The sequence below is a fragment of the Triturus cristatus genome, chromosome 4_1, assembly GCF_964204655.1.
Source record: "Triturus cristatus chromosome 4_1, aTriCri1.1, whole genome shotgun sequence".
NCBI classification, from domain to species: domain Eukaryota; kingdom Metazoa; phylum Chordata; class Amphibia; order Caudata; family Salamandridae; genus Triturus; species Triturus cristatus.
Window position 1 is genome coordinate 312,957,468 of NC_140585.1, and position 576,716 is coordinate 313,534,183.

The following is a 576,716-nucleotide window of genomic DNA, read 5'->3' on the forward strand; positions in this document are numbered from 1 at the left end:
CACTACTGTTTTCATGTCCCAGATGGTCATTTTAATACTCTATTTTTCGTGGCCACCTTACTAACTTCTATACATTTCAAGTCGATTCGCGATCATAGGCAGCACCCGCGAATCTAAGCAATCAAGAAGCCGCCAAATGCCCTTACATACACAGAAAATGTTCCCCTACCCACCCACACAACCAGGCGGTCTTTAAAAACTAAACACCCCTTGCTTGGCAAGAAAAGCCGGCGACCACAGACCCTAAAGTGTGAAGTTGGATAAATATTAGAGGATGCAGTGTAAAATGGATCAACATATTGAACTTCTGAAAAAGACATGTGCATCCATGCAAACTGCAGTTTGCAAAATAGGCACTGGCTGAGCAAATACAAAGTAATTCAATTAGAGGCCTCGGCGGATGATTGGATTAAAAGAGCATTCAACAGCTTCATAATTTTCACCGGAAATTCCTCGAGGGCTCCAGGGAGAGAAAGGTGGGAGGGCGGGGTAGTGTTCTCTAGTGACAAAATGGCACATGTACCGTACCCAGGCTCTGGTTTGGGGTACGTTTAATCAGAACGTTATTGCAAAAGTTACAGTGGTGGTGTGCACTGTGCAAGTTTAGGAGAATATCATGTTCTCTGCAGCCAAGTGTTTTTTAAAGGATAAAACTATTTGGGCACAGTTTGATGGAAATAAAAAATAGACCTTTCCCTAAAGTGGAAATGACTCTGAACCTTTTATTGCCGAATCCAGTTTAGGTTGCTTTTAAAACAAGCATTGAAAACGCAATAGGCCTCGCCTTTTATTAAGTTAAAGCCATTTACTTTGCTATATAATACCATTAGCAAAGCAAATGGCTTTAACTTAATGAAAGGCGAGGCCTATTGCATTTTCAATGCTTGTTGTTACTGTTCTGGGAGATTTTGTAAAATGTCTTCCATTTCGTCCCAGTGTGACCTGTAACTTCGAGAACAGATCTATAGAGTTAGCAATACTGCAGTGTTTAGAGGATTGTGCTGCCACCCTTTTCCCTACTGCATCCATAAGTTTACTCTCTTTGTCTGGTGGTAGAGCATCACCAGTTGCTTGAGAGTTTATTCTTTTATGTGCTGTTGCAAGTACTAAGGAATCTGGGGTAAGCGGAGTCCTAATGTAAGTAGGGTCTGGTGGGGAAGGTTTATATTTTTTGTCCACTCGGAGTGATAATTCTAGATTTTATGGGGTATTTAAAATGGATGTAGTATGTCCAAGGATATATTTTAGCATTAGTAAATATTGGGTTGATTTTTGTGTGGAGGAAAGAGTTGCAAATAAAAAGTCATCCTCTATTTACACAGTATGTAAAGGCACATTATGAAAGTTTGCCCTATTTATAAGGTCATATGTGGTGGTATCATGTGGTGGGGAGGGTTTAGAGGGATAAAGGTCTGGATCCATATCATCAGGAGGATCTGTGTCAAATGTATCCCAGTCATCTTGTGGGGGTAGTGTTTGTTGACCATCATCAACCCCATCCCCTGTAAAAGAGCATACTGACCCCTCTGAATGTATGACCTCGTGGTCTTGAGACTGTTGAGGTGAAGGAGTATATGGTATTAGAGGAGTAATCCTAAGTGGACTGGTGGCTTTATGCTCCTGTTTTCCTCTCTTTGCAGGAATTACATGTTCTTGAGGAGGTCTAGTAAGTATTCTTCCTATACCTGGATAAACTACTAGATGCTTTTGTTTATTGTCCAACTGCTGTTGCAATTTTTCAAATACTGTCTCGATGCCTATTTCTCATTCTCGGACCACGAGCTCTTGTTGCGTAGGTCTTCACACCTCGGTGTTCTTCTGTGGTTTTTGATGTTTTCTTGTGCTGTCTTCTATCTACCAGTCATCGTCAATCCTATTCCTTCTATGGTGATTTTTCAGTGGAACAAAAAGTTTTCTAACTGTGATTCCTTCTTCCTCAACTCTGGAGCTTTCCCTTAGGCTTCCAGACTCAATCTGAAGATCGGTCTGCGTCAAGAGAATTCCGGGGCATACATTTGACGTCACACGAGGAGGGGTTTAAACCCAAATGGTCAACGATGCCCATGAAAGAAAAAAAGAAAAGGAGACTTCAAGGAGACTTTCCGGACCCAACCACTAGATGGCGTGTGAATCAAGAAAAGATTCACGCTGCAAAACTACCCAGTCCTGCATGTTTACTTTCAGTTTAAATATTTTTAGAGGACAACACATAGATCCTGTAGAAGACTGATTTTGAAGTTTACATTGTATGGAACGAATAGTTTCTTACCTATCGGTGTAGTTTTGCAGCTTGAAGATCTTTCTGGATTCACTATGCTGTGCATTATTCCGCGATCTGGTGGTTGGGTCCGGATTCGTAGTCTTTCTTTTTTTTTTTTTTTTTGTTTTTGTTTTTTCGTAGCCCAGGTGGGCGTCGACGTCCCACCATTTGGTGCACCTCTCGTGACGTCGTCGTGCTTCCTGCGGAAGTCCCACCTTTGGGGCGCCATCTTCAGGTTCTTTTTTCCCCTTCTCTTTTTTTTTTTTTTTTTTTAACCCTAGGCGAATGATTAACTTATATGTCCATTTTTCTGTAGTATTCCATTCCTTCTGTACTTCTCTGTTTTTCCCCCTCTTCCTCCAGCCTCATCTTCCTGGCGGATGTGGGTGGGTTCGCTAGTGAATCCAGAAAGATCTTCAAGCTGCAAAACTACACCGACAGGTAAGAAACTATTCGTTTTGCAGCGTGAATCTTTCTGGATTCACTATGCGGTGCATAGACTTTGTAGCGGTTTGTTATCTTTGTGGCGGCTGGGTGGTAGATGAGCGTTGGTCGTTGAATATGTGTTGAAGCACCTTTTGTCCTACTTGTGCTTCCTTGTTCATCTGTATGTCCACGCAGTAGTGCTTGGTGAACGTGTGCACCGAAGCCCATGTTGCCGCCAGGCATATGTCCTGAATGGGCGTGTTTGCCAGAAAGGAAATGGTTGCCCCTTTCTTCCTTGTGGAGTGATCTTGAGGCCCCTCCGTTAGCTCCTGTCCTGCCTGATTGTGGCAAAACTGTGTAGTTAGTGCAATCCATCTCGCAATGGTGCCCTTTGTCACTGGTCTCCCCTTGAAGCTTGATGCAAAGGACACAAAGAGCTGCTGAGTTTTTCTGTGCTCCTTGGTCCTCTCAATGTAGTGCATCACCGCTCTCCTAGCGTCTAGAGTATGTAGAGCCTTTTCTGCGTTCGAAGTTGGGTTTTGAAAGAAACTCGGTATCTGAATACTCTGGTTCAAATGGAATGCCGACACGACCTTAGGCATGAAGTGGGGGTCCGTTCTCAGGACAACCCTGTCCTTGTGTATCTGTATGTAGGGCTCTTGTAGCATTAGTGCTTGCAGTTCGCTCACCCTGCGTAGCGAGGTTATGGCTACCAGAAATGCCGTTTTCATAGTCAACATTTGCATTGATGCCTTGTGTATGGGTTCAAATGGCGCTTTCATCAGCTCCGTCAGGACCGCGTTAAGGTTCCATGCCGGCGGCGGCAACCTTTCAGGTGGCGCGATTCGTTTCGCTCCTTCCATGAATCTCTTTACTACCTGCGACGTAAAGAAACTTCCACCCTTCTCCCCTCTTGTGTAGGCTACTATCGCCGCTAGGTGTACCCTTAGGGAGGTGGAGCATAGGTTACTTTTCAGAAGGTGCTTGAAGTATCTCAGCACTGTTGAGTCCTTTGTCATTTTATTCTGCAGGCCTTTTCTGCCACACCATATTGTAAATCTTTTCCATTTTGCACTATAGCATTTGCGTGTAGTTGGTCTCCTTGCCTCTCGCAGCACTCGCATAGTGCTTGGAGGCAATCTAAGGTCCGCAAACTCTAACTCTTCAGAGCCATGCCGCCAGGCTGAGGCGTTCTGGCTCTGGATGTAGAACCTCTCCGTTCTGCATGGAGAGCAGGTCCTTTCTTCTTGTGAATCTGTGGGGATTCCCTTGAGCCATTTCCAGAATTTGGGAGAACCAAGTCTGCCTTGCCCACTGTGGTGCCACCAGGATCAGTGTCATGTTGCTGGTTCTGCATTTCTCGAGCACCCTGTGTAACAGTGGTATCGGCGGAAAAGCGTAGGCAAATGTCCTTGACCAGCTTATCCATAGGGCATTCCCTTGGGATTGCTGATCTGGTTGCCTGGACGCGAAGCTTTGGCATTTTGCATTCTGGCGTGTTGCAAACAGGTCTATTGTGGGAGTTCCCCATTTCTGGAAAAGCTTCTGCGTTTCGTGCCCATTGAGCTCCCACTCGTGTGAAGCCGAGGTCTGCCTGCTTAGCCAGTCTGCCTCCACATTGTCCTTCCCTGGTAGGTGAATCGCTAGCAGGTCTATCTTGAGAGGTATGGCCCATCTCCAAATCTTCTGTGCCAGAGTGGAAAGGGGGAACGACTGTGTCCCACCCTGTTTGTTGATATAAAACATGGTTGTGGTGTTGTCCGTTTGAATCAACACTCTCTGGTTGTACAGGTGCTTCTGGAATGCCTTCAGGGCTAGCAGGACAGTCTTCAATTCCAGGTAATTGATATGTCTGACCGCATCTGCCGGAGCCCACAGACCCCTCACTCTGAGTTGGTCCATGTGTGCTCCCCATCCCCTTTGAGATGCGTCCGTGGTGATGGTCACAGTTGGGCTTGGTGGTGCCAGGCTTTTCCCTGTAGTTATGTTGTCCCTGTTCCACCAAGTTATCTCTTCCTGCACTGCGTGCGTAACAACCACTAGATCTTCCCAACTTCCGCTTGCCTGTGACCATTGCTGTTGTAGCCATTCTTGGAATGGTCTCATGTGAAGTCGTACATTCGGGACCAGGTGGATACATGACGCCATCATCCCCATGATCTTGCTCACTGTTCTCACTGTCAGAACTCGCCCCTTCTGGTAGAGGCTCGTCTCTCTCAGTAGGGCTTCTGCTCTCCTGTCGCTGGGCACGACCGTCTTGTCTATGGTGTTGATTTTTGCTCCCAGGAAAATCTTCACCTGTTCTGGCTTCATTGATGACTTCCCTCAGTGTATGGAGAACCCCAGGTTCGTCAGTGTCTTTGTCACCTGCGCTGCGTGTTTCTCGCACTTTTCGTGGGTGTTTGCTTTGATCAGCCAGTCGTCTAGGTAAGGGTACACATGAATCCCCTTCCTTCGTAGGTATGCTGCGACTGCCGACAGGCATTTCGTGAATACCCTTGGTGCTGATTTTAGCCCGAAGGCCAGGGTCGTGAATTGATAATGGTCCTGGTTGATGCTGAATCTTAAAAGTCTTTTGTGCCTTCTGTTTATTGGGATGTGCAGGTAGGCATCCTTGAGGTCCACGGTGGACATGAAGTCTCCGTCCCTTATTTGGGGCAGCACCTCCTGTAGTGATGTCATTTTGAACTTTTGTGTTCTGATGTATTTGTTTAGGTATCGCAGATCCAGGATGGGTCTGAGATTTCCGTCTACTTTTGGTACCACGAAGTAGTTCGAGTAGACCCCTTTGTTCTTTTCCTTGTAAGGCACTGGCTCGATGGCTCTCTTTTCGAGCAGCTTCAGTGTTTCCTCTCTGAGTTGAGCAAGCTCCTGACCTGAGCGTTGCCTTCGTCTTGGTTTTCTGTTTGGAGGCGTCCCCTCCAAGTCCACGGAGTAACCGTGTTGCATGACGTTCAGTATCCACTTGTCCGTGGTTATACGTTGCCATTCCTGTAGGTAGAGTCCCAGCCTTCCGCCTACGGGTGTTGGATGTTCGTAGGCGATTGGGTCTCTTCTCCCCCTTGTTGTTTGTGCATTGCGCCTCACCCCTGGGGGCATGTTGGGGGTGAGCGTCCCCATGCGTGCCGAGTCACTTCAATGAGGGTTGGTCACTCCCTCGTCTTCTTTGGCCACGTCCGTTTCCTCTCCCCCGAAAGGACTGGCCCCTTGGCTGGTACTGCCAGTTTTGCTTTTGCTGACCTTGCTGGCCGTGACTTTCACCCTGCTGTCCCTGCTAGAACGTCTGGTGCGATGTTCCCTGCTGGTTACCCCCTCTACCGTAGGGTCTTCTAGTTGTAGTGCCTCTTCTCATCCCCCTGAACTGTAGGGCTCCCATGGACCTTGCCGTCTCGTTCTCTTTCTTCAGCTGGGTGAGTTTTTCGTCCACTGTCGCCCCGAACAGTGTTTCACCGTTGAAAGGGGGTGCTTAATATGTTGCTCTGCACCTCCTGTTTGAATCCAGAGATTCTCAGCCAGGCCTGTCCCCGTTCGGTGATCCCGATGGCCATTAGTCTGCTGGAAGTTTCCGCCCCGTCCAATGCAGTTTTAATGCATGAGTTGGCTATGTTTTTACCTTCTTCTACAAGGTGGGATGCTCTTTAGCGGTACTCTTCAGGGAGGTGTTTGACTAACTCCCCCATCTCGTCCCAGTGCTGGTACTGGTGTCGATTGAGAAGCGCATTGGAGTTCGCCATGCGCCAGTGCATCGCCGCGTTCCCTTCGACCTTCCTTCCAGTGAGGTCCATTCTCCTGCTTTCCTTATCGGGGGGTGGCCCCGAGGTCGCTGGCACGTTGGCCCTTCTCCTGGCCGTGGAAGCGATGATGGAGTCGGCAGTGACCGCTCCCTTGATGTAAGGCGGGTCCAGGGAGGAGTGCTTGTACTTCTTCTCCGTCCTGGGCGTGATGGACCGGCATGTTGCTGGCTCCTTAAAGGCTTCCTTCCCCTGGTTCATTACGCTTTGGAGCATGGGAAGGAACTGGCTCCTCGTCTGAATGGGGAGCAGGGTCTCTAGAAGGAAATCAGCTTTCGGCTTCTCCTCGTCCAGTTTTACCCCAAAGGCTGCTGCAGCACTCCTGACGACCATATTATACACCCTGATGTCGTCTGGCGGCGAAGGCCTCGAAGGATACGTGTCCACGGGCTCTTCGGGATTTTCGGCGTCGATATCTTGCCAATCCAGTTCGTGAGTGGTTGATGGCGCCGAGCCGAAGAACGACTGCTGGTCGGCCTCCTCGTCTTCGCCTTCATAGTAGGTGCCTTCTTCTTCCTCCCCCTCAGGATCTCTCGGCAGCCCTTCGGCGTAGAATTCTTCCTGCTCCTCGATCTCGACGACGTCCGTCGACGGAGTCGTTGGAATTCTGAATTCTTTCAATTTGGCGTCGAACTCCTTCTTCCTCTGAAGGATGCTCTCCATCTCCGCTTCGAGCCTTCTCTTCTTCTTCTCCATTTCGGAGATGCTTTCGACGTCGACCGCGGTTCTTTTCGACGGAGCTTGCGTCGACGCTGGCCTGTCTTTATGCGTCGAACGCCCCGCTTCGTGGGCTGCTTTCGACGAACTCAGTATTTCGGCGTCCTTCGGCACCAGGGAGTCCTTCTCGCAGGATCCGCTCGGCCTTTTGTCCATGGATCCACCCTTGGTCGTCGAAATTTTCGGCGCCGGTGCTCCTTTTGAGGACTTTGACTCAGATTTTCGAGAGTCTGTCTCGGGTTTGAGGCCCTTTCGGGCGTTTTGAACTCGACGATTCTCTTACCTCATCAGGCGTTTTCGTATCGGTCTCTGCGACCGTGAAGACGTCGGGTCCTTCGGCGATGTTGTCCTCATCGTCGGTGGAGAGGCCCAGATCGTAAAGCGACGGGGCCTTACCTTTGCCTTCCATGCTGAAGTTAGCTCTTCTCTGGCGTTCTCTCACTCGGAGCGTCTTCGGTGCGAAAGCTGAACAGGCGTTGCAGTCCTTGCTCGGGTAGTCGATCGGTAGGCAAAGGTTGCAGACCGGATGCTGGTCCTTCTGCGCGAACTTGTGGTGGCAGTTAGGGCAGAATTTGAATGGTGTCTTGTCCATTGCACTCAGAGCCTCTGAGTGCGCATCCTCGAAGGGCGTCGAAGAAAATTCCTGGGAATTCTTCCTTCTTCGCGTCCCGGATGTAATTTATTCCCCTCTGTTATCTCAGCTGTTTCTTCTCGACAAAACTCGTGTTTTCTCCTTCTTCCTTCGATTGAAATCCTGGTGCTTCTCGATGACGATCCAGACCCAACGGCAGAAAAAAGAATCTGAAGATGGCGCCCCAAAGGTGGGACTTCCGCAAGAAGCACGACGACGTCACGAGAGGTGCACCAAATGGTGGGACGTCGACGCCCACCTGGGCTACGAAAAAACAAAAAAACAAAAAAAACAAAAGAAAGACTACGAAACCGGACCCAACCACCAGATCGCGGAATAATACACAGCATAGTGAATCCAGAAAGATTCACGCTGCAAAACACCATTTATGCTTTACCCGCATTTCTGTTCAGAATATATATATCTATATAGACAAACATACATTTTATATCCAGATTACCCAAATTAATTTGACATACTCGTTCAAAAGCATAATGATAACTGTTATACATATAAAACGTAAAGATGACAACCTTACCTAAACCCCCAACATCATTTCACAATAGGACTCACACCGTGTCGAAGTTTTCAATGTGTTTTACTTGACAAGTTCCATTACAAAGATAATACATATTTACAAACTTGCTCATAATGCTTTCGTTCGGTCAACCTCTCCTATTACCCCTCACCCAAACACGTTGTTGGCTGTCTTTACTTCAGTGGGGTGGAATGATTGTTGTAGGGGAAAGTACTCAGGAAAACACAGCGAGTTTCTAGCAACGTTGCACCATGGGTGTGTTAACGAGTCTCAAATAAATAGTCTGCAAATCCAAAGTTTAAAAAAAATAGCATTTAAAAAAAATAGCCTAACAGTGAGAGTCCTTTTATACTGTACATCCAAAGAAAGAGGAGAAAAAATGGACATTAACATTGTTACGCAGTAACGTCCAGTCCATGGCAATCCACACTATAGGTCAAAAAGAAACAAAATGGTTGCTCCGTGGCCTAGCAGGGACACCAACATGATCGACGGCGGAAAGTGGTGAGCAGACAATGGAATCAGCTTTGTCGTCAAGATCTGTCTCCTGATATTCGCCGGACAGGTCTCCTGATTTGCACACCTGCTTACCATAGCCATAGTCCTTGCAGATACACTCAGAAGAGTCCTCACACTACTCTGAAGATGCCCACGCCCTGACTCAACTCTTCAGTGGAAGATGTAAGGAAGGCACAATACTACGAGCGCGAGGTACCTCACAGTAGGAGAAATATTAAAAATGAATGAGTTTGTACCACTGAACACAAATATGGAGTTAAGTTGTCGACAGGAATGTTCAACTGAAGTGCTTTTTCCACCTTTGGAAAAAAGTGGAATGCAGGATTAGTCGAAAAATTAGAAGCAGTCACTGGGATGTTGATCAATAATTTGAAAGGAAGTAATGAATTTTCTGCTATGATATATTTAATAAAGAACAACTAACTTCTTGGGGAACTCGATCACTGAGCTGCCTTGGCGTTGACAAAGGTGGTCTTGAAATTCAAAAAATGTATTTTCCTAAAAACTGCATGCAAAAGAATATAGCACACTGCTGTACCCCAGAGTCCAGAATGTGGAGTCACCTTTTCTGAATTTATAGCCTTTCCTGTATATGATCATTCAATTCTGTGCACTTGTGTCAACCTACTGCCCACAGCATGGGGGTCAACACCAGCAAAAAGTTAGTTGGAGATGGCGAGTAGAAAAATCTGCTTGGATATCCAAAAGTTGTCCCTCTGGCACGTTGTTTGAGGAAAACAGAAAGGCCTGATGGAGATTTTTCACTCTTAACATGATTTCACTGTGGGTACTCGATCTGGGCACCTATCTGCCTTATGGGTCACATGGTCTGGCATCAACATCCGGAGCCACTGCCTACTCCTCCTCAGCCTCAAATGAAGCATCCATTCCATTGGTTTCGTTATGAAAAAGGTCTCTTAAATAAGCTTTTAATTATTATCTATCTATTTATTTATACAAATATAAAATATATATTTATATATTTATATAATATATATTTTGGCTGTTTTCTTTTTTTCTTCTTCCCTGCTGGTTCTTTCATTTACACACGAACTGATCGACAATCTCGGTACATTTTTTGCACTTGACATAGCAGCACCAGTGGAACTTGCAGTGACAGCGTTCCACTTGGACGGTCTTGAACTGGTCATAGCCCCGGCCGCAGCACATGAGCTCACAGCCATCCATGCCCTCGGAGGTCTTGTTGCAGAGCCGGCCCAGGGTGCCCACGGAGCCGGTGGACTCGTTGCGCAGACAGTAGTCGGGGCTCTGGTCGATGTAGACAAGGTCCTCCACAGTGGGCGTGTTGAAACGACTGTTCATCAGCTCCAACTTCCCCTTCCGGTTGATGCGCATGGCGGCCGCGCTGTCGTACTTTTCCTTTAAGTGGTCGCCCACCTTCCGGAAGTCCGCCAGCTGCAGCCAACAGGTCTTCAGGCTGCAGGATCCCGACACTCCGTGGCATTTGCAGGCCACGTCCGCCAGCTTGTAAACCGCCTGGGAAGGAAGAACAAAAGCAAATAGGGAAATTAGTGTTTCAGAACTATTGGAAAGACAAAGGAGTGAATAGTGTTCAACATTCTACTCAGTTACAAAACGTTGCATCAGAATTCAGTATAAAAAGAAAAAAAAAACATTCTATAAAAAGACAACTCTTGAGAGCCCCGGAAGGAGTGCAAACCTATGAATATGTTCACACATTCCTCTGTCTAGAAGCACCCAGTGACGTGTATGTAATGGAGGTCGACTTTTTTCCATATGTGTCAGCTGGATTGAGCCTTTGGTTCTTTTGGATTTTTTTGCTTTTGCCAATGACTTTATTAGGAGCTCTTCATCTTGGAAGTGTGAGTGAATGTGCCGGTGGTAGCGCTGTAGCTGCACTCACCAGGAGGGAGGGAGGGAGAGGGAGAGAGAGAGGGAGAGGGGGGAGAGAGAGAGAGAGAGAGAGAGAGAGAGAGAGAGAGAGGGAGAGGGAGAGGGAGAGGGAGAGGGTGAGGGAGAGGGAGAGGGAGAGGGAGAGGGAGAGGGAGAGGGAGAGGGAGAGGGAGAGAGAGAGGGAGAGGGAGAGAGAGAGAGAGACAGGGAGAGAGAGAGAGACAGGGAGAGGGAGAGAGAGAGAGAGAGAGAGAACACACGTGCAGTCAGTCAAGAAGTACAGGGGTGCTCAGGCGGAGGTCGTGTTAGGTTCTGAAGAAGGTGTCTTCTTCCATACATCCCTGGGTAGCTAGTGTTTAAGGTGCTACAAAAAGCTTTTCTAATTCTTAGGCCGGACCCCTGGACCCATGGCCTGAGAGAGCCATTCATCAGGCAGTGGAGCTTCCTGGCCGTATCTGTGACGTCATTGAGGAGGGATATAAAGCCAAATGGTCGACAACAACCACTCAAACAAGCATTAGCATAGGTCTCGCTTTTGGGGCCTTATGAGTGTTTAGCCAGAGCTATTGACTTTGCCAATGTCTTTAAGCTGTGCTGTAGAGAAGTGTGGCTGCTGTGCAGCATGCTGAAAAGTTTTAATTAAAAAGTGTCAGAAGCATTTTTGTTACCTTATATATGACCAAGAAGGCATTATGTACAAATGAACGACCATATTAAACAAGCATTTGCAATGCATTAGGACTCGCATTTACACAAATTTGAGCTATTGGCATTGAAAATAACAATGCCTTTTTTTATGTTTTGGTTTTAAAACATAAATAAAATGCATTGCCATTTACAATGCCAATAGCTTGAACTCGCGTAAATGTTTTAATGTATTTATTAAGCTGCTCTTCTCAAACATAATAGCCAGGGACTGCAGCCTTACTCATATGCAAATGACACAGATTTATGAGAGAAAAAAGGGCCCGGAGAGAACTTCTAAACTATTTTTTTTAAAAGGGGGAAAATAAAAATAAACTGAATCTTAGATGAAAGCAGTGGGCTGCGTCAATTGCACTAAGTCAGACTTTCTCCTAAAAGGTTCAAGCCAGAAACCAGAGGCTCTCCAATGTGCTCGGCAGGCCTAACCTCTTCGCAATAACAACACAATATATTGGTGCTATATATGATGTGAATATCAACTTTGAGTCTCAAAGTATATATTATACAACAAGGTAACGTTTAAAAGTAATAAACTGTAAAAATAAATATATATATATTTATAAATAAAACTGTCTGAAAGATGTGTGCATAGTTTTAAGAAAATAAATATATACCTAAACAATCCATTGGAAAAAAGGCATCAACAAAAGCAAATAGATCTGGCTTTAATGTGCCAACACATGCAAACCGAGGTACACTATCCACAAAAGCTGTGTAAATGCACAAATGCTGTTTATCACATTAAAGCCTGCTCTACTGGATTTGCCAATGTAACTACAACTAATGGGCATACCTACGAAAGCAGCGCATACTCACCTCTGCAGAAGATTTAGTGAAAGTAGCGAACAGGATAAGACCCTTCAACTGATTTAGGGGAGGGCGGGAGCACAGGGTAAACATAGATTACCCTACAAACTGGTTTTGAAAGACATGCAAGACTACATTTTCATACACGTTCTCCTTAATGGGCCAAACAGTACTTAAAACCTTTTGATTAAATTACACATCGATGAGTCCTTATTCCTCTTGGAGAACGAAGTATTCGAGCATCTACTGATTTTAATATATACTCCAGATAGACTTGATATTGTATAAAAATTGATGCGATATAAATGCAACCGGGTCAACAGAAGACCGCCGCCTCTCCCTCCATCTAGAGCGCGTCATCACACTGTGAACTATCAGTAATCTAATGCAACTTCAAAAGATAAAATAAGCATGGAATCGAACCCAGCAGTGTGCGCGCATCACAGAAGAGCGGGAATCGAAACCAGTGGCGCGCGCGCACCACAGAGGAGTGGGGGAGAGGGAGCCTGTTGTCTGTGCCGCTCCTGCTGCGCGTAATAGACAACGATGGGAATGGGTGGAGCAAAGGCGGGACATGCGCCCGCCTTTGCCCAATTGTGTGCTGTATTTTTTGTTTTTGTTTTAAAGCACGCTAAAGCCAATTGCAGCCTGCCAAAGCAAAACCACACGCACGAGCGTGTGGTCAGCTTTCTGAAGACCGTACAAGAGGCTTCGCGCTGCGCGAGCAGTGCTACGCACTGCAATGCTAGGCGCGAGATCTAAAAGAGTATTTACAATAAAAAAAATCCTCAGTTTTCTTTTGTTCTTACAATGCTGGCAACTTGTTTCTGCCTATTCCAATGGTTGTTTGTTAAAGCTTTTTTTGCGGGGGCATAAACAATCGGAGTATGAAGAGAAAGGCTTGAACATGAAGCACTAACAAAAAATGACATTACGAGCTTATTCTGTAACCGAGGCGACTGCAGTATACAATTTTAAGTTTTTCAGTGTTTTTAAAAAAATATTTATATCCCTGAACTTCTTAACTGGGCATAAATATCTGCAATGGATCAGTGCAGCAAGGACGAAAGGTGAACTTCTACGCCAACACCATCACATTCCATCTAGACAGCAACTGAAAGGCTGTTTAATTTTTTCATTTTATGGTGCATTGTATTTTTCTGCATGAGCACATAGATTTCAATCGAAATGTCCTCATCGCTATCAATGTGATCTATTATGGTGTACGTTGTTAATGAATATGGAGTTGCTGCTATAAAAAAAAAACCTGAATCGATTGCTTTGCCAGGACTAAATCAAATTATGAAAATAAATAAACAAGCATTTACAATGCAATGGTCTCGGCATTGTTAAAGTTAGAGCTATTGGCATTGCTCATGACATTATTTTTGTTTATGTTTTTAAAACATTTAAAGAAACTGCATTGTTATTTACAATGATGTCAATAGCTTAATCACTCTCAAATGCGAGACCTATTGCATTTGCACCCACACACAGAGCCACACCCACAGAGCCACCCACCCACACAGAGCCACCCACACACACACACAGAGCCACTCACCCACACAGAGCCACCCACACAGAGCAACCCACACACAAATAGAGGCACCCACAGAGCCACCTATACACACAGTTACCCACACACAGCCAGAGCCACCACGCATAGAACCACCTACAAAAAAAGCCACCCCCACACAGAGCCACCCACACACACACACACACACACACACACACACAGCCACCCACACACACAGAGCCACCCACCCACACACAAACACACACACACACACACACACACACACACAGACCTAAAAAGGAGGGGTGACTTCAAGGGCCAAGACAGATGTGAGGAGCGGAGCAAAGTCAGGGTGGAGCGGGGCATGTAGGGCCAAAGAATAGCGAAGGGCTGGAAGCCAAGGCGAGAACTTGGGACAAGAGACGAGGGTGGGGGGTTGAAGGACAGAAAGGTAGGGAGATATTAGGGGAAAGGGAGAAGAGCGGAACTCAGCCTATGATTGGCGCATGGCCAAAAGGCAGCAGTCCAGGGCTCAAAGAGAGGACAGCGTGCGGCTGTAATACGAAGAGAAGAGGCGCGGGCGAAAAAGGGGAGAGGGCAGAAGCAATAATGTGTATTGTATTGTAATTGCAATTAAATAGCGCTGACGACTTGACGAGGTGTTGAAGCGCTTTTACGGTGAGTAGCACGCTACTCCAGCACCCATTTGGATTAGTGTAGGAAATTACAAGAAAAAAAGAGCGAGGGTAAGAAATCCAGATATTTAGGGCAAGAGTGGCCGATAAGAGTAAAAGATGGTGTCTTTCAGGGAAAATTAGTGGAACATATCGAGTGAAAGAAGAGAAACTAGAGAAGGTACAAAGGAGGACCCACAAGGACTGGGGGGGTGGGGGGTAAAGGAGTTGGATGGGTCATGGAGCTGTAATTCGGAAGGTGTGGGGCAGTTAGAAATGGTGTTTAAAAGCTAGGCGCTTTGAATGCTGTTTGCGTTCATTGTTTCCACTGCCTCTGTACAGCACACACACACTCATTCGCTTTCTGCCTTCAGAAGAAGGGCCTCCGAGCTCAGAACATCCTATTCTAACCAGTTGTTTATCTGTCTGAGAACAGAGCGACTCCCTGCAGCATGTGCCAGGCGCAGACAAAAGAGCCGACTCAACACAGACAACACACGTGCACTACCCCCACGGGGCCCTGCGCTTTACACGTGTGTGGGGGGGACTGAGCTACCAGTGCCACTTTCCACACAGCGACTGACTTAACCAAGGAAGAAATCGCCCTTTCACCGCAGAGACTATTGGCACTGAACTACCCTATGAAGAACGTATTTAGGTTTCACGAATACATTAAACCTAGTGCATTGCCTGCCAGGCTGACTTACCATACCCATGACAGATGAACGCACCAACAGTCATTTTAGATATCCAATTACCCCAGCATCATACTTCCCGTGACACTCTCCTCGGGGAAATGCATCCGTGTGCTCTTGGACTGGTTGCTTCTGCTCGGTACGGCTCGGCCTGACACCCACGCAGAGTAGCTTTCTTTTTTAACCCTAACTGCAGCAAGAATGACATATGGACCCCGAGTGCCAGGGGGAGGAGAGCGAACAGCGCCAGCCGGAGGCAGGAGCACCGAGGGAGCCGAGAGCAGGGGATGGGTCACTGCTTTAAAGACCGCGATCCCTTTGTTACTTGCAGTTCATAAATTGTGCTCCTTCTAATATGGCCTAGTGAGGCATGAAAGCCAGCCACCCTTCAGTACAAGCTGGAGAGTGATGCCGGAATACTGCACAGGGGTGCACAGCCCACACCCCACCGCACTCTACCAAGCCTTTCTCTGCTGCCCATCCCGTCAGCGCTCTGTAGCGACTGCAAGTTGGCGCTTTATAGAAATCACCGAAATAAATATGTAGACTTGACAGGAGTCCGGTGAGCACACTACGACTCCGGTGGGTGCGCAACGCCCGTTGGGTATGAGAGGGGTGCCCTTAATGTCAACCACACCATTATGTAAATGATAACAATTAATGGGTACAAGCAGTGTTTTAGAGCTATCACACATACGCGGGGCGTGCGTGCGTGGGTGGGGGTGGGGGGGGGGGGGGAGTATTCGGTCTGGGTAAGGGATCTGAATCGGCAACGGAGCACATAACTACGGGAGGGCTACGGGTGTACGGGGGCACGGGTTGCAAGGGAGATCCGCCGAGTCTGGAAGGGGGGTTTCAATAGACCACAGGGGCTGCAAAAGGGTGAGGAGGAGGACGGAGCCTGGGTGGGTCTGTGGAGCGCTGGGACAGTACAAGAGCAACGAGGCCGCATGGGGTGCAATTGGAGGAGCCCAGAGTCTGTAGGGTGCGGGGCAGCGAGGTCAGCATGCCCGGCTCCAGGAATTGTTTTTTGGGAGGGCAAAGGATCAGGGCACAAGTCCTAAACAAGGGGGAAAGGCGTCCAAGGCACGGTGCGGATCCCTGCTCATCGAAGGGCAGCGCCGCCAACTATACTCACAACAGCACGAAGATCCTCACGGCCAGAGGACAGCAAAACAATGGCGGATGGAAGCTCCGAAACTTTTTCGGATTCGGGGGCGTGTTCCTGCTGTTCTAAAAGGGCGTGGCTAAAAAGTGGAAAGAACAGCAAGGAACACGCCCCCGAATCTGAAAAAGACGGAGCCTATTTGGAGGGACAGCTCTCTCCTCCAATGGCGGGCCTCCGTTTAGGAAGCCAGCCAATGGAGGAGAGGCAAAAAGAGAGGCGGGCTAAGGAGCCACTCTAGGAAACATTAAATCTCGACTTCCGGTTCTGCCTTCGGCAGACCGGTAGTCCTCGACCTAAAAACTAAGGTGTGGGATAGGTCAGGCTATTACATTGATGACTCACCCGTGACTGAGCATAGATGCTAGGAATTTGAACGTTTGATCTATAAAATAGAATTGCTCTTGTGCCTAAAAACTTTCTGTGTGGACTGTGACAGCTCTCAGTCTGTTATGTGAGGAAAAGAACTCAAAGACAACTCTGAATACCAGCTATTAAGAGGATATAACGAGGTGAGAGCGCAGTGTACAATGTGCGGGGGGCGGTGAAGGGAGGTGCTGCTACTTACAAGGACCATCTGTGAATTCAGCCTCATGTCGGTCGTCCGTAGCCGCTGTTTTAACGGGTGTCAATTGACCATCATTTTAGCACTTCTGGGTCGCATAACAACCAATACCACAACTGAACATACTCTGAAGGTAGGGGAGGGGGTCATGTCGGAGTAGGCGGTACTGCTACTGTGCAAGATGACCTATGATTGGAACACTGTAGAACACCTCAGCCAATCCTGGTGCCGTCCATCTAGGAGCGACCTCTTAGGTGAGTTAGTCACGGTGTGTGTAGAGAAGCCACAACAAGGTACGAAAGCTAGAGGAGGAACGTTGTATTTATGCATCCTCTAATCCATGCTTCCACACAGAGATAATACATTCAAGTGTGAAAACCCAAACGTTTCAGTATAAACTATCCAAGCGTGAGGGAAGGCGCAGCCAACATGGAAGGGGAAGGCAAAGGAAAATAATAAACAAGCACTGGCCGCGCAGCCGTGAAAGTGACGCGGCCGCAAAAGTGAAAGTGATCTCATGCTTAATTGAGGAAGAGAGGGGGGCGGGTTGAGTGTGTAGAGTTAATGAGCCATGACGAGCAGATGGCGGCTGCGCGCGTGCACGCGTGCGTAACCGCAAGCTTGAGGCCAGCAAAAGCTTATGGTAGCACTTTGAAAACCCACTTACTAAATGTCTCGCAGGGCAGCGCATGTGCTGGCTCAGGCGAGACGTAAAAAACAAAAAAAAAGGAGGGACGGGAAATTAAGTGAAGGCAATTTTGGACCCAATCACTGAATGGCAGAATAATGCACACCATGTAGCTACAGAACGATTCCTGCTGCAAAACCTGATTATTAAACCATGGAAAAGCCATTAGGATCCACATCGGGAGCACTAGAAGGATGACAACCGTTTTGTTGACTGAAAAACGACAACAGGTAGTGCAGGTATGACAGGGGAAAATGACGGATGAGTACCACTCAGGGAGGTAAAGACTCAAACCAGTCTTGCATAAATCCTTTACCAGGGACAATGTACACAGAGAGGAAGTAGGTTCACTATTTGCAATTCCGAGCTGAAAAATAAAAGACTTTATTTAGTTTATCTACTGTGGAGGTACTGCTTGAAGCAAAATTAGAACATTGTAATGTTGAGCGCTCCATTGAAGAAAATGGAGTGCTCTGGGCTTCTAATGGCTTAGGGAAGCCCGGAGCATCAACATTCCAATGTTTGTTTACAGCTGCTGCTATGAACAAAGGCCTTACTGAGCCCAAGGGGATTTCAAACCCCTTGGGCTCCGTGAGGCAGTGGTGGCTGGTGACATTTCAAAGTGGTGAGGCGTAAAATAATAGTCATACTGCACTGTAGCGTGCGGGCGTAGCGAGCGAGACCGAACAACCAAAGAGGGGTTCGGGAGGGGGGGGGGGGGGGGGATTTTGAAAAAAGAGTGGACAAATGGTGCATTTTCAAGCAAATCCGCATCAGGTACATGTTCTTTGCAGCAGGCACATTAAGCTTTTGCGCTACCTTTCCATGAGTCAAAACTTCCACTAGACAAAACTCTGATCTCTCTCCAGGAAAAACATTAACCATCAGCGTTATCATGACATTTGTGTATTGTTTCTGGAAATGGCTAGAGGACAGGAAAGTGGTAGCAAGTGCTTTTAGAACCATAATATACTTGCAACGCCCTTCAAATTACACACTAGACAAGAGAGCAATATGCAGCCTAAATAAAAAGTACCAGCATCCTGGAAAGAGCAAAGTAAAGCATGTGAAATGTAAGCAGTAAGAACATGGTTTACGGGTTACCAATCCACCCATCAATCAGTCATTGCAGTACCCCACGATTGGTGCACTTCCCCACCAAGGAAAACAATGTTGTTCAAAAAAAGACAAGAAAGCAAACGTACTGCTTCACTGGCAAACTCTGTAAAGTAGCGCTAATATGTTTGGGTGTGAATAAAATCAACGTAGCCACTTTGCGAACACTCTGACTTGCTTTATTTCGTTTTTTATTTATTTTTCATAGTTTGAACCTTACTTGACCAGTGAGTGGCGACTGGTGAAGTTCATATGGGCAAGAACACTGAAGCAGAGTTTTTGCGCACTATGCACATAATTCACCTTTTGCCGAATTGTATATATATCAAAACATCTGTTACTGAAGAAAACAACTACCAGAAAAGTGCCACACGTGGCGTGGCGCATCGCAGTGCCAGATATTTTGTAAAGGTTTCATTAGTCACTTTTTCCTTGCTGATTGCTGTATTCCGGAGTGTGGGTGAAACCTTTGGTGCCTAGACTGTGTCTCACTCTGTGCATCAAAAAAAGAAAGCACGTAGTGACATCCTCGTGCTAATGAGCGCTCAACATTTGCACAGCAACTTCTGGGTGTCACCAGCGCTTGCCTGAGAAGGGACCTGAGCCCAGCACAGTTGCCCAGGATGACACTGCTTATAAAAGAGGCGCCGGGCAGAAAATCGGGTCTCCCATGCTTGACTCTTACGCGTCTCTTCACTCTTATTCCATCAGTCACTGATTTTCTAGGCTCCAAAAGGGTGGGGTTTACATTCAGCAAACTGTACAATAAGACTCACCCCTCACCCCCCCTCCACCACCCACTCTCACTTTCCACCGCCAACACCTTCCACCCACCACGAATCTGACAGAAATGCGTTCACTCTAGAAGCAGCAGTTTTCCTCTTTACTCACTTCTAGAAGTTGATAGGAAAAGAAGATTATACCTAAATTGGCGATTTTCCCCCGGTCTAGAATACAACAATTTTCTGACTGTCAGGGATAGAGAGTTATAGAGTAATTTGATTTTAATACTACTACAGCACTTGGAAACATACTAAAAAGTGTAATCTGTTTTCTATGTTTATTATAGTAAGTATACTAGATATCGAGGCCACACAGGCGAACGAAAGCCGCCGGCGCCGCCTAAAACCATATACGTGCGGTGTTATATCATATAACACCGCACGTATGATATGTAAATTACACCAAACGGAAACGGACGGTCCATATTACTATAGTATTAGAAATAGTATACTACTAGATATCGAGGCCGCGCAGGCAAACGTGAGCCGCCGGTGCCGCCTATAACCATATAACACCGCACATATGATATGTAAATTACACCAAACGGACGGTCCAAACCGCAAAGCGGTTTGTCCCGTTGCATGCATTATTATATACAGGAAAGGAACTGCTGTGCACACATCGTGCATGGGAAAATTTCTACGTTTACGATGGGTTTACCAGTCGCGGCTCGCAATGGTCGCTGGGGGGTGTTGCGCGGGGGTGGGGGCAGCAGGGGGGTTTAAAAATAAAGTTTAAAAAAAAACAAAGTTAAACTTACCTGAACGGGCAGGTCTGCGCCGCCTCGGCTGTCTGCTCCTGCACGCCACTCGTCTTGCACGAGTGGCTGGCAACCCCTGGCTCTCAGCCAATCCAGACGCTGCTCCACTGCTCCAGCAGCGTCAGGATTGGCTGAGGGCAGGGATACTCCCTGCCCGTTAGAAGACCGGGATCTGCGCATGAAGAAACCCTCGGTCTCTTAAGGGAAAGGCTGGTGTGCATGTTCGGGCTGATCGTAAAAATGATCAGCCCAAAAACGAACATGCGCACTATTGCGCTGTCCGCTGTCACTCAAGTCAACCCGGAGAGTGCTGCCACAGCCCCACCCCCTTCAGTGTCCGTGTTGAACACGGACGCTGATCTACTTCTGACACTAATTCCAATCAGGAGTCCTGATTGCTGCAATTAGCGTCAGAAGTAGAACGATGGGGCCGTGGCATTAGTGGGGCAACGCCCCCCAATGGACGCATTGCCACTGCCGTGAGGCCTATGTTTACAAATTAGAACAGTCTGTCCTATAAGCGCGCAATGTTCTAATAGCCTTAGAGACCGACGTAGCGGTTTCTACAGGCCATTAAAGGCCCACTCCCTTGTTAACGCCGGAGGGGACCTTTTATGGCCGTTAGACGGCTATAATGGCTGGTTAGGTAATGAGTTTCAACCCCCTTCTGGAGCTCAATGACCCAATGAATATAAAGCATATTCATAGTGAGAATTCTTGAAGACCAAATGAAATGAAATGTATATTCAAACGGGACTTAAGTAACTGCCTGATAAACAACACTTGGAATAAACATGATTTATTCAATGTCATGAGTGTGTAACTACATTGTTTGCATAGGTATTCAGATGAAAAATTACCATTATATCAACATGCCCAGGTATCGGCTACATCTATCCAGATTTGCTTTTTCAAATAATATTCTGGGGCAATTTTGGCACTTTGAATTTAGGCCTTTCAATCCGAAGGTTGTTCCATGAGAGGATATCCCAGGGCTTTTACTCCTAAGAGTTGTTCTGCAGGTGAGCGGGTGAAGTTTTTCTCAGAGTACGAGTGGCCAGCCCACACTGAAGCTTATATATCATTTGAGTAAATTATACAGGTGAGGAGTCTTGCGATACTCTTCCCCTAATTTGAGAGGAGTTGCCCTAACGGGGTTAGGGCGCTAGACCTCGGACCTGGGGAAACTGGGTTCGAGTCTCGGTAACGGCGCTAAAACATCCAGTGATTCTTGGCAAATTTGGGAATTAAGATCGACAATGGTCTGACGCTGAGATCTCAGATCCTCGGTCTTACGGGTACTTGTTTTGGCCTCCTGAAGATGCTCCGGAAGTTTCTTCCTTTGCTTTCAGAAGAGCACAGGAGGATCACTGTGCAGGCCTTAATTGGCTCCAGATTGGATTATTCTAATGTCCTATATCTGGGTCTTCCGGAGTATCTGTTACTTCGCCTTCAGGTGGTCCAGAACTCGGCTGCTCGGGCTATCTTCGGCCTTCATAGGCGAGCCAGAGTGTCTGGCCTTCTGCAGTCGCTGCACTGGCTGCCTACCTGGAAGCGGATAGTCTTCAAGGCGTTGACGCTGGCTCATAAGGCTCTCTATGCCTCGGGTGCGAAATATCTGCAAAGGAGGCTTACTTTTTATCGCCCGGCTCGATCTTTGCGATCCGAATCTCTCTTCCTTGCGGTGGTCCCTCGAGTAAAGAGGGCCCGCTTAGGGGGTCGTTCCTTCAAGCTGAAGGCATCGCAGCTTTGGAATGCTTTGCCATTGTCTGTACGTAGCACGTCTAATTTGCGGACCTTTAGGAAGGGCCTTAAAACTTGGCTCTTTGCCTCTTAGCATGCTTTCTTCCTCAGTTTTGCTGTCTTTTTTTTGTCTCTCTGTGTTATGATTTTATGTTTTCAAGCTGCCAATAAAAAGCGCCGGGACACTCCAATGGAGTAGCCGTGCGCTATAGAAATCCTAAATAACATAACATAACTTAATCTCCCCGTGTCTAACAAAAAACAAAAAAAATGAATGTGTGTCCTCATGTAACGTTACTGGTGCTATGTAAAGCGCTCTGATACCTGATTGGATTCGGATCAAGTTTGCGCTATATAAAACTCTGAAAAAAAAAAACGTATCTTTGTTACTATCCAGGTGGAAGAAGCCCACCCTGGTTTTAGGATTCGGTGGGATATCCTAATTGGACCTCTGAGTCAGAAACCCTGTGTCTCTGCAGCACCTGCACCAGCTAAACCAGTTTTCTGCCTGGCCTACCAGGTCAACACTTCCACCTCAGGGTCTAAGGGGTTTGGGGAACACAGCTTGCTAGCACCCTTGCGCGTGTGCAGTAAGTATCCCTAAATACACAGCGATTAAAAACTTTGTATTTGTCTCCCAAAAGGAACATCAGTTAAAAGTAAAATACTTGAACAGCGTCTTTTTAACGGCACACCAACCCTTCAGGCTCGGTAAACCCACAAACGACGAAAGAAGAAGCATTGGCATGTGTTGTGTTGTATTGCAATATTTATATAGCGACTGCTACCCCGTGCAGGGTGTTGGGCTGGAAGTGTGATGTCTTTGTTTCGATCCTCTGTGGGAAGGGATTCCGCGTTACGTGCGAGGACCATGGAGGTGCGGTTATCGTGTTATGAGATGCAGCGCTTTGCAGAGTGATGGATGAAGAAGTATGAGAGACATGTGCGAGGATTATGGTAGTCAGTGAACTGGCAGCTTTCAGCAGCTCTCAGTACCAGGGCAATGGCTTGCAACGCTCAGCACTGAAGCTGCTATGCCTTAAGGCTGAAAGCAGGTTATAAACGTACCTTCTAAGGCAAAACTGATATGTACAAATACATATATAAAGCCACTGAGAAAAACAAAGGTTATAGTGACGCTATAGTTAGATATGGTAACATCTTACTTTACTTCACTGAAAAAACAACAGAGGTTAAATTTAATTTATATGTACCTGGGAATGTCAGATTAAATTTAACATTTTAAACAAAAAAAAACCAAAATAAATACTGAAATTCACCAGTTATAGTAACATAAGTAACTATAGTAACCTTCTCCACTCGGTCTCCCGGTCGATGCCCTCTGAGAACAAAAGCCAATAAATGGCGAAAATACGCACAACCTGTGAATCTTTATTAGATTTGTGCTGTAAAGTAATTATTTCTCCAAACTGAGGAGACAAATACTCAGTGATTTATCGCAATATTTTATCAGATCTAATTCCGCCACGTGGTCACTGGGTTTATCGCTGCAGTGGACATGACTGCTTGCCAGGGCTCAGGCTGTACATTAGTTTCTGCACACCACTTCAGCAGCTGTCTGCACAGTACATGGGGGCGAGCAGTAGAATTTTTTGCGCGGGTGCCCAAAGCAAAGAACGTGATCAGAACACGGTCTCCGCGCGGATCCTGATCAAGTGTACGTGACCGCGCCGAAAACTGAACGACTCGCTTTAATTAAAGACGATAAACACAGGAAGCATGCAAGCCAACTTCCCACACAGGTTGTCTCTCAACTACATGGTGAAGGAGATACCTCGCGAAGGACTCATGGATTTTACACACCGAAGACAATGTGGTTTTCGCCCTGAAATTCCGAATGTTTTATCATGTCGATAGGCCGCGCGCTGGACGACTTGTCTGCTAGACAGTGACGCACTGCTGCCATCTTGCGGCAGGCTGCTGCATATACCAGGACAGTCTACTAGGTCAGGAGAACAAACAAACGTCCGACAGAAAACAGCCGAGCAGGGTCAGCCAGAAGTTGAAAGCAGAGCTTTGAAGTGGAAAATACTGCACAACAGCTGGAGGCACGGACAGTGACTAGCTGCAGCAAGGCAAGAATTGCTCAACCATCATGTTGACTTTTGGTGCATGAAAATGGTATCTATTTAAAGCGGTGTGGCGGTGTAACAACTGTAATTAGCTGTGAACGTCAGTTGTGTAGTTACTAGCTAACATGAGAGTTGCTCTTTCAGGCTCATTGATAGCAATGCAAAAATGTTTACATCATATGAAGTTCTCAGATATGTCATTATTCTTTGTCTTGTGTCTGCCAAAGCATACAATGGTTCAGACGTTTGCGTATATCTAACTGTAGCGTAACAGGTTCAAAACAAGGGCGGAATGAAAAACGGCAAGTAGATGCAAAGACGCATTTGGCGCTAAAATCCGATGCAAAAAAAGAGCATCGCGAACAATAGCTGCACGTGTTCTATCATCCGTGTTGTCCTTGCACATTTGTGGTAAGGTTTTACTGTGTGGCGAATTCACGGTCAATTCTTACAGCAAGGAACACGTAACTATGGGACGTAACAGCATCATTTGCGGAATTTTATGTAACAAGAGCAAAACAAAATTATCAAAATTATGCGAGATTACACCGGATTAACCCAAATTTCGCTGTAGCCTACTCAAAACATGGCTCCACGCTATTCAGTTAGCTAAGTGTTTGCACCTCAGAGGTATATCTATTCACACTTACACTGACACACCTACTACACTTCATCGGCGGTATACATTCCATCAGGGATATACATTCCATAAGCGGTATGCAAATCAACTTTCCTGAAGAAGTTAAACATTCCACACCCACATCACAGAGAAATGATGTTAAAGTTAACAGCAAACTACCTGAAGGCGAGCACAGGTCAACTAGCGACACAAACAGGAATGTCTTCAAGGCAACCGCTCACATATAAGTCCAAGTAGACCCCAATCACACTGACCATCTCCACCACTGAACAAGACCATCTATTAAACATGTCTGGCAATAACCAATATACCTCCGCCTAAACAGTACAAAACACAAGCAGACGCAAGACGAACAGATCACTTTGACTGTGGCTACTGAGAATATAAGAACCCTAAAAAGCACAATGACATGAGACAAAGGACTGTCGCATAAATGCAAGGTGCACTTTTCACACGCCCATTAGTGGCATTTCTTTTTTTTCAAATTTGACAAAACGTTATTAATATCAAGCGTGGTTTACACAAATCAAATCTTTTTGACAAACTTTCATAAACATTTCTCTGACAATTTCTCACAGAAAATCAAATGCACCAAAATTCTCAAAATAAAAGATACAAAATCTTTTTTAATTATTCTCCAATGAATGCATATATACATGCAATCTTCAAATCCAAACTCCAAATGGTGTTACATGTTCCGTGTAGTTTTACAGCTCCCAATGCATTTCGGGAAAACCCTTAATCAGGGAAACACTGGAGATAACAAAAATGAATTTTCTTAAACAACTTTGCTTTTTAGCAACATTCATTTCAGTATACCATAATGTAACAAAAAAGGCTTATCAAGCGTGACCCGCCTCTTGCAGGTTATGAGGATGGCAATGAGAAAGAAAAATGCATGAGGGAATTCAAGCTTGTCACCGGTGTGATTAGTAATTAAAAAAAAGAAATAAAAGAGTGCAAAATGCACCTCAGATTATGTCTATAAAGAGTACCAGCTGGATGTGTCAAAATCAGATCAGCCGCTATGATCGCTATTATAACGCATAGAAAGCACCTTATAACCCGAAGCATACTGGGTGCCACACCCAATGCTAAGATGACTCACCCACCTACACATGAAATGCTCATATGGTTATCCTTGCTGAAAAAATAAACACAAAGAAAAGAAAAACACCTAAATAAGTCTATCTCACTAATGTCGTCACACTGTTGTTCACGACTCCTGTTTACGTTTATATCTGCTGCGATATAACTCACATGAAAAAGAGACGATCCCATTACTGCGGGCAATCCGTTTTCTTAATGGCAGCTACCACCTTGTGGGATTCATTACAGAAGTCCAATTACTTGTCGAATTGTTCAACAGCTACAATCAATTGTAAAAACACCGGTCAATGGGGTGTACTGGATTGTCTCTGCCCTGCATCTTATAACTACATAAGTCAAACGGTTACCTTAACTCCCGTGTGCTGGTGTACCCGGACCTTCCGTGTTAACTCCCCACTACGAGTAAATCAAAAAAGGAAACAGGACTTCACATTACGATCAACGTCATCTAGAACTTTGAAAATGATTTGAAAAACCTAACATGCTCCTACTAACTGCAATGTCCACCTCGGTGCCTCTATTCACCTTCCGCCTCCTTTATGTTAACCATCAGCGTTCTATTCTTTGTCAACACCATGTATTTAAACACGGATAGTAATCAAGAAGGTCTAATAAGAAATATTTAAAAAATATCCTCGTGTCTCAGTACCCAGAAAACAATTTAGGAGACGCAACCTCGCATAGATAAATAAAAAGTTACTAATAGATCACTCGAACCCCAACACCATGTATATACTATTGATTGACCAACCATGTGAGCTAGCTAGATGTTCTCCCTAACGATGCATATCCTATCAGCCTATACGTTATCCTGCAATGTTGGACAACTTTCCCTCAGAGAAACGTGATAATGTAAACTGTAAATGCTACTGACAACAGAATATAAAATGGTAACTAGGAAATAAAAGATCTGTTTGATATGTAGAATACTTAAAAATACCGTACAATGCTTGAAACTTCCGTGATACATTGATATTTTACATTGATAATACACATCACTAACGAAAAAAGGCTCAAGAATAAAAGCACTCATCAAAAATAGTCAACATAATTTATATGAAACACGGCATTTCTATTTTGTCATTCAGACCAAATGGTGTGAGTGTGTTAAGTGTGCATATTCAATATGTTTCCCTTTGTGCCAAATACTTGTGTGCGTCCATATGAGGTGCTACTGCTATTTTCTCAAGTATGGTGTAACGCAACTGTGGTATGGTATGTTTTTGTTCATTCCAATGAGCTGCGATTTGATTTCACATTAGCAGTCCTGATAGTGCTTTTATGCTCAGTTAGCCTAATCTTTATTTTGCGTGAGGTGTGCCCTACATAAACCAACCCACAGGGGCATTTTATGGCATATACAACCATTTCTGAGTTACAATCAGAAGTGTGTCTCAACCTTACGGATTTACCCGTATGTGGGTGAGCAAAAGAATTCCCTGTGATCACATTCCCGCGTGACCACAGTTATAGCACTTGCGCATCCCTAAATGTTTTATTTGCGGTTTAGCAATCCTACGTTTCTTCAATAATTCCCGTAAATTTTTTGATCTAGAGTACGCAAACATTGGTTGAGCAACGAATACTTCCTTAAAATCATGTTCTTGTTCAATGATTTCCCATCTTCTCAGAATGCTTTTTTTAATGGCTGATGCTGCCGTAGAGTATTTGATAACACACACTTCTCTCGTTGTCTTTGTTCTCATGGGTGTCTTTAACAAGTCATCTCGTTTTAACTGCAATACTTTCTGTTTTGCTGTTGATAAGATTTCAACTGTGTACCCCCTTTGTTCAAATTGTTGTGACATGTCCTCGATGTCTTGATTACATAATGCCTCGTCAGAAGTTATACATTTAATTCGGATGAAATGTGAAACTGGTAAATGATTTTTTTAAGAATGGTGAGTGAAAGCTTTTAAAATACAATGCATTATTACGATCAGTAAACTTCCTGTACACCCATGTCTTAAAGCCATCTTGTTATAGTACAATGTCAATGTCCAAATAGTTGATGCACGATTTACGGATAGTGTGAGTAAATTTAATGCGGGAGTGAGGAGTATTCAAAATCCTAATATTTTCTTCGAGATGTTCTTTTTGGCCCTTCCACAATAGTAAGATATCATCGATGTATCAAAGATATAACATTAGGTGGCCTGTCCAGGACTGGTCATTTAAAATATATGTGTCCTCATTTTTAGCTATGAAGATATTTGCATAAGTGGGTGCCCCCGTAAAACCCAACGATGTACCTGTACATTGCAAAAAGAATTTGTCCTTCCATGAAAAGTAGCTGTGGTAAAGGTTGAACTGTAACAATTCAAGCAAAACGATGTTCTGGGATTCCTCATACTCACTCTTCAATAACATCCACTTTACCGCTTCCACACCTTCAGAGTGCGGTATCGATGTATACAGTCAGGGCTACAATGTCAACGTACATAGCCATAAGTCTTCTGCATACTGAACTTCCACATCTCTCAACTTGTTGAGACAATCAGTAGCATCTTGCACGCAAGATACCCAACTCTGTACAAGAGGTTGCAAAAAGTGATCGATTTATCTCCCTATTGGTTCGTATATCGAACCGCTTCCCGCCCCAATATGATGGAAAGGTGGGTCATTCGGGTTCTTGTGAATTTTAGGCAGCATGTAAATATACAGACGTGCTGAAAATTCAGATATTAAATATTGCCGAGTGCTATCATTATCCTTCCTAGCTCCAAAGCTCTTTGAAGAATCTCTGCCAGTATTTTCTGGAATTCAGGCGTGGGATCAGAATCCAGTGTAATATAGGTGTCATTATCCATCATATGCGCCTGCACTTTGTCTTCATAGTAAGCAGTATTCATTACAACGAGGGCTCCCCCCTTATCTGCACACTGAAATGTAAGCTTCTCATTCTTTGCCAATTTTTGTAAAGCTGTTAAGTTAACTCTGCTCTGGATAAATTCTGCCGTGTGTTAGCTGTCATTTGTATTTTTTCCAGATCTTTCTTGACTAAAAGTTCAAAGAGATCAAAAGATTTGTGTGAGATAGGGGCTAAAAAAGTGCTCTTAGGTTTAAAGACCTTCTCCTCTGTTGTAGTTGGTGCAGCATTTTCCTTAGAGGTGGTGAAAAAAGCATCTTAATCGTAGTTTGCGCATACATTTAAATAACGCCACCACTGTTTCAAAGTACGTAGTTGTGTAGGTTGGAATGAATGACATGCCTTTATTCAAAACAGACCCTTCCATTGGTGACAAAGAAACATCAGATATATTCATTACCAAGGTTTTCCTGATTTTTTCTTCTGTCCCCTCCTTGATCGCTTGCTTTCCCTCCAACTTGTTCTTCCGGCGGGTGATTGGAGGATTGACCTACCTCCAAAAAAGACTTTTTGTTGTTCCGCTCGGTCCCCGTGTTTCAGAAGAAGATTCCGCTGCATAGACGACACTCGTCACTGGTGGACGAGTTACTGTAGTATCCTGTTCCGTAGCTATGCTCTTCTCCGATGTAGACGCGTCAGGTTTCTTGTAGGTGCAACGTTGGACGTACATGTCAGCCCATGTATATACCTCATCGAGTTTATAGTCTATGGTATCACGATTAAATTTCAGCAGTTTGCATTCATGTACCTCTTTTGCGTGCTCGTCAATTCTTTCACTGATTTCGTTCAATGTTTTCGTGAGTGTATCTGCCGTCATCATTTGTTCTAGACTGGTTTTTATATCATGGATCTCTGTTGCCAATTCCTTTAAAATGCTTGATAGTTCTTCAATGATCAAAAGAATAAGATCTAACAAACACTTGTTCAATATGGCGAACCACCTCAGCATAAAAGGTTTATTGAATTAAAAAAGCATAGGGCGCAAAGATATCCTCAGCCCTCTAGGTATCCGTTTGACCATATGATATTGAATCAGTTTCGTGGCATGAAGCCTCCGATTCACCTCTTTTCGCAATGTGTACTCAAGCTGTTTTAAAACCTGGTTTACTGACCCGGGTTTTGCCTGAAAGGCCCTTGTGTCTGGTATCAATGAGTATATAGACTCAGCCTCTTCAGTTGTATATCCTTTAGTGTCAGCTTGGTTAGTTGTTAAGTGTGCAATGTCCTCAAAAGACATGATCAGTGGGTGCTGGTTATGCAATGGAACTGAAAAAGTATACAAAATTACAGAAATATAACCTGCACACCTTGACTAAATAAATCTTTCTACTTATACTTTTTTATATACTCAACATTAAATCTTATGGTGCGCCCTTGCTATCCTGACCAGCTCCAAACAGGTACGAATAATCACAATGACATGAGACAAAGGACTGTCGCATGAATGCAAGGTGCACTTTTCACACGTCCATTGGTGGCATTTCTTTTTTTCAAATTTAACAAACCGTTATTACTATATCTGGTAGTACAAGCCAAAATACATAAATAGTGCAGTATATACATGTGTGTCCACCTGCACAAAGTAAATAATACAAAGTGTGCAGTGTTCACATCTCAAAATGTTCGGTTCTGGGTATTTGTCTAACACATAGTACAGTGCTGCACTGTCAGGACAGGGCTGTTATGTTTTGTTGCAGATTTGTACAGGGAATGTCTGCTTTACACTGAATATGAATTAGTTACAGACAAGTAATCAGACATTCTGGTAAAGGTTAGCTAACTTGTAATGCTGCACCCTAAAGGTTTATTGAGCGGGATTGCTTGGGGATAGTATCTTCATTGCTTAGCACCTTGAGCCATGGACAGCATGTGGAAAAATCTTTTTAAAAAAAAGAAAAAAGGCAACAGGAAGTGAGCTGTGGGAACCCGGCGAGCTGGAGGTTCATTTTCTTTTCCTTTTTTTAGGTCTCGGCTGACCCAGCGCATGCGCTGGTCTGGCGAGACTTATTGAGAGGGCTCCAAAAAGTGCTACCAGGCCAGCCTACAGCTACAGTGCATGTGCGCGGGTGCATGCGCGCGCGCGCTTTACCGCAATTACTTTCACTTTCGCGGCCGCACGGCCGCTTTGATGTTTGATCGTGATCCCGATCCCGATCGTGACCACTTTAACTTTCGCGGTCGCTTTTGGGACCTTATAAGTATTTAGTTATGCAACTGTTGCATGGCTAAACACTTATAAGGTCCCAAAGGCGAGACCTATTGGCTATGCCAATGCTTGTTTTTTTGGGTTAAATTTGGTCTAAGTCAGCAGTCAGAATTAGACATGGTATTTATGCCCCTGCAAGGTGCTGCCTATTTCTCCAAATTAACATTTACAAGACAAATATTACTGTCTTTTTGGGTTCTCCTTTTTGTGTAATGAAATTATTATTCTGTGATTTATTGTGAATTTAAGTTTTCATGAAAAATATTTTTGAATTGTAGATTATAATGTCTGTACAGTGAATTTATTTTTAATACTTATTAAATTTGTGCATAAGTGCTTTAATATCCTGAGTGGAGTATTAATTGTGTGAAGTGTTATAGTGTGTGTATAAGCGGAGTAAGGACATATTAAGTAAGGTTTCCCCAAAGGGAAGATTTATTTTGAACTCTTAAGTGACTGTCCCTTTGGATCTTTGAGCCCCCTCTCCTTGTTTCAAGGTTCAGTTTGGAAGACATGATGGTCAGAGTTCAAGAGTTAAATAACATAACGTGTATTTGTAACACGCATGTTCACCCATAGGCCCTTGGCCCCGAAATAACAGATGTTTATCGTTAACCAACTAAATGATACTTATTTTATCGACCTCAGAAGAATGAAAGGCTGAGTGGACCAGCCGGCATTTGAACCTGTGACTATGAGGTCAAACACAGGCCCCTACAGTGGATGCATTAGTACACTAAGCTACCAGACCTGGAAAATAAATAGGGTTTAGGTAGAAAGCCATGGGAGTGCTCTAAAACAGAAGCTTTCCCACAATGATGTTTTTGCCACCCACTAAGTCTTGCTGGAATCTGCACAGCACAATCATATCAAAATCACTGCAAAAAACATTACTTCTGGCAAGCGCCTCGCTACAGTGAATGCACATTTTGTACAGACTCCCCAAAAATATTTTTCTCTCTTTGTATCTCTTCTTTGAAAAAATAATTTCAAAGCTTGAATCGCCATGAAAAGCAGGTCCACTATCCAAAACACCGGCTGAGACCCTCCTCGTAACTGAACCTTCTACTACTCTTCTTTTAAAAGGGACCCTTCAAGGACAAGTTGATGCTTTGCTATCAGAAATTCAAAATTAACAGGTATCTGTCCACAAGGAAAAATGGATTTGAGAAAAACCAGAAAAGAAATATCACCAGGGATATTTAATCCAGGACTATTGACTTTTTGTTCCAGGTGTTGTTTCCCACAAAACATTATAAGATGGGGCCACAGTAATCCCGTGTCAGTCAACCTTGAATTTCATAAGACTCCAGAACTGGGCCATAGACAGTTTTGGTGGCTCCATATGAATCAACACATTAAGACCTATGTAAGACTTTGTGGAACCCTTGTTCAGGCCAAGAGTCTGCACAGAAAAACAGCAGATACAGCCATTACTCAACCCACAACAACCCTGGACACAAGTACCATCAATGTCATCGTGGAAATCTCAGAAGGAAGAGCAATCATTCTGATGGCAGGTGACTACTTCCTAAACAAGATCTTTCGTTTACATGTTCCCCACTCAAATTAATTTCATATTTCCCTATACTAATTCACCACTAACCCTTTTTGGGTTCGGAGTAGCGTGCTACTCGCCGAAAAGCTTTTCGCCGCCTTGTCAGTGCTATATAGATGCAATTACAATCACCTGTGGTAATCATCACAGATTTTCGGAGGGTCCCAGTTATTTTTGGAAGGAATAAATAATGAGGTTGGAGATTTGTTCATTTATGTCAACTAGTTATCATGCACAGACGGTCAGACGAGAGACTGAATGAAAGCTTGAAACAATATTTAAGATGTCATCTCATGCAACACCAAACAGAATGGGTGCATTAGTTACCCTGAGCTGAGTGTGTGCACAACAAATCCTTACTCTTGGCATTAGGGTACTCCTCATTTTATTGTTCTTATGATTTTCATCCTCGCATTTTGTCCGAGCGTCTTAGCCCCTCAAAAAACCCACAGTACAGTCCCTGTTGCACAACCTTCACACAACCCAGAAGACAGCACTACACAAGCTTTGGAAAGGAAAGGTTGCCTCCAAAAAACTACAGATTGCCACCGATAACGTCACTCTCAGTTCACTGTGGGGGCCTAGTTTGGTTGGCCTCTAGGAATAGGACCATCACAGGGCTCCATCTTAAGTTTAGTCCTAGTTGTTGGTCACCTCAAGTTAATAAGGTTATTTGGTTCCAGAGCCATCAGAATAGCACGTCCTTCCCACTGTGGTGCATGCCTCTCGGATACCCAAACCTCATGCACCAGCCAATACATCACCACCCTCACTCATGACGGGTGGGTCCCCTGAATACGCAGTGAAGGAGTTGCTGGATTTCTGATGAGTTTGGGGCCAGTCGCAATATTTGAAGACATAGCAGGGCCGTGACGCTTCTGAACAGTCCTGGGAGATTACTTTATTTGTAAGAGCTACAAAGCTAATCACAAAGTGTTTCAGTGGAAACCACGCGCACATCAAATATTGGGGGACGCCTTTGGAGGCAGGCACTATCAGGAATCATACTCTGCATTCTCCAAGGGCCAGGTCTACAGAAAGACATACCCTGCCAATTAAGACATCATGTTCCAAGGGTCCCAGCAAGTTACAGCAGTGGCACAAACATACAGAGGCCTGGAAGCTCTGGAAGGTAGAAACTGGGGTGGCCCTTTACGGCTGGGACTGGACACCTCAGGCCAGCAGGGTCAGCTATTTGTGTCACTTCACTTACAAGGACACCAGTCAAGGAGAACTGTGCTTCTCAACAGCGGTTGTTGAGTTTTCTCAGGTTCCAACTCAGTTCGCACCCATTTGGCGCTCTCACATATTTTTTATGTTTTTCCTTTCCTCTGTTCCCTCAGCAGATAGTTTCCCCTAAGAAATGGCTCGACAAGTTTTCCCTTCTCCCTTTTGTTTCCCAACAGTCCTATGCTACTCACCATTCCTCCAATCCCTTTGGCTCATTGACTGGGGACTCCAAGTCCCACTTGACCAATGATCCCAATCCTTTCGGTTCTCTGCCTGTATCCTTGGAGTTAGGGGAGCTAATTACAGTTCCCACTTCAATAGGCATCATATTTAGTTTGCACCTTGAAGTAATTCATGCTTACTGTAGATCGGTTTCATTAGAGTTGTGTGCAGGGCTTGATATGTAAAAAAAAAAAATAAGTGCCAGGGCTCGCATCAGGTGGCCACTGCAGCTTGCACCAGACCATGCCCCTGCCATGCTGCCAATGATAGTAACAACACAACTATTAACTATCACACTCCTACAAGTGTGACCATTGGGACTGTTTCAGGCCCCCAAAGCTATAAGAATGGCTTCGGTGTCAGGCAATCCTCATTTGTAATGTATATTTAATGAATAATTAACTGTTGTTGTGGTGATCCCTAAATTAGCCAGACAGCACCACCTTGTGGCAGACTGTCACAAGCGCCGGTGTGCACAGCTAAGTGCTGGTGCTGAGCACCGGAAACCAGCTGCTCTAATTAAGCACTGGTTGTGTGCTTTCTATAGAGAAGCCTGAAGGTCTAGCGAGTGCTTGTGAATTCCTGAGATGTGCTGAACCACAATACAAGCAGGACCCTTACTCGTCACGCCGATGGTGCGAAATCTTAGGGTGAGAGGCAGACTTTATCTGCTCCTGAGAAACCATGATCATCTTCGGGTTCTGACAGAGGCGTCCAGTAGTTGAAGGTAGAACAATTTCTACACTGCTCATAGGCGCTGGAAGTAGAAGTGCGGGGGGGGGGGGGGGGAGGAAGGGGGGGGGTGCACCCTCAAAATAACCATAACCATGGAGTTCAGAAGGTGAATGAGCAATAAAGGTGACTTTACTTTTTTTAAACATTTGCTGTGCTTTAGAGAGAGGTCAAATGTCAGGCATTAACTTCTGGCAAATGGATGTTTATTCTTTTAACATGGAGATGTGTGTTTACTTCCTCTAACTGCAAAGCCAGATGATTTTGTAAAGTGTATTATGTGGCAGTCTTGGGGGGGGGGGGGGGGGGGGGGGGTACATGGAGATTTGTGTTTACTTCCTCAAACTGCAAAGCCAGATGATTTTGTAAAGTGAATTATGTGGCAGTCTTGCAGTGGTACAATAAATGCCATTTTTCCCTCACACAATACAATTTAAATACCATAAATGAACTGTACACATGTTTCAGAATGTATCAGCACTTCGAAACACACAAACTAAGCACATTTGTCTAATTCTTAAGTGTGATGGGAACAAAGATTTGAATAGGATCAAAATAAATTAAGACATACTTATGTCCTTGAACCCGATATCCACACATTTTCGCTTGTGCGCTTTTCATCATGGGAAAACAATCTGAGCAAATTTAGTGACCATTTCAATGGAAAATGTGCTGTCCGTAAATGATGATGCGCTACCATGCATTAATAATATATGTTGTCAAAAAAGGGGGAAGGCAAAATCTCGAGAATATACCAGTCCCTCGTGACTTACTGCTCCCCGTCACTGCAGCGTCTCCGAGGGGCGTGGGAAGAAGATGTAGGCCCCCTGGAGGAGGAGGACTGGACGGAGGCCCTGGCCTCTCCGCGTGGGGCGGCTATCGCTGCGAGTCTCCGACTCATTCAGTTCAAATACCTCCACAGAGTGTATTTCACTAGGGTTCGTTTGCATAGGGCCGGCTTGGTGGCATCCCCGATTTGTCTTCGCTGCATGTGTGATGAAGGGACGTTGCTCCACACTGTATGGGACTGCACTGCACTGGCTAGGTTCTGGCGGGGCGTACTGACATGTCTTTCAGAGGTTCTGGGGTGGGATCTTCCTCGGTCCCCTAAACTGGTACTCCTACATGTGATGGACGATATAGGGGGCAATATTTATAAGCGCCATCTGATGCTTCTGGGTTTTACCCTTGCCAAACGGGATATAGCAAGGGCCTGGAAGGCGGCGGCTGCCCCCCCAATATCGGCTTGGAAGGCTAGGCTGGATTTCTGTATGGGACTAGAGGCACCCATTTATGTAGCGCGGGGCTGCCCGCGAAAACACTTTAAAATTTGGAAGCGGTGGGCGGATTACAGGGGATTGGAATTGGAACCCATTTCGGAGGGATGATTGCCTGGGTGTCCGGCGCTCTTTTACATGCGTTTTGGGGACGTGCAACACGTATCTATTGGGTGCTACCGGGCTATATGGCCATGATTTGTAGTAAGGACAGACTCATAGTCGCACACAGACTTGCTGTATGGATTGGTTTGGCCGTGCGATGGGTGGGGGGGGGGGGGGGGGGAGTGTTCACTGTTTTTTAATCGAGGGGGCGGTTCTTGTTTTGCACGTCTCTTCTGTAATTGTTATTAGGTACTTTATGAGAAACTTGTCAGAGCTGATATGTTGTTTCTTGATACGATGGAAGTCTCTGGGCTACAGAGCTTCGCGACATGTATATTTGACAAATAAAATTTGTTTACAAAAAAAAAAAAAGGGGGGAAGGAAGAGGGATAACTGGGTACACCCTTCTCAATAGTACAACATGAACAAAAAAAAGTAACCCAGTAGGATGAAAGGCTAAAGATGGACAAACCCTCCTCCATAATGAACAAACACTATTGGTACCACTCCTCAAAGTCCCCAGGTGAACTGATTTAGGTGCAGTGGCCGAGGGCAGCCTTGACATGTGTGACTGCAGGCCCCCTCCTCCCCGGCGTGATCATGACGCACTAGTACGGCGTCTACAATACAGGCAGTGACTTAAAACCAGAGATTAATTTCATATGTATGTTGTGTGATTCTGCATGGCATACAAGATAATGGGTTCTTAAGCAGCACTTTGAGGAGTGGTACCAATAGGAACTAGTTTCCTTGGTCCTGACGAAGAGCCATTAGGGGCAAGGCTCGCAACGTGTTGATCAGAAAGGAATAGCTTCATTGACACCTATTTCTTTCCTTTTTTTCACTTTGTTTTTATTTATACCGACTAGAGGCAGGAAAAAGCAGGGCGACCTACTAGTTAGGTATTTTTAAACTTGTATAGCACCTTCACTCTACTGCCCTCTCACACAACCGTCTTTATTATAGACAATACCAAAAAAGTGAACCAGCGTATTTCGTCTGGTCGCAGCACGCCTCTATCTGCAGTGGATCGGGAAGAACCCCAATGATGAAGCATGCCACCAAGAGGCAACCCTGGTGGGTGATGGATTTTTGAGAAAAACTGTGTTTTTCTATCATTGTGGAGGGTTTGTCTATATCTAGCCTTTCATCCTGCTGGGTTCCTTTTTTTTGTTCATGTTAATAATACATGTGCCAGAATGTTCTCCAAAAAGCACCACCAGCCACTGATCCCAATGAATACATTTGCCACACTCGTCCTTTGTGTAATACTTGGAATTGTCACGACCCTTAAGGCTTCAGTGATCTGTCACATCAGCCATCAGCAGCACTGTCATTAAGCTAAGCAATACTTCCCTCCATCTGATTTGTGGTATATGTTAATCACACCCTGATAAAGCCACATTATCTGCACCTTAGATCTCGAAAAAATAGATTTTTGCATCTTCAACTCAACACTTTTTAATGAAAGACCCTGCCAGGATATATGGACAATTCACAGGCACCTGAGATCGGAAATTCTATGGGGGCAGCCGGGATCTGAAACTCCTCACATCCATGTCTGACTGTTCACAAGATCTGCAATTTAGCCGGAACATCCTGACAGTATCCAGCATCCATATGCGATGCCTCACAACTTGCAGCTCTCTTCGGGGACATAGAGCCCTCGCAAGTGCATGTACAATGTGCGGCTCTCCTCGAGGCCATGCAGCTCTCATTGGGCATGTACAAAATGCAGCTCTCCTCACGCTCATACAGCCCTCAAAGGTACATGTACAACATGAAGCTCTCTTTAGGGACATACAGTCCTCATTGGTGAAGGTACCACATGTGGCTCTCATCGGTGCATGTACAACATGCAGCTCTCCTCAGGGACATGCAGCTGTCATCGGTGCATGTGCAATATGCAGCTCTTCTCAGAGACATGTGGCTCTCATCGGTGCATGTACAACATGCAGCTCTCCTCAGTGACATGCAGCTCCCATCGGTGCATGTACAACATGCAGCTCTCCTCAGGGAAATGCAGCTCCCATCGGTGCATGTACAACCTGCAGCTCTCCTCGGGGAACTGCAGCTCTCATCGGTGCATGTACAACATGCAGCTCTCCTCAGGGACATGCAGCTGTCATCGGTGCATGTACAGCATGCAGCTCTCCTCAGAGACATTGTGGCTATTATCGGTGCATGTACAACATGCAGCTCTCCTCAGAGACATGCAGCTCCCATCGGTGCATGTACAACATACAGCTCTCCTCAGGGAGGCCATGCAGCTCTCATCGGTGCATGTACAACATGCAGCTCTCCTCGGGGAACTGCAGCTCTCATCGGTGCATGTACAACATGCAGCTCTCCTCAGGGACATGCAGCTGTCATCGGTGCATGTACAGCATGCAGCTCTCCTCAGAGACATGTGGCTCTCATCGGTGCATGTACAACATGCAGCTCTCCTCAGAGACATGCAGCTCCCATCGGTGCATGTACAACATGCAGCTCTCCTCATGGAAATGCAGCTCCCATCGGTGCATGTACAACATGCAGCTCTCCTCAGGGAAATGCAGCTCCCATCGGTGCATGTACAACATGCAGCTCTCCTCAGAGACATGTGGCTCCCATTGGTGCATGTACAACATGCAGCTCTCCTCAGAGACATGCAGCTCCCATCTGTGCATGTACAACATGCAGCTCTCCTCAGAGACATGCAGCTCCCATCTGTGCATGTACAACATGCAGCTCTCCTCAGAGACATGTGGCTCTCATCGGTGCATGTACATCATGCAGCTCTCCTCAGGGAAATGCAGCTCCCATCGGTGCATGTACAACATGCAGCTCTCCTCAAAGACATGCAGCTCCCATCGGTGCATGTACAACATGCAGCTCTCCTCAGGGACCTGCAGCGGTCATCTGTGCATGTACAACATGCAGCTCTCCTCAGAGACATGCAGCTCCCATCGGTGCATGTACAACCTGCAGCTCTCCTCGGGGAACTGCAGCTCACATCGGTGCATGTACAACATGCAGCTCTCCTCAGGGAGGCCATCAAGCGCTCATCGGTGCATGTACAACATGCAGCTCTCCTCAGAGACATGCGGCTCCCATCGGTGCATGTACAACATGCAGCTCTCCTCAGAGACATGCAGCTCCCATCGGTGCATGTACAACATGCAGCTCTCCTCAGGGACATGCAGCTGTCATCGGTGCATGTACAGCATGCAGCTCTCCTCAGAGACATGTGGCTATTATCGGTGCATGTAAAACATGCAGCTCTCCTCAGAGACATGTGGCACTCATCGGTGCATGTACAACATGCAGCCCTCCTCAGAGACATGCAGCTCCCATCGGTGCATGTACAACATGCAGCTCTCCTCAGGGAAATGCAGCTCCCATCGGTGCATGTACAACATGCAGCTCTCCTCAGGGACCTGAAGCGCTCAGCGGTGCATGTACAACATGCAGCTCTCCTCAGAGACATGCAGCTCCCATCGGTGCATGTACAACATGCAGCTCTCCTCAGGGAAATGCAGCTCCCATCGGTGCATGTACAACATGCAGCTCTCCTCAGGGACCTGTAGCGCTCATCGGTGCATGTACAACATGCAGCTCTCCTCAGAGACATGCAGCTCCCATCGGTGCATGTACAACATGCAGCTCTCCTCAGGGAAATGCAGCTCCCATCGGTGCATGTACAACATGCAGCTCTCCTCAGGGAAATGCAGCTCCCATCGGTGCATGTACAACATGCAGCTCTCCTCAGGGACCTGTAGCGCTCAGCGGTGCATGTACAACATGCAGCTCTCCTCAGAGACATGTGGCTCCCATCGGTGCATGTACAACATGCAGCTCTCCTCAGAGACATGCAGCTCCCATCTGTGCATGTACAACATGCAGCTCTCCTCAGAGACATGCAGCTCCCATCTGTGCATGTACAACATGCAGCTCTCCTCAGAGACATGTGGCTCTCATCGGTGCATGTACATCATGCAGCTCTCCTCAGGGAAATGCAGCTCCCATCGGTGCATGTACAACATGCAGCTCTCCTCAGAGACATGCAGCTCCCATCGGTGCATGTACAACATGCAGCTCTCCTCAGAGACATGCAGCTCCCATCGGTGCATGTACAACATGCAGCTCTCCTCAGAGACATGCAGCTCCCATCGGTGCATGTACAACATGCAGCTCTCCTCAGAGACATGCAGCTCCCATCGGTGCATGTACAACATGCAGCTCTCCTCAGGGACCTGCAGCTCTCATGGGTGCATGTACAACATGCAGCTCTCCTCAGGGAGGCCCTGAAGCGCTCATTGGTGCATGTACAACATGCAGCTCTCATCAGGAAGGTCATGCAGCTCCCATTGGTGCACGTACAACATGTAGCTCTCCTCAGAGACATGCAGCTCCCATTGGTGCATGTACAACATGCAGATCTCATCGGTGCATGTGCAACATGCAGCTCTCCTCAGGGACATGCAGCTTTCATCGGTGCATGTACAACATGCAGCTCTCCTCAGGGAGGCCATGAAGCGCCCATCGGTGCATGTACCACATGCAGCCCTCCTCAGGAAACATGCAGTTCTCCTCACTCACAGAGGCCATGCAGCTCTCACTGGTGCATGTACAACATGCAGATCTTATCAGGGAAGCCATGCAACTCTCACTGGTGAATGTTCAACATGCAGCTCTCCTCAGGGACTGGTAGCTCTCATCGGACATGTACATCTGTCAAGGCGGGCTCTCCGGTGCATGGTCAGGCTAGGCTCCCTGCAAGAAGTCAGGGTTAGGCGGTCTCCCTGGAGGGTAGCCCCCCCCCCCCCCATGCCATGAGCGAACTGACCTCCTGGTCCACGGCCAGGCCCAGGTGACCCTTCTGGACCACCCAGGTGAAACAAGCAGAATACAAGGCTCATGCGACCACCCTAGGGGGTTCCCACTGATGCCAGCCATGATGGTGGCCTGCCTTAAGTGAGGTCGATTCCCAGACCAGGGAAAAGCAGTTCTGTGCGTTGCTATGGAAATGCTCCCGCTAGCCAATCGCATTCAGCCTTGCTGGAACGCCGTCCCAGGCGCCTGCTCCCGTTCATGGCATTCTTGGAGGGCTCTCCTTGCCTCGTGCTAAGCTCACCTGACCTCTTGTGGCCCGTTCCGGTGAACCTGGGCAGGGATCTCCCCTCTCTAAGCAGGCTCGGGCGCCTTTCTGAAGGGCTCTCTCGGGTGCCCTGAGCAAGCTTCCCCGGCCAGGCCAGGCCGCACTGATTGATGGCCGGGGCCTGTTACAGCCTCCTGGGTAAACAATACCGACCGCATAGAAAGACGAGCTGGGAAAAGATAAGGTCGGCCACTTGGGAGGGGGAGGGAGGGACATATGGAAAGAGAGGGAGAGAGGAAGTGTTACGATCTGGGCTGAACACAAACAAATAAAGCAGGGCCATAAAAGAAGCAGGGCCCCGCAGCCCGAGCCCGGCAGAGGGAGAGCGAAGGAATGCCCGAGGCAGTAGTGAGAAGTCGCACCCAGCCCCCTTTCCACCTCATCCCAATCAAACCGGTCCTGGGAACCATAACATCTGCGCGCCCTCCCCCACCCAGCGCCATCGAGGTGTGATAAACTGGGACCTTTTATTGCAGTTTTATTGCAGGTGGCTGCGGAATGGGCCGGGAGGGGCCATCTGCCGGGCGGGACCGCCCCAGGTACATTGTCGAGTCCTTCTCTGTCGCGCATAGGACCTTTATGACAGGGAGCGGGGGCAAGGCAGGAATCTGCCAAACGGGAGGGGCGGTATCAGACACGGTCAGAACTGCAGGCAAAGGCGGGGGGGGGGGAGGAGGTAATACCAGGGCTGGGGCAGATGGGTAGATAGATGCGCCTGGGAACTCACAGGACCTAGGCCCCAAGTCAAGAGAATGCGGGTCAAATCTCAAATTCAAGAGTCCCTGGGTGTCGGCAGAGTGAATGAAAATGAAACACAGGAGCCTCGTGCACTAAGACGGGGCGAGAGCAGCCGGCGGCGTCAGAAGTGCGGCGACGTGGACAGAAATGTAGGAGTGGGTCTGAGGCATACCGAGAAGGAAGGGAGGAGCCCGGCAAAAGAGGGGGCTACAAGAAACAGAGCTGACGGGGAGAGGATGGAAAGGGGGAGGGGAGAGAGAGTGGAGGGCTTAAGGGAAATAAGGGGAGACGGAGTGATGGAGAGGAACTGGTGCAAGAGAGAACACAGGCAGAACAGAAATCTGGAGGGAGACACAAAGAAAAAGAGTAAAACAACACCAAGAAATACTATCTTAACCCCGACGTAATGAGGCGTGGAGGGCTGCTGCCTCAGACAAACTTTACTTAACATACAGACAAACCTGGCAGTCAACCCGGAAGAATCAACACGCCTTGGTTGCTAAAGGCAGATAAAACAGCAGCTGCCTATTCTATGCAAATGGCAGTTCTCCTCCTATACCTAGCAGAGCAAGGCCCAGAACAGGCCCTCGCCCCCAAGACCAACCACAGACCCACCCCCAAGACCAACCACAGACCCACCCCCAAGACCAACCAGAGACCCCTAGCCTGCTGCGCCACTAAATGTGAAGCCTGTTAATGAACCAAACCAAGCCCCAACATCGTGATGTAACTAACACATATCAGTTTAATTGCCTACTATATATATATATAGCATAACGAAAATACAGCTCAGGTCAGAGGGAAACTGGAAACAATTTAGTCTGTTGGGCACACATGGCATACTTAGAGGTAGGAGACGGGAATGGCATGTGTTTGTTTTGTCAGGAAGTGATGATCATGGCCTGGAGAAAACAAACAATTGCGCCCGTTGTGTGCTAAGCTCCTAGAAGCAGCACGGCACTGTATGGAGAGTATCTGGATTGTAGCAGGGCGTTAGGATACCGTACACAGTGTAATGTGGCGTGTGGGATCAAGATCAGGTACATGTACCAAGAAGTGATGGCAGAGGTGGGTGGGGACATGAACCCTGAAGAGCACTAGACCGCACACTTCAGGTGTGATATTGGAACACTCCACACGCTCATAACCAGGCCACTGGAATTATGCAGCGGGGAGGGGGGGGGGGGGGGGTATGATGATGCGGCAGGGCTTAGCAAAATATGTGGCAAGAAAAGGCAAATTATGCAGCATTATGCCGCACATTTTGGGATAGTATTGCTCCATTAATTTGTCCATTTTAAACCCGTTAATAACGCTGTCTGTGCATTAGTCGCACCTCTTTAGTACCAGTTTATCCCCTAAATGTAGCATTAAGTCACAGAAAACAGACCAGTCCATGTTTGCAAAGGGCCTTCCACTGCGTGGCAACACGTATCACTACGTTTTTAGCAACGTTTGAAGCGTTGGAGCTGGAAACTATTTTTTGGGGGGATAAAATCTGCAGATTATGCAGCAGATGATAGATTATGGGACAAATACGGCAATTTTTTTATTCTGCAAAACAAATTGCTGCTGCCGCACAATCTCATAATTGCAGTGGCCCTGCTCATAATATAGACAGAAACACATGACTTTCAGGTGAAGGGTCAGTGTCTGGATAGTTCCCAGGCCTCCAGGTGCACAAATCAACAACTGAGACATTAGCCCACACTGGGCACCATACACGTGCCTATGGGGGGGGGCGGATGGTGGATCTTTGTCCTATGTAGTGGGGAAGGTAATGTGTGATGGGTATGGCATTGGAGGCGAGACACCACTTTATTAAAGGGAGTTTTTTCAGCTGTTGACCAGACTGGTGGTAATTCTGCAAGCAGGTTTTCCTATATTGAGAAACATTCTTCAGCACAGTTCCTGACAGTAGGCCTCACAGATGCTATTCAGTTGGCAGAGTCCAGCAGTATTAGCATGTTCTTAAATATCGCACTCAGTACTCCCAAGACTACATTGATCATAACACCAGACTGTGATGTTACCACAGAACTTTTATATGGATCCCATATAGGCCTATATGGAATGGACCATAATATGCACAAATCAAGGCACAACACTGATATTTGCAAGCGAACGCGCCATTCTGGACCTTTCACCGCAGACAAAGTCCGCAAAGGTTGATTTTGAGAATCTGTCTCCAAAAACTCACGTGGCATTCAGTGGAAACCCATGTCCCTGCTGAAAATGGCAGTAAATATTAACTTAAGATGAATTTAGACGCTGAGTTTTCACTGAAAGCAGAAGAAACAAGCATTGGCATAGCCAGTAGGTCTCGCCTTTGGGACCTTATAAGTGTTTAGCCATGCAACAGTTGCATAACTAAATACTTATAAGGTCCCAAAAGCAGGACCTATTGGCTATGCTAAGCGGCCGCGAAAGTGAAAGTAATCGCGGTCAACGGCGCGCGCCCGCACACATGCACTGTAGCTCTAGGCTGGCCTGGTAGCACTTTTTGGAGCCCTCTCAATAAGTCTCGCCAGACCAGCGCATGCGCTGGGTCAGGCGAGACCTAAAAAACAGAACTGTTAGGGTGCATATAAATCCTGTTAATCTGTAAGAAAGAGAAAGAATCAGGGGAAGGAGAAAGAGAGAACAGCAAAAGAATGAGAAAAACAGAGAGTAACAAAAATAGAGGAAGAAAGCAACAATAATAAGGGTAATAGTGCACAAAATATGATGTAACGTGACATACGACGTAACATGACATGGCCTGACATGACATACCATGACGTGATATGACCTAACATGACATAATTACATGATGTGACATAACATGACGTGACATGATGGGACATAACATGGCGTGACATGACAGAACAATGCAAAACATGATGTGACAAGACAAAGGGGAAGAAAAAAAAATGAAAGGAAGAGTGTGTGAAAGAAAGTGGATGCTAGATGATGAGAGATAAGACTGTCATCTTTATGGGAGAAGTACAAGATTAATACACAGAGCAAGTTAGGCACATGAACAGGTGGACAGGTCACTGTTCTAGGCCTTTGCCAAGATGAAGAATTTGGTAAAGCTCAGAGGGTTTCTGCTTGATAACATAACGTGTATTTGTAAAGAGCATATTCGCACAAGGGTATCGTGGCGCTGAGTAACAGATGTTTATTGTTACTCAACTAAATGGTACTCATTTCCTTGACCTCATAAGGATGAAAAGCTGAGTGGACCCACCAGGATTCGAACCTGTGACCATGAGGTCGAACACAGGCTCCTATAGTGGATGAATTAGTTCACAAAGCCACCAGACCCGGCCTGCTGCAGCTGCTGTAGTAAATGCTTCTGGGCATCTGCTTTAATCTGATGGTGAAAATTCCAGCTGGTACCGGTTGCACCCTGCAACTGGCTGTGGCAGCAGTTCGTCTAATTTGACATTTCATTTTAATTTATTTTATTCAGCTGAACTCATGTAATCTGACTTCCAAGTATCCATATGTAACTGGTTAACTGCAGTTTGCCACAGGGATGGAGGGAAGATTATGTGAGCCGGTGATTGCAGGAGGGGTCCACCGCCTCTCGGTTTTGAGCGCCAGCGCTTATTTTCTGCTTCAGAGTTTTAGGAGAAGGACAGAGGGGAAAACACTCAAAGGCGAAAGATGGGAAAATAGCCACAAAGGAAGAAAGAAGGCACCTGGAATGACAACAAGGATTGGCATAGCCAATAGGTCTCGCTTTTGGGACCTTGTAAGTATTTAGCCATGCAGCACGTTATCCTGGGTGCTTCTACATCTACTGTTGCTTCATGTGCCACTGGCAAACGACCACACACACCCAAGGATGGGCTTGGTGCTGTTTAATGAAAATATATGATAAAGTGTCATTCAAAATTCAAAAAAGTGCATTTCTTTAACAAAGAAGCTTTGACACTAATAGGCACATTATAGCACCGCATTGAGAAGTACTTATTTAAAGTGCTTTTTTTGTACAACTTGTAGTCTAAACTTATATATCTGTCCTTTTATCTTTTTAATGAATTTTCATACTGGCTTCTTGTAGCAATGTTTTTTTTTGTATACTGTAATGATTGTATTTTATTATGCTTACAAGATATCTTGCATATCGAATAAAAGCTTATGACTATGACTATGACTATATCTGATTTTGTCACACAATCCATCATTTGCTGCATAATCTGTAGATTAAAAAAAAAATTCTAGCTCAAACGGATCAAAAGTTATGAAAAATATGTCGACTCTGGTTCCTGCGCACCTGAGCGCCATTCACAAAGGTTGACTGGCCATCGATAAGCTGCTCATCGCTGAATTTGGGTGTTAAATTGTGGAGGGGAGAGGAAGCCCTGATGGGATGCAGTTGGCACAATCAAGTCACACAGGAAGAGTACATGTGTTTAACTTTCTCCTTGGTCGAGAAGTGCCTTAAGTGCAGGGGTACAATGTCTAGCACAAAATCAAAGACAGGGCTGGTGCTCACCTGAGCAGTGTTGTTGCATCAGGCAGACATAGGAGCAGAGAGACTAGGCTGGCATACCTACACATATGTGAGCATGTAAGGCCTCAAAGCCCAGCTCATTAGAGAAACGCAGCGCCAGCACGCCAGGCTTCAAGGCGCTTCTCGGCGGACATTCAACATCTTGAACACAACAGAATAGAGTGCACAAAACTGCATCTTTTAGTGAAAGAGAGCTCCCTATAAAAAGAAGTCAGAGACTGGAGTGGGAGTGTGGGGTGATGGTAAATATTTATTCACCCAAAAGAGAATGAATGCGTGGGCCACTCTCCCAGCAGACATGGTGGAGGCACGCCATGTCAATGAGTTTACACAAGAGCACAAGGGCAGCAGGGGTGAAGCTGGTGACATTGTGCCTTGGAGTGCAACCAGAGATGGCAGAAGGGGCCAGGGGCGCCCGTCTGCTGCCAAAGCCCATGACGTCAGTGCAGATGATCTGCAGCTTCCGAGTCACATACAGACACACAAACACACATACATACACACAAAGACAGAGGTGTGCACAATACACAAAACAAGCACACATGCAGAAACAAACACACACCAGAAAGACATAGATATACACACGACAAACACACACCTACATATATACATACACTTATACACACAGACAAGTGCACAAACACACACACCAGAATCTTAAAAATATACAGACAGACACAAACATATACAGACACACATACACACACAAATACAAGTGCATGCACAAAGACGCACACAGAAACATGCACACATACATACAAAGACACAGAGGTGTGCACAAACCCGCCAAACATGCACACACCAGAAAGACAAAGATATACAGACAAACACACACACCTACATATATACACTTATACACACAGACAAGTGCACAAACACACATACACACACCAGAATCTTAAAAATATACAGACACGCACACAAAGATATACACAGACACACGTACACACACAAATACAATATCATGCACAAAGACGCACACAGAAACATGCACACACATATGCACAATTGTGACAACACACAATCATATGCACAAACACACAGGCATAGGGTTAAACTGCCTATATGGTGAAACTACTGCAATGCAAGGAACGCATTCTACAAAAGTGCATGTTCACAGTCTCTGCATGTCCACTCCCAGAGTACATAAGTGGTTTCTGGTGCTCACCAGTTGTAGGAAGGTGCATTACATTATAAATCACCAGAAGAATGCTCCATTCACTGGTCAGTGCCAGCCCCTGAGCAGGGCATGTGCAGCCTGTTTCGGTGGGCAGTGAAGGGGCAGCAACAGTCACTCTTATTTACAGAGGGAAAAAAGCATTGTGAATAGAGCACGTTAAGGAGAAATCCACACCAGGCAACCAGCAGTCATGAAAAGAGACAATGGGAGAGCGACAGACAGGGAGGGAGACAAATGGACATGAAAGAGAGACGATTGACAGGAAGAGCCAAAGACCGCAGAGAAAGAGGCAGACACATGAAAGGGGAGAAGAGGAGAGAGAAGGATAGTGGCAGGGGACTGTAAGAGTATAGAGACAAGGTAGGGAGACGGGCAATGAGATGGGAAAACAAAAAGTTAATCTGAATTATCGAAAGGCCTACAGAGTAGTAGAACAAAGATGTATATAACGGGGGGACTTCACAGACACATGGAGATTGCTTGCCCTTCTCCCTTTCGCTCCACTTGCCAGAGATGAATTGAGGGACTGAGAATGCCACAAAGAGGGACAGAAAAGCAAAGGGACAGAAGAAAAGCATGGAAAGCTGCAGGCGGGCAGGTGAAAGGGTAGACAAGAAGACCGGCTCGGGTGTTGATTGAGACACATGGAGAGGGGCAGATGAAGTGGAACGACGAATAGTTTCTTACTGGTCGGTGTAGTTTTGCAGCTTGAAGACTTTCTGGATTCACTATGCTGTGCATTATTCGACGGTCTAGGGGTTGGGTCCGGAATCGTATTGTTTTTTTCTCTTTTTTTTTCTCATGGCCCAGGTGGGCGTCGACGTCCCACCATTTGGTGTCCTCCCGTGACGTCGGCGTGCTTCCTCCGGAAGCTCCCACCTTTGGGCACCATCCTCTGATTCTTTTTTTCTGGTCTTGTGCTATTTTGTTCATCCTTTTCTTTATCAAAGTCTTTTTTTTTTTTTGATGATTTTTTTTGGGGGGGGAATCCCCTTCCTCCTGTCTCATCTTTCTGGCGGAGGTGGGTGGGTTCGCTATTGAATCCAGAAAGTCTTCAAGCTGCAAAACTACACAGACAGGTAAGAAACTATTTATTTTGCAGCGTGAATCTTTCTGGATTCACTATGCTGTGCATAGACTTTGTAGCGGTTTGCTAAGTTTGTGGCGGCTGGGTGGAAGATGAGCGTTGGTTTTTGAATATATGTTGAAGCACTTTTTGTCCTACTTGTGCTTCCTTGTTCATCTGTATATCTACGCAGTAGTGCTTAGTGAACGTGTGCACTGAGGCCCATGTTGCAGCCAGGCAAATGTCTTGGATGGGTGTGTTTGCCAGGAAGGCTATTGGTGCTCCCTTTTTAGGTCTCGCCTGACCCAGCGCATGCGCTGGTCTGGCGAGACTTATTGAGAGGGCTCCAAAAAGTGATACCAGGCCAGCCTAGAGCTACAGTGCATGTGCGCGGGCGCGCGCGCCGCTTTTACCGCGATTACTTTCGCGGCTGCACGGCCGCTTTGATGTTTGTTCGTGATCGCGATCGCGTTCACTTTAACTTGCACGGCCGCTTGGCATAGCCAATAGATCTCTCTTTTGGGACCTTATAAGTATTTAGTTATGCAACTGTTGCATGGCAAAACACTTATAAGGTCCCAAAGGCGAGACCTATTGGCTATGCCAATGCTGGTTTCTGGTAGAGTGGGCTTGTGCCGCTCCTTGTAGTTCTTGGCCTGCCTGCTTGTGGCAGAATTGTATTGTCTCTGAGATCCATCGTGCGATGGTGCCTTTTGTTACCGGTCTTCCCAAGAAACTGCTTGTGAAAGACACAACAAATTGCTTTGTTTTCCTACAATCTTTAGTTCTCTCAATGTAATGCATCACTGCCCTTCTAGCGTCCAGAGTGTGCAGTGCCCTTTCTGCGCTTGTGGATGGTTTCTGGAAGACACTTGGTATCTGTATTGTCTGGCTTAAGTGGAACCTTGACACCACCTTTGGCATAAAGCGTGGATCTGTTCTCATTACCACCGTCATTATGAATTTGAATGTAGGGTTCTTGTAGTGTTAGCGCTTGCAGTTCGCTTACCCTGCGTAGCGAGGTGATTGCTACCAGAAAAGCTGTCTTTATGGTGAGCATATGTAGAGAGGCCTTGCGAATGGGTTCAAGGGGCGCCTTCATAAGTTGCGTGAGAACTACATTGAGGTTCCAAGCCAGTGGTGGTACCCTTTTTTGGGGTGGGGGGGGGAGGGGGCGGATACGTTTGGCCCCTTCCAGGAATCTTTTTACCACCTGGGATGTAAAGAAACCTTTCCCCGTTTCTCCTCTTGTGTAGGCTACTATTGCTGCTAGGTGAGCCCTTAGCGAGGTGTAGCTTAGGTTGCTCTTTATGAAGTGTGTTAAATATCTTAGCATTGTTGATTCCCTGGTGATTCTCTTTTGTAGCTTTTCCTTCAAGCACCATTGGGTGAACCTTTTCCATTTTGCTACATAACACTTCCGTGTGGTAGGTCTTCTTGCTTCCCGCAGCACCGCCAGCATGCTCTCTGGGAGTTTTAGGTGTGCGAACTCTTAAGTCTTTCGGAGCTAAGCTGCTAGGCTGAGGCTCTTTGGTCCTGAGTGGAGCACTTCCCCGTTTTACATTGAGAGCCGGTCTCTTCTTTTTGGGAACTTGTGTGGTGGCCCCTGCGCCATCTCTATTATCTGTGAGAACCAGGACTGCCTGGCGCACTGTGGTGCTACCAGTATCAGTGTCATGTTGCTTGTTCTGCATTTGCTGAACACCCTGTGTATCAGCGGTATCAGGGGAAAAGCGTAGGCAAATGTCTTCGACCAGCTTATCCATAGGGCATTTCTTTGGGATTGCTGCCCTGGCTGTCTGGATGCGAAGTCTTGGCATTTTGCATTATGGTGTGTTGCACAAACAGGTCTATTTGTGGGTTCCCCCACTTCTTGAATAGCTTTTGCGTTTCCCGTGTATTGAGTTCCCACTTGTGGGATGCTGATGTCTGTCTGCTGAGTCTGTCTGCTTCCACATTTTCCTTCCCAGGTAGATGTATCGCCAGGAGGTCTATTTGTAGTGGGATGGTCCACATCCAAATCTCCTGCGCTAGGCTTGATAGCGCCACAGATTGTGTGCCTCCCTGCTTGTTGATGTAGAACATTAATGTGGTGTTGTCGGTTTGCATCAACAATCTCTGGCCATACAGTTGTCTCTGGAAGGCTTTTAGGGCAAGGAACACGGTCTTTAGTTCCAGGTAGCTGATGTGTCTTATCGCAGCCGTTTGTGTCCACAAACCCCTCACTTTGAGCTGGTTCATGTGCGCTTCCCATCCCATTTGGGATGAGTCTGTTGTGATGGTCACTGTTGGAGTTGTTGGTGTAAATGGTTTCCCCTTTGTTATGTTGTCTTTGTTCCACCATGTGATCTCCTCTTGCATTGTGTGTGTTACAACCACTAGATCCTCCCAACTCCCTGTTGCCTGTGACCCTTGCTGCTGTAGCCATTCCTGGAATGGTCTCATGTGGAGTAGGATATTGGGGACTAGGGGAATGCAGGACGCCATCATCCCCATTAGTTTGCTCACTGTCCTCACAGTCAGAGGTTGATCCTCCCGGTATTGACGTGTCTCCTTCAGCAGTGCGAAGGTTCTCTTCTCGCTGGGGAACACCCTGCCCTGAATGGTGTTGATCTGTGCGCCCAGGAAGATCTTCACCTGTTTTGGTTCTATCGAGGACTTCCCCCAGTGTATCGAAAAACCTAGTTCTGTCAGCGTGTGCGTGACCCGCTGAGCATGTAGTTTGCATTGGTTGTAGGAATTCGCCTTTACCAAACAATCATCTAGGGAGGGATATACATGAATTCCCTGCCTTTGTAAGTGCGCCGCTACCGCAGCTAGGCATTTTGTGAAGACCCTTGGTGCGGATTTTAGTCCAACGGCTAGGGCCGTGAACTGGTAGTGCGCTTTGTTAATGGCAAATCTTAGTAGATGTTTGTGTTTTCGGTTCATGGGAATGTTTAGGTAGGCATCCTTGATGTCTATAGTGGACATAAAATCCCCGTCCCTTATTTGTGGTACAACTTCTTGTAGGGATGTCATTTTGAATTTGAGTTTTTATGTATTGGTTTAGGAACCGTAGGTCCAGGATGGGTGTTAACGTTTCGTCCACTTTTGGCATGAGGAAGTAGTTGGAGTACACTCCCTTGTTTCTTTCTTTGAACGGCACTGTTTCTATTGTCTCCTTGTGGAGGAGTTCTTGTGCTTCCTGCAGGAGGAGCGCAAGCTCTTTTGCTGTGCGAGTTTTGTTGGTTGGCCTCCTGTTTGGTAGCTTTTTCTCCAGTTCTATACAGTATCCGAACTGTATGATGTTTAGTATCCATTTGTCTGTTGTTATTTTCTTCCACTCCCGGAAGAAGTGTCTTAGTCTGCCTCCTACCGGTGTTACATGTTCGCTGTTTTCTCCTTTGTGTGTTTGTAACTGTATTCTGAGTCTTTTGTTGTGCCGCTCCCATAGAGATGTTGTGTGGGTGGGCACGTTCGGTACAGCGGAGTCACTTTGAGGTGGATTGCTGCTGCCCTCCTCTTCTCGTTTGTCCACGTCCGTTCGGTTGCCCCCGAAAGGACTGGCCCCTAGGTTGGTACTGCCAGTTTTGCTGTTGCTGACCTTGCTGTGCCTGGTTGTTACCCTGATAACTTTGCTGGAAAGTCTGGTAAGACGTTCCCGGCTGGTTTCCTCCTCTGCCGTTCGGTCTCCTTGAGGGGGTGCCCCTTCTCATCCCTCTGAACTGCAGTGCTCCCATGGCCCTCGCAGTTTCATTCTCCTTTTTGAGCTGTGTCAGCTTCTCGTCCACTGGTGTGCCGAACAGTTGTTCCCCATTGAAGGCTGTGTTCAGAATATTGTTCTGGACCTCCGGTTTGAAACCTGAAATCCTTAGCCAGGCATGCCTCCTTTCTGTCACTCCAATCATCATGCTGGATGTGCCGCATCCAGGGCCGATTTTAGGCAGGTGTTGGCCATGTTCTTGCCTTCCTCCACCAGGTGTGTTGCCCTCTGCTGGTATTGTTCTGGGAGATGTTTGAGTAGCTGTCCGACCTCTTCCCAGTGTTGGTACGCATGTCTGTTTATTAGGGCATTGGAGTTCGCAATGCACCAGTGAATTGCTGCATTCCTCTCTATTTTCCTCCCTGTGAGGTCTATCCTCTTACTCTCCTTGTCTGGAGGTGGCCCTGAGTTTGTGGGAATGTTGGCCCTCTTTCTGGCTGTTGCCGTTATAATGGAGTCAGCCGGTACGGATCCCTGGATATATGCTGGATCCTTCGAGGAATGTTTATATTTTTTCTCTATTTTAGGGGAGACAGACCTGCAGGTTGCTGGCTCCTTGAAAACTTCCCTGCTCTGGTCCAGTACACTTGGGAGCATGGGAAGGAATTGGCTCCTAGTTTGAGTGGGGAGCAGGGTTTCTAAGAGGAAGCAGGCTTTTGTTTTGTCTTCCTCTAATTTGACCCCATACGTTGCTGCAGCATTCTTGATGACCATGTTGTAGATGCCAATGTCGTCTGGCGGCGAAGGCCTCGACGGATATGACTCTACGGCTTCTTCTGGGCTTTCGGCGTCGAGGTCCTGCCAATCCAGGTCCTGCGCCGTCGAGGGAGTCGATTCAAAGTTTGTTTGTTTATCTTCCTCGCCTTCTCCCTCGTAATAATACAGGCCCTCTTTGTCCTGCTGCTCTGATGGTTCTGGAGTTTTCGGCAGGTGGGCGGCGTCGAACTCCTCTTCGACTTCTACTTTGACAACCATCGAGGGCTTCGAAGGGATGGTGTATCTGCTCATCCGTTCTTCGAAAACCCTCTTCCTCTGGAGGATACTCTCCATTTCGGCCTCGAGCCTTCTTTTCTTCCTCTCCATTTCGGCCGTCTATTCGGCATCGAGAGTTTCGGCGCTTCTCTTCGATATCCTCGATGTTGACGTCGAAGTCGCCTTCGGCTCTTTTTCCTTCGGCGTAGAGCGCGCCTTTTCGGGGGCGTGCTTCGACGACCTAGGCTTCTCCTGAGCTTTCGCCGGCTGGGAGTCCTTTCCGAAGGATCCGCTGGGCTGTTTGTCCGTGGACGCAGCAGTGGCTGCCAATTGCTTCGACACCAGTGCTCCTTTCGAGGACCATGGCTCTGTTTTTCGAGAGTCTGTCGGGGTTTTAGGGGTCGACGTGTCTCTTACCTCCTTTGTCGACTTCTTATCGGTCTCTACGACCGTGTAGTCCTCTGGTCCCTCGGCAATGTTGTCCTCTTCCCTGCTGGAGAGGCCCAAGTCCCGGAGCAACGGAGGTTCTCCTTGGCCTTGCATGGCGTAGTTCGCTCTCCTCTGTCTTTCCCTCACTCTGAAGTTCTTGGGGGTGAATGCTGAATAGGCGTTGCAATCCTTGCTCTCGTGGTTGATTGGCAGGCAGAGGATGCAGACCGGGTACTGGTCCTTTTGCGCGTATTTGTGGTGGCAGTTACGGCAAAATTTGAATGGGGTTTTGTCCATTCCTGCGCTCAGGGAGTCCCTGTGTGCACACTCTCCGTTGAACATCGAAGTTCTTTATCTTCCTCTCCTTCTTCGTCGTCCCGGCTCTGTGTTTCTGGTTGTGAGGTGAAAACTCCAACTTTTCTGTGGTTTTCTGCTTGATTTCTTCCCCTTTTTTCCAAAAACTCTGGAACTCCTCGGTGATGATCCAGACCCAACGGCGGAAAAAAGAATCTGAAGATAGAACCCTAAGGTGGGAGCTTCCTGAGGAAGCATGCCAGCGTCACGAGAGGACACCAAATGGTGAGACTTCGACACCCACCTGGGCCACGAAAACAAAAAAAGAGAATAAAAACACTACGCTTCCGGACCCAACCACTAGACTGCGGAGCAATGCACAGCATAGTGAATCCAGATAGATTCACGCTGCAAAACTGTGGACCGTGGGACAAGAAGTACAATTGACAAAAGCCAGCAGCACAGATGTGTAACAGGTAAGGACATGAATCTTAGTATGGCAGACAGAAAGAAGGATCACGGGAGATAGGAAAAGAAGTAGACAGATAGGAAGGGAGGCTGAAAAACAAACAGTAATAATGGTGAGAACTCTGGAGTGTAACGCATTTGTTGGAGAGATCTGTGTTTTGTGAAGTCCCAGATTTTAATCAAAGTAGTATAAGGTTAAGTATCTCCTGCAAAGCACATTACGTACCATGCAGATGCCAGATTTTTATTTTATGTAGATAGTAAAGTGGGTTACTGCTTTTAACAGAGAGATCCTTTGTTTTTCTGCAGTTCATAAATTGTAAGCCTTGTAATATAGCACAGTGAGATATGAAGGACATGTGACTCTTGCACCTTTTAACACTGTCTCATGTAACTCATCTTGTACATTGATTTAAATAGCTACATGATTTATTGTCAATTTACAATGTGTATATTACGTGAAGAGCTCTAACACCCTGCATTGGGTTGCGTTGCACTATAAAAGAAATAAAATAGTCCTACTGAAATTGTTATTTGTGTAAATACTGGGAGAGACCAGCACAGCTGACATTCTTACAGTGCTTGCATCTCTTATATACAGGGACCAAACAAACGCACAAGCCTGCCTCTCTTACGAACCTGAGAAGAGATAACAAGCTGTGTGCCTTTGTTTCCCCTCCTGGCATTTACATTTAAGTGTGAGGTTCCAGGCCGCCTCCAGTTAGGATATTCAAACTGCCTGATGGCCCCTTAACTTCGGCCCAGATGGAGGTGAGAAAAAAGCTCTCCCACTGCCTACCCGTTGCTACTGGGAATTGAAAGCAGACAATGCGCAGGCACGGCTGAACATGCCCTGGCGTCTTACACCTTGGCAAGTTCCAGCATATTTCTGTGGGCCTCAACTTCTTAAAAGGGAGACGGCGTCCACCATGTGAAAATAGTGGGTAGACGCAGTGAACCTGCGTGTACCCCCGACTTGTGCCCTGCACCAGTCTTAGAACAAATACACGGATGCTGGGCGAGAGGCAGAACCAGGCGCTGTGAGGCCGAGCAGCCAATATGTACTTAGGAAACAGAAGCAGGCCTGCCTCCCCATCACATAAGACAAGAAGCAGAGTGGAGGAATGGCCTCACTACTCACAAAAGACAAGAAGCAGAGTGGAGGAATGGCCTCACTACTCACAAAAGACAAGAAGCAGAGTGGAGGAATGGCCTCACCAGTCACAAAAGACGAGAAGCAGAGTCGAGGAATGGCCGCACTACTCACAAAAGACGAGAAGCAGAGTGGAGGAATGGCCTCACTACTCACAAAAGACGAGAAGCAGAGTGGAGGAATGGCCATACTACTCACAAAAGACAAGAAGCAGAGTGGAGGAAGGGCCTCCCCTAAATAAGCACCCTTATGTATCTTTGAATACAAGGTAATGGAAATTGCGAAACTACAAGTCTTCAATCTCAAGGTGCGCTCAGATTGAAAAAAAACAGTGAATGAGAAAGGCAGGAGACAGAAGTAGGGAAGAGAGCGAAAGACAGACAGGCAAAGAGATAAAGAATAGAGACTGAGAATGCCGAGGGAGAGAGGAAAGAGGCAGAGAAAGAAAGAAAACAGAAGGAAGGAGAAACGAGAGAGAGAGAGAGAGAGAGAGAGAAGAAAATCAGACAAAGTAAGGTAGAGAGGTAGAAAAAAACTAAAGGGCAGGGAGCATAGAGTCGGGGGAGAGAAATAGAGGGAGAAAGGTATACGAAGGGCTAGAGTTGGAGAGAAATGAGCGAGGGAGAGGGAGGGAGAAGTAGAGAGAGGGGGGGGGAGAGAGAGAGGGGGGGGAGAGAGAGAGAGAGACGGATACGAAGAGAGAACGGAAAGAAAACCAGGAAAGTTAAGAGGAGGGGAAGGAATAGAGAGGTATGAAGAGTTATTTCTGAAGCCTCCCGCACAGGCGATCAAAGTCACCGGGAACAAAGACCAATATCTGTTCCAATCTCTACAGCCGCGAAGGCCCTGGGCTCAGAAAAGAGGTTCGCGCAGTAAAACCACATGCACCAGGCTGGGTGCCATCAAGCCGGCAACTAAAGATGCCAACAGATAGCACAGCGACTCTCGGGTACTGCATGAAACAGAATAAAAGAACACAGGGCAAGGGAATCTAAACACCAAAGAACTCTGAGCAGAAGAGACATCACAGGCACATAGAGATCTACCCCAACAGAAAAGAGCAGGGGGAGATACAATCTGAATACAAGATAAGTAAGAAAGCAAAGAACACAGGGTCATGAAGTCTGAACAGAAAATACCAGAGAGGTGTGGCAAGAAAAGAGCCTGGAGTCAGAGAATATCTAAATCTGAACCACGAAAAGGTGAGGCATGGAGATCAGGCTAAATATGTCCGGGGCAGAGACATCTGAACTGAAAAGAAAATAGGGGGTGGGAATCTGAAAGGAGAAGAGCAGAGCCACTGGAGGCTGATCGGAAAGGAGTATGGGGTATGTAAATGTGAACGGAAAGAGCACAGTTGAGGGAATCCTAAAAGAAAAGAGCATAGAGTATAGAAATCTGAAAAGACAAGGGCATGGGATATCGAAATCTGAAAAGAAAAGAGCATGGAAATCTGAAAAGACAATGGCATGGGATATCGAAATCTGAAAGGAGACTGGAGTATGGAAATCTGAAAAGACAAAGGCATGGGAGTTTGAAATCTGAAAGGAGCATAGAGTATGGAAATCTGAAAAAAAAGAGGGCGCTTACGTCTGGAAAAGGCAAAGGGGTGAGATAAGGAAAATCAGAGGAAAGAGAGTGGGGCCTGGGAAATCTCAATCTAAAAGACCACAGTGCATGGGAACTGACAAAAACGGCGCATGTCAAATGGAATTCTGATTAAAAAGGGACATTTAATATATGAAAACGAAAAAAAAGAATGAGACATGAAAATCAGTTTAAACCAGAGATCTAGGTTGAGCAGGAGCAGAGGGCTTCCTGCCTTCCTCGTCCAAAAAAAAATAAAGCTGCGATGCTAACCGGCTCCATGTCATCAGCACTCTTATCCACTCCTGGCTTTCAAATAAGCAACTTTCCGCACTCTGCGTCCTGCAGGCCTTCAATTTTATTAGAAAAACATGGCCAAAGCCAATAGGTCTCGCCTTTTTGACCTCTTGACTTTGCCAATGCTTTTTGATGATGGTGTCCAACATCGCCAAAAAGAAATCCTTTAGGAAAGGCTGCACAGCATCGGTCCAAAAATAAAAGCTTGCTGGCAGTCGCTTCATTCCAGATGTGTGTGCATGTTTTATGGCATATGCACATGTGTGATGATGTACGCACATGCATGTATGATGTTGTATGCAAACACTCGTCAGTCACCATGCATGTATGTGAATAAGGAATGACGTGCATGCCGTTTTATTTGTTGTTTTCAATTTGTTTTTTTTTGTACTCTGTTTTAAGATGGTGGACGCCACCTGACTCAGTAAACAAATAATATATATTTTACTTACCAAAATGTGCTTTTACTGAAACCTGAGTTGCCAAGCGGCAAATGCCACCTGTGGGCTTCCCCAAAATTTGAAAAAAATATTAGTAATATTGTGTCTGGATGGAAGAGGGGGGAAAAAGCTTCGGTGGGAGAAACAATAGATGGGGATGAGGGTGCAAAGGGGAGGGAGCAACACCCAGCAATGGGGTGGGGGTGAGTATTTGGGAAATGAAGCAGCGCACGAAGGAGAGAGCAAGAAAACACATTTACTCTCATGGAGTGATTAAAGAAAAAGAAAAAAAAATAGTTTCCTAAATGTGAGCGGTGAAGGGATACAAGTTATCCAGTCAAAATGGATGCTAATGAGAGTATGCTCCAGAGGAGAGACAAACACAAGACAAGTAAAGAAAGGAAAGCCATCGAATAAAGAGCACGCAAAAGTGACATGGAAACCAACCACCCCACCTTTTGGGATCAGGACTAAATTGTGGATTTCTCAGCATTTTCACTTACGTTTTGAATTCTGCAAAGCCATTAAAACTCCTACATCAATCTAAGGTAATCGAGTTATCAGTCTAGCTCCATGATGCCTTATGATGAATTTGTGCTCCACATACACGTAAAAAAAAACCGAATAAATAAAAACTTGCATCTCCCAGTGTTGCGACGGCTGCGCTATTACACGGTCTACACTGCTGGCACCTCCAATCTCCTCGCCATCAACCACACAACTATCGCGAGCTGGGATGCAACACATCAAAGAGAAGGATATCTCCCCGCCCATCTAAAACCTGTGTCACAGCTCCCAGACTGCCCTGCAGATCCCGACTCCGTGCCCCTGGAGCACGCCCTGGAGTTCGTAGCCCCCACCCATCCCTAAACAGTGCTGCGGCGGTCCAGCAGACTCAGAGTCTGATTGGCTGAGCAGGATAACAGTGCATTCCAAGTAGGACAGGTTCATCTCTATGCAGACGGCTACCCAGGAAGGTAGGAAGGGACCAAGCACAAGAACCGATCTGTAATGGACATAGATGGTCATATTGTGAACCCACCAGTGGGCGGGGAGGGGGGTATTTTTAGGGAGGGAGTAGTGATGGAAGGCAGACGTCCAAAAAGAGAATACGGTAAAGCCTGGCCTTTTGAAAAATATATATTGCAGATCTAACCACAAAGACCAGTTTAGCAATTCTTATAGCCTATCTCAACCAATCAGAATAGGTCTCTAAGGTTTGACCATTCTAGACAGCCATTTAGGTTGGTAGTTTTGCGCCTCTGTCTCAGCCTGTCCACCTGAAACTGTCCGTGATGGACAGAGTAGGCCGGCAACCTTGCAGTGGTTTACAGCTCACTAAGAATAACCATTTTTTTTATGAGTCCTCTGATGCAGAAATGAATCCCCAACATGGCGGATATGCTAGCCAATTTGTTTACGCTTTCCTCAGACAGAAAGAAAAGAAATCACAGATACTATCATGTGACCAGGACGGGAATGGCTAAAAACAAAGCCTATGGGGTTAATGTGCCTGCTGTAGTCATCTGATTACTACTTAAAGGGGCAACAGCATGGGTGGGGAGGTGGGGGTCTTAGTAGAAAGAGTGCAATAACGTGGGGAGCCTATGAACGTTTTATATAACCTAAACGTTATAGAAAAGGGGGAGATTTCAGAAAAATAATCGTGAAAATGTATTTTCGCCATTGACTTCTACTGAGGCTTGGATCGGGATAGTGCCATGTATGGGACTTGCAAGTGCGCTGCTGCTAGATCGGATATTAGAAATGCAAATGTACTTTTTTTATCTTACCTGTCAGGAGCATGGAGGCAGGAGCAGGTTACTGGCACTCTTGGCTGCAAGTCACACAAGAATAGTCCCCGTCAGCTGAAGCCCGAAAAGGAACGGGGTTTCTGTGTGCAGGAATCGGGGGCAGGAGAGTAGCCTTGAAATCCGCAGCCTCCTGCCTGACTCGGGAGGGATGGCATGCATGCAGCCGTTCTTCCATGGCACCGCAGAACAAGCCAGATAGGCAACTCCAAGTTCTCAGAGCAGAGAAGGATGCTGAACTCAGTGCCTCAGAATGAAGCCTTTATAAGTGCTAAAAATAAATCAAATAGCTCCGACCTGCCACTGCTCTGTGGGGAGTGTAAATACGGGCATTTGGCAGTGCTACGAATTTAGTCATGCTTACAAAATATAACTGGTTAGAACCGAAGTGAAGGAAAGAGAGGGAAGGAAATTTAAAGAGGCGATAGGGGATATGAAGAAGAGAAAAGTAAGAAAGGGTAAGAAGAGGCAGAGTCAAAGCGGGGGGAGAAACTGAACAAGAGAGAGGAAGGCGCTAGAGAGAAAGCAGCAGAAAGAAATTAACACTCGACTCAGAGTCAGAGCTAGGACTGGCTCGCCCACAGGGTTTTAACATTGTGACCCTTAATAGAGAGTCTAGAGGTGGGGGCAGTGCCCTGATTTTTAGGTCTCGCCTGACCCAGCGCATGCGCTGGTCTGGCAAGACTTATTGAGAGGGCTCCAAAAAGTGCTACCAGGCCAGCCTAGAGCTACAGTGCATGTGTGCGGGCGCGCGCGCCGCGCTTTTCCGCCATTACTTTCACTTTTGCGGCCGCACGGCCGCTTTGCATAGCCAATAGGTCTCGCTTTTGGGACCTTATAAGTATTTAGTTATGCAACTGTTGCATGGCTAAACACTTATAAGGTCCCAAAGGCGAGACCTATTGGCTATGTCAATGCTTGTTAAATCTTGTTACACCTGCTCTTTCACTAAAGAGACTCGAGTTGTCTGTGAGTGCGCTCGCTTCGGGCTCTCTCTGAACGCCTGCTATACAATATCTGGGTTACTTATATATCGCCCACCCAGACCCTCCAAAGAGTTTATGTCATCGCTTGTGGAAACTGTCAATATCTTGGCCACAAGGACAGCTAATTTTAGTATCATCGGGGATTTGAACCTGCACTTAGAAAATTCCCAGGAAATGGAGTCGGGCAACTTCCTGGCTGATTTGGGTGCCTGTCAGCTGACGCAATTGGTTCAGGGTCCTACTCCCTCTGCAGGACATCTGCTGGACCCGGAGTTCTCAAATCTCCTTTATTAGTCCACACTCCTATTCCGGTCTGCTGGTCAGATCACTATTTGATATCTATGTCTCTCTCAGGGGTCTTCCCTCCGCGGTAGCAACGTCAGAAGGTCGTTTTTAAATGCCTCTGGCATAAACTTGATCTCGTCCAATTTCACGACCTTCTCTCTAGAAATGCCTTCAGCATGCCAGACGACCCTGATGCTGCTGACAAAGCACTCTCAGACTGGATTCGCAGTCCCCTTGATGCACTCATTCCGGCGAAATGGTCAGTTAGCCGTAATTCCAAATCCAACCCATGGTATAACGATGATATCGCCTTTTTGCGTAAAACCTGCAAAAGGCTGGAACGGTCATGGAGACGGGAGTAGGACCCTTCGCAGAAGAAATGTTATCAAGCAGCAATTAGAAAAAACTACCACAGGGCCATTCACACTGCGCGTGTAGCCTATTTCGCTGGGGAAACTAGGAGCAGCGGTAACACTTCCAAAACTATCTTCTCCATACTGAAAAGTTAAAAATAGCCTGGGGTCCCGGTAGTGCCTCCTATATCCTCCAACGTGCAGTGTGAGGCTCTTGCCACCTATTTTGTTGAAAAAGTGGAGAACATTTACATGTCCTTTACTCACTCAGATATGAGTTCCGACCCTGCGCCGGGTCCGTCCCCAACTCATACACTGGATGCATTTCCGCTGGTCTCCTTGGATCTAGTTTGCACCAAGATCAAATCCAGCTCCCCTTCTGACCCCCTCAAACCCGACCAGTTCATGAGATCGCTACCTTCGCTCTTGTCACCTCTGAGCCAGGTGATCAATAAGTCTTTGTCTAGTGCGACTGTTCCTAACACTTGGAAGCAAGTAAGGGTAGTTCCTCTGCTCAAGAAACCTACCCTGGATGCTGCCAAATTGGAAAACTATCGCCCGATCTTCCTTCTCCCGTGGATCGCTAAGATTACTGAGACTTACGTCAATTCCACTCTCACCAGATTTTTGGACGAAAACAACTGCTTGGACATCTCTCAGAACGGCTTCCGCTCAGGTCACAGTACAGAGTCTGCTCTCCTGGCTGTCATCGAGCATCTTAGGCTTGCTCTAGATGAGGGACGTACGTCAGCTCTGATTCTTTTAGACCCCAGCGCCGCATTTGATTCGGTCTCTCATCGGATCCCGTTACGTAGACTGAAGGAAGCAGGTGTTGTGGGCCCGGCTTTGGCCTGGTTTGCTTCCTTTCTCTCCAACAGGACCTTCCAGGTCGCTGCCACTCCTTTCGCCTCCACGTTCCATGCCAACAAACAAGGGGTCCCGCAGGGCTGTGCGTTGAGCCCCATGCTTTTTAATCTTTATTTCCAACCTCTGGCGGTCCTGGCGAGGAGCAGAGAGCTTACCATTGTATCATATGCCGATGATACACAGCTGTTGGTGACTCTCTGACCACACTGGGGGTGCAGCATCGAAGTTTCAGGAAGATCTCATGACGGTCGCCAAGTGGATGACTGACAACTGTCTCTAAACTAAACTAAACTCTAGCAAGTCAGAGGTTAGGTCCTGCTGGTGGGAAATCATCAAGAGCTGTGGGGGGACTGGTGGTGGCCGGCCATATTGGGCTGTGCACCTACTCCTAAGCAGGTGGTGAAAGATCTTGGAGTCTGGGTTGATTCGGACCTCAGCTTTCAGTTTCAAACCAAGAAAGTTGCAGGGACCTGCTTTGGCATACTTCGGGGGCTTAAACCGTTGCTTGTTTTTTTTGACCCATCAGTCAGGCAAATGATCATCTAGGCCTCCATTTTATCAAGACTGGATTATGCCAATGCACTGTACTTAGGGGTCAACAAGACCGAAACCCTGAGATTACAGCGAGTTCAAAATGTGGTGGCTTGAACCTTGTTGGGTCTCCCAAGAACCTGCCCCACCTCTAGGGTAATCCGTCGGCTGCACTGGCTTCCTGTTGTCAACCGAGTGGAATTTAAGGTCCTCTGCACTGCTTTCAAAATCCTGACATTTTCCTCTCCGGCCATCTTGTCCAATCTGCTGTCACCTTACTCCCCTACGCGCCAACTTCGCTCAACGGGACATTTGGCGACTGTGCCTCGTATGAGGAGGGCACGGTCGGGCGGGCGCTCTTTCCGTTTCTTGGCTGCCAAGCTTTGGAATGCTCTGCCATTCTCCAATCGTGCTACGGAGAACTACATGGTCTTTCGCAGAGCTATTAAAACCCATCTCTTCCCCACAGCCTAGTGCCTTCTTCTTATCTCCAGCCTCTATGTTCTGCTTCAGCGCTGAGACGCCTCTTTGCTGAGGCAGCTGGGCGCTATACAAAACATGCTAACATAACGTAACAGAATATTGGTGGTTATCAGAAGAAACAGGAAGGCAGGTAAAAAAGAAAGGAAGGCCACTGGGACTAATGCAAAGATAAAGTGCTGGGGTATCCCTTTCTTAGGACAATTCCCCTCACCCACCCGAAGGTGGCATACTTAATCATAGAGCGCCAATATCCACGCATGCTGGGCAAGAAACAATAACCGTGAAGCTCTTTTAGAAGCATGTCCCCACAATGAATCGATTGGTCATTTGATATGTGTGAGCACATTTAGTAACAGATCATGTCTCATTCAAAAATCCATCAATAAAAACTGGATGATCCTAAACAAAGGTGTACGTACACTCCCGAGACCGATGTCTGCCTTCAAACGTAGCGTGAATCTGAGAGATAAATTGGTGCACACAAGACCACACACCAAGTTGGCTACTTATCAGAATACCATCCAGGACTCACAGCCATTTCCTATGTGGGTCATGTAGTGTTTGTGGTCAAACACAACACACAACATTTATCAATATAGGTACAGAACGGCCGTGGTTATTACAACATCACACAAATTGTAATTCTGGGAATTTGATCTACCGTATTACTTTCCCTTGTGGCCTGGGATACGTAGGAATTACTACCAGGAAGATCAAGATCTGTATCTCAGAGCACAAGAGTACAATTCGATGTAAGACAATCATTAGCAAACTTACCACACATTTTCATGGCATGGGACATGGACCCAAACTTTCATAGACAGTCTTGGACAAACCAGACACATCAAAGCCAACTGCCAACATGACACAATTCTTGTTTAGAAAAGAACAGCGCTGGGTTTTCAGACTTAAGAGTGACAGCCAAGGCCTCAATGATGAGATTCCCTGGTTCTCTCTGTCTTGCCCATAGGACTATCACCTGTAGTTGCTATAGAATCACCACCCATTGGACATTTGCCATATTCACACAAAGTCATCTCCTTACTTTTCTGGTGGGAGATCGCCTTTATTGAACATTTACGACGTTCTGGTTAGGGTCAGAATTCTGCACATCAACTGTGGTGCAGATTGGCTGATTTTTTGTTGACTCACTTTGGTGTATTTTGGTTCTCCACTACTTTGATATGACCCCTGTGGCCCTCTGACCTTTCCCTTTCTTCCTCTCTCCAGTTTTTTAATGATTAAAACTCATGGGATATGTGTTGTGACAGCCATAACAGTTTATGTCGTATGCACGATCCGACTGTGTTGGTCTCCTGCACCCGCTAATTAGACTGCATTCTCCACTGCTGCTACAGCCTTATTACCAAATAGCGAATACACGATCCGTTTCTATGCACTTGGTAGCTAAGACTACATTTCCCAACTTTCTATCAATTACACAGTGGAGGATCCGCCCTCTTTGATGTGGTATGTCTTACGCCACCAGTTGGAGGTGCGGTCCCCACACGCATACGGAAGTTTATTTGCGGCTTCCCAAGTTTTACAGTGATCATCAATGGGGCTACGTTGGGACTGCGTCTTTCCCTGCGCAAGGTATGACCACACTCTCATTCCTAATGTTCCACTCCGGCATTTAGATGCCATTATGGTCTAGTTGGGTGCTGCTGCCGTGATTTGTATGCTGTCTTGGCAGTTTCCGCAACTTGCTTCTAACATGGCGGATACTGGTCAACTTGTTAAAGCTGTATCCATTTAAATCGCACGGTCTTCTGCTAACAAGAGGTACATGTTTTGGCTATGTTTAATGATCGAGCATAGTAGGTGTAACATACTCCATAGTCGTAGTGACTTTGGTATTTGTAGCTCGAGCCACAGCGTTTCACATATGGCAAGGCTTCTAAATTCCGGTTTGTGTGCACCACAACATGTGACGCACCTTATTTAATGTTGGTTTCGGATTTCAATACGATAGCAGTACTTTTATTTTCACCTTTTCCGTGTGTCTCACACATGCTAAGTCTACTGTATACGCTGTTTCTCTCCACTATATTCCATAGTCATTTTACATCACTACCTTTATGTTTCCCTAGGGATCAAATGCCGCCGTGAGTTTATATTACCGAGGTCACAGGTAATCATGAACTACTAATGGGTTGTGTGTTGAATTGTTGTTGAAATGCCCTTATCTTTGTTTCTCTTTCTAGGGAGTTTGCAGATCAGTACATTCAAAGCATATTCTATGTCTGAGTGACTCCATCTACTGGTTGTGTATATAGACTTTACCACTGTTTCAAAGTTACACAAGTGGTTTTCGTCACCTTACTTTTTTCACGTTCTTGTGGTCCTGATGAAAGTCGCTGCATCCCTTCGGGGAGCACTAGACTGAAACATGTAGACCTCTCCACCTTTTTTGACAGATTGAATACCCCTCCGTCAAAGATTTTTTTCCTTTTAATCCTAGCCTATGTATGCAGTATTAAAATTGTTTCGCATAATGTACAGCTAGTTTTAATCACACTTCACTTGCTTAGTCAAACCCTCCCCATACCCTGCTCATCTAGAGGATTAGTGTACCTCATTATCTCTTTCAAAACATCTCTGAGCTCCTCCCTCTTAAGAGAAGGGGTTGTAGCCCGCACTACAACTAGGTTCGTAGTGCAAGGAGATCCCCCATGATGAAGCATGCCACCTTCGGGTGGGTGATGGTAATTGTTCTAAGGAAGGGATACCCAAACACTTTATCTTTACATTAGACCCAGTGGGCTTCTATTGTGTTTTTTAGTTCTATATGGCCCCTGTAAGTCTCTAAATTTCCTCTGGTCCTCCTTTTGTGCGAAATAAAAAATAGGCAAAGAAAGGAGACAGGAGTAGAAAAAGTAACAAGCATTGGCATTGACTTTATAAGTCTTTAGCCATGCAGCACAATATCCTAGGTGCTGTGTCACCTGTTAAAAACAATAAATTTAACCTGACCTTGTGTAATTTAACTGGCGTTTTTGTAATGTTAGAAATAGGGCTTCTTGTTGGCCAGGGTATGCATCTAAGCCAGGCAGAACTCACTACTCTAGTCAGGGCAAGTAAGTTACTCACCCTCTAGTAGCTTAGAGCAGAGCAGGCAGGCTTATTATCAGAGGCAACGTGTAAAATATTTGTGCAACACGCTCACAGCATTACAGTGAAACACCACTCAGAGACTCCACACAGAGTTAAGAAAATAGTCCTTTTATATGTAAAGAAAAATGTAAGATCAAAACGATAAAAATCCAATAATTAGATCATCCTTGTGCAAATTTATAAATAACTTAGGTCAAAGCAATAGTAAGTCAGATGGATCCGTAAGGCCCCTTTCAATAAGGAGGCAGTATAGAGGCAAAGTTGCTCACAGTCATAGGAAAATGTCTCTTTGACCATTTGAAGCACGCAAGCCTTTGCCTCAGAAGCTGGTGCACTTCTATTTGATGAGATATGGTGTTTGCAACTTTACAGGGAAAACAATGACTGAGGATGCAATGTACGCCTATTTGACATCTTGCTGTGAGCTGGGGATTGTGCTGCCGGAATCCGTAGCCCTCAACCATGAGTATTTCGGTTCGGGGAGATCGAGCCCTCTCCAACTCAGTCCAGCTGGTTAACCACAGATCGGAATCCTTTGAGCACCGGAGCCGCTCCTGGCCTGATTATTGAAGCTACACGTGAGGGACTGAGAAATGCTTCTGTGAGGACACAGTGAACTGATGTCGGTACCACCCAGGGCACGGTTGTCTCAGACAGTTAGAATCAAGAAAGTGCGCACAATTTGCTATGAAAATGGATTGCGGTAGCCCCCAGCTGCGAGTCGGTGCGCTCCTTTTAGGAGAATTAAGTTCAAAACCAGAAAGACACAGTGGGAGCAGGGCAGATGTAATGCTGTGGGAACGATACAGGGACACCTCTGTCTGAATGGACAAATTGAAGGTACACAAACACACATTACTGGTCTGGTTGGAAATTTCATGCCATCCGAAACATGAAGCATGACGTTCATGAAGCGAGCGCCGTGCTGATACACGAACCGAGGTAATCCCCCCAAAAAAATAGTGCGCCCAAAGGAACATAAATAAACAAGCATTGGTAAGTGCATTAGGTTTCGCCTATGTGATTAATAATAAGATGCTTTTTGTTGTAAGTTGTAGCTTGCTGAGTAGTTGTATAGTATAAGTTACCAAAAGTCTGTTAAAGTGTTAGGACTTGTTTATGTACAAAAAGGCAATATATTGTGGTGTTACTCGTTGTATGGTGCGGGTAAGCAGTAGTACAATTTTGAAAAATAAAACGAAGGAGAGAAATAATAGAATTAATTGACGTAATATCAATATTATGTGTTTAGAGTAGTTCTGGCAACTTTTGGCCCTGGTGCCACTGCACCTGATGCACCATTCAGATCATGACCCTATGGCCTCTAAGGTAACTGCACTTGTGACTGCTTGTTTAGTAGTAAAATATTGCAATATTCGGTGTTAAGAGGGGCTCCTAGAGTTTTGGGTCCCGATGTCACTGCAACTTCTGCATCATTGAAATCATGACCCTAGTGCCTGCAAAGTAACTGCACTTGTGGCTGCTTATTTAGTAGTTAAATATAACAATATTTGGTGTTTAGAGGAGTTCTGACAACTTTTGGCCCTGGTGCCACTGCACCCTCATTGAAATCATGGCCCTAGTGCCAGTTAGATAACTGCACTTTAAACTGCCTGTTTAGTAGTAAAATGTAGCAATATTCTTTTAGTGAGGTTCCTAGAGCTTTTGGCCCTGCTGCCACTGCACCTGCTGCACCATTCAAATCAAGCCCCTTTTAACTGCAGGATAACTGCAATTGTGACTGCCTGTTTAGTGGTCAAATATAGCAATATTATGTGTTCAGATAAGTTATGGCAACTTTTGGGCCCAGTGCTACTACCTCTATAGTAATAAAATATAGCAATATAGGTTTCTAGGAGTTCTGACAGCTTTTGGGCCCGGTGCCACAGTACCTGCTTTACCATTCAAATCATGACCCTGTTGTCTGCAAGGTAACTGTGTTCGTGGTTGGGTGCCTGTTTAGGAATAAAATATAGCAATATTAGGGGTTTAGTGGGGTGCCTTCAGCTTTTGGTACCGGTGTCACTGCACCTGCTGCACCATTGAAATTATGACCCTAGTGTCTGAAAGATAACTGCACTTGTGACTGCCTGTTTAGTTGTAAAATATAGCAATAATCAGTGTTTAGTGGCGTGCCTGGACCCTTTGGTCCTGGTGCCACTGCACCTGCTCCACTATTGAAATCATGAACCTAGTACTTGCTAGGTAACTGCACTTCTGACTCTGCCTGTTTAGTAGTAAAATATAGCATTATTTGGTGTTTGGTGGAGTTATGACAACTTCTGCTGCACCACTCAAATCAAGCCCCTTTTAACTGTAGGGTAACTGTAATTGTGACTGCTTGTTTAGTAGTCAAATATAGCAATATTATGTGTTTAGATTAGTTATGACATCTTTTGGGCCCAGTGCTAATGCACCATTCAAATAATGATCCTGATGTCTACACGGTAACTGCACTTGTGGCTGCCTATTTAGTAGTAAAATATAGCAAAGCTCTTGTATATTAACTTTATTTTTAAGGTGCCATGTTTATTACAACATTTAGAATTTGATTATAATGACTAAATAGATAAAGTTGACAAAAATCGATCAGATAATGCCTGCCAAGTGCACAGAAAGTAACTGAGGTATGAATAGGAAATGCCAGAAATGTTCGAAGGCTAAAGGACCTGCTTTACACAACTAAGTAATACAAAGTAAGCATTCCAGCATACTGTTTAAAGCTGTCTGCCTTTTCTGTGGGGCTTAAACAGTGTGAACAGCTTTAGTAGAAGTACTGTAAATGTGTGCATCCAGGGGAAGTTAACAAATAAACTGTTCCACACAAAAGCGAATGGACACAGTAATTCAGAGATGGGAACTGATAAGAGACCCCTTTTAAGATATATTAAATACAAGAGACTTCCCAAGCACAGCACAAGCGCTGTGCCAGCGAAACCTATAAAAGGAGTAAGACCACATGTAACAAGCATTGGCATAGCCAATAGGTCTCGCCTTTGGGACCATATGAATGTTTAGCCATGCAGCACATTATCACCCACCGGGCAGATTTCTGTAATGGAACTAGTACTTATGTAAAGCGCTTTGATACATAATGCAAAAAATACAAAGGAATGAAAGGAGAAGTGGAGAAGTGGTTGCAGATTTCTGAGGTGGGGGAGCGAAAAGATGCACTCTGTAGAGTTACGCTGTGCCTACCTGCTGTAGAGGTTTGTTTTTTCTCCACAACAGTTAGGGTAAAATGCTGATTGCGAACGTTTTTCGGTTTTGTTTAACCAGAAGCATGATCATCCGGTCAACAAATGGTTAAGCATCACAATGTAGCTATTTATTGAAACCCCACAAGGATCGTTCCCTTCCTTCCCAAGACATGAGTGGTCTTTAAGGAGCTTTAACTACTGTAGCAGCTGCTTGTTGCCTTCCAGGGTAGGCTTGTTGGTCAAGGCCCGCTCATTAGACGGTGCCGACGATTCCGCTGAAAAGTAAGATGTCACCGTAATTTATTTTGTTTCTGTTCCTTTGTGTTTTAGAGAAAATGAAAGTGCACTCTTGTGGAGGTGGGGTGGAGGGGAGGCGCCTTCTGATGAAAGTGGCAAGGTCTGGAAATGAAACCCGACCCAAAACAGATGGCAGCCTGCGCCCCGCCCCTGCTGGCTCCTATTGTAGAATGCCAGTACCAAATCAGTACCAAATCAGAAAGCGAGCACAGTATAGAAAATCAGGAGCCGAATTGAAAGAAGGCGAAAGTGAGTTATCCTAGTGCGCAAGTGAAGGCGGGGCTGGATTATGCTGCATCTTGGTGCAGAGTAACAGATGTTTATTGCCAACCAAATGAATATTAATTAGTCCGTCGGCCTATAGTAGGATGAAAGGCTGAGCAGACGCGCTGGGGTTCGAACCTGCGGTTGCGAGGTCAAACATAAGATTAAGAGGGTGCTTGCCTTAAAGTTAAGATTGCATTATATAATGCCAGTACCAAATCAGAAAGCAAGCACAGTAGAGAAAATCAGGAGCCGTGTGTGTAAGCAGAGGCCTCGCTACCTCTGCCTTGGCCGCCACTGTCAAAACACGATCCATTTCCTGGGAAAGGTGGGACATGCACCCGCCTTTGCCCAATTGTGTGCTATCTTTTTAGAAAGACGCACGCAAAGCCCAATAGAAAAAATTCTATAAAAAAAAAAAAACCACACACACGAGTATGTGAAATGTCCAGAGTGATTCCAAGAGGTCATTTTCCTAGAGCAGCGCATGCGCGCTGCACTAGGCTCCACCTAAAAAGGACAGTCTCTTGGGAGGGTCCAAAAAACCTAAAAGGCAGGACTAATTTAGCATATTCACCAAACAAAAGCAGGCATTTACAGAGGGCAGTAACATAAACGAATAGAAAAGATGGAAGGTGCTTGAAGCCTACATTGTAGATACAGCATGTCTCAAAAGAGACAGCGCATTCGCTGCAAAGGTGAACCCTAAAAAGGTAGTGAAGACGCTGACTGGAAACAAACAAGACTGTGGAAAATGGAGAGGCAGAAGATAGGTAATAAAGAACATGAGAAGAAGGAGGGGGAGTAACAAAGGAAGTGTGGAGAAGACAAGATGGGAAATGTTTAAGGGCGGGAAAAAGAATGAGCAGGTACTCAATAGAGGGCGTGGGGACAGAGAACATATAGTTTCTTACCCGTCGGTGTAGTTTTGCAGCTCGAAGACTTTCTGGATTCACTATGCTGTGCATTATTCCGCCATCTTGGGGTTGGTCCGGAATCGTAGTATTTTCTCTCTTTTTTTGTTTGTGGCCCAGGTGGGTGGCGACGTCCCACCGTTTGGTGTCCTTCGTGACGTCCGCGCTTCCTGCGGAAGCTCCCACCTTTGGTCGCCATCTTTGGATTCTTTGTTCTCTCGTCTTGTGTTAATCTTGTTTTCCTTGTTATTTTGTAAAGTCTTGTTTATCTTTACACCGTTACCTCCCGTCTCATCTTTCTGGCGGAGGAGGGTGGGTTCGCTAGTGAATCCAGAAAGTCTTCAAGCTGCTAAACTACACCGACAGGTAAGAAACTATACGTTTTGCAGCATGAATCTTTCTGGATTCATTATGCTGTGCATAGACTTTGTAGCGGTTTGTCCTTATTGTGGTGGCTGGGTGGAAGATGAGCAATGGTTACTGAATATGTGTTGTAAGACCTTCTGTCTCACTTGCGCCTCTTTGTTCATCTGGATATCCACACAGTAGTGCTTAGTGAACGTATGCACTGAAGACCATGTTGCCGCTTGACTAATGTCTTGGATAGGTGTGTTCACTAGAAACGCAATTGTTGCTCCTTTCTTCCTTGTTGAGTGAGCCTGAGCTGCTCCTTGTAACTGTTTGTCCTGCCTGCTTGTGGCAGAGTTGAATTGTCTGCGCAATCCATCGTGCAATGGTATTCTTGGTGACTGGTCATCCCAGAAAACTGCTGGCAAAGGAGACAAAGAACTGTTTTGTTTTCCTGCACTCCTTTGTCCTTTCTATATAGTGCATGACAGCCCTTCTGGCGTCCAGTGTGTGTAGAGCCCTTTCTGTTTTTGTGGTCGGTTTTTGGAAAAAACTTGGTATTTGGATTGTTTGGTTAAGATGGAACCGAGACACCACCTTTGGCATGAAGTGTGGGTCCGTCCTCATTACAATCCTGTCCTTGTGTATTTGTAAGTAGGGCTCTTGGAGTGTGAGTGTACTCTTCGTAGTGACGTGATCGCCACTAAAAAGGCCGTCTTTAGTGTGAGCATGTGCAGTGTAGCCTTGTGAATAGGTTCAAAGGGTGCCTTCACCAATTGAGTTACCATTACGTTGAGGTTCCATGCTGGTGCTGGCATCCTCTTTGGGGGTGCGATTCTCTTGGCCCCTTCCAAGAATCTCTTCACCACTTAAGAGGCGAAGAAACTTTTTCCTGTTTCTCCTCTTGTGTAGGCCACCACCGCAGCCAAGTGCACCCTCAGGGATGTGTTGCTTAATCCGCTGTGTAGCAGGTGTGTTAAGTACTTTAGAACTGTTGATTCCCTTGTGACCTTCCATTGTAGTTTCTCCTTGATGCACCATTGGGAGTACCTCTTCCATTTTGCTATGTAGCACTTTCTTGTGGCAGGCCTCCTTGCTTCCCTGAGTACTGCCATAGTACTTGCTGGTAGTTTTAGGTGCACAAATTCTAGGTCTTCAGGAGCCATGCTGCTAGGCTGAGACCCTCTGGTTCTGGGTGAAGCACCCTTCCGTTCTGCATTGTTAACAGGTCCCTTCTTCTTGGGAATCTGTGTGCTGGTTCTTGTGCCATTTCCACTATCTGTGAGAACCAGGACTGCCTGGCCCACTGAGGTGCTATCAGTATTAGTGTCATGTTGCTGATTCTGCATTTGCTGACTACCTTGTGTATCAGTGGTATCGGGGGAAAAGCGTATGCAAAGCTCTTTGACCAACTTATCCATAGCACATTCCCGTGGGACCGATGGTCTGGTTGTCTGGATGCGAAGTGTTGGCATTTTGCATTCTGGTGTGTTGTAAATAGGTCTATTTGTGGGAGTACCCCATTTCTGGAAAAGCTTGTTTATTTCCTGCTGGTTGAGCTCCCATTCGTGGGATGCCGACGTCTGTCTGCTGAGTGAGTCGGTCTGCTTCCATGTTGTCCCTCCCTGGGAGATGTAATGCTAATAGGTCTATTTTCAGTGGGATGGCCCATCTCCAAATTTCCTGTGCCCGCCCCGATAGCGGCACTGATTGCGTTCCTCCTTGTTTGTTGATGTAGAACATGGTAGTTGTGTTTCTGTTTGGACCAACACCCTGTTCCCGTACAGCTCTTTCTGAAAGGCTTTTAAGGCTAGGAATACAGTTTTTAGTTCTAGGTAGTTGATGTGTCTGACCGCATCTTTCTGCGACCATAGACCCCCTCACCTTGAGCTTGTTCATGTGCGCGCCCCACCCCAGCTGGGAGGCGTCCGTTGTGATGGTCACTGTTGGAGTTGGTTGTGTGAATGGCTTCCCCTGTGATATGTTTTCCTTTTTCCACCACGCTATTTCCAGCTGCACTGCGTGCGTGACAACCACAAGATCTTCCTAACTCCCTGTGGCCTGTGACCATTGCTGCTGGATCCATTTCTGGAACGGTCTCATGTGTAGTCGGATATTTGGGACTAGGTGGATGCATGATGCCATCATTCCCATCAGTTTGCTCGCCGTCCCCACTGTCAGAACTTGCCCCTTGCAGTAATGACGTGTTTCCTTCAGTATTGTCAATGTTCTCGTCCTGCTGGGGAACACTTTGGCCTGTATGGTGTCTATTTCTGCCCCTAAGAATATCTTGATTTTTTCTGGCTCTGTTCACGATTTCTCCCAATGGATTGAGAAACCCAGTCTTGTCAGTGTTAGTATGACCTGCTGGATGTGCAGTCTGCATTGGCTGTATGAACTTGCCTTTACGAGCCAGTCATCGAGACGTGTATTGCTTGCCTTCGTAGGTGTTCTGCGACAGTTGCTAGGTATTTTGTAAACACGCTTGGTGCGGATGTTATGCCATATGCCAGTACTGTGAACTGGTAGTGGCTTTGGTCGATCACAAACCTTAACAGGTGCTTGTGTTTGTAGTTGATGGGGATGTGTTAGTATGCGTCGTTTAAATCTATAGTAGCCATGAAGTCCCCTTGTTGTATTTGTGGTATTACCTCTTGTAGGGAAGTCACCTTGAACTTTTGTGTTCTTATGAATTTGTTCAAGAACCTTAGATCTAGGATAGGTCTTAGTGTCTCGTCCACCTTTGGTACCAGGAAGTAAGTTGAGTAATCCCCTTTGTTCCTTTGGTACCACCTCTATTGCCTTCTTGCTGAGCAGTTCTTGCGCTTCCAGCTGCAAGAGCAAGAGCTCCTTTGCTGAGTGTGCCCTGTTTTTTGGTTTTCTGTTTGGAGGCTGTTTTTCTAACTCTATACAGTATCCGTATTGTATGATGTTTAGTATCCATTTGTCCGTCGCGACCTTCCTCCATTCCTGGATGAAGTCTCTTATTGTTGAGTGTTTGAGGTACTGTTTGTCGTTGAATGTTTGGCTGTAGTTTTCCTTTATGTCCTTCCGCCCACCCCGAGGTGTTGCTAGGGTGGGGGCATCTTCTTTGGTGAAGTCACTTGGTTGAGGGCTGTTGGCCTCCTCTCCGTGTTTGTCCTCATCCATTTCCGCACCCTCGAAAGGACTGTCCCCGGGGCTGGTACTGCCAGTTCTGCTGCTGCTGTCCCTGCTGCTGCTAGCCTTGGTTGTTCCCTTGGTAGCCTTGCTGGAATGTTTGTTGCGATGTGGTGGGTAGGTTGCCTCCTCTACCGCCGGCCTTCTCGTTGGTGTGCCCCTTCTCATTCCCCTGAACTGCAACGCCCCCATGGACCTTGCTGTTTCGTTGTCCTTCTTGAGCTGTGTCAACTTGTCGTCAACTGGCGTGCCGAACAGTTGCTCTCCATTAAAAGGTGTGTTTAAGATGTTGCTTTGCACCTCTGGCTTGAATCCCGAAATTCTGAGCCACGCGTGTCTTCTCTCAGTCACTCCTATCATCATTAGCCTGCTTGATGTTTCTGCCGCATCCAATGCCGATTTTAGGCATGTGCTCGCCATATTTTTTCCCCCTTCTACCAGGTGAGTTGCTCTTTGTTGGTACTGGTCCGGCAGATGTTTTAGGAGCTGTCCCATTTCATCCCAGTGTTGGTAAGCGTGCCTGTTGATCAGGGCGTTGGAGTTAGCGATGCACCATTGGATTGTCGCATTTCTCTCCACTTTTCTCCCTGTGAGATCCATCCTCCTACTCTCCTTGTCTGTAGGTGGTCCGGCATTAGTGGGTACACTGGCCCTCTTCCTAGCCGTTGCTGCAATTATGGAGTCGGCTGGCACTGATCCTTGGATGTATGCAGGGTCCTGTGAAGAATGTTTTTATTTCTTCTCAGTCCTAGGGCTCACAGCTTTGCATGTTGCAGGCTCATTAAAGGCCTCTCTTCCTTGATCCAGCACACTATTGAGCATGGGCAGGAATTGGCTCCTAGTTTGTTGAGGCAGTAGAGTTTCCAGGAGGAAGCATGCCTTGGGCTTCTCTTCCTCCATTTTCACCCTATAAGTCTGTGCAGCCTTCTGCATGACCATGTTGTAGACCCCTATGTCATCTGGCGGAGAGGGCCATGAATGGTACGTGTCTACCCCTTCTTCCGGCGATTCTGTGTCGAGATCTTGCCATTCCATGTCTTGTGCCTCCAAGGGCATTGAGTACCGGTAGGATTGAAGGTCTTCGTCGCCTTCACCCTCGAAATAGTAGTCTTCGTCTCCGAGTTCCTCGACTGGTTCGGGAGTTTTCGGTGGTTCTGCGTCTTCGTCTTCTCTTTCGACTTAGACCGCGGTTTTCGGCAGGATGGTGTATTGGCTCATCTTCTCGTCGAAGTCCTTTTTCCGCTGAAGGTTGCTCGCCATTTCGGCCTCGAGCCTCCTCTTCTTTCTCTCCATCTCTGCGGCATGTTCGGCGTTGAGGTTTGGAGCGCTTCTCTTTGTGGCTGTCGACGACAAAGTCTGCCCTTCTTTTCTCTGCGCCGAGGTGTCCTTTGCGAGGGGAACCTTCGAGGAACTTTGTTTCTCGAGGGCTTTTTGCCAATTGAGAGTCCTTTTGGAAGGATCCGCTTGGTTGACTGTCCCTGGTAGCTGTTGCTTTCGTCGAGTGTTTCGACGGCAGAGCACCTTTCGAGGACTTAGCTTCATTTCTATGACTGGCGCTCGGGGCTTTTGCTTCACCCTTTCGAGTGTCGCCTGAGTGTTTAGGGGTCGACGGCTCCCTTACCTCCTTCGAGGTCTTCTTATGGACCTTGACGACCGTGCAGTCCTCTGGTCCTTTGGCGATGTTGTCCTCCTCTCCACTGGAGAGAGCCAAGTCTCGGAGCGATGGAGGTGGCCCCTGGCCCTGCATGCTGTGGTTCGCCCTTCTCTGCCGCTCCCTTACTCTGAGGGTCTTCGGTGTAAACGCCGAGCAGGCATTGCAATCTTCGCTGCTGTGGTCGAGCGGCAGGCAGAGGTTACAGACTGGATGCTGATCCTTCTGGGCGTACTTGTGGTGACAATTGGTGCAAAACTTGAACGGTGTTTTGTCCATTCCGCACTCAGGGTGCCCCCTGCGAGCGCATCCTCTATCGAACGTTGAGGTTTTGGTCGCAAAACGTCTCCCTAGTCGGTCCAGTTACCTGACCTGTAGTCCGGTGTCGCTGAAAACTTGATTTTCATAAATTTTCTTCGATTTTTCTTGATTCCTCTTCCAAAAGCTCTGGAACTCTTCGGTAATGATCCAGACCCAACGGCGGAAAAAAGAATCTGAAGATGGCGACCAAAGGTGGGAGCTTCCGCAGGAAACGCGCCGACGTCACGAAGGACACCAAATGGTGGGACTTCGCCGCTCACCTGGGCCACAAAAAAAAAAAGAGAGAAAATACTACGATTCCGGACCCAACCACAAGATGGTGGAATAATGCACAGCATAGTGAATCCAGAAAGATTCACGCTGCAAAAGTTCCCTAACTTTGGTGACAAGACATCTGCTGCATACATCATCTCAACACAAATTTCTTAATTTATGAATACTCTTTCCAGGCTTCGACTGGCCTGGAAAACATTCTTACCCAGCAATGACCCTCCAGCACCTTCATGTGGTGCCACGTGGCTCCAACCATGAATACGCCTCAGGACAGGACAGGACATCACGGTAGTATAACAGGCACCAAAGAGCATGCTGGCATCAAGTTCTGATGTTTATTCTATCCCCCATCGGTCAGTGTTGAGAGGAACAGAGCAGGCTATAACAGCAAAAAGTACATCAAATAGGGCCTAATTACGAGTTTTGTGGTTGGACCCCGTGGGACCGTCACAACCGCCAGTTGGCGCAGCTAGCTAGTTTTCCCAGTATGCAAATACATTGACATTGGACCACTGAAGTGAAGCTGCAACGACTACTAGCACCTTTGGAAATACATGTGGGGCTGTCCTTAGTCTGAATTGTGGAACTGACAACTGATAGTACTGAGACCTCACTGTGAACCTCAAGTAGCATCTTTGTTTAGGGAAAACTGGAATATGAAGTAGGTGACCTGGAGATTCAGGGACACCAAACAATCTCCCAAGTTCAAGGCACACAGGATCTAGAACATTTGCTGTCCGTTCAGAAGGTGCTGATCCAGCATATGCATAGGGCCTTCGTCCTTTTTGTATAAGGAGGACAATGTGTGCCCTTCTCTTCTGTAGGAATCACTTCCTGGGTCCCTTTTTCCAACAGGAGAAGGACTTGCAGGAGCTTAGCATTATCTGGTGAGTGTGCTTTGAATGAAGGAGGGTGGTCTGGTGGGGAGGATGGAAATGGAAGGGTGTAGCCCCGGCAGATCAGCTGGATCACACAGTGGTCGGTTTTGATTTTCAAGTGGCAGAGTCACGGAGTAAGCTAGGAACAGGAGCTGCTGCCAGTGACAGCTCTGCCTAGCCCTGCCTCTAAAGAATGGGTACATTTCCGATGGTGTTTGAAAGGGATGAGACCGCTCTCATTGTCGAGGATTCCCAGCCTAAGTTAACCACAGAACTTCCGATGCTGAGAGGAATTGTCATGTTGGGGAGGTCAGGTCTAGGCAGCTAACCACAGCTCTGTTCTTGAAATGGTCCACGGTGGAATTGCCCTTTTCTCACAAAATGCTGCTCTCCGTCAAAGGGAAAGTCTGTGTACGTAGCCTGAACAGCTCCTGAAAATCTGTGTGATGCATCAAAGCATGTGGATGAAGCATGACTCCTGTACACATAGACTGGGCAATTGTGTCTGGTGAGTCAAAGCCACGCTTCAAGATCGTCTTTGATACATTTAGGCCATCATTCACCAGGTCAGAGAATGGCTTCTTCGTATAATCCAGCAACTGACAATCTTAAATTAACAGATACCACACATATCGTTCCAAAGGGGAAATGGCTTTAGCCTGTGGTGAGCCAAGCTGCAGCAGACAAAAATCTTGCAACAATGAAACACGCTTTTCGGATTCCCTATCTGGGGGAGCTACAGGAAAGGCATTTGAATTCTGCTTAGAAGATGACATTTGAAGAACCAGACTCTCTGGAGACTCGTGGGAGGACAAAACTGCAGGTCACACTGTGCAAGCCCTTGGCATTTGACGATCTGCCTGTGGACTGTTGGGCCCAAAAAGTGTTGCTCTCATGCAACCATTATTGGATCTAGGAGAACCCCATCATATAGAAACAAGGGTACTGCAGGACCCAAAGAAGACTGAGAAATTACTCATGAATGTTTGACTTCAATCAATCAAGTAGTACTTGTACAGCACGGCTTATCACCCTAGAGGGTATCCAGGCACTGTGCTGCAGGTATCAATCGAAGAGCCAGGTCATCCACAGATGTCAAAGTCAGCTCCAAGGACTCCTTCACTTTCTGAATACTGTTGTCAAAGATAAGACCTCTTCAGAAGCAGGGTTTGAGGTGTAGGAAATGTGTGAGATGTATTGGTAAATACAATATATATATATATATATAACAAGCATTTGCAATGCAATAGGTCTCGCATTAATAAAAGTTTTAGCTATTGGCGTTGCACATTATAATGCAACGCCAATACCTCAAGCTTTCAGTAATGCGAGACCTAGTGCAACTACAGCCAACTAGCTGTTGATCCGAGTATTAGTGTCTGATGCTATCTCTGACTAGTGCCAGCTAGAAGTTGATTCCAGTATTGGTGTCCGGAGCTCTCTCTGACTAGAGCCAGCTAAGGATTAATCAGAGTATTATTGCCCAGTGCGCTCTTTGACTAGAGACAGCTAGATGTTGATCCAAGTATTAGTGTCTGGTGCTCGTCTGGCAAGAGCCGGCTAGGGATAGATCCGAGTATTAATGCCCGGTGCTCTCTGTGACCAGAGCCGGCTAGGGGTTGATCCAAGTATTAATGCCCGGTGCTCGTCTGACAAGAGTCAGCTAGATGTTGCTCCGAGTATTAGTGTTTGGTGCTCCCTCTAACCAGAGCCGGCTAGGGGTTGATCCGAGTATTAATGCCCAGTTCTTTCTCTGACCAGAGCTGGCTAGGGGTTGATCTGAATATTAATGCCCGGTGTGGTTAGCTTTTTACAAGCTGCCTTCACCTCCAGGCGATCGAGACCCGACTGACTGCTTTCATGGGAATTTATATATTATTGGGTCTATTGGGGTGCCTATTAATTCAACTATATTTCAATTGTTAATCTTAGAGGCTATTGAATAACCTTGTGATTAGATATCAGGTGACCGCTTCTTTAAGAAGACTGAATACTTTTTCAAATTTGGCATCTTTCAGAATTAACATATGTGGTGAAGATTTTTTTTAACATTGGTCTTCACATGTGCAATGATTGTATTAATTGGTTGAGTAGTCGAATGTATTTGTGTTTTTGATATCAAGTTATGCAGCAGATTTTTGATGTTTGTTTTAAACATAATTTTGCAATGATCACTAATCGCACAAATAAAAGTTTAATTACTAGTAATGCCTTTTTTTTTTTACAGCACGAACCATGAAAAAAAATACAATTTGTTGTCTACCACTGGCTGAACATTGCAGATACCTACTTCAATGCAGCCTAAACTCCTAACCCTAAATAATAAAAACGAAACAAATGGTATCTACAAGATCAACTTCCAAATTAAGTAATATTTGGTAGATATACCCTGAAAAATATTTGATTACATACAACCAGGAAGTATACTACAGTTTTCAATATAGAAGTGGCAAAAAACAAGTGTAAAAAAATAAAACCATTGAATGAAAAAAATCAAGACAAGGAGACTCGGTACTGACTTGAGCAACTGCCCCTGCTACTAAACTCAACAATCCCCACAATTTCCTACGATAAAATAAAAGCATTTAATCCATGTTTCGAAGCAGAGTTCCATATTTTACATAAACAATGGGTGCAGGTTAAGCATCAGCCTAAATAATTAATTTCGAACCTTCACACAAAAACTATGCATAGGAGTTATTTAGCGAGACTAAAGCAAAAAGATTAGCACCGTTCAGACATTTTTAAAGGGGCGAGGCACTTCACAAAAGTTTAATAAATGCACGCCATTCAACACATCAGGTTAGTCACTGACGAATACTGAATTAGGGCACTTTATTTTGCGAAAAAGTATACTGATCCAACCTAAAGTCGATATGCAGCGTTCTGAAAATAGAAACTTGAAACAAAATGTGTAAGGTGCATCATGTATAAAATATTTGGTTCGTCCCTGTCCTGACCTTTTCCCCCCCTTGATACTCCTATGGATTGGTAGGGGCCCCCTTCTAGGGGAGCACATGTTGCTGTTTCAGATTGTGGGTTGCCTTGTGGATTTGTTTCCTGTTGTTATTTATATCAAAAAGAAACCGTTATATGGGGTCCGGATGGTGTGGCTATCAACGCTGCTAACTCCTGTGCATTTCCCTTTGCCGCAGCATGCGCGCTATTGTTTGTACCATATGCTCCTTCTGTTTGCTAGCGGCCGGCCTGAAGGTTGTAGGCCCATCTTTGTATATTTTTTTAATTTTGTAATAAACGGTTCAAAAAAAATAAAATAAATAAATAAATAAATATTCGGTTCGAATTTAACATCATGCAAAAATATTGTAAACCCACTGGCTTTAATGTCAAACCACTCGACCTTTGCAAGCTGACATTCCCATTGGTTAAGATTTTAAATTAGTGGGGCACATTTATTTTTCAAATAAGGATTAAGGTTCTTACTCTTCGGACTAAATAATACACTGTAGGCAGAGAACACGGAATGCAAGTTTTGTTACTAGATGTGCGTGCTGTAGTTAAGTGTCGCCTCACAGCCATCTCTAAGCATTTGCAAAGGAGTGTATGCATGTTGGTGTATCTACCCCCTCATGACCAGACATGGTGTCAAGGGGCAGGGTCAGTATGCGTCCGGTACGAGCTTCGGTATAGTAAATTCAGCTTCCATCTCGGTTGAGGATGGCATCGCTTTTCTGTGGACAGGAGTTAGCCTGTAGTGATAGGTGATCGAGCCTGGACCCGGGTAAAGAGTGGTGGCAACTCAACCCCCATCAGTGTGGTGTTAAAAATCTCCCAAGCACTAAACACGGCCTCGAGCTGCCAGCAGTGAAGGCCACGGAGTCCTACCCAAAATATCTGAGATCCGAGAGGGGCTGTCATGGCAGTGAACTTTCGTAAACTGCATTCCACGCACACTGCAGGAATAGTTTTCTCATTAGCGAGAAAGAAGTGGTAAAATGACAAACTATACAGTTACCGATTTCAGCTCAACAAGCGCAAAAAACTTCTTATTTCATAATGGAGAGTGTGTGTGTGTGCGTGGTGGGGGTAATATCGCAATATTCTTCACAGGAAGTGCAGGGAATGTCTAAGATCCTCACCGTGCCGGAGCCGGTGTGACAAAACGGCACATGATTTGAAAACCGCCCCGGGCTAGGCGGTGGATATGGGCACGGCAGAGTTAGAAAGTGCCCAGCATGTCTCGAGCCTGCAGGAAATGAGCAAAGTGGGCGGGCCTGGCGAGTTTCTCTTGCATGCCCACGAATTCTTGTTACTATGCATAGAAGAGTTGTCAAAAGTGTAATAATGTGCCGCCCACCTCATGCCCTCTATTTTCGGCCCACAACTCCTCGCCTGTCAAAACTTCTTGAAATCTGCCCCGTTTAGTGGTTTTCTTCATTTTCTGATGCGGCGCCAGCCCTCGCTCGGCAGCGCACTGACTCGAACTAGAACAATCTCTGCTAGTTCCTTGATAACAAAATATTTATGCTTTGCCTGGACTCTGATTTAGCGCCCAGATACCGCTGCGTGTCGCGCTTAAATAAATCACTCTGTGGCTGTGTCGCCGGCAGCAGGCACGCCCTCCATGTGCAGCATGCACGCTGCGTCTGCAGTATATTTTTAGCTGGATCACAGAATAAATGTCTCGTAAGGGGTTTGAGTGTATCCGTAAGGATTAATCCGACTGCGCAGTCAACAGGCCAGACCGCCAAGCAGTGGTGCCGTGGAAGATGTTGGTGCACAAAGACCCTGCTCGGAGCCGCGATAAAAAGTGCTGTTAGCCATTGGGTGTAATTGTATCTGCGGGTGGCTCACGAGCTGGTGCCCATGTGGTCTGGGTTTATGTGGGGAGTCCACGGTCTGAAAAAAGTGCATAGGGAGTAATGGAGGGGAGAGTGTCACGCCGCCGGTAAAAGATCAAATCCCGGTGGGCGTGGCCAAAAGGAGACAAGACGGCAACAAAGAAGCCTCCTTTACAATCAAAAGCCAGCGTTTTGCATGGAAGCAGAGTGACAATAAAGCCAACCAATGGGTAGCAAGGTTTAGGCTTTAAGCCCACTGCAAAGTCTTGGAAAGCTGATAATAAGTCTCCGCTGTAAAGTAGGATCAACCTAAACAAGCATTTGCAATGCAATAGGTCTTACATTACTGAAAGTTTGACATATTGGCGTAGCTTTATTATTTGCAACGCCAATAGGTCAAACTTTCAGTAATGCAAGACTCATTGCATTGCAAATGCTTCCTTCAGCTTGATGTTAGCTCCATGATCCCATGAGTTCTTCAGCAGGCCAGTGGCCTGTAGATAATGGCCTAAATGATCCGCCTCGAAATAACAACATGGATGGACGCTGCATCGGATTGTGACGGTAGGGAGGAGGGTGTGCGAGCAGGAGTAAAATGATGGCCAGAGCTGGCCAACCAAAAGAATAAATTGGTGATGTCCGCTGGGAGGGAACCAAGCACTGAAAAGCGGGACAGATGCACAATATTAACCAACCAGAGAAAATGAATTTTAAAAAGCAGCCCAACCAAAAGCAATGGGTGTGTCCAAAGTCCCAGTTAGCCTGTATACCGAATACAGAACACCTCGTAATGCAGCGCATGCACTGCCCATGCACGACCTAAAAACACTAGTATTTATTTGTACATGTATGTGGTATTTGTATGGCACAAACCTAGTGGAAATGCAGCAAAGAGCTGAACAGGATCAAAGGCAAAGATGCAATCAACAAATTATGTCAGTAGCATGGCCCCAGTTTATAAGCGGCGATACCTCTCAATAGGACTCAAAAAACAGTACTGGCACTTTTCATAGCACTTTACATTTGAATAGATAGCAGCACTTCTGGGAAGACGTCTAATGCTGAAAATGCCCCGATCACAACTTTGAGAAGTAATCTCGTTTTAGGAGCAAACACAAATTGTGCCTGCAGCAGGAGTCAATAGCCATGATTTATGTCAGGTACAACCCGACACAATCTGTGAGTGCAAATCGGATGCACTTCTGGTATGCAAACCCCTAAATAGATGAATTCTACTCCTAAATATTCACACATTACTTCTTCTCCCCCCGTAAATCATGGTACAAGAATATCGATGGCCAAACTATCACAAGATAAGTGGATCTAGGGAAGTATAGATTTATTATTCCTAACTCCACATCTGCATTCCTTGAAGATGAACATATCACACAGATACATATATGCGGAGGTAGGTATAGAAAATCTATACTTACCTGTTGATATTCAGGATTTGATATTCTGTCCTCGCTATCCTGTGACATCTGTATTCTGCTTTGGATTTTTACGGTGCACACCAATCATTCACATTTTGTAGGTAATTTCTCATTCCAATATATCACACTCAGAATTGGGTACAAACTGTGCACCCACTAATTATAGCATACTATAATTAATATGAACTCACTGTTAATAGGCACGCAGCATTACACTGTTATGTTTACTTCAAGTGAACCTACTCTCAGGAGGAAGTGCTTAGTGTGGCACAACAACATCTGCATGATGGGTTTTACTCAGTGCTTAATTTGAGCTGGTGGTTTCTGGTGCTTGGCAATTAAGTGTCAAAACCGGCACTTGCAGCAGTGTTCCTAATTTAAAGATGCCCATAAAAACTCTTAATTAATAATTGAATATACAATTCAAATGACTATTACCTTCCTCCCAAGCCAGTCCTACAGCTGTCGGGGCCTGAAATAGTCTGAATTGTCACACTTGTAGGAGTGTGGTGGTTAGAAGTTGTGTTGTTAGTATCATTGGCAGCATGGCAGGGCAGTGTGTGGTGCAAGCTGCAGTGGCCTCCTGATGATAGCCCTGCACTTCCTGTTTTACAAATGAAGCATTGGTTTTACTTGCAGTGATGGACAAGGGCGAGGGCCCAGGACTGTTTATCAGACGTGAGCCTCTTACCCTGCGTCCAGCTTCGTTGTTCTGCAGGTTCATCAGCGTTCGTGCCTGCTCCTCCGAGCCTTTGGGGTAGTTCTTCTCTCGCTCCCGGGCATCCACAAACTCCTTGGCGAAGCGGTAGCCATAGTCCGCATTGTCCCCACAGCCTCCCCAGAGCCAGTCCCGTGGCAGGTCCTTAGGCCTTGTCGTCCGGCTGCAGCCACAGGTGGAGAGTTCACCCTCCCGACAGGCACGGCTGATGGCATTCACGACCCCCGCCGCACTGATCGCATAGGTGAATGCCGTCTCTCGACTGCCTGCCATTGGGGGAAACAGACAGGGAATATGTATCTGTAAGAAAGCAAACTGGGAAGCACGTGCACCAAGATTTCCAATCCCGGCATCCCTGTTTCTCAAAGTATTTTATATGCAGCATCAAAAACTAAGAAATCTGAATTGCTGGTATGTGTCATTTATTGCACTCCCTTGCATGTGCCCTGAGACCCAATCTTCTTAAGTCCACCACTACCTGTTTCACCTGAAATAATAGGTGAGCCACCCAAAAAGTAGGTCTTAAGCTGACAAGCCAAAATGGTTTATCCCCTTTCCTTGCTAGATCAATGGTCTTCAAACTTTGTATTGGTCCTTACAAAAAAACTGCCACCCCCCTCTCAAAATGACATTTTTTCAGAGTTCTCTATAAAATTTGCAGCTGTAAACCTATTTAACAAATCATATATTGATGTGCCTTGGAACGTCAGCTACAGGATTGGAATGGAACGTTAGTGGCCACAATAAAGCTTTCGCTGGCCATACAGTAATTGTCACAGTGAATCAGATCTCTCCATTCCTTCATGACATGGCCCTTCTAAAAGAAAACTGTATTGTGTGATGTCCGCCTTGGGTGTACTGCAAACACTGTGGTGCCACAAGAGAACTACTATACGTTTGCATTACACTTAGAATCTATGTGTGATGTTTGACAAACCAAAAGCGTCCTGCCTCACACTCGTCAAAAGAGACTGGTTATAGCTAGGAAAGAGTGTAACTCGCATAATTCAGTGTAACGTAATCAAGAAGATTTATCTGAGAATTTCAGGCTTAATTATGCAATAAGAGTAAAAAATACTGTGTTTAGCACTACTTATTAATGCAAAAATGCCTCAATCTGCCCAAAATGGGCTTGAGAAAGAACTCTAAATGCAACAGAACACAAATAGCAGGTGTGAGCAGTTGTTCACGCTCGCTAAATGCGTGCTTGGAGTAGGATTTTCTACAATTCACTGCCAGCATGTAGCGCTATTTGCTTAGGGCAAAACGAACCTTTTTATTTAAAATGGAGGTGAGGATGCATTTTGCACTAAGAAATAGCGAAATGTGCAATTGCATATGACCCCCCTGTAGAGAGCCACCCGGGCTCTCCTAAACAATGTAACCCCAGCACACGCATCCACGCACCCCTCGTTGCGGACTCGACCCGAGGGGATAAATAAACAGCAAGAAGACCGCTCGAGGTCTTCCCGCCCTCAACCAGTCAACTGTGTGGTGTCCCTTATTTCCAGCGCAGCAGCAGCCCAATACCCGTGACTCTGCCGTGCTACATTGGAGACAAGGCCGGTTGCACTGCATGCGTGCACCGCCTCCTACCCTCCGGACAGCTGGGAGCGTTTGGTTCCCACCCGTGACGCTCCGTCCCAGTGTGGGAGACAAGGATCCTGCCCGGCGTCTCTGCTCTTGGCCGCCGTTGCGGCCCACGTGGACCAGCTCACTCACCCTGCGCCCGCCAACGCGTCTCCCCATGCATCGGGAGCGTGTTCAGCTGGCGGTGCAGGCCACTTACGCGGTGAGTGACTCGCATCGTCTGCCCCCCCCAGCGCTGTGGCCAGTTGAGGTACTGCAGCCTCCCACTCACGTCACCATCGGAGGGAGAAACGGCTCCCTGCTGGCATCTACTCCGGCCTTGCTCCTCGTCTGGCGCCAGGCCCTCAGTCACCATAGCTGCCCCGCGTGCTGCCTGAATTCTGCTAAAGTGACACTTGCTGAAGACTAACAGTGGTCCAGCAAGGCAAAAAAAAAGAAGAAAGAAAAGAAAAAGGGGAAAGGAAAAGTGAACACACACTTTAAGGTGCATCAGAGGAGACGGCCTTACAGGGAGGTCAGCGCCACTTACCTGCCCCACCAGGGTTCTTCGTCGTCAAGGCCAACAACCCAGTCAGCCGCACGTGGCCCCGCACCGGCGCGCAAGCACAGTTGTGATCCCCTAGCGCTAGGACTGCGCCACTGCGCCTGCGCTAAAGCACGCAGCCATCATGGGAGACCCAGCTCCAAACGGTGCTGCTGTCCAGCAGGCCGGGGGAGGAAACCAGGACCGGGGTATGAACGCACCACCCCCAGGGTACAGTCATACGACCGTTGCACCACTGTCGCCGTTCAGCGAAGCCTCAGACCCCGCAACGGCAGCGCCACGACGGAAAGCGTGGGTCAGACGGCTCAACCACTACTTCAAAGGCACCAGGGAGACCGATGGCACTGTAAAAAGTTCGCTACTCATCTACTATGGAGGCTCAGAAATCTATGACCTCTTTGAAACGCTCCCCAACACAGGCAACAACGACGACTACGATGCAGCGGTCGCCGTGCTCAACAGGCACTTTGACCCCTAACTTAACCCCGACTTCGAGAAGTTCAAGTTCAGAAGGGCGTCGCAGTCAGACACGGAGTCTGTCGACATGTTCTACGCGCAGCTGCACCGGCTGGCCAGCACGTGCGCCTTCACGGATCATAGGGAGGAGATACGAGACCAAATCATCCTGGGATGCCGTTCCAAACTCCTGCGGAAGCAGATCCTTCGTCAACCTGGGATCTCACTGGACGAGATCCTTGTCCTGGACAAGACGTTCGCACTGATGGGTCTGCCCGAGGAAATCAGGTCAGACAATGGACCCCCGTTCCAGGGTTGGGAATTTCAAGAGTACCTTGAAAGCAAAGCGATTCATCATCGCAAGATCACCCCATTGTGGCCGCAAGCCAACGGGGAGGTGGAACGTCTGATGCGAACGCTCAACCGAGTGCTGCGTATTGCCGTAGATCAAGGAGAGGACGCAGAAGTGGCACTGGACCAGTTCCTTGGCACCTATCGACAGACACCTCACAGTACCACCAAATGCGCCCCATCTCATTTACTTTTCAAGCGGCCCCCACGAGACAGCATCTCATCAGGCCCAACATGGGAGCTTCCGGAACGAGACAACGAAGCGGTCTAGGCAAGAAGGGCCATGACCAACCTCAAGGCTAGTGAGGCCCGCCTGGCACAAGAGCCACAGCTGAGAGTGGGGGATCGTGTGGTAATCAAGGACAGGTACCCAGGCTGGAAGTTCAGGACACCCTACGAGCCGGAAGAGTGGACAGTGGTGAGCATCCAAGGGCCCATGGTCACTGCCCGGCGCGGGCAGTTGGCCGTCACGAGGAATGTGTCTAGCTTCAAGAAGATCTGCGAGAACACCTCTGATCGAGAGGCGTCTGAATGTCCAGAGGACAACCTGAGTCTCTCCCCACCTGTCTCGCCAAGAACGCGGAGTCCGTCGCCCAGGGGTTTGCGAGTGGAAAGTGGAAAGGGTGTCCCCGTGGCTGGTCACGCATCATTTTATACAACCAATAGTTCCGCGTTTCTGCCTTCCTGGACAGAGACAACTTAAGGAATATTGGGGCCCTGGGCCAAAGGTATTTTGGGGGCTCTGTTTGGAACAGCTTTGAATTTATGATCCAGTTTCAGCTCTTTCATGCCCACTTTGGCCAGGTCACTGACACGGCCCAAGCACACTGGTCCAAATTCTAAATCTGTTTACATCTGTTATTCAGAGATAGTGATGTGTGTTTTCTTTAGTGCAACACAGCAGCAGCTCACTAATATTACAGAAAATAATCTCTATGAACCCCTGCCATTTCTCATATGTGAGGTACTGTTTTTATGTAATAGAAACTTTTCGTATGCATGTTGCATGAAACATAAACACAACATTCTCTGCAAAATGTCTAAAATAGTCTCTCACGAATCACCCACATTAAAGTAAATTGAAGGAAAACAGCATTTGAAACTATCTGTTTTAGATTTATTCGAGGTCATCAGGGCAAGACTCTGCCGAGCAGAACTGGCTCTATCGGGGTGCTCCTTAAAGGCTGGGGCCCTGGGCCAGAGCCCCCTTGGCCCATGCCTTAAAACGTCTCTGTTCCTGGATTCAATACTACTGGCTCGTAGGGAGTAAAATAAGGCGCACTACTTTCGGACTTCACTCCGGTTACAGTACCTTTCACACAAGCTTACTGATTTATTAAGCACTTTAAGAACTAAGCGCTGTACTGTTGTGCGCCACGCACGACCCTGGAGAAGCCCGTAAGTGTGCATTGTATTGTTTATGCGTGGCTGCTGGGTGGGGGGGGGGGGGAGAGAGCCTGGGTGCTGCAGCTGGCAGGAAGCTTGTGTATCATTGGAGGACTGGCAGCTAGAAGTTAGCGCGTCGCTCTGCTGCCCTCCAGTGGTCGCGGAACGGTAACCCAACGCGTGTAAAATAAACACACAAAATGGTAATATGCAGAAAGAATGTTTAATCAAAGCTCTGGACAGGACGTGGGCTGAGAAAGTATGTCTGAATTATACTACTCCGTGCATGCGTATTATTAGAGACTATCGAAAGAGCGGGGCGGATTTGCCTGCTACCTCCGCCTGGCCAAGCCAATGCAAGAGTGGAGAGACCTTAAACCTTTAGTGCTGCATTTGAACATGGCGCCGAACGTTCACTTCCTGAAGCTTGGAAACAGGGACATCTGGTGGCCCTGGGCCAAAGGTATTCTGGGGGGCCCTGTTCATAACAGCTTTGAATTTATTATTCAATTCCAGCCCTTTCATGCCTCTTCGGCAGGGTCACTGGCAGTGCATAGGTACAATGATCCAAATTCTATGTGTTTACATTTAATATTCAGGGATAGTGATGTGTTTTTTCAATATAGTAATACAGCAGCAACTCACTAATATTATTGCAAATAATCTCTGTGACACCCTCCCATTTCTGGTATGTCAGTACCGGTTTTGATCTAAAATAAACTGTTGTAATGGATGTCGCATGAAACATAAGCACACTCTATGTGCAAAAATGTCTGTAGTAGATTATCGCACATCGACCACATTAAACATAGATTGAAGGAAAACAGTATTTAAAACAATCTATTTGAAAATTAATAATGGTCATCAGGGCAAAACTCTGCAGAGCAGTGGGGCCTGAAAGCCCACTTTGCCCATACCTTAAACACCTCTGCTTTGAAAGACCCTTTCCACGTAGGAGGCAGAATGCGCAGTACTCCACTGCCCAGGGCAGCCCGTTTAAACATGGCCACAGTGTCCCGAGCTTGGGACAGGCTCTGCATTCTGAACTGCGGGCCTATGTGGGGGGGGGGGGGGGAGGGGGAAAGTTACTACACTTAAAGGCGGGTTCACTCGCTAAAACCACTCACTCAGAAACGCCATGCTGAATTGGCATGTGCAGTTACTGGGGGGAGGACGCCCCATTTGACTTGACCTCTGAAAGTAAACGACTCACTAAATGGTATTAGAACAGGTGTCGAACCCACACCTAAATTATCGAAAAGGGCGACACTGATTGCCTTATGCAAAGGCCGTTAAAATTAATTTCTGTGGAGCTCAAATGGAAAAAAAATGAACCCACTCCATGACACAACCGCTAATATTTCTGCATAATGGATACATGAGATATAGAATACTAGACTTTTGCCAGCACTTCGCTCTCCTTGAACACCATTGCATGATCTCCGAGGTGGGGGGGGGGGGGGGGTCATTCTCAGTACCACAGCAGTAATGAGTTACGAGAATATAATTTATTTCCCCTTTCGCTGGCTCGCCTTCATAGCAAGCCTCTGGCCATCATCTTAGGGGCCATCATTGCCACGGCCTCTCTCCTCGGGGGGTCTGCAGTCTGCATGAGAATGGCCACGGGAGATGTGGATTTGAGTACCACAGAATATGTCGCTGTGCAGCCTGGGAGTCTGGTCAGAGCTCTCCTTCAAAGCAGTGCATGTTCAGCCATCCGAGGCCACGCCTGCCTGGATGGCCGCTCCGCATTCATCCCTGGTGGAGGTGGGAGCAGCGCTGGGTTATAAAAGGCAGGACAGGGCCCCCTCCCACGGCTTTAACACCTTCCCTTTATTGTCCCCCTGGCCCAGGAGACATCTCTGCAGGCAGAAGACTGCATTTGAAAAGGCCGTGGGAACAATGTGGCCGTCTCACACCTCCGTAACAAAGGCCGCGATGGCCTGTGAACTCGCTCCCGGTAGGGCTGGGATCTGAGCGGCAGAAAGCAGGCAGCAGGAACGGTGGAAAACCGCCCCTCACCTTTGCATACAAAACGGATTTCACACCAGCCTGTTCTGAAACTTTAATTCGGAATCCTGGCACCTCTCAAACAATGGGGCTGCAAAGTGTCTGTGAAGAAAAGGTCTCCAATGTTGGCTATGCAAGACCATTCCTTTGTAAGGCCCAGGATATGGCGCTGCCCACAGCCTCCGCCTGGAGGTGCCAGGAGCAAAGGTGCCAGAAAAACTGCCCGCCAGGGTTTCACCCAAGAACCCAGCCTGACCTCTCTAGAATTAGTACAGGGCATGTTTGATTCGATACAATATTTTGGTGGCTTGAAATTGTGTTTTGCAAGTTGGCAGCGTGGCATCCCCATGACCTCTCCCAGCCCCAGCAGCAGTGCCCCCTCACCTATCTGCATGACACGGCCGAAGACCGAGGTGTTGTCCACCGTGCTGCAGTTCCAGCGCCGCTGCTTGAACTGGTACTGGCACTCCTTGATGCCCGTCTTGGCCCCCTCCCCGATGTACATCATGTGGTCCTGGTACAGCTGGCACAGTTTCTTCTGGCCGGGCGACAGGCCGGTGAGCTGGCTGCAGAGCGGCTGGGCGCCGATGATGAACATCTCCGGCCTCTGCACGGGGTTCAGCGCCAACGACCTGAAACACAAGAGTGTCCTTCAGTTGGCACCAAAAACACTCCTTTCATTATTTCAGCGTTTATTAAAGCGCTTGGATATGCTCTGCGCTCGGCAATGACCTGGCACGCACCATATCCTGGATATGGCGCGTGCCAGGTCATTGCCGAGCGCAGAGTGTTTTGCACAATCATGAAATAATTAACAACGACAATTTACAGGCAAAAAAAACATAGAAATTGATAAAGTGAGACAGTTCTACGAAGCTGTTCCTTGCAGACTGGAGTGGGCTGTTTGGAAGGAAATCACACAAGTAACACGTTTAACACGAGACCCACCATCACCCGAGGCCTAATACCACCGTCCGCCACGATCTCAACAAGACACACACACAAGAACAGCCAGCTAAACAGTCTAATAACCAGTGCTTGTCGTGTTCTAAAAAAACATGCTTAGCAAACAAGACAGCAACCATTAACTAATGCCCAGATGTGACATCTTACATAATCTAAATAAATACACATAGAAACCACAATCAACTAACTGAATTGCTGTGTCAATATCTGTCATGGCAGGGCACATAAACACGAAATGGCGAAGGCTCCATGGGAAACGTATGCCACAATCTCACGAGAAAAAAACACAAAAACAGGAAACAATCATCACCTGAGGCCCAGTGTCAAACTATGAAACAAATGACACACTAAACAGAAGAGCAGCCATTAGCTGAGGCCCAGGGCCTGCAAAGCGATTAACTGACAAACAGGTCCAACAAGCATTGGCATAGCCAATAGGTCTCACTTTTGGGACTTTATAAGTGTTTTAGCCATGCAACAGTTGCATAACTAAATACTTATAAGGTCCTAAAAGCGAGACCTATTGGCTATGCCAATGCTTGTTTCTGTTTATTACTGCTCTGTAGTAATCGCGGCGCACGGGTGTCACCATTACTACATAGAAGTAATAAACAGGCTCACGGAGAACATCAAAGCGGCCGTGAAAGTGAGGCGCGCGCGCCCGCGCACATGCACTGTAGCTCTAGGCTACAGTGGTAGCACTTTTTTGAGCCCTCACAAAATGTCTCGCCAGACCAGCGAATGCGCTGGGTCAGGCGAGACCTAAAAATGGCAGTAGTTATGAAACAAGTTATTTTACTATGAAAGAACAAAAATACGAAAGAGAAGAAGCCATCCATTGAGACCAAAGGGCAACGTTTGCGGCATTACAATTACACAAACCAAACAGAGGCACCGCCCTCAGCAGAGGCCCACTGCCGACATACCAAACAGAGGCACCGCCCTCAGCAGAGGCCCACTGCCGACATACCAAACAGAGGCACCGCCCTCAGCAGAGGTCCACTGCCGACATACCAAACAGAGGCACCGCCCTCAGCAGAGGCCCACTGCCGACATACCACACAGAGGCACCGCCCTCAGCAGAGGCCCACTGCCGACATACCACACAGAGGCACCGCCCTCAGCAGAGGCCCACTGCCGACATACCACACAGAGGCACCACCCTCAGCAGAGGTCCACTGGCGACATACAAAACAGAGGCACCGCCCTCAGCAGAGGTCCACTGCCGACATACCAAACAGAGGCACCGCCCTCAGCAGAGGCCCAGTGCCGACATACCACACAGAGGCACCGCCCTCAGCAGAGGTCCACTGGCGACATACCAAACAGAGGCACTGCCCTCAGCAGAGGTCCGTTGCCGACATACCAAACAGAGGAACCACCATCAGCAGAGGCCCACTGCCGACATAAATAGAATCACTCCCCTTTACTTTGGAATATATTAAGTGTAGGCACTAGCCTACGAGGCATTCCCCTTAGAAATAACCTCCTAGAGGCTATTGCCCGTCTTTAAGTGGAACCTCCTTCCACTTGACGTGGGTCATTTTGCATTCTTTTTCACCAAGCTTTCTTCAACAAATTTGCCCCCCTCCTGCCCCCCCTCGGTCTTTGTTTAAAACAAACCCCACCACAAAACTTGCCAATCCATACCTAAAATCTACACCCCAGAAAGCATCCTAATGTCAGGGCCTAAAACGCTGAGTTATCGAGAAGATGAGATCGAGGAATTACTTAACAGACCCTCAAAATTAAATATTGGGAATACATCGAACCCACGACACCAGTCTGAAATTGAGAAAATAACGAGATTGAAGAAAAAACAAATTCGTACAGCACTGCATGGGGAAGTATTACTTGAGCATTTAAGAGCAGGTACCATCCCAGTGGGTCTCCAAGTTAAAAATGTACCGGTAATTTTTGTAGACCAATCTTTATATCTAGGAGATTTTAGCCATATAGGAACGAAGTGCTCCAGAGATTGAATGTTCCTATCAATAAAAACTGTGGAACGACTTAGTCAAGAAAACTAGAGCTTATTAGGGAGTTAGAAGAAGCATTATTGAGCAAGACGGCAATTGAAAACGCTACGGATCTACTTACAAAGCTAGAGAAAGAAAACGCTACTTTCAAAAAGAACACCGAAGACCTTAAAAGAGCAAAAATACAAAAGGATATCCTGAATTTTAGTGAAACAAGAGCTTATCCATATCTGGATAAAAAGTACTACAAACAACGAAGTAACACCAGGATTCTAAGGACATACGGAGGAAGACGCAAGAAACACTTCATCACTTTTTTGGACGATTCGTCATATTCTGACAACTCATGTGACGCTGAACCCTCCACAAGTGCTAGAGGTAACCAACAAGTATGTTTTTACCAAGGACCTGAACCTTTTTAAGGAAGAAGCAGTGGCCGCCGCAGAGCGAGAAACAGAACCGCACAGCGGTTTCAACCCCAACCCCAACTCCAATCAGTATCAGGGAGAAATAACCACACGGAGGAACACTTACAGATGGTGAGGAGTGAGAAAAGTCCCACATATAACTTAACCAATTTCGAATTAAGTACTGAAGAGATCCAAGTACTAACGAAAGGACTTTCATTTATACCATCAGAAACCTGATATTAGTCAAACCAAACTGGAAATACTCCAACTTTTCCGTAAGATGAGACTCAGAGCATTCTTCGCAGACAAACCTTATAACCCTGTTAGTAGTTAGGCAGGACTGAAAGACCAATTGACTTTCTTTCCACCACCTGGTGGTGTTCCTTTGGAATTACTCGCCTTTGAAAAAAATGTCTTGAGAGATCTTGATACCCTAGACAACAAACGCAAGTATACAAAATAGAACATGACAAAAAAAGAGAACGAGGCATTGGAAAATCGGAAAAATAACCAGCAAATCATAATAAAGCCAGCAGACAAAGGCGCAGAGCTATGGTGCTTATGGAGATAGAAAAGTATGAAGCTGAAATCTATAGTCAACTTGCGAACAAAGACCACTACCGTAAAACCGACCAAGATCTTTCTAAAACAGTACAAAACAAATTGATCATACTGATTCAAACTGGAGAACATAATGGTTGGTTATCAAACCAGGAAGCTAAATTCCTTCTCAATCAGGATCCAAGGACGCCGTTGATGTATGTGCTCCCAAAGATCCACAAAGATGCGGTTACCCCTCCTGGTAGACGGATAATCTTGGGAGTCTAGCTCCACCACAAGCTGTATAAAAGACACGACGCAGGCAATTAAGTTGTTGGAAGGCCAAACCTTTGACCCTGAAAAAGAACTCCTGGTTACCCTAGACATCGTGAGCCTTTACACGAATTTACCACAAGAAGAGAGTTTAGAAGCTATGTATTACTCCCTGGAAAAAAGAACAAGACCACACAATATCCCGACATCTTATCTGGTGGAGATGGGTGAAATATGCTTCAAGTACAACTTCTTCCAGTTTAATGATGAACAGTATCTGCAGACCAAAGGTACTGCGATGGGTTGTCCCTTCGCCCCAGAAATGGCCGTAATGTTTATGGCACTCTATGAAGAACGTTGGATTTATAACAACAGTCCCTTTGATGGGCATATAAAAACATTGCAGAGAGTTATAGATGCTATCATCCTGATCTGGAGGGGCCCATTCCAAAAACTAGAAGAATTCCACATCTGGTTAAATCAGAGGAACCCCAATATCCAATTTACCCTGAATTCAAGCAATGAAGAAATACATTTTCTTGATTTGTTGGTAAAACATGAGAAAGGGATCATTTTCACCCCCTTATTCACTAAACAAATGGACAGGAACATACTATTACACTTCTCTAGTTTTCATCAAAGAAATCTGAATGACAACCTCCCATTCAGTCAGTTTTTGAGAATAAGGCGTAACTGCTCAAAGAAAGAAGATTATTTTGAAAATGCAAAAGTACTCCTGGAAAAGGTGGTAGACACCAAGGGAGTCCCTCTCAACACCTAAGGACAAAACAAAAGAAATGCCCTAGTTTGTGTGAGTACGTTTTCAGGTGCAACCAAGGAAATAAAAAAGACTGTGAAAAGAAACTGGCATGGAGTCAAAGGTTTGGAGATCTTCAAAGAAATGCCTATATTTGCCTATATTTGCCCTTAAAAAGAACAGAAGCATCAAGGATCATTTGGTGCGGGCCAACACAAAAATGAAAAGAAATCAGCCGACATTACAAACAATGCTAGCACTGCCCCCAGTAAAAAGCCACCACAGGTGTGGTAACTGCAATTCATGTAGCAGCACCGTAGATGGCAGCAAATTCAACTATGGAAACAAGAGGATTAGCCATGAAGAATTCACTAATTGCAACACCTCGAATGTGGTTTATTGCGTAATGTGCCCTTGCAATCTGGCACATGTTGGAAAAACCACGCAACAAATCAAACAAGCATTGGCATAGTCAATAGGTCTCGCCTTCGGGACCTTATAAGTGTTTAGCCATGCAGCAGATTATCCTGATAATAATCCGGCCACACAATTTTACCCCCTATGATGTTTAAGGACGTGATCCCTGTGTGTCATGGACAGAAACATGCTTTGTAATGTACCGTGGTAACACTGGGCTGCAGAAGTCAGTGCAAACTATCAGTCTATGCAGTTCGACCAGTGGAGATCTTCTACACAAGTGGTAAAATGCAGGCGTCTGCAAATGGTGGCAACACATCATACTGTAAGTACACCAGCCGGAACATGTGAAGTATTCTAGAAGAATCCCCCACCAGGGACCTGTCAAGAGCTTCCATCCCCCAATTGCTTAATGAGCTGACAAGTCACTAGTGGAACACACTCGGCTCAGCTCCTGATTTAGGTGTGTGCCAAACCACCCTATTCAGGGCCCCTGGAACTGTGCGGCGGGGTATGGCCAAATTATGCGGCAGGTTTGACTAAATTAAGTGGCAAGAATGGCAAATTATGTGGCATCATCTGGCACATTTTTTGATAGGATTAGTTCATTTTTCTGTCTTTTTTTTCAAACTTGTTAACGCTGTCTGGACATAGGTTGCACCTACTTAGTACCAGTTTAACACCCAGACCCTGATCATACATTTAACAAAACCAATACACACTGTCTTGGGAGTAAAAGGCCGCAGTTTAATAAACAATTCAATTCTCATGGCCCCCTCGCACGCGGCATGGCAAAGATGTATTCACGCGAGGTGCTGGCGATTAAGTAAGTAATGTTTTTTTAGTCCAAGTGCCCGAACCCTGTAATGGGCTGACGTAGCTACTGCCCCTTTAAACACCAATTGCCCCTTCCCTTTTTACCCTCAACAGCCCCCCACAAACCATTTAGAGCAAGGCGATTAAACATGCCACGTCGCCACCCACACAACACCGCATGCAGCCATGTAATTGGTAATAATGCGGCTCAACGAGGCAGCCTTATCAGGCCGGGCAACAGAGCACAATGCAATAAACAGCAAGTGATTTTGCGCGACATTAATACAGATAATGCGCTAAACTAATATATTCCACCCAGCAGCTGTGCAGCGCCAACTATGACTGTGCAGCGCACTGCAGACATTTTTTAAGCAGTTTTATATAGCGCTTACTCGACACGAAGGTATAAGAGTGCTTTACATGAGCACCAGTTGCATTACAGACGGATGCATTCATTTTTAGGCGCGGGGAGATCAAGTTATTTGTCCAGAATCACAGGATGTTTTGAGTCTCCAGCCAGCCTAGAACCTGGTCCCCCAGCTTATAAGTCGGCTGCTCTAGCCGTTAAGCCACACGTTGCCAATGAGTGGGCAACCTGACTCCTCTGTGGCAATGAATGAATGAATTTTTTTCAATTCTGTTGTGTGGCTAAACACTTATAAGATCCTAAAGGTGAGACCTATTGGCTATGTCAATGCTTGGTGTGGTTGTGTGTGTGTGGTTGTGTGTGTGGTTGGGTGTGTGTGGTTGTGAGTGTGTGTGGTTGTGGGCGCGTTGTGGATGTGTGGTTGTGTGTGTGTGTGGTTGTGTGTGTGGAAACAAGAATGGCAGCAATAAAGAAATTAATAATAGTGAAACTGAGTCAGCGGGAGGGACCATGTGATACAGTGCAAAACAACATCCCCTAGGGATGGGATTTTTCTATGGGCTGAGGAATTTTCTGTACGCCAGCCCCAATGCCCTAGACGCCTTGTTGACAACAGCGGGGACGTTGATCAGGTGTGCCAACGGTAACCCGGGCCATTTGCCCATGTGACGCTTGTCTAGTAATTAGTGCAGCCTGCCCGGTGAGACAATATTGCCGCATGCATTGCACAACCCTCCTAATCCACCCGCGCATGCACCTCTTACCCCGTAAACGGAATAGGAAGTACTGACCCACAACCGGCGCCTGCAGCCAGGTTGGATTCGGAGTCAATGGGTGGAATCATTGTTTACTTTTAGAAAACAGTAGCGAGAAAGACCACAGGAACAAAGCACTCAACCTTCTGCACACGTCTATATTTAATGAGCCCCAGTTAAAAAGTGCGTCAGCACACTTTGTTGCAGTCAAAGGGTTACTTTGCATTTTCATGTAAAGCGCTGAAATATACGGATTTCTGGCAACAAAAAAAAGGACAGTGTGGCCACAAAGATGACTCAGTACAAGGAGATAGGTGGAATACTTCAACTAACCTGGCCACAGGTCATTCCTGTGTCGCATTCCAGCCCATCCATTACAGGAAGACACCAGACATAAGCAAATGAATGAGTCTAGTACCAAAAGGGACTGTCCAGAACGAATTGCTAACCTGCGAACCCTCTCCTCTAAAAGGCAACAAAAGCAACCCCAGACCGGCTTCAATGAAGGGTCAGGCTTGAAGTGCAAAGAGGACTGGGTTCTCCCCAAAGGGCTGGAGAGCAAGCATGTTTACTAACCCCAATGTCAACAAGCATCGCGGCACGGCCGCTTTACTTTGAACATTAAAAGCAAAGCGCGGGTTCCGCGATTATAGCAAAAGTAAAGAAATAAGATGTTTTTTTCTATTTCTTTACTTTTGCGAAAGTGAAAGTCACCACGGTTCTAATGACCCGTGAAAGACTGCTGGCGGCCGGCTGCGCGCATGCACGCTCGCGTGAACGCAAGCGTTAGGCCAGCCAGCAGCACTTTGAAAACTCATCTACAAAATGTCTCTCTGAGCAGCGCATGCGAGCTGACTCAGCGAGACCTAAAAACGCATTACACAACACAGATCGCGCATTAAATGCAAAGTGTTGACTGCACCGATGGTGAAGCATTGTATTGATAAAAACCACGAGCAACATGAAATAAGTTGGACAGTGCTTAAACATGTGAGAGGCCAAATTACAGACACACTACTGGCAAACTTTGAGGCCAAATTCATTCTGAAATTAGGCACAACAGTCAACGGATTAAATGAACTTTCTGAAATCATACATTGCCTATAACATTCTTCGTGAACTCATATTATCGTCAACGGACTTTATACTCTGTTGCTAAAATTGGCATTTTAACATAAACGGCCGGATAAAAAACATCGGCTTCAAGCTGAGAAAGGAGGTGAAGCCGTAACTATGACAACCGGTACAGGAAGTCAGGCACCTTCACCAGTCATTCATGTGGACCGGCGTTAATACGTCGATGTGCAAGGCAGTATTAAGAGGACGGCAAGGTCTTAGACTCCGGTCATGTGCTAATGCGGAAGTCAGGAAGACGCGATCCGAACAACGACAAAGCCGGACTCGTAAAGAGCAGCTTGGTATCCTGAAGTGGCAGAATTGTTTCATACAGCGCATAAGGTAACAACTGATTCAGAGTTATGCCAACAGCATGCCACAATAAGGGAGGTCAGTATGCAGCACAATTACAACTGTGAAACTGAATTGAAACACCACGGTGACAGTCACTATTTACGAGACACCATTACCCAAGATTAGAAGCTCTCTTCTTTCACCATTCAGGGGCCAACGCTTTCTCATCCACTACGCTAGTCTCGAATCAAACCGAAGTCCTCACCTGCCCTTGCAACCATGTAGTACACGCTCCTATTACACCCTTAACGGACCCCTCAAGTCTTGTTTAACTCACACTTCCCTGATCATTGAGAGTAGTGCCTGATGAGATAGTCCATCTCTTTACCCACAGACTTTACCAGCACAATAAAGAGTGAACAATGTGTTCTTTTGCGGAGAGACGTCATCCCAGCCAACATAAGAGACTTTCTGACTTACACTAGGTATGGTATTCACATGAGTTAGGAGCTATCGAGTTTTCACACAACCCATGTCATACCTTAGAACAGGAGATTAATACACTCTCTCATTTTTTAATCCGTGTCCTACACTGAAGTTCCCAGCCCTGAGGAAGACCTTCTTTAAATCCCCACGGACCCCCACACAAAGGTCGAAACACGTCGGCACACCCCCCTCCCCCCCCCCTTTTAATTCAATGAGGCCAAGAGTATCTACGCATTAAATTGAAAAGACAGTAAGGACGTTGAAGTTTAGCCAAATATTGAAGGCTCAACTTACAAAATATATTCAAGCGTTCTCTGACCTCAACACTATTCGAACCGACTGATGTATAAGTACCGAGGATAAATAGGTCACAATGTCCCGTTACACGATAACAGAGCAGTAGGACTGTTTAGACTCATAATAAGTTTATGTAATGTCTGCACAAATTGTTTCTGCACTTTTCCAATTATGCACTGTATAGAGTTTTTAATGTATTACAATTAGGTACTAATCTGTAAAAAAGGGTACCACTGTATAACTATGTTTGTGTGAACAAAAAAAGAATATGATATACAAAAAACAAAAAGTATGAAGTAAATATGTACCAGTGAAATATAAAATATTTTGTTCAAATTATTTCTGAACATGTTGAAAAATGTCTGCATATTGACTGATTGTTCAAAATAGAATTGAGACAAAAACAGTTCATTTGTTGAACAGATACGGAGGTAAAAAGCTTAGACCAACGTAATGAATAAGACAAGCCAATTTATGGTCCGAGAGGTACCTTCCTATTGCAATGACATACCAAACAGAGGCACCACCCACAGCACAGCAGAGATCCACTGCCGACATACCAAACAGAGGCACCACCCGAAGCAGAGGTCCACTGCCAACATACCATACAGAGGCAACACCATCAGCAGAGGTCTACCGCCGACATACCAAACCGAGGCACCACCCTCACAGAGGTCCACTGCTGACATACCAAGCAGAGGCACCATCCTCAGCAAAGGTCCACTGCCGACATACGAAACAGAGGCACCGCCATCAGCAGAGGTCCACTGCCGACATACCAAACAGAGTCACCGCCCTCAGCAGAGGTCCACTGCCGACATACCAAACAGAGTCACCGCCCTCAGCAGAGGTCCACTGCCGACATACCAAACAGAGTCACCGCCCTCAGCAGAGGCCCACTGCCGACATACCAAACAGAGGCACCACCCTCAGCAGAGGTGCACTGCCAACATCTGCTATCATCTACATCATACACCAAACATAAAAGAAAAAAAAAATCAACCGAACCTATCAATTTCTTCCAGGATTCATGAGCGAGACACAAAACTAAATCAGTTACAGCACCGCCCCGATCGAAGAAACTAAAACAAGCAAGGATAACGTAAACCACAACAGCTGAGGCCCAATGCTACCAGTACCACAATCATATATATCACACAAACCAGGCTGGTGAGCAGTGATTGAGTAGACCCCGACACAAAACACTAAATAGACCTACTGGGACTGGGAAACGGCACTCGCTTCTTGCACTGTGACACAAACAACAAATGCCAACCAGAGAAGCAACCTTCGGTTGAGGCGCAGAGAAAGTCACGCCAGTCACATAAAGAAGATGAACTATAAAGCTGTAAAACACCTCCAGCGACTGCCACGATCATATAAACAGATGCCCAACAGAAAAAAAATAACAATACCTTTAAGTCCTAGGCTGTAATTCTGAACCTCACATATAACTGATGCCAAACTAAACCGTGATCAGCTTAGGATCTGGTCTAGATATACCAAAACACACCAAATGAAAGGTTCTTTAGCCGAGGCCTGGTGCCAGCATCCACAGTAACAGAGACCTGCCCAACAGAAGGGCAGCGTTGTGCATAAAACACACACACTGTGGTATTTACACTCCACAGCTTGGTGCGCTCATAACCAAGGTAGGGTGAAAGTACACAGCCAAGAGCACACACACAGCGTAGTAGGACACAACAGAAACGTGAGCTTTACTGCTCATGGGTTGTTTCCACCATACTCAAGTCACTTAAAACACCAAAGCGGGAAAGTGGGAATAGGATAAACAAGCATTTGCAATGCATTAGGTCTCGCATCTACGCGAGTTTGAGCTATTGACATTGCAAATAACAATGCCTATTGGCATTGTCATTTACAATGCCAATAGCTTTAACTCGTGTAACTGCGAGACCTATTGCATTGCAAATGCTTGTTAGTGTAAGTAGCATGCATAGCTGGAGACCAGAGCTGGACTGAATAAATGAATGAAAAGCCTAAACCAACGCTGTAATGTGTTGGAAAAATACCACTTTTGTACCATCAAAGGGACCTATGGCAGATGGAGGCCAGTGCTAGCACGAGTTACGCAAGAAGTTACTTTATCAACACGTTGCATCACTCCCTTCAAGGGTACTCGAAAAAGCAAGTGAAGATGCCTGTCAAACAAGACAAGGAGGAAGTGGGATAAGGGAGGGGGTGGCAAATGGCGTGTATATTTCGCGGGCGCTTTGATGTTCGCAGTGGCCGCGCGGCTCACTGAGAACATCAAAGCGCCCTCGAAATGTACACGCAGGCTGCCAAATGGTGCGTGCGCCCAGAGCACATGCACTGTGTGAAAGTGATCGCGATCAAACATCAAAGCGGCCGTGCGGCCCCCGAAAGTGAAAGCAAACGAGTGCATTCAGGCCTCCAAATGGTGCGCGCGCCCGGCCGGCGCACATGCACTGTATTTGGAGGCCTGAAAGCACTCGTTTGCACTTCCAGATCCCCCATTTACAAAAGCTCTCGCGAGAGCAGCGCAAAAGCGCTGTCTCAGGCGAGACCTAAAAACGGTCTCCAACTAGACCAAAAGAAAGGCATAATTAACAGGTATGTCTTAGACGCCGCCATGTTTCAGGTGTAAAAGCAGCTGTTGTGATTTAGGTGAGAGATTTTCTTTGCCATTCAAACATGGACCCATCAGAGAAAATGGCCGATATTTAATGCAGAAAAATGCTGCTTTAAGTCCGGTTTCTTAATTACTACGGTCAGCCGGGGTGGGCGTGTCTTTATCTCCACAATGAACTGCCCACTCGCACGGAGCCACCCACTGCACCCCGCTAGCCATTTTAAGCTCCTTTTCCCCCTCGCCGCACCCTGAGGGAGGAGCTCCGACAGAGGGCACAGAAGAGTGACGGAGAGGGGGGGGGGGAGGGGGGGGGGCTCTCCATTAGTGAGTGGCAGGCAGGTCAGCCTGGGCCAGGTTAAAATGATGCCCTCTGTCTGCAAATGACACATGCTGTAGGTGCACACGTGAAAAGCGCTACAATAAACCCAGGGTCTGGCACAGCAGAGTGTTTGGGGGTTATGTGGAGGGGGTCTCTCTCCATTGGTGACTGGGACGCAGGCCAGCCTGGGCCAGGTTGAAATGATGCTCTCTGTCTGTAAGTGACACCTGCTGTAGGTGCACCCGTGTAAAGCGCTACAATAGTGAACCCAGGGACTGGCACAGCAGAGTGTTTGGGGGGTTATGTGGAGGGGGTCTCTCTCCATTGGTGACTGGGACGCAGGCCAGCCTGGGCCAGGTTGAAGTGACGCCCTCTGTCTGCAAGTGACACCTGCTCGCTACAATAGTGAACCTCGGGGCGTGACATATTAGGCACTGCACCATGAAGTGAACAGAAGGACCGCCGAAGCTGTGGCAGCGAAGAAGCGCTTTTCGTGTACTCAGGGAGGGCAGATGCGTTGCCACTGACAAGGCAGGCAGGGTCGAAACAAAAGACAGGACAGAACTATACAGAAGGATTTGCTGTTCACGCGGACAGGTTAGACACGTGCAGAGTGGAAGGACATTACAAAGGGGCAGGGGAGGGAACAGAACGCACAGTCACAACACGTTAAGTGCACACAGGCTGGCTGAGGTACATTTCACATGACGCATGGTGCATTTTCACCAGCCAGGGAAGGGGCATTCAACAGACAGGGCAGAGGTGCACTTCATACAGGCAGGACTGGGGTACACTTCACACAGACAGAACTTAGATTCACTTCACACAGGCAGGGCTGAGGTGCACTTCACACAGACATAACTTAGATTCACTTCACACAGATAAGACAGAGATGCACTTCACACAGGCAGGCTGAAGTACACTTCACACAGATAGGGCAGAGATGCACTTCACACAGGCAGAACTTTGATTTACTTCACACAGGCAGGGCTGGTGTACACTTCACACAGGCAGGCTGAGGTACACTTCACACAGTCAGGGAAGAGGTGCACTTCACACAGGTACATTTAATAGGGTAGAGGGACACTTCACACATGCAGGGTTGAGGTACACTTCACACATGCAGGGCAAAGGTGCACTTCCCACAGACAGAACTTCGATTCACTTCACACAGATAAGGCAGAGATGCACTTCACACAGGCAGAACTTTGATTTAATTCACACAGGCAGGGCTGGTGTACACTTCACACAGGCAGGCTGAGGTACACTTCACACAGTCAGGGAAGAGGTGCACTACACACAGGTACATTTAATAGGGTAGAGGGACACTTCACACATGCAGGGCAGAGGTGCACTTCCCACAGACAGAACTTCGATTCACTTCACACAGGCAGAACTTTGATGTAATTCACACAGGCAGGGCTGGTGTACACTTCACACAGGCAGGCTGAGGTACACTTCACACAGTCAGGGAAGAGGTGCACTTCACACCGGTACATTTAATAGGGTAGAGGGACACTTCACACATGCAGGGTTGAGGTACACTTCACACATGCAGGGCAGAGGTGCACTTCCCAGACAGAACTTCGATTCACTTCACACAGATAAGGCAGAGATGCACTTCACACAGGCAGAACTTTGATTTAATTCACACAGGCAGGGCTGGTGTACACTTCACACAGGCAGGCTGAGGTACACTTCACACAGTCAGGGAAGAGGTGCACTACACACAGGTACATTTAATAGGGTAGTGGGACACTTCACACATGCAGGGCAGAGGTGCACTTCCCACAGACAGAACTTAGATTCACTTCACACAGGCAGAACTTTGATGTAATTCACACAGGCAGAACTTTGATGTAATTCACACAGGCAGGGCTGGTGTACACTTCACACAGGCAGGCTGAGGTACACTTCACACAGTCAGGGAAGAGGTGCACTTCACACCGGTACATTTAATAGGGTAGAGGGACACTTCACACATGCAGGGCAGAGGTGCACTTCCCACAGACAGAACTTCGATTCACTTCACACAGGCAGAACTTTGATGTAATTCACACAGGCAGGGCTGGTGTACACTTCACACAGGCAGGCTGAGGTACACTTCACACAGTCAGGGAAGAGGTGCACTTCACACCGGTACATTTAATAGGGTAGAGGGACAGTTCACACATGCAGGGCAGAGGTGCACTTCCCACAGACAGATAAGGCAGAGATGCACTTCACACAGGCAGGCTGAGGTACACTTCACACAACAGCCAGGGCAGATATGCACTGAACACAGGCAGGCTGAGGTACATTGTACACAAACAGGGCTGGGATTCGCTTCACACAGAGAGAGAGGGCAGAGGTTCACTACACACAGGCAGGGCTGAGGTATATTTCACACACACATGATTGACATACATTCTACCCAGGCAGGGCTGAGGTACATTTAAAAGACAGGGCAAAAGTGCACTAGACACAGACAGGGCAGAGATGCATCACACACACAAGGCAAAGGTGTAATTCACAAAGACAGGGCTGAGGTGCACTTTCAACAGCAGGGCTGAGGTATTTTCACACAGGCAAGCCAGCGGTGCATTTCACACGGGCAGGGCAGAGGTAAATTTAACACACCCGACTGAGATACATTTCACAGGAACATTTATCAGACAGGGCATGGATGCTCTTAACACAGGCATTGCAGAGGTGTACTTCACACACAAATGATTAAGATATATTTCACACATGCAGTGCTAAGGCACATTCTAACAGACAGGGCAGAGGCGCACGTCACACAGGGCCGAGGGGCGTTTCACACAGGCTGGAGAGAGGTGCACGTCACAGGCAGGGCAGAGGTGCACTTCACAGACAGGCAGAGGCGCACTTAACACAGACAGGGCAGAGGCGCACTTCACAGACATGGCAGAGGTGTACTTCACACAGACATGGCAGAGGGTCACTTCACAGACAGGGCAGAGGTGCACTTCACATAGGCAGGACAGAGCCCCCATGTCACACAGGCAGGACGGAGGCGCACGTCACACAGGCAGGACGGAGGCGCACGTCACACAGGCAGGACGGAGGCCCACGTCACACAGGCAGGACGGAGGCGCACGTCACACAGGCAGGACGGAGGCGCAGGTCACATAGGGCAGAGGTGCCCTTCACACAGGCAGGGCAGAGACGCACTTAACACAGATAGGGCAGAGGCGCACGTAACACAGACAGGGCAGAGGCGCACTTCACAGACAGGGCAGGGACGCACTTCACAGACAGGGCAGGGACGCACTTCACAGACAGGGCAGGGACGCACTTCACAGACAGGGCAGGGACGCACTTCACAAAGACAGGGCAGAGGCGCACTTAACACAGACAGGGCAGAGGGTCACTTCACAGACAGGACAGAGGGTCACTTCACAGAGGCAGTACAAGGCGCACTTCATACTGATAGGACAGAAGAGGAGAGGAGTTGGCCTAACGGCTAGAACGCTCGACCTCGGACCTGGGGAACTGGGTTCCAGTCTCGGTAATGACGCTGAACATCCTGTGATTCTGGACAAATCACTTAATCTCCCAGTGCCTAACAAAAAAATGAATGTGTGTCCTCATGTAACGTAACTGGTGCTATGTAAGGCGCTCTGATACCTGACTGGATTCGGGTCAAGTTCGCGCTATATAAAACTGCAACAACAAAAAGAAGTGCACGGTGCACTTCACACAGACCGGCCTTTCACAGCGCTGACCTTGTGATCCAACCTCAACTGTGACAAAGCGTCACATCAATAAGACAACCGAAACAGCGACTAAAAAACTCAAAAATGAATGTGGAGTAATGAGGCTATCGCCTCGGTATCCAAAAACTCACCGCTGTCAGATGGAATCTGACAGGCGAAAACAAGACACACTGACTTCACACAGACAGTGCAGAGGGTCACTTCACACAGGCAGGGCAGAGGGTCACAGGGCAGAGGTGCACTTCACAGACAGGGCAGAGGGTCACTTCACACAGACAGGACGGAGGCGCACATCACAGGCAGGGCAGAGGTGCACTTCACACAGACAGGGCAGAGGTGCACTTCACACAGGCAGGACAGAGGGTCACTTCAAAGACAGGGCAGAAGTGCACTACACACAGGCAGTACGGAGGCGCACTTCACAGACAGGGCAGAGGCACATTTCAAAGACAGGGCAGAGGTGCACTTCACACAGACAGGGCAGAGGTGCACTTCACAGACAGGGCAGAGGTGCACTTCACAGACAGGGCAGAGGCGCACTTCACACAGACAGGGCAGAGGCGCACTTCACACAGACAGGGCAGAGGCGCACTTCACACAGACAGGGCAGAGGCGCACTTCACACAGACAGGGCAGAGGCGCACTTCACACAGACAGGGCAGAGGTGCACTTCACACAGGCAAGGCAGAGGGTCACTTCACACAGACAGGGCAGAGGGTCACTTCACACAGACAGGGCAGAGGCGCACTTCACACAGACAGGGCAGAGGCGCACTTCACACAGCCAAGGCAGAGGTGCACTTCACACAGGCAGGGCAGAGGTGCACTTCACATAGGCAGGGCAGAGGTGCACTTCACACAGGCAGGGCAGAGGTGAACTTCACACAGGCAGAGCAGATGTGCACTTCACACAGGTACATTTAATAGGGCAGAGGGACACTTCACACAAACAGGGCAAAGGGGCATTTCATAGAGGCAGAGCAAAGGCACATTTCATACTAACAAGGCAGAAGGGCACGTCACACATACAGGATTGAGGTACATTTCACACAAGTACGGCCGTTGTGTGCGTGCCAAACAAGCAGAACATGTGCGTGATTCACGAGGGCGGGTTAGAAATGCATTTTACTTGGACGGCAAGTGCACAGGCTTTACCCTAGTGGGGTAGGAGCCCGTGGTACACATGCGCCGCAGTCACATTTCAAGCAGGCGTCATATGGACACATTTTATACAGGCAGGCACACACACCCTCGAGGCGCAGATATACATATGGGTGTGTGTGTGTGTGTTGGGGGGGGGGGGGGGAGGGTGGCAGCGGCCCCTAAGATGTGCCGTGGCAGGAAGCGCTCCAGCAGAACAAGGGGCTGCGTAGGGGAAACTGGAGTGAGAGAACAGGGGCAAAGTGCGCGGACTGTTGTCGAGTGTAGGGACGGTGGTCGAGTGTAGGGACGGTGGTCGAGTGTAGGGACGGTGGTGGTGGTAGAGTGTAGGGATCGTGGTAGAGTGTAGGAACGGTGGTCGAGTGTAGGGACGGTGGTCGAGTGTATGAACGGTGGTTGAGTGTAGGGGTGGTCGAGTGTAGGGACGGTGGTAGAGTGTAGGGACGGACGGAGGTAGAGTGTAGGGACGGTGGTAGAGTGTAGGGAGGTGGTAGAGTGTAGGGAGGTGGTAGAGTGTAGGGAGGTGGTAGAGTGTAGGGAGGGTGGTGGTGGTAGAGTGTAGGGACGGTGGTAGAGTGTAGGGATGGTGGTGGTGGTAGAGTGTAGGGACGGTGGTGGTGGTAGAGTGTAGGGACGGTGGTAGAGTGTAGGGACGGTGGTAGAGTGTAGGGACGGTGGTGGTGGTAGAGTGTAGGGACGGTGGTAGAGTGTAGGGACGGTGGTAGAGTGTAGGGACGGAGGTCGAGTGTAGGGACGGTGGTAGAGTGTAGGGACGGTGGTGGTGGTGGTGGTAGAGTGTAGGGACGGTGGTAGAGTGTAGGGACATTGGTATGTATGCGAACAGTAGTACATCTCTTTATCCGTGGTAGTTAGTAGGGGCCGGGTATGGTATTTACAGACCAAAGTGAAGTGTAGAGCGCTGATAGAGTGCGGGTGTGTGAGGAGGGGTAGAGGATAGTTAAAGTGGGGCAGTGCAAGGAGAGCACAGTGTGTGTGAGTGTTTCTGTGTGTGGGTGTGTAACGGGCACCGAGTACAGGCTGAACTGTGTCAAGAGACCAGGCAGGGTGGTAGGATCAAAGCACACTGCCTAGCTCGCCTGTACCTAGAAGCGTGCCTATGCCCGTGCAGGTATGCCCCAGAGCAGTCAGTGAGCTCGCTGTGGAGCTGGGAACTTCTAGCAGAGCCACACCGGCCACCGCTTCAGAGCCACATGTTATATTTACAGCACAGCAACTTGATAAAAAGAAAGATCTGGAGCGGTACTCACCACCAGGAGGCGCCCCCCGCCGGGGGCGGGCAGCAGAGCAGGGCGGCGGCCAACAGCAGGCGGATCCCGGGCATAGTGTCCCGCAGCACTCGGTAGAGTCCCTGCGCCAGCGGCCCCCACGGCACGGCTCCCTGCGGAGGAAGGAAGGCAGCGGAGGTCACTACTGGTGCGGGCGGGCGCAGCTCGTGCCCGTGCTCCTCGCAGACTGCCCCCGGTCACAGACACTACCTGCCCCTCCTACACTCACTCCTCAGCCCCTGGGGTAATGGCACAGCACTGCCGCCAGATACAGCCCCTGCCTCCCCCAAGGGCCACCTGCCTGCGGCTCTGACCCTCTCGCTTCTCTCCGCCTCTCTCCCTTCTCTCTCTCGCTGCCTTCCAGGCGCTGCAACACTGCCCACAGCATCCAGGTGGCACCCTCCGCTGTCCCGTCAGCCTCCACCCTAGCCCTGTAGGTCTACCTCTTAACTCTGCTAACACAACATCACCCCTACTTTATAACTCGTCCACCCTGCTCCTGTCGCCTCTCTGCCCCTCCTGCTCACTACCTGCTCTGCACCTCTACACTTCTGTCTCTTCCTGTTTCTGCCCCTCTCTAACGCCTGTCTGCTACCTTTAATCACTTTCCAGCCCGTTTTTCCTCCCCGACCTCGCCGCCTGTCCCCTACCTCTGCCCTGTTTCTGCCCTCGCTCCTCGTGCCCTGCCCAGCGTCTCCCTGCCCTTCGCCCCTCCGTGTCGTTTGCCTCGGCTGCCCCCGAGTACCCAGACCTGCACCTCAGCGGCAGCGCTCTCTCCACAGCCCAGTGAAGCCCATCCTCTGCCCAGGGCTGTCCCAGACACCAAGGCCCGGGGGGGGTGTGTGTGAATGGACGCGCACTTGGGGGCCTTTCACAAACAAAAGTGACACTCGGGAGGGAGACCGCGGCGGAGGGGGCGGGGGTTAGGAAAGGCCAAAGTGAGAGCAGATTCACCAGCAGCCCAGGCGCCCTCCCTATCTCCGCAGAGATCACGCTGCCCCCACCCCACCCTCCCGAGGAAAACACACACATACAACATGCACCGCGGCTGACCCGCAAGGGGCTGCTTTCCAACCCCCCAGAGCAGGGACCACCAGGGGGGCTGCCTGGGAAAACAAGCACGCCAAATGGGAGGACGTCTGAGAAAACAGGTTGTAGTGGGGGGAGACGGGCCCCTACAAATCATTGAGCGGACAGGGAGTCCCCACGAGCCAGAGCGAGTAGTGTACTGGGTATTGAAGGCAGAAGTGGGGGCCTCGCCAGGTGAGGGGTACTGGAAGAAAGTTCCTCAGTGTTACTGCCCTCCCCAGGATTTCAGAAATGACTTGAAGCCCAGCGGGAGGGGCGGGAGACGCTCCCTCATTTACTAGCCTGAGCGGGCCGACCAAGGTGAGATTACCACGGCACAAAGGAAGCCACCGCCCGGCAAGAGGCGCTACAATCCTTAAATAGAACAGGCTGTTTAGCAAATCGGGGGAAAAGTGCCTGGAGTACACACCAAAGTAGGATCCGGTACAAATCTCGAGGATGGTGCACCCCGGGGAGAGGGAGGTATGAGGAAATCAAAGGGTTTGAGTACAAATATAGGGAGTAAAGCAGTTCTTTTGCGGTTTTATGTAGCGACAGTTACATTACACAAAGTCACATTGATTTTTTGCTGCACGGGGAGATTAAGTGATTTGCCCAGAATCACAGGATGTTGAGCTGACGCCGAGACTCGAATCAGAGGGGTAAAACACATTATGAGGTTAAAGCACAGTAAGAGGGTTAAAGCACTGGATAGGTAAAGAAGAAACTGTGGAGGTAAAGGACAAGGCAGGGTGGTAAAGCAGAAATTAAAGAGTGAAGGAGAAACTAGAATAATAAAACACAAGTCAAACGGGTAAAGCAAACGTCAGGGCTGAAAATTACAAGCCACAGAGGCAAATCACAAATCAGAGGAGCTGGATAGTATCAGAAGGGCAAGCTCCACCCAGAGGAGCAAAGCACACATCAGGAGGTTAGGGCACACGCCGAGGGGTAAAGCCCAAGGCAGACAGGATACAGCAGACAGAGTGGTAAAGCACAAATCAGTACTAAAAGCACAAACTGAAGGGGTAAAGTACACGTTGGGGACGATAAAACACCAATCAGACGAGTAAACCAAAATGTTTGCTAAATTACAAACCAGGCATTAAAGTTCAAACTAGGGCAAAAGGAACGAAATAAGGTGGTAAAAATGAAATCAAGGGCAACGAAGAAATCAGAGGGGTAAAGCAGAAATCTGAGGAACAGCACACACATCGAAGCGGAAAAACACCGAGGGCGAGAACTTTCAAAGCAATACGGAGGGAGGTAAAGCCCAACTCAGGGCAGTAGAACTCAACTCAGGGCGTAATTCACACATTACAAGGAGGTGTAAAGCACAAACCAGGCGGTGAAACAAATGGATGGGTGAAGGAATATATAGGGGTTAGTTGGATTCAGTAGACATACCAGTGAGTGCACAAATCAAGGTAAGATAAGCACAAAAAAAGAGTAGGAACATATGGATGTGTGTAAGAAATCACAAAAGCTGAAAGAGAAGTATGGAAGCACAATAGGAAAGAAGAATAAGCACAAATCAAGGTAGATTGAGAACATACTTCAATTCTTTTGGGTTTGAGGAAAGGAGTATTGTTGACATGGGCTTTGTAATAGTCCCAACCATCTTCAATGCACCAAGACAATTTATTCACAGCCCAGAGTAACAGAATTCTACAATCCACAACTGAGAATCAAGGACCCCACGAGCCAAGATCACACATAGCTGCACCCACTTGTTTCAGGATGCTACCAGTCACTCGGTGGGACTCCAGGACATCAGCATCTACCACGCTTCACTTCGAGGGGCGTAGCACGAGGCTGTATCCAAGGTGGCCTCAATTTCTCACTCTACATCCTCTCCCTTGAGAATATTATCTCCTCGGTTGGGTTCTCATATCAATTTGATGCCAACACCACCCAAATCTTTTTCTAGGTTACAGCTCTCCCCCAGTCACGTGTCTCCGACTGTTTCACTGCCATTTCGCCCTAGATGGCTTCAAGGTCACTAATGTTAAAGTCCTCTAGAAGTGAGGTCTGGTATTTTCCTGCCTCAGCAAAACTCCTCTTACCCGACACGGAAATTTGCTACCTCCACTAGAAACCTCAGGGTTCTTTTGAACTCATCATTGAAAATGGAATTCCACATAAACACAGCAACCACAGGCCAATACCAATTATTATACATACACAATATCCACACTCTCATCCAGTTTAAGCACCCATTAACTGACTAGTACTCAGTAGAAACATTTATTGCAATAGTTTACTAGCCTCCCTCCCTGAATACTCTTTTGCACCATTCGGCAAAGCCCCCAGAGCATTGTACAATCCACCTAGGCATACCCCCGCCTCATCGTACCATCAGCAAGCAATCCAAGCTGCACCTTGCTAAGGAGGCCCAACTACGCTCAAGCAGGTCTGGGTTTACTTGTGCTTGTTTTCAGAGAGGAGGTGGGTTGGACTTCTACTGGAGCAGGATCAAGCCTGATTTCCATATGGTGGCTCCATGCCAGGAACTGCAGGCGGCAAACAAAGATGGACTGGAATAAGGCCCAGCAGAGGAGCAGACGTTTGCAACATTCCACTCGTCAGCTTTTGTTGGAGACAAGTGTGAGAAGGAGTAGAGCAGAAGACAGAACTTCTCCATCTACATGCTACGGGTCTGCAGCGACATCCCTGTGGACATCAGAAGTGCCCCAACCACTCTACACTTCTGAAAATCTGAGGGTACTCCTCTTGACGGAGAGAGCAGTGGGTAGTGGATAGGGATGTACTGGAGCAGCTGAGGCCATTTTACAAACGACTGGGACTAGAATGTCCATCCAGGCAGGCACCCAACTACCTATTCAGATGGTGAAAACCATAACAAATGGTTTCCACATAAGATAAGACAAAAACACTGAGAGTGGGCGTCTGGTAGGAGGAGCGCAGTGAGTACTAACACAGGCCCTATAAATTGTTTCATGAACGTTACAAGGCTGCGCTATACGAGATCAAAGGCCTTTTCATCACTGTCCAGATTGATGGAGACTTCGGTATCCCAAGACAGGTATTTTTCCATCACAGGATCTTTCCGGTTTCTTCCAAGCTATGTCACAAACGTCAACCCTTAACAGGATTGCCGTGACCGATTGGGCACTTTCTTTGTTAAAAAATTCAAGCAGTTTACATGGAAATCCAGAAGACTGACTCACCAGAGCCAGGTTTTCAACATCCTGGCCCAGTGGCCCCACGGGCTTCGGAGACGTTTACTCTATCACTCTGCTGATGGAGTCTGTGGTGCACTAAGGGTGCTAGAGGTGGGCTCCACAGATGGTCGTTGCCTGGCGTCCATCTTCCAAGCTTTAACCCAGCCATCAGAGAGCACATTTGTAACCTTATAAACACTTCCAGGTATCTAATACAGTGGGACTAAGGGATGTTGATCCCTTGACTAAGCAGCCTAGCCCTGACTAAGCCATCCTGAAGAACCATGGCCACATCACTCTTCTGACGGCTAACATGAAAGCGATGGAGACATCCGGATAACCATCTTGAGGATCAGGGGGATCTCGATTCGGCTCAGACAGGCTTCTGCTCAAGGTACAGCCCTGAATGAGCAGTTATACTCTTGGATGGAGGTCAGGATGTAGCCTCCCGATGCTAGGCTTCTGTGATGCTTTTGACATGGTCAACCATGTAAACTTGACCGCATAGCAGGGCTGACAGGCTCAGCACTCAGCTGGTTTTATTATTTCCTATTCTACACTCCATTCTCTCAAATGGCAGATGTGTACATCAATAAACAAGGTATTGAACCTGTGGCCTGCAGATTATCATACGTTTCAGAGGAGAGTGTTCAACTCACTGAGCCATCCTGCCAACTATAGGTCATCTGCTCCCAAATGCATAGGTATAACTCAATGGATTAACATCTCACAGTTCTAATTCCTGATGGGCGGATATAGGACACTTGCTTTCCAATAGAAGAGTACAGGTCACTTGATGTCCAGCACGTGATTTCTAATGGGCGGGTAGGAGTCACCTGAATAAGAGGAAAGATTTGGGTAATTTATTCGTAATGGACAGGCCTGGGTTACTTCTATTCCAAGGAAGGGGCATGTAATTGCCAACTGAGGAATACTAGGGTGTAGATTTTCAAACATTTTGTGCTGGGTTAGAGTCACAACAGTGACGCAAGCCAGCACAAAATGTTTTTTTACCAATTTACTTTCCAGCGCAAAACTTGTTTTGAGTTGGAAAGTACTAAACAAGTAACGCAAAGCAGCACAAAGCACTGCTTTGCATTAGCTAGCCCCAAGGGGGCATCACATGGGCGTTCCCATGCAACCACCCACAGATTTTGACGCAAAACCATTCCTCCAAACAATTGTAGATAGGGCTTAGCGCCAAAAGTTAACGCCATCAGAAAGGAGGCGTTAAGAGGAGAAATGCTTTCATTTCTCCTTTCTTTTCCTACTTTGCATAAGTGCTGCACCGCAGCACACATACAAAGTGGAAACAAGTGATTGAACTTGTCTAGGCATAGTATTTTGTACAGGTTTTGTACCTTTTCTGTAAAAAACCTATGCTAGATTGAGGCACGCACCACAGCACTATGACGCGCGGCAGCTGAAATCAGCGACAGCGCTAGGGAGAGGGGAGGAGAGAGCCATATCTCCGTAGATATGGCACTCTCCTGTTCCCTACCCATCAGCGCAGCATTTCTGGCTGCAGCGCTGCGATGCGAGACTTCTTTGAAAAATCTGCCCATGGTCTCTTTCCATTCGGAGACCACTGGACACTCGTTTTTCCAGTGGACAACAGGGGTCATCTTTTCCAATAGGTTTGTATTATATGGTGTTGGTATTTGAAAGGCACTTTCCTCATTGTGAGAGCTGAAACACTTTCCAAATGGTCAAGGAAGTAGGTAGTACGTGTTATATTGGTGTTTGCACACTTTCAAGGCATGGGTACGGGTTACTTGTTTTCCAAATGATCAGTGGGACTCTTGATTTCTAAGAGAGGTTACACGTCATTTATTTATTAATGTGTTGCTGTGAATCACGCGAGCAGCGAGGGTGCCAGTTTCTCACTCCCTTTTTTTATTAAACAACTTTAGCTTTACACGGTTTCACCGCTTTATTTATCATTTATTGATTAACCAAGTTTGCAACGACATGTATTCTATATTTATTTCATGGGTAGGACATATTGCTCAACCATCTATAACATGCATTTTCAGTGGCAGTCATCGAGGCTATAGAACAAGGGAACGAAACAGGATAGATTTCCAACCATCATCTCCGAAGAGAGCTCCCCGCCTACTGCTCCCCTGTCGCTTATGAGGGTCGTGATGTCATGACCTCGACTGCCCGGATTGAGTTATACCAGGGCACGCGGCAAACCGCCGAGGTGTGTTGACCACATTTTTCCTGTACGTTCTTGTTACTTGTCCCGGTACTGGGTCACTCACACCGGCGACAAATCGAATCCGTTCAAACCACTCGTGTTATCAAGTGCGATGGCTGCCAGCCTGCCCATAGCTCACCGCGGCCGCACCTTTTATCCACCATGAGCTCAATGCTGGGGGTCTGGGATCATCCAAAATCGGGCTATAGCTCGGCTTGCAGCCCAAAAACATGGACTGGTCCATTTCCCCACACAAGTCGTCCACTGATATTGTTCTAAGACGCACCTACCAGCTCCCCAATACCGAGTAAGAATCCCCTCTGCACTGCGAGCACATGGGCGACCCATCAGTTGCAGACCACACGCCATTCATACTCCCTCGAGATTTCTACTCCCGAGTCCTCATCTTTTCTCTGTACATGGGTTTAGTTTTGTGCCCGGGAACCGCTTGTCTGATCAAAGCAATTACTTCGTTTTCAGTTTGGAGAAGTGACTCTTTAGTGCCACTAAGTGGACAATGTTGATAATACAAGAACAGTAGGGCCTGGGTAAGTAAATTGTTTCAATTTCTTAGTCCGTAAAGTGTGTGCCCATCCTGGTTTATACAAATCAAGGTTTAACAAAAAAAAGTCTGTGTTCGGGTTTTTACACAGTATAAATGATATCTTAGGAAAAATACTGGGTGTATTCTCACCAAAGATACATAACTACAAATGCACATTGCATTTGCTATTGCAAAATAACAACGGAAAAACGTAAAGTACATATTAAAGTGACGCCAAAGGCGAGATCTATCTTCTCCGTTCTGTAGCTTAGTTCGAGTGTGTTGGTCTGTTGTCACCCATCTCCCCTGGGCTTTCTGTCTTGTATACCGCATAAGTCTCTTGAACATTAGCGGTGAATTTGTTGCCTGTAAAAAGTGGTTGATTCAGAAGGCAGCGCCTTGAGGCTTCCATGCCAGTGTGAACTCCATACACTGCAGACCCTTGGTAGCTCCTATTTGTCCTCTAATTCCAGATCCTCCCACCGGTGCCAGCTTCTTACATTTCCTAGAACCACCTACACTGGTTACCTTTGCAAGCTGGACACACCTCCCACCAGTGCCAACTTAAAAAAGCATTCACCAGTGAAGAAACTGCCCACCAGTCCACTGTTCACTGCAGAAGCACTTCACACTGCGCACCAGTGCAAGCGCTTGACACTACCCACCAAGACCGGCACTCACTCTGCCCTCCTGTTCTTTACTCTGCCCACCCATTCCTGCTACTCACACCATACACAAGTGCCAGCTCCATTCACTTCCCACCAGTGTCCAATCCTACATTGCCCATCAATGCCAGCTTCTCCCACTGCCAACCACTCATTGCAGAGCCAACTAATGCTGTCTCTTCCTACCACAAGCCAATGCATGCTCTTCACACTACTCGCACCATCGACCGGTACCAGGTCCTCACACTGCTCACCAGTGCAGAATCGCTATTCTTCCCACTGGTGCAAGCTCAACAGATTGCCTAGCAAAGCAGCTCCTTGCATGAAAACTGACTTTGACTTAAAACTTCCGATTGTCGATTCTCCTTTGTCTTTCAGTATGACTCTCTCCTCCCTTTCCATCTCATGCATGCCTCTTCTCTCTGAGCACAGCCTACTGCAAGTCACATGCATGTTTGCCTTAATCCTTCTATAGTATCTCTCCAAATATCCCACACATTTCAAAGATCATAACCTCTCCTTTAAAATTCAATTCTCCTGCAACCTAACAATACCTTACCTGTTGTAGCTTCTCTGTTAATACCGCCAACCGATGCATGAATTCACATATCCCCCTCATCCACTATAGATCACAACTAACTCCTATTCATTTAATCTACCACTTAGAAACTGGAGTAAATGCATGACATGGTTTCCTTAGGAGTGCAATACTAATCCAAAAAGCCAACAATTAGCCCCCAAAAAACAACCCAGAAAACTAATAACCAGGGATTGTGGTGCAGCGTGCTGTCTGACAAAGTGCTACAATATCTCTTCATGGGCAGTAAAGAATATAGAAATGTATAACTATATAACTCACACTAATACCATAACACAGTTAACAATATTTACAAAGGGTAGTAGTGGTCTGATTGGGAGCACATCACTCAATGTGTGCATTAGATATCAGTATATAGTGTTGGTGCCCCTCAAGGTTAGAGATTACACCCCACTACCCAAGGTGTTGTTCACTATGGTTTTAAAAACCAAGTGAGAATGTCAGAAACTGAAGGTAAACCTCGGCACTCAATTTAGTTTAATTTTAAGTTGTGCAAACCAATTTTTTTATTATGTTCGACAAATATACATCACACATTACTTTTCGTTCAGTGTACTAAACATATCATTCAAGTACATTGAGATGCTATATTTGAGCCGTCAATACTTATTTTCCGGGACGGCTCGTTAATACGCTACTACTTGAGAACAACAGGGGCATATCAAAAGCCCAAGTGCTGCTGTCAGAATCTATAAATTTTTAACGTCTACTTGCGAATATGGGGAATTACTCTTAATATGGAGATACTAATCCTCTTTTAAAGGGATCACACACTGTTGCCAGAAGACTGAAATAGTAAAAAGAACAATACATCTTAAGAGCTCGCTGATTACTTTGCTAAGCCTTGAAAAAGTTTCATGGAAACGAAACCCGTGTCGGCTGCCGGTTTATCGCTGAAGTGAAAAGATTACTATACCAGCTTATCATTGTTCAAACATATATTGCTTGTTTTCAAATATAGCATCTCAATGTACTTGAATGATATGTTTAGTAACCTGAACGAAAAGTAATGTGTGATGTATATTTGTCGAACATAATAAAAAAAATTAGTTTGCACAACTTAAAATTAAACTAAATTGAGTGCCAAGGTTTACCTTCAGTTTCTACTATAACACAGTTAGTTGAGGCAGTTGCTTGTAGTTTATACAAACTGCATAATAATTTCCTTAAACTGCTTGACACTCTAACATAAGACAAAACTGCTTCGGGTCATGTCCAGCACCCAGTACTGTACCAGTCCAGAGACATAAACTACCCATCACAAACTGAACAGGTATGGAATAACTGAAGAGACGAGGCATACAACGCTGGCCAACAGAGGACCTTAATTTAGCTCATGGCTGCTGGTCCCAACCAGGTACATGCTCTAAGTGCCTTTTAACACATCACAATGGCATCACCAATCGCCAGCTTCTTCACTGATAAAGTCACATAAATTGAGCAATCCTTCATCCAAATCTCAAATCCTTCCTCCCTTGCAACCTGCCCCCCTTTAACCCCCCCTGACCATACAGATCGAAATCTTACCACGGTCAACCAGACCCGCTTCCAACTGAAAAATTACGCTAATTGGTCGCACTTCGAACCCATGTCGGAAATCCAAGTTTTCAATATAATTGCAAGCTTAACGCCTTCTTCCAACACTATGGATCCCTTCCCATCCACAATAGTAAAACAACTCAACCACATCATTGCCCCGTTCTGGACAAAAAGCATCAACTCCTCTCTCACTTTAGGTTCTGTCCCAGACACCCTTCAGCTAGGACAAATCACACCCATACTCAAGAAACCAGGGGCCGACCTCAACGAGCTCAACAACCTCAGACCTATCTCCAACCTTCCGTTAATAGCTAAAACACTGGAGAAGTGCATTCTCCTACAACTCAACAAACATATTGACATCTTCAACCTCCTCGACAACTTTCAGTAGGGTTTCAGGAAAGGTTGTAGCACCGAAGCAGTGATGCTCAATATTGCAGATGATATCCACAGAGCCTTAGATGAATGTGAAGCCTGCCTCCTCATCCTTATTGACTTATCAGCGGCATTCGACACAGTAAACCATCGAGCTTTACTTGAAACTCTGAAGAGCTGATGTGGCATTAATGGCACAGTACTAGAATGGTTCATGTCCTTCCTTCAGCACCGTTCAAAACAGATTAAAATCAACTCCTGCCTCTCTGTACCAACACGAGTCAAACCCGCAAGGATCGATCCTCTCACCATCCCTCTTCAGTCTCTTCATGGAACCCCTTGCAATTATTTGGAAACAAGCTGGGGTTCATTACCACCTATATGCTGATGACACACAAATATACTACACAATCAAATCACCCAGTGACGTCCGACACCTCAATGTCATGCTAACCAAGATCCAAACCTGGTTTAACGCAAACCACTTAAAACTGAACCTGGACAAAACGGAATTAATACTGTTCTCTCCGAAAAGTAACCACTAACCAATTCAAGTCTGGCTCAAGTAGCTTGATGCTCTAAACTGCTCCCTCGTCCTATCCGACTCAGTCAAGTCACTAGATGTAAGGAAGTGGGTTTCTGTTGCAGTAACCCCCCCACTTTTTGCCTGATACCCGATGCACGTTTCCTTGGTGTGCCCTGGGTCCCTGCCAATCAGGTACCCAGGGCCTGTGTTCCTTCCCTAAAAACCTTACTAAAGCCTAAACCCAATTGGCATCTCTGGCCACATGTCAGCCCTGGTAAATGGTACCCTAGGTACTCAGGGCATTGTGACCAGAGAAGACCCCTAAGGGCTGCAGCACTTATTGTGCCACCCTTAGGGGCCCTGTACCCTGACACACACACACACTGCCTTTGCAGGCTGAGTGTCCTGGTGCAGAAATAAACACAGTGTCGACATGGCACACATGCCCACAAACCCACTGCCCTGGCATACATCAGTCACGCCTCTACTTGGGTGCCCTATGCCAGTGGTGAGAACACAGGTGCATGAGCCCTGTGCCCCTACAGTACCCAGGGCCATTCCTGGGCACTGTAAGTGCGGAGATGCCATTAAGAGTATATGGTGCTGGGAGGTTGTCATTACGAACTCCACAGCACCATAATGGCTACACTGAAGACTGACAAGCTTGATATCAAACTTCTCAGCACATTAAGCCCACACTGATGCCAGTGTGGGATTTAATGTAAAATGCACTACAGAGGGTATGTTAGTGATGTCACCTGAAACCTAACCTACAATCCACGTCTTGTCTGAGAGGCTGCCTAGGCTGCCACACAGCAGACATATTGCTGGACCCCTGGGTGGAGAGCCCCCGCTCTCCTGGGCCTGCAACAATGCACATCCTGGGCGTGGTGCTAGGTCTCCTCCCCCAGGATGGGCAGGGGGAAGCTTCAAAGGCATGCAGCCTTTGTGAGCTTCTCCAGGCCACTTGCTGTACTTAGCAACTGGCCCCCACCGGTTCTGACCCCCACTCTGGCGGGAAGACTGGCGGGAAACCCTACGTGAGGAAAGGGGGTATGCCATCCTGTGCCAACTCCACCCCTCAGGTGGGAGAGGCGAGGTGAAGCACAACTCCGGGCTCCGGCCATCTTGAGGATGGGGAGCCCTGCCCAATCACAGCTAGGCTTCTGCCCCCCTCCCACCGGAGAGGAGTAGGATAGGGGGTGTACTCACACCAGGACAGGGACCCATTGGTCCCTGTCCTCACCCTACCTGTAACGCCCCTAAAATTTGTATTTAGGGGCATCCTGAACCTTCCTTCCTCTGATCCTGATTCGAAAACAAGAAAGAAGATCAAGAAACCAGAAGACCCGCCGCGCAGCTGCTAACAAGAGGACAACACCAACTGACTTGGCCCCAGCCCTACCGGCCTGTTGATCCTTGAACCTGCTCCTGTGGAACCCCGGCACCTTCAGTGGTCAGCAGCCTGAAAAACCCCAGAGGACCTGACCACCTTGAGACTCTACCAAGACTGGGGCTCCCACGAGCAGTGGTTCTGCTCAAACAGCAATACCCCTGGTGCCAGCCAGGACCCGCGAATCCAGCACACTCTGCATCCGCTGAGCCCGGCCTGTGCCCAAGTGGACAAAGACCCCGAGGACGTCCCCTTGGCGATTCTGACCTGGAATCCAGTGCCCAAGGACCCTCCTCCACGACCCAGACGACGCCTGCAGCTTCAGAACCAGGGACCCCTCCAACCGCAACCAGCAGGGGGTACGATTTTCCGATGTCAAAAGACACTCCTGCACCCCATGGCCCCCTGTGCCAAACTCCTGGGTGCCTACCTATCCTCCTAGATCCCAACTTACCCCTCGAAGTGTTGGTCGCTCCTGAAGATCCTCTGTCCCCGAGCCTGCAACCTTTGTTCACTTTCCAAGTTCTCCATTGAATAACATTGAGAGCCCGACGGCTCAAAAACACCCTGCACCCAGCCGCCCGAGTGCCCGTGGCAGTGCAACCAACCTATGTCCTAATCTACTTCCCCATTTGCCCTGAGCAAGTGACCAGGAGCCCAGCTCCCACAGCCGCGTGGCCTGCTCGCCAGCAGCCACCAACCGAAGGCCCCCTGCCTCTCATTGGATAACATTGGGTCTAACTACCTCTGCACCCAGCTGCCCGTGTGCCGCTGAGGGTGTACCAACTGTACCTACCTGACCCTGGGAGACCCCTGAGTCTATGCCCAGAACCTTAACTCTGCCAGTCGAGTACTTACCTAAAAGCCGATAACTCACTTTTCTTCCATAGGCTAACATTGACAGGTTCCAATTGAAAATTCTTCTAAGTGTGGACTTTTGGAACTTTAAAATATTCATCTAAAATCAGCCGAACAACGAATTCCGATTTACTCACCTGCTATCAGGAGAGACCTCAGTGCTGCATCTTGTAGCTCAGTACTGACCCTGAAAAGTAATTTTAACTGTACTTACCAGTAACTTGAATTTCCTTTCGTAGGAATTCATTGCCTGCTTTTTGCTGAAAAAGTTTCGATTTTTGAAACTTACAAATATTCTTTAAAAATCGTGCCAACAATAAAAACGTAATTACTTGCCTGTTTTAGATAGATGTCCCAGTGCTGAACCTAGGAGCCCAGCACTGGATTACAAAAGTGACGAGAACATACTTTACCCGTAACTCGAATTTTCTTCCATAGGAAACCATTGACTGTTTTTCTGTGAAATTTCTTCCTAGTGTCGATTTTGCAAACTTATAAATATTCCTTTAAAATCGCCTGTATAACTTAAACGCAGTTTCTCAATTGCTTACAGGTGGTACACTAGTGCTGGATCCAGGATCCAACACTGACCTAGAAAAAGTAAACATAACCCCACTTACCTGCTAAGTGAATTTCCTTCCATAGGATAACATTGGTAATTTGATCAGGAAAAAGTTTCTAAGTGTCAACTTTTAAAATAGCAAAATATTGCTTAAAAATCACAACAATAACTAAAACGTATTTACTCACTTGTTTCCAAGAACTGTCCCAGGACTGAATCTAGGATCCACTCCTGGAGTTAGAAAAGTAATCCTGAAAGTAATCAATTGCATATAACTTAAAATTCCCATTGAGCTCAATGTATTATTGTGTTTGAAATTGTGTTGCCTATTGCAACAAACTGTAACTATTGCATTTCAAGTCAATTGCCTCTTGCAAAGTATTTAACTAAAGCATCTCATTCTGAGAAAGTATAGTTTGATACCCCTTGTTGGTTCTAAAATAAAACAACCATATATTTTTATATACAAACCATTGGCCTAGAGCTCAGTTCTTGAGTGTGTGAGACCATTTGTTGACTGAGTGTGTACAACAAATGCTTTACACTGTCCTCTGATGCTGCCTTACTGCTCGACCAAGCTACCACTTTAGAGAGTAAGGTTATATCTAACTTTAGCCTCTGCCAAACCTCTGGGGACTGTGGACTCTGTGCTCACTTTACCTATTTGGGAACAGTATATACAGAGCCACTTTCTCACACAAGGTATTGCCCTGGACAAGAACTTGTCAATGAAGGATCACATCAAGAACTCTGCAAAAAGTGCTCTTTACTCTCTAAAACACCTCAAGAAAATTAAACCTTTCATTCCACAAGATGATCTCAAGACAATTGTACAATCCTAGTCCTTTCTAAACTGGACTATGGAAACGCCATCCTAACAGGGTCACCAAAAGCTCACCTAGCCCACTAAGGTCAGTCCTCAACATGGCAGCCCGACTCATAACTGGTGTAAAACTATTTGAACACATCTCACCAACCCTCAACGCACTCAACTGGCTTCCCATGGAAGGTAGATGTATTTTCAAACTGGCCTGCATCACACACAAGGCCCTTCACACCCAATCCCAAGCTACCTAAACAGCAAACTAGTAAAAGCAGGAAAATCCAGAACACTGAGAAGCACCAACTCACTTCTTCTCATCCCCCCGAAACTGAAAAGGAAAACGACCCAGTCCCGGTCCTTCTCTGACAACGTACCCATGATGTGGAACGCACTCCATATTGACCTCAGATGCAACCCCTCCTTCTCTTGCTTCAAAAAGGACCTGAAACTCTTTCTCCTCAACCAATACTTTACTGACAAAGGCAACCGTCCTAGGCATCAATAACCTAGGGGAATCCCCACTCACTTTGACCTTCAAGGATGGTGGTTTTCGGACTTTGTCAGCCACCTGCATCCTTCTTCCCGCACTGGATACATAAGAATTATGTATTTGCTTTTATCTTCATGCATCCTCATGTCCTGCGATGTTATGCAACCTTTTCTTTTCCTTTGTGTATGTAAAGCGCTCTGATACCCACGGGTCTAGCTAGCGCTATATAAAACTTTATAAATAAAAAAATAAAAACAGGTATATGATGATAGTAATAAAGTCCATCTCAGCAGATCTCTGATTCATATTTTCCTCCAACCTATACATGCCCAGGATCATCAATGTTAAACAAAATATCTCAGAATGTACAACCCAGTGCAGTAACCAGCTAGGTGGACTATGGAAATAAAAAATACCGTAAATGGACCTGCAGAGCTGCTCAAAGCGGCCAGCTTACTGAAAACCAAAAACTGTGCGCCTATCTCTCACACTTCCTCATCCATCACTAAACGCTGCATCCCAGAAGACGATAACCACACCTTGGTGGTCCTTCCCCAAGACATGAAAACACTTCTCACAGGATCAAAACAAAGATAACACCCTTGCAACCCCACACTGTGTAGCTGTAGCAAGCTACCCATGTAGGCAAGCACTACGGCCACACGTACACACTTCTCACACTGTTCTCGGTGCCAGATCCTCGGACGGTCCACTCATAAGAGTCAGCTCCTCTCACTGCCCACTAGTTCCAGCTCTAGCAGTAAAAGCCTACCAGTCTCCATCATTCTAGCGATTCCCCTGCTGCTATTATCCTACGCTCTTTCTCTCTCCTACTTTCCCTTCCTCTCCTGCTCCCCATCTCTTTCTGTAATCTCATTTTCTCTTCCTTCACATCCTTTTAACTGTCATTCTGTACCACTCTCTTTTGCGATCTCCCACTATTTTCTTTTATTATCTCTTTCATCCATCTTGCTCCCACTCTCTTCTCCCTTGCCCTCTCATTGCTTCCTTCCCTTTTCTATGCTCTTTTATCTTCACTGCAATCTCCACCCTCTTCCTCCTTTGACAGCAGCTCTCCGGCCTGAGTCTTGGTTTGTTTGGCTCCAGGCTACCACAAGCCAGGGGCTGTTATGTTCAGGCGGTGAGAGCAGCTGCCAGGGGAAGGCACAAGGTGAGTCGGCAGCCCAAGTCCCTGGCACAGTCACCTGCGCTTCTAGTTCTTGTACCTGTTCGGACAAGACTTTCTTAAAATGGAACCAGGTAATACTGATGTGTGCCTTAAGATTCACTCATCTTCTTTTAGGCCAGTGGTCTTCAAAGGGTGGGCAAAGCTTAACTCACACAGTAATTGAGATACATGTATCAACATTATTATGTGGGTTAAAGTTGTTTTGGGCATCTTTTCACAGATAGTTGTGTTTGTTCTGCGAAAACGTGTGCTATTTGTTGAGAGATGAAAAGGAACTGGATCCAAGAAAGAGGATACACTGCAGGAAGCCTCCAGGAACTCTGCAATGTGTGGGGAATGACTGTGAATTATTCTTTTACTCTTCACCTGTGAATGAGGTGTTTGGGGATTGCGATCCCATTGAAATTTGGGGGATAAAAAAATAGTAAACTGAGGAAGGTTTTCATGGTGATTGATCCCTTTTGGGTCAATAGGGAGGCATTTTGCATGTTGGGAGACAAATATTACTCCTGGGAGAGTGACATTCTCCACAGGTGGGTGAATTGAGCAGTATGTCATGGGGCCGTGGGGGTGAGGGTGGAATTCTGTGGACCTGTGGAAAGCAATGCAGGAATCAGCAGGGACAGGGGGCTGAAGGAGCTTGGAGAGAGGATGCAAGAGGAATGTACAGTCTCTTACACCCCAAAAGAGGTCCTGCCAGCCAAAACTTCTATTTACATAGGACAAAATCCCACAAGAACAGAGCTAATTCACACTCGGAAAAAAATTAAAGCAAATTTCTTCTTTTTAACAATTTACTGCCAACATCTTATTACAATTCTTACACATGTTTATCTGTATTTCCACATGATCACAATTCATTTAGCAGGACTTTTCATCTGTTCTTGAACTATATACATATATTTTCCTCCTTTAAAAACACATTTTATTTCAAAATACAGCCAACCCCATTATTCCTCCTTATACACACTCTCCTCTAACATCCCATTCATACCATCCACTCATCATAAAACAATTCAGAGTAAATTGTTGAAAAGAAATTACAAAATAAGAAATTTGCTATTAAAATTTTTAGAGTGTGATCTGGATCTGTTGTAGTGGGATTTAGTCCTATGTGAATAGAAGTTTAGGCTGGTAGGACCTCTTTTGCGGACTGTTCCTCCCGCCCCTGCCGATCTGAAGCCTGTTTTGAAAATCCAATAAGTGTGGGGGGGAGGGGGGGGGTCCCAATTGTGTATTTTGCCATCTCATACCTCTTATGCCCCACTAGAATTCCTACTGTGCAATACGATTGAATAAGCTTCTATCACTATACATGTTGCACACATCTAAAAATGTAATAACCCCTTGCATGTCAGCTTGAGGGGGGCTCACTGCAAAAACATTTTGCTCATGGGGGCTTAGCGTTATGTTTGAAGATCACTGATTTAGGGTCCAATCTCATTTATCCACATTTTTATTTAACAAAATGTCCAAAACCTTTCAAAACATTCATCCAGTCAGCTGAATGCATATTAAATGGGAAGTTCATGATGACCCAGACTCACACGACTTTGACAGGTAATTCCAATAATTCTTTCTTTCCAATCTTTATTTCGGCCATTTGGCCATAAAAGAAAAACAATACACATATACAATCACAATAAATCCAAACATTAAAACATTGGAAGTACATATGTTAAAAATACAATAAAAACTGTGCATCTAAAATTTTAAGGGGGACCCAACACCTTTAAAATGCGGTTGCGCGTATGCCAAACATTAGTAAGAAATTTAGATAATGCGAGGACAGTTGGACCAGAGAGATCAGATTTTAAAATCCTATACATTGGAGCATATTCCCTGCCGCCCATATTCCTAATCAAGGGAAGAAGCCAGTATTTCCACGCTGCCCTGTAGGCTGGGCAGAAGAAGGCCACGTGTAAATCGGTTTCCTCCAAGGCATCACAAGCCGGGCACTGCGTCGTAGTGGGGGGCGATGACCAAGTACTTGTAAAGGACCGAAAGGGCAATGAGCCGTATCTCCATTGGAGAAACAGCTTCCTAGCAAGTACCGGAAAGATAGGATCCAATACCCTCTCAAACCTATAAAGGTCCTTGCTTTGCAAAAACACAGAGGATAGAGACCCTTCTGCCTGGGTAACTCGGGCCCTAGCTAATTTGCGTTCGTGATATACGTTAGTCAGGGACCTTTTAGAGATATTCAGTGCGGCATTCGCAGGGTCAGTCCATAAGTCGGGGAGCCCTAGTTCCATGCAGGTGGATTGGATGTTTTTGACCCAAGGGATACGGAGCGCTTTTGGGTGGTTCAATAATTCTGCCAGTTCCGCCCTGTATGCTGCAAGATCATTACTGCTCCACAACCTACGCCAGAAGGCTATTGGTCTCAGGCTTATTTCATCAGATAATGGTCGTAGACCGAGGTCAAGCCTCAAGGGGAGGAGCGGGGTACTGGGGGGAAGCGCGGTTATCTGTCTTATAAACTTGTTTTCTATTAATGACAGGCTATGGCATGGTGTGTGTCCCCACAGTTCCGCCCCATACATGATCGCTCCCCTGGCCTGGGCCTTGTATATCTGAATTAGGGCCCCCAGCGGGCGGTATGAGGAGCCGGTCATCATCCGGGCGATACCCCCAGTAATTTGTGTAAGTTTGAGGTTCGCCCTAATCTGGTGGGATCCCCAAGTCATGGTTTCATTGAGAGTCACACCTAGATATTCAAAGGTGACAACCCTCTCGAGCCGTGCTACTCCCAATTGCGGATTCGGCCGCAATTTTTGGCTCGGATTTAAAACCATGAATTTAGTTTTGGCCGCATTGATTTCTAGCCCTCTGTCCGTACAGAAGGCTACAAATGAATCAAGGATCCTCTGTATCCCCATGGGGGTTTTAGATAGCAGCAGGGTGTCGTCCGCAAACATGATTGCGGGCACCCTGCTGCCATTAAGTTTGGGGGCGTCAGTATAATCGGTGGCATTTAGGTGGGCGATTACCCCGTTGACGAAGAGGCAAAACAGGGTCGGTGCCAACACACAACCCTGCCTTACCCCTCGGTCAACGGGGAATCTATCGGTCGATTCCCCCGACCTCCCACACCTCACTCGGGCATAATTATTATGGTGAAGCCTCTGTAAGATTACTAGGATGTCCGGGGGGACTCCCATCTCTGCCAAGACGCTCCAGAGTTTTCCCCTGGGCACCAGATCGAAGGCGGCCCGTAAGTCCACAAAAATTGTGTACAGACTGCCGCCCTCGAATATTGCTGCCCTCCAATAGATGAGATTCAACCTAAAAGCCTGGTCCACTGTGGATACCCCCTTCCTAAATCCCGCCTGATAGGGACTAAGGGCACCCACCTCTTCCATCCAATCCTGGAGGCGATTCAGCAAAACCCTGCCAAACAGCTTCTGTGCTACGTCGATTAAGCTGATGGGTCTGTAGTTGGCCGGGAGGAGAGGCGAGCCCTTTTTAAAGATAGGGACCACCTCTGCCCCCAGCCAAGTACCAGGGATTTCCATGCCGCTTAGAACTCCATTGAAAAGGGCAGTAAGGTAGGGGGCCCATACAATGGGCTCCTGTTTGAACATATCCCCAGGTAAGCCATCCAGTCCTGGCGCCTTTCCAGAAGCAAGACCTGAGATGGCAGCGGTGACCTCACCCAGCGTTATCAGCTCTCCTTCATAGCCTGGCCAACCAACCTCGGTGACAGTAGGAGATTCTCCCGGCTCAGAACTGTAAAGAGACTGAAAGTGAGCCTGCCACACCCCTGGGGCAATATTGGGCTCTATTGCCGATTGAAGATGCCCCGACCCCCCCATTCACTATCCTCCAGAACAGACGTTGGTTTTGGGTCGCTAGGGCCTTGCTAAGTTCTTCCCACTGATTTTCCTCCCACTCGGCCTTTGCGTGGGTAACTAGTTTCTTGTAAGCCCGCCTGCTTTGTCTTAGGCTATCCCCCCCTAGTCCCTCCTTAATAAGTCTGAGGAGTTCTGCTTTTGCCCTTCTGCATGCCGGACTATACCATGTTGTTTTGCCTTGTCGCCCCTGTCTAGGTTTTCGTGAGCTACTAGAGAGATGAGGGGCCGCAGCCTTTATAAGGTCCTCATGAGCCTTGTACAATTTAGCCCGGGAATCATTATTGCTTGCCTCGTTGTCCAAACTCCCCAGAGTTTCCAAGATGGGAGTTATCCCGTCATAGAGCATGGGGAGTTTGTTCTTACTTGTAGCCAAGTGCTCCCACCTGATTCTTCTCCTACTATTTTCCAGGAGAAGCGCAGGTTTGTTCCCTTCTACATTGGTCACAGGAGCTTGAGGGCCAGGGGTGACCAGGTCGAGCTCGAGCGCATTATGGTCGCTATCTGACCGTTCCATAACCCTAAAATCCTGAATGGTCGGCCACTTCACTATTTGGGCTAGGACATAATCCAGGCGGGACTCTCTTCCCAGTCTGTTGTAGGTGGTTTTACTGGGTATATCTGATTTCATTCGCCCGTTACAGGCTCTGATTCCGAACTTTAGGGTTAGAGCTGTGATTTGTAATGCAAGTGGGGTCCAAGCCTTCGGGGGGGGGAGCTTCCACTGGGGGGACTGCCCATCTAGCCTCTTCTTCCGATGAGAACCCCTCCAAAAGACCAGGAAGTGGCTCAAAATGAGAATTAAAATCCCCTCCCACCACATAAAATGAATCACTCGGTAGTTCAGATATAAAGTTCGTGAGTTCATCTATGGTCGGTGATTCCTTTGCAATTCCCACTGGCCTAGAATAGATGTTAATTAACACAAGTTTGGCTTGGTTAGGCCAGGATAATGAAACCACAAGAATGTCTTCTGAGTTAGCCGGCAGCCGTGTTGCCGTGCAGCCTAGATGAGATGCAACCCAGATCGTCAGCCCCCCTGACGGACGGCCCTTGCCTTCCCACCTAGCTGGGATGGAAAAGGACATGTAGCCTTGATGACCATAATTCTCTCTAGCCCAGGTTTCCTGGAACATACATACATCTCCAGTCTCGATGTAATTTACCCAGTCCGGGTCACCCAGTTTGTTGGCCAGTCCAGCAACATTCCAGCAGATTAGCCTTAGGTGTTCGGAGGTGTCAGTTGCCGTGTCAGAAGGGTTGGAGGAGATGGTTACAGGTGCCGCTTCGATCAATAGTTCTGGGACATTACCGACGGTGGGGGCAGATGGCTCAGGGAGACTGCAGGGGCCATTATCCAGGAGCTCTGGACCATTTAATAGTTCAGTAACATTGCCAGCACTACGGGCGAGTGGATCAGAGGGTCTGCAAGAGCCATTGTCCGGGATCACCGTGACATTCAATAGACCAGGAATTTTACCAGCGATCGGGGGAGATGGATCAGGAAATCCGTCGGTGCCATTATCCAGAGTCAGTGGGCTGTGAGCAGAGAGTCAGTCAACCCCATCCAAGCTGTTCAAGCAGTTAAAACGATTGAAGTGGAAATAGGGTGTATCAGGCACTTGGAAGTTAGGGTGCTGTGCATAAGCTTTGTGTCCGCGTCTACGTTCCACCCTTATCCATTCGTCATGCAGAGGAGCATAGTGCATGCGAATAGGAGGGAAGAAAAAGGATACTGGGCGGGTCTGGATGGTGGAATCCAATGAACGATTTACTCCTTCACAAATATGCAAAACGGTGCCCGGATCTTTAAAAGTTACCAGAATGCAGTCCCCTATTATTGTTTTTCTGGTCTTCCCTAGCCAAGGGACCCTTCTAACCATAATAATCTCGTTGTTAAAATGAGATGGTAAGGGTCGGTTCCAATTTAGCCACTTGATCACCTTTTTCTTTAGGGATTGGTAATCTTCATTTTCGCCAGTTCTTAGTTGAGGAGCACCTGCTAACAACACCGTTAGATTATTAGCTTCTGGCGGCAGATCTGGTCTCCGTGGTCTTGGGACTGGTCGCCCCGGGGGAAGAAGGAGGGTGCTTCCAGCCTCGGGGAGGCCATCATTGGTCCCTGTCTGAGAGCTTTGGGGGGCAGAGTCTGTTGGTTGTAAAGGCCTATAAGTTGGATTATTACGCGGTGGCTGGACTGGAATAGCCATTAGTTGCTGCAGGGGGGGAGCAGTAGGAGCACCCCGGGAGGGGACTATGTTGGTACCCTGTAAAGCTCCTGTTTTAGGGGCGTTTCCTACAGGGAGATGAGGTCCCACATTCTTGGATTGCTTACTAACTAAGGTATTTAGGGATGTCTCTAGTATAGTCAGCCTTATCTCAACCTTTTTCAGGCTGTCACTAATAGGCTGCAAGAGGGAACGAAATAAGAATTCTATACTCCCTATAGATGTGAGAGGGGGGTTTGTGTTGGATGTGTTGGCCACTGGATCGCTGTTAATAGCAGCTGTGTTGGGGCTTGGATCTTTGGGGGGGACAGCGATAGGCGCAGTCTCATTGTCCTTCCCAGATTGGAGTGCATTTTTATGTTTTTTGCCAAAATCTAGGTGAGATAGTTTGGTTTTCCCCCGCCCCCCCATGGACTTCCTACTGCGTTTGCTAGGTGGAGGCATGTGCATCTCCACCACAACACTTTGCTTTGGCTTGCTCTTCTTATTTATATTCGAGGGGGGAGATTGGATAACCAGGTTAACTGGAGTGTCAGATGACAAGAGTGGAGTTGTGTCTGCGACTTTTTCAGGCAGCATGCCAGGGGTGCTTGGGATTTCCCGAAGTAAGAGGGGGAAGTCCTCAAGGGTCGTCGGATTCAAGCTATTGGGGGGAGTACCCTCCTCTTGAGAGATAGGATACGGGATAATTTCAGTCAGGGGTCTACTCTTCATTGATTCAATGGATCGCCGACGGTCCGCCCTACGTCTCTCTAGGGAGTTTTCTTTGCCCCCATCTCCTTTGGCGGGTTTGAAGTAATTGTCCAGCGTCCCAGTATTGCTACCCCCCTCCCTTGCTGGAGTTTCACGTGCTGCAGGTGAGGGCATCACCTTATGCACAAGCAGAGTTCAACCAGAGTTTGGGTAGAAAGGATAAGGGGTATGGCCCAGCCCGGCCTCCTTTGGCCCCTGACGGCCACAGACGGTCCCGCCCTTGTCCCGGGCTTCTCCCGGCGAGCTCCCGCGCGCTCCCACGCAGCGGTACTCACGCGTTTGTTTATAGCTGTGGTGGAGGTGGGCTGGTCGTTGGGGGCGGGGCGGGGAGGGAGAGCAGCCCAGGTGGAGCGGGCGCGGGTTGCTGGGGCTCCTGGGAAATGGAGTCCCAGCCCTCTTGCTCGCAGCCCTCGGCCCCTGGTGTACCCCCGCAGCAGCTTCAGCCCAGGAAAGCGCCCCTCTGCGAAGCGGGACCCGCGCAGCGGGTTCCGCGAGGCGTGGACAAAGTTTCACAGAGTGTCCTCAGGAATCCAAAACGGCAGAGGCAAGTTTGTTAGAAGGTCCCACGAACTGCAGGGCAAGCCGGTATTTAATTCACCTGGTCGTTGGGAGCGGGGCGGGGCGGGGAGGGAGAGCAGCCCAGGTGGAGCGGGCGCGGGTTGCTGGGGCTCCTGGGAAATGGAGTCCCAGCCCTCTTGCTCGCAGCCCTCGGCCCCTGGTGTACCCCCGCAGCAGCTTCAGCCCAGGAAAGCGCCCCTCTGCGAAGCGGGACCCGCGCAGCGGGTTCCGCGAGGCGTGGACAAAGTTTCACAGAGTGTCCTCAGGAATCCAAAACGGCACCAGATTTGCACCAGGCGTTTCCTGGCCAAAATGTGGCTTCAAACATCCTCCCAGTGCACAATCAGTGAGTGAGATGTAATCGTGTTTCATGCACATGCGAGATAGGCTCTCGATTGGCTCAGGTCGTGGAATGTGAGCGAGCCTAAGTGGTGAACGACAACTGAAGTCCTCGGTCTATTTTCAGTGTTCTCTGAAAGGGAGACTGAAGTCACTTCCTCTTTGTGAAAAATCACGACAGTAGCAAAAGGACAGCCCAACACACTTTTTAAACAAGACACAGGGGCAGTTTAACTCTGTAGTCATCAAGGAAGGGGCCATGGAGGAAAGCACAGTGCTTCAATGCAGCTGAGACAACTGAAGACACTGGACAACTTTAGGGCTGGCCTGGAACTGGCTCAGGGAAATTAATTCTTAGCTAGCAGGAAATATTTAGAACGTGACCTTTGATCTGCGAGTAAATAAATGTTTCCCAAAAGTGGAAGTTTTCAACCAGAAATAAATTATTTAGATATGAAGACTTGGAAGTAAACACAACATTTTCCGACAATCAGCTTGAGTAAAATCTGGTTGATTGCGAACTGGCCATCTCTAAACTAGGTGAAAGTTATTACAAATTTGCGGCCTGCAATAGTCCTTCTTACAAGGCTGTTCTGTCTTCTTCCAGCCTAAGTTACTTTGAATAAACAAGTTGGTGTGTCTAATTTGGTTGTACTACACGGGGGTTCATGCCTGTGTTGTCAACACTGTTGTTTTTAGTCACTCATTAGATCTGGCTGTAACCAGGATCTTTTGATTGTATTAATACTATATAGATAATAAACTTCTAGGAGCTTTCAGAAAGCCCTCTTCTTCCATTGGTCCACTGCTGTGTCATTCACATTTTTCTTCTGCCTACTGCTACCTGGGCAATTTGGTCAGCCCACTTCAGCCACTGGCTAATTTCACGGTGAGCGGCTCCATTCTGCTCTATCCCAAGGACCATATCAGCAGAAAGTAGCAGAAAGCATGTTCCTGTATGCCAGAGGCTCTAATGGGGATGTGCGGTTAATGGGACAAAAAAAACTATAATTGCTCTTGGGAATTTGGTTTGTATTGGTGTGGACCAAGTAGTTCCGCCAACAATAATGTTTTACAAAAGCAATGACTACACATTGGCAGAGCTGAAATGCTGGCAACTAATGCCAGACTAATTAGCCATGCCAAGGTTTGTTTTTCCTTTCAAGTCCTTTACGTAGATTTTAGATGAAGCGCTCTACAAATATCCTTGTAAAATTGGCCCAATTCATTCGCTTTAGTCCATGAATATATTATTGACAGCTGTCTATTTCCACAAACTTTCGGCGGAACATTCTGTATATGTTGGATCCATTTGCAAAGGGCAGCACGGGTGAAGTGGTGCCATGGAAAATTCACGAAATGATATGTTTTCCACAGAAAATCTGACTTCACAGAGACTTTGCATTGAGTCTTAAGAACACTAAAGTTTAAGTCCAAATCTACATGTGCATGTTAAGAGGGAGTCACAGATAATGTTTGGAATATTAAGGAAGTATACCGCGGAAATGGTGCATGGAGCGTTATATAAAAAGAACAAGGTGCAGTAACTGTGCAGGAAAACATTACAATTATATTTTCTAGTGGAGCGAGGGCCCCTGTGACTTCACAACAAGGGTCTCGCGCTCATTTTGTTTTCATGTGCGCGGTTAACGTGGCCCGACTTAGTTTTCTCTGAGAGGAGGCAGGCGAGGTTTGTCGCACATGGAAGCGATACTGGTCTCTTTTGTTTCATATATTGATCATACATTGATGGCATGGTGATTTTATTGAGGCAAACGCGAGGACATGCAAATACAGCGGAATCCTTTACCTCCCGCACAGGCCCGCCCCGAGGCCCCCAGCTCTCTCTTCTGAGAACAGGTAGGCAGGTGCAACGCTGACCCCCCCCCCTACCCCCCCCCCCCAATCCCCCAGGAATAGGACAGGCGGAAGGAAGGCAGCAGATCAAAGCCCCCCTCAAGCAGTCGCCTCCTCTTTTGTCATGCACAGGACCCTCTCGGAAATGGCCTAGTGCCCCTGAGAGCCAACTGCTGGAGTCCTCCCCACCCCCACCCCGCACACCTCTTCTCTCCTTCAAAAGGATCCCGTGCCCCCCCTCCCGCTTCCGGGAGCATGCACGGACTGGGGCTGCAAGAGATGCAGGCAGACAGGACAGGCACCAATATGTAATGGTTTTATGGTGGGCGGAGGAGTGTGGTCCAGGGTCGGAGAACAACAGGAAGCGGTTCAAAGGGACTTCCTTCCTGCTCGGTCACGCAGTACAATTAGGGGGGGAAGGTTGCACCAAACGACTAGGCCTCCCGAAACCTCTCCCAGCAATCTGCCTTTAATGCACTTTACAGCACCTGGAATCCTTCCACCTCTCGAACGCGCCACTTATTTACCTCACTAATGTACTCACTCCTCACCATACACGGTACTTAATCTCTTGCCCATTGTTTTCTTAAACCCCTCCATATCCGTAGCATGGCCTCCAGACCGCAGACCACCCTCAATGCGCATGCGCAAGCATCCTCCCTCCTCACAACATTTAAACTCCTGCAGAGCCTTTATCACAATACTGTGCCCGAAAAAAAAACCCCTCCCAGGCCCCTCATCGTCCTACAAATCAGTTGTATTTCTGACTAACATTATCACCTGTAAAATGCAATACATGATCAAATTATAGCAACAGCAAAAAAAAGACAGAAATAAAAAATCACTCCCCGACCCCTCATCGTCCCACGTATTAGTTGTATTTCTGAGCAACATTATCACCTGCAAGATGCAGTACAGGATCAAATTATGGCAAAAAAATGGTATTGCCAAGCTGAATAAATTAATTGTGTTTGTGTGTGTGCGTGTTTTAAAGACAAAGGGGTGAAGGTGAGCCACTGAGGGTGTGTAGGGGTAATCGCATCACAAAAAGGCAACTGATGGGGTCTGTGTATCCGTTCTGGATATTCAGCCTGAAAGGAAAAGGACATACGAAAAAGGCGGGAAGAAGAGGGTGCAAAATAGGGGGGGGGGTCCCACTGAGGTCCAAGTTTAGGCCTCCAGCTGTCTCCGGATGATGGGATAGCCATGATATTGGAGAAGACTCCTCACTCACTTATCGTGACATGCTTCATCATAGGCGTCTTTCCACACCCAGGTAAGATGGTACTACCTGGGCGGACTCAACCAAAAGATGTTATGGGAGTTCTTATATAACGTTTTTTCTGGCCATGAAGGGACCCAGGTAAGTGATATTTAAAAATACCTGCAGGTATACCCAAACAATATGTTTATTCATAGGGTACCTGAGGTACTGGATAAAAACGTGATACAAAAAGTTATTTTTTTCTGAACACTATTCATTCAGTTTTACCCACATCTGAATGCCAACATGTTTCGGCCCACAACTCGAGCCCTTACGGGTCTGGGCCCTTCTTCAGTGCTGGAATCTCGACAGATGTCCCTGCTCTAAAATACACACGTATTACATGCACACAATGAGGCCTAATGTGCTCACCTGTATTTTTCTGTTTCCCAGTAGTTTTTAGGTCTCACCTGACCCAGCGCATGCGCTGGTCTGGCGAGACATTTAGTAGGTGGGTTTCAAAAGTGCTACCCACATTTTTGTGCTGGCTACAAGCTTCAGTGCACGATGGCGTGCACGCGCACAGCTGCTCCCCGCATTCCCCCCTCCCTTCTCACCCAGCCATCTGCCTTTCCTGCGCCAGCCTTCAGCACCATCTCCGCCCCTCCCCCCACTGCTGCGCGCGCATCCCTAGCGTGCTTTAGCGCGTCATCGCGATTACTTTCGCTTTCAGAGTGATCGCGATGACTTTCGCTTTCGCCGCACGGCCAATGCTTTTTTAAATTACTACTGCCTCTCAAATTTGGATTTGCAAGTGCTGCTAGTTTAAAAGCTGGCTCACCGGGGATGTCTTGTGTGACATGGTGCTGATTCAGCCAGCCGTGCAAACCTTTTCAGAGGCATGGACGTGATGGGCGACTCATCATGTAATGAAATGCGAATAGCTCTGCTCATTAAAGACACACACTCTCTGATCACCTTCTAAGGCGATCTGTAAACTACAAATTGTGCATTGTATTTCCGGAGTGTTTTGTGTCACAGTTCAATTGCAAATGCTTGTTGAGCCCCTGCCACTGTGACCGTCACGTGACATACTGGAGGAGCAATTCCCAGCTCAAACTCTTCACACGCTTCCAAAAACTCTTAAAGAACATTGTGAGCTCCAGTCAGTTCATGGTTTAACCTTTCACTGGGCTCGCGCTTGGCACATCCAGGGTGACATATAATATGTTTAGCCGCATACTTAAGTGCCGGAAAAAACAACTGATTAAACTAGCCTGATGTCACACAGATCTTCCTACGTAATGTGCACACCCACACCTGTGATGTATCCTGAGGGGCCCCGCAGTGCCTTGTGCGAAGGTGGTGGGTTCCCTCATCTCAAACTTTCTTCCAAAATCATATTTTTATTGTATCTAGGCATCTGTGGTATCAAACAATCTGTCTCCTCTGCTTTCTGGCTAGGACCGTTCGAGCTATAAACAAATCACATATATACATGCCGCAAAGTGAAGTACAGTGCAACAATGCAGGCTACATCAAGGTATTTAAAGATTGAAGGGCACAGAGGTTTCGTCCATAAAACAGTCGAAAATGCTCATGCATTTTTTGTATTGGAGATGCTTTAATGAATGCTGCTCTTTCGTTTCATACAGTTTCTTAGACAGGGATTTAAGTGGGATGAAAAAATGGTGGATCTCGAAAAGGGGTCGTGTCCTTTGTAATTGAGGGCGTGGCTTATAAACACATATAGTGTGCCGCCCGACTGGTATTTTGCTGTTTCTGTCAGTACACCCAGTTATATATGTAAATCCAGGGCTTTAAGTGGGCCGGAGCACCGGCAGTTTTTTAAAGGGGGCCTCGAAACTGGTCTCTATCAGGCTCTGTTTTGTGCCCTGGCACAGGCGGTCCATTTTTTCTCGGACTGCAGTGACAGCAGGCACATCGATGTGCGCTGCTCACTTTTCACTAGTGGAGAATTTACGGCGTGACGTCATGCCAGCTGAGCGTTGTAGGGGAAGAGAGATTTTCTCTCTTGATTTCCCTTCTCTTTTGAAACTCAGGAGCAGCAACATTGTTGTGGTGTCACCAGGGTTCTAAGTGGACGATATTTCAATATTATATACAAGCCATAGTTGCTGCTTATTTATCTAATGCATTTAACAACCATTGAGAAAGCCAATAGTCCTGCATTGTAGGTATGATGTTACTTGTTGTATCATATATCTGAATGCAATGACAGAAACAGAAAATACAAGTATTTATCTTACGTGTTTTTAAGCCATGCCCTTAATTACATTGGCCACGCCCCTTTGAGAGACCCCTCAGTTTTTTCATCCCACTTAAAGCTCTGTATAAATCTCTTATGTAACGTACTCGATTCTATTGTACAGAGCTCTGACACCTTTGGGTAAAGTCTGCACTATATAAAACTGCAACAAATAAATATGTAAAATATAATACAAGTAACATTACACCTAAAACAAGCCAGGACTAGTGGCTTTGTCAACGTTTGTTAGCTGCTTAAGCTAAAGAAGCAACGTTGTACAGAATATTGAAAATGCTTTAGTTCGTCAACACAGTGAAACAAGCATTGGCATAGCCAATAGGTCTCGCCTTTGGGACCTTATAAGTGTTTAGCCATGCAACAGTTGCATAACTAAATACTTATAAGGTCCCAAAAGCGAGACCTATTGGCTATGCCAATGCTTGTTCTACTAGATAGCGCTACTGCGGTGGGCAGGCCGAGAGATCTAGGTACTCCCACGGTGTCTGAACTTTAACGAATGTGTGACTTTAAGCCAGCACCTAACTCCTGACCGGCATGGTGCTAAGTAGCGACATCTAGTAGAACAAGCGTTGGCATAGCCAATAGATCTCGCCTTTGGGACCTTATAAGTGTTTAGTTATCCAGCACAATATCCTTGGTGCAACAACATCAAGTGTTGCATGGCTAAACACTTATAAGGTCCCAAAGGCGAGACCTATTGGCTATGCCAATGCTTGTTTTGAGTGAGTGGCTCGTGCAGGTATGCCACTGTGAGATAGAGATGCTGCGAGTGCTTTTACAGGAGCCCCTGTGACATAGCGCCTCTTCAAAATGTATATTGGGTCTGGTGTAATACTTCTAGCCCCTATTCCCGTCTTCTCGCACCCATGCATCCTTAAATGTACAGCCAGGGTTGACACTCCTATTACCCCTGCTCTCCAGTGACACTTTACCTGCACGGGTGGTGGTGGACGTGGTGGTGGTGGACATGGTGGTGGTGGTGGACGTGGTGGTGGTGGTGGACGTGGTGGATGTGGTGGTGGACGTGGTGGTGGTGGTGGTGGACGTGGTGGATGTGGTGGTGGACGTGGTGGTGGTGGATGTGGTGGTGGACGTGGTGGTGGGGGACGTGGTGGTGGTGGTGGGGGACGTGGTGGTGGTGGTGGGGGACGTGGTGGTGGTGGGGGATGTGGTGGTGGTGGGGGACGTGGTGGTGGTGGGGGACGTGGTGGTGGTGGTGGACGTGGTGGTGGTGGACGTGGTGGTGGTGGACGTGGTGGTGGTGGACGTGGTGGTGGTGGACGTGGTGGTGGTGGACGTGGTGGTGGTGGACGTGGTGGTTGACGTGGCGGTGGTGGACATGGTGGTGGTGGTGATGGACGTGGTGGTGGACGTGGACATAGTGGTGGACGTGGTGGTGGTGGACATAGTGGTGGTGGTGGACATGGTGGTGGACATGGTGGTAGATGTGGTGTGGTGGACATGGTGGACGAGGTGGTGGATGTGTTGGTGGTGGTGGTGGACGTGGTGGTGGACGTGGTGGACATGCTGGTGGTGGACATGCTGGTGGTCAACATGGTGGTGGTGGTGGACGTGGTGGTGGACGTGGTGGATGTGGTGGATGTGGTGGTGGTGGACGACTATTGGGTAGGAGGGTGCTGGCAGAATGCGGAAGGAGAGGAGGATCTCGAAGGGGGCACATAGGAGAGCAGAAAGAGGCCGAATATTAGAAATGAAAAACGGCGAGTAGATAGAACACAAAACGGATTTAACGGGGTGGTCCCTTCTTATAGCGCATGTGAATGTTCCTTAGCACCCCGTTTTGGGGGACCATGGGGAGATTCATTGATTAATCACGCATGATGATCGCATGCGATTAATTGATTAATCACGCATGATGATCGCGTGTGAAAGCTGGTGTTACAACATTTAGTAATCTAAATGTCAACAAATTAGGTACAAGGCTACATCTCACGAGAGGTGAGGGAAGACCACTGCTTTCACTTTTTAAGCACTCGCACTCGTGCTTGTGGTGGCAGCCACCTTGCGGGAGCGAGCAGCGGCGCGGCCACGTTAATGACAAACAGCGCGCCGCTGCTTGCTCCCGCAAGATGGATGCTGGCAAATGCAAAAGTGAAGACCGATTGCTAAAGGCCCTTTCGTAGAGCAGCGCATGCGCGCTGCCTAGGCGAGACCTAAAAACGACTGGAAAGCAGAAAAATACAGGTGAGTGCATTAGGCCTCATAGTGAGCATTTAATATGTGCGTATTTTAGAGCAGGGACACCCATGAGTAGAGATTCCAGTCCTGAAGAAGGCCACAGACCCGTAAAGGCTAGAGTTGTGGGCTGAAACATGTTGGCATTCAGATTCGGGTAAAACTGAATTAATAGTGTTCAGAAAAAAAACTTTTTGTATCACATTTTTATCCAGTACCCCAGGTACCCTATGAATAAACATCACTTACCTGGTTCCCTGCATGGCCAGAAAAAACATTATATAAGAACTCCCATAACATCTTTTGGTTGAGTCCGCCCAGGTAGTACATTCTTACCTGGGTGTGGAAAGACACCAATGACGAAGCATGTCATGATAAGTGAGTGAGGCGTCTTCTCCAATACCTTTGGATATCCCATCATCCGAAGACAGCTGGAGGCCGAACATTGGACCTCAGTGGGATCTTTTTGCACCCTCTTCTTCCCGCCTTCTTTCGATGTCCTTTTCCTTTCAGCCTGAATATCCAGAATGGATACGCAGACACCATCAGTTGCCTTTTTGTGATGCGATTGTACCTGAAAGATTGCAACTGACCTGCTTCTCTCGCTCTCTTTTGTGAATAAGTGTGTTGGGGTAATACCCTGTTGTGGGTGGGGCCCGTACCAAGGGAGGCGAGGGGGCAATTGCCTCCTTAGTAGGTACTAGAAAGGGCCTGAAAGAGCAAGCGGGCAGGTCAAGGACAGCCCCCATGGCAGAACCTCATAGGATTTGTCAGTTTAAAGGTGGCGGGGATCTGATCACCAATCCTTGGTCAACACATCCACTGCATCCCTTCCCATTAAAGCTGCCATTGTGTGGCACTCGTCGTATTAAGATCTGTACACTACAAAGACACTACCCACCCACGCCACAATAGTTAGGCCTAAAAAAGGGCATAGTTTAATAGTAAGGGCAAAAATGCTTGGGGTACTTGGGGAGGGGACTATGCTGTGCTCTCTCACATGCCTGTAGACTGTAAAGGAAAGGTCATCATATTGTCACAGGCAGACACCAGACATCAGTATAATAGAAGGGGACATCTGGAACTAGAGTTAGCACTTTTCTTCATACAAATCTGGAGCCCATAAAGCGCTATCTGATGAATGGAAGTTCACAACTACACGCCGCCTGGTCTCCCGCGTTGGTGTGCGCGGAGGGTTGGTTCCTGAGCCCGAAATCCTGACGCTGGGCTTATGGCGTGATCACAGAGATCCCGGCGAGTCCTTCGATCACAGACCACACGCCGCCTGGTCTCCCACATTGGTGTGCAAGGAGGGCTGGCTCCGGAGCCCGAAGTCCTGACGCTGGGCTGAGTGTCCCTGGCTTGCTTTTGCTGCATCGCTGCTGCAACCCTCGAGGGGATTGGAACGTCATGTTAGTTGGTCGATGGTCAGAGCTAATGCCCACCACCACGACACCGGTGGGGAAGGGATCGTCGGAGGCCCCGGATGTTGCTCAACGTATGGGTGACCTGTAGCCCCTAATTGATTGTCGGCTCAGCCTTCATAAGATGTCCCGATCTGGCAGTACCCTACTGGAGAAACTGTTTCTGTCGGGCCTCGACACCAACACCGGATGGGAAGAGATCAGCCACAGTGGGACCGAGGAGAGTTACGGCCCACCAGCTCGACACCGGAGGTGTAGTGATCGTCGGAGGCCCTGGATGCTGCTCAGCGTTTGGTTGTTCTGCTGGCCTTTTAATAGATTGACTGCACAGCCTCCACAACCCGGCCCTCGCTGGCAGTATCTATTTGACTAATTGTTTCCAGCTGCCTCCACGGAAAAAACGTCACCCTGCGGTGTCACTGTGAATTAATTGAGTTTTGGTAAGTCACGATACTACGTTTGACCCACTCAATAACTCGCTACCTGTTACAGCCAGACAACCCTTGTTGTAATTAATTTACGGATTGACTTGCATCTTGACTATGCCCAAACAGTTTCACCCACTCGGCGGAATCAGATGAGACCGCTTGCTCCCGCTGACAGTACAAGGCCACCATTTTTAAGCTTGTTCTATAAAGAACACCAGCTCCCCTCCTAAGATGGCTGACTCGCACATCTAAAAAAAGGGAGAAAGGACTACTCAACCCTCCCGAAATCAAGGAAAGAGAAATAGGACTACACTCGACACCACATTGGTCGAGATTCCCGGGTACGTTTTTTTTTTTTTTTTAACGCTGGGCTGCTCTGCCTCACCTCCACAGTAGTTTCTGCTGCTTGCAGGCCACACATGCTACCATCCGCCTCTCTACACAATCATACATGGAGTGACCTTTTATATCGCTCCATGGAATTAGAAAAAAGCGACAACCTATGGACAAAGAAGATAGCAACCATCTTGGATGGATCAATAATTGGCACTTCCCTCATTATTTAGTCCAACCATTCACAGCAACAAGACGCAAATGCGCAATCAACCTCTCCTCCCATAGATTCATATGGAGCCTGAACTCTCAGCCATTAAATATGCACCCGCCAAAACCCACCTAGAACTCTAAACTCGTGCGTTACAGACCCAACTCCTGGTCCATAAAGTACCCAGAAAATCTGACCAGTAATACTAAAAAGAACCTTAAGCACAGTACCTCAACCCCTTCGCTGCGGCGCGAATTCCGCCGCGGCGCTGGGGGGGTTCGGGGTGAGCGTGGCGCCGCCATGCTCGTGACGGAACCACGCCGTCATGAGTCACGGGCGAGCTGTGCTCATGACGGCGTGGTTCCGTCACGACTCCGCCCACTCAGTATTTCGCCCGCACAGGCGGGGAATTAGTGCCGCGTGGACGGAGCGGCCGCAGCATGATGGAACCACGCCTACATGAGCACACGCCGCCCGTGGCTCATGACGGCGTGGTTCCGTCATGCGCGTGGAATGGGTTAAACAGGACCCTGAAACACTTAGAGTAGACAACTACCACACCGCTACCAACGGCAACACGAAAACGTACTTCATCGTTTACAAAAATCGTTTCTTCACTTTCAAGTCACCAAATCAGCAAATATTCCCTATGGCGAAAAAATCTCCACAACAGTCACCCCTACCTTTAAATGTGAGCTCACAATTTCTATCTTCAGAACTGGAAACATTCTCATACAGGCCACTGACCCGCACCTCACCATTTTTGATCAGCACTTCCCAACATTACTCTCCTCTCTAACTCATCAATACCATCAATGACACAATCCCCCCCCCACCCTAACACAAAAACCCAGAACCGACCCAATCTCCCTTACCGGACGACCCATGCTACTCATGGACATCCACCGTCACTAATTATAATCTCACTACCCCTATCATCACACTCTGCCATCAAACACTCTCTACAATTGTCTCGACCGATACCACCAGGTCCAGCAAACGCACAGTTAATAAACACCGCAAGGTTGATCCTGAGCTAGCCAGATCGGACTCAAACGACATTCTTTCCGTGACTAAAACCCACTACAGGCACCCCCCCCTCAACCTCAGGAGACCCGACTCTACCCTTGCAAATTATCCTCAACTCCACTACTGTCCCTACTCCGCCTGCCCAAACCATCTCCATACCCAACGCCACCGTTAATCCTTTGGACAATGACCTCCCTCTAGCTACTGCTCACTTCCCCTCCCCCCCCGACCCACCGCCACATGCCCTAACCGCCCCCACTTCTAATCACACTGCCAATCCCCTGGACACGGACTTCCTCCTTACCATTGGTCACTCCCCTCCCTTGGACCCAAGACCCACAACCCCTCCTCCTAACCTCTTGACCGGAAGCAACAACGACCTGACTCCTCACGTAAAATCTATCCCCACTCCTAACCCCAATGATGCCTCTCAATCCCACAACCTAGTACCCTCTCTTCCTCAGACCCTAGTCATACTCTGCTCCCGACGAAAACAACATGCCCTTTCAGCACACTTTCCCAGCTACTGACCCAAATGGCGCAGAAAATAAGACTCCCTAGCGGCAGATATCCTACACCTACAACAAAACCTTCCCAACCGGATTAATCCTCCTTGCTCACACACTGCGGGTAACTACATACCTCCCCCCCATACTACCTCTTCCATGGGCCCACTTGGCCCCCCAAGGCCCACCAATCCTATGAGGAATCAGGCACATCGTCCCAGACGAGCTCTCCGACCCATTTCAGAACGAGAAGCAGATGATATCAACAACTCTTACCTCGAAATTAGCCAGAACTCGGCCCCGTTTGCAATCCCAGTTTTAGTGAGCACTAATAGAATCCCTAGACCTGTCCTCTCGCCCAGATGCCCTGCTCAATACACTTCTATACATACAGCACACACCACCACTGAGGCGTCCTGGCCTCTATAGTGCATGCTCCTCAACTATAGATCAGCCGTACAACACGCCACAGATATTTCTAAAGTTATACTCACGGAAGAAATAGACATCGCATTACTCACAGAATCCTGGCTCAATGACCACTCTACCCCCATCCTAGACCTTCTCATCTTCCCCAGGCTACAACATCATAAGATACGACAGACAGATCAAAAACAGGTGGCGGCCTAGCTATAATCCATAAAGAATGAATACAACTTACCAGATTAAAATTCACAGAACACCTGACTCTTGAGTACCTAGGTGTTGAACTTACAGCCAAAGGCACCACACCCATCAAATTTCACACCATCTACCATCCTCCTGGTGAACGTACCCTCTTCGCTGAAGAACTAACCGACCTAATAACTTGTTTCTCCCTAACAGACACGGAAGATGTGTTCCTCGGTGACTTTATTATCCACTGGAACAACCCAGAAGACACTACAAACCAAAACCTCTCCAACCTGCTTGAAATTACTAACCTCAAACAACTCTGCCATGAACCAACACACATCAAAGGAGCAACTCTGCATACGATCATCACCAAATATGAGCTGGTCTCTTTGAGATTGATTTCTCCCATTGACTAGTCTGACCACCACCTCATACTGTTTAATATTGACTCACATGTCAGAAACCAATCAATACGACCTGACAAACCTAAGCATTGGACCAGGAACATCACAGGAGTCCCCATAACTGAACTGGAATCCGGGATTCATGCCCATCTACAACCCCGGCCTTCCAATATGATGGCCGATGACCTCACAGCTCACTTAAATTCCACAATGACAGGTGTTAGATAAAGTAGCACCACTCAAACATTTGAGATCTACCAAATCTAAATCTTGGTTCAATGTGGATCTTAATACCGAAAGAAGACAACTCAGACAATCAGAACAGACTTGGAGACTAAACCCTTCGACTCTTCACGTAGCACAACTTAGATCAACCCGGTCGGCATATAAAAAACACTTTTTTTTAGAAAGGCCACTTTCTTCCGCAGCCAACTAGACCAGGCGAAGAATAGACCTAGTGAACTCTTCAACATTGTCAAAAGTCAAACAAACGGCACACCCCCACAAGAAATAAAAGCCACCAAAGATCGATGCGAAGAAAGTCACAAAAATTGAGCAATCCTTCATCCAAACCTCAAATCCTCCCTCCCTTGCAACCTGTCCCCTTTTAACCACCCCTGACCATACAGATCAAAATCTTACCACGGACAACCAGACCCGCTTCCAACTGAAAAATTACGCTAATTGGTTGAACTTCGAACCCATGTCGGAAATCCAAGTTTTAAATATAATTGCAAGCTTAAAGCCTTCTTCCCACACCATGGACCCCCTCCCATCCACTATAGTAAAAACACTCAACCACATCATTGCCCCTTTCGGGACAAAAATCATCAACTCCTCTCTCACATCAGGTTGTATCCCAGACTCCCTTCAGCTAGGACAAATCACACTCACACTCAAGAAACCAGGGGCCGACCCCCAACAAGATCAACAACCTCAGACCTATCTCCAACCTTCCGTTCCTAGCTAAAACATTGGAGAAGTGCGTTCTCCAACAACTTAACAAACATATTGATGACTTCAACCTCCTTGACACCTTGCAATCTGGTTTCAGGAAAGGTTGTAGCACCGAAACAGCGATGCTCAATATTGCAGATGATATCCAAAGGGCCTTAGATGAAGGTGAAGCCTGCCTCCTCATCCTTATTGACTTATCAGTGGCATTTGACACAGTAAACCATCGAGCTTTACTTGAGACTCTGAAGAGCCGATGTGGCATTAATGGCACAGTACTAGAATGGTTCACTTCCTTCAGCACCGTTCGCAACAGATTCAAATCAACTCCTGCCTCTCTGTACCAACTCGAGTCAAACTTGGTGTCCCACAAGAATCGATCCTCTCACCATCCCTCTTCAATCTCTTCATGGAACCCCTTGCAATTATTTTAAAACAAGCAGGGGTACATTGCCACCTATATGCAGATGACACACAAATATACTACAAAATCAAATCGCCCAGTGACATCTGACACCTCAATGTCACGCTAACCAAGATCCAAACCTGGTTTAACGCAAACCACTTCAAACTGAACCCGGACAGAACAGAAGAAAACAAGTTACTTACCTGTAACTACAGTTATCCAGTATTGGTATCTTTCATAGATTCACAGGCCTGAATCATTCCCCGTCGCCGAGGCAGGAGTCCCACGGTAAATACAAAAGTAGTGCCAAAATAATAGTAGTAGTAGGCCCCAAAGAAAAAGGCCTAAGGCCTAGATCTTAGCAGCCTATCTACATCATTATGCCAAAAGAACCAAAAAATCAGTACCAACCAATCAGTCATCAGCACCCTCTATAACACTCAGCAGAGCCAATTCTCCTCAGATTTTCCTTAGCACAAGTGGGAAGTAAGTGTCCCAAAACATAGAGAACTGACTCTACGGGGAGGAGGGTGGGTGCATGTGAATCTATGAAAGATACCAATACTGGATAACTGTAGTTACAGGTAAGTAACTTGTTTTCTTATCCAGTATTGGGGTATCTTTCATAGATTCACATGCCTGAATCAGAGTAGCAAGCAGTATACCAAGTATACAGTCGTTTGCGGACGGTGGGAGACTCGTGCTGATACACTCCCAATTGCATCCACAACTTGTTAATAAAAGGTATAATAAACCAAACCCTAGAATTTAAAAACATGTAACATACGCAAGGAAATGAAACATGCATTGTAACAACATTCTATGTCAGACATGTCATATCGCAGAAAGTCATTGTCATGAAAAAATGCAGACATATATATAGCATTTGAAAAACAGAAAAGGTACCCGAGACTGACATTAAAGAAAAAGATGGCGTAGGACAGCTTGTCCGACTGCTGCATCGTCTTGATGCGTAGATTGAAGGCAGTAATGTCTCGTGAACGTGTGGACATTCTTTCATGGATATTTTCAAGAGTCACCCCAGCAAACAACGCTGTAGACGCTGCAACCGTTCTTGTGGAGTGGGCCTTGGCTTTCCTTTGCAATGGCCTGTGACCTTTGTCATGGCAGAAATGGATTGTAGATGCTATCCATCTGGCAATTTTGGTTTTTGCGACTGCAGTTCCCAGAGTAGTTTGGCCATAGGCCACGAACAACTGGTCAGATTTTCTAATGCTCTTTGTTTTTTGAAGGTAGAATTTTAAACATCTTTTAATATCAAGAGAATGTAAGGCTTATTTCGCTGGTGTAGATGGATTTGGAAAGAAAGTCCTTAATTTTACAGGTTCATTGAGATGTAACTGCGACGGTACTTTAGGTATGAATGTAGGATTAGTTCGGAGTGTCACGTAGTCCTGAGTGAAGTGTAGAAATGGTTCCTTTATAGTGAAGGCCTGAATCTCACTCACTCTTCTAGCGGATGTTAGAGCCAGAAGTACGGCAACCTTCCAGGTGAGGAATTTGAGTTCAGCCTTGTGGATAGGCTAAAATAGGCGTTTCATTAGTTGCATTAAGACAGTGTTGAGTTCCCACTCCGGTGGAGGAAGCCTTATCAGAGGAAACGCTTGGAAAAGTCCTTTCATGAATTGTTTGATCAATGAGGACGAACATAGAGAAGGAAGTTGAGCACCCTTTCTGAATCTGGAAAGTGCGGCTAAATGGACTTTGACTGATGAGAAGGTGAGCCCAGACCTTGCCAGATGTAACAAATAAGGAAGGATCTGTTCCGCAGGAGCTTCCACCGGGTGAGTCCTCCTGCTAAATTGGGTATGTGTGACCACCAATGCAGAGCGTTTTTCATGCGTGGTGTGGCTCTGAGGAGGTCGTCGAAGGAACCCACGGCCTGCTGCCACTGAAGGTGTAGCTCCTCCTGTAGAGGTCTCATTCGGAGTCTTGCCAAAGGGACGAGATTTATTGCGGAGGAGCACATCCCCAGGAGTGACGCAAACATGCGGACAGAAACTGACTCTTCTGGAAATCAGAATTGCCAGCTTTTGAAGCCGCCGTTCGTGAGATAAGAATGCCCTGCACTGGACGGTATCCGGCATAGCTCCCAGAAATGGAAGGACCTGCTTCGGGCGTAACTGAGATTTGCTGCTGTTCACAGTTAGCCCCAGAGAGTTGAAAAGATGAAGAGACGTTGTCACATCAATCTTGACTGCTCTTTCCGAAGGACCCTTGATTAACCAATCGTCCAAATACGGGAATACTTGGATTTCCCGGGATCTTAACGCTGCTGCTACAGGAGCTTGGCACTTTGTAAAGATCCTTGGAGCCGATTTTAGTCCAAACGGGAGCACTTTGAACTGATAATGGGCGCCAGTCACCGTGAAGCGAAGGTATTTGCGATGCTTTGGATGTATTGGGATGTGGAAGTAAGCGTCTTCCATATCCAGAGAAGCCAGAAAATCTCCCTCGTTGAGACAACCTAGAATTTCTGCAAGTGTGACTATGCGAAATCCTTGCTTTTTGAGGAATCTGTTAAGGTTGCGAAGGTCTGGAATCGGGCACCATTCCCCCGATTTATTTTTGATTAAAAAAAAAAGAAGAAAAAAAAAAAAAAAAAAAAAAAAAAAAAAAAAACAATCGGGAATAGAAACCCGTCCCTTTCTGATGTGATGGAACCTTCTTGATTGCATTCTTGAGGAGCATTGTTAAAGCTTCTTTGAATAATAAGTGAAGACGAGGGGGAGGGGATCCCTTGGGCGGAGTGGTGGGTGGCTTGGTGACAAATTCTAAGGTATGACCGTTGTTCACCAGGTCTAGAACCCATTCGTCCGATGTAATTTTTTGACACTTGTCCACAAATGCTGAAATTTGCGCGCCCACAGGGAGGGGAATAGGAGTGAAAGGCGCCCTGCGGAGATCACTGCTTTCTGTTGGCGTCCCATCCTTGATTTTGCGATCTTTTTCTTCCGCCCTGATGAGAGAAACCAGACGTGTTGGATTGCCTGTATGATGATTGATAAGATTGTCTATATTGGGGCTGGTATTGTCTATTCTGCTGGTTTTGGTATCCTCCCCTTGAGGAAAACCCACGCACTCTTCCACCTCTGAAGGTTCCGCGTTTGTACTGCAATGAACCCAAGGATCTTGCCGTATCAGTATCAGTTTTTATTGCTTGGAGAACTTCGTCGATGTGTTTTCCAAACAATGATTCGCCATCATAGGCCATATCCAATATTTTTGTCTGGACTTCAGGTCTGAAAGTGGTGGCCTTAAGCCAACCCTGCCGTCTGAGTACTGCTGCACCAGCCAGCTGGCGAAAAATTGTATTCACAATGTCTAGTGCACAATCTATGGTTTCGAATGCCGCGCGCTCTCCCTCTAATAGAATTTTTCTTGCTTCCTGTCTCTTGTCTTCCGGAATGAGCTCAATAAGTCCAGCCATCTCTGACCACATTTGGTGGTCATAACGCCCTATTATTGCTAGGGAGTTAGCTGCTCTGATGGAGGCAGCTGCCATTGTAGAAAAGGTCTTGCCGATCAAATCAAGACGACGCCCTTCCTTGTCCGGCGGTGTAGTAATGGGTGTTGCCGGGTTCTTACATCTTTGTTGGGCAGCCTGGGAAATGACCGAATCTGGTCGAGGATGGCCAATGAGACAGGATGGACTATTGGCCGGAGCACGGTATTTCTTGTCTATCAGTGGAAGCACAGCGGGCACAGATGCAGGAGTTTTCATGATTTTGACCCCTTCTTTCCAGATGTAATCATTTATGGGGACAGCTCTTGTGATCTTTCTGGATTCCGCCTTAAAATCATGTAGGAAGCATTCAGATTGCTCAACCGTAACATGCAAGGGAAATCTAGCAGCAGCTCGCTGCATTAGATTATGAAATCCCCCTATATCCTCTGGGGGCGAATCAGATGGTAGAGGAGTCGGTGGCGAAGGCATAGGGATAACATAAGAATCCCAAGGATCTGCCAGATCTGGAAGTTCACCCTCTTCAAATTCCTCTTCAGAGGTCATGTCCTGACCCTGACACGGGTCATGAGGAGGGTCTGGAAGCTGAGGCGTTGGAACAGGAGCGTCAGGTGAAGGCAAAGGATCCGGAACCGGCCCAGGTGGAGGTGGAACCTGCGGAATGACTTGTGGGGGGAAAATGCTGTCTGTAATCTGCTAGCATGGCTTGCAGGTCTTGTATCAGAGTTGGAGGCAGATGTGACATCTCACTCTGGCGAGGTTGTCTATGGTAAACTCTGTGATGCGGGACGACAATGTCCTCTTGATAATACTGTTCCCGATAATTCTCATCCTCTTCATCATCGTGATCCTGACATTTGATGTGTAGCTCAGAAGGATGATGAGCTATTCCAAATGGTCCTTCGTCCTCGTCATCCTCGTAATCATCATCCTCATTCTGCACATATGTTTCCAGGAGATGTGAGGGAGTAAGCGGTGAAATATCGCTATATTCTTATCTCTGAAATGTTTTCGGCTGAAAAGTCCTAGATGAAACAGGAGTAGAATGCGTAGGAGCCATTGCAGGTGCCGCTGACGAAACAGGTAAATCCCCAGTCGATGGAATCGTCGTCGACGGGCTCTCCATCGATGGCTTCGTCGTCGACAGGCTCTTAGTCATAGTCGTCGACGGGATCGTCATCGACGGGATCATCGTCGACGGGATCATCGTCGACGGGATCATCGTCGACGTGCTCGACGTTGACGGGGCCTACGTCGATGGGACCCACGTCGACGGGCTCAACGTTGACAGGACCTTCGTCGACGGGGTAGTAATTAGCTGTATCTTTGTCGACACTTCTCTCGTCGACGATGGAGGCTTCGTCGACGACGGGTTTCTTTGACAGGATAGTAATCCTCGTCAACAGTATAGGAGAGGTTATAGACGTCGTCGAGACAGTCTCCGTCGACGAAGGAGCAGAAGAAGTGACAGATATCGTCGACGAGGGAGAGAAAGCCAGAGATTTTGAAAGGCTTTTACTCACAGTTTTTGAAGACTGCTTTTAGAGTCCTTGAGAGCAGAATCCTGAGGAGAGTGCGCTGACCCAGAGGAAATGAGAGGAGTCCTCTGAGAAGGGCCAGAAGTAGAGTGGGAAGATTTATGGCGTTTTTTTCCCCTCACTTGAAGAGCTGTCATGAGACCTAGCTCTCTTGCTGGAAGTTGAGGCTCTATCATCCTCTTCAGCCGAAGAGGATTTCAGCCATAACAGCACTCTCGCCTCCCTATCCCTAAGAGTCTTAGTAGGGAAGGTCCGGCAAATTTTGAAATCTTTTGCCTCATGTTTAGGGTAGAGGCAGTAGATGCAGTCCATATGCTGGTCATCAACATGGACTCTCTTCTTGGTGCAGGTTCTGCAGGGCTTGAACCAGGCTTTCTTGTCAGACATCATGTAAGTAGAAACTGAGTGGCACTCGGGAGACTCCCTTCCACACGACGTGCAGTGAAAATCTGAAGAGTGTTCTAGAGGGTGCTGATGGCTGATTGGTTGGTACCAATTTTTTGGTTCATTTGGCATAATGATGTAGATAGGCTGCTAAGATCTAGGTCTTAGGCCTTTTTCTTTGGGGCCTACTACTACTATTATTATTTTGGCACTACTCTTGACTTTATCGTGGAACTCCCGCCTCGGCGACATTGAATGATACAGGCATGTGAATCTATGAAAGATACCCCAATACTGGATAATTAATACTGTTATCTCCGAAAAGTAACCACCAACCAATTCAAATCTGGCTGAAGGCGCTTGATGCTCTAAACTGCTCCCTCGTCCTTTCCGACTCAGTAAAGTCACTAGGCATTACCCTGGACAAGAACTTGTCAATGAAGGACCACATCAAGAACTCTGCAAAAAGTGCGCTTTACTCTCCAAAACACCTCAAGAAAATTAAACCTTTCATTCCTCAAGATGATCTCAAGACAATTGTACAATCCCTAGTCCTTTCTAAACTGGACTATGGAAACGCCATCCTAACAGGGTCACCAAAAGCTCACCTAGCCTCACTAAGGTCTGTCCTTAACATGGCAGCCCGACTCATAATTGGTGTAAAAAGATTTGAACACATCTCACCAACCCTCAACACACTCAACTGGCTTCCCATGGAAGGTAGATGTATTTACAAACTGGCCTGCATCACACTCAAGGCCCTTCACACCCAACCCCCAAACTACCTAAACAGAAAACTAGTAAAAGCAGGAAAATCCAGAACTCTGAGAAGCACCAACTCTATTCTCATCCCTCCAAAACTGAAAAAGAAAACGACCCAGTGCCGGTCCTTTTCTGGCAATGTACCCAGGATGTGGAACGCACTTCCCCATTGACCTCAGATGCAACCCCTACTTCTCTTGCTTCAAAAAGGACGTGAAATTCTTTCTCCTCAACCAATACTTTACCGACCAAGGCAACCATCCTAGGCATCAATAACCTAATGGACTCCCCACTCACTGTGTCCTTCAAGGATTGTGGTTTTTTGACTGTGTCAGCCACCGGCGTCCTTCTCCCCTCAATGGATACATAAGTATTATGTCTTTGCTTTTATCCTTATGCATCCTCATGTCCTGCGATGTTATGCAATCTTTTCTTTTCCTTTGTGTATGTAAAGCGCTCTGATACCCACGGGTCTAGCTAGCGCTATATTAAACTTTACAAATAAAATAAAAAAATAAAAAACTAATGCTAGTCATCAAGTCAATACAATTAAATAACGTGAAGTACAGGCTCCACAAAAAGGACGGACAGTTGTTACTTTTTCAAACCATAAAGGTTTATTAAAAATTGTTTGGTTCCAGAGGAAAAATCATCAAAGAAGGGTCAATCAATAATCAATATATGAATGCATTAGATATTATTAAGTTTAAATCAATCAAAGTCATATAAATCAGAGTGCGATATATCATTAGTCGCCTCAAAAGAAAAGTCAGGTAAAATCAATTAATCCAAAATACAGCTTCTCTAAACGTCCTTCAAACTTACACATATCTGAAACAAAACGAGATACCTTGGGGCAGGTGTACGGGAGCAATCAATCAACACATTCTACAGTAATCACGTAAAAGAAAACATTTCACATGAGAACGAAAGCAATGGAACATCACATTTGTTAACTGGGTCTTCAATTTCTCCTAGAAATAAAATTGACATGTTTATGAAACAGGCTGGCAACCAGACGTTAGCCATTTTAAAATGCAGGCCTGCATTAGCTGTTATCAATCTAAAAGTGAATTATATACAATAGCATTTGCATGTTTACACGTTGATGTTGTAATACAAAGTATTAAAATGTGTAAAACCCTTTCACTGGCAAAGCCTGAATAGAGGGTGGGTGCTCCCTCTGCCCCTGGGATGCAAAACGAAAAGGGTGACGCGGTGGGGGTGTGTGTCAAAATGTGCATCACATCACGGTCTACTCATAGGGGTTCCCCACTCGCACCCCAGAAACTGCAGGTCTTGATGGGGAGCGAAGCCTAGCAGACTAGTTTTCAGCTCAGTAGCTTGGGAGGGAAGGGGGGGGGGGGGGGGGGCGGGGGGTTGGCACAGGAGGTTTGGGGGGGGGGGGGTTATTGTCCATGAATCACTGGATTGACATGTAACTGTGACTGACTGAGAATGAGGAGTTATTTTATGAAAATGTACAATAAAACTAGCCCACTTCTTTAACAAGCAGAAGCGTGGCCTACATTAGTCACTTTAGGTGGTGTTATAGGAAGGCGGTAGTGAGATATGTCTAGGCAATCATTTCTAGGGCTAGAAAGCATGCTTGGGGCGGTGGGGGAGTAGGAGGCTGCAGCCCCTTTCTGGTCCTGACCACAGCCATATCATAACTCGCCCTGCTTCATTTGCCTTCATGCCTGCTCTGCCTTGTGAAGACTAGTGAACTGGAGATTTGACACTTAAAGGTACTCTGTGAAATATAAAAAAAAGCGCAGTTTTTTGCCCCAATTGTAAGGGGAAACAGCCTAAACCACGCAGCCTAAACAATGCATGGCTAAATACAGGCGGAACCACGCAAGTCTTAACCACGCATATGCCTTTACCACGCATACGCCTTTACCACGCATACGCGTGGATTAGACTTAGTGTTAGTGCTCTAGACTCCGGCGGAGGTGATTTCCAGCCCGGACGAGCAGCGGCTTGGTGAGTACGATTTTTTAAAATTATTTATGTCAGGGAACTTTTTTTATTTTGTATTATTCATGTCGGGGAACTTTTGAGAGTATTGGGACTCAGGGCGGGTGATCAGGGTACTTTAAAAGGCAGGAAGCCTGGCTTCAGGACGGAGATGTGATACTTTTTAGGTCTCGCCTGAGCCAGCGCTTTAGCGCTGCTCTGGCGAGAGCTATAGAAAACGGGGATTTGAAAGTGCAAACGAGTGCTTTTCAGGCCCCCAACTACAGTGCATGTGCGCCGGGCGCGCGCACCATTTGTCAGCCTGCGTGTACATTTTGCGGGCGCTTTGATGTTCTCAGTGAGCTGCGCGGCCACTGCGAACATCAAAGCGCCCGTGAAATGATTACTTTCACTTTAGCGGTAACGTTCGCACCTACTTGGCAGACTGGTTCTCTGTTGCTCTTTCCTCCTCTGCTCTCTCGCCTCAGAGTCCGTCCCTCCCCCTGTTGCAGCAGCTGGCATTACACGGGGGAGGGTGGCTCTTCGTGCCTACCAAAAAACAAGCATTGGTATAGCCAATAGGTCTCGCTTTTGGGACCTTATAAGTATTTAGTTATGCAACTGTTGCATAGTTAAACACTTATAAGGTCCCAAAAGCGAGACCTATTGGCTATGCCAATGCTTGTTATTGGTGGGGATGGTTTTAGGGCCCCGGGCGAGGGGCTGGGGTGTTTTTTAGGTCTGGGGGAGAAGGTTTTAGGGCTCAGGACAGGGGGAGGGGTGGGGTCGATTAGAAAAGCCGGGGCCGGGTTTTAGGGCTCAGGGCACGGGGCCTGGGGTGGTGTGGGGTCCGTATTTAGGGCTGGGGTCTGCTTTTAGGATTCAGGACGGGGGAGCTGGGGTGTTTAGGGCTGGGGTAGTACTCCGGGCAGGTGGCTGGATTTTAGAACTTAGTGTGGGTGCTAAGGCAGAACATTAACCACACATATGCCTTTACCAAATATGCCATTACAACTAAATTTGTTGTAAAGGCATGCATGGTAAAGGCATGCATGGTTAAGATGCGGTCATTGTTGAGACCGCGTTGTTCAGGCATGCATGGTTTGGGATTGCGTGGTTGCAACATACAACCAATTGTAAGCGCACTCAGCTTTTGTGGAGTGGAGACTGGGGGCACAGAAATAACCTCCTAGAAGGCAGACTGGCATTACACCCACCTCCCTAAGGGACATAGCCGGCCAATCGGAGAATATGCAGCTGTTCAACCAAATTTCTCAAAGACTGCCTAGTTAGTTAGTGGTCTGAAGTGAGCACAAGCTGACATTTGGCGCTCTACATCACCCACATGGAAGTAATTTAGTTGGCCCGTGTCTTTGCCTGCTGCAGTGCCTACTTGGGCACCAGTTCTGTAATTAACTTGCAACATGAGTATGCCCCATGTATCTCCTCCATTCCTTTTTGGGATGCAGACCTCTTATTGCGGTTTAAGGATGGCTGTTTATGGGCAGAGAGGATTGTATGAGACTGCCTTACCCTGCTGTGGACAGAGAGGATTGTATGAGACTGCCTTAGCCAGCTGCGGACAGAGAGGATTGTATGAGACTGCCTTATACTGCTGTGGACAGAGAGGATTGTATAAGACTGCCTTAGCCAGCTGCGGACAGAGAGGACTGTATGAGACTGCCTTACCCTGCTGTGGACAGAGAGGACTGTATGAGACTGCCTTACCCTGTTGTGGACAGAGAGGATTGTATGAGACTGCCTTACCCTGCTGTGGACAGAGAGGACTGTATGAGACTGCCTTACCCTGTTGTGGACAGAGAGGATTGTATGAGACTGCCTTAGCCAGCTGCGGACAGAGAGGATTGTATGAGACTGCCTTATACTGCTGTGGACAGAGAGGATTGTATAAGACTGCCTTAGCCAGCTGCGGACAGAGAGGACTGTATGAGACTGCCTTACCCTGCTGTGGACAGAGAGGACTGTATGAGACTGCCTTACCCTGTTGTGGACAGAGTGGATTGTATGAGACTGCCTTAGCCAGCTGCGGACAGAGAGGATTGTATGAGACTGCCTTATACTGCTGTGGACAGAGAGGATTGTATAAGACTGCCTTAGCCAGCTGCGGACAGAGAGGACTGTATGAGACTGCCTTATACTGCTGTGGACAGAGAGGATTGTATGAGACTGCCTTACCCTGTTGTGGACAGAGAGGATTGTATGAGACTGCCTTAGCCAGCTGCGGACAGAGAGGACTGTATGAGACTGCCTTACCCTGTTGTGGACAGAGAGGACTGTATGAGACTGCCTTATACTGCTGTGGACAGAGAGGACTGTATGAGACTGCCTTATACTGCTGTGGACAGAGAGGACTGTATGAGACTGCCTTATCGTGCTGTGGGCTAAGGGGATTCTGGGAACTGGCCAGTGGTGATGAAGGATGAGATATCCTTTCCGGGATGTTGGTGATAGAACTGACCCGCCTCTGCCTGCGGGATCGCTCCAAAACAGTTGTACTCGAGCCTCTGTCTTCCTGAAGCACCAGTGGCCATCAGGCCTCTGGAAGGGACTGAGCATGGGAAATGAATGTAGAGCTGGCTGCCAGGATGGCAGTAAAGTCATCATGGACTTTCCAAAGAAAGGAAGGAAGATTCTGGGGAAGGGGAGGCTTCCAACCCACCAGATACGTTTGCATGTGCCGCTAGGGATTGGCTATCCGCTGCCAGTCACCCATGGGAACAGAATGTCACATAAGGCCAGGAGGCCTGCCTTTGTGTCACCCTCCTGATCTTGTGGCCGGCAACCGAGAAGGACACTTGACCTCGGCTGCTGCCACAAAGCATATGAGAGTTTTCTGCTAGCTACTTCCTTATTTCACCTTCAAGACAGTGTGGACTTAGTGGCGTTTCCTTTTTTAGCAATCACCTTTCGTAAGAGTTTCACATACTGTTCAGCAGTTTTCAGCAGATTCGTTATCTATCTTCTTGCTCATCATACAAACTTTTCCTCCTGAGACGCTTCGCAGCTACCACACCAACACATCCTTATATCTGTGAGCGCTCCTAGCTTTAGCACACACGTGTAGCAAAAAAACAACCTATGGGGAACAGGAGTGTACTCCAGGAAAAGGGATCCGGACCAGCATCGTAGGCTCACAGATTCTCTTCTGGCTAGTTGCACTGTGTGCATTGAGCTAATTTTACCAATATTCATTGCCTGTTAAGGTGCTTTACGTCTGCATGTCTAGTTGGTTGGTTGGTTTCTGATTGTTGCACTGGTTATTCCTTTCCTATGCTGCCGACACACAGCTTATTCTCTGTCTTATGGACAAGAGCCCCAGTACCCTCTACAAGGCCATCATTAGGTCAGTCAAGGACTGCAGTAAGTTGGCTCTTGGGTGACCGCTGGAGGTCAAGAAGTGCACCAATTAATACAAGGCCCAAAGGCTATACTTGAGATAAAAATGAAATATATATCAGAAAACTGCTAGGTAAATTGTGGTGTAGTGATACAGAGAACTGGAGTAAAAGGCACGTTAATGCAAATACAAAAAGATAACTTCTGAACGGAGAAAGGGACCTCTAAGTAAATTCCATATAATCATACCCACACTCACCCAATTCAAGCCAGAAAGTTATTAGCCAATTTAAACAACCAAGGTTCGGCTTTTGTCTTCGTCAATATATTTTCTAATGTTTTGTAAAATATAAACAAAGGAGGTGACATTTTAAAAAACACATTGGCCCAGAAGTACTTGGCAGTGAAAGGGACTACTTTCTGTGCAGATGACAACACTGTGCTTGGGGCGAAACGCTGTGGCTCATACAGAAAAGAACCAATAGCTGATGTGGGCTAACCCCAATGTCCCATGCAGTATGTTGTAGTGGTTGGAGGCAAAATGTGATTGACACTACTGCAGACCAATGATTGAAGCGCTCTGGCTGAAAGCATCTCTAAGGAATTATCGCGTATGTATATTTTTATATAATAAAAAAGTACTTTGCTAACACCATACCTAAACAAATACACCAGTCCTTAGCTTTCACACTCCCAAAATAAAAGGATCATATTTCAGTACACCAATTTGGTCCTACTTTGTTACTACAGACATGGACCAAACATACACTCTCATTGAAAGGTGCCAACTGTTATTAAGAAAAGTGTATCTATTCTAAGAATCAAACTTGTAATTATCCACAAAAAAAGAAAAGCTGACCCTAGGAAAGATTAAACAGAACTCCAAACATGGGTAACCTTTTTATAATTCTAAAATCATTTAAATTTCTCTGTTAGATTTGTGAGAGTGGAGACTTGGAAGAATGGAGAGAGGGAGAGGAGAGAGAGAGAGAGAGAGAGAGAGAGAGAGAGAGAGAGAGAGAGAGAGAGAGAGAGAGAGAGAGGGAGAGGGAGAGGGAGAGGGAGAGGGAGAGGGAGAGAGAGAGAGAGAGGGAGAGAGAGAGAGAGAGGGCGAGAGAGAGAGAGAGAGAGAGAGAGAACTGTTCTGCCAACCCCAGTATTATCCTTTAATTCCTTCATTGAGACACAAGCCAGCTCACGGCCCAGAAGTGTAAAATGAGTGGGTGTTTTAGTGAGAGGGGTAGGTGGCACACTAACACCTACTTGTACTCAGTCAGTGGGTGCAGGGTGAGTCCTCAGAGGTTTTTTTCCACATGAAGCAATGGCAGACCTATGGGCATGCATGCCTAGACACGGATTCAGGGGAAGACTCATGATTTCTATAAGCAAAAAAAAGGCTTTATTTTAGCTGTCTCCCGCCTAAGTTTTCCTCTTTTTCAATGTTAGTCAATGAGAAAAATAAATTACCCCGATTTATTTTTCTCACAATCTCCCTCTTTCTTGTAACGAAATGTTGGCATAAATGTAGGGGTGAGAGACCTATAGCACAGGTGTTCATTTGCACTGAAAAACGACGTCTCCTTCCCCTATTAGGAGGATGCTTATTCTGTAAGGCAGCAAAGTTAGATTTCGGAATTTTATTGTCCCCCCAAAATATATACTTTTACCCGCCTTCTTTACTTTGATTTATGTCTGTTGTTGCTTTAGTGAAAAATGGTACTATGGTGGTACTGAGAAGAGAGGTGAGCATTGCTGAACAATAAATACCCTGGGAGCATCAAACAGGCCCCATGCATTGTCATAGGAGTGTAGTGCAACAATTCACAAGGTAACAGACTATGGCAAGAAAGGGGCAGCGGCTATTTCATATATTGTAATAGAGGATTTGGCCCAACGATCACAGCTGCCGACTTTGGAACTGGGGAGGCAGGTTCGAGTCTTGCTCACCTCAACATCCTGTGATTCTGGGCAAATCACTTAATCTCCCCATGTCCACCAAAAAATCAATGTATCCTTGAGTAAAGTAGCTCGCGCTCATGTAAAGCGCTCCAATACCCTCGGGTCGAGTTCGCGCTATATAAATGCAAAATATATATATAAATATATATATATATATATTTATATAGAGAGAGAGAGTCCCACGGTGCTGAGTGTAAGAAATGGGCGTCGCGAGGAAGGCAACCCGGATACTCTCAACAGAGACAGGCTAGAGATTTCCATAGATGTCCAGTATTCCGAATGGAATGGAATAAGAGGGCCAGGGATAAAACGTGGAATGGTACGAGAGGCTTAGAAGTAAGAAAAAAATGTTCCCGCGAAAAAGTTTTGTCAATATACGGAACTACGTACACGGAAATACGTAAGAGTGACAAGGGACAAAATCAGGAAAAGGACTCGAAAATACATGGGATACAGTAATGGCGTCTAAGGGCAAAGACAGGTATGGTGATGAGGCAACCTCCACTGTACGGTTACCAGACTGACTATGCCAAATGGATTCTGGGGGTTGTAGTCTTGGGTCAGCTTGGTTTATCCAGTCGACGGGTATAAAAAGGCCCAGCATTGCGTCGGTTCCTCTGGTAACGTTATTTGCTGTGCTGCAAAGGAAGAAGGCAGCCTGGCTGGGGCCATGTGGTGTACAAGGCAGAGCAGAGGCTTACTAATGCTGCAGTCTGTTTGTACGAATGAAGCCACACTACAGCATATGGCCCAAGTGGCCCCTAATTACCTCTAAAGACAACACGAGTAACTCCCTCCATCCAGGAGAAACACATACCAGAGCTGCTGACGTCACCGATTGCCTCCATAAACCTCTGTTAATGGTGCCCTCGACCCTCCCGAGATGGCAGACAAATGCAGAATAATGCAAAGGGAGCTCGCTTAACCCTTTATGGCCCAGTGACTGAAGCAAGTCCCTTGGCTTGTATGTTTACCCGCCTATTAACCTATACTACCGTCCCTAATTGGGACAAGATTCCATGAATATCTTAGAGGTGCTCGGGACAATAAAACACGCATTTGGTGAACGTGGATACTCGTAGGTAGGTGTAAAAAACGTGTGTGTGGCCACAACTAACTGTTTGCAGCACAATATGTGCTGGTACCCAGCCAGGCCCACGAGGGATGCAGAAAAACCCATGAAGAGTAAAAGGAAGGTGCAAAAGGGGAGGTGGGTGGGGGGGGGGAACAAAGGAGGGAAGGTTGGACGATTGTGCCCGTGGTGTGTTACTTTGGAGTGTCAACAACTGGGGCTGGACGAGAAAAAAAACTGTTATGCTCCCAAACCAGAGTCGCTTTTATACATTGGTGCAGTGATGAGTGGTATTTTCTGAGGGTAGTAGGCAGCCTTGGGTGTACTGTAGGGGATAAGCACGGTAAAAGGAGGGGCAATCTCCAGCTACATACAAACAGTCATATCCTTAGGCTCGAGACATAACACAACCGGCCCACACCGCTCCAAAGCGTCCCCCGCCCTTCCATCCTCCCAGACAAACAACACTAAGGCCAGTCCCACCCTGGTGTTTATCATAGGAGAGAGGAGGCGCAGGAGGCAGTGACATTTTAGAGGAGAGGATGTGGCGCTGCAGCCAGAGTTACTGACTTTGCACCTGGGGACCCAGGTTTAAGTTCCAGCGTCCGCTCAACATACTGTTGTTCTGGGCAAATTAGTAAACCTCACCAGTGTCGAAAAATACTTGTTTAATGTAACTAGAGCTCATGTAAAGCGCTCCAATACATGCAGACAATGCGCTATATAAAGCAACAAAAACAAGCACTGGCATAGCCAATAGGTCTCGCTTTTGGGACCTTAATAAGTATTTAGTTATGCAGCATAATATCCTTGGTGCAACAACATCAACTGTTGCATGGCTAAACACTTATAAGGTCCCAAAAGCAAGACCTATTGGCTATGCCAATGCTTGTTTCCATAGCAATGCCTTTAACATAGGTAATTCAATGGAATGTTAAGAGGTGGTAGATGATAGATAACACAACAATACAACATATGGAAATATTTTACACATTCATGAGGATATCGAGCCGTACCTTAGAAATTGTAAGGGTGAATCAGTGGCCGACTGGGGAAATACATTAGTATGTTTGGGGCTTATAAAACTTTGGTGGCTTCGTTCAAGGATATTTTAGTTAGGTTTAATGTTTAGGGGATGAGATTTAAGAATAATCTCAGACACTAATAGGGGGAGTGGCCCTGAAACCACCTGGGCTGGAATTCCAGTTCATGGGGCAAGTAAGAGGAGTGCAGACCAGAATAGAGTTAGCAGTTAATAAGAGCACAGGTTTGAGTTGTGTTATCGCCGCAACATCATGTGATTCTGGTAAAATCACTTACTCTCTCTGTACCTAAAAATAAAAATCACCATGTGTAATGTAATCTGATGCTTATGTAAAGCACTCTAATGCATTTGTGACAAGTTTGCACTGTAGTGTATAAATGTTTATTGTTAAGCCCTAATATCCGATTCTGACAAAGTGAATCCAGTGCTTTGGGGTAGCACATAACTAGGTAAAAGCCCTTAAACCTAGATCTAAATCAAGTGAGTGGTAGGAGGATGCTTTGGCAAAATTAAATATGAGAATTTTTAAGAGAAATGAGAGGTAATTATATAAGGCATTGCATAAATGCTCAGGATTAGTTACTTAAAGACATTTATTTCATGATATGTTCACCAAAGACTGATGATGTTAGATGATAATAACCTCTCAGTCTTATGAGCAGATTTAGACACAACTTATTTCAGCACGAAATACACATAATAGTTTTTCATATTGGTGTACAAAAGCAGAGCTTTTAGAAGTAGACAGCAAACTCTTCACCAACAAGTGTTTTGCCCAATGGTGACTTTCTCAAGACACTTAATACAGTCAGGTTTATTCAAACACGGTTTATTAAAGTGGCTACCAGAAATAATAATTCCTGTGCCCTGTAGAGGTAACTAATCATCCTGGAAATTAATTTTAAAAAAACATGGCACTGCCATTGTAAGTAAATACCTGATGGTGCACTGGTAGGGTCACAAAATCAACCTGTAAAAGTACGGTTTGTCAACTGCAGAGGATGTCCTAAAGTGTGGTTAGAAAAACAGTTAGACTCAGTCGGTCTGTGGACTTTCTAATGTTAAGTTGTGAAGTTTACCTTTCAAATTCTCTGTCTTATGGAATGATCTGCTACTTTGTATGTTTTTTATATTTTGTAAAGATCTGTGTCTGTTGTAAAGCGCTCAAACGCCTTTGGGTAATATACACGGTATATAAAAATGCATAGTTTCGACATTCGATACTGTAGTATTGTGACTCGGAAAACCACGAGGGAGAACAGAGATAGTCGTCATACGCCCTCCATGTCTGTGAACTGCACAGACTGGTACACACGAACTAAAGTTAAGCTTGAGCAGACCATGGCCAGGTTGTTTGATTGACGAGCAATCGATGTTCGAGTGATGCGTTCGGCGGTCACTGGTGCATCCCCGGCAAGGGATGCCAGCGGTACAGCAAACTCTGTGAGTACCTGGGGAGTTAATGGAGTGAAAAATGCTAGAGTGGGGTGAAGTTGGTGTATAGCGGGAGGAAGAGTCGCTTTCAAAAGCCGCTTACTAAATGTCTCGCAGAGCAACGCATGCGCTGGCTCAGGCGAGACCTAAAAATGGTTACGGGGCAGCAGGTCCCAGGAAACAAAGAGCAGGGGGAGGGCTTGGGCGGGGCCTGTCCGCACAGGAAGAAGGCTCTGTGCATTTTAAAGGCAGGCGACAAAAGAACTTAACACCTCTGCTGCCCGCTAACTAGTATCTCACCCACCTTCTATTGGCTCGGCAGAGCAGAGTCAATAACAGGAGGATCAGTCAACTCTGAGGCATTATGTAAAGAAATCAGCCCTATACGCCACCTTTCTGCAGTTATATATAGCACAAACTGGATCTAAAGGTATTGTATTGTATTGTAATTGCATTTATATAGCGCTTACTACCCCTGATGTTGAGGTGCTTTTTCGGCGAGTAGCACGCCACTCACCGGGGGCCTTAGAGAATTAGTGTTAAATTAGTATAGTGAAACATGAAAGTAATTTTAAATGGTGGATAGGTTAGTCAGTTATTTTGATTCAGAAGGATAGAAGAGGAAAAAAGGTTTGTATTTATATAGCGCTTGTTACCCCTGATGGGGTGTTGAAGCGCTTTTTCTTGGGCGAGTAGCACGCTTCTCTGGAAACCCATAAAGGATTAGTGGTGAATTAGTATGGTGAAATATGAAAGTAATTTGAGTGGTGGATATTAATCAGTTATTTGGAGTGAGAAAGATAGCGGAGGGATAGAAGGGGAAGAAAGGTTTGCATTCATATAGCACCTGTTACCCCTGATGGGTGTTGAAGCGCTTTTCTGGCGAGTAGCACACTGCTCCGGAACCTATAAAGGATTAGTGTTGAAAATTAGTATAGTGAAATATGAAGTAATTAGGTACTGGAGCACTTCTCATGAGCACCAGTTACATTACACAAGGACACATTCATTTTTAGGTCTCGCCTGAGTCAGCGCATGCGCTGCCCTGGCGAGACTTTTAGTTACTGAGCTTCAAAAAGCCGACCACAGCTTTTTGTGAGGCATAGAGCGTGCGGTTTCGTGCACAAGTGCGCGCGCCTCGCTCCGCCTCTTCGTGTTGCTCGCGCTTCAACGCTCCTCCCCCTCCCCCACCACAGAGCGCGTCTCACGGTCGCGCGTCTTTTTGTTGCCTGTTATTTTCTCCTGCCTGTGTCATTGGCAGTTGTTCAGCTTCGGTGCCATCTCTGCTCCCAGCTGCTCGTGCCATAAGTAAGTGTTCAGCTTCACTGCACAGCTCTCCTCAAAGTTCACTTAATCTCCCTGTGGCCCCCTCCCGCCCGTCATTTTAGTGTATTTACCGGTACCCGTTCCAGGATCTGTCTGCGCTGCTCAAGCATGAGGCGGCCTACTGCCTAGGACAGATGGGGAACCGTGCGGCCGAGCTGGCACTCAGGATAGTCCTGATAGACAGACAGCAGGAGCCCATGGTGCGGCATGAAGCGGGTGAGACTGCCAGTCTACCCACCCCCTCCCAAATCACTTATGTAATTTTTTACCTCATTTTGAAAAAAATGTTTTAAATACGGGAGTTTCCATAATCACATAATGTTGATGAGGCGACGCCAAGTCTCAAACCCAATGTTCCTCAGTCGGCTGCTCTGGCCGTAGCGTTGCATCCTTCTCTCCCCGCCCCCACCACCACCACCACCACCTACAACGCAACTTAAGTTGGACATAAAGAGCAGAGGCTTTCACCGTGATATTTCCAACAGCTGGCTCCGTTGCCGCGACTGGCCTGGTTATGTGTCTTTATGCTCTTTAGTTAATTTTCGTTCATGTTTTTTTCCCTTTGCGATCGGCTTCAACTTTACCCACACTCCTATCTGTGCTTCATTCCCTCCCATGTCGACTTCACTCACAGTTCCTTTTGGTCATTCCTCATATCACTTCCACAAACCACTTATGCGTGTTTTGAAGCTTAGACCACCCTTCACGTGCACCTCAGCAACCTACAAACGATGATGTCCGTACCAATAGTTCGTGCAAAAGAAGTTGCCCAAGGTTAGCCGATTTGCACAAATAAACTGTTAATGGAACAATCAAACTAAACAAAGACACGGGGGAAGCAGCATATTAATGTTTTTATTTCAGTACGCTGTAATAATAAAGCATATGTTAATTTGTAAAAAGATTTTTCGAATGACTACATATTATCAGTTTACAAGTATTGCAGATTGTTTTCACAGTTGGTTTTGTGGCCATCGATAAATTGAACATTCATTTAAGCACACAAAACACAATTGTGGGAAAGATAAGCTTAGAGATATACCCCGCGCCCAAAACACTGCTGTAGAAAAAATAAAATGCGTGTCCTTATCAACTGTGTCAACTTCTGTGGATATACAATACTTAAGGGATGTACTCCATCATGACGTACCCCTTGCCCTAAGGCAGCACTTGGAAATACTAAAATGTGTCAGCCCACTTGTAAAATATCCTGGTTCTGCAAATCCGACATGCCATTGCACAAATAAATCCTCATGCAAACAGGACTCTGCACTATCGTCCACACATCCTGAACGTGACCCTACAACACACAGAAATTATGGGTTAAAGTAACTTTTTCCTTCCCTTAGCTGGTAGTTGTGCAATATACAGGGTGCCCGCCTTGTGCCACCATGCATGCTCTTTGGCATAGAGCACATTCCCTGCTTTTGGGACACAGCCCCTGGCATGCATCACCTCGCCAGCACTAGCTTCCCCGGGCCCTGCACTCCCTGTGAGATTGGTTCCAGGTGTAAGAGCAGGGTCGAGGCACAAGAAGGCCTGAATAATGCAAAGCCTCGTGCACAAGGCTGGGCTTGTGATCTCTCCTGAATCTCATCCATTATTCCTCGTTTCACCGCCCTGAGATCACTACTTTGCAGACAAAGAGGCAATCACTACACATCACATACACTCGTTAACACACCCCTGGCACCCTTCATTTTTGCGTACTTCCTACCTCTGGGTTAGACCCTACGCCATTTCCTGGACCCGTACACACACGTGCTTCCTCCACCCTCTCTCTCTCTTCCCCACCCTCTCTCTACCTCTCTCTCTATTCCTCCACCCTCTCTCTCGCCTACCTCTCTTCCTCCACCCTCTCTCTCGCCTACCTCTCTACCTCTCTCTCTCTACCTCTCTCTCTCTCTACATCTCTCTCTCTCTACCTCTCTCTAACTACCTCTCTCTATCCCTCTCTCTACACACCTCTCTCTACACACCTCTCTCTACACACCTCTCTCTCTCTACCTCTAAGTGGCAGCCGGAGCCCGATATCACTGCTTGTCCTATTAATAAAAAAAAAAATAAGCATTGGCATAGCCAATAGGTCTTGCCTTTGGGGCCTTATAAGTGTTTAACCATGCAACAGTTAATGTTGTTGCACCAAAGATATTGTGCTGCATAACTAGATACGTATAAGGTCCCAAAAGCGAGACCTATTGGCTATGCCAATGCTTTTTGTTTTGGTATAAGGAGATTAAGTGATTTGCCCAGAATCACAGGAGGTTGCGCTAATGCCAAGATCTGAAGCGATATGATGCACAATCTGAAACCCCATTGCCGTCAGTTAAGTTTAGGTGTTAGTTCCATGAAAATGGGCCTCACTAATTTTCTGAGAAATTGTGATAGATCTAATCTATCACTTTTAAGGCCAAATATACAGCAAGCCCTCCAAACTTAACAAGTTTGACTTCCATTACTACATTGTGTTAAAACATCTAACAATTACATTCTGTTTATATTGAATTGTTCAAATGTGCTCTTTCTTTCTCTTTATATTTAAATAACTATTCCTGGGTTGAAAGCATGGCATTCTAACTAGAAGTCCTTTTAAAGGTTATTGATGTAGCTCGGTAAGCTAAGCACACTCTACTGAAATCTGAATTAAATATACAAGCAACAGGGTCAAATCCTGCAAAGACTGACTTGATCAATCATCCATTCAAGGTTGAAAAATGACCACCACTTAATTGGGTAATTTTATGAGCGGTTCTGAACAGATCACCAAAAATGTAACACAGTAGCAGCAAGTAATGTATCAAAGACAAGCTATTTTGACTGTATCAGAACATTTAGTATAATCACACAGAATTGATCTGAATGAAGTGCTTTATGGCCAGAATCACATTATGTAGAATTTATATGTTTCCAAATTGTTCATCTTGAACTAAAATCAACAGAATACTTCCTTAACGGTCTTTCTGGCTCTTTTATAAGTCTTCAATGGACTCAGTTTACAGCACCCTGAAACTAGGTACCTAACGCACACAGATTTAACACTCTAGGGCTTACTATTCCTTTTAAATGCCATGCACCTGAGAAACGTACTCGCTTGCATGGTGAGTTGGTGCACATAGCCTTGGCTGCAGTGCACAGAGATCCTTCATTGCCGGCCACAGAGGAAAACAAATTGAGGGAACACTGCTTAAGAATAGTTTTTAAGTGCAGGAGCTAACAGAAACACTTACTCAGAAGAAAGGTGCGCAGGTCCCTAGCCCAAATGCCTCCCAGCTAAGTTGTTGAGACAACCCTTGAGTAAAGTTATCAAGAACATCTACAGAGCTTGGATGGCTCCAGAAGGACCTACAGGCAGCCACTATTGTATTTATTTATTTTATTGTATTTATTTATAAAGTTTTATATAGCGCGAACAAGATCCCAAGGGATATCAGAGCGCTTTACAATCAAACTAGAACTAGAAGGATAATAATGTAAACAACAACAAGTTAAAAACAAAATGATCATAAGGTGCACGAAAATTCAAATGGAAGTTATGTTAAACAAAATACAGTGTAACGACAGAGGGACGCAGTATATATAAAAAAAAAAGTGCAGTAGTAAATGCTGAAACAGTGGAGGTAGGAACTTATTTCCCGGACTGTGGGCACAAAGTTTTATGAGAGTTGCGTTGACCAGAACGCTCTTTCTAAATACATTGAATTATACTCGTCGACTCGTTGGTTACTATCGGATGACCCTCACGCTGGTTATTATAAGTAAAAAGTCCAATCAATACCATACTATTCCCTGATGAAGTTCCACTAAGGGGAACGAAACGCGTTGGCTGTTGTTCTGTGTGTTTCCATATTTTAAGGACTGTTTAAGAATAAGCTTACGCCTGTTGGCTCGTGACTTCTTTCCTGGTGCTGCCTCCATTTTTTCTTCAGAGTTAGGAACAATGACAACGGGCCAAGTGGCTAGCCCAATTACTGAGGGAGTTTATTCATCAGGAATCTTTTGACTTCCAGTTTAAACACCGTTGTTCTGGAAATTCTGCATATTTCTGGAGGAAGAGAGTTCCATATCTTTGGAGCCGCGCCAGAGAAGGCTCTGTGACAGGTTCTCTTTTTGTTAAGGATAGGTGGTTTCAAGAGTAAGGTAGTGGCGCTTCTAGAGGCTCTTACACCACAAGATAGTTCAAGTTTTTGTGCCAGGTACCTGGGAGTCTTGAAGTGGATAGCTTTGTGCGTCATAGTGGCAATTTTTAGCTGGATTCGTGCTTCGTAGGGGAGCCAATTTAGAGTTTTTAGGACTGGCGATATGCGCTCATTGCGTTTGGTGCCTGAAACCAGTCTAGCAGCAGCATTCAGTGAAGCCCTTAGCGGAGCCAGGGTGTATTTGGGCAGGCCACAGAAGGTAGCACTACCTTAATCAAGCCTCGGTAGGACAAGCGCTTGAACCACCTGCTTGAAATCCTTAAGTGGAAGGAAAGGTTTGATATTTCTGAGTGTCCTTATCAAGTGGTTTGCTCCTTTACATGTATTGCTGATATGATTTTTCATATTCAGATTCTTGTTCATGGTGACTCCTAGAGATTTGGCCGAGTCTACGATGAACGGAGTGCAGTTGAAAGCAGTGAGGTGGCTCAGTCAGAGGTCAAGATTGGGGGTGTAATTCTGAGGGGAGACGAGCAGGAATTCTATTTTTGAGGTGTTGAGCAGGAGATTGTTCTCAGTTAACCAGTTTTGAGTATAAGTTAGGGTGGTGTTGAGTGATATGATGTTTTCCGGGGATGAGATTTTCAAATAGAGTTGCGTGTCGTCGGCATACATGTGGAAATGAATATCCATGGAGTTAATTGAGTTAGCTAATGGTTCCAAGAAAAGGTTGAAGAGGATAGGAGATAGAACAGATCCTTGGGGGACTCCCATGAGAACAGGCGAAGGGTTGGAGAGAGAGCGAGAGAGTGATTTGCCTTAACTCTTTGCGATCTGTGATGGAGGAAGGACGAGAACCACTGTAGCACCTGATCACCAAAACCCATCCTGTTTTGCAGAATGTCTAAGAGGTTGTCATGATTGACCGTGTCAAAAGCAGAGGAAAGGTCAAGGAGGATCAGGAGGCAGGATTCGTTTTGATCGAGAATCTTTAGAATGTCATCCATAACATGAATGAGGGCCGATTCAGTGCTGTGCCCCGTCCGAAAGCCGGATTGATGCTGGTCTATTCACAAACCAGATAAACCTTCTGAGGATTGTGTGTCATAGGACCATATCATTAGAATGCAGCATCCTTTCTAAAGCACATGGCAATTGCTTAAATTGTGGCAGAATCCCTAACACATCTGGTTCAATTTATTTATTTGGTAATTTGATATCGAGCACGACTCAATTCAATTCAATAACACTTTATTTGGTTACATACATAACCATAAAAGTACATAAAAACATGGTAAAATTATAAAAGAAAACATAGTTATATTGCCAATAAAATAATGGACCAGATTCATAAACATTATTTCATTTCTCATATTGTCACATCATAATCGATTTCCTACACTTAAAAATATATTTTTTTTAAGTGGTTACAGAAGCTATCACAAATTCTGTCTCTAGCTATTGTAGGGCCATGAATGCATGCATGAGTAGCATTGCCTCGTACCATATGTTTTTAAAACAGGGATAATCCATAACTTCCTCTGTACTGAGTAAAATTTACAAAAGAATACCACCTGTATAGTTGATTGTCCAGAGGTATCATCGCATGGGCATTTACAAAGTTCTTTCGACCAATCGTTTACATCAGGAAAGCTTATTGATCTGTGCAAAATGCCCAGGCGGAAACGCATCAATAAGATTCTGTCATAATCAAGTGTTATCAAACCTAGGTACGGCTGCAATTTAAAAAAGTTGTTAATGTGAGGTTATGTGCTTGCACCGTTATTTTATTCATTTCCACACATAACCTCTGGTCACTCAAAAAGCTTAAGCATTCATTTTTAAGGTCTTTCCTTGTTATCCTATTGATGGAGGGAGGGATCATCATAAAAATCTTGGTGGCCCAGATTATATAAAAAGGATTTGACGTATAGCAGCCATCTAACTTGTTTCACCCCGTCCAAGCCCATGCAATCTGTTAAAATCCCGGGATTGAACTTCCTTTCCTCTATTGTCCATACCCTATGCCTCAACAGAACCGGTTGGATCTTTATGATATCTTCCAGATATAACAGCCCTAGTTCTGCGTGGCATATGAAAGAGTAAGTACTATTTGGGACCATCAGTAAAAACCTCAGAAACATATTTTCAGCTACCTGAATAGAGCAGACATCCGCATGCCCCCATATACCTGCTCCGTACGAAGCGACGGTGACACATTTTGCTTTATAAATATTTAGTAATTCCACCGTAGGACCATATCGTTACAGACGGTAGAATGCAGCATCCTTTCTAAAGCACATGGCAATTGCTTAAATTGTGGCAGAATCCCCAACACATCTGGTTCAATTTATTTATTTGGTAATTTGATATCGAGCACGACTCACTCCCGAAGGAGTATCTCGGCGCTGCACTGCACGAGACGAATCAATCAGAATTCATGCAGTGCATGTCAGCCACGCATAACCCGAGATCCCTGTATGGCCATCTGGCATACACTAGAGCCTTGAAAAAGTCACAGAGGCCCTATCACTAGACGCCGAGAAAGCTCAGTAGCATGGCGTTTTATGTGAGTGATATAAAAAGTCTGGGGATTTGGGCCGAAGTTCCTGTCATGGCATTTGCTACTAGTACACTATCTGAACCCTTTAATCTGAGTAGAGAAAGATGTCTTCTGTGACCACTCATCAGCTCCTGGCCTGCTTGGTTAGGAAAGATGCTTTGTTAAGGGGTCTGAAACAGGACCACGATTAAGAAGACATCTCTCTGTATGCTGAGAGCTCCATTATATTTGGCTGATCCCGTCATGTTAATTGTAAGAATACTTGAGATTCTAGAACTATATGGTGGATATTCAGGCTCCCTTATTAACTGGGATGTTGGATGTGGCCAAACGGCTAGCGCGGTCAACCTCAAAGCTGGGGAACCGGGTTTGAGTCTCGGCAAGGACGCACAACATCCTGTGATTTTGGGCAGATCACTAAATCTCCCCATGCATAACAAAAGGAATGTGTCTGTCTGTGACATAACTTGTGCTTGTGTAAAGTGCTCTGATAATTTCGGGTTGCGCTATGTAAAACAAGAAAAGAAAACTGGAGTAAATCTATCCTTTATCCACTCACAGGTGGCACATAAATGGGAGCCCCCATTCATGTGCCAATTTAAGATAGCCAAAGAGGGTATTTAATATCTGAGGGTGTTTGTAACCACAGATAAAGACATGTTCCTAAAATGAAACTCGAAGAAGAGCACATTTTGATTTAGAGAGTAAGTGGTGCACTGGAAGATGCTTCCATTACCTTCACTGGGCAGGGCGACACTTTATAGGATGGTAGCCCTCCCACGACTTTACGTATCACGCAGAATACCCATTTCTGGATATTGAAGACATGCTTCGCCAGACTGCATGGACTGGTGCATACTCAGCAATGCAACGCTGGCAGGGCTAGGATCTCACTTTCTGCTCTGTATATGGGAGTGTATGGATGTAATAAAGGACTGGGCTTTTGCACCCCAGCAGGAGCCCTCTGTGATAGCAGATTGGGATGCTATTGGAATTTGAAGACAACCCAGAGCCATATGCGTGGAGTGGTGGGCATGGGGAAAGAATACCCAGTAGTGTGCCTGGGGGCACTAGGACGCTTATATAAGCTTGGAGAGTAGCAAATAAGAAGATGGGGTGGCATTACATACTGACTCTGGAAATGCCCGTATGAGATTCAGTGCTACTGCATGACTTGCGTAAGATAGCGCGCTTTCGGAAATGGGATGTACTAGGAATATATAAGTTGGGAGATGTTTAGGGCCCTGGAAACATTAAAACATACGCAGCCATAAGTGAAGAACTTCCTCTGTCGAATTCACAATTCTTTGAATACTTAAGTCAAACATGTTCTGCTGAAATTAGCAGTGTTTCTGGCGGGGGTTCAGAGTGAATCCCTCTGGAATAAAGAGTTTCGGCATCACCACTTAGAAGAAATTCTATATCCGCAGAATAAAAGATGATGCTACGCAACTCTCTGGGATCCCTGCAGGCGCTTAGGTCCAGCTCCTAAGCATCACTGTCAATGTGGCAGTGCTGAGTGTTTGGAGAGATAATCCTATTTCCAATAAAATAGGAATTTCTGTAAGATTGCTCTACTTGTGGCTCGGTATGATACGGCAGAAGTTCAGTGATGTTTGCATATATATTGGCATAATTTATAAGCCAAACAACTTGCTACTATGGCACTTATTTCATGACTTGTGTAGAGGCTGTTCATAAGGTGCACTTATTGCTTTGTATGACCTTGTTAACATTACATAGACCTTCTGTCTGAGACCTGAGCCTGTAAGATTAGCATAACCTGCCTGAAAGCTTTGCATGTGTCTAACCAGAAGAATAGCTCTGCAGTCCAAGGTATGGCCCTATGAAATGTGTCCGACATTTGATTTTCCAAACCAGGCCCTTTCAAAAAGATTTGTAATTACTTTATATGGCAGATAATTTATCTGGAAGTGGCATGTGTGAAAACAAAAGGAGGAGGAAAGTAAAATGATGGAAGGGGATTACTATATTTTGAAATAGTATAAGAAGCCTAGTCAAAATGCATACCCAGATTAACTTAAATGGATATAAAACTAATAGCAGTTAGACAATTTTGTGCCATAAAACTCAGCCTTTTGCCCTGTTTTTGTAAACAAGTGTCTGCAGCAAACAATCTATTTCATAAAACGCGTGATGAATCGATGGCGGTACCCACATCACCTAAATAAACTGATGAACCAGATGTTTTCTGGATGAGGAAACCTCAGCTACATTTTAGTTGCATGCTTCATCATAGGCGATCTTACCTCCACCCTGATAAGATAATACTATCAGGGTGTGGCAAAGGATCTGCAGCTGCAAAGGGTCAGATTAGCTCTGCCTGCACATCTTATGTGTTTTTTAGCCATCAGAAGAAAAAAAAACATTGGCCACATTTCTTTCAAAATAGTCTCAGGGGAGAAACCATCATTCCCTCAATGCCTCCTCAGTTGGGAGAAGGAAAGGTGGTAAGAGTTCAGACTCGCTCACCCTCTATGACAGAGGTCTTCAAACTTATCTTGGCTGAGCCCCCCCCCCATCTAAACCTTTTTACACGTCGAGCCCCCCCTCCCCCCACCAACACCTGACAAAAAAGTTCTGGAAGCTGTTACTCTGCGTCATTGATGGCCATTCCCTCCTGCAGAGCCCTGGTTGTATAAGGCAAATAATAAAGTAAGAGTGTTTAGTAAACTGAAGTTTTTGTAGTGCGTGTGCTTATTATAAAGTTCAAATGAAAAGTCTCCAAGAAAACAATAGCCCAAAAAATTACATTGGTGCTTTATTTTTCACATAATACACAAAATTTAGGATAGATTAGTAAAAACACTCCCAAAACACAGGTGGGGGGTGTGCCTGTTTTTCTCCACAGAGACAGTCAATGTGTGGATGGATTCTTGCTTTTGCCATCCTTAGGTTGTGCTCCGCTTCCAGTTTTGAGCAGTACCCGGAAACGGGAGTGCTCACAACATTTTGTAATATATTTTTGCTGTTTTATATAGTGTGAACATGACCCAAAGGTATTGGAGTGCCTTACAGGCGCATCTTTTACATTACACAAGCACACATTCATTTTTTGTAAGCACAGGCAGATTAATTGATTTGCACAGAATCACAGGATGTTGAGCAGACACCAAGAATTGAACCTGGTTCCCCAGCTCCACAGTCCTCAGCTCTGGCTGTTGAGCCACATCCTTGCCCCATACAAGATATCAGAAAAAGGGGATCCACAAAACATGCTTTCTGACACAATTAAAAAATCTGTGATTATCTGGAGTATGGCCAGGTGTTGCTGTGCCAGTAGGAGCCCAGCCACAGTTTGCCAACAAGGCCTAGGGGACATTTACATCATACACGTGACATAAGTGATTCAAGAGGATATACACAGCTTTATTCTCTAGCAGCATCAACAGTCAATTTGTTAGCATAGTTGGCTTAGAAAGACGATCGCCTTTGAAGGCTTCAGAAATAACTGCACAAGAAAGCATTTAAATTTGGTCTACGAAAGAAGTGAGGACAGATGGTAGGCATACTTCACAATATTTGTTATATTAGGCTTGTGTACTCAGCTCTAGGGATTGGAACATGTTAAACAAGCACCAGCGACTTTAATCAAGGTCAAATTCATTTTTCGTAAGCCACTGGTAAATTAAGTGATTTTGCCCAAGATCACATGATGTTGAGCCGATGCCAGGACTTGAACCTGGGTCCCCAGAACCAAAGTCAGCACCTATGGCATTATCTCCAAATCCGCTCCCCCTTGAAGCCTCCAACGTTCCCACTAGTTGTGGGACAAAGGGGAAAGGAGCGAAGCTTTAAAAAAATAAAACAAAAAGCTCTTCGCTCTTACCTGCCAGAGAATGGAATCTTCAGGAAAGATACAACCATTGATAATTCCTTACAGTAAAATGCAGTAGCTGCAGGGTACAAACCAGGATAACCTTGAGGGGGAAGGATTCAAGAGCGAGACGAACGGCAGCAACCAGAGGTCAAATTCAGCAACCACAAGGCAAAAGGCAACAGTGAAGAAGTGCTGTTTCATTAGCAAAGATTAAGTATTTTACAACTTTATGTATACAAAATTTGCAGCACTCCCTGTCATCTCTCCTGCTGTCCCGTTCATTGGAGGAACGTCAGTGCTGAAGTCAAAGCAGTGCTCTGCTGCAGAAACTACATGCTGATTGGCGGTTCTGGATGACTACTCCAATCAGAGAGCCCTAACTCGAGTGGGGGCATGAAAAACAGGCAGCAAATATACTTCTGACATGGGAAGCAACCAGGGGTGCAACTAGACCTGAACTTCGGGGGGAGGGGGCTAAGACTCCCAGCCAGGGCTGGCCCTAACACTGGTCACCCACGGTGCAACAGACTTTTTGAGCGCCCCCTTTCCCATTTCTTCCTTCTCCATGAATTCCCTCACTACCACTCGCCAACAATGCACCTCATCTCTCTATAGCCCCGTTCTGACCAACATTTCACTTTTTTTATAGGGCTTCCATAGTTCACTAACACTCCGTTCTGTGATCTGCATGGTACACGTTCTTTATAGCAGGCACATTAGCCCTCTGCGCTGTATGGGTGGCAGGAGTGCCCATGTGAGTGCACGGTGAGCGATGAGAAAGTGTGAGAGTAGGGTAAGAGGAGTGACTGCAGGGTGAGTGAGGTGACCATTTGGGTGCAGATGCAAGTGCAGAGTGGGACAAATTAATTTATGGTTAGTGATGGGCTTGTTTGAGTGAGATTGCAGCGTGAGCAGTGAGGGGGACAGGTGAGTGAAGTGTCACATGAGCAGGGTGAGTAGTGTGCTCGTGTGACTGCAGGGTGAGGTACATGGTGATCAGCGCAAGAGCATTGTGAGTGCAGAGTGACCAGTGTGAGTGCAGAGTGAGCGGTGTGTTCATGTGACCGCAGGGTAAGTGGAGGGAGAACAATGCGAGTTCATGGTGAGTGGCATAAGTGCGGTGTGGTCACTGAGTGCAGGGTGAGCGGGTGGTGTGAGTGCATGGTGATCAGTGTGAGTACATTGTGATCCCTGTGAGTGTAGGTTGAGTGTGAAAGTGAAGGGCGAGAATGATGGGTGAGTTGTCTGAATGCAGGAGGTTGCATTCCCAGACACAGTTGAAGTTATTCAGCATATTATTGAGGGCTGGCATAGGGTTTCAGATATAAGTTACACTATTGCTTTTATGGCATTATTTAGGGTCCAGGGATCGAGGGTGGAGGAAATAAATATTGTGCTCATCCTGCAACAAACTTCCTGTCTTGTGATTAGGGTTGCCAGCTCATTATATTGATGTCCCAGACAGTACAAAAATAAGCAGTCGCCTAAAGCCTATTTTCAGCAGGTATCTGTGCATACTTTGAACAGAAAGCATTTTTAATTGTGTTCTAGGGCTGCCTGAATGATCCATGACTGATAATTAAAGGGAACAAAGATTGAAAAGTCACATCACAAATGAATACATACTATTTTATTTATAACCCTATTTAGTGTCAAGACAAGGCCTTTGCAGGCTCTTTAAACAACAGATGGCTGGCATTTTTCTTTTGATAACCCAACTTTATATTCCTATTCATAAAATGCATTCTCACACTAAGGCAGTAAAAAGTAAAATCCAAATTTAAGAAATAGGCAAAGTGGGGGCCCAGGGGGTACTGGAACCAGAAAACAAACAGCCTTTGTAACCAGTTTACAAAGGTATGTAAACATTGTAATTGCATTTATATAGCTTTTACTACCCCATACGAGGCGTCAAAGCGCTTTTTCAGCGAATATCACGCTTCTCCGGAACCCATAAAGGATTGGTGTTGAATTAGTGTAGTGAAATATGAAAGTGATTTAAGTGGTGGATAGGTTAGTCAATAATTTGGATTCAGAAGGATAGCTGAAGGATAGAAGAGGGGGAAAAAGGTTTGCATTTATATAGTGCTTGTTACCCCTGATGGGCGTGGCCGGGCTGCCCTACACAGACAGAGCGTTAGGTGTGCTCTATGGGCACAGATTACCATTTTAGTATACAAATCGTATACAATAGCCACAGCACTCCTTGTTATAATCTTTGATCCATTTAATCCTTCTTTTGTTTTCTTTTCGTGTGCTAACACAGATATCGCCCTCTGACCAACCAATGGGCAGTTTGAGATTTAAAACACATATTATTCACTTCTCCCACTTTTGCTGCTTTTTGGTCACAAGTTTGATGCCGGATTAATTTTATTTTCAATTACAATGTACCTTATTCTATTTTTAATGTATTTCTAGGAAGTGTATCTGATGTATAGGTAAATGCTTCATTTAATGTAAGAATATTAGCCTTATTATTAGCAATTGCCTTTCAGCAAATCACCCAAAATGTGAATGATTCTACACAGTTATCAGCCAAAGCGTGGTGGTATGCAATCTGTCACAACCACTGCTTAGAAACTGAGTATATGCAACCTCTATCCCTTGTTTTTAAACAGAAGGATTTATGGACACCTATTACACAGTTCCTGAATAACTCTGCAAAAGGGTCTTTTGCTCCTTCACCCAATTTCAAGAAGTCCTATAATCTCTTTGACTTCTCACTTCTGTCATATTTATTTATTTTTATTTATTTAGTGTTTTATAGAGCGCGAACCAGACCCGTGAGGGTATTAGAGCTTTTTACAGTAGTAACAGGTGGGATACAAGGACAAAGGGGAGAGCCAAAAGGATAGGGAACAGATAGATACAGCATATGGTAAAACAAACAATCGTAATATCCGGCTACATTTTGGGGTAGGAACAAATCGATACATTAAGCTAGAGAAGCAGTCTCAACACCTGGGAGGTTTGTTCGGAAGTGCCGGGTGGGTAACATAAGGAGAGAAGGCCAAGGGATATTGCCATAACGATAGGTGAAGTCAGGTTACGGAGGTGATTGTAACGTGAGCGTTAGGAGAGGAATTTGCTCATTAGGAACGTTTTGGCCTCCTTTTTGAAGTGAGCTAGAGACGGTATTCTTCTGATGGTGGGTGGGAGTGAGTTCCATATTCTTGGGGCAGCCCCAGAGAAGGCCCGACTGTACGTTCTTTTTTTCTTGAAGCGTGCAGGTTGGAGCAAAAGGACTCTGGCGGACCGGGAGTTTCTGGCTCCTCCGGATAGCACGAGTTTCTGGGCAAGAAAAGCAGGGAACTTGGAATAAAGAGCCTTGTGGGTGATGCAAGCCAGCTTAAATTGAATTCTGGCCTCAAGAGGAAGCCAGTTCAGAGCTTTAAGGTGGGGCGAGATATGGTCAAACTTCTTGGAGCCAGTTAGAAGTCTGGCGGTGGCGTTGAGGCAGGCTTTCAAGGGTGCCAGAGAGATCTTGTGTAGGCCTGCGAGGGTGGAGCAACCATATTCTAGCCTAGAGATGACTAGGGCCTGAATTGCCTTTTTTAGATCTGGGGTGTCGAGGAATGGTTTCAGGTTTCTTAGGTAATTCAAATGAAATCTGGCAGTTTCGGCCATCGCGTTGATATGGCTACGCATGTTCAGGTTGCCGTCTAAGGTAATTCCAAGGGATTTAGCGGAGTCCACAATGGTAGGAGAGCAGTTTAGCGCTGTGATAGCCTTGATCCAATCTTGAATGTCTTTGTTGGCGTTAGGTGGTGAAATTAAAAGGAACTCCGTTTTATTAGCGTTGAGTTTAAGCTGGTTGAATGTGAGCCAGTGAACAGTCAACTTCAGGGCTTCATTCAGGGAGCGAATGTCCTCTGGAGAAGAGATTTTGATGTAGAGCTGTGTGTCGTCGGCATACATGTGGTAGGAGACATTGACGGTGCGCAGCACCTCTGCGAGCAGTTCGAGGTAAAGATTGACAGGGTTGATCCTTGAGGGACTCCAACTGTGATCGGAGAGGAAGCGGATGGGTTGCCGTTGATCAGGACTCTCTGTGAACAGTTCTGGAGGAAGGACCTAAACCAAGCAAGAACAGTGCCATCTAGGCCCATCCTAAGTTTGAGGCGATTAAGGAGAACTTTACTGCTACGTATCCGTTGTTACTCACTTTATGAATTATATTGTGCTTTTGATCAGTGTTTTATATGAACTATGTGTTTATCTCCCCATTCCCTCCTCATTATTTACTTGGATGTGTTTGGTTTTTTCCACTGTATTATTTTTCTCTCAATAAACTTACTAAACTTAAAATGGGCAGTTTGGCTTCCAGATTAACTGCACACACCCCTTTCAGGAGCATTGTCCTCCCTAGTTGCACTATTTTGCCTTGTGTTTAGTTACTGCAATACTTCAACTATATTTCAATAATCATTTTGTGTGTATGCTTGTTCAACAGTTATCAACGATTAAATAACAGAGACTCCACAGAAATTTTGGATCTGAATATATTTCATCTATTTTTTTTTGTTTCACTTCATTTCAACTTTGTTATTCGAATTGTCAACACCCCAGACCCCAGCGCATTTCGGCGTACTGCCATTTGGAGGAGAGGGGGCGGGGCGGGGATGGGGTTTAATTCATCAAATATTTCACATGAAAACCAAAAATACAGAAAAAATCTTAACCAAATAACTACGTGACAATTGTTAACAACACATGTTTTTGGTCTGGTTGTTTCCAAACAGTGCATCTGATTTTACCCCCTCCCCTTTGTACTTTTCGCAATCTCTCTTGGTAAATATATACTTACAAGTTTTCTGTAATGACCTTTACTAAAGTGAAACAAAAAATGCAGATAGGTTTAATAAATTCGGATCAGAATTTCAGTGGAGATTTTTGACTACTATTTAATCGTTGATTACTGCTGTGCAAGCATAGAAAAGATGACTGAAATAAAGTTGAAGAATTCTGCTAACACAACACAAAGCAGAGCAGTGCAACTAGGGAGGACCCTGCCCCTGAAAGGGGAATCTGCGTATCATATACTCATCTTAGTATTTGCCACAGTCTGTGGGCGGATTTCCATCGAGGCAGATGCTGAAATGGTCTACTAGATACATTTTAAAGATGTCCGCGGTCTGTGCGCTCCCATGCACCTCACAACTGACCCCTGCCTGTCGACTCAGACACGTCTTCTAATGTGCCTTTGGGTGTTGGGTGCAACAGGTCTTCAGTTCACGTGTCCACGGTGCCCCTGCTCGGCTGTGGAACATGACAAAAACATCTGTAAAAAAAGATGCACGGTCTGCATTCTCAGATGCCCAATGCGGGGCAAAAATGAATTTGTGCTTGAAGTTCTGCCCTGGCAGGCACGATGTATTCATAGCTCCCAGTAAACAGGATCCAGGCACGAGTATATTCATAGCGCCCAATAAACAGGATATGGGACATTCCTTGTTAGGATATACTTGTGGCAGGGAAAAGGCTCCCTCCAGCCGGGCGGCAGGCCACAGTCACGGTCCTATGGCTGTGTTTGTTTGCAGCAGGCCAGCCCCCATCCACCGTCCTGCTGCTTTCCCTACCTGCGGCCTGGGATGGGCCACGCGGACTGGAAAATGTGCTTAAAATTAGCCCGAGGCAAACAACCCCTAATAACCCAGAAACCATGTGCAGGGGCCCGCTGCACCCCCTAAAGCCTAGACAGTCTGGGATACACACACCCCAGGCGCTCAGCCCAGCCCAGGCCCTGCATGTCCGCGAGGCAGCGCCGCCGAAGGGGGATGCGCGCGGTGGTATGAGATGCTGGGCTGGTTAAGGTGGTTCTGTATTAAAAAGGACGATGTTCTGTTTGCACGTCTTGAAAATTTACTGGATGACTCTGTGTGTCGAGTAAGGAGTGTTCCACTCCCTGGATTTAATTTCGCTGCCTGGTGCTTTCTGGGAGTTGTAACCTGGGTTCAGGCCCATGAAAACGAGATTGTCTGAAAGAAAAACCCAGGACTGGGCAATTGAGTCCCTGGTGACCTGGAGTCTACTAGTAACATGAACTCTTGGGCAGAGGAGTGTTCCAATATCAGTTGGTGTGGTCTGGCAAGGAAGAATTTAGCAATAGCGTCAAGTTGTATGGTCTTGGAGGAAAGGCCTTTCCAATGGAGTGACTTTGTGGGGTCTACAAAGGGAAGACAATCCATTGGTGTTCGTTTGCAGGGGTCTGGCAAGGAAGGAAGTTCCATTGATGTCCGTTTGTGGGGGTCTGGGATTGAAGGACGTTTAATTGGTGTCCGCTTGTGGGGGCCTGGGATTGAAGGACGTTCAATTGGTGTCCGTTTGTGGGGGTCTGGGATTGAAGGACGTTCAATTGGTGTCCGCTTGTGGGGGTCTGAGATTGAAGGACGTTCAATTGGTGTCCGTTTGTGGGGGTCTGGGATTGAAGGACGTTCAATTGGTGTCCGCATGTGGGGGTCTGGCAACGAAGGGCATTTCATTGGTGTGTTTGCTGAAACATGGACGGAAGAGATTTTATCTGCACGGTCCACAACCCATGTCTTTGTCACTAACGTTCCCTGTGGAATTCATGTGACAACTCTTCTACAATGGAAGACTAGATCAAGATAGAATATGTCGTGGCATTTATCAATTGCCCACTAGATGACACCCTTCTCTCACGCTCAGTTGGACTGACTGGGTTGACTGAGAGGTCTAGGAACGTTCTAGAATAGATGGTTACATGGTTTATCACCTAACAAATCAGAACCTAGTTTTGTACAATTTTTACATTTCATTTTAATTTATAATAATGTTCATGTATATTTCACAGGCTACAAACTGCAGTTTATTTTGGTGCTTAACATTATTGGTAGTAGTACCTTCATTCTATCTTGGGAGGTTGAAATTCTGAAACGACTCAACCAAAATCAAAATATGAGACCAGCATTCATACAAACACACATTATCCATCTATCTATCTGTATGTATACATATATTTTTTTTATCCTGGGACTGAGTGTCCATTTTACTTTCCTTGTATGATGGATGGATGGAGTTGCCAGACTCTAAATTTTCCACTTGCTCATTGGCACAGTAAGGTAACTGTTTTAAACAACTTTTATGTTTTAAGCATTCACAATTTTATTTTGTTTCTCATTTACTTTCTCAATAGTACTGTCGGCTGTGGAGATTGCCAGCAGGTAAGGGAGTCAGCTGAGCTGTTCAGCTTTTTGTTTCCTCCACTGTTTTCCACTGCATCAGTGGATCATTTGTTTAAAAAAATGTGGCTTGGGCAGCAGGTATGAGTCATTTGTAATGTATATTGAATTAATAAATAACTTGTGTTCATCTCTAATTTAGGAAAACAGCACCACCATGTGGCAGACGGTCATAAGTGCCAGTGATAATTTAATGCAAAAACAACAGTTGATGGACGGAATGCAGAACACTGTCATACATTCACCCCAGTACAGAGATCTGGGCCTAAATCAATGGTTGTTTTGCTCACCATGCCATTCCAGTTTGAGCCCAGCCATATGCAAATCAGTCTTGACCCTGTGCCTCATGGGAACAGTTCAGCCCGAACTGCCAAGCCAGGTCCTCCCTGGACTGGAAACAAGCATCCTAGGACCGGTTTCGGGGTTTCACCCCTCTTCAGCCAGGATAGCTTGATTCCAGTGGCATGGAGAGCACGGGACCCACGTCTGGGCATACCCATCCCACTCGGGGTGACACATGCAAAAACAACAGTTCAGCTTTTTGTTTCCTCCGCTGTTTTCCATTGCATCAGTGCTTAATTTGTTTAAAAAAAATGTGACAGACTGAAAACAACTACTATCCTTCACACCCTCCAAGCTTGACAATTCAGACTGTTTTGGCCCTCAAAGCTATAACAATGGCTTGGGCAGCAGGTATGAGTCATTTTTAATGTATATTGAATTAATAAATAACTTGTGTTCATCTCTAATTTAGGAAAGCAGCTCCACCATGTGGCAGACGGTCATAAGTGCCAGTGATAATTTAAAGCGGGCACTGTGCACTGTAAACCACCGTTCAAATTAAGCACTGCATTGCACACTTCCGATACCGCAACACCTACCAGCCCAGCCACCCCTCCCTTTCTTATGGAGGGCTATAAATTCAGCGTTACTGCACGACAACACAGCAGGCATGCGCAACAGGATTGCTCTTAGCACCAGGACCCCCTGATCCTGCTCTGACTGAAAATCACCCTCACATGTCTTTAACCTGGGCACTCCGGTCATTTACCCAAACAGCCCTGATTCAGAATGAGTTACTGAACACTCGCTTTGAATTGGAAGACTAGGCCAGAGTTTATTTATCAGTCAATTTGAATGCTCGTAGGCGGACGGCCAATTACAGCACACATAACTTCTAAATATCCCACTATGATTGTTGGTGCTGACATTCGCTCAAGATCATTAATCTAGACAATTCATTTAAAAACATAATATTACGGTTATACCATAAGTTTCATAGTACAGCATTGAACGTCATCATAAATCATGTTCTATCACACTAAGGGCCTGATCATGATGTCGGTCAGAGGCTTTCCGACCCACATGATAGTTAAAGTCCGACCACCATATTATGATGACGGTGGTTGGAGCTTAAACCGGCCGGGGAATCAAATGTGGTTTTGAAGGGCTATAAGAGGCCGTCGGCCAGTCGGAAAGCCCTCAAAATCCCTTAAGGACAGCGTTTCCACCATCTGGATTATGATGTTGGTTTCTGACAGCCAATACATGTCGACCTTTCGCACATGGACTGGCTGTCGGAAACTAACTTGGGGAGGCCCCTAGTAGGGCTCTCTTTCTCTGTCCCTCCGCATTTGACTCTGGGGGCACATATGGTGACCCCCTTAACATCCCTGCGCCGTGTGGCAGGCACCTCATGGTGTCTGCCACACAGTGCAGGGATGTTTAAAAACATAGAAAGCACAGAGTCGACACAGAATTAAACAGCATAAATGCTACAAAAGGACAAGATCTCGCCGGACTCTTCAATGACGTCAATCAAGATTTTTTAATGATTGCTTGATTCTAGACATCGAAGTGCAGATGCAGCCAACGCGTTTCACCCTGAATAGGGCTTCCTCAGGGCAATAAACAACTATACTGCAATTGAATGTATGGTTTCTTAACTGCGCAGACGGTTAAGAGACCCGTCGCCCTCAAATTGATGAAGTTTAAAATACACTTAACGTGCATCACTCGTCCACTCCAAAGCGACGCTAGGATGTTCACTGTGGTAAGTTGAACAATAGTAGGTTAGTATTCCAGATAGTAGGGTATCTTCAAACACGTTTAGTGGGACGCGATCTTTCACGCTCCCACCATCGAAAAAGTAATGGTTAAAAACTTCTATTTTTCAATGGGAGGGAGCTTGTTCTACAGGCGGTTTCAGCCCGCAGCACAAGATCCCATTGATATATGAAGTTTGCGACCGCACCATGTGCAGTCGCATCCTTATTGCGCGGTTAGAACCGCTGGCCTATGATCAGGAGGTACCTTCCACGAAACGGTGTTGGTCGGAGGCAACTCCGACTGACATCGTAATGACGGCCATAGTCATAAATTATTGGCTTTGCAGGTAAAATTATGGAGTCTGTAGGAGCTGGAGAATCCCAGGTTGACAAGGGCGGGTACCTTGCGTACCTTTAAAGAGGTCAGACTTAACTCGCTACCTTGCATGTCATCTGTGGTGGGGCACAGACGACATGCATGGACGGTGAATGCTCTGTACCATGTACCCCTCATTAGCTGGCTTAACCTGCTGTAGGCATACAAAGACATGTCCAGCACTTTTGCCACCTCTCGTGCCTTTAAGATGTTCTTTTTGGTGACCGCAACAACGACTGCGGGGCTTACGTCCCCAAGCGGCTTCCCCCCCACCTGTTTTTGTCAGGAGTAGTCAGCCATGCTCATGGCTCCCCACGGATTGACCCAAAATAACTTCATCCTCCAAGTGAATGGGGGTGGAGGGACTATCCCTGCTCCATGCTTCCTCAGGGTGAAGCCCATCCATTTTATATCAAGCCAATCTGTCGTTCTTTCCTGCATCTGGGTCCACCATGACCATGCATGTACATGTGACCAACCACCCGTACCATCCAGCAATAACCACTGTTTGTGCTCTGACATGCTCCACAGCACGAATCCACACAATTACAGTTAAGCCAGCAACCTGCGCCTGCCTTCCTGCTCACATCTTGTTTGAAGGGTTCTGCTGCTATTACTGTAAATACTCTATTCTGGTTGAAACTACACTTTCTGTCTTACCTGCAAATTCATGGGCATCCCAGCAAAAGCCATTGTTAATTGTTTCCATATCAACTTGCTCTCTTTAGTCAAGCAGCAAATAGAAGGGTGAGACTTTGGCTCCACCGCAATCCTGATAAACTGTTTTTTTTCAGAAACCTGGTTGAAGCCAGACTCTAATCCTGATATTTTTCTCCCATCTCCACCAGCTGCTCAATACAGTATCCTAGATCAGTCTAACAGACGAGGTGAGGGCATTGCCATCACCCCCTGACCATTGCCTTCCATCTCTCATCCTAGGTTGGAATGGTTTTCAATCTTAATATTACCCATATGCCATCTTTCGCCTGCGCCCTCATTGCCCCCTCTGACCTCACACAGATTTCAGTGCCAAACTAGCTTTTTCCATTTGGGCTCATCACATTCTAAAATCTGACTATTTCACCACTATAGAAGGGTATTTAGGCAAAATATTGGATTAGAAATATCAAGTTGCAGAAATATCAAAGAATAATATAATAAAAAATATCATGATGCAAAAATATTGTGATGCAGAGATGTCGTTGCTAAGAATATCAATTTTTCAAGTAAGTAATATCGTTTTCAATAATATTGCTGTTAATATCGTTTTTAATAATATAGTTCTATTAATTTTGTGTTATTGTTTGTATAATTGTTAATTACATTTTGAAATATAGTTTCTAATTGTGATTAATATGTTTTTAATTTAATTGCTAATAGTAATTGATGTTGTAGAGGGTTGATAGGTTTATTATGTAATTGATTAATAAATATGTAACATGTTTAATAATTATATGCTTTAAGGTATATGTTAGCTGTAGGCTGTTGGGTTTGTAGGGGTATTGGGTGGAATGGTAATTATGAAATAATTAAAAATTATTCATTATTTAATTGATTAATAAATATGTAAATTGGGTAATAATTCTATATTTTTAAGTTCTATTTTAGGCGTGGGCTGTTGGGATATAGGATTATAGGGTGGGAAGTTAATCAAGTAATAATTAATTATTTAATTGATTAATAAATATGTAAATTGTGTAATAACTATATTTAATTTATATATTAGGCGTGGTCTATTGGGTCTGCAGGGTATAGGGTGGGAAGTTAATTAAACAATAATTGACAATTTATTATTATCTCATTTTTTGTTTATTATGTAAATTGTGTAATGATTGTATTTCTTAGGTTATATATTAGGTGCGGGTTGCTGGGTTTGTAGGGGTATATGGTGAGAAATAAATGATGAATTATTTAATAATTAAATTATGAACTAATATTTAATTATAAATTATGTTAATTGTATAACATTTATTTTAGTTAGGTTTTCAGTGTGAGCTGGTACGTTTGTGAAGGTGTAGCGTGGTGAGTTAATCAAGTAATAAATGACAATTGTTTAATTTATAATTATTTGTTTACTAATCGTGTTAATTGTTTATTTATTTTTTATGTATTTTTGGGGGGTTAATTAATAAAGTTTATATGAAGAGTTTTATATTTGTTATAAATTAATAGGTTTATGTTTCATATATGTGTTTGAAGTAAAGTAATTTACTTACTGTTGCACAGACTTTTTAACTTGTTTGCAACAGACCCTGCAGTCCAAGGAGAAGCCAGAGATACTGAGCGAGGTGAGCGCAATGGTGGAATGGTGCAGTACTACTTGGCCTTCAATCACAGATACTGTGTGCTCTGCCCACTCAAGTACCAAGCTCTTATTTGCCAGACAGGCGAAAGTGCTCTCCCTAGTATGCGTGTAACATAAATCTCAAAGGAGTGAGGGATTTTAGTATTGTACTCATAACTAGGATTTGTGAAAAGGAAAAAAGCACTGAACTGTGATACGGGTGCCTTGCTTACGTGAAGTTGTCTGGTAACAATATAAGCACTTGCAAAAATGTTCCAAAGAGCAAGTTCATCCTTGTTTTCTGATAGTTATCCCGTCAGTCAGTCAGTCAAGAAAGCTTTATTCGACGATTGTCATAAAAGCATACAAAGTTTATATATAAACACAATTTACATATAGCATATTAAGATGGTTTAAAACAATAAATAAAGGCATTTGCGGAGAAATTAACGTTACAGAATATCGGGATGGTTATCCCGCCAACATTTTATTCCTGATCACCCAAGCCCTACCTAAAAACTTGGCAACAGATATATAGACAAATGGGATTTCAGCAGTACGCATAATACGCACTGCCACCTTAGCATTTCTGGTACCTAATAATCGGCACATTGATTTTAGCCACAACTTGCGGGGAATTACATAGGATGGACATTGGAACAGAAGATGATTGACTGATTCAATGGGTGCAGTACAACCTGGACAGTTTAGCACATTAGACACGGCCCACCTAGAAGTGAACTCTCTGACTGGGAGACTGCCAACCCTAAATTGAAAGTAAAGCTTCCTGTCCAAAGGATTTGTAATGTCATCCCAAAAAGGTGCCAGGGAAATAGTGTCCTTAAAATCAAGAAAGATACCAGACAATGAAAGCGGGGCTGTGGAACTAAAAACTCGAGTTGCTACTTTTTCCCAGTAAACGGCCTTCAATACTTGTTTAGACGGGAAGCTAGCATTTAGTGGATCCTCCCACAAGTTTTTTAGGCCCAGGTCTTGGAACGAGTCACGTATTCTACAAAGCCACTTGACCTTGTGAAAAGTGTCCAATTTAATAATATCCAACAGGCCAAGAGCAAAAAGCCTGAGTTCAGGAGTCACCCATAGGCGTCTCCAATACAAAACTGGGCGAAACAGAGCAATTAGTGCTATTGGCCTTATGCCTAAATCATAGGTCAAGGGACAAAGGGGAGTACTCTGAGGTAATTTAATAAGATTCCTTAAGAACCTATTTTCAGAGGTAGATAGTTTATATACATTATCAAATCCCCACAATTCTACCCCGTAGAGCGCGGCACCAACTACTTTACCATCATATACCCGAAGAGCGGGGTTAATGGGTTGAGTCAGGGATTTGGCGTGTTCTTTGCTTAGCGCGCCAGAAAGCTGGGAATGTTTAAGGGATGCCAAATCTACTTGCTTTTTCCATCCCAAATCATGTTGAATGCAAATACCTAAGTAAGTAAAATCTTGGACCTGGTCCAATGGCATGTTATTCATGTATATTTTACTTTTAAAAGATTTAGATTGGTTAAAAGACATAAATTTAGATTTTAAAACATTGATTTCGAGGCCGCGGGCTAGACAGAAGTCCTCAAAAATACTTAGAGACTTCTGGAGGCCACTCGGCGTTTTAGAAATTATAAGACAATCGTCTGCGAACATTAAAATAGGAATTTTTTTACCTGCCAAGGAGGGGGCATCTACATTTGCATCTATCAATAATGCAGCCACATCGTTGATGTACAGGGAGAATAAAGTTGGTGCAAGTACACATCCCTGTCTGACCCCCTTCTGGATAGGAAACTGTTTAGTCACTTGGCCGACACCACCCCATCGGATCTGTGCAAAATTGTCTACATGAAGTCTGGCAATTAGGGAGATTAAAACAGCAGGCATCCCCATCTTGTCTAGTGTGGTCCATAGGGATGCCCGGGGGACAAGATCAAAGGCTGCCCTGAGATCTATAAAGGCAGCATATAGGCTCCCCCCCCCTAAGTGGACTACTTTCCAATAGAGCATAGCAAAGTGTAGCACCTGATCAATGGTGCTTATTCTAGCTCTAAAACCAGCCTGTAGATGTGAAAGGATTGTATTCTCTAAAGCCCAGTCCAGCACTTTATTTAGGATCAACCTGCCTAAGATCTTTTGTGTAGTATCAATCAAACTGATTGGACGATAGTTGGCAGGGAGGGACTTATCTCCTTTCTTGAACACCGGGATGATTTCAGTACCTTTCCAAGAAGTGGGAATCGGGGCACCTCTAGCTATCAAGTTGGCTAAAATTAAAATATAATTTCCCCAAGATTTACAATTATCCAGAAAGATATCAGCAGGGACTCCATCCATCCCAGGGGCTTTTCCAGGAATCAGTGTCTTAAGTGCAATGTCAACATCACCTAAAGAAAATGCATCTTCCTTGTAAAAAATAATTTGATAAGAAAAGGAGCACGAATCATCTTCAGTAGCATATAAAGCCTCAAAATGTTTGACCCAAGCATCTTGCGAGACCCAATTTTGGGGTTTTTCAGGGTTACCCCCAGCACCCCATTTGAGAACAGACCAGAAACGTCTCATATCCTTCTGGGCACCAGCTTCCCTAAGTTCCTCCCATCTTAGAAAGTCCCACGCTTTCTTTGCTTTAAAGATAGCTTGTTTATAGTCATATCTGGCGTTACGAACTTTCAAACTATCGCCAGATTTCAATGCAATTCCCAAATTATCACGGGCATCTCTGCACTCAGTAGAGTACCAACGTGTTGGGAGATCATGTTTGGGCTTAGGTTGTTTGGAGGGCTTTACAAAAATATTTTTTTAAGTTCAAGGAAGAAAAAATCGTGGATCGACATTTCAGGTATGGAATGTGGATCCAAAAGACACTGGTTGTAAACAACACCTAAATCTTGGGTAGCAAGCTCTAAACTATTTAAAATACGTGTTAAGCATTCTTGACTTTGGACAATCTTTGTCCACTTAACATGGCGCAAATCGGTAGTAACAACTACATCTTGTTGATACTGAGGAGGAGAATCACTATGGGCGGTGGTAGTCACCCAATGCGAGATAGACAGGGAGAGAGGATTGTGGTCACTCTCCACTCTGTCTATAACCGTCATATCCCTCAGGGTCTCCCACAGCTCTAGTGATAATAAAATATAGTCAATCCTGCTAGTACGGCCTCCACTCTTAAAAGTAACAGTCCCTAGCTTATCATGTGCAGCCCTGCCATTTGTTGCACGAAGCCCCATGTTCAAACAAAGGGCATTAATCTGGATTGCTATTTCAGTCCATCGAATAGCAGGTTCAAGGTCTAGACTAGGGACACCCCATAAGTCATCCTCTACCACTGATATACTCCGATTAACACCAAGAAGCGGTTCAAAGGTTGTGTTAAAATCACCAGCTAAAATAACATAAGAATGTTGGGAATATAAAAGCATAAGTTCATCCAATCGGCCTATGGTATCAGATTTCTTTCCGCCTGTGCTTCTAATGTAAACATTATAGATATCCAGACGCTTACCATCTTTAAACTTTAGTTTAAGCAACTGGATATCTGGATGTGAGGTAGGAAGTTCCTTTACAATGGGACCAAGATCCTGCTTGATCCAAACAGTGAGACCACCAGAAGGGCGACCCTTTTTGCCCCTGATCGCTAAAATATTATAATTCAGGAAACCCAACAAAAACTGGGCCTCGAGTGACCATGTCTCCTGGAATAAGCAGATATCATAAAGATTAATAAATGTTACCCAATTTGGATCATCCAATTTAGTTTTTAACCCTGCAATATTCCAGGACAAGAGCATCCCAAACTCTACATATGATGCACTGTCCGTCTTTTGGGACACCGGGGTAGTGCTCAATTGGTTTGCCCTAGCCGGATCTATGGAAAGGCCTTCTATTTCCACACAAGCCGAAGTGCCGGACTCAGTATTTGGGATTTTATCAGTCGGCAATGAGCAAACAGGATGGACTATTGGGCTGCAAACTTTATGCAGTCAATCATTTTGTTCAAGGCACGACTGGCCCATGGGCAAGGTAGAGGCCCGATCTAGACGAAAGGAGCCGATGGGAGTAGACCTCATTTGGATAGCAGAGTTGTCCGGGGAACAGCTTCTAAACTCAAGGCTAATTAGGTTGTCTGCTATAGTAGGATCAGTAAAAGTGACCTCAATAGAATCCCTCCCACTGCCATCCTGGGGAATCCTACTTACTCTTGCTATATCTGCTCTAATTACAGAGCAACAGCCCCTTACGTGTCTAATCCAATGGATAACCTTATTGGTCAGGGATTCATTGGTTTCATAATCAGAGCCAGATACCGGACTCGGGACATTCACCATATAGATTTTCCGAGGGTGCGGAACACGTGTTTGTAACCCAGAATTTTGTGACAGAAAATGGGGGATACTCCTAGGGATGGTGCCTGAACTTACAACATCACGTGGGGGACCTCTAGCATACATAGAATTCTGACAGAAACCAGGGGGACCAGGGAGGATTCTAGTAGGGGCTGGAATATCAGCTAGGTGAGTATCAACCCTAGGTTGAGCTATTGAGCGGGACTGGTTACTCGAGGGGCGAGAGACATGAGGCAAGGTCCTACTACATATGTTAGATGACTTATGTAAACCCTCTACGACTTCAGGAGGGGCTGTAAGCCGAACCCCTTCAGCAGAGATGGAGTCGTGGTAAGTGCCTGAGCCCAAGTTAGATTTTTCCAGTTTTTTAACAACTACCGTTAACAACTCGATCTTGTTTTGCATGGTTTCAATCAAGGAACAAAGTTTTTTCACTGTCACCACTAGAGATTTCACATCCTGGTTGCTACCCTCAGGCCCCAAAAAAACCTCTGTTAAATTCATGGTAAGACTTTCACCAGATGCAGAAGCACCCGGATTAGGGACCAAGGGTTCAATGGGAGGCGAAGCAAGGGTACTAGCAACAGTGTCGATTTCACTTAGTACAGAAAACCTATTGCTGCAAACAATAACAGATGTGTCAATAGAGGCATGAGGAGGCTTAGCGGAATGGTCTTGACCTTCAGACAATACTGCTGTAGAGGTAATAGAAGCCACTTCTTTAACCACTTCCACATTTGGTATATCTTCCCCACCCTTTTTTGGGAGAAACATGTCCGGAACCGTGACAACACCTCTGGTAATCTCCCTCCTCCCACCAGCGGCATTTTGAGGGGTAGGATTAAGAAGGACCTCACATTCATCAATAATGCCATCTATACGATCCATCACACAGTTACTCCCCGCATGGTGATAACTTTTCTTCGTTTTAGTCCTCCTCAGCTTAGATTTAGAGGCCAAAGATCTTGATGGCTCAGACCCGCCTTCCGGGGTTTTTCTCTTACCCATGACTTAGACTTAGAACAAGGGCACATAGACCAGATAACAGTACCTTAAGGTTCCGGATACGTGATGTCAGAGACTTGGCCGACCCGACCCTCGTCGACCCCGGACGACCACAGACGGCCCGCCCTCTGCCCGGGCTCAGCCCGGCGCCGCCCGCGCGCGTCCCGCGACGCGGAGGCAACGGCGCTCTTTTGAACGCCGAGTGGCGCGAACACAGCGTCAGCGGGTCCGGTGGCGCACAGGATGCCGGGAAGTGTAGTCCGCCCCTGTCCCCTCACTGCGGCCGCTGATGGAGATGGCGGCGGCGGGGGATTTCTGCACACAAGGTAAGCGGCGCTGGCGTGGGCAGCAGGATAGCGCTTCAGAAGGTGGCCAGCCGGACACAGGAACCCGCTCCGTCGAGGCAACGGCGCTCTTTTGAACGCCGAGTGGCGCGAACACAGCGTCAGCGGGTCCGGTGGCGCACAGGATGCCGGGAAGTGTAGTCCGCCCCTGTCCCCTCACTGCGGCCGCTGATGGAGATGGCGGCGGCGGGGGATTTCTGCACACAAGGTAAGCGGCGCTGGCGTGGGCAGCAGGATAGCGCTTCAGAAGGTGGCCAGCCGGACACAGGATAGTTATCAGTATATAAATAATGACTTTTTGCCTTGCTGAAATGGTTGCTGCGAACCTTACTTAGTGTGATTGTTTTTCTACATGACAGATTCATATGTGACATGGTCGCTATCAGGTATAACACAGACCCCAAAATCCATGTCTACACAATGGAACGTGAACAAATATTAATGTTCAACATCCTTCAAAACTCTTGTCCAGTCTTGGGTTCCAATATAATGACCCCATAACTCCACCTCAAGTGCAGAAATTTAAAGCTGCCTATTTCGGTGCTAAGTTTATCCAATCCTATGATGTATTTTAATACTTATAGTTTTGCTTCTCTGGTCATAATTGAAGGCCCTTAATTATAGGAAGGCAAGAAAAAAAAAAATTGTACTTGGGGAGCACAACTGAGATCTCTGCACCGTACTACTTTTCGAATCCTGGTCTTTCGTTCTGCAAAAATAAATATTTTGGGGGTTATACTTTTAATACTGTTCAAGGGGCCATACTTCACGTATTTGTAAATGGAAAGGGCTTGACTGAAAACCTTGTGTTCTAGCGATCAAGCACCACTCGGTTACCCTAAATCCAATTAAATTCATGGTGGCTCAGGGAAAGGTATTTTGATCCAAAGAGTAAGACTCAGGGTGCCAGTATACAAAGCTGTGGCTGACAAATTGCACCTACCATAATGTGCAGAAGAAACATTACACAAGAAATTAACCCAGCACAAGTGAAGTTGCAACTAAGCAAATCTTCATGATGCAAGCAGATGGTTTGATGTTAAAGTTCAAGCACATAGATACGTGGACATATTCACGTTAGCAATATAAGCAAGAAGAAACCATAGTGAAATTACTAGATCTTTCTTTTCTATCCCACTTTCTCGTTCCATGACCTGTTCACCTTTAGGTCTGTCCCATCCAGTTATCCTGTGTTCACTTCCTACTCACTTCTAAATCTGGCATTGCCCCTTCTCCCATTAAGTATTCAGTTTTGCTCTAGCCAAACTCAACCCCTTTACGTGCCTACCTGGCCAAGTTCACCTCATTGTTACGCCCAGGCCTGCAGATGTTGAAAATCATAACTCTAGACCCTAAACTTCCTTTACAGTGATATGCACGTGCTATAAATAAAAATCTTGTGGGTCTCTTTCAGCCACCCACTCAACAGCATGGGGGTCAGTCAGTGTGCACCTCAATCTAATATCTCATGCAGTTTTACGGGGTTTTAGGATTAGGTCATAAATCTGAGGCTACGCATGGATGCCAACACACGATTTAGTTGGTAGTCTCCTGAACTTTTAAGACAAAAATGGCATTATGTTAGTGTTATCTTGCTTTTGACTTTATCTAAGTAAATGCAACTTAAAGGGAAAGCTAAATTATTTCTATGTTTTTTTCTTAATTGACCCTTTTGTCTGTTTACAAATGTTGGCATGTATGATAACCATGTACCTTTTCCGGCATCAGGAGAGAAACTGGGCACTTGGGCCCCAATTGTGCACTATACAAATTCTAATTAAAAAAGGCAATAATAACTGGAAATATTCAGGCAGGCCCAGCTACCAAGGCGCATGCAATATAAATTTCGGCACCCTCTTTGGGTGTTTGTGTTCCAAATTCAAGAAAACAGCTGGGTGCTGTGAAAAAAAAAAGGGTGTACTTAAAATATGTTCACAGATGAGAAATAAGTGCCGTTATAAACAGAAATACGACTGCCTTATTAAGAGCTGCAGGGGATGTGATGGAGTAGGGATTGAAGATGTGCTGTGCGTTGAGCAGTCCAAAAGTGCACTAAAGCAACACGAGAAAAAGGAAAAATATGAAATAAAGTCAAAACAAAACTAATTCCAATGGAAACAAAAGAATGGACCACAACAGGTAAAACTAAAGACGTGGGTGGAATAAGATCAAAGCACACAAATAAACTAAGAACAAAAGGAGCAAGATAAAAAAAAGAACACACAAATTAGACCAAAAACAAATCGGTATGGAGCTAAAAGAAACTTATAACTATGACAAGCGGACAAAGAAAACCAAACTTAAACACAAAAAACAAGGCCACGACACGGAAAGATAATATAAATCGGGTATTAATTGTAGAACAAAATAAACAAATCGTGGCTCATATTAATTAGCAAATGACTGATTCTTCTCCGGATCGACTGGTTTGGTGCTTGTTTTTACTGTGTTCAGCTTATTTTGCAAACCTTTGTGCATGTTTTCACAATAGAGCATGGACCTATCGTCGCCCTCATTGGCGACACACACCTAGTCTATGGCGGTCGCCGTGCTGATGTAAGACGCAGCGAGGGTTTTCTGTGCAGTCCCCTTTCAGTCGCGACGGAATTAGTTCCCGCCTACAGCCTCTTTTCCTCGCCTCCCTCAACAGGCAGAAGATAGGGCAGCTCGGAAGCCAGTTTTGAAACACAACAAAGGCAGAGCTCACGAGGCCCCCAGTTTCTCCAGCTGGTGCGCGAGGCCGCGCCGTGAGTGCACGAGCGCGTCGCGAAACTAGAGGGGGCGGGGCGTGAATGCGCCGCGAGACGCAGCACTAACGGCCGCGACGAGAGCGACGGCAGCGGAGTGGAAACGAAGAAAGAGGCCCTTTAAAGAGTATCCGCCGCTGGCCCGAAGCAGCCTCCGTGCCTACCAAAAGAGATCACCAGCGCACCATCTGCACACCATGCCCGGGACCCGTGAACTCGGGCCTCCCCGGGGCTAAGGCCGCTCACCGGAAGTTCTCGGGAGAGACGCTTAACTCGCACGGCCGCCCCCACAGCCGGCGCCGTGGCCGCGCCGACGGCATGCGAGACCGAGCGTGCGGGCTGCTGCAAGCGGCGCCCCCGGCCTAGGACCGAAGAAGAGATTGTGCCGCCGGAGGCCGCCATGGAGACCCACATCTCGTGCCTCTTCCCCGAACTGCTGGCCATGATCTTCGGCTACCTGGACGTGCGCGACAAGGGGCGGGCGGCTCAGGTGTGCGCGGCCTGGCGCGACGCCGCCTACCACAAGTCGGTGTGGCGCGGCGTGGAGGCCAAGCTGCACCTGCGTCGCGCTAACCCGTCCCTCTTCCCGTCTCTCCAGGCACGGGGCATTCGACGCGTGCAGATCCTGAGCCTCCGCAGAAGCCTGAGCTACGTGATCCAGGGCCTGCCCGACATCCAGAGCCTGAACCTGAGCGGCTGCTACAACCTGACCGACAACGGCCTGGGTCACGCCTTCGTGCAGGAGGTGCCTTCTCTGCGGGCCCTGAACCTCAGCCTCTGCAAGCAGGTGACGGACAGCAGCCTAGGCCGCATAGCGCAGTACCTCAAGGGGCTGGAGGTCCTCGAACTGGGCGGCTGCAGCAACATCACCAACACGGGCCTACTGCTGGTGGCCTGGGGGCTGCGTGGCCTCAAGAGCCTCAACCTGCGCTCATGCCGGCACGTCTCGGACGTGGGCATCGGACACCTGGCCGGCATGACCCGCAGCGCGGCCGAGGGCTGCCTGGGCCTGGAGCAGCTTACCCTGCAGGACTGCCAGAAGCTCACCGACTTGGCGCTCAAGCACGTTTCCCGAGGGCTTAGCCGGCTGCGGGTGCTGAACCTCAGCTTCTGCGGGGGCATTTCGGACGCAGGGCTGCTGCACCTCTCGCACATGTCGGCCCTGCGCTCCCTCAACCTGCGCTCCTGCGACCACATCAGCGACACGGGGCTCATGCACCTGGCGATGGGCAGCCTGCGCCTGTCGGGCCTCGACGTCTCCTTCTGCGACAAGGTGGGGGATCAGAGTTTGGCCTACATAGCACAGGGACTGGATGGGCTCAAGTCGCTGTCCCTCTGCTCCTGCCATATCAGCGACGACGGCATCAATCGTATGGTTCGCCAGATGCATGGCCTGCGCACTCTCAACATCGGCCAGTGCGTGCGCATCACGGACAAGGGGCTGGAGCTGATCGCTGACCATCTCTCGCAGCTCACGGGGATTGACTTGTACGGCTGCACCCGCATCACAAAGCGCGGCCTGGAGCGCATCACGCAGCTGCCCTGCCTCAAGGTGCTCAACTTGGGCCTCTGGCAGATGACCGAGAGCGAGAAGGTGAGGTGAGGTCGCACGGGACACTTCATAGACTTATGCCCTTGCTCGCCTGCCTGCCAGCGGTGGCGCTACCGAAGCCCCAGCCCTCGAAACGAACCACATTCCCAATCGGCCTGCGCCTCCCCAGCCTTAACTTCACCGTGGACTGCGTATGTGGGACCACAGACGTTGTAATACCCGATACGTGCGCCCGAGCACCTTTCACTTTCTCCCCACTGGTGACAATTAACATTAGTTCGAGGTTTTATAACTGACTTTATTTGACAGTTCGCACTGAAATAGACACGTACCACCCTGTACTGCTCTGTGCTTGTTAACTTGACAGTCGCCCATGCAATAAGACAATACGCTTTTTTGTTCCTAAACAACTGTGTAAATGTGGCCAATTCACCCGCCAACAAACCCTGAAACTTAAGATCGAACCGAATGCACACCAGTCATTATATATTTTTGGATACAGAGGCATTGAAATCAAACTATGTATTTGGCGATATCCTGCAGAAGTGACAGGATTGTTGGTCAGAATAGCGGGTTTTTTATGAAGACTTTGAAACTAGGTTGTTTCTTTTGACTTACGAATGAACATGTGGGCTTGAAAGCCAATACAAATAAGTGTTAGCTTTCAATTTCCTTTTTCATGCGTGGTTGTGTAACTTGGCATTTAGGTTTGTTTCTTTTGCTTCCTGTTCAGTGTTTGGTTAGAGTGCGCATCTTGACACACGAGTTTTGTAATTCTGTATTGGCTCTCTTCAGCTGTCGATAGTCAGCAGTACACCAGCACTGTCTAAATCTGTAGAACTGGTTAAAAGGTGGAGTTAAATTACAAAGAGCAAAATATAATGGCAGAACTTCTCATTTTTTTCCCCCGTTTTAAATGCCATGTTACTCATTTTTTAGAACCGCCCCTTTAACAGTGCACAACTACTAGTAACTGCTTGATAACAAGGTCGAATAGTTCACCATGTTTCCGTTTCTTTAAAATCGAGTCCCTGTTAGTGGACGTTTCGAAGACATTTATGCTAAATATATTGCGTCTGCCTACCTCGTTTTTAATTTACTTTTTCAAGAAAAGTCCGTTTTAATTTTTTTAAGAGGGGTATTTTGAGAGTGATAAAATTGTGCCTAGACTGGAAGGATTCCCCCGTGGGTCGAGTTTCTGCTCGTGTGCCTCCCTCTTTATAGTTAGGGGACCCCAAGTGTACTTTGGACCCTGTATAGCACAACTGTGCGCACACAGAACTGGGCTGTACGTATTACAATAATGCAAGTGCTGGCGAACCAGTGTTTTATATTTTATATATGCAAGTACCGCCCCGCGTCTAAAACAGAAATGACGGGGGGGAGCGAACAGACCATTAAGCCCTGGGCTGTAACGTGATGGGGGGGAGAGAGTATTGCAGTTTCTCGGCCTCCCACTTTGTTCTGTGGATCAGACTTAACGATTTTTTTGTTGTTTTCGGTAAAGGGACGAGTGACCTGGACTTTCAAGTAACATCTACCACCCTTGTGTTCATAAACCGTAAAGGCCCAAACCATTGAAAGTTTCCCCACATCAAATCCCCCCCCAGGTGAATTGTACTTGTTTGTGAATTTGTACAAAAAAGATCCTCTTAAAACATTTTATATTCTTACAGTAAAGAATACACTGATATTTATATAATAAAAGAGGAAGTATTAAGGTACTGTATTTGACTCATTCATGTTTCGCCTTATTTCGCTGTTATTTGAATTGTTGATTTAATCTAAATGGCTAGTCTCTACCAAATATTTGGATCTATATTTTAGTGGGGGGGGGGGGGGGGGGAAGCTGTTGAACTGTCTTGTCCTTCCTTGCATTGCGCTGCGTGCAGTAGAACTTGGCCCCATGACACTATCCCTTGAAAATGCGATGCTAAGTACTGGTAGTTTAACATTGACTCTGGCCGTCATGTGGACTTAAAACTCGAAGACATCAGCTCGCGCACCTCACCTTAAAAACAAGCATTGGCAAAGCCAGCCCATCTGGCTTTGCTGTCAGCCTCTCTGCGTTGTCTATTTTTTAGGCAAAGTGAAAGACCAAAATACAGTCACTTATGGTGAAGGTAGCTGTGATATGTGAAATGCATTGTTCGTGAGGGGATAAAAAGACGCGTCTTCCTTGCCTGGTCATGCAGAGTTAGAATACTGTGCTGCAGGATGGAGGGGTGGTCTTTTTAGCATTTCTGTCTGAGCTGCTTTACCTGCTTGTGCATTTACTACAGCAGGGCTGTGCTGCAACCAAACCCATTATGAGGCTCAATCTTACAAAATTTTCAAAAACAACTATTTTCCGAGCTTGGCATGTACGTGTATACCAGTTTGGGAAGATCCCCAGCCTTAGTCATGCATAATTGTAAAATAAACACGTATTTGCACGCCTGTAATAAAACGCACGAATGCCCTACTCACAAATAATGTTACATTTCTTAAACCTCGCAAATTACACCAAAAGCAGGGAGGACGTTCTATGGTCCTACGTAACGTTGGGAATTAAAATCTGTTGGCTATGTATTTTCATTTTATAACGTGGAGCACTAGGGGATAAAGGAAAATTTGTGATGCCTTCGTAATTGAGAACTGTATAGAACAGCACTAGGCATTAGCTTCCATGGTAGAAAACTAAATACGTGACTATGACATATGTGTGGCTCACTATGCCGGGGAACTAAGTAGTTGAAGGGGCTGGAAAAATGTAGTTTATGTAGGCAATGCGTTATGCCTTCTTCACAGCTATTGGCTACCTTCACTGTAAGTGAATGTCAATGCTTTTGTTGTCGTGCACTCCAAGTGAAAGATCAGTCTTTCAATTGGACTGCGTGACAAAACAAGCATTGACAAAGTAAAGAGGCTTACAACCAATACCAGATCGATTGACCTTGTCAATACTTGTTTTTAAGTGGTGTGTGTGGGCTGCTGTCCTGGAGACCGAATAAATACACCTCAACACGCATTTGATCCACATCACAACTCATGTTAATGCTAGTAATCTGAATACATTGAAGAGAATATACATTTCAGCTGAGCCTATCGGAGCAAGTTGCACGCCCACCTTCATTCCATTGTACCTGCTAGCCACAGAAATATTACAAAACTATGATCCCGTTTTGTGTAACAGCAGTAGCATGGTGATAAATGTATTCGCCCCCATAGCTGTCTAGTGTTGTGAGATTTTAAGTTAGCTACTTGTGGATAAATAAGTAGGCGATACTTCATATGCAGTAAGGTGATATTTCCTCTCCTTTGTGTTTAAGATGTATATTAATCATGGACGTACATGGGGCGATTTAGAAGGTCAGGGAGCCTAATTCAGGAGTGCAGTGAAACTTTTCACGTTTTCCAATTCTTTCTGTCCTGTAAGTGCAACTGAATTTTTCTGTGCCTCTACCCGAAATCCTTGTAGCTAAACTGCCAGTGTCCCTTATTCTCGCTGTTTCTGTCCCAAGGACTTCACGACTTTCATTTCTTCTGTGCTGTTTTTAAAGTTAAGACGTTATTAATCTTCATCCTGATTGATTCACGACGTTCAGCGACTTCCCGAGACATTAGAACCCCAGAGGCGCATTTAAAAATCTACCAAGTTAAGCAACAGTAACCCAGAGGGAGTTCAATAATGCGCCCATGACTACAGCAGGGTTCCCATCACCGTTAGTGTAGTTTCACACACTACTTTTTGTAGTGGCATGCTTCCACACCAACTTCTTTGTAATCCAGTTTTTAGGTCGAGCCTGGTCAGCGCATGCACTGCTCTGCAAGGCATACTGTATTCAGTATGGATTTGAAGCTCTGACCATATTTTTTATTGGCTGGTCATTGTCCTTTGTAAAAGCTGGCTTCTGATTCGTTAATGGGTTTGTTAGTCCCTCCTTAGTACTGCAGTGTCTTAATTTGTAACCTCCCATGAGTACTGGCCCGCTTACTTCTGTTACACAGTAGGTTTTATTTAGTCTGTAAGCACTCCTTTCTTTAATGAATTTGCCCTATTGCAGCCACAATATGCTTTCCTGCATATCACGCCATGAATGCTTTTCACTTTCCAAGCAGCCTGGGACAATGGCAGCCATTTCTTTGAAGTGAAATGTCTCATTCACATGAGTTGGAGCTATTGGCATTGTAAATGACTGCCTTTTATTTATGTGTTAGTTATCAAAACAGATAAATAAAAGGCTTTGTCATTTACAATGCCAATAGCGCAAATGGGAAACCTATTGCATTGCAAATGCTCAAAATATTTTCTGGGATTAACCCAGTCTCCTCGGGTGTAATGTCATACTTTTTGTTCAAACAGGGCTTTTTTTTTTTTGTTAATTGCAAAAGTTTTCTTTCGGTCTGTCACCCTTTAAATAAGATGGTTTTACTCCCCTTAATGTGTATTGTTTTTACAGCTAGACAGACTCATGAAGCGAAGCAATTGTCTACCAATACCTTCCCAACAAACCACAGATTTAGTACACGCTTCTTACTGAATTCCTATCCTAAGACTACCCAAAACAATCCAAGACTTCTTCAGGCCTGAATCATTTCTCCTTTCCAAAGAGTGGGAGAGAAGAGCAGCTGTGAGGTTAGATGAAGAAAGTCTCTGCACTCCCAAGAGTGTTGAAAGAAAAGTAGTTCCCAGATGGTAAGTGGTGGAAGGATAAAACTTATCAAATCAGAACCCACCTGTAAAACAATGCTTGAGAAGGAGGGACAAGCACAGAAATGAAAGCCATTGAATAAGAATCAAGCAAATAAGATTTTAAGTATTGTATACAATAGCTTTTTCAACAATAGCTACACACGGGCTACCTGAAGAGAACAGATGGCCAACCGGCAGAGAGGACCAACGGGAACACTTATTTGCTTGAATTCAAATTCCTTTAAATTGCGAATGAGAACATGGATGCACATTTGTTTTGAGAACAACTTTATGTTCCAAAATATAAGCGAGCAGGGTTGGACTGCCAATATGGGATAGATAACATTTTGGAGAGGTATTTAGTCATGAATATACAAATACCTGACTTCTAGAGCGGTGGTTCCCAAACCTTTTACAAACATGTTTTTTTTTACTAACTCACAACTCACCTTCCTTTAAGGGACATGAGGCGCAGCAATTTTTGAATGCAACAAAACCATTGTGTGGTGGTGTGTTATTTACAGGCAACACATTTTCCATTGAAATAGCCACTAAATTTGCACAGATATACATTTTTCTGATAAACTATATATATATAGCACGTGTGGAAACTAGGTTTCTGTGAATATCATTTGTGCATCACTAGGGTGCGTGTCTTGATTTGATCCTGTTAAAATCATGGTTCCCAGCACATTAGAATTACAAAAAAAATGTATTATCTTTGCTTTCCTAACTGCTGGACGCATACAGGTACAATTTGTTGTGTATTGCAAAAAATATGTCCCTGCATTGTCATAATTCAGTTTAAAACCCCTCTCACTTTGCATTGGGAGGGGAAAAAAAGTAATCTCCACCCTCTATAATAGTAGCCTACTGTTTAGGAAACACTGGTCTAGAAAACGAAACCTTATGGATCAAACCTTGACCCAGAATTTTTCATGAGTTTCTCTTATGAATTTTTCCAAACCCGTACGGAGGTTTTCAGTAGGTTGGTAGTTCTTTTAGATGGGATGGTTACAGTTGTTCATTGTAGATAGGCCAGCTGAAGTGCGATGACAAATTTGCTTCAGAGATGCAAGTTTGTCCAATAACCAGTAGTCTTCTCCTAATAGCAGTCGGACGTTTTAAAAGAATCTACAAAGGTCAAGGCGGTACAAAGCCACCCAGGGAATTTAATCGTGGCCCGGTCTAGGTGCTGATGATGTGACAGAGCCTTATTAGTTTATGTCCAACTGATTTTTACAGTCTAATTTTTTGATTTTCTGAGAGAGTTTTCTACAAAATTCAAAAAGGGCAAATGGTTTACAAGAAAAGCCCAATGTAACAGGAGCGTTTCCTCATCCAGCAGGTGAGGGTTGTTGGTAAAGATCCAATCCAAAGTATAGCCAGCAGTGTGTGTCAGAGACTTTACAATTTGAAAAAAGACCAAGGCAGGCCAAAGTTATCAATAAACTTGTCTCTTGACAGGAAGAGGCTTTTAAGTGAAATTTAAAAATCACATAAGACCGTAAAGTTAGGCTTATTTAAAAAAGGTTCAACCAACTGACCCAGAGCAGAGATAACATTTTATCTGGGTGATAAATGAGCACTCCTGAAAAAGTTAAACTCAAGGTGATTCTGCCCCCTCCACCGCATAAAGATTAACCCCTTCGGTGCCACGCCCTTTCCCCCTCCTGTGCCGGGCTTTTCCATAGTGGGCGGGTTTCATGACGAGATAGTCTCGTCATGGGCACAGCGCGACCGTGCTCCATGACGAGACTATCTCGTCATGGGCACAGAAGAGGTTAAGAGCTAAGGGGCTCCACAGCACATTGAAAAGGATTCCTAAAAGCTATTACCGAGACCCCCACCAGTGTTATTCACAGCCTAACAATTGAATTTTCGGTTGGTATCGCCTTTACCAAACCAGAGCACTCACGTGGCCACACAAGATTTACACGCTGAGTAAGCACTTAAAACCCCTCCAAATTAGTTATGGCAAGATTGCCTATTGAACATAGCCAAGTCTTACCTTTTTCACCCAGATCCAAAGGTTGGGCTCCAGTATTAAAAATTTGTGGCCCCAGTTTTGGCCCCCGGAGCGAGGGGCTCTGGCACAGTCCGGTCGCAGACAGGATTGCCTTTAGCACCAGCTGTGTAGATGCGCTTCCATTTGCTTAATAAAGCCCACTGTGAGGAGAGGGCATGAGTAGGCGGTGGCGGCTGAAAAAACAGGTGGGCAAATTAAAATGTTAACTGGAGTCCAGAAACTCCAATTTGCTATCAAAGACTCCCCTTTGAGATACATTTACATGGAAAGCCACCTTAACTAAAAGAATAAAATAAAAAATTAGCAATACATAAACCACAAATAAAATATCCAACTGCTCCTGGCAAGATGGCTTCTAATTAAAATGTTGGGTTGGGGCGGGGGGGCTGAACTACATCTGGTGGGCAACACACTTCACAATTTAGGTTTTTCCATAAACGTCGAAGTTTCAGCGCTTCTAACCAAAACCATTCACTAGCCAGCTGAACTCAACACTACCAAGCAACAAGGGGCTATGAATTGCACTACTAATTAGTTCCTTGACCCTATCACAGCTACGTGTCTACTGCGAGCTTCCACTCACATACGTCTTCATATTCCACCAATCCAAAGTTAGTCCCTTTTCCCAACTTAATAAATAGAACAGATATTGGGCTGTTAAGAGTGAAAGTACATAGAGCAGGCACTCTCGTTGCGGTCATAGGGGCAGTAGATTCTTGCCTTTTTGGGGCTGTGAATCCGTTTAATTAGGCAGAAGAAAGAGCGCAATTACACGAAAAGCCCTTTGAATCCTAGCACTTTTAGTTCTTGTTTATACTACTTTATAACCTAGAGGAGCTACTTTCTACTGCCCTGCTCACCTGCCCCTTGCTTCACGAAGCCCTCCTCCCTTGCAGCTGCCCTCCTCCACCCCCATACCTAGCACTTTCAGTATTGGTAGGCAGCCATCAGATTATTTTTTTAACCATTCAAAAATAGTCACTTATGCACGGCTAGTATCTCTGAATCTTGTTATATTTAAAAAAAAAAAAAAACCTTTTCAATTATGGGGTGCCTGAAATACAATCATTACCGAAGTCAATAGGTTTCAGGGGCAAGGTCTCTTACTATGGTATGTAGCATCGTGACAGCCTGTGCTCTCCTGTTTGGAACACTGTCATTTTGGTGCCCTGGCATCTGCTCCTGCCATTTGGTCCAGATCGGACCACTTCTGTATGCCATTCTAGCCCAGCTTCCTATACAAAGGCAAATCCTTGTCTGCCTCTAAAATCCTTAAATGGTTGCTCTTTCAATTCTTTCACCTCCAGTAGCGCCGTGGCTCACAAATAGATGATGACCTCTTTTTATGGTCTATTGTCCACTGGCCTATAGAGGAGGTCACGCACAGTTATCCATTGAGTTCCATCTTTCATGAGCTGCTGGTAGGCGCTTTGAGTTCTTTTACTTTTTCTGAATTACTGCAGATATAATCTCTCCAAGAGTCTGGCAGGGCATGGACGCACCAGTGAGCATAGGTTAATCATAGAAGTGGCTCTTGTACTCTAAAGGCTCCAACCATTGTTCATTTGACCATGCTCTCTTTTTTTTAACCTGTTTTCGGGAGCAGAAATGATCCCTGCTCTGTAGTTTCTTAACAGGGCCTGATTATCTTTTCATTCCATCTGGCATTTACCCCGTGGAGATGCAGCCATTGGAGGTAGGTTTGTGAAGGCCCAGGATCCCTGTTAACGCCTATGTCACAGTTTCAAAAGACACCAAAGGTTGGGCTTTGGGGCAAAGAAACAGAGAATGAATTCATAGATGGAAAGAGAGGTACCAAAAGAAGCGAGGTGGTCAGAATTGTTTTCCCCAGTGCTCCTTTTTCTACCCAGTCCGGCCCTGTTGCTTACTCGGACATCCCCAAGCCCGGATAATGGTATACCAGTGCAAGCGCAGCCAGTTGCGTGTAAGATTTAGGAGAGGTAGAAGGGGAAATGTCCGTCCCACACTGCATCCAATAAACGAGCATTGAAAATGCAATAGGTCTCGCCTTTGATTAAGTTAAAGCCATTGCTTTGCTAATGGTTTTGTTTAGCAAAGCAAATGGCTTTCACTTAATCAAAGGCGAGACCTATTGCATTTTTAGGTCTTGCTGAGCCAGCGCATGCGCAGCTCTGCGAGAAATTTAGTGAGTGGCTTTTGAAAGTGCTACCAGAGACTTGCTGGCCTCAAGCTTGCGTTCACGCGCTCAGCTGCCATGTGTGTTTCTGTCAAGGCTCATTAAGCCATGCGTGCCTCTCTCCGCCTTGCTTGCGCACGCTTCAGTTCCCTCCCCCCCACAGATCGCGTCACCACTCGCGTGTTTTTTTAAATTTGTTTAGCGTGCGCACACACAACTCCAGGGCTCGTCTTATTCAGCATCACATCACCACTCGCTTGTTATTTCTACCCGCACCCCCTCCAAATCTCAGCCGTGCCCGCGCAGCCGTAACTGCTTCAGTGAAGTAAAAATGATGAAAATGCTGTGCCCTTGAGCGTCCGCAGCAACATAACAATGGACCTGGAGTCAGTTTGCAACTAAATTGCTCCTCTTCGCCCTGTGAGGATGACTCATTGAAGCACTACACATTCCATTTCTTTTCAAGAGATAATGTTATCTGCGTGTGAAAATACACTGCCCAGGCAACGTGTGAAAGCAGATGCACGCACATTCAACGATAAGCCAAGCTGCGAGCCACCACTATGTTCATAACAGACATATTTAAATGAATTGCTGGATTAAGATTTTGTGTAATAGTAGATTTCCTGTTTGTTTACTTCACCTCGCTGCTCACTAGTACTCTCAGACTTCAACATTAGACAGAGCCGCCCATCGCTGCTTGTTTATTTTTGATCCCATCCTCCCATTCTGCACTATAAGCCCTGCCACCTGCATGCACAAACATAGCATTTCCCTTCGCTCATCGGCAGGCCACAGTGGTGCAGGACGGATGCTGGGGCAGCGTCCTCCATTTGTATGTTTGTCAGGTTCTCCGTGTGCACTCACTATCCATGCCGCCTCATCCTTGATTTGTGTTGTATTGCAAATACATTTCTGCTATTTATTTATGTATATTTATTTTTTGGGAGTTTTAATTAGCGGGAACGCGACCCAAAGTTATCGGAGCACTTTACCTGAACACCAGTTGTTCTATTTCATTGTGCATCAATAGTTTTTTTCCGTGAGCAATTCCAACCTTTCGGTTTGTCGTTTTTCCCAATCTGCCTTCTGTTCTTCCTGGTCTCCCTGTAGCAGCTGCTGAACTGGCTGCTCTGGCATCTATTCTTGCCTCCATCCACTGACCATACTCTACGTCAGGGGATTTGTGCTCAGAAGACCCTCAAACTGAAGTTCACTCTCGTGGGAATGTGTCCCTGGTCCCACGCCGTTCATCTAGGCAGGAAACCAGGCTTTTGGTGGCATTTTGTGAGGGCACCAGACGATTCAAGTGACACCATGCAGACAAAGTGAAGTGTATATGGGGCTGTTACTTAAAAAAAGCTAGTCCTTAAAAAATGCTTCAGGTTGTAGGACGAGTGACACTTCAAGGTCCAATACATAACGGATGATATACTCTTTGCTATACAAAATACTGATGACAATGCTGTGCCCCTGATCATCTGCAGCAACATAACAATGGACCTGGAGTCAGTTAGCAACTAAATTGCTCCTCTTCGCCCTGTGCGGATGACTCGAAGCACTACAAATTCCATTTCTTTTCAAGAGGTTATGTTACCTGCGTGTGAAAATACAATGCCCAGGTCACGTGTGAAAGCAGATGCACGCACATTCCAACGATAAGCCAAGCTGCGAGCCACCACTATGTTCATAACTGAGACATATTTAAATGAATTGTTGGATTAAGATTGTGTAATATTAGTAGATTTCCTGTTTGTTTACTTCACCTCGCTGCTCACTAGCACTCTCAGACTTCAACATTAGACAGAGCCGCCCATCGCTGCTTGTTTATTTTGGATTCCCTCCTCCCGTTGTGCACTATAAGCCCTGCCCCCACCCTGCGTGCACAAACATAGCATTTCCCTTCTCTCATCGGCAGGCCACAGTGGTGCAGGAAGGATGCTGGGGCAGCGTCCCCCATTTGTATGTTTGTCAGGTTCCCTGTGTGCACTCACTATCCATGCCGCATCGTCCTCGATTTGTGTTGTATTGCAAATACATTTCTGCTATTTATTTATATTTATTTTTTGGGAGTTTTAATTGGCGGGAACTCGACCCAAAGTTATCAGAGCACTTTACATGAACACCAGTTGTTCTATTTCATTGTGCAACGATACAGTTTCTTTTTCCGTGAGCAATTCCAACCTTTCATTTTGTCGTTTTTCCCCATCTGCCTTCTGTTCTTCCTGGTCTCCCTGTAGCAGCTGCTGAACTGGCTGCTCTGGCCTCTATTCTTGCCTCCATCCACTGACCATACTCTACGCCAGGGGATTTGTGCTCAGATGACCCTCAAACTGAAGTTCACTCTTGTGGGAATGTGTCCCTGGCCCCACGCCGTTCAGCTAGGCAGGAAACCAGGCTTTTGGTGGCATTTTGTGAGGGCACCAGACGATTCAAGTGACACCTTGCAGACAAAGTGAAGTGTGTATGGGGCTGTTACTTAAAAAAAAGCTAGTCCTTAAATGCTTCGGGTTGTAGGACGAGGGACACTTCAAGGTCCAATACATAACGGATGATCTACTCTTTGCTATACAAAATACTGATGACAATGCTGTGCCCCTGAGCATCTGCAGCAACATAACAATGGACCTGAAGTCAGTTAGCGACTAAATTGCTCCTCTTCGCCCTGTGAGGATGACTCATTGAAGCACTACAAATTCCATTTCTTTTCAAGAGGTTATGTTACCTGCGTGTGAAAATACAATGCCCAGGCCACGTGTGAAAGCAGATGCACGCACATTCCAACAATAAGCCAAGCTGCCAGCCACCACTATGTTTATAACTGAGACATATTTAAATGAATTGCTAGATTAAGATTTCATGTAATATTAGTAGATTTCCTGTTTGTTTACTTCACCTCGCTGCTCACTAGTACTCTGACTTCAACATTAGACAGCCGACTTATGGGTTTTCCACTCGTTTATTTGCAATGCGATTTATACTTGGTCGCAGCTCTGCGTCTCACACAGCGCTGTGGCTACACTGAACTCCGCATAATTGAGTGTTCAATCAAGTCAAACATTGAGATGCGACTGGGCAGTTTTTAAGAGTATTATTAGCTTAGATGCGGAGGAAACCAGCATTGGCATAGCCAATAGGTCTCGCCTTTGGGGCCTTATAAGTGTTTAACCATGCAACAGTTAATGTTGTTGCACCAAGGATATTGTGCTCCATAACTAAATACTTCTAAGGTCCCAAAAGCGAGACCTATTGGCTATGCCAATGCTGGTTAATGCTTGTTCCTATTGGTCACAGTTACAGTGTCCAGGTCCTGAACACAGATTCTACACGATATACGGGACACACAACTTAGTTTTCAGATATAAGTCAGGAATGTGAGACGCAAACAACGAGGTCGAAAAGAGAAGCATTGAATAAAAAAAAGTTTAAGCGCATTAACTTAGGGAGGCTAAGTTGCGCGCCGATGATCTAAAGCTGTGGCATGAAGGTCCCAAATTGAGGCAAGTCCCATGCTGTTCACGTCTGAGAATTAGCGGTGATTCCACTGTCACAAAGGAGGTCTAGAGATGGTCTCCAAAGGATTTATGGGCGGCACCATACATTAAAAAAAAAAAAAAGTGCCAGCCTGCCTCAAGCGCTACTCGAGAGTAGCCCTGCCTGCCGATCACAAATTTTCACCATGCCTGAATGTGCCCTTGTGTAACGTAACCGGAGCTCATGTAAAGCGCTCCAATACCTTCAGCTGGAGTTCGCGCTATAGAAATCTGCATAAAAAGACATCGTGCCAGCCTGCCTCAAGCGCTCCTCCCGAGCAGCCCTTCCAGCCGATCACATAATCTCCCAGTGCCTGAATGTGTCCTTGTGAAACATAACCAGAGCTCATGTAAAGCGCTCTAATACCTTCAGGTAGAATTCGCGCTATAGAAATCTGCATAAAAAACAAGCGCTCGCCATCTGTTTTCACTTAGCCCCGTGTTTATGGGGCTGAGTGAAAACAGGGTTCCCACAAAGATAAGAAATACCTTCACGACAGAAGGAAAGCAGACGAGTCAGTCCGGGTGGGCCGGACAAAAAAGTGAAAAGGAGGCAACAAAGAAAGCTTATTTCCAATGGGAGCCACCGTTTACCATAAACGGTGATGCAAGCCAATGGAAATAAGGGATGGGGCTTCAAGCCCTTCTCTCAAAGTCCTCTTTGACAATAAATCTCACCGAGCGAGCTACACATGTGCGCAGCAACGCTAGGCGAGACCTAAACATGGGTCATAGCTTTTACTAGGCATGGGAAGACTACACCACCAGCCAATAGGGGCAAAATTGGGTTGGTTTGCCTGTACACAATGTTGCCATAGGACAGAGTTGCTATTCGGAGCAGTATATCACTTTGCTTCGAATGGCAAAAACTATCCTTGCACCTGCCATGCCCAGAGAACACATGTTGCCTTGATTTATCAGTTCCAGTTCACATGGGAGAATCTCATGCTGCGGCCCTGGTAATGTATTTAACTGAGGGATAGATGACTCCATACTGTAAGACAGTGGTACTTAACCTCTGGTCTGGTAATGCCAGGAAGTCCGCAACTGCGTGGAAAATTAAATAATAAAACAGTGTTAAAGAAACAAAATGTAAAACTGAACATTTTAAAGCGTTCTGTAAATTAAGTTAGTATCTCCAGATTGATTTCTGGGAGCAGTGCATCATACAGACTATTGTATGAACGAGGAGTTTAGAACAACTCCCACCTTTCCATAAATTTTTTTAAATTTTTTTTACAGCATTTGTGAATTAAGTGAAACGTTTCACCATTTATGCATTTGTTTGATGAATGCTGGTTTCTGTATATTTTGCAGTTCAGATAATCAAAAATGCTTGGCACAGGTTCCAATAGTGATCAAGTTGGGGTCTCCCTGGGTTGCAGTAATAAGGGGGGTTCCACAGAATTTAAAACGTTAAGAACCACTACTGCAGAATTAATAGAATCAACACACCCACATCTGCATTCAACAAATTCGACAAATTAAGAAGTCAAAATATCATACCTGTACCCCTAAGAGGACAGAATGAGTGACATATTTTAGTTTTTTTTAGGTCTCGCCTAAGCAGCACGCATGCGCTGCATAGGAGGAGACCTTTAGTAATAGATTCACTTTTTGGGCCAAAAGCGTGCACGCATTGCATTGCTTTCAATGGCAACGCGTGCACGTTTGGAGATTCCCTTGAGCGAGCTTTGAAACCATCTGTTTGTAATTAACTTGCAAACAGATGGTGCTCGCTCCCGCAAGGGAAACAGGCGCAGGCCCCCTCCTCTCTCCCCTCCCCCTGCTGCCTTCAAGCTGAGGTGGGATCCGATTACAAAGAGCTTCTTTGAATGTGCTGCCCTTCGCCCAGGACCAGTTACACTAGCTGCAGCAGCTCGACATAAAGGCATTTTAAATCGCAATTTGTAAGCACGAGGGGGAGAGACAGGTATATTTTTAAACCGCTTTCCTTCCCTCTTAAACTGGCAGAGAATGAGGGTTCCTTTCTTTCCCTCAAGTTATGCCTCTATTTTACGCTGTTTTGTGGTTCATTTTTAAAGCAGTGTTTTATGTTATGGAATGGTGGAAAGGCCGCCGCTGTGGGAGGTGCATTTTCAGTTTCTTTACTTTTATCTTCGAGCGAAGCTGGGAAGGTAAGCTGTGGCTCGTGCTGTTGCCCAATATGTTGTCTTCTTTTAATCTTTAATCAATGCAGCGGTTATAAACTACTGGTCTACGGCCCCATGAAGCACGTTGTCTGTGGATGGAGAGGGTGCTGCCCTGCTCGCCATGTAAACAATTCCCCAGCATGGGTGTGTTTTGTGGGTGTGTTTTTTTCCATGTTTTGGGTGGTATTGGGAACTTGGGGATATAAGGCAACGTACCATGTAGACCTGGTAGTTTTTAGAAGCCCAGCTGGTCTCCAGCGTTCATCTGGGTGCCTTTTTGCTTTTCAGTGGTTTTTACTTGCCCTCCACCCCTCATTGGATTTTGTACTCTGTTTGGGGTACTCCCACCACAAACCAGTTTTCAGTGGGTTTATATTGTCAAAGAGCTGAGAAACAGGCTGCAGTGGGCTATTGAAATAGTGTTTTATACAGCTGAATACACGCATACAAGACTACGTTTGTGTGGTATGTGGCCTATACAAAAGGTCAACACTACACACAAGCTGTCTTTCAGTAGGCCTCCTCCCACCGTCACTGTCAACAGGCATGCAACGCTCGCGTTTCTTGCACCTCCACCAAGCACTTTAGACTTTCGCCATTATGTACTAAGATTTTTTCAAAATACTCCCATCCTAACAAATGCGAGACAGATGGAGAGTTCACATAGAGTACAAGCTTAGAGATGCACAGACAATTGAGGAAATATCAGCAGCATACACAAAGCCATATTCTGTTAGTGTATGTCTAAAGTGAGATTTACATATTCCATGTATTAAAAAATTATAATTTCATACAAATGATAAGTAATTGTGTGTCGATGCCAAGGAATACTGGCAACGGGAGACTGAGGCAGAGCTCTTTAATAAAGGCCCCTCTCACCCCGATATTGCACCAATAGGCCATAGCATACTCCTTAATATAGTGCATCTTTGCATATTACATGTAAAATGTATACTCCCCTTTTCGTGGGATACAGAGTGATTCACTGAAAGGTTGTGATTCTTGTGAATTATGGGGTTTGATTACAATTGTTTTTAAATCACAGAATTCCACCAATAGTGTTTTCACATCTAGCATTACTTTGAAAAACAATTTATTGGAATGTTGTTTTCACCAGTAATTAACACTTTTTTTTTTTTTAGAAACATGGTGAAAATATCTTGATTTTTTGTTTTAAAAATATGTGCTGTCTGCATTATGACTCTTAGAGGTTCTGCTTACATTTACGGACTGCTAATTTATCAATTACATGTCACTAGTACAACTCCATGTCATCTGGTGGTTACTGTGTTCATTTCCATGGCGACGAGCTGGGGGTTGGGACCTACCCGTACACATGCAGGGAATTAGGAGCTGGAGGCAGTGCAGACGGACAAGACATTCCTTGAGGCATTCTGCAGGACATGAAAAGTTAAAATTAGACAATACAGGGGTGAGCTTTGTGACGGTTTGTAAACTGGCTATGGCATCCCAGATATCCTTACGTCAGTCATACCTCTCTCTAATCCTCATCGTGATATTCAGTCAACTCAGCAGGTTGTAATTTCAGCTTAAGACTACCCAGTGGTTAGTCAAGGTGCCTCCTAGGTGGGTTATAATGCAATCCACAATTTTAATGCCATAAATCAGGTGTACATTTAATTTACCAAAGGCCCACCCCATGACTGACTGTAGGGTCTTTACTGTGGCTGCAGCCAGGCACTGGAATATTCTGCCATTTTCTGTCCTGTCTTAGTCTAGATAACCTGATGTCATTTCGTAAAATGTTAAAAAGCTGGCACCAGTGCCAAGAAACCCTATTATGGTGACCGCTGTGCTCTACAAAATATAACAAGCATTGGCATAGCCAATAGGTCCGCTTTTGGAACCTTATAAGTATTTAGTTATGCAGCACAATATCCTTGGTGCAACAACATCTACTGCTGCATGGCTAAACACTTAGATGGTCCCAAAGGCGAGACCTATTGGCTATGCCAATGCTTGTTAAACAAGCATGTGACATCAATCCTACAGAACCAATATTTGCAACATGGATTCTCAGAATGTGATGTACATATTAAATCATCTTGTCCACATGTTGATCCCCACTAGAGCTAAGAATAACCAATTAAATGCCTCCTACCCATGTAATGTGCATTAAGAGGAGGTGTGTACACAGACTATGCAAACATACTTTTAAGTCTTTATAATGCAATTTACTTTCACATCTGTGCTATATGTGTGTATATATAATTTTTTTTTTTTTTTTGTACACAATTTTTTTTTTACAACTCAAGAAGATGTTGGATTTGAAATTTATATAGCGCTCGAATGCCCGGGGGCGTCTAGGCGCTGCAACAGTGGGATCTGCCGAAGGTGAACAGTAGGAGATAGGATTTAGTTTAAAAAAAGCCAGGTTTTCTGTGCTTTTCTAAAAGAGTGTAATGTTGGGCAGCTTTTTATGGCTAGAGGGAGCACGTTCCACAATTTTACAGTGTTCAGGAGAGAGCTACTTCCTCCCCAGCGAACCTACCTAAATTTAGGTGTCCAGAGAAGTTTGCTCTGAGCTGAGCGAAGCATTCTACAAGGATGGTACCATGATAAATGCTGTTTCAGGTATGCAGATCCTGTTCCATGTATCGCTTTATATGCTAGACACAGAGCTTTGAATTCTGTCCTCTTTTTCACCAGGAGCCAGTGTAGTATTTTTTAAGCCTTGTCTTACAGACTGGAACTTAGGGATGTTCAGCAGCATCCTGGCGGCAGCATTTTGTGCCCGCTGCAGTTTGAACACGTGCTGTTTCTGAAGGCCCAAGTAAAGGGCTTTTCCATAGTCCAGTATGGCCATTGCTATGGTTGTTACCAATGTTTTTTACTGCATCTGGGGGAATGAATGGTCTAACTTTCCGGATTAACTTTAGTGTAAAGTGAACCTGAGAAGCGACTTTATTAGTTTGTTGTTGAAAGGTAAGTCTAGCATAAAAAATGATGCCCAGATTTCTAACCTTATGCACTGGCGTGGGAAGAGTTCCCATGTCCAGAGTCCACCAGTTCTGAGACCAAAAAGAGGTGTCGGATCCCAACAGCACAACCTCAGTTTTACTTCCATTAAGCTTTCGGCAGTTAGCGCTCATCCAATTATCTACGTGGGACATACATTGATTAAAGCGGGCCGCGGTTTCCTCCAGATTGTTTGAGATGGATGGATACTACAATCTGGGTATCGTCCGCGTAGGAAACCAGTGAGCAGCCAAACTGCCTGACGACATCAGCTAAGGGGGTGACATATAGATTGAACAAAGTAGGGCTCAGTGAGGAGCCCTGCGGCAACCCACATGGAATTGTGAACTGTTCTGAATGGGAATCGCAGATCTGAACAAATTGCAGCCTGTTGTTTAAGTAGGATTTGATCAGGCTTAAAGCTGGGTTATTGACTCTCACCTTTTGTAGTCTTTTGATGAGTATGTCGTGGTTCGCGGTGCCAAAGGTCGCCGAAAGATCCAATAGGATCAAGGCGGCCTTTGCACCGGAATCCAGCAGCTCCTCTGCTGTCATAACCAGGGCAGTCTCTGGGCCGTGCCCTTGCCGGAAACTATATTGTGAGGAATCCAGTAGGTCGTCCGAGGATAGGAAGGCAGTGAGTTGGGAGTTTAAGATCTTCTCAAAGACCTTAACTGGAAAAGGGATCCTCGCTATGGGTCTATAGTTATTGTGGTCACTGGGATCCAGATTTATTTTTTTTATTTTTTTTACACTAGGGGGAGGATAGAAACCTTCTTCCGCGCCTCTGGAAAAACACCAGACTTGAGAATCTCATTAAAAAGTAAACTGAGCTGCTCACTGATGTCATTAGATGCCAGTTGGAATATTTTGGGAGGGCATGGGTCTGAAGGTGCCCCCTATTTAACTGATCTAACTATATGGGCGACCTGTTCTGTGTTAGGTGAGACAAAGGAGTCCAGACTCTGACCAGGACGTAGCGAAGATGTGGAGGGTTTATTAACTTGCGGATTAATACCCTTGTCTGTTAGGGAGTCAAAGATGGATAGTACTTAGTCCCTAAAAAAAACACCTGCGAGTCGATTGCAGAATGCCGCACTGTTATTCGTTGTCGGTGGGGCGGGTAATGTCACTAATTCCTTTAGGGTAGAAAAAAGTATTTTGCTTGAGTTGCCAGCTTGTCTAATTTTTTCTGTGAAGTAGGTACTTTTTTGTCCAGGATCATTTTTTTGTACGTGCTCAGAGACTGTGTGTATATGCAGTTTCTTCGGCCTCCTCTGTTTTTTCTCCAGCAGGTCTCTGCTTTCCTGCAGAGTTGCTTTTGGGTACTTAATGTGTCACAAAACCAAGGTTCTGACTTCTTCATGCTCTTGCTAGTAAGGTTTTTTTCTGGAGCTAGAGTATTTACTGCCGCTTCAATCCAATTGGTGAAGTTGTTAGTGGCTGCGTTTGCTTCGGGCATTAAATTCGGTTTGGAAGAGGTTAGTGCTAGTTGCAGCTGCTGCGGGCAAATGTTTTTCCAATTTCGCCCTTTGAATGTCCCATCGGTGGAATGAGGGCGTGTAAGATGGTGAGAGGATGTAAGTACAAACAGAATGGCCTTATGGTCTGACCATGGGATTGGCAGGACCTCCTGTACTTTCAGTAGAGGATTAGATGTGAATATACCATCTAGGGTGAGACCGGCCTCATGCGAAAAATGCTTATCCAGCTGTTGCATCGAGGCTCTGGTCATCAGCTCTAGGAGAGAGACTGTATATTGGTCGTGTATATTTTCTAAGTGGTAATTGAAATCACCTAGTATGGAGAAATCCTGTGAATCAGTGCTGAATTCAATGATATGACTAGTTATCTCTTCACATTTATTTTTCGCCCCCGGCGGTCTATACAGCAATGTACCATTAAATGTTCCATTGTAGTGTTTCAGTAAATACACACCCTGACCCTAGCTCCCACTATGAGAAAGGCATTAGCAGCTGTTGTCATGACTGATCCGCCTCCCCACCTACCTTTTGTGGTATCTAGCTCAGCTGAAGCTTGCTTGATACTACAGGCTTAATTACCGCTTCGGAGGCAGTCTGTAGCCTCGCCTCTATGGGACAACAGAGGCTACATCTTTTGCCTCACTAGTTGCAACACACCCTTTTTTTGAATTTGCTCTTCTGAAGCTCCTTAATAAGCAGGCACCCAGACAAGACCGTGCTGTGCAAGGCGGTACTTCCCATCGTAGGGAACAGCAATGCCTCTAAATTAGAACATGCAGAAAAGTTGGGCACACCCGTTTCCACACGTGCAATTTTATGCTGTTACAGGAAAGGAACATACACCCATCGTCTAGCCAGAAAATGGGTAAGCGTTTTTGCTCTTCACGCTTTAGAAAATGTAGGAAGGTCCTATAGAGAGGCTGGTTCTGTTGAGCTTCCGCTCTTAGTTCGCGCTCTGTCCCTGCTTGTCCCCTCTCCACCATAGTCTGAAAAGCATTGTTGTGTACAGAAAGTCACTTCTGCTAGGCATCACTACACAGCCCAATAACCTCATCTGAATACAATGCATACAAGTGAAATGAAAACACTTCTAGCTATTGTGAAGGAAAGTTTCAATTCTGCTAAGAACACAGAGGCGAGGATTAGGCTTTACTTTCTTTAATGAACTATCACAGCAGCCAACAAACTGCAACCCCCCTGACTAAAACATGCTATAAAAACTCAGGACCTCAATAACCAATAGTAATGCCAACAACAGTATATACATAGGCACATTATCCTCTTTATTTGCGTGAAGAACAGCTCAGTATTGATCTTTCGCCTCTTGTTGGTCCTCACTGTTTCTCTTCCATAACTATAAGGGATCAATACACATGAGAAAGAGAGAGAGAGAACGAACACTGATGGGTTAGTCAATGCCTCTGTGACCTTAATAGAATTCAAACTTTCCTTCATAATAGTTAGGACATTTTTCATTCTATATCAGAACCGGAGACTAACTAGACTTTTAAAGCTAGTCTGAAACAGAATTTCTTAAAAGTGGAATCTGATGACCAGTTGGCCGTCTTTAATATATCTTTCAATCAAGGACCTAGAAAGAAGGCTTTAGAAGCGATGATGCCCCTGGTTGAGTGGGTGCCACACACTGAAATGTCAGTACCCGCTTCCTGCATCACCATAGTGGGTCTAACCAATGGTGGGTGTTGATGCTGCCTTATGGGGCTTAGTGATAGATACTAACAAATTATCAACTGTCTGAGTTAACTAGATCTTATATTCCTGCAGACATTACACCACACATAATTTGGAATTATCTGGAAATGCTGGCTGCAACAATTGCTCGTTAGACCTTGTCCTTTGAGAGAAGGTAAACATTACCCTATCTGGGGTAAAGGACCTTCCTAACAGGTTTAACACTTGTATATCTGAGGCTCTCTTACATGAAACATGCATTTACAATGCAATAGGTCTCGCAATATCAATATTTTGAGCTAGTGGCATTGTAAATTACATTATTTTATTTATTTTTTTTTCATTTAAAAAAAAAAAAAACAAAGGAAAATGCTTCTATGCAAAATGGCAATAGCTAACTTTTTTGAAACTGCGAAATCTATCGCATTTGCAATGCATAGGTTTGCATTTGTTTAGCATTAGAGCTGAGTGAATCAGTGGGGACTGATGGTATATGCAGACACTAGAGTGAAAAAGTCTCCATCTATTTATTTGTCGCAATGATTTCTGCTTACTGACTAGATATTGCTTCTACGCTCAATTGTTGCCTGTAGAGAATTGGAAAAGTTAGTGAGGCAAACTGAGATTTGGTCTCCTTACAAGTATCCAGGGAGGGTGACGACTTCTCAAGTTCTTGGCACAATGAGCCTCTAACACCATGTCCAGGACCAGCAACATACCCATGAAATGTTTGCTGAGCCGAGGAGAGTGCCGTGGGTCCCAGTAAGGACACTTAGGTGCAGGGGGATTAGAGAGGCCTTTGAACATGATGGCGGCAAGGAACAAACATTCGGGCCATGATCGGTAAGGAGTAGTTTCTTACCTGTAACTCCAGTTCTGTAGTAGGGGTATCTCTGTTATAGTCATAATCTATGAATAATCCCCGCCCATGTGCGGGGACCCCGGAGCAATCAAAAATATCTCTTAAGCTGTCCCGCATTTGCAAACCTGCAAAGACACTTAAGAGACAGACAAAATAATACAGCCTAATCACCACAAGGCTGCACTGGCCAGCACTTCCTCTGAAGTGAACACAAAAGCCAAAATAAAGTTGAAATGTCATTTTTATTCACATTTGACATGTTCCTTTATTATCACACACTCCCTTCACCAAAATCCCTTTAAACAATAGAGAGGAAGGGGTGGACAGACAAGCCCTATAGGCTGTCATTATGTGTCTGCTAAAGGGATACCGTGCCTTTAAGAAACTCTCCAGAGACCCCCGGTATCCCAGGATGCACAGCCAACACAAGTTACTTTCAGTTCTTTTTGAAGGTGTATAACAACAGGCCTGATACCGTCAGGTTACTCCACCGGGGAGGAGGGAGGGTCGCTTATGACTATAACAGAGATACCCCTACTACAGAACTGGAGTTACAGGTAAGAAACTACTCCTTCTGTAGTAGGGGATCTCTGTGTATAGTCATAATCTATGAATAGAATGGCAAGCCCATCCCAACCAACAAGAAGCGGTGGAGTAAGACCAACCACCAACAAATCACTGTGCAAACAAATTCCTTAGCGAAGCCTGTCCAACCTGCGCATCTGCCCTAGCATCAGAGTCCAGGCAGTAATGCTTTGTAAACGTATGGACTGACTTCCAGGTGGCAGCCTTACAAATGTCAGCAATGGGAACATTCCTAAGCAAAGCGGTGGTAGCCGCCTTTCCTCTAGTCGAATGTGCTGTAGGCTTACCCCCTAATGTTTTATTAGCTTTTTGGTAACAAAGCTGAATACAGGAAACAATCCATCTGGAAATGGACTGCTTTGAGGTAGCTAAACCAGTTCTTACCGAACCATAATTAACAAACAGTTGATCCGACCTGCGGATATCTTTTGTCTTATCCAGGTAGAATTTCAACACCCTACGCACATCAAGTGAATGCAGAGACCTCTCCGCCGGAGAGGAAGGATGCTGAAAAAACGTAGGCAAAGTTATCATCTGATTCACATGGAAATCTGATATCACCTTAGGCAAAAATTTAGGATGGGTACGCATCACTACTTTAGAAGCATGGAAAACAGTATACGGCTCTTGGCAACACAGAGCCTGAATCTCACTCACCCTCCTGGCCGATGTAATGGCTACAAGGAAGGCCGCCTTCCAAGACAAATGCTGCAGCGAAGCCTTATGAATAGGTTCAAAAGGCTCCCTCATCAATCTAGATAACACCACATTCAATTCCCAAGGTGGAGAAGGCCTTCTAACAGGGGGAAACACCTTACGCAAACCCTCCAAAAAATCCTTAATCACAGGGATTTGAAAAAATGAGGTTTGAGAAGGGCCCTTCCTATACGCAGTCAGAGCTGCGAGATGAACCTTAATAGATTGGAAATTAAGCCCAGACTGAGCTAACTGCAGCAGATAAGGCAAAATAACGTCTTCTTTACAGGATGTAGGGTCAAAGTCCTTCGCCTTGCACCATAAGCAGAATCTCTTCCACTTATAGGCGTAGGAGGTCCTCGTAGACGGTCTCTTAGCCTCTTTTAAGATCTCCATACAGTCCTGAGGCAGGTTCAAGTGTCCATACTGCACTAGCTCAGGAGCCATGCTGCCAAACTCAATGACGAGAGATTGGGGTGAACCATCTGCCCTCCGAACTTCGTGAGGAGGTCCGGCCGGCACGGCAGGCGCCGGTGCGGCAGAACAGACCGGTGAAGAAGGTCGGTGAACCACCATTGTCTCGGCCACTCCGGAGCAATCAGGATCATTCTGGCTCTGGATTGCGACAGCTTGATCAGCACCGCCGGAATCAGGGGAATGGGTGGAAAGGCGTAGAGAAAGCTGTTGGACCAGCTGATCCATAGTGCATTCCCCAGCGTCCCTGGTTGGTAGTACCTGGACGCGAAGTCGCGGCATTTGCTGTTTTCTGCCGTGGCGAACAGATCTATATCCGGAGTGCCCCATTCTGCGAAGACGTCTCTTAGCACGTCGTCGTTTAGCACCCACTCGTGGTTCTCTTGAACGAGTCTGCTGAGCGCGTCTGCTTGGGCATTCTGCACTCCCGGCAGGTGGGTCGCCGTGATCGTCAGATTCCTGGCCACCAGCCAGTTCCAGATCGCCTGTGCCTCCCGAGACAGGGTGCGTGACCGGGAGCCCCCCTGCTTGTTGAGGTAATACATGGTCGTAGTATTGTCCGTCTGAACCAGCAGGGAGGACGTCCTGAAGGAGGGATGGAACGCCTTCAAGGCCAAGTGCACTGCTCTGAGTTCCAAAAAGTTGATATGGTAGGTCGTCTCCATCTGCGACCATATCCCCTGAATCTGAAGAGGGCCCGAATGCGCTCCCCAGCCCTGGAGAGACGCATCGGTCACTATGGTCTGGGCCGGAATGTCCTTGTGAAAAGGGGTCCCCTTGCAGACATTCTCTGGGGAACACCACCATTTCAGAGACTGCCGAGCGTGCTGAGACAACTGGATCTTGTCCTCCCAACGCCCCCTCCTCTGGTCCCATTGATCCTCCAGACATTCCTGCAGGGGCCTCATATGCAGACGTGCATTGGGGGTGAGGAAGATGCAAGAAGCCATCGACCCCAGTAATGAAGACACCGTCCTCACCGTAGGAGAGCGGGCTGAGATGATCGATAAGCGTCTCTCCTCCGAAGGACACACGCTTGCGGTCAAGGTATTGACTGAAGCCCCCAAGTACTGGAGACACTGCACAGGGATCGGCACTGACTTCGTCATGTTGATGTGCAGCCCCAGACGGTGAAGCAAAGCCGCCGTCCTGTTGAAATGGCACTGGGCTTCCTGATAAGTGGACGCTTTGATCAACCAGTCGTCCAGGTAAGGGTACACAAACACCTTGGTCTTCCGCAGGTGTGCCGCGACCACTGCCATGCACTTGGAGAACGTCCGTGGCGCAGACTTCAGGCCAAACGGGAGTACGGAATACTGGTAATGGTTGTTGCCTACCAGAAACCTCAGGAATTTGCGATGCTTCGGTGCGATCGGCACATGAAAGTAAGCGTCCTGCAGATCTATGGCGCACAGCCAGTCTCCTCGATGCAACTGAGGGTAAATCTGATGCAGGGACAACATACGGAACTTTTCTCGGCGGATCCACCTGTTTGCTTGACGCAGATCCAGAATAGGCCTGAACTCGTTCTTGTCTTTTTTTCTTACGAGAAAGAACCGTGAGTAGAGACCTTTTCCTTTTTGCCTCAAAGGAACAGCTTCTATCGCCTTCTTTTTTAATAGAACGTCCGCCTCCCGCTGGAGCTCCCGCACCATGTAAAGGGAGCGCACTGGTGGAATCTGTGGAGGCGAACTGGTGAAACGAAGACAGTAGCCATTGCAAACAATATTCAGCACCCACTTGTCCTGTGTTATTGTCCTCCACTCTGCCAGGTAGTGTTGAATACTTCCCCCCACCGGAGCGGGTAACGGATGAGGGGGAAGTAACTTTTCAGGGCTTCGACCCGGACGGGCCTTTGTTCCCCGCCGAGGACTGATGCTGGCCTCTGCCCCTCTGGCGCTTCTGAAAGGGCTGCCTCTGGTACTGCTGCTGTTGCTGGGGCTGTTGCTGGGGGCCCGACTGACGCCCTTGGCCCCTCTGCTTGGTGTAGCGCCTGCCCGAGGAACGGAAGGACCTCCTCTGCTCCTTAGGCCGCTCCAGCCCCACCGCCTTCAGAGTCTCCGCCTCAGCCTTCATGCGGGCCATCTCGTCATCCGCATGCGACCCGAATAACGTCGTGCCAGAGAATGGTAGATTGGCGATCTTCTGCTGCGCTTCCGGCTTGAGCGGAGTCAGCCGCAGCCAGGAATGCCTCCTCATATGTATGCCGTGGCAGTACCCATGGGCTGCCAACAACGACACGTCCCCCGCCGCACTGATGATCTGATTAGAGACCATCATGCCCTCGTTCAGCACCTCTTGAAAATCCTCCCTCTTGTCTCTGGGCAGGGAGGCCGCGAACTGTTGCAGGGAGTCCCAAAGAGACCTGTCATAGCGCCCCAACAGAGCGGAGGCGCTAGCGGCCTTCATTGCAGTAGCCGACGTGGAGCACATCCTCCTCCCCAAGGAGTCCATTTTGCGACTCTCCTTATCCGGGGGAGCCGTGGAGGAAGGCGTCGTAGAGTGTTGCTTACGAGCCGCCGCCACGATAACAGAATCCGGTGGGGGGTCCACTCTGAGGAACGCCGGATCCGAGTCAGGGGCCCTGTACTTCTTTGACAGTCTCGAGGGCGCCGGCTTCACCACAGCCGGCGTTAAGAACACTTCCATCGCAGGTTCCTCCAGTCCTGGGACCAGCGGGAGGAGGGGGCGCGACAGATGTACTTTATGCAAAGTCTCAAAAATCACAGACGTAGTGGGAATAGGGGTAGTCACTGATATCCCCAACTTCGCAGCCCCTCTCAGTAACACCTCCTGGAACGTGGCAATGTCATCCACTGGAGAGACGCGGGAAGGAGGCGTCTCTGACAGCGAGGGCGAATACTTGCCAGCCCCCGGAGAGTACGTGCCCCTCGACCCTCTGGAACGGGACCGATACCTCCGTCGACCATGTCCAGAGCGAGTGGAGGATCTGCGCCTACTCCGTGATCGCCTGCGAGGGCGAGATCTCTGCCGGTGAGGGACCCTCGGGGGAGGAGGCGGTGGCTGCGGTGGTGAGGCAGGCAGCTGAGGCACGGGCAGAGGCAGCGGAGGAGGTGGAGGAGGAGGAAGAGGAGGAAGAGGAGGAGGAGGAGGAGGCTGAGGAGGAGGAGGCAGTGCAGGCACCGGTGGAGGCGCCGGTGGAAGGTCAGGCACCGGAGGCAAAGGAGGCCGCTGGGTACGCAGCGGGGTCAGATGGTCTGAAGCCCCATCACTTCTAGCCGGAGAGCCCCCATCATCATTGTCCGGGCTCGCGGCCACTCTCCTCTTCTTGGCGGGCCTGTCCCGCGGGGAAGCCACCGAAGGCGAACGTCCGCGCCTCCCCGATCCTCGACTGGAGATCGTAATCACCGAGGACGTATTCCCCGATGTCTGGGACGTCGAACTGTACCTTGACCTCGAACGGCGTCTCTTCGCCCTCGACGACGAGTGCCGCCCCGCAGTCGATCGTCCTCTCGACGTCGAACCAAGTCTCCTCGACGTCGACCTATGCCTCCTCGAAGTCGAGCCCCGCCTTGATCGCCGTCGCCGGGGTGTCTGCCTCGACGTCGACTGTCTCCTCGACGCCGACTTCTGGCGTCTCGACGTCGACCGCCGGTGCCTCGGCGTCGACTGCTGCGATCTTGACGTCGATCGCTGGTATCTCGACGCCGATCGTTGGTGTCTCGACGTCGATCGTTGGTGTCTCGACGTCGACCTGCGTCTCGGCGTCGACCGCCTCCGCTTCGACGGCGTGCGCCGGGATCTCGGCGTCGACTCCGTCAGCGTCGAGCCGTGGGTAGACGGCGGCGAGTGCAGTCCATGGGGCTCGGTACGACGTCGATGTGTTGTCGACGTCGACCGTGACACCTGCGACGGCGACCCGGTCCCGGGTCTCGCCGGCCCCTCCCTCGACGTCGAACGCCGAGGCTGCCGCGACCCAGAGCCCTGGATCGACGGCGAACATACCGGTGCCTTCTCTCTCGCCGTCGTCGCCTTCGACATCGAACGCGACCTACCAGCCGGTAGGTGTCGTTTCTGCCCCTTTTTCTGCCCGGAGGTCCCTCCAGGGGCTGAAGCATGGGCGGAGGAGGGGGAATGGGACCCTCCATGCCCTGAAGTCTCACCGGTCCTCTGCTTCTCCTGTCCCTGAAGGCGAGTCTTCTCCCGGTCCCTCAGGGTCCTTTTCGAAAAGGTGCTGCAGATGTCACAGGCAGCTGGGACATGTGAGGGCGACAAGCAGAGGATACACACCTCATGTGGGTCCGTCTTAGCCTTCTTCCTCCCACACTCAGGGCATTTATCGAATAAAGCCATGCTGAGAGTGGGCCAAAACTGCTCCAGATTGCAGGCAGTAGTAGACAAAGGCTTTAGACGTCGAATGAAACCACTTTTAATCCAAAAAATCCGATTTTAATCAATTAAACCACCCAAAAGGGTAGAGCTCAAGCTCCAGGGTCCTGCTAGCAGGAGCCGGAAAAAAGAACTGAAAGTAACTTGTGTTGGCTGTGCATCCTGGGATACCGGGGGTCTCTGGAGAGTTTCTTAAAGGCACGGTATCCCTTTAGCAGACACATAATGACAGCCTATAGGGCTTGTCTGTCCACCCCTTCCTCTCTATTGTTTAAAGGGATTTTGGTGAAGGGAGTGTGTGATAATAAAGGAACATGTCAAATGTGAATAAAAATGACATTTCAACTTTATTTTGGCTTTTGTGTTCACTTCAGAGGAAGTGCTGGCCAGTGCAGCCTTGTGGTGATTAGGCTGTATTATTTTGTCTGTCTCTTAAGTGTCTTTGCAGGTTTGCAAATGCGGGACAGCTTAAGAGATATTTTTGATTGCTCCGGGGTCCCCGCACATGGGCGGGGATTATTCATAGATTATGACTATACACAGAGATCCCCTACTACAGAAGGTAGCCTGGGATGCCGGGGGCCTCTCTAGTGCCTGGTCGAGAGCCGGGGGCAGTTATGCTTGCTATGCCAGCATGACATCGCGGGGCGGGAATAGCAGCCCCCTGATGGTGCCTTGGCCGCATACTGAATTCCATGCATGGGACGGTGCCTTGTTGATCACTGCCAGGAGACCCATAACTACCAGGAAGGGGGGTGGGGGGGAGGTGGAGAGGGCTTGATGAGGCGCTGGAGGCTTGTCAAGGAGAATGGAGCACCTGAGGCTGCGCCGTGCTCGACTTCAGGATGGCAGCCCCCCCTGGGTCGGCACCTGCAGCAACAGGAAGAGATCGATAAAGGAGCAGTCCAGGGGCCCATGGAGTGGGGCTTTTCATCAGGGTAAAAGATGGCTGCATGATTGATGGCCCATCCGGTGAGGGAGACTGCTTGTCCCCACCTTTCACATGTAGGTTATTTCTAAAGGAATTGTTTTTATACAGGGACATAGTCTCAACTGAATGGCTCTGACAAATCTGTGCCTGCAGCAGCCCAGGTTAGGAGAGCCAGTGTGAGGAAATGGGGGGTGGAGAGAGCAGGGCAGGCCGAGCAACTCTATTTAATGACACCTATGCTATTTTTCTTAAATGCGTTGAATGAGATTTAATTAAAAAGCTAAAGTGATAACAAATTAAAGTTGAGACTTTGAAAGGTGCCATGATGCTACTGATCAGCAAATAAATCTATTACTTTTCTCTGTTTGACCTGAAAATTGCGGGCCTGATCCTAAGATGGATCACATTATTTGTTTGAACTACGCATGCTGGCGATTGTCCTCCTTCCGTTTCCACAAAGTTGAAAGGTCAACACAACGTAGGTGCATCAACACCCGGCACGAGAGGAGTCCACTTCAACGCTTTCATGGGCTCCTCCAAGAAGCACCGCAAGAATGGTAAAGAACACCACCGCGAACAGAAGAAACACAAACACCGGGACAAGGAACGCGGGGCCCGTAAACGTTCCCAGGAGCGAGCTGACCGAAAGACTAGCCGAGGGGGTGGTGCTGCTGTTGAGGGGGGGGGGGGCTGCCAACTTCTGCTGTCACTGCCCCCATAAGCTCCAGTCAGAGGTTAAAGAAGTAGAAGCTAGACCCAGAATACGAGCAGCTACAGCAGGGGGTGAGAATGATATGGGGTCACATCCTTAATGGGTCTGGAATATATTTTCCTGACACGTATTGTGTGGGGTCGTGTTGGCTGATGCTCGCCCTGGGAGAAGGTTGAAGGAGCAGCACTATAGCGGTACGAAACGACAGAAATTCCATGTGTGTATGAATAGCTGTCACTAAATCCTTTATAAGTTGCTTTACAGCTGGTGTTAAGCGGTACCGGGTATGTATATTCGAAGCGAAGTTCAGCTAGTTGCTAATAAGCCATTGAGAGATTTCATACATTCGTAAACTTTCTCATTGAACTTGTAACTTGATATAAAACTTGTGAGCTGATAAGCCTGTAGTGAGGTGTGTATTGCGTACAGTCTGACTGCCTCTGAGCTTTCAAGTGAATGAGACCTGTGTCTGTTCTCGTGATTGTATAGCAGGTGCGCTCGATGAACACTGAAGTGAATCTTTGAGGGTATGCAAGATATGTTACTGACTTACGAGAGTGTGAGGTGTAGGGCAAACCTGTGCCTGCAGCAGCCCGGGTTAGGAGAGCCAGTGTGAAGGGGGGGGCGGGGGTGGGGGGGGGGGGGGGGAGGAGGATAGCAGGGCAGGCCGAGCAACTCCATTGTCTGCCGTGAGCCTGGTGCGTGACCGTGCTAAGGCCACGCTAATTAGAAACAGATGGCCCCCATAAAGATAAGAAATTGCTTCGAGACAGCCTCAAAGCCGACGATCCTGTCCGGATGGGCCGGACGAAAAGGGCGGCAACAAAAAAAAACTCATTTCCAATGGCAGGCCACCGTTTACCATAAACAGTGATGCCAGCCAATGAAAAAGAGGGGCGGGGCTTCAAGTCCCCTTCTGAAATCTCCTCATTAACAATATGTCTCGCTGAGCGAGCAGCGTGCTGCAACTCTAGGCGAGACCTAAAAAGACAAAAGTAGATTGTAGAATTCACTAAAGTGCTGATTTCTAGAAAGGTCAGAATTATGTGTCCACCCACTAAGGAGACTTAGAACTTTATTTACACCCCACATGTGTGTTTATTTGGCTCTAGATGGATTAGATAATCCGATAGCTGGCCTAATTTTAGGAATGAGAACCCCCAATGGCTCACCCACTACAGTTAAGTGACCTGCTAAAATGGCCAAGTTAAATGAATTATCCGTGGCATATGCTCTACCTACCTCTGCCAGTTGTGACAGAAAATTCAGAATGAATATAATGTCCACTCCCACAAGATACACAGGTCTCTCTAAACACCGGCCTGGTCAGCGTGAAACAAGAGATGTGTATCTCTTATGGGTACCTGCGGCTCATGCTAGTTCCATGTAAGATGGAGCAGATTGCAAAAGTCATAGCATTTTCAATCTTGCATGATATACACTAGGTCATATTCAGAACATTGTCTCAATCATCAGATGGAGCTCTCCTCCCAGGCCCTGAATAATGCCCCAAGATGCTGGAAGCATCACTGACAAGCTGGATGACATCTCCAGAAGCAGAGGAAACAAAGACTGAGTCCTCCAGAGTCATTAAAATAATCTCCACTTGCTGCCGCCTGGCTTGTGTCGCTACTATGGTTATCATAATTTACGGAGGAAAGACATAGTTGAACTCTCCGCTCTAGTCTTGAGGAAAGACATCCACTTGTGTGACTTCCGGGCTGCTCTCCATCTGCAAAAGAGCAGAACTTGAGCGATAAGCCTGGACACATAGAAGTCTGCGGACAGTGTCCCCCCACATTTCTAGCACAACAGTAGGAACACTTGAGGATCCAGTCTCTAGTTGCTGGCGTTCCTCAGGAACTGTGAATTCTAATCCACTATGCTGTTGAAACTCTCTGGCAGATTAACTCCTGATACCGAAATCCTCTTTTCCAGGTAACAAAGCCAGAAATCCTTGGTGCTCTCCGCCATTGCCATGGATCTCACACTTCCCACTTTGTTGACATATTGCACCACCTAGACATTGTCATTCAGCAATATGCAACATTTCACTCTTTTCCTTGACAGGCTGCAGACGGCGAATGATCCCGCTAGCAGTTCAATGCAGTTTATGTGGCGCTCATGGTGACCATCTCCCTCCAATGGATGTCTCTCAAATCTGGGTCCCGCGGCAGGCATTCGATCCTATAACTTCTGGCATGGACCTGAAGACTTCCCGGCTGTTCCATGTGGTTGAACAATCAGCTAATCTCTGTCCTGACATCTTCAATCAGTGCAACTTTCCTCTGAATAGGAGAGTTCTTTTAGCAGGTATCTGATCTCTGAGTGTTGCAGGGCCCTGTAATGCAGTGGCCAGGGGAATATCCCCTGAATCAATGATGACAGAAAGCTTACTGTTCTCACCAGTGTTCGCAGAGAAATTCGATCTGACACAATCAGCTTCCTCTACTTTTTCATGATCATGCTAATTTTGTTGGTGAGTAACTAAAGAGTCACCTTGAACAAATCAATTGTAAATACGGGAAATTCCATCCTGCTTTTCGGTATCAGATCAGACTGATCTAAAATCCTAGATCTTCTAGAAGTGAGATGGTAGACAGAGCTTGACTCCACGTAACCATGTCCTGAACTATGAGGATCACGTCGTCCAGGTAAACTATTAACCTTCATCTTTGAGTCCATAACCAAGCCACCACTGGTTTCAGTAGATTTGAAAAGCACCAAGGGGTGGATGAAAGTCCGAATGGAAGAATTTTGAACTCCCACACTTTGCCTCTGCAGGGAAACTAAAGGAACCTCCGGTGTGGAGGGAAGATCAGATCAAACCAGATCATCTAGTCCCCTGAAGAAGCAGAACCATCAAAATGTGGGGAGAGGATGTAGCCTTACGGCTAGAGCAGTCGACCTCGAAGCTGGGGAACCGGGTTCGAGTCTCGGCAGGGACGCTCAACATCCTGTGATTCTGGGCAAATAACCTAATCTCCCAGTGCCTAACAAAAATGAATGTGTCCATCTGTAACAAAACTGATACTCATGGAAAAAGCTCTGATACCCGATGTCTTGAGTCTAGTTCGCACTATATAAAACTCTTTATAAAAAATTAAAAAAAATGTGAATGCCCTCATACTCGAAGTGCCTGTAGATAAATCAACCATTGTACTCATTCAAGTTTATTAAAAGAGCGTATTCCTTTGTCGTTTTTTACTACAAAAATATTGTTTGAGAATACTCTTGGATGTTGAATGGATCTTTCTATCGCACAGTTTTTCTCTAGGGCCGCTTTATCTATAAAATCATCATAAAATCTTTATTCAGTTGACCACATCAACCATAAAAAAAACACAATAAATATTACATAAAAACATACATGTATCACTCATCTACATTAAATCCACGATTAAAAGTCAAATTTACGATAAAACAAATAGGGGCACCTAATAGTGCATTAGAACAATAATCAGTCTGGTCTCGATCGCATGGACATCAAGGTAGCTCATAAAAAGCTAACCACAGAAAATAAAACATGTTCATTAAAACGCATCTGCAAATACACACGGGCAGGGTGTACTTGGATAAAATTAAAGGTTTTAAACAGTGGGACTAAGAACTGCTTTCAGGGCCTACTAAAATAACTGCAGAACATGAGAAAGTGCAGGGTGTCCTGCAGAGACCTATTGTCGCAGCTGTAGGGCCACCCGCTTCCAGGTTGTGCCCAACCACTAGGTGAGGCCAGGAGGTGGTGTAGTTGGTGAAATCGAAACCTGGCCAATAAGAACCCATCTCGCCTGTTGAATACCTGGACTAGGTAATTCTCCATACCCTGAACAGTCTTTAGGAGCATGTGTCCTCTTACCGAGGGTTTCATCAATTCAGCCTCTTCTCTAATTAACAGCCCACATTCAAAGAACAATGCTTTTACCCCTTTTAGATCTCGAGGAAACTAAGTGGGGGTTCAAGTATATGTCCGCTCTCCCAAAGGAAGCAACAGCTGCCTTCACATTGGCTATATTGGGGATTTTATGCACTGCATCAAGGGACAAAAAATCCAGGCGAATCAGCCTCTTGAGCTTCAAGTTCTCCCTGGTCCAGACCTTTTATCCAGCAAAGAAGAGGGCTGAGAGCAACTGTGTCCACTATGTAGCAAATTCCAAGTTCCGCATGAACTGAGAAAACCAGGGTGCATTGTGGATCTTGAACAAGTCACCTAAGAAATTGGTTCTCTGCTGCCTGGATTGTATCAGTCTTAACACACCCCCAGATCTTGCTGCCATACCGGGTCTGAGACATATTTAGCTTGATAAATCTTAAGCAGGACCCACCGAGACCATGAACCCAATCCATGTGCAAAACTAGCCACTGCCCCAATAGTTTTAACAAGCTCAGCTTGCTTTCCCTCGATCAGAGGCATACACTTATGCTTAGCATCAAATAACACCCCTCAATAAAAAAAAGGCTGAGACTTTACCTAGGGCATGTTGGCCCACTTTAAAGTTCTTCAAACTGGTAGACAGCGGACCTGCTATCATGACATATGATTTAGTAAAGTTCACAGCCAAATCCAAGCTACCCACGAAGGCAACAAATTTGTCCAAGAGAAGCTGCAGCCCTCTGGCTGTACGGGCCATGATTGCGCCATCAATGGCATATAGCAATACCAGGAGCAGCCTCGTACCTACCCGTGGGCAGTCTGCGACGACCGAATGGAGGGCTTACTCTTTAATATCGAGTGAACAAGAATGCATCGCTGCCGGACACCTGCTAGTCGTAAAAGACCAGGTGTGGGCAGCACCCGTAAAAAATGCACAGAGGCGGACATATCCGAATGTAGGTCTGCCAATAGAGCTACTATATTCGAATACACCCCTAGCTCTAGAAGCAGGGCCCATCATTTTGCACAGTGAACCTTGTTGAATGCAGACATGAGGTCCATGAATGCTAGGTGGAGGGACTCAGGCCGGGCTACCGTATACTTATTTATAATTAGGTGAAGATTCAAACATTGGTTAGATGTAGACCTCCCTGGCCTGAAGCGGCATTGGACTTCAGACAGGATGTCATTCCTGTCTGACCGTGCCATCAGCCTGTTGAGTAAAACCCTCCCAAGGACGTTCACTACCACATCAATCAATAAGATGGGGCGATAACCGACTAGGTTATCCTTGTCCCCCTTCTTGAACATGGGCACAATAACTGCCGACGACCAGGAGGGCAGCACCCCTCTCAGGACCGGTGTCAGAAGTGGGCCCCAGAACTCAACATCAGCCCAGAACAGGTCCAGAGGGATCCCATCGGGGACTGGAGCCTTCTTGATATAATACCATGTGTTTTTTCTGAGAACGTGAGTTGATGCAGGCTTACCTGCTGTCTTGGAGTACCCCAAAACTAATGAAACCCATGTACAGTTTGGTGTGCTAATGCATCTGAGTAGATCTCCACCCATTTTCTCAGGCAAAATACCATATCTTTACTGGAGGCATTGTTGTTTCCTCTGCCACCACCTCTGCTGGCGCATCGTGAATGGAATATGTATCTGGAGGGAAAGAAGAGGGAGCAGCCTGTATGATCGGTCCAGTCGAACGCTTGTGACCTTTTTGCCCTGGAACCTGGATTAAAAAAAAAGTGATTGAAAACTTTCTTGAGCGAGGACTGTTCTTATCACAGGACATGAAGGCCTGCACAAATTTTGCAAGGTCCTTAATGACGGTGTCTCGGAAAACATTTCACTTCTCATTAGGCCTGCCCTCTGTAGCAGCCTTTTCCCCCAATCTCTGGTATAATCTTAAAAGTAGTGAGTATCTATGTTCAGTGGACAGGGTACAGTTGGCATTACCTAACATAAATACTGCTCCCTGCATCCACCCTGAAAGAATTTCTGGGGTTTATAGTGTTTCTGGTACATTTGGCTTCCTCCGTCATCTCCATAATCTTGGTCAGTGGGCCAGTGGTATCCAGGAGTGTATCTTGGCATCTTCGCAAAGACCTATGGATACCCCCTCTTGGGGTTCTTTGACCATCATTTTGCCCATAAATGTCTCCATAGTGGTTTCCAGCTCTGGTGTGGGTCAGACCTTACTCTCAATGAATGGTCTCTGACATTCCACCCACAGTATGTTGTGTGCTTCTTTAACCAAGGGTGCCTCAGTCTTTCCTTGAGGTAGTATGCTACCTTGGTGGAAGGCTCCAACTCCAGGAAGCAAGGCTGCCTTATATTGGGGTCAAAGGGGTTTTTGTCTGACAGTGTTTTTAAAGCTATTCTTAATGTACGCCCCTCCTTTGTCTGAATCGTCATGCTCCTTGTCGGACTGCTGATCTCCATTCGGGCTGGAGTGAATGGAAGATAAACCTCTAGGGCCTGCAACCTATTGAGATGGGTCAACCTGACCTTTCTTTATTATAGGATACCGTTTTCCAAAATATTCCACCAGTTCCTTGGTCTTTTTACAGCCTGGTACCCCAGTGGGGGCCCCACCTGCATTAGGATGATGGGTCTATGCCAGAACACCAGAAGTACCCTTGATGGTCTTAGCGGAGGTGTTCTGCCACCTCTGCAATTTCAGACATTGCCAACTAAACAGAACTGAAAACTGCCATATCTATCATTGAGACAAACTCTGGGTCTAAATCATGGTAATCGGTAACCTCCTCATGCCACACACAGCCATGGTCGTCCGCCATCATATCAAGCACTGTATACAGATATATAGAGCACTAACTACAAGGTAAAATTCTAACTATACAACACACCATCCTAAGTACTACCCCAGTTATGCGGGGGTATTAATCTCCCTGAACAGGTAGCGCTGGTACTCTTATGGATCTGTGACTCACCTGACAGGACTCCCACAGAGCAACTGAAGAGCGCACTGACTGATATTCAAAATGGCCGATACGACTACGAGACCTGAGCAATTGAACCAGATTGCTCGATGCGTTCTGTATACGTGGCCGGTCCTATTTCAGAGTGCCACCATGACCGTTTCCTGAACGCAAACTTCGCTCTGTGGTGGGAGCAGGTCGCAGTGATTAAACTATGCGAGTGCCTGGTCACAACCAGTTACAGGGAGTTGGTGGAATTCTCCAGGCCACAGAGCCTTTCATTAGGTGATGAAACTACAGCTTGGCGATTATTGTTTGGTGTCCTAGCTGGGCTACGGCAGGATATAAACAAGCACGTTTGGCTTAATAAAAAGAACTGTCAAACACAATAAATATATTTTAAAATTAAGAGCACTTATCTGAGGTTGTAGTGAGCAGCAAAGAATGCGGCTGCCCGCGGCCCCCACAGGGGGCCATCCTAAAAGGGTGGCCCTTCAGTGCCATTTGGGCACCAGCTTACCCCTCTCTAGTGGTTGGGCTCCTGTTAGGAGTCCGCTCGCCGGGGCGCCATAATGGCGTCACATACGGTGCGCTGAGATGGGGAGGGTATATATGCCTCCCCCGCCCGGCGTCCTCTGTTGCACCAGCCACGCCCTTGAGAAGGGTCATGCGATCGTCGCTGTTCTTTGCCTGTCCCGGTCGTGCCACGTGTGCTTCTACGCGACAGTCACGGTGAGGGCACTAAGCCCCCACCTCCCCCCCCCCCCCCCGGTGCCCAGTCCCAGGGACAGTCCTAGGCGGGTCAGGGGCCATGGCGCGGGCAGCCATGGTGGGGGTTGAGGGGTGAGCTCTTTGTGAGCACGGCCGGCCGACAGCTCCGTTGGCCTGTAATCAGTCCAGCAGGGGGTACGGGTTATGCCCGGGGGTGAGGGAGCATCCTCCCAGCCGTCACTTTGCTCTGGTTCGGCTGGGGGTGGTGCGCGTTGCTCCGTGCCCCTAGTAAAGCAGGGATGGCGACGCATGACCACTGGGCAGAGGTCGCGGGAGTGCCTCTACGCCGAGGTGGGCCGGTGCTTGCAAGTGCCTCCTTTGTGTCGGGGGTGCGGCAAGCGCTTCCTAGAGATGCTTCCTCCTTGGTAAGTACCTTGCTGGGGTAGTACCCGAGGATTCGGGTGGGGTGTCTCACTGTTACGGGGGAGCTGGAGGATCATGGGCATTTTAGTGACACCGGGCCCAGAGTGCTCCAGCGCACGCTTGCTGAGACCACGCGCACCACGATGTGCCTGCCACGATCAGGGTGTTCGCCGGGGCGAGGCGTTGTGCCGGCGGCTAGAGCGTCTCTCTCGACGGTTTTGCTTTCCAATTTGCTGGGTGGAAAGTTTAAAGCTCTGGGGCAGTCGTGGTAGGTTGGTGACGGGGCTGGTTCTGAGGGCACGCCAGCCATGGCATCCGCTGTCGCCCAGCGAGTGTGTGCGCAGCAGAGCGAGCAGGGGGTCCTCAGCCCGACAGCATGTCGCTGGCTGCACATGTATGCCTGTGTGTGCCAGTGCGGGCACGCGAGGGCGAGTGTATGTTCCGGGGAGCGGCACGTCTGGGATGCCAATGTTTCCCAGCAGGGCCGCGGGCCCAATGGAATACTTTATTGATGGAGCCGTGTAGTTGATGCGTCCGCGAGGAGACCTCATGTCCAATAATATGTCAAATCATATCAAATGCAAATTAAGTTTGAGGTGTAAACATTTGTGTCGTTTACCAGTGTGTATGGCGGCTTCTTACTACTTGCACTCACCCGTTGGGTCGCAGCTGCAGGTTAGTGGGCCAGTCGGGTTGTACCCCAGCTACACCAGGCTGTCCCATGCGATATACACCCATGCAGGGGGGGCTTGCCCCGGCTCCCTCGCCGGCTCCCCCCCCACACTGTTTTCACAGGGACCGCGTGCTCTCCTGGGCCCCTCCCACGACACCGCAGCAGTACCAGGACCCTGGGCGGCATCCGGTTGCCAGGGGTACACTGGTTAGGGACAATGCCTTGGAAAAATTGATGGAGGGCTTTGCCTAATCAGGAGGGTATTTTCTTTTGTGCAACTCGTTACCATAGGAGCTCAGAGCATGGGGGGGGGGGGGACGACATCGGAGCGCCGCGCAGGCCGTTAGGGCGGAGGCGGCACCGCGTGGGTCACCATGGCCCAGCAGTTCACATCATGGGGTCTCAATGGTGTGAGTCGACAACCGGCTGCGTTTGGCAGCTGAGGGCAAGTTACTGCAGGGACAATGTTACTGTGACAGTGCTTGGTCCGGCCCCAAGTGCAATTCGGGGGCGCAGCAGGGGTAGAGACTGGCGCTTAGGGGGCACGCGAGTGGGTTCAGACGTGCCCAAAAGCAAAACCCATGAGTGCGAGTTCCAGGATTGCATGGCATGTGTTCCCATTGCTCGTGTCCTGCTAATGGGTATGATTATTATTTGTATTACAGGGTCCTGCCAGTGGATAGGGCACCCTGATGCCCCTTTAGTTTGGAGCATTCAGGGTAAGCGAATGATCCAGTAAGCTGGCCACCGGGCACGACCCGCGCGAGTCCGGTGGAGCCTACATGGTCCAGGGATCACATGGCCAACTGGTCTTAAGCAGGTTGCCGAGGTCATGCAGAAGGGCGAGAACTTGAGTGTCGTTCTACCTCGCTTGGGGGATATGGCCCTTTGGAACCGAATGCTGGGTGGCGGATAGGAGGCACGGTCCGTTGTGAGTGCGGAAATGTCAACGGATTGCCGTGGCGGGGCTACGCTGGGGCGAGGGGCTGTTGGTGGTGGATGGCCACGCCAGAATGCTAATAATGAAATTCTATCTGTCTTGACAGCAACGAACACACTGGGCTCTATCCCTACAAGCTGGTCACTCAGGATCAATAAGGAAGGTTCGTGTCCGGGGACAATCAGGCACTGGTGAGGTGATGGTCATAGCATGAGGGCGCCCCAACGCCACTAATGCGCCTACGGCATTGGGCGCCTGTTAGACATGGGACAGTAGGCGGGGAGGTTTCCAGGCAAAGAGTGGGCGAAAACGCTGGGGCAGGGGGGGGGGGTGGGGGGGGGGGTAGTGTCGGCGGGCCACAATGAGTATTTGGTGATGGGCACGAGTTGTTGCGAGGTGTCTTATTCTGCAATTTTAATTACAGTAATCTAAAGGCGCCCGGATCCGTTGTCTGGGACGCCTCGCTCCCTAAAGTGCACCGACCATCCACCGCTCGGATACCATTACTTCCTGCGACCGTTCAGGAGGTTAGGTTGTCAGGATTCAAGAAGCGAAGAAAGTACCGGGGCACACGTGGGTTGGACACGCGCCGGGTATTGGGACACAGGGCCCCCCTGAGGCCCAGCAGTGTGGGAGCACCCTCAGGAATGGGCGGGGCAAGTATTCAAGATTGTCTTTCCCCCTAGGACACGTCTAGGCAGTTGGTGCGACAACTCTGAGTCATGAACAGCCAAGGAACTCCCGCCCCCTTGTTCTCGCAAATCAGCTGTGTAGATGAGTCCCAGCCCAGCACGTCACAGGAGACAGTTTGGGATAATTTTATGGTCATGGCTAGGGCCAAAGGAGCAGAATGGGCCCAAGGAATCCTCAACTCCCGAGGGCAGGAGGACTCCAGGGTGGTGGCTGACATCCCACCTGTGGCTGGCGGACCGGGGATCAGCCAGATCCAAGCGGGTCCACAGGCCCACCAACAAGGACTTTCCTTCGGACCCGCCTCCAGCGAAGGTCAGAGTAGGGATGACTCCGCAAGAACCAGGACTCACAGGGGTACCGGTGGCCGCACCGAACACTGCCGTAGCAGGCGCCGAGAACTTTGAAAAATGGGTACGGTGATGAACAATACGCTGAGTTTGATGGCGCAATTTCAAACGCGGTTAGATACCATTGCACCTCCGCTGCCGGCTACAGTGCCTGGGGCAATGGGGACACAAACAGTAACGCAGGTGGGGGGGCAGGCCAGCTGCACGAATGCAGCCGTTAAGGGGGTGGGCTCTGGGTCCACCATGAGGGACACTAATAGCGCAGCGCCAGGCACCTCTGCCCCAAGTTTGGGTGGCAACCAGATGGCGACACGTACAACAAATGCTAATCACGCGGCCATGCAGAATCCCTCGGACCTGTGACGACCACCTCACAACAGCCCAGCAGCGGCGGCAGCGCCCCTGCCACTCATCACTGTGGCACCGGGCGTCGGGGTGTTGCTCACTGTCTTGGGAGGTGCCACAGGCTGCCAAAGACGGGATATGGAGGGGGAATTTGTGGATATCCTGACCTTATTAATGCATGGGGCAGCAGGGTCAGATACAAGGAAGATGGGGGGGGGGGGGGGGGGAGGAAGAGGAGGATAAGAAGGCGAGATACCAACGTTGGCCTGATAAAACGATTGGGAACTGGGTGGAGGCATTCACCATCCTGTCGGCAGTAATTATGGAGAAGTACCTAGAGCAGGGGCAGGCACTAATGCAATATTCCCGCACCATACAACAGGAGGCAAGCGCCATCCTGACTACTTCAAATGTCAAGGGGCCCTCCCCCATCATACAGAACCTCCTTCCCCTGCCCAGATCTTACCCCAACACTAAAGACAGATTGCTCTTAGCTCACGGCTTCGTGGAGGTATTCAAGATTCCATACCAGGGCACTCTGGGTTGCAGGGATGCAGAAAATCTCAAGTCGGCCAGGGAATTGCCAGGAGTAGTAAGGCAGAAGGTTCAGAAGGAGGTGGCACTGGGCAGGGTAGTGGGTCCCTTCGATCACCCCCCCCCCCCCCCCACCCCCCATCCCTTGAGCATTTCCTAATCTCCTCGCTGGGAGTGGTCCCCAAGAAGGAATCTGGGGCCTTCTGGTTGATTCACCATCTGTCCTACCCGGACGGCAACTTGGTGAACCACTGGTTGGAAGAAGGGACATGTTCAGTCTCTTACTGCTCATTAGACATGGCGATGGACATGGTAAGGAGAGCAGGTAAGGGGGCCTGGCTGGCCAAGGCTGACACTGAATCTGCTTTCCGCCTGCTGCTGGTTCACCCGGGCAGCCAGCTCCTTCTGGGGTTCAAATGGCAGGGAGAAGTGTTCTTTGATCGTTGCATGCCCATGGGCTGCGGTGTATCCTGCGCGTACTTTGAGGCCTTTAGCTCCTTTCTCCAGAGTGTGCTCTCCTGGGCATACAGCATAGAGGGAGTGACCCACTACCTGGCTGACTTCCTGTTCATCGCGGGCTTAGGGACTCATGAGTGCAGTGAGGGATTACAGTGCTTCCAAGACTTGACGGGGCATCTGGGGGTCCCCCTGGCACCGGGTAAGACTGAGGGTACGGGGCAGGTTCTCATGTTCTTGGGCATCGAACTGGACACCATAAAGGGTGAGTCCAGGCTCCCTGCCGATAAGGTTGAGGATCTGCGACAGGATATCTAGGCGTTACTGGGCAAGGACAAGGCTACCCTGGGCGCTGTCCAGGGTCTTCTGGGAAAACTTAAATTTCGCAGCTAGAGTGATCCCGGCAGGAAGAGTATTTTCAAGAAGGCTAGCTAGGGCAACGGCCAAGGTACACAAGAAACATCACCTGGTTAGGCTGGGCAAAGGTTTAAAGGAGGACCTGTTAATGTGGCTTGAGTTCCTACTGCACTTTAATGGGAGAGTTATCTGGTGAGCACCCTGGGTAGGCAGTCCTGAACTGTGCCTCTTCACCGACGTCTCTGGGAGAGAGGGTTTCGGTCCCATAATGGGGGAAGAATGGTGTGCACAGAAGTGGCCTAATGCATGGCGTCATTGTAAGAAAACCTTGAACATAACTGTACTTGAACTGTTCCCCATTCTGATTGCTCTACATTTGTGGCGTTATTATTAATTACATTTATATATGGTGCGCAGCTACCCGGAGATTTCCCAGCGCCTGTAAACGTGATGGACAAGAGGTAAAGGCTGGACGCTAAGAGAGAATTACAAGGTTCTACTGATTAAAAAGCCAGGTTTTGAGGCCTTTAACTGTTCCCCATTGTGATTGCTCTACATTTGTGGCCCAAGGCGTTAGCAGACAGGAAGGTAATTTTTTGGTTTGACAACATGGCGGTGGTGCAGGCAATCAATAGGCAGACAGCGAGGTGCCCCCTGGTGCTGTGCTTGTTAAGAGAATTGGTCAGTGCCGGCTTGCGATGCAACATCGAATTTAGGGCTAGGCACATTGAGGGGGTCAAAAATGTGGCAGCTGGCGCTCTCTCTCGTTTTCAGTGGTTCTGTTTCCGGAAGGCCTGGCCGTAAGTGAGTGGAGATGACACCCTTTCCAGCACTCCTACGGCGCATCCTACAGTGGAGCAGCGGTTGAGATCATTGGGGGAACGCTCCTCGGCACCAGGGACCAGGAAGAAATACAAGGCCCATCTTAACACATTCTTAAGCGTTTGAGACTCTGGGCACAAGCTCCCTTTCCATGGACCAGAAGGTGCAGGCGTTTGTATTATGAGCCAAAGATCAGGGGAAGAGTCACTTGTGGGTCTGTGGTCACCTGGCGGCGGTGAGCCATGACGCCAAGCTGAAGGGTGGGCAGGACCCAACCAAATCCTTCTTGATCAGGGAGGCCCTCAAGGGGTGGGCCAGAGAGGAGCTTAGGGCTCCGGACACTAGGAGCCCCATGGACTTTCCCACCCTCCAGGGGATGCTAGAGGTAGTACATCAGGTCACCCACTCGCAATTTGAGACCAGACTCTTCTCGGCAGCCTTCTGCCTGACAATCTTTGGGGCGTTCAGGATGAGCAAACTGGTGAATAGGTCAAGATCAAAATCAGACTTGTCTGGCGACGCCTTAAGCAACCAGGATGTTAAACTGATGGACAAGCTGGTGATTCATATTAGGAAGTCCAAAAAAGATAAGGCAGGGCGAGGGGCAGATGTAGTTCTGAAACCTTTGGGGGGGACCAAAGGTATTGCCCAGTGGCTAGAGTTATGGATTATATGTCAGTGTGCTCCGCGGCACAGGGTTATTTCCTGATACATGCAGACTTGGGTCCCCTGACAAAATTCCAGGTAGACCTGATCATGGGCACCTGCCTAGCTCGCCCCGACAGAAAGTACTCCAGCCACTCCTTTAGGATTGGGGCGGCCACAGCTGCATTTAAGGCAGGCATGTAGCCGGAGGGCATAAAGAGGGTTGGGGGCTGGCAATCGCGCTGTTTTGAGCGTTACATTCGTCCTTGAAGGCACAGCATGTAAATTATAAATATTGAGTGCAGTGGTTTGTAGTGATCTTGATAAAGTGTGATTTAATGGACATTAAACAGTGTGTAAAAGATGGTGCCTGTTTATTCACCAGGTTCCCGAGTGTGGGTGAAATCAGCAAACGCATGGGACAATGCGAGCTCTGGTGGTCTGAGATCATCCCTCGCAGAGACTGGCAGGGGGCCAGGTCCAGCGAGGCAGTGGAACATTCCCGCAAGAGGGTCAATGGTTCTATGCGTAAGTTCACAGACCGGAGGGTCTGGGTTTCATCAGACACGAGCCGATTCAGGCTAATGTTGAGGGATACTTTGAAAATGATGGGGCCCACTTGTCTCCGGTGGGGATGGACCTGTTCCTCCTTGACTTACAGGAGTCCTTGGAAATGGCAGGTTGCAGGTGACAATAGAGCTGTGTTGGTGGGGGGGCTCTGGCGTCGACGGGAGCCGCCTCCAGAGCTGTGGCGGAGTTATAGGGCGATCTGGAAGCAGACGGGTACAGTAAGGGTACCTCTGCGCGGCACGATAGGGGTGCCAGAGCCAAAGACCAGGAGCCTCAGGGTAGGTTCCTGGAAAACCGCGATGGCGCCCCGTTAGTCACTCGGGCAGTTGGGGGCCTGAACAACCAGGGGTTTGCCCTGCTACGCTACGCCCTGAAAAGGGCTTGAGTAATAAGGGACCAATGTGTCATGTGGTCCGGACAAGGATCACCAAAACGTGTAGCACTGACTGGGCGGACCACAGTGCTGGCTCATCAAGCGGGCGAGGCAGCATAGGTTGGTACGGCTGCCTACTCTCGGATCGCCCGCAAGATAACCCACCATATTGCATACTTTGAATGGAATAAACCTGCAGCAATATTTTCCCATAACAAAAGTTGTCTTGTGTATGTATTTATTCATGCATGCTCAGACTGTGGGTGGTGGAAGTTGCCGATAATGACACTAAGAAGAAAGTAAGAGGATGACGTACCTTTAAATACTATTGTGGACATTACTATTGGTTGCTACGGTCATGTGTTTTGAAGACCGTTTACATACAAATGAAGGTTGTTTTTTCTACTGGCTGCTGTGAAAATTCAGTAAAGAAAGCATAATCCGAGCCCCCGGTACTGACATAGAACAACAATCCAAAGAAACCCATGTGTCAAGGAGTAGCTTTCTCACCACCGATGTCAATTAGGGTTAGCAGAAGCCACTTTTGTACTCAAAGACAGGAACAGAAAGTAAACGGTGTTCTAAGAGTCTGGTTTACGTTCTGTAGTTTCCACTCTGACCTTCCACTAGCCCCTAACCAGTACACAGAAGTTGATCGCCAAAGATCAACGGGTGCGTGATGTCACTTCTACTACCGAAGCACTTTGGAAAATTGATGTCTATGATTCACACTCCACTGCTGTAGATTACCAGTGTGCTAGAGCATCTTGAGAGGCAAGGGTGAGTCGAAAACAGGCCCCATCACAATAACAAATGCGCCTCTGACAATGGTTCAGATTTCCCCAAAGCAAGACATTCGCTGCCGCAGTGGACTACCTGCGTGCAGTGGTGGTTATTTAGATCAATATACACTGGTAAAATTGCCCTGATAAAATACAAAGATGATGAAAATACAATGTTTGCATGTAGTCAACATTATCACAAAAAAACAAGTAGCCTGATATCTTGTAACATTTTCATGTGTATTCAATTTGATTATTTAAATAGGACATTTAGATTTGGCTTTCTGGTACAGCCCCCTAAACCCCAAAAGATTGAGTCAATCTTACACTAATGCAATGTAGCTATATACAAATCCTCTGCCTTCAGCCTTACGGCCTAATTATTGCCTCACTAAATATATAATAATCCAAACAAGCCCCACCCTTAAAACTCCCACCAGCGACCCACCCTCCCCTAAAGCCATCCAAAACTTCAAACATGCAGTCTTCACACACCAGCTTCCATCAGACTCTTCATCTCCGATCGAACCAAATAAATGTTGAGTCATCTGGCCCTGCGATAACCCCAACCAAACTGATTCTATTCTCTGCAGGCAGTCTCACTTCTTAGACTCCAAGGTGATCCCAAAAGTTTCACTGTCTAGGACAAATAATGACACAGCTGCTGAGGTGATATACAGATGAAGTTATTTGAGATGTATGAAGGCACCTCGAAGGCTCTCATGGGAGATGATGGACTTTGTCTATAAAGATCCCATATAAAAGGTGGATCTTCCACTAAGCACAATACCAGTTTCTGTTATATGGTTACCAGTGAGGTTAATGGGTCATGTTGCAAAATGTAAAAAAAAAAAAAAGTTCCTTGACCCCTTCCTAAAATTGTCCACTGTTTCAAAAGGGCATGAGCAATGACCCAGCTCCTTTCTACAAAAAAAAGCTTCATATGGGGAGGCTTGCACTGCCCTTGCCCAGTCACCCGTCGACACTTGATTCAAAGAAATAATTATCAGTGCCCATATATTCTTGCTGCATTGGTTCCAGACATAGCAGCCCCCAAAATTTGATTACTTCATTCATTACGGTATTTTTATGTATGGTCGACAAGTCACCTTATGACCATATACAGGCACTCACACTGGAAACATGGTTAGTGTCCTCTAAAATAGAAAGGTCATTGAAATGATCAAAGAGAAAGCTGGTGATCTATCTGAAGGTCCGCCCCAGTCCTGTACTCTACAAGTAACATTACATCCTTCATGAATATATGCAGCTCAAGGAGAGCACATAGATGCAGACGCACCAAACTAACTTCCACAGCTTCAGACTAATTTATTGGATTGCATCTTGCTTGTAGCACTAGGAGGCCACGTCTTCGCATTTTGGATGAGAGGTAGTGTGAAAGCGGACTAAGCTAAGCACATTGATGGCATAGCACTGAGGATTTTTAAATGCTTGGGCAAGACTTGCAAACTTTCTCTCCATTTCCTCCTTCGTACATCTAGTTCTTCGGGTCAGAATGGAGGATCTTCCAAACTCCTGATCAAATTCTCAACACACCTGGAGATGCAAATATCCCTGCAGGTCGGGGATTCCAGTGTGCTGCTAAGTACTCACCATGCTCTGTGTGCATCATTGCTCAGGCTACACTGGCCTTTGCCATTTTCATTGGTCTTTCTCCACCGCCACAAATGATGGTCTCTCCAGACAGGATACCGTTCAAGTAATCCTCCTGCTGCAATGAGGCAGCAGCCACAGGACTCGTTAGAGAATTTTGCTTTTCTTGCCTCTTGCATGGCTTCCAAGCAGAAGCCCTCCATGCGATCCCCATCAGAGTTCTCCAATTCTTCTGAAGCCCCAGTTGCTTCCTCAGAAGCACCATTCACTGATGAGAAGGATATGCTCTGGAGACTAGGCAGATACATCCTGTGTCCCTTCGTGGCTTCACTCTTCTTTGTCCGGTTACTGCCAACATGTCAAGTTAGGCATTTCCCCTCACGGCCCTAACCCCCTGGTTCCAAACTACAGAATGGATATACAATATTACTACGCAGCTGGAGCCAGGCCTCATTTAATGTAATAGTGGAAGGCCAACAAGGGATTTTGTTTTAACAAAATTCAATACAATTATACTGTACAAAGTAACCATTACATAAGTACTAGAAGGAAGTTCATTCAAACGTAATTCAATTGAATACAGTAAATGATAAAATATAATGCAAACACACACGGGGTATTTTTTCAAGTGAAAGAATCACTGATTTTTATCTAGAAACAATTCATAAAAAGGAGTACACAAAACAAATAAATGTATAATGTAACATGAAGGGAAAGAAAGTTCAATGTTATCCACAAATCATGACATTACAAAAAATCCAATCCAATAACTATAACAGGATTAGATGTAGAGTTGAGAACGCGCCACTTGTTGAACATTATACACGTTTCCAACACACTGAAAAAGAGATGTTATGGCTAGTCATTGAAGTAGTTAAACCCACCATCAGACAAGCCAATGTTGATCGCATATTGACGATCAAAGAGAATCAATGGATCTGTAAGAGTGACAATATAAAGAAAGGTCTAAATACGGCTACAGAATGGCATACTTTGGCATGTCTTACCTAGATTTGCTTCTTAAAGTCCCCACTCAAATTTGATTGATGTATGAGACAGAACCCAAATTGTTTATGCATATGTATATTTGAAGTATCTAATGTGTCAGTGTTTAATAACACTATATAATATGACAAATTTCTGTGAACATGTGATATTGATATTACAATCCATCTTTGAAAGCATCTGTAAAATGTATGTATTTTTTGTACTTTTTATATCTTTCTGTTAACACTGTGAATCTATGTATAACAGTCAACTTGCCATAAGATGTTCAGCATTTTGATTTATCATGTCACATTAGTTGATGAGTCGATTCTGTGAAGCTCTGCGTTGCTAATATGCTTTCTGTGACTCTTTTTTCACCAATTAGTCTCGCTCTTTTCTATTGTGATTCTGAGCAAAAGACAGAAAATTTAATAATAGACAAGTGATGACTCGCTACTTTACACTGTCATTCAAAACAAATAACTGTCATTTAAAACAAATAACACACATCGTAATTCTATATGTGTAATGATTTAAATAGCTAAACTCCCGCAACACTGCTACCGCTCTAAGATGTCCGCCGTCTAGGGCGTCTCTCCTGAGCTTATCCTGACCTCGTTTAGCAAACATTAAATCCAGCATTGTTACTGTTCCAAGATGTCCGCCGTGTAAGGCGCCTTTCTCGAGTAATCCTAAATTACAGAATTATTACACCTAACATTTTTCATCTTGACCGTCACCGATTGCGTTGATTAACAATTCTGCAAATTACTGTAGACGCTGCTCGTGATGATGGTATTAAAACTTTAATACAGCCATTGTTGCATCTATCTATTCACACATTGCAAGATGTCCGCCATAGTTCGATTAGTTTTTGACTAGCTTAACCCACACCTTAATTGTTATCAGCTGTGGTCACTGAACCGCCTTTAAATACATGCCGCCGAACTTTGGGAATTGGACGAGTTCCTATCGACGGATGGCACTCTAACTTTCCCTCGGCTTTGTGAGACTAAAATCGTAAGTAATGGTCTTGACCGCTTCAGAACGTAGAGTTAAGTTTACCCGCGTCTCTTAGAAGGTTGCTTTAAATCACGAGTATGTCAATCTCTAAATAGATCACCATCCCCAGCTTGCACTTTTTAAATATGGGTAGATCTTTGGATGTATTGTTCGGTTAATCTTGGTTCATTCACTAACTGGCCCTTTTTTTAATCTTAGACAGCACACTCCCAATGCTAATGGCTTTATGCATTGTCTGTGCGTTTGACTGACTGTATAAAATGCATCCTTACAGTAGGCTGTTCGAAATCGCCACCATATTAATCTTTGCATCATTTGCCTTCCCTCGCAAGCATTTGTTAATATGGATGGGTCGTGTAATGTATTATCCTGCCCAGTCCTGGTTTCTTACCAACTGGCAAATTCTCTGAAAATCCTGGCTAGTATACCTTCTAACATTAATGGCTGTATACAGAATTTAAGCGTTATACGCCCGTCGATGATCTAATTTTCACCATGATTAACCTCAATTTTTTAGGTTTCCTGGAGTGAAAAATCACTCGTACGAAGGACCATTTGGCCTTCTGAATCATAGAATACCAGAATAGTCAACATTCTGAAGCCCACTGCTGTCCTGCTACAGGCCTCGCATGGTATACGCTTATCCTAATAAGATCGGGTACGATACACTTAACAAATAGATACATATATTATCCTTTATTTGATTTAATGGCACATCGTGACCACTGTCTTTCGCTTTCTAGATGAAGCACAATCTATGCCCAATGAGGAAGTGATTACCCCTTTAAAATACTACAACAAACTACGAGTAAGCGCATCTCGTTTTTTCAGTCTAACTTAAGTAGACACCACTATCAATGTATTCAAGCACCCCTTTTTCACTGAATGATATAGTAATATAACGTCGCTATTTCTTCTTGGGTTTAAGGTGTTTTTCCCACAATTCCTCTCAAAGAAGATTGCTCTTTCACACACGGGCTATCCCCTGAATTTCTCTATTGACCACGAAGAGAATTTTATGGTTTTTTCCATGTAATTAATAGATATCATATTTATGCAGGAGTCTTTTTGTATTGTTCATCTGTCCTGAAGATGGTCTGACCGACTGACGCCTCAACAGACCGAAACGTCGACTATATTGTCCATTTCCACAGCATAGCTGCACAGCTGATTGTTCTCTAAACACGAGATATATCCCTGTTATAGTTATTGGATTGGATTTTTTGTAATGTCATGATTTGTGGATAACATTGAACTTTCTTTCCCTTCATGTTACATTATACATTTATTTGTTTTGTGTACTCCTTTTTATGAATTGTTTCTAGATAAAAATCAGTGATTCTTTCACTTGAAAAAATACCCCGTGTGTGTTTGCATTATATTTTATCATTTACTGTATTCAATTGAATTACGTTTGAATGAACTTCCTTCTAGTACTTATGTAATGGTTACTTTGTACAGTATAATTGTATTGAATTTTGTTAAAACAAAATCCCTTGTTGGCCTTCCACTATTACATTCTATCTGCCCAAGCCCTCAAGGGTGTATTGGGTGTTACCCCTCAATTTAAGGCCTCATTTAAAGCATATATGTGCCTTCTAGATACCTTTTTCAATACCTTTGAGCAAAGTTTTTCACGTATGTAGATAAAACCTAGATCCATTTTATAGACTGGACGGTGCTCCTGGAATTCATTTCAGCTTCCCACCAGATTGTCAAAGGAAGATACAAGAAAATTGTTTACATTTACTTCTTAAAATAAACGCTTGCAATCATTTGAATAATTTTCACACCCCTTTACTGTCCTCTAGTAGATCTATACCAGTTGGAGCAGGGTCTATGTGCCACCAAGTTTGCACAGATCAAAAGCCCAGGTATCCTCATTGACCACAGAACACTAGCAAACCAGACCACTTAGCAGACGCCGCAAGCTCTGAACTTTGAAGAAAATCCGGTGTTTTTATTTGTAGTTTTTTTTCTTTAACCTGACAGCCAAATTAATCCAATTCTTGCTCCAGCCTTGGCAGTTACGTAGTACAGTAATATACTTCACTCCAGTCTGCCAAAAAGAACATTGGCTAAGCTCCAACTCGTTCAAAACTCAGCATGTAGATCATGTTTGTAACCTGAAAGAGTGATCACATCACTGCTACCTTATGAGCTTCACGCTCGCTTCACATCCAGTAAAGGACCACATTTACTACCCTCCATATAGTGTTAAAAGTCCATGTACTGCATAGGTTCTAGTTGCATTCCGACTCCTTTTCCAAGACATGTGACCACACACTGTCTTAGATACTTGGCCATAAACTTGGCTACGGCTGCCATATAAATCTCACAAAGGATCCAACGGTCAAAAGCTGCTAAGTTGATCTAGGAAAAGAACTGCAGCAGGCAGTATAGCCTCTTCTATGTCAAGTCAAAAGGTGATAAAGGGCATAACCGAGTAAGAAAGAGAGGCCATGGAAAATGTACAGCCAGACTTAATCTCTGTTGTTTATAAGCCACAGCTTTAAGTGTTGCTAAATTATTTTGTGTGGTCAATATACACTTAGAGGACAACAGTGTATACTGCTAAGGAAGCAGAATCATGCCACCCGTGTTCAACTTTTCCTGCATGCCTTCTAAGTCCATTAGTGGCACTCTATGTTTTGATGACTTTCCAGAAGAAGATCCTCAGTATTTGCCATTGTTGGTCTTGGGTGGATATGCCCTGTCAAAAGCTACAGTGCATTGGTAGTTGGTAGCAACTTGAGCTGGTGGTGGACAAAGGTATTTAATTGTCCCAGTGGTGGGAAAGCAGCACACGTACCCTGCCTTACTAAATGGAGCCAATTTCCTATGGTGAGTCTTTATTTCCACCCCCACCATACCTTCTTCCCCTTAAAGTGTGCACTCTGTATTTTTCGAACATCGTTTAATGTGAAATCTGCAACAGGAGCTATATGTGTTGTGAATTGTGAAGTACAGTGGACACAGTACTGCATACATGGGGATTATGCCTGGGTTATATTTGTGCAGACTTGACAACCTAGATGCTGTCTCTTGTGTCTGCACCTTGAAGACCTCAAGATGTCGGGTTTAAAATGGGTAATAAAAAATACACCAAAGGTGATGGGGGGGGTTGCTATAATGTGTAATTTGTCTAACCACAGGCAATCGCTTTGGTAGCATCCCCACTCCATCGTTCTTTTGCTCACCATCCATACGCAAATCACTGGGGTCCAATGGTACAGTGAGCAAGAGACCCACATCTGGGCATGAGGTGGTGTTGTGGGCAAAAGAAAGGTGGTTTGGAATGCTACCCCAAGTGATTACCAGTGGTTAGACGTATTGCAAGCATTCCTCCCATCACCTTTTGTGAGTTTGGTGTAACAGCCCAAGTGGCCATGGGTATGCCCAGTTGTGGGTCGCATGCTCACTGTGCCACTGGAACCAAGCTACACCAGACTAAAGAGCCCCAATCAGGGTTAAGCCGCTCTTGGGTTGCTTATGTTACTGTTCAGGAAGGACAAGGCCTGGCAGTACGGGCTGGATGGTTCTGACTGGCGCCGGGTCAAGAGTAATTTGCATATAGCTGGGTCCAAAGTGAGGTGGCATGGTGGGCAAAAGAACGATGGTTTGGATGGCTACCACGAGTAATTGCCAATGGTTAGACTTATGCAAGCATTTCTCCCAACACCATTTGTGCGTTTTATTGGATGGGTAATAAACATCCCTTTATCTTAATTCTGAGACATCCCCAAGCAACAGTGCATGAGTTCACCTTATTGTGTTGTCTGGGTATCTCCAAACAATGGCTGGATAGTCTGAAGTGTCTTTATGGCCGCTACCTGGAGTTTACAAATCAGTGCCTGCGAGTTCCCTGAAAAAACACGTGAAGAAAGCTGATGAAAATGCACTCAACTGGAGTAGACTAGAATTAAAAAATTTAAAGAAGGCTTGTACTTTGGTTGCCCCAACTTCCCATCTGTGCCCCCAAAATAGGGTGACAAATACTACCTCTCCACTCCCCTCTTGAGGAGGTAATTTGTACACTATCTGGATGTCAAAAAGATGCCATCTTCTATCGACACTGTAAAGCATCTGCAGTGACCAAGGATCTGCTTTTCACCATTTGCCTGCAAGGTTAGGATGACCTGCAGAAGCCCTGCTGGTACTACCAGTTGAGAGAGTGATTGGCAACTGGCCATGAGAAGAGAGTAAGGTCCAGCAAATGGAAGCCTTCATGGATGTCATTTCAAAGATGTAAGCTGCCCAGGAGCTAGAATGACCTTGAAGCTCTCTGGCCAAAAATGAACTACACAAGGGCGGGCGACCTTACGATGACATTCCGAACTGCAAGTGTGTTAAGCCTGGACAGTCCCAAAAAGTCCTGTATTATCCCGACGTTTTTTAAGACGATATCAAACCCCTTTTCACATGGAGAGGGACTCAGCTTTTTCCCTTAACCCGTGGTCTTTTGGTAAGGGATTGCGGATCGACATTATTTCAGAAACATCTCCATCAATACTGTTGTCAATACAGTTCTTAAAATAATACAGTCTTAAGTTATAGATGGATCTTAAATCTAAATCTCAAAATCCCAGGTCCCCATCTTTAGCCTGTGAACCAATGGGTGTCCCTGCTCTCATGTCCAACAGCAAAAACTCCTAATCACAGCCAGGCAGTTTCAACATGCAGGCCTTGAAAAACAGTTCCCATGGGGCCAGTAGTTCCCTAGTATGAGGACATTACTCCCTGAAACCATTTTGGATACCCCACTTGGGCCATAGTGGTCCTCATTAACTGGATGTGTCATATGATCCATGGCACTCTATCACGTAACTTTTTACTTTTTGTGGAATTCCCTCCCACTCTTTAATTCCTCAGGTTGTATTTCTTTGTATTTAGGGCTGCTGAGAAACTAGGTCAAAGGCCGGGCACCAGTCAAACACCTGATATGCTGCAGCATTCTGTCTGGCACACTTGCATCATTGACTGGGTTTGGGGAAAAAAATATTTAAAACTTTGATCGATCAAGTAGAGAATTTCAAAATGTCGACCCATAGAATGGATTACCATTGTAAAAAAGTGACCTATTAGTTAAACAAAAGGGACATCTAAGAGATCTCTGCCCAGCTTTCAATGCCGTCTAGATAGGAGATGTTATGCTTCAAAGAGATAGACCATAAGGACACAATGATACAAGATTCTATGTTGACCTTGATGGGAGAAATCTAGTCTTGAGGTGCAATCTAGTGGCCCAAAATTTGCAGCCATTCTGGAACCCAAATGCAAAGAACCCTTGCAGGACAAAGCCGTGCCAATGCTCGGACTAGTATTTTCAACCTCCTGACAAGGTGGCGTCCTTGCCTAGGGGGCCCCACGTTGGAGAACGATCAAAACCCTAGATAAACCTCTCGGAACACTAACAGCATTAAACTCCTTCATTAATGCCAGACCATCTAAAAAGTAGGATAGAGCATAAAAGCAGAGAATGGGCCTTTGCTCCCATGTGTTTTCTCGTTCTGTTGAACGCTCTACCGCACAGAGCTCACTGTAAGGAATGGTTCAAGTATGCCGAAATGGAGGAAGTGACAGACCTCTAAAAAGATTCCTGGTAAGCAGTTGTATGACTGATCAGAATACAGGTGGGGTTGGCTGAGCCCAAATACCTGTAAAACTTCACCCGACTGCAAATAAACAGTAGCTCAAGGATTATGAACTGTAGCTGCAGGGCAAACTCATGTTCGGCAAGCTCAGGAAGGTCCAGGTCCTAACCCCGACCCACCCTGGTCCAAGAATCAGGAACATCTCTGCAAGGAGTCCGCAGATAGCCTCTTGGTCATAGTCTGCACAGTTCCTTGTCATTTATTGCTGAGCAGTAACTGCACTAAATAGTAAATGTACTCAGCGAGCAAAGGAACACCATGCTCAAATCTTTCTGGGATTGAGCCCTCATCTCCTAAAAAATAAAAAAATCTTCACTACAAACCCGCCAGAAACCTTCGGTACAAACACATTAGTTGAATGTGCCATAGATAATGCATGATGGAACAACGCGAAGGAAAAATGCTCGAGCAACAATCTTCGGCCAACCCTGACACCCCAAGCAAGAGAGCCAAAGTAAATTTAGGAAAGACTGTAAAACAATCTATTTCCAAGATGCCTTTGGGATATACAAATCAACAAATCCTCATTTCAGAAACGGTGCACCACAACATGAAACTGATCAGATAAATTGCATACTCACTTGTAGTTTTTTACATGAACGGGGCCAGCAGGAAATAAGTGAGGGAATAAAAACAAAGAAAAAAAAACTCCAACTCAGGTGGTGGGGCTCACTCTTGGAAACTACCACCAAACTATGCAGCATAAGCTAAAAGCACAAGCTGGAAAATCATCTCCTGAGATACACCAGAAGGGAATGAGCGCTACCACTATGCTCAATCCCTCCCACACTCCTCTCCCTTCTTGTTCCCAAGCTTCCTCCCTTCCACCGCCACATGATAGAGGTGCCGTTTTCAGTGGTCCAGCTACTTTTGCTGCAGTTCTTGACCTCTTCCTGTGGTACTGACTGTGTGGACTCTGCAATCATGGACTACTGGAAAGTCTTCAAAAGCTTTATTTGTATCAAGTTACAGAATGCCCAGTATGCCAAAACACTACCCAGAATCCTAATAGCCCTGAAGAAGTGAAGTGACTAAGTAACAAGGCTCTACAATCAGCTTCTCATGGAATTAAGGAACACATCTCAGGTTCTTCCCCCACATGCTTGAATAAAAGATTAGGTAAAGCTCAGTATTCTATGGCAGGACCGGAGGCTTCTGATTATGCTTTCTCTATTTCTTTACTGAACTCAGCAGCCAATGAGAAATAAACTACAATAAGTAAAAACATCACAACCCATGAGGCTTTGAACCACGCCTCCTCGTAACCACCAATGGCAATCAGGCAAAGTATACAAAACAGAGAGACACTTCCTTGTCTTCCTCTTTCTTTGCTGCTCCGCAGTCAAGATAAGTGTCTCTCTCTTTTGTATTCTTTGACTCTGTGCCGCTTTGTCAAGCATTGGTTTCATTGTTTATTCGCCACATATTGCTCCTGTTTTTCAGGTTGTACCTGTATGCTAGGCGAAGGTTTGCTCTCGGAACGAAGGGTCCGCTCGTCGCTACGGTCGCGCGCTGCACACTGCGCGCGTTGGTGGCTTTGGTGTCGGTTTTTCTCCGGTAGGGTCAGCGCGTGTTGCGCTGTGTTCTTGGTGTTCCTCTGTTCTCGCCCTTGTCCCCGCGCTACATTTGGATCGCGGTGAGCGATCGGAGGGATTTGGCCCCCCCCTCTTGGGAGCGAGTCGCACGCCGAGGCCAGAACGGCTTCCGGCGTGCGCCTCGGGAGCACGCACGCTCGCTGACGCGCGCGCCTCCCTTCCATGTGCCGGTAAAGACGCCTTGCCCCGGGCTGAATTGGGGGATGAACGCAGCAGGCAAAACGGGAGCGGAGTACGGGCCGGTGCAGTGAATTAGCATATTTTGTGCAGCGCTTGTCTTTTTGCTGTGGTGTGGCCACTAGTACCTTCAACATTGGCCGGGTGGCCCTACAAGTACTTTGTGGAACTTTGGGCTCACACAGGTTGGAGGGGCCGTCCCCCCCTCATCTCTCCTGAGTGGTGCAGCTCTAATTTTCGAACCCCTGTTGGGACTGTTTGTACTCCTGGGCTCCCTTTTGCTCCGGCATCGCTCCCACCTGACACCCTAACCTGTGGAGGTTGGGGTTGGCTTACTGAGCTTCCCTCTGGGGATTTTGTGATTGAATACCTAGATATTCACCCGAGACATGGCAGACTGAGTTCTACCAGGAGGAGGTGGCTGCGTGTGACGACCAGGGTGATGATGATTATTACTATGACGATTCCATGGAGGACTTAATCGATAAAAATTGGATGCCAAGTTAGACAAGGCGCTCTCCTCCGCCTTGTTGCCTATTGCTCAGAGGTTGGATCGTTTGGTCGCCCCGAACCCTGGTCCTGCTCCGATACCTCCCCCCCCCCCCCTCCTTCCGAGCCCTTTGGTATTTCTTGGCCGCACGCCCACTCGTATTCCAAACTCTACAAGTCTAACGAGCAGGTCCTGGCTGACGCCCCAGCCCTCCCGCCTAAGCCTCCCTCTCCCATCCCTGTCATTGACACCTCCTCAGAGCCTGATACTGACACAGACTCCTCAAGGGAGTCTCGGCCTCGTAAACGCACAAAAAAGCGCAAACACTCTTCCTCTCCCCCGGCCCAACCCTCTCCCTTCCTTTTCGATCCGTCGGATATTGTACACCCCCGCTCTGCGGACTGGGTCCCACCATCAGCGGTGGCTGACTACATGCAGTCTCATTTAAGGAAGAGCTTTGACAAAGAGGTGAGGGCCCGCCTGAAGTCTGAATGCCCGCGTCCCGACTTGCCCCATAAAGTAGCTATCACTCCCGACATTGACTCCTCCATGACCACTTTCCTTAAAAAATATAAGAAAGACCCCAAGAAGGGAATCGATCGCGCCCTTCGGGCGTGTCAAGATAAGGTTCTTGACCTTGCGGGCCCCTTAGCTAAAAATCTTGAGTTGGCCCTACAGGCGAAAGAGACGGGGGCGGCCATCCACCCTGAGGTGCTCGCAGGATGGGCTCAGAGAGCGATATGTATGCTGGGCAATGCCAATTGCGCCTTGGCTTCTGAGCGGCGCAAGTCAGTCCTTTTAAGGATCGATCCGCAACTGGTGGAATTAGCCACGGCGGAGCCGGGTCCATTGGCAGAGGGTCAACTTTTTGGTGACAAATTCGTGAAGGACATTGCTAAATTTGTGAACACTTTTGCCTCTCTCGACAAGTCCCAATCATCCTTGAAGAAAGTATTTCACCAGGTCTCTGGTAGGGCCGGGCGTGGTAGAGGACGCTCGACCGGCCGCTACTCAAATCCCAGTCCTCAGCGAGGTTTCGCACCCAGACGCCGAGGCTATACCCAAGAGCCTGAGCAGGCTGGTTTCTATCCATCCAGATCACGTGGATACAGGGGCCGCTTCAATCGAGGTGTCAACCGCGGCCACAAGAACTTTGAGTCCCAGTCTTCTGGTAAGTCCTGTGTACCCAGCGATTCCCCTGGGGGGCAGATTGTTACACTTTGTTGTGAATTGGGCTCACTTCACCACAGATGTTTGGGTTTTGCAGACAGTTCAGGGTTACCAGATAGAGCTGCTGGACCCACCAGGTCAACTGGGTCCTCCGCGACCTCTCCATTTTTCCCTTCTAGAACAGAATTTTATAGACTCCGAACTGCAAGAGCTTTTGGACAAACAGGCCATTGCCGTAGGACCTTTCGTTCCCGGAGGGTTTTGCAGCAACGTCTTTTTGGTGCAAAAGAAGGGAGGAGGTCAGAGGTTAGTGTTGAACCTCAGAGATTTCAACCCCTTTGTGGTCTACCGGCACTTCAAGATGGAGGGCATCCATCTCCTCAGAGACCTGCTGCTGGAAAAGGATTGGATGGTCCGGTTGGACTTGAAGGATGCTTATCTTACGGTTCCCATTTGTCCCTCTCATCAGAAATTCCTTCAGTTTCAATGGAAGGGACAATGGTACCGGTATCTTTCCCTTCCCTTCGGTCTATCGTCGGCCCCGTGGGTCTTCACGAAACTCCTGAAACCGGTGGTCTCTCGGTTGCGAGAATGGGGAGTGCGCATGATTGTCTACCTCGACGACATGCTGCTCCTGGCCCAAAACCGGGATCTACTGCTCACACACTTAGGGTGGACAGTGTCCCTTTTACAGGATCTGGGGTTCGTCATCAATCACTCGAAGTCCATGATGGTTCCGAACCAACAGATGGAATTCTTGGGCTTTCAAATAAATTCGGTCTCGGCTCAACTTCTTCTCCCTCTGCCCAAGATCAGGTCTATCAAGCGGGAGATCAAATCTGTCTTGTCCAAAGAAATGATTTCCTTGAGAGTTTTGGCACGGATCGTGGGCCTATTGGCCTCTTCCATTCAGGCCATTTTCCCGGGTCCCCTACACTATCGGGCCCTTCAGCGACTCAAGATACACTACCTCCAGCGGAGGTTTCATTACGATCACCTCGTTCCATTATCTCTAGACGCTCGAGAGGAGCTTCAGTGGTGGCTGGAGCACATGTCGGCCTGGAACGGACGGGCGATTTTTGGCGCCGCTCCGGATGTCATTATAGAATCCGACGCCAGCCGCTGGGGCTGGGGTGCTCGGTGTGGAGACTTTGCCAGGTGGTCTGCCGACGAGTTAAGGCTGCACATCAACTGCCTCGAGCTGTTAGCGGGTTCGTTTGCGATACGATCGATATCTCCCCTGAAGAGCAATTGTTGCATCCTCCTCCGGATGGACAATGTCTCAGCAGTGAGATATATCAATCGGTTAGGGGGGACGAAGTCCCAGATGTTGGTCAACATCGTCAAGGAGTTCTGGCACTTCTGCCTCAATCACAAGATTACGGTCATAGCGGAATATCTCCCGGGCAAGCTCAACCAGGTGGCGGACTGGAACTCCAGGTTCCTGCGCGATTACAGCGATTGGAAGCTTCATCCCCCGCTGTTTGCGGAGATCATGAGTATGCGAGGCCCTAGCACAATAGACCTTTTTGCCTCTCGCCTCAACGCCCAGATTCCGTTGTTCTTCAGCTGGAGACCGGACCCGCTGGCATTGGGAACGGACGCGTTCCTTCAGCATTGGGGCCGGCAGAGGAATTATGCCTTTCCTCCGTTTGCCCTGATCCCGAGAGTGGCGGCCTTTGTCCGTCGCCAGACGGCTTCAGTAGTGTTGGTGACGCCGTTGTGGAAGACTCAGTCGTGGTTTCCCACACTATTGGAGTTGTCTGTGGATCTTCCATTTCAGCTCCCGATTTTCCCGACGATTCTCCAGGACCCAGAGGGGGAGTGCCACCCGCTGATCCTGCAGAACCAACTTCCTCTCATGGTGTGGACGCTCTCGGGAGACACGAGAGCATTGCAGGCCTTTCACAGGCGGCTGCCGGCTTTATGCGACAGGCTTGGGCTCCATCCACCCGGAAGCGATATTCGGCTTCATGGAAACGATGGGTGGGTTGGTGCCTTCAACGGAAGGTGGATCCCGTGGGATCAGATGTGACGGAGATTTTGAATTTCCTGTCGGAGTGCGCGGAATCGGGGCTGGCTTACAGGTCAGTTAATAATTTCAGATCAGCGATCTCGGCCGGTCATGATTCTATTGACGGTAAGCCGGTGGGGATGCATCCCCTAGTGTGCAAGCTTCTTAAAGGGATTAGAGTGGCCAATCCCCCAAGACCCAGGTATTCGACCCTATGGGATGTTTCTAAGGTACTCTCTTTATTGGAATCTTGGCCGGACAATCCACAACTTTCATTAAAACAATTATCGGCCAAGCTCACTATGCTATTATGTCAGATTTCCTGCCGCCGAGTCTCGGATGTGCGAGCTCTGGATCTGGCGGGCAGAATGTTTTCTCCACAGGGCGTCTCTTTTGTCATCACGAGGCGGACTAAGACGATGTCACGTTCGGTAGAGTATCCTGCTTTCCCTCACAATAATAAGTTATGTGTTTTGCATTGTTTGAAAACCTATGAGGAACGCACGCTTACCCACAGATCTGAGCCTTTAGGGCAGTTGTTAATTGCTATTCAAAAACCTTATAAGCCTGTATCAGCGGCCACCTTGGCCAGGTGGGTTAGATGGGTGATGTCTGAAGCGGGCATTGATGTCAATGTTTATGGTGCTCATTCCACTAGGGGAGCCATGGCCTCTAAAGCTTATTTGTTGGGCTCTCGGTTGGAGGATATCCTGAGAGCGGCTGATTGGTCTACAGATTCTATGTTCAAAATGTTTTATTACAAGCCTATACCTCATGTTTCTTCTGTTGTTATTGATGAGCTTTGAACCAGCATAATCAGAAGCCTCCGGTCCTGCCATAGAATACAAAATTTTCTAGCTATCGCGACAAGAATTTTAGATTCTATTAAGGACACGGAGGCGAGGATTATCCCACCCGTTGGGACTGTAGTAACTAATGTTTAGTTATATGACTACTATATGCATAACAGATTATTGCCCACCCTTAAAGAACCAGATTGTGGACTTCCCCTTTTTTCAATCTTATTTCTTTTTCCAGGAAATGATTCTAACAAGAATTGAAGGGGTGCTCCGACTGGAGATGTTTTTTCCCGGGAGCGAGGAGTGGCTCTCGGATCTGCGGAAGGGCTCTGTCAAGACCTGCAGCTTTGCTCCGCTGAGAGGTGGACTCCCCGTTGAGAAGATGGTGTTCTATGGACTGGGTGACTATATTCTCTGTTGAGAATCCTAAAGACTGTTTTTTCTCTCCGTTGAGAGCTGGAGTTCCTGTGCTGTGTTTTCGTTCGGACTTATAGACTGTTTTGCAAAGAAAGAGGAAGACAAGGAAGTGTCTCTCTGTTTTGTATACTTTGCCTGATTGCCATTGGTGGTTACGAGGAGGCGTGGTTCAAAGCCTCATGGGTTGTGATGTTTTTACTTATTGTAGTTTATTTCTCATTGGCTGCTGAGTTCAGTAAAGAAATAGAGAAAGCATAATCCTCGCCTCCGTGTCCTTAATAGAATCTAAAATTCTTGTCGCGATAGCTAGAAAATTTTGTATTCGTTTACCAAATGGACACAATATACATTTGAATGGTTTGCATACTCTCTGAAGAAGCACAAGATTTAGTTTCACTTTACGAATAGCCTTGGTTAAACTAACCATTACCCAGCACTTCATGTTGTCATATCGACTCTGAAAGCATAATGATTTTAGGGCTGCGTCAAAATAATAACATACAAGATTTTTTAAAATCTTGCCAATAATGTATTATCCTCTTTCTGATCTAGTTTAACTTTGATAGGCTGCTATCTGGTCAGGATCTTCCTACCAAGTTCTAGATAAAGGCTGTCTACAAGCCTAAGGCTTTATCAGTCAGAGGTAGCACTGCGTCTCCATTCATGGAATAGCCCACACTCTCCAGTGTTCTTTATGCGGAAGTCCACAGCACACAGGCTTGGTGAGCAACCCTCAACTGACCGTGCAAGTTTCCACAACTAGGATTCTAGTCTGTGGCACTGCAGATTCTGGAAAGCATTAAAACTTGATAACCACTACTATAACGGCACCAAAGAGCACACTGGCACAAACTAATCACACGAGTAGGCACCTGGGCACCCAGCGAGCAACAGCTTGCCTGTTCTTCTGCCAGGACTAGTTCCTGGGCCAGCTAGATCCAGTTCTTCCCGGTTCCAGTTGTTACCGGCTTATTGCTTGCTGCCTGCACTGCTGCTGCACAGTTATTGCCCTTCCCATTGCCTCCCCACCCCAGAACCTACTTAACGTAGGCCGCAGCGCGACCACACCGAGTAAGCACCTGGGCACCCAGTGAGCCACAGCTTGTCTGTTCCTCTGCAAAGACTAGTTCCTCGGCTAGCTTAGTCTAGTTCTGCCCAGTTCCACCATTACCCACTTGTTACTTGCTGCCTGAACTGCTGCTGCACGTCTACCACCCTTCACGTTCCCTCAGATTCTTATTTCAGCCCGCCCACAACTTACTTAATGCAGGAGCCTGCGCCAAAGTCAAACCCATCTGCGTCCCTCTGTGCCAGGACCGCACCCAGCACCAGGATCCTGACTTTCTGGGCGCCTATAGATACTCCCCCAAGGAACTCCTTTGTCTCAACAATGGACATCACTAAGACTGCTGCTGCCTTGTCACAACCCACTCCACGGTTGGACTTTTCACATGCTTACACTGCCACTTCACCTGCGCCACACTCTTACACCCGCCATCCACACGCACTCACAGCACCACTCCCGACTCCACCCCCCGCACTCACACTTCACCCAACGCCTCAACCGCTCACCAGCAATTACTTGCATGTATGCTCCTCAACACAGAGACAGGGCACAAGGAACGTCTCAATGCCAGCAACCTCTTGATTGGTAAGAGGCACGTCGTTTACTGGAGAACCCTCGAACACTCTGATCCTCTGGGTTCTGAATAATTTCAGAGTATCAGCAAATACCCACCATGAAGTCACTAGAACCTTCAAGACTAACGGAATTTTAATGAACTGACAGTTCTATAATTATGATATTTGCGGCAACAGCCCAATGCGGCTCTTTACTCTAGAGGTATCTGTGTCTTTACCTTTCATCTTGTTTCATTCAACCCTATGAACAGCGCTTTGATACCCCCTGGGTCATGTACGCACTTTAAAAACACTAAATAAAAAATAAATAAAATAAACACTCACTCTCTCAACAAGCATGCAACTGAGGTCTGGGACCTCATCCACTTTGCTATAAACTCCAAAGACATCTCACTCCTAGGCAATCTCAACTTACATCACTATGACCCCACAGACTCAAACACCACAGACCTACTAGCCAGCCAACAAAACATCAGACTCACTCAGCTCGTGAAAGGGCCCATGCACGCCATTCAGCTAGGTCTCACCACTCACTTGGACAGACTACATCATCATACACTTCAGCATCTCAACCGCACCCACCACAACAATGGAGAGCCTACCCACCCCTAGCCACAGCTGGAAAAAGGTGACCAAAGTGGCATGGCTTAACACCCTCCAGCCCCACCCCCATCTTCTCCGACTACACCAATAGATATCCACCAGTACGGACATCCTGTCACACATCAAAAACACCAACCCGAAGAGGGCAAACAAACATGCAAGCTGGTACACTGATGCACTCGGAGTCCTAGACGCAATGCAAAGAGTAAAAAAAAAAAAAGAAATGGAGAACATCACAAGAGCCTGCCCTCAGGAAAGCCTACAAGAGCTACCACCGCAAACTGAAAGAGACCAAGAAGAAAGCTCTTACCCAGAGGATTGAAGCCAGCAACAACAAATACAAAGAACTCTTCACCATGGTTAAGGAAATCACCCATCCAGGCAGTTACCTCCAACTCCATCACCGCATTACAAGGACTCTGCAACCAACTATCGGACGTATTCCACAACATGATATCTGAAATCTACAGGAACTTCGACCTTCAACTAAACACTACCTCACCACAGACCTCCGCCACTATGGTCACCCCCATTTACGGATGGGACCCCGATGGCCAACAAAGACACAGCAGCTATACTGGAATCAATCCACTCAGTTCCCCCACGGACCTATGTCCCCACCGCTTCTTCAACCCGGGGAGACCCACGATAAGCACGGCATTCACAAGCATCAGCAACACTACAGCCACTTTACCAGATGCCTGGAATCATGCAGAAGTCACCCCACTCCTCAAGAAACCACCAGCAGACCCTGAAGTCCTCAGAAACTATTGACCCATCTCCCTGCTCCCCTTCCCAGCCAAAGTCATGGAAAAGGCCATCAACCATCTGTGAATATCAGGAACTCCTGGACAGCTCACAGTCAGGTTTCTGCAGAAACCCCAGCACCAAGTCGGCTCTCATCGCAGCTTCAGACGACATTTGCACCATACTAGACCGAGGCCACACTGCTGCACTCATCCTCCTGGACCCCTCAACCACCTTCAACATAGTCTAGCACAACACACTCATCGCCAGACTCCATGAAACCAGAATCCAAGGACCAGCTCTCAAGTGGATAGCCTCCTTTCTTACAGGAAGAAGGCAACAAGTCAAGCTCCCTCCGTTAACCTCAGAACCCAAGGACCTCATCTACGGAGTCCCACAAGGCTCTTCACTCAGCCCCACCCTCTTCAACATATACAAGACTCCTCTAGCAAGCATCATTCGGACCCACGGACTCAACATCATCTCTTACGCCAACAATACCCAACTCATCCTAACCGTCCCAGAAGGGAACACCACCACCAAAAATGATTTCAAAATGGACATGACCAACGTGGCCAACTGAAAGAGAGAACACTACCTCAAACTCAACGCTGACAAAACTGAAGCACTGATATTTGGCAACAATAACTCACCCTGGGACTCCACCTGGTGGACCCTAGAACTAGGCCCGCCCACGCCATAAACCTGGGTATCTTCCTGGATACCAACCTCACCATTAGACATCAAATCAACAAGGTCACCTCCGCCCGCATTCATACTTCGCATGCTCAGAATAATCGTCAAATGCTCCCTCTTGACACCAGAAAGACTGTCACCCAGGCCCTCATCACAAGAAGACTGGACTACGACAACACCCTCTACTACGGCATCTCCGCACACTTGTTACACAAGCTGCAAACTATCCAAAAAGCCACTGGTAGACTAATCCTCAACCTTCCTCGCCGCACGCACATCAGACCTCACTTCCAAAACTGACACTGCCTCCCCATGCAGAAACACTGCCAGTTCAAGATGCTCACCCATGCCTACAAAACACTTCAGAACCAGGGTCACACCTACCTCAACCACCGTCTACACTTCCACCAACCAACCAGGAACCTCTGCTCTGCATCACTAGCGCTCGCCCACGTATCCTGTATCTATAGACGCCAGACAAGGGATAGAGCCTTCTCTTGCCTGGCAGCCAAATCCTGGAACGACCTTCCCCAGAACATCAGGTCAGCCGCGTCACTTATGGATTTCTGCAAGAAACTGATAATCTGGCTCTTCAACTGATCCTTCTTGCAGAACCTGCACCTACTCAGCACTTGGAAACCCCCACAGGTGACAAGTTTTGCACACTACAAATCCACATTACATTAGGCACAGGCTTGAAACTCAGGTATTCAGTATACTGTGCAAAGCTTGTATTGCTTAGTTGCACCACTTAGGAGCACCTTTATTTCCCAAACCACGACACTGCACCAGAATACAGAGAGTGGGACCGGACAAATATTTTTAATCGAAAAGCACAAGACGTGGATGGTGACCAATTTAGTTTCAGCCACAATGTGAAACTATTTCGCTAAACGGTCAATCTACCCCACACAAAAAAGTAAAATCGAACATTTCGTCTCAGATAGATTTGTTTTCATCATAAATCTTTCTGTGACAAAATCAAAATTGATTTGGGACATAAATGGTATCAATCCAGGTAAGTAATTGATATAGAAATCAAATTCTGGCGGAAATCAAATTCTGGCAAAATTTAAACCATGCAGTCTCTTGAAGCAGATTCACAATGTATTTGATTGGGTGTTTCATGGGGCACCAGGGTGTCTGACCTATTAACTACAGAAAAAACATGTTGAGAATAAAGAAGGGATACTGGTGTCTGTTCAGTCACAATATTTCTGGGCTCACTCAAATTATGCTGCAGTTTTTTTGGCCAAAACGCTAATAGAAATAGGGGCTCTTCAAGGCCAGTAAACCGATCCAAAGAAACATGGCGAGACTACTCTCCAGGGCAACTGGGCACATTTCCCTGTGGACTGCAGATATAGGGTCTGTCTGCCTGCCACAGGTTATTCCGTTTCCCACACCAGGTACTAGTAGTCAATCAAGCCCAAGACCCTACAATGCCCCCTCTCCCATCCCACCCTTACTCCAGCCCCCTTGGAGGGACCAGACATCCATGCTTAAGGGAATTCAGTATACCTGGCGCCTATAGAGACAACATGGAAGGTAGCGAGATACAGAGCAGATGTGTGTGTGTTCAATATATGCTATAGATTCTTTCCACCCTGGGTGTTGGGTGGCTTGTGCTGGAGGAACCTTCAGTGGATGCCTCCTTACCAACAATCTCAGGAACAACAAGCACCTGCAAAGCCAATGAGGCAGGCTTTAATGAACCAGGCCACGTAAACAGACATTCACAAATTATGTGTACATGTGTTACGTCCACAAAAACTGTTCAGTAAGCACATTAAAGCATGGCATACTGGCTTTGCTGATGCTGTAAAAAGTAGCAAAACGTATTGCTTGCTGTACAGAATGCATGTAGGAGAGAGAACTGAATAGAACAAACAGAGCGATGACTGAGTGTTCTCTTCAAATGTAAAATACTCCCTCATGCATTCTTATGGAAGCAGTCACTGAAAGCCGGAATGTGACACGATGGAGTGATATTCTTCTGATTGGAGCCTAACCCCACTCTGTATATTCTAAAGAACTGGTAACGATAGGTTTTGCAAACAGCTGATCACTCGGTCCAGTCAGATCTAACAAGTCAGACCTAAAAATGTAGGATTCTGGTAGCAGCATAATATGGCAATATAACGGTGAATTGAGCTTTACATGCCAGACCAATACAGCTTATGGAAGGACAGTAATGCTCTGTACAGGGACAAAGTTGATAACACGTGATGCATTAATTAGTAGGCCAATACAAATTCTAGGGTGGCAAGGGTACTTTACAGACCAATTGAAATTCATACACAACACCCTGAACAGCCACTCTGGTATAGTGAGCCGTCAGTTAACTCGGCCCGCACACCAAAACAATCAGAAGCCCTATTCACTAAGCAGCCTTGGCCTCCCTGAACACCAGGGGCCACCCCTGGCAGGCTGAGGATATCTGTTGGCTACACCGCTAACACTGGAACCTGGAGGCCTGCATTCTGCATTCTAATTCTGAATTTGCAAATTGACCATAATATTAGGCAACTTTGAGCAAATCAATTGTGCAATGTACAATTCTGCAAAAGGTCCTATTCTGCACAAATCATCCAAGATCTAATGTACAGAGCTGTTACTACACACAGTCGTTTTGAGAGCAATGCACCATTTACAACTAAATAGTGAGCAGTACCATGGCATGTTTGAGCAGCACCCTAGGAAGGCTGGCATATTTAACATTCACTCAACTGGCTGCACATCTCCACAAACCACATCAGACTACTGACTGAAATGGAAACTAATGGATGCAATACCATAATAGTCACAGACTGCGCTACGGTTATTTGTCATTTTTACAATACACAATAAAAGTATAAATGACGAAATTAAAATCTTTCCTTATTTTTCCTGGCGTAATATTTTATTGGCCTTTTACCAGCAGCGCACACTTTTATACATTACTTCTCCTGTAGAACTGCGGGAGATTTCCCTGTACAATCCCTAAGCGTGATAAACACTCATCTCCAGGAATATTTTTTACCAGGTGCTCATGCCCACCAGCCTTTGCTGTGGAATACCTGCCTCTCATTTAAGACTAAAGGCCTGATTATGAGTTTGCCGGTTCAACCACCTGAACGCCGCTTCCATGGCCACCAGAAGACAGGCGTATTTCGAGTGTACCACAATGCCAGCTGTGTTGCTGCGGAGATCTTGCAGCAGTGGTGACTATTTTTCCATATGTATCAATGCCTGTGTGAACATTTCAAATGCATGTGTGTCAAATGCCCAAATATGCATGATACATGTGGAAAAATACCATCTACCCATTGGCAAAATCTGGCCCATATGTGGGCAGAACGACTCGCCTGTATATCGCCGCCAACATAATCATAATCCTCGGAGTGAACATGCTGCTGTGACCTAAAGAAAGGGATCCACGTCAAACTCTAACGGGAAGAACAGAAAAAGGGTGTGTACACACCCCAAATCCTTCGTTTCCACCGAATTGAAGCTAGCAGTCCCATAACCATGGTCAACTCATAGGAAAGCCAACTCGTAGTATGGACGATGGTGAAACTCCTATGTACCGCCCTATGGCAGCTGCTTTTCCCCGACCGAGACACCGGCGGTCTGTGTGTTGGCTGTGTCAGCGGTTCAGTCACTGCATTTGCAATAGCAATTTGACAAACCGCAATACAGCAGTCGGACAGCAACCATGGCTACGGCGGTTTACGAACCGCCAAACTCGTAATAAGGCCCTTAGTACAGTCACATAGCAGAACTCTGCTGCACAAGTACTGGTAGTGGGAAACACTAACATCCCTACAAGCTTGGCAGGAAGGATACAGGCTGTGGGTAGGGGGCTGTGGTACCATTGCTGGGATTTTTGGTGTAGGTTTTGCTACGAGAGGATAGCATGCTTAAGAAGAATTTACTGAAAAGGTTCAGACAATGAGGGAAGAACTGTTATGCACGTTCCGGGCCTGGCACAGAGGAGTTCTGGCAAAGAAAAACATGCTTATAATCCAGCAATGATTATTTTAGGAGCCTTGACACTTGTACAAATCATTAGGGGTTGCTGAAGAGATAATACCAATAAAAGGTGTTCTAATACCCCCGTATGGTTTTTTTGACGAGTGCTGGCTGTAGAGTACTCCGTAGGCACCTTGATTTAGCTGTAGGATTGGCAGTTGTTAGAAATGACAGCCTTTTGTGTGTTATTCCTCCAGATGTTTGCCTAGACTTTGTTGGCCACAGAACTCTACACACTTGACTCTTGCAGACCAGTAATAAAGTACTGATGCTCACCCTTAGACATGAGGAGATTTGTATACTCCCAATTGGCACATTTAAGTTACTCATAAGTCCCTAGTATATGGTAACAAATGTACCCAGGACCTGTAAATTAAAGGCTACAAGTGGGCTGCAGCACTCATTGTGCCACCCACTTTAGCAGCACGGTAAAACCTGTTGCTAGTCCTACAATTGCAGCCTGCCTGTGCAGTGTTAAAGCTGCAAATTTGACCTGTCAAAATAACCCATTTTGACAAACCTAAAGCTTCCTATTAACTATTAATAAGTCAGCCCTAAGTAGAACCTATTGCCCATGAGTTAGGGTGCATGGTATTTAAAAGTAGAACATGTAAAAGTGTAATGCTCGATATGCCTTTACAATGAAAATGCCCTATAAGCCCTATAATCTATTTACACTGCAGCAGGATTGGCTGTTCCATAGGAAAGCATCCGGATATTTTATTAGGTTTAATAATGGTTATCTACGGCTAGTAAACAAAATTCATTTTTTGGGCTTTTTGAAATATTTATTACAACCCAATTTTACTGGTGAAGACTGATTTGTAATAAATATTTTGGAAATAGGACTTTTAGAAAGTTACTTTTGCCCTACCTGAAGTCACTGGACACTAACTCTGCATTTTGTGCCACTCTTCTGCCAGCCAGTAATTCGCATTTGAATAGGCATGAATTAAGTGTGAACTTGTTCTAAGTAGCAGACAATAGGATCTGAATAGGCAGAGACGACCCCTCCTAACATGACAGAATATGCAGAGTAGGGCTTTGAGGATCCATTTTCAGATCAAAGTGTCAAATCTCTCTAGACAAGTCTGCTGGGTTGTTTCATATAACACTGAGTGTACTTCAAAGGGCACAGACAGAATGCCAAAACAATTCTTGTGTATCTCATCTTAGGTTGCTGAAAACACAGCTTTGTTCTATCAGACTTCAGTCTCCGATGTTGCTGTGGGTACAGGGACCAAACTGGATTTAGGTGGTAGACAGGGAAGGACGCTAGGATTACCATAGTACACTAACCACTCATAAAGCCAGCCCTCAGAGCCCAGATTTAGTGTAGCTGATGACTGTTGCAATAAGGTTAGCCCCTGGAACCTTTACTCCATTGGTTATGGCATACCCATAGATCCTTCCCACCCACTAGTTCATGCCCGGCATAAATGTGGCATCTCCATACTTCAGAACACTCCTAGACTTAAGGAAGATCAGAAGGAGACTGAACCTGCTGACTGAGACCTGAGAAGAGGACTGGCCGAAGTCCCTCTCTTGGAGTTCACTTTGTCTTGGGTACATGGGTCAAAATACTGACCTGTTTAAGTTACAGGGATACAACAAGCGACAAGAGGTATTTCCTGCAATTGGCCAGCTAATCAGTGGCAACTGAACCTGGACTGGACTCTGCCTTGTGAGTCTCCAAGTACCACCACTGAGGTCCTGGTGGACTTTAGAAGTGTACTTCTGGGTGGGACTGGAACTTAAAGGACAGAAGTTAGAAGTTAAAACATTTTGCCCAAGACAAACCTGCTTGATATATCGGACCTGCACGAGACAATTATGCCTAGTATCTTTCCTACTGTGACCAGTGGCAATCATCAGCATTTTATGCTTCTTGGCGCTATTTCCACTTAAAAAAACTTTACACATTCATTATTTCCTGTTCCCTTGATGCTTTTTTGCCATTTGGGTGTCATTTTGTTTATTAAATTGTATTCTGTTTTTTTTTATTCATTTGGGGATTTTTTATTGTTTTGCATTTCAACTTTCTTACCGTTTTAGTACTGCATTAATAATTTACACATTGCCTCTAACTTAAGCCTGTCTGCTCTACGCCACATCTACCAGGGAATTGAATTCAGGTTTATTTAGGGACTTCTGTGGTTCACCCGGACAAGAACTGGTATTATTACTTGAGGTGGGTACTTGCCCCCCTTCAACTAATAACCCAATTTCTTGCAGCAGTTGTGAAACAGGTATCCTTTCATCACAGGGAAGTCTGCTTCAATGCTAAAGCTCTGCTGTGAATGGCGCTCCAGTGCCCTAGGAGGGTCTGCTGCGGGGTTTAAAGCACTGAGGTGCAGTTAACCACAGCACAGCTTGCTACAATCCCTCGGCAGTTGGAAACACTTGTACTACAGCAGGGGGTTGCTTAAAGATTTCAAATATCAAAAGTCTCTCCTATGCCCCCCAATAGTAGTTTATGCTAGGAGTGAGGAAGGAGTCTCTCGTAGGAGGTGTGCTTAAGGTCTACAAGCTTGTGATGCATGATTTCTGGTAGTAAGAAGCATACTCATCCTCGTGAAATGCCTTCTGCAGAGGCACTGGCAGTGACAGACATGCTCATTTTCCAACAGCACTTTTTGGTGGTAGTCTGGAAAGTGAGTACAGTGGGCCCTAGCAGGATCGCTGTAGAGTTGCTTGTTGCAGGAGACCCTCTGTGACCCTGACACGCTTGCAGTAGTGGTCAAGGATATGAAAGGCGAGCATCCCAATCAGGTACCACTTACTGAGAGAGACGTGTGTCCTTGCTATACAAGTGCGGTCTGTGGAATATTTTATGCTCCGGCAGTACTTGGTGCAAGAGTTCTAAAAGGAAGCCCCTCTTACATTCAAGTAGTGTTGGTGTACGAGTTCTAGAAGAGAGCCCCTCTTACATTCAAGTAGAATTGGTGTAGGAGTTCTAGAAAAGAGCACCTCTTACATTCAAGTAGAGTTGCTGTAGGAGCTGTAGAAGAGACTCTCTTACACTCCGGTAGAGTTGGTGTAGGAGTTCTAGAAGGTAGCACCTCTTACATTCACGTAGAGTTGGTGTAGGCGCTGTAGAAGAGATGTTCTTACACTCAGGTAAAGTTGGTTTACAGCAATGGTTGGTGCAAGAGTTCTAGAACACCGGAGGTCGTACATTTAAGTACATTTTGGTGGAGGGGTTCTAGAAGAGAAGAGCTCTTATATTGAAGTAGAGTTGGTGTACGAGTTCTAGAAGAGAGACGCTCTTGCATTGTAGAAGAGTTGGTGTAGGGCTTCGAGAAGATAAGCGCTCTTACATTGAAGTAGAGTTGGTGTATGGCTTCTAGAAGAGAAGAGCTCTTACACTAAAGTAGAGTTGGTGTAGGGGTTCTAGAAGAGAAGAGCTCTTACATTGTAGAAGAGTTGGTGTAGGGGTCCTAGAAGAGAGACGTTCTTACACTCCGGTAGAGTTGGTGTAAGGGTTCTTGAAGGTAGCACCTCTTACATTCAAGTAAAGTTGGTGTAGGCGTTCTAGAAGAGAGGTGGTCTTACACTCAGAGTTGGTGTACAGCAATGGTTGGTGCAAGAGTTCTAGAACATCGGCGGTCGTACATTTAAGTACATTTTGGTGTAGGGGATCTAGAAGAGAAGCGCTCATATTGAAGTAGTGTTGGTGAAAGAGTTCTAGAAGAGAAGATCTCTTAAACTGAAGTAGAGTTGGTGTAGGAGTTCTAGAAGAGAGACGCTCTTACATTGTAGAAGAGTTGGTGTAGGGCTTCGAGAAGATACGCGCTCTTACATTGAAGTAGAGTTGGTGCAGGGGTTCTAGAAGAGAAGAGCTCTTACATTGATATAGACTTTCGAGTAGGAGTTCTATCAATGTAGGGCACTCCTATTTCACAGGTAATGATAAAGGAGTTGTAGTAGTGAGAGGGCTCTTAACTTCCACTAGCTTTTAGTGAGCTAGAAGGGTGGCTCTCATCACTAGAATTCCAAAAGTAGTGTTTTCTGTCCGAGTTGTAGTGGCGAGAGGAGTGCTTATATTCCACTAGAAACTCTGGCAGCGAGAGGCGCCCTCAGAGCTTCCACAGTAACCCTGCTGGTCTGTGTCCGAGAGGGGTGTCCTTGCGCCCTCTTTCCGTGGTTGTTACCGCGGTGAGGCGCTCTAGGCATGGCTCAGCTCGCTTCTATAGCTGTGCTAGATTTGAAAGTCACTCATGCTCCAGCAAGGCCTGCTGGGAAGGACCAAGATGGAAGAGTGTAGTAAGTTGACACCAAGCAATGTTGGAGAGCTTTAAGGAAAAGCTTTATTCATATCTCAGGTGCTGCGCAGCAGCCGGCTCCATATACAGCCAAACGGCAACTGCCCAACATGTTCCAAGTACAGTATTCCATATTCTACAGAAGAACGCTCGCAGCCAGAACATCATGGCGCAGCATTCTAAACATGAGGAATAAAGAAGACCACTACAAAGAGGCCATGCTGTATCCAGGGCCGTCAAAGTGGGGCGCAGCCACGGCCGTCTGCCTCAGGCCCAGTTTCTTTAGTCCTTCACAGCCACTGTCAAATATATTTATTATAGAAAACGTCAGAATGCTTAGCTTGTCTTTTTTTATATATACAGTCATGATGCAGCCACCACTAGATGGCAGCATTTCCTAGTGGCAGCTCGAAATTTGTGCAAGGAGGTGGTTTTCCTTTGGAACAAGGTCCTCGCGCACCTAAGAGGAGCCATGCAAAGGGCCCCGCAGCACTTTAGGGACGTGGGCTCCGCAAAAGCTTCAGAAAGGCCCGGTTACATGCATTTCTCCCAGAGCTTGGAAGGTGTTCTTGTCCCTGGAGGGATCACTTGCCATTGAAGGCAGTAGTGAGAGGCGTGCTTCCTACACAATAATCACTGCCCATCTGGTATGCTGCCTCTATGGCTCCTGCAGTGCTTTCTCGTTATAGAGAATATTTAATTTCTTCCACAGGGGATACTTCTGTGGGGAATCAAACATATTTTTCTTGAAGTTGCAGAGGAGCATGCAGGGTCCTCCTGCACCCTGAAGTGCCTCAAAACCGAGACCCTTTAAATCTATTCTTTCTTCCTTCTTTTCAATTGGGCCAGCCTGACACATGGTCTTAGAGCCACAGGGAGCCAGACAAGTGTTTAACGTTCTAAAAGTCTTCAATGACCTGACCAGTGCCAAAACCAAACCTGCTCAGGCAACGCCCTGCAGCCCTCCGCTGCGAGCGTCACCCCCTGCACACCGGCCTCCTTCAGCTTAAGCCTCTTGTAATGGTTTTACCTAAATCCCCTTTTGATGGAGCAAATCCCGGCTGGAAGGTTCGGCCATTGGTGGCCCCGAGACACAAAGCGTCGCGCGGCAGCGGGCTCCAAAGGACCCCACAAAGGCCTTTAATCGAGTGGAAAATGTGCTGCAGGCCAGAGGTTTCGGCCGGCAATTATGCCTCAGGGATTAGTGGGGGCCGAATGGAAGCTGCTGGCGATTGCCCACCCTTCCGTGGCCCGCATCCCCAGCGAGCTCACTTCTGATCCTTCCATCACACCCGCCAGTGGAGAGCAGACACCGACCTATGGCTGACGTGCCCACAGCCAGGTGCCCCGGGGCCTCCGACAGCTTTAAACCATCGATAAATGCCTATGCGGTTCCATAAAAAGCAGAGACTTTGGTGGGCAGTACCAGTCCTATCTGAATGAAAGTGCTTGAGTCATGAAATGCCCGTGTTGTACTGTAATATAGCAGTGCTGTTGAGAAGTGCAAGTGTAGCACTATTAAGTATTAGCACTGCTGTAAGACGTGATGAAGCAACCGTACAGTCTACCAGTTCAAGCTGTGCCTTCAAAGAATAAAGTAATCCGGGTTGAGTCTCGGCGTCGGCTCAACATCCTGTGATTCTGCGCAAATCACTTAATCTCTCCGTGCCCATGGACAGCGCCTAGAAGAGCGGAGGGGCGGGGCACATCCAAGGTATCCACACAAAGGCGCTGCCCCACACCTGACCCCAAGCACAAAGAGCCCTGCTGAATGGGCAAAGTTTGCACTTTAATTTATATCGCCGTTTTTGACTCGGCAGCAAGACATTTAGCCAACATGGCGATCTCCATCAATTAAACAAGCAGGCGTTATCAGGACTCGGTTCGCATGTAACACCAAGTTCACAATTTTCTGTTTCAAAATTTACCTGACACAAAACAAAAAACAACCACTTTCAACCAGCAAGAAAAAAAAGGCAAACCTTTCGGTGTAATGGTGGGGACGAGAAACCTACTCCTAAGTGATATGGCGTAGCTACGGGTTATGGTATTTTTTGTGACTTGTGCCTCAACAGGACAATATGGTGAGTCCTCTTCGGGATTACTCAGTAGAGTAAAGCACCCTTAACACTCTTCCAGACACAGACCCCCCTCTCGTCACAGATCGGACCTTTCGTCGAGCCCCTCACACAGCTTTCCTCCCTCCATTTCCACTTTCACCAAAGCACCCTCCTCACTCAGCACGGCCTCGGTTTGTCCGTCACCGATGTCCCTGCCTTTCCTTCTCAATGGTTAGCGGTGCTCCCGCGCTTGTATATAGATAGAATAGGTGGGAGAGGCAGTGGTATGAGTTTAGCACCCTAAAACACGAGGTGGACACTAGTTGCCGATCCTTGGAGTGGGTCTAGGCCTCCAAAATATAGAATGGTGTCCATAGCGCCTCTACATACCTCAAATCTGACGGGCGCGTGCACCCCGAAACGCACCTATCCGATGTTTCAGATCAGACCGCTCCTGCGACTTCACTCCTCTAGAGGGCGCTCTTCCTTTGTTGTTTGATCCGAAGAGCTACAAAGCTAAACATACACTTATGTGCATTAGGATAACAGTTAAGTGCCAGGGCCACGGAAATTATGCGACAGGGGGCAACCAAACAATGTGTCGGGAATTACTTAATTATGCGCCAATAAAAGGCAAAATATATTGTGGCACATTTTGTAAAAGTATTGCCTCACATATTTTAAATTTTTTATATATGTTAACACTTACGGTTTAATTCACATCATTAGAACCAGTCGGACACCCAAATGATGACCAGTCATACTTTGCAAGGGCCTTCCACTGAGCAGCAACACGGGTTGCGGCGTTTTAGTAACCTGATCCGTTTGGCCTAGAAGCAGGTATTTTATTTTTTTTTTTTAAATCAGCAGATTATGCATGCAGCAGGTGATGAATTATGTGGCAAAACCATAATTACGTGGAAAACGCTGCAGCCGCAAAATCCCATCATTTCAGTGACCCAGATTATATATAGCACGCTTCATAACAAAGTGCAGACTTTGAATGAAGATATCATTGTAAACTAGCATAGCGAATTAAATAGTTTATGCCGAGATCTATGCAGAACTGCTAGCGCAAAGTTTCCAGTTCGAGAAAAGAGGATTGGGCCTTTCATCTATCCGAAGGTCGATATAACGAGTATCCATTTTGATTCAATGAAATAACCCTTTACAAAAAAGTTAAAAGTTAATTTCTAGAAAGCACTTATTTACACTCCTAGAAATCTATTTTATCTCCTACATTTAAAGGCAAATTAGTAAAATGCACCCATTTCACAAGTAGATTTAAAACCCGCCTGTTTTAGAGTACCGAAACAGCAAAAGAAAAGGCACCGACCTGAGGCTAAGCAGAGGCACTTTAATAGAATTTTAGTAAAATAATATATTTATAGAAAATTTCTATAGAACCAGTCTTAAGGTGCTAATCACTAATAGACCCCACAGATCCTTTCCCATGGACATAAAATACATGACAGTAAGAAGTACGAGCGCGCCTTTTCTTAGTCCTATGCTAAATGCCTCAGGTGAACTCAAAATTATTAGTTTCAATGTAAAACTGTAGGATTCTTCACAAGGACCGGTCAGCTCTCACTGTCCCCGCCCCAATTTGTGCCGGAAACATGCTGCGCATGCGCACTGAATACAGCACTGGACGTTGGTGATCTGCCAGGAACGATAGTGATCGAGACAATCAAACTCCCTCCACGTGACTTTGGATTGGAGGTTCTTCAACTGAGGACATTCTACAGCACACTTTACACTCTTGAAGCACAAAGTGCCCTGTGAGGCGAGAATAGAGCTGAGGGTGCACTATTCTCCCACACACGACACCTGGGAGGAGGGTTGTTATCTCCAGGTATATGGCACCTGAGTGGGGCTCACTTCGTGTACCAGTTCAACAGACAGTGAACCTAGATGTTCACCAGAGATCAGGACAAAGGACTCTAGAGTTGCTGCACTTCGAGGGGCCTTGGGCGTCCCTGCCTAGCAGCTTGATAACACATGTCGAATTAGCGGGCCTTTCCCATCATCAAAGTCATCTCTAAATGTACATGGCGGTCTATACTCCATATTATTTTTAAGTTCATTATATGTCTTTCCTTGCGATGCTCTACAGGTCAGCCCCACAGTACACTTTTAAAAGAACAAACCACGTGCACATGCACCTCAGATAGATCTTAAACAGTTGTAATGGTTCATCAACTATACTCAAAACTAAAATTACCTTCTACAGGACACATTAGACAGAGCTCAGTGCAGACAAACGAAACCGTCCAAACATGCCATATGGTTTCCAAAAGCGCTTACCACCACCAATGACTACCCAAGCCTTCAAAACACCGTGTTAAATACAACACCTCACACACATCCAAAAAATGTAAATGTGAACGGGTGTAGAACTTAAGTGGCTATCACGTGCCCACAGCAGCATTCACCCATTACCCTGTACCATCCATCATCAGAGGTGGCCAAGAAGTACACGGGCAGAGCCGAGAGTCTGGCTCGGCTCTGAGAGCCCTGGTATGAGTAGAGCCATGAAAATATTTGGCAAGTGAACCGTGCCACAAACATCAAAAACTACCATAAAGTCTCTTCAAAGTTCAAACAAATGTACTTCTTTAGCCTTCGGAACCGTTTCACTTTACTACATCAGATTAGATCACTGCATTGAGAAGCATTTATTCAAAGTTTATAAACATGAATTTGGTAACATTCAATCTCTCCGCCCTGAGGACAGCGCCACCAGTGAACTAAGAGGCAAGTGCATCATCATGTGCGCCCAATATGTGGCCTAGAATCTTATTATATACATGGAGAAAGAATAGAGTATATTAAATCAAACACGAGGGCTTTTGTACAGCGCACATCCTGAACGCATATATTTGAATCTGCTTTCATATGTGCTAATTAAGAAAGAAGGAGGCTTCGTAGGATACGCAATTTGCTACAGATCACTATTTGGTTACGCAGGGAAGCCGGGACTCATCCTAGGTTTTACTCTTCCATGTTGTGCAGTTCAGCCACCAAATGAATCTCTCTCTTTCACCCATTGTTACATCAAAGGTTACTGCTTTGTCTGTCTTGTAATTCTTGGCAGATGGGGTTAGAGCACGAGTCGCACCCAGGGGCGTAGCTTGGTCAGCAAGATTAGGGAGGGGGGTGAGCTTCAGGTTTTCTGACAACCATGCTGGCATATCATGTTAAAACCCATTATAATAGAAAAGGTGCAAAAGAGGAGTTTAAGTGATGGTGGAAAAGAAGCGGAGTACAGACTGTAAGGAGCGCTTAAAATACAATATTTTGTAAAATAACCAACACTTTTGTAAAATAGACGAGAGACAGTGTTTGTTTGGGTGTGATTTGTCTGTGTGGTTATGTAAAACTTCCAGGTGAAATCCGACAGACTACTCACCATACCCAACTGAAAATACCTGTACCCAACTATTTTACTAAAGAATAGAATTATTGGCACCCCAATCACCCCTCCCCCCACGCTACGCCCCTGGTGGCACCATGTGAAAGTCTGGCACGTTTTTGGTCTGAGGGTCAAAGAGGACCTTGAGCTGAGCTAAAGCCCGGCATCTTACTCGAGCTTACAGGAACTCGCCCACCTCTAACCATCATACAACTGTACATCATACAGGACACTTACCATCCACCAATCCCCATCATACAACAGTACATCAAACATAACACTTACCACCCACCAAACACCATCATACAACAGTACATCATACAGGACACTTCCCACACACCAAACATCATCCTACAACAGTGTATCATACAGGACACTAACCACCCACGAACACCATCATACAACAGCGCGTCATACAGGACACTTACCACCTACCAAACACCTTCATACAACAGTATATCATACAGGACACTTTCCACCCACCAGACCCCATCATACAACAGCGCATCATACAGGACACTTACCAACCACCAAACACCATCATACAACAGTACATCATATAGGACACTTTCCACCCACCAAGCCACATCATACAACAGTTAGTACATTAAACAGAACATTTACCACCCACCAAACACCTTCATACAACAGTACATCAAACTGAAGACTTACCACCCACCAAACAACATCATACACAGTATATCATACAGAAGACTTACCACCCACCAATCCCCATCATACAACAATACATCAAACAGAACACTTACCACCCACCAAACACCATCATACAACAGTACATCATACAGGACACTTTCCACACACCAAACATCATCATACAACAGTGTATCATACAGGACACTTACCAACCACCAAACACCTTCATACAACAGTACATCATACAGGACACTAACCACCCACGAACACCATCATACAACAGCGCGTCATACAGGACACTTACCACCCACCAAACACCATCATACAACAGTACATCATATAGGACACTTTCTACCCACCAATCCCCATCATACAACAGTACATTAAACAGAACACTTACCACCCACCAGACCCCATCATACAACAGTGCGTCATACAGGACACTTTCCACACACCAACCCCCTCATACAACACTTACCACCCACCAATCCCCATCATACAACAGTGCATCAAACAGAACACTTTCCACCCACTCAACCCCATCATACAACAGTACATCATACAGGACACTTTCCACCCACCAAACACAGTGCAGTTATATCAGCAGGTGTAGATCAGGATAGAACTGCATCAGCAAATGCCTCAAATTCATTAACTAACAAGAAATCTAATTGGCAATGCACAAGCCAAACAACCAAGTTAGCACGTAAGCACCTACAGCATAACCCTGGCCACACCCAACAAACTTATAAAGGGAGACTCAAAGAAAATCCAATGCTGCCATGGTTTGGCTTCCTGCTAAAGTGTGGAGAGTTCAACAGTCCCAAAGAAATGATCGAAAAAAGTATTTTTGCCATCACTATCAACCTATAAAACATCTGAAAAGCAACAGATGATGAAGGCAATTAATAAAATGCAATTTTGCATGGTGCATCACTTTTCATAGCATCCATTTTCCTTTATACCTTTTGCTTACTTTCATCATTGCATCCTGCTCGTGGCAAGTAAACCGCCATACGTCATGGCGAGTCTCCTTAGGATGAGAGAGGGTGGCAAAAGTCCACACAACTTCAGTCTCAGGCAGTATCACTACAGAGCCAGGAATATTTTGTAGGCTTCTACAAGAATTACGAGCACCTTAGGTTCAGAACGGCAGGTACATAACACCAATGGTACATGTTAGACACTCAGACTGCGGCCATAATTATCACTCAAATATCAGCATTACAAATATATATTTGGAAATGCAATCTTTATCCACTAGCATCATCTTCATATTTTATAGAAGTATCAACATTTTGCTATTGTATTAAAATCCAGACCTTATAGTTTATTAAAAAAACATAAGCCATGAAATAGCAGCTTTTCGTTTTTAGTAAATTCATTTGGTTCCCAAACAATCGTTCAAACACATGCAATTGAAAAATGTCCACATAACAGAATAAAATAACATACTCTTACTATTCGGCAGTTCATGACCTACACGTACGGCTGGATAGGATCGTGGGCTCCCGATCCTTGCTCCCGCTTATTGAGCAGTCTGAGTACCTGGGGCGGACACACTCTGACCATAACCCCTTGTGGTTTAGGATTGGCTGGGTGGCGGATCGCCCGCCTGTGCCTACCTGGCGACTCCAGCCGAGCGCGCTGGAGGACCCGGAGTTCCGCTCTTCTCTTGGCACGGCTGTGCTGGAATACTTTGACACCAATGAGGGGACGGCGGGTAGCGCCTTGGTGGAATGGGACGCCCATAAGGTGGCCGTTCGGGGGCACTGCCTGGGGGCCCAGTGGAACATACGTAAGACCCTGTCCGACTCCTTGGTGCGCCTGGAGGACGAACTCCTGCAGTATGAGAGGGAGGGAGAAGGAGGGGGTAGGTACTCCCGTAGCCTGGAGGACCTCCGTGGGAAACACGCGGAGCTCTTGGAGCGGCTCCGTTGCCACAACTACGCAGCGCACACGGCCAGAACGCACGCTAGAGCGGACAGGGCAGGCCGCCTGCTGGCCTGGTTGATCCGCCAGGACGACCGTCGTGACCCGGTCGGGGCGATCCGCACGGAAGAAGGGGTGGTAGTGTACATGCAGCACGAAATACACCGGGCCTTCACGGCTCATTACAGGCGACTGTACACGGCCAGGGGGACGGGTCCTCGACACCTCCTTGGGGAGTTTATGGCTTCCGTCCACCTGCCGGTGGCCTCCAGGGAACACAACGCAGCGCTCGGTGGCCCCCTTTCCCTAGAGGAAATTGGGGAGGCGATACAGTCCATGGCGTCGGGAAAAACGCCGGGGCCGGACGGACTGCCCGCGGAGTACTACAAGGCTTACCGCGAATCTTTAGTGCCGCTGCTGCGAGCACTCTACAGTAAGGCGCTGGAGGACGGGACGCTCCCACCCTCCATGCGGGAGGCGTTCCTGGTTTCTCTGCCTAAGCCGGATCGTGACAGCACATCCCTGGGCTCCTACCGACCCCTGGCAATGCTCAACGTGGATTACAAAATCCTAGCAAAGGCTCTGGCGGACCGGCTGGCGCCAGTGGTTCCTCACCTGGTGCATCCGGACCAAAACGGGTTTGTCCCTGCGAGGTGAACGTCATTGAACCTTCGGAGATACTTTCGGGTGGCTAGCGAGGCCGTGCACAGGTGGCCCAGAGCGGGGTGCCTTCTTCTAGATTTGGAGAAGGCGTTCGATTGCCTGGAATGGGGCTACCTGTCCACGGTATTGTTGCAGTACGGACTGGACGGGGAATTCCTCCAAATGGTCGACCTGCTCTACAGGAACCCCACGGTTCGTGTCCGGCTGGGCCCCTATGTCTCGGAGGCGGTGCCGGTGGGCCGGGGCACCCGGCAGGGATGCCCTCTGTCCCCACTGCTGTTCGCCCTGGCGATGGAGCCCCTGGCGGCGGCCATGCGGATGACCCTGGGAGATGGTATACCGCTGGGGACGCGGTTCATCAAGTGTCGCTCTATGCCGATGACCTGTTGGTATACGTCAAGGATGTGGGGTGCATCCCGGAACAGTTGGCCCAGTTGTTGCAGACTTTTGCCACCGTCTCGGGGCTCCGCGTCAATGCAGGCAAATCTTGCCTATACGCTTTCAGCGCAGAAACGGAGAACCCGGGTTACCGCCTGCACGGCACGCCAGTTCAGTGGCGGGAGGGCACCTTTCGGTACCTGGGGTTGCAAATATACCGCTGCCCGACTGACCTCTTTGATGGCAACCTGGGAAGGGCGGTCACGGCGCTCCGGTCGCAGGTGCGTTTTTGGAGCACGCTCCCCCTGACGACCACGGGCAGAGTGGCACTCGCCAAAATGGTTATGCTCCCCCGCCTCCTGTACTTCTTTGTTAACCTGCCGACGTATGTTCCCCCCGCCTTTTTCGGTACGCTCACTAGGATGTTGCGGGATTTTGTTTGGGGAACCGGGAGACACAGGCTTGCGCTCGCAAAACTATATTTGCCGACGGACAGAGGTGGTCTGGCGGCTCCTTGCTTTGAGCACTACTACCTGGCCGCCCAGCTGCAATGGGTAGCACGATGGCTGGCTGATCGAGGCAGGGACGACACAGCAGCGGCGGAGGCACCCTACTCGCTGGAACGTGTGACCGGTCTCTTTCACCCCCTGGCCACGGTTGGGGGGCCGCTGCCGCTCCTCTTAGCTGTGGCACACAGGTGCTTCCGGAGGGCACTGTACCTCACTCGCGCGGTCGTTCCATACGCACCGGCCATCCCCCCTGGAGGGCTCCCCCGGAGGCGGGGGGTGCTTGCGGCCTCTGCATTGGCGGGCTGGTGGGAGGCCGACGTGCACACGCTGGGGGACCTATATAGGGACGGGGAGCTAATACCATATGAGACTTTGGTGTCGGAGGATGGGCTCCCGCCCGGTGGGTTTCTTACACACCGCTCGCTCCTGGCGAGGTTGACCGCTAAATGGGGGAACTTGACTACGGAGCCCCGCCAGCACCTGACCGTGCAATACCTGCACGTCATGGGGAGGGGCGGGCACCTGGTCCGCTGGTTCGCGGCTTCGATGCGGGAGCACGCGGCGATTGATCTGGGCCCACTCCGCGTCAAGTGGGAGCGGGACCTGGGGCGGCCATTCGCCGATAAGGAGTGGGAGAGGGTGCTTAAAAGCCCAGTGCGTGTCCCCAGAAACATGCGGTTCCGCCAAATCCAGCTGTTCATAGTGCACAGGGCCTACCTCACCCCCGAGTTGATCAATAAGTACTTTCGCCGTGATGACGCATCCTGCCCGAGGTGCGGAGAGCTGGGGGCGGGGTTCTTACACATGCTGTGGAGCTGTCCTGGGTTGAGCGCCTATTGGAGGGAGGTCAATAGGCTACTGCAGGGGAGCGTGGGCCGCAACATCCCATTTGACTGGCCCGAGCACATTTTGCACCTCTTCCAGAGACCACCCAAAGACAAGGTAACGTCCCGATTCATGGACCTGGGGCTCGTAGTTGCAAAGCGCCTCATTACCAAGAGATGGAAGGCACACGACTCGCCACACACGTGGGCATGGACCTCCTCATTCCAGGCGTGGGCTAGGGCGGAGGGGACAGCCATCCGTAGGGAGGAGACGCTGGGGCTGCGGAGGGAACCTATGGCGGACCGCTGGGAGCAATTACTTGCTGAGCTCCGGCGTCTAGAAGGGGAGGGGCGCACAGACCAGGAGGGGATGGATGGAAATGCCTGCGCGAGTGACGGCGTGCGATCAGCTGCCCCGTAGATGGGATAGCATAGTCCCTGATGCTTCTGACCCGTATAAAAATTCAAAAGAGAGGGGCCCCGTACCACAAAAGGGGTGGAGCGCCAATAGACACAGGTCAAAACAAAGATTCCCCTTTTGGAAAAGTAACTTATTTAAAACATAATCACACCTTCATACACTTGATCACCAGGACAAGACACCCAAAAATCGTCTCAATAGCAGCCTGTATATAAAAAGTTTTCATATATTTATTTATTTTTATAAAATAGATCATTCAGTAAAACACAAATTCATAAAATACACATAGTGACGATACAAAAATATTATAAAAGACAGTGCACAGTATCCTACCTATACATAGAACACACTACACACTACAAATCCAATAATGTAGAATAAAAAATAAAAAATAAAAGAAGGGAGACTCAGTAAGGAGCGTATTATAATCTCTCATCATCAGGAGACAGGAGACATATGATCATGATCTCTTCATTCCCTAGTTGATAATATCAACAATCGCGTAATTTGGAAACTGAGAGTCACAACAATCTATACTCTCCCTCCTACAAGTGCGTCGACGCGTTTCGGTGGAAGTTTGAAGATAGCAGACCACCTTCTTCAGGACAAGTAATAAAATTCTCCCATTTCGTCAAAAAACAATCTTATATGCACCAATTAATTGGACATCGGTTAATGAAGGGCTCATAAACTCCTCCTTGTTCCTCACTCAGAATGCTACAACAGGCCAAAAGCTCTGATAAAGTCTACTTTAGCCTTCTTTCGCCTAGTTCTTATGGCGTAAAAGCGTGCATATGATGAAATAGTGTCTTGAATGTATAGATGGGTCAAAAACCTCAGGGGTAATTTCAATAGTGTCATCAACGATAGGAATATCTATTTTATCTCCTCATTGCAAAGAACACGGTGGATGCACTCCTATGTCCGTGTAGGGGCGCGAACGCGTCAGGAAATCATACAATCGGGTCCAGCCTGCACCGCCTGGACCCGATTGTATGATTTCCTGACGCGTTCGCGCCCCTACACGGACATAGGAGTGCATCCACCGTGTTCTTTGCAATGAGGAGATAAAATAGATATTCCTATCGTTGATGACACTATTGAAATTACCCCTGAGGTTTTTGACCCATCTATACATTCAAGACACTATTTCATCATATGCACGCTTTTACGCCATAAGAACTAGGCGAAAGAAGGCTAAAGTAGACTTTATCAGAGCTTTTGGCCTGTTGTAGCATTCTGAGTGAGGAACAAGGAGGAGTTTATGAGCCCTTCATTAACCGATGTCCAATTAATTGGTGCATATAAGATTGTTTTTTGACGAAATGGGAGAATTTTATTACTTGTCCTGAAGAAGGTGGTCTGCTATCTTCAAACTTCCACCGAAACGCGTCGACGCACTTGTAGGAGGGAGAGTATAGATTGTTGTGACTCTCAGTTTCCAAATTACGCGATTGTTGATATTATCAACTAGGGAATGAAGAGATCATGATCATATGTCTCCTGTCTCCTGATGATGAGAGATTATAATACGCTCCTTACTGAGTCTCCCTTCTTTTATTTTTTATTTTTTATTCTACATTATTGGATTTGTAGTGTGTAGTGTGTTCTATGTATAGGTAGGATACTGTGCACTGTCTTTTATAATATTTTTGTATCGTCACTATGTGTATTTTATGAATTTGTGTTTTACTGAATGATCTATTTTATAAAAATAAATAAATATATGAAAACTTTTTATATACAGGCTGCTATTGAGACGATTTTTGGGTGTCTTGTCCTGGTGATCAAGTGTATGAAGGTGTGATTATGTTTTAAATAAGTTACTTTTCCAAAAGGGGAATCTTTGTTTTGACCTGCTTCTGACCCGTAGACAGGGGCGCCTGCGGCCATATGGAGACAACTGCATTCTCAGGGCTGGGGGGGGCGGGCTTGGGGGGGGGGGGGGGGAGGGGGTCGCGGGCGAGAAAAGGGGGGGGGAACTTTCCGTGTACAACTGTTCAGGCTGCCACTGTTCTGAGTTTTTTCCGTTTGATCAGTTTGTGAGTCACTGGTTCTCCATGTCTAAGTTGCTTGGATGGCTCACACTGGCTTGTATGGCTAAGTGGCTGATGTGTGGTGGCTGCTGCCCCCTTTTAAGAGACACCACTGGAACTGATGAGACACAGGCATCCAACCCCCGGGCAGGTTGCGACTGGTACATTTCTTAACTGTGGGGATGTCTGGCTGGCTAGGCCAGACACGGATCGGCGACCCGCATATGTTTATATACTTCCATGTGTAATGTATCCTGCTGAACCACGTATGCTTTCTTTGTTATACCTTGAAAAAAAGCAATAAAAACAGATTTGCAAAAAAAATAACAGAATAAAATAACCCCTTACGTAGGAGTTTGCGGAGTTCCACGAAGTGACCAAAAAACGCAGCTGCGCTAAGTGAAATTCCGCTAGTGGCGGAGTGCATTAGGTTGTGCCGTTCATGCTGATTTTTAGAGTCGGGTGTTTGCCCAGTGCAGGAAAATCAGTGCGAATGTCACCATGCGCAGCGGAAGAGGGCACTGGATTTTCTGCCACTACAGTAGATTTTCTACTCCAGCGGCAACTTCGTCAACACGAACGGATGGTTTCTCAACGCGAGCAGTCGCGACCATCCGCGACCACCTGCTTCGATAAATCTTGCTGGGAGGTGGCCTAGTGTTGGATTTTCCTCGCTCACCAACTTAACGTTGGCGATCGTGGAAAAAACTCCACGCCGCAAACGGAACTCTGCGTGCTCCGCGGAGCGAGGAAAACTTCACAAACGAAGCAGAATTCACTGCCCAGGCCTAGTTATACCTCCAATGCCCAGCTACAGTCATTTAAAAACATACATACAAAGTACAACCAGAAATAAACTAAACTAGTTAATGTAGGTTTTAATCAAATTCAATCAACTGATTAAATCAGCTGAAACTACTAGCGACAAAACCGCAGTGTCACCCGGACATCAACCCATAACCATAATTATTGTTTCACAATCCAACACTATGCCAATTAACATGCCAGGCAACACTGCCGTCTGTGCCACAAACCACTGCCTAGAACGGTACATAATCGTATCCCTCTCGCCTCAGGCACAGAGTGACAAGTTTAGATGGCAGAAAAAAAAAAAAAACACAACCTTCTCTCCGAAAAACATGTAATTTTTTCTTTTCCAAGTATGATTTAAGGCTGTAATGCGGAAGAAAAAAAGGAAGAGAACACTACAAAATAGAAATGTTACTAGTAAACTATGGCAGAAAAGGAGGAAGGCAGGGTAAATGCACAAGAGGACTCGACGGGTCAAGCGAATGCCGGAGAACCTGTATGGAAACATAATGCACACAAAAAAAGATGGCGACAGTGGGTAACGGAACAGAGGGTGTGGAGAAGGAAGGAACAAAGAGCGAGACTCAAGGGGTACGAGTCAGATTATTTGCAATAAGGTAGGAAACAAATGAACTCAGTGCAGGAACCGCTCCTTGAAAGGATGTACTTTTGTGTAATTATAGGGGCCTTCACTCAGCCTCGTTACCGTCTGGTCTGTTGTGTGTCATTCACACTTTTCTTCCGTCCTGTATAGCATCCCGCATGGGACAATGGTTCACCTGAAATTAAACATTATCTATCTTTACTGTGGGTGCCCCCCAGGTCAGATGCCTGGGCCTCAGTCGCTTGAGAGAAAAGTGAACCCTATGCAGACCGTTGCACTGCATGATGCAAGGTTACTAAAGCTGGGGTGTTTCCCCCAGGTCAGATGCCTGGGCCTCAGTCGCTTGAGAGAGCGGTGAGCCCTATGCAGACCGTTGCACTGCACGATGCAATGTCACTAAAGCTGGGGTGTTTCCCCCCAGGTCAGATGCCTGGGCCTCAGTCGCTTGAGAGAGCGGTGAACCCTATGCAGACCGTTGCACTGCACGATGCAAAGTCACTAAAGCTGTGTGTGTGTTTGGGGAGGGGGGGGGGGGGGTCCCTTCCCCCCAGGTCAGATGCTGGCCCTCAGTCGCTTGAGAAAGCGATGAACCCTATGCACACCGTTGCACTGCACGATGCAAAGTCACTAAAGCTGGAGGGGGGTTCCCCCCAGGTCAGATGCCTGAGCCTCAGTCGCTTGAGAGAGAAGTGAACCCTATGCAGACCGTTGCACTGCATGATGCAAGGTTATTAAAGCTGGGGTGTTTCCCCCAGGTCAGATGCCTGGGCCTCAGTCGCTTGAGAGAGCGGTGAACCCTTTGCAGACCGTTGCACTGCACGATGCAACCTCACCAATGCTGGGGGGCGCTGGTGCCAGGATGGGCACATAGCAATGTAGTTTCAATGCAGAATAATATTGTTTAAGTTTATAATTTCAGTCAATAACAGAACACTGTTAAGAAAGTAATCCATGCAAGAAAGGATTTAAGAGGCTAGTTTTTTTCAAAGGGCTCTTTCTTCTCCTGAAAGATTGGAGATCGTCTTACTTTTGAGTGGTCCCAAAGACATATCCTAAGAGGCGCACACTATCCTACAAATTATGCAAATCATGAGCTGAAATCCATACACAGTATTCAAAGTACTTCTACCGGTTACATTAATGGAACAAAAACAGCGATGTGCTAATTTTTAGGTGGTAGAAATGATCGAAAGAGAAATGGGCACTGGCTGCATACATAACCCTACAGCAACAGTAAGATGTCTGAGAGCAAGAACCCTTCAATGAACGAAATTTGAAGGAAAAGACTTGGAAGCAAAACTCTAAAGGTAAATGGGATTTATTGGCAGAAAACCTAGAAGGAAGAGACTTGGGGATGGGACTGAAGGTTTCTGATCGAGAGATTCAAATAACCAGCACGTTTTGGGAATGGAGAAAAATGTACAGGAAATAGGCTCAAGAGTAGGGATTAAAAGCTGGATGCACATGTCATGCAAGACAAGCATTGGCAAAGCCAATAGGTCTAGCCTTTGGCCAGCCGTTTTGTGCTTTAACCAATGATGAATCATTAGAAGAGTGAGGCAACCAAACAGTTTACTCAACAAACCTGGTAAAAACAAGTTTGGGAGGAAAAAACAAAAGTGGTTAAGCAACAGCTCAAGAACTGCATGAACCTGTGGCGCGCACACAACTCAACCTCAATACATGTACCTATCCGCTGCACACAGAAGCCACTCCAGACTTGACTATATTTTCACACACCAGGGACAGGCCAGACACTTCCGAGGGGCCATGCACGGGGCACGGGGTATTTCAGATCATTCCCCAGTTGAAGTGAAGCTACAGGGTGCACCAAGAAGTGAGTGCCTACCACCTAGACTAGACCCGTGTCACTTTAAAATAAGGACTTTGCGGAACGGGTACGGGAGAGCATCATAACATACTTCCAAGAAAATGAGGGATCGTCGAATTGGCCTCCACACTGTGGGAGGCATACAAGAACGTGATCAGTGGATCTGTGCAGGCGCAAATCAGCATCCACAATAAAGAACAAACTAAAGAACTGGTAACCCTTGATAACTAAATAAGCCGGCTAGAAGAAGAAATGGCAGATGACTACGACTTGGATGGGTCAAAAGCGCTGAGACTCCGACTCAAAAGGCAGGAATTTAGGGATCTAGGTGAGCAAAAGGCAAAGGCACACATGCTAGCAACCCAGAGGAAACTCTACAATGTAGGAGACCAAGCAAACAAATTGATTGCCTGGTTAGAACGCAGAGATAATGATAGAAATTGGGTCTTGGAAATAACTACCCGAGGGGGCACAACTCACAAAGCAGGGAAAGAGATAGCAGAGGCCTTACCCCAATACTAAGAAAAATTGTACACCTTCTCCCCACAACGCTCGGCGGAGGAATGTGGTGAGCTGTTGCGAGAGATTAACCTTCCTACTCTTTCGACAGAAGATAGCCAAACATTAGAACATGATTTTACGGTGGATGAACTGGTGGGCGCGCTCACAGACTTCCAATCCGGCAAAGCACCTGGTCGAAATGGGCTCCCAGTCGAATTATATAAAAATGTTGCAAGCAAGATTGCCCCCTATCTATTGAACAGGTACGAAGAGGCTAAGGAAAGGGGGGAGCTTCCGCTTGATCAACGAACAGCCACAATAGTGGTGATCCCCAAGAAAGGCAAGGCCCCCGACTGCGGATCATATAGGCCAATCTCTTTTTTAAACGCGAAGGTGTTGGCAAGAGCTCTGGAAATCAGATTGCAGACCGTGATTTCCCCACTGGTCCATCTGGACCAGTCTGGATTTATGCCCCAACGGAGCACACAACTTAACCTTCGCAGGCTATATACATGGTTCTAGATTGGACGAGAAGGAGCTTCAGGGAAGATGCGGTACTGCTCTCCCTGGACGCTCAAATGGCGTTTGATAGTATTGAATGGGAATATAGGTTTGCATAGAATGGGATTTAGACCGAACTTTTGTGCATGGGTGATACTATTGTATCAAGATCCACAAGCTCGGGTGAGAGTAAATGGGAATGTATCCCGCTCATTTCCACTGAAAAGGGGCACAGGACAGGGTTGTCCACTTTCGCCAATTATTGTTGCCCTGGCGCTCGAGCCTTTGGAGGCATGGATCCGTAATGTCCCTATACTAGCGGGGATACCAGTTGGGGATGCCTGGGAGTATAGAGTATCCCTCTATGCCGATGACATACTGCTATATCTATGTAAGCCGTACAGATCGGAACACAGAATACTTCATATATTCCAGATATTTGGAACTTATTCTGGATACAAAATAAACTGGGATAAATCCCTCATCTTCCCTATAAAGGTTAAGGTCCTGCAGGCACTGATAGACAAAACGTACGAGTTACTTACCTTCGGTAACAATGTATCTGGTAGAGACGATTCTAGCCGCAGATTCCTTCACGTAAAATTATCCCCAGGCGTGAGACTGGGTCTGGAAACTTTTTGCCACAGCATCTCTGTGCGGCGGGGCGGGGCAACATCACGTGACGTCGCCCAGGCGTCGTTTGCGTACGTGACGCCAGCGAGGTCACCTAAGACCCGCCCTGGCGCGCCTACGTCCGTTTTCTTCGGAAAACTTTTCCGCACCACAACGTAGAACCACCAGATAAAAAACTGTGGAAACATGGGAACAGTGTGCGAAGAGCTGAAAAATTGTAAGGAAATATTGACTAATACCACCACCAGAGTAGTGCCAACACCGCAGAACCCAAGGGCAGGGTAAGAAGAAAGAAGAAGAACAAGCAGAAACCCGCGCAGTCACCCTGACAGCACATAGACAACCTCCCATCCCTGTGTCCCGGAGGCAAGAACAGGTGTAAAAGTCATGGCACACGTAGGAACACCACCCCCACCCCCATCCTGAGCAAGGAATGGGACCAGTCCCAAGACAGACGGGGACAACAAACCTCCAGCCACCCCAACCTAGAGGGCAACCACCCACAAGGTACAAGGGCAAGACAAGGCCAGATGCCCCTTAAGCAAAGGATAGCAATGGAAGGCGGGGAGGGAGGACCTGGAGTAGCCAGAGCAGCAGGGTACCGGAGCACCGGAACCCCATCCTCCAAAGGACCAAGGAGGAATGAACCGCCCCAGACGGAGCCACCCGTCAAGAACAAGGAAGGCACTCGCAGGAGACACAGCCCCCCACCGGGAGGCGAGTACCGAAGGCCCACCCAAACGTCCTCGCAGAATAGGGGAGGAAGGGCGGGCCGTGAAGGAATCTGCGGCTAGAATCGTCTCTACCAGATACATCGTTACCGAAAGTAAGTAACTCGTACATCTGATAGAGACTACTAGCCGCAGATTCCTTCACGTAGAATAGATACCCTAGCAATACCCCCTGGGAAGAAGGGTCTGCGAAAGGACCCCACCAGCCAATGCAGAACAGAAGGCCCCATAGGGGACCAGATCTGTGGACCAGGTAGAACCTCGCCCCTGCCAGGACAAGGGAACCCCCATAAGCAGGACACCGACGGCCCCAAGGGGATGTAGGAGGGAAAGAAGGCTGAAGAGGCTCGTACACTCACAGCAGAGGAACCAAGGGCAAGGACAGAGGCCGAAGCACCCCACTCCCCCACAAGGCAACACAGTTTTCGCCCAATGCCAAGACAGGAAAGCGGAAGAAAAAGAAGAAGTCTAGAGGGCCCAAGGAAACTAGGGAAAAGAAGGCAAACCCACTCCAGATGGAGAGCATCCTGCCAGCCAGAACAGCGCCGGCAGTCAAGCCAGAAGAACAGCCCGAGGCCCCAGGAAGGCCGAGTAGGCGACGCCCAGTAAGGGAGACACAGGATCATCCCAGACCTCAGGACAGGAGCAGGGAGAGGAGGAGATGCCCGGGCCACCACTACGAGTGGCCACACACACACGACCACAGGAAGCAAAAGCAACCTACTTAAACGCCATGGAGAACAGGCACCCGAAGGCGGCCAGAACACTCTAGCAGAGCGCAAGCCATATGACAGCTACCACTACCCCACATAGGGTACGTTAAGTCCCAAAATAAGGGAAACCTCTTTGGAAGAACTTCCGCAGCAGAGGAAAAAACAAAACAGCCACGGGGAAAAGAACACCCCCCGCTAAAGGCTTGACAAGCAGCCTAAGCAAAGCAGAAGGCCCAATCTCAGGGCCAAGCCTGTGCAACAACTCCTGCAGACCACACACAATCAACACAAGGGCCGTCCAGCAGCCAACAATGCCAAAGTCCCAAGGAAGGACGTAAACGGCCAGAAAACAGACTGCACAGCCAGAACAGCCAGCTTAAGACGGTCAAGAATCAACCCAACTCAGAATTTCACAGAGGAGGGGACAGAGGAGGGGACGGAGGAGGAGGGGGATAAGGCGGAGGAGGAGGAGGACGGAGCCCTGCCAAGAGCCTTTGGTTGGCGGTGTCAGCCGGGACATGGAACAACAGGCTGCCATCGAACGGAAGGTCGATGAGTCGCTCCCGAATATTATCGGGGAATACTCCGTCCCTAAGCCAAGCATGGCGACGGAGAGCGACTGAGGAAGCCATGGCCTGGCCCAGCACCTCTGAGATGTCCAGAGCGGAGCGGAGAATAAACGCCGCAAGCTACCGGCCATACAACGCATGATGCCGTAAGTCCACCAGGCCACACTCCTAGGACGCTGCAGATCCCAGAGACTCAGCCGAGTCCCACAAACAGGAGGAGGCCCTAGCCAGCCCACACAAGGTGTTAAGGGCCCGCAGGGCCGCGCTGGTCGAGGCAAACAAGTTGCGCCCCCAAGAGTCCAGGCAGCGGGCCTCTCAGGACGGCGGAGTCAACAGTGGCGGCAGGGAGGGAAAAGCAGTCGGCAAAAGGGGGCTGGCAGCTGAGGGGTGAAGGGAAAGACAGAAGATGAGGCACCGGGTCTCCTGAGGCAGGACGCCTCCAAGCCCCTGTCGGGGAAGAAAAGGAGCGAACCTTCAAAGGGAAGTAAGATTTCCCTTCCACCAGAGCCCTGGTGGAGGAACTCCAATAGATGGTCCGCCGGAAAATGAGCCACCGGGTCACCCATGCGCAGCATGCCCACCGCCGTGGACACCGCATGAGCGAAGGCCGCACCTGCCTCCGTAGGGCCCTGCGGTGGCGTAATCAGCTCCTCCGTGGGCGACGGCTGCAAACTAAGGTGGCCGTCCCCAAGGCCAAGCGGGGCGGGCACGGGCCAGACCTGGAAGTAAGAAGGAGCCGAAGAATGAGGGACCTGCCGCTCCTCCGACGAACACCTCTGCCCCAGGAAGGGCAGGGAGCCGCCCTTCGTCGCCGGTGAAAAAGACACCACACGGCGACCAGTCTCCGGGGAGGACGACACCATTATGCAGCCTGCCTCCGGAGAAGGAGCGTCCGAAGACTAATCCGCAGTACAACCCCTGCGCGGAGCCGTAGAATCCGCCGCTTGAGGTAGGACGTCGGCACCAGCCGGCGTCACCGGACAAGGTACCTCCAAGTCACACGCACCGGGGACCGAAGCGGAGACCGGAGTAGAGCTGGAGCCGCACCGGCCCCGAGGCGGCGCCGGAGTGACGCCGACCCGACCCCCTCCGAGACAGCCACCTGCGTGGGGGAACGAGACAGGCCTGGGGAGTGGCACGAAGCCCTTCGCCAGCCGCGGCCCAGAATGAGGCGAAGATCGCTCGGCAACCCATGTGGCGGCGCCAGGGACGATTCAACCTCCGACTCGCCTTCTGACGAGGCAGCCGCCTGTAGGGAGGGACGAGAGGGGCCCGGAGAGGGACGAGCGATGCTCACGCGACATCGGAGAAGGACGAGGACGGGGACCATGGCCGTATCTGAAGCAGTCTGCCGAAGCAGACAGAGGGGAGGACGTCGACCTGGAGAGACGCGCGGGGAGAAGTTTCATCCGGCGTTCCCGCTGTGACTTTGGCTTCAACTGTTGGCACGCCGTACAATCTGTGGTGCCGTGATCCTCCCCCAAACACCACATACAAATGAGGTGAGGGTCCGTCGCCGACATAAGATGCCCACAAGACGTGCAAGTCTTAAAGGCCGAAGGCATTCGCACACTGTTCCGTTCCAAAAGGAAATGGAAGAAAAAAGGGGCCCTAAACAGGCCTGTGGCAAGGATCGGATCCGCGTTGCACGCGGAAAAGGAAAAAACTGACGTAAGCGCGTCGGGCGGGTCTTATGTGACGTCGCTGACATCACGTACGCAGACGACGCCTGGGCGGAGTCGCGTGATGTCGCCCCGCCTCCGCCGTGCAGGGATGCTGTGGCAAAAAGTTTCCGGATCCAGCCTCACGCCTGGGGATAATTCTACGTGAAGGAATCTGCGGCTAGTTGTCTCTACCAGATACTGTTAATAGCCAAGACTAATTTTACCTATTTGGGTATAAAGATTTCCAATAGAGAGGAAGACTTCTTAGCAGACAATCTTTACCCCCAACTACAGTGACAAAAAAAAAAAAAAGTGGAACACTGGAGGAAACTGCCGGTCTCCCTGATGGGTAGAGCTGTGCTCTTCAAGATAATGTCCTTACCCAGATTATACGTGCTGCAAAATACCCCCTATAAAATACCCAAAACAATGTTTCAGGGAATAAATAGAGAATTGAAAAAACTACTATGGGATGGTGGCAGCTCCAGAATAGCACTGAACAAGTTGCAGCGAGGGGTCTAAGAAGGGGGCTCGCAGTCCCGGACATACAGAAATACTGTTGGGCCTCACAGGTGATAGTGTAAACAATTGCATATTCACAGATCGCAGCAACCCAGCCTTCAGGGCAGATCACATGGCTATGGGAAATGAGGGATGTCTGGCCAGCCTATATCGAAGAAGCAATGAACAGCAGCTCCCGCAACGCACTCAGACAGTAGTGAGCTTATGGCGGGAAGCATCAAGACACACGGGCTGGGGGGGTGGGGGGGGGGGGGGGGGACAGCTGACAGAAAGAACGCCACTATGGAACAGTGCTTATTTAAAGGAGGTTGGGCCCTGAAGGGGCTTAAGAGATGGGACTTGCTGGGAATTGATACGTTGGGGGATATCTGGATAGGACAGGCACAGATCACATTCGACAATCTCCAGTCAGAGTATAACCCAGCGGACTCGGAAAGATTTAGATATATTCAATTGCGCCACGCCCTATGGCAACATATAAGAGAGGGGGAGGCACTGCCGGAATACTCACCATTGGAAGATAGATTGCTAATGGATGCCTGGTAACAATGGACATCTCATTAACATACAGAAAACTAATATATAATTCGCCCAATCCAATAGATTCCCTAAAGGGGGCATGAGAAACGGACATAGGGCCCCTGGAGAACGAGGACTGGGAGGAGGAGATACAAAGCCCAAGAGGTAGCGGCACGAGCCAGGTTTCGCCTCATTCAGCTAAGCATACTAAACAGGTCATACACCTCACGCATGCTACTTCAGCGAATGGGTCATGATGTTTCTGGGTACTGTGCGAGAGGATGTGGAGAACTGGGATCCTTCTTTCACATAATTTAGCAATGTAATGCTGTACATAACTTCTGGAAGGAGGAACCCCGGTTATTCTCAGAGGTCAGGGACTCTGATTTTGGTGGAACCACAATGGCTCCTACTGTGTGTGACGGGGGACCTAAAATGGCCCAAGTATACAGGCATTTGGCTCAGAATAGCAGCAATGGTAGCGAAAAGGAATATTGTGAGGAAATGGGGTGCAAATAGACCTCAAGAGATTGGGGAAAGGCAAGAGGATCTTGACTGGTGCTCTAGTGCTGAGAAAGTAACTTACAAGGCCAGAGGGTGCCCTAAGAAATGGGACAAAATTTGGGGTCCATGGCAGGAATATCGGAGATACTGAAATGGAACAATTCAAACAGAATGGAGTGTTAAATGTATATGGCTCTAAGAAGTGTATCACCAACCGGGGGGAGGTGAGAGGGGGACCAATTTGTGCACTACATTCACTGTAATGAAGTATGTGATTCTGCAGGATGTGTATGAGACGAAGTTTGTATTATTGTTTATATAATAAAAAGATTTTTAAATAAAGACCTGCATGAAAATTAGGATGTGATCAGTGCCACATAACTTGTAGATCAACCTCAAAATTAACATTTCCTAAATTATACATTAAGATATACACAAAACACGAAGTGTATGCAGGTGGATTTATTCAAAATAAACTAGAAGTTGACCACTGGCTCCTGTCCACTCCAACTACTGCCCCTTAACATTCCTTCTAGAGAATCTAGAACCACAGCACTGTATTTGAAAACTACCACATCATAAATAACCATAGAATTGAGATTACAACATACCTATATGCCAAGCAGGAGGTGAAAAGAGTCCCTTCTTTCTTTAATAAACTATTTTTATTAACAATCTACAAAGAGTTTCATCCTCCCAGGCACTGCAGCTGTTCAATGTTCTCAATGGAAACAACTCCATTGCAGGCCACGGTGGAAAGGCTTGTGTCATGAATATCCCAATCTCACCCCTTCAGTGAGTGCAAACCAAGAGGTCAAGCAAACAAGGAGGCAATAAGCAGAACAAACCACCTACAAGCTCCTTCCTTAAACTAACAAGTGGGGGGCGAGCAAAGGCCATTCTTAAAACGGCATGGGTTTTGATCTAACTTGCATAGATAGAACATAATTTAAACAGGTTTCTGCTTGGACTTGTGGTCTCTGATGTTTGTCACTTTACCTGAGAGGGCAAATATTTTACACCCGTGTTGGACCCTTAATCTTGCAAATTGTCGGAATAACGTTTACAGTGTCAGATCAATCAAATGTCTGCTCCGGCTGCTTTTCTCCTGCTTGGTAGTGTTTCAGAAGCAAAAGGAACAGATGGACGGAATGCAGAACAATGCAAAACATTCACCCCTAGTCACAAATATCTGGGTTTAATCTATTGTTATTTTGCTCACCACGCCACCCCAGTGTGGATACAGATATATGCAAATCAGTCTTGACTGGGGGTGAATGTTTCAATTGTTCAGCATTCTGTCCATCGTCTTTAATTTTTGCTTCTGATGCCCTAAGTGAGAAGGGTATGCCCAGACGTGGGTCCTGGGCTCACTGTGCAAATGGATTCAAGCTAGCCTGGCTGAGGAGGGGTGATACCCCAAAACAGGTCCCGGGATGCCTGTTCTGGTACAGAGAGAACCTGGCTTGGCAATTCCGGCTGGACTTTTCCCATGAGGAACAGGGTCAACACTGATTTGCATATGGCTGGGTCCAAACTGTGGTGGCGTGATGGGCCAAAAAATGATGGATTAGATCTGGTCGCTCGGGTGAAGGTTTGCATTGTTCAGCATTCCGTCCATCATCTGTTCTGTTTGCTTTTGGTAGTGTTTTAACCCCTTGAGTGCCCCGCCCTTTCCACGCCCAGTGCCGGGCGTTTCATTAGCGGGCGGGGCTCATGACGAGATAGTCTCGTCATGGGCACAGCGCAACCGCGGCCCATGATGAGACCATCTCGTCATGGGCACTCAAGAGGTTAAGGTACAGGTTAAGCAACAAGAAGAAAGGGCAGAAATGGAAATGGGTGGACTGCGGAGGCTGTTCCTGCCTCGGCTCTACACCATTTAACTGGTGAATACTGGGCGTTCGATACAAGCATCAAAAGTAACAAAAATACAAGGGCCGAATGAGCTGGGATCAGAGCAAGACGTTGCTATCCCTTGTATGGACACATTGCAGTTGCCTTGCATCCAACATGACTGGCATAGCATCAAGAGCGTGGTGGCGAAACGATACCAGTGAATCTCACACCGATTACCAAGGGCTTAGGCACATTCCAACAGAAGCAGGAAGGATGCGCTCACAGTTACTTCCAAACTTTGCGTTGCAAAAACAGGTTTAAAAAAAGACAGTCAGATGAAGGGCACATGGATGGCGTTGAAGCCTACAAATTAAATCTAAACCCGCAGAAACAGGTCGCCATGGGCACTGATAAAATGCAATGGGGTCAGAAATTACTAAAGAGGAGAAATTACACATAGCCTTTCATATGAAATCCAAAATGGTAAATTCGGAGACGAAAAGGAGGCCACAGGATAAGGAGATGCAGGGATGGATGCAAAAGTCAATCACTTTGCAAGAAATATGACATAATGAATAAGCTGCAAGAAAAGCAAGTGAAAGTTTGACAAATTCACTAATTGAGCAGTGGGCTCCATATTGCAGGATGAAGGTAGGCTAGACTGATTGGAGATCCCGAACAGGGCAGCAGGGGTGTGCATCTTCGGGCATGCAGTAATGCAAATAGTCAAGATCTGAAGAGCTACATGGAAAGTCTTCACTCACACATCCTGACCAGCTTTCAACCTCCAGCATCATACTAAGACTAAATGGTCCAGAGCATTGGAGCAAGTTTAAAAAAAATATATATATATATATATATATATATATATATATATATATATATATATATATATATATATATATATATATATATATATATATATATATATGTTTTATATGTGGTTTTTGAAACTGAACCGCGTAACAAACAACGCAAATAAACTCAATGATTTATCACAATAAGATGTAGCATGGCAAAATGAAAAAGAGTAGGCACAGCATGGTTCATTTACACAGGCATCACAGGAGAGATGCCGAGAGAGAGTGAGTGAGAGAGTGAGAGAGTGTGAGAGAGAGAGTGCGAGTGTGAGAGAGTGAGTGAGAGTGTGAGTGAGAGTGTGAGTGAGAGTGAGAGTGTGAGTGAGAATATATATCGGGTAGTCTTACCTATGCTAGAAAAGCATGTGACATTTTGCGTTAGTTTGATGATTGCCTTCCTGTGATCAAGGCTTAAGGAAAAGCTGAAACGCGTAAGGAGTTATGGCAAGTGACTAAAGATGGACTGCCAGCCTGTCTCCAGAGTTTGAAATAAAGTGCTTGAAATCTTTTGTGCACTGGAGTCGCCATATTTCTGTGAGGAAATAATTTTGGATAAATAACAGGATTCTTGGTTCCTGTTTGACGAAGCCGCCCTGTTTGGGTCTGGGGCTCTACAAACGAGGAAATTGTGTCTGGATATACTTGTAGGGAAATTTGGGAAATCGTATCGCCCGGCGTGCTTGCTTATAGCCCCAAATAAAACTACTGATTACACCTTCAAGTTTTTGGAAAAAAATTGTTTCGGACTCTTATAGGAATAGCACGGAATAGATATAAAAACTTAGGTAAAACGGTCATTTTAATTATATTGACTCTGCTCATAATAGTTATTGGAAGATTATTCCAGCTCCTTAGTTTTTTTATAACCAATTGAAGTAATAGTTAAATCGCCATGTTTGGTCCAGAGTAGCAGAGATACGAACCCCCAAATACGTTGTCACAGTGCAGCCTCCAGTTATAGGTGCTGGTAATTCTATATTATGCAAAACTTGTTTTATGTGCATTTAATTTATATCCTTAAAAGGACCCAAATATTTTCACCTCCTCCTGTATTACATTCAATGCTATTCTTGGGTTAGATGTAAATACTGCGATATCGTCAGCGTATGCAACAGCCTTAAGTTGGCACATTCCGTTGATGAATGGGGCAATATGAATATTCCGATTTAATTCATTAATGAACGGTTCTATATACAAGGTGAACAGTAAGGGGTAGGTGGGCACCCCTGTCTTTTTCCACTCCACGCTGTATCGGAAATGGAGCAGAATACGAGTTAGCATATACGAGTTGAGCCTGTGGACTAATCTAGAACGCCCAGATCCATTAAAAAAAAAAAAAAAAAAAAAAAAAAAAATCGGCCTGGCAGAGCATTACTAATCAGTATCGTCCATAGCGCATCCCATACCACCCGATCTATGCTTTTTCAGCGTCTAACAGGATCATCCCCAGGTAACAGGATGTCCTACTTGCAATATCAAAAGCAGAGATAGCTGTGTTAACATGTGCAGTAGTATCCCTACCAGTAAGAAATCTGTGTTGAAAGAAAGAAACCCACCCCCCCCACAAAAAAAGTTAATTCCACTCAAAATCTTTTAATTCTCAGCTCAAAGCCTCATAAGACAGATCACACAATTGCTCATGGTAATATTATTCAGAAATACCCAACGCTAAAGGAACAGAGAACAAAGACTACTACTCCATCACCTTCTTCACACCGGATGTATTTCTGAATAATATTACCATGAGCCATTGTGTGATCTGTCTTATGAGGTTTTGAGCTGAGAAGTTAAAGGAGTGAAGTTAGCTTTTTGTTCTTTTCAATATGTTCGTTTGGTTTTTCTTTCTTTTTTCTTCTCACTGGTGCACTGGTTTTACTGGGTTCGAGAGTATAGTAACATTTTATGTAGGTTACATATGTATTCAAGATATCTTATGTCACAGGACTATAATGATTTGAGTGTAGAAACCATAGAATAATCATTTATTGTTGGTTATTGATTTGATGTGGATTAGCTAGCCACTGGGCATGTGGTGTTCCCGCATTGTATGATATTTACCTTTTTAGATCGAGCCAAGAGCCAGCGCACATGCGCTGCGAGACTTGTTGTAGCGGAGTAGGGAATAGAAGCCCCGCCCACTCTCCACCCATATTTGCCATTGGCATGCGTCAATGTCCGTCCTGATGCTGGCTTCTGATTCGTAAATAGGCTTGTTAGTCCTTCCTTAGTACCGCGTCCTCTTCATTTGTCACCTCCCATGGTGACTGTCCCTTTTACTTTGGTTGTTACACGGTACGTGTTATTTAGTCTTTATACACTATTTTCTTTACCTAGTCTCTCTTACTGCAGGCATGACGTGCTTTAGTGCCTTCTGTACAACCCCGTCCTCCCTCCCGTTGTCCATGCCTCCCCTCCTCCCGTTGTCCGCGATGCCTACAATTTGCAATGCAATAGGTCTCGCATTTACCAGAGTTTGAGCTATTGGCATTATAAATGACAATGCCTTTTATTAATGTTTTGGTTTTAAAACAAATAAAACGCACTGTCATTTACAATGCCAATAGCTAAACTCGTGTAAGTGCAAGTCCTATTGCATTGCAAATGCATATTTTGCAATATGAACGGTGTTTATGGATTATGAAAAATGAGACTGTCACTTGGCTATGTGATTTGAGCTTACTTGTTTGAACGACATGAAAAGGTCTATGAACAATCAATATGAATTATATACTTGTAATATATACTATTTACAAAAAATAAATAACAAAAATTGTGAGGCAATCAATCAATCATTGCATTTGTAAAGCGCACTACTTACCCGTGAGGGTCTCAAGGCACTGGGGGCAGGGAATGCTGCTACTGCTCGAAAAGCCAGGTCTGGAGGAGTCTTCTGAAGGTCAGCAGGTCTTGGGTCTGTCGTAGGTGGATGGGGAGGGTGTTCCAGGTCTTTGCAGCGAGGTGGGAGAAAGATCTGCCGCCGGAGGTTGCTCTTCAGATGCGGGGGACTGTGGCGAGGGCGAGGTCGGCAGAGCTGGCGGGTGGGGGTGTAGAAGCGGAGTCGTCCATTGAGGTACACTGGTCCGGTGTTGTGGAGTGCCTTGTGTGCGTGGGTGAGGAGCTTGAAGGTTATCCTCTTGCTGACGGGGAGCCAGTGCAGGTCTCTCAGGTGGGGTGTGATGTGGCTGCGGCGAGGGATGTTGAGGATCAGGCGTGCAGAGGCGTTCTGGATGCGTTGAAGCCTTTTCAGGAGTTTTGCCGAGGCTCCTGCGTAGAGGGCGTTTCCGTAGTCCAACCTGCTGCTGATGAGGGCCTGGGTGACCGTTCTTCTCGTTTCGGTGGGGATCTACTTGTAGATCTTGAGGAGCATGTGGAGGGTGTTGAAGCAAGAGGAAGAGACGGCGTTGACCTGCTTAGTCATGGCGAGGGTGGAGTCGAGGATGATCCCTAGGTTTCGTGCGTGGTCGGTGGGTGTTGGAGCTGTTCCCAGTGCAGTCGGCCACCAGGAGTCGTCCCAGACTGAAGGGGTGGGTCCGAGGATGAGGACCTCTGTCTTGTCAGAGTTCAGCTTCAGTCGGCTGTTCCTCATCCATTCGGCGACAGCCTTCATTCAGGTTGGTTTTGGCGGTGTGGGGTTCCTTGGTGAGGGAGAGGATCAGTTGGGTGTCATCGGTGTAGGAGAGGATGTTGAGGTCGTGCAGTCAGGCGACGTGGGCGAGCGGTGCCATGTAGATGTTGAACAGCGTTGGGCTGAGGGATGAGCCCTGGGGTACGCCGCAGATCTCGGTGGCTTCGGAGCAGAAGGGGGGGGGGGGGGAGGCGGATGCTCTGTGTTCTGCCGGAGAGAAAGGAGGTGATCCAGTCCATGGCCTTCTCTTGGATCCCAGGGTCGTGGAGGCGTGTTCGTAGTGTGCGGTGGCAGACTGCGTCGAAGGCGGCTGACAGGTCCAGGAGGATGAGGGCCGCGGTTTCTCCGTTGTCTAGCAGGGTTCTGATGTCATCGGTGGCAGCGATAAGGGCAGTTTCGGTGCTGTGGTTGCTGCAGAACCCGGACTGGGACGGGTCCAGGATGTTGTTCTCCTCAAGGTAGCGGGTCAGTTGTTTGTGGACAGTCTTCTCGATGACCTTCGCCGGGAACGGGAGCAGGGAGATGGGCCGGAAGTTCTTGAGGTCCTTGGGGTCCGCCTTGGGTTTCTTGAGTAAGGCGTTGATCTCGGTGTGCTTCCAGCTCTCTGGGAAGGTTGCTGTCCCGAAAGAGATGTTGATGACTTTACGGAGATGGGGTGCGATGGCGGTGCTGGCTTTGTTGAAGATGTGGTGTGGGCAGGGGTCCGACGGAGATCCGGAGTGGATGGTGTTCATGATTTTGATGGTGTCGTGGCCGTGGATGTTGGTCCAGGAGAGCAGGCGGTTGGTGCGGGTGGTGGTTGTGGGCGCGGGTGTCTCCGTGGTAGTCGGGCGGATGTGGCGTTGAAGCTGTTGTGGATGTCTGCGATCTTGCGATGGAAGAAGGTGGCAAGCGAGTCGCACAGGTCTTGCGAAGGTGAGATGTCGTTGGTGTTGGAGCTGGGGTTGGAGAGTTCCTTCACAATGTTGAAGAGCTCTTTTCTGTTGTGTGCGTTGTTGTCTAGGCGATCTTTGAAAGAGGTACTTTTGGCGGATCTGATGAGGTGATGGTGTCTGCGGGTGGCGTTCTTGTGGACTGCGTAGCTGTCCGGTGTTCTATCACAGAGCCAGATCTTCTCTAATGATTTTAGCAGCCTACACAGCAACCCTGCACTCTTTCCTACTCCCTGCTGACGAGAGGCAACAACCTCGAAACACGTGTCCAGGGATGGCTAACGCTATTCACACTTGCACTCACGACACGAGCATAGGTGTATCCGCCGACGCTGACTACAGGGACCACAGTTCTTTGGGGTAACACGCAGGTAGGTCAGCAGTGTGCGACCATTTGGATTTAGTTATTTAGTGGCTCTTTGAGCCGGGGAGTCGACGGGCTCAGGTTACGCACCTGCGTTGCTACGAGAGGTACATACCTGATAATGATTTTAGCAGCCTACACAGCAACCCTGCACTCTTTCCTACTCCCTGCTGACGAGAGGCAACAACCTCGAAACACGTGTCCAGGGATGGCTAACGCTATTCACACTTGCACTCACGACACGAGCATAGGTGTATCCGCCGACGCTGACTACAGGGACCACAGTTCTTTGGGGTAACACGCAGGTAGGTCAGCAGTGTGCGACCATTTGGATTTAGTTATTTAGTGGCTCTTTGAGCCGGGGAGTCGACGGGCTCAGGTTACGCACCTGCGTTGCTACGAGAGGTACATACCTGATAATGATTTTAGCAGCCTACACAGCAACCCTGCACTCTTTCCTTCTCCCTGCTGACGAGAGGCAACAACCTCGAAACACGTGTCCAGGGATGGCTAACGCTATTCACACTTGCACTCACGACACGAGCATAGGTGTATCCGCCGACGCTGACTACAGGGACCACAGTTCTTTGGGGTAACACGCAGGTAGGTCAGCAGTGTGCGACCATTTGGATTTAGTTATTTAGTGGCTCTTTGAGCCGGGGAGTCGACGGGCTCAGGTTACGCACCTGCGTTGCTACGAGAGGTACATACCTGATAATGATTTTAGCAGCCTACACAGCAACCCTGCACTCTTTCCTACTCCCTGCTGACGAGAGGCAACAACCTCGAAACACGTGTCCAGGGATGGCTAACGCTATTCACACTTGCACTCACGACACGAGCATAGGTGTATCCGCCGACGCTGACTACAGGGACCACAGTTCTTTGGGGTAACACGCAGGTAGGTCAGCAGTGTGCGACCATTTGGATTTAGTCGTGGCCGTGGATGTTGGTCCAGGAGAGCAGGCGGTTGGTGCGGGTGGTGGTTGTGGGCGCGGGTGTCTCCGTGGTAGTCGGGCGGATGTGGCGTTGAAGCTGTTGTGGATGTCTGCGATCTTGCGATGGAAGAAGGTGGCAAGCGAGTCGCACAGGTCTTGCGAAGGTGAGATGTCGTTGGTGTTGGAGCTGGGGTTGGAGAGTTCCTTCACAATGTTGAAGAGCTCTTTTCTGTTGTGTGCGTTGTTGTCTAGGCGATCTTTGAAAGAGGCACTTTTGGCGGATCTGATGAGGTGATGGTGTCTGCGGGTGGCGTTCTTGTGGGCTGCGTAGCTGTCCGGTGTTCTATCACAGAGCCAGATCTTCTCTAGCATTCGGCAGGTTTGCTTGGAGGCCTGGAGGTCTTCAGTGAACCAGCTGGCTTTCTTGCTGGTGTGGCTTTTGGAGGGTTTCTTGAGCGGGCGAGGGTGTTGGCGCAGTCTTCGATCCACTGTCTGGGGTTGTGTGTGGCGGTGGCGGTGGGGTCGGCGGATGGGCTCTGGGCGAGGGTGGTGGTTAGCTGGTCTTCGGTGACTTTGCTCCAACAGCGGCGGGGCATCTGGTGGGTGCGGTGGTGCGTGGTGGGTTTCCGGAAGGTGAAGTGGATGCAGCGATGGTCGGTCCAGTGGAGTTCGTGTTGTGGCTGAAGGTGATGTGGGAGCTTGCGGAGAAGATGGGGTCAAGCTTGTGGCCGGCGGAGTGGGTGGGTGTTGTGACGAGTTGTCCGAGTCCGAGGTTGGCGAGGTTGGCGATCGGGGTGGTGGAGTTGGTGTCGTTGTTGTTCTCGAGGTGGAAGTTCAGGTCCCTGGGGAGGATGTAGTCCGTGGAGGCAAGGGCGTGAGTGCTGACGCAGTCGGCGATGGAGTCGCTGAACTGTGGTCTGGGTCCGGGGGGTCTTAGACGAGGGTTCCTTGCCTACAGACCCCCCAGAATGTTTCTTCGTTTGTGTACATATTTAACTGAATATCTTTTCTATGTTTATGATCTGAAACCAACTTAAATTGATTTTAAAAGAATTTGCCACTTTTCACAGTATGATTAGGATTTGACAAAGACCGCAAGGTTGAAATGAGTCAGCCGTATATTATAGTATTGATGTGAAATATCTCTGGAGTGCCGGCTTTTTTCTTCGTCAAGAATTGACGGCGAGGTTTCCTTTATAATACAAATCGGGCCTGCTCCTGTTAGTTGTGCACCAGCCCCGTTGGGCAGAAGTGGTCAGAGGAAATCAGGAATCTGTTGGCTTGGATTTTGGAACCAGACTTCCGCCACCATTGGTAACTACACCAAAGGATCTGTAGAAGACATCGCGGAAGTGAGAAGTAATTGAGTGCCGTCAAACGCGTTTGGCTAAAATGCGGGACGTGGCGGTGTCTTACCTGGAGCCACTATGCCTTCATTATCTTTATACTCATAAAAGTATCTAATGGTAGGGACGCCATGATATGGATATTTCTCCATTAATCTGGATACAGAGACTGCACCAATTGTATTGAAAAATACATTCTCAGCTCGGGAGTCATGTTGCTGGGGCACAGTTGCATTTGAAATGGGAGAAGGAGACTGGATGAGGCCCCCAAGCCTCTTTAATCAAAATGATGCAGGGATACAAATCGTGCAAGACAGAGGAGGAAAGGGGGGTTTGATAAGCACATGAACCCTACAGCAGAACCTGGCACAATATGAGCGGCTCAGTAGAAAATAAATCAATCACATCTGGAAAGGAATCTCTTTGGATCATTATATAGAAGTGGGAAGGGTGCCACACGGATAACAGACTAATAACACCAACGTTTCTGAATCCCCACCCTAAGCTATTAGAGGAGTGGTCGTCTCTAATAGCGGATACCTGCAAGAATATGTGGGACCTTTGTCAAAATATGCTGCAATTTAGCTCGAGCAGGTGGTTGAAGACCTAAAGAAGCTAAAGGAGGCTTTGGATAAACACCCTTCCCAGGAGGAAATGAAAGGCTTTCTGAAAGAGATGGAGCCAAGATTATACAAATATGCGGATGAGATGGAAAGCTAAGAATAAGCAGAAAATTCTTAGAGACAAGATCGATTATGCGATGGGCACAGTCCTTACTTATGGGAGGAAAATTTGATGCAGCGAGAAAAGAGTTTAGACAGACACATGCTTTGAAACAACAAGAAATGGCAACCTCGGTATCAAGCTCAGATAACTTCTCGGATTTGGCGAAGAGTTCTACCAATCAAAGAAGCTTGCCCTTCTCCACCCTATAAGAATACCGTTTTTTACAGCTAAACCTGGGACCAATGAGCAAACCCCCACGAGGAAGAGTAAGAGGAGGAGGAAAAGGAAGGAAAAGCAAAAGCAACAGAGGAGGAGTCCGTGCGAAAAAAGAATGTGCCGCCTCGGAAAAATACAAACACTTTTTTTTTTTGCTGGAGAGATAAAAGGAATGCATGATAACTGAATCTTGTCTTGAGAAGAGCACAACTTGTCGATGTCACTTTAGAACTTATGACGAGTTGAAGTGAAGATGACCTGGAGTCTGGGAGCATTTTACATCCGAAGATGGAGCTAGGAGGAACTGGAAGAGGTACCGGAAGTAGAATGGGTGAGTGGGGGCATTCCAGGATGTCCTGAGAGGTGCTGAGGAGGTCACAAACAAACATGAGTTAAGGCAGGTTGCCACGTGAAGGAGCGTAGAAATGCACATATTGGTCAGGTCCAAAAAGAGCAGCGAGAAGAGTGCGCGGTATATGGTTCTTGCGTTTCACATAGAAGAATGAGGATGAGCGGAGAAGAGGAGCACAGTTCACTCAGAGGCTGCCGAGGTTCTCTGAAAGGCCTGCATGTGTGGAGGGTAGATGACAGTATATGTGGGAAATTGCGCAGTGACAAACTATTAGGTGTGCTGGTGAACACGTTCCCTGGAGATGGGGGGGAGGGGGGTCCATGGGGGGGGGGGGGGGGGTGCCATGGTCCTATTAAAAAAAAGGTCTATGACTTTCTTATGCACAATGTACTCGCCGAGTAAGAAAACATGGCCTGGTCGGTGTGAAAGGCTGCACACTTGGCTGAATCTTTAGGGGCCATTGCAGATTTCAGTGAAAGCGGCAAAGTGGAAATGGTGATGTGTGAGAGTCAAAGTGATCAGTGATTAACAATGTTTTATTACAGACTGGCATGGTATTTGACAGGCAAGGGGAAATGGTTTTTGTGTCATTAAAAGGCTTGTAAAGGTAACCTGTACACAGCTGCACACGCATATGGTTAAGGTGCCTGGCGAGAAGAGGCTATGTCGAGGAGGTTTGTTGGAGCAACGGTGAGCAATAAGTATGTGCTTATAATTCCCAGGGGAGGCCATGAGGTATTTGGGATACAGGACGGACACGAGGCCTGGCACCCTATGGCGTGGAAGAAGGAGCAAGGGGGAGTTGGCAGGAAGGAGGGATACTGTACTGCAGGCTTCTATAGGTCCGGTTTTAAGGTTCAAAGGACACCTAGACCGACGCAGGTCGCAGCATTTCAGCAAACCCAAGAATATAGCTGCACAAACGTGCCCGCTTTCAGTAGGGACTAGCACAACATTTAGAGCTTTTTCACACACTGTACAGGTGCGTTTCAGCTCTTTTCGTGAGTAGCCAGGACACCTGAGGCGGGACTGGGCCGTCTGGTAGCCAGACAACGGTTCACGTCTCATTAACATCGTTTTTGGTCCCAGACCGCCAACAATGGCTGCCAAAGAGGGGAGGCGCGCGCTGCGGGCCCGCGCCCGGCCCATTTGGAACCATGCGGAGGCCGACAGCTCCTTACAGCGGGGCCACCAAACACGAAGCCAGATGGCAACGGCCTTCAATGGCTGCCGACCCGGGCCCCATTCCAACCGCAAAACAGAGATAAAAATCCGCTCTAAGCCACAGCCAACATCCGCGCCACAGGGCGCCCCGGGCCCGTCGGCTCTGGTAAGCGAGACGACACATCACCGCCCTATCCCCGTCTCACAGCGACCATCTTGTGTTACGAGCACGAATGTCAGAAACATCGAGCGGCTAATGCAGCAAATCCCGCTCTGGGAGAGCGCTGATTAATTGGCTTGTCAGTTCCCAGAGGAAATGGCTTTTTTTCTGCTGACTTCGGTTTTTAAGCCATCCTTCCCTGCAGGAATCAAGTACAAATTGCCTGTCTGGAATGCTCAGGCCCAGCAGAGTCGATTCCACCCAGCGGCGCAGTTAGAGCAAACATGGATTCAGGAGGCATTCCCGGCCTGTGCCAGCTGGCAGCGAGTTGAGAGAAGTTACACATGGGGCAGGCCCCTCCTCGGTGCCAACTAATTCAGATGAAGCACAATTTCACACGGCTGTGCCCTTTGTTTGCCAACTATCTGAGTAAACCATTATCTTGCAGTGATTGGTTGCTGCCAGTTTTAACTCGGTTATCCCAGAGAGCGCTATAGCTGGATTTCCATACAAAGCACTGCCCATTCATTGCCCATGGCAATGTCCATCGTGTTGCACTCCATCCGTGGGGCATCAGCCACCCTTTCGATCCACAATGAAGGTTAAATGGAAATGCGCTTTAATCTATTTGCAGGCAACCTGCAAGAACCTGCTTGGGCAACTGTGGGGCCACTCCCCCTTCCATACTTGTTGGCAAGAGTACTAAGTATGTGGGTATTAATGTATCAATGCCTTGGCACTAGCGCCCCTTTCCTTTGTGGCTAGGTCTACACAAAATCCACGCCATACATATTAATACCCCAAAGTACTCCATCTTGGTTTGGTACACAAAATTACGGAGTGGTGGCAGAAAGCCTGTAGACTGCGGTCATGTGAGGTGATTGAAGAGAGCGGCTAGGGTTCGTAAAAGGTGTGCATTGCCCTCACAACTAGGGAATGGTCCGAGACAGCTGGCAGGGATCATGGCCGACTGGATTTTGCTGGTTCAGAGGTAGGATGGTTGGGGATGTTAGTCCAGCGGTGCAATGGCTGAAGATTGCACATAGTTAAATCCGGGCCTGGAAAGTCTGGGTATTGCTGGTCAGGCACTGGTGGGGTATATACACATTGGCAGTGATGGGTTAGAATGCGGAGCGCTTTACTGTGTCAATCAATGCTAATGTGACGGGCAGTAAACAAAAAGGGGAAAAACATCCACTGTAGGGTGCACTTCATAAGCGCAAGAATATCAAAGAACCGCACACATCCCTTGAAGGCAAAGGGAAGAGCAGCAGGTAACAAACGTTTACTTGAAACCCACATTTTTTGCTGCATCGATTCCCAGCAAATGGGAAAAATAATGCTGTGTCACCTACAGGGTGGTCTTCTCCTTGGTTTCCCCTCGTTAAAAAGAAGGGGGAAAAAGCAGCAACTGCAGCGCCTTGGGTCCCTCACAGGTGATTTGCCGCTCTTTATAAATCCTTGATTGATTGATAACAGGCTTTGCTGGGTAGGTAATTCTTTTCAGATTAGACCTGGATGCTCAACTGCTGGCATTCAATGCAGGCCCAGAGGGCCCTGGCCTCTTTTGCTGGGGCTGCGGGCCAACTTGGAATTTGCGTTTGGTCCGACCATGGATGGCAGTCACTACTGCTAAAAAAAAAATTGTAGAATTAACGTTGCTGGTGAAACTGGGAGGGAATTCTGCATCAATGTTTGGTCTGGGCCACCATGATGCCGATCTTAGTAAGTGATGGGTTGTGCATTGCTAGTACAGTAAGGGGAGGAATGGGAAACAACTTTTTGGGTCAGTTTGTACTGGACGCAGCTGCCAGAATCTTTGAACAGCAGTGAAGTGGAGACACAGATTTGCATTAAACTTCATTGTAGTAAAAACGGTCTTTCTTGTATTTGGATGCCCATATGGACTGGAGGCCTCCAGGTTTCAAATTTATGAAGTCTGCCCTTAAGTCTATGTTGCAACAGCTGCTAGATGTGCCAGGTGACGGTAAACCAGTTTTAGCCATATTCTGTGAACTGCTCCAGGTACACAACAGAGATTATTGTGTTTTATTCAATTTTCAATTCAATTCCAATTCTTTATTTCGGCCATATAGACCATAAAAGATGAAATGCAAACATTACAAACATTAAAACATTATTTTAAAACACATTTAAATAGAGTCCGCTCTCCCAGCGAGGAGTGATTTAAAATTGCATTAGAAAGTTCAAGGGGCTTCAGAGGATTTTTTCTTTCTGATCAACCATATGGCCATAAGAAATTTGGAAACAGCAAACACAATGTGGCCCAGGGTGCTAGTTTTCAAAATCCTGTATGCCTGTGCATACTCTCTGAACCCCAGGTTCTTACAGAGCGGTGCTATCCAGTATTTTCTGGGCCTTTGGTATGCAGGGCACACAAACAAGATGTGGGGGTCATCTTCCACATGGTTGTTACAGCAGGGACATATTTTATCGCCCCCATTTGTCCACTTGCAGGTGTATGAATTAATAGGTAGTGTGCTAAGCCTCCATTGAACATACAGTTTCCTCGCCAGGATGGGAAAAATAAAATCCATAAAAGGTTCAAAAACATAAGAATTTTTGGATTCTAAAAATCGCAAAGTTAGGGTGCCGCTATTTTGAGCGTCCATCAAGTGAGCAAGGGACCTGGCTTTGTAGATTTGTGCCAGGGCTTTGCGCGAGATTGTTTGGCAGCCTCGCGCGGGGTCCTCCCACAGGACACGGAGATTGATGGCAGACAGTTCATTTTCCACAAAGGTGAGCCAGGGGATTTTGCCACTGCAGTTTAAACTCATGACATGGGTGAGATCCTCCCTATAATGATGAAGTTCGTCCGTAGACCAGAGCCTGTGCCAGAACTTCACTGGCTTTGACACAAGCTCCTCTGCAATAGGGGGGAGACCCATGTCCATTCTCAGAGGCTGAAGTGGCGTGGCACTTGGAAGGGCTAGAAGGCGCCTTAAAAAACTATTTTCCACTGTTGATAAGCCCTTCACCGCTTTGTATCCCCATAGCTCACTGCCATACATGGCCGCAGCCTTGGCCTGGGTCTTGTAAGTTTCAAGGGCCGGGCTTATGGGCTTGAAGGAAGAAGTATTAGCCACTTTCAGGATTGCACCCGACAGTTGGGATAATTTGGCCTTAGATCGTACTATCTGTCGGTCCCATGCTAAATTTTCCTGCAGTGTTACCCCCAGATATATGAAGGTGGACACCCTCTCAAGGCTGGCGGTCCCCAGGGTGGGATTGGGCCTAGTTTTGGTTGGTGGGTTGAAGATCATGAACTTGGTCTTTTCTGTGTTCACCTCCAACCCATGCTGATGACAGAAAAGACCAAATCCATCCAGGATCCTCTGGATCCCCATGGGGGATTTTGAAAGGAGGAGGGTGTCGTCGGCAAACATGATTGCCGGTACCTTCCTACCTGCCAAACAGGGGGCGTCGTTGTCCTTGACGTTTTCCAGGTGTGAGATGACGTTATTAATGAATAAGCAAAACAGGGTCGGTGCCAAGACACAACCCTGCCTCACACCTCGACGGACAGGAAACCTGGATGAAAGTTTGCCATCTTTCCCACACCTGACTTGAGCATAGTTGTTCTCATGCAGCCTGGCTAAGATGTTAAGTAGCTGGGGGGGAATTCCTAACTTTTCCAGCACCTCCCAAAGTTTCCTGCGCGGGACTAGGTCAAAGGCTGACCTCAGATCCACGAAGACCATGTACAATCTCCCCCCCTCGATCCTCACCGTCTTGCAGTAGAGGAGAACGAGGCGGAAGATCTGGTCCATGGTCGACGTGTTTTTCCTGAAGCCAGCCTGCAGGGGACTCATGATGTCATTTTCCTCCACCCAGTCTAATAGATGGTTCAAAATAAGGCGCGCAAAAAGCTTTTGGGGAACATCTATCAGGCTAATAGGCCTGTAGTTTGCCGGACTCAAAGGGGACCCTTTCTTGTAAATCGGAACTATTTCAGCCCCTAGCCAAGAGGACGGGACCGCCATACCTCCCAAAATAGCATTAAAAAGAACAAGAAAGTACGGGGCCCAGATGTCAGGGTGGTATCTGAACAAATCACCGGGTAGCTTATCCAACCCCGGTGCCTTCCCCAGCGCTAGGCGCTCCAGTGCTAGCTTCACCTCCCCCAAGGAAAATTCCAAGGCAACATCTGGAAGGCAGGGGGACTCCGCCACCATCCCTTCCGGCCAGAGAGTGGTTTCTTGATATAGTGTCCCAAAGTGAGCCTCCCAAATAGAGGGGGCAATATTGGGTTCTACTGCGGATAGCAGATCCCCTGTTCCATTGTTTACCAGAGCCCAAAATTTCCTAGAGTCTTTGGATTTGAGGGCTTCAGTCAGTTCATGCCAGTGGTTCCAATCCCACTCTGCCCTTGCGTTGGCCAGTGCTAACTTGTACCCCCTCCTAAGGGCTGCAATCTTCACCTTATCGCTACCCTCTTTAATTGCGGAAAGAAGCTCAGACTTAGTTTTCCTACAGGTGGAGGTGTACCAAGTCGGAGCGCGAGTCTTTTTCCTTCTAGTGGGCAGGGCCGGATTGAAGACATCTGCAAGGTCCCTCACTAAGGCCTGGTGAATGCCAAATAGTCTCTCATTGTAGTCAGAGGGTCTTGGTTGATTGATGAGAGCATCCACCTCCTGGAACCTGGGGAGTGCTATGCCATAGAGGTTATTTATAGCTTCTTCTTTATCAACTAGCTTCCCCCATTTCGCCCGGCGCCTGCTTGTAGTGAGTAGTATGTCTCCCTGGTCGACTCCAGAATCGGTAGTTAGCAGCCCTATAGCAGGGGCTGGGTGCTGGATCTCCAACAAAAGGGAATTGTGGTCACTGTCTGTCCTCGGGATCACTCTAAAATCTTGAACTTTGGGCCACAGGGAAATATCTATAAAAATGTAGTCCAACCTTGACTCATGGCCCTTTTTGTTGAAAGTACACACCGAAGGAGTGTCAGAGGGGGTGCGTCCGTTACACGCCCTCAGTGCAAAGTTCAGAGTGAGAGAGGTAAGTTGTACTGCCAACGGAGACCAAGCTTTGGGGTGAGGAGAGGAGGAAGGTGGGACTCCCCAATGGTCATCCTCGGCAGTAAAGGCACCCTCCATTAGACCTTCCAGGGGTTCAAAGTGGCAGTTGAAATCTCCTCCCATCACTATTTTCAAGTCACCTGGCAGTTGCCCTAGAAAAGATGAAAGATCAACTAGGGTTGGGGATTCCTTGCCCACAGCGACTGGTCGAGAGTAGACGTTAACAATAGCCCATGTACTTTTACCAGGCCATCTGAGGAGCACACACTGAATGTCCTGTGAAAGTGTATCCATTCTTTCCACCTGACACCCAATGTGGCTCGCCACCCAGATTGCTAAACCTCCCGAGGGTCTCCCCCTCCCATTCGACTTTGCCGGGATTTCAAAAATGTCATATCCCCTCCTAAGCTGTGGTGCCCTAGCCCAGGTCTCCTGGAAGAGGAGGATGTCACTTTTACTGACCAAAGTTTCCCACTCCGGGGTATCCACCTTACTTAAGATGCCAGCTACATTCCAGGAAAGGATAGTCAGGCCTGGACCTTGAAATTGCGGACCTGCTTCACTTGGTGCAGACGGGATGTCATGTGCAAAATTACCCAAGTCACCCAAACCAGTAGTAATGGGCGACTGGGTGGGTAATTCAACAAGCTCCACCAATTGCGTTGTAAGAACAGTTGGTGTATTTGGTGGATCCTCATCTAAAACTTGGATGCTTCCCAGGGCGGTCCCCCCCTCATTTGCAGGGGCCAGGGACCTTTTTTCATTTACGGGAACAGATGTACCTTCCCCCCTGAGTGTAGACCCATAGGCAGAATTTACTGGGTGTTGTGGAGTGACCCCCCTTATTGGTCAATCTACTTGGTCCAGGCAGGAGAATCTATTCTGATGGACAAAATTGCCATGGGCGGGCAGTGTGTTGTGCTTGGGTCTGTACCGTGAACCATCTACGGCGAAGCCCACTCTGGTCCAACTCTGTTCCCTCCCCACTACTAAGTTGGAAACATTTGGGTAGAAGTGTGAGAGGGACACTAATTCTATGTTGGACTTATCCGGCCTTACCAGCCAGTTACAAATGTAAGGGGCAACCAGTGGGCTTTTAAAACTAATTATGATACAGTCCCCTACCCTGTTTTTGGGTGTGATTCTGATCCATGGGATCCTTCTGACCATCAACACATCACCTTTGATGTTAGAGGGGAGGGGCCTGTTAATATTAAGCCAGCTAATTACCTTATTACGGAGTGAGTCCTGTGGCTCTCTGGTGTCGCCAGTGAGCTCAGGAACTCCCACCATAATCGCTGTGTGGGGCACAGCCTCAGGGGGCAGATTGACCGCCCTGCGCCTAGTGTTGGGGCTAGTGGGGCGACCAGTATGTTCTTTGTTAACTCGCCCCCCACTCGTTGGAAGGGGTAGTGTTGGTTGCTTAGATCTTCTAGGTGCAGGGACAGGGGGCCTAGACATTTGTGAAGAGGGCAGTGGGGGAGCATGACTACCTGTAACACTGTGTTGTGCCCCAGCCGGGGCCTGTATGCTTGTTCCAGCAGTAGATGGTCTATTCCCTACAGATTCCCGGGGAGCCGTCTGTGCACTTGGACCCCAACCCCCTGCTAGGACTATTCCTGTTATGTGCGTTTTCTATAGCCCTGAGTCTAGCAGCTATGGAGTCCAATTTTACAGACAGGGGCTCCAACAGGCTCCTAAGGATGTCCCTAAAAGAGCCAATTAGAGCCTCTGCCGCATTAGGAGGATTTCCACCAAATATGAACGGCCCGGAACACCCAGGTACCACTGTGGCTAATGGCGAGTCTGGTTGATCAGACCCAATTCCCGGGGAAGTAACCACGGGAGAAGCCGAAATGTCTGAGCTAACATCTAATGTTGGGTTGGTTTTATCCACTTTGGCCCTTTTTGCCCCTCTAAGCTTCCTTGACCTTTTCCTTTTCGGAGGATGGTCCACTCTACTGCCTACGGGATCTGTTGGCGCTGCAACTTGCCCTTCATCCTGCGCCTTAGACATTTCCGCACAGTTCATATACGGAGTGGTCTCCACCACCCCCGAGGGACGCAGAGACTCACTATCCCTCAGTAGATTAGACGGGGTCCTAAGTTGTTGGAGGACTGACTCGATTGTCTGATCAATGCTATCCATGAGAGATAGATGGGTGACGTCAAGGGGTATTGGAGTACTAACATCGATGGAAGAAGAATCCGAGGGGTCCACTGAAACTGACGCGTTTTCTAAGTTTACCTCAAGGAGAGTGTCTGATACTGTGCGACCTTTGCTAGCCGCAGCACTGGTCTTCGGAAAGAATTTTTCCAGTGTGCTAGAGCACTGTTGGGCAGCCTTACTCCTGGATACTCTAGTAGCCATGGCGAGAGGAACAGTCAAAGCCGCAGGCTGATGGAGTATGGAGAAGAGCCTTGAGACAGGGACAAAGTTAGAGGGGGGGCCCGGTCCGGTCTCTGCCGGCCTCCAACGGCCTAAAACGGCCCGCTCTTTGCCCGGTCTTCGCCCGCTTCCTCGTCCGCCCGCGTCCCGCGTACGCGTTCAAGGCGGGGTTAAAGTAGAGGAGGAGAGAAGGGGGCGGGAAGAGGAACCAGGTGCGCGCGGTGGACGGCGCAAGCACTTCTGGACCTCGCAGTCCCGCTCCCTATGCAGGTGGCGTCTGAAGCACTCCCCCAGCCGAGGTGACCGAGCCGAAATGCTCCCAGGCCACGCAGAAAGTCTTGGAAAGGGCTCCGCTGCGGATAGTGCCCCTGGAACGGCCAAAAACACTGTCCACAATTCTTCCCGCTACACGAGCGGCCCCCGCGCCAGCGGGGGCCGCGAGGAGTTTAATACACTTCCAGGAAGGTCCAGGGAGGTCCGAGGGAGAAGGGGGCGGGAAGAGGAACCAGGTGCGCGCGGTGGACGGCGCAAGCACTTCTGGACCTCGCAGTCCCGCTCCCTATGCAGGTGGCGTCTGAAGCACTCCCCCAGCCGAGGTGACCGAGCCGAAATGCTCCCAGGCCACGCAGAAAGTCTTGGAAAGGGCTCCGCTGCTGATAGTGCCCCTGGAACGGCCAAAAACACTGTCCACAATTCTTCCCGCTACACGAGCGTGTGTTTTATTACTATAAGCATGTTAAAGGTCAGGTTCACATTATCCTTTATTGATGGCCATACCTTTGGGTAACCCTTGTTCTGGTACCAAATTTAACAGAGTCTCCCATAAGTCAGCCCATGAATGCTTGCCCACAATTAACACAACAGACTAGAGGAGGATAGTCTAACCGTTGCAGTCCTAGCACCCAAAGTTCGGGTTAGTAAGGATAACATGCATCAATAGCTTGGCAGCAGCTACATACTGTAAAGCCATCTGAAAATGAAAAGCACAAAACACTACCATGCCAACGAAAAACAAGGGTAACGTATAAGTCTTGCAAGGTCTATCCTTTCCCTTTTGTTTTTTTCCTGTCTGTGTATATATTAAAGTTCCCGGTATGCAATTAAAGACTATGTTACTTATTAAGCTTAGAAAAACATATGGAGCACGTTTATATTTCATTCTAATTAAGTGCTTGCAATAAAAAAATAGAACAACATTTTTTTTAAACGAGTGATTGCACGGCATTTGAGAATATTGTAGACCTTTAAATGGCGAGTGAAGCCCGATGTTACTTTAAAAATCCCCAAAAGATTAACTTATTTCCCGGTTGTGGCTAGGAACCTAGTTTATTAAATTAATGCAGCAGGAGTACAATTAAAACAAATGTTATATAACCTTTGGGCAGGGAACTAAATTGGGAGCAGTGTTGAAACCCGGGGCTTGTTCGTTATGAAGTTTTAATGAACTGTAATGAAAAAAACAATTCCATTGGACTACAACTGTGACGCTTAACTGGTTAATAGCGGCTAAAACAGCTTTCAAGACTTTTTTTTAAATTTTATTTTTCAAGTATTTGTTTTTATCATCAAGTAGACTTACATTGCACATGATCTAAACCTATATTCCAGACCTTAATCCAGTAGAACTAATTTTTGACTGGCCTGGCTTTTTCCCCTGGGGGAAGATGGAGAAAGGGACAATGAGTGGGGTGGAATATAGGCTAGGGAACAGGAGAGGAGAGATTTCCCCAAACTCCTGTGTTACAAGCAGGCGTATATGCCATCTGTCAGGGCTAGAGCACTGGATCGCTCCTACACTCCATAGGTACACAGCTCAAAAGCTGGAATCTAAGCCTCGCCTTCAAGGGATACTCACTTCATCTATTAAGCCTTAACAATCATGATAAAAGGCAGACCCAAAGCAAGTAAAACAAAAAACAACCATGCAAGTGTAATCTATCCAAAAGTCAAGGAAAAAGTGATTTGAGAAAAGCAATAAAAAAAAAAAAAAAATCACTAACAGTGTCATTAGAGAATGACATTAAACGAAGGAACAAACCGGTACAAAGCAAAGGCCTTCACCTCTCAAACAGTCCTCATCCACCTCAAGAGTACGGTAATGAAAAGGCTAGAGAAAGAGACCGCTAGATAATCATCTGCTCTATAACTTTGAAGGCCAGTCCTCCTCCGAGACGGACTGGGAATATTCTAACATGAAAGGGCTGCCTCCAGCAATGAAACCGAATTCTAAGAATTTAGGATTTTTTTGCCGGACTTGGGGATTACTTTTTAAATAAATCAAATTAGCCCTGAAGAAAAGGGAGGATTTCTCTCAAGGGCGGAATGATTAGGCTCCTTAATAAATCAATCTGGATCTCTGTAGGAGAGGTTTGGGGGAATCACTCTACAGGAGAGAAAGAACAATTCCCATATAAATCAACTGGAAAACAAATGATCCTCGCAGAGGGACAGCTAGTCAAGTTCATGCAGGATTGAACATAACGGACCACTGAGGTGGGGGTGGATATTGCTGCTTAAGAAAAGATTGGACCTTCGAAGCCATGGGCGTATGGAAAAGAAGAGCATTAGTGTTATGCAGAAAACTTGACCAGTGGGGTTCGGAGATTGTAGCAACCAACATAACTGCTGATGGGCACCGCGTGAATGAATGAATGAATGAATGAAATGAAATTCATAAACGCGCAACTAAGCCCGAAGGCATCAAGGCGCCTAACCAAAGAAAATCATAAAAGGCAAATCCAGAACTAAGGGTAGGCTTTAGCAAATAGCCACGTCTTGAGAGCCCTCCTAAAGGCTTGCTTTGAGGGAAGGGATTTGATCTCAGCCGGCAGAATATTCCACAGCTTTGGAGCCAAAGTTGAAAGCTCTGCCACCCCACTTGGCTCTACGAACACGGGGGACTGATAACAAGGATTTATTGGCGGAGCGCAGAGTTCTGGAAGGTGTATAAGGGGTCAACAGGTCCCTTAGGCCTCCAGATCTGTTAGTAGCCAAAGCCCCATAGATCAAACATAGGGACTTAAAAGAAATCCTGGCCTCAATTGGAAGCCAGTGCAGTGTCTTTCTAGCAGCCGAAGCAGAAGCCCGCTTAGGTAGATCCAGTACAAACTTGGCGGCGGCATTCTGCACCATTTGAAGTCGCATTAACAGACCCTTGTTAATGCCTAAATATAAGGCATTACAGTAATCAAGTCTTGAGCCCATTAATGCAATTACAATTTGCTTTCTGGCTTGAAGGGACAGATAATGTTTGATCTTCCGCAAGATGTTTAGTAAGCCCCAACATGTGGAGATAGTCCTCTTTACTTGCTGACCCATCCCCAGGGTAGGGTCAATCATGTCTCCTAAGTTCCTGGCCAAGGTAGTGGGTGTCGGACACACGCCCAACGATGTAGGCCACCATTCCGCCGACCAAATGTCCTCCTTTCCTCCGAACACCAGAATTTCTGTCTTTTCGCCATTAAGCTTCAATGAATTGCAAATCATCCATTGAGCAACTGCCTCCATACAGTGTCTAAAATTGGAGGCAGCGGAGATGACAGGTTGGGCGAGAGACATCAATATCTGCATGTCGTCGGCATAGGAGACTACCTCCATCCCATAAGATCTAATAAGCCTGGCAAGTGGGGTCACATAGATGTTGAAAAGGGTCGGACTTAATGCCGACCCCTGAGGGACCCCACAATGCACAGGAAGGGATGGAGATAGGAACTCCCCCAGCTTAACTCTGTTCCCTCTGGCTGAGAAAAGAGGCCCCTCCACCCCTATCTCCCTCAGCCTAGATGTTAACACTGAGGGAGACAGGGTATCAAACGCAGCCGTGAGATCTAGCAGGATAAGGAGAGTGGTCTGGCCCTTATCTACTCTAGTGCGGATGTTGTCAAGCACAATGGTAAGGGCCGACTCCGTGCTATGCTCTCTCCGAAATCCATGCTGCGAGTGATCCAGAAGGCCAGAAGTTTCCAGAAAGGCTGCAAGATGCTGGTTGAGATTGGTTTCCAGCATCTTTGCAGGGGCTGGGAGCAGCGAAATGGGGCGGAAGTTTTTGAGAACCCCTGGGTCTAATGTGGGCTTTTTTAACAAAGGTTTAACCACCGCTCTTTTCCATTGTGAGGGGAAAGTCCCATCCTTCATTGCCCTGTTCATGATATCTAATAACGGAGGCAGAAGAATCTCCTTACATTGTTTAAGGAGTTTCAAGGGGCAAGGGTCTAGAGGAGACCCCGACCTAGTCTTGATCAGGAGGACTTCAAGTTCCTGAAGGGAGAGGGGTGGAAAGCTGGACAAACACCCTGAAAGCACCTCCTCGGGTGATGTTAACGATGAGACAGGTAAGCATGTAGAGGTAGATGGTGCCGACCTCTGAAGCTCTAGTGCCGAATATATGTCCACAATTTTAGATTGAAAAAATTGTGCAACTTCATTGCAGAGCTGCTGTGAGCTGACAACGGGATCAGGCACCTTCAATGATGTAAGCGTGTCTACGATCTTGAACAGCTCTTTCGGCGAAGAGAGTGAGGAGGTAAGAGAAGTAAAATACTCTTGCTTAGTTCTTATCACCTCCGTCTTATAGTTCCTTAGGAGGATTTTTTGACTATCCCTCTCACGCAAATCCCAACTAGTCCTCCAGAGACGTTCCTGTCTCCGTACTCCCTGCCTAAGAAGTCTTAACGATTCCGAGAACCACGGGGCCGATGGACTTTTCCTCGCGGAGTAGCGCAATGAGGCTGGAGCCAGTTCGTCAATAGCGGTTTTGATGGCACTATCCATCCTCCCTACTGCAGAGCTTACGTCCTCCTCTGGGGAGATAGCCAAACTGGGCAATCTGGGGGCGAGCACGTCATTGGTTATGTTTTTGAGGTTACGTCTCAATTCCATTTTACTTGGCTCGTTCCCCTTGCTACTAACAGTAGCGATCATTAATTCTATAGGGATCGCATAATGGTCCGACCAAGAGAGAGGGATGGGAGTCTCAATGGTCAGCCGAGTGTCATTAGAAAAGACCCCATCCAACGTATGGCCCGCCTGATGGGTGGGACCCTTGACTAGCTGTTTCATCCCACAGCCAGAGAAAATATCCAATAGGGATAGAGTTTCAATTGACTCCAAATTTTCCAAATGGAAATTCAGGTCCCCCAGAACAGTAAAGTGCTCACAGCCAAACTGTGGCTCTAAAATATTAAGCATGTGATAACCAAAATCTGTTCTGGTCCCCGGAGGTCTATAAATGAGAAAGCCAGTAAACGGAACTACATATGATCCGTTAATGGAGAACTGAAGGGCCTGAAATGTGTCTTGAGGTTCAGATAGTGGGATAATATGGCAGGAAAAGCAGTCTCTATGAAGGATACCCAGCCCTCCCCCCATACGTCCCACTCTGTCCTCCCTCACCAGCGTGTAGCCTTCTGGAACCGCCTCAACCAAATCAGGTCCCGAGGAGTCCTTGGCCCAAGTTTCCGTAATGAAGACCCAGGCGGGTTTTCTGGCCAGTACGAAATCCTTAAATGCGAGATTGTTCTTAATTAATGACCTCGCATTTACGAGAAACCCCTTATCACTCCTCAGGCTAGTTCCTGATTTAAAACTCGGACCTACAGGTGTAGCGACAGCAACAGGAGCCGACACCATAGAAGAGGACCGAAAACAGTGGCAGCCGGGGGAGGTCTGAAGCGCCTCCGGGGCGTTCCTATAGTGGCAAGGCAGCGTGTCCTTTAAGATGTGTTCAGCCACCTCTCCGTCAACATGCCAAGTTCAAGACTCCCCGCATTTCCCCCCTTCCCTTTGTCATTCCACCTCGCCTGATTTGCGTTCTTGGTAGGGCCCAACATACACAAGCATAGCAGGAAATGACAAGACAGGGGATTTACAAATCCTTTCCCTTATCTATATAGCATCTTCATATATGATTTCCTGCTCTTTTTTTAATAATAAGTGCCAAGAAGCCTGCTGGGTGATAAATTTGTGCTTCACAAATGTTCAATTAGAGAGGACATCCGGTTGATCGCTACTGTTGTTCCCTAGAACCAAAATGGAATATGGGATGGGCATGCAAGGACACTGGCGGTGACAAGCCAGCAGAAACTAAAAGGAATGGGGGGGGGTTTACTATGTTGATGACGACAAAGTTTTTGGATGCGATCGATTAGAACAGTTGTATTGTTTATTGTATGTATTCTGTAATTCACTAAAACAGAAAATAAAAAATAAATTTATTTTAAAAAAATTATTAATAATAATTCTTAATATTATAACCGCACGGAGAGGGGCAGGGCCGGCATGGAAAAAAAAATCAAATATTTTCAAACAAGCCTTTCTACAAAATGGTTATGGTTGGCTCTTGGCATTCCACTGGGAAAATGCTGCATGGCCAGTCAAACCCTCGATAGCGCCGGGGGTCAGTAAAGGAAAACAATAAGGGTAGTTACATCATGATTTAGAGCAGGGACAGTGACCCTAAGGAGGAGAAGCTAGGAGAAAGCTATAAATTCAGGCTAAAGGACAAGGTAAGGGCACAGTGCTTGGGACGTCTCCTTCATGGCTCCGTAACTGAGGGAGAAAAGTAAAGACAGCGAGCTACTCCCCACCAGAATCTAAATGCCCACAAACCCAAGGTAGCATTGTTCCAACATATGTATTGCGTACCTACCATAAACGAGCAATTTTTGTTTCCAGTCTATTTTGTGAGAATCTTTAATAAACCATTTCTGGGATGTTACCAGCACTATGCAAAACAGTGGCGAGGGTGAGGGTAAACACATCGCATTTTTTTTTTTAAAACTGTGCCACAAGGATATGGTTTTCCTGTATAACGTGAATCTGAAGACATTATATGCATCTCATTGGTTAGGTATCCCTGCAAAAGGGGCGCTAGCCGTTTAAAAAGCGCCTCTCAAACGACTGCAGATAAACAGACAGAACTAGAATATGTTTGCCAAAGGAACCAAAAGAAATAACGGCAACCGGAAATCCAATGTTGCTTAACAGACTTAAGTCGAATTTTTCAAACAAAATACATGTATATATACTAGCAGTGAAAAAGAATACTTTCTTACAAAGGTACCTAAAAAAAGGGGAAAGTATCTGGGTTGGGGGGTAGGGAGAGAGCTGGCGGGGCCAGCGGGCCTGTGACACACATGCTGGAAACATTACTGGAGTCTAGATTTTGACGATAGGCCCGAATAGGACTCCTTTCCTCGTATCTTGGTGGTGTTCCGCCCGGAGCCTCAGTCAGGCTCCTAAATCCGTATCTGTTCGCCGCGCAGGAAACAGATATCGTGGTCGGCACCCCCAACTCCCCCGCCTGTAGTTTATACATTCATTTACTTTCCTGGCTCAAGTGTTGTATCTGTTTAACCGTAGTAGTACTTATTAATCCAAAGGAGAAAAAAAAGCCATCTACCTACCTGCCCCTTCCAATATTCTTCCTTTTTCACTGCTGTCTTTATACTTCTTCCAGCAAGACCACCGCCCGTCCCCTAACAAACTGCATAATCCCGTGTTCAACAGCTTGTTTCACTTAAAAAAAAAAAAAACTTGCTAGAGAGCTCACGGCTCTCAGCAGGACAAAGAAGTCAGATAGCTCTATCAAATGTTTTGAACTGGGTCGGCGACCACTAAGTCGCGGATAATACAAAAAAATATTCTTTCTGAAAAGAGGTCGGGGTGGGAATTGAAAAAAATATAAAAGTTAGAGAAGACGAAAGGAGAACACACAGGCAAGACCACTACAAAGTGAAGCGGGCGGGAGGTGTTGCAGCCCGCCTTTCAGACATGCCCTCTGGGGCTCCGGCTTCCGAAAGCTCTCAGCAGCCCCAGACTCTGGGAAAGATTACCGCTCGAGAACGAGCGCCCTCTCACTCCCCGTCTTCTGTTCCTGCTCGCTTTCATTACAGCTATTAATTGTATACCTACACATAGCAGGCATTGTGCTAGGCAAGATTACATTACGTGTTTTTTTTAGCAACTATTTTTTTTTTATATATACACCACGTTTACAAACGCAGTATATATTTCTTGAATATTTGCAAACGGGTAAACGTTTACCCCACCCCTTCGTCAAGACATTAGAACAATTTAACGGCCCAGAGCACATATTTCATTACAATTGTGCTCTCCTGGAGACAAATGTACCATATTTCACGTATTGTGTGCTGTCCCCACCCATGCTTGTTCCAGTGACTGCAGGACTATGAGCTCCAGTGCAGAGCAGCATTCACACATTGTTAGTGACGCCTGACTCCCAAAACAGAATAACTACAGCACCAAACCCGCTCTAAAATGCTAGGGCTGCCTGTGGGTATCACGGATAACGTGCGTAGTTATAACGCCACATTAAGGTAAAAAAATACAATTAAAAAAAACAGCGCCATTCTTGGAGTCTACATAACAAGATGGTGACGAATTAAAGTAAAACCGAAACGACTTAGAATCGCATTTAAAAGAAAATAAGGTTGGGGAATACAGAGAGAAGAGAATTTACAACACAAAATATGTGTGCCTACAATCATAATAACGTCTTATACAAACAATATAAAGAAACGCATTAATTATTGTCAACAATAAAATAGTCAAACCTCGTGGGTGAACCTCTATTCCTGACCAGCCTATGGTCGGGGTCAGCGGGTGTGGATACAGAAATCTTCGGAATCACACCTGGGATGGATTGCGTCACGTTGTTACTTGAACAATAATGGGCACAAGGTCTGGGAGAGTTCAAGATGGAACTTGCAAAATCAGGTTCAGATATCTTTTGGCTATTAAGTTCCGGGGAAGGACACGTAAACTTGGCCACTTTTGAGAGTTTGCCCTAAAATGCATTATTCAACAATGCGGACAATTTGCCTACAATTATTCAATTGTGAAGTTTTTAAAAAACAAAATTCTCCTTTTTTCACAAAAGTACGGTTCTGGACTTTAACAAAATCACCCACTTGTGTAATTTATCTTCTTTAAAGCAGGTGAACTCATTTTGCTTACTTTGTTTGTTTACTTCGTTCTCCTTGGCTTGTTCATCTCTGGGGTCCCCATCTATTGCTAGAGGTGATGGGTACAATTCCTACCCCGTCCCTGTGGTTAAGAACCTGGGAGTCTAGTTGGACAACAAATTATCCATGAGCCACCAAAACACAAAAGTGGCCGACACCTGTTTAGGCATCCTACAATGGCTTAAGAAAAGTTTGGGCTGTTTTTCCAGCTCTGCCCAAATAACGGTTATCCAGGCCCTAGTTATTTCCAGGCTAGATTATGGAACTATCCTCTACCTAGGTGTTAAGAAGATCTTGCTCAGGTGGCTGCAGAGTGTGCAAAATGCGGCAGCGAGACTCCTACTACAGCCTTCAAAGTTCTTTCCGGATGCCAAGCTGCTCCGTGAACTTCACTGGCTCCCCATTGAGCACTGCGTCCAATTCAAAGCACTGTGTTATGTGCGCATACATATCTATCGAAATTTGGCCCCATGTATCTTAGATCTCTGGTGTTACCATATACACCCAGTCGATCCTTGCAGTAAAGTAATCTCAACCTTGCTTAGATGATCCCGGTAAAGATGTCAAGCCTTTTTCTTTTTAGGCCCAAAGCTAAGAATTCCCTCCCCCCTGATCAGAGGGCCAGTCCCTCCCTTCTGACTTTCCAGATGAGGTTGAAAACCTGGTTGTAATAAACTTCCTGTAATAAGAATAGCCTTCTGGTGTGTCACCAGACCAGTTTGGTAGCATAGTGCTGGGAAACCCTAACTGGGTAGCCATGCGCTGTATAACTACTATTAACATAACATATCTCACAGAAAGGGAAATTTCAAAAGCTCCAGTGTGTCATTCCAGATTGAATCCTGTGCGAGGTTCCCTTCCTATGTGTGAATTATACTTTTATTTGATTTTGTTAAAAATCATAAAAGGGTGGGACAAGCCACCGAGGTACATGAAGCATCAAGTAATCATTAGATTAAAAACGAAGAATAAAAAACACGTCAAATTCATATAACGGAGGAACGATCTTCTAAATGAGTAGATTTAAAACTAACGTGCTTCTACAGAATGTGACAAATAAAGATGTGAGCAAGAAGATTAAAAAGTAAATGAGCAACGCAAGTCCATTTTGACAGATCGGACAAATTCTCTTGAGTATCTTAAATGGGGCAAAACCTCGTGTCGTGTGGGGTACAGTAATAGGATCATAATAACTAGAAATATGTTTCTGAACATCTAGCCCTGCCCTGACCCTGCAAGCTGGACATCCTCGACAACCGCCTTAAGTCTTTCCACCAAACCATTAATGTTCAGGGGGATACAATGCAGTGAGCTTATGTTTGATACACAACTTGGCAAAATAATCAGTCAATTTATGGGATGTAATCTGTACATCATTGGCAGCTGTAACCGATATGTGAACTTGCTGTTTGAAAGCACTCCTTTGAAAATTGTAAGACAAACTCTGTATTGACACAGTTGAACCATTTGAGCACTGCCCAGTTAGGGAAAAAGGAATCTTAAATGATTATTTTTTGAAGCTCAACTCTCCTTAGGCCTAAAACAAATCATCCCTTGGAATTTACTCCATAGAACACTCGCATAGTAAAGAGAAGATCTATCAACAGGAAACACCTTCTTAGTTGTATCCTAATTGGCACACTGTTTGCACTTTTGAGCACACAAAGCAAGTTGAATAATTGGCCATCAATATTTGGTCCTTATTTTCTTTTTAGAGCCGGCCTCTACAATAGGACTGCTCTGAGCTAGAGCATTCATTTCTCCACTAACAGACAGGTGGAATAAACCAATTTCACTTCATGAGAAGACGAAGAACTGAAGCTATTTCTTCTCTGGCCTTCTATGCGCTTTATAGTTCGGATCCCAAAATATTTTCCCAGGCTAATGATAAAATCTTAAATCTTTTTTCAAAGTAGACTCTTGATGAAGACCTTCAATCCATGGCTTTTCATTGCTTACTTGATGGGCTTCTGCAATAGCATCTTAGAACATGGGCCACCCTACATTCAACTTGAACCTTGACAAACAGCCTGCATTGACTAAGAGCAACAGAAATATACAATGGAGTCAAACTGTGCTCATGCAATCTAGATTGAATCCCGAGTTGACAAGACAAGACTTTCCCCATACCGTTGCTTTAAAGTAAGGAGAAGTGTGGCTGTTTGTCTGTCATAAAGGACACGTATTTGTCCTAAATAAAAGTCTTAACATGTTCAACACTCCAAGTCTATGCCAACACTTTAAGTTTTGTAGTAAAATGTTGACTCTGCTTGTATCAATGCTCTAGAAGCAAATTCTACAGGAACTTCTTTACTTGACTCAATCTAACTGAACACAGCTCCAAGTCCATCAGGTTAGCCAACCACAGTAATATTATTAGCAGATTGAGAACAAAGAGCAGCCTTTATAGCTGCCTCTTTAAGCTTGTCAAAGGCATCTTCCTGTTCTTGTAACCATGTGAACCATTGTTTAGCAGTGCTCTAGAGGGAGCCATTAATCACAAAACAGGAATATTCATGAACACTTAAATGAGGTTCGAGTTGATCCTGTTGGCCAGTGTGTTCACTTCTGTAATAGCCTTAATTAAGCTATCCTTATGAAAAATCCCCTTTCTAGAGATTTACTACCCCAAATACTCGAGCTCTCTAGCCAAGAATTTATACTTGCCTAGCTGAAGAGTCATTCCACTAAACCGAGACAAAACCTTGCCAATGTTTAATCCCATTTCCGAATGGAATTGACAGCTATTAGATGCCATTCTGGAATGCCACTGCCCCTTTGATATCCCCAAACAGAATGTGCATCAGTTTCTGGAGCCTTCCGATTCACATTGGCTGCCTGAGCTGTCCCTTTGACCCTCCACCTTGGGCCCCACTTGGAGTCTGTACAAACAAAATGGAAGCCAGAGTGGCCACGGCCACAGGCAACCCAGACACTCGACACACTGCTTCCATCCATGCAGATAAATCCGCACATATCACATCCTTGTCCCACATGGATAAGGAAAGGACCCAGTTTTAGGAGACTGGTATACATTATAAAAACACAGAAGAGGCATATAAGCCACCTTTACTAGCATGCATCTGGTCAAAATACCTGCCCTGCAATTATAATGACTTCAGTACCACCACTGTCAGTCCTCCACAGCAAGAAAAGAGGACAGTAATCAGTAGTTAGTTTGTAAAAATAAAGTAATGAGTGCTGGGGTTCCCATCAGGAGGCAGCTTGCACCAGCCCATTTCTCCTGTTAGCGCCGCCTAACAGAGAACTCCTGTGCCTACCAAACATGAATGGGTCCTTAACTGGTGCTCATGAAAAGCGCTCCAATACCTTTGGCTCGAGTTCTCACTAGAAGTGCAGGTGTTCATGATTAAGTACCGGTGCGGAGCACGGGAAACCACCGGCTCAAATTAAACACTGACAGTAGTCAATCTCTCTAAAATGAAGGTGTACCTGGTGCGCCCTTCCGACCACAGAGCACCGATCCATGCTTCACTTCATAACAAAGTAAGGCCTCCAAGCATATGTATGATGGTGTGTGTTGCTGTTCTCTTTTATCTTGAATTACAAACTTTAAAACAAACACTGGCAAAAAGCCAACAGTGTTGGCGTTTGCTAATAACCTCTTGGGTTTGCCAAGACGTCTTTTTAAAAAAGATTTTGTAAATCTTATTTACTAAAACATTGGGCCTGGGACTTGGGGATGCAGTGTAAGTTGTCTCACCGAACTGTTATGAATGTTGTTTACTTGTAACAAAACAATAAAAAGGAGAAATATATAAAAAAAAAAGTTATACAGAAACAGTCAAAGATTGCCCTCCCTTCCTGGAACATGTGCACACATAGGCAGGAATCTTCCAAAGGGGATTAAAACGTATCCATAAATGTACAATACGTGCAGTGCCTGTGCGGGATGCAGTGCAGTTTCCAGTAGCAGTGTTTGGGACCCCGCCGGGCCTTCACAGAAAATACAAAGTAAAAAAAACACAACAGTACAGGTCACTCAAAAGGACTATTTTTCGGCAGAACTGTGTTTGGTGTACAAGCATAACGCTGCCACTCACACTGAAACTGCACATGACTGAAGTGGCCCTATGCTCCTAATCCAAACTGTGAAGCTACAGAGTCATGATGGGCCCCGGACCGGAATCAAAAGCAGGTGTCAGACACCCAGAACTAGTAGAGATCTTCTCACAGACCCCAAACTAACTAAGCTCAAAACGGATGCTGGCACCCCTGGTCGACCAGAAAATCCCCATCGTGACTGTCTACAAACGCTACCCTACAATATGCTGTACAAGCATCCTACCCCTAATGAGTCCACAAAGCACATCAATCTTCCTCCAGGGAACTGGTGGTTCATCTTTAGCACTGGGTGAAGCAGAGATGCAAGGAGGTTGTGATTTCCCATTTTCAGGTGGTTTGATAAGAAGCGGCCCAGATGCCTGCTTTCGGTTGGGCTGGCCTCAGTGGGAAGTAAAAGATATAGCGACTGAGCTTTAAAGGGGTGCTCCACTTGTGACGTCCCATTCGTATAGCTGCAACTACGCATTGAATGTGGTATAGAGGTATAACATAGATATTGTATGACAAACAAATTAGCATACCGCTTATAGATGCCCACGTATTAAGAACTCATTAGTTCCGGGTCAGCCAGGTCTGCACTGTCCTCTTGAATTCGTATCCCTGCTGGGTGCAAGTTCGAGAGCCTCGCTGTCTTTACTGAGAAGGAAGTGCCTCCAACACCCGACTTTTCTGAAGGTTTGGATGGTCAGGGTTGGAGTCAGTATAAAACACAGCATCCTTTTGTGAGCCTATTACTTTGGTATCCATTGACGGAAGGGGGGGTCCATCACGTTGGATAGGCAAGTGGGTAAAGCATAGAGCCTTGAATGGACTGTGTCTGACCAGTATCAGTGGAGGGCTTCTAGGGCTGGAGAGCTGTGGTTGCGCAAGCATACATGTAGCAGTTGTCTGGCAGCTATCTTCCAGTTTGTCCACTGGTGTAATCTAAGTGTGGCAGGTCAAAGGCGAGCTGCGACCTTATCAATTAGGGGAATCTTAAGAGGAGGGAAGGCACAGAACATACTTTTCGTGGTACAGGATGTACTTTAGCTCAACTGATTTACTTGCAGCCAAGTCACAGACTAGGCTTCTTACATTGACTACTAACCTGTAATGTAAGAGGCCCCCACGAGAGAGAGAGAGAGAGGCTGAACCCTTAGAGGTGGGTTTAGTACTCTGCAAGGAGGAGTTATTTGCTAATAAGCCATGAAGAGAGATATGGGAAGAGGGGGTTCTTTGACTGGTCAAGAGCTTTGCAGGATCAAACAAGAAAGATGCTTCTTAAAGTCACCCTTAGCCTCTCAGCTCTTGAAGTCCTATGGTCAAGACTACCAATAGGCTGTTGAGAGAACCTCTTCTTAGATGGCCAGCGCCAGATTTGTGATGGTGGGATCATGGAGGCTCTCACATAACCCACCTTCCTGGTGATACAATCCAGGCTTATCCAATGAGAGCAAGTTGCCAAGCAAAACACTAAGCCCCTTCACGCACCCAAACAGTAGACTAGGAGCACCAGTTTGATGCCTTCATACTTTTTGTTTTTATACTGAGTTTTTAAAATTATAATGCATAATACAACATAGTACATCTGTAAACATCAAAACCCAGTGCGCTTAGCCCAAAAGCACCCTCTAGGAAGGTGTGGGACAAGTGTGCACCTAGTACTGTGTGCACTGCTTGGCATCTTCAGAGATCATAGGCCCATCATCTCTATCCCTAACCAAGGTGTTTGACCTTACAACTACCCTAGAAGGACCAGAAACTGGAGGCCTTGACCATAGCCATCAGCAAATGAGGAAAAAGAGTTCCAAGAAGCTCTCAAATCAAATCATAAGATATTTAAGGCTTAGAAACCCCTGCAGCACCAAGAATAAACAAGTAAAGTCAATAGGTATCACTTTTGCAAGAGATATTGGCTTTGCTATTGTGTTCATCACAGATAGAGCAGACAGACTATAGTACTAGTATATGGGCACTTCCCTTAGGTTATTTTTATAAACCAACTTTTGAAGCATTCCGTCCTAACTTGCATAACTTTATCTCAACTTCCAACAGATGTACACCTTTATCAGGTTTTGATTGTCAAGATTGACTGCCCACTACGCGAATGAGTGAAGTACTAAGCAATGCTCCAGTATTAGCACCAACCCAAAAACGCCTTCAATCTAGTCAACCTGACACATCAACTACAAGGAATGGTGACCTGACACTTAAAATACTGAGTTGGAATGTTGCCGGTCTGGCATCTAAGTAAAATTTACCAGACTGGAAGGGGTTAATAAGTAGTCAGGACATTGCAATGTTTCAAGAGACCTGGGCGACCCAGGAGTTGTTTATGGAGGGTTTTGAATGTTTTAATATCTTGTCCCCCATCCCTACACAAGGAAGGCCTGCTGGTGGCCTTTCCACTTGGATAAATATCAAGGCAGGTGGCCGTGCCAAAACTGTACACACAAATAGTGATAAATTTCAAGTAACCCTCTATACACGGGGGGCTTCACCTTACCCGATTAACTTTTATAATGATGATTTTAAAACTGTTCCCAATATGAACTTTTTTAAGTTGTTTGATTTCATTTCTAAATTACAAACGGATTGTGGTGCCCTAACTAAAGGTATATGTTTAGGTGGTGATTTTAATGTTAAAATTCCAAGGGATGTCTATCTGGCCATTCAGCCTACTACTAATGGCTCACTAAGCAAAAGAGGAGAGCAGCTAGTGAACCTCCTAAGCTCGCACAATTTTCTTAATGTAATGGAGATTGCAGCTGCGCCCCTTACAGATGGATGTATTGTACCAACTTATAGAAGTCGAGGCTCAAGCTCCACTATTGACTATGTCTTTATAACTGCCCCCCTTGAAAGTTATGTGCTAAGGGCTGAGGTAATCCCAACAATACAAGAAGACCATAACCCCATTTGCACTATTCTAAGTTTCACATGCCGTCCAGCGTATGATCGTACGAATGGGGCAAGTGATCTAACGGTAACAACTGACAATCTCCGACTAGTGTGGCGTGGTATTAATAATAATGCACTCTTCGAAACAATGATAAAACTCCACTCGAATTTGGTCAATACCTGTCCGACATATAGTGTAGACAACACAGAGGTAGTTGATGCCTTCTCAGAGCTCTGTCTTGGAATTAAAAACATACTGTCCAAGCCAATTAGGAACACCAATCTGGACTCAGGCTGGTTTAACGCAGAGTGTTCTGCGGCCAACAGAGCACTGAGAAAGGCACTTGTAAGCAAACCTAGAGATATTTCTCTTGTGTCGTCATTGAGGAGAAGCTATAAAAAGGCTATCACATGCAGGAAGGAGGAGTTTATTAACGACCACTGGGCTAATCTCGTGCGAGCAAATGTACTGAAAAATGGTAAGAACTTTTGGAGGGCTGTTAAAGATGTGAAACTTGTGGGAAATACAGCTACACCGATCAGCTGTAACATCTCTAGTGAGTCCTGGGAGGCCCATTTTAGTAAGATCTATGCCGCCCCGGACTCTTGTGAACCCAAAAAGGAGTACACACACACTACCGAGATTCAGATTGAATTATCTGAAGTCAAAGAGCCTATTACTCAAAGCCTGGGGGGTAAAGCCCCCGGACCGGATGGTCTTCCGATTGACTTTATCAAGAGTTATCCCGATTTTTGGGCCCCAAATGTTTTTAATAACTTGAGGAACTCATCCATCCCTGAAACATGGTCCTGCAGCATCATAGTCCCAATCTTTAAGAAGGGTGACCGATCAAATCCGAGTTGCTACAGGCCAATATCATTGATTGACAACACTTTGAAAATTTTGGGGAGGGTACTGTTCAATAGGATTAAGTCATGGGCTGAGGAATGCCAGGTTTTACACCCATGTCAGTTGGGGTTCAGAAGTAATGTTGGCACTGTAGAGCAGTGCCTTAACCTCAATTTGATCATTAGTAAATACAATATAGCCAAGAAAACTCCTGTGTACCTGGCATTCATGGATCTTACGTCGGCCTTTGACTACGTAAATAGATCACGGCTGTGGCTAACCCTTTTGAATCTTGGCCTAGACGATTCGTTAGTCTCCTTTTTAGCATATCTTCATAGAGACCTAAAAGCCAGGGTGCGTATTAGTAGGAATGGTGAGATCTCCAAAGCCATCGAAGTTGGAAGGGGGGTCAGACAGGGTTGTGTCTTGGCCCCCCTCCGATTTATCCTATATATTAATGATTTAACTAAATCCCTGTTGATCTCAACTAAAGACGTCCCAATCATTGGTGGAAATAAAATCCCTGCATTATTATATGCAGACGATGCAGTCTTAATGGGGCGCACTCCTAAAGCCTTACGTGCCCTGGTTCAGGACTTTGTGAAGTTTATGGCAACTTTGGATTTATGTACTAATTTAAAAAAATCTTTTTTAATGTCGTGTGGGTCCAAGAAATATTCTAACCTCTCAATTGCTATAAACTCCAATCAACTACTAAGCACTTACACTTTCCCGTATCTTGGGCTGATATTTGCATCGAATGGTTTATGGAACGACCATGTAACGCACTGCAAAAGGAAGTTCATTAACTCTATCAATACCATACTCAGGCTACCCAAGCCAAGGAATATAGAGGTAGTGCCTTCCATTGTTAAAATCTCTAGATTACAATGCACACCAACTGACACATATGGAGCGGAGGTTTTGGGGAATACGATTAGTACGCCCATTCAGTGCGAAGAGAATAGATTTTGTCGCAAAGTTTTGGGCGCGCCATTCTTTTCCTCCACGTATGCTGGCCACAGTGAACTCCACTTACCCTATATAGAGGATTTTATCAAAGCTCGCCCGACTCGGTTTTGGCTGAGAATCTGGAAGAACCCGGCTGCATATTTGACAGGGGGAAATAATTTCAGATTGCTTAAAATGTGACAGAGGGATGGATATACCGTGGTTGGCAGGGGTCTACAAAAGTTTAAGCAGCCTGAATATGGAACATCTTTTTCTAAATCCTTTAGATAACAGCTCCATTAGTACCAAAACTCTGGAAAAAGCCCTTTATGCTTCATATAAAGAAACAAGATTTGCAACGGAGTGCAATAAAACCTCAGTTGCTAGATATATGCAGATAGAGAACGTGAACCCCACAATGCCTAGATATCTCCTAAGACCTATCAATTGCTGGGAAAGGGGTTTATTCTTCAGGCTAAGGACAGACACTATGAAATATTTGCTGTCATTTCCTACCGGCTTTACTCCTAACTTTGACCTTCAACTTGTAAGAACACACAAAAGCAATCAATGTTATACTTTCTATTCTTTTGCTCTTGTTATTTATCCTCCACTAAAACATTTTTGATTCCATATTTTAAAACTCGACACATTACCGATTATAAAGTGGCTTATGAGATGGTGCTAGCTATAAATGATGATGATCTATGTTTTCGTGTTGGATCCTTTTTAAAAACGGTGGTGCGTATGCGCAATTCTATGCACCCAGGTTAACTTAATTGTTTTAAATACTTGAAATTCTTGTTTTACATTAATTATGAATGATATTATATTTGTACTTTCATGGATATGTTGTTTTTAACAGAATAAAGTTCATATTGATTGATTGATATTGTGTTTTAGCCATGATGTACACTAGTGTGGCTGCTGTTCAGCATGTATAAAAGTTAGTGGCATGGAGTGTCGTAGAGTGTCAGTGAATGGAGTAGAGAGAAGGGGGAGTAGAGATGTTGGAGTAGATTGTCGTAGAGAGAGTAGAGTTTAGTGGTTCAGTGGCGGACAGTGTTGTGCCGTGAAGTGATGTGGGGCTGGAATAGGATGTAGTGGGTTGGATGGGATTGACGCAGAGTGTTATGGATTGAATTGGAGTAGGGTGGATTGAACTGGTGTGGGTAGATTGGGGTGGAGTGGGAAGGGCTGGATGGAATGGATTGGATTGGGGTGGATTGGGGTGAGGTGGATTGGAATCGATTGGGATGGGGTGGATTGCGTTGGAGTGGAATGAATTGGGGTGGGGTGGATAGGATTGGAATGGGGTTGATTGGTTTGGAGTGGGGTGGATTGGATTGGAGTGGGGTGGATTGGATCGGAGTGGGATGGATTGGGGAGGATGTAGATTGGAGTGGGGTGAGTGGATTGGACTGGATTGAAATGGGATGATTAGGTTGGATTATAGTGGATTGCATTGCTATGGGATGGATTGGATTGGGGTGGATTGAATGGGTTGGATTGGATTTGGGTGGATTCGATTGAAGTGGGTTGGACTAGAGTGGAGTGGGGCAGATAGTGCTGGGGTGGATGGGTGTGGGGGGGGATAGGATCGCGGTGGATTGGAGTGTACTGCCAGATTAAGTGATAAGGCATCATTTCGGAAATTACATACAAGAATGGAACAAAGTCACTTTGCAATATCTAGAACAAGATAACCATCATCTTTTGAGAACAGCACCCACAAGCAAGAACATAACAAGAGTCTGCAAAGTGGGAAAAGAAGATTTGGAAAAACTAGAGGAAGTTAACTATAGAAAATAAAAGTTTGCAATTTTGTATGCCCTGCTGGGCACATTTTTTGCCAGTCTCACTGATCTTCAAAAGTAATCTGCAGACAGACCTTGAAAATGATTTTAGCACCATAGCTTGCCAATAATGCTGGCATGCAGCTAAAAGCGAGTTCACTTTTCATCAACCCTAAGTTAAGTACAGTTCTCGTCCCATTATCAGCATTATACCTGGGTTCACACTCTAGAGTCTGCCGCCTTTCGTTTGCAGGGCACTAGAAGTTAAAAAGAAAAAATAGTACCTCAATCACGTTGATCAGTGCTTGGTTCCTGTGCCACAGAAAGGAACGGAAATTATGTTTTGCCTGCACTGACCAAGTACGAGGCTGTATAGAAGAATGCCATGCAAGCTAACAAATAGTAAGCAACAGAAGGGTTCCAAGCCCTTTTTTGTAAACAATAGTGTCTCACTAGCCCATGCTATTGCAGGCTCGACCCTAAAGAACGACAATAGAAAGGATTACGTTAATATGAAGGAATAACCTTTAAAGACTCTTGGCTTACTCCAATAACCATGAGATTGTAGCAGCTAGCAGAACAATGAAAAATGGAACTACAAGGATTATGGATTGAGAAATGCACAGAAACTATACTGTCCTGTAGAAGGAGTCCAACCGTAGATACTCGAATTGTTTCTGCACCAGGGACAGTTCTGAAGTTACCAACAGTGCTGCGGGAACTCTAGGATAACACTGGTTTCACTTTTTCTGAGTACATGTTTAACTGGAGATCTTGCAACACTACCCCATTGAGAAACACAGGCCCATGAGCGTGTCTACTAGTGACATGCTACTCGTTTGTGTCAAATCCAATTGGCCAGTGATCATTCTCTGAAATACTAATGGCTAGAACGTACTCATCTTCACTATGCTGCCTAACTTTAACTGAAGTCAATATTTTATGCATTAAAATAGAGTGATTCTTTTCTGTAGGTAATACCTCTGACCTGTCTATCATCTTTCTGAACATTGGTGGCATCTGTTTATGATCCTGTCAAACACAACTTTCATGCCAGCTACCATTAAGCAGGACTCAACGGCTCAGCCACAGCTAACGCTGCACAATGAATAGGAAGTCCTGTAATTAATGCAAACATACTTCTCAGATTTTACAACATACTGGGGAAAGTGTAAATTCTATGTTTGCATAAGCGGCAGCCATTTTGACTGTCGCGTCCATTTAGTTTCTGTCATGCTCATTTTACTCTCTGCTGTTCACATTCGCACTAGCCTGTGTCCTCTACTTTCGCTGACCTCTCTGACATTGACAATCTGATGTACGTGCTGGGGGGCTGCAGCTGCCGGTGCACCTGGTCTCAGATGTTATCAATTGATTGCTTATTGCCACCATAAACATTCCTTACTCCCCCCTCCTCCTCCCCCCCCCCCATCTCATCTCCTGACCACCTGGTCACCCATCTGCTCTGGTTTGCCTGTAGCTATTTTCGTGCTTAAACCGGTTTTCTTCAGTTTTCCTTCCCATGCGATTACACTGCAACAAACTGTATACAAGGGTGATGGCTTCTGTGTTCAATGTACTTTCTCCCACAACCCTTCAGAGTGTTGTTCAGACGCAGTCCCACTCATGAGTGTTTAATAAACTTGGTTTGTTTTACTTCAACTCCAGTGCCGATCTCCCTTGGTTAGTCTTCGGACCCGTGGATGAGAGGGTGACCCTGCACCAGTGTGCCCTCACGGGGGTACATTTCCACAATTGGCGCCCAGCACGTGGGGCCCCATCGGAGACGTGGCCATCTGAAGGAGTGGTCTCGACGGAAGGTCGAAATTATCACTGAGGAAGCACACTGCATGAGAAGACCCTCGTCTTTGCAGCAGACATGAACTTTCCGGTTTTCCTGACTTGACCCTCCGGGTGGTGACCGATCACGACTGGGGCTTCTTTGGCGAATTTTGCAGTGACCATTAGGTCGACCAGAGATCAGCAGGTAGGAGTTGAAGACTTCTGTTTCGTACGGTCGCTGAAGCGGCAATCCGGTTTGTTTGGTTTTGGTATTCATTCTTTACAAAGCCTGAAGGCAGGTAATGTGGGGATTTTTCTCCTTTTGAAACTTGTTTGGATAAGTAATATTTTACATATACTTGTAAAAACATGCCTGTTATTAGCACACTTCGTAAGTGGTGCTGCTGTTGCAGTACCAGAAGTGTTTTTGAACAAAGTCAGCCGGCTCCTCCAGAAGGAACGCCGAATAGAGATATGTATATAAAATATGGTATTTGTCCCATATTATATGGCAGATTATGGAATAAATACACAAAGAAAGAGCCCGTTCTACAGTGGCCAGTGAATGGATCATTTGATTCTAAGAAGGTTCAGTACGTGGAACAGTGTTTGTTCAAAGGAAGAGTAGACAGGATATGTTTAATAGTTTGCTTATGTGGGATAAGGAAGTGCGAGAGAAAGAGAGGAAAGCGGAAGCTATAGCGAAGAAAGAGCAGCGGAAGACGATTTATCAAAAATGTGTTAAGTTAAGGGACAAGGAAGTGCAGGAAGGAATAGAAAAGAAAGATAGAGAACGCCGATTGCAGGTAAATGGCCAGTACCCTATTAGGCATCCTGTTTATCCCATACTTGATACGCTTCATGGTGATTGTATCATATTAGAGCGACCCCCACCCCGTAGAAATCACCTGTTCCGAGTGCCCCGGAGGGTGGTGCTTCTGATGAGGAGATCTCCCCCTCAGAAGAGATGGATAACGATCAGCGATCCATGCAACAGACTCGCTCTACTCTGTCTAGCGCAGATAAAGATAAGCTGAAGAGCAGTGCTAGATAGGAATCTCATCGGGCTACTACAGCAACGATCCACACAAATATGGTCCAGGATTGGGAAGACGCAAAACAGTTATATTTTTTAGAAAAATTCTGTTGGGATGTATTATGTAATTGGCAACACATCTCTGACGAACCAGGCCCAAAAGACTTGAATGCTGATTATACGCAGTTAGGAGATGGGACTTACCCTTTCAAAAACATATCGGATACAATTAGACAAGCAGTTAAATTATGAGATGACACATTAAATCTGCAAAAGGAAAAAGAATTAGCTAGAAAGAGTTAAGTCGTAGAAACAGAAATGTCTCAGACAGAGAAAACAGATGTTCCGGTAGAGGGAGACAATCACAGTAGTAGTAAAGTTGCTATGAAATCAATGCGTGAAGCCGCACCCCTGTATGTTCCCCGGAAGGGTGCGGGAACAAACAATAAGACTTCTGATGATGCAAAGGGATATTTTATATATAATTGGGTCTACACTCCTTGGAGTAGAGCAGATGTTATGGCCCTTGAGACTGCCTTGTCTAACCCCTGGAAAAAACCTGCCGCCTCCTATGAGGAGGTGGAAGGAGCCATTAGCTCTTGCACTATGACCTTAGCGGATATAGATATGTTCTTTGCGCTTATCTTGCCCCCTGATATGTGGAGAACGATACGCAAAATTAATGACGCTACGGCATTCGGTGACACCTGGGTAAAACTAGAAGAAATAGATGCGGACAGGGAACCTGCTCAGAAACCACAACAGGAGATATTAGGCCTTCCTAAAGCTATTGTGACTAAATTGAAGACTCTCATACCCCCCTAAGAAAATAGATTGGACTACGTTAGCGTCCTGTAAACAGAAAAAGGATGAGTCAGTTTCTGATTTCTTTTCAAGATTTGAGGAGACATTTTATGACTTTAGTGGCCAGTCGTTAGCTGACAAGACAGGTAAACATCTGTTTGTTGACAAATTCGTTGCCAATATGTCACCAGAAATATCTAGTCGCCTTAAAGTGAGTGAAAGTTCTTGGACCACGTCTTCCCCAGTTTCTCTTTTGACAATGGCACAATATTATGAACAAAAGGAACAAGAAGCGAAAGGAAGGGAGGATAAAAAGGTTAAAGATTTGAAAACAAAGGTCATGATGGCTCAAGCGTATGGTCCACCCTTTAGAGGAGGTGGAAGAGGCGGACGTGCAATGCATACACCCGGAGCACTCCCTCTTTTTCGGGCAAATTTGTCTCCTGATCAGTGTGCCTATTGCAAAGGGACTGGGCACTGGCGTTCTGAGTGCCCCCTTTTGCAAGGCCAACAGTACCAGCGGGGAAGGGGGAAGTATGAGAGGGCGTCCAGGGAACATAGGAATCAGGGGAGGTGGAAGTACTCGCCCCCAGTTTGAGGCAGTTGAACAAGGACAGAATTACCCTAACACTTTTGATAAACGGCACCAGTACCAAATGACTGATTTCTCTCTTGATGCGCCTGCAGATTCAGATTATGCATAGGCATGCCTAGGACGGGGTGTGGGACCGGTTGAGGTGCCAGTAGATCAAATGGGTCCCTATACTGACGCAAATGTCTTGGAATCTACTGATCAATTTCTGGTTGATACAGGGTCTACTCGTAGTGCTCTGTCTAAAAGACTGGTTCCTAGGGCTCCCCTGTCTGGCACATTGATAACATTGATAGGGTTCGATGGAACGCCTACACCCAGCCCATAATCACAGCCACTTGAATTCGGACTAGATAAATTCACTGCAATTTGTCCATTCCTGCTCTCCCCTAATACTCCAGATAACATTTTAGGTATCGAGATGCTTAAATATTTTCGTGCTACAGTACGCTGTTCCCCAAAAGGTGCACGTGTTATCCTTAATGACAACTATCCAATAGTTGATAGATCTTTCCTTATTAATAAGGATGCCGCTCTGGCGTCCCTACCTTGCACTTTGTGGGCTAGATCAGTCACTGATGTGGTTCAAATGGTTATTCCACCTGTACAAATTCAAGTGAGAGAAGGTGCCTCGTTGCCTCCTTTATAAGATATCTCGAGAGGGCGAGGAAGCACTAGCTGGTATTGTCCAGGATTTGATTGAAGTTGGTGTAGTGGAAGAGGTTCCCTATAATACTTGCAATATCCCTATCCTTCCTATTTTGAAAAAGGACACTGATACCAAGATTTGCAGGTTCATAGTGGTGCCCCAATATCCGGTAGTTTCTGACATAACAACCCTCCTCACTATGGTTCCTCCCACTGCCGCCACATTTTCAGTGATCAATTTGAAAAATGCATTCTTTTCAATACCCATTCATCTGGACAGCCGTTATCTATTTGGGTTCACACTGAAAAACAGATCCTTCCGGTTCTGTGGAGCTACACACGGATATACAGAAAGTCCCAGTATTTACAGCCAAGCATTAAAGAGACAACTTTATTCCTTTCCTATACCAAAAGGGGTGGCCCTCATCCAGTATGTTGATGACATTTTGCTAGCTGCAGACACTCCTGAGCAATGTGAAGAAAGTACATTATTGTTTTTATCATTTCTTGCATCACTGAATCACAAAGTCTCTAGAAAGAAATTGCAATATTGTAGACAGCAGGTTACCAACTTAGGTCACCTCCTGTCTAAGGAGGGACGTGCGCTCACACCAGATCGCATTCGGACCATTCTAGACACTCCTGTACCTCATACTCAAAAAGATGTCCATGCACTGATTGGCCTTACTTCCTTTTGTAGGCAGTGGATCCCCGCTTGTATAATAAAGTCGACAGCAGGGAGCTTAGAGCAAGCAAAGGAGCAAGAAGAAGAAATCCAACACAATCTTAGCCCGGAGAGGTGTATTCTGGGAGCTGAGGTTTTTGGACACCTTCCGTTGGGAAAGCCGATTGGCAGTTTGGATAATCTTGCGTCTGAGTTAGACTCGCTGGGGTTAAACAAGGGGGTGTTATCACAGGACTTGTCAGGATCTCAGGAAATTGTTGATAATTTCTACTCTTTATCAGATCACTCGTCAGATGAAAGTGAAAGCACCAACCTAAGCAAAAACTGGGCTGATTATAATGAAGAAGGAAGTAGCACGGATGATGGAGCTAGATCAAATATGGTTTCTCTAGGCTCAGGCATAGCTGTAACCACGGTTAAAAAAGCGAAAGTAGGCAGAAGCCGAGATTTAATTTGCGATAAACAACCATCAGGTGTTGGTGTGACTTCGGGTATGATACCCTCTGAGAATATAACGGCGGAACCAGATTTGGGAGTCATCTCTAGGCTAGATGCAGAAATAGAACTTGTGGAACAAATACCTGCTCAGGAGATAACTCTCGCTACGATTTACAATACCTTGATGGAACACAGAGCTGAGATAAAGTTAGAAAACACTCGTATGCAAACAACTTGTCGTAAAGTACAGAACTCCGTTCGGCGAGTAATTAAAATATGTTCTGACACGGCTCTTAGAGTGACTGAAGCAGAATCTAGGATTTCTACATTAGAGCATGATTTGGCCGCACAAAAACTGAAAATAAATTCTTTCAGAGATCATCGGGATGATATTAATACTAAATTGGCAGAGTTGGAAAATCAAGCACGAAGAAAAAAACTTACGTATTTTAGGTATTCCGGAAAAAAAGGAAGACCTGGATGTTCGGAAATTTGTCTGTGAACTTTTTGCTGAGGCTTTTCCTGAATTGACTCTTTGGGACTGGTCAATGGAGATACAAAGAGCTCATAGGTTTCCTTTTACTGTGAGAAGAGTGAAGCAAGGAGAGGTAGATAGACCAAGAGCTATTCTCGAGCGATTTAATAATTTTCTGGCGAGAGAGGCCGTTTTTGGTTTAGCAAGGCCGGATAAAAAGAGACTGGCGAAAGGCTGTAACTTTTTCGTCAGACCTGATTTTTGTCAGGTAACGGTATCAAAACGTTGGCAATTACGCCAACTTATAGCAGGATTTCATGAGAAAGGAGCATTAGTCTATATTCAAAACCCGGCCAAGCTTAAGGTCATAATTAAGGGTCAGACTAGGTTCTTTTTTTCAGAGATTGAGGCCAAAGAATTTTTACAGTCACTCTAATTTATGATCTAATCGTTTAAGGATTTTTTGCCAGAGTAATTATTTAGGGGGATTTAATATAGACGTATGGGGAGAGTGGGGGAGAACAAAATAATACTAAAAAAATATATATATATATATTCTCTTTCCTACCCAGTTAACGGGGGGGGGGGGGCACTCCATATTTTTAGGGACTGATAGTCCTTATGCCTCATTTGGTGGGTTGGAGGGAAGGGAGGGGAGGCGAGGGGATACTGTGGAAGGGGTGAGGGGAAAGGAGGGGTGAAGGTGGAGGGATGGGGGTTTAGGGTGGGTGAAAAGTCAGCAGCAGCTTTGGTGTGTATGCAGGCAGGCTCTCTATGTAGAAAGTATTATTTAAGGATTGGTCATACACAGAAATTATGTCTTATATTATTTACTTTATTTTCAGTCGAGAGATATTTTTTCAGTTCACTGAATTATGGCTAGTATGGCTAGGAAATTAAAGATTTGTACTCTTAACATCTATGGGCTTAATGACTTAAAAAAGAGAGATGTATTAGCTAAAATTGTCCAGCTTACGCGTATTGACATTAGGTTAAAAAGAAACTCACATTACATGGGCTAAAAGGGGATGTCTGAAAAAGTTAGGGCTAGAATTGGTTGTTTGCTCCAAACAAACTGGGGTGAAGAGAGGCGTAGCCATTCTAATGAGACAGGGTCTAGGTATTTGTACCAAATCGTTGGAAGATAAATGGGGTCGGTGGGTGATTAGTGTACTTAAGATTGGCCTGCACAGATTCACGTTGTGCACTGTATATGGTCCGAATTTGGATGATGCTGAACTTATGAAATTCTTAAATATAGAACTAGCCCAATGGCCTCAACCATTGATTATGTGTGGTGACATGAATATTTATCTGGACGCTAACTTGGATATAAGAGAGACTCCATCGTATACTGGTAGGAAGCCGCAGACATTTATAGTTCTACGGGAGTTAATCCTAGATCATGGGTTGTAGGATGTCTGGAATGCTATACATGCAGACGACCCAGGCTACACCTATTTTTCGGCTCCGCATAGTAAATTCTTTCGACTAGATTATTTTTTTTTTATCTCATTACAATATATAGGAAAGACTATTTTAGAAATTTTGCCCAAACTTATTTCTGACCATAATCCTCCAATACTTGATCTCATGCTGGGACCGCAGATGCGAGAGGGAAATCACTTATGGTCTTTTGAAAGAAATGTATTAATGGATGAAGAAAATTGTCAATTTATGGTTAAGGTGATACAGGAGTTTTTTAAATTTAATAAAGGAACTGCGCCAAATAAGATAGTCTGGGACGCCTTTAAAGCTACAGTTAGGGGGGAAACTCTAAGTTTTTCGAACTCACGATGTAAAAAAAATGGTGGCCAAACAAAGGAACGATTTTATGATGGTCATATTAGCGGAGCGCAATTTAGATGATGCGATTAGATTGGGTCAGGATGTTGCTTTGGCTCAAAGAGACCTTACCATTAAAAGAGCTTTAGTGTATTCTAATATTGCTGACCAAATCGCATTAAAATATAAACAATATAAAGAACAAGCATATGAATTCAGTGAGAAAACCGGCAGAATATTGGCCAAAAGGTTAAGACAGAAAGCAGTATATAATGACATAGTTAAGATTATTGATGCAAATGGGGCCCTTCAAGATACTAAAGAGGGCATTCTAGAAGCCTTTCAAATGTTTTATCAATCTTTATATAGTGCACCCTCAAACGAGTTATTAGACTATGAGGAAGGGGAATATTTGACAGATTTAGAGTCTTCAGAACTTTTGGATGTACAGAAAACACTGTTATCCGTTCCCATAGATTGGGAGGAATTGGAAAATGCTCTATTAGACTTAGCTTTGGGTAAAGCGACGGGTCCCAATAATATTCCTATCGAATTTTATCGTACATTTAGAAAAATACTCCAAAAAGAATTAATCGAAGTATGTCAACAATCTTTTTTGGGCAACCCCCCGGACTCGTGGTCTGGAGCGATTATTGTAATTCTTAAGAAAAAAGGCAAGACAGATACTGATATGGGGTCTTATAGACCGATTTCTCTACTTAATGCAGATAGTAAGATTTATTCGAAGATCATAGCGAATAGGTTAAATAATCTTATGCCCATGTTAGTATTTAAAAGACAACACGGGTTCATTACGCAACGAGATACTACAGATCATGTTAAAAGAATTATATCATTGCTAGATTGGTCACAGGCTTCTAATTCTCCAGTCGCTGTAGCCCTGTTAGACGCTGAAAAAGCTTTTGACAGGGTGTCTTGGAAGTTCTTATGGTCAACTTTAGCTTGGAAGGGACTCCCCGTAGATTTCATTAAAGCTATACAAGCTTTATATATCCACCCTAAGGCAGTAATTCGTATTTCGGGCAGATTTTCGGGTAATATAATAACAAGAGGGACGAGACCAGGTTGTCCCAGCTCTCTCTTGCTATTTGCTCTATATATTGAGCCCTTTTTAAATAGCTTGGAAAAGAATGCCGGAATCAAGCCGGTTCGGATACATAATATAGCGTTTAAGGTGTTTGCATACGCGGATGATATCGCTATTGTAACTACAGATATTAAGACTGCTTTACCTAAGATAGTGGAAGCTGCGGAAAAATTTGGTAGCCACTCGGGTTATAAATTAAACATTTTCAAGACGCAATTATTACATTCGGTTGAAGGGCGCCCAAATGATATGAACTTTGAGTCAGAAGTTATATATTTGGGTATTAAAATATCTGCAGAAATAGACAATATTGTACAGTTAAATATAGATCCGATTATAGCGTCTGTAAATAAGACTTTAGAAAGGCTGGATAACCTTCATTTATCTTTATATGGCCGTAATAATGTATTAAAAATGCTTATTTTTCCTAAATTTTTGTATTTATTCCGCACGATTCCCCTACTCTTTCCCACATCTGTTTTTGATCGAATTGATAGAATGTGCTCTAGGTGTCTCTGGAGCTATCATAGGTCCAGGAGAGCTATTAAAAGATGTATATTTTCAAGAGATAGAGGGGGTTGGGGGATACCCAATTTTCGGCTATATTATTGGTCAGCTCTTTTGCAGAACATGGGTGTCTTGCTTGTTCATGATGCAAGAATTGAAGAGTCTGTTAGCCCATCAATTTACGAGATGGTTTTGGGCGAGGAGGCCCGGCAATGTTTAATGCGTATAATTGAGCCTAGTTACTATAAAAAAAAAACTCAAAATAATCATGACAGCTTTTGAGATATGGAGAAAAGTTAAAAAAAGAATTGGCTTAAATCTAAGTTAAAATTTTTATACTCCGTTGAATAACTCTTTTTACCATTTGTTTTCAGGGATTCTATCATGGCTGGATGGTATCGGTTAGGTGTACGCCAACTGGGAGATTTATTCGAAGGGCATCAGATAGTCTCTTTTCTTTCTTTACAACAAAAGTTTAATTTAGTTTGTACTGAATTTTTTTAATATCTCCAGCTACGTAGTTTTCTGGATGCCAAATCTATTAAAAATCAGATTATGTTTAATAGGGTTAAAGTTTTAGAAGCAATTCGACAAAGACTGAGAATTGGCCCTATTTATCAATTAATGACTGAAAATTATGAAGATGATTTACCGGTCTGGGAGGATAAATGGCAAAATAAATTAGGGGTTGACAAAATAGATATGAATAGAATAATTGAATTATCTATTAAAGTTTTATTTAATGGCTCATTAAAAAGTCAACATTTTATGTCTATTTTTGATTTATATTATACTCCTGTAAAATTAGCTAAGTGTAAATCTTTTAGAGGAAATAAATGTAGTCGGTGCGGGGTAATTGCTGCAGACACTGTCCATATGTTTTTTGTATGTCCCAAACTGAGTCATTTCATTAAGGATGTTGAATACTTTTTGAATACCTGTCTCGGCATTCGGATACCATTAACGGCAGAATTGATTATCTTGGGCCTACAAACAAGTAGTCGCAGTACTAGGACGGAAGCACAAGATGGGTTTATATTTATTTGTATGTCAATTTTTCGATTATGTATTACAATCCAATGGCTTGATATAGATCTACCGGTTTTTAATAATTGGCAATCTAGATTACTATCTGTATATTATATGGAAATGTCAGCATATAAAACAAAAGGTAGGAGAAGAAGATTAATGGGCCAGAAGTTGTGGTCTCCGTTATCAAAGTGGTTGTGACTGGAGACTTAGTGCATCCCGATCAATCAGGTTTCATGCCTCGGCGAAATACTGCCTTGAACCTGCGCAGAGTTCATGGGGTGCTGGGTAGAGCCCCAACCATACGCAAAGAGGCCCTCATAGTGTCCCTAGACGCCACTATGGCATTCGACACACTTGAATGGCCTTACCTCTTCGCAGTACTAACAAAATTAGGTTTTGGCCCTATATTTATCAGCTGGGTGAAACTCCTCTATACCGCGCCTCTTGCACAAGTAGTGGTGAATAACAAAAAATCCAGTTCCTTTGCACTCAGCCGAGGCACCCGCCAAGGCTGCCCCCTCTCTCCCTTGGTGTTCGCACTAGCCATCGAGCCCCTCGCAGCATGGATCCACAAAGACGTAACAATCCGAGGGCTGAAATGGTCGACAGACTGGGAAGACCGCATCTCCCTCTACGCGGATGATATTCTCCTTTACCTTGCCTCTCCCAAGAAGTCCCTGATTGTTGTGTTTGACATTCTAGAGGTGTTCGGGAGGTATTCTGGATTTCGAGTCAACTGGCAGAAATCGCTCATATATGTACTCCACGGTAACTCTCCTCAACTGCCCCGAAGCTGCCCCATATCTATAGTCACTGACGGTTTCAAATATCTAGGTATCTTTATTTCTCTGAACCCGAGGCTCCGATATGTCCATAACTTGGTCCCACCCCTGCAGCGGCTTAAAAGTGACATAATTAACTGGAAATCACTCCCCATCTCTCTACTAGGCAAGGCAGCCCTTTTCAAAAGACCTAGCAAATCTTCGGCCATTGCTCCTGTGGGCTCGTCTTTGGCGTGTCCCGGAACTTGCTTCTTATGCTAAGGGCTTATCAGAGGTTATGTCACTTGTAGGCTGGCATAAAATTAAATGGCTAAGGGATGATAAATTTCTGCTTGGTGAACTGGGTTTAACCGAAGCCTGGTCAAGTAGGTCCTCTCCCCCTAAGGCAACACTTAAAACGCTGTATTGGAGGCGGGTTGCATTGAGAGCTAGCTCTGAATCAAATCCTGGCAGGCTAACGGAAGAATTCCTAAAAATCAAGGATGTGGCACTTCGGGAACCTTACCTAGAATTTGTCTGGAAACCCGTCGATAGGGCTTTGTATTTTAAATTTAGGGTGGGGACTCTTCCAGTGTGTGCATTTACGGCCCGCTGGAAACCCCCATTCCAAACATCACCATACTGTCCTATCTGTAAAAACAAAGTAGAAACTGTTGCCCATATTCTGTTTGCCTGTCCGGTTTATGTATCTCCACGGAAAAGTTGGCTGAAACCAATTTGTAGATTGTTGGGTACTAGGCATCACAACGAGGCACTTCGTATTCTAATGTCAGATACACGACCTTTGTTTGTCTGTGGTCTTTCAAAGTTTTTATCATGGACTTGGTCCATCAGAGCAAAAAGGCTCGATCAAAATGTTTAATATCCATCTTAAAATTTATGGTTAACTTGTGATTAAATCTGAGCAACCAATTCAATTTTATATTTGATGCAAATATGTTCTTAAATTTTGTTTTTGTACACGTGTAATGTAATTTTGTGCTGCTTTTAAGATATTTTTATTGTCGAATAAAGCCTTATTGACTTGACTTGACTATTCAAAATGATGTCCCTGCCCAGTTTCCTCTATGCATTGCAAAACGCGGCTGACCCAGTCCCAAACTCCTACTTCAGGGAAATAGAGGGCCTTCAGAGGGACCTCCTTTGGTGTGGGAGACCGCGCATTGCCTTGCCAAAACTCACACTTGGTTGGTACGACGGAGGAATTGGGCTACCAGACGTACGAAAATACTACTGGGCTGCACATCTCACAGCAATCAACCACGGCACCTACGGCCGTCCTGATGCTCCGGGATTCCGTATGGACCGTTGGATCCTTCCTAACGGGACCTACATACGAGCACTATATTCCAAACCTGAAAAATACCCACTGACAGGGCCCACCAAACACACAGTCAAGATCTGGCACGCGGCTACCCAATCTCTGGGATGGACTGATAAGCTAACACTTTCCACCCCACTTTGGGACCCGCAAAAACTAGGGTACCTTGGTAATTCTAAAGGCTTCGATAAATGGGACCTTATTGGCATTTCCAATATCGGAGACATATTGGGCTCGGAGGGAATAAAATCATTTAGTACCCTTAAGGATCAATACTCACTTGCGAACTCTGAACTATTTAGATATCTCCAGGTCAGACATGCACTACAATCCGCATTGCCTTATGCTGCCTCCCCACCAGACATTTCCCCACAGTTCCCCACTGGAGGATAGACTCCTAGATGGACACGTGCCCGAACGGACTATATCCCTAACAAACAGAAAACGTATTAACAACATGAGCGATCCCCTGACCGCACTGCGGGAGAAGTGGACCGGGTAGGGGATTGAATTAGATGACGAAGGGTGGCAGGCAGCGATCTCATCCCCTAAGACGGTAGCAATAGCGGCACGACTCCGGCTGGTACAGCTCAAGATCCTTCATAGAATATATATAACAGGCCCCCAACTGGTACGCATGGGGTTTCATGCCGATGGGTCCTGTAGACGGGGGTGCTCCCAACCAGGTATTTTCATTCACATCATATGGCATTGCAGGCTAATCCAGGAGTACAGGTGTAAGATACATGTAGTCATGAGCGAAACTTTGGAGGCTGACATACAGCCAGAAGCACCCAGGTGCCTCCTCAACATCTGGGAGCCGACGGACCTCAACACCTACGCCACACAATGGGTCACACTCTGCTACATGATAGCCAAAAGAAACATTACACAACTCTGGGGAGCCTCGCATGCGCCCACAATTGCGGACTGGAAAAAAGACCTTGACTGGTGTATGCAACGTGAAAAGTCTGTCTACACGGCTCAAGGCTGCCCCCATAAATGGTCCAAGATATGGGGCCCTTGGAATCTATATTGTGGAAACATATGTACCCCCCCTCGACTACCAGACGAAGATGTCTCCCCCTCCCCGTAATTCCAACTGCATAATCATACCATATCTTGCTGTATCTTTGTCTTGCGGCTACCTTTTCTGTAACTTCGTGATGCTATGCTTTGTTGTCGATTTTGTTCTAATAAAAAGAATTATTAAAAAAAAAAAGTGGTTGTGACTGCATTGTCTATCATATCTTTCTCTTTTTTTTGTAATCATTGAATATAATGCTTTATTAGGAGAGCCATAATATGTATTAATATGTATTAGATGATAATAAGATGGTTAGTGTTTATTATTTGTTTTTGACTGTCTGCTGACATAAAAAAAAAAAATTACAAAAATAAATAAATAAAAAAAAAAGACTGCTCAGATTTCTAGGCCACCAAGGGAAACGTGCAGTATCACTTACTCAGGAGCCCTGTGACCAACAGGATCTAGAGAGAAGGCCTGATTCCACCGGACCCGGAGACAGATTCTAAGCACTGGTGGCTTAAGCTCAGTCCCTGTAAACATGTAGGAGGAAAAAACAGTAGCTTACTCCCATCAGCCCAGTAAGTGGAAAGGTTCCTACTACTCTTTGATGTGCTCCCGTCCCCCTTAATCTCATAGAGAGTCTTGAAACAGCATGCAGGACACCCTGAGATTTGCATTTTACTTCAAAGCATTCTCTACAATCCACGTCAGATCAATCAGAGGATTGTGTGCTTCGATCATTAGGGATGACGGGTGACTGGACCACCCCAACATAGACCTAGCTTCTGCCTAGGGAAGCTAAGCTAGGGCTTTATCCCACTACTCCTCGGTGGCCACACCTCCACGGAGGTCCACATTCTCTAGCTCTGAACTACCAACTATTCGAACTCTTGGATAATTATTTCAAGCCGCCATCACATCCAACTAACCAGGCAACACCCAGCCTGCGGACTGCCCTTCATACACCCCAAGCTGACTCTTACCACATTTGTTTCTAGGGAGAGTAGCTTGTCGTCCCTACCCCTGGCAGATTATTACTACCACTGGAGGGCTAGAGGTGTCGCTGGAAGGGCCCAGTGAAGTATGCACAATGCATGTGAACATCAGACATGCTTTCATCCCTGAAAGGAGAGGTCCTTACAGGCACCAGAGGAAACGGCGAACACAACGAAGAAAAAAAAATAGAAAGAGCAACAAAACAAAACAAGCAGGAGGGAAAAGTAAAGAAAAAAGAAACCGCACGGAAGATGAAACTTATTTTAAAAGATGGCCCGGTCACCAAGGGACCAATGCAAAAAACGCTTCTTGGTTGTAAACCTACTTTTATTAATAAAAATGGCTGGATTTAGGACTCTTATATTACTCATGAAATGTTATGTGTATTTGTAAAGTGCACCATCACCTGCGAGGGTATCCTGACGCTGAGCAGGTGTGTGCGCCTGGCCCTGCCTATGATAGGGTGGTTAATTGAAAAGCCAGGTTCAGGGTCACCTAAAGAAAGGATACTTTCTCATAAATCTATTTGCTTCTACATATTTTGTATCCCATGACTATCCAAGCTTCGTGTGGGTGGAAGCAAAGAGGTCTGTCCACAGGAAAAATATTTTCCCTGCGGATGTGCAATTTCACATCAGTACTGCCTCTCTCCAAGGCAAAATCGTACTGTGTACAATTCTGTACCGGGAAAATGTCTACACACAAAATTCATATGAGCTTATTGGTACATCTATCTCCACTTTCGAGGCATATTTTAACAAAAGATAAAATCTGCAAGTACTTTAAAGGTTTTGTGTGATTCAGACCCCTGCATCAATACCACTGTGCAGCATCTCTCAGCTTGGACTGCACTTTGATGCTGGGGAGTGGTACCCCCTGGCTTGCTATCATCTAAACTAATATTTCGTGGAAGGAAGAAGGTGTTGTGGTCTTTTGGATATTTTTATTAGGCAGTTTTATATTTGTATACATGCAGGGTCGTCTCCAATCTGCTCACATAGCTGACCATCTACCATATCCTTATTGAGTGCATGGCAAGTGTCCACATATCAATGAGTACATAGGCATGCAGTACAGGGATTAATAGTGAAACAGAAAAACAAGATTGCCTTTGGAGTAAAAAGATAGAACATGCCTCAACCACAAACAGTAGAACTAGCACACACACACAGAGCATTGGGAGATCCGATGCTGTATTATGGCATGAACATGTATGTTACCTAGCCTTGACAGGCGGCAGCCAGTTTCAGGGGTCAACGTGACCATTTGGTGATCCCTAGAATCACATATGGATACAAGATGCCGCGGCTTGGGGGGGGGGGGGGGGGTGGGGGGGGGAGGAGATGATCATCTTTCCAGTTAGATTGCAGCACATTGAGCAGAGTTTCTCCTCCCGGAGCAAGGCGGTGCTCTCAGCTTGAGCCCAGGCCTCCATGGAGTGCGCCCGGAAGTAAGGTTGGGGGTGGGGGGGGGGGGGCTTTCATCTGCGGGTGATGAACCGTTTAGCTAGCAAAAGAGCCAGGTCTAGGAACCGCGCAGTCACTCCATTCTTTTTGGTATGGTGAAACCTACCGATTAGGCACACCTCCCATGCACGCAGCAACGGGTTCCCTGTACAGCAGGCCATGATACATGCGATACCCAGCCACTACGAGGAGAGTGTGAGGTATGACCAGAGCATGTGCCGGAAATCAGCGGGGGCAGACTGCATCTGTACGGTGAAAGTAGCAGTTGATTGTGTGGAGTGAGGGAGGCCCTGTGTATTATGTAGTATTAAAATAACTTGAAAAGTGCATTGCGAAACACCAAGAGTATGCCAGAATGGAAAGCCACTCCCTGTCCGAACAGGAGGGCGTCGTAACGGAGTGAGGGGTACACCGGTGTGTCTACGCATGAACTAGCGGACCATTTTATTAAATGACATCCTCTCCCCATGACATGGAGATATTGAATCATTAGATGTATTGTGGGTCCTTACTGAATGGCGCCCCAGTGCTCCCCGATTATCCAGATAAAGGAGTTGTGAAGTAGAAATTGGACCGGGAGTTGTCCAGCATCAGTGATGAGGTCCTCCAATGGGCGGAGAACCCCTTCCCAATAAAGGTCCCCTGGACTATGGGTTTCTGCTGCGTGCTAAGGGGCTACCTCCGGTAGTTATCAACCCTTCGCGGGATGTACCAAGTAATGGGAGCGGCAGGGCACCGAGCGGGTGATGTAATGGCTCCTCCAGTAACAACGATGTGCCACCTGTAAAAGACGGGAGCAGGGTGGTAATGTTTTAGTGAAGATGTGTAGAAGGCGTGTTATCTCCCGGGGGTAGGGGGAGCAGTTGCTGTGTCGTGCAGCTAACAGCCTAATAACCATCTAGCCACCCACTGAACACTACTATCTGCCTTCGCGTCTACAAAGTTTGGGATGCCAAAGCCACCCTGGTGGGACTGGAACACAAGCATCCAATGGAAGGACTTTTGCAGCATATCTTAGTTTAAGGAGGACCAATCTCTGTGCAAAGACAATCCAAACGTTTATGAATTAAAAGGCATGAGGGGAGATGGATGCATGCACTCGGATATGCAGCAGTGGGGCCCTCTCCTGCTCTGGGACTGATCCAAGATCAGGGAAGAGCTAGGCCATGCTGCACTCCGGTGACTGACGTGCACCCCCAGGCTGCGGGCAGCGTGTGGAGGCACCAGACAGTAAAGCCTTCTGGAGCCCAGCTTCACTCCCCCCTCCTGGCACCCCGTCCGCCCACCCCCACCCGAGGCTAACTGCCTCAAATGGGGATCATGGTCAGATTAGCCTCACTTCAAGCACCAGAAGGGTTGAGATTTGCAAAGCTCCTAATCCGCCAGAAAGTTTGGGATGCCAAAGCCGCCCATGTCCTGCAGGAGGTAGAGCTTGGTGAGCACAACGATGGGGCCACGGTCTTATTTGCTAAAGGTATGGTATTACTACATAAATTCTGGACCTGGGTCGTTACTATGGAGGTGGGAGTTGACCCCACATTGGTAAGGGGGGAGTCTGGGGTCAGGCATTACTTACCTGCAGACTTGGTTGGCCAGTTTTTAGTCCAGGGCTGTCAAACGTAGGCCCTTGCCAGAATGGCAAGTAAGTAGATAAAACAGGCCTACACACAATGAATCTAACTGGAGCCCCTTCTCATAGCCATGGAGCCAGCTCCCCTGGACCTAGGTTGGGCACCACAGCTCTAGCACCCCCCTCACATTAGCAGGGCACCACCCAGAAGATGCAAACAACCAGGAAATGCTGACTTGCATTTGGGAGCACTGGGGAGAACTACAGCAAAGCCGGAGACCAAGTATGGTTTCATTTGGTACAAAAGCTAGGTACATTTATAAAATCATAGTAGGACGGGCCTTCGACGAGGTCAGTATCTGCGCGTCCGTGCTTCCAAGTTCATCTTCGGCATGGGTATCCGTTTCACCGAGGTCTGACGTAATGCGTTAATTTCAGGGAACACAGCAGATGTAATTGTTTACAGAAACGAGGCTGCGAAACCCTGAGAGAGAATTAAAAGCGGACTTGGAAGAGACAAAGGAAAAGGTGAGAAAGAAGTACAGAATGCAAAAAACACACCTTAAAATGAAAAGCAGAAATAAAGTTTAAGGGAGGAAAATAGCAAGAGAAACTAAAAGGCAAGATTAAGTACTGACAGGAAAAAAAAAGACAACCCCGAAGGAAACTAAAAGGCAAGATTTTTGCACAGATACGAACGAAAGGGACAACGAAGCACGGGAAATGGAAGAATTTGGCAAGCGCAACGTGCCTGGAGAGAAAGCTGCATGGAAAAAGTTCCAGGTGAAAAATAAGAGGGGTGCTATTGAAATGGCAGACTGAAAAGAAAAAGCATAAGAGTTCTAAAGGAGGCAGGATGAGAAGCGGAAGGAGGGAGGACGTGCGTAATGGAGAAAAAGGGCAGAGAGCAGAGCTCTTAGCGTTCGCTGCTAAACCCCTCGTTTGGATAATGAGCCTTGCTGGGGGTGGAGGGCACCTCCTGCACTGCCGCTGAACTACCTGGGAATGCAGCACGCGAGAGGGAGGGGGCCAGGGGGGACGCAGAGACCTTACAAAGAACGCGCGCCACATTCCTGGACTGCATCCCGTCCAAAGAGCACAAGAACCGAAGGCGGCAAGGTGTGGGCTCCGCCGGTGCCCGGGCACCTCGAGGCCTCGCACAATGTCCGCACACAGGCCTAAGGGTACTGGGAACGGGACGGCACCGTGCACAGTGTGCGGCTGCGCCCAGAAACGTTTATGGCATGGGCAAAGTGGGCTCTGGGCCAGGACCCCAGACTTTTAGGGGGGCCCCCTGATAGAGCCAGCTCTGCTCTGCAGAGACTCTTGCCCTGATGACCTGGAATGATTCTTAAACAAATTGTTTAAATACTGTTTACTTTAAATTTATTTTTAATGTGAGTGGTGTGTGTGTCTATTACAGACATTTTGCAGCGAAATGTTGTATTTGAATTTCATGCAACATCCATAAACAGTTTTTTTTTAGATCAAAACAGGACCTCGCATATGAGAAATGGGAGTGAGTCACAGAGTTTATTTGCAGTAATAATGGTGATCTGCTGCTGTGTTACAATATTGAAAACACGTCACTATCCCTGAATACAAGATGAAAAAGACTTTAGAATTTGGACGAGTGTGTCTGTGCACTATCAATGACCTGGTCAAAGAGGGTGTGAAAGAGTTAAAATTGGCTCATAAATTCAAATCTGTTCAGAACAGGGGCCCCCAAAATACGTTTGGCCCAGGGCCCCAAAAACCTTAAGAGGTCTCTGGCTGTGCCAGGTTTTGCAGCCGCCATGTCGTGCCAGGGCCTGTAGCCGCCCACCAACAGGCATAAATCCGGCCACAAGACCGGGCAAAAGGGGAGGGTAGTGCCCTGGAACTGCTCATTGTGCCAGTTAACTGACGGCGAGCCTGGCGATCTAGGGGCGCTTCTCTCTACCAACACTGCCAACTTGTCTGATGTGAAGGAGGGAAAACATCGCACGTTCGAGACTTTTCAGAAGGAGCCCTAGATTGGTGGGAAGAGAGAAATGGGAGAACCCTACAACCCCAAAAATGTACAATTCGCTGTTTACCACAAACGTCTGACCACAACACACCTGGTTCGATTACAATGGCACTCCAACAGAATTACTTTTTAGCTCTCAGACATTAGTTATTACCCCAAGGCAATGGTAGGTGTTTTGTTGACCTCATAAGTTGGAAGACCACGTTGGCCCCTTTGGGTTAGAGCCTGTGAAGAGAAGTTTGCCTAGATGTCTGCAGTGAGCGCTCAACCCACCAAACTATATTACAATAGGTCCACCGACCTAGACTCCTCAGTTAGTCTCCTCATGCATTGAGACAGATCTCTGATCAGGACACCTTCAGATGGGGGAGGGCCATGGCTTCTGAAATGTGCAAAATAGGTCATGACCTCCTAAGAACTGAGGCCGGCCTCTCGCATACTTGCATTAGCTCAAAAACGCAGCTCTGGGGAATTTTCTCGTCGTCGGGATCTGACGGCTTCTGCTCTACATTTTGTAATAAAAGTTGGGAGAATGTCAACGTGACTAACACAAATGTGGACTAGAAAGTGAGGTTAATTCAAAAACGTAAAAAGGTAAGATGCAGAAACCAAGGCAGAAGAGCTGAAATCCAGAAGAAACGCTACACACGCCACCATCACCAAACACACCCAATAGGCAGTAACATTCCAGACGCATGACCATCACGCAATCCGCGAATACTCACACTATGGGCACTCGGCAACTACACCTGTAGGTTAATTCCAAATAGAGGTGATCCCTCATGGCAGCATCAGCCTCCTCTTATGACTTATGACAAAAGACGGCTAACACGGAGCAGGGCCTCGCAGTCCCCCCAGTATGGCGAGTAATGCACGCAAGTAATGCACGCCCTAGCTTCCCTCTCAGGCACAGGGCAACCTGCAGCACGCTGGACTGACCGTGAGCAGAGTAGTTTCTGGGGGAAGCCAAAAGAGCAGCTTTCTAGTCGAAAGACCGGATGTGGACTAGAATTCTGGGACAGCTCAGGTCGAACAAATCCGCTGCAGACATAAGGCACTTCATGAAGGGAAGTCCACAAGGCTGGGGGTTGCACTGTGCAGACATACAGAAGGAGTTTACTCCTGACAGTTCTCTGAAGTCCTAGTGGTAGAACTGGAACACAAGCATCCAATGGAAGGACTTGTGCAGCGTGTCTTACTTTAAGGAGGACCAATCTCTGTGCAAAGACAATCCAAACGTTTATGAATTAAAGGCATGAGGGAGATGGATGCATGCACTCGGATATGCAGCAGTGGGGCCCTCTCCTGCTCTGGGACTGATCCAAGATCAGGGAAGAGCTAGGCCATGCTGTACTCCGGTGACTGACGTGCACCCCCAGGCTGCGGGCAGCATGTGGAGGCACCAGACAGTAAAGCCTTCTGAAGCCCAGCTCCACTCCCCCCCTCCTGGCACCCCGTCCGCCCACCCCCACCCGAGGCTAATTGCCTCAAATGGGGATCATGGTCAGATTAGCCTCACTTGAAGCACCAGAAGGGTTGAGATTTACAAAGCTCCTAATCCGCCAGTTGTGAAGCAGAGGAGCAAGAGGGGTGGGGAGGAACAGGCCTCACTGAACAGCTGCTTGATTGCCAAGACACCGAGCTCCAGGCAGCTGCCCACGCGCACTGCGCTGTGCTGCTTCTAGCTCCAGATGTACAGCTCTGCACTGCATCCAGCTGCGCAGTTAGACACTATGCGCCTTTCAGTTGAGCACAGCCGGCCACGTGCAAAGCTCCAAGTTCATTCAACGGTGAAGTTTTCAAGTTGGCTTATGCAAAGCTCTACACTACTTTAAGCTACCAACGTTTAAAGCGCTAGAATGGTGTTACACATCCTTCCCTGCCGCCCAGAGACACCGTGGTCAGGTCCCCATGTACTGTAAGAGCACCAGTTCATTCATCTGCTCTTAAAACGTTGTATGCTCCATTCAGCTGTCCATGCTGGAAGCGCAGGGCTCCATTCAGCTGCCCATGCGGGAAGCGCAGTGCACCATTCAGCTGCCCATGCGGGAAGCGCAGTGCTCCATTCAGCTGCCCATGCGGGAAGCGCAGTGCTCCATTCAGCTGCCCATGCGGGAAGCGCAGTGCTCCATTCAGCTGCCCATGCGGGAGGCGCAGGGCTCCATTCAGCTGCCCATGCGGGAGGCGCAGGGCTCCATTCAGCTGCCCATGCGGGAGGCGCAGGGCTCCATTCAGCTGCCCATGCGGGAGGCGCAGGGCTCCATTCAGCTGTCCATGCGGGAGGCGCAGTGCTCCATTCAGCTGTCCATGCTGAAAGCGCAGTGCCCCATTCAGCTGTCCATGCTGAAAGCGCAGTGCCCCATTCAGCTGTCCATGCTGAAAGCGCAGTGCCCCATTCAGCTGTCCATGCTGAAAGCGCAGTGCCCCATTCAGCTGTCCATGCTGAAAGCGCAGTGCCCCATTCAGCTGTCCATGCTGTAAGCGCAGTGCCCCATTCAGCTGTCCATGCTGAAAGCGCAGTGCCCCATTCAGCTGTCCATGCTGTAAGCGCAGTGCCCCATTCAGCTGTCCATGCTGTAAGCGCAGTGCCCCATTCAGCTGTCCATGCTGTAAGCGCAGTGCCCCATTCAGCTGTCCATGCTGAAAGCGCAGTGCCCCATTCAGCTGTCCATGTTGAAAGCGTAGTGCCCCATTCAGCTATCCATGCTGAAAGCGCAGTGCTCCATTCAGCTGTCCATGCTGAAAGCGCAGTGCTCCATTCAGCTGTCCATGCTGAAAGCGCAGTGCTCCATTCAGCTGACCACACCCAAAGCTCTACCTTCCATTAGGTTGCCCACAGCCAAAGCTTCACCTTCCATTCAGCGGCCTACAGACAAAGCTTCACCTTCCATTCAGCTGGCCACAGCCAAAGCTCTACCCTCCATTCAGCTGGCCACAGCCAAAGCTCTACCCTCCATTCAGCTGGCCACAGCCAAAGCTCTACCCTCCATTCAGCTGGCCACAGCCAAAGCTCTACCCTCCATTCAGCTGGCCACAGCCAAAGCTCTACCCTCCATTCAGCTGGCCACAGCCAAAGCTCTACCCTCCATTCAGCTGGCCACAGCCAAAGCTCTACCCTCCATTCAGCTGGCCACAGCCAAAGCTATACCTTCCATTCAGCTACCCACAGCCAAAGCTATACCTTCAAATTCCGCTACCCACAGCCAAAGTTATAGCTTCCATTCAGCTGTCCACAACCAAAGCTACACCTTCCATTCCGCTACCCACAGCCAAAGCTATACCTTCAAATTCCGCTACCCACAGCCAAAGTTATAGCTTCCATTCAGCTGCCCACAATCAAAGCTTCACCTTCCATTCAGCTGCCCACAGCCAAAATTTCACCTTCCATTCAGCCGCCCACAGCCAAAGCTTCACCTTCCGTTCACCTGCCCACAGCCAAAGCTTCACCTTCCAGTAAGCTGTCCACAGCCAAAGATCTACCTTCCATTCAGCTGCCCACAGCCAAAGCTTTAGATTCCATTCAGCTGTCCACAGCCAAAGCTTCGCCTTCTATTCAGCGGCCCACAGCCAAAACTTCACCTTCCTTTCAGCGACCAACAGCCAAAGCTACACCTTCCATTCAGCTGCCCACAGCCAAAGCTTCACCCTCCGTTCACCTGTCCACAGCCAAAGATCTACCTTCCATTCAGCTGCCCACAGCCAAAGCTTTAGATTCCATTCAGCTGTCCACAGCCAAAGCTTCACCTTCTATTCAGCGGCCCACAGCCAAAACTTCACCTTCCATTCAGCGACCAATAGCCAAAGCTACACCTTCCATTCAGCTGCCCACAGCCAAGTCTGAAAACGTTCTAAAGTTGACTGTAGGGTAAAGTAGGAGAAAACAAAAGGAAGATGGAGGTAAATGGAAGAAACAAAATGTGTTGAGAGATAAAAAGGGAAAAAATAAATCAATAAATACAGAAAGGAAAATAAAACATTAATAAAAATCGAAATAAATTAAATGGAAAGGCGGCAAGGGGGAGTTGAGCCATATCAGGACAGCTATATCTTGAATGAAATGTTTCAGATGCGTACAGCACAGTTCGTATCAAAGGAAACCACAAAACGTAAGTTCAATTTGCTTCCAGGGATTATATATATATATATATATATATATATATATATATATATATATATATATATATATATATATATATATATATATATATATATATATATATATATACACACACTGAAAAAACCATAGGTTTCACACATGTTATAGTTAGCGGAAATTTTACTGATAAAAAACCAATGAAATTCCCCCGTTATAGTTAGTGCAGGCAACTATAACTCACGCGACCGCAATCCTCTGCTGATGCTAATACTGTATTTAGACACTTATTTGCCCATGTCTTCTTCCATACATTTTTAGCTATACATATATTACAAATATTTTTTTTTCATAAAGACACATGTCATCAGCAGAAGATTGCGGTCGCGTGAGTTATAGTTGCCTGCACTAACTATAACGGGGGAATTTCATTGGTTTTTTATCAGTAAAATTTCCGCTAACTATAACATGTGTGAAACCTATGGTTTTTTCAGTGAATTTGCAAGGTTTTTTAAATGCTAATTCCTAACTATAACGTGTGTGAAACCTATGGTTTTTTCAGTGAATTTGTACGGTTTTTTAAATGCCAAGTTACTTTACGCCATTCGTGGCGTGCGCGCCCACTTAACGCAGTTCGTTCCGTGCGCGCACGGTGCGCTTCGCGCACCGCGCGCCCACTTTACGCAGTTAGTGCCGTGCACGCACGGTGGGCACGCGGTGCGCTACGCGCACCGCGTGCCCACGTTACGCTAGATGGGCGATGTATGCACGATGCGCTTCGCGCACCGTGCGCACATGGAGGACATATGATGCACTTCGTTTTGAAAGGTAATATTTTAATTTTTCGTATATGTTATAAGCCATGCACAAATGGTGCCCTTCGGGCACCATTTGCACACGGGGTGGAGAGTGTGGATAATTTTTTTTTTTAATTATTATTTTTTTTTAAATTTTAGTTTATCTCATCACTAATAAGCCATGCACAAATGGTGCCCTTCGGGCACCAATTGCACACGGGGTGGGGAGAGTGTGGATAATTTTTTTTTTTTTATAATTTTTTACCGTACGCGTAATCGGCGAAATTACCGAAAAAATTAAAATTCCGTTTTTGGCCTTGGGGGCTCTTTGGGGACTCCCTCAACATGGCTATGTGTGTGGGAGCTGTCTAAACAGCCCCTTTACATGTTTTTGTGCTTTATATTTTAAACATCACTCTCAGTGCGAGAGAGAAAATGGCGGCCGCCGCTTCCTGGTTTCGGCCGATTCGAATGTTTACTAAGATCTAAGAGCCAATCAGAATCGCGCTCGCGCACGCCACCATACGCGTACGGTAAGCGTACCGTAAGCGCACCGTAAGCTGGCTCAGATATATATATTGATTTAAAGGCTATTTTCTCAGAATCTACTGAACAGATTTACACCAAACCTACAAAAGGCACTTCCTTGACCTGAGGACTACCTCTCTGCCAAATTTCTAGTAATTCTGTTCAGCCGTTCGGGCTGTAGCCCTGTCTAAAGGTCCTATGGAAAAATGCATGGGAAAAACGCGTTTTGGGACCCCCCTTTTATCTCAGCCCCCGCTTGACGAATCCCCCCGAGACTTTCAGGGTAGGAGCGGAGCATAGCGCCCCACCTATTTTGAAAAATTCGCGAGGATTCGTCGACCGGCGCCAAAGTTATTCAAAATAGAATGTTGCGGATTTCCTATGGAAACGTGGTCCTAACTATAACTACCTACTGGCGACCGCCAGTAGGTAATACATACATACATACATACATACATACATACATACATATATATATATATATACATACATACACACACACACACACACAAACACACACACACACACACACATATATATATATATATATATATATATATATATATATATATATATATCTGAAACTTGTTCCTGACTCTTCGCACTTCCCGGCCGGTAAATGCAGGAAGAAAGGGATACGGACGCCAGATTCTTGTGGAGAAAACAGGTCTTTATTATGTATTCAGCTTGTCAGACACGTGTCGGATAACACAGTATCCTTGCTCACATGCGGAAATGCAGTCCGCTTACTGTTTTTATATCCATATTTTTTACATTATGTTTTTCTTAGTGGTGCTCCTGTGTCACGTGATATGTAACAAACATGAAAGACATACTCATACATTGATTGCACTTTCTTTGTTTTTCACTGAATATTTGCAACTTATAGACAAACCGGGATGGTATGTGAGGACAAGTGTGGATTTGCAAACATACACATGGTTAAACTTTGTTAATTAGTCACTGCATAAATGCAGGTACACACATATAGCTAATTGCGGAATCACATTATTGTCATGATATTGGTATGGACAAAAATAAATCAATTCATGTGTTGTCCATTGGCAGAGTTGCCTACCATTAATCATGCTAATAAATATAATACAAATGAGAATGATCTTCATAAATATTAAATATTAAAATTTATATTAAACAATAAAATCAGTCACGCGGTAGCTAATGAATCTTATCAGAATAAACTCCTGAATATCAGTGCCTCTATTTGCATATGTAAACATGCTAGTACCTCAGTATTTATGTGCAAAAATTCACAATATGTAAACAATTAGATGTCTTGCATTCATTATTAGAGTGCTATTCCTGAAAGTGCAAAAGTGCTATGTGTATAGTGCAAACATGGTGTGCAAAAGTGCGGGTGATATTTCCATTGAAACAAGTGTATATAAAAATGTATAATTGAAAAAACAGGGAAAGGGTTTTTTTTCAGCTGGGGAAACAGATGTTGATTAAGGCCATTTTTGGACTATGGGAAGACTTTATAGAAAATTGTAGAGATCTTCAGTGTTATTAAGCTCCCTGGGATGTTTACTGTCAAGTTCTATAATGATTTTGGTCTCCAGTTGTTGTAGAGACCTTTCCCGATTGCCCCCTCTAGGGGGGTTAGGGATGGCTGCAATCACAAAGTACTGAAGGCATTTCAAATCATTTCCATGCACCGTTTTAAAGTGCCTTGCTACCGGGTACGCTGTGTCGTTGTTCACAATGGCTCGTAGATGTTGTAAGATTCTAACATGCACCTGTAACTTTGTACTACCTACATATCTTAGGCCACAGGTGCATGTTAGGACGTACACAGCGTACTCGGTTTTACAGTTGTAGTTGCCTTGAATCCTTTGTTCAGTAGGGCTAAAGGGGGTCATGTATTTGGTGGTAGTAACTCCAAATTTGCATGCCCTACATGAAGAGCACTTGTAAAAACCCTGTCTGGGTTACAGCCAAGTACTTTTCTTGGTTAGGGTTTCTGGACTTTTTTTTTCTTTTTTCCACAATTTGGGTTCTCATGGAGATGCCTTTTCTGAATGTGATGGTAGGGCTGTCAGATCGATCTGACGCTAATACTGCATCCGTCAGGACTATTGGCCAGTTGCGGTTAATTATGGACCTTATTTGGCGTTCCTGCTGGTTGAATGTAAGGATGAGTCTTGGTGTGTTACTTTCAGTTATTGGCTCAGTAGTGTTGTGATTGGGTTCTAACAAGGAGTCCCTAGGTCTTTGTGCTACCTTGGCTACCGCCTGGTTAAGGGTAGATGTACTTTAACCTCTCTGCCTGAACCTTTGGAGTGCCTCCCTCGTACATACCTCCTGTTCTGTGGTGCTGCATATTCTCTTGATTCTTAGCAGTTCACCATAGGGTATGCATTGCACTAGATGTTGTGGATGGGCACTTGACGCATGAAGCGTCAAGTTCCCAGCTGTTTCCTTTCTGTGGAGGGTAGTGTTGATCTTGCCCTTCTCAATGTATATTCTAACATCTAGGAAGTCAACTTCTGTTTCGCTTGTGTGCGAGGTAAACCTTAAGTTTGCGTTGTCATTGATGTTCCTTACAAATGCAGTGGCACTCTTCACTACCTTGCCAAACAATAAAAAACATCATCAATATACCTGAGCCAGTATCTGACGTGCCTGGTATATTGTTCACAATGTACCTGCCTTAGGGTCTGCTCCTCCCACCAGCCTACTGTAAGACAGGCATAACTGGGGGAGAAGCAGGATCCCATTGCTACGCCCCTTTGTTGTTTGTACATCTGTGGACCAAACATGAAGTAATTATTATTCAAACACCATTGTATACATTTAAGTATGGTCTTATTATGCTCATAGCATTCTGCTGGTTTGGAATCCAGGAAACGTTTGGTTGCTTCGAGCCCCACATTGTGATCTATACATGTATACAATGACTCAATGGCAAGAGTTATGAATCTCATGTTTTTTTCCCATTGTATTCCTTTGATTTTGTTGAGGAAGTCTCCTGTATCTTTCACGTATGTTGGGAGGTCTTTGATCAGGTCTTGCAAAAAATAGTCAACATACTGTGATATGAGTTCTCCTACACTGTTGATTGCGGAGATAATGGGTCATCCTGGAATGGGGCTGATGTTTTTATGTGTCTTAGGTACAAAGTAAATAGATGGAATCATTGGATGTTTAACCCATAGGAATCTGAATTCATCTGTTGATATCATACCATCGTGTTTGAATTGATGAAGTTGTTTGGTAAGCATCTCCTTTCATGTTAGATTGTTGGTAGGAAGCCTGGTCGGAAAGCGGTCGTTGCGCTTCTTTTAGATAGTCTTGTTGGGGCCATAACACAATGTTACCTCCTTTGTCGGATGGTTTTACAATCACCTCGTTGTTTTTGCTGAGTTTGTCGATTAGTTTGATGTATTCCATTTCTTTGTAGCATTTTTTCCGTTTGTTATGGTTGACTCGATGATACAGTTGTTTTATATCCTCTGTCACTCTTTCGTGGAATATATCAGTTGTAGTCTAGACCATTTTTGACTGTGAAGAACTTTATAAGCTTCAGTTTACGAATGTAACTGAAAATGTCAGTTCTGGTTTGGGCATAGTCAAAGTCATTGGGCGGGCAATAGGAGAGACCCAGCCTAAGTATTTGCTTTTCTTTGTCTGTAAGCTCCATGTTTGTTAAGTTAATGATAGTTTTGTCATCTTTGATGATGTTGTTTATTTGCGGCAGTATATATATATCTATATCTATATACGCCAGTACTTGTCCTTTTGTTTTAACAAAAGGACAAGTACTGGCTTTTACTTTCAGCCAAAATTCTCTGTGTGTGATCAAACGATTTGTAGGGCAAAGTCATTGTGTAGCTAAGAACCAGATGCCTTGTATTTGGAGAAGGGGGAAGCTCAGTCAACATGTCACTTGCCCAATGGAGACAAACGTCATTCCACCGAAACACACCGGACTCTAGGTCTGCTGAAGCGACACATAGGAAGTCTTCAGAATGTGAAAGAAGATGTGTGTGACTACACTCGTGAGTCTCTCAACACTGGAGGCAAGAGAGCGGTTAGATGTGTGGTAGGCATAGCTATAAACTTTCCTATTCTCTTCTGAAACAACGCTCGCTACATACACAGAGGAGGTCTTGCGGATCTTTCCATTACCAAATATCTCAATTACTGAAGCAAAACAGAAATGTGGACCGTATCCTTAGCCAAAACCCTGGCAATCAGACACGCATTTCTTCTCTTGTGTTTATTTTTTTAATCTCCGACCTTAAAGTATTTATTGGCTTAAAAGTCACTTTAAGAAAATGAAACCGACTGTGTTCTTTACATGTGCTGCTCTACTTCTGGCGGGCCATAGCACTTTGTTATTGTTTTTAAAATTACATTTTGACATCCTATTTTTAAAACTGGCTGAAAATGCATTTTTTCAAAGCAGGCTTTGGCTCCCAAATGTTGTGACGTCATATAACAAGGACTGTCGCCTCTTTAGGTCACAAGCACAGCTCACCATGGCAATAGTCACTCTGAAACAGGGCAGGTGGAATGGCATAGTGCAGGCGTGTACAGAGGTGCCAGACCCATTAGGATTTTCAGGATAACCATACAAGATTAATGTATAGATGACAAATCCAAATAAAGCTAGAGTACAGAGTTAGTGGCAATCCTAAATATCTGGCACGGATACGGCCCTCCTGAATCGATGCTGGAGCTTCCTGGCAGAGAACAGATATGCAAGGTTCTGGGTGCAATAATGTCTAGGAATGCCTACATGTTAAAGAATGACTATGGGAGCCATCAGAAGCATGTCTGAAAGCAGACACAGATATCAAAAACACTTGCAGGTCACAGCCGAGGAAAACTGGATGTACGAGTTACTTACCTTTGATAACGATGTATCTGGTAGAGATGTTGTCTAGCCGCAGATTCCTTAACTTAGAATTATCCCCGGGCGTCAGACTGGATCCGGAAGTGTTTTGCAGCTGCACCTCTGCGTGCCGGGGGACGGCGCCACACAACCCCGCCCTGACGTCGGAGAAACTTATCCACGGCAAAACGCAGAGCCACCAACAAAACTGTGAAAGTATGGGAACAGTGTGCGAAAGAGGAAAAATCCATAAGACAAAAATCGGATGGTGCATAACACCATCATAAAGGACAGTATAAGACACTGTCTACTTACAAACCAAGAAGTAAAGGATTGAGCAACGCTCTGAGAAACAACCCCGCAAAGCGAAGCGTAGACCCTCCCCAGAAGCTGAGTAACAAGGGAAGAATATCCCGACAGAGAAAAGATAGACTGTTATTACAACGTAGAACTGTGCCGGCCAACAAGAGCGGAGCACAGGAAGAAGAACAATCTACTGCGAGAAGGCATTACAAGAATGGCACTTCCCCTATAGTAATGGAAAGCTGAAGCACAGCACAGCAGATCCCAAGAAGACGACTGACTAGGAGACAAGATCCCCAAGTTGAAAGAGGAGGCGGGAGGGAGGGAAAGCAACAGGAGAAGATCCCACACTGGAAGGACCAGGGTGGAGGAATGCAGAGAAAAGGAAGAGGAATCTCCTGGTGAAGGCGAAGCAAAAAGCACCGCTCTACAGGAAGAGAAGCCACCTGGAAGGAGGTGGCTGCATATTTGCATATTGTAAATCATAAAAAGGGTTGCACCAAATTGAACACCTTGGATGACGACCAGTGCCAACTGAAAGGAGGCAAAGCGGAGAAGCTCACCTGGCAAGGCCCTCGCAGAACGGGGAGGATGGGCGGGTGTTAAGGAATCTGCGGCTAGACAATGTCTCTACCAGATATATCGTTACCGAAGGTAAGTAACTCGTACATCTGATAGAGACATCTAGCCGCAGATTCCTTAACTTAGAGTAGATACCACAGCCATTCTCCAGGGGGGAGGTGGGTCTGCGAAAGAACAACAGAAAGTGCCCGAGAGCAGAGAGACGGACTAAGGGGAAAGCTGTGGCAGTGCAGCCCAGCAACCCAAGCAGCTCGGAAGAGCAAAAGACAACAGGAGGCGAGGTATCATAAGACTGCCAAAATGGCACGAGACCAAACCTGTGTGAGTATAAGATGTAGAAAGGGCACTAAGCCATATCCCAGAACGAAAGAGAGTACATAACGAAGGGAGGAAGAAGAACTACTTCCAGAGCTGCATAATGCACTAACCACTCCCAGAGCTCAATGGTGCAGTAAATTGACACCAACCAAGCTAGAGGACAACATGGAGAGACGTACCCAGAGCCTACCAGGCGAGCCCATGCAAGGGAGGCCGGACAGACAGCATCCAGGAAGCGAAGGGCAAGAGGTACGAACAGAGCAGCGCCTCAGAAGCACAGGTGGGAACATAAGACACGCCAAGTGCACAGTTAGTCACAAGAACGTGACAGGGGCGGACAGTACCACACTGAACCACACCGAGGCGGGCCACAACGAGAAAATGCACATAGACAGCTACAGAGACAACAAGGTGGAGTAGCTATGATGAGTATGGGACAGCCCAGCAAGGCAGTTTGAAGGCCAAGGGGAGAACACTTCCGGAGACGCAGGGCGCAGCACCTGGGACGACCTTCATCAGAGGAGCTGTCCCGCAGGCACACCAGACACAGATGAGGGCAACACCCAAAGTAAAAAGACACATCCGAAGAGTGTGGCATCCGAGGCACTGAATGTGCCTATAGGAACCGTGAAGAACACCATACCTAGCTGTTGAGAACAACATCAGATCTCCAGACCACCACCTCCGACCCGGAGGGAAAATGCACCCCTTCAGAAGAGAGGGACTGTGCAGTACATGAACGGGACAGATAAGACCCTAGAAAGAGCATTTAGGAGCGGAGGCCAACCTCAGGGAGAGGAACACTAGGAAACCTCATTGCTGACAATGCAGGAACACCGAAATGCAGTATAAACGTTGTGAGAAAAAAAACCACCGTGCAGAACGATGGCAAGCTTGAGTATAAGGCACCCAACTGCTCCCCGAAAAACAAGAATATAGGACCAGATCTCGCAGAAGCGAAGAGAGGTGGAGGTGTGTAGAAAGGGATACCCAACGGGCAATCCGAGGAGAATATCTATATCTATATCAAAAGGGGCGAAATCCCGCAAGGAGGCGCTGAACTACCGAATCGGCGTGGGCATCAAGCCAAAGGACCCCATCTAAGGGCAGGTCAACAGGCGTTCCCGGATATTCTCCAGGAAGACGCCATCCCACAACCAAGCATGGCGTCGTAGTGCAACCGAACCAGCCATAGCTCGTACTAAGGAATCGGAGGTATCCAGGGCCGAGCGCATAGTAAATTCCGCCAGATCACGGCCGTCACAGATAAGACGGATGAGGTCAACACGAGCACCCTCAGATGTAGAAGATAGAAGAGACTCAGCAGAGTCCCAAAGGGCAGAAGTAGCCCTAGCCAAGACACACACTGTATTGAGTGATCGAAGTGCTGCGCTAGTGGAGGCGAAAATATTACGACCCCACGACTCCAGCCATCTGGACTCCTGGGTGGGAGGAAGCAGCAGCTGAGGCAAGGGAGGAAAGGCAGCTTGCAGAACCAACCCCTGAACGTCTGGATGAACAAATAAGCAAACTGGATCGTTTGGAGCAGGGCAGCGGCGGTGCATGATAGAACAAGCCACCGGATCACCCAATGCCGGCCGAGCCCAGGTGCCCAGAAGGGCATCATAAAGAGAAGCTTTGAAAGGCAGAAGCGGCTCTACATTCCCTGAACCGTGGTGGAGGACATCCAACAGCGTGTCAACAGGCAGAGGGACCGAAGGGGGCTGCATACTCAAACTATCCTCAACTCCACTACTGCCCCTACTCCACCTGCCCAAACCATCTCCATATCCAACGTCACCGATAAACCCTTGGACACGGACCCCCCCTCAAACCACGGCACACTCGCCCTTCCCCGACCCACCGCCACATGCCCAAACCACCCCCACTCCCAATCCCACTGTCAATCCCCTGGACACGGACTTCCTCCTAACCATTGCTCACTCCCCTATTTTGGACCCAAGACCCACAACACCTCCTCTTAACCAGAAACAACAACGACCAGACTCCTCACGTCCAATCTATCCCCACTCCTAATCCCAATGATGCCACTCAATCCCACAACCTAATACTCTCCCCTTCCACTGACCCAAGTAATACACTGCTCCAGATGACGGCATTATGCCCTTTCAGCGCACTTACCCAGCTACTGACCCGAATGGAGCAGAAAATAGACTCCCTAGCAGCAGATATCCTACACCTACAACAAGACCTTCCCAACCGGATTAAGCCACCTTGCTCACACACTGAGTGTAGCTACACACCTTCCCCCATACAGCCTCTTCCATGGCCCCACTTGGCACACCATGGCCCACCAATCCTATGAGGAATCAGGCTCATCGACCTAGCCAAACTCTCCGCCCCATCTCAGAACGAGAAGCAGATGAGATCAACAACTCTTACCTCGCAATAATTCAGAACACAGCCCCTTTTGCAATCCCTGTTATAGTGAGCACTAATAGAATCCCTAGACCCGTCCTCTCGCCCAGACCCCCTGCTCTATACACTTCTATACATACAGCACACACCAACATTGAGGCTCCCCATCCTCTATCGTGCATGCTCAACTGTATATCAACAGTACAACTTGCCACAATTATTGCTGAAGTTATACTTGCGGAAGAAATAGACATTGCATTCCTCACAGAATGTCCATTCTACCCCCATCCTAGACCTTCTCACCCCTCCAGGCTACAACATCAGACACGACAGACCGATCAAAAACAGGTGGCGGCCTAGCTATCATTCACAAGGAAGGAAAACAGCTTATCATATTAAAATTCATAGAATACCCGACTCTTGAGTACCTAGGTGTTTAACTTACAGTCAAAGGCACCACGTCTATCAAATTTCACACCATCTACCATCCACCTGGTGAACGTACCCTCTTCACTGAAGAACTAGCCTACTTAATAACTAATTTCTCCCTAACAGACACAGAAGATGTGTTCCTGGGCAACTTCAATATCCACTAGAACAACCCAGAAAACACCACAGACCAGAACATCTCCAACCTGCTTGAAATTACCAACCTCAAACAACTCTGCAATGAACCAACACACATCAAAGGAGCAACACTGGATACAATCATCACCAAAAATAAGCTGGTCTCTGAGATGGATTTCTCCCATTGACTGGTCTAACCACCACCTCATACCGTTTAATATTGACTCATGTCAGAAACCAACCAATACGATCTGACAGAGTGGAGAAGTGTAGCTCACTGGTTAGAGGAGGCATACCCTGAAGCAGAGATCAGACCCGGGACCTGGGTTCGATTCCCGACGCGGCAGGGTCCAGAACCCAATTGTCCACGGACTCGATAATTCTCGCTTCGGTGCCCACTCTAAGCACGAGTTCACACTATGCAGCTGTGGAAATGTGGATTTTCCTGATCAGTTATGTCCCCTATCTTGGACCCCAACGGTTCTATATGCATGTTACAAGTACATGTATGTTCCCTCCAGTTCCAGTTTCTAAGACGCAAACATATGTGTGTCTACCGTCGACATGTTCTCTGTCAGATCCGCCATCAATGGGCTGGATATTCGATTCCTAAGTATGAAAGGCCACCGACTTTATATGGCTAAGTTACTCCATTTTTACAGTTCAGGCAAGTAGGCCCGATTCTGTCCTCAAAGCCTTTCCCTGCTCTCTGTCTCTGACAGCTTCAGCTTGAGCTCGCATCTGTATCCATGAACTTTGTCCTACTCCCTGTGCAGCTAACGGTGCCTGCCTCGGCCAGTTTTCGCCTGCCTGCCAAGAAGCTGTATTTCACCTTCGAATTATCTATTTTGCTCTTCAGCCGATGCATTCCTGTCTAGTGATTTAGGTAAACATATCCTTTAGCTCACAAGCAAAGGACTCAGCCTTTCCGTCCTCCTGCAAGTGATTCATAGCCCTGCTGCCATGGAAAGTTTTCTGCCTCTCGCATCTCATATAGACACTTAGACGTTTGTGCACGCACACAGTCAGTATAGACTAGATTCTGTCCGAGAGTCCTTCCTTGTGGATAACATAGTTCTCTAAACATAGGATGTTAGATATGATTTGGGATTAGGTTGACTTGACCCCCCAGACTTCTCGTCTCCACATGTAGAGCTAAATGTCAAGTCCCCTTCACCCCCTAGTTGCACGTCACTCACACGTCATGCTGCTGCGCGCGCATCTATGCCAAGTATTATCTTATAGATCCACCTATGTCTGATAATTCTAACCAATCATGTTTCTTTTATTCCTTATTACGCCTAGTTTCGATTACGCACCTGTTTTGTCACTTTTCTTATCAAATGTTACGCCTTCTACATTCGTTTCATTATAATGTACTTATTATAAAAATGCATGTCTGTCAATAAAGTATTGTACTTCACTTCCTGAACCCTCGTGGTGACGGAACCTGAAGGCCGCGACTCGAGTCGGCCATTTTGATGGAATAAAGCCCATTTAGAAAACCTCTTATACCACGGATTCTGCCTCTTGTTATTTTGAGCTATTTTACTTTATTTTAAGATCCCGTATGAAATTCAGTCCGGTAAAGAAGATTTTATTTACCACATAATGGCGCCCGAACAGGGACACTTTCTCATCTCACGCGCCGGCGGTGCGTTGCAGGCCCGGTCTCCTGCCACAGCTGGACGGACCATAAACGCGTACCAGCAGGATTTCCTGTAAGCTCCCTCCGGTCAAGCGGGGGCGACTGAGACTGCGATCAACCCAGACGAGGCGGTGAGAAGTGCGAAGTATCCCGACCAGAGCCTAGCTGAGAGAGCAAGATCCGAGGTATACAGAGGCCCACCAGGTTTCTCGAAATCCCGATGTTCAGAGGGTCCGCTGTCCGCAGTCATCGAGTCCTGTCCATTCTCTGAGGCCTTCCGTTTCAAGGAGCTACTCGGTGAGTACCATCGCCGGGGAGGCGTGTTGACGCGCACATAGGTTGTGCCGGTCAAGACGGATTTGGGTACACAAATCCGGTCTGCACTGTTTAGCAGTGTATATGTACTGTTTAGCAGTATATCAAGTATTCCGAAGTATGCAGTTATTGTCAAGAATTCAGCGTGGTGATTAGTTAGGCAGACTGTCATCATTGTCGGTCATTGTTAAATGTTTAATGTTTAATGTTTTCAGAAATGTCTTGCATATTGTGGTATGAATGATTGTTCATTGTTCACTGTTCATTATTGTGTTTTTCGTATTAAGTGAATTCAAGAGTAAGTATCAGATCAGTTGTCAATATGCCGCTCTTCTCGAAGTTAAGACAGATTACTACCAGAAAAGGGGTGCTTGAAGAAGCAGTTCCTATTCCTCCTAGGGACACTCCAGGGCATTTTATGTACCATAAGCATGGCTTAGATGCCATATTGTTTCTTGATCTATGGGTAGATTATACCAAGGGATTACCGGAAAGTCAAAGGTGGCCCGTAGCGGGAACCTGGGATGCAGAGTGCATCATGAAAGTAGAGGAAGAGTTATGGAAAAGAAAGGTCAGACAGTCACAGAAAGACGCTGTTGAGTTATGGCGTAAAGAATCTCATAGACGAACAGAAAAAGCACGTAGACAAGAAGAGAGGAGTAAAGAAAGTTCAAATAAAGTTCAAGAAAATCTATTAATTGAGGAAGGTATCCGAGTGAAATCAGAACAAGTAAATAGACAAAGAAATGCTCTTATGAATGGTATGTATCCCCTTCTAGCCGAAGGACTACCTAAGGCTGTTACAGAGATGCCAAAAGACTTGCCACCCCCATTATTTCCAATTAGGGTACATCAAAAAGGGCATCCCAGAACCGCAGAAGATGTTTTTCTTTCCTCATATCTAGATGACGCAGCTCCCGAGTATGCTAACACCGCACCACATAGACCGTCTGGTGTAGGGGTTCAACGTCAGGATCAGGTATCTGTCCCCGTGCAACAGCAAGTCCCGACGCAAGCGTCGGCAAGCACATCTGTTTCCGCATCTGTCTCCGCAGTCGATTCTACAGGGGTGTCGACGCCCATAGTTGCTGTGTCACGTTCAACGAACCCATTCACACCCGACGCCCCAGATGGGGCCACGGGAGGTGCTAGCAGTACCTTTACACCACCCAGAATAAATAAACTTGTCTTTCAAGAGTCAGCACATTCACGTACACCTAAATTCGTAAGTGAACGTACGCTTAAAGAACTCCTTGTAAATTGTAGATATGACCCGGTGGTTGGTAAAGAGGACGAAATGGTCCTGGCATCATTACGTATCAGGCGAGCCGCAGAGTATTTAGCAAGGTTACCAGGAATGACTACGCATCTAGATAACATATATCATTTTGTTCAAACAGGACGAGATCCAGGATGTATTAACAGAGCTATGGAATTCCAGAAAGTAGAGATACAGGGGGAACTGTTACGTTTCCTCATAAACTGTGTGATCAGAAATCAAGACCGTCCGGGGGTAGACCCGAATGCAATGCTTATTCTTACAAAATGGAGTCAGAATATATCAGAAGGGAGACACGATAAGCAAAATTGTATAATAGCCATGTGCCGAAAAATCCGTAAAGAAATAGAGCGTATTCATGAAGAGAGATTGGGAACAGACGAGTTTGAGCAAGATGAAGTGTCCGAATCAGGGAATCCCGCAAGACAGTCAGAGACCATAGCCTATGTAGGCAGAGGAAGATCCTGTGAAAATACTAGATGTTTTTCTGATCCCATACACTCTGTATGTCCAAATAATAGCAGAACGTATCCGACACCTGTAATAAATCTGAAGTCTCCTGAACATTCGTTTCAAGCCGCAGATAAACTACTACGAGAACGAAGGGGTTACCACCTCCTCGATTCCATGGATGAGCAAGAATTAGCCAGATCAGCTGTTCACTGGATTGACAGTCCTGAAAAATACGGTGATGAGACCGTAGCACACACGTTTTTTAATCTCAGTGCAGATGAACAACGTTTAGCTGGAATATATATGATTCAGCAACTCCTCATATTATATAAGAGCCAACATGCTGACCCTGGTCCTTTACCTGATATATTAACGGAACTACTCACAAACAGATGGGGAGGTTCTAGTAACAAGCTAATTAAAGAGATATTAGTGTCACGTAAGCAGTATGTCCTTTTTGTAAGTCCGGATTCTCTCCCGCTGCCCCGCAGAGAGAGAGCGCCGTACTATATGGATAGACAAAATCCCTTACGAGAAGTGCACCCAATAAAAGGCGAAGACAATGAGTTTCACCGTGTATTTGTTTACACACCCATATCAAAAATGGAATTATTAGAAATGAAAAAAGTAGTACCTAGTCATGACAAAGACCCAGCGGGTTTCCACCGAGAAATTAAAGACATGTTACTGATGGGAGAGTACACCTTTCCTGATATTATGACGATATTAAAGGTGCTTTTGCCTGCTGGCATTTATGAAAAATTGAAAGAAAAAGAGTGGGAAGTGGGAGACCAAAAGATAGACTGGACAGCATTAGTAGAGGAAGAAAGGGGCCGAACTGCAGGTTCAGGGCTCGGGGATAAAGTTAAACTGTTACCAGGTTTACTAGTACAGGTACTGCCACGTTTATTAACTACAAAAAAGGAAGATTGGGGTGCAATCACAGCCTGCAAACAAAAGCAAGATGAAGACACAAGCGATTATTATGCTCGATTTGAAAAATGTTTTGGTATAAATAGTGGTATAAAAGCAAGTAGTGACTCATATCCACATTTATTTGTGACAAAATTAGTGGAAAATGCATTGCCTCCAGTAAAGAATAGAATATTGAAATTCGAGAGTACCTGGCAAAGTAACACTCCGTCGCAAATGCTACAAATGTTACAGTATCATCACAATAGAATTAGGGATGAACAAGAACACGAGCATAGACGCATGAAGGATACAAAAATGAAAATGCTAGTTTCTCAGACAGTACCAGCAGATGGTCACAAAAAGGGTGTGACACATTCTGGTGATTCTGCAGTTCCTGTAAAAGGAACCTGCAATTACTGTAAACAACTAGGCCATTATGTACACGATTGTCCAGTCCTGAAACGTAATATAGCTACAGGTATTGCAAAGGAGAGACCACGATTAGTTAGACAAGATCAGAATGAACAAGGAACTATGCAGCATGGACAGTCCATGCCAGTTCAGCAACAGTCCATGCCAGCCTCACAGCAACCCATACAGTTTGTGCCAGCTGCACCACCGTTGCCTGCTACTGCCACACAAACCACAACACGACAAATGTATCAGACTGCACAGTATGAATACCCTGAGTATCAGCGTTACGCATGAACCAGCCTAGAGAGGGAAGTTGACTTACCGCTTATCGAGATTCCTGTAGATCAAGAAGGACCTTATGTACATAGTGAATTATTAGGTCAAGATAGAAAATTCTTACTCGATACAGGGGCAAGTCGAACAACCATAAAACGTAGTGAAGTTCCAGGGGCACCCCTCTCAGGCTCTCAAAATGTTTCCCTTGGTTTTTCAGGAAAACCTATTGTTAATGAAGTATCACAGCCTCTACCACTTACGATAGGACCTTTGACACGAACTACAGATTTATTGCTTACTAAATCATGCCCAGAAAATCTGTTAGGAATTAAAACTCTGAAAGCACTAGGAGCCATAATATGTTGTTCTCCGGAAGGAGTAAGGTTGTTTTTACGTGATTTTAAAGGTCACTATGTGTCTAGAGACATGGATCCCCGACTACAGACTTTACCAGTACATCTATGGGCACAAGGCCCTACGGATGTTGGCTGCATGAACATTACACCCTATCGAGTCACACTGAAAGCAGGAGTGGTACTACCACGAATGCGACAATACAAGTTACCGCATGATGCTGTAGTGGCTTTGCTGAAAATCATTGATGAGCTGATTGTCCAGGGAGTAGTTGTAGAAACAGACTCCAATGTATGTAATTCACCGATAATTCCGATTCTTAAACGAACTGATCCTACTGCCCCACCAGTGTACCGATTGGTTATTGATTTGCGTGAACTAAACAAGTGTATTGTACCACAATTCCCTGTGGTCCCTGATATATCATCATTGTTGACAGCAATTGATTCCGAAGCAACATTCTTTACTGTAATTGATCTCAAGAATGCCTTTTTCAGCGTCCCAATAGATCCGGAAAGCCAATACTTGTTCGGATTCAGTTTAAATGGGCGCAGCTTTAAATTCTCACGCGCTCCCCAAGGATTCACAGAAAGCCCCAGCATCTACAGCCAAGCACTGAAACGAGAACTTGACAGTATCCACATGCCAGTCAATACTGCACTGCTTCAATATGTCGATGATCTGCTGATCACAGCGAGAAGCGAGCCAGAATGTGAAAAAGCTTCTCTGACAGTTTTACATTTTCTAGCCGACAAGGGGCACAAGGTGTCTCCTTCTAAGCTGCAATTCTGTGTCCAGCGAGTTATTTATCTTGGTCACTCGCTGTCCAAGGAGGGAAGGCAGCTTACACCAGATCGCATCCAGTTAATTGCTAACATGTCAATACCCCAGACACAAAAGGAGGTGCGGGCTTTCATAGGCCTCACTTCATATTGTAGGCAGTGGATCCCTCAGTACGCATTTCTAGCAAAACCACTCATTCAGTTAACCACACAGGAGGCAGCCACATCGACTGTTCTCCCTTGGACTCAGGAACATACACAAGCTTTTGAAAGCTTAAAGAAAGCTTTATGTCAAGCACCGGTTTTAGCAACACCATGTTATAGCAAACATTTTACACTCTTTGTTACAGAACGCGAAGGTACTGCCTTGTCAGTACTCACTCAGGATCAAGCAGGATCACGCAAGCCATGTGCTTATTTTTCCAGTACATTAGATCCCGTAGCTCAGGCTTTGCCTGCATGCCTGAAATCAGTGGCAGCGACAGCTTTAGCAATCAGACAAAGCGATGCCATAGTGTTAGGACATCCATTGACAGTACAAGTACCACATGCAGTAGAGGTTCTTGTGAACCGAACACAAACACAACACTTGACCATAGCAAGACTTACCGGTTATGAACTGACATTGTTTCAACCACACATAGAGATCCGACGGTGTAATACATTGAATCCTGCTACACTATTACCTGTAATTGGAACAGACCCACTAGCTCATGATTGTGTTGAAATCATTGAAATAAAGACGAAACCTAGACAAGACTTGACAGACGTTCCATTGTTAGATCCAGACCTGACGTTGTATGTAGACGGATCGTGCATGAGAACAAGTACAGGAGATTTAGTGGCCGCGTATGCAGTCACAACAGACACTAAAGTTATTGAGACAAATTGTATAGATACTTTGTCAGCCCAAGCAGCAGAACTTATTGCTCTAACGCAAGCCTGTATTCAAGCCACAAATAAGAAAGTTAATGTATACACTGACTCACGTTATGCATTCGGAGTTGTACACGACTTCGGCGTGCTGTGGCGAGAGAGAGGTTATTTAACCTCCCATGGTGCCCACATTCAGCACGGACCCCTCATTCATGCTTTATTAGACGCAATACATCTACCCACTGCTATATCGATTATGAAATGTAAAGCACACACGAAGGTTACTGATACCATTTCTCAAGGCAATGATTTAGCTGACAGAACAGCTAAACAGACTGTTCAGAATCGCACATTAGACATGACAAAGCCAATAGTTCAGACACCAACACAGTGTATGACAATTAAGGATCCCGCACTTGACGTAATTGACATACAGACACATGCCACAGCAGAAGAAATAAAGAAGTGGACTGAACTAGGAGGGATCCAGACAGATCAAGGATGGATGACGAAGGAGAAATCTGTATGGTTTCTCCCTGATTCCATGGTTCAAGCCATTATAGCTACAGTTCACAGTCCAGCACATTTAGGAGAGAAGGCTATGCTAGACAGCATTCAGCACATTTGGTTCAACAAACATTTACGAGCAGCAGCTAAACAAAAAGTTCGTACCTGTATGATATGTTGTCAGTTTAATCCAGGAAAGAGTGTTCCCGTAGAGCAGGGTGGATTTCAGCCTCCTGACCATCCTTTTGAAGTCCTCCAGATGGATTATATTCAGATGGAACGTTGTCGAGGATTCAAATATGTTCTCGTAGTTGTCTGCGCTCTCTCCCGTTGGACAGAGGCGTATCCCGTATCAGATTACACTGCCCCGACTACTGCCAAGCAGCTAGTTCGAGAATTCTTCCCACGGTACGGTTTACCACGTGTTGTATATTCAGATAACGGCCAGCCTTTCTCATCCGAATTAATGAAACATGTCTCACTTTTGTTGGGATATCAGTGGAAATTCCACTGTGTCCGACACCCCGAGGCAGCAGGTCTCGTGGAACGACATAATCAACTTTTAAAAATCAGATTGTCTAAAATATGTCAGGAAAAAGGTGTGGACTGGATAGTAGCCTTACCAGTTGCGCTATTTTACATGAGAATGGTAGCACACTCTCGAACAGGGCTATCCCCTTATGAGGTGATCTTTGGTAGACCACCGAATATGTGGGGGACGCCTATACCGCGTAAAATAACTGATGTTGACTGTAATATGCTGACAGATTACCTGGCTTCCTTGATGTCTGCACTACAATCTTGTCGTTCACAGGTAGTCGCAGCTTTTCCCGACAACACCGAGGTGAAACCTCATGATGTAATTCCCGGCGATTATGTTCTCGTCAGGAATTTCGATCGGAAAACCCAACTGGAGCCAAGGTGGAGGCTTCCTAAGTTGGTCCTGCTGACGACCAGAACAGCTGTGAAGATCGAAGGGAGAAAAGGCTGGGTGCATTCCAGCCATATCAAGAAATTTCATGGACTTCCTCCTGACACAAACAGTACTCCCCGTGTGTCTTTCCCCATTGACTCAAAGCTACCTTTGGCTGAGGCCAGTAGCACCGAACTCTATAAGCAGAAACTCAGGTCCAGATCCAAACTGTCGGACGATTTGATTGTTTAAGTCCTCTCCAAGGTGAAGCGGTTGAATCTGTCCCGACATGTATCCCTTAGGTCTGAATGATGTAGAGTCCAGAATCATAATGAAACGACATGCTTATTGTAAATTACTGCGTAGCCACTGTATTGTGACTTTATTAATTTTGTTTTCCTTGAGTTTTTTAATAGTTACTGCAAGTATATTGTTGCATATGTATTATCCTGTTTCTAAACGTGCTTTCAATATAACTGATGAACATTCTTTTAGTGAATTACCCCCACATGAGTTGTCCTATAGACTTGCGCTGCGCAATAACACATTCATTAGTATGTTACATCATTCCCATCAGACTAGTAATGCCACCAATTGTTGGGTGTGCGGCCGACTCCCTCCCTATCAGAATAACAAAGGAGTTCTGCCTTTCTTTCCACATCCGTTCACACACAATGGCTCCTGTGGAGCATGGTTTAGTTTATTAAATTCCATAGACCCAGACACAGCAGTTTATCAACAACATTGGATATGGGGAAATCTGAATCTAGTTTTATTCAAAGTCTGTCACCCCAATAAGGAGGGTCACCCCAGTAGAACAGGAACTGATTTAGAAAATGAAGTGTATAAATTAGGTAATTTTACGCCTAATCTTATGATTTTGAATGTCAAATCCGAAGTTGAACTAATTCTGCCCACTATGTCAGTATTTCCAGTTAAGGGTGAATTATGTGTAAGAAAAGTTGGTTCCATACACATGGGCCATAGCCAATGCGTTACTACAGTAGAATATAGTGATCAAGGTAAATCTTCATTTAGAGCTTCTCGCCATTCTTACTTTATATGTGGTCAGACGGCATATATGCGTCTGCCTCTAGATTGGGATGGTACCTGTTACATAGCATTCCTTCTGCCACCTGTTTTCCTAGCTCCCCCTGATTATTATCGAAATGTTCATTTAGTACACAAAAGAGAGCGTAGAGATCTCCCAGTTGTCGATTACACTGAGACGGCATGGGACAAGTATGTAGATTTCAATAAAGGTATCTTTCCCTATATAGGTACAATATCAAATAGTAAGCTGATACGCAGACTCACCAAGACTCTTGAAGCTGTAGTAAACGAGACTATAGCCGCCCTAGGCAATCTGACAGAGGAACAATCAGTGATGAGAATTGTTGTTCTCCAGAATCGTCTTGTCCTTGACGTCATCCTGGCCGATAGGGGCGGAGCTTGCAGGGTCATCGGATCCAGCTGCTGTATATTCATACCAGAAAATTCGCCATCTGTATATAAAGCTATAACACGCCTTCATAAGATTGTAAGCCAGATACACGAAAATCCAGGCACTTGGACGTGGTCCGGGTGGTTTTGGAGTGTGATATCAGCCTGGGGATGGAGAGTTCTATCCTTCCTAGGTATTGGCCTTCTTATGCTCTTCAGTTGTTGTTTATGCCTGCAATGTGGACCAGCGATTTGTGGTCTGTGTGCCACATCATGCATTCCATATCACAGTTCTCGTTCAAAATGCCGGAAGAAGAAGGAAGAAGAAATGATGCTCCATGAGCAAATCGATGGAATGATGAAGATTGATATCTCTTGAAGGGCAAGTAGGGGACAAGGAGGGAATGTGGAAATGTGGATTTTCCTGATCAGTTATGTCCCCTATCTTGGACCCCAACGGTTCTATATGCATGTTACAAGTACATGTATGTTCCCTCCAGTTCCAGTTTCTAAGACGCAAACATATGTGTGTCTACCGTCGACATGTTCTCTGTCAGATCCGCCATCAATGGGCTGGATATTCGATTCCTAAGTATGAAAGGCCACCGACTTTATATGGCTAAGTTACTCCATTTTTACAGTTCAGGCAAGTAGGCCCGATTCTGTCCTCAAAGCCTTTCCCTGCTCTCTGTCTCTGACAGCTTCAGCTTGAGCTCGCATCTGTATCCATGAACTTTGTCCTACTCCCTGTGCAGCTAACGGTGCCTGCCTCGGCCAGTTTTCGCCTGCCTGCCAAGAAGCTGTATTTCACCTTCGAATTATCTATTTTGCTCTTCAGCCGATGCATTCCTGTCTAGTGATTTAGGTAAACATATCCTTTAGCTCACAAGCAAAGGACTCAGCCTTTCCGTCCTCCTGCAAGTGATTCATAGCCCTGCTGCCATGGAAAGTTTTCTGCCTCTCGCATCTCATATAGACACTTAGACGTTTGTGCACGCACACAGTCAGTATAGACTAGATTCTGTCCGAGAGTCCTTCCTTGTGGATAACATAGTTCTCTAAACATAGGATGTTAGATATGATTTGGGATTAGGTTGACTTGACCCCCCAGACTTCTCGTCTCCACATGTAGAGCTAAATGTCAAGTCCCCTTCACCCCCTAGTTGCACGTCACTCACACGTCATGCTGCTGCGCGCGCATCTATGCCAAGTATTATCTTATAGATCCACCTATGTCTGATAATTCTAACCAATCATGTTTCTTTTATTCCTTATTACGCCTAGTTTCGATTACGCACCTGTTTTGTCACTTTTCTTATCAAATGTTACGCCTTCTACATTCGTTTCATTATAATGTACTTATTATAAAAATGCATGTCTGTCAATAAAGTATTGTACTTCACTTCCTGAACCCTCGTGGTGACGGAACCTGAAGGCCGCGACTCGAGTCGGCCATTTTGATGGAATAAAGCCCATTTAGAAAACCTCTTATACCACGGATTCTGCCTCTTGTTATTTTGAGCTATTTTACTTTATTTTAAGATCCCGTATGAAATTCAGTCCGGTAAAGAAGATTTTATTTACCACACAGCTCTGGGCAACAAGCCTGCTTAATCTCCACAACGGCCCCCCGCGGCGGGATGCCTGGCTTTCACCTTGGGGATGCCCAGTACGGGTTATCTTACAGGGAAAAACCAGGACGGGTTCCCAATGCAAGCGCCAAGATGCCCGTAGGGTGATAGCTGCGCTCTATAAGTACCTCAATCAATCAATCAATCAAACCAAAGCACTGGACCAGGAACATCAAAGGAGTCCCTATAACCGAACTGGAATCCAGGATTCATGCCCATCTACAACCCCAGCTTTCCAATATGACGGCCAATGACCTCACAGCCCACTTTAATTTCACAATGACAGAGGTGTTAGATCAAGTGGCGCCACTCAAACTCAAACATTTGAGATCTATCAAATCTAAATCCTGGTTCAACGTGGATCTTAATAACGAAAGACGACAACTCAGACAATCGGAAAGGGCTTGGAGACTAAACCCTTTGACTCTTCACCTACCGCAAGTTAGGTCAACCCGGCTGGCATATAAAAAAACAAATTTTTAGAGAAAAGACAACTTTCTTCCGCAGCCAACTAGACCAGGCGAATAATAGACCGAGAGAACTCTTCAACATTGTTAAAAATCAAACAAACGGCCCACCCACACAAGAAATAAAAGCCACCAAGGATCGATGCGACAAAATCGCTAGCTTCTTCACAGATGAAGTCACAAAAATTGAGCAATCCTTCATCCAAACCTCAAATCCTCCCTCCCTCGCAACCTGCCCCCCTTTAACCACTCCTGACCAAACAGATCGAAATCATAACACGGACAACCAGGCCCGCTTCCAACTAAAAACCGACGCTAATTGGTCAAACTCATGCGGAAATCGAAGTCTTCAATATAACTGCAAGCTTAAAGCCTACTTCCCACACTATGGATCCCTCCCATCCACAATAGTAAAAAAACTCAACCACATCATTGCCCCTGTCTGGACAAAAATCATTGACGCCTCTCTCACATCAGGTTGTGTCCCAGACTCCCTGCAACTAGGACAAATCACACCTATACTCAAGAAACCAGGAGCCGACCCAAACGAGCTCAACAACCTCAGACCTATCTCCAACCTTCCGTTCCTAGCTAAAACATTAGAGAAGTGCGCTCTCCAACAACTTAAACATATTGACGACTTCAACCTCCTTGACACCTTTCAATCGGGTTTCAGGAAAGGTTGTAGCACCGAAACAGCGATGCTCAATATTGCAGACGATATCCACGGAGCCTTTGATGAAGGCGAAGCCTGTCTCCTCGTCCTTATTGACTCATCAGCGGCATTCAACACAATAAACCATCCACCTCTACTTGAGACTCTGAAGAGACGCTCTGGCATTAATGGCACAGTACTAGAATGGTTCACTTCCTTCCTTCAGCACCGTTCGCAACAAATTGAAATCGACTCCTACCACTCGGTACCAACACAAGTCAAACATGGAGTCCCGCAAGTATTTACCCTCTCACCATCCCTCTTTAATCTCTTCATGGAACCCCTTGCAATTATTCTGAAACAAGCAGGGGTTCAATACCACCTTTATGTAGATGACACACAAATACACTACAAAATCAAATCACCCAGTGACGTCCGACACCAAAATGTCACGCTAACCAGGATACAAACCTGGTTTAACGCAAAACACTTAAAGCTGAACCCAGACAAAACGGAATTAATATGGTTCTCTCCGAAAAGAAACCACCGACCTATTCAAGACTGGCTCAAGAACCTTGATGCTCTAAACTGCTCCCTCATCCTATCCGACTCAGTAAAGTCACTAGGCATTACCCTGGATAAGAACCGGTCAATGAAAGACCACAACAAGAACTCTGCAAAAGGTGCGCTTTACTCTCTAAAACACTTCAAGAAAATTAAACCTTCAATTCCCCAAGATGATCTCAAGACAATAGTACAATTCCTAGTCCTTTCTAAACTGGACTATGGGAACACCATACTAACAGGTTCACCAAAAGCTCACCTAGCCCCACTAAGGTCTGTCCTTAACATGGCAGCCCGACTCATAACTGGTGTTAAAAGATTTGAACACATCACACCCACCCTCAACACACTCAACTGGCTTCCCATGGAAGGTAGATTTATTTACAAACTGGCCTGCATCACACTCAAGGCCCTTCACACCCAATCCCAAACTACCTAAACAGCAAACTAGTAAAAGCAGGAAAATCCATAACTCTGAGCAGCACCAACTCACTTCTTCTCATCCCCCCGAAACTGAAAAGGAAAACGACCCGGTGCCTATCATTCTCCAGTAACGTTCCCAGGATGTGGAACGCACTCCCTATTGACCTCAGATGCAACCCCTCCTTCTCTTCCGTTAAAAAGGACCTGAAACTCTTTCTCCTCAACCAATACTTTACCGACCAAGTCAACCAACCTAGGCATCAATAACCTAATGGACTCCCCTCTCACTTTGACCTTCAAGGATGGTGGTTATCTGACTGTTTCAACCACCTGCGTTTTTCTCTAAGTATTATGTCTTTGCTTATATCTTTATGCATCCTCCTGTCATGCGATGTAATGCAATTTTTTTCTTTTCCTTTGTGTATGTAAAGCACTCTGATACCCAGGAATCTAGCTAGCGCTATATAAAACTTTATAAATAAAGATGACGCGCTGCGTCTGTGTGTACATGGGCTGAGTGAGCAAGCAGAAGAATGTTCAGTTAGGATTCTGCAAGAATGTCATGACTTGTGGAATGTTGTGCGGTTTGTGTGGGGCAGGTCTAGCAGTTAGTCACAGTTGAATGGAGCCCTAGCAGGCTGCAGCTTTAAGTAATGTCCATCATGAAATAAACAACTTGCCTCTTACCTAATGGACTCCTGACTGGTCTATACCGACTACCAGGCCCCCCCAACATGAATGCTGGAGCACGAGTGCATACAGCCCTTATTTGCCCTTTGGCATCCCACTGTAAGCAACTGGGTGCTCCCGACTCACCTGTACTGAAGACCTTCACCTGCAACTGCAACATTCTGGTGACAAGGATGTTGCGTTGGGCGTGAGGGTTGCTTCCGAGGAGTTCATGCTCCGCTTGACAGGACAATGCTCAAATTGCCTCCAGAGTGCGGACAGAAAGGACACCCGCCTGTGAAATCACAGGGGACGAGAGACAGGGAGGACTGTGCCAGCAGGTTATGTAGATGTTATGTTATGTTATCCGGATTTATAAAGCGAACAGCTGCCCCAGCAAAGGGGCGTCCCGGCGCTATAAAGGACAAAATACCAGACACAAGTAATACCAAAGACAAGAACACAGCAGCACTAAGAATCCAGAGGAAAAAGGAAGGTTTTAACAGCCTTCCTAAAAGCAAAAAGTTCGTTAATTGCACGGACATGGACAGGAAGAGAGTTCCAGAGCCCGGCAGCAAGTACTCTAAAGGAGCGGCCGCCGGACCTAGCTCTCTTAAAGCACGGGACTGTGACCAATGGAAGACCCGAGGATCTTAGAGAGCGCGAGGGAACATAAGGCAGAATAAAGTGCTCCAGAATCTGAGGAGAAGAGTGCTTCAGAATTTTAAACACAAGGCACAGAGATTTAAACTTAATCCTCTGAGCGACAGGGAGCCAATGAAGTTTGACAATGGTATTTTTGGCCGAGCAAAATCGCGGTAAGCCCACCAGAGCCCTGGCGGCAGCATTTTGAACGCGTTGAAGTCTAGAAAGTTCGGCCAAATTAGCCCCCAACAAAAGAGAGCTCGCATAGTCCAACCTAGACAAAATCGTAGCTTGAACAATAAGCTGTCTGGTTGGAGCATCAAAGAATTTAAAGATAGGTCTGAGCCTACGTAGAATCCCAAAACACGTGGCAGCGGTTTTCTTAGTATGACAGGCAAAACTGAGTTTGTAGTCCAACCAGACCCCAAGGTTCTTAACCTCGGTGACAGGAAGAGGAATTGAACCAAGCTCGGGTGGCCACCAATGATCACCCCAGAGATGACTCTGCTTGCCGACAATGAGCACTTCGGTTTTCTAGCGTTCAATTGCAGGCAATTATTTGTCATCCAACGGGCCACTGAGCTCAGTCCCTCGCGGAACTCAGCAACCTCGAGGTCAGACGCCCCACTTAATACAACCGCCAGCTGCGTGTCGTCAGCATAGGACACCATAGTCAGGTTCCAACGCTTGGCGACAGCAGCCAGCGGCTGCACATAGAGATTGAAAAGTGTGGGGCTCAGAGCTGACCCTTGCGGCACACCCGGAGTGATAGGATAGGGTTTAGACTGAAAAGGAGGAGTAACAACCCTAAACGTGCGACCAGATAAAAATGATCGAAACCACTCGAGTGCCACGTTATCGACACCAGCCTCACCCAGACGCTGTATTAGAATGGCGTGGGAGACGTTGTCGAAAGCGGCACTGAGATTGGGAAGCACCAGTGCCGCCGTTTGACCCGAGTCGACCAGAGTACGCAGGTGCTCAACCATAAAGAGCAACGCAGTCTCAGTACTATGGCCGGGTCGAAAGCCATTCTGCGAGGGATCCAAAATGTGAGCGCAATGAAGATGAATAGATAAAATGGCATTAACATGAATCTCAGTCAGTTTTGCGACCCATGGGAGCAGAGATATAGGGCGATAGTTCTCCAGCTTTAATGGATCCAGGGCAGGTTTTTTTAAAATAGGCATCACCTGAGCTTGTTTCCAGCTAGCAGGGACAGAACCAGACGTCAAAGATAGATTGAAAAGATCACGCAGGGGAGGAAGACAAAGTAACGCTGAATCTCTAAATTGGGCAGGCCGAAGAGGATCACTAGGAGAGCCAGATTTGACTTGCCACAATTTTATTAAACTCCTCCATCGAAAGCTCTGGGAAAGAGCACAAAGACATAGTAGTCATTGGGCAAGGTTCCAACTTCCCCACAGAGACGGATGGAGCAGAAAAGGAACGATAAATGGCCTCAACCTTTTCCACAAAAAAGGCAGCCAGGTCCTCACAGTGCGAGGCAGAACAGATCTCAGCGACTGGAGCTCTACTGGCTGTAAGATCCTTAAGCACCTTAAATACTAATTTAGTAGGATTGGTGCTGGTGTTGAATTCGAGAGAATAGTAGGCAGCCCGAGCTTTGTTAACCGCTCTATGATATTTCTTCGTCCTGGCACGGTAGATCGCTTTCATGCCTGGCAAATAAGACTTACGCCAGGCTCTTTCAGCTTGTTTGCATGCTTTCCTAAGGAGCCGAAGCGAATCGTCATACCAAGGACTAGGATCAGCCCGACGGCGTTTACTCTCCGCAATTGGGATCAGGCAGTCCGAGGCTCCAGTCAGCCAATTGCAAAACAGGTCATATCCTGACTCAACATCCAAAAAAGGGCCCAGAGGATATTGACCAAGAAGCCGATGAAAGTCAGCTAATTTCAGCTTTCTCCATGGACGCCTAAGAGGCATAGATGAAATTACTCTGTGAGGAAGGTCCTTAATTACAAGGTGCAGCTCTATGAGATGGTGATCAGTCCAGGCCATAGGCCTGGGAAGCAGCACTTTAGCCGCAGATAGATTGGTAAAAATAGGGTCCAGAATATGACCACCAACATGAGTACAATAGTTGACCAGCTGAAATAGCTGGAGAGCTTCCAGATCGGCAAGAGCACTACTAACAGCAGGGGAAAGGGGAGTATCAAAATGAAGATTTAAATCGCCAATGATACTAAAGTTAGCAGTCCTTAAAGCTAATGTACTGACTGCTTCAGGAAGGGCTGACCTGAAAGCGGCGTCCGGGCCCGGAGGCCGATAGATAAGTAGGCCAGAGAAAGTAAAATGGGGATTAACCCAGATGCAAAAGTAAGCACTTTCGCAGCCGGCTATATCCATAGCTTTCCATACGCATGAGTAGCAGGATTTGATAACTGCCGCAATGCCACCTCCTCTCGAGTTACGATTATGAGTAAAAATCATATACTCAGAGGGGAGAGCCAAGTTCACCGCAGCCGAGGCATCATCATGCAACCATGTCTCGGACATGAACAAAACATCAGGGGCTTCGTAAGGACATGAGTAGTTGTGCGTGGTCTGCCCGCAGTAACTGGGAGGAAGCTATGCAGTGGTTCATTCGGGTTCTACGAAAGAAGACTAATAAAAACCATTGGCAAGGTTTCCATGCTATGCCCAGAAGTCAATAATGTATGCCATCTCCAAGGGGGAAACAATTATTTCATGTTTTTGTTTAATGTGTTAGGTTCCATGCGGATTGGATTGGTTCTCCCTTCTTTGAAATGCATCATTTTAGGGCTGTGATATTTGTAACGCATACCGTAGATCCGTTCTACGGTGTGTAATACAGGATGCTTTTGGGGAAACTGCAAGCGTTCAATCATTTGGTTTGCATGATTCGCTCGAGAGGAGGATGGAAAGGGAAAGAAAGGCCGTATCCACATGCAGACTGTGTTGCAAGCATAGTTTAGGTGAAGTTGTGCGGTCTGATGCTTTGTTTTTTTGCGGTTGATGAATTGCAACTTGTATTTAGGAAGCATGTGTTATTTGCCACTTTGTAAGGCAGCGTGGAAAAAGGTGAACCGTGCCCTCCTGCAGCTGTGGTGCCGACGTACACGAGTCCGGTTGACGGAATGGGGAAGCAGAGCTTAATATTCTTCTGCATCGCTCTATAGAGGTAACCCAGGTTATGGTGTGCGAATAGGGGAAGAAGCCCACGTAACCTTGTGCAATGTGTGATCTTGTGCCCGTCTGCGGGGGAAGAGCAGAGTCCTGATTCTGCAGTTGTGAACAGGGGAAAAGAGCAGACCTCTATTCAGTGGTGTGTACTGTCGTGCTGCGAATGTGAGGAAGAGCAGTAACCCGTCAAGAGGAAGTTTGTTTGGGAAAATGTAGGGCTAGCTGGTAGTCACGTGTTCGCCTGGGTGTGTTCTGGGACCAGTTGTCACTAGGTGTAAATGCCAACATTTGACCGGTTCGTGGTCCTTGAGGCAGAGTACACTGGTCTTGTCTTGTTTGTTTCAACTTGTGTGGACTTGGGCGAGTCAGTATTGCGTGTTGAGAGGATGTGTCGGGCCAATGTTCTGGACTCCAGATAGCAAACTTGTAAAGTGTAGTATGTGGACACTTTTACCCTGTCATCATGGGACAATGGCTGGATGTGGCGACGTGGACTGACTGGGGTGGAGGACTGCACTGTGAAAGTTGTTCTTGCAGTAGTTTTAGTCTGCCCGTACTGGAGGCAGTAAGCACTGTGTATGGATGATTTTGTCTAATGTACATGCAGCATCCAGGGTAATGGTGCAGAGTGCAGTTTTAGGTGTTTTCTTGCATGTAGCACCTGGTTATGGTGGTTTGGCCAGCTACTGTGACTAAGAGTTGGATGTACTGAAGTGCTCGGATTCATTTCTGTTTGTGGGAGAGTGTCGTCATTGTCGGCATGCATGTGTTGCTTGTGAAAGTGGTGGGAGTTTAACTTGCAACAAACATTCAAAAACAGCATCTTGTAGCGAGTTCCCCAACCCCGGAGCAGGCAGACAGATCACACCACACACGGGAGCTGCAATTAAACATAGCTGTATACTCCAACATCTAGTCACACTCTGCTCATAACGTTATATTTCCCAGAACCACACCCTAACACCTCCCTCCCGTAGCACCTACTTCCTTTTCAGAGACCGCCCGGATCCACAAGCATCCTAGTGCACAATGGCATCAATATACTAGATTTTCCCCTTTGCAAAATAAAAATTGGCAGGCATCATTTGAAATCACATCAATTAGTCTGCGAGGAGCTCGGGTGATCCGAGGTGATCGAGGGTCACTCTCATAGGGCAACAACGGCATAGGCTCAGGCTCTAAAGCCGGACCAGAGAATGTGGTTGCCTTTGCCGTAGTTTCAGGAGCTGGCGAGTGTCAAGATATATGTTTAAAGTGTGATGTGTTCCAAGTAATGGACTTTCCAGGGCGATGTGCTGTCACCATGTGTTCCTTGCACACCACTACGTGTAGCGGGTCAGTAGCGAAAGGAGTGTCGGTCGTTCATTTCTGTCTTTGTTTTGCCAATATCCAATCTCCATTGTCAAAGACCGTTTCCTGAGCGTGGCGGCACTGATCAGCATATTCTTTCATTTTACTCTTACATGTAGCGTCTGTGGCACAAAGTTTGTCAGCATCCACTGATCAATCTTGTGTCCACTGAGGTAGTTTGTTCTGATGGCTATCCCAAATATCAAGGTAGTTGGGATCTCATCCGTTGTGGAGTGAGGAGTTGATCGATAAACCCATAGGGTATGGCACATAGCTGGCTCAACTCTATTCCTTCCATGGACCTTTTTGAGGGTGCCCATCCATCTTTTCACTTTCCCATTGGATTTGGGCAAGATGGGTGTACTCTTTTGGTGTTTGACGGTGAGTAGTGCAAGAAAGTCTTTGAACTCCTTGCTGTTGAAAAGCGGATTGTAATCAGATTTGAGGATCTCGGGATACCCAAAGTTGCAAAGAGGTCATCAAGCCATTCTATGTCTTTGTGACTTGTCGAGGACAGTGTTTCCACCAAAGGAAAATGTGAATATTCGTCAATGACTACCATGAGGTGTGTCAATCTCCTACTGGTCCGAAGAAGTCGATGGCAAATTCTCTCCCAGCTATGGGCAGGAAAGTCAGACAGTCAACTGCAGATGTGGAATGCTTTCAGCTCCTTTCTACTCGCTCCTCTAGGCAAGGGAACCACACTCGGTTTTTCAAGTCTCTTTTGGTGGTTACAAAGCCACGATGTCCTTCATGGGCCAAATTGATGACCTGTTGCCTTAGTCTCTCAAGTAGGACGATTCTTGAGCCTCTCAGTATTAGGCCTTCTTGTGGGACTGCTAGGTCATCCTGTATGTTTTTGAACGTTTGGAATTCAGTATCATCAGCCGAAGGCTGTGCACATCATCTCCATGATTGGGTTTCAATTATCAATTAGTTAACAATAGTCAGATCTTGGTCTGCGTTGTTGGCAGCAAGGATTTGGTCCACATTGAGAGCAGCTGGTGTGCTGGACTTCATAATAAAATTGAGATATTCCTCAGCTGTCCTGGATGTCGAGCTAGAACGATGGAGCAGCACTCCATTAACCCCTTGCATGCCCTTGACGGAACCACTCCGTCATGAGCCACGGGCGCCGTGTGCTCATGACGGAGTGGTTCCGTCATGCTGCGGCCGTTGGCGGCCGCTCCTCCCATGCAGCGCTAATTCCCCGCCTGTGCGGGCGATTAGCGCAGTGGGTGGAGTCATGACGGAACCACGCCGTCATGAGCACAGCTCGCCCGTGACTCATGACGGCGTGGTTCCGTCATGAGCATAGCGGCGCCGCAAACCCCCCAAACCCCCCCAGCGCTGCGGCGGAATTCGCGCCGCAGCGAAGGGGTTAAAAGTAATAGACTGGGCTCCGATTCTTCCCAGGTTTATATACAATTTCATAGTTGTACTCTTGCAGCCACAAGCCCCCACCTTTCGATGTGAGAATTCAACTTAGCCTTTGGGTTTTTCTCACAAATGTTTTTGGTTTCAAGCAAACAATGTATTGTCCTGATGAAGAGCCCGAGATTTGGACGGATCGAAACGTCGACCTAATCAGTGTGACCCTTCTGACAATATGTAATTGATAAGTGGGTGCAGTAGCGCTGTGTTCTCTAGAGCTATGACTAAGTTTACATGTTTTTTTGACACTCTTTCTTTTTTGCCTGTGTGTGTGTGTAACTGACCTGCATAAGTGCGCCCCGTAGGGGTACTACCCTTATAAAATGACGTTTTAAAAACGGATTGAACATTCCCTGGGTTACATCGATATTTCCAGTGCATTGTGTAATTGCCCAATTTTCGCTAGAGAACTGCTTGCTCCTTACAACATAATACTACCCTTGGTCCCTTGATATTCTTGGGACGCCCCTGTGTTTTAAAAACAAGTCTCTTAATGGCACCTTGTCTAAATTGCAAATGTATCTTGAGCAATAACTTGCCATGCCTAGAAAGGATACCTGTAAGGTGACATCGGGGGGATGGGCAGGGGGGTGGGGGGGAATAACTGACACAGTTGAGTGAGGACTTTGTCATGTTCTTTCTGGTTTCTTCCAGAGACCAGTATGTCATCACTGTAATTGAACTTTAACAAAAACAAGGGAACCCAGAAGGTAGACAAGGACCTTGGGTACCAGTTTAGTATTAGAACAGTGGTCCTTAAACACAACAGTTAAGTAAACAGGATAATTATAGACTTGAATCAGTACAATAATGTGAGTGTCCAGCCGGACAAATCAATTTAATAAATCAAAAGTGTCAAAGGACAAAAATACAAAACGTAGCAATTACGTGGGACACAATCATGTATCCTACATGAACACATGACAAATACATTTAGAACAAAAACATATCAGACAAGACGGGGTAGCTTGTTGAATATTGAGCACAATTTCTAACAAGCTTAGAGAAACAGTAACTGCACTTTTTTTTTTTATCATGTGCGATTAACGTGCAAACTGATCATCATCAGGACAGTTAAGGTGCAAGCCTGTATCAATGAAAATAGCCTGGATAGTGCTTGCGGGAAAAGAATAGCTGTACACGGACTCAGGAGGGGCCGGAGCCGCAGTAATGATGGTTCTGTGGATAAGGTGGTGAAGATATTTGTGCGTTTTTCAGCAATACGTGATAGTATATTCAATAAATTAACATGTGGCGATGCACAGAATGATGTGAGATCCGATGCTCAATAGCTGGGAACCCACTATGTACAGCTATCCTTTTCCCGCAAGCACTATCCAGGCTATTTACACCCAGGTGTATACCTTTGCATGTCTGAAGGAGTGACACAAGGCACAGGCAAGAGATTGTTGAACTTTCACACTGGCATGATACTGATTGATGGTCCACTGTCGATAATGTAGGGTATGGGGTGACCGTTTATCTTCATCATAATTCTGGGACAGGGTCCAGACGAATTTCGGCGCTCTGTTCAGCAAGTTGTTTTTGAACTGTGGTTTTCTTCACAGGAAGCTAACCCCACATGAGCATGCAATCGTTTGGTAGACATCATTAGCACACGCTCATTTTCCTCGCTGGTGCTCGATAGCAACACTGAGGAACCTTTGTATGATCAACTTGATAATCAATTTTGCTTGGTCTCCACTTGTAGCTGATATTGCTTTTTTGGTTTGGTGAGTGTGGCAAGTGCGCTTCTGGTATGTTCTTGCGTCCATCTTTTCTCTCTAACGTGATTTTTCCTTAGCTCGACAAACAGTTATAAAGTGGCTTTTTTATATCACAGTATACTTTCATCACCCCAGAGTGCGACTATGCTCTTTTTTCTTGTACCTTGTTGGTGTTATGGTTATTTCCGTGCTTTGTCAGTGTAGTTGCTTTATGCTTGGGGCACAGTGCAGTGTCTCTGCCAACAGCAACAGAGGCATTGGCGGGAGTTCCAAATACACTCCTCTGCAGGGTCTTCGATTGTTTCTGTGGTCGTGTATGGGCTGGAGCAGGCCTTTGACTCAACTAGTGCCTGTCGCAGACTGCTTTGCATCGATACTGGACACACGCGAGCAGATTGCCCTACCGTTGCAAACTCTCAGGTAGAGAAGTTTTATTTTCCACTGGCACGTAATCCTCTACTTGTCGCCACTTGTAGCGTTTTCCCCAGCCCTGAAGCATGCAGTTAAACATTTCATATTCTCCAACGTCAGGGGTGTGGAATTCCTATAGCCTGACGCCCAGAACATATTTGGGGTCAAGGACAAAAAGTTTTTATTTGGTCCTTGTGACAATTAGGCCCAACCCCTGGCAGGACAAACCCTTTGGCTGTCAAATTACAGTACCATATTATGGCTCATGGAGGGGCATTGTCAGCAGTGTAGTATTTGTGTCCATATGTTAATGCTGTTCAAAGTTGTATTTATGGTTCATTCATAGAAAGCCTTTATTATTATGGTGAACACTAAGAAAATGTAAGTTCAGACTACTGACAGTTGTTCCAGTATACAAAAATGTACACACGTTTCCAAAGTTTAACATTATGAGGCTACGTACAATACTCCCAGAATGCTCTCTGATTGTATGCAAAAGCCTGAAAGCAAGACTGATGATCCTTTGCTTCCAAAATAAAACGTTTATTTAAAAAAAGCAACTGGGAAAAAAGTTTTCCTTAACTACTGTGAAATTTTAGGCATCATTTCTTGGAAGCATCATGTTGTAAAATGTGTTGATTGATGCATGTTAGTTATTCCTAAAAATATTCATATGTAAAATCAGTGTAACAAGTTTCAATAGACGTATAGGAAACATGAAAATAAACTAGAAATAGCAAAGCCAGTGGGGTATGAAACTGGTGGTCAGCCTTTTGGTTTTGTCAATGCCGGTCTTATTTTGACATGGTTTATGTAAAACTTTGCGGTATAAACTGCGGGTCCATCATTATAGCAAACATTTGCAAAAGCAAAAATATTGTCTCAAAACTGCAAACTGCCACAGTAGTTCCTGGCACTAGAAAAAAGTACTTTGGGAGAGGACAGAGAGGTGAGAAAGGGAGAAGAGGGGAGAGGGAGACCTAGAATTTTAACGCCAGACCTAATTAGGGGCCAAATTCTTAAAGAAACTCACAAAAGTGCACCTATGGCGTTTGTCCTAGCATTAGTGCAGATTTAGGGATTTAATGAATTCACAAGATTTTACAGAAGTAGGACAGGAAATCATACACCTAGAAAATATTTGTGAATTGCATTTTAGCACAAGCAAATATGCATGTGTAAATTTGCTCATGCGAAAATCTGTTGAGCAGTAACAAGTTCACATTCCCACCACCCACTTTTTTCCCCTCCAGCCCTGGAAGAAGTTTTACTTCTGCCCTTGCCAGGAGCAAATTTCCAACCTCTCTCTATATGGCAACATTTTAGAGACGAGCTGAAGAAAGCCCATAAAACATGCAAGTTAGGAGGTTTGCACAGACTCAAAAGGGCATGCCAACTATGGGGAACTATTGCATACCGCTACCTCCAGCAGCAGTATGTAGAGCTCTGTAAAGGAGACAAAATAAGGGAATTGCTAGCATTCAAACCCTACTACAGTACGAGTTCTGACATAATCCGAGAGGCTATTATCAGAGCTCTTATATAATGAGATTGCTGCCATAACATGTCATCGTACTACATTACACCAAAGGGACAAGTGGATTTTGTTACAGGACAAGTAGATTATGAAGATTTATTAAATTCCACACCCCTGAACACTCATTACGTCATACTTCCCAGACCCACACCCGAACACCTCCACCGCATATCACGTAGTTACCATTCAGACTATGCCAAGAACCACAGCAGTCCTAGTGCACAATGGCATCAATATACTACACATCTGACATCTCTCTTATGTATAAGGAAAGGGGACGGTGTAAAGACTGGGTTGACATGTATGTAAAAAAGGGAATGAGGCAGTGAAATGATACATCTGTGTATGCATGGACTGAATGAGCATGCTGTGAAGCATGGAGTGTGCTGATGTGCAAATGTGATAATGCATGTAGTCTATTTGTTGGGTGAAGCCTGGCAGTTAAGTATGGCTAGAGGGAGGGTGGAACGCTAACAGGATATGGCTGTAAAAAAAGGGCTTATGCTGCAATAAGCAACTTGCCTCCAGCCTATGAGGCTCCTGTCTTGTCTGTACTGAAGCCCATGCCCTCCAACTACAACACAAATGCTGGAGCAGAAGATTTAGACCATCCATTATTCCCCTTTTACACCGCACTGTACTCTTCAGACACTCCGATGTTTATTATGGGAGAAATGCGGTTTGACAGATTCTGCAGCTCTGTTGTCTCAGGTGTATTGTGTGTGCGAAATGATTTGCTGGAGGGGAGGAAGTTCGTTTGGAGGATGGGGCGGGGGGTGTGGGGACTAACCTTTAGCTAGCTTCATTCCATGGACAGAGGATCCCCGATTATACATTTCTCGTCAAAAGATCACCTCGATGGAGAGAAGGATATGAGTAATGGAAGATGAAAGAAGGTGGACAAAGGTCAAGCATGAGTAAATGTCTAGTCGTTAGTGCTGTGACAGTAAGATGGAAACCAAATGGAGCAAAACTGTTGTAGTTCCAATAGCACGTGAGAGCGCACGAGTCCTAGTGGCCACACTGTTGATTATGAGACCACAAGACCAGAGTTCTGATCTTGGGATCCTTCCAATCGAGGAGGAATCACTTTCACGGTGCATTATTTTCAAATCTGCCATACATGGTAAAGCTAGAGCCATGCCTCAGCCCTATGATGATGCAATTTATGAAAGTATACATTTGCATTTACAAACCCCTACTTTCCTGCAACTGAAATGTCAACACTCTGCAGCAGCTGGGCTTGTGTGCCTTTAACAAGTCATCAGTTCTGGTGCTTGCGCTAACAATTATATTTTGGACAGGTAGAATTTCTCCAGCCAAACACTCCTTGAACACCAATTAGAATACCAGAACCGGAAGCAGTGCCTAGTGTCCAAAAGCACCTTAGGACCATACACATGGTAGAAACACTTACAACTCCAAGTAACACAATATAACACAAGTAAGGAACTTTCCCCGTGTGTGTGCCAAGACATACACAATGAAGACAAGATATTTAAAAGCTTTATATCTGGGAAGGGGGTTGGACCTTCCAACTCCTCCTGAAAAAACTGACCTCCCAAGTAGGCCATTTAACTGGCTGGTTCTACAACACAGTTATGTTGGCTCTTCATCAGTGAAGGCGGTCCGATAGCGTAAACTGGTCTGTGGTGCATGCGTCCACTTACTGGAACTATGGGAAGAATAAGCGGAACTGCAGCCAAACACATCAATGCATTGGGGCTGAAAAAGGAGGGCAATTCTCATACTTTCAAGGCAATTCTCATAGCTACTTTAGAAATCAGTCTCCTTGAAGGCATATGCATTAAGACCCATCCAGTTGGACTGAAGATCAGCTGGTGGGCAAGGAACCTGGAGACCATGTCTGACTACCCTCACAGCGAGATCACTACGTTACCAAGGATCTCGGAATGAGCTTAAACCTCACACAAACGCCTATGAATGTTCATATGTGGCCTTGAATAGGTAGTCTGCAAGAGATTTTCTTAGGCGCTTCAGTTAATGGGGGGGGGGGGGGGGAAGGCCATTCAAGAGCCTAGTCAGCTCTACAATCCGCATCGTCAGCCACCCTTTGACCCGACGAAACAACTTCTAGTAACTTTTGATAACGTGTCACTCTACACGAGCATACCGCAAAGGACAGTCCTTGAAGTGATTAGATTAGAACTTGATCGGAGAACAGCACCAACGGCGGCACCAACTGAATTCATCATCAAGTTACTTCAAATTGCCATCATGAAAAAAGTCTATTTTCAGGCCAATTACTACCTACAAGTCAAGGACGTAGCAATGGGGGCGGCATTTGCCCGGATCTGACGATTATCTTTATGGATCACTTCAAGAACTCATTTATCTTCAATACCGATAATCCTTTCAATCCAAAGTTACTCTATGGAGGAGATATATAGACAACATTTTGATGATCTGGACTGGGGATCCAGCAGAACTAAGCCTTTTTCATGAATGGTTGAATCAGAGAAGTGAGGACATACAGTTCACCATACATTTTGACTGTGGAGAAATTAATTTTCTTGACATCACTATGAGAAATGAGAACTTATGGTTCACCACACAGTACCTTAAGCCAACGGAACGGAACTCTCTGCTCCGGTACACCCTCCATCACCCAAGGAGCCTAAGGGACAATTTACCCTTTGGGCAGTTCTTGCGGATCCGGCAGAACTGCTCAAGGAAGGAAGATTTAATGGCTGAATCAGAAGAACTTTGTGCACGGTTCTGCAAAGAGGTTATCCAAAAAGACTGGTCAAGAGAGCACGCAAAAGGGCATGGTTCTGTCCTAGAGAAACAGTGTTGACACCCAGTGAACGGGGAACATAACTCCACAAAGAGGTTGATTTGTGTCACCACTTTCTCCACTCAAAGTAATGCTATCAAGAAGGTGGTTAACAAACATTGGAGTTTAATAGCAGATGACATGCAAAAGCCAGACCTGCGCATGCACTCCTTTAAAAAAGCCCAGAGTGTGAAGGACCATGTGGTTCGGTCACTCCTAGATCCTCCAGAGGTACCATCCCTTCTGTCTCTATGGAGTATACCCCCCACCCGAGGTCACTTTGTCCTTGTGACAAAGTATATATTGGACAGACACAACAAAAGGTTAAAGCCCGCATACTGCAACATTGCAGCAGGATACGGTGTGAAGTCCAAGGTGCGCCCCTGGTCGAGCACTTCAAAGATGCGAAGCACGGACCTGAAGACCTTGAATGGGTTGTTTTGGAGAAAGCTGAACTTGGTCCGTGGGGGAGGGGGGGGGGGGGGGGGGGGGGAGAGAGGGGCAATAGAGAGACGATTCTCAATGTCCGACAATGTAAATGGATGTACCGTTTGGATTCCATACATGGGGGTCTAAATGAAATGGACACTAGCTATGCACAGCTATCCTGCCAAACATCGGACTGTTAATATATATGCTTGATGTGTGATAGCCCAGTTCTGCCCGACATCAGGCAGATAATAATATAGATATGCTTGTGTGTGATAGCTCTGTCCTCCTTAAGTTTTTTCTTCTGTAAGTACATGATTCTGTTTTGTAATATAAGGCTACAGGTCGTTTACTGGCTAGTCATGATGTCTGGTATCTATGCTTCGTATGTACCAAGCATACCCTCCTTAGGTTGATATAACATGCTTACAACCTTGTATATACAACCATTTATTGTTCTCTTCCAATGTGCACATGACTTAAGATTATGTAACAAAAGGAGCTTAGTCATATATATTTTTAATTTTTTTCTTCCCTTTAATACGATGCCACATTGCTTTTACCCTGAGACCACTTATGTGCATGGATATCGGTTATTCCCTTGCTCCATGTATATGCTCTATAAATGTGAACGTAATGTCCTTTTAAGACTCAACTTTACATACCCAATGGGTGTCTTGCTAGACCTTCCTCACAAAGTTGCGTAAACACAGGCTATTATTGCAAATACTTCGCACCTTCTCGTGTGGGATCGGCTCTATTCACTATGGCATTTAAGATATTACACTCTGTGTAACCATGGAGTGTTTTTTTAAGAATATTTACATTAAAAGTAAGGTTTTGACAGGGAAGTCTTTCTTTCTTGACTACGGCGCAATGTCTTGTCCTTTTTAGGTCTCGCCTGACCCAGCGCATGCGCTGGTCTGGCTAGACTTATTGAGAGGGCTCCAAAAAGTGCTACCAGGCCAGCCTGGAGCTACAGTGCATGTGCGCCGGCGCGCGCGCCGCGCTTTACCACGATTACTTTCACTTTAGGGGCCGCATGGCCGCTTTGATGTTCGATCGTGATCGCTTTTACTTTCGCGCCGCACGGCCGCTTTGCATAGCCAATAGGTCTCGCTTTTGTGACCTTATAAGTATTTAGTTATGCAACTGTTGCATGGCTAAACACTTATAAGGTCCCAAAGGCGAGACCTATTGGCTATGCCAATGCTTGTTTGACAAGCATCGAGCTTCTGCGGCTACGTGGTAAGCACATGCATGGCGACGACGTGCTCCGCGGTATTTAAATAGAGACAACAGTTTCCGAGCTCCCTTCACGGAGACAGATAGACTTGGCATAACGTAGGTAAGAGTTTGAATGCGCTGCGTTTGGAGAGTGCGCTTCTCTCCCTCTTACAGTTATTTCCTTTAGGAAATGTGAGCCCCCTTTGTCATTTTCGTTATGGCGGCTACGACTATTATTTGTATTTGCAGACTGTGAGCACAAGTTGGCATTTTGAAGAGGTGACTTTGCACGATTACTTTTGGTATGCATTAATCGATTCTGGTAATACCTGCCTCCCTTTTAGAATTACATCGATGTGTTTTTTAATGGGTCCTCCATTTTTTCTCACGTTGTCTTAGATTTATTCAACAAGAGTATTGGAACCTTGCAGTCCATGGGCATTTAAATCGAATTCTACCACATTTTTGTTTGCAAAGTATTTACATTTTTGGACAGTAAGTTGGATTCATTACATTATTTAAGTCTTGAGGGTACTCTACACTGTGGGATATATCCTGATGGCCCTCAACTTGTTTTGCAGATGCCAACCATCCGCTCTCTGCCCTTTGGAGCCTGCAGGCCCTACTTCAACTTTACCACTTCCAGTCAAGGGTGGTTTATGGTCATTTCTTAATTTCAATTCTACTCTTCCCTATTTTTTAACCCAGATCCACATACGTAATACTAAGCACTTCTTATATCAATCCCCCAGGTACCCCTTTTTTTTTTTAGTCCTGAGGAAGACCCCGCAGTAAGGATCCAAGTAGCCTACCTTCTATTGGGAGTCGAAACGTCGACTGTGTTACTGTCCTATGCCAGTTTTCTATCAACAGTGATTTGTAACTGTGATAATGTATTTCTAACCATGGCAGTGTAATCAAACTACCATCCTAGTTTGCGGCTTCAACGAGCCATCTCTATTGTAATTAATTTTGTGATGACTATGATGTCACTATCTTTCCTTTACAACTCTCACTTGATGCACATAACCTTCCCTCTCCTTTCTCCCACTGTTGTGGGGCACTTGCTGTGTACAGCTTTCCTAATTATATGATGATTGACAAGCATTCCAACGTTCACTGTGATTAAATAACATTGAACAAGTAATCTATAGTTGTACTAGTGTTATTTTGCCTAAATATGCTTTAATCTTTGTGTGTTCTTAAGAATTGGCGCACTGGGACCCCTTCTCGCTATACTCTCCTATCTGGGAGGGAACAAATGGGTGAAGGTATGGTTGGTACAGGGGTGTTCTCATTGACATATCGGGAGGATTGCACAGGCTGAAATTCCATTGCACGGTTTGAGGGGGCTACATGGAAGCAGTCTGAATGCCAGGCACAGAACTTTGATGGCTAAAATATATATATCAATAGTCAAAGTTAACTGTCGATCAGCAGCTAAGCATGCCTCTGACATAGGTGCATTCCTCCTGAGCCAAGAAATTGACATGGCAATCTTAACTGAATCATGGCTCAACGAAGCATCATCGCCCTGCCTGAATTTATTGGTTCCTCCAAACTGCAACATCATAAGGCTCGACAGGCAAATAAAAAAAAGGGGGAGGTTTAGCTTGCATCTACTGCTCTGACCTCTCCGTTACCGAACTTCGCTCTGATCCTCTTGACTCCGGCAAATATCTTGCACTCTCCATAAGTAACAACTCTAACCAATGGAGCAAACTGCACATCTTCTACCACCCACCAGGTAGGAATCACCCATTCATCGACCACCTCATGGAAATAATTACAACAAATGCCTCCACCCCCACTCCAAAGATATATTCCTAGGAGACTTTAATCTTCACTAGAAGGACCTTAATGACCCTCAGGTCAACATCCTTAAAGATTGCCTAGCTGACCAATCACTTATTCAAGCCTGCACTCTACCAACCAACACGAAAGGCTCCACATTGGATCATCTCAAAGGCAATTGCGGTCGGGCTAACCTCAATTGCTCCTTGCGACTTGTCAGACCACCACACTATTACCTTCCTAATACCGGGCGTACATAAGAAAAGATCAGAGCAACCAGTGAAAATTAAACTCTGGCTCAGGGACACTAAAAGCCTAGACTATTTAGAAGCTGGCAGCACGATGTGAGAAGGATCTTCCCCCTCCCCCCAAGCTATCAAATGTTAGCGAAATGACTGAGCACTACAACTCAACAATATCTGATATAATTGACTCTCTAGCCCCCATAAAACTAAAAAGAATTCAGGTTAAAGACAAAAATCCCTGGTTCAACGGTTCCCTAAATAATGAAAGGAGAAATCTTCGGCTAACAGAAAGGAATTGGAGACAACACCTCTCCGCTTCCCCAACTAAAACTTCTCAGAAAGACCAGAAAGGAGTACAACAAGAGCATCCTCAAATCAAAAAAATAATTATTTGGATTGGAACTGGCGAACGGCAAGAACAGACCTCGTAAGCTCTTTGAAATGGTAAAACAGCAATCAAACAAACTGGCAAAAACCTCTAAAGAAGCAACAAAATTCCTAATAACCTGTGATGAGTTCTCCTTCTTTACAGCCGAAATCTGCTCTTTGGGAAGAAGCCGAATTCTGCCGCTAGCGTCCGTTCTCTCTCAGCGTCACATCTCCCCACAGATTCCCACCAGGCAGTACCCAAAAACCAAGCGCACTGGACTACTTTCAAGTTATATGACGACCATCCCATCTCGAAAATTCTATCCTCGATAAAACAGAACAGCCACTTCAATGACCTACTCCCCTCAAACTGCTTGGCCGCAACCAACTAATTTATCATACCCAACTGGACTACAATAATCAATGCCTCCCTAACGCAAGGGTCCATACCTGACTCCCTAAAAGCTGGTCAAGTCATCCCCATCTTAAAAAAACCCACACTGAATCTTGCTGAACTGGACAGTTTCAGACCAATATCTAATATTCCTCTACTAGCAAAAGTTCGTGAGAAATGTGTGCAACAGCTGAGCCAACACATTGCCAAATTCAACCTGCTAGAAGAATGCAAATCTGGTTTCAGGCCAGATCACAGTACTGAAACTACTATTCTCCATATTGTAAATAACGCCCTTTCAGCTCTACAACACGGCAAAACGTGTGTCTTAATTCTTTGGACCCATTATCGGCATTCGACACTTAACCACGAGAAGTTAGTAGAACAGCTTGAAAATAGAATGGGAGTATGGGGAGCCATTCTCGAATGGTTTAGATCCTTCCTACGGAACCACTCCCATAGATTCTTAGTCAATCGAAATCTATCCTCCCCTTCTCCAATAACGATCAAAGTCCCCCAAGGTTCAACTCTCTCCCCAACCCTTTTTAACAGCCATCTGGAACCGTTAGCTGAAATACTGCGTATCGCCAACATCTCTTTCCACATGTATGCTGATGCCTTAAAGATCTACATCAAAATCTCATCCCTAGAGGAGATCAAACCAATGAACAAGGCTCTAAAGCGGACTGTACAATGGCTCGCCAGCAACCAGCTCAAACTAAACGCGCAAAAGACCGAATTCTTACTAATTTCCCCTCCTAAAAGTTCCACTGACATACTGGAATGGACCAATTCAATCATCACGCTGGACTGCACCCCAACCATACAGGACTCAGCCAAATCACTTGGAATCACACTGGACATCAACCTGAACATGCAAGACCACATGACCTGAGCTACCTGAGAAAACAAACCATTCCTCGATACATCGGACCTAAAAATGGCAGTACAGGTATTAGTTATCTCTAGGATCGAATACGGATGCTCATCCCTCTCTGGCCTACCCAAGATCTCAACAGCTCCCCTAAAAGCTTGTATCAACACAGCCGCTAGACTCTTAACAGGCTCAAAAAAATTCAACCACATCTCACTGCACCTGAAGGTGCTGAACTGGCTTCCATATGAAGCCAGAATCCAACTCAAATTGGCCTGTATCACACACAAAGCGTTACACTCGAATTCTCCTGTATATCTTGCCCAGAAAATTGTGGTATCTGGAGGCGGTAGGAACTCCCGGTCTGCAAGGGACTTTGTGCTGAAACCACCCCTCTTCATAAAGAAGAAAACATATAACAGAGTTTTCTCTGGGGACACCCATAGAATCTGGAACTCGTTGCCGCCTAATATCAGAAGAATACCTTCTTTGTCAAGTTTCAAAAAGGAAGCCAAGACTTTCCTAATGGGCAAATTTCTCCCACAAACACTCAGTACATATACAGTTCAGCGGCCCAGCGATTTGCTTTTGCGCCTTACTTGAACTTTACCTGTGTATGCTCGTCTTTATATCATTGCTGTAACCTTGCTTTCTTGTATCATGGTCGTCTGCTCATCATTTTGCATCATTTGTATTTCACGGTAGGTTGTTCAGTCCTCCTCTGCTCCTGCTAAATTCTGCTTTATCTCCCTCCATGGTACCCATGATCACCTAGTCCTAATCTTTGTAAATAGCTTGTTATCTCTGCAAAGTATTCTCTTGACCGCCTGTTCTGAATCTTGTAAATAACTTGTTTTCCCCTCAAGTGTACGCATGATCGCCTATCCCTGCTCTTTGTAATCGCTTGTTATATCGCCTATATCGAATTTTGTAAACAACGTGTAATCCCTGTAAAGAGCTCGGATACCCTATCGGGTCACATTCGAGCTCTATAAAACACGAAATGAATAAATACTCTTTGACCATCCACAAGACAGGCGTTTCGCAGGAGGTACATACATTTTAGAGGTTTTTAAAATATTGAATTTGTTGGCAATTTCAAGGTCAACATCAGAAAGTTATGGAGACAGGAGTCTTCCTTCACTGGCAAGTTTCGATCCTGCTGCTGCAGGGCTTTAGCGCGCAGCAGGTTCCTACTGCTACAATGCCTCTGAGCCTGTATTACAGAAAGGACTTTCAGGCAGGCTTCTGGATGGGGCCAAAGTGAAAACGAAAACAAATATACAAGTATACCAAATTCTATTTTGGATTTCAGTAAACATTTTGAAATTAAGTTGAAAAGCAGCCGGCTTAAACCTGTGCACACCACCAAGATGTCCTATTTCAGGCACAAGCAGCTTATTCAGTCCTGGGGTTTGCCCTCAAGTCTCGTGATTTGTAGTTTTGCTCAGGCCTGATATATGGCAATTTCAGATCTTTATCATGAGAAGACATGCTTGGTTGGAAACTTAACTGGAACATGCAAACTCGAAAACTGAAAAAGTCCGGACCAAGACTGGCCCCTTCGCCTGTACTGCTGAAATTCTAAGAGTCCAAAAACTTTCAGCTTATTAGCACTGATTTCAATCAGGACAACTACCTGGCATTTATTTTCCATAGCAATATACGACTTTGAAATCTGCTTCAAAGTACCAACACACCGACATGTTCATGTACAGCAGGTTGGGGAGCATTAAGCTACTGGTTGAATTGGGGTTAGGCTGAGAAGACTCCAGATACAGACCATACACAATTTTGCTAAACTATGCCTTTTATTCAGGAATGTAACTTGGCACTATGTCCCTGAAACACAGGAACGATTAACATTATCGAAGGACAAATGTAATTATTTAGGAAAGATGGCCCTAAAAGGAGCCCACTCTTTACTACCCACAAAATGTTGAGAAGTACATAGTAAAGTTATTAAACCCCAAGAACAGCTGCTTTGTCTAACAGATGCAACAGTAAAATTGAGGCCCAGAAGAGCTTAGCAAAAAACATACCCATGTATATATGCAGATTAGCAGAGTGCAATAGGCTATTTATTGCTGCCGGGGTGAGGGGAGGGGCAATGAATCATGAGAGGAAAAGCTTTGAGTCGGTCACACTTTTCTTCCCCTGTCTCAACTGTAGTTATAAATTGCATATTACACGGTGTATCTGCATATATGGTTTATGCCATGCTATTTTCCACGTGCATAAGCTACCAAGTTTTAGATGCAGAACCTGAGCACAATCTCATTGCATGGTCCCACAGCATGAAGCTGTGATGATCTAAAGCATGGGTACTCGCAAACATTTTCCAAGGGCCGAAAAGTCTCGTCTGGTCTGTGGTGTGACCGAGGGCCACATTGATGGCAGTCGGTAGTGGAGGCGGGGGGAGGGGAAATCACAGGGAGTGAGGGGGGAGTAGGTGGGCATAGGGGATGCAACACATGTACATCCAGTGGTTGAATTGCACAATGTGAAACCAGAAAACATGGGATCCACCCTGGCTTCCCCCATTTGACCAAATTGTGTGATCCAAGGCAATTGTTTCATTTCCCCCGCCTCCTTTTTTAGGTCTCGCCTACGCAGTGCGCATGCACTGCATAGGAGACCTTTAGCCACCGTTCAGCTCTTTTTCCAAGCACATACTCGTGCTTGTGGCGGCATACAGCTTGCGGGAGTGCGCAGCGGCGAGCCACAAGCACGAGTATGTGCTTTCAAAAAGAGCTCTCCCCAGCGTGCGCGCGCGGACCACTCGCGGGTGCACCCACATCCGGTTTCACCTTTATTTATTTAGAAATACCGCCACTTTCACTTTTTACGGTGCATCTTTATTTATTCAATAATACCGTAGCTTTCACTTTTTACGGTGCACCTTTATTTATTTATTCAGTAATACCGCACCTTTCACTTTTTACGGTGCACCTTTATTTATTCAACAAAACCGCAGCTTTCACTTTTGGCCAGGCGCATTTATTTCTTTTTTTTAACAGCGCCTTTTTCCCTTAAAATGTAAAGACATAGTGTAGAGGTTCGCTGATTGTGGACTGGCTTCTCTGCTGCTCCCTATATTTTTCATCCAACTTGAAACTAGTCAATACTTATCCTGAAAACCAGGCATGAATCCGGTCGTCCTTTAACTACACTGGACACCCATTTCATAAAGCAGTTACTTTGCGCTAATCATGTGTACAACTTGAATTTACAGCTATAAATATTGTTCACACATCGTTCCACATCTGCATCATCCCATACTTTGTCTATTAAAAGTGTTAGACTCATACACTGTTTTGCTTTCAGGCTTAGACAGACTGCACAGCCATAATTTATAGCATTTTTCAGCATATCTGACATAGCCTCACCCACTGTGGCACGCCTCCCATGCTCCCACCCTCCCCTAAAAAGCAGTCAGTTTGTGCGGAGTTCATCTCAATGATATTTCTAAATATGCTTGAGTTTCCTTGTGTACAAAACAAGAGGATGAACTATTATTACGCTAAATAAAACCACCTTATCCGTAACCTTAGCAAATTTTACAGTAATTGCCAAGAATAATTTCGGTTGAAATTTGGTCTTTTATGGTTTGTGTAAACCAACATACACCACAGACCTTCACTTGCATGGCCTCCCCATGATTTACGAGAGAGCAGTAAAATAATCTTGATGCTTCCTAAATTAGAGATGTCAACCATCCTCCGAGCATCCAAGCACCACATCTCTCCGAGTAAGGATCATGGTTCAGAGAACACAGGCTGGCAGCTGATAGATTTTGAGGATTTCCTTCTAGCACCAGTGTATAGAGGCAGATCCAGAACAGTGTTGATGGCAGTTCCATCACGATCATGTTGATCAGCAAAGAATTGTCATATCATGTCTCTCTCCCTCTCCGTGGCAGCCAGAGCCTAATAGCACTGCTTGTCCTTTAAACAAAACAAAAAAAAAAAGCGCCCTGGCATAGCCAATAGGTCTCGCCTTTGGGGCCTTATAAGTGTTTAACCATGCAACAGTTTGTTGTTGTTGCACCAAGGATATTGTGCTGCATAACTAAATACTTATAAGGACCCAAAAGCGAGACCTATTGGCTATGCCAATGCTTGTCTTCATTATCACATATAAGAGGACCTCGAAATACATGACTCGAGGATGTGCGCTGTACAGAACCTTCTCTTGGGTTTCATTTAATAAACTAGAATGGGGTTCATGTTTAATAAACAGCGAGCCAGAGGTTGAACATAGCTGCCTTGCCTCTTAGTTCACTGCTGGCTTGTTGTCAGGGTGGGGTGGGGGAAGGAATGTTTCTCAATTCATGTCTGTAAACGGTCACAAAACACTGCAATGCACCGATATAACCTGATGTACTCCGGTTTAACACCTGTGCGTGTTCATGAAATGCGCGTTTTTGAGTTTCGAAGGTACTTTATATTTTTACATGATCGTTGTAAGACGTTTTTAAAAATGAAAGTGTTCTTAAAGTTAAGAGGGGTGCAGGACACCTTCTGTGCTTCTTGTCTTTCACTTCAGTTCGCCTGTATATAAATACTTGCCATTATTTAACATCTATATGAATGTTCGTTGTCTGTACGGTAAACAGAAGCTCCGTACCGCTGCCCCCCGGGGGCCGCATGTAAAGGTCAGTCCGCAAGTGGCCCCCTGGCCGTACTTTGAATATTACTGATCTAAGGACTTAAGGTAGGACAGCTCCAGAAAACTTAGGCAAAAACATGCAGTTTGGCTTTTGCCTTCGTGTAATACAAGCCTGAATGTCCGTTTAACACTAACCTTGCTTCAAATAACATTTATTGGGTTACGTTTATTTCCACTGCCATGACGTGTATATAGGTCTTGTATTTTCTTACTTTACATAGGAACACCTCGTGTAGCTCACCTCCTCTTGATCTGTTCTGCTGATGCGGGTTTTACATCCTACGCACAGGCCTTGGTGTAGGTGTCAAGGGCAGTGCATCACAGAGGAACCTGCCTCGCCCTGCCGCCTACATCAATTTAGAGGAACTACAGCAAACTGGCGGCGGTCTCCCTAAAAACAAGTCATTTCAGATTTAATTTTTCACTAGCAAGTATTTATGGGGCAGCTTCGAAAAAGACATCTGGAAGTAACACTAAAAAGGGACCCGAAAAATGGTAGTCAAGAGTGATTGGAGAAACAAGTACTGGCAAAGCCAATAGGTCTCGCCGGAGAAAGAGCTATTGGCTTTGCCAATGTGATTTAGCCAAGTTGTACACCAGCATGGCTGCTGTTCAGCATGGTTAAAAGTGAGTAGTTTAGCGAAGCATAGAGTGACACAGGGTGGCGTGCCGGAGTGGGGTGGAGTGGAGTATAATGGCACAGAGTGGAGTAGAGGCATAGAGTGGAGAGCCGTGGAGTGGCCTAGATTGAAGTGAAGTGGCATGTTGTGGAGTGTTTTAGAGTGGAGAACGTGGAGTAAAAATGTCACAGAGCGGAGTGCCATAGAGTGGAGTAAAGTAGTATGCAATCAAGCGTCACAGAGGGGAGTGGCATAGTGTGGAGTGACGTACAGTGAAGTGTTGTGGAGTCCCAAAGTGGAGTGACGTAGAATGGAATGTCAGCGTGGCATAGACTGGAGTGGACTAGAGTAAAGTGACGGATTGGAGTGACGGTGTCGCCTAGTGGCATGGTGCGTCTGAGTGGAGTGACGTAGAGTGGCGTAGAGTGAAATGACGGAGTGTTGTGTGGTGAAGTGGCATAGTGGAGTAGAATATAACGGTGTGGGGTAGAGTGAAATGGTATGGAGTAGCGTGTTTTAGAGTGGAATAAAGGGAAGTATGCATGGTGTGGCAGCACCCTGCCATTACAGACAAAACATTTTCAATTGAAGTGACCATTAGAGCGGCACATACAGTTTTACTGATAAAACTATACAGCAGCAGGAACGATAATGTCTGGAAAGGGCACCTCGAAGTGTATTGATTTGTTTGATCGTATCAAAATATTTTTTCCTTCCACACTTCAGTATTAGTAGTAAAAAGCGCTTCGTTTGTGCTTTCCTAATTCTAAAATATTAGCACAATTGATTTACATACATATAAATGTTGTTGTGTGCTAGAATAAACCTTTCTTTCTCACTCCCAGTATCCAGCAAGAATGTCACATAAATCCTCTCACTGTGAAGTCCTAAAAAGAAAAGTAAACACTAACCTCCCTGGAAGACAGAGCCTGACATTTGACCCCTATCTTTGAATGCATAGCAAATGTGACAAATAACAAATGTAAATGCCTGTTACAGTAAGTGAGCATACGTGGAAGAATACAAAGAGGTGGAGACCAGGCCATACACCACATGAGGGACAAAGGCATGCTTGACAGTCTAAAACAAAGTAAGAAAAAGCGAGTTACAAAGCTAATGGTGAGGAATGGGTGGAATGCCTTCCAAGGGAAGCTTTCAGAATGTCCCCAAAAAGTCTTTTCACAACCAAACAGCTGTGCTGTCGGGAAGGCTTCGATCTAAAATGGAGTGTGGTCAAGGAGATAACACTGAACATCCTAAGCAGCGAAGCATATGTAGTTGAGGTGGACAGGCCCCATGGATCACAATAGGATACACAGGAGCAAGAATTTGCTATTGACACAAAGTAACATTCTGACACTTCCCTGCCCCAAATCATTTAACTATGGCAAGCGTGTCGCCATACCTGCTTAAACAAGAAATCTGGCCCGCCTGCTGGTGGTGTCTTTTGCCTCGCTTTACCCTAGAATCACGCCCGAGAGGGATCTTGTGCCCAGTTCATCCCAGAGCTGCGAATAATGCCAAAAAAATGACCTGGTCGTACAAAGAGTCAAACACTCCCAATGTAAATGAGTAAATGATATTGTTACTACTGTGTAAATCAAGGGTGTTCAATGCATATCCAAAAGGACCCAATCCACGTCAGATTTTCAGTAGTACAACTACTATGTAAAAGTGTTTCAGTTGGATTCACTCAATGTCAATCGATTATGTGGATATCATGGGTCAGTCCCTCCTGAACCTAGGTTGGACAGCCCTGGTGTAAAGGTCACACTCAAAGCACAGACACTCCCCTCAGGAGGCCGCACTTGCAGAAGGATAAAGAAAGGAGAGATGCCACAATAAAAACTACCAACACTGTATACATGGTGTTAGCAATTTTATGAAGAGAAAAAAATGTAAACACTAATGTATAATCAGGAAGAGAAGGCTGGGCAGCGAGGAAATCAGTGATTGTGTAGTAATTGCATTCAAATAGCTCTTACTACCCCAACGCTTTGAAGTGCTTTTTCTGTGAGTAACCAGCTATTCAGAGAAACCTAGAGTAAGAGATTACCCCAAATGTTTAGTGTTTATTGGTTGGTACTTTCACATGTTGGTTAAGTTAATAGCCTTTAAGATTTCTTTAGGGTGAGACACTTCATGCATTAAAAATAGAATTAATTACATTTAACTGCAGTTTATGAATTATAGGAGTTAGAAGATAAAACAAAGTAACAGTTTTGTGTGAACATGCAAATGAACTGTTGAAGTGAGCAGAGGATTACGATGTGGTTAGAAACTAATGTTCTAGAGCAGTGCTTCCCAAACCTTTGATAAACCACAACCTACTTTCCAGTGCGACAAACTTTCGCAACCAACTGCGCTACAATAGAGATGCGCCGGGTGTATTTTTTGTAATTTAATAAAGCATGGTGAGGTAGCTTAATTGCAGACAGCACATATTCCATTTAAATGTTTCATAAATTTGCACAGACATACGGTTTTATAGATAAAACTAGATCACGCACGAATGGTGTGTGGAAATCAGGTTTCAGAGAATATTTATTATTTATGCATCAGCAAGTAGTGTCTTGATTTGTTCTGATCCTATTCAAATCTGTGTTTCCATCACACTTCAAAAAAATAAAAGTGCTTCACTTTGCTTTCTCAACTGCTGGATGTGTATGGTTCTTTTATAGGTTTTTACATTTTGTTGTATGTTATGAAGAAATTACATCATCCAGCTTTCCTTTTACACTTCATGTTCTCCAGCAGGATTTCCAAATAATTTACTTTATTTTTCTTTCTCTGACTGCAAAGTGAGATGAGTCCAAGCTTTTTGAAATCCGTGTTTATTGATGTTTGTTCAGCTGCCTAACCCCCAAAGTACACACAAATTGTGTTTTTCCTGCAGTTACTAACAATTTCCTTTTTTCAAGTGATTGTTAAAACACATTTAATAAAAGCCGTATTGCAGGGTTTCTAGTGTCTTCCCTCAGGCAATGTTTTCAATGGACGTAGGGTATACCATGCTAAATACAGATGTTTGTCTGTTACACTCCCACTGACACTCAGATTCTCACCTGCCCCCTCTCCCAGCTCATTACCTCCAACACTCCGTCTCTCTGGACTCTGTCTGGTTTACAGGCTTATTAGGTTGTTTAGAAAGAGTTACATGTATCTGTTTTTAACAAACAAAATACAGGACGTAGTTGGAAGAGGGGATCATTCAACTACTTATTAAATATGTTATTGTAGGAGAGGTCACTCCTGTCAACAGCACTGAACCTTGCAGAACTTTTCAAACTTTCAATTGTAGCCCTATATTCTATAACAGAGGAAACTGGATTTTTTCAGCATGCTTGACACAGCATAATCATCAGTCTTTATTCGATTTTGGGGGATGTAGGGTAGGCATGCAGTGGAACGGATTTCTCCTGATGTGTATTTTGAGGGGGGATTCCTCGTCTGCTGGTCATATGTGTAATGTTGGTCTCTAAGACCCTGGGTGTGAAAACTTAATAAAATCTTTTACCAAAAAAAATCAGTCTTTATTCGATTTTAAAAGATCATAAAAGACACAAACATAACAACACGTGGCATCTAAAGCCCAGTAGAATTTTTAAAATCCGTCGATAAATACTTAAAAACAGTAAAAAAAGTATTAAACAGATCAAGAGGACTACAAAATTAAAATTTACATAAAAAGTCACCCACATCCACTACAGAGTAAAAGAAAACCATTGATGGGGTTCACATCAAGTTACATTAGTTTAGATAAGTTGATGGGGACACTTCTGGAGTATGCTAGAGGCCTGAGCCCTTAAAGTCCATGCCCATCCCAAGAATTTAGCTACTGATATAGAAATTACTGGTAAAGTGCTTGTGCGTAAAATTCTTAATGCAACAGCACACCTCCTAGTGCCTAAGATTCTACACATAGGAGACAACCAGACTCGTCTTGGGGTGGCAAATATTGGGCAAACAAACAGGACATGGGCGATTGATTCTGCTTGCAACCCACAGGCAGGACATATTTCCTCACGTGCACTAGACCATCTTCCTGTAAGGGACCTAAGTGGTAAGGAACCAGCTCTAAACTGGAAGTAGAGCTTCCTATCTCCTGGTTTCGTAATCAAATCCCAGTACTGTTCTAGAGCAGGTGAAATCTTTGCCTCCTGATAACAACTGGTCATCCCGGAGAAATTTGCTCTACTCCATACATGATGTTCAGCTCGTTCCCAATAGATCAGTTGTAAAGATCTCTTTGAGGGGAACAGAGCAGCCGCTGGGTTACTCCACAGCCCCTCCATGCCCAGATCTATCAGGGTCTGACGGAGGTTCCTCAACCATCCGATCTTATGGAAAACATCTAGTTTTATTACATCCATAAGGCCTTTAGCATACTGGGAAAGTTCCTGGGTAATCCAGAGCCTTCGCCAGTATAAGACCGGGCGAAGTTTAGCTATGTCCATAATGGCCTTCCTGCCTAACTCATATCTAAGAGGAACCAAAGGTGTGCTCTGGGGAAGGCCTGTTATGCTGCAAAGGAATTTGTTTTCAGCCATAGTTAAAGAAGTTAGCTGGTCAAACCCCCATAACTCTGCCCCATACAAAACAGAGCTTAAGGCCTTTGCCTCAGACTTGGAGCACAGGTTTTATAGGTTTTGTAAAATATTTTTTGTGCTCCCTGGCTAATGCTCCCGTTATTTGCCTAAATTTCAGGGCAGCCATCTCTATATGCTTGCTCCATTTGTTATCCTTTGTTACATGTATGCCTAAATAAACAAAATTGGTAACCATTTCTAATGGTTGCCCATTCATAAAAAACTTCTTCCCTCTGTAGCTTGGATGGGGTTAAAAACCTTAAGTATCGTCTTGGCCACGTTTACCTCCAAACCGTGGCCAAGGCAAAAGTCCTCGAAGACTACTAAAGCTCTTTGCAAGCCACTCAGGGTTTTTGATACGATGAGCGTATCATCCGCAAACATCAGTATCGGGGTAATAACTCCAGCCAGCTTTGGGGCATCTGTGTTGACGCTAAGCATGGATTCTACTATCCCATTAATGTATAGTGAAAAGAGCGTGGGGGCCATGGTACAACCTTACCGCACAACACGCTCTACCGGGAACTCTGGAGTAACATCACCTGGGCCTCCCCACTGTATTTTGGCAAAATTGATCTCATGTAACTCATTATCAGGGTCAGAATTGCTGCGGGGAATCCTAGTTTTTCCAGCACCGCCCACAACCGCATACAGGGCACAAGAGCTTTGCTGTACTCTTTTCCTGACTTCATGAAAGTGGTGCTTCTGTTGCATGGAGATAATAGCTGCTAGGTGTCGCACGTTAAGTCAGTTGTAGCCTTTTTACCCACATCACGTCGACTTCTGGTTCTTGATATTTTTGTGTTGATATTTTAAGTCCTGGTCAAAGATTTTACCTTCAAATGTAGGTCCATTAAGTCCCAATACACCACAGGGGTACTCTTCTAAAGCCCCACAGGAAGGGAGGGACTTAGAGACTCACGAGGCGTAAGGCAGAGGCCAACAACTTGGTCCAGTACAGTGCTACGTGTTAATGGTCAGCAGGGTAGTAGTAGGAAAAGGCCTCTTGTAGGTTATGTTCCTATAGCTTTAACATGAAGTCAGCCAACTTACCCTTGCAATACAGATCTTTGTCCTGGCTACAAGAGGGAGCAGGAACAGTCATTCAGGGCTCCTCTTAGGTCAGATAGTAGGTACAGTTCTCTTCTATTCTTTCTGAGCTAATTCATCCAGGGATTATCATTTGAATAGGTGTGCAATGTCTGCCAGAAGCAACCAATAGGCGGACCTGAATGGGCAGGGAGGACTCCCCTGAGCCTCACAGAATCTGCAGGGTGGTAGCCGTGAACATACTTTGACACTACAGTCTCAAATCGTGCTTGAGTGTCAAAGACTGCTTGGCAAGTCTGCTGAGTTACATACAACATTTTGAAGTGCATTTGAAAGGCAGAAAACAGGATGCCAAGAAAATTCATGTCCATCTAATGTCTAGTTGCTGAAGAACTGTGCTTTGTCATACCAGACTTTCGCCTCTGGGTGTTCTGTATAACACTGGGGGTAAAGTTGAAAGGACAGGGAAGAGGATGGCAAGACAACTCTTGTGTATCTGTCTGGTTGCTGATGAACCCTGTTTTTGTTCTACCAGACTTCTGTTTCTGGGTTTATTAGGATACAGTGGTTGCTTCAAAATGGATTTTGGTTAGATGTGAGAGGACAATAGGGTTACAATAGTACACTCCACCCCCCACCACACATACACAGGCCAAGTTTAGTGTGGCCAGATACTTTCACCATCTTGAAAATACCCAAAGTGAGTAGGTTTGGCGCTAGGAACATTTACCCCATTGATTAGTGTGTTCTCACGAATCATTCTCACCCACAAGTTTGTGCCCCGCATAAATTAGCTACATATGTGGATTGCTCTGGAAAGTGAATCACCTTATCTGGGAGTTTAATGCATTCATAAAGCACGTCATGCAAACAGCAGCTTATCAGTAAGAGGACTTGAAAACTGCAATCACAAGAACAGTGCTTGAGAAAGGATCTAGAACTCCAGTGTGATGTTAATTCTTTGAGCTGCTACAGTGAATGCAATAGTAACACATTGCAAAAGACCAGAAAAGGTGTGCGATGGTCTTCAAATGGTTACTTTAGGTCTGGTCTTAGGCATCTGACCTTTAATAGAAACATTGACATACCACAGAATAACTACAGTAAGGTAGGCGAGCAGTGTCCCAAAGTAGTGGTGCTACAGAAAGTATTGAACTACAACTTATCAAAGGGGAATATTTAAGAGCAATAAAACAAAGATATTAAAATCATTTCTGGTAAATTAAAAGTAGCATCCTCGAGCAGAAGCAGAGAACAAAATTAATAACAGAATTAAACAAGCATTGGCAAAGTCAATAGGTCTGCCACAGGAAGCCTTAAATGTTTCAGTAAAAGTGCTGCCATCTAAAAGTGCCACGAATTTGCATGCAATAACAAATGCATAATAAATAAAAAAAATCAACTAAATGCAGAAATTAAAGCAAAGATTGGATCACGTTTTAGGTGGATAAGCACATGCGCAAACAAAAAGCTACCCTTGTGCCAATGGCTGAAACGAGCTGGTCCATTGCCCTAAACTGTGTGACGTAACGGGGCGGACACAAAATGTGAACGACAACATTCCAATGGATGAAGAGGGTTGACTGAAAGCCCCTAAATGTAAATATATATACATGTTTATCAATTTTCATTACGTTTTTTTTTTTTAATTCATGAGGCTAGTAGCACAGCTAAAGGAGTCTCTAAGCCAGTTCTAAAAATGTCTGGACAAACAAGGCAATAACTATAGCATAAGCACAAAGGCAGAGTCTGTAGAGTAAAACTAAAGACGGAGCAAGAGATGAAGTACAGAATGGGTTGTTGCAAGAACCATGTAAAGTCAACACTGGTGGTCCTGCTCAGCTGTTCACATCTATGGATCTAACTCAGTAGTCTGCCGGAGGAAACATCTGTATGTCCAAGATTATTAGGTCCTGGCAGCCCTCTGAAGTTGCCTCTTCCATCCATCAGCAACAGCATTTTAGAGAACAGGTTATTATGGACTCACGGCAAGTAAAGCAGCATGGGTGATGAGGAAAATTATTTTGATTACAAAAACTCGTCATCCAGTGCGCGTTGCAAAAACTACCCGAGTAGTATTTGATGGAATCACGATTTGACCCGCCTAGTTCACAAGGACATTTAGATAGTCATGGCGACGTCACTAGGCAAAGAGATATGGTTTGACATAAGTTCATTACTGGTTTTATAATTAACTTTATTTTCTGTTAAGTTACTGCAAAAATCAAAATCCAGACATTAGTTAACACCCAGGGTCCATCATCAGGCCTTGTGGAGCACAGCACGAAGAGAGCGCATAGCACAAGCTTGCTTTTGGGAGTCTCGTGAGACTTTGAAGATCTGGTCAGCCATCTTGGACCTGCCACTATAAAACTGCGCCTTTCAGATTAACGATGCTACGCTTTCAGGATCTGAAGAGAAGTGGTCATGTGCTGCTGCTCGTTGGATGAGCAGCACTTCTCCAAGGGAGAAGATTTTGCAGACTGCAACCGTAACCTCACTACCTGCCCTAAGCCGAGCTCAGTATAATTTATTGCCTGCCACCAATAATTGTTAAATATTGTGCTACGAAAGACAGCGAAAAGTTTGTAAACCTAAACTGGCAGTGAAGAACTGGATTATCTATAAGTCCAGCGATATAATGACAATCTTTTCAAGGAATTTTAAATAAAAACTGCAAAAACTCAAAAAGTGAATAATTGACATACTTCGAATTTGTGATAGACTAAGTATTAACAATATGTGAGTGAAACTCGGATGTGCTGTAGTGTGATGAAACATTACTGGAACTGAGCATTAGAATCTCTTGAGAACCCGAAAAAGACACCTGTGTGAGCTAAGAAGTACGAAGAGTAAATGGCATAAGAATTGAGAAGTCAGTCAAACCAGGGGTAAGGGCCTCCATCATGGTCTGGGGATGGAGGATCAAAAATAAGTGCAAATCACAAAGGAAAATAATGCTAATACCCACTATTTGAATCTCTTCTAGGTTGGACTAACACCCATACACAAATGATTGGTACTGGGGATAGAATGCCTGTCCAGAAGTCCTCAGGAAGGTTACAATGTCAAGTGTGATTATCGCTCATGTGCGAGTGGACCAAATATGCATTGCAGAAGGAAATGTAACAACCTTTTCTTTTCTTTCTACAAGGAAATGTGAAACTTGTGTTATTTTGCACTTTTTATATTTTGCACTTTTTATTTTAGTTAATTATCTGTTCTTCTGATTGGTTTCACACCATCAACACTGTGTGCACATTTTCCAGTGGGGGTAGCAGAGGCACGAGGGATTGAAGGGCCCAGGCTGAATCTTAGAAGGGAGAAAAGCACGTCTTTACACTGACAACAAGCATTTGCAATGCAATAGGTCTCACATTTACGAGAGTCTGAGCTATTGCCATTTTTTTCAACAGATAAATAAAGGGCATTGTCATTTACAATTCCAATAGCTTAAACTCTCGAAAATGTGTGACCTATTGCATTGCAAATGCGTTCGGAGCCCGTGCTATAAAGATTTTTTTTTAGGTGTTAGGAGAGAGCATGTACTGCCTGCAACGGCAGGCAGGACAAAGCTATTTGAGAAAATAGTGCTTGGAAGCTGTAATTAAAACCTACCGAGTAACAACTCATGTAATAGGGGGGTGTCCTCATGGGCGGTTACAAAATGAGACAAGGTGGTACTAAGAAGGGACTACTAAGCTTACTGACCAATGAAAAGCCACAGTATACTTTAGACAATGACAAGCCAATGAAAAATATTGGTAGAGAGAGGGCGGTGCTTCAAGGCCATACCTGAAAATACAGCATGCCTTGCAGAGCAGCACATGCGCTGCCCAGGCTCGACCTAAAAACAGATGCGACAGTGAGAGCTTCAGCATCCTGCAGGAAGTGAAGTGCTGGAGATAAGGATGGCACTGCTGCAAAATCCTGGAGTAAAAGACTGTAGTAGGAGGAGGATGAAGGGGGAGAGTGCTGTAGGAGTCTAAACAAGGGGGAAACCATGAGAAGACTGGAACAAGGGCTGGGAAAGCGGCAGGAGCATTGGGGGGGTGGGGTGAGGGAGTTCTGCAGGTGCCTGAAAAGAGAGAGAGCCACAGGATCCTGGAGGGAGAAAAGGACAAAGTACTACAGTGGTGGGAGTAATGGCTGGGAGTACTCCTGCAGGAGCTTGTTGGGACTGAATAAAGTCTGGTTATGGGGCCCTGAAGGGAGGAAGCAAGTGCAGTTCCCGGAAGAGTGTGAATGCTGCACGAATCTAGAGTGAATCAATCAGTGCTGCAGGAGCCTAGAGGTACCGTGTGATGCAGTTGCTTAGAAGCACTGGGCGTTACAAAAGCCTGGAGGTATTGAGTGTGGCAGGTGCTTAGAAGCATTAGGCATTACAGAAGCCTGAACATATTGAGTGTACACAAAAGCACACCCTCCACCTCACCACACATGCGGACGACCTCTCATGGAGCACCTCCACTTTCAGGTCCAGACCAACCCAAACACACTACCTTCTGCGGAACCCTCGTCTACAGACCCCTTCACCCCCCCCCCGACCTTGTCCACCCTTCAACAAATCCATTATAAACTTCATCGCACCCCACATACATCCTCCTTGGCGAACTCTACTTTCACCTGAACAAGTTTAATGACAAAACTACCTCGTACCTAATGGAGAACCTCGCCACCATCAGACTCAAACAACTTATCACCTCCCTAACCCACTCAGCTCGACACACGCTCGACCCGGTCTTCTCCGCCAGCAACAACATCACCTTTAGCCACACCACCGAGCTCCAGTGGACCGACCACCGGTGCGTCCACTTCTCCACTAAACCCATTGTACACCACCACGCCCACCGCTAACATCGCAGAAGTTGGAACAAGGTCACCGAAGAACAGCTCACCACCTCCCTCCGCAAAACCCCTCCACCAACATCCACAGACGCCAACATCTCCACACACAACCTCCACCGATTGATCTCCAACTGCGCAGACTCTCTGGCTCCCCTGAAGAAAGCCACAAGCAAGCAACACTCCAAGAAAGCCAGCTGGTTCTCTCACACCCTGCATGAGCCCAGACGCACCTGTAGACAGCTTGATAAGAGATGGGAGCAGCAAGACCCCAGAAGGCAACTCAGCCTTCAAGACCGCTGTCACTACACACCATCACCTCATCAGAACAACAAAGAAAGTGGACCTGCAAGAAAGGATCAACACCAACACACTCAATAGTAAAGAACTTTTCGCTGGTGTCAAAGAACTCGCCAGACCCAGCACTGAGAAAGCAGACATTCCCCTACTACTAAGACATCTGCAACAACCTCAGCACCTACTTCCACCACAAGATAAAGGAGATATACAACAGCATCGTTTACCCGAGACTCAAACACCCCACCCACAACCACCACACCCTCCCAAGCCAGACCCCAACAGATCTTGCTCAACTGGACCCCCCTCATCATGGACAACACCCTCAAAATCATGAAGAGTATCCACTCCAGAGCACCCACGGACACCTCCCCACATGACATCTTCAACAGAGAAGCCACCAACATCGCCCCCGAACTCTGCCGCACCATCAACTACTCCATTTACTCCGCCATCTTCCTGGAAGACTGGAAACACACAGAGATCAACCCCTTGCTGAAGAAACTCTCTGCCAGCCTGACGAACCTCAAGAACTACAGACCCATCTCTCTTCTCCTATTCCCATCCAAGGTCATCCAGATGGCCATCAACGCCAAAGTTCATCGAAGCCCGCCACTTCATGAACATCTCCCAATCTGGCTTCCAAAGCAACCACAGGCATCGAGACCTCCCTCCTCACTGCCACAGATGACGTCCACGCCCTCCTCGCCAGAGGAGAGACCGCAGCCCTCATCCTCCTGGAACTCTTAGCCGCGTTCTCTCCCTGCACAATACTCCATTCAGGGATGTGGAATTCCTATAGCCCAACGCCCAGGACACATTGTTTGGGGTCAAGGGCAACAAGATTTTAAGTGTATTTTGTCCCTGGGACAAGTAGGCCCAACCCCCTGCAACACAAACCCTTTGGATGCCAGTTTGCAGTACCGCATTATGGATCAAGGAAGGGCACTGTCTGCAGTTAAGGTAATATTTTTGTCCATATGTCCAGCTGTTCAAACTTGTATTTATGGTTCATTAATTGAAAGCCTTTATTATTAGGGTGAGCACTCTAAGTAAATATTGTAAGCTCTGACTGCACTACTGACAGTGGTTCCAGTATAAAAATGTGTACACACGTTTTCAACGTTTAGCAATATGAGGCTATGTATAATACTCCCAGAAGGCTCTCTGATTTGATGTAAATATTTGCAGAAGCTTGAAAGCAAGTTTGACGATTCTTTGCTTTCAAAATAAAAATGTTCATAAAAATGAAAGCAGGGAAAAAAACATTTCTCTAAACTACTGTATAATGTCAGGTACCATTTCTTTGCAGCATCATTTAGTAACATGAGTTGATGCATGGTAGTACTTCCCAAAAATATTCATAAAGGGAAATCAGTATAACCAGTTTCAATAAGATTATGGGAATCAAAAATAAACGGGCATTGGCAAAGCCAGTAGGTCTGAAATTGGGGGTCCGCTTTTTAGCTGTGTCAATGTGCAAATTGTTTTGGCATGGTTTTTGTAAAATCTTATTGGTGTGGGAGCTGCCGGGCCCTCACCATTATAACATTGGCAAAAGCAAAAATTGTTTTTGGGCTCCAAAAGCACACACTGCCACAGTAGTTACTGGCACTGAACAAAACTACTTTGTGTGCCGATAATTTCCTTGTGAAAGAGCAGAATGCTTTCAATCACAGTGAAGCTAGCCGATACAGAGCGAGAGAAAGAATTTTAATAAACGCAAAAGGTCATGGTCAACGCCAGACCAAATTAGGGGTCCAATTATTAAAGAAAGTCTCAAAAGTGCACCCATGGTACATGTCCTTGCATTAAGTGCAGCTATATGGCTTTCGTGAATTCTTAAGAATTCATTTACAGAAGTGGGACAAGAAATAGAAGAAAATTTATGATCTGCATTTTAGCATGAGCAAATATGCATGTGTAGATTTGCTGATGCGAAAATCTGAGTGTTTGCAAGTTCACTTTCCCTACAACCACTTTTTTCCCTCAATTCTGGAAGGTGGTTTACATCTGCCATTGTCAGGAGTTAATTTCCAACATTTCTCAGCATGGGAAAAGATTAGAGAAGAGTTGTTGAAAACCCCTAAATCATGCAAGTTACTAGTTATGCACAGACTCAAAAGGGCATTCTAACCCTGGAACTATTGCTTACCACTACCTTCAGCCCCAGTATGGCATTATAAGGGAATTGCAAGTATTCAAACACTACTATGGTATGAGCCCTGGCATAATCAGAGAAGCTATATCAAAGCTCTTATATAATGAGATTGCTGCCATAATTTGTCGCTGCACTACTTGGCACCAAAGGGACAAGTGGATTTTGCTACAGGAGAAGTGGATCTATGAAGCAACCTGCCCCATGGACTAGTAGATATTTTATTAAAAATTCCACACCCCGACTCCATGATGTTGGCATCCGCGACAAAAGCCCTGGAATGTATCTGCTCCTTTGGTCACCAGCCGAACACAGATTCAGACTACCTCTGTTCCTCTCAGAACCCACAGAGATCAGCTGCAGTGTACCTCAGGGCTCCTCCCTGAGCCCCCCTCTTTTCAACTTGTACATGGCCCTGTTCGCAGCCATCATCAGGAACCATGGACTCAACATAGTCTCCTTCGCCGACGCCCAGCTGATTCTCTCCCTCACCACCAAACCCTCAGTGGCCAAGAACAACTTTCAAAACAGGATGAAGGCTGTCGCCACCTGGATGAATAACAGCTGCCTCAAGCTCAATTCAGAGAAGACCGAATTCTTCATCATGGGCTCCACCCCCTATGCCTGGGACGGTTCCTGGAGGCCCGCAGCACTTGGAAACCCCCACACCCACAGACCATGCACCTGTATCATCCTGGACGCCTCGCTCCACATGATCCGCAAGATCAACGCTGTCTCATCATCCTGCTTTCACACACTGTGCCTGCTCTGAAAGATTTTCAAGTGGAACCCCACAGAGTCCAGAAAGACAGTCACCCAAACACTCATCAGTAGCAGAATCAACTACGGCAATGAACTCTACGCCGGCATCTCCCAGAAACTCCTCAAGAAACTGCAGAATATTCAGAATGCCTCTGCCAGATGCATCCTCAACATCGCCTGCCACAGCCACATCACCAGCCACCTGAGACCTCCACTGGCTCCCAGTCAACAAAAGAATCACCTTAAACCTCCTCACACATGCCAACACAGCACCACGCGACGTTGGACCTGCGTACCTCAACCACCGCCTCGCATTCTACGCATCCACCAGAGACCTCCACTCCCCACAACTGGCCCTGGCAACAGTCCCACGTACCCGCAAGATGATAGCCAGAGAATGATCCTTCTCCTACCTCACAGCAAAGTCCTGGAACACACTAGCACTCCACCTGAGGCAAACACTGCAACTGCCTCACTTCAGGAAGTCCCTCAACACTTGGCTCTTTGACTTAAACTCAGCACCCTGTCGGACCAGCAGCTACCACCACCCTTAGCACTTTGAGATCCTTACGAGTGAGTAGTTGTGCTTTACAAGACATCTGATTGATTGATTGAGTGTTGCAGGTCTTTAGATGCAGTGGGCACAGTAGGAGCTTGGGGGATGCACATCATGTAGTAGTCTGGAGAAGAGATTGTTCCATCTTGTTTATTTTAATCTGGTAGCTGGTCAGGAGTGGAAGCTGGCTGACGCAGGAGACCTGGTGCAGGGAATGGCTACCGATAGTCCATTACTATTGGATAGTTCCACTAAAGCAGAACGCTTAAATCTTCCAATTCCATTTTGCGAGTAGTACATCCAGTTCAGGTTTTTTTTAGTCTGCAGTTTGGTAACTTTGGCCCATTTTATTCCATTATAAATTAAGGACTGCAGGTAAGAGCGCAGAAAACAGACATGCCTGAGAGTGTCACACATGAGATGGTAAACTTAAGAGCTCTGGCGCAGTCAACTAGCTTTATGGTTAACATCAATGGTGTAATTTTACTTATAGTGACTGCTTGGAGAAAATCAATATTCGAATTTGCGCGAATATACTAGAGAGAGCAATCATTAATTTAGCTTCGGTTTTTGCATCAATAATTAAATCTGCGATGACATGTCAGTCGAGGTGTCATAAGCGAGACAAGATAATCTTTCTGGACAACAGTAATCACAAACGTTAACGGGGCGTCAGGTTTCCCAATACCGAAAATAGTTGGCAGCTGCCTACTGGGTATCGCCTGGCGCGCCAAAAACACACAAAGTGCAACCACGCTTTATTGACCTAGCACTGCTCATGGCTAAACGCTCCATAACAATGAGGTGGAAAGCAGCCCAATCTCCACCAGTTCACACTTGGCACAGGGAGGTGGTGAGATGGGGTAGTGCGGAGAGTGCTGCTATCCGGCGCGAGGAAGCCCGTGGACTGCGCAAAACAGTCATCTCAATGGACTGGGACGTAACCATGACAGCCTTCAAGACATTTGAACCTGCAGCACAGGATGTGTAGATGTGCTTAAATGACCAGTCCCCCACATATATACAGTAAACCTCTACATAGTTACGCAATATAAAGTTACCAAATAGACTAGTCCTGCCTATATGTAGGTTGATGTGGGCATTAGCCGGGGCTTGTTTGCGCGATAGTGTGATGGACTAGGGCCAGCTGAGTTGGGGGTATGGGAGGGTTGGGTCAAGTTATGTAGCTCTTTTCCTTCCCCTGTTTTCATGATCAATGGAACAATTTGAAATACATAATTGTATTCTAATTCTGATAGTACTGTATAACCCGATGCATCAGTTATACATGTTTATTTTCTAATGGATGTAAAAAATGTAAAAACCCAATAAAATGTGGGGGGTTTTAAAGTGAGACAAGATAATTTACACAGGTAGAACGTAAAAACTGAAATGTCGCGCATAATCAGGCTGAAAATCAGAACAGCTCTGGATGTCTGCAAATGTTAAGACATCCTGGAAATCTGGCATGGGGAATGCTCCTGGGTCAAAGTCTCTGGCCTGCTGCAAAAGGAAAGGGCCCAACATGTTCTAAAAAGAACGCCGGTGTGGCACGACGGACTCCCCTTCTGGGACCGCACGTGCTTGCAGAACAACAGGGGCGCGTTTCCCATGTAAGGGCACGCGGCGGGCGCGCGCACTAACACTACCCATCTACTTCATGGGTGGTGTCCGCTCATCTTTGAGAACCGCGAGCCCTGCGTAGACTCGCCAACCAACGCAGCACGGCCCAAACACGGTGCGAGTGCCAAGCAAGGCTACCGCCGTATGTTATTGTTTCAAGGCACATCAATTATGACCTGGCGCAGATGGATCATGTAACTGCGGTCCCTAATTGTGGGTATGGAACAACGTCTGTTTCTCCTCACAGCAACGTCATTCGCTTCTCTCATCTACTCCCCATCCCCATGGACACTACGGTGCCATGCTGGGCAGTTTTCACGGCTCACAATAGAAAAGAAAAATACATTAAAAAACTAGAAAATAAAAAATTCTGAACGCTAACGTTCGTGTCAGGCCCGCGTCTTCGGGTGCTTCGTGCATTCTGCAAGGGTCCCTGCAGGGATAAAGGTTTGCTATTTCATGTATTCTTAGTTTGGTCCGACCCCAGGCTTCAGAGGCGTGGAGCAGTGGGTAATTTATTTATTTACTTGTGGTAAGTTTAAAGTCTACAAGGCCCGGTAGTCTCAATGAACTTTACACAGTGAACCGAAAGAAAGCAAGAATTCAGGAGGAAAAAAAAGTGTAGGGATATACCATAACTGAAGGTAAGCACATTTTCAAAGTGATATATACAACCAATGAGGTACTAAAAAATGATAAAACATATTGGGACTGCGGGTAGCCAAGCCCAACATCGCACGTTTGTAGGGGGCGCAGAAACGCCGCAATTGAGAGAGGAAAATCGACATGGACTGGTGCATGCTTCAGAGAAAGTGGTGTATGAAGGGAGCGGATGTCCCCAAGTAAGGAGGAAATGGAAGGAGCACAGAGGCAACCCCTGCACATCCATTACTGGGACTGGTGTGGATTTACTGCTTGCTACTCAACCCGATTCAATTGTGACCACTGGATGGAGAAAAAGGGAGGGGCACAGGGGCGGTTGTGGGGTGATGGATAACCAGCTCTGTCAGAATAAATCCACACATGGCAGTGTATGGTTTTCTTCATTTCCTTTATGTTTTGATGTTTACAATAAACAGAACTGTAAAAAAAAAAAAATGCTAAAATAGGAAGGCAATCAATTACGGAATTGTTCAGTGTCTAAAGGAAGAGTGAAGCAGAAACTGAACTAATCACAATAGGAGGTTATAAAATCGAAATACTACAGGGAGTCAGTAAAAGTAGCAGCGTGCTAACAGGAAAGAAAAAAAAGGGGGTAAGAATGGTTCCCTCGAAGGACCCTAGTTACTACCATGTGGAGCATGCCCAGACGACTCCACCAAATCTTCTGTCGAAAACGGGAGGAAGGATCCACTTGACAGTGGTTTTGGGCAGGTTTATATTTTTGGGCCTAAAGTGGACTACCTACCAGCCTTGGATAATACGCTCCACCAGTTTTTTCGAATGAGTGCTAAATCAAAACACGGAATGAGCCTATTCATATCGTTTCCCACTAGTTGCATAGCACCTTAGGGACTCCCCGGTCCCAACCAGAGGAATAAATTCCATACTTCAGACAACTGACCCATGGTGGCGCAACCTAAAATGGGAACCAGAAGAGGGCTTCCCCAGGCTCTCTACATAATCTCCCTCTCCACCTCGTAGCATAGACGCTGTTGGGGTGAATGTTGTACAGTTGTAATCAGTTTGGTGGACTGGTCACTGCACCACGTTCTGATTTGGCTGGAGGGCGGAGTACGGGAGAAGGGGATTGACTGCATTTTGTTTTGTGACCTAATAAAGTCGGTTTATAAAAAATAAAAAAAATCTCCCTCTCCACCTCCCTGAGAATTCAAAAGCAGGAGGACTTCAGGGATGGCTATTCAGGCACCTAGACAAGGACACTCCTCCCCTGAAAACAATGGCAGTCAGGTCCTGCTCACGAGTTACTACGGGGGGCCCTGCTGTTATCACGCTCCCTGTAGGGGCATTAGTGCAGTCCCTTAGATGATGCCAATAGGAGAATACACACAGAACATTCGCTCTCTTTCGCTATGGCAACCTAGGTAACACCTGTGTCTGGGAAAGGCCACCTACAGCAGGAAATGAGGGTCTTTTATGATAACGATAAGAACTGAAAGTGCCAAATCAAAGCTTATCCACACTAGACAAAAGGTCCAAGTTAAAACGGTTGAAAATAAAATACTTTAATGGCAGAATCACAAGGAGAACCTGGCGATTTCACTTTCCTGGAGAAGCATCCCATTTTAAAAGAGGTTACAGACCTTAAAAAAACCTACCGATCTCCTAAAATAGAGACTTCAATCAATACCAGCCTGACGTATGAATCACCCAACCAAGCTGACAAAAGGTAGCGCACCAGCTACCCTGACTCCCTAATCTGAAACAGAAATGACGTAGAAGAGGTATCTAACCACCATGACAGTTTGGCAGGATACAGGTTTCATGGGTGTGTGTGGTAGAACGTCATCCAGCCTGCAGTTTTATTTGCATTCTGGGAATTGTGGTTTCCAAATAATCAGAACTACAAATAACACAAGGCACAGAAAAATAACCTGCATTGGATTAACTGGTCACGCATGTCCTTATGAAACTTTACAGCTCTGATTTATATAGAAAAGTAGTGAAGAACGAAATGGGTGATTGATGAGACATTTTATGCATGGAACATAAAGTTTGATATATAGTGGTCAGGTGTGGGATAGCCTTACCAGTGTGGCTCACCTGCCATGCTGGTCCTCAACCAGGAAGAAATGGGCTTCCAGTAATACAAACATTAGAAGAGAGTAAGTGGCCTTCAGTTCACCAGGGAGCTAGTTTGACTGGAGAGGTGATTTTAGAGGAAAACAACCCGAATCCAGTCCCTTGCTCACTTTGCCACTGGATTCAAGCTAGCCTGGCTGATGACGGCTGATTGGCCAGAAACCGGTCCCAGGATGCCTGTTTCCGGTCCAGGGAAGACATGGCTTGGCAGTTCGGGCTGGACTGTTCCCATGAGGTACAGGGTCAGACTGATTTGCATATGGCCACGTCTGAACTGGGGTGGCGGAGTGAGCTAAAGAATGATGATGGATTAGACCCAGCACAGATGACGGGGGGGGCAGTGCTTGCAATGTTCAACACTCCGTCCATCATCCCCTTTGGTTTTGCTTTGAATCCAGATGAAGCATGGGGTTGTTCATGAGCACGAAGATGGCGATTCCCTCATCTAGATTTTGTGACAAAGCAGAAGTGTAGCAAGACCAGCTTTATAGAAAAACGCAACAATCTGGCAGAGGGCCGTGTTTTTGATGATGGCTACCAAGCTTGGTTTCGAAAGAGATGGTGTTAGGTCTGGTGAGACTGTAGTGGGATCATGTGCAGTGCATTAGGAGTACTGCGGAATAATTGATAAGACATTGCTACAGTGGTCATGGTTGCTCTTCATAAGGGGGGGGGGTTTGCAGGCAAATAGATGTACACAGTTTTTAGTTCAGTAGAAGTGGGAGAGGAGACATCTTGTCTTGGATGACTGACTGATAGTTCAATATGTATTTTTGAAAGTAGGCACAGTCAGATTAGAGGGAAAAAAAGGATTGCTTAAAGCCAAGCAAAGCTTTGCCCTCAAAAGGGATGGTGTATAAAGAGAAGGTACCCCAGGATGGGCCTTGGGGACGTATACAGGTAGAGCTGTAGTGATGAGAATAAGAAGCATAAGGATACTGCGAACGAGCAATCCGAATGAAAGGGAAAGATCCACTTCAATGTTTTTGGTGATGCCTAGGGAGACAAGTGCAGCCAGCATGGTAGATAAAAAGACCGTTAGGCCTTTTCCCCAATACTAAAGTAAAGATTTAGGTGTTCCCCACTGACCAGGATGCGGTCTACGTAGGAGTCCGAAAATTTGGTCTCAAAGACTCTTCGGGTAGTTGTTCAAGCCTTCATAATCTTGATCAGTGATGTGAAGGTTAAGCCCCAGACTGAAAAACACAACTATTTACGCAGACAAAATAAACATGAGTGGCATAAATATTACCTTAAAAAAGAAATAGCACGTAATTAGAATACAGTAGTATTAAAGACCAACTGTGACAGTTTGAAGAACTCCGGCATAACAGTACAATAGTTAGTCAATAAAATACTATCAAGCTTAGAGACTTGATCTACAAGTTGCAGACTGGTTCAAGCTCATACACACAGTTCACTTTGACCGAACACTTCAGGTACGATATAATGGGTCGATGTTATCTCATCTAAGAGTATAGGACTATGGACAATCTGGCTGAAGTTGCTGCAAATGGTGACTTTTTTTTTTATTTTTTTAACATCGAGTATGTAGACGAGGATCCCTTAGGATGAGCCACTCCAGTGTCCTAAGTAGAAAATTATTGATGGTGCCCCTGCCGTATGCTCTCTTGAAAGTCCCCTGGGTTTCAAGTAATGTTTTGGCTTGTTTTCCAAAATAGACAGAAATCGAAATAAAACTGAAATAGCCCAGTTACTACTGTCAAAATATTCTAGTCCATCTGTGGTTCAAGTGTCACTTGGTACCTCAAGTTACTGGTTAGGGGTAACCACAGGCTACGAGAACCACTATTTGGATTTCTACTGGCGTTGGTTGAAAATGTTCAGTGCCTCTGGTGTAGAACCCTTAACATAATTCGTGGATTACTACCTTAGACCTTTAGTCAAAAAAACCACCACCATATCTCAAAGACACCAGAGATCTCCCAACCATCTCAAGGACATCACCTACGAACAAGGTACCTGCATTTTAGTCGGGCTAGACAGAGAGCCTGTATACCAGTCTTGCACAAGAAGCCACCCTACAAACAATTGAGAATTTCCTTTTTAAACAAGAATGGACACACACTCTCACACACTTCATCTTGGCATGCTGACTGCTAGCCCTGACCGAAACCTTTTGAATTCAAAAGGTGTCTTCTACCTCTAGACCCAAGGGACTTCCACGGGGAGCACTTTTGCCCCCAGTCTGGCAGGACTCTATGTCAGCACTTCTGAGAAGAAATGTGTATTCAACAAGACAGATCCTTATAGTACCAAGATCTTATTCTAGAAGAGGTACATAGATGACATCTTAATGATTGGACATAGTACTGTAGATGCTCTCCCATAATTCCACAACTGGCTCAACTCCTGTGACGAGTTCCTGAGTTTCACATACACAGCTAATGCAAACACACTGGATTTCTTAGATGTCACCATTTTTGCAGAAGACAACTGCCTGAAAACTAAGACCTATTACAAAACAATGACAAAAAAATAGTCTCCTTTACTTTTACAGTTTTCATTCTAGACCATTGAGGGAAAAACCTCCCTTACAGCCAGTTTCGACACATATGACGAAACTGTAGTGACAAAAGATAACAAAACCGAGCACTTGATCTAACCAACAAGTTAAAAGAAAGATTATACAACCAAGATCATTCAAAATTGTCAAGAGAGAGAGAGAGAAAAATCAAAACCTCTGAATACTTTCAGAAACAGAAAAAAGCCTAGAAAAAGATATTCTCACATTTGTCACAACGTACAACACAGCTTCCAATGTGATCAAAAAGGCGATTAATAAACACTGGCGAACACTGACTTCGTGGACCCATAAATGGCCTAAACCCAGGTTTGCAAACAAGCGGAGCAAGAACATTTGTGACCCGCACAAACACAGAGAAAACAATTCAGTGTTAACCACCTGGGTACTAACACCTGTAACAGAACATTACCCTTGCAGTTCATGTAGAAGTCTGTCACATCACCAAAGTGACAAAAACTCTCAAATTGACCTTAGATTTTATATAGACACTCAAACGACATACAAATTGCAACACCATAAATGCAATTTATATGATCAAGTGCCCCTACAACTTGAAGTACATTGGCATTACCTACCGAAAAGTGAAATTATGCATTCAGGAACACAGGAAGAACATTAAATGTGGAAAATCGACCACCTGGATGAGTAACCATTTCTTGTCCATGAACCATAGCACTAATGAACTGAGTTGGGTGATGTAAGAAACCTTAGACACCATCAATACTAATGTTGAACATATTTGATTTAAAAAAAGAACAAAGATGGATGTACCGCCTCAGAACTTACAACCAAGGCCTCAAAGACAATATACCCTGGCTCTCTTTCAACCGCTAAACCTCTATAAAAGAGCACAGTAATTCTTTGGATAACTTCTTCATGTACCCAAAATCGTGCACAGTGAACATCCCTAAACCTGCTGTTTGCACTTTGACATGGAGAAAAACATTAAAAGAATGTTCGCCACACTTTCCTATATTAATTCCATTTCTATTTAAAATTCTCATCAGAGTAAATACATCAAATGGTCACCCTCAATGCGCTTTGAACACCCCTAATCACAGCACAACATAAAAACCATACCAAACGATCATGTATACATTAAAGACTCATTGTCATTTGAAAGACAATGACCATCATAACCCATTCTGGAACTCACAAATATGTCCTTTTTGCCCAGATCGATCGACACTTTGCAAAATGCACCATCACAACTTGATTGTACTCGTAAGTAATATTTGTTACGTTCTGACTACCAGAACGTCTTATGGATCCCATACATTAGTAATTTTACAATTATATGCATTTTCCTCCGAAACATATGTAACTTTTTCACCGTAGTCTTTTTTCTTTACAAACTTTCTCCTCACGTGGGATTACTTTTAGTTTTTACTATCGACGCAAAGCCATGTTTTACACACCAGCAGCACTCATCAATACAGCCACTCACATAGCATCTCACTCACACATACAGCTGCTTACACAACCACTTATATACCCATACATCCCCTCACACACCGATACACACAAGGATACAACAGTCACACAGCCACTCACATGATCTATATTAAAAGTAGTATCACTAATTAGTAGTACAGCTAGTATATTACTTTACGTTTTGTAGTACCTTAGTATATATGTTTAGCAATCAAACTCTTACAGAATACTTACACCCACTGAACGGTGTCATCAGGGATGTGACTGACCAGGTCATGAGTGATGTAATATGTGAGGTCACAAGCAGTGCATTGCGGGGGCGTAAATTATAGTTGGCTAAGCTAACTTGAACTGATGAATTTCTCTGGTTTTGTAAGAGTGAAATCCGACCCTAAATTTAACATTCCTGTAACCTTTGTTTTTTTCAGTGAATTTCTAAGGTTTTTTTTTAATTCTATATGCCAACTATAATGTCCCTGTAACCTTTGGTTTTTTCAGTGTATTTCTATGGTTTTTCAACTAGTAATCGCGTTTGCGGAGTGGTTGAGAAAAGGGGCCGAGTCTCTGACCAGCTCTCAGGACACCCGCTGTGTAGGGCTTACAGGAGGTACTAGGAGGGCTTCTTAGCCCCCAAGGTCTTTCAGAAGTAAAGTGGACTTCATCCCGCAACCATTATTGCGCCATGAGTCGAGCCACGTTTGCAGAGTAGTGGAGAAAAGGGGCATGGCCTCCAACGAGCTTTTAGCAATCCAGCTGTGTGGGACTTACTGGAGGTAATTGGAGGGGTAGTTGGCCCTCAAGGACATCCTTGCCGGCCAACTACCCCACCTCTTACCTCCAGTAAGTCCCACACAGTGGGTTTGCTGAGAGGTGTTTGGTGACCAGGCCCCCTTTCTGCACCACTCTGCAAACACGCCTCCTAGTGCACTACTAGTTGGGGGATGAAGTCCCCTTGGCTCTTGAGGGTCTTGGGGGGCCAACTACCCCTCCTGCCCACACAGCTGGATTGCTGAGAGGTTGTCAGAGGCCACACCCCTTTCTCTGCCTCTCTGTAAACACCTCCTGATGCACTACTGGATGGTGGGGGGGGGGGGGGGGGGGGGGGGGAGGAAGAGGGAGTAGTCCACTTTAGTCCTGAGGCCCTCAGGAGTAAAAAGGAATTCATACCCCAACCAGAAGCACGCCAGGAGGCGCTTTTGCAGAGTGGAGGGAAAAGGGGGCATGGCCTTCAAGTCCACTCAGCAATCCTACTGTCTGATACTTACTGGAGGTAACAAGAGGGCTTGTTGGCCACCAAAGACCCCCAGCATTCAAGGGGAATTTCATGGGCTCATCCACCTATGCTGCTCTCCTGCCCATCTAAACTACACTGTGCCCATGGCCACCGATGCTCTGGTCTACTCTGTGGCTATCTACCCTCATACTCATCGGTGCTCTTGCTTCTTCTCGCATGCTTTTTTCATGCCCTTCTATGCTATTCTCTGCTCATGGCAATCGATGCTCGTGCGCATTGTAGTCCATCTCTGCTCATGTGAGTCTCTGTTCCAGAAAACTCAAAGTACAATCAATTAGTTGCCAGTGTTTACATTACCACTGGACAAAACTTCGCTAAGATCCAGGAGCCTATCCCACTGAAGCATTTTATTCCAGGACAAAGGAGCCTTAGAAGTGGGTTTGTGTTTTAAGGAACCAGTCTATACGCAGACAGCAGTACCGCTGCAGTGGCTCCAAACAGCCTGGTTTTGTAAGTACAGCACATGCTTCTGTTTGTCATGGAGCATGATGAAATACATTATGCTCCAGAAGAGAATTACAGACCTACTCCAACTGGGAAAACTCAACGATAAAAACCTAGAATAGCACACCCCTACTGATCTCGTTTTATTATCAGGAAAAATACAAAAAAAGTTACCTGGATTTTGATACTACTGTGTATGGAAGTCTCAGTGGTGTGATATATCGAACACCTGATGAGAGGGGGTCTGAGAATAAGATCAAGAGATTAGTGTCCATCCGGAATTCAAGGTGACAGCAAATGCTCCAACAAACACATGAGCCATATAACCTGGTAAGTGAATCCAAAATTCTTCCAAATATTAAACAGAATGTTTGGCTGATATAGCCGACTTGATAGCAGCAGAAATACACAATTTGGAGTAGATCTATTGTAGGGAGATGGGAACTGATGGTCATGCTGTATGTGTTTTGTGGGCCCAAGTCATCTGGGTTCTAATCATGAAGTCTTGCATTACCAAATTGTGTGGCTCCGGGCATATCATGTTATCTCCCAGCATCTTAGAAGCCTCTTCTATAAAAGTTGAGATGTTCACCAGGTAGGCTAACCACCCACCTGTATTAAACACTTTTGAAAAATCAATGCAACATTTATTTAGATATATAATTGCACAAATTCCGTGGCAACTGAAGCAAACAAACATGAAGCATACGAGTTTAGTCATCGATTGATGCCCTATTTCTGTTTACTAACAGGAGAAAATTGTGTCTTAGATAAGAGCCAGTACGCTTTTTGTCACCGGTTCTTCTGTAGCTGCTTGAAGTCCCCACCTGTTATCCGTTCATACACTGCTCTTCCACAAAAAGGTGGACTCAGTCATATTATTGCGGAAGGAGGTCTCATAAGTGGCCCACTTTGATGAACGCAAGCATCCCAGAAATCATGAACAAGATGCCGTTTTATTAGGTCTGGGTTTTGACAGCACAGCTGTCAAACAGACCTACTTCTTACAATATACAGTGGTCCATGGGCCCACCCCTTTCACTCATTGGCTTCCTTCTGGAACTGATTTGAGACTATCAATCCACCCTAGCTTGCCCAATGGAATACATGATCTTACACCCAATACTATTGGATGCGCCCTTTCAGCTCCTCTCTAGTGCTTGCATTAAACTGCATGAAGGACTGTTTTACAACGAGGGAGACTTCAAGACAGCTCGCTTTTCGTTTCTTGTCTAGCTTTAATGTGCCTCCGCTGCAAGTTAGAACCTTAAACCCAAACCGGTTAGCTTTGCTTTTGCTGGTCATTAACATTAGCCACGTTTTTTTTTAGGATAAAGTAATTAGTTAGCAGAATGCAGTCTGCTAATATTCCATCCGAGTGTGTGACTGCTGACCTGATCAAAAACAAGCTTTGCAAAAACGTGGCTTCAACATCTACAGCTTTGTCGACAGTTCGCCCTGGCGTCGTCCAATGAGAGGAGGGTGCTTTAATAACTCATCCCAAGTGCTGGCTTAGTGAAAGTCAAAGGCAGTCAGGGTTCCATTTATGAAACTATGTGAAACGCTGATAATTCTAAGAAACGTGTTCAACCTACTATCTTGAGACTGGAAGACCTTCCCAGCGGAAGAAGCCATGCCGATGACCTTTGTGGCTGTCAAATTGTTTCCTGACCTGGCAGATCCGTGAGTCGTCAGCGGGTCAAAAAGCCCTTTGGGTATCCGGTCCCAGATGCTTACGCTCACTAACAAGGCAGATGATGGTGAGCGGTCTGGCCAGAAGCAAGAACCAGGATTCCGAGGTCTAACAGATCCGGCCTAACCTCGCAATAGGATGAGAGCAGGTGCTTCCGGGTTAATGGTTCTGGCTGTGCTATTTACAACCTCAGAGGCATAGCTCAAAGGGAGAAAGTGAGGCGTCCAAGTCAGCAGCAGCTACCCAGCTGAGAAACATATAGCATGTGCTTATTATTACACATAGGCGATTAGAGGTCTGAGTCTGACCCAGGGACGTCAAATCACCAACTGCCAGGGCGAGAGGAAGTGACATTATGCACCCTTTGACACAGGATGACATCACAGGGCGACCCCTTCAACTATCATTAGACCCTAAACTGCTAGGGACTAGGCGAAGGACAAAAAGTGAAAACTACAGAATAGGTCTATTATTCGGTGTCTGCCTTTAAAAACTCTGAGATAGGGTAAGCAAGAGAAGTACCAGAGGTGCCATTTTTATCAGGGGTTCCCCCTAAACACCCCTAAATGCAATCCATGATCCGGGCATGACCTATAGGGCGAATAAGGAGTGTGGGGGAGTGAGTGGTGGATTTCTGCACTGTTTTGCAAAGAACCCGCTGTTTCTTTCAGAGGACTACGAGGGGACCTCACAGAGCAGCCTTCCTTGTGTCACTGTATGTCAAAGTGCAGAAAAACTCTGAAAACAATTCCTCACCCACTACAAATGCTGGGTGACCATTCTCACAGTTGCCTAACTCAGACTACCAGCGAAAAAGGCCTAGGACTGCAGGATGCAGACTCTGTATTTTTGGTACTGAATGAAATATCACGCTTTTCAACTTCCTCATTCCCAGGCTTGCAAGTTCTTACAATAATAGTTGTATGGGGGTGGGTTGTACTCCCACGCTGTGGCTCAGTGATCGGTCTGAAATAGCGTTGAAGTACTCAATCCCTGAAGTTGCTACCTTATGTTACAGAACATATCCCAAAGTCACGTTAACCCAGAGGACAGTATAAAACAGATTAACTCCGAAATAGACTGGACAACAAATGAACACATTCTTCAGAGTATGCACTTTAAAAAAAGGTAATCTACCCAGAAATCCAATTGCTTTTGGGAGAATATGAGAGACTATTTAGGGTCTGACTATATATCATGATTATGTGTACCTATGCTATTGCTTACTTTCAATGATTTATTTAAATGTTGTAAATTGTTTATGATATTCATTATTAAATTGCGTTTTCCGGATCTATAATGAAGTGCTGTACTTCAATGCGTGCACTCAGTAATAATGTATCCTTTTTTAATGAAATGTTAATACAGTGAGGGCGGTGTGCAACTGGTGCTTAACAGCTTTCTCCTCCCAGTTTGTCTTCTATGGTAGTGGTAGTCTGCCCGGATTCTGTATATGAATTACCAGTTTGGCCCCCACCACTTCTGCTGTGAAGCCTACCAATTCATATACCATTTTTACAAGACATTAACACTGTTTAAAGTCCTTTTCTCTCCTGAGGTTCATGTCCTCCTCCCAAAGGATGTTATGGATTGCCTTACTAAATAAAGGCTGCAGCCTTGAATAGCATTTGCCTCCACACAGCTGAGTCTGTCCCACTGAAGACCTCACCCAGTGCTTAATTTGTGCCTGTGACGGCAGGAGGTGAGCACTAGCACTCATTTTTGTGGACCAGACCTTATTTTTTCATCATCAGACTTTGACCGACAGTGAGGAAGGCAGCAAACGGAGAAAGAAAGATAAGAAAAGGCTAACAAGGGGATAAAACTGAAATGAAAAATAACCTGCAAAAGTGAGATAAATTGACAGGAAGTTTAGGAGGGGGTACAAAGAGGTAGGAGGTGCAATCAAAAAGAGGCAGCATTGGTGTTCAGTAACCAGAGCATTCAGCAGCGCTACCACTATCCACTCTATGGGGGTGTGTTGCCTATACACCACATTGGCATTTGTGGAACGCAAACACCACAAACATTCTAGAAGGAGATTCCATTTTGTACCAAATTGGATCATTCCAATGAAAAACGTGATCTCCTCATCCCAGGTCCCTTTATCAGCAACATGTGAGAATACTGAATCACAAGCCAAATAATATTGGGATTACATGTAAAATGTTGACATAAATAAGCGCCCTGCACTCACTTTCCACTGATTGCTAGCTTACCCAGTGCACAAATTTAGAAAAAGGACTTGGGGCAGCCACCTCAAAAAGGCCAGACGTGAGACGCGTGGGTTTTGAGACATCCACGAGTCATGAGAAACAAGTGATCGGAAATGTGTTTTTATGGTGTACAAGCTCAGCAAAGCACAACGTTGTTGTGAAAAGCTAGACAATGCCTCTCACCGCTTTCCCCCCCAAAATGTTAAAAAAAGATAGTCATCAAAATCAAAAGGTCCTAATTTAATGTTTGACGCAACCTTTGCACAGCCGCTCTTCAAAATACACAAAAAATGCAGACCCACCTTACGTGGGACGAATTGGCGCCAGTTGAGTCAAACAATGTTAAGACACATGCAATAGCCATGAAAGGTCGACTCAGATGTTTCTTACAGTTGTTAAGAAAGACCTTATTTTTACGTTTCTCTCCAGCTACAGTGCATGCACCTTGTGTGCCACTGCCCCCAGGCCAGGCTTTCCTTGCAGCTCACTTCTGGTATGCTACAGCTGTAAGTGTTTAACTTTTCCTGCTGCCTGAACCAGGACAGACTTCAATTGGTAACCAATGAACAAAAACTAAACACAAAACAGTTGCTATCGACGTGCGACAAAAATAAAAATTAAGCTGAAAACATAAAAACGTGCCCGTGCACCTCTCACGTGGTAGGCATCCGTGTAAGAACATCTCGGGTCTTTCTTTCATTTTTGGGACCGAGGCCTAGCAGGGACTTGGCCAACGGCCCTTTCTGACCTCTCTTCAGGATCTGTACCAGCGCGTGCGTTTTCTGCTGGCACTACCCACTAAAAGATGCTGGACCTGTGCCATTCTACCCAAGGAACCACAGAGGCCCACTGGGGAAACAAAAACCGTCTCTCTGCCGGGCGGCTTTATTTTTATACCAGCAATTATAACACGAGCTCCGAAGCAGGCTCCAGCTAGCTGTGACAGTATATACATGCCGAGTCTTTTTGCCCACATTCTGAGATGCCCTACCCACCCTTCTACTTAAAGCCCCGAGTGTACATCTAGTCTCCTCTGGCATTATGCTGTTTTGGTGATATTATGTAAACTGTCAGCTAGAGCAAACTTGTTATATTCCATTTAACCCAAAAGAATCCTATGGGGGGGGGAGGGGGGGCTGCAGCCTGCATCCCCGGGTCTTTATTGCTCCGTGGACTTATTCACCATTCACTTGATGCAACAAAACAAATATTTTTACCACACGGGTGATTCTAACCATTGGCCTAGTCTTCAAGGTAAAATGAACCCCTTGCCCAAACAATAACCTTCTCCTAGCCGGAGGAATCTGCACACAAGTGTGGGGTGGGGGAGGGGGGGGGTTGGGTGGAATCAGATACACTGCCAACTGCGAACTATGTAAACTAGGCCAAATCCCAGTTTCCCCATTTGTTCACATTCTGTAATCCTGAGCAAATGTTATATTATGTATCATCTTCCCAAACCCTGCTTCCTTAATCTGCCTAAACTGTGAGTGCTTGGGAAACAGCCAGAATCCTTGACCTCCACCCCACTCCAGGATTAACAGCTATATAAACAACCGAACTGCATAAACAAGCACAGGCAAATGCAACAGGTCTAGCTTGGATTGTAAATTAAGAACCTTCTGCAGTGAAGAAAAAAACCCACAAGGTTGGTTTTGGTTTTCAGTACATGCATGACTCAAGGAATTTAATGTGTGATGATTAAATTTACCTTTGTGCAGTGTTTTAAAAAGCCAGACCGAAAAACTTCTTGAAAGAGGACAGCCAGCCAGCAAGTGGGCGATGGCTCGATAAATATCATAACAAGGGGTCTTCGGGAGTCCCCCGTGTTGATGCTCTGGGTAAGAGAGAACTGCAAGAAGTATTTCTTCTGTGGCCCCTTTAAAACAAAATTAACTAGTCCCCTTTCAGTGGCGCAGTAAACGACTGTGGGCAAGGTAGTGCCAGAGGGCAGGCTAAGCTGCTTGGGGGCCTAAAGCACTGGCCGCATTATTCTGGTGGTTGGCCTGCAGTGATGGGGACGGAGCGAAGGGCGGCGAGAGGGTAACGGCGAAGCAGGGAAGAACAGCTCCATGTGCGGTGTCTGGTATGAAAACGCACCCCAGGCTCGAGTGTGCAAGGCACGGTGTATTAATGCCAGATAGTTTCCAGCCTGGGGGGAGGGGCAGGAGAAGCCGTCACTCTCCAGCGCGGTGTCAGGGCAGGCGTCTGTCAGGGTTCTGCGGAGAGATTTCACCCGAAAACGACTTAGTGCAAATATGGACGGGGTAGGGGAAAAACCCATTCTGAAACTCAAGCACGTCCATTCTAGCAACACTGAAGAATAATCTTTAAAAATAAAAAATAAATCGGACTATTTAATGGAAATAGAGAGTGCGCTATTTGATAGGCAGTGTGATAAATAGAACACTTTCTGATAGCTGGCTACCTGTTACACAGTTTGCAACGCTACATACAATGGTCAATTAACCTTTCCTGCCATTTTACCCGGCTGTCTGGCAAGTATCACATTTTCACACCTGTCTGACACAATGACACTAAACATAAGACACTTTCTGCTATTGGTCTTGCTGGCTACTGCACACAATAGCTCGTTTTATATTCATCTCGCAGCCCCACTAACAAAACGTTTTTTGTGTCTATGTACCCAACACGCCAAAACAAAAACATTATAGATGTTTCTTGCAGTTTATCCACCTGTTGATTTCACGGAAAAGTTAAAGACGGAGGTGAAAATCGCCAGCCTTGTAACACACGTTTAATCGTGTGCTTCGTCCTTAAAGAATCTCGCTAAAACTTTTCTGCACATGTAAGGGAGACAGCATGAACGTGCTGCGGTAGTAACGTGCACCTTAACTTCACCACTGCCTTTAACAAAGAACGCCACAGCTGCACCACTCTAACACCCCCTGAGCAAAAACCGATGACAATTGGTTTTATTCGACTTTTAAAACAAAATCCCTTCTTAGAATAAAACGAAAACGTTGCAAACTGGCATACAGTGGATAAAAGCAAGAGGGAAACCGTGAAAGACCTCATGCACACACACAGGCAGGCAGGGAGAGGAGAGGTGGTCCAGCAGCTTTCCAGGAACCGGGAGGGAGAGAGTTAGGGAAGAGTCAGACAGCTTCAAAGAAATGTTTGACAGGAGGGATAGAGAGCCTGCGGGCCGGGATTGTTTGAGAACCATTGTGACCTTATCGCCTGTACTCAATACGAGAGAAAACACAACACGAGAAAGGGGAAAGGTGGGATTAGTTTCTCCGTGTTTCTTCCCAGGGTGGGGGTGATGGGATTACAACGATACAAACAAGCGCCCCCTCCCATCCCTTAACAGCTCTTGCCCTACCTGCATGCCCGCGGTACTGAAGGGGCAGAGTGGTTTCTCCCACATTGGGGTCCTCCTGTCTGAGACCCCAGGCGCCTGGCACGGTGCAGCTTCAAAGGCAGGGCAAATCACCGCAGTCCGCTCACCCCGGGCTGCACAGTGACACTTCAAAGTAGGGCGAAACTGTGCCGGGTGTCAGACGAGTGCCCACCTTGCAGATCACCACAGGACATGCACCGAGCAACTCCTCTAGGCGCCGGCACCAAAGTTAATCCACGGGCAACAAACACCACACGCCCAGTACTGGCGGGGTCTGGACCCTCCTCCCGCTCTGCCTTCTGCGGGGTGCAGCAGGTCCCCGGTTGGATCCCAGAGGTACGACTACTCTGCTGTCTGTTCTCCCACACATGCACCGGAGGGAAGCAGGGGGCGCGCGCGCTCGTGTCCCAGACCTGCCTGCTCCACTGCTTGCAGTTAATACTGTCTCGCGCTGAGCCCACAGACCGCCCGCGCGGGCGCGAGCCCAGCGCCCTCCCTTCTCCCCCAGGAGCAGACCGCCCGCATGCCATTGGCCAGCAGCGAGAGGGCTGGGCGGGGCCTGTGCCTCCGCGCGCGGACCCTCAGGGCAAAGAGGCAGCGTAGGGGGCGGGTGTCTCTCACCGCACTCAGACCCAGCTGGGGGGACCTGCGCCCTGATGTCGTCCAATGAGAGGAGGGTGCTTTAATAGCTCATCCCAGGTGCTGGCTTAGTGAAAGTCAAAGGCAGCCAGAGCCAGGGTTCCATTTATGAAACGATGTGAAACGCTGATAATTCTAAGAAACGTGTTCAACCTACTTTCAGGAGACTGGAAGACCTTCCCAGCGGAAGAAGCCATGCCGATGACCTTTGTGGCTGTTAAACTGTTTCTTGACCTGGCAGATCCGGAAGTCGTCAGCGGGTCAAAAAGCCCTTTGGGTATCCGGTCCGAGATGCTTACGCTCACTAACAAGGCAGATGATGGTGAGCAGTCTGGGTCTGGACGGGAGCAAGAACCAGGATTCCGAGGTCTAACGGATCCCGCCTCGCATTGGGATGAGAGCAGGTGCTTCCGGGTTCATGGTTCTGGCTGTGCTATTTACAACCTCTGAGGCATAGCTCAAAGGGAGAAAGTGAGGCGTCCGAGTCAGCAGCAGCTACCCAGCTGAGAAACCTATAGCATGGGCTTATTATTACCCATAGGTGATAAGAGGCCTGAGTCTGAACCAGGGACGTCAAATCACCAACTGCCAGGGCGATAGGAATTAACATTATGCAACTTTTGACACAGGATGACATCACAGGGCGACCCCTTCAACTATCATTAGGCCCTAAACAGCTAGGGACTATGCGAAGGACAAAAAGTGAAAAAAAACCTACAGAATAGCCCAGCGCCCTCCAAACCTCCCGCATGCCATTGGCCAGCAAGGAGAGCGCTGGGACGGCTGGGCGGGGCCTGTGCCTCCGCGCGCGGACCCTCAGGGCAAAGAGGCAGGGGAGGGGGTCTCTCGCCGCACTCAGACCCAGCTGGGGGGGTCCTGCGGCACGCGGAGGCGGGACCAAGTCCCCACAGCAGGCTAGACCCAACAGTAATCGCCACCCGACAACACCTTTGCAAGGGTGGGCTGCGCGCTCGCGGCTCCTCAGTAAGCACCGCTGCGAGGTATTGAAGTGAAGCTCCTTTAACTCCTCGCCTACTCGGTGAAAGTACGCAAATCATGTGTCTGAGGCGAGGTTCTCTCAGGGATGTCCCACTGTTTGTATGAGTGTAGCCTCTAAGCGCTGTAAATAACAGGTGTTAGTGTTGGTACTCAGCAGCATATTACCAGCGACCTGTCACGCATGCCACTCAACCTGTCAAGTTTTGAATGGCAGATCAAGGACCCAACACACTCGGGTCCTCAAGCTTGAAGATCCCTTTGGCACGCGCTGGACTTCCGATGGATAGTTTACGGGACACAGCAATGGAATTAACTTTTATTTGTTTTCAAATGGGTTGTGAAATGCGACCGGACTCTTCCAACAAGTTACCCTTTGGACTTGCATGTATTTTGTGATCGGTTACTGCAGAGCAGACGTAGAAATGCTGCTCCAATATTAACCTGCTGCTGAAAGAAATGCCCGAACCTTGGTAGATGTTTTTGAGAGTTAAGGCAGGTGGCGGGACGTTTGACGACTGAAATGTGCACCACGTGAGAGCTTGGCCTGGTGTGAGGGCGCTGAAAAGCTCCCTTAATGTGATCTTTCCACTGAAGTGTTTAGAATGAGTGTATAGGGTCACACCAGGACAACCGGTTATTTTTTTCAGACTAGCCCCTCTCAAAGCATGGTCACTTGAGAGAAATGCTGAGTTGGCTTGACTTGGAACTGCTGGCCCAACTTGAACTTATTTACATTAACATGCACTGCGACTGCAGGAATGTCTTGGACTGGTGAACCAAACCTGATGCCTTTCTGTCACTCTGCAACATATGCAAGGGGTCTGCTTGTTGCAATTGCTGCATAGTGATTGGAAATGGTGTATGGCAGTCATTTTGCATCGTGCTGCATCAGCACTATGCTGCATTACTGTGCACGGTGTTCGTATCAACCGCACCATTCAACCAGTCGTTGCAACCTCCTCCGGCCAGCGAGCCACACGTAGAGAGTAACAAGCCGCGTGCGAACGAAGCGAGTGGCTGTGCTTTGTCTGTAGCGGGTCCACGTGCACGGTATGTCGCGATCGAGAAATATTCACCCGCTAATTCATTCGTCCTTTTCAGGCAACAAGTCTATCTACTCCATGTGAGGTGTAATGAACTGCTTCTGTGCACGAGTGGCCTTGTATTGTAAAGTAAGCCTATCGCGTGGCACTTCGCGTTATGAAAAGCTGTAGTTCGTCCATACCTCCATCCATGGATACATCTGCATCTACGCAGCTCTTCGAAGAGCAGCTTAAAAAAGAGATCGTGGTCATTCTTGTAACTGATCCTGCCGTATGATTTGAGGCGCTATATAAAATCCATCATTAAATCATGTGCCTTTGTCTTGTAATTAACTACCTATAGGTGTACTGCAGCTAACCGAATGCAAACCAACTAAGCACTCAGTTACTATTCCTACTGCATAGTAAGCAGTGCCACGCTAAAAGCGTTACTTTTTTATTTATTCACTCAAATTCTGAAGCAGGCCGGCGCTATCCAAATTGTAACAAAAAATAGGCTGAACCAAACCCGTTACTATTAGTTGTAAGTGGTCCAGCTGTATGATATTTGGAGCTGTACTTCGCGTTTTATTCATTCATTCATTTAGTCATCTCCTGCGCCAAAATGCTGCCCCAGGCCCTGTCAGAAAGCACCGCCCGAGTGTATAAACATTCGCTGCAGCGGCAGCCAGCTCTATCTTTGCTGCGATAAGAGCACATGTAAAGTTTGTTTATAGTCTGCCTGCGGCCCCTCTCGTCTTGCGAGCTGCCTGCTTTAGACATTCCAGTTAAAGTGGTTTTGCCATACAGAGTGCACTTGGGCATTTCTCAGACTGTCTTTCCCCTGTCGATGTCTTTCTTGCTCGCTGCTTCCCTCCCTAACTGTGGCTTTTTTTTGTCTTAATAGGCAGCAGCCATGCTCATTTTTTCGCCTTGCTGATTGCACGATGTTCGGTGTCAAGCTGACTTCCTGAATCCTCGTGTGCACACCGAGCATCCTGGCTCACCCATCAGCTGCCCCACACATGCTGAATGATTTAACAGGTCCAGCTGAGCAACAGACCCCATGGATACACCCAGTTCCCAGCGGCTTAGGCAGCTCGGTGGCTAAAAGCACCTGCTGTGGAGCCTTGTGCAGACCTCAGGTCATTCGTATAAATACCTGCACAGCAGACACAGCCCTCCGTTATCATTAATGCGACAGGTGCAGTAGCACCGGTCCCAGCTGGGCAAGTGGCTGACTGCAGCCTCATTTTTGCAGTGTTTACTACCAAACTGAGAGTGGCATAGATGTAAATTCACCCAAAAGCCTGGGGTAGCGGAAGTGACATCACATGTCCTTTGACCCCGTGTGAGATCACATGACCTTTAGACCTGATGACATCATGAGAAGTGATGCGTGATGTTGGGCCATGAAGGAGCCACAAAAATTGGCTTTAAGGAAGTGGATATGACATTATTATCATTTTGAAATCTAATGCTAGGTTTGAATAGCCTATTAGCTGCAAAGTTGGAGGCTGCACAGAGCGTCTATGACCAGCAAATATGGAGAATATCAGTCATACATCACACATCCGGGGTTATCAATGTCTCGAAAAGAAACAAAGACAATTGATTTAGATGCTTTCTCTTGGTGCCCATCTACAGACTAGGGTATCCTTGTTTGAATCCGGAGAAAAACACTCAACCCAACTATCAAGGATGACTTCTCCGGACATGGTATATGGTAGTTTAGAAAAGACCTATCGGCCGTTAACATGACTTTCATCAAGTTGAAGATTAAATAACAGTGCTTGTAAGCTGCACGCGTCAGGCAGCACGTGCTATAGCAATGCAGTATAAATATAATCAATGCTCATTGTTTATATAACTTAATCAGAGAAGGGACTGATGGTACGGAAATCCCACTGAAATATTTTGCAGAGGAAGGGTCTGGATGAGGTCCCTGGGACAGGGGGCTTCATGAAATGAAGGAATAGCAGGAAAACAAGGAAGAGGGTTAACGGGAAAGGGGTGTTCCAGCAGGAGGTCAGCAGCGCCTACCGGGCAGGAAGCGGCTTCCCCAGCTATTCCCATCTGTCTTTCTCCCCCCTCTCTCTCCTGTCTCACTCTTATGTTGTCTCTCTCTCCAACTTTGTTACCCTTTCCTCTCCATCTCACCCTCCTTTGCTCTCCCATCTCTCTCTACCTGTATGTCTAGCTCGTTTCTCTCTAGCTCTGACTCTGTTTAGCTGTCGACCTTCTAATTTCTGCCTCTCTCACACGCACTCCTCCACTTTACTACTTTTTCTGTGACTCTACACTCTGTGCGTCACTCTCTGCTCTTAACTATTTCTCCTAATATCTGTCTCTCAACATCTTTCCCTTGCCTTTTCTTTCTCTTTTTATTGCAACTTTTGTCGCTTTCTATTTACATCTTTTCACCTCCTCTCCTCTTATTTCCTTACCTCCACTTTCTAAGCTTACTACACCTTAAGTTCTGGTAGGCATTCCTGCACCGTGCACAGTCATGGGCAGGAGGGCTGCGCAGAAAGGCATACGGTGGTCAGAATGCGCTAGTGGGCAGTCTAAGGAGGGGCAGTAAGCAAGTAAACCTGTGCATAGCTTCAAAGCAGACCCTAAGTAGGGTTCCTACCTGGCCCGTATTTTACCAGTCTGGCCAGTACTTTTATATCAGGGCCTGGGAAACATTGGTGTAATCAGTGAAATAAAGATTTTTTCGTTCTTCTGAAACATCAGATAAAAACAACAAAAGGAGGGAAGCTGGGATTTGGGCGTTTGTACCATCCAAGTTAGTCCAGAGATGTAGACTTAATTTACCTGGGCCGCAAGCAGCCTCGTAAGGGTAGCAAGCCAAAGCACTGAAGTCAGGAACGCAAACTACAGCTACCCCTAAAGTATGTCCATGCCCATAAGCAAACATTAAACTTGCCAGCTCTGTAGTGCCGCAGTAGCAACTAGGATTGTCACCTTCAAGATTTTTTTGAATTGAATTTGATTTAGACCTCTACTGAGGTCAAACAATTATATCGAATACAATTTGTTAAAAACAATGATAATGTATCTACTTTAAAACAATAAAAAACTCTTAAAAAATGTATACAAATTATGACAGACAAATTCATCAGGCGGCGATTTACAAAGCATTATAAGACCTAGTACTGTGGTTATATTATATCTGTTACAAATAGAGTTGAAATACTGATATCTGACCTCTACCAGGGTCGAATTTGGACATACAAACAGTATATGTAGTAAATCTTGCACTCCTCCATCACACAGATCGCAAATACTAGTAGTATTAACACAGTTTTTCCATTTAGATATAAAAACTTTTAAAAGTAAGATCCCTAACCGCAATAAAATAATTAAGGCTCCCTGTTTTCCGTTTTAACAGATTTTTACAGATAAATACAGACAGAAAACAATGCTTTTTCTGTCTGCATTTATTTTTAAATGTTGATAAATACAGAAAATTGTGCTTCTTTTAAGTGACTCTCTGTGCTGTCTTTCATGAATTATAGGCCAGCAGCTGAGCAGATGGACACCATGGGAAATTAAACAAGCATTGGCATAGCCAATAGGTCTCGCTTTTGGGACTTTATAATTGTTTAGCCATGCAGCACATTATCCTGGGTGCTGTGCGTCAGGGATTGAAGAGCTATATAATTCCTACACACTGGGGCATGCAGTCTGATTCATAAGTATTTAGCCATGCAGCATTTTACCCTGGGTGCTGTGCCATCAGGGATTGGAAAGCTACAATTAGTACACACTGAGGTATGCAGTCTGATTAAGGAATGCGTTTGTTTTAGGAAACAGAATTATAACTTGGTTGGTGCAGTGGCGAATAGTGACTTTTGTATGTTTAGTGCTACGAGGTCAGAGCCTGTGTAAATATGTAAGTTATTATTTATAATTTGCATCACACACTGTATAATCTAGATTGCTACAAAGTGCACAAAATGTTTAAGATAAAATGGTTCTTAAGATTTTAGTAATACCTAGACTGTACATGTGTTTAAGTGTGAGTGTATGTGTCTTTATAAGTCTGTGCATGGGACTCTATGTATGAATCGGTGTGTAGTTGTCTCAGTGGTGAAGCTAGAGGGGGGGGACCACCCCAGGTGGCACGAGTTTTGGGTGTGGCGGCCGGCTCACCTCACCCCCACTGCTCTTCCCTGCGGCCGTAACCCCCCTGTCATGAAACGCAGGGGCTGCCACGGGTGGCCTATGGCCTAGCTACGCCACTGAGTTGTCTATGTGGGGGGGTGTTCAGCTGTATTGGAGCATTTGTATAGCAGTTGCCTCTTTGTATACCTGTGGGTGCCCAATTTTCTTCCTGTATCTGTGTTTGTATTGTTGAATGCCTGTGTCTGTATGTATCTGTTTGTTGGTGTGTGTGCATGTATGTAGGTGTCTTTGTCTTTAAGTCTCTATTATGAGTTTAATCTGTATGTGTGTCTAGCCTTGTGTGCAGTGCATGCAACCGTGTGTCTGTTTTTATGTGTGTTTGTATCTTCGTGTGTCTGTATATCTATCTGGCTATGTTTGTGCGTGCCTCTGTGGATCTCGGTATGGTTGCAACTGTATATATCTCTCAGTGCACGCTTATGTTTATCAGTCTGTAAAGGCACCACGTACCTGTATATGTCTGTCTCCCTCTGTGTCCTGCATATAAAGTCCAGGAGGTTAAAGCACCTGCTGCAGCTAAATATGAAATCGGTAATGGAAGTTCCAATGTACGGAGGGATTATTGTTCAGCCAGCTATATATATGCAGGAGTAAAATGCAGAGCATGTCCTAGAATTTCAGCCATTTTACGTAAAGCTACATTTTACTAGCCCTCTCACATCATAATCTGGCCCTCGTTCATGATTCACCATGCTATCTGGTGGGTCCGTAGCTGACGGCATCATATTGAGCTACCTTGATGTTGCACAGCTCTGGGGAAAGGCCAGACAGAAAAACTGTAATATCTAGGACAATGAGATAGCCTGTGGATTTGGCTTCTCCTATACAAATCTGTGCATTACCGATCGCAGGATGGAAATACGTGGTTGAACTGAACAACAGTAACACCGGCTATCAGCATTTAGATATAATTTTGTGAGTGGGCTGTGCTATGTTATACATTTTCGTTGTACTACCGCACTGAGAAAATAAAAGAAAGCGCTATAAGTTGTCCTGATGAAATTTAGTGCACAGTAGACTGGATTTCCTGGAGGCGCTTACCCTGTAGATGTTACTACACGCTCCTTGTGTGCAACCACCATCCTTCGCCAAGCAGGCAAATGTTTGAAAAATCTGACGCATTAAACTGTCCACTTGCTATGAAGTGCATGTATAAGTTACATTTTACATGTTTATCCTACAAACTGCACACAAGCACATTTTCTGTGCTGCGGGGAAGGACTATATTTATCCTAGGTGCTTCAGATGAGACGTGGATGAAAGCATGTAATTTAGGAATCTGTTGAATTAACAACTCTGTTAAAATGCCTACAGATGCCAGTGTACATACACTGTATGGGAATTCAAACAAATGGAACTTGGAACTGCTTCAGCAGAGGCGCAAGAGAGGCTTCTGTTTTGTGGCTAGGTAAACAAACACCAATATTGCGGGATGCTTTGGAAGAAATACCAACATCCAACAAGGGGCTCCTGTCATAGGGACCATTTATGACTTATTTCGGAGAGTGCCATGTTTGTGTTGGTGTTGCAGATGAATGGCTCCATGTATGCTTATTGGGAGGAGTGGAGGATCTTCCGCTTTAACACACGCCAGCACAACACAATCCCCCTGCTACTCTCATTGAGGCTAGAAATAACAGGGACAATATTATACCTGTGAGTGGCAAGGAAGGCGGGGTATGTTTTTCAATCTCGTCTTTCATATTTTTTACACCATGTACTTGCATAATTAGCTTGCCAAAAATTGGGCGAGCTCGTCTCCTGGTTAGCGCTTACTCACATGCCAGTCAAACTAGAACTGCTGCTGCAACGGCTCTTCCCACTTCTGCCCCCAGTCAGGCTGGAATTCAGGGTTGCTGCACTGGAGCCATGCAGGGTACTACTAAAGCCCTGTGTCACTGGGTATTTACAGGAAAGAGACGCTGCTAAAGTCATATACATAAAGGAAGGGCACAAACTAGTTTGACGTCACTTTTAAAGACACAGAACTGCAGATTGTATCTTTAAATGTGTGACATCTATGAGTAAACCTGGTTCACGTTCCAGATATTAAAGTAGTGCGTTGCTGCGTGGGGGCTGTGACTGACATTATATTATGCGTTAAAGGCAGTTTGTTGCACTTTCCTGGTTTCCAACGCAGGGCATATGTCCTGTCATGTGGCCATGTTAGAATCAGGCAAATAGTTCGCAAGTCATGATCTTTATGATGCTTTGATCTTAATTTCACGTGGAGCGCCGTGCTGATAACATAAAAGGCGTGCACTTTTGAAGTCGGGGCTGGAGCTAAAAGGTAGGTGCTTGATTACACTGAATTGGGAATCGCATGGTTGAAGGCAAGGCTGGGGCTAAAAGGTGCTTGATTACACTAAATCGGCTGCCGTGCTAAGTTGGAAATGCTGCAAAAAGCATAAGTGCGAACAAATTAAAAGAACATTGTGCGAAACGTTCCTGGGCCACAACAAATTTGAGAGCAGTGCTTGCTAAAGCGCGGCAACCATGAATCGGGAAGTGTTCAGTGTCAATGTAAACAAGGAAGAGCTAATTAGTTAATTCAGGCTGGTTTTCACACACTTGTGGCTTTGGCATGTTGCTGTTAACGGCCACAAGGTGGCAGCACACTGACTATTTCGGAAGTTGCACGGGGCGCGGCTTTGAGGCTCAGTCTATGTATAGGGTGTACCTTGCAGGAGCGAGCGCGATAATTGCTAACAGATGGCGCAGCTCACTCCCGCAAGGGAAACGCCAAACGTGCACGCGTTGCAATACAATGCAATGCAAAACGTGCACGTTTTTGGCCCAAATGCTGATCGATTCCAAAAGGTCCCCTCCTATGCAGTGCATGCGCGCTGCGTAGGCGAGACCTAAAAAACCAGGATGGAATTTCTTCAAATAAGGGCATATGTCAAAATACATTTATGGCATAATGCTAGTATTTACCAGTGGATGTATTGGTATGTAATATTTGACAGCTTAAAGAGCTTAAACATGACAGGCATCAAAGAATGAGCGTCTATCAGTTAAATAAATATGGAAATGTACAGTTTTTCAACTTCATTCATATGCAAAACACAAAATAAATATGGATAAATACAGATAAAATAGCCCAAAAAAATATGGATAAATACAGACGGAAATGTTAAAAAAAATAAATACCAGAAAACCGGGAGCCCTAAAAATAATACAGCGCTGGACCCTGTGAACTAAAATAAAACATATATATTGTTGCTGGGATTTGTATTCTACTCTTACTGCATATTATGCATAATGTTTAAATTGGGAACAGTGTTGAACATCGAGGTCGTAGCTTATTCTCATTATCAGATTTTCAAAGAATGGCCTCAAGTGTGCAGGTGTCCAAGATTTTAAAAGTGCTATTGTGCAGTGTGAAAGATTTAGTGCTTTATTAAGGTCCTTATTAAAAGTATATTGCAGCGACTCCTTTCTAAGGGTCTCCATTTTTAATATGTTCCATAAAGATCCTTGGTCGGCATGTAGGAGATTATACGCCCATGTTATTATGTTACAGATAGCTCTAGCTAAAGGTAGCTCAAGGCGTAATACTTGGGCTGGGACTGCTTGGTTAACGTTTATCAATTTACATAGCATGTTTTTTTGCGGGTTGCCAGTTATTAATTGGGATGTATTCTAGGGCATAAGATAGAATAGGAGGTATTTTCATACTATAAACCTCTGATAGAGAGTAAAAATGTCTTGTCCCAGACGAAGAATATAACCGCTGCAGTGCACCAACATGGGCGTCTGCTTCAAAGCCCTATATGCTAGAGATGGGAGGGATTTTGTAAGGTTTGTGAAAAAATGTGCCCCAAATATGTGTATTCTTTAACTACCTCTATGGATATGCCCCCCAAGTGTCCAATTAAAATGATGTCACCTTCTTTAACCCCTTCAATGCCCATGACGAGCTGGACTCGTCATGGGCTGCGGTGGCGCTGTGCCCATGACGAGTCCAGCTCGTCATGAACTCCGCCCGCTAATGAAAGGCGCGGCACTGGGCGGGGAAAGGGGCGGGCATGCAAGGGGTTAAAGAGAAATAGCAGCTATTTGCTCATTTTTGTGGTTACAAAAGGGTGAGGGACTGGTACACACATTTCTGTAAAATCCTCTTTCTAAATTGCATTCTCTCTGTGTTTCCTTTTATAGTGATTTAGCGTGGTTTTACTATATGGGACTTTAGATTTATATTGAAAATGAAGAAAACACCAGCTTTAGCTGATTTTGTCATTGGTTTTGTCCTACCTTTACCAATCTTGTCACTAGGATTCTGGCCAAGCTGGTAAAAATACTAGCCATATGGTAACTGAGCATTATAAAGTCGCACTGTGGCAAATGGGAAAAGCCACTGGTAGTAAAGCTCCTGGCCTTAAAACAGCCTGGGTCCAGGAGCACAGGAAAGCTAGGATAGACAACTTCCACAGGTCATCTTAATTCCATTTCCCTTTTCTGATGCACTTCAGTCCAACGCGCCAAAACTCTCAGCCTGCAGTTGAATCAAAGTTATGCTCCCGGGACTAGAAAACTTAGAAGGGAATGTTGCTAGACAAACCTTCCCTCAATGGTGAAAACTAAAACAATTACACGTTTGAACTGTGTACAGTCCAAGTAAAGTGAAGCCTGAAGCTGTTGCATTTTCATGTACAGCAGATTTATTTCCAAATAAAAATGTGCTGGCTTTAAAACCAGGGGCCATAATGGCAGCACCAGGGGTAGCAAAGGACAAGCCATGGGTCGCAACTGCGACCCATGGTCACCCCTAAATGACGTCCATGGAGAGTGGGGCAGTTCCTTGCTTGCATTACTGCCCATGGAACCTCTGGTACGCCACTGGATTAGATAAAAGGAGAACAGATTTCTTGGGGAAATACTGTAAAAAGTACATTTTAAAATACTGGTAGATAAATAGCTGTGATTCCCCTCTAATATTTACTTTAATAGTTCATAATGTCGTAAACATTATCAAAACTGTTGTTAGACATCAGTGAGTGCAGGCCCGTAACAGCTCTTTGTTTCTCTTTAAGTGAAATTAATATGTATGTAAAGATGCAGATTTCCTTACACAGGTTACTTAACGGATAACTATGTAAAATGTTCCAATGTTGCTATCGAGAGTGTAGCGATGTCGCGATAGGGCTCTTGGGGGGCCTAGTGCTATCGCAGTGCAGAAAGACGACACCACACAGACTTTCACTAGGCGGTCCGCCCATTTATTTATACCCTCTGGCCCTGCCTGGCCAGAGGTTGATACAATGTGCAAATGCTCTTCCGGGCCAGGGGTCTCGGGGTGCCCTTCTCTGGTCAACTAGACTGCTACTACATCCCATCCCAAGTCAGTATTCAACAGTGGTGGCTGGTGGATTTGAAAAGTGGTGAGTCGCATATTTAACATCGAAGTTGTAACCCCTGACGAGCCCCCCCGACCATCCATTTAATTGCCCTGTGGCAGTGCCCTGATGCATTGCACTGATTTTGGGAGTTTGAATGCTTTCAGCCCTATCGGAGTTTGGAATAATTCCTAAAATTGTTCCTGTGTGTTTTTAATTAGTTGCTAATTTTATTTGAATGTGAAGATGTGCACTGTGCAAAAAGCACAGTGCCGCCAGGGAAGTTTACATAGGGACAAGAATAACATGTTAAAGGCTGACTGTGCAAACAGGAAGTTAGAATAAGATTGCAGAAAACGGATGAAAGCATTTTTAATATCAAAATACATATGATACCATTGCATCTACAACTACAGCTACTACGTCCAGGGCCATGTAGACATTGCAGTATGTCACAGATATTAGAATTAGACACCTACCACTTTAAAATATTAACTAGAGCGTTTGTTTAAAAAGAACAAGTATTAAGTTATTTAAAAAAAGGTTTTCAAGTCGCCTCATCTCCAAGGTGTAATTTAACACCATTTGCTGTCACTTAAAAATAATATATTAACGCGAGAGGCTACATTAACATTATACATCTATACATTGGAAAGATTTCCATTCTAAAATTACAGACTGCCACAAATTACCTATATCAATTGTACTCGTTTTCCCTTGCATGGGAAATTCTTTCCACTGCACATCTCGCGCTGCAGGCCCCGGTAGGGAGGCATGTGCCGGCTCCTGCTTGGGCACCTTTCATCCTCCACACATGCCATCCACATCCGTTTTGAGTGCCTGCGCAGACCAAGGTCCCACATGGCACTAGCAAGGAGTGAAACGGCATAAGGCCCCTTCCAAATTGTCTTTCCGTGCTTTTCTCAACCTTTGAGCTGCCGTCCTGCAGGTGCAATGAAATGCAATAGCAAACAGAGAGTGTAGTCGAAAACGGAGCTACACAAAGTTACCACTTCCACCTCGTGAGAGAACATCCTATAAATATGTTAATTCTAGATTGCACAGAGGAAAGATGTTTCCTTGAGGGTGAAATACTGATTACTGAGCCTGGGTAGCAGATAGCTGACTGCCCAGAGGGTTCAAGGCCACGCCTGCCCCTCTCTCCTGGACCTGGACGCATCATATGCAAAGTCCCCCCGTCAGCCGCTTCATGTTACCATAATCTTGCTCAGGAAGGAGAATGCAGGCCAGGGAAAAAGAGCAGACACGCCATCTACACACACAAGTACTGATACCAACACACTCTTACCTCATAAACCCACTCACCTCTAGCACACGCCCAAACATAAATATGTGCACGCACACGCAGATATATGCGCATATATACTTATACACACAAGCAGTCACGCTCAAGCATACTCATATGGACTCTCATACAGGCTAATTCACTGACCCAAATTATTCATGCATCACAATAATCACAACGTTTTAAAAAAAAAAACCAAAAGTCAGGTAACTTGTGAATTAATTGATATCATGATAATATACACAACCTGGCTTGTAGGTTTTCTCATGTATGCATTTTTTTAAACATGACGTGTTCGGGTTCTTTCCTCCCTCAGCTCTTCCGAGGTCCCAGCCTTCTCCCCACAATCACAATCATGCATGTGCTCAAATAAAAGTTATTTTACCTCGGAGATCGCATATATGCGCATATGTCTGCGTGTGCGTGCACATATTTATGTTTGAGCATGTGCCCGAGGTGAGTGGGTGTATGAGGTAAGAGTGTGTTGGTATCAGTACTTGTGCGTGTAGATGGCGTGTATGCTCTTTTTCCCTGGCCTGCATTCCCCTTCCTGAGCAAGATTATGGTAACATGAAGCGGCTGACGGGGGGACTTTGCATATGATGCGTCCAGGAGAGAGGGGCAGGCGTGGCCTTGAACCCTCTGGGCAGTCAGCTATCTGCTATCCAGGCTCAGTAATCAGTATCCACAGCGAGAGTTTTGTGTACTCCTTCCAGTCCACTGTCCACGGGCGCCTCTGACTTGGGGCTTGATCGCATCCACTCTCTCGGTCTTGACTGTCACCAGCTTTTCTACTTCTTGAGTGATTGCAACATTCATTGCCATTGCTCTTGCATCGGATAGATCGTGTGACCTGGCCAAGATGAGGATATCTTCCAGTGTAATACCCGGCTGGCATAGGATAAGGGTCCCAAGGTTTTTATTCCGGTACCCTTGGATCACTTGGGCCCTCACCTCTTTGTTTTGGTCATCATCTGTGCAGGTGCTTGCCAGCTCACGCAGATGTGCGTGGAACGTGTCCATCGATTCCCCTTCCCTCTGTCGAGCCTGACACACCTTAAACCGCTCATATTCCGGGATAAGTTGAGGGTCGAAATGCGCGTTGAGGGCCCTGACTGCCACATCGTAGTAGTTAGGCGCTCCGGTGTTGGGAAGATGGGTCAGTCTGTCTCCCGTGTCACGGTAAAGTAGTCGCTGGGTAAATGAGTTCACTGAACTGCGGTAGCACACTTATCTGTGAGTGTTGTGACATCAGCTGTTGGGCTGGGGGCTCTGCTTGTTGGGCGGGCGGCGGAGGTAACGGTGATGCTGGAACCGCTGTGTTCGACATGCTCGCACGCGTTGGGTGCACGAGACACTGTGGTTTACTCTGTGCGTGGGTACGGCCTGAGGGCGCATATGGAAGCTGGTGCCTTGCTGGATTCTCATGTCAGTTGTCGCTCACCTGCGCGCACTGTGGCTGTGTCTTGCTGCTAGCAGATGTGCCCTGTTATTGCTCCTTTGGTCTGCAAAGTGACATGTCTCTGTGTTGATGCCCATATGCCTCCCTCCTGCTGTCCAGTGTAGTGCTGCCTCTCTCCTGCGTTTCAGTGCAGATCTCTGGGAGCGTTCTGACTGGGGCAAACACTGTTGGGGCCGTCACCTCGTGGCCGTCACCTCGTGGCCTGATGCCCCTAAAGACCTTGGACCACGGTGTACTGGCTCAGCATGGCACAGGGCACGTGCGCACCCTATACTGGGGCTCTGCTGCGCATGCGCGCACAGCTGCACTCCAGCGGGTTCACACCAGGAGCACCAGCGACGGCAATGCACACAGAGGACGTGCGCTGTTCTCGGGGGTAGACTGGCAGGCAAATACCTGAGCGGCGACGGCGGTGAAGTTTTTTGTGTTGCGGGGGGGGCACAGCGTTACAGCCGCCGTGATGTCTTCATGCGCAGCATGGGGCGTGAGACCAGCGCACTCTTCGTCGGGCCACGTCATCACTGGCCACTCCGCTGCGCCGACGGGCCAGGAGCAGGCACCAGGAGGCGGGTGAGGCACTGGGGGCCTTCGTCGGGTGATTGATGAAGCGCCTACCCTCGTCACCAGTGTAGCGATGTCGTGATAGAGCGCTTGGGGGCCTAGCACTATCGCAGCGCGACAACACCACACAGACTTTCACTAGTTGGGCCAGAAGTTTCGAGGGACCTCTGCCCATTTATTTATACCCTCTGGCCAGAGGTTGATACAATGTGCAAATTGCCTACTGGGCCAGGGGTCTCGGGGTGCCCTCCTCCGGTCAACTAGACCGCTACAGAGAGGTTGCAATGACATCCTAAATCACAAGGCCAAAGGCAAAGTGGTTTGTATATGTCACCAGAAAGCCCAAGATGGCAGTATTAAACCATATTACATAGTTACCTGTTATATAATTTTTATATTGCATGTTTGTTTTGGGGTAGTTAGGTAGAAGAAGCTGTTCTCTTCAAGGTGTAACTAGCAATGGTCACTGACTACATTTAGAATGCTTAGGTTTTGTTTACCATTCCTAAAGAAATTGTTGTTCATCATAAAATCTTTAGTCGGTTGTCGACAGCAACCTTAAAAGAACAACATAAATATTTAATAGAAACATGCATATAAGATAAATATACATTAACCAGAAGATAAAACCAAAATACAATAAAAACAGATTAAAAAGGGGCACCTAATACAGAAGTACAGTACTTCAGCAGGTATAGAGCGCATAGGCACCAGGACAGCTCGTAAAAAACTAATCACAGCAGATAGAATATGTTCATTGGGAAGCATCTGTAAATACATAAGAGCTGATCGTACTTGGATAAAATTCAGAGTCTTCAATAATGGTATCATAATCTGCTTTCTGGGCCAACTAAAATAGTTACAGAATATAAAGTGTAGGGTGGCTTGCAGAGACCTATTGATCGGCTGCAGGGCGTCCTGTAACCAGGATGCACCTATCGCAGGGTGTTCCAGAAGATGATATATTTGGTTAAATCGAAACCTGGTCAAGAGAAACCTATCTCACCTGTTAGATACCTGGACTAAGTAATGCCCCATGCCCTGAACAGTCGTTAGGAGTCTGTGTGTCTCCCCACCAAGGGTTTCATCAGTTCAACCTCTTCTCTATTTAGTGATGCCTATTCAAGAAACAGCAGTTTTATTCCTTGAAGTTCTTGGGGTGACTGTAGGTGGGGAGTCGAGTATACAGTCGCTCTCCCTAGTGCGGAGAAAGCTGCCTTGACCTAGACTAACCAAGGGATTCTGTGCGCACCATCAAGGGACAAACAATCCTAGAGGATCAGTCTGTTGAGCTTGGGAGCCTCCGTGGTCCAAACTTTTAGCCAACAAAGCGGAGGACTAAGAGCGACTAAGTTGGATAAATACTTCTGAGTTCCACATAAATATGCAAACGCCAGAGTGCATTGCGTAACCTGGGCAAGTCGCCTTTGAAATTGTTTTTCTGCTGCTTGGATTACACCAGTCTTCACATACCCCCAGATCTCGCTGCCATATCGGATCTGGGACATATATTTAGCGTGGTAAATCCTAAATTTTACTTACAGAGACCAAGAACCCAACCTGCATGCAAAGCTAGCCACTGCCCAGTGGTTTTAACAAACTCCGCTCTATTTCCCCCAATCAGAGGCTGCCACTTTTTCTTAACATCAAATACCACCCCATGATAGGGAAAGTCTTATACTTTACCCCGGGTATGGTGGCCCACCTTGAAGGTCTTGGAACTAGTGGCCAGTGAACCCAATATCATAACTAGGACGCCCCGTTTTACGGGATTTGTTTTTTTTACATTTCAGTCTGTATTAATTCATATTTATTTTTTGCTAATGTTATCTGTATTTATCCGTATTTATTTTGGATTCTATGAAAATATTAAGTTGAAACTAGTATATTTCCACATTTATGTACCCGATAAATATGCATTCATGCTTGAATGCCTAACAGTTGTCAATTATATGAACACCCACAGATGATAAATTAATGCACGTATATGAAAACATGAACATTTTAGTATCAAGGTTGTGCATATCTACTGTTGTTTATGCTTCTTTACTAGAAATCCCTTCTTTTTTTAACCCCTTTCCAGTCAATCCGCACAGCTATTGGCCAAGCAGTCTTGACCGACAGCCTTTAGAATCACTCTAAAAAGAATACAATTTCCGTTTTTTATCCACATTTAAAATTAAAGACCAACAAAAAAATAAGCGGTGTTCTGTCTGTATTTATCTCTAAAAATCAGTAAAAATGGAAAACAGGGAGCCTTAATCATAACATTAGATTTAGTAAAATTCACAGCTAGGTACAAGCTACCCATAAAGGCGTCACAAATTTGTCCAGAGGGAGCTACAGTCCTCTAGTCATACGGGAAATAAGGACTGCATCATCAGCATATAACAATAACGGGAGTGACCTTGAACCTACCTTGGGACAGTTAGCTTGAACCCGAAAGGACTTGCTCAAGCCCATTGACATATAGGGTGAACAAGAATAGTGCAAGGATGCACCCCTGCCGAACTCCCCTGCTAGTCGGGAAAGACCAGGCACGAGCTACACTGTGCGAGAAACGCAGAGAGGCTGAAGTGTCAGAGTGTAGGTTCGCCAACAAAGCCACTATGTTTGGCTCCACCCCTAACTCAAGCAGCAAGGCCCATGGTTTTGCACGATTGACCCTGTCAAATGCAGATATGATGTCCATGAATGCCAAATGGAGGCATTCAGGCTGAGCTGCGGTATACTTCTTAAAGATTAAATGAAAATTCTGACATTGGTGAGATGTAGATCTCCCTGTGCTTAACCCATATTGAATGTCGGTCAAGATATCATAAGCATCCGACCAAGTCATCAGCCAGGTAAGTATAATACTCCCAAGGACCTTCACTACCACATCAATAAGATTGGACGGTAGCAGTGAGAGTAATCTTTTTCACCTTTCTTAAACACAGGCACTTTCACCGCTGTTGACCACGAGGGGGGCACTCCTCCCCACGCTGCTGCATTCAGAACCTGGGTCAAGAGAGGGCCCATAACTCATCACCCATCCGGAACAAGTCTGGGGGGATCCCATCAGGACCTGGGGCCTTTTTCCGTGTTAGCTCACCTGTGCCCGTGGCTACTTTAGTCAGGGTGGAGACCACAGAAAATCAGCCTCAGCTCTGGAGCTACCAACACCTCATATCTGCCACCTTCCCAAAATTGTAGACCCCTGCAAATTGGTCTACCTACTGTTGCTCAGAAATGTGGGTACATATTGCCATCTCTAAAATCGCACCAAGCTCCAAGCCTTCCGTAGAGTGAACAAAATGAAGCCCTATTAACACCATGCACCTAGATTTAGAAACTTTGATCATTAAATGGCAATCACATAAGTGCAAATTAAAATCCCTCACCAACAATATCAGCTCCCAAGCCACCTTCGCCCCATTGTTGCAGGGATTCTGCACACACACAGAACTATGCGCAGGAAACCAGGACCTCAGTGTGTAGTGGTGTACCAAAATATCCACCTTGGTGCCCTGAACCCCAATCCGACTAGCTATAGTGTCTCATTCGTTCTCCGTGCTACAGCGAAGCTACCAATGATTAGGCATCCTAGAACATGCTACTCCGTCCCACTCAGGATACGTGGGAAAAAAGAATACTCTTTCGTTCAAACTTTCGTATTTGTCCACAACATGAGTAAATAGAGTCAAGGAATAGTTTAAAATGTTTATTTTAACTAACGTGCTCTATAATGCAGTACACGAGCCAATACTAGCAGCAATATGCATAAGATCAAACAAATCAGCATTGTTACAATTCCATATAGAACAAAAGGGAAAATCATATTATAATGATGGGGAAAACAGGACTATAGCGCGTTGCCACCCTCCCCATGCTAGAAGCTAGTTTATTATAATTATAGAAGACCTCCAGGCTTTGTCAGGGAGACCCCATACCTCCGAGTTCAGATGCAGGAATTTACATCACCGGACAATCACAGCTCTTCTGTCCTGGAATGCGTTTTTCCAAGTGTGTTAACATGCATGCTGGGCAATATTAAAAGCACCAGATTTCTAGGTTTGCAGCTGTGTTCTATGTTTTGGCTAGGGACGTGAGACTGACCAAAGCAAATCAACAGAGCTCATTGTTTTTCGACCTTGAACACGCTGTACAGACGAGGAGCAGAGTGTTTAACTAATATGTGAAATGCAGACAGTTCTCATGTGAAAGCGAGCAAGGAAAGCGTTTACGAGAAATGTTGCCTGTAATAACATGAGCAAAAGCGGCAAAATGGCGGCCAAGCATATACTAACTTATGCTAACTTTGCAATGTCCGCAGGTGTGTCCATATCCTCATTACACCATGTTCGCGCGGGAGTTCAATGACATATTTTGATGTTGGAGACTAGAAGCCCCATTGGGCCCAACTCTGGCATTATAAAAGTAAAAAAATAAGATAATGAGCGAGAACGGTACTGATACCATTAGCTCCTGCAACATCGTCCCTTCCCAATACATAATAACCAAATGCCCACTCAGGTCCACTGCCACAAAGACAATCAATTCCCCAGGCCCCCCCCGCCACAGAGGGTACTGGGGTTGAGAAATAAGTCTTGGAGCCTTCTATAAAAAAAGGTATTCTTCCCCTGCCATGTTTCCTGCAGACAAATAATCTGGATTTGACAAACTCCACCCAATTTGCATCAGTAAACATGGCTGATAGCCCACGATAGTCCAATTGAGAGGCTTTAGACCCTTTAGATCATGGGTACTCACAATCATTTTCATAGGGGCCAAAGGTTGAGTCTGTTATGTGACTGAGAGCCACATTGAGGCCAGCAGGGTAGTGGTAGGGGAGTTGGCTCGGGAAGGTGTGTTGGTGGTATGGTGGGTATAGGGGAAGTTAAATATATATTGCCCAGTTGAAGGCGTAAGCCGAAACGCGTTGGTGTCCGATGTCGGGTGTTTTTGAAATGAAAATAAAATAACATTGAGCAGCTTGATAGTGTTGTGCCGATGTCTGTGGGATGTGCTTCAAGGAGGTGCGGCTGACTTTTGGAACAAGAAAAGTGTGGATATTTATATACAGTGGCTGGACTGCACAATGTGAAACCAGAAAACCTGGGATTAATCCCAGCATCCCCAACTTTGCCAAATTGTGTGATCATAGGCAACTGTTTAATTTCACTTTCCCTGCTTTTTCTTTATTATTACATTTATGAGATCCTCAAAATACATGACTTCAGGATGTGTGCTGTACAAAACCTTCTCATGTGTTCGATTTATTAAACTATAATGTTGTATATGAGGAACCCAGGCCACCCAGAGAATGCATGTAACAACTGACTTGCCCCTTAGTTCACTACTGGCATTGTTGCAGGGTTTGGTGGAAGAATGAATCTTTCTAAATTCATGTTTGAAAACTATCACTTTTAAAATAATACATCTCAATGCACTGATAGAATCTCATTTACGAAGGAGAAATGGTTCCGCATTTTAATGAAATAGCCCTTTTTGAATTTTAAAAAGACTATCGTATTTTTACAGGTTTGTTTCAAGATGTTTTCACTTTACCTTTAAAGAAATACTTGCTGATATATTTAAATTTATTTTAACTTTAGTGTTGAGTCAAGTAAACAGCAGCCCAGGACTGCTGTTGCCCAGGGAACCGCATGTAGGGGTTGGGAGGGCCGCATGCGGTCCCCCGGGCCGTACTTTTGAGTAGCACTGCTTTAGATTCTCAGCTGGGATGGCCACTGAAGGAATAGTAGGCTGGAGGGGGGGGGAGGCACCCAGTGTGCTCAAGGGTGTCCACTAATACATTAACAGACAGAGGAGGTGAAGAGGGTGGGTCGATGGTTGCCAGTCAGTCACGCATCCTATGGCTACTCACTGGGGCAAATCAATGTGAGAGGTTAAACGGTGGGGACTGCCAAGTAGCCTGGCGAATAGTACCACAAGTGCCCTCCGTCTGTCCCCATTGAGGACTATGGGGGCGACAGACCTCCAGTTTGTAAAAGAACCCCGGAGGGAGAGATAGAATGCACTGCAGTTCGGGGAGCCTGGAAGAGGACAAGCCGGCCAAAGCATGTGCCGCAATCAAGGGTTTATTTAAATTTACCACCACGCAGTCCCCTGCTCAGCTGCTACGATCCATGCCCAACCGACTCTGTGAACCATAATAATCGAATCAGCAATGCCCACGCGTATGTATGCAGACAGAACCAGTGCACCACCTTGTTTTTTAGCTCCTGAAATGATTTGGGGTAAGAATTGAATTAAGATGGAACATTCTCCAGGAGCACACCATATGGAGTTGTCTCTGGAGGCAAATTAAGTACATCCCACATTCTCGCTGAGTGAGGGGGAGCTGAAACCCCCCCCCACCCGTGGTGACAAACCTCTGGCTTATGGTGACCTCCGAACCCCTTACCTCACCCTATCACTTGCACCACTCATCCCCTACACCCTCCTAGGGTCCTCAGATGGATAGTGATGGTGGCCAGAAAACTGAGAAGGGCTGTCCCATGACAACAACAGCCTTCTCTGCACTAGCTCCATTTCTTTTGACACCACTGAGACTGCTTGAGTTTGAAATCCCTCTATAGTAGTGACTCGCAGTGCGGTGGACGGAGAGGGTACCTTAGCAGCAGGAGCTTTTCTCTTCCCCATGTTAGCACCACTTAGGCAACGCAGCACCCTCCCATTCAGCAGCCACAAAGACTGATAGGGCCCCTGGGGAACCCTTATTTACCGACAGGCCAAAACCGATGAAACCCCTTAACAACAGAATCCTCCTCTCACATTTACCTTAGAGATCAAATCAGGGATTCTGCCCTATGCAAACCCCAAGTATTAACAGGTATTAACGCAGCAAGGCTCTTCTAAGATCACTGTCCGTGCTCTCCCAGCCTGGGCGTTAGATATTTGCAGCTCCCTGCGGCACTCCAGGCTCTGTCGGGGTCCGGTTGGGCACTCAGCTTGTCTCAGGGACTCCACAGTGCTCTAGGACGCTTTCATACAGTCCACAGTCAGCCGAATCCCAGGGTGTCCCGGAGAGTAACCCAGCTACACTTCGGCAATAGGCCTGGCAAGTAAGACCAAGGGGGCTGGCCCTTCCCTGCCTCTTCCTGGCGCTGTCGAGGGTCAGGATAGGCCTGCTCTTGGCCTGGGCGTGGCACCAAATGCTCTTAGGAGAGCTCTATACAGTGAGTCAGGTGATGCAGGGACCAGGTGCCTCCCAGACCTAACTAATCCTGGGACGGGTAGTCCCACCAGGATAGCGATATGCAGAATAAACAGTCCTCGTGTCGCAGGATACCAAACGCGCTGAAGAGTGCTCCCTGCAGAGAGTCAGGTGATGCAGGGCACTTCCGAGCCCTGAGTAATCCTGGGACAGGTTCCCCTAGGAAAACGATGTGCAGAGCAAGCAGCCCCTTTTCTGCCCCTGGCCTGACGATCGAGAACCACCACTGAAATTATCCACGGAGGCAAGAAACATTGTAGTTACCATGGACTCCAAGTTGTCTATGAGTGCCCAAGTGGATAAGTTATCCAGCTCAAGCTTAATTACCATGAAAATTCTGCATCTAGTATTCACTCACAAGGTACAAGCAACAATCTTTCTTGTCCTATCAAAAGTAGATGAAAGTGATTATGGCTCACCTTTATCAACCATGAGAAGATTACAAAGAATACAACACTTTGCAGACAGACTGCCCTACTGGGATTCTATGTATATTTGTGCAATATATGAGCATGTCTATATGGATATGTAACTGTTATAGTGTGTATATGTAGCTGTGCATCAAAATGGGTATAAGCTTTGTATAGGGATGCAGCTGCATATGTGCAGATATGTAATATGAAAAAGTGTGCGTGTGTGTATATATACATGTATGTATGTATTATCTACTGGCGGTCGCCAGTAGATAGTTATAGTTAGGACCTATTTTCCATAGGAAATCCGCAACATTCTATTTGGAATAACGTTGGCGCCGGTTGACGAATCCTCGCGAAACTTTCCAAACTTTTGGCCAGCTCCGCTCCGCTCCGACTCTGAAAGTTTTGCGGTGATCCGTCAAGCGGGGGCCGAGAAAAAAGGGGAGTCCCAAAACACGTTTTCCCCATGCAATTTCCCATAGGATCTGTTGTCGCAGCTACAGCCCGAACCGCTGAACGGAATGACACCAAATTTGGCAAAGAGGTAGTCCTCAGTTCGGACTCGTGCCTTTTGCATATATGGTGTGAATCTGTTCAGTAGTTCCTGAGAAAATGAGGGTAAAAAAGTTAGTGATATCTATGGCCGGGGAGGATCCGCGGACCCTACCCGCACCGTAAGCGCACCCTCCCCGAACCGAGCGCGCACCCACCCTCCCGATCGCGCACTGAATGCTAATTGGTTGTCGAGTGTCTCTCTACATTCGAAACCAGGAACTGTTGGCGACCATTTTCTGCCTCGGTAGAAGCGAGGCTGAAGATGCAAGGGGAATAAGTGTGTAAAACATATAAAGGGGGCAGAGTGGAAATACTCTGGCCCTCTAGAGGTGCTTAGGGGGTCCCAGAAGGACACCCTGGGACCCCCCTTTTTAAAAAAAAAAAAAAACGGCGAAATGCGCGCATGGTGCGCGCATCCTATCGCGTTGGATGCACGGATCCTCTCGCGGTGGGTTCGCGGATCCAAAGGAAAAAAAATGAAATTGTTGGGAGATAAAGATTAAGCTTAAGTGTTTTGTTCTTGAGTGGCTCTAAAAAGAGCCGTTGTGTTCATTGAGAGTTTTTGGTACTTATAAGTAAGTACCTATACAGAGTCTAAAGTTGTTGAGGAAGACTCTGTTTCCTTCATCAGTAAAGTGTACTCCATCTCTCCTATACATCTCTTGCATATGAAAGCGCAGATTGTTATTGTAAATGGACCCCATTCTGTAGTCTCGGAGAAAAGCAGAAACAGATTTATTCACATGTTTCCTAGCTTTCTCAATCTGTGGACAAAAATGATCGGAACAGTTCCATTTCTGCCTTTGGCATATGTTAGAGTACACAAAGGCAGTTTTAGGGAAAAGTGAAATCAGTTGTGCAAAGGTGTCCTTCATAAGCATTTCCAGACCTACCCCAGTCAAAGTGCCTAGGTTATTGCCACCACAGTGCACTATTATGAGGTCAGGGTGTTGGATTTTCATGAAGGATTTCACCAATGGCATCAATTGGTGCCACTTTAACCCTCTCTGTCCAATCCATTTAATGTCTACATTTGGCAAACCTAGGTCTTTGTGAATGCCTTTGTTTTCTGCATACCTTTGGCTCCAGAAAATGTAGCTGTGTCCCACAATCCACACTGTAAGCATCTTGTAAGGAGGTCTGGATGCACTCAGATGGTCTCTGTAAATTAAATGGCAGTTTGGAAAGTAAGATGTTTCTAAAATGGTGGCTAAGATGCAATTTTGAAAAAAGACAAGAAATCATTGGTTGTTTAACAACCTTCTACACTGAAAGGTAGGGTGCATGTTTCTGTTTTTTAAACGCATGATTCTTATTGGTTAACAAAAAGTGCGTGAAAGGAACATTATATATGATAAGCTGATATGTTGAGAAGTCAAGCACACTTGCTGTTTTGATTAGCAACATTGTGTGTGCTGAACTTGTGACCTGTGTGCTCAGTACAGTGTTCCATGACCTGTTTCTATGGTAACGGGCAGAAGGCAGATTGGGGGATGGGTTGAAGTTTATGTCATTTGGAAAGGGTTGAAATGTTTAACCAATAGAAATGTGTGTTTGCTTTTGAATTTATGTGGGAAGGAATGTGATTTGATGTTTACATGTATATGTGTGGAAAATGAGAGGGAAACTTTGCCATTCTTTGGTTCTGCTGACAGGTGCACAGTGCAGAGATTCTGTATAAGAAAATCTGGTGTGTGACTGATATCTGGTGTGGGACTGATCTACTTCTTAATCTACAAAACATCTTGAAAGGCGAGTTATTTAATTGTGAGGGGATGTATGTAGACTATTTTTTATTTTAATCAGACTAATGTATTTCTTCTGCTAAAGTGTAGGGAGTACTTTTTTTCTCTACAATCCTATTGACAGTGTGTGTGCATGTAGAAACCATTTTGTGATAAGGATTTGTTTTTTGCATGTGTTTGTAGACAGATAACTATGCAGTTTTTATATTTTGGTAGAATTAGAAACCAGTCATTGTTTATGAATTTGTGAAATGAGTTATGTTTCTGCAGTAAAAGGTAGTACTCCTTGTAGATGAAGAAATGTGTTTTGGTATAGTGCAAGGGATAGTGTTGTTTGTCTAGAATTACACAGAGAGCCTGTGTGCATTTGGGAACCACTGTGAGAGAAGCATTTAGTAATATCTTGTATTTGCTGACAGATAACTCTTTTAAAACCTGTCATGTTGTCAAGTTTTAGTAGCATGAGAAGCCAGTGTTTGCTTATGCGTTGATTAAATGAGTCAGGCAATGATATAACAGTGCACTTTTGAAATATGCACATTGTGTGCAGTTCTCTTACCACTTCCATAGTAGTAAATAAGGTTTGGTAAACTCGTAGGGATAGTGGTTGTTGTCTAGAATCACACTGTGAGTCTGTGTGCATTTGGGAACCAATGTGAGAGAAGCATATGGTAACATTGTTTATTTGCTGACAGATAACTATTTTAAATCCTGTCATGTTGTCAAGTTTTAGTAGCATTAGAAGCCAGTCATTGCTTATGCGTTGATTAAATGAGTCAGGCATTGACACTAAAGTGTAGTCGTGAAATATGTAGATTGTGTGCAGTTCCCTTACCACTTGCACTGTAGTGAATGAGCTTTGGTAAACACCTAGGGATAGTGGTGCTTGTGTAGAATCACACTGTGAGTCTGTGTGCATTTGGGAACCACTGTGAGAGAAGCGTTTGGTAACATCGTGTATTTGCTGACAGATAACTGTTTTAAAATCTGTCATGTTGTCAAGTTTTAGAAGCATTAGAAGCCAGTCTTTGCTTATGCGTTGATTAAATGAGTCAGGCATTGACACTAAAGTGTAGTCGTGAAATATGTAGATTGTGTGCAGTTCCCTTACCACTTGCACTGTAGTGAATGAGTTTTGGTAAACACCTAGGGATAGTGGTGCTTGTGTAGAATCACACTGTGAGTCTGTGTGCATTTGGGAACCACTGTGAGAGAAGCGTTTGGTAACATCGTGTATTTGCTGACAGATAACTGTTTTAAAATCTGTCATGTTGTCAAGTTTTAGTAGCATTAGAAGCCAGTCTTTGCTTATGCATTGATTAAAAGAGTCAGGCATTGACACTAAAGTGCAGTCGTGAAATATGTAGATTGTGTGCAGTTCCCTTACCTCTTCCACTGTAGTGAATGAGTTTTGGTAAACTCCTAGGGATAGTGGTGCTTGTCTAGAATCACACTGTGAGTCTGTGTACATTTGGGAACCACTGTTAGAGAAGCGTTTGGTAACATCGTGTATTTGCTGATAGATAACTGTTTTAAAACATGTCATGTTGTGAAGTTTTACTAGCATTAGAAGACAGTTATGGCTTATGCTTCCAATAAATGAGTTAGGTATTGACAGTAAAGTGTAGTCGTCAAATATGTAGATTGTGTGCAGTTCCCTTACCACTTCCAGTGTAGTGAACGAGTTTTGGTAAACTCCTAGAGATAGTGGTGCTTGTCTAGAATCACACTGTGAGTCTGTGTGCATTTGGGAACCACTGTGAGAGAAGCGTTTGGTAACATTGTGTATTTGCTGACAGATAACTGTTTTAAAAGCTGTCATGTTGTCAAGTTTTAGTAGCATTAGAAGCCAGTCTTTGCTCATGCGTTGATTACATTAGTCAGGCATTGACATTAAAGTGCAGTCGTGAAATATTTAGATTGTGTGCAGTTCCTTTACTACTTCCACTGTAGTGAATGAGTTTTGGTAAAGTCCTAGGGATAGTGGTGCTTGTCTAGAATCACACTGTGAGTCTGTGTACATTTTGGGAACCACTGTGATAGAAGCGTTTGGTAACATCGTGTATTTGCTGACAGATAACTGTTTTAAAACATGTCATGTTCTCAAGTTTTAGTAGCATTAGAAGACAGTTATGGCTTATGCTTTCATTAAATGAGTCAGGTATTGACAGTAAAGTGTAGTCGTGAAATATGTAGATTGTGTGCAGTTCCCTTACCTCTTCCACTGTAGTGAATGAGTTTTGGTAAACTCCTAGGGATAGTGGTGCTTGTCTAGAATCAGACTGTGAGTCTGTGTACATTTGGGAACCACTGTGAGAGAAGCGTTTGGTAACATCGTGTATTTGCTGACAGATAACTGTTTTAAAACATGTCATGTTGTGAAGTTTTAGTAGCATTAGAAGACAGTTATGGCTTATGCTTTCATTAAATGATTCAGGTATTGACAGTAAAGTGTAGTCGTGAAATATGTAGATTGTGTGCAGTTCCCTTACCACTTGCACTGTAGTGAATGAGTTTTGGTAAACACCTAGGGATAGTGGTGCTTGTGTAGAATCACACAGTGAGTCTGTGTGCATTTGGGAACCACTGTGAGAGAAGCGTTTGGTAACATCGTGTATTTGCTGACAGATAACTGTTTTAAAATCTGTCATGTTGTCAAGTTTTAGTAGCATTAGAAGCCAGTCTTTGCTTATGCATTGATTAAAAGAGTCAGGCATTGACACTAAAGTGCAGTCGTGAAATATGTAGATTGTGTGCAGTTCCCTTACCTCTTCCACTGTAGTGAATGAGTTTTGGTAAACTCCTAGGGATAGTGGTGCTTGTCTAGAATCACACTGTGAGTCTGTGTACATTTGGGAACCACTGTTAGAGAAGCGTTTGGTAACATCGTGTATTTGCTGATAGATAACTGTTTTAAAACATGTCATGTTGTGAAGTTTTACTAGCATTAGAAGACAGTTAAGGCTTATGCTTTCATTAAATGAGTTAGGTATTGACAGTAAAGTGTAGTCGTGAAATATGTAGATTGTGTGCAGTTCCCTTACCACTTGCACTGTAGTGAATGAGTTTTGGTAAACTCCTAGGGATAGTGGTGCTTGTCTAGAATCACACTGTGAGTCTGTGTGTATTTGGGAACCACTGTGAGAGAAGCGTTTGGTAACATCGTGTATTTGCTGACAGATAACTGTTATAAAACCTGTCATGTTGGCAAGTTTTAGTAGCATTAGAAGCCAGTGTTTGCTTATGCATTGATAAAATGAGTCATGATTTGACACTAAAGTCCAGTACCATGTAGTATTGTCTTCACTGCACCAGAGCTGAAAATTTAAATTTTTTACCCAGGCACTGTCCTAGAAGTAGTCTGATGATTTAGTCAGTTTCTAAGTACTTATGTTGTGAACCATTCATTGCCAAATAGACTGCTTCAAATGTCTATGCAGTATGCATGTAGTTCTCTAACCACCTACACAGTTGTTTTCACACCTTCAATTCCCTAGTCAGTATCCATACACTTCTAGGAAACACCCTGTCAGTTCCTTTGCAGTCTTCAAGTGACCCATTCAGCACCATGTAGTAATCCATTCACTGTGCCAAAACCCAAACACTTGTAAATTCACCAAGACGCTCTCTTTACAGTATTCTAATGATTCAGTCACTGTCTAAGTATTCATGCACTGAGCCAGGCCTTAGCACATGGACTGCTTCAAACCCCTATGCATTATGCATGCAGTCTTCTAACCACCTACAGACTTGTCTTTTACACTTTTAATTCCCTAGTCAGTATCCATATAGTCCAGCAAACATCCTGTCACTCCCTTTGCACTCTTCTAGTGACCCATTCAGTACAAAGTACTAATCCATTCCCTGTGCGAAAAGCCTACCACTTATAAATTCATCCAGGCAGTCTCCTTGCTGTAGTCTAATCATTCAGTCAGTACCCAAGTACTCATGCAGTGAGCCGGGCCTTAGCACATGGACTGCTTTAAATGCCTATCCAGTATGAATTCAGTTCTCTAATCAGCTACACAGTTGTCTTTCGCACCTTCAATTCCCCAGTTAGTATTCATATACTTCTAGCAAACACCCTGGTACTCACCCAGTGTGTCTCCTTTTAGTAGTGTAATCATTTAGTCACTTAGCATGTAGTCTTTTAGTGAGGTAGGCTTTAGGGCATGAACTGCTTCAAAGTAGTATGCACTATGTATGTAGTGTTTTAATCATCGTCACACTTGTGGTTCAGGGCTATAGTTTCTTAGTCTGTTTTTATATAAAATGTGTTTGTACAGTAATGGAATACTGTAAATTTGAAAGTTATTAATATACATTTATTTGTGATTCTTTTTTGCAGATACTGTTTTTCAACGTTAAAATCGAGAAATTATGCCAGAAAAAAAAAGAAAAAGAAAAGAACAGAGACAGGAGGATTATTTGAAGAAACATCAACCACAAGTATTGAATGAACAAGATAATGTGGCTAAAAGGAAAAAGAATTCTGGTAAGATCACGAAGCAATTTATTAAAAATGTTTGTAGGAGCAAACAGAATGTAGAGAATGCTGCAACTTCAGAACATTTTTTAAGTAAGAAAAAAATCAAAATAAGAGGAAAAGTAAAAAAGCAAATGTTCAGTCAAAGGAGATAAAGTATGGTAAAAGAAGACAAAATCAGTATACGGAACTACGCAAAAAAATATTTTACAAGAGAGTAGTGCATAATTTGCTGAAAGATGTGAAGAAATATAAAAAGAGAGCTTTATTTTATAAAAAGAAGAAGCATATTGAAAGCATTGTGGAAAAGGCTTTTGAAGTAAAAAGGAAACTGTTTATTTTACTGTTAAACAGAATTCGATCACTAGATAAACCAATATATGTAATGAAGGCCAAAAGTAGGAGGAAAAGAGTTATTAATAAAAAAAAAATTGTGATTTTTTTTGGGAGAATGGAAACACAGTTCTAGTTCAGAGCCTTTTTTTAATGAAGAGAGTTATTCACTAAGTGAAAAATTATTGTATGCAGTTGACACCAGTGGTAGAGGTTATGAGGTTAGTGTTGGTTGTCCAATGGAGAAAGAGAAAATGGTTGAAAGAAATGCAGAAGAAGTGAAAGCTGATGAAGTTTTAGGGAGACGTGCTAAAAACCCTGTGTACACTTGGGATTGCAGTAGTGTTTGTAGTGTACGACAGGAAACTATTGAAAAATTATGTAGTTTTTTACGAGTCTATACTAAAAAAAGTGTAAAACAAATGATTAAGCTGTTGCAAGGACTAGACCCTTGCAGAGTGAGAAAACATACTGGTTTGCAAGGTCATTCTCTGGCTTGTCTTTCTAGGAAAGTTTGTGAAAGTGTTTTTCACCATTTCAGAATGCTGGCAGTACATCATACTCAAATGCGGAAGTTAGTGAGAAGGTTGTATTATGCAAAAAGTCCAGCACTAAAATTAAGTGAGTTGAACAGTGCTCTTTTACGTGGGTCAGTTTCAGATGTGAAGCAGGTCTGTGAGGATATTGAGTTTTGTTACTTTGGGCCTCAGCAAGAGAGTGAAGAAACTGACACATTAGTAGAACAAAATGTTGAAGACAATGTAGAACCTGTAATTACAGAAAAATTTGAGGATGAAATCACAAAGTTTAAGGTAATTTCAGGTGAAAGACCAAATGTTTCTTGTATTTGTTGTCGGCAAAGTCACTATAAAAATCAGACTAGGGGTGTCAATCTGTATTTAAAAAGTGAAATAGAAGATAATGATAAGTGGATGGAATTTGCAACTTATTTGTTGGTAGAGGATTGTTTTGAATTGGGATGTGAGCAGCGTATTTGCAAATATTGTTATAACAAATTAGATGAGAATAAAATGCCTGCTAGAGCTGTTCATAATAATCTAGAGTTGGTTGCTATTCCTCCAGAGTTGATTGATTTAAATACGTATGAGTCTATTCTGATACAATGTGTTCACCCGTTTCAGGCTATTGTTCGTAAGGCGCCCAAAACAAGTAAATTACCTCCATCAGAGTTGCAAAGAGGATTGAAAGGAAGAGTTGTGTATTTACCGTTCGATTTAAGGAAAAATGTTGAAACTATTGGTGTAGATCATGCAGAAAATGAGCCACTAGTCATTCTAGTTAATGGTGTTCCTACTAAGAATAAGAAAATCTGGCAAGAGTTAGTGGATGTTAGAAAAGTGCAAAAGGCATCATTGTATCTGTTAAAAAATAATGAGTACTATAGAAATGTGTTTGTTGGAGAAGAAGAAATAGATTTAGCAGAAGATAGTGAAACATTAAGTGGACAAATTGAAAAAGTGGACATGTCCAGATGTGAAGAGATCTATGAACATTACAGTGTACATCCACTTCATTCCAAAGAGGTGATGGGGAATACAATTGAGTTGTTTCAAATGAAAAAAGCAACAGGAAGTCCCATGAGTGTATGGGAAGAGATCTTGGAAGCTCGTTGTTTCCCTCAGTTGTTTCCAACAGGAAAAGGTGGACGATATGATGAACGTCCTGTGCAGATTCCTGCATCTGAATATCGGACAACAAGATTATATGCAGAAGATCCAAGATTTCGACAATGTATCCCTTATATGTTTCATCTTCTGTTTGAAAGTGACTTGTCTGGGCTTTCATATGCAGTAAATCACATTTTAAAAACTGGAATGCATCTTCAAAATGTAACTGCAAAGATTTTTATGGATAAAGTGCATCAGAGAGATGATCATTCAGAATCTCAGTTGATTAATCTGATGGCATGTCAGCGTGGGACTAATGAATATTGGTACAGTCGACATGGAGAACTGAAATGCATGCTACGGAACTTGGGAACTCCTACATGGTTTGTTACACTAAGCTGTGCTGAGTATGCTTGGGATGATTTACTTGAATTTCTTCGAGAGGCAAATTTCAATATAAAAAATATTGAATACAAGACACCTGAAGAATTGTGCTCTTTGGATCCTGTCAATGTATGCAGATATTTCAATCATAGATTCGAAGTTATGCTGACGGCGGTAGCTAAGCGGTAAAGTCAGCTGTGGGGTCTCATTGCTTTACGCTTGGTTTGAAGGACTGGATTTACGGGGCCAGGCAGAATTGGTGCCGCTCTGCAAAAATAAGGGCCGATGAGACCCACCGGTTCAAATTAACCCATCTCCAAGCTATCTCAGCCACCTTGCGCGGACAGAGTTTGAGAGATGTGAAGTCGAACCTACAGCCCAAACTGCTGCATGGGATTACACCAAATTTGGCAGAAAGTTATTCACCTCGCCTTCTGCTTTTGCCTGTGAGGGGAAGGCAGGACTTCATTGCCCAGGAGGCTGTGTGCTGCTCAACCTCCCCCACCTGTGCAGCTCGTCTGGGGCTACAAAACATCTTGCCGCTCCCGCTTCGTGGGAGCCGCTGCGCCTTCTGCTTTTGCCTGTGAGGGGAAGACAGGACTTCATTGCCCAGGAGGCTGTGTGCTGCTCAACCTCCCCCACCTGTGCAGCTCGTCTGGGGCTACAAAACATCGTGCCGCTCCCGCTTCGCGGGACCCGCTGCGCCTTCTGCTTTTGCCTGTGAGGGGAAGACAGGACTTCATTGCCCAGGAGGCTGTGTGCTGCTCAACCTCCCCCACCTGTGCAGCTCGTCTGGGGCTACAAAACATCTTGCCGCTCCCCCTTCGCGGGACGCGTGCGGGCGCGCGCCGGGCAAAGCCCGGGCCAAGGGCGGGCCTGTTTGAGCCCGTTCGAGTCTGGAGTAGGCTGGGCTGGGCCCACACTCTTTCGTGTGCTCCAGCATATGTTCCCTGGACCTGCCGCGGTAAGATTACCACTTTTATTTTGAATCAGTTAGCTGCACTTGTTTGACTGTGTAATGCCTCCAGCGGGCAGCAAGGATAAAAAAGGCACTAAAGGTGGGAGCGTAATGGGAACTCTAGATCAATTTATCACGCGAGCATCCAGTGTTCTAGCGCATGAAATAGCGGATACAGAACGACGGCTATCCACCGAGCCAATATTTACAAAACGTTCCTCCTTGGGTCCCATTATGAATGCACGTACGCCAATTCCTTGTTTTGACGATGAAAGGACCGCTTGTACACCTGATGCGATCCCTGTGTGGTAGTATCGCCAACCGCCACAACTATGGGGGACGGTCCTAATAGCCATGCCCAAGATGAATGTGGGCTGGATGGGATAACTCAAGAAAAAGCGATGAACACCGCAACTAGGTCGAAGTCGATTCCGTTACCTGCCACCTCCACGAGAAGTAAGAAAGTATCAAAAAATGTGGTTGCTGCCAAGAAGAAAAACTGTAAAGGTGGCCAGCTTAAGAAAAACAACTTTAAAGACTCTAAAACATCAAGGTGTGATGGGGGAGGAATGACATCTCGGGAATTGTCTATGGAGACCGCAGGGATTGTGGAGAGTGTGGGGACCCAGTCTGAGTCTACTGCAGTATGTCCGATGAATCTCATGGAGACAGAGGCTCCAGTTCCAACATTTAATGATGCCCTTTTGGAAAAATTAGGGGGCTTAATTACTGGTTGTTTGTCACCACTTATCAAGAGATTGGCAAATATTGAAGAACAATTGGAAATTATTGCTAACACTGCTGCTCAAAACTGTGGGGGTGTGGGAAGGAAGAGTTATTCCAATGTTGAATCAACGCCCCAAATACCATCTCCTCTAATGGCTGATTGTCCTTCTACTTCAAATGATGCAACCAATCCGGGGAGATTGCGGCCATCGGCCATGGTCCGAAGTAATAATCCAGCCGAGGGGGTACCATCAAAGAATGTAGGCTCAGCTATGACAAACTCTAGCGGTGGCCGTGATCAGCACTGCCAACTTCCATCTCGCCCTGAAACTACCCGTCTCCCTGCTGTATCATCCCGCAGCAATAACAAAATACTGCTTGCAAAAGTTGATTTACCACCTGAATCTAGTTCATATGTAGTTGTTTTGACTGGTGTACCACACTTGGGGAATGATACTGAGGAGTCATACCCATCACTTAAGAACAAGGTTACGTTCTTGCTCAATAAGTATAGACCATTCCCACCACACGTAACCAGTGAAGTATTGTTTGTCAGGAGGGTAGCATGGGTGGGCCATAAGACAAAGGACATCAGGGGGGATTGTATTTTGATTAATTTTAGGAACACTTGGTCGGTGAACTATGTTTGTGGTTGGGGCCAGCCTAGGTCTGTGGAAGGCATGGAGTCCCACCCATTGTCCTATTTCTATCCCACCACTCAATTGCAACCTAATTCGGGCTCTGATCGGGCTATTGATGCTGCAGGGACAGTGACAGGCGGTATATACAGCAGAGGGAGACACTGCGAACCACCCCCTAATACAGTTTTTAGTCAGAACAATAGATACAGTCTTCTGGATTTGGTCGACTGACTGTATTTTGAGAGCTCGCAACTTGCAATTGCAGCTGAAAATATAGTCGGGTATGAAAAGAAGGGTGGCTCAGGGAGTATTGGTATTTGTAACCAGAATATTGTAGGGAGTGGTAGAATTACCACTAGGGGTAGCCTAGCCAGTGGGATTTTGACTACTACTACTAGTGGCCGACCTCTGATGGTTAAATCGAGAAAAGGGGCAACTGATGTAACTCTGGCACCGTTTTTTTCGGTGCCACAAACAAATAGCGAGCCTAAAAGTGGGGAGATAGCCGTTGGGGCAACTACGAGTCCATACCACGCGTGCAGAATTAATCAGCAACCAGGCATCAGGGCCTCAGATCACAGTGAAGGGACAAGAAACGTTGCGGAGTGTTTGGAACGCGTCCACCCAGAGGTTCTTAGTGTTCTATCCACCAGCCCTAATAACAACAGTAATACCCACACTACCATTCATGCCGTAGATACTAGTTTCCATACCAATGAGTCGGCAACACCCTGCCCATTGGATGGGGCATATAGTAAACCGCACTGCAGTAGGCTCGCCCCAGCGCAGGTGTTGCGAAGGAGTGTGGGTGGAAACGTGGAAAAACTTAGAATTCTCTCATGGAATGTTGCGGGCTTAACCAGTAAGATGACGAGTGTTGAATGGGGTTCCTTTGTGGACGACTGTGACGTTTTTCTGTTTCAAGAGACCTGGGCCCGCACGGAGCAGCATCGGGTGGGTTTCGCTTCATTTTTTGTTCCAGCAGTGTGGGTTGGGCGAGGTCGCCCCTCGGGGGGGCTTAACCATCTGGATTGGTTCCCACTTGGGATGTACGTGCAAAATATTAAATCCAGGCTCTGTGGATATCCAGTGTGTTGTTCTTGTCTTCCCAGATGATTACAGGATAGCACTAATTAATGTATACTCTCGTCCTGTTGGTGTAGCTAAAGAGTCCAAAGTTATAGAGGACCTGATTACTTTTATCTCAACTGTACCAAGTAACATCCATGTATTGCTGGGAGGCGACCTGAACTGCCAATATGAGCCCTTGGTAGGCTTTAATGATACTGACCATATGGAAGAAGACCTTTATGGGGTCATACCTATGGTGCAGGCAAACCCGGTGAAAGTCTGGACACCTCTAGCAATACAGATAATGGCGTTGACTCTAACCCATTCTCTACGTGCGTGCAATGGTCGCTTTTTCTCTGACATCCCTGCAAAATTGACGTACAATAAATTTGGGCAAATGTCTCTACTCGACTATATCATGGTAGAAGTTAGGTCATGGTAGAGAATTCTCGATTTTGCGGTTGTTTCTAGAATTGATAGTGACCACAATGCCCTGATTCTGGACATGGCATTACCTAATGTCAGCAAGATTGGTGTATTGCCCTCTGAATACAATTCAGGCGACTTAACTCTAACAAATGATAGGCGCAGAGTCAAATGGCAGCTATTGCTGAAAAACCCAGGTAAAATTGAAAAACTCTACAGCTTGGCTATTCCAATTTTAGAAGACCTTGCAGCTCTTGTTGATTCATCTATACCTGCAGATTTTTATGGTCAGCTGGAGGCTCTCCACAAGCGATTAGTTACCAATATGGCTGAAATAGTCAATCCCTTGGTTCCCAAGAAGGGGAAGAGGGTCCTTCCTAGTTTGTGGTATAACACTGCATGTAGGAAGGCTAAAAAGGAACTACTATCGGCTGTAAAAGCAAACAACCGGGATGAAATTAAAGTTAGAAGGACAGACTATAAAGTATTAATCAGGGCTGCAAGGGAAGAATGGGAGCACGAAAAGTGGTCTTCTTTAACAGTGGCGCTAGACACTAAAGACTTTCGCAAATTTTGGTCCATAATTAACACCGACAGTAGTGAACCAAACCCGGCCAATGACCCTAACTTAGCGGCAGATGTCTGGGAAAATCACTTCCAGGCCCTGTATTCTCCAGAGGTTTTGCCAGGTCACCCGCAACAATTTATGATTCCATTTGTTGCAAATATGCAGTATGAGGTAACCGAGTTTACGGTTGAGGTGGTTTGCAATGTTATTGCTAACTCGCCTCGGGAAAGGCTCCTGGTCTCGATAAATTACCGGGCGATCTCTTTAAGCATGAACCGAAAGTCTGGGGTCCTTACCTTCAGATTTTGTTTAACGCAGTCCTGGGTGATATGCCGGTACCATATACATGGATGGGTGCAGAGATAGTGCCTATATATAAAAAGGGTTCTCCTCTTCTACCCTCTAATTATAGACCTATAAGTCTAATTGATGTCTCCCAGAAATTATTTGCAAGACTCATCTTGGATCGTCTCCAGGTGTGGATGGAGGAGTTTGCAATTTTAAGTCCCTATCAGGCCGGGTTTCGGGTGAACACCTCCACCGTGGACCAGATTTTTCGATTACTACTATTATATTGGAAAACGGTGAAAATAGAGGGTGGCAGCCTCTATATGGTGTTTGTGGATATCCGAGCAGCCTTTGATCTTGTGCCACGGGGTAAGCTCTGGTCTGTACTCCTCGAGATGGGCATCCCCATCGACTTACTAGAGGTCCTGATGAGATTACATGAGGCAAATTATGCTCAGGTTAAATGTGGGAAGAATGGTTCTCTGTCGTCACGGTTCCCAGTTGGCAGGGGGGTAAGACAGGGTTGTGTGCTTGCACCGACCCTGTTCTGCCTCTTTGTCAACGGGGTTATTGCACATCTTAATGCAGTGCAGGACAATGACACTCCCAAGTTGGCTGGCAATAGAGTGCCAGGTATCATGTTCGCTGATGATACCCTTTTACTATCTAAGACACCCATTGGGTATCCAGCGAACACTTGATAGCTTTGAAGAATTCTGCACTCTTCGGGGCCTTGAGATAAATATTGTCAAGACTAAATATATGATTTTTAATCCGCCCCGTTCTACACGCCCAAACCCTAAACTGGGGGACACAAGACTTGAAAGGGTAGCTGTTTTTGATGATCTGGGAGTCACTGTTAATGAAAATTTGACGTGGGGACACCAGATAACTAAGACACAACTTAAACTGGCTCAACTTTCTGGGGGAATCATCAAATTGTTAAGCAAGTCTTCTAGCAAACCAATTGGTCCTCCGTTGGAAGTCTACAAGGCACAAGCCAGGGGGTCTTGTATGTATGGGGCGAGCTCTGGGGACATTCTAATAGGCTTGCTATTACAAAGGTTGAGAATAAATTTCTGCGGCAGCTGCTCGGACTTCCATCGAGCACCCCGCTTTTACCGTTGAGGCTTGACCTAGGGATTAGGTCAATTGACGATGAGCTTGCATTAAAACCCCTTAGGTTTTGGCGCAGGCTCTGGGTGACTCGAGAGCTGATCAGCTACAGACAGGAACTAAAAGAAATATTGTCCTTCTCTGGAGCTCAAAAAATCCCTTGGCTCATCTACATTAAGAATGAACTGACGAGAATTGGTGTTCCTGCCTTGTGGGCTGATCCAGAAAGTGAATGTAAATTAATTTCACGCCAAATGCTAGTAGCTATTTTTCGCTCGAAAAAAAAAATTGCCGCTCAATCTAGTCCCTCGTCTGATTCTGCCATTTGCTCTTTTTTATCAGTGAAGGATTGTTATCTTTTTGAGCCTTTTCTGGACGTTATATATCCCATCTTAGCCAGAAAATTGTATGTTCAGTATAGGCATGGTGTTCTCCCTCTCCGGGCCTCTACTTGTAAGTGGGCACTTCTAGCACCAATAAATTGCCCAGCCTGTGAATATGAGAAAGAAACGGAGACTCATATCTTTTTTTTTTTGTCCGGCTTATGTTAAATCCAGGAGATATTGGCTGCTGCCCCTATGTAAAAATATGGGGTTTCGTTATTGTATGCAAGCGCTAAGAATACTGAAGTCTGACACATCCTAATGTACTGTATTTGCTGTCTCCCAATTTTTAACAGCTATGTGGCATAAGCGTAGAAATTTTGTTTAATTAACTATATTGCTGGTTATTAATATCGACTGGACTTTTACTGTGTATTAATAGTGGTGGTAACTCAATGCTAGTTTTTAATTTTTTTTACTTTTTTATTCACTGTTTTAACTTTTCTTGATTTTATGAACTATTTTTAATGTTCTGTCTCCTTGTGCTATCTAGGTATTCTACGTATGATTTCCAGAATGCACTGATTGAATTATTTAGTTGATTGTGATTCTTCACATGTGTTCTTTATTTTATGTGCACACTTTTTATGGCCATTGTGTAGCGAAATGAAAGTTTTGATGATGATGATGATGTCTTTCATCTGCAATAAAAAGAATCCTCCTCTTGGAGAAGTTGTGGATTTCTTTTGGAGAAAGGAGTATCAAGCAAGAGGTGCTCCTCACATACATATGTTGTTATGGGTCAAGGACGCCCCCAAATTTGGAACAGATTCAGATGAAACTGTTTTGTCTTTCATTGAAGATTATGCTACATGTGCTCTTCCAAATAGCAGAGAAGAGAAAAACTTAAAACAACAAGTCTTACGATTTCAAAGCCATAGGTGTAGAAAATACTGTCGACGAAAGTACAAGTCAAAGGATAAGTTCTATACCAAATGTCGTTTTGGATTTCCACGTCCTGTATTAGCCAAAGGAAGAGTGAACAGTTTTATGTCAGCTGTACGACATACCATCACAAGAAAGTCTCCGAAAAACACCTACAACTTAAGAAGAAGCGAAGAATCAAAATACATAAATGACTACAATCCAGTTATTTTATCCATGTGGAATGCTAACATGGATATTCAGTATGTTGCGGACAATTCCATTGCTGTTGCTCGATATGTAACGTCTTACATTACTAAATCAGAAAAGACTGAATTGAAAGAAATGTGGGAAGAGATTTCTCACGAGAAGACTCTAAGTAAGAAATTATACAGTTTCAATTTGAAGATGTTATCGCATCGTGAAATTGGAGCATATGAATGTTCAGATCGGTTATCATCTGCAAGTCTATATTCCAAAAGTAGAAGAATCATTTGGGTGAGTCTAGGTCTTGCAGGAATGAGAAATCGGGTACTGAAATCTGTTCAAGAAATTGAATATTTAGCAGAAAATGACCCTGAAAGTACAGATATTTTGAAAACCAATATGTTGGACACATACTATCCAAAGAGAAGTCATCATCTTGAGAACATGTGTCTCCGTGAAGTGCTGCAAAACTACACTTTTAAACGGAATATTACAGAGAACATCAACGATGGAAAATATGGGAGTGATTGGTTCTGAAGGATGTCTGGTGAAACAAAGGAAAGGAAATTTAATCAATCACAGAAAACTGAGTTGCGACACTGCTGACAAAAGGGAATTTTACTATTTAGCCCTTTTGCAAATGTTCAAACCATGGCGTTCTGAACTGGAATTACTTGGAGATTTTCCCAGCTATGAATATTCATTTAATGCTTGTAAAGATAGCATACAATGCAGTGCTTTCGCAAATTATGTGAAAATGTTGAATGATGAAATTGATTTAAAAAGATGCTACAATTGCAGCTGAGATTGCTAGAGACAGTTCTCAAGACAGTCAAAGTTCTGCTGCACTGAGTCAAGATCCAGTAGGACAACCAATTGTTGAAAATGAATCAGCGATTGCAATGAATGAGGTGGAAACAGCAATGTATCAAGCACAAGAAGATGCAATACAGTTAGGAAACTTGGAAGAGCAACTAAATGTTGAACAGAAACAAATATATCAGCAAGTGAAAGAGCAGATTGACCATGGATTACTTCATGAAAAGAGAGTGTGCTCATGTACATCATTTCAACCTATCCGAATGTATGTGAGTGGTCAAGCTGGAACAGGAAAGAGTTTCTTAATTAAAGTAAATACAAGTTATCTGCAAAAAACAACTGAGTCGCATTTGTCTTGTGTTGTCACTGCTCCAACTGGGTTGGCAGCACATAACATTAAAGGAATTACTTTATATCGTTTACTAATGCTGCCAGTAGAGCATGAGAACAAATTGGAATACCACAAGCTATCTGGAGAAGCTTGTTGTGAAGTTTCAAGAGTGCTGAAGAAAATGAAACTTCTCATTATTGATGAGGTGAACATGGTTTCAAACTTGATGCTTGCCTTTGTGCATTTAAGAATGCAGCAAATTCTTTTATTTGGAGGAAAACACGTCTTAGTTTTTGGAGATCTACTGCAACTGACACCGGTAAAAGGACAACCGGTATTTAAAACACTTGCCCATGAAGATACCAGAAAGTCTCTTGGCAGTGTTGGTAATGTGAACATTTGGAGTAATTTTGAATACAAAGAACTGACAACAAATATGCGACAGCCAAATGATGCTGAATATGGAAGTATTCTTCAAGATATAAGAATTGGAATTCTTTCAAAAAAAGGGAAAGAAGCTTTGGAGAGTCGATTACTTTGCAATGTCTTTCCAAATGAAAATGCAGTTGCTGCAAAAGTGTACGTGGAAATTGCTAAAAATAAGTCTGTGATTTGCTTAATGCCGACACTGCATGAGTGTTCAATATTCAACGAAGAATTATTAAAATTGGAAAATGAAGAAATTGTTAAAATGGAAGCCATCGATAAAATACTACATGAAGGAATCACTATTATTTTGACGGGTAAGTTGAGATCAAAACTAGATTGTTTAGAAAAAAAAATATCTAAAAGTGCTGGTTTGGAAAAGACACTGTATGTGTGTGTAAACTGTCGGGTCATTTTAAGGCGTAATTTGGATGTAGAGAAAGGTTTAGTTAATGGTGCAATGGGTAAAGTGGTGGATTTTGTGAATTATCAGAAAAAAGAAGGAATTGAATTTTTAAAAATTAAATTTGATCAGATTGAAGTTAAAGAAATTGGTCGTTGTTCAGTTCGTTTTTTGCTTGTTAAAGATTTATATGTCTGTAGGAAACAATTTCCATTTTCTCTGGCATATGCAGTGACTATTCATAAATCTCAAGGATTAAGTGTAGACAGTGCATTGGTGAACATTGGATCTATTATATTTAAAGAGGGTATGGCATATGTTGCTTTGTCGCGAGTCAGAACATTATCTGGTTTGTTTTTGATTGATTTTGATGAGACAAAGGTTACTGCAGATGCAAACTGTGTAAAAGAGTATAATAGGTTAAGAAGGGTGTATGCTCCAAATTTAGGTCAATATCCTGTATTTGAAAAGCGTGTGGTTGGTTGAAAAAGAAGGTTAGAGAATATCTGTACTGAAGATGTCAAGAAGGGAAAAGAACAAGATAATGTTGCGATTGCAGGTAAAAAGAAATTGGACACTGTTGAAGAGATTGTTGGTTATCAGTTTGAAAATAGTTCTGGTGTCAACTGCTATGCTAATGTAGTGGTCAATGTTGTTTTATATCTGGAAGGTTTGCAAGCACAAATTATGCAGAATCGGGAAAAAAGATTTTGTTCTCTGTTGCATTCTGTTTATGAAAAATTGACAACAGATAGAAGTAAAATACAATCTGTTTCAGATGTTCATAATCTTTTGGATGTGTGTTCTGGTTCTACACAATTTACACAAAATATCCAGCATGCTCAGGAATTTCTAATGTATATGCTTACAATTTTTGAAAATGAAGGTGTAGAAATAGAAAATATTTTTGGCCTTTCTTACAAATGGGAACATTATTGTGAAAATTGCATGTATACATGTAGCACCAATGTAGACACTGAGAGATTTCTGTATTTAACTTTACCAGACTGTAAATCAGTGTCTTTCAATAAATTAGTGAAAGGTGCCATTCAAAACATGGAGTGTAGCCAATGTAAATCAGAAATGTTATCCACATTATTCTTAAAAAAATATGGAAAATACATAATTTTAATGATGCAATGTTGTACAGCTGATGGAAGAAAATTGGATACTTTAATAAAGCAGTTTGTAGCAACACAAGTATCAATATCAGGAAGGACTTTTGTAGCAATTGCAATAATTTTCCATGATGGTCCTTCCACCACATCTGGACATTACACTGCCTATCTAAAATGTGACAAAGGCTGGACACTTAGTAATGATGCCCAGTTGGTTTTCAAACAACGTTTGCCTAGGGAATTACAAAATTCCTACCTAATATTTTTAAAGCCAAAGTTTTAGGAAGATAATTCACTCTGAGGAATTTATTATAATAATTTAATAGGACTACCATTGGACAATTTACATAAAGAAGAAGTGCAAAAATACCATTTGGCCTCAAGGAAAGGTATATTTTTGAATTATGGACTTTTTGGTGGTCATTTATTCGGTGATTATTTTAATGCGGCAACATTTACAGTTTTTATAAGTTAAAGTTATAAAATTTTGTAATCTGTAAGCATTTCATATATGTATGATTTGTATTTTCTGGTATTTTACTGAGAATAGTATGTTGGTTTTTTTTTAACAATCTTTCTGATTGTTTTTTTTTTGCCCACTGTTAAGTGATGAGTACCATTGAAATCACTATTTCTAGTGAAATTCAATATATTCTGAGAACAGCAAAAAAGGCAAACAAATTACTTTGTGGAAATTATGTTGTGTTGTAAAAAATGTATTATTATATGTTATAATTTTTTTTTTTCTTTCACAGATCCAAATTTTAAAATAAGCAATTTTTAACAATTTATATTTGAATGAAAAACAGCAAAAAATGAATACCATTTTTTATTCCTATTACTGTGAAGGTAAGTTTAACTAAGTCTCAATATGCAGAATGAAGAGGCCTGCAAGAAGCTACAAAGTTGAACCACGTTTCTAAAAACACTCTGTTTATGTAGTTTTGAAATCTGACCATAATCAGATATCATGTGACCTGCAAAAAAAGAGATTTGAGGGGTTCATAATATTTCACGTTTTTAGCTGTTGAAGGACCGCTATCATTTCAATCATTCTTCTTTGCAGACAAAACTCTGTGCTTACTTTTATCATTCACAAGGAAATTTAAAAACGGAAATATGTCACTTTTTGTAACATAGTTATTGCGCAAGATACTCTTTTATATTTACAAAGAGAGGAAAAGGCACTCTGTGCACTTTTTATACTCCATGTAAATACAACCTCATCATTTAGACCATTTTGTGTTGAAAGGGTGTTCTATAAGTGTTGTTGTGCATGATTGCACTTAATACTCATAGAACAAGACACATTTCTAGATTTATCATAAATCATAAATCTCGATATATGTGTGAATGGTGCACCATTCTACAATTGGTGTAGGAAAGCACAACAAAGAGAATTGTTTTAATTTCTCCACATTTTTATATCTTCAATGCATGCTGAAATGTTCAGCATACATTGAAGGAGAAAAATGCATTTTCTCATTGTTTTTATGCAAGAAGGTGTGTCTTCCCGTAGAAAAACAAACAGCACATGTGTGGAAATATGAATTTTCCTGGTCAGTTATGTCCCCTATCTTGGACCCCAACGGTTTCATGTATGAATCACAAGTACATGTATGTTCCCTCCAGTTCCAGTTATGGAGACGCAAACACATGTGCGTCCACCGTCAACATGTCCTCTGTCAGATCCGCCATGAATAGGCCGGATATTCCATTCCTAAGTATGAAAGGCCACCGGCTTTATATGGTTCACTTATGCCATTTTACAGTCCAGGCAAGTAGGCCCTGATTCTGTCATCAAACTCTTCTTGCCTTCTGCCTCTGAAAGCTCCAGTCCGAGCCTGCATCTGTGACCATGAACTTTGTCTCATTCTCTGCGCGGCTCACGAAGCCTGACATCAGCCTATTCTCTGCCAAGAACTGTATTTCACCTTCGAATTATCTGCCTCCCCCTCAGCCGATGCATTCCTGCCTAGTAGTTTAAGTAAACATTCTTCCAGTTACCAAGCAAAAAGGCCCATCTTCTCTGTCCTCATGCAAGTAATTCATAGCCCTGTTACCATGGAATATTCCTACCCCCTCGCATTCAGTGTAGACACTTAGACGCTTGTACACGCACGCACAGTCAGTATAGAATAGATTCTGTCCGAGAGTCCTTCTTTTATGGATAACATAGTTCTTTAAACATAGGATGTTAGATATGATTTGGGATTAGGTTGACTTGACCCCCCAGACTTCTCGTCTCCACATATAGAGCTAAATGTCAAGTTCCCGTCACCCCCTAGTTACACGTCAATTACACGTCATACTGCTGCGCGCGCATCTATGCCAAGTATTATCTTATAGATCCACCTATGTATTACATCATAACCAATCATGTTCCTTTTTACTCATTATTACACCCATTTTCGGTTACGCAGACCAAACGTCAATGTCCTTATCAATTGTTACGCCTACTGTATTCACTTCATTATAATGTATGTACTATAAAAGTTACTTCTTGTCAATAAAGTATGTACTTCACTTCCTGAACCCCCGTGGTGATGGAACTTGAAGCATCCGATTATAATCGATTATTGGAATAAAGCCCATTCCGAAACTCTAATATCACGGATTCTGCCTCTCATTTTACTGAGCTATTTTATAATGTTTCTGTATCAAATTCAGTCCCGGTAAAGGAATTTTTATTTACCACACATGACATAGATATCCTTGCACTATGGTGCAAGGGTGCCTGTGTCACCACTTGGCTGCAGTTTAAGTAGCCGTGCAGACAGAAGCATAGATTTGCAACATATTTATGTACATATGTTGCATCCCTGTGCTTCGGAAGTACTACAGCACACTGCAGTTAAAGAGGTTACTGTGTGATGCTGCAGCACTTCCTTATAGTTCTGCACATATACATTCACCATACGCTACTAATGCATTCATTCAGTCAATTACGTACTACACATACATTCATCTAAACTTTTACACACTAACAAAGAAAATTAGCTCTTTTTTTAAACCATGAAAGTTAGTTATTACAAGAACATTTTATCTTCTTCTTTCGTCTTTTATATATATATTTTTTGGTTTTTCTAACAATTTTGTGATTTTTTTGGTTTTTCTGAAAACAAAAAAACAAAATACAAAACAGGAGAAACCAAAGAATGAACTTCAGGGAACAATAAAAAAAACAAAAAAAAAACTAGCAAATATGACTTTCTTGGCGGCGGCAGATCAGATCGATCGACTGCTCGCCATAGCACAAAGTCTTATTGCACTTAGTGCAGAGCAATTTTAAAAATTGAAATTGAGGACGGATGTCCAAGGTTTGGTCTGATGGATGCACTCTTGATGTGCTCGGCTGCGATGAGGTGGATGGCGCAGGAGCAGGAGCGTTTCTCATCCGTCGGCACTCTTCTTTTGCAAGATTGTTTGGATGAAGGGTCCTCATGTGCTTCATCATACTTGCCGTGCCGCAAGAGTATTTCTTGTTAGTATCCCCTCTCGATAGGACTCTTTTGCAAATCTTGCATGTGACCAAGGTGGCATTGGTTTTATTCTGCCCCTCGGGAAATGTAAAACATTTCCATACCACTGAAGAGAAACGTTCTTTGCGTGGGAACTCCGGCAAAAATTCATCCTCAGAAGTATGAGGTGATGCAGGTGATGCCTGCTGCCCTGAAGCCATTTTTGGTTGAAAAAAGTTAGAGCTAAGTGTAAACTTAGTCTAAAAAATCTTCTTCTCTCCAAAGAGGTGGTTCTCCAAAGAAGCTCAAAGAAGAATGATTGAAATGAGTGGGGGCTATCAGTAGTTGGAACAGGAAGTGTAATGAGCCAATCAAATCTCTTTTTTTGCAGGTCACATGGGATCCGCGCACCATGCGCTTATGCAGCACGCACCCAGCGCGCATCCGCGAAATTGAATTAAAAAGAAATATAGGATTAGATGTCAAAATATATTAGTTTTAAGACTAGTTTAGAGTTTGTCTTCAATTAATATTCACATGAAATACATAAATATGTTTTTTTAAATGTTAAATACTTCGCGGGATCCGCGCACCCACCGCGTCATAGATGCAGATGACGCATCGCGGAAGCGCGTAAACGTCGCGTTACGTACATCGAACGTGTCGCGTATAGGCTGGGAGTCGCGTACCGGTCGCATTGAAATCGCGCACTAACCACATACCCGACGCATACCATGCGCGGATGCTATCGCGTAGGGATTGAGAACGGTGCGCTGATCCAAAAACATGGAAAAAATATATATAAAATAAAGTTTTGCACATATAGTTAAAAAAATATTTTGAAAAATATAAAAAAATATGTTTGAAAAACCCATTAAGTTCAAATAATATTTTTTAATTTTTAAAAGAATTAATTGAAAAAATACATTTAAAATGGTGATAAAAAAGTATTTTTAAAAAAATGTAATTAATGAAATGACACACTGAATTTGAAAAATATAGAAATCCAATCAAAATCATTAAACATGATATCTTCAGAGATAAGTTATAGATAGGAATTAGCATTTAAAAAACCTTTGAAATTCACTGAAAAAAACCATAGGTTTCATGCACGTTATAGTTAGGAATTGGCATTTAAAAAACCTTTGAAATTCACTGAAAAAAACATAGGTTTCAGGGGTGTTATAGTTAGCTGGACATTTCCCTCGTCCAAAACCCTAGAAATTCCCCTGTTATAGTTATTTCAGCTAACTATAACTCACGCCCCCGCAATGCACTGCTGATGACGTCACATATTACATCACTCATGACATGGTCAGTGACATCACTGATGACATCTCAAATGACATCACCCTAATATAACCTTTAATACACCGACTCAAAATTTCAGACGGCCATTTTGACAACCATAGATACTCCAATACCAATAACTACTCACCCACTCATTGACTTTTAGGTCTACATACATCTCCACTCACTCACCTGTACAGTCACTCATACTTACAGTCACTCTGTGCATTTATACACCTATATAGACACTCACACACCGCCAATCATCCATTGAGGTACTGACACATCTAGTCAGTCATGCAAATAATTAATCACAGTAAATTTACTCACCTATACAGTTAAAAACACTCAAGTTCACTTACTCATAAAAATACTAACAAATTCTGTGTCTTCCTGCAGAAAAACAAACAGCACATGACACAGATATCCTTGCACTATGGCGCATACTGCCACTCCCAAAATCACACACTCTCACATATAGATAGTTATATACTCTTACACACATATACACTGCGTTTCACATATGTAGTTACTGACACATGTACAACTGAGATATACATTCAATCACTAACACACCCATACATACACTCACCCAACCATACAGTCCATCACAGATGCACTCTTAAAAACATGCACCCACTGAATCACCCACTCACACATCTAGTCACAGAGTCACACACACCCTACCCACACAAACACTCAGGCACCCATACAGATACTCAGACAACCAATCAATAACCCATATAGACACTCATATAGCTATTCCCAAAACCATGCAGCCATTTATACACCAACACACAGACACATACAGACATTCACACAGTTTAGTCACTAGTCTGCAGTAAGATACATTTAATGACTCACTTATAGACTCAGTTACGCACCTAGAAAATCATCCATTCACACACTTGTACACCCACTTATTTTTCAACAGGCCTTCCCCTATATATATTAAACATAATACAACTGTTCAGAAACACATACTCAATGGATGATGTCATCAGTGATGTCATCAGTGATGTCATTTGAGATGTCATCAGTGATGTCACTGACCATGTCATGAGTGATGTAATATGTGACGTCATCAGCAGTGCATTGCGCGGGCGCGAGTTATAGTTACCTGAACTAACTATAACAGGGCAATTTCTAGGGTTTTGTACGAGGGAAATGTCCAGCTAACTATAACACCCCTGAAACCTATGTTTTTTTCAGTGAATATATATATATATATATATACATACGTGTGTGTATACATAAATATTTACAAAATGTGTATAACAATAAATGTATGTTTATGCATTATATATGTGTTTATGTTCTAGTATGTTGATAAGTGTCTTTATATGGGTTTATGCTTCTTTGTATGATAATACATATGTGTCAGAGTATGCAAATATAATTATTGGGGAGGTACTGCTAAGGATATAACAATATATTTATATATAATATGTATTTTTATTCTATCATTTGTGATAAACGTTCTGTGTTATAATGGATGCATGGTAAAAGTTACACACCGTATGCATATGTATATGGATTCATATATGTATGTATATAGATGTGTGGGTATGTCTGTTTACATATGTATATTCATTTTTATAGTTTTTAAAATAAAACACACTTCAACCTCTGCCTGTCCTCCCTTCACCCTCTGGCTCATCCCAAAACTTTGACTACTATGGACTTCCAAAACTTCCTCCAAAGATCCTTCCAATCCCTTCACTCTCCCTATAGTTGTGCAGGCCAAGTTGGACTAATTTGCTTGGCAGCAGCAACAGGGCGAGGAGCGAGGAGAGTCGGCAGCCTCGAGCAACAGTATGGAACCCACAAAAAAAAGATATCCTGGAGGCCATCACGACGGTAAGGACCTCCCTCGAGACCCGAATAGATACAGTTGCGACGGAGGTGGCTCTGATTCGTGAAGATATGAGAAAGATAGCAGAGTGAGTGAGCGCGGTAGAGACCACTACCAAGGAGCTAGTTACGGATACTGCGCTCCTTAAAAGGCAGGTGACTGAGCTGCGTACTTCTCAGGAGGCAATGGCGCTGCAATTGGACGATTATGAAGGCAGAATGCGGCATAACAACGTTCGCATTCTTGGCGTGCCGGAGCGCGCGGAAGGGCAGGCCGACGATCTGTTCGTCGAAGAACTTGTTCTCAAGCATCTGCAACCACGTGGACTATCTAAATGCTTTTCTATTGAACGTGCTCATAGGGTTCTGAGGTGCCGCCCAAAGCCCGGTGTGACACCACGGCTTCTCCTGGCCCGGGTGTTTAATTTTTGGGACCATGATGTTATCCCGCAGACTGCGCGAGCGCCCCCCCGCTGTGCTTTGAGAACAGTAAAATCACGTTCTTCCCAGATTTCACCTTGAGAGTGCAGAAACAACATCGCAGTTTTCTGGAGGTAAAGCGTGCCCTCAGGGACCAGGAAATAAAATACGCTATGATGTTCCCGGCCAAACTCAGGGTTGAAGCTAACAGTAAATTATGGTTTTTCATGAGGCCGGAGGATGCCTGGGACTGGCTGGAGGGCTGGCGCACTGTTGGGCAGAAGCCACGAAAGGTTCCTTCCGCATCAGATGGAGCAGATGAGTGACGACACCAAAGACGTTCCCCTCCACATTCTGACTCAGACTCTCAGAGCCACACAGGAGGACGCTGAATCAGTGGTCTGACTCCGATTTGTTTGATAATTACAGGATGAAGTGTGCCCATTTGGGCACCTTGACGTTAGGGTGATTGTTGTGCTCTACCCTTGAACCTGGTTTGGAGCTTATATCTCAGCTGGGAGGGCCAGAAGTTTGGGCGAATGTGAAGGAAACGGCTGTCGGTTTTATGTGAGGGCCTAGATTGTTCTTTGATTCATGTTAACCACGGGGGCGGTGGGGCCAGGGTGGAGTCTGAGTTGTATTCACAACTGTTTCCGGGGGTGGGGTTGCTCATGTTCCCTGAAGTTGTTTAAGGGTGGGTGACAGGCACTCTGCATGTTGGGGGTGGCGGGCGGTTCTAGTCCCGTTGTGCAGGGAGGGCGTGGGGAGTTCAACTGGGGTCGGGGGGTTGGGGTGGAATTGTTGGGGGGGTTTTGGTTTCTTGCATCGGTGAGAGATAATCTTTGGATAGCTAATATCTCATATGGCATTATCACTGTTGACATTGGAATTGTGTTTCGCGACATTGTCATGCATTCTGATTGTTTTGGCTCCGCTCTGACCAACAATTCTAGGGAGACACGCAGGGACGACCGATTCACTATATTAGTTGCACATTTGTTGTATTCTGATGGCGCCAGGACAGGGACTTAGAGTGTCCACCTGGAATGTAAATGGTCTGGGGGACAAACTTAAAAGGGGTATTGTCCTGCAATATATTCACCGGCATGCACTTGATATAATATTGTTACAGGAGACCCACTTGATAGGGAATTCATGTATGGCACTGAATAGGAAGGGTTACCGTATGATCGTGCACTCTGGGTTTACAACGAGCTCTAGAGGGGTTGGGATACTCCTGCACAAGGGCTGTCCTTGCGTGGTACAGAACATCTGGACAGATGTGCAGGGTAGATATGCACCTAGCACGGGTACGTGGGAAGGTAGAGTAATCAATGTGGTTTCAGTGTACGCCCCACCTGGACTGCAACGTCTAACACTGCAAGACGTGGGGGCTTTGATGTTGGCCCTACCAGTAGGATCCTTAGTACTGGGGGGGCGACTTTAATTTGGCTATGGACGGCCTACGCGACTGACTACCACCTAGACCCGACCCTACACACGGCTCACAACTCCAGGGATTCACAGATACTCTGGGGGTGGTGGATGTCTGGAGGTGGTCATACCCTCACCACACACACTTCACGCACCAGTCAGGTGTCCATGACAGTCAGTCAAGGATCGATTATCTGTTTACTCATGCTCAAGCCATAAACGATTTTACTGAATCCACAAATCTGGCACGAGGTATATCAGACCCCTCCCCCTTCTTGGCGGTCTTTGGCGTCCAGCCGACTAGGCATCCCGGCCCAATTAGGATAAAGCCGTGGGCACTAAAGATACCACACGTTAGGGAAGGCCTCCAGCAGGATACAGATTACTATTTCGATGAAAACGTGTTATCGGTCGCGTCGGCGGTCACCCTTTGGGGGGCGTATGTGGCAGTAATCAAGGGCAGGGCATTTTCCCTGATGGTAGGCCATAAAACTAAGCTTAAATGTGAGGGTGGTCGAGTTAGAAAGGGACATTTTGCAACTTGAGGGGGCCTTCTCTCAGGATCCTAATCCCGGCACACAGCACAGGATCAAAATAAAGCGGCAGGATTATAGACAGCTTCTGCTGGAGGAGGCCACTATGTGCTCCCTAGACACGCGTCATCGGATTTATGAACAGGGCGAGCGTACGGGTAAACTCCTGGCATGGCTGGAGCGTAAGGAACAGGCGGCAAGATGGGTGCGAGCAATAACTGGCTCGGACGGTGTACTGATAACAGACCCCCAGTGGATTGCAGAAGCTTTTGTGTCTTACTTTGAGGAGGTGTATCGGATCCTGCAGACCTCACAGGCCTCAATGGCTGCAGACCTCCTTGCCACCATAGATGTAGTGTGCCTCTTGCATCAGGATAGAGAGGTACTGGACGTGGATTTATCAGTGGATGAGGTCCAAAAAGCAATACTGGAAGCTCGGTCGGGTAAAGCGATGGGTCCTAACGGACTACCCATAGAGCTTCTTAAACCAATGGCTCCGAAGCTAGTGCCCCACTTGTTAAACTTATATAATGAATGCTATGACTCGGGGCTGCTACCGGCTGATATTCGCAACGCTGCCATTGTAGTTATCCATAAGTCTGGTAAACCAGCGGAGGATTGCAAATTGTACCGCCCTATCTCGCTACTTACAGTGGAAGCGAAAATTCTGGCCAAGCTCCTGGCCAATCGCATAGTCCCGTATCCCAATGATTGAATCCACCCGGATCAATCGGGCTTTATGCCCGGAAGGAATACGGCTAGAAACTTGTGATGCGTACACGGGGTAATGGGGCGTAATGGGGCGGCTAGACACTCTAGAGGAGGAAGCGATCTTACTATCGCTTGATGCCACCATGGGAGTATCTTTTTGCTGTCCTGGCTCGCATGGGGTTTGGACCCAAGCTAATTGGATGGATTAGACTATTATATACGCAGCCCATGGCGCACGTCACGGTCAACAATCACCGCTCTGCCTCTTTTCCCCTTCGTCGGGGCACGAGGCAAGGTTGCCCGCTGTCACCGCTCCTCTTTGCCATGGTTTTGGAGCAGCTGGCTGTCTGGATCAGGAGGGGATCCGAGAATAAGGGGCCTTAAATGGATCAGCGAACATGAGGACCGAATATCGCTCTATGCAGATGATATTTTGCTATATCTGGCCTCTCCAGCGTGCTCGCTACGACGGGTGTTGCACATCTTTTACATCTTTGGTGCGCACTAGGGGTATCAGATAAATTGGTCCAAATCTCAGATGTATGCACTCTGGGGGGAACCCCCATATAGCCCTAGAGGTTATAACATTCCAGTGGCAGCACCAGGTTTTTGATATCTGGGCATTTTTATCACATCTGATGTTAATCTTTTTTACGAGCGGAATCTGAAGGTGCCTCTGCAGCGCTTGAAGTCGGATGTTACGCATTGGAGGTCGTTGCCCCTTACTCTTTTGGGATGCGCCTCCCTGTTTAAAATGCTCGCCTTCCCGCGCTTTCTTTACGCTTTGGAAAATGGTCCTAATCCAGTTCCTGATTCCTATTTTTCGCGAATTGAGGAGGTGGTGCGGGGGTTGCTTTTTGGAGGGTCGACCTCCACGTATTGCCATAAATAAACTAACCATGGGGTGGTATGATGGAGGTATAGGGCTGCCGGATCTGCGCCTCTACTATCAGGAATCGCAGTTGACGGCCATTAACCGAGATGGGTGTTTGGACCACACAATGATCCTAATTTCAGAACGGACCACTGGGTTATGGGGAGGGGGGGTTATAACAGGGTGCTTTATACGAATCACCAGAAGTTGCAGTTGACTGGCCCCACGGCTCGTACGGTGGAAGTGTCGCACGGACTCCAGCGTAAGATGGGGTGGCATAACCATCTAACTAAGGTGACCCCGTTGTGGGAACCAGATATATTGGGTCACCTCAGCACATGTCCAGGGTTTGATAAATGGGACTTGATTGGAATCTCTAGGGTAGGGGACGTGTGGGTGAAAGGGAAAAAGGCCACATTTGCTGATCTACAAGCTAAATACTACCTCGCACCATCAGAGACTTTTAGGTATCTCCAAATTAGCCATGCCATTGATTCGGCCCTCCTTAGGGTGCCCCCCTTCAGGACTCTTCCCCGCTGGAGGACCGACTATTGTTAGATCCAATGGACCGCAAAGCCATCTCCCTAACATATAAAAATTAGTGAATAACTGAGCTGACTCAATGTTGAAACTACGGTCGAGCTGAGAACATTATCTGGGGGAGATTGAAGATGAGGACTGGAGAGAGGCGCTCGCTTCTCCCAGAGAAGTGGCGATTCCTATGCGCCTCCGACTGGTCCAGCTCAAAGTGCTTGATAGGGTCTATTTTGATGCCAAATTACTGTTTAGGTTGGGTAGGAGACCGGACCAGCTCTGCCTCCGATGATGTAACCAGACTGGCACATTCACACACATCATCTGGGACTGCCATCACATACAACAGTATTGGACGGACGTTAACCAGGGCGTGTGGCAAATCTATTCAACCATCCCCCAGATTATGTCTCCTTAACATTTGGGAGGCAACTGACTTCTCATAGGCGGAGCAATCGTGGGCCATGATGGGATGGGCCATAGCCAAATGTAATATTGCCCAAAAGTGGGGGTTGGACATGACGCCACGGGTAAGGGACTGGGCGAACGACATGGACTATGCCATGATTGCTGAAAAAACTGTGTTCAAGGGGAGAGGTTGCCCCAAAAAGTGGGACCACAAATGGGGAAAGCCAACAAAAGCACGTCTCCGTAATTAGACCTACTATTTGTCTCCGCATATTCTTGACCCTACGATGATGTTGTAAATATAACAGACGAGACAATATTTGGGGTTAGAGAAAGTATGTACCCTAGATCTTGAATAAGTTGCGAAGCACTGTCTTGATCTTGTTATGCCTCGCCAAAGTTGAATGTGAATGTACACTAAAAAACTCACTTTAAGAAGGGGTCAAGAGGGACAATTAGTTTAAAGACTACTACACATCCAAGACCCTCAAATCAATACGCAAAAAAACTAACAGAAGGTGCAGAGTCTATTAGGAGGGGAATAGCAAACCACTAACTGCTGTGTAGAAGAGTACAAAGAATCCCTTAAGAAGTCGGGATACCACCCAGCAGGAGTTAAGAGTTCATCAGCCCACCCTTACTGGCGGAGCATCGTCATCTGAAACTCTTGGGAATAGAAGTCTAAGCTCACAGTCGCGGGCCAAAAGGCTACGCTAAGTGCTTAGCCTAATTCTTCCCCAGAAAAAAATATATATACTCCTGCCAGGGGTTATACTAAAAACCTGAAGACTCTAGTGATGTGCAGTGCTCTAGTGTAAATGTGAATTTAAAAATGAATACTCGGGCAAAAAGTTTGTTTACTAGGGATTACCTAAGTTTCATATCTAAAAAACCTATAGTCTTAAACAAAGATAGACTATTTCCTGGCTTAGTTATAAAATGGTCGACATGTTTCAGCCGAGACGGTCTCTTAACCCGGCTTTCTTCAGGACCAATAACATGATGGATATAGTAAAGATGCTACTGCAGGAAAAAATATATTGGTGCAATGTGCAACACAGAAAACATACAATCAAAATATGAACGTCAGATAAGACAGTGGCAAATGAGCACCCTTCCATACAAGCAAACTCGTGCTTGGACGCAAAAGCTATGTCTTCTTTCCCAGCTTTTTCTTGGAGAACCGCCTCACCTCACCCGGCTGACTGCTCGGAGATGGAGGCACCGCTCTCTCCGTCGGTACTTCAGACTCGCTAGTCTGAAGTACCGACGGAGAGAGCGGTGCCTAACGGATTGATATCTTCTTTTTTTGACCTAGGAAGAGGGGTACGTCGGGGATGCCCCCTCTCCCCTTTTCTTTTTAACTTGGCTTTGGAACCATTCTTGTCAAAATTGCGCCAAAATCCTAATGTGCATGGTTTCCAGATGTCTCATTCTCATATTAAACTTGCGGCATACGCAGATGATATTTTGCTCTTTATGTCTCACCCGACTGACTCAGTCCCTGCTTTTCTAGCAGAGGTACAAGCTTATTCTGATATTTCGGGGTACAAATTGAATAACGATAAGTGTGAGATCCTACCTTTGACAAAGTACACATTTAAACCTGATTTCGCTGCCTCTAAATTTACTTGGAGTCCTAATCATATTAAATATCTGGGTTTACATGTCACATCTTCAATTTCAGATACAGTTTCATTATGCATGGATAAATGTACGCAGAAGATTTCGGATTTAACTACTAAATGGCACCCTCTTTATTTATCATGGTGGGGTCGTCTGGATACCATAAAAATGATGTTGTCACCCATAATTATATACACTATCTCCAACACTCCAGTTCCTATTCCACAAAAATTCTTCAAGAAGATTAATTCTATTCTTGCTTCCTTCCTTTGGAATAATAAGAAACCTCGAATTTCTCTGCATAGGTTGACTCGTCCCAAATCTGAGGGCGGAGTTAACTTTCCTGATTTTCCAGCATATCAAAAAGCATTCCCTCTTCGTCAGGCCTCGCTGTGGTTGCGTGATTCTAAAGACGACTGCCCTTTATGGACCACAATTGAACGTCTCTCTTTATCCCCCTTTACCTTCAGTGAATACCTTTCCTTTTCACGTAAACCGCAAGCCCTAGCTACTCCCATCATCAAATTCACTTCTAAACTTCTAGCACCTTTATTCCGTTTTCCTCATAACACTGTTGACTCTTTTCTCAACTCCACATTTTGGCACAACAAAAGTCTGCTTATTCGTAATAAACCCTTTTACTGGAAGTCGTGGCATCAAAGAAGTCTAGTCTGGGTCCATCAGCTCTTCTCGCATTCGGATTTCTTATCTTTTACTTCACTCAGTAGTTCCTTTAATTTACCTCCTTCATTCATCCATAAATACTTCATACTCAAAAACACTGTGCTGGACACACGTGCGCAATTCTCAGTAACACATGCCATCTCTGCTAGTCCAGATCCTTCCTCACAATTACGTTCCTTATTAACAATAACACCTAAGGCTTCCACATTATATACATTTTTGCATAACATTGATAAATTTAGACAGAAATCCAAAACCGAAGAAGCTTGGGAACGAGACTTTGCAACATCTTGGCCAGTCTCTTTATGGAATAAGTTATGGGTTAGGATCCGCAAATCTTCCAGAGCTGCAAACACAACGCAAACATTGTTTTTTGTGTATAAGAGACTCTTGCTTTCGCCAAGTGCCCTAAGCAAAAGTTACACTAGTGTATCTGATACCTGTTGGACTTGTTCCTTACCAAAGGCTGACTTATTTCACATGTTATTTTCTTGTTCTACTGTGTCTGCCTTTTGGAAGCGGGTCTGGTCTCAAATCAATTTGATTTTTGGCACTACATTTCCTTTTGCCTATACACATGTTTTCTTAGGAAGCTTGTCCTCTTGTTGGGAGAATGTGGCGGCTAATGTTAAAATTATCGATTTACTATTAGCAGTTGCGTTACAACAAATCACAGCTAATTGGAAGGATTTCTCAAAAATTTCTTATAGGACATGGTGGTATGCGGTCTGTCATAATCACAGGTTGGATACTTCCTTTGTATATCCTATTCATTTGATGCCAAAAAGGCTGGATCTGTGGTCTCCTATTACCACCTATTTAGATACATGTGCTAGTCACGCTTTTCAATTGCATCCGTCCCAACAGGAAGTCTCGAAACCTCCCTAAATAACCCCAACCATTCCGTCTTCAATTGTTTTTCAAGTATTTGTATTATTGCCTCTGATGCTTTATTACTTTTAATTTTCTCACTGAACCTGATTCATCAATATTATTGTGGACTCTCCTTGGTATGATGTATATTTATTATAATGTAACATGTTGTGACATTTCCTATTTTTATCAATAAAATCCTTTTGAACTAAAAAAAAAAAGAAGAGAGTGACCACTCAGTTCCCCTAAAACTCGAGATTGCAGCCAGATCGACCCTGACTGAAGAGTATTTACGCCCACTGTTCACTAGTCAAAAAACATGGAATGATTTGAAAAGGTTTTACTTTCCGTGGATGATGACCATTATTCCTGCACCATATACAGAAACGATTCCACTTGGTGTTGTAGGACTTTGTGGATAGCTGAAGCTCGAGCTGGCGTCAAAATAATCCTACATTCTTGCGACAGATCCAAATAGCGCGGTGTGTGATTGAGGAGCACTTTTTCTTCTTCCTGATGATCTCCTGTAAGTCTGCCACTGGCTACACTTATAGCGGTATCCTTTACCATATCTAGATTCCCTTTGAGAATACTATGACTGTTGACTTCCATATTAGTTGAATGCTGCTCTAAAACTTTGTGATCTTCAAGAGGCATGAAAATTAGAAGATCCAAATCTGAGGTACTGTAGGAAACCCAAAGGCTTGGTAGTATCTAGATCTGTTTTTAACCTTGAAGAGCCTCATCCACATGCTTGCCAAAAAGAGTAAGGCCATCAAAGGGCATGGCAAAAATCTTTGATTGCACCTCAGGAAGGAAAGTTGTGGACTATAGCCAACCTTGCCTTTTTAATACCATTCCTCCTGCAAGCTGACGAAAAACTTTATTGGAGGCATCTATTGTAGCATAAATAATGAAAGTGAGTTTTCCTTTCTTGAGGATATCTCTCGCTGTCTTCCTCTTATCATCTGGGATGCATTCAATCAATGGTGCAATATCATGCCACATCTGGCGATCATAGCGCCCTAACATAGCTAAAGCGTTGCCTGACTTGATGGAGGTTGCTGTCATAGATTAGATTCTTGTGCCTAAATAATATGTACGCCTATCTCTGTCTCTATCTGATGAGCCAGCAGATGGTGAAGTAGATTTTTTGGTCTCCTTTCTGCCGCTGAGCAGATAACTGAATCCGGCTTAAAAAGTCCGGTGTGACAAGCTGGATCAGACTCTGGAGCCATATATTTTTTCTCCAGGCCATGTATCACCACTGGAACTGTAGACAGAATCTTCATTAACTTGATGCTTTCCGAACAAATAAAATCGAAAATTGGTTTAGCTCTTCCAGGCTTCTGAGGTTGCGCTTTAAAGTTATGAAGGAAACATTGATGATTGGTGGACTTTATTGGAAGATTAAATTTCTTCACAACTCTTTCCATAAGAGAATGAAGTCTGGAAATATCATCTGTCTGATCTTGAGGTCCTTTGCTTGGGGTCATGATATCATCTGCCATATCACCTTGTGGAATTTCACTTTCTACCTCATCTGCATCAGATTATATAGATTGATTGGAGTCCTCGTCGGCCATATCTTCAGGAGCTGGTGGGACAAATGGTCTTCGAACAACTCTGTATGATTTGGTGATGGTGATTGAGGCAGTAGCGACTGCTGTGGAAGACGATTATATGGTAAAGAATTAGGCTGTTGTGGATTGTTATGTGGTTGTTGTGGAAATAACTTGTGAAAAGTGTCCATCATTTGATGCAATGTAGATAAAAAGGCCATAGGCACCAAAACGGCTTCAGGCTGTTTGCGTTGCCTAGACAGTACGTACTACCTTGGAGTACGAGGAATATAATTCTTTTGAAAATCATGGTCGTGGTAATAGTAATTTTCCTCTATGTCCCCTCCAAAATCCGGGATATATTTCACATTTAGTTGTGTTGGACAATATGCAGCCTACTAAACAGTCGCTTGCCTCCGCTTCTTAATCAGACTGTAAAATCTGAACTGGTGGCAATGTTGATATCTTCAGTGGTGAAAGTAGAAGTTCCACAAATGTACTCTCTGACGGTGTTGTCATCGACGGTGTGGTAATTGGCGCTGCTGTAGTGATCAGTGTCAAAGGCACCGTCAGTTGAGCAGGTTCAATAGTTGTCAGGATCACGTCGGCAGGTTTGTTAATGCTGATGGTTTCATCATCGGCTTCGGACCACATCAGGAGATTTGACGATGCTGATGGTTTCATCATCAACGGTCTCGTAGTAGAGGATGTCGTCGGCTACAAGCTTTGACATTTTGTAGATTTTCACTTCTTCAGAGGTCGAACCTCTGTCTAGTTCTGTAATCTCTGTGATGCATGTTTTCATTGTTTAGTGACAGAAGGGGTGGCTGCAAGAGCTGTTCTAATCAAGTCCAATTCAGTAAACTGAATAAGTGTCCTTTTTTTCCTGAAAGTTTGGAAGAGCACTTTTTACGGAATCTACCCCTGAATGAAGAGATGGCATCTCCTTTAGAAGGAGGAATATTCCCTAGCTTTGTCTGTCCTTAACCCTTTAGCTGTTAGGCTGGGCCTCTTCTCGCCCCACTACTGATGATCCCTTTTCTGGCTATTTGGGGTAGTTCACACATAACTTTTTTTCCACATAAGGTATCCACAAAACATTTGTGTCATTTTGTCCAACATCCTGATGTTTCTAAAAGTACAGAGTATTTGTGGATTCCCTTGGAGGGGATGGTGAAAATAGGGATAACACAGCTAAATTTTTAGTTTTGGGGGAAAAATAGGAAAAAAGTGCTCTGGATAAAAGTGTCTGTGTTTTCTTTTTGTTGTTGTTTTTGAATGGCATGTTGTCAGGGTATTGGGAAGTGCGGAGAGGCACGAGGCAGGGGTGTCTGCTCTCGCTGCTACAGTTTGCACTTGCAATGGAACAGCTGGCAGCCTTGCTCAGGAAGGAGTGTGAGACATTTAGGGTGAGAATAGGAGAGAAGACACACCTGATCTCTCTATATGTCGATAACGTAATGTTTTACCTAAAGAGACCAGCGGAAACAGTCCCACAACTCTGGCAATGCCTGGAGCGGTTTGTAAGAATAGCGGGTGAACAAGGGGAAACTGGAGTAACAACTGCCACAGGTGGGGTTGAGATGGGAGGTGTCGTCCTTCAGATACTTGGGTATCATAGCAGACCATAGCCTGGAGGACCAGGAGCGCCTGGGAGTGGACCCGCTGCTGTTGAGCCTGACTAGGTCCATTCAATTCTTGAACACACTGCCGTGCTCAAATATGGGAAGAGTAGCAGTTACTAAGATGGTGTTCCTCCCGAGGTGCCAGTGTACTGTTCAGAATGTATTGTATACTCTCCCCTGCAACCTATTTCACAAATTGGATAGCCTCTTGACACTATTGGTGTGGGCAGGGAAGAGGAATAGGGTTGAACTACCACAGCTCCAACCGGACCCACGACACGGAGGAATGGGTCTTCCAGACCTAGAACTGTACTATTATGCCTCCAAGCTGCAATATGTGGCACAATGGATGACGAAGAGGACATTGGTGAGCAGCGATTGCTGAAGGGCACACACAGCGCACTCTCCTTAATGGAAATACTCATGCTTGGGAGAAGGGTCCCTGCGGGAACTCCAGCTCTCATACGTCAAACGGCAGAGATGTGGGATCGAGTAATAATGAGAGTATTTAGGAAACCACCCTTCACCAGGGATCTAGACCTCTGGACCCTGCTACCCTTTCGCCGCAGTGATCAAGATATGACGATGGCCCTATGGAGGGAAGAGGGCTGCATCACACTGGGTGACTTGTACCCGGGAGACGCATGCCTGACATTTGAGGAACCACAGGAGACATTTGAAGTGGGACGCGGTCTGTCCTTAATATGCTAAAATAACACAAACGGCACAAGAAATATGAAAAGACTTCCCAAATAGACCGAAGGAAACTGCTATCTTACAGCTATTGTTGACGGCAGGAGATGAGGCATATGGTTACCTTCCTATATAAAACGTTATGGGAAGATAGGGGACTAAGGAAAATCCCGGCTAGAAAGGCATGGTAGGAGAACTTAGAGGACGCGGCCTGGAAAGCGACTTGTGAATTAATCCAAAAGGTGTCTTGTAATGGGCGCTTTAGACTCACACACTTTCAATATCTGCACCACACGTACCTAACACCAATTAAACTTAGCAGGATGTATGTGGGGAGAGGAGCAACATGTCTCAGGTGGGGGAGGATGGTGCATTGTTTCTCCAGTTCTGGCAGAAGGTAGTAGATAGAATGAAGGAGGAGACCAGTTTGATCCAAACGGCTACCCCGCGGTTTTGCTTATTGGGTATAGTTAATAAGCCACGGGAGGATAAGATATGTTGGAAATACCTGCAACTGGTGTTGGAACAACGAAGAGTAGCAATCGGGTGGATGAGCCCGAGATCGCCCTCCATAGACCTATGGCATAAAGACATGATGGCATGGGCCCGGGTGGAAAAAGTACATATGAAAAAGAGACGTAGAGACGACAGGCTGGAAGAGAACTTGAATGTTGGCTGCCCTCAGCATGTCTCAGGAGGTGGGAGAGAATGAAGCGGTGGCTGAGCGGGATGACAGCTCACCGGAAGCGAGTACACAGGAACCATTACCCAGCATGCCCGGACACGTATCTTAGGGAAAACGGATACATCACAAATCAGTCCAGAACTACGGCGAGTTGAGAATTAATCGTAAGGGGCAGACCTGTTGGGGTCAATTAGGAAGATATACAGTTCCCGGAAGGAACAGAAGACAGACAGACGTGGGACGTTGGGATGAAATTTGTCTTGTTTTTGTTTCACTTTGTTCCATGTTTATGACTATACAATGCAAGTTGTTGTAAAAGAAACGTGATGCACAGATGGGTATTTACCCTTCAACATTGTAATCTGATTGTCATGAAAACCCTGTATAAAAAGATGGTTTAACAATAAAAAGATTACAAAAAAATAAGTATACCCTCTAATGTACGCAGAGATCATCCATTTAGAAATGTCTATTATAAATCCTCCCTGTGGACTCAATTCTTTAGTTCCGACCTAAGTTTGGATAATTAGCATTAATATGAAAAAGTAGAGAGGGACCCCTTGCAAAATTCAAGGGAATAGGGTACTCATACAAGTATAAACTAGCAATCCCTTGAATCCATATACATTAATGTTGTCCTCAGTGACCCAATGTTAAAATACATTCAAACACTCTAAAAAAAACAATTGACATTTATTGTATACAAAACATAAATCACATCATGTTAAAAACAAAACCAGAAATGGTCCCTCCTTGCCCTCATCTAAGCAATAAATGTTTCCTTTTGTATGAGAGAGAGGGAACAAATTGGGAATATACAGGAAAACCCCAAAAACACAATTTAAAATTTTTTTTATTCAGACAATCAATACTGCCCCGTTATGAACCCGCATAACAGAGAAAACACAACATAACAAGACAATTTACTTTGTCATATATTGCACATCCTATTGAGCACAGTTAACATAATACCACTTGTGAGATATAGATATATTTGTCTCTACAGGCAGGTACCAGTCCCTTGGATTGTGCTATTCCTATGCATCGACGCGTTTCGATAGGCTTGTTTTTATGCCATTATCTTTGTCAAGACCATGGATGATGGTTTTCTCAAGTTCACTGCTCAATGTTTCAATCCTTCATGTGTTCTTGCTTTTCCTATTCTTTAATAGAGCCTGCGTACAATGTCCTTCTTTGGGTTATAGTAAACCGTCCACGTTTTCAACGTATTTTTCCGTAATCTTTCAGTTGATACTATTATTCATCCCGCATTTTTTGTTTTTAGTTGTTATATATTTTTTGCATCTGGTGCAGGGGAAGGAATTAGGGTCTGGAGCGATCCTCCCTGTTTCATGGACCACCTTACCCCGTAGGCAGCAAGCGGTTCCGTTAATGCGGTTATAGTGTATCCTTGTTAGAAATGTCTATTATAAATCCTCCCTGTGGACTCAATTCTTTAGCTCCAACCTAAGTTTGGATAATTAGCATTAATGCCACTGTGTATATCAAGGAACTTTGAATCACTACTACCGGGTTTTAACATATTTCATCTTATATGTGTGGGAGAATGCATGTTTGATCCTGAAGAAGGTGGCAACAATTTGAGAAGTCCTTCGAAACGCTTCGACGTATTTATTGCACTGAATCTGTCTAATAACTTGATACAATAGAGTATCCCTATGTCACGTCATGTATAATGATTAAACTGTACTATAGAAATTGACAATTGGTTGCGGTCTTCATTGTCCCTCCCTTTTTGTTTCATTTGGGTTTGATCGTTTATTGTGCACCAACGTTTTTTAAATTTTTTTATGATGCCATACTGATTTTAATCTGTAAAACGGTGATATTATTATTTCTGTTGAAACATATATTGTAACAAGCTGCAGTTGGAAACGGTGTCTGTATATAGGCGAGTAAATGCTCTGTGCTTCCCTGTATTGTTGTGGTACCGGTTCTGTTTACAAGAGTTTTGAAGTGACGTATGCTTAAAGGGTGATGGGCAGAGTCTACATGCATGAGATTCGGTGATTTCCCAAGGGGAGATTTGATGTTACTATTCAATACAGCCCCCTTGTTGTGAGGGGCCCTCTCTCTTATCCTATTGCTATATATCATGCCACATTGCATAACCAGGCTTTTATTGAACTGCATTATGACCAGTCCCATTGCCAGTAGATGTGATTAGATAAAGAGTAAGATCAGTGTAACCAGGGCCACTGAAATTATGTGTGAGGGGAAGACCAAATGATGCTGCGGGGTTGACTAAATTACGCATCAAGAAAAGGTAAATTATTTGGTTTAATGTGGCACATTTTGTGAGAGGATTATTTCATTTTTTTTCTTAATTTCTTTACATTTGTTAACACTGTGCTCATTGGTTGCATCACATTACTACCCAATTATAGCAATAAACAAAAGAAAGGTGATCAGTCAACCTTTGGGAAGGGCTTTCACCTGCAGAGCAACACATTGTTACCCTTTTTGAAAGTCAAGACCTGCAGAACAGTTTAAGGTTAATTAAACAACGTGCTGCAGCATTTTTTTAGTAATTTTTGATCGGTTGTATGATAGAACAACGCATGCATTCATCACGCATGCCTTTACAACGCGTCGACTACCACGCATGACCCACTACCACGCATCCCATTACCACGCATACCATTTCATCACACATGCATCATGACACATTGAAAGTGCCATTACAATTCTTACACTAACCACGCATACCACTTTCATGCAAACTTTTATAATGAAATTGTGGTATGTGCAAAACTACCTATAGCGCTGAATGTTTCACTCAGGGCAGCTCATCGGCTCCGTGCCAAGGTTACATGCAAACATGCACTCTTGCCCCCGTACTCCCTTCTCATGCCGAAGCACCTACAACGTAGCCAGCTTAGTGACATACCCAGCAGTTCCTGGTGTGCTCCACTATAGGCCATGGCCACCCCTCCGAGACCATTCGTTTCCAGTTGAGTTTCAGCAGTTGTAGTGTCCACGCAAGCGCAGCCTCGTTCCCAAGACCACGCTACTCTCATGAGCTGCAAGTACGCCAAGCCACGCTCTCCTCATTGCAGGTAATAATTCTATGTTTTTGTCATGCCACTTTGTTCTCCCGGGCCGTGGGGCATATCCGCTGCAACACGGGCGATTACTGTAGTTTGCCCTCTATGTTCAACCTGTTTCAGCGTATTTGAGTTGTGTTGCCTGGGGCGCCAAACAGAGGATTGCAAACGTCGACCGCCGCCATTTTAATAGTTTCCCGCCGTCAATCTTAATTTACCTGCCACACACCCCCTTGAGCCAGGAGATACCCAGCCACAGACACCCCAGTGTGGGTCCTTGAAGCCCACAGTTAGTTTTAATTTTCAAACTTGTTCACGCCCCTACAACACTAACACTAAGCCCTAAAAACTAATTTAAAGCACTTAATCCACAGCCATGACAACGTGTGACAGTAACCGTCCGTGACCGTCACCACAAAGCCATTACCACGCATATGCCTTTATCATGTGTGGTAAATGCATTCTTGTGGTAAAAGCATGCGTGATAAAGGCATGCGTGGTAAAGGCATATGCGTGTTAATGGCTTTGTGGTGACAGTCATGCGTGGTTATGACCGCGTTGTAATGGCTGTTTCCCCTTTTGATCACTTAGAGCTAGACACGATTTGTTTAAGTCTGCACATTAAGCAGCAGATGATGGAGTGAGAGGCAATTGTGGGAAATCCATAATTATGGGAAAAACAACACAGCCACACAATCACATAATTCCAATGGCCCGACTATTCCTTGGGAATGTGTAATGTACTAAAACAAACTATGAGAATATGAAATGCTAACATATGTAGCCGTGCCGTACTAGCGAAAATAAATTTACTCCGGCACAATATCTTACATGACATAACACAGTTTTTACTCTACCACAGCATTTGGCAGCAAACAGACAGACACACAGGGTTGGATTCACAAAGGTAAACTTACGCATTTGTGTAAGTTTAGTATTTCTTTTTTGGTATTCACAAACTACGAGTTTAATTTTACTAATAGTAATTTTACGACTGCGGAAATTCCGCACATAAGAAAAATAGATAGGCCTGTCCTATCTCTTTATCTGCAGATACCTATACCTCAACTGCACAGTCTCCACAGTAGTACAATTACTATTAATACAATTAACTCGTGGTTTGGGAATAGCAAAAACTAGTAAGCCTACACCAAAGTGTAAGTTTACCTTTGGGAATTAGGCCCTTACTCTGTAAGTCGTTGTAGTTCCACATTAGTTCTTATTAATGGGAAGACATTTATGATTCCCTCGTGGCTTCTCATCCAATGAGGCATGCACTGACACTATCTGAACAGTGTAATGCATGCACCATCCTACAGTATATCACTGTGTACATCTTACACAGACTAAAGTAAAAAAACACTCTAGGAACCTCCACACAGAAACAGCCATAATTGAGGTGCAGAAGGCTGTTCACATCCCTGGCCTTGGTGTTGCTGCACCCGTTACATCATGGGCAGGCAAACGTCTGTCCCCACTTCCCCAGTTAGAGATGGGTGAGCCACGAAAGCTCAAAGACTGGCTCTGGCTCATCTCAAGGTCTGTTGGAAACTTCAGCTCATAACAAGCCTATCTTTCATGTGCCTTGTGCCTGTCACCCTCTCTCTACCCAGGATGTGACATTATAGCCAGAGCTTAGGACTGTGGAGAAGAACAAGTCAGGTTCGAACCTTGGTGTGGGCTCAACACCTTGTGATTCTGGGAGAATTAGTTAATCTTCCTAGCCTACAAGTAATGAATGTGATCTTGTGTCATTTAACTGTAAAGTGCTTTAATACCTCTGTGCTGAGTTTGCGCTATATAAAAGCAACTGGAAAATGCACAGAGGTAAAAACAAAGCATCAACATAAAATTAGAGACAAATAGCCATTTGGTTGCTGACTTGTACAAACTGAATCCAGAAAACCTGTATAAATTGTAACTTCCCAGGTTAAATGGTATGATCTTAAACAAATAGTTTTTTCACCCAAACGTTTTTCTTCATGTTCGCACACGATACCACGTTCAAATTTGTGCATTCAGAATACCAGCTGTACAAAAACCTACTTTGTTTGATTTAATAGACTAATGTTGCTCTTAGTGACGTCACTAGGGTTGGTGTCACCCGGTGCGGGTAACTCATGGTGTCACCCCCTCACGACTTACTGCATGGACCTCCTCCGCTCTGAGTCCGCCAGTGGACACAGTTGGCAAATAACGGGACCATACAGAATCCTTAGTAACGTTTGTAAATGTAGGTCCTATATGTACAAAATGTGCCTGTCAACAACAGTGTGATAATGACTCATTAATCAGGTTATACAGTGGGCTACCTGCTAGTCAACAGTTTATTGGAATTTATAATATCATAGGTATGGTACTTTGTACTGGTGTGGTGTTCCCACTATCCAGCAACACGATATATCAGTGGTCGAAGTGGGGGGAAAAAAGTAGGGGAACTGTGGGCGCAGAATGAGAGGGCGGGAATAACCCAAGGATTGGATCAGTGGGCGGAGCCAGAGGTGTGGCCAGAATGCGCAAACATCCCAATTTTTTGTATTTGTTTGGTTTCACTGCCCAGTTTTATCAACCAATGGATACACATGATTATTTAAGGTTATAATGAGTTATTGACAGTAAAATGTATTCACAAAGTGGGATATACTTCTAATCACAGAATGTCCCCAAATGCGATATAAAGCACAAGCCATTTGTCTCCGAGCCATGGAGTTTCTGTCATCAGCACTTCTCCCTTTTCCACTTTTCCACAACAGCAGTTCAAACATGAATGGCTAAAAATCCTAGTTTGCAAATGTTTTCTAAATAATAATGGCTCTGCCATATTTGCCTCATAATGCAAGATCTGCAGCATGATCTGACCATTTCAACTAATAAATTGTTTGTAGCTCAAACGTATCAAAAGTTAATAAAAAATGTGACTTGTGTTGCTGCGGAGTAGATGACAGTTAATAGCTCACTGTTCTATGTTAGGATTTTAACTTATAAACTGCAAGTAACAAAATGATCTCTCTGACAAAAGCAGTAGCCCACTGGCCTATTTACATTATGTGCACTTTGTGATCTGCATGGTACATGTTCTTTGCAGCAGGTACATTAACCCTCTGAGCTTCCTTTCCATGAGTCAAATCTTCCATTAGTCAAAATTCCGATCTCTCTCTAGGAAGAACATTAATCACCAGAGTCATCATGAAATTTTTATTGTTATCGAAAATTGCTGGAGGCCAGGAAGGAGGCAGCAAGCGCTTTTAAAACCATAATAGACTTGCAAAAATGATGCCTCCTCCTAAAGTCAGCACCTGGTGCGGTCACACCGGTTGCACCGCCCTAGAGCTGGCCCTTCTCAAGGGTCCTGTGATCTCAGTGACAGGGTCACTGTTGTTCTAGGGGTGTGCTGCTTCTTAGGCCTGCCCGCAAGACAGGAGGTGAACTTCAGTATGAATAGTGGTGGACAAACCTTGAAGGTTAACCTACACTTGTCATGCTGGGTCCACCTGCTGGTGCTACAACACCGGGGCTTCTAATGTCTTGCGAAGCCTTCTAAGGTCTAGCATGAGATAGTGCTCTCTCAGGAGAGTGGTCTGGTGGACTGGTTATTAAGGCTGAACCTGGTTCCCCAGTTCCAAACTCAGCAGCTCTGGCCATAGTGCCACATCCTCTCCCCCACTGAACACCATACTGCCCCACTGAGAAAAACTCAGACTGTCTTCAACTACAACCCAATTGTTGCCAGCTATAAACACCTGGATGCGGGTCAATTTAAATTACGCACTGGGCAAGAGCAATATGTGGCCTACAAGTAAAAAGTGACAGCATCCTGGAAAAAGCAAACAATCATAGGGAATGCAAAATTTTGCAAACCATGTGAAATGTAAGCAGGAACAACATGCTTACCTTAACGCTTTTACACTCACTGTTCAGAAATCAGTGAGTGCTTTTGCCTGAAAAGTTAAGGACATGACAACAGGGCCCTGAATGGACCCAATTCTATGACCATTGCTTATATCCTTACAAAACGTAAGCAGTATGGTAAAAACATCCCTAGATACAGAGTAGCAGTACAAATTTTGTTTTTCAATCCTCACATTGCAGTACCTCCAGGATTGGTGCACTAGTTCCAAGCCCTGGGAAAACAAGGCCAAGACAACAAAAATAGCGCTTCACTGGCAAACTTTGTAAAAGTGGCAGAAATGTGTTTGGGTGTGAATTAAATCAATCTGGCCAGTTTGCTACCACTCTGGCCTCCAGACAGCTCAAAAGATGGGCCCCCAACTCGGTGATCAGAGGCAGGCAACCTCGCTCCGCACTGCCTTCGCCCTCCCCCTGCGCCCTGCTGGGTGTCACCCCCATGTGAGGGTGTCACCCGGTGCGGTCTGCACCCCCGCACCCCCATAGTGACGCCGCTGGTTGCTCTATAATATTCTAAGTCACACACAGGGTTCACACAACAACTATCTTGCCTCTTGGTTGACTAATGGAAATGTCGTTAGTGTGAAGAAAGGGGCAAGAATGACTAAGTTCATGTTTAAAAAGTATCACTTCGCCGCGGTAATGCGTACACTGTCCCAGGTCACGTGTATTGGGACACTTCCAAGTCCGAGGTGCTGCCTGCTTAATATATGGGACTCAACAGATCTGAACGCGATGGCTCAGGATTGGGTGACGCTGGGCATGACGATCGCTAAGCGTAACATTGCCCAACGGTGGGGTTCCAGTATCTGCCCCACATTGGCTCACTGGTGTAAAGACATGGATATGGCAATGGTGGCGGAAAAGTCCGTGTATATTCATCGGAGATGCCCCAAAAAGTGGGATAAGGTCTGGGGGGGATGGAATAAGTACCGAGGGAACATATGTGAACCCCCTAAGTCTGATGACCTAGACTCAACGGATAGTGACTCGGCAGAGTAGATGGGTCGCGCATCAGGGGGATTGAGATGAATAGACTGTAAGACTAACAAACACGGAAGGAAAGGAGGAAAAGCTAAGACAAACGGGAATGCTAGTATTGAAGATGTAACAATGCAGTTCGTGTGATGAAAATGTGTAAAGAGATTGTCATAGTGTGCAAGTTGTTCAATAAAAAGAATTTACAAAAAAAAAAAAGTATCACTTCAAATAAGTACTTCTCAGTGCAGTGCTATAGTGTGAAGTATTAATGTCAAAGCATCCGCATGTAAAAAAAATATATACTTTTTTGAATTTTGAAGAGACATTATCATATTTTGCCTGATGTTTGTCGTATGATTAGCAAACACTTTCAGGGATTGGCTTGTGCACATGCTCTAAGAGCCAGGCCAGACCCTTGGCTCAGCCTCTCCTGTTAATCTTTTGGCTCACCCAACTGCAGCTTGCCTCAGACACGAGCCAGGGTTGCCACCAGATGGCTTTTTCTGGCATAACCAGTATTTTAATGTCTCTGCCAGTGCAAAAATAGGGAAAATCACCTTAAGCTGGTGTATTTCTCTTTATCAGTACATATTTAAAATTGTAGTTATAAAAACAAAAGCAATGCACTTTAAAAAGATGTTATAGAGGTTCCTTGACCCCGATTGAGAAATAAAGTAAAAAAAGTGAAAAAAACATCACAGCGAACGAACCCTGCATCGTCTCCTCTGCCTTAATGTTATGTTATAAAATTCTTATAGAGCGCACGTACACCGGTTGGCGCTGTGTCAAGGACCAGCCGGACCCAGTTGAAGTTTATTCATATGCTTGGGGGATTTTCTGAAGCTCAGCAGATCAGTACATGATCTAGTTTCCAGAGGAAAGGAATTCCAGAGTCTGGGTTCCAGAGTTGCGAACCTACAACCCCCTTGTCGCTTCAGCTTGAAGGCGGGAGTTGCCAGGAGATGGAGGTGAGCCGAGCGTAGGTTTGGATAAGGCTGTCGATGCATTTAGGACACTGGACATGTAACGATTTAAAGACAAGGCTTCCTACTTTAAAGTCACAGCGCTGGGGGATAGGAAGCCAGTGTAACTTCCTCAAAAGTGGAGTAACATGTTGCCACCTGGGTTGCTGGTGGATCAGTCTGGCTGCTTGATTCTGCACCAGCTGTAGACGTTTGGTTAAGAACAGTGGCATACAAAAATAGACTTAGTTTGCTTAGTCTAAATGGGACATAATCGTGGCTATCACCACCTGTATCAGTGCTTCCCGTGTGAGCAGTCTACTGATCTTTCTAATTTTACGTAATTGTAATTGCATTTATATAGTGCCTACTACCCCTGATGAGACATCGAAGCGCTTTTTCGGCGAGTAGCACGCTACTCTGGGACCTATAGAGGATTAGTGTTGAGTTAGTATAGAGAAACATGCAAGTAAATTTTAAGTGGTGGATAGGTTAGTCAGTTATTTGGATTTGGAAGGATAGCAGAAGGATAGAAGAAGGAAAAAAAAGGTTGTATTTATATAGCGCTTGTTACCCCTGATATGGGGTGTTGAAGCATGCTACTCCGGAAACCCATAAATGATTAGTACTGAATTAGTATGGTGAAATATTAAAGTAATTTGAGTGGTGGATATTAGTCAGTTATTTGGAGTGAGAAGGATAGCAGAGGGATAAAAGGGAAGAAAGGTTTGCATTCATGTAGCACCTGTTACCCCTAATGGGTGTTGAAGTGCTTTTCTGGCGAGTAGGACGCTACTCCGGTTCCCATAAAGGATTAGTGTTGAAAATTAGTATAGTGAAATATGAAGTCATTTGAGTGGTGGATATGTTATTCAGTTATTTGGATAGAGAAGGGTAGGTTGTGGGATAGAAGAGAGAAAGAGGTTTGTATTTATATAGCACTTGCTACCTCTTGATGGTGTTTTGAAGCGCTTTATTGGCGAGTACCACGCTACTCTGGAACCCATAAGGATTACTGTTGAATTAGTATGGCGAAACATGAAAATAATTTGAGTGGTGGATATGTGATTCAGTTATTTGGATTGAGAAGGGTTGGGGAGGGGTAGAAAAGGGAAAAAGGTTTGCATTTATATAGCGCTGGTAACCCTGATGGGGTGTTGAAACGCTTTATTGGCGAGTAGCACGCTACTCTGAAACCCATAAAAGATTAGTGGTGAATTAGTGTAGTGGAACATGGAATTTGATAAGTGAACATGTTAGTCTGTTATTTTGATTGAAAAGGATAGATGAGGGACAGAAGAGTGAAAAATATTATTATTTTTTGAGGTCATAGCAGTAGGCGGATGCTTTTAACCCCTTCCATGCTGGACGGATTCCCCTGCTGTGCTGATCTTTTCCTGCGCGGGCGTGGTCATGACGGAACGGTTCCGTCATGAGCACAGCTCAACCGTGGCTCATGACGGAACCGTTCCGTCATGAGCACCGAAGGGGTTAAAAGGGGGTTTTGAGAGGAAGAGTCAGAGTTTAGAAAGGTTTGTTTTGGGGGATCGGTATAGTAAAAGGGGTGTCAGATGATGCAAGGAGGGGTAGAATAGGAGATAGTCTAGAAAGGGTTATTTTGGGGATCATAGTAGTGGTATGGGGTTTGGGATAAATGAGAGAGTGGATGTAGAGGATATATTGATAGATGTATAGGGTGAGAGGTAGGGTAGTGCATTGGAAAGAGTAGTAGAAAGAAGTTTGAGATGAGTCAGAAGGTTGGGCTAGAGGATATATTGAGGGAAGTATAGGCTGAGAAATAGGGTAGTGTATTTGAAATGCTAAATTAGAAGAAAGTGATATTTATATAGATCCATAAGTACATTTAAAGTATATAGATGCATAAAGGAGGTAAGTATATGCAGATTAAAGTTACTGATAGAGGTACAGGATGAGAAATAGAGTAGTGCATTGGATATGCTTTTTCAGGAGAAAAGTAACAGACACACAGATCCAAGTACATGGAAGGTACATAGATGCACAATGGAAGTAAGTACATGTAGACCAAAGATGATTTTTTAAAAAAATTTCAACAACATAATTATTCTACATGTTTATACAAAGCAATACACAAAGATAGGTACATATCTATAGTGAAAATAAATGCTTATATACAGAGGAACATGCTGTACATTTCTGTTTGCGTATAGTGCTTATGTGGGGAAGAGCCAATTCTTGAGTAGTTTTCTAAAGATAAGGTGGTTGTAGGTGGATCTTATGTTGGGTGGTAAAGAGTTCCATAGTTTGGCTGCTTGAACAGAGAAGGATGTGCCACCCATGGTTTTTTTCTTGTATCTTGTGATTTTGAGGCGAGATGCCCCTTTAGAGCGTAGGTTCCTTTGTTGAATGTGTTTGATGATTTTATTCCTGATGAAGAGCGGTCCCATTCCAGTATTGCTTTGTGGGTGATACAAAGTAGCTTGAACTTGGATTTTCAGGCAACCGGTAACCAATGCAGGGCTATCAAGGTCGGTGAGATGTGGTCTCGCGGTTTGATATGTAAGAGTAGTCTGGCAGCCAAGTTCTGGATCCGGTGTAGTCTTTTCATGGTCGTTAAAGGTGATCCCTGGTAGAGGCTATTGGCGTAATCGAGTTTGGACAGAACAAGGGACATGGTAGCTTTTCGTCACAGCGTTTTTATTGTGACAAAGCTTGGCCTTGCTAGTTTGTCCACTTGGGCATTCATCGACAGCTTGGAGTCCATGGTCATTCCGAGGTTTCTTACTTCCTTCGATACTTTAGGTGGTGATTCCAGTTCATAAGGCTAGGTGGCAAGCCGGTCGTAATGTTTCCAATCGCCACACGTGACTATTTCCGTTTTTGAAGCATTCAATTTGAGATGGCTCCAAGTTATCCACTGATCCACGGCTCCGAGACAACTTAAAATTGGGCATTTTCCAATGTCTTTGGGGCATTCCAGTTGAAGGAGTATTTTGCGTGTCAACTGCATAGTTATAGCACGTGAGGTGAAATTGATTGATCAGTACCGGTAATGACTTCATGTAGATGTTGAAAAGCATGGGCAAGATGATAGAACCTTGAGGGACCCCTGCTATTGTGGAGTATGGTTTGGATGAGAAAGGTGGGGTATGGGTGACATTAGTTCTGTTTTGAAGGTAGGACGCGATCCAGTCTAGAGCAGTTCCCTCTATGCCGGCTTCAAAGAGTCTTTGTTTCAGAGTGTCATGGTCAACCGTGTCAAAGGCAGCCGAGAGGTCCAAGAGGAGTAGCGCAGTAACCCTGCTGCGGTCAACTGTATTCTTCAGGTCATCCCAGATGGCTAGAAGGGCAGATTCAGTGCCTCTTCCCGGACGGAATCCTGTTTGGAAGTCTGAGAGTATGTCATTCTCTTCAATGAATTGTGACATCTGGGTGCACACTGCTCTTTCTATCAGTTTGCCCAGGAAAGGTCCATTTGTAATGGGTCTGTAGTTGGCAGGGTTCAGCTGGTCCAAGTTTGTTTTCTTCAGTAAAGGGCATATGTGTGATTTTTTCAGTTCTTTTGGAAATATTCCAGTAGTTAAGGAATCGTTGATGATTCCTCTTACTGGAGTGGCAGCAGAGGTTGTTAAAAGAATTGTCTTGAAAGTTTGTGGTGGACAGGGGTCAGAAGGGCTGCCGGCAGGCCTGCTTGCTTTGACCAGGTCCATAAATTCATCGTGTGAGATGTGTTGGAAGGAACGGAGAGGCTGGTTTAGAGTATTCTTGGATCTTTGTTTTGTACAGGGGTTAGTGCTGGTGCTTTGTTTCTGTTTTAAGTACAAGTCCAATGTGTTTGCTTTGTCTGTGTAATGATGTGCCAGTTTGTCTGTGAAATCTTGAGTAACAGGATGAGTTCCTTCTAGGCAATTTGGTTTGCGAAATTCATTGAGTATTTTATAGAATTCTTTATTTGCACATTTAGCATTTTGAATTCTGTCTGAATAGTACCTTTTCTTAGCTTTTTTGATAGCTGACTTGTATATTCTGTTAATTATTTGTAGGTGAAGTTTGTCTTGTTTGGCGTTTGTTTTGAGCCAGGTAAGTTGCAGCTTTCTCATTTTTTTTTTTTTATTTCTATGTTTCTCCAAGGCGCTTTTTTTCTTTTGTGGATTTGAGTGGTATCAGGATGTCAAAAGCTTCCTGTAGCCACTCATATAGATTTTGAACAGACATTACTGTTTCCAGATTTGTACTTGATGTTAGTTGTGTTTCTAAGTGATCCAAATTGAGTTTGTTCCATGGCTGATAGGTGGATGGATGTAAGGTAGTTTTAGGTGAGTCCCTTAGTGTTGTTTTATGTTGGAAAGCAAACAAGTGCTGGTCTGACCATGTGACTGGAGTTATAGTTTGAAAGGTAACTGGTTCAGTATTAGCAAAAATGACATCTAGTATAGGTCCAGCGAGGAGTGTGGGTTTGTGGACAATTTGACGCAGGTTCAGTGCATCTAGGCCAGTGATTATTGTTTTTGGATGGGTCATATTGGGTTTGTCAAACCAAATGTTGAGGTCACCCAGAATTTATAAGTTGGAGTGTATTGTTATCTGGTTTGAAACTGTGTCTAGAAGTGATTCTGGGAATGTCGCCTTGCTAGGTGGAGGTCTGTAAAGGAGCAGGAAGTTACAGGATGAAGACGGTGTAGTATTGCATCTTGTTAGAAGAGCCTCACAATTTTTTATGGAGATGTCGTCAATTTTAGTGATATGTAATGTTTGCCTGAACACAACAGCTAGACCACCTCCTTTTTTGCCTATATGATTTTGGGTGACCGTTTGATAGCCTAGAAGAATGGCTTCATGCAGGACTGGAGCCATATCATCTCCCAACCATGATTCAGTTATGAATAGTATGTCTGGTTTTGCATCTGTGAGAAGGTCGTAGATGTGATGTTTGTTTTTAGAGAGGGATCGAGCATTTATTAGTAGACAGTTTAGAGAATGGCCTTTGGTGATAGTGAGACTTTGTTTTGTGGAAGAGTGATCAGTATTGTGTGGGTTTGTAGCAGGTGTGTTTTTAGTGCTGGCATTAGCTGTATTAGGATAGCAATCGTGTAGCTGTTCTGTATCATGTTTCTCATCCAGCATGCTAAGAAGGCATTTTGATGGGTCTGCATGTGTATGTGGTGGAGATGGTGTTTGAGAGTGAATTGGTGTGCTATGTTGTTTTCGTGGTGTAACACTGTTGTGCAGTAGACATGGCGAAGCAAAGTTGTGAGGTGTGGCACGTCGCTTATATCGTTTGCATGTGTTTATGGCGAAGGTGTATGAGTCAGGGGTGGTGGTGCAGCATGTGGGTCATGTAGTAAGGTTCTAAATTGTCCAATGGATGAGAGGCGGTTAGAAGAGAGTTGCTGTGTTGCTGTATCTGTGTTAGGTGTGGGGGAAGAGAGAAAGCTTGGCATTGGAGTTTGTTCCTTTGTGTGGTTTGTAAGGTGGATGTATGTTTGTATTTTGTGATTGTAGGTATTTTCAGGTGTTGCGGTTTGAAGATATTGTTGTGCTGGTGTGTGTGATATGTTTTGTTTTTGAGGAGTAGTGCAAAGAGATGCTGGTGTATTTGTTTCATGCAATGGGTTTGCTTGTATAGTATTGTTTGTGAGAGGAGGTTTTAAGGTAGAGGGGGTGGTGATGTGTTTATGAGTAGAGTGTATGTTGTGTGTAGGAGGGAATGAAGTAGAGGTAAAAGTGTTTGTCTTAGACTGGTTTGTTGCAAGAGTTAAAAAGTGTGGTGGTGTGCAGTGTGTTGTGCGTTAGTGTTATTATGGTAGTAGGGAGAGGAGGGTGTTGGTTGGACAAATGATGGAAGAAGGAATATATGTTTGTTAGTGATAAAAGGTGATCTTTTAGGTGTAATTGGAGCAGGGAGCATGTGTCTGGATGGGATGTAGTTATGTATGGTGTTGAATGGGGTTGTGTTTAGTGATGAGTGGATTGGTTAGTGGTATAGGATAGAGTTGTGTACCGTTTGTAGGTGATGGTGGGTATGTGTGGTAGTTGGGATAGAAGGGTGTATAGATGTGGTTTGGTTGGGTTTGTAGTGCATGCTGGCACATTGATCTGTGCATAGGGTTGTGTGTGGTGTACATTTGGTGTGAATGTGTTACTATGTTTGTGGATGGTGTGGGGTGGCTATTACTGAATGCGAACATGGGCAGCATTTCTGGCCCTAGTCCCGACCAGGCTCAAACAGACAATTGCCCTTGTCCTCTCCACCCTTAACAGGCTCAAACAGGCAATTGACCTTGTCCTCTCCGCCCTTAACAGGCTCAAACAGGCAATTGCCCTTGTCCTCTCCACCCTTAGCCTCGATGCCCGGGCTGAGACGTCCTAAGCCTCGGCCTTTTATAGCCCTAGTCATCAGGTGACCCCTTCAGCCAATGGGAACCCTAGCCCTAACCTAATCTAAGACCAATAGGAGACAAGGACCTTACAGCCAATCTTAGCCCTATTCCAAGCAACCAATAACTTTCAAAAACCCTGATCTCTACGTACAATAGAAGCCCTAGCCCTACCAGTAGTCCCACACAAGTCCAAGCAACCAATGGCACAGGAAGCCCTAGTCCCTACTTCCAATAGAAAGCCCAACTCTACTCTTATTCCCACACCTAGTCCAGCAGCCAATAAAACCAGAAGCCCTAATCACTACTTCTAATTGAAAGCCTAAACCTAGCCCTGGTCCCACCCTAGTCCCAACAACCAATCACACAGGAAGCCCTAGTCCCTACTTCCAATAGAAATCCTAACCCTAGCCCTAATCCCAACCCTACATTGATTGAGTCACAGACCAAGAAACCAATCAGAACACTCAAATACCCAACCAATGTGGACACTAACCCTAATCCAATAGAAACACCAGATACAAACACCAATCAGTGTACACATGTACCAACCACTAGCAGACTATATAAGGTCCCGGCGACCTCAGACAAGGTTTGCTGGTCAGGGAGTTGAGATCTGCTTCTCTTATTCAGAAATCTCCTAGGAGACAGACAGGCTCAAATCAAACTTTGGACTTCTGCAGGTAAGGGCCTAACTAACTTGTCCTCTGACAATAGTGTTTGTATAAAGCTTTACTCCCTCTCCTGGCCAAAAAAGGAAGTACACAGTCCCTATTAAACACAGTTTAAACAGCACACGGAAGATCACTGCTGCCTCAGACCACCCTCTGATGTAGAATATCCCTGTTGCTGGTGGGGGAGGATGGGCTGGTTTCACCGGGAATGAGAGGGAAAAACTACAGAGATTTAGGACTGCAAATCCCACAATTCAACAAATTAAATGGAACCAATCATGGGCAGGAAAAACTACAAGTTTGAACACAAAACGGGTGATTAAATATGCAATCACGGGCAGGTTAAAACTTCAGTTTTAAACTGTAACAACCACAGACAAACACAGTAATCACAGATAGGGAAAATCGTTTTGTAACTTTTTTTTAGGAAAGAGACAGCACTAGTCTGCCTCCTTACCACTTTCTGGGCTCTGCTCACTGCAATCTGTGGTACAGGTAGGTTGCAACTCACAAGATGGAGAAGAATGATTTGGGGTGCACCCAGCAAAGCCTTAAGGGGCCTGGGCAGGTGTGAGAGGAGGGCTCAGAGTTGCCTTGGAGCTGAATAGCCAATCACCAGTCCTAGGTCTGCTGGCCTGGGGATGGGGCTGGGCCTGCGGAGCTGTGTCTCTTGTTCTGAAATCTCCTAGGAGACAGACAGGCTCAATCCACACTTTGGACTTCTTCAGGTAAGGGCCTAACTAACTTGTCCTCTGACAATAGTGTTTTTATAAAATCTTACTCCCTCTCCTGGCCATAAAAAGAAGTGCTCAGTCCCTATTAAACACAGTTTAAACAGCACACAGAAGATCACTGCTGCCTCAGAGCACCCTCTGATGTAGAATATGCCTGTTGCTGGAGGGGCGGGCCGGGGGGGGCGGGAGAAGGGGCTGGTTTCACTGACTTGTTAACTCAAAATGGTGGCTGGGGGTGCACTGCTTAATATACAGGTCTTAGCACAGAGCCAAGGGGAAATTTGGAGGGAAAAACTGATAGTCACCGGGAATCAGAGGGAAAAACTACAGAGATTTAGGACTGCAAATCCCACAATTTAACACGTGAAATGGAAGCAATCATGGGCAGGAAAAACCACAAGTTTGAACACAAAACTGGTGATTAAATATGCAATCACGGGCAGGTTAAAACTACTATTTCAAACTGTAACAACCACAGGCAAACACAGTAATCACAGATAGGGAAAATCGTTTTTTAACTTTTTTCAGGAAGGAGACAACACTAGTCTGCCTCCTTTCAACTTCCTGGACTCTGCTCACTGCAATCTGGGGCACAGGTAGGCTGCAACTCACAAGATAGAGGAGAATGATTTGTGGTGCACCCAGCAAAGCCTAAAAGGGCCTGGGCAGGTGTGAGAGGAGGGTTCAGAATTGCCTGGGAGCTGAATAGCCAATCACCAGTCCTAGGTCTGCTGGCCTGGGGGTATGGCTGGGACTGGGGAGCTGCTTCTCTTGTTCAGAAATCTCCCAGGAGACAGACAGGCACAATTCACACTTTGGACTTCTGCAGGTAAGGGCCTAACAAACTTGTCCTCTGACAATAGTGTTTGTGTAAGACTTTACTCCCTCTCCTGGCCAAAAAAACAAGTGAACAGTCCCTATTAATGCCAAGACTTTTCACAGAGGGAGAAGGGGTAAGGTAGGGGCCTAGTTCCATTGGCCAGAAGTGTGGGCTCCAGAGGTTAAGGCTGCCACCCGTGAGGACCAATTCGGTCTTGCCTGGGTTGAGCTTTAAGTGAGTGCAGTCCATCCAGTGACGGATGTGCAGCATGGTAGACTGAAATTCAAGGGCTGATTGGGAAGAGTTGTCAATGGTGAACATTAATTGAAGATCATCAGCATAAGTGAATGTGCAACTTTCCTTTCTTTGAGGTACCGGATCAGAGGGAGGAGGTAGAGATTAAACAGAAGGGGGGATAGCGAGGAACCCTGTGGGACCCTGCAGGTGGTTGCCAGCTTTGGTGCCATGAACTGGGCTATGCGGACCGACTTGGAGCGGTTCTATAGGAAGGAACTGAATCAGCTAAAGGCTGAGCCCTGGATGCCTGCCTCCCTGACACGATCCACCAAGATGCCATGGTTGACCATGTCAAAGGCTGCAGAGAGATCTAACAGCACCAGGGCCTGAGGGGAGCCCCTGTCGGCCTTCTCTCACAGGGAGTCTAATACCGCCAATATTACCGTCTCGGTTGAGTGGGCAGGGCGGAACCCTGCTTGGTGTGAGTCAAGGTAGTTAGATTGTTCGATGAAATTGGACAGGCACTTAGCCACATGGGTCTCTAGTACCTTAGCCAGGTAGGGGAGTAAAGAGATCGGACGGTAGTTTGACAAGGTCTGAGGGACCGCCCCTGGTTTCTTCGGAAGGGGAACAACAATTGACTCTTCAAAAGCCTTGGGGACATGGCCCTGGGATAAGGATTCATTCAGGAGGGAGAGGACAGTCCCTGGAAGACTGGTGAAGGCATCTTTTAGGACGTGAGGTGGACAGCAGTCCATGGGAGATCCTAATTTTACTTTAGACATTAGGTCCAGGAGTGCCTGTGTGTTTATAGCCGGGAGTTGTTCAAAAGAGCATAGGTTTCCAGGCATGGAAAGTGATAACTCGTGAGAGGTGCGAGTAGGAATGCTTACTTTTATGGTGGAAATCTTATCAATGAAGAAATTATTCAAAGAATCGCAGAGTGCTTGAGTGGGTATGAGTTTTCTGGTAACTCTGTCTGAGTTGGACAGTTCATTTACAATTGAGAAGATCTCCTTGGATCTGTTATTAGAAATTAGAATTCTGGAGGAGAAGGGAGCGGCCTTAGCGGTTAAAATGGCCTTTTTATATTCTCTCATAGCCTCCAAATAGATGTGTTTTCCTTCTGGTGAGTAGTTCTGTTTCCAGTTCCTTTCCAATTGGTGCAAGGCCAGTTTTTGTAATTTCATCTCTGTGCATCAAAACGATGAGCCAGGTTTATTTTTTTGAGTGGGGCGTGTTTATTACTGGCTGTTCTTTCTTGCTGACATTGATATCAGATTCAATGATTGGGGCTGTATTAGTCAGTGTGCAGTGGAATTGATTTTTATCAATATTGTTCCATTTCCTAACCATCCTACCTTCACTAGTAGGAATTTTGGCTGTGGTAAGAATCTTTATTGTGAACTTTATTAAATAGTGGTCCGACCATATACAAGGATCGAGAGTGCGGAAACAACCAAGTTGGTAGTCCATACTTGATCCAGTATGTGCCCTTTAGTGTGTGTGGCTGAGGATACCTGCGGAGTGAAGTTTAATTCGCTGAGTAAATCGGTTAGCTCAGTGGAGTGGGGCCCAAGTCGGGGAGCATTTGACCAGTAGTTAAAATCTCCTATCAGCATGAGTTTGGTGTGGTTAGTCGCCAGATTGGCTACTTGTTCGCCCAGGGAGTGGGGGAACAGGGGCATGTACTGAGGGGGCCTGTAAAGTAAAACACAGACTAGGGGGCTGAAACAGATTCTAATTTAATGACAACATTGTCTACGGCAGGGAGGCAAAGTGGGGTAAGAGCTGTGAATTTAAAATCCGGGCGAATGATGGCCGCCACTCCTCTGCCTATTTTGCCTGGCGGGTGGTTTATTTGGAGAGTATAATAATCATTAGGCAATGCAGCCCGAATATCAGGAGTGGAATCTTGTGAAAGCCAGGTTTCGGTTAATAGGAGGATGTCTGGTTTCTCTAAAACCAGAAGGAGGAATATGTCATGCTTGTGTTTGACTAAGGAACGGGTATTTAAATAAAAAATAGATAGCTCAGAGTGCCTGTGTTTGTCCTGTCTCTGTGATTGTATGGAGTGGTGTGTGAGATGTGCACCTTCAGGAAAGGACGCCCGTTGTACCATAATCTCATTTTGGGTCAGACTGGTGCTGACTTCGGGATTGAGTGGATGCTTGGCCGAATGGAGCTGTCTTAGTTCCTACGAAGAATAAATATGAGATTGGGGTTACTTACTGGCACCTGGCCCCGGACATCCGCAGATGTTCGCGGACGGGTGTAGACGGGCTTGCATTTGGCACGCCCGCTGCAAAATGTCCGCTGCGCATCCGCCCGCAGCGCACCCACGCTGCGACCGGCATTAATGGCCAGTAGCAGCCTAGACTCCTCCCCTCGCCCTCCGCGATTGGTTGTCCCTGATGAGAGTAACCAGGAAGCAGCTGGGGAGCCTAGGACGCCGCTCGCACTTGCAGCATAGCCGGTAACGTTGGCATTTACTTAAAAATACATAAAAGCAATTGTTGGTAATTACTTAAAAATACATAAAAGCAATTTCAATTTCATACAGTTTGTACAACATGGAGCAAGATAAATTCACTGGCCCGCAGGGTAGCGGCCCAGTCCTAAAGACTGGGACAAAGGTGATGTTTAGGTGGGCCTGCCCCACCCGGCTAGAACAGGGCCTGGGTGCAGACCAGTGTAAAACCCATGAGTAATCCATAAAAGCTATACATTTCTAAAAATTAGACATAATTACAAATTCAGCAAGGGGTAATATGTTTAGATTCCTCAAAGTTTTCCCAAAAAACTAACTGTTGAAAAAAGAAAATGAGTAGCGGAAAAAAAGCCATTTGTGGATATGTTTTCATCTGTAACATTTTTTCTCAATGGCCGATTCATAAAAGCAATATACCATTAAGTCCGGTAGCCCCCTCTGGTTGCAGGGTGTCGGAAACTATAATAAGCAGGACCTCAATCGTTTATTTCTTTCCTATGTATTATTGGGAAAGGAAGTGAGGGACCACCAAGCCAATGGGGAAATAAAAATGGTGTAAGTAAACGAAGGGTAAAAGGGAGAGGCTGAGGGAAATGGGCCAGATAGAGGAAGGCAAAAACATAAAGGTGTCAGAGCACGCTTCACGTACGCCCGTAATCACCCTTGTGCCTTTTCCCCTTTTTCGCCTTTTCCCTTCAACCCGCCTCCCACTGCTCCCTGTAAATAGCCCTGTAGACGCCCACGCACCTGGGTGAGCCACGACCCTCCAGGGCCATGGCAGGAGTCTTCCGCTCTGATCCTGGATGACCGGATACCTCCGTCTGTTCCGTCGGGTCGCCCTCCCGTATCTCTCTCCCAGGCTCCGTCTTCCTTCTTCCGAGTGGGGAACTCCTGCGGCAGGAGCGCTGCCTCTCCTCCTCGGTTCTCGGACGCCCGCGTTTCTCCTCCTTCCTCCTCCAAGTAAACGCTTCTGTGTAGCTCACATGACCTCCCACGTGGGCCGCCTCCAAGACGTCCTTAAAGGGCCTGCATATATTGTCCTCGTTTTTGGTGTCGAGTTTTGGTTCGTCAGCCACTGCACTCCACACAGGCTGCAAACAAAGCAGGGGAGAAACGTGAGACGGGACGAAGTCCTTAATTTCCGTCTACGACATATTTCCATCCAGGACAGGGACTTCCTGACACAGGGATATATAGGATTTGTAGATTTCCAAGAACCCAAGGTACCCAGAGTCAACAACTGAGCTGGCACCGTACAATGCTTTTTCATTGTGTACAGCATATAGACCATTTCACATGGTAAAATATGCAGAGTGAAAAATGGGTATCAAGGAAACCCATGCATTTCTGAACTGGTTACAAGATATGGATTTGAGGAACAGTGGTTATTTGTACATCTCTGAATTTGTGGGTACCCTTACTAGCATATGATTTACAAAGTATTTTTCAAAATGTCTTCTTTATTACAAACTGACTTACATTTGGAAGGCGCAAACACAGTGAAATCCAATTGGTAATAACAAATAATCTACTATTCTATGCTCCCACATGTCTTCCGATAAAAGTGGAATCTTGCTTTTGTGGGTAGGCTAAGTGTTCGTGACAAGAAATGGCACAAAACGCAACAAGGATACATCCCATTTTTCCACCCAAAACTGACTTAGCTCAACTGGCATCTAGGAAAACGTAGCAAACCTGTACCTGGTGAGAGCCACGCAAGTCACTCCATTCTAGAGGAATCCAGGATGGGGTGACTTGCGTGACTCTCACCAGGTTGTTTTGCGTGACTCTCACCAGGTTGTTTTACCCAGAATCCCTTGCAAACCTCAAACTTTGAAAAAAAACACATTTTCCTCACTTTTCTGTGATGGAAAGTACTGGAATCTGTGAGGAGCCACAAACTTCCTTCCCCCCATTATTCCCGAGTTTTCTGAAAAAAATGGTCCCTCACTTGTGTGGGTAGGCCAAGTGCCTACGACAGGAAATGGCCCAAAACACAGCATGGCTACATCACATTTTGCCACTCAAAACTGACCCGTTTTTTGCACAGTGGGCAGCTATGGACTTTGTGCTCTAACTCAGCTACCACCTAGGAAAATGTAGCAAACCTGTACATTTTTGAAAACTCAACACTTCGGGAACTCCAAGGAGGGGTGACTTATGTGGCGCTCACCAGGTTTGTTTATCCAGAGTTCCTTGCAAACCTCAAACTTTGACTAAAACACATATTTTCTGTGATGGAAACTTATGGAATCTGTAGGGAGCCACAAATGTCCTTCTACCCAGTATTCCCCCAAGTCTCCCGATTAAAAATGGTACTTCACGTATGGGGGTAGGCCTAATACCCACAACAGGAAATGGCCTAAAACGCAACATAGATACATTACATTTTTCCACTCAAAACTAACACCTTTTTTTTTTTTGCAAGGTACGTACCTGTGGATTTTGACCCCTTGCTCAGCCAGCCCCTGGTGAAACCTACCTAAGCTGCACGTTTTTGAAAACTAGACAATAAGGGGAGACCAGGGTGGTCTGCAATGCGTGAATCCCACAAGGTCTTCCTGCCCACAGTGCCCTGTAAACCTCAAACCTTGCCTGAAATTACACATTTTCCTCACAGTTCTGATTGAAACTTATGAATCTGCAGGAATCCACACAATTCCTCCCATCCAGAACTCCCATTGATGTTGTTTTGATCTGTTCTTGTCGTGAGCACCTGGCTTAAGTGGCTCAGCATTTATATAATCACAAGTGGGGTAAGGCTGAGTGGTAGGGATTTTTTGTGGATTGCTGCAGATTCAGGAAGTTTCCATCACAGAAATGTAAGGAAAATGGGTGATTTCAGGCAAAGTTTGAAGATTGCAGGGCATTGTGGGTAGAAAAACCTCATGGGATTCACACAAAGCAGATCACCTTGGAATCCCCTGGTTGTCTAGTTTAAAAAAATGTCTGTGGTTGGAAGGTTTCCATGGGTGGTAGTCAAGCACGGCTCCAAATTATGCAGCTAACCCTATTGTTGATCTCTCCATGTTGAACTTAAGGGCCTTTTGTGTCAAGGCCCACCCACACAAGTCGGGTACCATTTTTATCAGGAGACTTAGAGAAATGCTCTGTGGTAGGAAATACCCAATGTGCCCTACAGGGGAGCAGAAAGACTGTTGCTCCATTTACTCAGGGTGGGAACATGGCCATGCCCTAGCTGGGCATCTTCCACCCCTACATTAAGTACCCCATCTGCCCCCCTAGGGAGGGCAGAACGACTGTTTCCACATTTATTAGGGGTGTGGGCACAGCCCCACCCCTATATCTATATATTTTTTTAAATTAAACTTTCCATGGCTTCTAGTGGGCTTTCTGGCCCCCGTGGGGCAGATGGGGATAATTACCCCATCTGCCCCACAGCAGGGAGGGCACAAAGACTGTTTCCCCATTCATTAGGTGTGGGAGCATCGCCATGTCAGGCAGCCCCACCCCTACATTTTATTTAAAAAATAAATCCCTGATGCCTAGTGGACTTTCTGCCCCCATGGGGTGCAGGTCAGAAGTAAAATAAAATAATTGTCCTGGGGAGCACAAGCTCTTGTCCAAGGGGTCGCTCCCCCATTCCTGGTGTCTAGAGGTTGGATCCCTGCTCTCCTGCGGCAATCTCCAAGCAGGGATCCACTGGGCAGAGGTACAATTAGAAAGGGAAAATTCTCCCCTTTCCAACGATACCTCTCCCGTTAGAATTAGGGCTCAGGGGGCTGAGATAGCTGGGCCTTTAGATGCCTCCCCAGTGTCGGCCAGTGGCCTACCCATGCACTGGGGAGGTGGTTGGGTGTCTGCCATTGGCCAACACCTGCAATTAACAGATTAAGAGGCTGAAATGAAAAACGAATACAACTGTTGCATTTGAATGCTATATGATTTGGATCAAAGCAATAATTACATTTAAAATGAGGGTCATCAATGTAAATCTCTTTATGACCACAAGATGAACAAGCCTTAAAAGAGATTTCTTGTCTCTGTCAGCCATGGTGACAGTTGGAGACAGATGGCTGTCAAGTACGAAGGTATGCCTAGCTCAGAATTTAAGTCAATTTCCCCCAAAAAACCACTCACAATACTTCAGTGCTGAAGATAGGGCTGGTTCAAATGAGGTCAGAGCTTAAGATTCCACCTCAATGGCTGAAGTCCGGGTTCTTTCAAATGAGGTGGATGTGCTACTAAATATAAAATGTTGTTTAAGGCCTGTGACCTTTTTACACTGTATGCTGTACATTTTACAATGTATACAGCTACTGGAGATTCCGAAACTAACGACAGGGAATGATTCAATCACGTGAATATATAAAAGATCCAATGTTGGGGAAATATATATTCTCCAAAAGGAGAGGTTGGCTGCCTCAAAATATATTTCTAGGATTCCAGATATCACTGTGCATCTTCTGGTTCAAGCAGATAATTTGGCGTTTCTTGCACATGCTCAAAAAGCTCACACAACAGCATGTCTAGGACTGAAATGTTTGCTGGTAAGTTCACCTCAACAGGACAAAACTGCGTGGGCACCTAAAAGTTACTTTATAGTAAGTTCTTTTCCACTCAAGAACATATCCATCGACCATTGGACTTTGAGGCAGACTTGACTGCTCAGACTCTGTATTTACTTTGATCTGTCTAGACTTATAAAGGACCCATTTAGCGACAGTTACACAATAAGGATTAATTACTATTAGAATAATTTGGAGCCTTAAAAAAGCTTAACAGCATAAGAGGGCAAAACGTGTTGGCCAAGCCATTGTCAATGTTACCAGCGGTACCTATGTCAACATTACTGGGACTATATGACATTATGGATTAAAGTGTATTGGATAAATAGTTTTATAATTAAATTAAATAGTATGTGATACAGTAACCAGATTATGTATTTATTGAAAAAAAGAGGATCCAATAGACCAGGCACCGAAACTGTAAAGATGAAAAAAAATCAATCAATTACTTCTTGAAAGTTTAATATAAACTAGCAACTTTGGGTGCTATATGTCATACAGTGTATTTTGGATGTATGACAATGAGATTAGGGTTGCCCAGCTTCAGCCCATAGCACCCTCAACGTTAGGGTGTTTTCTGGGTTAAGGTTTTCTCCAGGGCAGGACTGGAGAACCAAAGCAGCTGTGGCAAAAATGTTCACACCAGCCCAACACTCGCTTGGTCTTCGCTCACTCTCTCTCTCTTGTTCCATACATTTTCTCTCTCTGCCTTCTCCCTCTCTGATCACTTCCTCTCTACCTTCTTCCTTCCCTTCCCCCTCTCTCTCTCTTGAAGCCTTCACATGCCTACTGCAAATAACCTCGAAGAGCTGGGGAAAGTGACAGCATCACAAGGAGTGGCCCTGGGCTATGAAAACCAGCCTCCAAGGGCTCCAGCCCCCTGGTGGAAATACCCGGTTGAATAAAAGGCCTGTCTGGCCCTAGTTTTCTCCAGCTCCAAATACCCTTTTGTTTTAACTAACTCAGAAAGCTTTGCTAAAGGTGGTAAAGCAAAGAATAAACATCTCTAAAACTAAAGTGAGTCTTTAACCAGTCCCAAAAATACAATTTAAACAGGAGAATTATTTCGTGAACAAAGGGAATGTGCCCTGGACCATGTGCAGGTAACAGAAGACAACTTCCAATAACTTCCATTGATTATCTGGTGGACTAAGCCTTGGCCAAACATCTAAAGTTAGGAAAAACATCCAAGGTTTCTAAAATGGGAATTCTGCAATTTGAGAATAGATAACCTGCTGGACCCAGAATTGCATATAACTGAGAGCGGAGGTAAATATACTGAAGACAAGACCGTTTCCCAGGAGGAAAGCAAAAGCAGAGGAGCAATGGAAAAGACTGGCACATTGTGGCTGGTAGGATATTTAAATTGTGGATAGCAGCATGCAGCGTTGGTGCAGATGACTGTAAATGTTCAACAGAAATCTGTTGAAAGGGCAAGGTGTAGTGTGCTACCACAGTGGCTATCTATATAGCAATGTTTTCTCTTAATCTTCCTTCTTTACAAAGTTCAATGGGATACAACAGTTGTACACTGACAAAGAATAATGGAAGAAACACAGCACCTGCACTGCTTTTCCTGCTCTATGTTAAGGATATTACTCTTACAAGGATGATGGGATATGTTTATGTCAAGCCTACCATACAGCACAAGTTGTCTAGTTGCAAAAGACCTACTGTGGGCTTACCAAGAAGTTACAGGGCTTAGAGCATGTCCATTACTTCCATCGATTGGTTTTATTGTCACTCCCAATTGTTTGCTTCTTAATCAGTAAATGTTCTTGTCCCAACATGTCCATCATGTGTAATACCTCGCCCAGAGCATAGCGTCTTCACCATCTCACTGATTGCCTGGCTTCTGTCCTTCCTTTGCGTTCTTTTAGTGAACCTTTCTCGTTAAGCGCTCCATGAGAGTGCATGTGCTTTCCAGCTCTCTCCTTCTCATCCCTGTGTGGTCCGCCAAATGCCCACTCTTCGCACTCTGTAATTCTCTCACATGTACTTCTCCCCGCCCCTTTTCACTTGCATTCTGTGTTCTTTCCCTGTGGCTTCTCAGCCACTTCCATGCTCTCCCCAGTCTCTTATTTGCTCTCAATGGATCAGTAAACAAGCATTGAAAATGCAATAGGTCTCGCCTTCGTTTAAGTTAAAACAATTCTGTTTGTAATTAGGTGGCTTTTTAGCTTTGCTTTTATTAGTGTTTTTAAACTTTCATGTACATAACATGCATATGTATGCATATATGTATATGTATGTGGAGTGGTGTGGCTCACTGGTTAGAGGTAGCAGACCCGGAAGCAGAGGACGGCCCGGGACCAGGGTTCAATTCCTGACGCGGCAGGGTCGTGGACCAGTGCCAGCGGACTCGATAATTCTCGCTTCGGTGCCTACTCTAACCAGGGATCACACTCGGCAACTCTGGGCATTAGCTTGCCTCATCTCCACAACGGCCCCTCACATTCGCCGGGGATGCCTGGTTTCACCTTAGAGATACCCTGGAGGGACCATCTCACAGGGATAGCCAGGACGGGTTCCCCAGCAGTCTACAGCGCCACGACGCCTCAGGGCAGCAGTGTGCTTTACAAGACACACATATTTACATTTATGCATGCATTTATATTTATATAGATATGCAGATGTATATATATGTATGTATATTACCTACTGGCGGTCGCCAGTAGGTAGTTATAGTTAGGACCACGTTTCCATAGGAAAACCTCAACATTCTATTTTGAATAACTTTGGCGCCGGTCGACGAATCCTCGCGAATTTCTCAAAATAGGTGGGGCGGTACGCTCCGCTCCTACCCTGAAAGTCTCGGGGGGATCCGTCAAGCGGGGGCTGAGATAAAAGGGGGGTCCCAAAACGCGTTTTTCCCATGCATTTTTCCATAGGACCTTTAGAACGAGCTACAGCCCGAATGGCTGAACAGAATTACTCAAAATTTGGCAGAGAGGTAGTCCCTAGGTCAAGGAAGTGCCTTTTGTAGGTTTGGTGTAAATCTGTTCAGTAGATTCTGAGAAAATAGCCTTTGAATCAATATATATATCTGTAAGCGCGCAGAGTGCGCGCTGGGTGCGCGCACCTTGCCGTGCGCGAGCCCAATTCTGATTGGTTGTTAGATCTTAGTAAACATTCGAATCGGTGGAAGTCAGGAAGCGGCGGCCGCCATTTTGTCTATCGCATAAAGAGGGTGTGATAAACAAAGGGGGAGCACTTGAAAAGGGGGCAGAGTGGGTAGAAATAGACCCAGTAGGCATTGTAAGGGGGTCAAAGTAGGACCTTGTAGGGCAAAAAAAAAGAATAATATTTTGTAAAAAAATATCGCCGAGTGCGCGCACCCTGCGCGCACCCAGAAAAAAAAATAATAAAAGAAATTTAAAAAAAATTGCATTTCAGTGTTTAGATATAAGGTGGCTCTAAAAAGAGCCCTTGTGTTTATTTTTTGTTTTTCGGTACCTACAAGTAAGTACCGACGCAGAATCTGAGGTTCAAGAGGAGAACTCTGTTCCCTTCATCATTGAAGTGCACACCATCTCCTCTATAAATGTCTTGCATGTCGTAACGCAAGTTGTTGTGGTAAATGGAACCCATACCATAGTCTCTGAGGAAAGCAGAAATAGATTTGTTGACGTGCTTCCTTGCTTTGTCAATCTGCGGACAAAATTGTTTGGACCAGTTCCACTTTTGCCTTTGGCATATGTTAGAATATACAAAGGCAGTTTGTGGAAAAAGCGACATCAATTGCACAAAGGTGTCCTTAATAAGCATTTCCAAACCTACCCCAGTTAAAGTGCCTAGATCATTACCACCACAGTGCACAATAATAAGGTTAGGCTGTGGGAGATGTTGAAAGGTTTTCACCAAAGGCATTAATTGGTGCCACTTTAACCCTCTCTGACCAATCCACTTGATGTCTACATTTGGCAAAGCAAGGTCTCTCACCATACCTCTTTTCTCTGCAAATTTTTCACTCCAGAAGACATAGCTGTGTCCTACAATCCACACTGTGAACATCTTCAAAGGAGATCTGGATGCACTCAGGAGGTGTAATTCAGTAGAATGGTAAAAAGAAATGAAAGACAGTTTGGAAATGGAGGCATACATATTTTTTTTCATAAAAAAAAGAACTGATTGGCTGTTTCATACCATTCTACACTAAAAACTAGGCTGTATGTGTAAAATAATAGATGCATGTTTTGTATTGGTTCAGAAAAATGTGTTACCAAAGAACAGTACTATGGATTTGCTGTTAGGTTTGAAAAGTCAAGCACTCTTGCTCTGTGGAATTGAAACATTGTTTGGCGAACTTCTGACCTAACTGCACACAGCAGTGTTCCATGAGCTGTTGCTATGGTAGCAGGCAGAAGTCAAGTTGGGGGAAGGGAACTAGGCAGAAGTGAAGTAGGGGGAAGGGTACTTTTGGAAAAGGGTTGGTTTTCAAGCAATAGAAATGTGTGATTACATTTGAAAAAAAGGGGGAAGCAGTGAGATTTGAAATTAACATGTATATGTGTGGAAAAATAGAGGGAAAGATTGCCATTATCTGGAGTGGAGAGAGGTGTAGAGAACAGAGGTCCTGGCTCTGATAATGTGCTGTGGGGTTTTGAGGTTTCAGTCTGTAATGCAAAATACATTCAGCATCACTAAGGCTGGTTGCCCTTGCTGGAGTGTAGGCAGTCACCCAGCATACACATGGTTTGTGGTCTGAAAAAGCAGTCTGGACATGTGCATTTAAAAAAATCTGAGAAGTGGATTCATAATGTGTCAGTCTGTAAAAGTGATTTTCACTTGCCAACAAAAAAGAGCAGTAAGTGTGCATTCAAATTGGCAAAGATTTTTCGTTTTGTGACTAATGTGAAAACATGACTCTGTGTGCAAATAGGAATTACAGGAAGAGATTTGTTGCGTTTTGCTCTGGTGATTTCACAGTTGCATTAGTAGGAAAAAGGGGGAGTCTCTCGAAAAAAAAAAATAAAAAAAAAAAATAAAAAAACCTTGGGTGCGCGCAGGGTGCGCGCACCTCAAAAAATTTTCAAAAAAATTTTTCAAAAAAAAAAAATTGTTTGGTTAAGTTTATAAGTGGCTCTTAAAAGAGCCCTTGAGTTAATGGAGGGAAACAGGAAGAGAAAAACGCAAAAAAAGAAAAAACATCTATGGCCTAGTGCATGAATGTGCATCAAATTTTCTCTGAAGGAGATCAAGACTGGTCTCCCCCACAGAAATAAGAGAACCGCAATCAGTGCACCGTGTAGACAACCTCGCCAAACAAGGTGGACCAACAAGAGGTAAAGAAACAGGTGAAGGCACCATCGCAGCTGAAGTGCTCCCCTGAGCTGCCGAAGATGTGCTCGGCTGAGCTGCTGCTGATGTCGTCGGCTGAGCAGGTGGAGAGTTTTCTCCAGAAGCTCGACGATAAGATGCTGGATGCATTTTGTAAACATGTCTCAACATAGTGTGAATGCTAAAAGAATATTTCTTGTTAGGATTCCCACGAGATAAGACTTTTTTACAAAGTACACATGTAACTTTCGGTGCATTTACCTTTTTCTCATTCTCAGGAAAAGTAAAAAACTGCCATACAAAGCTGTCTTTCTGCTTCCTGTTCCTCTGCCTCTCAAGAGTGTCCTGCTCACTGTCTGAAGTAGGTTGCTGTTCAGCCATTGTCTCTCAACAACAGAATAGCTCCTTCTCCAAAGGAATCAGAACTAATAATGAGGGGAGTAGGTGTGGTTTGGGAAGAATCTGGAACAGAAAGTACTTCAAACCAATCATAAGTGATGATTCTTGATCACATGACTTGCCATGAGGGGATTGGGTGTGGTATTGAAACAATTAGAAACTGAAAGTAATGATAACCAATAAGAAATGTTGTTTTATTATGTATAAACCCGAGGTGCGCGCACTGCGCAAGCTCCGTGCGCGCACCCCGTGATGACGTATGCACGAACGCGTAAACGCGCAGGTGCATACGTCATATACGCGTACCTAGCGCGCATACGTTTAACACGCGTATACGCGACCGTTATTGCGCGTAATTTTAGCGTATGCGGAAGTAAACCGCGTCGAGGGCGTAGGACGTACGCATACGTACTGGGTGCGCGCTCCCAGCGCGCACCAATAAGTATATTTGCGTACGTAAACAACGTACGCCGGAATTCATGAAAAACATACGGAATAGTACTAGGTGCGCGCTCAGAGCGCGCACCCCAAGAATTTATAAATAAAAAAAAAAAAAAAAAAAGAGGACATTAAATAATTTAAAAAATTATAAAAAAAAATATCCAAATTGAATTATTTAAAAAAATAATTTATAAAAAAATACAGATAATATATAAATGAATATAAAGTAATTTTATTTAAATAAAAAAAAATATCTTTTATTAAAAATACATAACTTAGCATATAAAAAACCATACAAATTCTCAGAAATAAAACATAGGTTTCAAAAACGAAATATTTAGGGATTAGCATTTAAAAAACCTTGCAAATTCACTGAAAAAACCATAGGTTTCACACACGTTATAGTTAGGAATTAGCATTTAAAAAACCTTGCAAATTCACTGAAAAAACCATGGGTTTCACACACGTTATAGTTAGGAATTAGCATTTAAAAAACCTTAGAAATTCAGTGAAAAAACCATAGGTTTCACACATGTTATAGTTAGCTGGACATTTTACTCGTAAAAAACCAATGAAATTGCCCCGTTATAGTTAGTTCAGCTAACTATAACTCGCACGCGCCCGCAATGCACTGCTGATGACGTCACATATTACATCACTCATGACATGGTCAGTGACATCACTCATGACATCACTGATGACATCTCAAATGACATCACTGATGACATCATCCTTGTGATAGAGTGGCAGACCTCCTCTCACCCTAATATAACCTTTGATACACACATTCAATAATAGAGACTAAAAATTTTAAAACAATGGACATACCAATACCAGTTACAACAACCTCTTCAGTAATTCTAAGATTCACATACACATTCACTCATTCACCAACAGTCCTATACAGTCACTCATACATGTACTCACTCATCATATGTACTCATACACCTATACATCCAGTTACACAATGCCACTCATCCATAGAGTTACTCACACACACAGTCACTCATGCTAATAAAGAATCAAACATACATTTACTTGCATATACAGTTATACACACACCACCACACTTACTTCTACGGAAACTTACACATACTTAGTCTTTTAAACAATCACTTATAGAAACACATACTTATTCATACAGGAACTCTTTCAATCTCTCACTCTCACATATACTCACTTATATACACCAATAGTCACATATACTAGTTTAAACCATATGTAGTTACTCATAGAGACACTATTGAGACAGTCATTCACTCACTAACACACCCATGCACACACTCATCCACCCATACAGTCCTGCACACATGCTGTATTCAACACATACAAACAGTGAGTCACTCATTCATGCACCTATGCACTACGTAATAACCCCCACCGAACCATACAGACATCAGACACTCATACTGATACTCAAAAAATCAACTAATAACCTATATAGACACTCATGTAGCTACTCACCAACCCATGCAGCCACTTATATATAAAGTGAGAGACTGATACAGGTATTTACACATTTAAACATTACTCACTTAGCCATGTATTCATAAAGATTCACTTAATCAGTCAGTAATACAATCAATTTTTCAAAAACAAATCATCAATTTAGACACTTATATACTCATTTATTCTTCCATCGACCTTGAGATATACATATATTAAACATATGTAATTTAATGAAAAACACACATTCACTGGATGATGTCATCAGTGATGTCATTTGAGATGTCATCAGTGATGTCATGAGTGATGTCACTGACCATGTCATGAGTGATGTAATATGTGACGTCATCAGCAGTGCATTGCGGGCGCGTGCGAGTTATAGTTAGCTGAACTAACTATAACGGGGCAATTTCATTGGTTTTTTACGAGTAAAATGTCCAGCTAACTATAACATGTGTGAAACCTATGGTTTTTTCACTGAATATATATATATACACATACATACATATATATAAATGCATATATATACACACACACATATCTATATATATTCACTGAAAAAACCATAGGTTTCATGCACGTTATAGTTATAATGTGCTATGATGTTTAATGATTTTCATTGGATTTCTAAATTTTTCTTTTTCAGTGTGTCAATTCCTTTAATTATGTTTAAAAAAAATATTTTTTCAATTAATTCTTTTAAAAATTGAAAAATATGATTTGTTTTTATTGTTTTTTGAAAAAAATATTTTGTAAAATATTTTTTCAAAACTTTTTTGGGGGGATTCGCGCACCCTATGCGCACCGTTCTCGATCCCTGCGCGAAAGCATCCATGTACGGTATGCGTTGGGTATGTGTTTGGTGCGCGATTGCATTGCGACCGGTACGCGACTCCAAGCCTATACGCGACACGTACAATGACACATTACTAGTACCATGACCATTACTTTGGTCGACAATGAATGACGCACTATTTGTGTTATATTTTCTGTTGGATTTATATGTACACCGATTAACTCTGGACAAAGTATAACCATGAATCATGGCAGGTTTACTCTGTATTTAGACATTTAGTAATGGCCGCCATGGTTACTGCCATCACCTGCCAATTTACTTGTGCCTGTCGTCTGTTTCAACAGTCAGATAAATACTTCCTGTTTCTTGTTGCACTTCGTGTGATCAAGTCAGTTTCACTGACGAAACGCGTTACGAGTGTTAATTAAAACTTCATGTGTATCCTTCCGAGTGCGAGTCCTTCTATCAGAAGATTCTGTGTGCATATTGACTGCCGGGAGACCTGCTCGGTATTTACTCGCCACCTGCCTACGGGACACGGATTTCGGGAATCTGGGTCATTTGTGTGCAAAATTACGGAGAAATCCACGGCCGGCCGCCTCGATTTTGAAGCCAACGATGCCTGGTGTCTGAGGATTGGATGTTTCCCTACAGCCGTTCTGGGAGGTAAGCGTCTCTTTTTCCCTCACGGGGAGCGTGTGTGGGGTGGGTGGTGGAGACCGTTTGGGAGCAAGCGTACCCTGCCCCTACCTTACGCATAGCTTTAGGAGACCTTTTTCCCCGTGATTCATCTCGGCAACACTGCGCCCACTAGTTCATTCAGATGTCAAGTACCGATATTGTATCGGCAATTATATTCTGTATAAACAATACGAGGCACCTGAATCAAGAACATTGACATTTATGTCGATTTTGGGCGTATGTATAAACGGAGCTCCTCCTCTCAGCCACGTTGATACTTTATCGTGAATATTTGCGGCAGCAGGAACCTCCAACAGGTGGAGGGGAAGGATACACTGACATTTACACTAATTAAAGCGAGTGCCTTTATCTGTAACCACTCACGCTTGTCTATTTACCACAAGTGTGTAAGTGTCTCACTAATCTGTTCAACCAGCATGGACATAGAATCAGAATGCCGGGCAGCAGCAGCAATGCTATTAGCACGTACACCTGGTGTGAGAAGTAGTTCTCAAACTCTAACACAAGCTATAGATACTTCGCTAAACGTGAAACTAAAACGTTTGGAAAAACTTAAAAAATCGGAAATAGCTAAGTGGTGGGAAGCAATCTCCTTACAAGATTATGTGGACAAAAAAATGGTCCCCAGGGGCTTGAGAATTTACATCATGCCCTCATATGAATCCCAGAACCCACGCATGTTACAGGACTGGCAAGAGAACTCAGCAAACAGTTCCCGCAATATGTTGAATATACTCATCAAGTATGCATGGGAAGATCGAGAACTAATCATATCAGAAATCCAGACCATTGAAGCAGATCTCTTAAATGGGAATGAACAAGGTACTGTTCAGAAATTCATGGCTGATTTAAAACCCAAATTGCTGCAACATGAAGATGACATTAAGAACCGGAAACAAAGGAAACTTCATAGAGACTGTATGGACTATGAATCCGGCCGGATACTTACATACAGTCACAAATATGATCATTTGTATAATGACGTATCACCAACTCTGGAAGCAACCCAACCATTGGGTAAAGAAAAAGAACCGAACTGCCCAAGTTCAGAAGTGAGCGAATCAGATGCAGATATCTCAGTCTCCAGTGCCGGTTCTTCGGTAGAAAGACCAACTACATCAAGAACAGCTACTTTTTTAGACGAGTTCCGGGTCTTACGGAAAGGCCGAGAAGCACCGAGAGCAAGCACACAGTCACCACCGAGGAGAGGAAGAACACCACGAGGCAGAGGCCGCGGAAGAGGAAGAGGGAGGGGAGGAGTAAACAACGACGCAAAAGACGAAAACAAAGGGAATCAACTAAACACAAAGGAGCCCATGGGAAACAAGAAACGTGGCTCAAAAAGCAGGAAATGATGGATCCGGACACGGTAAATAAAACGATTATTAATTTAACTGAGAAACAATTGACATTCTCTGAGAAAAAAACTCTATGTCTAGGCCTGACTTTCTGCCCTACTGAAATTTTTAATTATGCAGACACACGCATTGATCTATACAGATTCATTCGTAAGATCAAGTTAAAAAAATGGCATTATCTGTACAAACGGGACTTTGACAACCAACCTCCAGTTATGACTATGGATAATCGTCCTTTTCAAAACTTGAATATCGCTGATGCAGATATCTTACAAGATGTGTATGCCCTAGCTATGGATAATGACACACAGAACATCATGTCTGAGGAAGTAGGTGATTTGGGAATTCCCACGGATTCGGCTGGATCTACTAAATTCAAACCCCGATCCATCTTTTACCCGAATCTTCCTCATGATAACATAGACACATTTCATGAGATGGTGACACAATCTCTACTGAAACTTAAACATCAGTCAAATAGAATAAAAGACATACGTTTCAATTTATCCATTGAGCAAAAGAAATTTCTACAGTCACTTGCTGATGATTCTAACATTGTAGTACGCCCCGCTGATAAAGGGGGCAACATCGTTCTGTGGGCCAAACACATGTATATGGATGAAGCCCATAGACAACTTGGTGACACCAAATTTTACATGCAGACTAACACCAACTTGTATAACGCTAGTATTTTTGACACATGGGCAAAACTCAAATATTGGGAAGAGCAAGGGTATATTACATGGGAGGAGTATTGCTACCTAAAACGTGATTATCCTAAGTTACCGATTTTGTACCTCCTACCCAAAGTCCATAAAAATACGCTAGTACCACCAGGAAGACCAATTGTATCCTCTATTGGGAGTACTTTGGAAAATGTTTCCAAATATGTAGATCACTTTTTGCGCGAATATGTTACCCAACTTCCCTCACATGTCAAAGATAGTAAAGATTTCTTGATCAAACTTAGTAACATCAAGTGGGAACCTACGGATCTCATGATGACTCTTGACGTCAATTCCTTGTACACTATCATCGACCACACACAAGGTTTACAGGCATGTAGACACTATCTCAATAGGAGACCGATAGAATTTCTTGAACATACCAATATGGTGTTAGACATGATGCATTTATGCCTTACTAACAATATCTTCATGTTTGATGGCGTCATCTACAAGCAGACACTGGGTACAGCGATGGGGACTTGTTTTGCCCCAAGTTTCGCTAATCTTTTCATGGGGAAATGGGAGGAGGACATCAGAAAAGAACACATACTCCTTCCTTTTTTCAGTAAAGTAAAAATTTGGTTGCGGTACATAGACGACCTTTTTGTAATCTGGACTGATACCGAACAAATGGCTACCGCCTTCATAGAAAAATTGAACATCAATGATCGCAACATTACTCTCACCAGTAACATGAGCCAACACTCAATTGAATTCCTAGACCTACTGATTAAACCCCAAGGAGACAAACTAGAAACTAGTCTGTTTCGCAAAACCACAGCAGGAAACACTCTCCTTCATGCTCTCAGCAGCCACCCAGATCCCCTTAAATGGAGCATTCCATATGGTGAGCTGCTGAGAGCAAGAAGAAACTGCAGTACCGAAAGTGCATTTCAAACAGAAAAGGAAACCGTGATCAAGAGATTCACTGACAGGGGTTATCCTAAATGGGTCCTTCAGAAAGCCATCTCTAAGGTAAACTCTATTGACCATGCTCAAACCCTACATACTGATGCTGGTATCACTGACAACACCTCAGAAGGCAGCAGCAGAGTTATACTTACTTTTAGTGGTAACTCTGGACAAATACAAAAAATACTGACAGATAACTGGAACATATTGAAAAGTGACCCTATTATTGGTCACACAGTGGAGAGTAGACCAAGAATAACATATAGAAAGGGTCGCAGTCTTAAGGACTTGCTGGTACACAATGACATTACATCTACAAAAACAAACACACATAACCTTGCAGGTTTCTATCCTTGCGGTCACTGCAAAGCCTGCCGAAATAGCCACATGACTAAAACTGTGAATATACCAGGACAAACAACACCTAAAACTATCAATCAATTCCTTACCTGCAGTACCTCCTTTTGTGTGTATGTATTGATATGTCCATGTAAATTATGGTATGTTGGGAGTACCACGTGTATGGCAAAGAAAAGAGTATTGGAACATATGCGTGCCATCAACAAGAAGGACAGTACTTATCCCATTGCAAGACATTTTGACCTCTTCCACCTGTCCAACAGCTCTCTGTTGAGCTACTTTATCCTAGAACAAGTCCACCTTGGACCAAGAGGCGGGAATAGAACCCTATTACTCCGCAAACGCGAGTCCAAATGGATAATTGTACTTGAGACTAAGTTCCCCAAAGGCCACAATCTCGACGAGGAACTTAGTGTACATTTACATGATGACTAAATTTGTGTTCTTTCTGATTTCAAATCTGTATACCTGTGTCGATTAGGCCACTAACTATGGTTCTATATGTCCTTTTTGCTGGTTGTTAAAGTTAAGAATGATTTTTATTCAATGTGAGTACTATGACGGAATAGTAGAATCATATGTATTTTAATTATGTGCTTTACAACATTTATTACATTACTTTATTTCCTTTTCTTTTTCTATGCACAGGAGGAAAGGAAGGGTCGCCATCTTACCGGACCATTTTCATCCGCACCGGTTACCCTACCCTTTTCTTCCCGGTTCCTTGAACACAGATAAGAATTCTGTATTTTTTACATATTTTGATATTGGTTTGGGCACTATTTTTGAATGAAATGGAAGTTTCAATAGGCTGTTGTTTCTCAACGATTCGCGTGTGGCTTGTGACTTAATACTCCAGCAATTACTGTGTTTATCTATGTTGATATTTTGGTACTCCAGAATTGTGGCTCTTACAGGCACTATGCCGACGTCTATTTGATGGTACAGAAGTACACACATATACTTCATGGAACTTATATTGCAATTATGTTCTTATTTTGTGTCTTGCGGCATTTATGCAATTGGAAATTATTGACCATGACGGTTTTATATACTATTTGCATTTACTAGCAACATGTTGACACCTGCATTTGACAGCTTGCGTATATTCTTTATTGGGTTGCTTAATGCAGATATTTCACGTGTCATTTGATAGAAGCACTAGACTTTATGAATAATAATCAATGACACATTACTAGTACCATGACCATTACTTTGGTCGACAATGAATGACGCACTATTTGTGTTATATTTTCTGTTGGATTTATATGTACACCGATTAACTCTGGACAAAGTATAACCATGAATCATGGCAGGTTTACTCTGTATTTAGACATTTAGTAATGGCCGCCATGGTTACTGCCATCACCTGCCAATTTACTTGTGCCTGTCGTCTGTTTCAACAGTCAGATAAATACTTCCTGTTTCTTGTTGCACTTCGTGTGATCAAGTCAGTTTCACTGACGAAACGCGTTACGAGTGTTAATTAAAACTTCATGTGTATCCTTCCGAGTGCGAGTCCTTCTATCAGAAGATTCTGTGTGCATATATGTATGTATATATATATATATACACATACATACATATATATAAATGCATATATATACACACACACATATCTATATATATTCACTGAAAAAACCATAGGTTTCATGCACGTTATAGTTATAATGTGCTATGATGTTTAATGATTTTCATTGGATTTCTAAATTTTTCTTTTTCAGTGTCAATTCCTTTAATTATGTTTTAAAAAAATATTTTTTCAATTAATTCTTTTAAAAATTGAAAAATATGATTTGTTTTTATTGTTTTTTGAAAAAAATATTTTGTAAAATATTTTTTCAAAACTTTTTTGGGGGGATTCGCGCACCCTATGCGCACCGTTCTCGATCCCTGCGCGAAAGCATCCATGTACGGTATGCGTTGGGTATGTGTTTGGTGCGCGATTGCATTGCGACCGGTACGCGACTCCAAGCCTATACGCGACACGTACGATGCACGTTACGCGACGCTTGCGCGCTTCCGCGATACGTCATATGCGTGTATGACGCGGTGGGTGCGTGAATCCCGCGAAATATTTTACATTTAAAATCTCCCAAAAATTCCAGTTTTTTTCCCTTGGAGTCACGCATCCAACGCGTTAGGAACCGCGCACCCTACGCGAGAGGAATCGTGCACCCAATGCGTTAGGATGCGCGACTCCTAATTTTACCGTAAAAAAAAATAAAATAGCCCCTATCACTAATTTTTATTATCCCCGGGGACCCCAACCCCCGGTGCTTATAAAAGAACGTTGGAGACCGTGGGGGTAGCCCCAACGCCCCCACGGTCCCAGCCGGCTCCCCGCATCCTTCGGGAGCCGGCATTGCTTTTCCACATGGGGAGCTGCTGACATGCAATACTATAATATTCACTTGAATAGTTCTCCGTATAACTGACTGAAAGCAAAAACATGGTAATAGCATTAAACATAAGAAAAGAACATTAGAAATTTGACCATTTCAAAATGGATGCCAAGTTTGAATGTCTTTGTTATAGAGTTGGGGCGGGTAGTCCTACTTCTATTGTAATGTTTAAGCACTATGGGCCATATGTAGGTAGGCTAACATTTACCGATTCATAAATACCGAATCGGTATTTATGAATCGGTAAATGTGATGTAGGTAATGATTCGGTAATGTTTACCGAATCGGTAAAAATCGGAAATTATGAATCGGTATTTACCAATTCGGTAATGAGGCATACCTTCCCATTGATTCCTATGGGCCTGGAGGCCCATAGGAATCAATGGGAAGGTATGCCTCATTACCGATTCGGTAAATACCGATTCGGTAATGGGTGGAGCATATACAAGGGTGGCAGGGTGTCACATTGACACCCTGTTGCACCCCTGAATCTTGCATGTGTGCACATGTGGCGCACATACATGCCCTAAGGGCATGTATGTCTGCCACATGGCACTCTTAAATCAGCAAAATATTGCTTTTTGCAAGGTATTCGTTATTTATCACCAACCTGTATTTGGTGGTAAATAACGAATTCTTTATACTGATTTGCACTCTTTAGAGTGCTCCCTACATTGCATTTCTGGATTCGGTATTTACCGAATCAGTATTTTACCGATTTCTTAATTTCCGATTCGGTAAATACCGAATCCAGAAATGAGCCCCCTACATAGCAAATGCCTAAATACCGGTCGGTAACGGGATATTTACCGAAATTCGGCCGTTACCGACCGGTATTTGGCTTCCTACATATGGCCCTATATGTTTCACTGTTTACAAACTGCCAATTACCCTGACCAAGGTGCGGCTGCACCGAAACGCGTCGGGCGTTTGTTTGCCATTTTATAAGTAAATAATTCACACTTACGGAGCTGGGCTCAAGATTGCTTTTTAAGACACACGAAAAGGCATATTGGAAATTTTGATGAGGATCGCTACCTCGCTTGAGCCCGCCACAGAGAAAGCGGCAGGGAGACCAGCGAACTGTGTTTGAATATATATATATATTCTTGCATGAATTTGTTGAGAATTTGCCATCATTTATCAGGGACACTGGACACTTTTTATGTAAATTAAAAACAGTTACATGGGATGAAAATTGTTTACTAATAGTGATGGCTATTAGTTCACTGTACACCAGTATTCACCATAGAGATGGCATCAATGCAATACGTTACTATTTGGATAAAAGAAGTATACACATGTATGAACATAATAAGATGTTAGATGAAATGATAGAGATCTGTCTAACCCGTAATTACTTCTTATTTAACAAGGAAATATTTCAACAGTTGCGTGAAGTGGCTATGGGAGCATGCTTCTCCCCTAGCTATGCGTGTTTACACGTGGGCTGGTGGGAGGAGCATGTTCTGAGGGCCACCCACAAAAATATTTTTGATCAGCATGTTCTTCACTGGTGGAGATTCATAGATGACGTTTGTTTAATTTGGAAAGGTTCTCTAGAAACAGCAGAAAACTTTGTAAAAGACCTCAATGAAAATACACTGAATTTGAAATTCACATCAGATATTAGTAAAGAAAAAGTGCAATTTTTGGATGTGGAAATCTATACAAGAGAAAACAAAATCCATACCAGATTACACAGAAAGTCAACGGCTGGCAATTCCATACTTCATGCTGGTAGTGCACATCCTAAGCACCTTATACGAAGCATTCCCTATGGTGAATTTTTAAGAATTAAACGTATCTGTAGCCATGATGGTGATCTAGAAGATTGCCAGACAGAAGCCTTTAAGAGATTTTCAAACATAGGATACAAAGCTATAGAGTTGACCAAAGCACTAGATAAAGCAAACAGAACTAATGATATTGGTTACTCTCCTAGAATCTCTGAGATCCCAACAACACTTGTGCAAATTGAGGGTGACGATGATACGACCACTATTGAGCCAGTAGACAATATAAGACTGATAACAAATTTCTGTAGACAAGAGAGAAAGGTTCGCAAGATCTTATACAAAAATTGCCAATTGTTCGGTCAGACATTACAATGTCACGGATCTTGCCAGAACTTCCAAATCTTACTTTTAGAAGAGCGCCCTCAATGAGGGATGCACTTGTAAAAAACAGTCCTGAGGTTATAATCTCCAATGCCTGGCTATCAGCAAGATCAGGATTTTTTAAGTGTAGGTCATGCCGTGCATGCAAATTTGGAAAAAATACTTCAGAATATATCACAGCTTTTAGTTCAGAACCGGTTAAAATACAAGGACACTATGCTATCTATGTTTTAGAATGTACTTGCCATTTATTATATGTAGGAAGTACAAAATTGCAGGTTTTTAACCGGATATTGCAACATCTTAGAGCGGTGGTCAATTCTGACCCCAACTATCCAGTAGCCAGGCATCTGAAACTTGTTCATAATAACGACCTGAATGATCTTAAGTATGTTGTTATCAGTTTAGTGCCCAAAGATTTCAGAGGGGGCAATAGAGAAAAAAGATTAAGACAAATAGAATCTGAATTTATTATGCTACTTGATTCAAAAATGCCAAATGGGCTTAACAACAGTGATGATTTGCACAATTTTTTTATAGGTTTAAAGGATGATAATAACTATTTATATGGATATCAATTTGGCTTTCTAAATAGATTTTTATTCGTCTCCTATGGCCGGTTGTTTAATCTGGTTTTATCTGGATTTTAAGTGGTTATGGTGGAGGATATTGCCGATTTTTAGTTTTGAGATTTTATCCTTATCAAATATTTGTATTGGCACTGTAATAATTTTTAAAAGATCAATAGCTGCTATATTTATTCAGTTTGTTTATATTTGTATTCTTTATAGAAAAATTGATGATTGTTTTTGGTGATGTTCTCAATTTACTTAATTTTATCTGGTTTTTAGATTTTATCGAGTTTTATGAGAATTCTTTGCCGGCTAATTTTATCTACATTCTAGGTTAACATCAGACAAAATTAGATATGTAACTTAATTATTGTGCTGCTATAGGTATTAGATAGGGGTTACCTTACCTTATCTTATATGAAATGTATTATTTCTCTTCTTTCATCAGATACATCCAATTACAAAGTCTTGAAAAAGGAACGTGACGCTATGTGAATGTCAAATACACTATGAGACTCAATACAAAGAAAGAATTTGAGGGGCGTCTATTTATATGCTGCTATATATAATTAATTATGTTGTGTGTGAATATTTATTTTTTGCACTTTCACAATTGCACTTTGCTTGCATTTTTTTGCACATAATGATGTATTTATTAATTGAAACGCAAAAAATATTTAGAGTACCAGTATTAAGATATTAGAGAGGCCAAACATCGACATTTGCAGTACTATTTTTTATGAATGGGAGATTTTAGTCATTAGAAACTATACTAGAACACTATGTTGTACATTTAGTAATTTCACATTACAAGATCAATCAGAAAACATGAGCTGATTATTCTTTGAACATTGCATTGACAAGGAGCACTATGCTATCAGTTTCTTTTCTACTTATTGGAGTAAGAAAAGCTTGTATTAAATCTATGTGTCATTCGTTTTATCATGTTATATTGGAGTGGGTGGCCCTTTAATTAGATTTGCACTGTGTCTTTAAAACCAATCGGATCATAAGTATCATGTGATTATGTGCTATTTTAAGTTTCACTATATATTTGCACTGATAGGTCCAGCACGTCATGTGATCAAGACTGCCGTTGGCCAGTCGAAACGCGTCAGGCTGGGCACTTGCTTGTAAAGATTTTTTGCACAGGCACCTTTGTAATTTGCAAAAATAAAAATAAAAACCTTTTTTTCACTTTGTGGTCCGTACCTGTTTTTTGCGACCGTGATTGGGATCGTTTTATATATATATATATATATATATGTATATATATATATATATATATATATATATATATATTAATTAACTGGGGAAAAAAACAAAGGTTAAAGCATCGTTATAGTTAGATGGATTTCTCGGTGACAACATTAATGGTTTGAACTTAAAAAACACAGAAATTCATCAGTTATACTTAGCAGCGCTAACTATAACTTGCACTGCTGCCATGCACTGTTTATGACGTCACTGATGACCTCTCTGATGACGTCACTGATGATATCATCCAATGAGTGTGCAAGTTTCTTTTACAGTTTACATAGTTGTGGGTAACTACCATTCTACTTCTCTATGTAATTTTGTACAGCATGTGTCCAGCTAATGGTTGTGTTTACGAAACACATGGGCTCCTAATGCACTATAGCTGTGTCGAGGTTTGAAATACATTCGCATTTAAGAGTAACTTTGTGTGCAACTGACAGTTGACTTGCATTCATTATGCTCCACACAACCTTTTGGTTCTGAAGAATAAGTTTCCAACAGGAGAAAGATTCTATGTGGTAGATACCAACTATTTAAAGGAGCCTTGAGTTATTAGAGAGAATCTTGTCACTTGATAATTTATACTTAACATAGAAGACTATGTGCACCAGGTAGTAAGATATATACACGTTCTAGTTTTGCTAGAAATGATGAGCTATCTGTAAGGTTTTCACCACAGTATGAAGGGTGCAGGACGTATGTTCTTTATCACCTTCAGATTGTTTTTTTGTTTTTTTAGCAAATAGTGTTTTTTTTCTAACTCTTACAGAGTGTACACTGTTCTCAGAAGGTTTTTCTTTTAATACTTGGTGGTGTATTTATAATGAGCTTCGCTGTCTACAAACAGTTTGATATAGAAAAAACTCTTTCCCAAGAGAGAAAAAAAATACAGAACCCAATTTTCTGCTGATATCAACTGATTTGTTAACATAAGTTCAGTGAATCTCATAGGTATAATACAGATTAAAGCTGTATGTAGTAGGCTACTTTATTTTTGAACTGGCATTCACTATTTTGGTTTTCTCAAAAAAATTGTATACAGATTGAAGATTTTAGTGAATAAGGGGTTTCCATATATCCCTGGTTGATTCTTAATGTGAGCTGCACTAACTGTAGAGTGTATGTTATTGGCTTATTGTCGATATACTGATGGCAGTAGTAATGGCTGATATTCTCCTGAGCTATTTTGCGCTTAATTTCTGGCCTCTAATGCCATAGTTATTTATAGAGCAATATGCGGGAAAAGACAGTTTGGATGGTGTCATCAGTTATGTCATAAATGATGTCATTTGAGATGTGATCAGTGATGTCATAAATGATGTCATAGAACATATTATGAGTGTTGTGAGGTCATAAGCAGTGCATGGTGGGGGTGCAAGTTATAGTTAGCGCTGCTAGCTATAACAGGTGAATTCCTGTGGTTATTTTAGTTAAAAATGTTAAAGTTGTCACTGAGAAATTCACCTAACATTACTTCACCCTTTATTTTTTCCAGTGAATTTCTAAGGTTTAATAAAAACAGATCTTTTTATTACATCTAACTATAAAGTTACTTTAATCTTTGTTTTTTTCAGTGAATTGCTAGGGTTTTATTTTTTAAAGTAAATTCATTTTTTTAAGTGCATGTATGGTAAAATAACTAAATAAGATATCCTGTGTGTGGACATTATTCTAAAAGGGAATTGCTTTTGTATTATAACTTAACAGGAAATGTGCAAAATGTTTTAAAAAATGATGTTTGATTATAAAAAAGTAGTGTAACAATATTTGTGTTCAGATTGTCGATCTCCTCAGTTCTTCTAACTTTCACTTGAGACATTTTCCCTGCAAGTTCATTAATATTGTAATAGCATACTTTTCATAGTCTTTGAATATCTTTTTACATTAAAGTCGAATTATAATTCTGAAAGAGTAATCAGTTTTTAAAATATTGTATAGTACTAAAGTTTCATCATATAAATCATCTGGGATGACCTGAAGAACACAGTTGACTGCAACGGGGTTGCTGCACTCCTCCTCGACCTCTCGGCTGCCTTTGACACGGTTGACCATGACACTCTAATACAAAGACTCTACTAAGCTGGCATAGAGGGGACTGCTTTAGACTGGATCGCATCCTACCTTTGAAACAGAACTAATGTTATCCATACGCCCACTTTAACGTTCAACCCGTATTCCACAAAAGCTGGGGTCCCTCAAGGCTCTGTCATCTCGCCCATGCTTTTCAACATCTACATGATGTCATTAATAATACTGATCAATCAATTTCAACTCACGTGCTATAACTATGCAGATGACACGCAAATACTCCTTCAACTGGAATGCCCCAAAGACATTGGAAACTCGCCAATTTTCAGTTGTCTCAGAGCCGTGGATCAACGGATGACTTGGAGCCATCTCAAATTGAAACCTTCCAGAATGGAAATACTCACGTGTGGTGTTTGGAAACATTATGACCCGCTTGCCACCTGGCCTGATGAACTAAACCTAAAGTATCTTAAGAAGGAAGGAAGGAAGGAAGGAAGGAAGGAAGGAAGGAAGGAAGGAAGGAAGGAAGGAAGGAAGGAAGGAAGGAAGGAAGGAAGGAAGGAAGGAAGAAAGAAACCTCGGAATGACCATGGACTCCAAGCTATCGATGAATGCCCAAGTTGACAAACTAGCAAGATCAAGCTTTGTTACTATACAAACTCTGAGACAAATCTACCCCATATTGGGACTCCCACACAAGGTCCAAGCTACCATCTCCCTTGTTCTGTCCAAACACGATTAGGCCAATAGCCTCTACCACGGATCACCTTTAATGACTATGAAAAGACTACAACGGATGCAGAACTCGGCTGCCAGACTACTCTTGCATATCAAACCGCGAGACCACATCTTCCCTGCCTTGAAAGCCCTGCATTGGTCACTGGTTGCCAGAAGATCCACGTTCAAGCTGCTTTGTATCACCCACAAAGCCATACATGGAACAGGAATAAAATCACCAAACACATTAATCATAGGAACCTCCGCTCTAGAGTGGCACCTCGCCTCAAAATCCCACAATACAAGAAAAAAAACATGGGTGGCAAGCAGCCAAAATATGGAACTCTTTACCCACCAACATAAGATTCACCGACAACCACCTTATCTTCGGAAAACTACTCAAGACTTGGCTCTTCCCCACATAGGCACCATACGCATACAGAAATATACAGCATATCCCTCTGTATATAAGAATTTATTTGTACTATAGATGTGTATGTATATATGTGGATTGCTTTGTATTAACATGTAGAATAATTATGTTTAAAATAAATAAATAAATTCATTTTCAAGTACAACACTTCAAAACCAGAGTTTATCGAATGCATCTTTAATCTACTTATACTTACTTCCTAAATGCATCTATATACTTTTCATGTACTTGGATCTATATATTTATTACTTTCCTACAAAAAAAATATATATATATATATATTATATGCACTACCTCTACCCTATTTCTCACCGTATACCTCTATCAATATCTCTAATCTACATATACTTACTTCCTTTATGAATCTATAAACATTCCATGTACTTATGGATCTTTATATTTATTACTTTCTTCTAATTCAGCATATCCAATGCACTACCCTATGTTCACCCAATACCTCTCTCAATACATCTTCTACCTCAAATCTTTGACTTATCTCAAATCTCTTTCTACTACTCTTTCCACTGCACTAGCCTATTTCTCACCCTATACCTTAATCAATATATCCACTACCTTCACTCTCTCATTCATCCCAACCCCATCCCACTACTATGACCCCCAAAATAGCCCTTTCTAGACTCTCCCCTACTCTACCCCTCCTTGCACCACCTGACAACCTTTTTTACTATACCCCCAAAACAAGCCTTTCTAAACTCTTCCCTCCACATCCCTTTTTTACTCATTCCAACCCTCTCACTACTGCTATGACCTTTCCCCCCCCAAAAAAGTCTAAAGCCTTCCCTCTTCTATCCCCCACCATCCTTTTCAATCGAAATAACAGACTAACATGTCCAATTCTCAAATTTCATATTTCACTATACTAATTCACCACTAATCCTTTATGGGTTCTGGAGTAGCGTGCTACTCGCTGAAAAAACGCTTCCATTAGGGGTAACAAGCGCTATATATATATGCAAACCTTTGTCCCTCTTCTATACCTCTGCTACCCTTCTCAATCCAAATAACTGACTAACATCCACCACTCAAATTACTTTCATATTTCACTATACTAACTCAACACTAATCCTTTATGGGTTCCGGAGTAGCGTGCTACGCGCCAAAAAAGCAAATAGACGCCTCGTCAGGGGTAGTTAGCGCTATATAAATGCAATTACAATGCAATACAATATATATATTTATATATATATGCACACATATATACATAGACACACACACACACACACTTATATATATATATATATATCAGTTTTATCTGTGGTCCAATCTGTGCTGCCCCTAAAATTAATGTCTAGAGTCAATGGAGTGTTGGTTCCCTATTCTGCTCTTAATATCTTCTTATCCCAGTTTTACCAAGTTTGGATCAATGATTCTGGAATGTTTGAAAGCAGTGGACCTTCAGTGTGCAAGGTTAGGTTCAAGATCCTAAATGGGCATAGTATCCCAGGTAAGAGGACCGTAAGGAAGCTGCTAGCTCCTCTGCAGAGATCTTGCTGGCATTTCGAGCCCTATCAATGGCACCTTTATTGGCTTAAATTACAATATGAAGAATAAACAGTTCAACAAGAATCTGGCATATTTAAATGTAGTGACCACGAGCAAGGAGGAAGAACACAGATATGCACACACATGTCACAAAGCTCCCACATAAACACGTCAGCAGCACAACTCTTCATTCACAGGTGCATAGGAACGGAAGGCCAAATAGAATCCTACAGAACAACAAAGGTCGATAGAATGACATAGCAGGGCATACATAACGGAGCACTACGGTAACTGAGAGTCCTTCTGAAGTATGAGAAGCCCTGCTCAAGGAGAAGAAAGTGCAAAAATGAAAGCTAGGAGGTAAAATAGTGATCCACTCAGTCACCAGGCTTTCGTTCTAAATAGAAACTGTGCCATGCATATTTGAGGTATGAAGGATCGCCTTATCATATTCAGTTTACGGTTATTGTTGAACATTGAATAGGTTGGGAGGTTGGTAAGGATCTGGTCAACTTGGTAATATATTTTGAAAGCGTTAAGTTGCGCTTTTTTAAGAGGGAAAGTGTCGTTTAAATGGGGGGGTTTTAGTACGAAAAAGAAGTTGCAATGTTGTGAGTGCTGAGTTTACATCAGTTTAATGACAAATCATTTTGTTTTGTTAACTTCACAGAAAAGAACCCCTGACGAAGGGCAGTAACGGCCCCGAATGCATGGGGTTAAACTTTTGACATTATTCACGGGGCTTGGGATTTTCACATGCTGTATTAAAAGGCGTTTGGGCATTACAGCACTTGAAAACTGGAATTACCTTGTTCTATAACTTCAACGAATGCACAATAAAATGACGCTTATTTGACTAACTTTGGTGGACATTGAATACATTTGGTTTACGAGGATTCTGCCACCTCCATCGGCGGGATGCATCCTGGGACTGATATCATTAGTATCAGCAACTTTTGTGATTATTCTTGCTGCGCTTTGGAGGACGAAGTGCACTCCAGGATAGCTCCCCTTAAAAGAACAATTCTGATTCACTTGAGAAAACGGAGTGCGGAACATAAATTGTTTCATAGTATTGACAATGTCGTCCCATACCATGATCCAGCACCCAAGGATTACATCCCACTTGAAAAGAAGCGATCATTCATGGCCATCATAACAGTTGGAAAAACAAAAGTTTTCGTTACACTGGGATACGAGAAATTCTTTTTGGACTCCTAACATTGTATTAAATTTCAACTTGTCATGTGATTTTCATCGTATACATGCCAATTCTTGTTATTACATAATGTGTAACAACAATGTTATTATGTATAGTGAGGTGTATAAACGACACATTTGATTGACTACTAATAAGGGAAGGGTGGGGTATTCTATATTATTACCAAGGGAGGTTTCATAACAGCAAGTATACGAAAGGGTGAAGATCTGGTTCGGTAGGGTTTAACTGACAGACAGGGTGATTTATGGGAGGTGTATTTTTTAACAGAAGTCGGAGCGGGCGGGTTGAAACACATGATTAATCAGGTGGGAGTAATTATGACGTATAAATCACGTTGAATTACGCGGGAGGGTGAAATGAACCGCATCTTACGGGGAAGATGGAAAAACGTCATGCTCGCCGCATTTGAATGGATATTTGAGGTATGAAGGATCGCCTTATCATTTTCAGTTTACAGTTATTGTTAAACATTGAATAGGTTGGTAACGATCCGGTCAACTTGGTAATATATTTTGAAAGAGTTAAGCTGTGCTTTTTTAGAGGGAAAGTGCCATTTAAATGGGGGGGTTTTAGTACGGAAGAGAAGATTCAATGTTGTGAGTGCTGAGTTTACATCAGTTTAATGGCAAATCCTTTTGTTTTATTAACTTCACAGAAAAGAACCCCTGACGAAGGGCAGTAACGGCCCGAAATGCAGTGATCTGCAGGTCACAAGTTCAATGGAATCCCAACTCATCCTCTCTAGGTCGGTAAGTGCAGTAAAAGGACAGTGCTTTGTGTGTGCTCGCAAATCCTGTTTTTGACCATAAAAACACCTCCTAGCTACAGCGCTTCCAAATGGCACAAATGAAAAACGAAGCTCTACGAGCAACGTTATTATTAATATTTTTTTTTAAACCGTTATCAAATGCTGAATGTATACATGGCACAGCTTGGACAAGACACTTGCCACCAGTGTTACCCTGTAAAACACTGTGAGCCAGTATTATGTTCATGTTATGCGTTTATAGAAGGGGTGAAATGTCAGGAGACATGCAACATGAGTTTTCTCATAGGTAAAACCATTGCTGCAATACCTGTGAATGTTCAAAGCTTTGGAAGATCTTGTAAGCCTGTCACTTCTAGTGATATCTCATTCTCGAAAATGAAAGCGAGAGAAAGGGATATAGGTGACAAAGAATGGCAGCGAGAAGGGATTAAGAGACAAAAAAAAATAAAAGAAGCGAGACGGTCAAATATACATTTCTGGGCGGAAGGCAGCAATGTAAAAAATATATATAACAAAGAATGTCCATGCACACGTTATGAGTAAGTACTGTGTCAATACAGAAAGTAATGGCAAGAACAGTAGTGTAGACCAAATTACAGTAATCCAACACGATTCTTTTTCTTTGTTTAATATGATTCCGTTGCCCAGCCAACACGTGTTTCGTCCGGGTGTAAGACCCACGACTTCTTCAGGGCATAAGGCGCAACGTGAGTATTAAATGAATCTCTCCGCCGGTTATAATTCCGTCCCGGCTGACCGGGAAAAGAAACCAATAAAGGTCACTCATAGGACGAGTTACACAAGGGTGAGTAGCCCGAGTGAGTCAGGACCTACAAGACGAGTGCGTCAGGAAGTGTCAGTGGAGTCAAGTTATGCCCTGAAGAAGTCGTGGGTCTTACACCCGGACGAAACACGTGTTGGCTGGGCAACGGAATCATATTAAACAAAGAAAAAGAATCGTGTTGGATTACTGTAATTTGGTCTACACTACTGTTCTTGCCATTACTTTCTGTATTGACACAGTACTTACTCATAACGTGTGCATGGACATTCTTTGTTGTTTCCTGTTCTAGACTTCGGTCTACTGGAGGGGTTTAGGGTTTGTTTTCCCCTCGTCCTTTTTGCACCGTCTTTTTTACTTTTCAGTTTCAAACATTTACGTAATTATTGTGGGCGCCATCGCATTCCGTAAAACCTAAAACCCTGCATTAGTATTTCTAAAAAATATATATATATATATATATATATATTACAATTAAAAGAAGCAGCACGGCCAAATGCTACGTTTCTGTCAGAGGGTGAAAGAAGCACGGCATGAAAGTGAAAGCGACCGCGAGATGGGCAAGGCAATTGTAAACAAGCGCGGCCACGCTAATTACAAACAGATGGCCACTGCGGGCCGTTGCTCGCTCCCGCAATGTGGATGCCGTGGCATGCACGAGTTTCTGAAAAGTGCAGACCGATTCCAAAAGGTCATCTCCTTGGGCAACGCTAGGCTCGACCTAAAAAGGTCACATATTATCTTCAACAACTGGTACATGCACACCAATCACACCGGCATCTGACCTGGTGACCACATCAATACCGGCACCCAAACTTTTGTCAGGACCTCAGTAATCGGGGCACAAGAATGAAGCTGTTTACTTCCTTAGTTAAACTGCGGTACTAAGAGAAATATGAGGAGATCTTTATCGCAAAAGCAGTACTAGGATAAGAGATGGGGAAAGTTCAACAACAAATGTGTTGTTTCAGTTTCTTCTTCTGTCATAACTACAGTGTAGTTCACATCAGTTCCCTTCCACATTAGTTGGCCCACTCGACATACCTTTCTTGCACTACCTTTTATATCATACATCAGACAGTGCAGATAACTTACTATGAATCCTGTAAATCAGAGTACTTACTTCAGGGAAGCAAGGCTCTCCTGCGACATCCACATCTCGATGCTGACTAGCAAGGACCTGTAAAGGAAGAAACAGCAAAAGGTTAGAAAGAGAAGGAGGACATATGGGAAGGAAATAAAGAGAATGAAGACTATAAGAAGAGGAAAATTAACCAAAAGATTGGAAAGAAATGTAAAAATCCCCTTCACCTCACGCATCATGCTCTCCAGAAGTTCCAGGTAGGGAAATGGTTGAGGTTGGAGGAGTCCACTGAGGTTGAGGACGCTGAATGGTAGTGAAAGTAGATCGTGGGAAGAGAAGCTGACACATTGAGCAGTGTAAAAGAGCGGTTAAGACACTGGCAGTGAGAGGAAGGCTAACAAAGCAATTGTGAATCTGTTCTTACAAAGACAGTGACTGCAGAAGGTACAATTCCATAACAGAGTAAGGCTGTGTGTAAGGCACTTGGGCTATAAGTGCACCCAAGACTGTTAGGTGCAAAAACAGTTCCTTTTTGTAGAAGGGAGATGAACCCTTCAACAGTAATGCACACAGAGCCAGAGCAGGCACTCGGCGCTACTCCACCCTGTTTTACACAGCGAGTATGGAAATACACAACTCTCGCTGCTTCACAGATCAGGGGACACCTAAAACTAATGCACACAGGAGGACCAAGGCATTCACTTCAATGTTTTCTATGCACACTGACGGGTCTTTATCGAGCTCTCCATTTTTGCCCTCACCCTCAGGATGAAAATAATAAATCTTAACTCTGCAGCAGGACCACCCTTCACCGACCTTTCATGTAACTTCAAAGAGACTCGTTATAGTTCTTTCAGTCTCACCATTTCAGAACTGAAGCATTTTCAACATGCTATACTACAAGCGATGGTTGTTACTTATTTATGTTATGCAACTAACAACCAGTGACAAAGGCAATAAATAGTTAGGGCTTGTTGTAGGTGTAATGTTACTTGCTGTATTATATATATCTGGATCTAATGACTGAAGTAGCAAAATACCAGTCGGGAGGTACACTAAGCTAAGCATAGATTTTCAGTTTACATCCCTTTAAGGTACGCTCTTAATGACATCGGTCCCTCTGAGAGACCCCACAGTTTTTTCACCCCACTTAAAGCCCTGCTTATCACAAAACCCCTCTACCCCAACGATCCCCATTTCCATCCCTTGCCAAACGGGGGGCCTTGCTCTAGGGCAAAATCTCCAGTTCACTAAGCTCTCCACCACACCGGACGTACATATCTCTAACCAACAGTGCCACACGCCCATCCAGAATGTGGTAATATGGATCCTGGTGTCTACACTCCAAAAGCGCTACAGGACCATTAAATGGCCGCAATGAGTTCTACAAAAAATGATGTAACATCCACAACCACCTTCGACGCTACAGAGGCTACCATCGTCCTCGCCATAGAAATTGCGATCAATTTCCGACTGGTTAACCAGTGGCGAAATAATACAGTCCACAGATCTGACGCTAGACAAACCCACTGCACTGATTTTATTTTACTAAAAGTGACTAAAGTATTAATTTTTTTTTTTAGAGGCCAAGCTCCTGTTGAAAACTAAATAGCCTGAAAAAATAAAACACTACTTTTAAAGCTCACCGGCGCTATGTTTCGGCGGTTTAGCTCTTTCTGCTCGGTCATTGTTTACATCCGGTGACCTAGAAATCTGTTTTTCTTGTGAATTTCGGTACAAGAAGCACTAGAATGCAACTTTAAACCCAATAAAGGACAGGCTGCTGCGGCAGCCACTTTTTGACGCTTCCTCTGAAAGACATGAATAATGTAGATCGAGCAAGCATGGCCGCCGTGAGCAGAAGGTGGAACAGGCAAGTGACCTTCGTCAAACTCTTACACAACTACATGCCTCGCTCCAGCACAGACCCCGGGGCCTCCTACAATCCACAAGTCAGTCACGGCCGGAATTGCGTGGGGGGGGGGGGTGGAAATGGGGTTGTCGCGGGGGAATGGTGGGAAGCGGGAGGGGTTTAATTAAATAAATACATACAATTATCAAATAAAAAAGTACTTACTCAGCTTATGGATGGGTCCGGGTCCGACTCCAACCGTCCTACGCAAATTCCTGCAGCTCTCCTCGTGACCTCGTCATCAGGAAAGGAAGCCTCCCTCCCTCTGCCTCCGCCAATCACGACGCTGCTGAGGCGCTGGGGAGAGCGCCCCAGCCGTGCCATTTTCTCCCGCATAGAGAACAAGGGAGAGTGGGCAGTCGCGCTGGAGGGCAGGGGGGAAGTGGCTTACCCAGTGTTGTGGGTACTGGCTGTTTGGTCGGCTCCAGGGGCCGACCAAACAGTCAGTACCCACAATAGCACTCCCCCACCCCCCTCCCCCCTGCCCTCGAGCATGAGCACCCACCCTTCCGTCCCCAACCAGGCACTTCTGCTTTCTCGCAGTGTGAGAAGCAGAAACATAAAATGGTAGTTTTTACCATTTTATGTTTTTGCCTTCTCGCACTGCGAGAAAGCAGGGGGGCGATGCCTAAACGCCCCTATGAAGGAGCCGCCACTGCTGGGCTGGGCGCATAGCAGAATCTAGCGCTAAAATCCTCATGAAGAAGGCCCCGCCTCGCATCAGCGGATAAGCAGGATGGACAGTGACGGAACCCAGCGCAATGTTTGTACCCCAAGAGCCACAGTAACCGGACAGCAACACAGGCCTAGACGGCATCTTGGTGTTCATGTAGCCCTACTACTATAAACTTTAAAACCTTGAATAGTTACTGGGCAGAGTTCAAGTACCGAATAATTACGGCCTAGATGCCTAGCTGAAACTTTTTGTTCTTCAAGCAATCAATTGTTTGTGTTGTTTCAAGGGCATTATCTGGATTTTCTTTCTTCTTTTTACTCTGCTGTTTGCTCTCTTTGTAGTACATGTGGTAACTCTCTTCTGGGTCGGTTGAAGTAAGCACAAGCTTATGCGGAGGATCATTTCTTGATCCACAGCCACATTAAGGGCTTTGAGAATTAACTGGATTGAATGGGAATGTACGTTAGCCCAATTTATGTAGAGGGACTTCCCTGCAAAGTTTCTACTGGCAGGACAGAATCGAGTCAGTTCTTAGGCTAATCTTATATTTTACCTACATTTTAACAGTCTTAGCTTGATTATTTTAACAGCCGTTTTCTACTTACAGTTTACCATAGTATTAACGTAATATGTTATGACTGCTTTGAAACATGAAACTGTTTTAATTGATGATGGTTTGTAATGGTTTTAATTAACTGTACAATAAAGTATTACTTACTAGTGAGATGTTCACTCTTCCAATTACTTGCAATCGGGAGACAAGTGTAAAACTACACCTGATGTATGGATTTCAGCATTATATGCTCCAACAGGATTTTGAGAGGACGCTGTGGTCCATTGAAATGACAATTGCCATTTATTATTTTGCTTGCTGTAGGAAAGTAGGATCTGCTTTCATGGTTATCCCCACCTTTTGCCTGGTGTCAGTGTGTTTTTGACCTAGTATGACTGGGATCCTCCTAATTAGGACCCTAAGTCACTGTACGTTCTGCCCTAAATTGTTTATGGTAAGTACTTTGGCTCCACAATTGGCTACTGAGGTACCCTTATACCTAGCATATGGTACTAAGGTACCTCGGGCATAGGGGACTACCATGAGCTGCAGCATGTATTGTGCCACCCATGGGAGTCTACTTAAACTGTGACTACAGGCCTGCCATTGCATCCTTTGTGAATTGGTGCTTGCACCTCTCACAACAGATATACGTTTCCTTATATCTGAGGTCACTGCACTTAAAACCTATAAGTCACCCCTCTGGCAGGCTCTTTAGTCCTGAGGGCAGGGTGCTGGTTATAAGTGTCAGAGTGCCTATGCATGAACATGACACCCCTACACACCCTGGAGTCGATTCTCCGGGCTTTGCAAGTGCAATCAGCCATTTTAATACATATAGTGGACATCAGTCATTATGAGATGTCTAACTATATAGTGGCTGCACTGAACCCAGGATCAAACATGTTGGAATCCTACCCCAACACCGATTCCAGTGCTGGACGTGTGAATCCATGTACCCTAGGCTGCTCCCTTGGGGTACCTCCCTGTACTCCCAGTGACAGCCTTTAAGGGTCTACCAGTAAGCTAGTGCTGCTGCCGACCACAGACATGATTCTGCCCTTCTGCTGCTGTAAACAAGTATACTGTTGCACGTCCCGGTACTATCTATCTAGCATTTATGGATTTGTCTTCCACGTTTGACCGTGTGAATAGGGGTAAACTCTGACAATCCATCCTTGCTATCGGGGTAGATGACAACATTGTTTCTTTCCTAGAAAGTCTTCATCAAGCAACCAGGGCACATGTCAGATTTTCCCAGAATCTTAGAGTTTCCTGCTTTGTGGCCATAAAGCGAGGTGTAAGGCAGGGTTGCATTCTGGCCCCTTTTTTGTTTAATTTATATATTAATGATTTAGACACCGCATTACAAGACACCATGGTTGATTTCCGACAAGTAGGTCGCTGGGGACTCCCAGTTTTATTATACGCGGATGACGCGGTCTTTATAAGTAGGACTGCCAGGGGGTTACAAACCCTACTTGACTCCTTTTCCACCTTTATGACGGACAGGGACCTATCCATTAATGATTCAAAATCCTTTGTGATGCAGATAGGCACCCGCACAAAAAAGCATCCTCAGTTTAGGGTAGGTACAGCGATGGTCCCCCGTACCAAGGTTTTTTCATACCTGGGAGTAATACTTGAAGATCATCAGAACAGGGGTCCATTAAAGCAGAGAAAGAGGGGAGACTTCATACGAGCTAATACCGCTGTTTTTAATTTTGTCACAAAATTAGGTAAAAGGCCTATAGCGGCATTGCTACAAATATATCAGGCCAAATGTGTCGCGTTGGCTGCTTATGGAAGCAAAATATGGGGGCACGTGCCTATGGAAGATCTGCAAGTGGCCGAGAACAGGTTCTTGAAGCGTTTATTGGGTGTCCCAATTGGGACCTCAAACATAGTTGTGCACGAAGAACTGGGGGATCCTTTACTTGAGTGACACCTTGGCCTTGCGCCCTCTAATATTCTGGTTGAAAACATGGCGTAATGAGGATCTGTCGCTGACCTATGTTGCTGGATCGCGCACATCATATATCTTGGTTAAGATATATTAGGGCCAGTTTTGACTGACTGGGCAGACCAGATCTATACAGTAATCCAGAAATGGCATCCAAAAAGGATCTTGTTTTGGTCAGGGATTCCTTCAGTAGCCTATTTAAATTAGAGAGAGAAGAGCACAAATTGAAGAAACCTAGCATGCAAAACTTTGTAATATTGAAAACATCACCAACTACACAGCGCTATCTTTTTGGTTCTTTCAGCACATTCGACCGTTTTCTACTGACTAGATTTCACCTGGGTTTCTTCCATCTCTAGTTAGCTTTTCCCGGGGGTTGCCATAGATGACATCCTTTAACATCCTGCGGATGCGACGGCGAGTCTCCGCAGGATTTGCTTAATTTTTTATTCTTTTGCCATTTCTATGCGATTCCCCGGAGGAAAGTAATAGTCCCTGTTTTAAGGAGATTGAATTTTAGGCAGGCACGCCCAGCCCTTGATTTATTTACAACTGCTAACTGAAGTCTCTGTCTTATTTGTTCGTAATTTTCTTATATTAGCAGTAAATCACAGGGCATCATTTGACTAGAGGGCAGTATCGTGAAGGGCATTTTATCAACCCAGTCCCCAGCCAGTGACATTATAAACGGGCTTCATTTATTTATCGCTAGGTCTATTTTTACCACTGATTTCATTAGTGTTCGGATTTTAATGGATATTTTATTTATGAACTAACCTTCTGCATGTAATGAATTGGATAAATGGTTTTATGAATTTTATCACTGTTGTTTTTATATATACATGTGAACTTTTATGGTTTTACAGCTGTAAACCAAATAAAGTTGTTTGACTGACTGGCCTTCTGCTGCAGAGCTGAGCTCGAGCAGGGGAAGGTAGAACAATAGGTTTCCTGTCACAGGGAGGTGTGACCACCTCACAGACAGGACTTAGTGTATTGGGCTGGGGTGGGGGCGCTTGCCAGCACCACCAGACTGTTTTGAAGGGCACATTTGGGCCCTCCTTGCATAATCCAGTTTGAGCCAGTTCAGGGAGCTCCATGGCTCCCACTCTGTGGTGAAACTAAACAAAGGACATGGGAGTATCATACCCTCTGTCCAGCCCCTCCTCTTCGATGGACCCTTGAGTTGTTCCAACCCTTTCCTTTGGGGGCTTACCTGTGGGTGGGTCCTCAGATTTGTTGTAGGACTAGACTCAAGCCTGAAACTACGTAGCTCTTCGACTATCTGGACACTTGGAATTTGTTGCACTTCGCCTAGAACTGAGACTGCACCAAGGAATACTCCTGCTACTTTTGGTCTTGAGGTTCTTCAAGTCGTCTTCGTTGTCTGTGCCTGCACCTCTTCCAGGTTCTTCAACAGACCTGTGAGCATTAAGGACACCTTGTAGTGAAGGAGTCACTCCCCTGCAACTGCAGGCACGACAACAAAGCTGACCGGTCTTCTGTTCCTGTCATCCTGCAGACTTCCCGAGGCTCAGTAACACAGGTGGTGGTTCTGCAACTCCCTCGAGGCCTGACCTGTCCTTTCTGCAATTTTGAGGCCAGTATCCCTCATCCGAACTGCTGGGACTGACCCCTGTGCACTGTATCGACTTGCCATTGCCAAGTCTTGTTGGCTCTGCACTCAAGAGATTTTCGGGCTACAAGAAGCTCCAACCTCCAGTATCTCTTCCCTCCAAAATCAGCGTCCTCACCACATCCTCTGCACCATGGGCCTTCATCCTTATTGAGCTGCTCGAGGTCCTCTTGCGACTCTCGTACCTTCCAGAATAAACCCTTGAATTCCACCGGTCTCCTAACTGACCATCTCCAGAGGCATCTTTTTCCAAGTCTTCCATTGTCATCTAAGGAGGTTTCCGAAGTCACTTCACCCCTATGCCCTTGGCTTCCCTGGTGTAGGTAAACTGGTTCCTGGGACATCCACAGGTGGAGTGGCTCTCCAACCTTCCGTCCTCCATGGGAATTCTTCAGGGTCCACTGGGAAGGGTCCTTCTTCACAATTGCAACCGTGACTTCTCCATTGACTTCCATTGGGCACACGACTGTCTTTCCACTTTGCACACAGCCATGTGGAGTTCCTGTGTACTTAACTTGGGTGGTTCCTTGTGTCCTGGCTTCTCTGGGTGTTCTGGTCTAAGTCTGGTTCTCTTTTGCAATTTGCATTCCACTTTCTTAATATATGGTTTGATTTCCCCCTAGAAAGCACTATATATTGTGCTACTTCCCTAATTGCAATGCAAGTATTTGTGTGTATTGTATTGATATCTCTGGGTAGAAGATACACCAATGTATTAGTGAGCGTTGTGCAATAAACAGAAGTATTTTTATATCAACACTATGTGTTTTTTTATTTTATTTAACTTATCCTATAAGACTGAACTGGTAAAAAAATGCTGCTTAACACTCCTTCAAGATAAGCCCGAAGGCTGCTCTCACTGCTACCACTTAGAGAGCGTTATATGGTTATCAAAGATCACTAAAATAACCATAAGGGTTGCCCGGATTAGAGCAAGGTGCACCACTTGAATAAGTGTGCACCATATGTTAAGCTAGCCTACTATATTGGTGTGCAGTGGTTGGAATTTAAGCCTGCACTGTTTTACCATTTAATCTGGGTGACGTTTACATGAAAAACCATCACTACCTAGGCACACATAATACTTTTGTAATTTAGTAAGTTCTACTGAACCTTTGCATTGGTAGTTAAGGGTCTAGCCCAAACCTTTCTTTAATCTTTGGAAGCTTATTTTCCCTAGGGTAGGTAGGTGCAACACCACACTGCACCTAGTAACCATGTCTTTAGTTGGCGAGTCCAGTGAGGCCCAACACTCTAGATACAATGGTTGTAAGTTCCAGGAACATAGGACTGTGGCTGCATCCAGATAATTAAAGACATATAGCAACCCTAACACAAAGGAGCTCTTAGAGCTGCTCCTGCAGGATGAACTCCAGAATCCTGCTAGGTCAGAAGGGCAGTATAATGTGGGTATGGGTGATGGGGCTCCAGAAGGAGAATCAGTGGTGTCTCGCCCCAATGACCCCCATTGTGAGCCTGACCAGGAAGAGCCTGAAGACCCCTCACTAGTAAACTCTAATCCCCAGGGAAAAGTACAGAAGGTCCTAGAGGTAGTTCCCCCTTTATTCCTTCTGGGAGGGTGCAAAGAGTCGAGGGGAGGTCTAGGTCCTCCTCTGTCAATTAAACCTCCTCTAACTATTCCAAAGGCACCTCCACCTAGAGCCAGAGAGGACTCATTAAAAAGGAAATGCCATCTGCTCAAGCTTGAGAGAGCAAAGCTCCAAATTAAGGAGCAGTTGGCCCTTGATAAGGAGACCCTGGATGTTCAGAGGCCTAGAAATAATGTGGGATTAGGATCTCATGGTGGCAGCACTAGCAAACCTAGGGTCAGGGAACACTCCTTTGACACTAGGAACCTGAGCAGGCTAGTCCCTCATTACCAGGAGGGCGATGATAGTCAGTCAGTCAAAAGTCTTTATTCGGTTTAAGTGCAAACCATAAAAGCACACTACAATAAATAGACTTAAAAATACAAATTTCATTTTAAACATATTGACACTAATTAATAAAACAGGGCAACATGTCCAATTAAAACGGATACAATTCATTTCCTCAAAGAGCGAATTACAACAGATAAAAAATTCGCAATATTAAAAGTTTCCCAAACCTCATTTAACATCTGAAGGTAAAGAAGAGCAGGTCTCACCTGAACAAAGCCTTTGTTTCTTAATATAGGGAATAAAAAGCGTTGCCTTATGTCAATAAAGTGCTCACAGAAGAAGAAAAAGTGTATCATATCCTGAGTGGAAAAATTGTCACAGGAACAAGGGCCAAGATCCACAGCCCTTTTCCAGCCTTTCCCATCTCCAAACAAAAGGTGTAATTGATTTAGTCTAAATCTGGTCAGTAGGAAACGGTGATTTACATTTGTGACATAACCTAAATATGGTTCCATGGATGGTGTTGTCTTGCAGAGCTGGTGAGCCCTGACAGTGTCACACATTAAATGGTGTAAAGAAACATAAATGTTTCTTTACACCATTTAATGTCACCTTTCACTAGGGCCTCTGGGGATTGATATAATTCGGGTCTGCCTAACTTTGTGGCCAGGTTCTGAATGTATTTCAGCCAGGGTATACGCGACCCATAGAGCCCTGACAGTGTCACACATTAAATGGTGTAAAGAAACATAAATGTTTCTTTACACCATTTAATGTCACCTTTCACTAGGGCCTCTGGGGATTGATATAATTCGGGTCTGCCTAACTTTGTGGCCAGGTTCTGAATGTATTTCAGCCAGGGTATATGCGACCCATAGTCCAGCATTGTACAGTCTTTCATAATTGTGCGTTTCAACTGTAGGTCCGGGTTAAGCCAAGTGCTAATCCATTTCAGTAATGGAGCCAGAGCAATGCTATCTTCTACAAAACCGATTCCAAGTTCCTGATGGACATTAAAATTAGCAGTCGAGATTGGGACTGAAAGGAGGTTTTTTAGGAACCTATCCTCGACAATCTGAATACTTTTAACATTTTTAAAGCCCCATATCTCAGCTCCATACAGTGCCAAAGAAAGGCACTTAGCTTTATAAACTTGAATAAGGGCCCTCATTGGTCTGGCACCTAGCTTTCTGGCAAAGCCAAGAACACCCACAGTTGCTCTAGAAAGAACAATCTTTTTTGCTGTTATTTGGGTTACCCACGAACCTTGGTCGTCAAAGAGGACGCCCAAGTATGGAAACGAGGATACCCTAGATAATTGATGGCCCCCACATTTAAAGGTTTTAGACTTAGCAGATTTTGGACCAATAACCATAACATGCGATTTAGCAAAATTGACAGTTAAATCCAGGGCCTTCATAAAGGCCGCAAATGAGTCTAGCAGTAACTGGAGACCCACTCCCGTTCTTGCAAGTAAAGCAGCGTCATCAGCGTATAACAGTGCAGGGATTAAAATTTTCCCTGCACGAGGAATGTCATTACATGAGGTGATTAAGGCATTGTCTAATTCATTTATGTAAAGAGCAGAGGTGCTAAAATGCACCCCTGTCTAACACCATTTGATATAGATATATCTTTTGTGCAATTGCCTGTTTGATCATACCGTACTGTAGCCGATAGATCCCTATGAAGATCAGCTAGGAAGTAGACGATGTTTTTGTCTACTCCATGGGATAGGAGCAGGGACCATAGTTTTGACCTATTTACACGGTCAAAGGCCAATGACAGGTCCATAAAGGCCACCAATAGGGTTCCCTTCTTGGCCACCGTGTATTTGCCTATTAATAATTGTAAATTTAGACATTGATCTATGGTGCCCATCCCCTTTCTGAATCCGTACTGGACCTTTGAGAGTGTTCCTGTTTCTTCTAGCCAACCAGTCAGTTGGGCAAGGACAACCCTCCCCAGTACTTTCACAGATGAATCTATTAAGGAAATTGGACGGTAACAGCTCGGATCCCCTCTATCACCTTTTTTAAAAATAGGTATAATGACGGATTTCGCCCATGTCGACGGTAGACCCAGTTGCCATGCATTTACGAAGACGTTGAATAAAATTTTGGACCAGGTTTTTATGTCTGATTTAAAAAGGTCTGCCGGGACTCCATCAGGTCCCGGCGCCTTGTTACTTGTCATTTGCATAATGGCATGTGTGACCTCTAATTCTGTAAAGGACAGGGTGTAATTCTCCGGGTTTAATGAGGACGACACCCTAGAACCATCTCCATCATACACCTGTTTAAAATGACTAAACCACTTATCTTCTTGAATACCGCAGTCAAGCTCATTATTACTTTTACCGTTAAAAAAAGGCTTGTTTACGATGTTCCAAAATTTGGCACTATTTTTAATGACATCAATGGATAAAAGTTAATTCCATGCTTCCCTTATTTCATTTTTACGCTTACTCTGCGCCTTTTTATAGGCTTTCCTGAGTGTAGCGATTTCTGCTCTGTCTGGTGGGACAGCTTTCAGGGCTCTCATTAACTTCCGTTGGGCTAATGAGCAACTGTGGTCAAATCATTTCAGCCTATTCATGGGTTTGGCCTTACAGGCTTTTTTAAGGTTACTATTTACCTGTGAGCATATTTTACCAAAAGCTGTCAGGACCACTTCACCAAAAATCCCGTCTTGTAAACACGTATACATTTCGTCCCCAACCGTACCCAACAAATTCTCATTAAAATTGCTCGGTACCACTTGACACCATTTCAGGCGACGTGTTTGGTCAGTTGGCCTTATGTCCTGAGTTCTGACAGTAGGATTGTCAGATTCTCTTTTCCTTAAATTGTCAATCAGGGTCATCTGGACAGGATTATGGTCACTAAACATAGACCAATTAACCTTATACCGACTTACATTTTCTGCTAGGGTTGTGCTAACAAATATGTAGTCAATGGTGGAGCCCAAACCACTTCCTTTGTAAGTTGGGATATCAATTGAGTGATTGACGGGGTGGACCAAGGCATTACCAGCAAGAAGCTCATCCAGGTACATACCCTGTGGTGTGTGTTCGAAATGCGTGTTTCCTTGGTTTGATGGACCAAGGCTGTCCCATACAAAACAGTTGCTAAAACAACAATGAACATTAATATCACCAAGCACAATAACCGAATAAGGATTCTTGTTGTTTTCATTATACAATCGCAAAAAATCATATAGACTGACCAAGTGTTCATTTGGCGTACTCTTGGTGAACGAATTATAAAAATTAACAATGAGCCAATTCCCATTGGAGTTGGATTGAATTTCCACTGCTAGGCAATGAGGCGAACCAGACTCCACTTTACGATATTTACCCTCCAGTGTCAACGAGATGAGAGTGAGAAGTCCGCCTTTTGCCCTCCCCCTGCAAGAGATCACCGCAGGTGACCAAAAAGCAGAAAACCCATCCAACAAGAAGGTACTTTCAGTGTCACAAGTTTCTTGAAGCCCAATAATTTCATGGCCTAATAAACAGTCCCTCCATAAGGGATCATGCGCTTTACTGTTAAGGCCGGCTATATTCCAACTAAGGACACTTGTGCCTGCAGGCTGTAATGGGACATCAGCTGTACTAACCACATTTTCAACATTAACATTCCTCGCTACGGTCATGTGATTTAGGGTACCCTCTACCCTCAAACTTAACTCAGTTCCACTTAATTCCTGATCCTCCTCCTGTATGAAAACTGATCCTTCCCTAGTAGATATAGGAGTAACCCAAACATGGTGAAGTCAGTCGTTTGAGTCTAAATCACTCAAGGCTTGAAAACGATTAGAAGTAACGACACCATGAAAAGACTGTCCTTCAAAGTAACGTGCTCTACCCTCCAGTGATTTACTAATGGGTGGATTTATCTGTTGCCTGTAAAAATAACCCAATGGTCGGAGGGTAATACCCTGGTCAGAATGAGGGAGCAAAGTAGCTTTTAATAGAGTGTCATTAGCTAAGGAAGGATTACTAAAATTTATTATAACACAATCCCCCTTTATATTCTTGCGAGAGTGCCCTATCCATGAAACTCTTCTAGTTGTTAATATCTGATGGGCTAAATGCACTGGAAATCCACACTGTTTATTTAACCACGAAACAGATTTGTTCTTAAGAGATTCGTGGGATTCTGATTTAATATTTTGGGCACCATCCTGCAAGGGGGGAACGTTTGTTAACACAACAACAAAGGGGGCGCAATCAGGGGGTAAGTCTGGTTGCGCTCCTCCTGTGTGCATGACCCTGTGTACCTGATTGCTCCTTGAACGACTATCTGATGGTAAAGTATTATTCACGTTAATAATGGGTACAACAGCCAGGGGTTCAGCATGATTTAAAATTGCCTCTGAGGACTTATAAGGGTCAGCGGTTGCACATGAACCCCCAGCTACGCTACAAGATTTAACGGGAGAGTTGTTGCGAAGGCCCACGAGATTACGTAGACCTTCGATCTCAGCCGATAGTTCACCAATCTTGATTACTAGGGGTTCAACTATTTTTAAAATTTTAGCCTCCAGAATGCCTACCAGAGAATCTAATTGATCAGAATCAATCTTGGTTATTAGATTATTGGAGGAGGCTCCCTTCGGAATATCCCCATTTAAAGACACAGAACCAGTTTTTTTTCGTACACTTCCCCGTTTTAGATTGGGTGTATTTACGGGGTCTCAGAACTCTCTTTGAGATCAGATCCGGGGATTCCTCTGATGGAGCCTCATTTACAACTGTTTCAGGGTCCCTATTACCTTCAGGCAAATCTTGTTCAATAAGAACCAGATCACCCAGGGTTACCAAGTCATGGTTATCATTGGGACTATTCACACCGTGGAATGGAGGGGATGATATAGTAAGTGTATTATTCAATGAAGGGCAGGCGGTCGTCGAGGTAGAACCCTGACCTAGGGATTTACGCCTTTCACTGTTAATTTTAGTAACAACTTTGACTAAGTAGTTATCTAACGTTGAAGCAGTGGATGATTTATTTCCCAATGTTAGTTTAGACATGTTGAACGAAACCCTGGGGATTCCTAAAAATTAAATTAAACAATCACGTTATATTATTACCAACACATACAGTGATACGAGTAAGCCACAATGAATTGAATAAAAATAGCACAACAATGTATAAAAATCAGGGGATGAGCAGATCACCCAGTCCAATAACACGGAGCTCTACAAGGTTATATACCTTACACCTCAATAACGTGGCCCGGCCCGGCCTCTTTCGGTCCTCTGAGGGCCACAGAGGGCCCGCCCTTTGCCCGGGCTTAGCCCGGCGCCGCCTGCGCGCGTTCCGCGACACGGAGGGAGCCTCTCGACTTTAAGCGCCTCCGGGCGCGCTGGTAGGCGGGAGCAGGAAGTGCCGCCAAGGACTCTGGGGGCTGTAGTCCCCCCTCACAGCGGCCAGCAGGATGAAGGCGGCGGGGGAGACCACAGCGTCAGCGACCCAAAGAAAGTGCCAGGAGGTGAAAAGAGCGTCCGGCGTCAGGTAAGTTTCACCACTGTCTGCCAAGGGCCCCCGCTCCACCGAGGGAGCCTCTCGACTTTAAGCGCCTCCGGGCGCGCTGGTAGGCGGGAGCAGGAAGTGCCGCCAAGGACTCTGGGGGCTGTAGTCCCCCCTCACAGCGGCCAGCAGGATGAAGGCGGCGGGGGAGACCACAGCGTCAGCGACCCAAAGAAAGTGCCAGGAGGGGAAAAGAGCGTCCGGGCGTCAGGTAAGTTTCACCACTGTCTGCCAAGAGCCCCCGCTCCACCGAGGGAGCCTCTCGACTTTAAGCGCCTCCGGGCGCGCTGGTAGGCGGGAGCAGGAAGTGCCGCCAAGGACTCTGGGGGCTGTAGTCCCCCCTCACAGCGGCCAGCAGGATGAAGGCGGTGGGGGAGACCACAGCGTCAGCGACCCAAAGAAAGTGCCAGGAAGTGAAAAGAGCGTCCGGGCGTCAGGTAAGTTTCACCACTGTCTGCCAAGATAGTCATTAATGGATCATTGCTTTAGAGAAGGCCTGTAAAGTTCAGAAGGCTCCTCAAGGGCAGTGGGCAGCTATCCTGTGGCTCTCTTTTGCTAACAAAGGTAGAGACAAACAGTAGGGGGGGATGCAGATAATTACTCAGTCTTGAAGGGTGCATTAATAGATGGTTTTGATTTAACCACTGAAAAATACAGGGTTAAGTTTAGGGACTCAGAAGGCACACACTCAAGACTGGGCAGATTTTCTAGACAGTGCTATTAAGGCTCTGGAAGGCTGGCTTCATGGACGTAATGTGCATGACTATGAGGGACTGTACAATTTATTGATGAGAGAGCACATCCTTAATAACTTTTGGAATCAATGAATGCACCAGTACCTGGTGGACTCCGATCTGACCTCTCTCCAAGAATTGGGAAAGAAAGCAGACTAGTCGGTCTGCACCAGGGTGAAGCAGAAATCTCATACGGGGGGTAACCAGAAGTAGCAAAATTCTTCTAAGGCCCAAGAGAAGGGGGTGGGGAGAGAGGTAAAGACAAGAAAGAGTCTTCACAAGGGCCCCAAAAGTCTTCCTCTGGGGGTGGGTCCCAAACCTCTTCCTCTTCCAACATGAAACCTTAGTGTTACCTCTGTAAGGACAAGATGTGCCAATTGCTCTGAATCTGGCACCAAGGAGACTAATACCGTTGCTCCTAAAGTACCTAGCGCCCTTAGCACTAGCACAGGTGGTAGTAGTGCTCGCAAGGGATTAGTAGGGTTAACCTATGGTTCTGAAGTGGGCTCTGGCCTGGCAGGACACCCCCTCAGGCTATTCTAGTCTGTGACAGTGGCAAGGAAATTGCTACTTTACTTGTAAGTCCCACTAACTTGCGCAACTACCGACAACAGCCGTTCATCAATGGTTAGGAAGCTGTGACACATAGGGGCCAGTGTCACTATAGTGACAGAGAAACCTGTGTATCCTGAACAGATTCTACTTAGTCAGATCTACCAAGTGACCAATGCTAGCAATGTCAGGACAGATCATTCCTTGGCAGTTGTTAATCTCAGCTCGGGAGGGGTAACTGGCCCTAAAAGAGTTGTGGTTTCCCCAGACCTACCTGCTGACTGTTTGTTGGGCAATGATTTAGAAACTTCAGACTGGTCTGAAGTAGACTTCAGGACCCATGCAGAGGTGATGGGTATTTCACCCAGTGCCTTTGCAGTCACTAGGGCTCAGGCCAAGAGACTAGGCACAGATGGATCCCTAGATCCTGGGGAAATGGACCAGGCGCTCCCACAAGAAGGAGCAGGAAGGGTAAAGATTTATCCTACTCCCAGATTCCCAGTGAGGATCAGTCTACTGAGGGAAATGACCTCAGCCCCATGTGAAGGAACTGTCCTAGAGGAACTTGAGTCTGACACAGCAGAGTTCTTGGGGTCAGGTGGACCTTCCAGGGCCGACTTGAGCCTGTAGAAGAAAATCTGCCCTCTCTTTAACAGCTCAGCTATTAAACTGCTGCTGAGGAGGCAGAAAATATCAGTGGGTCCCATAGGATTTATTGGGAAGATGGGCTCCTATTTTCTGAGGGTAGAGATCCCAAGTTTAGTGCCACCAGGAGGTTGGTCACACCTCAGAAGTTCAGGGGGATTCTATTGACCCTGGCACATGGCATTTCCCTTGCAGGACATGTTGGACAAATCAAGACTTGGGACAGGCTTGTCCCTCACATTCACGGGCCCCACATGTCTGAAGATACAAGCCTTTTTGTCACCCTTGTATCACCTGCCAAGCCAGTGGTAAGTAAGGTGGCACTAAAAAAGCCCCCTTAATCCCACTCCCAGTGGTTGGGGTTCCCTTTGAGAGGGTAGGGAATAGACATTGTAGGCCCCTTAATCCCTCCAACAGCATGTGGACATAGTTACATACTAATGGTGTGGACCATTCCACTAGGTATCCAGAGCTATTCTGCTTAGGACCACTACAGCTCCAGTGGTGGCTAGGGCCCTCCTGGGATTCTTTTCCAGAGTTGGGTTTCCTAAGGAGGTCTTGTCAGACAGAGGTACTAACTTCATGTCTAGATACATCACTGCTATGTGGAAGAAGTGTAATGTAAACTACAAGTTTAGTGAAAGGTGAAAAAAGCTGTGCACTTTTTGCTGTACTTCAATATAACCTATTCTAAAACACACTAAGTGGTTTAAGCGTGCAGCACGGGACCGGAAAGATGCATGTCTCCCGTTAGTGTAATCCAAATGAATATTTCAAGTAAATGTCTACCTGAATCCCATGCGCACAGCTAGAAGTAAATAACAGTCTACGCTTTACAATGTACACACATACACTTCAATGTCTTTTCAAAAAGTTTACAATTTTCCAATATTTAGTGAATGTTCAAAAACATAACATGTCATTTGTGATCCAAGTTGATATTCATAACCACGCGGATTGAGATTAGCCATCAAACCAATGTTGTTTCGGTTTCAATATAATAAAACATTCAATCTAGAAGTGGCATGCTATATTAAATAAATGCTTCTTGGATCTAATATTGCTATTTTAAGAAGAATTGTCTTGAACCATCAAAGAATTCGAAGAAGAGATTTACAATTCAGAAAAAGATTTGTCCATCAGATTAGAACCAGATACAAGGAAAACAACACTGGAAGAAATCAATCCTTGATTAGATAATTATGGCAAAGAACTACAAGAACGAAAGTTGAGAAAATCTAAAAGAGGTACAATAGATTACAAAGTAAATTAAGTATATACCTGGACAGAGGTGTACGTTCAAAGAAGACCATTTCTTAAACGTAATACATCATCGGACGAGAGTGTGGTATCAGACCATGAGATGGAGACAACAAGAGCAGCAATCAACAAAGATTCCATACAAAGAGACACAATTTGTGAGATAACCAGGAGTTTAGACAACACAGAGACGGGCCCATATATAACCACAGGATCTTTTTTGTCCAGGAGTCAAGATTCAGGGCAACCGCCAGATCCGAGCACATCCAGAACATCAGGAGTAGGACAAAAAAACACAGAGGAAAAGGAAAAATAAAAAGGCAAGGAAGAACTTGAGAAGCCAGAAAGTTTAGTCATCAACATCTCTTTTTTTACTTTGACACTCTAACAATAAAAGAGACTGAATATAGGTACTTCTTTCGTGCCTAAATATAACACCAATCACATTAAAACGGAGATTGCACTGTTTAAATTCATGAGGTCATTGAGACTGCGTCACTTTTTTGAGAATGTGGTTCCTACCAAGGAGACAGTTGAAGAAACCGAATACCAGGAATTCAAGAGTACATCACATTTATGCTTCCAGCATCACATCAAATGTTGGATACATTTGAGGGTTTAATTATGAAGGATTTAAGTAATCTCAAGTTTAAACCTAGTAAGAGCTCCAATCTTACCAAGTTGGAGAGAAGCATGTTGAGGAATCTATCGAACAATTCTCAACTTACCTTTCAAACAGCGGACAAAGGAGGTGCTTTAGTCATCATGGATAGCAGCTATTACACCAAAAAAGTAAATGAACATGTCATGGATGAATTTACATATTTGAAATTAAACCACGATCCTACACAAGAGATTGTTGACATTCTAATGGTGTATGATATATATTAAAATGTAAATAGCATTATGAAATGGATTTTATCAAACTTAATTTGGCTAAAAAACATTGCATTATTTATTCTTGTTTTTATCTGTGCTATATTTATTAATCGAATTTTTATAGTTGGTTGTGTTTGTTGTCTCGTAAGTTTTTAATTAATCAAACAATAAAGAATAATAACATTCTAATGGAGAAACTGGATAAAGCATTGGACATGGATTGGATTAACATGAAGACCCAAGCATTTTTACTCACACCTTCTCCGAGACAACCACATCTATACATGCTTCCTAAATTTTAACAAAAATAGTATGGATCCTCCATTCAGACCCATTGTGTACGACTGCAGCTCTTTGTTTGAACAACTAGGAAAATATGTGGACCATTTCTTACAACCCACAGTACAATCACAGCAATCGTACGTGCAGGACACAGTTGATTTTCTTTTACATTTGCAAGATTTACTGTTGAGAACATGGAAGAATGGTGGCTATGCACTGTCTGTTACTTCTCTCTATACATGTATACATCCGTTCCCATTGAAAGAAGGATTGGCAGCAGTAGAGTGGGCAGTACTCAAACACCCCAACATAAAAGCTAACAAAGTGTTTGTGTTAGAGATTCTACAATTTTATTTACAACACAGTTATTTTAAATGAAAAGAGGACTTTTTTTGTTGCAAATCAGTGGCAGTTACATGGGTTTTGGGGTGACACCTGAAAATGCAAAATTTTTATGGCCAAATTTGAGCAAGATCATATTTTCTCGGAACAACCATGAAGTGGCAATCTGGTGTTCTACTGTAGATACATTTACGATTATTTTTTTTATTTGGCTGAACATAGAAGAAAAACTAATTGAAAACATCATGCTACTGTACACCAGGAATAACAGGATACAATTCACTTACACTACTAGCAATGTGAGTTAAGCATTTCTAAATGAATAGATACTTGCACCCTGGGTATCCCATGACTACAGTGCCACAATTAGAAGAGCTGATTAAACACTGTGAACTGAAATAATTTTTATGTAAACAAATGAAACGTGAGAAGAATCGAATGGTTTATATATCTAAGGTTTCTACAAAGTCAAAGATAATCAAAAAATGATCCTTAAACGCTGGGAATTATTACAGACATGGCCAGACTTTAGCGGTATATTTAAACACAGACCTTTGTTTGCATACACTAGACAAAGAAACATCAAAGAACTGTTATCATTGAAAATCAAACCACAGAACACAATTTCAAAAGGCATCAAAAAATCCTACAATTGCATTCATTGCAATAATGTAATCACAGGAAATAGCATAACACACCCCAGAACTAGAGAGTCAGTTGAATTGAAACATTCAGCAAATTGCATTTAGGCCAATGTGATAAATTGCATAAAATGTTTTTGTGGAATGATGAACATTGCTAAAACGGAAAGGAAAGGAAAGTAAAACTAAGAATTACTGAACACAAAAGCATGACCCGCAATAAAACGCCAACTCTAACCTAGTGGAGCATTGGCTAGAGAAGCGACCAAACATTGCACAGTTAAGATCTTTAGTATTAGAGACAGTAACCTCAAAAGAGGGTGATGATCCAGCAAAAATAATATTACAAAGAGAAACCTTTTGGATAAAGAAGTTCAACACTATGAGTCCATCTGGACTGAATGACAAAATGGACATGAGCTGTTTCTTATAACACACCTGGGGGCAGCATAAATGATAGATAGCACAGCAAGATACCCTTGAATGCATTGAGGCACAAACACATGGACCAGATACAGTTTACTAGTACCTGTAGTAGATTCACTGGAGGTTCCTCATTAAAGCATAACTTGGGGCAATAGATGACACAATATATATCATGATTGAGTGTAGGGTGACGTGTTTATTTAATACATCTGAATGTTGGGTCAATCTATAATAAAATTGAATGCATGTATTGTAACACTGTTTACATTACAAACACTATCAGTATGCAGCTTCTATAAGTTGAAAAACAATGTGTATTAATCCAATGTGAAATTACGATGGAGAGAATATAGATTGTGATAACGGGACTAATAAATAACAATTCTACTAAGCTTGACTGATACAGACTGAGGACTGACTAGGTAACACTATGTGTCGGCAGATATGACCACTAGCGTGGGCGACATGATGTCCAACATTTGATCAATTCAGCTCATGATGGCATGAAGTAACATGCCGTGAACTCAAGGTTTTGTTATTATGTCCAAGGAGCTATAGGTGTTATCGAGATTGATTGATGGAAAGCGCTATGTTTGGTGGCATCGGTGAGGTTATCATTGTTGTTTGAATACGAATACCTAGGATTGGAATTGTTACAAGATGCCGGTTACCATTTCTTTTTACTGGTTTGGAGTACACCAGCCTGTAATTAGTCTGAAGCTTGGAAGACCCCGAAACCACGTAGCCTTGTAGGCTTTTTATGAGCAAGCAAAGGGATCGAGAACGTAAGCTATTGATGAGGTGGAAGAAGATAGCTCATGTACACGGAGAAATCGGTAGGCGATGGAGTTGAGATATGTACACATATATAATGGGGAGTTAGGTTTGGTACTGTCATGTGGTTCCTACAAACCTATATAGGATTTGCGCCTTTAGACAACATAAAGTAAGGGATTGGTGTCCAGACTGATTCCAGACACCCCCAAAGAATGTTAGTATGTAGACCAGCTAGCTCACAGTGCCACTATGAGCCCCTCTTACCAAAGAGCGAATAGCTTCTCGCAACTATCGAACATGACAACCCTGACCCCTCAGGGATCATGGAAACAGTACAGTACTTTTTGTTCAGTCACTTGTACTCAATTTGTCTCAGAGAGATATACAGAATAAACGGTGGGGACGTTTTCAATAAGCATTCATTGAACCAGCATCATTCTAGTATAAAATACGTTTGCTGAAACAACCATGAGACAGAAACAGATGTATACGGTTATAAGCACCAGCAGGGTAAATAGAAGGTAGAATTCTACGATAGTGCTAAAACAAGGAATATATGCAGTCATATAAATACATAAAAGTAATTATGTATACTCCTAGAATGCAAGCCCTAACTAGATGTACCTAAGTGTACCTAGAATGTAGGTAGGTATATAGCCAAGAATCCCCCTAAGAAAGAGTCAACACCATTACCTGATGTGAGAGAACGAAGGACCCCACCTTGGTCTCGAGTTAGACACCCCAGGAGGAATATCAGACCACTGCATGCTGGAGTGTCTGCGTGCAGGGACCTCATCGTTTCGTGTCAGCTTGGTAGCTTTTTTTATCCTCTCCTCTGCCCAGCGAAGATGTGGTGCTTATATACACGAAAGGTACCTTCAGGGGCCCTACCTAGATGTGTACTATGGTCATGTCAGCCAAGGATGACGATAGTGGTGACCCTAATACAGAGTTATTATGCAGAAGATGAGAATCCTCATGTATAATAAATGAGGCTAGTTTTCTGAGAAAACCACACAACATGTATGCAGCACTTAACTAGGTAAAAAGTCAGCGTCAGACCCGTTATGTAGAACAATGGTAGAACAATGGTAGGACAAATGTAGGTAAAGAGCCTGTGACCCCAGCAGCTCTCCAGGACAAGTAGCGTGCTCCCCCCATCATACTTGAGAAAAACGATGAAGTCACCTACTTGGTTGACCTAGGTTCTCCAAGAAGTCCCAACAGGGTACTTCATGTGAACCGCCTGAAGCTTTTTATTGACAGGGCTGACATGAGCTTGATCTTGGCCACTGATGAGGGACAGGAGGAAGAGAGTGACCCTCTCCCTGATCTCCTCTCTCAGGACCCTGTTGATGGATCAGTAGAAGGAGTAGTCTTGACAGACAGCCTCACTAATCAACAGCAGGGTGATTGTAGACCGTTTCACAGTCAGTTTTCTGATCTCTTTTCTCTGACACCCAGTCAGACCACCTGGTTTACGGATGAGGTGGACACCGGCGACAGCCTGCCTGTAAAGAGCAAAATTTACAGACAGCCTGACCAGGTCAGTGACAGCATCAAGACTGAGGTCCAAAAGATGCTGAGTTGGGGGTCTTGAGCCTTCAGCTAGCCCCTGGCTAGTCCTGTAGTCCTTGTCCCAAACCCTCACACCCAGGATGGTAAGAGAGAGATGAGGTCTGTGTGGATAACCGGGGACTCAATGTAGTCACTTTGGGGCATATGTATCAACCGAATTTTTAATCGCAAACGCTGCGATTCGCAAAAAACAGCGTTTGCGATTAAAAATTCGCAAAACGGGATGTATGAGGCAAATCCTCATCGCAAATTTAAGGAATCGCTAATTTAGCGATTTCTTAAGTTTGCGTAAGCATTTAAGAAATCGCAAATTGCGATTTCTTAAATGATATGTACCACGCACCAAAGCATTGCGAATTATCCTTAAGAAATCGCAAATTACCACTGTTAGACCTGTCAGCCCTTTGGGTGGTCCCTCCTCATCATTATTTATTTTGTCCCACTTTTGCCTCAAACCCTGTTTGAATTTTTCCTTTTTGGGAACCACCAGACTTTTTCGTGTTGCTGCAGATTCAGGGAGCCATTTTAGCTACCCCTGAAACTTCTGTCTGGAGGCCTGAAGCACAAAATGGTGGCCACCTGTGACATCACCAGCATCCACTGGAACCTGCTAGCACCTTCCAGAACATTCCAGAACCCTGTGACAGTTGGAGGCGGTTTAGAATGTTGGGAAGCTAAGAGAGAGAGTTGGCAGTTGGAGCTGGCAGTTGGCACCTGACTGGTGAGGAGTGAGCAGCAACAACTTGAAGGAGGAAGGAGTGAAGCAGCAGGGGTGGAAACTTGTGCCTGGAGTGGGGTCCATAAACCCACCCTTGATACTAGTCCCTACTGACGGAGCCCAGCCTAGAGCCCTGTGTGGGAAGAAGTCAGAAAAACCATCCTGAGGACCTGGACAGCAGGAACAGGCCTTAGAAACAAGAGAACAGCAAGATCCTGACCTGGAAGCTGGTTTCCCTGAAGTCCGACGTCGAGTAGCCTAAGACCTGGAGCCCGAGGTGGAGAAGCGGCGCTGACTGGAAAAGCAGACGTCGTACCCGGAGCCGCCAGAGGTCGAGAGAGGGCGCCGTCAGAGGTCGTGAGGAATACCAGAGGTCGAGGAGGAAGTCACCCGAGGTCGAGTGAGCGGCGTCATCGGAGGAGTGAAGTCCGCCCTCCGGAGTCGTCGGAGACCGAGGTGAAGGGTAACGGAGGTCGGGAGTGAGGATCGCACTCCGGAGTCGCCGGAACCTGTGAGAATCGTGCCGGAGGTCGGGAGTGGAGGTCGCACTCCGGAGTCGCCGGAACCCTGTGAGGAGCACCGGAGGTCGGGAGTGAGGATCGCACTCCGGAGCCGCCGGAAGTCGACATCGAGGCAAGGCCGGCCGACGTCATCGAAGCCGAGGTCGCCATCGGACCGGAGCCGCCCGAAGTCGACATCGAGTAAGACTGCCCGACGCCATCGAATCGGAGGCCGAGATCGAACCGAGGCCGCTGACGTCGAGACCGGAGCCGCCGCCGGCGTCGTCAAAGAACTGACATTGTGCCGAGGCCGCCGACATCGAGCTGGAACCGCCTCACGGCATCGACCCGACTCCAGCGGCGTCGGAGCATCAGAAAAAGGGCAGTAAGTGGAGTAGAGGGCGCCTAAGGCCCTGTGGAGACCTGAGAGACTGCTCTAAGGGGCTAGGGAGGTGCTGGAACCAACCTGACTGTGCCAGGGGTGAACTGGTACTAATCTAGAGAAGTTGTGTGGAGAGAGAGAGCCAGGTCTCTGGTATTTCCCCCCTTTATCTACCTCAGTTTAGGCCTCAGCCTTGACCAAGCCAGGGAGTAGACCCCCCCCAAGCCTTCCACATCCCCACAAGCTGTGCCTGGGCCAAATCAGCCCTTAGGAATTCAAAAGTGATCTGAATCCATGAGTGTCACTGTCAGCTTTTAAGTATTTATTAGGGGCACTGTATTTATTGTATTTAACCTATTTATTGTTCCACTGTATTTATTGGTCCACAGTATTTATTGATGCACAATATTTATTGGTTACAGTATTTATTGCCTCAGAATATTTAATTGCCTGTCTGTATTGCACTTTTATTTATGCCTTCAGTATTTATGATCACCCCTATTTATTGAATCATTAAGCCAGTATTTATTTGTCCTGCACTTTCTAAAAAGTTTGTATATTGTGATTGTTATTTATTTTCTCCAATCAGCAACTAAGAGAAAAAGCAGATAAAGAAAGTTATTTTCATAATTTTTACGGTGTAGAGTCGTTTTTGGAACGGATGCACGCATGGTTATTGTTTGGGTATGTTGTATGCTTAGCACGGAGCCTGATTCCTGACCACTCGAGCCAAGCTACCACAGTGTGTCCGGAAGACCACCACCACCCCTTCTAGTGTGGGAGTGGTTTTCCAACATAAATTGGTGTTCAGTGGTGGGATAGAGCTGTGCCTACGCATACTCAACAATAACTGTGGGTAGTCCATAGGCCTACACCGGGAGTTTTCTCAAAAGCGGCCTTCCTGATTGTGGGTTTTTGTTTTTTCCAAATTTACTCTGGTGGTGGGAGGAGGTATTATTAAAGGTACCCCCCTGCATAGTTACTGCACAAAAACCTGTCCTCTAACCTGAGTGGGCAAGATGGAGTTTGTACTAGAAAATCTAGAAACGTACACTGTGGCCCAACTCAGGGAGTTTTGCCAGCGGGAGGGGGTGTACTGTCCCCCAGGAGCAAAGAAGGGTGCACTCCAAACCAGCTTAAGGGCTTGGGGGGAGGCACGCCGAGAAAGCAAGGCTGAGGAGGAAGACAGGGATGGAGAGCCTGACCCCGAGGGGGCTGAGATGTACCAACC

At 45.4% G+C, this 576,716-nt stretch overlaps 2 protein-coding genes across 6 annotated transcripts; one reads left to right on the forward strand and one right to left on the reverse strand.

Moving 5' to 3' along the window:
• Positions 1–8,407: 8,407 nt before the first annotated feature.
• Positions 8,408–438,073, reverse strand: WNT5B (Wnt family member 5B). Of its 5 annotated transcripts, none has more exons than XM_085652238.1 (5): positions 437,808–438,073; positions 109,614–109,744; positions 91,445–91,692; positions 84,697–84,989; positions 8,408–10,379 (listed from the first exon to the last, which is right to left on the reverse strand). In XM_085652238.1, exons 2-5 carry the CDS (start codon positions 109,685–109,687, stop codon positions 9,921–9,923), a joined length of 1,074 nt encoding a protein of 357 aa, XP_085508364.1. In that variant the 5' UTR covers positions 109,688–109,744; positions 437,808–438,073; the 3' UTR covers positions 8,408–9,920. The 5 variants fall into 5 exon arrangements, with proteins under 5 accessions (XP_085508364.1, XP_085508359.1, XP_085508361.1 ...); XM_085652233.1 differs by having other exon boundaries at positions 437,618–438,073; XM_085652235.1 differs by lacking the exon at positions 437,808–438,073 and adding an exon at positions 110,389–110,592.
• On the forward strand, positions 196,350–199,747 carry FBXL14 (F-box and leucine rich repeat protein 14). The gene has a single exon (XM_085652232.1). It carries the CDS (start codon positions 196,872–196,874, stop codon positions 198,072–198,074), a length of 1,203 nt encoding a protein of 400 aa, XP_085508358.1. The 5' UTR covers positions 196,350–196,871; the 3' UTR covers positions 198,075–199,747.
• Positions 438,074–576,716: the final 138,643 nt, after the last annotated feature.

Bases quoted from the DNA above. Each gene is read 5' to 3' on its own strand.
- WNT5B (XM_085652233.1), bottom strand. From the start codon at position 437,662: ATGTGGGAGAAACCACTCTGCCCCTTCAGTACCGCGGGCATGCAG. The intron at 109,745-437,617 runs GTAGGGCAAGAG...CTTCCTCCGCAG, and splicing joins TCAGTACCGCGGGCATGCAG to GGAGCCGTGCCGTGGGGGCC. The intron at 91,693-109,613 runs GTGAGTACCGCT...CTTGTGTTTCAG, and splicing joins GCGGGGGGCGCCTCCTGGTG to GTCGTTGGCGCTGAACCCCG.
- FBXL14 (XM_085652232.1), top strand. From the start codon at position 196,872: ATGGAGACCCACATCTCGTGCCTCTTCCCCGAACTGCTGGCCATGATC.